Consider the following 576,716-nt stretch of genomic DNA (forward strand, 5'->3'; position numbering starts at 1 on the left):
AGTATAAGAGAGCTTTCAATATCTAGTCTTGATTGTAGCCCTTTGATTATCTTTGTTTTTGGCCTTTGTCAACATGATGACTGGAGTTGTGCTAATCAAAGTTCAGGAAGCCATTATGACACTGAGAAATAATCAGTCAGAGACATAGGTAGGTTCAATTATGGGCTTACCAAAATAAACAGTGTGGAACGTCATTAAGAAAAGAGTGCTCTGGTGTGTGTTTGGTACCATTGTCTTGCCGTGGGATGAATCACTGCCCAATGAGGGATCTGTTATATGGGACCTCGGTGCTGTTTTGATGCTCAGCAGATTAGATGCTTCAACAGTAGTCACTGCCCCAATCCTGCCTGCCCGCTGAGGAGTGTTTCTGATCTGTCAGACAGGTGTTTGGGGGTTTTTCTTCATTATGGTGAGAATTTGTCAGTCAACGGTAGAGGTCTTCCTTGGCCTACCAGACCCTTTGTGATTACTGAGCTCACCAGTGCACTCAATCATGTTCTAAACCAGTGCTTCTCAAACTCCATCCTTGGGGAGCCCTGTGTGTGCTGGCTTTTGTTACAGCCAACTATTTTTGGCTGTTCATGAGAGGAACAAAAATAAGAAAATCATGCTGTATTATGGGCTCATTATGGGTTTATGATACCATATAGCTTCATCTGAACATTTTTGTATTTCTTTTGGAGAATGATCAGTAACTGCATTCTGCTTCAGTGCTGTCTAGTTCAAATCTTTTTAGGCTCAAGGCGCCTGTTAGTCATTGGCAGATACTTCAGGCTTGACTTGTGACAATGAGACCCTCATCCAGGTGACTCAGCCGGGGTTGATCAAGCCCTGGCTTGTGTCCAGGTAGCACTACCCCACCCACTGCTCTCCTCTCCTGAACTACAGCCACCTTGGGGCAACTTCTGCTGCCCCGGTGGCCAACTTGATGGCCCTTCGCCTACTGGCCTCTGTGATGCCCAGCATGTTGTAGGCCTTGCAGAGAGACTGGCCTGCTAACCCTCTGCATCCCACCTCAATGGGCTCGCACATCGCTTGCCACCCGTTGTTTTTGCATTCTTCCACTTGCTCAGTGTACTTTGCCCTCTTCCTCTCGCTGGCCTCCTCAATGCGGTCCTCCCAAGGAACGATGAGTTCCAAGAGAACGACCTGCTTGGAGGCTTCAGAGACCAGTACCATGTCTTCCACCAGCATGTATTTTTTTAAATAAATGTGTTCAGTTTCTTGCTGCAATGCTCACTGGGAACTCATTGCTAATCATGACATGGCAAACTGCTTATTTCCATTATCACTCAAATCCTTGAAATGTGTTAGTAAGTGCTCCACGCTTATATCTTCTCAGTCCCAGCTGACAGAGATTCACTTAAAACACTTATATGTAGCAAAGAAGAAAAAACAATCAGGATGAGATGTGCCTCGCAATCATTCCAAGACCGATAATGTACCCTCTACTGTTGCCTGGGAGATCTGTTGTGAATCGCTAACCCCGATTTGTTCCTTCATCAACAAAGACAAGCGAGCCAGTATTTGTGGCAGCCTTACATCCCCAAACCATAAGATCCCCATCACCATGATGAGGGGGAATGCTTTGGATCTTTGGCAGTTCCTTTTGGCCTCCATACTGTGCTCATGCCATTACTCTGATAGACATGAATCTTGGTATCTTCTGTCCACAAGACCTTTTTCCAGAACTCTGTAGGCTATTTTAGGTACTTAAGTAGAACCTCAGAGAACCAAACTCGTCGGGAAAGAAGGTCATTCGGAACACTGACATTTTCAGAACTCTGAAAGTGACGTTGAAGTACACCAATTTTAGGAAATAAAATATGTATTTCAGTTCAATTTATTTCGCCATAATAAACTCATAACCTCAACAGCATTCGCCCAAACAATGTCTGTCATATAAAGTACAATGAAACAGGCTAACCAATAATATGCTAAACTTGAAGGCTAAACTTGTAGAATAGCCAAATCAGAAACAAATCCATATAGTGACATTGGCAAAGCTTGCACTCTAGTGGCTGAACACCAATGGTAAGTGAAAGTCGCCACTTGCATTGTCTGTAGCCTTCAGTGTGACATGATCAGTGTGTAGGCTTTGCTGGATTTAAAATTATGCGCCTGCTTCTCACTTCCATTTAACAGAAACATTTTTCCTGGTCCTTTTTTGTCAAAAGTGGTACGCTACTTGCCTTGTTGCCTAATCTTTAGCAACAGTCGTTGAGATCTGTCCCTTATATAATTTTAATGTAATTCAAGTTTTGTTCTCAATGAATAGTGTTAATCCTTTGCGTTTCGCAGTCGTATTAATGGATATACTTTGAATTCCATACCCTGTTCAGCCGACCAGATAGTAATCACTGACACACCTGCCAACTAAAGAGTGTTTCTGATCTGTCGGACAGGTGGGGTTTTTCTTCATTATGGTGAGAATTATTCAGTCATCAACTATTTTCCTTGGCCTACAGGTCCTTTGTGATCACTGAGCTCATCAGCGCCCCCTTTGGCTAATATCTCTGACTGTTTTTATTTCTTGTTTCTCAGCCTCATAATGGCTTCCTCGACTCATTAACACAACCCCTCATTTTGACAAATGCAAATGTCAGACTCCAAAAACCTAGAATCAAGACTATATACTGAAAGCTTATACCTGCACTAACTAAGCAATTGAACACACCTAACTAATCCGAAACACAGTCATTTGTCCCAAACATTATCGTGCCCAGAAATGGTGGGCAAGTTCTACATGGTGAAACCAAAGTGTATAAAACTACCCCATAATAAATGTTGAGAAAGTGCACATGGTGAATTGTTTGATAACAAATTTTAAATTGGGGAGAACAGAGCCAAATCAAGAAACACTATGTCTTTGTCCCAAGTCACTGAATGCATGGATGACAGATGAGAAATACACAAATGTAGCATAATGTAATGCAATTATAAGCAGTAATTGCTTTGTTAAATTGTTTTACCTGGATAGGCGTCCTCAGAGTCCATGTTGTTTTTACATCCTGTGCAGTTTTATACTGCCAAAATGTCACATGCAGTATTCTCAGGGAAGTATGAGGTGCACCAACCCTCTCCAAGCCATTAGCTTCCCTGCACAATCATTTATTTATATGGGGGATAAAAAAATGTGCTGTGTCAGCTTGGAGCAGTGTTATTTATTTCAAATGACTTATTTATTTCTGCATGCTTATAGCACCACGTTTAGTGTGGAGGGAAGATTAATTAATTCCCACAGCTCTTCAAGTCTGTTGATGCAATGATATCAATGTTTTATGCAATGTTGACCTCTTTTAGAGACCATCTACAATATGTCAATAGATCAAATGCTTGGAAATGTAAAATTTTTCACAGTGAATGCTGGGAAAAATGCTTTACATTCTGCTTCAGTTATTTTTATTTATAGTTTTTTTCTGTATATCAAGCACAGTGCATGCATGCGTAATTGATGCATAACCAGATATTCTGTGTTGTTATTATTAACTATATTCAAACGGACCACCTTCATAGGGTGACTTTCTGATTTACTTGCAGTACCTACTGTATGTTTGACTTTAATAAACTGAGTAAATGTGTGACTCTGCAGTGCTATCCTTTATAAAGGCAGCTGCAAGAGCTCATAATTCAGCCATGAAGAGGGAATGCCAGGTTAATAAACAAACAAGTGACAGAGATTCAATCAACAGAGTTCTTTTTATGGCACCAGCTGACTAAATGAATTGTGTTTCTGAGATAAAAATGAAAGAGCTTCAACTCAAACCGAGCCTTGATGCTGTGAATAGCCCTGCTTTTAATAAACATCTGTGTAGTGCATGGCGTGTCCTCTCTGTTCAGCCAATGTACTTGGTTTTTAATTTGCCAAAACCTAACAATTCAATGCATTTCACATAATAGAGTGCACACTTAAATGTCACATGTATAAAATTAGCAGCCGTGGCAGAATTTAAAATAGTATCTCAACCAAGTACAGTTGTTTGCGCATCTCCTGAGAAAGTGGCTCAGTAACGACTTTAACCCTTTTGTTTTGTGCTACAAACACAACATTGTTTATTCCTAAATTATTATCGCTTCCTTTATTGTCTTGTGAGGAGATGCTTAAAGGCCACTTCAGACCTCCTGTGGAGATGGTCCATTTTGGAAGGGCTTAATGATTTGCTTATACTGCCTAATTAATTACAGTGTGCTTAGTGTTACTGAGCTCCCAGGTTTGTGACTAGTGACCAGACACAAAAAGCCATCACTGTAATCAACAGTGGACAGTGAGTCCTTCATGAGGAAAGTAATTTGCCTAGTTCAAGCAGGGTTACGTAAGTTTTAAAGCCAGCTGCCTTTCATTTATTAAGGCATCCTGGGTGAATTTTCCTGATGAAATTAATGGGGAGAATTTGTGGCACGCAGCCATGTAAACAGCTTTTCATGGACAGCGAAGCTTCATTTTTTTCTGTACGTCTCCTCTCATCTTATCACATTTGTGTTGCTATAATTTGAAATATCAGTGGCCACATGGGGTTTGGCTGTCCTGCTGAGCTGTATTATAGGTCAAAAATGATTCTACGTGTACACGTGAAAAGTAAATGAGCCCGCTATGTTCATGGTTTTAGCTCGCCGCGGGGATCTCGTCTGAATCAAAGGGTCGCACTTCATGATATTTGAACTGCTTTTGTGGAAACGTGTTTTACACAGTTATTACGGTTTGATACTATCAGTGTCGTCACCTCTTATGCAGGATAATCTTCAGCCTGTCCTTCTCCGGGCCTTACAGTACGGCGGATTTACAGAAAATCACACTTCGCCCTACAGATTTCACAGCGTCGCCTAAAATAGTAGCCTAATTCTTGGTACCCCTAAATCTGTTGTGGCATTTTAAGATTAATTGGTCTTCTCATTTACTGGCATGTAAATTAGCAGGACAAGCTGTCATATGGGACCTCGGTGCTGTTTTGATGCTACCATGTGGAATAAAACCATATGCTCATGTGTCCACTGTGTGAGGAGATAGCAGTGTTCTGAGTAGATGAATTTCTGTCACAATTCAAGCCTGTGTATAATGTAACAGAGTGTTTGCTAAGGTGTTAATAATGACCGCAGCCCTGTCCCCAGACGACCTGCAGTACGTGTGCTGGGTGTTTTGCGGTGAATTGTTCTAGAACATGGATGGTGTTGCTGAAAGCTCTGTGAGGTCTTATACCTAAGCAACCTCAGGTCATTCACCTCAAAGGCAGGATCTCGCACCATCTATTTTTGCATCGCAGGGAAAACAATAGAAAATAGCTACTTGTGGATTCAGTTCAGTGTGACTCTCAAGAACGGAGCTGAATGTTTCGCACTAAAATAAGAACTGGAATGTGAGCTACTGTGTAACAATGTTGCATATCATTGATTTCAACGGAATGGACATGGTTCTATAGAACCTTGAGCTAACAGATGAGGAGTACAAGTACATTCGGGTAAATACTCCAAATGTATCCCTTCTGTAATCTCATTAATATGCCATGCTAACAGCTACTGTACGTACTGTACTGTTTTGAGTTCAGTACAGTGCATCCCCAATGGCAAAGAGCAACTGCATAATAGTAGTGTACTGTTATATATCACAGTTTGCCCATTGAAATACTACAACTTCAGATTCCATCAGGACTTCCAATATTTTTATCAAGAGATGCCCTGCCTTTTAAATTTTACTTTCAACTGCCATTTTGTAGTCTTGTGTTGTGTATTGTATTTTGCCAGATGGGCACATGGTCTTTTTGGAATCTTGTGATATTCACTAGAAACAAAGTACAAGGTATCAAAGTATCCTTCTGGCGAACCAGCAAGCTTTCTTTTTGTTGCAAAAGTTTCTGTAAATAGCACTTGCAGCATCATTGCTACTGTGCAGACTTAAGCCTGTTTGCAATTGATTTTTTAAGAGCCTCAGCTGTGCTGCCCACATCAATTCTGTGCCTACATACTGGATGTGGCATTGATGTGAAGAATATAGCAATGCTGTTGACATCATTCATATTCAATACCCCATCACTGTGCCCCCTCTGCCCCGTGTGTGAAATTGGGCGGGGGATGTCAGGTCGGTACACCTCAGGGAGAAGCGGAAAGTGCCATCTGCTGGCAGATAATCCTCGCTTTGTACCACATCACTCTGCATAGACCTCACTCCAACTGTTGAGGCACCCACAGACTGTATCCTGCAGTTCTGCACTTCTTGTTTTGGAGAATAAAGTGGCACTTTGAAAGCACGATGAAAGTATTGTTCTTTCCTTGACATTTATTTCAGTGTGCAAAGTGCTGTTCTCTTGTTCCTTCTAGAATATATATATATATATATATATATATATCAATTATGTATATATATATTTGTTATTATAAATATTAATGGACTACGCAGGCTATCATTGAAAACAAATGCAAAAAAGGTGTTGTAATTATGCGTTCATATTTCTGCCACGCACGAATACCCCCTGCTGTACTCCCTTCCATCTGGCATCACATGGCACCCAGCACCCCCGGAAGCACGTCTTCCTCCGAGAACGTTGTGCCGTTTCTGCTTCCAGATGCTCGGTGGAGAGACCGAGAACATATCAAACACGGCCCCGACAGTAGCTCCAGTCCCCGCTCTCCAGAGGCCCTCTTCAGCTCCTTTGATAGCGCCGTCGTAGTTAACTGTTCGATCTGACTAATTCCTAAGCGTTAGAGCCGCCGTCCTTTGAAGTAACCAAAGTCGTGTTTTAGATGTGTTCTGAAATAACCACATCTGGTAAAGGGGAGACTTCAAGATGCAACAACTGAGGCGTCGATTCTTCAGAGGAGATCCACGCTGTTGAGACGTTTCCTAATTAGGATAATTGCACCAGATGTGATTGGAGGAGCATGATATCCTGCCTGTGTCTCCCACTCTGTGTTTTAAGGGATTTGTGTTAAAGGCTCAAAGAAAAATGTCAGATCATTTGAGATCTTATATTACAGTTCAGAACAGTAATAAGCTGCATGAAACAAGGAACCCGTTACAACAGTGAGAAATCTCAATTTACCTCCCTGAGTGACACATTTTTTCAAAATATAAGAATGTATAAACATATTCAGAGGAAGTTTCAAGTATATATGAATTTGAATGATCAAGAACAGTTTGGTTTAGTTCTTTTTTTATCTGGGGTTGCACAACTTGGAGAAGGATAGGAAATTGCATTTTTATTTATTCGCACCATTTGTCTTTGTAATTAACTGCTTTCTAGTGTGTTTGCCTACTACAGCAGGGGGTCTTCTACAAGGAATACATAACATTTTGAATATTTGTTACATTATCATTTTCAAAGACAAAACTAGGTTCCAGGGTTTTGTTCTTCAAATTTGTTAAAAGTCTGCTCTGTAAAATTCTGTTCCAGATATGTCTGCTAGTTATGCCAGTAAGATTATGGGACACCAGTTGGGGAACCAACAGAAAAAAATAACAATAAGCCTTTAACAAACACAGTTTAAGAGTGCTCAGCCTGACAAGTTTGTTTATAGACATTGCCTTACTCTGCTTTCTACAGGGACATTCCTGGCACTTTTTCTTAACAACAAATATAGAAATACATGCAATACTGTGCATCAAGTCATATTGAGACAATACCAGCTCTAATGGCTCATGTCGACTTATGAAATGGATGTCAAGATTAGTGTGTGTCAAGAGAGAAATATATTATTGTCAAGAGGCTGGAACCAGGCAGATATTTTTAAAACTTAACTATTTCCTTATGAGAGCATCGTGTCCAAAGATTTTGGCCTCTGGGGATGGTGTATCACATAGCAAAGGCGGTTTGTGTCAAAGCAGGACACAATTTTGTCCTCACTGACAAAATAAAGTGCTTCTGTTTTCGCCTGCATCTCATTGTTCCAGACACAGTGACATCTCTGCCTCCAATTTACGTAACAAAGACCTTTCATCTCAATTTGGCTGTGTACCATTGGTTGGGATTCAGTTATGCACTTTCAATGAGAACAAATGAACCTTGGCAAAATATCCAATGTAAAATTATTCTCTGCCGTTATTGCACATGAATCAGGAGAAGACATTATTTTTTTATTGTTATTCCCCAAAAAAAGAAACATAAAAGGAATCTTTAATAAGGAACTCTGTATTATAAAATTAACTCTTTATTTTTGCAGGGTGCAAAGGGTTGTGATAAAAATAAGACTGTTATACTTACCAATCCTGTAGGTTTCTGATGTTCCAAAAGTAAGAAGCAATACATCACTGAAGTAATGACTTGACCTATTTAATTCCAGACATAAACCAATTGTAAGCGTAAGGAGCTCAGATGACGAAATTCAAGACCAAGCATATTGCTCTCCTCGCAGTTTTCACCCATAAAGTACAATCCAGTCATTTATATGAACTGCAAGACGGGTTTCATAATCTGAACCGTTGGTGGGGAGGCCTCCACTGATCTGTGAGTGACCGTTAATTGAAGCAGTGAGCAGTGATGCATTGGTTACTGGGGGTTGGGTCCTAAATATATCTCCAACGCCTATTGGCAATCAATTATTTAAATCAAGAATGTGCCCTCCTTTTTATGTGTAATGGATGTTGTAATTAAAAAAAACAACAGGGAGAAGATGGGCCTCTTTGCTACAGGGGTTTCGGTCTGAGTTAGTGACAGCGGAGGGCGCATTACAAGGATGGATTGTGCTGTAGGATCAGAGAGGACGGGGGACGTGAATGAGTCACTGTGGTGGGGGAGGAGAGGCAGACATGTTGAGGTCTGAACACCATGGGCACTGCTGTAGAACCTGACCAGTGCAGTATGGCGGGGGCCTGCCGCCTTCCCGGGCTTTGAGCCAGGCACGGCCCGACAATATAGTTCCCTTTCTCAAAGGTTTTCACTATTTGCGTCAAGTGTTTTGTTCTAACTAGATGCACCAGTATATCTCTCCAAACAATGTTCAATATTTTGTCATTTTTGCTTTGTTCTGAAGGGCTGGCATCTAACTGTGACCCCTAGTATCATTACTGTGCCCATGAGTTTGTGCAAGCACTGTACCTTTCTGTGGGCAACAGCAATAAAAATGCAAATGATATAGTTCTGTGCAGCTCTGCATTGCAACTCTATCGGAATATGCAAATGGACTCCTAAGGCAGTCAGCATTTAGCAACAGGTTAATTCCTGCTTATTGCATTACCACTTACTCGATACCACTGTCATTTCCTTTCTGCTAGGCTGACCAGGGTATTTCCTGCCATTTTCCCTCCTCCCTGTGGTTTATGGCACCTCAGACAAGCAGACCTACCTACCAGGTCTTTTTTGGCCATTCACTGTACAGCTTAGCAGCGCATCATTGGAGATTGCTTTATTTACACCCCAGCCTTATCAGGGCCTCTCGTCATCTCCCTCTCGCTCCGGGTTTACAGGAATGCACCTTATGAAATGACTTCATCAGAAAAAGTGAACATCGTATTTCCTCACACATCCATCTCACTAACATTTCCATTGTTTCCATCGCCTCCCCCCTCTAATTTCCTATCCGGGTTTCCATTCCGCAATCCGTGTCTTTTGTTTGGATCAAACGCTTGTGGCGGAATTGTCTGACAGACCCAATGTCCTCACTGCCACCCACCCGGGACATGATTGATTCTCCTTCCTCACCTGTCGTCAGCTCCCCTTTCTATCCCCAAATCTTTAACATTCTCGCCGCTTTTCCCACCTGCCATCAAACTTTCTCTTCTTCTTTTTTAATTACTGTAATTCATGGCTTTAGAGGTCTGATCTATCTCTACACAGCTTGATCTATCGATTTAATACTTTGTTTCGATAATGACGGTTGGCTTTTTCCCTCCATTTCTGACAGAAGCCTTTTCCACTGTGTGAATGAGACTGACCAAGATTTCTACTGTTGTGGAACCAGGGTGTGGTCAGATATAGCCTTTCGCGATAAGAAGTAAGTCCCTTTTTCTTTCCACTGGTCCATTAGTGTTCTCACATTGTTCATTTGAAATTCCATTTTAAGTCTTTGTGTAAGCTGCAAGTTATCAGCATGACTCATCGTGAAAAGAATAACTGCATCCTTAGAACATCTTCATAGAATCACATTGAATGATAACTTAAAATAGCATGCTTGAAAAAAAAAAAAGTATGAATAAAGGCAAGTCTTAGAAACTGCTCACAACATTTTTTTATTGGGCTCTTTTTAAAACAACTCCACAATTTTAGATTTGTAACCAAACAATTTGTATGGTACATTACATTACAGTCATTTACCAGACGCTCTTATCCGGAGCGACGTACAATAAAGTGCAAATCAGAACCAGGGACAAGTGCACTGAAGATGAAAGTACAGTTTTAAGTCCTAGAGTGATCACATGGATAAAACCTTGAAGAATAAATCAACCACAAGTAGCATACCACATTCGGCAACAAGGATACCCCAAATACTGAAATACTAAAATAATTATACACAATATATGTATATATGCATATATATGTGCAGATTCTCAGCTTTTATTAAATTGTATTTTTATATATTTTTGGTTGTGTGTGCAGGGCTCCCTTAGTGCAGTTGTAAGACAGCTTTCAGTATCTAGTCTTCATTCTAGGCTTCTGATTGCCTTTGGAGTCTGTTATTGGCATCTGTCAACCTGAGGACCAGAGTAGTAACAATGAAAGTCAAGAAAGGCATTATGATTCTTAGAAATAAGAAAAGAAAACAGTCAGAGACAGACACCAAACCTTGGGCTTGCTAAAAGCAACAGTTTGGAACGTCATAAAGAAGAAAGAAGTAAGCTCAGTAATCGCAAACAACCTGAAAGACCAAGGAAGTTTTACCAAATACTTCCCATCATAATGGAGAGACCCCCTGTCAGCCATGTCTATGGCTGTGGTCCACAGAAGACTTCACATTCAGAACTACAGAGTAGGGTTGTGCTGATTGGTGATATATCAAGGAATTGGTGATCATCATGAGGAATCACAATCTACTCTAAGTTTTAAAAAATGATTACAGCAAAACTCAGTGATAACAATAATGCAAATTCAGATCTACTGTAACATGATAATCGCTTGCCTTTTCATTTTAAATGTGTTTAAAAGGTCGGAGTAACATTTTCTATAATGCACGCAGAATCGCTAATTAATTGGCACTACAGTATTTTGATTATGTAAACCAAAGAAATATAATTTCTAAGAAGGTTTTATGTGCAGTTATATTTGTCATGGGCACATATTGTTGGTAATACTCTGTCTCCCACACGTTTAACTTCTGTTTATTGCCTACCTGAGTATGTGTGTATAAAGGTAAAGTTAAATCATATGCTTCATGTTTTCCCTGGAATAAAGGGAGTATATTTATCTCAAGTGTAGCTTATGTAAACAAGATTGGTCTTATGATGCTGATAATAAGTTTCACACAGTAACTGGAAGACTAAAAAAGGTAATATTTTTCTTAAGCCTATTTTACCTCCTTTACGCAGATTGAGCTGGTGTGCATTCAAAAGCACATGCGTTTACACTTATGAATGTGGCTTGTGACTTAAAATTGTTGTGATTTAGCAACAGTGCTGCTCTATGTATTTTTGTTTTATTAAAATCCTAGTGTTGGGCAGGGGACTATGGAAACATATCCGTGCCAAAATTCAAATGAAAATGCAAATCTGAATGTATTTGTTTTCCATGAACAACTAATATTATTATTAGTATTAGTATTATAATAATTATTATGAAGCATATAAGACCAAATCTATATTTGAACAAATCTAGGGTGCCTAACACACCCAGCTAGAGTATGCTTTCATAGAATATAAATAGGAAATACTTGTTTCCATAAGGAAAAGGGCCTGCATCAAAAGACTGAATGATTACAGCATTATTTTCACTACTGTAAATGTGATTATGTTTTAATTGGAATTTCCTGAGTCAATCCGTGTATCTGCAGGCATCCCTCTTGAATAATTTCGTAAAGTCAAACGTATTCGGGAATTCAATTTGCGGGGTGTCCGTGCTACACATTTGAAGTAATCTAAGCCTCTCTGTCGTTTTGCATTACTTATATCAACTCACATAAGAGCACTACAGGGTATTATCATTGTTTATGGGAGAAGGTGAGAAGAACAGAAATCTCTCCTGGTCCACCCACAGCATGGAGCTGGCAGGGAGAGAAAGAAATCCTCTCTTTACAGTACCACTTTATTACTGCTCGTCTGTCAACACTGGGAAAAGAGAAACTATTAAAAAGAAAGAACATTAAGTGGAATGCAGAGGAATACTGTACTGTAGGTTACCTGTGAGCTTTTATGTTAATGTGTCTTCTGCATTGCTATAACTTGTGATTCAGCATCTAACTTTATCTCTGACATGACAGGTGAATCTGTGCTCAATAGTAATGCCTCAATAGTTGGCCCTTCTCTTCACAGCAGTGTCTCTTAGTTGTGTCGTGCAGTAGAATTATTTCTGGTAAGGATAAAGAAACTATTTGTAAACCTTGAAACCAATTTTAATTCACAGATAACTGAACAACAGGTTCCAATCAAATACTCAGAGGACTGTTAAGCCACATTTTTGAGAATTGTAGTCCTTTTTTATTTCTATTTCAAAGCCCAGATGCACTCCACAAAAACAAACAAACAGGGAAATTTCATTAGCTGTGAACTGGTAATAAAAACCCAAAGCCACTACCTGTACAGAGCTGGTGCTTTATCTCATAGCTGTGTTATAAATAATGATGGATCGCTACATTGGGGAAAAGAGCTGTAGTTCTGGAAATGGGACTTTTTTTTATACATTGTATGCTTGTTTACATCACCGGAATGGTAGCCAAGATAATATAAAAGATATTCATCGTATGATTTATGTGCTACCATTATGAATAGTCAGTTGATATGAATTAAATATATATATATATTGTTCATTTGCATGCATGAAAAAGAAAGACATGGAATTATAAGGGCGATTGCCTACTGAAATATCACACTTTCTGCTGACATGCCTTCCACTTCAGTGCAGGGTAATAACAGCGGCATGGTTTTGCACTCAGGAGAGCAAAGTATGGGTCTGAATTCACAATGTTTTCTGTGCTGGTATCCTTGACCCTTTGTTCTGGTAGTCCCTTTGTATCTTATTCCCATTGGTATGGCCAGGAATATTCTGGCAACACACATTTTATACACTCGCCTAGCACTTTATTAGGAACAAATGTACACCTACTTATTCATGTGTGGCAGCAGTGTAATGCATAAAATCATACACACCAGGAGCTTCAGTTCATGTTCACATCAACCATCAGAATGGGGAAGAAATGTGATCTCAGTGATTGTGACCGTGGCATGATTGTTAGTGGCGGATAGGGTGGTTTGATTATCTGAGAAACTGTTGATCTCCTAGGTTTTTTCACGCACAACTTTCTCTAGAGTTTGCAAAGAATGGCGCAAAAAATCCAGTGAGCTGCAGTTCTGCAGACAGAAAAGAGAGAGGTCAGAGGAGAATGGGCAGACTGGGCAAAGCTGACAGGAAGGTGACAGTAACGCAAATAACCACAGATTACAACAATGGTATCCCTGAAGAGAATCCCTGAGCACACAATGCGTAAAATTTCTAAGTGGATAGGCTACAGCAGCAGAATAAATAATCTAATAAATACCTAATAAAGTGATCACTGAATATGTGCATGCATGTATGGATATGTATATTACTTACTAATTATGTGGGTGCATGTATGAGTTCATCTTGTGTCTATGTATGTTCTAGGTCTGGTGCATTAACACAAAAAAACATGAAATAGCAAATATGATATACATAATTCTCTATTTATCATGAAAAGCCGGTGGTGGGATGGGGTAGGTTGTTGCTGTTTTGCTGTAGGTCTGGTTTAAATCAGGCAGCTGATACAATATGGCCTCAGTTATTAGGTTTGGATTGAGCCTGGAAAGGTTAAGGCCTCACAGGTCTATGCAATTAGAGTGAATTATCTGTATGATAAATCAATATGGTTAGGTGCATGCAGAAGATTTCCCTAGCTGTATTCTATGCATTTTATAGGTCTTTAAAAACCATTTCTTTGTATGGCCAAGAATATTTGAATGTCATGCATTATTATGGTAGCAGACCCCACACCGATAAACTTTTATATATATATTGCCAGTTAAAAAAAAACACTTGTAATATGACATCACTTGTAGCGTTTCTTTCGGTGAAATATTTTTTTCTGTGAAAAAATGAGCATTCCACAGTAGTCAGCTGCTACATATGACCACCATAGTAGCAGAGCTGCCCTTGGGTTAATAACATAGGTCCTTCTGGAGCAAGAGTGGGAGTATCGTATTTCTTATTTTACTATGTCTCTCGTATAGAGGACCTGCGCTGTTTAGTTAAGAGCTCAGCTGAAATCATTGCCAGAGTGGTCTGAGGTGGTTCCACTCAGAGATGGGCCTGAAATCCCTCACTCATAGTGTTCCTCTACCATGCAGCCCAGGCCAACAAACATGGAAACAGGAGAAAGGAAATGCTTTTGATCAAGCCTTCCGCTCTAATGGTGACAGTGCACATGGATCTGTACTGTATGTGCTGTCTAAAGCTTGATTCACACTTGACGCATCCGCGATGGTTTGCACGGCCAAAATAATGTTACCTCAGCGGACACACCCCTGCCCGAGGGTCCCTACTGGATGTCTCTCGCCGTTCTGCGCACCCCCAAAATGTACTAACTATGTGGACATGCCCACATGGAAATAACGGCAGCACAACGAGAGTTTGGGGATAATGTCGGTTTTCTGTGGAGTCACAGCTGGAAGGCGTATAAATGCTCCAAACTCATGTTCGTTGTGATTTGACATCATCGAAATCCGTTTCCATCCATGTCCACCCGGGATTAATGTGTGGCAGCCTCATCTGCAGTCATGTGCAGCCTTACCGGGCACATCTGATTCTGAAAGGCCTGGGCAAGGGAAACGGTCCGAAAGCCTCCACCATGGCAGTCCTGCTCTCACCACAGGCTTATGACCCTTCTCCCTTCTTTTAAAACAGCGCCACCTTCAGGCCCCAGCCCCGATGCCTGTAATTCAATTGTCCCTACCCCACTGCAGCTTCTCATTTCACAGGGCTCCACCAGCTTTCATTACTGCTGCTAATGTGCACGAGTTTAAACTGATTCCCTTTGATGATATGACAGCATTAGCCGCGGCCCAAGGCATGTAAAATTCAAATCGTATCACTACCCACTCTGCCATTGACATGGAGTAATTGTAGTCCTTAGCACATTAATCGGGAAGTCCAGGGTTGACTAATCAAATTTTGAGACAATCAGCGATGGCAGGGGAAAAAGGTTTTCTGTTGAAAAAAACATTTTGTTAAAACTCAGCTTTAAGATTATTTTTGAAAGCTGGCTGTCTCACAAAACCTCTGCAAGAATTGGGGGCTGGACCATGATTTTGTATCACTATTTTTCCCCCTAGATTCTAGGATGTCCCCAGGCATAAGCATTCCTTATAAGGAGATGTTTGGTATCAGTTAAAGCTATGCCATGTAAGATGGCCATAATACTACAGCATTTCAAACAATAATGGAGAAATATTATAAAAAAATCCGTAAATGCCACTAAAAATAGTTTGTTTGAAAAATATCTGCGGTTAAATGCTTGTAAAAAAGACAGTAGTCTCTGTGATCCCCTTTGTTTTCAATGCTTGTTGCCTAAGTACAGATATGTGAATTGCTTCTGGCAGCTTCCATGGTCCATTGTGTTCTGTCTATATTTCCATTTACATGTTGCAGTAAATGTATTTGGAGCACTGCAACAATTTTAGTTATGCACACAACAGCAACAAAGACAGGTTGTTTTAAAAGCTATTTGTTCATGAAAGGTGGTATATTGTGATAGCCTCACATGTTGCATCAGACACAACTTCAATCATTAAGATTTTACAATGTAGCCATGGTTTGTGATAGAACCGTAAATCTTCTAAAACCTATTTAAGTTCACATTTAGACTAGATATTTGACATTTTACAAACTTTCAGCTCTGTAAAATCTCCAGGATACAATGTTTTTAGAAAGTTGACAATGTTTTCATCTCAATGGTGGAGATGAAGTTGATGGAGCAGAAATGAGCCAGGCTTCAGGTTCCAAATGCTTATACAGTATATGATCCCTATAGACAGAAGTTAATTTCTTGTTCTCAGTGGAAATAAAATTGTCCCAAATGAGAAGACAAGCCTTGCAGTTGTGACAGTTGTTGTAATAGCCTTTTCATTTTAATTTTAATTTTCACATAAGGTTTTTTATTGAATAGTTTGCAAATCTGTTCACATTGTCGCACCAGTGTGCAGCTGCAAAATCCCTACCAAGAGAGTCTGTTGAAAGTAAGCTCTACTTCTGGCAGAAGTCAGTAAGGCTTACAGTGATTCGGTGTGTGTGTGTGTACGTGTGTGTGTGTGTACGTGTGCCCTTTCAAATACATGGAACCCAAGCAATAGATTGACCCCATTTGCAGTAGAATCTAACACTGACTGGCAGAGGCGGAGATATAAAATCACAAAAGAAACTGCTCTAACAGCTTGACCAGTTTGAAAATTGAGCTGGTCAAGCTGTGTATGAGCCGGTCAACCAGCATGGTCAAGCTGGTCATGAAGCTGGTCTAGCTGGGTATGGGCTAGTCAGCCAGGTAGTCCTGCCTTTTTTCAGCGGGGTTACCTCAGGACCACATGCTAAGACCAAGACCCCGTTCTTTGACGCTCAAGAACAAGATCCAGACCAAGACCACATGGTCTGGAGAGGTCTCAAGACCAATACCGCAAGATCATGCCTCCATCTGTACTATGCATACAGTCAAATGGTACTTGCCTTACTCAAGCCTCACTGAATTTTCTTACAATATTCCAATACTACAGTCCACAATGACCTGTTATTGCATCAGTCTGTAAGTGTGTGTGCGTGTGTGTGTCTACACAAGCATGCACGTACGCACAGACTCATGCACACACACACACACACAAACACACACACACGCACACACACCGCAGCCTCAGGGCCTCGCTGGATCCAGGTGAAAAGCAGCACTCTGCTGTTGCATATGGAGCAGGCCTGCCAGGCTTGGTGATGTCCAGGCCACCAGCTCTGCTCTGGCACTGCACTCTAAGCAGCAGCTGAGCACGATCCAATATTTGTGTTTGTGTCCCTGCAGTCACAGAAGCTTGCACACCCTGCATCAACACTAATTTCTGCCCATCCCCCATTTTAAAGGATAGTTGAATTTTTTATGGGAGCAGATTTTAATTGGTGCCTAATACAGCAACGGCAGGAATGAAGAACTAATAGTGAAGAATGCAAACAGCACCAAGCATTCTTTTTCGGACTTTCTTTGCTTAATGGAACTCCATAGACACAGCAGCCCTGGGACAATTAAGTTAGCTTTCTGATATGGTCTGTTAAAACCTAATTGAATTGAGGACCTCACAACCTGTGTTCCCAGGTTAATTGGTCAGAGAACTGCAGAACGGGAACAGTGGAGAAATCCTATGGCAGAATGAGTCTCTTTGCAAGTTTCCAGATATATATTAGAGGAGACCATAAAAGGAAATTGAGTATTTATGTCTTGCAGCCATGCTTAAAATTAATGTTATTGTTACAATATTGATTCCAGCACTGTGAATCAGGGGGTGGACAACAAGACTTGCCTTGCCTTTTACAAAACATGGTTAAGGCTGCTTTAAACTAATTTCGCCTATGCACAGGTTTAATAGGATTTTGTGCATTTCATTAATATCGGTCACAATGTGATGAATCCTCAGACAGCATAATTTATCTTGTACATAAGCTCATATAAAGTTAATGGGTGACATTATTTCCTCATATTATTTTTCTGGTGTCTTAAAAACGTCACATAGAGTGGCTGTGTTTTGTAAACCCAGTTTAATTAATACTGTATAATTGCATCAGATAGGACCAGTGAAGTCTGTGGTCAGTTTCAATACTTACCACTGTGTCATCAGCAATGTCTTACAATTCCTTATGAAAGTTATAACAGCCTTTTAATAGCTGGGTTGTATCAACCCTACCCTCATGAACTAGTGAGTTATTTTTATGGAGAAAAAGGCCAAGGGCATTGAGCTATACCATTTTATTAGGACAGAATACACATTTTCACATTGTGTTTGCTTAGTAAAGGCTTATATTTGCCTTCTATACAATTTATGATATTTATCATAAAACTAAAATATGTATTTAATAAAAAACAATATTATATACACGTTTTAAATTTAAATGTGTATTTTGTGTCATACTGCAATATTCTATGCACTATAAGCTATGTTTTATGTGAAATGATTGCATTGTCAGAAAGCCTCAAAAGACAGGAAATTAAATCGATCAGCCTGAACGCTAACATCAGCCTGTTCTTCAAGGTATCAGCACAGAACTCTGACAACATGTTACAGCCATGTAAAATCTACTGTATGTCAAACAACATGTGCTCACCATTGGACAGATTGTTTAAGATTCAAATCTCTCAAAGAATTTATAATCTTAAAGTATAGCACTGTAAAGTGTATTGCCAATTTTACATATTAAAGTTAGAGGCAACTGTCTTATTTTGCACTTTTCTAAAGCATGCTTTATTTATAACCAATGTCCAATATGTCCTATTTGGGACCACATATCTTGTATCACTCTTTTACATGGCTTCCCCACAAACCATGTCATACAATTATTAAACTAGTGTGATTAATTGATTTATCCTGCATTAAAGTGTATATTGTTGAGTATAGAGTGTATATTGCATGATCTCATTCATATAGGCTGGATGTTGTTCTGGATAAAAGCATAGACGCAGATACATATCATACAGTATGTACATATATGTGCTTATACATAATTAATGTGTCATGGCTAAATACTGTGCACTTACAGTCACTGAATGATCAAATCACTTTGATTATTACTGTAGGAATAATGTTTTTTAAGTAATACCGTATATGCAATTAATTTTGTATGCCTTGAATTTATCAAAATAATAATATGCTGCCATGTTAATGCAGTGCAAATAATTGGGTATGAATGATAGTCTAGTAAACTACAGGGCTGTAGCATGTCGTCAAAGATCTGTGCTGATACCTCCTGGAGAGCAGACTGATGTTAGTCTTTTGAGGCTTTCAGCAAATACAAAAATTTTACTTAAAACATTTTTTTGTGATTAATTTCCTTAGTTTTTACACTGTGTTTTTACGCTGGAGGGAATTAATACTTGATAGGTCATTGTAAATATATATTTAAAATAAAACCCTTGGCCGAATCCATTAAAGAATCCATTGGGCCCACTAGCTAAGTGCAGTAAGGAATCATTGATGATAAATTTGTTGGTTGACCAAAGGTTTTGTTTTTATAGCTAGTATGCATAACGATGCATGATTTTTGTACTATAGGCTAGCTATTTAACTAGCTGGAATGAGATAACACTGTCACTGCCATTTTTCTGTGTAGCTAGAACTAGCTGGCTAGCCTAGTGACGTTACCTGCATGCAATAACATTGCTAAACAAAGCGGTCTGTTTAGAACTTCAGATTAGCCTCATTCATGTTAGCATTGTTTCTCACCATTTTAAGCCTATGGACAATTCATCATCAAAATGTAGAATTATGAGGTCTAATTCCAATTTTATAAAATGTGCAGTCATGAAATTTGAAAAGGCATGTTACTACTTTGTTACTCACGTTACTAGAGTAAATTCACAATATTGCAAGAATACATGTAGGAGTTGTTGTATATTTGCACCTCTGATGAAAAAAAATCTATTCAATAATGGTTTATTGTGTACTCTTTAAAGGTACATTGAGCCAAATCACTTATTTGTTTCAAATGATGATCTGATGTGAAATTAGTATAATCAGAATGGGATCTACACCTAACAGCTGCTGAACTGCTTTTATTTCCCCAGTGTTTCCTTCACCATTTTATAAGAAATTCAGCCTCCTGCTGTATAAAATAAGTGTTACTATTTCCAGATTCCATTCACTTTTGTATTCGCATGCAGAACACAGTGATGACACTGCAGATCTAAATCAGTCCTCAAGGGCAGCAGGTGTTCAGATGCTGCACCTCATTTCTCAATCATTTCATTTAGGATCTGGTTTGGATTGCAACTCAAACCATATGTTTGAAGGCCCTTAATCAATTACTAATGGATATGCACCTCTTGAACCTGCATTCGGTTTACCCCTGCAAGTAGGATATCCTCCAAATGTACGTATATACATCTGGAATACAAAATGAAGGTCATGGAAATGGTATGAAATAGCAGAATACCAATCTCATTCTACATGGCTCAAGTGAGATTATTATTTTGGTAGGTTTGCTTGTGCTCCCTAGAAGGGCTGTGTAGTACTACTTTCTGCTTGGACAATGCTTTTTGTCAACTCCCACGAGTGTCAACTTTGGGGAAATTGCTTGGCCAAATGCCACCTGAAATGGGCTTTATGTATTTGGCATTAAGCCTTTGAGGCTTTCTCGGTATGCTTACAATACATACCTTGCATTATCCGAGATGAATGTAGACACATTGTTGAAATCCACCTCAAAGTCCAACTGCCAGTTCTTGACGCCATCTGAAGCTGAAGAGTAATTCACAGCAGCAGGGTACGCTGTCCGTAAGGACTACTTACCACTCTGGCATGATTGATTTTCCTTGCAAAATAAATAAAATATGTAGAACGTAATTGTCTGGGCCATCTGTTTACTTGTCTGTGACCACAGACATTATGTCAGCTGTCTTGACCAGTTTCTTTATATTTTATTTACGTGCATCAGCATCCTCTGGTCCATACTACTCTCTGAGCCATTTTGCAGGGGGGCTGCCCTGCCATTGATTACTGTACATGCTTATTTGAAAATGCTTGTAATTTGGGGCCATCCCCTTTTTTGGTTAGCTTGCACACAAAAATGCATCGAGCCAGTAGATGTCTTCATGCTCAGAGCTGTCCTGTGAAGTACTCGCATACGATCTCCCTTGCTGTTGGTTTCCAACAAGACCAAGGCTTATGCTCTTGTACTGTCATTTTGTGTGTGTTGATAAACTGCAAAATTGCTGGTGCATTCTGGTGCAAATGCGTATTCTGTTGTTTGGCATTCCATCCATGTTTATTTTCCTTGCCCCCCTCGTGAAATGTTTTCATGAAGTTCATGGTTATCCATTAATTGTATCATTAGTCAGGTGAATTTGCTAGTCTAGTATTTATGGTGACCCCATCAGGATATACATTTTAAGCAAATTTGTGCGTCACATGCTTTATCTGCACAGCGATACTCAACTCAAGGCCCTGCTGGCTGCAGTTAAAACCCACACAAACATGGATAAAGGTAGACCAAGGCCAGAAACCAGTGTGGGGTTTGGGTTGTTGAGATCATGATGGCAGACCGGGGGGTAAACAATGCCATAACTGAATGGTAAATGGCAGACATTTATATAGCGCCTTTATCCAAAGCGCTGTACAATTGATGCTTCTCCATTCACCCATTCATACACACACTCACACACCGACGGCGATTGGCTGCCATGCAAGGCCCCGACCAGCTCGTCAGGAGCATTTGGGGGTTAGGTGTCTTGCTCAGGGACACAGCCTAGGCGGGGGATCGAACCGGCAACCCTCCGACTGCCAGACGACTGCTCTTACTGCCTGAGCCATGTCGCTCCAACTAGCATAAACATAAACATAATGCCATACAACGGCTCATCTTACTGTAGACCTGCGATGACAAAGATGTTACGGATGACAATTTTGATACAATCTTACCCAACCCTTCCCCATTAAAATATAATTAATAATTAATAATTGAGCATCTTCTTGAAATTTAATTATGGAAGTACCTGAGATTTCTTTCCATATAAACATTTGTTCTTGATACTTCATGTAAACATTGTAGCACATGGAACAATTCCAGGGCAGAATGCTTTTGGGTAATTTTCCTCAAATAGCATACTGTAATACATCATTTGGTTTTGTTTTACAGAGCAGAATGTCCTTTTCCCTTTTCATCTCAGTATATCCTTAATTCTTGTCATGCTGATTTGCAATTTTCTTCCCTCGAGTTGCTTGACAAAATAGTCTTTAACCAAAGTTCTCAGTACTTGCAGTCATCAACCCTACCCTCTCGAGCAGTTCAGTCACACATTATGCTCTTGCCAGCATGTGGTATCCAGCAGATAGTTAACAATAGGAAGAATGTGTAAATGGACATGATGGATAATACCAAAAGGAGCCAGAAGTAGTGCGAGACCCAAATTAAGTCAAGATCCGCAATCTTGTCTTGAACTGAACAAAATCTCTGGTCAGGCAATGCCTTCCACTGCATAAAGAGGCAATATCTACCCTTCAGGCGACCCAATTTCTTGAGATTCCATTTAAATCCACAAAGCACTGACCTCAAATTTGATCAAATGTAGTACGACAGATTTTAGGCCCTAGTTTGGAGCTTGTATAGGTTCAGGTTCTAGTCCTGATATTTTCCATTCACTGCCTGAGAATTGTCTTCTCTGTGCAACATGGTTGTTGTTATTAGTTACATCCTGGTCTTTTTCAGGTCAATGCATATAGCTGACAGATTAATATACAGAGATTATTGATTAATTAGCAAAGTGAGTGGTACAATATTAATGGCAGGTATCCTGCTGGATGCTCCTGAAACAAGATGAAGAAGATGGCTCAACTTGTTGATATTTCAGTGTGTTACAAGTCAGCTTCACCTACATGCTGGAGGGAAATATACATTGTCAGCAAAGGGCAATAGTGGGTGAAAGAGCACACAGCAGTATTCTGATATTTTGTCAATTTCATCAAAATGACAATAGCCAAACACCCTGAGGTGACTTTATACTGGTGTTTCCATATTTAAAATGAACAATCTGTAACAGGGGTCGACAGAGCCTTTATAAATTATCCAATGTCATCGTTGTGGTAAAACATTGATTTTCTGGAAGGGTAATTCTGAGACATTTTGCACATTTTAAGGGTTTGTGTTGCTTATAAACAGTTGCTAGTGAAGCCAGTGTGTTTTACAGATCAAAATAACCTGTCAGCAGACATCCCTGAAACCCACGAGCGAGCAATGTGCACCAAAGGCAAAGTGAGGTTAAGAAATGTGCATAAACCAGTCGTGAATTGACGGACCATTGCAAATTAAGGAACCGAAAACTGAGGTCGTATCGCACAGCACATCCACCCCCTACCCCCCGGTTGGTTGATCAATCGGTCTCCCGGTAATACATTTCTCAAAGGTGGGATGTCTGTTATATGTCACAAGTGATGTCATAATCCCTTATGTACAGTGTGGAATAAGTATTGGACTGACAAACTGTATATTATCAGACTGTGTACTTTTAATTATACCCTTTGACATTTTCAAGAGAACAATACAATCTTAAAAATCCAAGTCCCTTAAGTCATTTTTTTAAGACTGCTGAGTGAAAGGCAAATAAGGCCCTACTAATGCGACATACTGTATGTGTAAAGATATATCAATAAATGGCAGGTACACCCAACTGAATATATTTTCCAAGCAGCCCAATGATCTCAACCATTATCAGAGAGCATGCCCTCAACTTCCGAAATCCTGTCTCTCTCTATTTTGTTCTTTCAAAGTCAAGTTTAATTTTATACAGGAGTGGCACAAGATTGTCACACAATAATAGAAGTAAAACTTGGAGTTGTCACCCCTCGTGAGGAGTCAGGCTTCATTACACTGTCACCACAGCGCACAGGGTCACAGATGCAGCCCTCTGTTCGGTGGGCTAACCCCACAGACTTGTGTGTGTTGAGGATGATGCCAGCCCAGTGGCTGTGTCCTGAATCAGCGTGGGAAGAAGCCATGGTTCGAGCACGCTCGCCGCCAGCTGTTGAGCTCACGGACCGAGCAACTGAGCACTGGCTTGATGGTCTGGAAAATTGTATAAAAGCCTGCAGGTCCTATTTTCTATTTCTGCCTCTCGCACTCCTCTTTTTTTAACATGTACTGGTGCAGGATTGAATGGGAAAGGAGTCTCTGGCCCCTACTCTAATGAATAAACTTGGCCTTTTGTCACCTAATGATTTTCTATAAATAACAAAGATGCAGAAAATGAAACAGACAGGTGATCAATGGGAAATGGTTTGACTCCAACATATCAACTACTGTGCTATATTGAGTAACTGTCTTGAGTGTTTTGAGAACAGTACTTCCAGTGCTCCTTGGCCCTTGCTATAACGTTTAAAGATTTACATTCATTCCTTATTCGTCCTGAGAATTCCCTGCTAGCAGGTGCTATTCTACTTTACAGCAGCAATGCACCCGATCCTCAAATAGTACTTAAAACATGTCTACAGTATGGAACCGGTTCCAGAATGCCCTCTTTGCTCTGCTAATCAGCATTGTTCCATGCATAATATCAGAAAATCAAATTCCCTGGCTTTTACATTACTCCGTAATGCAGAATTCATATTCACAAAAGCATCTGTTTTTTGCTGATTCTTTCACTATCATTCTTCTCCCCACCAGAGATAATTAGATTTTGTTCTTTTTTTTTGTCTTATCATCATTTCAATAATGAATCTTATCTCCCTGAACGTAGCTTTTCATTTGGCTGTATTTGTGCCTAAGCCCTGGATAGACTGGCAGCTCCCAAAAGGGTCAACAGTTGCATGAAGGACCCTTGATCAAATAAAGCACAATTGTCAAGCATTCAGAATTCACCACCAGTCCCAGAGTGCAGAAACTCATTTAAGTGTGTTATGTTATACGAGGCATACCAAATAGTTTGTAAGTGGAACTTTCCTGCATAATGTACACTCAGTGAGCAATGTACTAGGTAGACCAGTACACCAGCTTTTTAATGAAAATGTGTAATCAGCCAATCCTGTGGCAGCAACTAAATGCATAAAAGCACGCAGACATGGTCAAGAGGTTCAGCTGTTGTTCAGACCAAATGTTAGAATGGGGAAGACAAGGTGGTTTGAATATTTCAGAATCTCTCTAGAGTTTGCAGAGAATGGTGCGAGTACACCTATCTTATACAGTACCAGTACACATAATGTTGTTTTGCACAGTGTACTCAATGCTGATATACTGTATGCAGCTCTTCTGCAATAATAGCTTATTGGTTTGTGCATGTGTGATATGTTTGTATATGGAAGCCTCTGTTACAGTAATACCAACAAAATGTTCTGTACATCAACAGCCAATTAAGGGCTCGCGAACAAGTGTGGATCAATGATATAAATTAATCACTGGATATCAATTACTTGATTGCTGGAAACATATTGAAAACTAGCATGCACCGCAGCCCCTGGACTCCCACTCGTGACACTAGAACACCAGTGTTCTAGTCAATGCATTATGGTTCTATGCCATGGCTAGCTTTATGTAAACATTTGGGCACCCCTGGTGAAAAAACCCAGCTGAAAGCTAGGTTTTGAAGCAGCTGGTAGCAGGTTGACCCGTTCAGACCAGCTCCCAGCTTGGCATGGTATAGTTGGTTGATCAATTCAGACCAGCTCCCAGCTCGACATGGTATAGCTGGTTGATCAGCTCAGATCAGCTCAGCTACTGGCTCAGACAAGCTACAGTAGACCAGCTTATGACCATCTTGACCATCTCAATTTTCAAGCTGGACAAGCTGCCACAGCAGGATTTTACAGCCGGGGAACAAATGGAAAAGTTCAGACTCCTGTCGGTTAGTACACAAACACTTCATGTTGCCAAATTGGTTTCTATATTCTTTCGTCTGAAGTTTCCCCCCCTCTTCCTTGTAGAACTGCTTTAGCTCAGAAATATTATTATATCTCCTTGCATGGAAAATAATTGGTTTTCATAAGACTATTCGATATTTGGCAGGTCTTACAATTCTTCTAACTTGCATCCTACTGATTTTTAATTCAAATTCCAATTCAAGTGCATCAATTACATTGGCTTCAACTCCACAAATTCACCCCAAGCCAAATGTTTTTGATTGCTTTTTACATTTTGGGATATTGACAGCAAAGAAGATGTGGCAAGTCATTGCTTATATGTTTCATGACGTGTTGCTGTTTCATGCACTACAATGGATTTGGCGGCCTGTCCCGGGTATATTCCTGCCTCTCGTCCAATGCATTCTGGGATAGCCCCCCCCCAAGCCTGACCAGGACTAAGTGGATTAAATAATGGATAGAAAATATCAGGAGATTTATTAAAAATTATTATTGTATAGCACACAGTGTATGTGTGTATACAGCTGGTTGTGACATTATCTGAAGCTGTATGTACCTGAACCTGAACTAACTTAATCACTCTGACATTCATTACATTTAAGTCATTTTCTTTCTTGTTTGCATGTCACAGCAACATGAATGTAGTCTGACAAAGATGCACAGCCTAAATTGAACAATTTGTAGCCAGAGTATGCGTTAACACTGATAAACAGGTAATTTTTCTTGTGTCCAAACCATATAGAGTATGACTCTGGTCTGAGCCTCAAATTATGTGTGGAGGTGAATTGTTCTGAAAAAGAAAAGTTTTGTAAAGGAAAAACAGCACACTTGGGCCATGCTGTGTCTTGCACTTATCAGAGAGGTCCAGTCAGATAGAAATAATCACTGCACAAAGCCTCCGGATGGAATGGCCTCGGGAAGGCTCACAACTGTCTGTGTCCTTGCTTTAACTGGGCTGAGGGAAAAGGCCTCGCCAGTTGGGGAAACATTTGATTGATGCTGTAGAGCTATCACACCTCTCCCATCACAGAGACCAGTACCAAGAGGCCCTCTGCGATTCATTCCCATACTTGTTCCCGATACTTAACGGAAACCGCTAATCGAGTTGGTGAGACGTGCAGCACACTCGCACACCTCTTTTCGGCCTCTTCTCCTCCAGCTAAGCGACTCCGAAGTTCGCCTGGCTGAATAACTTCCTCTACCGGGAGGAGAAGTTGCATTTTAGCTCAGTTGTTTTGTCTTGTCTCTCCACACCGTTGTTCTTCCACGGAGGTTACGTATTTTTGATGCCATGCGGAAGATCAAGATGTCCCTAAGGATCTTGGAGGATGATGGTACCTTGACCAGAGAACAAAGAAAAAAGAGGAGAAAATGAGTAAGCATGGTTATATGGCAAAGGTAGGAAAAAGAAAAAGTGGGTGATGGGGGTATCAACGAAGGTAGACAAAGAGAGAAAGAGAAAATGAAAGGAGGGAGATGGCAGGAGTGAGCAATGAGAGTTCTGCTACCCCTGTGCTGTTTTCATCTAAAGTGAGATGAAAACAGCACAGCTGTTAATGTACCTGTTTCTGCTGGGCTTTATATAAGCTGTGCAGCCCAACTCTCCTGGTGCTGCCTTGAGCAATAGAAACCAACCCCCTGCCATGCCAGCATCCCTGCCTGCTGTAGCCAATGGAGAGCTTAGGTGTACAGAGACGCCAGACTAGAGATCAAAGCAGAGTTACAGTAGACAGCTTCATATTAACCAGAGAATATGGGAGAAAGTGAGGATATGTCTGTGTTGTATTGCGTTGCATGTGTATGTATGTGTGTTTGTGTGTGCTAGGTTAGTCAGTCAGGCCGTGTAATTCCATTAAGACCAGGGGCCTGTTCCGCAAAGCATGATTATTCAGTTAGCTGGATAAGTACATGAAGTAAAACCCAGAACTCTTATGAAACTGGAACATGGACAGACAGCTGTTCCAGGTTTTAGTGCAGTTATCCAGTAGTAAGTGATATTGCTTTGTAAAATAGCACCCTGGAGTACACATTTAAATAAATAGCAAATAATAAATATGTATTCTAGCACTTGTTATAATTTGACTTTATCTTGTGCAGAACAATCCAAGAGCGTTTTTTTCTTTTTTCTTTTATTAGAATTTTTTGTGAAATACTAATTTCCTAACTATCCATTTTATGAAAATGTTCTGAAGGAGTGATGGACTTTTGCTGTAGTAATCAGATTTCACATGGGCATTAAAAGGAGATTGGAAATGAGGACATTGAGCTGGATGTGATCTGCAGTTTCCTTACTGGGAATTTCATTATGTATTCACTGGTGTTTTGAAAATATATTCCACCGTTGAAATGAACAATACCTTGTTTGAAGTTTTGCAATCTGCCGTCTAGAGGTGCTTTAAAGTAATTTAGGGAATCTAATTTAATATTCTCCAAAGCATTAAGAATTAAATAAGCATTTGCTTTCCTCCCACAATACACTAAAACATATTAGTTGTTTATGACTCCTAGCTGAACTGGTTTTGAAAATCATTCTCATGTGAGAGAATATATTACACACTATGGAAAGCAGCATTGTACTTTGGAGACATGGTTTTATTGCTCAGTTTTGAAAGTACACAGTGGAACAAATTGCTCTTTTCATAAAGGGTCTCTGAAGCCAGAATCAGATCAAGTTTCACATGGCTTCCAGAGTGGCACTAATATTATCAATGAAGCAAATAATGATGCTAACTACTAACACATAAACCACTTTACCTCAGTAATCAGGGATTCAAAGGTCATAAGCACAAACAGAACACGGCAAATGTAGTCACGCTCAATGTAAAGTTGCGTTTGAAAAATCTAGAAAAATAAATATTTGCACGCTTAACCCTCCTATTAAGTTTGGGGGTTGGATTAAATAGTAAACACGCAATAAACATAATGCTTTGTTTTTAGAAGTCTTTGCATGTGTAGTAAAATGTATAAAATGTTCTTAATTTCAGAGGGAACTGTGAAGAGAAACATAAAATGGCCTCTTAGGCAGCCTGTGAAAATAGCTGCAATAGATACTGCATGCCTTATAAGATAATCTACTCAGGAAGACATGGCTCTTATGGAAACCCATAATTAGATAGTGTGCAACACAGCCTGAATGTCAAGGAACCTTATAACATACCTGGGCCCTTTGGGAGCTGTGCATGGCTCTGATCTGACCTGCACGTGACCACCAGGGGGGGTCTGTGGAGGAGGACACTGATTGGTTAAAACTAGGCAGGCAATGCACCGAAGCTGTCGAAGGTTCATTTATACGAGCTGGGTGGGAGTGCTCAACAGGAGGTCAGGGAAACTTGCTCTTTTTTCCTGGCGAACCGGTGGTTGAGATGTAAATTGCGCAATCTGACAAGCCGAACAACAGCGAGCATCGTCCCCAAAGACTCGGCTTGTGTGTACAGTAGCTGTCAGCTCACGCGCGGGATGTTTTAAAGTCCTGCTACAAATATGCAGCAGCACCGGATCTAATTCACCACTGGGAAAAAAAAAAAAAAAAAAAAAAAAAGAGAGAAAAAAATAAACAAATAATTAAGGAGTAATTTATTCTCCCTTAATTAGCAGAGACTCGAGCGGTGAATTGGTACATAACCCAGCTGAGTGAGTCAGAGCAGACGAATAGCAGCTGCATGCATTATTAATGGATCCCGTCCCTTCAGGTTACGGTATACCTTCATGAAGTGTACTCTTAAAGGAGCCCTGCTGCCCAGAGAGCGTAGGTCAGGCTATCCACACAATCAACTTCTGACATTTAACGTTGGCCTGAAAGGTCATGTACTAGGGCAGGGGTATCAAACTCCAGTCCTGGAGGGCCGCAGTGTCTGCAGGTGTTTGTGGTTTCTTTTCAATCAGCAGCAAATTAAGGTGTGTGGACTCATTAGCCAATGAAAGAAATGTATCTCGCGTGCTGAAACACCCCAAAAACCAGCAGACACTACGGCCCTCCAGGACTGGAGTTTGATACCCCTGTACTAGGGAATAACGCAGGGAGAAAAACACTTTCAGGGTAATACCTTCCCTCTTAACAAATGTATCCCCAAGGTCACAGCTGGACCCAGATGTGCCTGGTTACTTGCTTGGTCATTTGCTTGAATATTTCTCCTGATCCTGTGGTGCACAATTACCTCCCAGCAACCCTAGTCCCACCCACCCCCCCACCTCACCCCCATGTGTATGGGATAGGCGGGCTGCTGAGATGGTAAAGGTTGAGGAGGGTTTTCAGTCCAGGGCCGTTAATGTATGGGTTTGATTTATTTTCAGTTTGCCGACTCAGCCCTTTTTTCGCGATTGCAATCATCCGGAAGGTGGGGGCCAGTCGGCTTTAAGGAAGTGAGGGGAGGCTCTTTTTTTTTTTTCAAAACAAGGTCGGGGAGGAACGCTGCGTAATTTAGGCCACCGGTGGCTGTGTGGTTGGAATGAATGCCGTGTCGATTGCTTGAATAAAGGTCAGACCAAACTTCCGAGCAGCGTCTAACCTTTTCGCGGGGAAGTGTTAAATGTTATAAGCTGTTGCGGCTTTAGCCCTTTGGCATTTCTGCTGTTTTAAACTCCCTTGGAACATTGCCACTCAGGAGAGCCGAAGACAGGGAGGCGTGCTCTGTGTCCCGTTGACTAAGCCCTGAACGAAAGAGGAGCCGGAATTTCTGATGCACCCCCCTCCACACCACACCACCCAAAGGGCCAGCTTTCAAGCTATTAGTTTCGCCAAATGATATGAAGCCACCCCCTAGTGATGCTGAGACTTGTTGGGCTTCTGCTGCTGTAGCCTATCCACTTTTGATTGACATGTTGTGTGTTCAGAGATGTTCTTCTGCATACCACTGTTGTAATGCGTGGTTATGTGCATTAGTGTCACCTTCCTGTTAGCTTTGACCAGTCTGGCCCTTCTCCTCTGACCTCTCTCATTAACAACGCATTTCTGCCCACAGAACTGCTGCTCACTGGATATTTGCTTTTTGCCCCATTCTCTGCAAGCTCTATTTGGTTTGAAAAACATCTGAACCTCTTGACCATGTATGCATCCTGGTGTGCATTTAGTTGCTGCCACATGATTAGCTGATTAAATATTTGCAAGCTGGTGTACAGGTCTACCTAATTAAGTGCTCACTGAGTGTCTATTTTCACTCAAAAAGTCAATTTTCTCATTGGACTTCATTCAACAGCACATTTTAAAATATTTGTGCTCATCTACTGATGTTCAGTCAATGCTACATATTATTATTATTATTATTATTTATTTTATTTTTTTTCAAGGTCCAATTTTTTCCTCGTAGGACACAGACTCTGATGTAAAATCTTTGCTCCCTCATTAGGCGACTGCCCCAGCATTTATTATTGGTTCATCAGCCATGGCACGCAATTTACCCTGCATTTTCCTCATTGTGCATGTGACTAGGCATGTGACCAAGGACACTGAGCATGAGCAGTGAGCACAACAGTGGCAGAGTTTTGCCCCATTGGCTTCTACTGTCACTGTCTCTATTACACACAGTAAGCCCCCACCACCACCACCACTACCACCATCTGAACAGGTTCGCTGAGCAGGGACAGATGCACCTGAAAGCCTGTGCTTGGGTTGGTGTCTTCGTTCCTTCTGTGGATGCTGTAATGTGATTTTCCATTGTGCTCAACTGCTCGCTACACATTTGTGCACTTTCTATCTCTCCTCTAAAGTCGACTTTTTCTTTGTCATACTCTGCTAAGTACTCTGTATTCAAGTTTTGCAGTTGCCTGGAAGTTTGAAAGCTTTTTGTTATTACTTTAATTCAGCTGAGGTGATACTGAGCCACCTTATCCCCGCAGTCAGCAGATACACTGCAGAAAGACCTTTCTCTCAAAGAAAAATGACAAAGAGAAAATATATTTTATGAGCATGGTTATATATCTGTACTCAAACACAAAAGCTACATATTCCTTACATCCATTTAGATCAAGTAAACGATATTGGTTTAATCCCCAGCTAGTCCTGCATTATTAAAAATTTCATATTAAAATATATCTTTAAAAATGTAGTACTTGGATAGCGTGTGCAAGCTTTCTCTAGTTAAATAGAGCACTCGAGGATAGAATGCTATGGGTTCTGTGGGGGTGGATCCGACTTCAGATTTACAACAGAAACCTTTTTGTTTTCTTATGGCGTCTGTTCTAACATACTCCATTACAAAATGTACTGGGTATTCGTAGTTCATAGCCTAGCAGAAAAAAACTAAAATATGATTTATTTATTTAATTATTTTTATTTTATGTCCTGATTAAAATGAGATCTCAGCCAGCTCTCTACCTATATATATATCTCCATATACTACCTAACGTAAACTTCACAGAACACAGGGAAGCGACCGCGTCCAACAGAAGTTAACGTCCGTTCAATGGTAGTTTTTCTCCTGGGGAATGTGCTTTATGATAATGGTTGCCTATTGACTACCTCCGACACTAAAACACTTTGATTGATGAGAATTGGACCAATGATTATAGAGAGAACGACAGATAACTGCACAACGTCAATGTGTTTGGAAGATTGTGTGCCATTTTAAGACCAGAGACTTGTGTCCTCTACAGAGGACACAATGAATACATAATTATTAAACTTTATTTTGGAGCCATCAACTTCCTTTCTGCTAAAATACATGAGCAGTACCAGAGTACTCTTCATTAAATATTTTGGAAAAGCTCTTTGACAAGTAAGTAGGCTACACATTTAAGACGTGTGGTTTTGAATGAAGTGCTATTCCCTTTAGAGTTTGAATAAACCAGTTGCTAAAGAGAAGAAATTCATAAATAACACAGCAACTGCTTTTTGAAAGGCAGAACCCCACATTGCTCTATCAGATCTATTGACAAGAGATACAGTATATTCTCAGTTTTTACATCTTTAGCATTGTTTATCTGCTCAGCAATAGATACATCAAAATACTCTTTCATACCGGTGCATACTGGAGATCAGGTTTTCTACAGTGTATTATTAATTTGGACAGATGAAGCAGTTCTGAGTAAACCGCTTGGCCTGTATTCAGTCAACATTTCTGCTTAACTTTGACGTTAAGCAGACTCTGTTTGGTGAGTTAGTTTTCGTGATTGCTGACCTGGCCAAACTGTAAAGAAAAAAACATCTTGGCTTTTGGTGAGGATTTTGAGTCAAATTGCAACTCTCCAACTGCAGCACTGCACCCTGCTGCCAGCAAGTCCCTGAAGTTCACTTTACCAAGGAGAAGCAGCAAAGCCAGCTGGGTCGTAATCACACAACCATTTGTCAGCCATGAAAAAATATTAATACTCGGCTTACAGTTACTTGCTACAAGTTCTGGGGGAGATTTTCAATAAATATTTTAAGTATACTTACTTTTGACTTACTTTATTGACAATTTTAATATGCATGAAAGCATTACATTTTTCCAAGAAATCAAACCCAGCTGCCTGCTAGTTTTATTTAATAGTCCCAGACATTCCTTGAATCTGATTGTCTCTCTTAACACCAGACCAGTATAGTATCTCCCTCCCACCTTTGTATATCTGTGTACAAAAGTCATTGGAGAGATTTGTATGCATTGTTTGTTTTTACTGGGGGAGTTAATGGGCTGAGGGTTTAAATGTCTGTTGGACAAGAGTGAGTCTACTGGCTGGGAATAACACACATCAGAAGGCCATGTTTAACCTAAACTGAACGTTTCAGATGGCCGTGGGAGAGTCTGGCAGTAACCACACATTCATATCAGCCCATGACAACTTACAGATCCACCCATTTGTTTTGCAGGGCTGAGCTGCTCACAGCATATGTCTGTTTTATACCTCACCAGGCGGCAGACATTTTATAGAACCGTTTCTTGAAAATAATGTAAGCTCGCAGTATCAACGAGTGGCATATTGTGAAGGACGATATTCGATATACACAAATGAAAATCCTTGGAGGACAATAAAGACAGGGGATTCAAGTGTGTGAATAGAAGAATGCATCTTACAAATTTGAACTTATTACTTCATTGCACGTTAAGTTTAATTTACACATAATTCAAGGATATGAAGAAAGAGCTGGCTTATTTAAATGTAATTCTTCCCTTAGGCATCCTGCAAATCCACATAAAACATACTGCTGCTTGGTAAGTGGTTAAACACTTTCTGAGGTTGGCATGATAACGCATTTATCACAAATTCGGGAATATTTTTAAAGAGATGAGCCCATTTTATCCTGCCACTGAGTTTTGATTGAATTTTTTTGATATAATGAAACAGTAGAATTTAAACTAAGGGCTTAGAATAGTGGCTCTATTGGAATCTTCAAGTGGCTGTCAGTATTTGATTTTATTTAGTTACTGAAAATTACGGAGGGCAAGAGCATGCCTGAAATGCACTACTGTGAATTTAGAAAACAATTAAATGAAGATTATTCAGTCTTAATTAATCTTACTTTGTAGGGTTCATGTTCATTTAATTTTTTTGGTCTTGAATATGGTCTTGACTTATTTTATGTTTGGATCTGAGAAATTCCACATTACTAAAACTATGCAAAAAAAAAAAGACCTACAGTGGCTTCAGAAAGTATTTAGACCCTTTTTGCACACTTTATTTCATTTTAGATCAGAAAAATTGCCCATCAAATTTTGGCCCATCAGTCTACACTGAATAACCCATAATGACAAAGCGAAAACGTTTCTAGAATGTTTCGCACATTTATAACAAATCTGAATATGAAAGCTCTCATTTTTATGAGTATTCAGACCCTTAATTCAGTACTTTGTAGAAGCTCTTTTGGCAGCAATTACAGCTTTGAGTCTTCTTAGGTAAGTCTCTACAAGCTTTGCACACCTGGACTTGGGAAGTTTAACCCATTCTTCCTGGCAGATCCTCTCAAGCTCCATCAGATTGGATGAAGTGTCTGTGAACTTCAGGTCTCTCCACTGTGGTTAAGTCTGGGCTTTGGCTGGGTCACTCAAGGATAGTCTGAGACTTGTCCGGAAGCCACTCCAGCATCATCTTGGCTATATGCTTGGGCTATGAAAGGTTCTGCCCAATTTTTGTCTCATCAGACCAGATAATCTTTTTTCTCATACTCTCAGAGTCCTTTAACTCCAAGGCCTGATTGATGGAGTGCTGCTGAGATGGTTGTCCTTCCGGCAGGTTCTCCCATCTCTGCAGAAGCTCTGTTACAGTGACTCTTGGGTTCTTGGTCACCTCGCTGACTAAGGCCCTTCTTGCCCGGTTAATTATTTGGCCAGAGTCCTGGTGGTTCCAAACTTCTTCCATTTCTCAATTATTGAGGCTACTGTGCTCTTGGGAACACTCAAAGCTTGAGAAATGGTTTTATACCCTTGCCCTGATCTATGCCTCACAATACTTGTAGCATAGAGGTCTACAGAGAGTTCCTTGGATTTCCTGACTTGGTTTCAGTCCTGACAATGTGAATTGTGGGACCTGATATAGAGGTGTGCCTTTCTAAACTATGTCCAATCAATTCAATTTGCCACAGGTGGCCTCCAATCAAGTTCTAGACACATCTCAAAGATAATTAAAGCAATTAATTGATGCACCTGATGACAATTTGGAGTGCCATAGAATACGTATGTAAATGACAGATTTTAGTTTGAGATTTGGAATTTTAGATTCCAAAATTTGCTCAAATTTCTAACACAATAACGAGTGAAAAAATGAATACTTTCTGAAGCCACTGTACGTATCTGACAATATAGTGACATTTTCACACCACGCACACACACTTATTGTCAGCTTTTATGTCAAAACACTGCAGTATCCAATCTTCAGCATATGCTGCTTACAGATTTGCAAGTGATAGATTAGTATGATGGAATGAATGACGTCACGTTCACAAGATTGTTCTCTCAATATTACACCTGCAGTTGTTCTGCCACTCTTGTTGTCACCAACAAAATGCAAGGGTTTTAATTAATAAATAATTAATCATTCAGGAATGCAAGTATTTCTTCTCATAGCTTGGATTTCATGCTACATAGAAAGGGAGGAAATGAGGTCACTTTCAAACCAAAGCCGAGTCTTCGTGTCTATCCCAGGTAATTCCCAGGTCATGAGCAGGGTCGCAGTTCAGGGTCATATATCCCAGGTTCAGCCTTTCACACCAACAGCAAACACAGGACATTCCTGGGTTCTTTCTTCTGTGTGAAAGAGGTTTTTGTTTATGCAGTGTAGTGATGCTACACACTATTCTGTCTTAGCTGTTCTTCTTTTTCTCTGACCTGGCGTCAAGTCGTTGCTCTCCTGTACACTTCTTCAATGCAACATGCTTATGGGTAATATTTTTTCTTCTCCCACAAGAAAAAAACATGAATACCTTATAGTCAAAGCCAAATTATGTTGTATTCTTCTCATGCGTGCCATTTTGGATCTAGCAACGTCCGCTAATGCCATATATTCTGCCCATCACAATAACAGCTGTCTCATTTTGTCCTTTATCAGATGTCTTACTTGGCCAAACACTGACACTCAGCATTATCATAACACATTTATGAAACAGACGCGAAGCCTCGCCTTTGTTGGGAAGTGTGAAAAATCGCACCCTCTCCCCAAGACCACGGAGGGTCAGCGAGTTAATGGGCTTTTAAGGTAAACGGGCAGGTCGGCACTTACGCTGCAAATGGCGCCTTTGTTTCCCCCGCATGAGGCTGTCACATTGCATTGTGAACAAAATATATCAAAACCCTATCAGGTCCAGGCGTGCTATTGAATCTTCCCAAGCTCTGCCAGGCCTTCCAAAGACATCAGCACAGGAGAGCTGAAGGAGTTGACAGGGCCACACCGATGTCTGGCGCTAGCACCAGCGATGCCATAAACACTCAATTCTTCCTTTTCACAGGATTGTGTGTGCGTCCAGGTATCATGGCATAGTAAGAGTAACAAGAAAAACAACACAAGTACATGGAAAAAAAAGACCCTGGGAATGAACTACCATTATGTTTTCCCTTCAAAATATATTCCCCTCCAAGAGAGGTTCTGGAGACCATCGGACATAATATTATATTTTCTACTATGAAGAGATTACAACATTGCCTAATTTATGAATTCTTCAATGAATTCTGCACAATGTGTGGTGTTGGGATAATAGTTTGCATGGGATTATTTTTCTGAGAGATTTGTTTACAGTTATAGTGACCTTGAGAGAAGGCATTTCACATATCCTTGTCAGTGTTTGTTTTCCCATGCTAACGACACTGCTGCCTTACGACTCTGTCAGCCGTGATCCCAAGGTCACCGAGGCACGGACGAGTGTGCGAAAACTACATTTCCATCCGGAGGGTGCATTCAGAGTTATTTAGTGTCGAATCCCTCCTTCTCCCAGGCCATTCTCCCCGTACCTCTGGCTTTCCACTCTTTTGGATTCTGCAGCACTGCACAGCTTTGCTGATCCATCCAATCCTTTTGCCATGTGGCTGGTCGTGCGGAGAACGGGTCGTGCATACCAATGAAGCTGGTCCAGATCAGGAACCGACTACTTGTTATATTTCACAGGGGAGCAGGATCGCAAGCTCACTTTGTAATGAACAGAAACCCTGCCCATTCTTCAGAATAATAGGTGCAGGTAAATATGATTTTGGGGCAAAATTATGTTTGGAACATATACGTAAAATGTCGTATGAATATATCCAAACATATCCATTTCTAAAGATTCAAATGCTATTTCATCAGCAAATAGATATTGACGAGTCTAAATATTATTGATTAGCATAAAGATTACTGGGTAAATGATGGTCAACAGAGACCTAGAAAGTGCAGTACTTAATTAACCCTGGGTTCGATCCATTAAGGTGTACCTAAGGGGTACTCATTCATAATATCTGCAAGCAATGGGCAGAGTGTGCGCTAGACATTTCTCTTCTGTACTCTACGGTCTGGAAGGCTTACTGGTTCAATAATTATTTCCTGGGTCATTTTAAGAAAGCCTTTAGCATTCTAGTGATGAAAGCTGCCACTCTACAGAAGCATGAATTGAAGTATGGGCTCTCAAATTCAACAGGGGGAAAGCGTAAAGAGTGCTTGGCCTAAAAATCCCAGTGCGTCTTGTTCCCGTTTCTGTATTGAGGGCATAGTATGGATTTCTACAAATTGAGTATGTCCCCAACATTTTTTCCCTTTCTTTGGTAAACCATTTCTCTCGGTATACAGCAGTGACGTGCAGTGAGGTCGGTGACTGGGTAGGCAAGGGATATTCTTAAACGAAATTCTCAAAGATATTAGGCCTAGTTAGACTTTTTAAATTAGGGGCGCAAGAGGTAGTCTACAAATGCGTTTTCATATGACAACCATCCATTCAAAGTGTCATTCAAAGCACTGCGCAGTTTACACACTACATCCCAATTAAGAATCACACAAAGCTTTCCAAAAATCCACCAACACAATGTAAGGGCGGGACCGAGGAGGTCTGCCACTACGGGGCTCATTCTAGATAGGCCGTGGCAGAAACGACTAGCTGGGGTCCTGCGTGGTGTTCAGGAAGAGCTGTGTATCCATGTGCTGAGGCATCCAAGCCCAGGTACGCTTGCTTCTAAAGCGGCTATTTTAAACTTAGGAATCTTTATCTGATAAAGTAAACCTAAAACAGATCAGTTGTGATGGCCACTCACCCGCAGGACATTTAAATCTAGATAATTCACGGCGATCTCGCCCATGTTTGGATTATCAGTATTCTCTCCCTGTTTGTAGAGTCCATTACCCAGGCACCCAAGAAGGTGAAGACGTATGCGGATATGCCACCAGTTTGTGACGCAAAGAAGAGTTTTATGGAGTTTTACGCAAGCGAGTCTCCGTCTCGCCTTTGCATAACAATAGCTCCGTTTGTTTGTATTTTTAGATAGCCACGGCTGGCACAAGCGGGCGAGCGACGCCAGTCGCGGTTTGTTTCTAGCTTGATTCTTGTTTCTTTTCTCTTTTGTTCCTTTCATTAATTTGTCTTTTACCCTGGTTACATCATGCTGTTTAACTGTAAAACCACTTCTCCGTGATAAGCCTGACGAGTTAATAGTTGCCAACCTAGTTAAGACCCATTTATGCTCTACGTTAAATACGCATACGGATCCGGACGGAGCGTTCTGTACGTTCATTACATGCGTACTTGTGCACGTTTTTTCAAAGCTTACGGATACGGAGGAAACAGAGCAGAGAGACACGAAGACGACTTTGGAAAAAATGGTAATAATATGGGAAATAATTATGTTGCGATGTATTTAATGCTGTCTCCGCTTTTGCCTATTTTAAGGTACATTATTGACTGGTGTTAAATAAAGCGGTCTGCTGGCCCGTTGGCTCTCCTTCCTGCCTCGTCTGTCTCTGTCTCCCGCGGACCCGGAAGTAGCGAGCCTGGCTGCTACACTCTGTTATATTACGAAAATAGTTCACTGAAATACGTTTCTGAAAACATTTGAAGCGAGAAATAAGCCATACAGTTGCTGAATCTGTCTTCATTTTAGATCGACAACAGTTAGTTTAAAAGTAGCCGGCTCCTACCCAGACGTTGTCTCTCTCCCTTGAGCAGAGCAAGCACGGAAAACAGTATAGCCTGCTATTGCTAGCTGAGCCACAAAGCCTCTCTCTTCTTTCATACCACTCCTGATGGAAGGAGCGCACAATTTTCTGTCCCTTGCGTTGATGAAGTTCGGGAAGTGCTGGTGTTGGTCTGCCTTTTTTAATTAAATCCAACTTACTAAAGTTGTGAAATTGTTGCATCGACATGTTTCTGACTGTGTTGTAGGTTCTAAGCACCTTGTGGTTTCACGCCGTTATGGCTGGAAGCCTCGCGCAGATGACATATGATGACACATATGATATGACACAGGTGACACGTCATCCAGGGTAGGCTTGCCTACCCTGGCTACTGTAAAACACGCAAACCAGGCAATACACATGCGCGGATTCTGAAGTCTCCTGAATGAATGAATCCTCAGCAGGGTCGGCAGAAGAGCTCTTGCCTACCCTACCATTGAAAGTAATGAGAAACGGAGTGCTGCAGCATATCCTGTACAGCCTAGCGCCTCACAACATATTTTAACGCCGTTTTAGACATTTTGGGAATTTTGAGCAAAAAGAACAGGACCAATAAAACATGAAATATTAGAAAAACTATTTACATTTACATGTAAAACATTTATTTTTATTTTTGTTTTGTTTAGTAATTTTGATTGGATTATCACAGGGTAGGCACTGCCTACCCTGCCTACCCTGACCGCACGTCCATGGTATACAGTGTTGGGGAGTCGTTTAACATGTACGGTTGTAAAACTAGTAGATTAATTTGCAGCAGTTTGGTGGTAATTCAACTACATTCAAATTAGTGCAGCGGTTGTAATAGTTAATTTGTTTTTCTTCTCGTTTTGAGGTGTACTTAACTACAGGAACTAGGCCTAAAATATTTTTATCCAAAACAATTGACCAAATACTGCCTCTCTCTTGTTTCCCTCTAATCCTGAATGATGGGAAGCACTCTACTCCACTATAGTTGCCAGCGGTCAACTGCCAAACGTCACACTTTGCTGGTTCTCCCCACTGAGCAGCATAGCGGTTCTCCCCATGTACAAACATAAGGTATTGATCACATGTGCAGTGTAGTACCTGAGCAATTGTAGTTTTTGCAAGCTCTCTCGAGTAGCTTTGCTGTTTGCTGTTTGACTACTTCCAGTGTGAAGTAATTAGTAGTTTGTACAACTATGCTTTCAGAGTAGTTTTCCCATCTCTGTCAACATGGAACTGAAATTAAAGTTTCATAATACGTTGGCCAATAAATAATTAAATAAATAAAGTGTGTGCAACTCTCCAAGCTCAGGATTACTTACCCCTGGATAATTTACCCTCAGGAAATAATTAAGTTGCTCAAACTTAATAGAGTTATTTTTCCCTTTATGAGCACTGCCTTATACTATTACTCATTTGTCTGTAAGCTTGAATGTAAAAACTTACAGTAAGTATGGAAGTTGCTGTTATAAATATAAAATTAGACTTATAAGAGTGTAATGTGCAGTAAAGAGAATGGATCTGGACATTTTCTCGAGTGTTTATTAGGTATTTATTAGACTTATGTTTTAGACGTATGGGTCTTCTGCTACTGTAGCCCATCCAGTCAAGGTTTGATACGTTGTGTGTTCAGAGATACTCTTCTGCATACCATTTTTGTAACACATGGTCATTTGAGTTACTGTCACCTTCCTGTCAGTTTGAACCTGCCCATTCTCCTGTGACCTCTTTCATTAACAAGCTGTTTTCACCCACAGAACTGCTACTCACTGGAGGTTTTTTTGTTTTTCACACATCCTCTGTTAACTCTGTGACTGCTGTGTGTAAAAAATCTTAGGAGATCAGCAGATTCTGAGATCACCCCTTCTGGCACCAAGAATCATTCCATGATCAAAGTCACTTAGATCACATTTCTTCCCCTTTCTGATGTTTAATATGAACAACAACTGAAGCTCTTGACCATGTCTGCATGTTTTTTTTTATTTTGAGTTGCTGCCACATGATCAAATGAGCTGATGAGATATTTCCATTAATGAGCTGGTGTACAGGTATACTTAATAAAGTAGTCTGAGTGTATATTATGTACTTTTACCATTGTTGTACAAGAGTTGTACATATAATTATTGATATGGGAAATATGAATAATTTAGAACATTAGGCATCTTACATTTCTAAAATAAAATAAGTACACAAAATACCAAAAGAAACAGTGGTTCACTGGCAGACACTGTAAATAAATGTATTACAACTAAAGTCTTGCACTGTACCTCAGGGTTCCTTTCTCGACACCCAAGGTCCAAAACAGGCATGCTGTTATTGAATATTAGTGTAATAGTGTTACTTCCTCTAGTGAGGGCTTTAGAGCATTAGCACTGATAGAGCCGTCTGTACGGCTCTTCTGCCACAGTTATGCCACTGTGGTGCACAGCATCAGTGTAACATTTATTGCTTGGCAAACCAGACACAGATGTACTTGTTTTCTCTGGTTCTTTTCTCAAGGACAATTGACTGAGCATTGCCTGCTAAAGGATACAGATGCTAGATATAGTGAAAAGTCAGCCAATGCATGCCAGCCGGTGCATTGGTCAAGCTGTGTTAAATACTAACCCTTGCCAAGAATAACATCTAGTCCATAGGAGCTGATGGCTAGGCAATTAAAAAATCACATCCCTCTACTCATTAGTGTGTCACCACACTTCTGTGATTGCTGTGTGCTCCTGCCTAGTACAGTACATGCATTACATGTCTGCACACAAATCCCTGCCTGTTGTGACTAACCTCCAAAAACACACAACCTGGAATCCTATAAGCACCTTCAAACAGGACCATGAAAATTAATCAGTTTCCCATAAAGGGGCAATAGGTGGAATCTCTGGAATAACCTATACAAAAGCTCTGCTGCATGATTAGCCTGCCCGTCAGTCTACGGCCCATCCCCGCCGCTCTTAAACTGCATTGAGATTAAATTATCGGCTGTCACAAGGCTATTACCTTCCTGGTCCTCTGGGTACAGCTTAAGCAGCTGACTATTTGATAGTGTTGACTTGTTTCTTCACTTGTACGTGTGAATGTAGACAGAGGTGCGGCATGCAGGACAAGTACACAATGATTTCGGGGGGGCCTCTGCGATTAAGACTCGCGCGCACTAGTGAGTAAAGAGTTGGTGTTATTTCAAAGTGGACCGAAAACGCGAAATGAAAATGTGGAATGATATTTCTCTCTCCTCCAGATGCAGCGCTCTTTATGATCCTCTTGATGGATCTTCGGCCAGATTTCAGCCCTGTAGACAGAGTGTTTATCACTTTTTCTCATCAGTGATTCAGAATATAAATGTATAAACCTGGAAGGGGTATGCATTTGGCTGAGTCCTGGGGGATAAACACGAGATCTGATATCTCTGTAATTTGTAAATGCGAATGCTTCTTAGCAGACGGTACAATGCTGATTGTTGGGAGTTACACACAGAGCTCAAAAGTGTTGCATTTTGGCATGAAGGCGTGGTAGTCACACTTCTGTCTGGCAAAGCATGTCTACTGGCAACATGAGCAACTGCAGGATTTTACTGTATGAAACTAATTCAGAAGAGATCATCAGGTCTCATCTTACAAAATAAGCTGGCAAGGTTGTTCCACATTTACAAGGGTTTATCACATATTATGTATTGTACCTGTTTGCTAAAAAGAAAACAAATAGGCATGTGATTCTAAGCATTATAAAAACTGTCAGAATCACTCAAAGGTCATAGCAATCTCTTTTCCAAAGCTGTATTGCTTACGCAATATGTATGCAAATATGACATGGTATGGAACAGCTCATTTCACATGAAAATCTATTACCTGTATTATAATCCCATACAGTATGTGATATTATGGCCATGCATCTTACTGCTCTATATGCAGTATTAAATTTACCTCTTTTTCATGCTGACCGAAGCCTTTTCTCGCCTGGTCGGTTCTGCATGGCTCTTGTTTCATTGCCCCTAATATCTTTAGGTCTAATATCTGGCTGTTTTTATTACTCCAGTGTTACGGTACATGCTAAAAGTGCGGCCGCCGCTGGCCATTTTGGAGAAGTTTTCCGACTTGCGCATGCACGTCACCGTGCAGAGTAAGGAGAGGACACAGCCCTGAGTTACGACTCGCAGCGGCGGGTTTACAGTAATTGGACCGAAGTGAGGACCATACATTTCAGTTTCCACAACGCTGCACACCCCCCAGGACAGAGCTGAGGTTGTTCTCACAGTCTGGGCCCACGTGTTGGACTCCACGGCATGAAAATGAAAAAAAACTTACCAGAGAACAATCTGATTTAGGAGACGTATAAGTAGCTGGGATGTATATCATAGAGGGAAGAGTCTGACAAAGTCTGAGGTGCCAAATCACACAATGGAGTAACACATTCTGACCGCTCAGGAAGAGGAAACTTTTAAAAGTCTTTTAAAAGGCTGTCCTATAACATAAACTATTTCATTAATTCACTGCCACTCCTGACACTGTGACCCTCCATAGCTGGCTTTGTTTTTCTCTCTTCACTAGCTCGTGTGGCAGCTTAACCCTCCGTTTAGATTTTATGACCGCTTTTATTTTTGGGGTCTAATTGAGCCCAACAGTTTAAATAGACGCACAATTATTGTAATATAAATATTTTGAAACTTTGGTTGTCACCTTCTTATTGCGACTAGTGACTTGCCTTTTATCTATGAATATCTGTGAGAAACATCTCATTTTAGAGTTACTTTGCAGTAAGTGAAAGTTTGGCACCTGTATGGGAAAGTGCCACATCTGAGATAAAAATAAAAATTGTATATTGTTGTATATTTTCTTACATTTTATACAGTTACCTATAGGGTCAAAAGAACTCCACACAACACATTTGTATGCAAAGTTGGTACAGGACATAGCATGTTTATCATTTAATCCTACCAAATAAGACAATTAGAAAAATCATCCATATCAATATGGAACAAGGTTAACTGATTTTTAGTCAAACACTAAATGTAGGGTTAAAAGTATAACTGAGGTGCTCCAGTTGTGCTGATGCAAGCCACTCACGAAGAGCTGATGTCCATTCAGTAACATTTCTGAGGGGCTGGGAACAGATTAATTTAGTTCATTCATCATAAATAGGTTATCTTAACCACAGAGAAAAAAATACTTCACAACTTGACATTTGCAACTGTGAAAGAAGAATTGTGCACCTTTTGTAATTTAACCTTGTGGTGATATTTTTAGACTCTTTCTCTTTTGAACACAGGGTTAATATGCTTGCGAATATTTAATTGGCTCCTAGCCAGCCACTCAATTTATTGATCAGTCACTCACTTTAGAGTTTGGCCTTGAAGCCAAGTTGGCCACAAACATGCTTCCTTGAACCTAATTACAAACTTATTTCATTTTTATTGCTGGAATCCTGAAGCTACCATTTACTTATCTTTTCATTTTTTGAAATTCAGGAGTATACGGCATGTGGAAGAAGAAAATCTGGGACAAAACTAAATCTACAGTTTTTGATATTCCTTTATTATTTACAGCAACATAGTATACCCCTCTTCTTCACTCTTAAATAATGAAATTGTTTTGTGGAGAGGGTAATTCCCTCAGATAACCCCAAGTTAATGAATTTCAATGAGCTCGGCAGTACTGCTGCTATCTGAAGCCCTATACCCTCGGTAATGCATTGACAGGCACCTGCCACTAAGTGTCATATTGTTTGCTGGAAATGCTTGCATTTGTGGTCTTGCATCTTATCTTCTTTAAAATATATAAACTGTTGTTAGCTAGTTCATATTTTGAGAGGCGGTATTTTTGTTAATCTCTAGTGCTTGACTGTGAAATATTTTTACTGAAGCCAATGGACGGGAACCATAGTTCCATTTTACTATCAACCGCAAATAGTTTAAGTTAATAGTTTAGGTTAATATACTGTCGGTATCTGTACACGTGCCTTTTACACAGTCATGCGTGACTGTGTAATTCTGAGACTCAGCATCTTGGTGTGATATCTATATCGGACCGGCATTGACCGGCCTGTTCATCCACAGTGGACCCCTGGGGCATATGAAGCACACTTCCTCCCCCTACCCTAACCCCAGGGGTGCCCAGTCCTGTGCGATGGAGGGCCGAGAGCATGCAGGTTTTCAGTGCAACCTATCACTGATTTAACTAATTAACACCTTCAACCAGAGAGGAGGGAACTAATTAGTGAAATAGCTGGTGTTGTGATTGGTTGGAATGAAAACCTGCATACTCTCAGCCCTCCATGGCACGTGATTGGACACTCCTGTCTCACACCATCACAAAGCCCCGCACTTTACAGTGGGGATCTATTGTCCAGTCAGTTTTCACTCCAAACGTAACAAAGTTCATCGCATTTGACAGCTGTTGCTTGCTGAGCTGCTAATAAGTAGAATCAGGTATGTCAAATTAGGGTTTAAAATGAAAACCTTCCATGAGCACTTAAAATGAGCACTTGTGTGTCACAATAAAGGCTATGTGGCCTTTTGCTGGACCTATTTTAATGCCATTATTGATCCCAGCAGTGAATCAGTTTGAGCATGCACCATTATTAGAGGAAAACAAACAGAACCCTGCTGAAAAAAAACAGCTCAAGCTCAGTTCAGACCAGCTCCCAGCTCAACATGGTTTAGCTGGTTGACCAGTTCACACCAGCTCCCAGCTCAACATGGTTTAGCTGGTTGACCAGTTCACACCAGCTCCCAGCTCAACATGGTTTAGCTGGTTGACCAGTTCAGACCAGCTCCCAGCTCAACATGGTTTAGCTGGTTGACCAGTTCACACCAGCTCCCAGCTTGACATGGTTCAGCTGGTTGACCAGTTCACACCAGCTCCCAGCTCAACATGGTTTAGCTGGTTGACCAGTTTAGACCAGCTCCCAGCTCAACATGGTTTAGCTGGTTGACCAGTTCACACCAGCTCCCAGCTCAACATGGTTTAGCTGGTTGACCAGTTCACACCAGCTCCCAGCTCGACATGGTTTAGCTGGTTGACCAGTTCAGACCAGCTCCCAGTGACCAGCTCAAGCTATCCTTTGAAACAGCTGGTAGCTGATTAATCAGCTACCAGCTCAGACAAGCTTCCAGCACCAGCTAGACCAGTTTAAGATGGGCTCAAATTTTTTATCTGGTCAAGCTGGCATAGCTGGATTTTACAGTAGGGAACTGGCCATCCCCTATTGTTCCTCTATTGAACTGGCAGTGCTTAATCATTGGCTCTTTGCTGCAGCCTCCTCTATCAGTTTGGAGAATTATGGACAACCAAGCCGCTTCTCTGAACCTGTGCAGTCACTGCTGCTTTTTACACACTGCAGTCCTGCAGCTGTAATGTGCAGCCATTGTACCAATGGCCGTATATCTTGCACAGCTGAATGCTGGAGTATGATCACTATTGTAAAAAAGCCCTGCTGTCTGACTGTAACACCTACCTCCCTGGTCAATAGAACGGCTAACTGAATCTGTGCCCTACAGGGCAACTGGCCACAGGGCTGGCATGGTTAGGATTCAATTCAGCCATCACATCACTGAAAACCAGTGCCTTATCTGAACCTGACAGCCCCAAGAATTTCTCTTTAGTGACAGCCCTTTAAAGGAACGATCTCTGCCTCATTTCATAGTTACCATGGAGACAGCAGTTATATAAACTGAACAATTTAGAACTACAAATGTATTTATTAATGCTTTTAGTTGATGTGATAGTATGTGACAGCTTGCATTTGGATTTACTTTTGTATTTTTTTTTTCATGAAATCTCAATCCTCCTATACTCCTTCTGTGCAGATAATTTTGAAAGTAACTTTGATGTTGTCTGCGCATGGATGAAACAGAGATTTTCTTTTTCATTTTGGGTATTATTCAAGTTGCGGTGACAAGTATGTTTAGTGCAAACATTCCTACTCCACGTTGTCTCCCACACAACTATATGCTGTCAAATACGCATGATTTATTACGTTATTTGCTTTAGGACATATTCACTGCATCTTTCTACAATGTTGAATACTTACATTTAATGTGCTGTATGAAGGTTCACAGAGAGGTCACAATTCCACAGGCTTATTATAGAAATTATAGAACAGGACTCTTTTGTCCCACATGCTGTGTTTAAATGTGTTACTCGCTCTGTCCTGGGTTTTCACAGTGCTTGATTGTGAAGGAGACTCATGAATGGGTGTATACAGTCAGTGAGCACTTTATTAGATAGACTTGCACACCGGTTTTTTAATGCAAATATTTAATCAGCTAATCGTGTGGAAGCAACTAAACACATAAAAGCCTTCAGACGTGGTCAAGAGGTTCAGCTGTTTTTCAAATCAAATGTGAGAATGGGGAAGAAATGTGATGAAAGTAACTTTGACCGTTGAATGATTGTTGGTGCCAGACAGGGTGGATTGAGCATCTCAGAAACTGCTGATCTCCTGGGATTTTCATGCACAACAGTCTCTAGAGTTTGCAGAGAATGGTGTGAAAAACAGAAAACATCCAGTGAGCAGCAGTTCTGTGGGCAGAAACACGTTGTTAATGAGAGAGGTCAGAGCAGAAGGGCCAGACTGGTCGAAGCTGACAGACAGGTCACAGTAACACAAATAACCACACATTACAACAGTGGGATACAAAAGAGCATCTCTGAATGCACAATATGTCAAACCTCTGAAATGAATAGGCTACAGCAGCAGAAGACGCAAGTCTAAAAAATAAGTCTAGTAAATACCTAATAAAGTGCTCACTGAGCATATATTTGATAAAACAACGAGACATGATGTAAACTTAGTCTATTGAAGTGTTGTTTTTATGGGGCTGTTTTCATTCACGTACAGGGGCCTATATGATGTTTCCATGAGATTACCAGCTTTTCCTAACAATGGCAAAAAAATTGTCAGTGCCAGTTTATAAGCTGTTGATCCCTATATTTTCATATCACAGAAATGTCCACAGTTTGTTGGTGGCAATTTTCCTATATGGTATTTTATGCATGTTGAATCATTTCAGGACAAAACATCCACTAGAAAAGCAGGAAAAAAAACTTTTTCAGTAATACAGAACAGATGTAAAGATAGACCCAAAGGTTTATATCCCTTGTTGTGTGGACAATATGTTTTCGTCTTCAAGCACAATAATGATGTCTGTGATGACCTGATTATAAGGATGAACAGGTATGTCAGGTGGAAACACAAGGACCAATAGTCATAGGCTGGCAGAATCTACAGTTTATAAAGAAAGTATATATTGTACTTCATGTGGGGCCACCAAGTTAAGGGAATTAATCAAGCTGTGTCTAAACATTTATATAAAAACTATATAAATTTACTATGGTAAAGGTTACCATGAAGCAATCCAGAAATGTTCTCAGTAGTATATTCCCATGTAAGCAATCAAGTTCCCATGTACCATGATTCTGGCAAAAACATTAGTCTGAAAGTTAATACAGAAACTTAATCCCTAAAAGATCTGTGGGCACTGGGTAGCCATAAACAATCTTATAAACAAAAACAAAGAGCTGCCACATGACTCATCCACCTTGAGAGGATACACTTTATTGCACAAAATGTTGCTATTCCAATTTATGTCACATATTATTTCAGTGTAGATTGCATTCTATGAATATTAAATGAACATTGGAGAAAGAAGCAATGTCACAATCACTGAAAGGAGGAGAGTTATGTACCTCAGAGAACAGGCTCATCCAGAATATTAACTGAGAATCAGGAAGGAATAACATTTTAGCCACATTATTGAAAACAATTCTGTGAAAATATTACTTGAATCATCCCTGAATCCATTTTTTGGGTAATTTACAATGTGTGACATGCAATCTTGCTGTTTCAGAATTTTAATTCCTTTTATTGTATGACACGGAGATCAGTCAATAGTGGAGGAAATGATTCAGCCATATCCCCAATGTGGCGATACCTTGCATATCCTGAAAGACAACCTATTAATATAACATTTCCTGTGCATTAGAGACAAATAACTTATATATAGCGCCCAAATTAATGTATTCTACCAAGGAGCTGGTCAACAAAGACCATCTGTGTGTGTGACAGAAAAATAAATATATATGATTCCTCAAATTTGTAGAAATGTTTTTTGTTTTTGTTTTGATTAGTCCCACACATCCTTGCATATGTAAACTGATTCATTCATTCAGGACAATATTGTGCTATTTTCAGAACCTTGCATATGATAATGGATCTGCTGGCTCAGTGCTAGCGGTGGGTGGGGGATACATAAATAGAGTGTAGTATAGATAAATAACATTTGTGTCATCATATTTTAATGGGAGAAAGTAGGTTCCATTTATAGCCCAATTTGTGTTTCTGCCATGGGCATAACTTCAGTTTGAATACAGGGGGCTTGCAATGCATTGACCCTGAGAACTGCAACACTGTCGGGTTTTTTGAAAAGTATTAGAAATGCTCATATTGCTTTCCCAAAATAAAACCTGTGTCCATTTTTATTTCTTTGAAGCTTGTTTTGGTACAATGTTGTATATTGCAAGGTTTGAATCTTTGATGATTGCGTGTTGTCGCTGATGTTAGCATAATAGGGAAGGAGTTCTAGGCATCACCACTGTTCAGTAAAAATGTAGAAATTGCAGAAATGGGCAAAAATGGGAAAAGTCACGGAATCTGTGGCACCTGCACACCATTACAAACACTGATTATTTTTCATTATGCTATATTATTTGGGGGGGGGTTACTTGGCCTGTTTTGTAATATTGGGAAGGCTGTAACCCCCACACACACTCACAGACACACACACCACCATGTTTTCTGGGACAAAAATATGGTGCACTGAGCACTGTTTACCAACATCCAGGAAATAAGCCTCAGTCAGGGATGATGGCCTGCAGCACATATGATGCACAAAATCACCCCTGCATAACTCAATATGATTATTAAAGCTGCATTGATTTTCTCCCAAGAAGAAGAAATTCTCCAAGTAAGGCTAAAGCAGGTCATGACAAGGGCGTACTGAGGCCAGGTTAACGAAGAATTACGTACTTCCTAAACCAGACTGTAGGCCTGCAGGACTTCTGAAAAATGTGTCATGGCTCACATTAAAAATGTAACCTGTCTGGCCCTCTTACAAAATGAGAACAGATTCATGATAATGCAGGTACTAACTCTAATATACATGCCATAAAGCTAGAGGCGACGCAACAGGATAGGCAAAGCAGGCAATTGGCTGGAGCCCAGGGCTTTGAAGGGTTCCCCGAAGGCTGATCACATTAGTCCTACAGCAATGACAATCAAAAAATGTAAACGTGCGATGGGCAGGCAGTGGAAACCCCCCTAGACAGGGAGCTTTGAGGGATGACAATCTAAAAAAGGTGAAAACTCTTGAAATGGGCGGTGTAGTGTGTAGCCCACTCCGGAAAGATAGCACAGCCTGATAGCATAGCGTCAATCGGTCAATGGTGGGTAAAGCTAATGGGACCTATCAGCTTGATGAAGGTAGCTAATTGTAAAGAAAAACCCATTGAGGATTGTATTACATTTCATGGAGGAAATTAGCTTCGCGATGGGTAGGATCATTACACCAGGGCATGTTTCTAGACTTGGTTGAGCAGTTCGTTCTTTTTGGGGGGGGTGGGGGGGGGGTTTGGCCAGTTAGCCAATCACTTACCGATAACACACAAAGTTACACGTTAGAGACAATTCTAAATTAGTTGCTTGACTGCATGTTCTCCGTTTATGGAAAATAACTGACTGATGAAATATCGAAGGCAACATTTGTGGCTATGCAAACTGAGATGACAGACGTGGCATGTGTTAACCAGTGTGTAATTGTGCTTGTGTAGGCTACAATACTGACAGTTCTGTTACGGAGGTTTCATAGTTTTATTGCTCTAACAGAGTAGGGGCCTATATTGTAGTCTGGTAGCTCAACTGGTAGCACATGACACTAACACTTCCAAGGTTATGAATTCAATTCCCACTGGTGCCAGCCATCCTGAAGAGAACGTTACGCTGTATAATAAATAGAGAAACCACAAGTACATGGTGCAAGCATCACTATTTTGGGTTTCAACTGAAAAGAATGAGTGACTTACCAATAGCACTGAAGTACTTATGTGGTGCATTGTGTTTCTTTCTAAAGTCAGGACAGGAATAACAAGTCAGATTTTCCTCTCAAAGCAATACATCCCAATCCTGCAGTTCACAAATTGGTGCAGAGTTTGAGAAATCACCTCCTTATACTGTTAGACTGAATCCAATTACTGTATAACTGGTACAGTAGTCCTCTGCTGGGCAAAATTTAATTTTGCTTCAATGCAGAGCTCATTACTTGTGTGCCACTGCCAGTGACATCATCAATAAAGACCTCCCATAATAAACTGCACCATGCTTCTACAATATTGAATAACAGATCAACTCACCTCAAGCACTAATCAGCACATGGCCTTCCAACCATCAATCAACCTCTGCTGTAGAACTCTTCGGTTCATATTTACCCAGGGAACTCATCACGGCAAGGAGGCCAATCTGCTGGAATCTCATCATATGTCATGTTCACACAGGGCATTGGGATTTCCAAGTTGCAGTGCAAATACATCTGCAGGAGTGAAGCGTGCAATACAGCGGTATACATGGCAGTTATCAATATCACATGCTTCCAGTTGATGTCGCCAAGGAATGGCACTGTTATTAATGTAGGATTTGTTTGCCCTCCAGTGACAACAGTAGCAGGCCTTAAATTTGGCCTGATGAGGTTGTGTTTGAAGACTCATCGGTGATGTCATTTGTGGTACATTTCTAGATTGCCATGGACATGCTATTTCCAGAATGTTCCATACATAGCTTTCTGTTAAAGAAAACATCTCTGTCTAGCAAAAAAATGTGCCCAATTGCCCAGCCCATATACAGTACATGCATACCTCTGAGCACTTACAGTGGCTTAAAGTGTTCAGACCCCTATACTGCGCACTTCATTGTGTTGTAGATTTAATTTTAAATGGATAAAATTGTCATTTGTGGCCATAAATCTACACTCAGTAACCCACAATGACACATGCATTTTGGCAGTTTATCCTATTCTTTCTTGCCAGATCCTCTCAAGCTCTGTCAGATTGGATGGGGAGTGTCTTTGCACCATTCCTTATAAGACATGACAAACATCAGTTACTCTTTTGGCTGATGGGGACACAGGATTCCTGCAGTGCATAGGCCATATGCCAACGTGTAATGTACTAGTGCAGGGTGGGACTCTGCTTCCAATGAGTGAAATATATCATTACCCCATGTTTTAACATCGTACTTCAACAGGGTGTATTGTGTTCAATCTCCACTGAGAAAGCAAGAGTAAGTTGCACTAATGGTGTAATAGCAAGAACCACACTTTCTCATAAGCAATATGTGTTTCTGTACTTGATACGAAACTTCTGTTCTTATTAGTTAATTTGGCCAATCATGTATGTGATTTTAGCTTTATGTATTATCTATTATCAATTACCGTTGGGGTGAATACTCGATTCCCATTGGATAGTAGGTGTTGATGAAATCTGTTCAACATTTCTCAGGCAGTGCAGGTCAAGTTTAATCACCATTCTAAAGTTATACGCTGCAACAAGAGACCCAAACCTTGAAATACCTGATCTTTTAAATTTTCGACATTATATTTTCAGTATTTGTTGTTTGTTGTTTCTTACACTGTATTTCTTATGCAGGTGTATTCCAATTATCTTTCTGGAGGGATTATTCCCCCAATTAGAACCCAAATGGCTAAGATTACTGTCTAAAAATCATACAATTATTAGGCTAAATTGTGATAAGTTACTGCTTGTTTGGAAATCTTAATTTGCACTCAGTCTCCAAAAATGAATAAAAATGCACAAAATTATTTGATTACTAAATGTAGTTTCATATATTCATGATGCTATTGATATTCATTCTGGTCTCGCATGCGATGTTATCCGCACAGAGTCTATGCAATGGATGGCATTTGTTTTCTGGTGTGTGGTAGCCTGGTTCAATGGGTCACACATAATTGTTGTGCTTGATGTACATGCAGATTTCTGTTTAGTTTCAAGTCAGTATGATAATCCACTGATCCTCCGCTCTTCTCCTCCTTTGCAGGGTTTACTCTGGAGTCATAAATGAAAGACAAACCAAGGGACAAGAGACAAGAGATCAAAACTGGTCAGAAATGTGGGCCGCAGGAGAAATAAGCACAAGTCAATCTGGAGTGGTGATATACTGAGTCCCTGAGACCAATCAGCAACTCATGCCAGTCAACAGTCACATGTGCAAATAAGTCTAAATGCACAGGCTGTGTTCCGTTGCCTTGTATAACACTGTCTGGTAGAGGCAGTACAAAATCATACAACTACTGTCCTATTCACTCCATTGGTGGTGAAGTATGGACTTTTTTGCCTAAATTGGAAAACGTTCAAAGAAGCCTATGAGATTCCTCATTTGTGTCTCATACAAAACTTATCCTGTCTTGTTAATGTTATCGCCACTGGGTAACTATCTGTAAAAATCATGAATTCACAAGAACTACAGATAGCTTCCCATGGACACCTTGTGATGAGTGCCTTTTTTTGGTGGGTGGCATTCCTCTCTTTGACGCAGACAGGTGGGGTGAGAGGGGACTGTTGGCTCATTGAAGGGGAAAAGGGTTTTGTTTGGCTGGCAATTTGCAGTCAAAACCAGCCACCTTACGAGGCTATCCCCCAACACATTAACAGCACCATTGTGGACCTGCGTCTAAATGAGAACAAGATAAAAAGCATCCATTACTCTGCCCTTAGCCGCTTTGGCAACCTGACTTATCTGAACCTGACCAAGAATGAGATCAACTACATAGAGGATGGGGCCTTTTCTGCCCAGTTTAACCTTCAGATCCTTCAAATGGGCTTCAACAAGTTGCGAAACCTGACAGAGGGCATCCTCAGGGGTTTAGGCAAACTTCAGTACCTCTACCTCCAGGCAAACCTGATTGAGACAGTGACACCCAATGCCTTTTGGGAATGCCCCAACATTGAAAACATAGACCTCTCTATGAATCGCATCCAGCAGTTAGACGGGGCAATTTTCACTGGTTTGAATAAGCTGACCACTTGTGAGTTATATACCAACCCTTTCAACTGTTCCTGCGAGCTTTTGGGATTCCTCAAGTGGCTTGCGATTTTCCCCAATAGAACAACTACTGAGCGTATGGTATGCGACTCCCCTCCTAGCTACTCTGGATACAGCCTTCTCAGCCAGAACCCAAGCATGCCCACGTATCGCAATGCCCTGCACATGCTGTCCACTTTGTGCACAGAGGACTACGTGACCTCGTACATCCCTGGAATTCCCGACACCACCACGCTCCCACCAGACTCGACCCCCTGTGGAGTTGAGGACTGCCCCTCAGGAACAGGGCCTTATGACATCATCAACATCAGCCCACCCTACATTGACCTCGATGTGAAGCCTATTATGAGACTGAAGCAGGTGACACACACCAGTGCACTCATAATGGTTCATATCCCTAATCCTTTCAAGAAGATGTACATCCTGGTTCTCTACAACAACAGCTTCTTCACCACCATACAAACTCTCAAGAAGGAAAAGGAAGAGATAGAACTGAAAAATCTGAAAGCGCACACAGAGTATACCTACTGCGTTGCCTCTATACGCAATTCTCTGCAGTACAACCACACCTGTCTGACCATCTCAACAGGCCCAAAAAATGGAAAGGAGACAGTGGAAAACAACTCCACAGCCACTCACTACATCATGACCATCCTGGGGTGTCTTTTTGGCATGGTAATAGTTTTAGGGGTAGTCTACTACTGCTTACGGAAAAAACGGCAACAAGATGAAAAACATAAAAAAGCAGGCAACATCAAGAAAAATATCATTGAACTCAAGTATGGACCAGAAATAGAAGGAGGAACTATCTCACAGTTGACACAAAAGCAGATGATGGGTGGAGAGAACATGCCCCGGATGCCCTACTTACCTTCCAGTGGCGAAATGGAACAATACAAACTCCAGGATATCAGTGAAACCCCTAAAACAGCCAAAGGGAATTACATTGAGGTCCGCACCGGGGAGCAACCCGATCGCAGGGAATGCGATATGTCCATACCTGGTAACAACCAAGGTTCAGTGGCTGAAATCTCAACTATTGCCAAGGAGGTAGACAAAGTGAATCAGATCATCAACAACTGCATTGACGCCCTGAAATCGGAGTCCACCTCCTTCCAAGGTGTGAAATCTGGAGCGGTGTCCACGGCAGAACCCCAGCTTGTGCTGATATCAGAGCAGCCACAGAGCAAGTCCGGTTTCCTGTCCCCGGTCTACAAAGAAAGCTACCACCACCCTTTACAGAGGCACCACAGTATGGAAGCCACGCCCAAGCGCTCCAGCACCTCCTCCAGTGGTTCCGTACGGAGTCCCAGGTCCTTCCGCTCGGAAGGAGCCTACAAGTCTGAGGCCAAGTACATCGAGAAAACGTCACCGACGGCTGACACCATCCTGACCGTCACGCCGACGGCTGCCATTTTACGCGCAGAGGCGGAGAAAATCCGGCAGTACAGCGAGCATCGGCACTCCTACCCCGGCTCCCATCAAGTCGAGCAGATGGAGGGTCCCGGAAGCCGGAAACCCTCCATTTTGGAGCCTCTCACGCGGCCTCGTCCCAGAGATCTCACCTACTCCCAGCTTTCACCCCAGTATCACAACCTCAGCTATTCTTCCAGTCCCGAGTACTCCTGCAAACCAGCCCACAGCATCTGGGAGCGTTTCAAGCTCCACCGCAAACGACACAAAGAGGAGGAATACATGGCAGCGGGACATGCGCTTCGTAAAAAAGTGCAATTTGCCAAGGATGAGGACTTGCATGACATTCTAGACTATTGGAAAGGTGTATCGGCTCAACAGAAATCTTGATTTTACCCAGACTACTGCTTCTAAGTATGGACCAAAATGATACAGTTCAAAACATTTAAAACTACAAGAAAGGAATAGATTTACAAGGAGAAATATTTAGATCATTGTGAAACTCCTCCGCAGCTATTTTTATTCAGACTATATTTCTGGACAAAATGGAGAAAGAACCGTGAACAATGAACCAAATGAAAGAGAATGATTTCAACTGAGAAAAGTCAGCTGTATTAAATTGTCCTCATTTTTTTCTAGAAAAAAGCAAAAAGCAAAAAAAGTATTGGAATATAATTATTTGGGTATTGCATGGCCGTGTCCTGTGACTGTGGATTAACTGTCTGTGTACTTTGAGCGAAAAACCGACAAAAACATGTCCGCTGAACACTGTATACAAGACTTTGTATATGGTTTCCCTTGCCAGAGAACTGCACTCCCATGCACACATTTTCTCACTCTGCATTGTAAAGTAACTATTTATCAATGCATTCTACAGTACATAGAAAAAGAACTATGTATATATAAAAATTCTATATTTGCAATGTTTGCTGTATAAAAAGAAACAATTACCTGTTTGTATCAGGTTTTAACCATGAATTTTAGAGACAGCTTCATTATTTTTTTCAGTCTCAAATGAATGTCTCCTGTCCTGATGGATAAACTCTGCACTGTTTGTTGAAATGGTACACTCTTCTGAACATGCCCTCTCCTTCCTTTTTTTTCTATTGCGTATATTTTGCAGAAGTCACAAATCAAACTGCACAATATTAACAGCTGAGATTCATCGTTCCTCAAATAATTATATTCAACCAAAGTGCTGTGGTAGCAAGTCATTACATGCTCTGCTGATGTTTCAGCCACTAAATTGATCTACAGACCTGAGAATGAATGTATTCTTTACGTAATAAAAGTGTATGGCAGCCCCAATGCGGCAGCTTTTGTTATTCGCAAATATTGACCTCCCTTGATCTGTGGAACCCAATACTGGGGTTTTGCATTATTATTCTGTACTCAAATATTTTGCTTTCTGACATGTTGCATGGGAAATCACCTAAATAATAGAGCAGGCTTTCTTTCACCTATAGAAAAAGTTTCTAATAGGTATATACTGTATATTAATATAGTAAGAGGGTTTAAGTGCAGTAGCTGCATCTTAATCTTTCTTGGCAGGAGACTTGGTAATAGCCTTCATGCTTTTGAAACAGCACAGAGAAAGCCAACAGAAAGAGTGGGTGACCAGACTAAAACATTGATTCATAATTTCCACCGTAACAATCCATTTCAGCATCATCCAACTACCAAGAGAAATGAGCAGTTGATACTCTGTTACTATGAGGTGTTATTACAACATTGGATTGTCACAGCACTTTTGTCAATGCTCGCCTTCACTGAGTGAACAAGCATGACTAAGCAACCCAGTTGAAGAGCTAAAAAGTGTTTAATTTATTCAGCATTAATGCTATTCACACTCAATTGTTACCATTGAGACAAACTGTTACTACTGCTTTATGTATTACCTGATTATATATTTTGAGTGAATACTAGAGGTAATTGGATAGTCCAATGTCTTATTTCAACAGCCTTAAAAATTCTGGGATTCCTGGATTTTGATTTCTTTCAACAGCAAGAGGATTTGGACATTTTTCCTCATCAGTTGTTACTTTTTTAAATGCAATTCTTTAGATTTAATGAGCTGTGTGTTTTAATTACAGATATATTAACAAGTAACCTACATGTTTTTTCGTACTGCATATTGTAGCACTCCTGTGTCAACGTGAAGTCAGAAAGCAGAAAAGATGGAAAACAGTACCTCTGGAAAATAATGTTTAACCATGTAATGCAGTTGTAAAAGGGCAACTGAAAAACTTGCTTATTGATGGATTTAAAAGGGCGTTGTGATCCATCAGAAGTGAACAAGAGCACAATAAAGTGTTTTTTTTCTTTCTTAATGAAATGCTATTTACGCTAATGAAATGTTACTTTAGACCGATGCTGTGTAATACAAAGGAATATTTTCAACCTCATCAGAGGTTTTCACCCATGAAAAGCACTTCTGCATTGTGTTCACGCATCACCTTCTATTTCCACATAATCCACATCATTTTATTTTATTGCAACCAATCTGAACAGTCACGTAAATTGCAGAATTTTGTATTGTATGTATATGTACTTATAATTTCTGACAGTTAGCAGTTTGTAAATACAGAGCATGTGTGCTGTACGTGCTGTAAATATGTGTTATTATAATAATATTATTATTATTAGACGATGCATATTTATAACACATTCAAGAATGTTCTGTATTTACAGAAAATATATTTAATGTACGTATGTAAAATGTCTGTTGTTGTGAAAGCTCAATTTAGTAGAATGTGCTTTACATTAGCTTCATTTCAAAAAAGGCATCACCTTTTTTTCAGTTAGAACATAAACAGTAATGATTGAATTTTCCCTTTATTAACATAAATGACTGGTGCTGTATGCTCAATATGATTCATCACACTGAAGGAATTTCTAATACCCAGAATATGGTAAGTATGTTCATAGTGTAATATGATATTTTTATATGAGTATTGTCTCTTCCAGGTCTTAAGCAACATCATTCCAAAATCATTAAAGTAGAACCAAACAAGATTAAAACCCAAATCATCAAAACAAGCAACCATTTTCTTATCTGCAGTTTCAGTTAAACAGCTGCTCCCCACTTTGCTCTGTACATTTTACGGCTGGTAATGCCAGCCAACAGTGTGAGTGTTTTGTAGCACCTGTAGCCTTCTTTGAAGGACAGTACAGTATATTAAACCACTGAATCATGAATTGAGTTTTATATTTGTTTAGCAGCTATAACTCAAATAAGACACTGGCAATATGCAGAAAGTGATAAGTGCAGGTCGGATTATTACCCTGTATTGCTGAATATCAAACCATGGCAGCTGTTAATCCACGTCTGTAAAAATATATCAGCTTTTATTTGGCATATCCTTCAGAAGCTGAGTGTCAGTTCAGTTGTCCTGATTTAAACATTTGCAACATAAAGTGTCACTATGATAAAAGGTCCAAAACACACAACCTTGACCCAATAAACACAATACTGCAAATGACTAAGAGAATTAGGTGACTGTGGAAGCTCTGAAATTCTGGTTTACAAAAGCCTTCATTAGAGTACATTTCATACTGCACACGTATGTACTACATCCAGCCAAATGATCAAATATGGAAAATATCTATATTTCATCCATGTTATTTACTTTATTTTATTTTGTTAATTTGTCGTCGTCGTCGTGTGGGCAGGTGTTGTTCTCTCCACTCCCCCAGGCCCGGGGGCGAGGGGCTGTCCTTTTACCCCCCCGAGCCTGGGGGGGGGGGGTTCACCTAGGCTATATTTCGGGACACACCTCCAGCAGCCATGCCACTGAGTCGTCATCCAGAACCGTCAGACCATGCATCCCGTTGGGTGCCCGATAGATCGGGCAGTACAGGATGACATGGTCTGCGGTTTGTTCCTCTGCGCCAACACTCACAAACCGCACTGGAAGCCAAGCCCCATCTGTGCATCGATGAGTGGAAACGCCCGACGCCGGTCCGGAGGCGGTTAAGCCTCACCCATGCCAGTCTGGGCAGGTCCACCCCGATAGGGGGGAAACCGACGTTGGGGATGAAGCCACGGAGTCTGGAGGTGTTCTCCTCCCACTCCGTGCTCCAATTGTAGTCCGCCCATCGTGCCGCACTGATGTTAAGATTTCTACATTGCTGCAGGAGTTCCTGTGCGGCAGGCACAAATGGGTGTCTCGACTTGAGGCGCCGGGGAGGCTCAGCTGTTACAGCGAGCCTTTCATGGAGCAGATGGTTTGGCTCCATGGCCCGGCACGCGAGACGTGCTGTGGCCCCAGCACGGCGAAGCCCAGCGGGCTGGATGCCTGGAAGGATGGGAAGGTTGTCCACAGGGGTGGAACGCAGGCATCCTGTCACAATGCGCAAGGCTTCGTTGATAGGCGTATCGACGAGGCGAGTGTGGGCACTGCGACACCATGCTGGTGCGCAGTATTCACTAGTCGAGTACACGAGAGCCAGGGCTGCCGTACGCAATGTTCTTGCGCCGGCGCCCCAGCCTGACCCGGCTAGTCGCCTCATCAATGCCACTCGAGATGTTAGTTTCTTGCGCAGTGACTCAAGGTGTCGGCGAAACGTGAGCGACCTGTCCAATGTCACGCCGAGGTAGGTTGGCTCAGCGCAGCATGGCAGGGGTGTTCCGCCGATATGTACTCGGAGCTCACGTTTGGCCTCCCTGTTGTTAAGATGGAAGGCCGCCGACACCGTCTTTGCCTCGCTGAGCTTCAATCTCCATTTCTGGAGGTAGGCCGCTAGTGTCTGCATGTCCTCGCTCAGAGTCCCCTCCACAGACTGCCAGTCTCCAGCGGAGTATACCAGGGCGAGGTCGTCTGCATAAGCATACTTCCGCGAGACTGTGTTAGGCAAGTCATAGGTGTAGATGTTATATAGGAGGGGGGCCAGGACGGATCCCTGGGGGACGCCGTTTTTGAGGCGTCGTAACCTGCTTCGCTGTCCGCTACCGGTGGTGAGGGTAAAGCTGCGATTTCGGACAAGCTCCATGATCATGCTGACCATGTGCCTGTCCGGCAGCAGGCGGGGCAGCTTACAGGTGAGGCCGCGGTGCCATACAGTATCGTAGGCTGCCGTCAGATCTATAAAGACGGCCCCGGCCTTCTTCTTGGCCGAAAAGCTATCCTCGATGTCTTGAGTCATCATGTTAATTTGTGTTTCAGTATGACAAAAACGCAAAGCTCATCACATTAGCTCTTCAGTAGGATTCAATGGCTTATCTTGTCTGAAACAAGTGGGAAAAAAGATACAGCATTTCAAGTAAATAATTGATTCATCTCAAATTTTGAGTGTATCATTGGTAGATGATGATTATAAACTGAAATTATGTAATTTTGTATTCAAGTCTTAATAATCCAGTCAGTAAAGGACGTAATGATCTGATAAAATAGCCATAGCCACACACATACACACACATTGAATGATTTATGAGGGTACATCGCCAGACCCACTCGAGTGCTAGTGCTCTCCCTCTACAGATCTGAGAAAGCAGGTCTTTGTCGTAGCTCTGGAGCTCACAACATACGCACTGATTAAAGATTTACTCTTCCAGAAGATGATGGAAAAATACCATTGAGCTAACTCTGTGAATACATGTTTTTATTATATAACAAGTATATTACAAGTCCTTAAGACAACATTTCTATTCTGTGAGCCTTGAAGTGACATCCATTAAGCACTGCATAATCAGCTATACATACACATATGTATGTGTGTGTGACAACAAAAGCACTGTCAACTGGTCAAAAAAGGTAGCTGTTGAATTGTTTGGCACATCAATCAGGGAACTTTAAACCTATTAAGTACATACTGTATATTAATAATAATTAGTTATCTGAACAATGCAATCCAGACTGTAACTGAGTTGGTAAGTGCTTTTCTTTTCAACACACTCCGTGCTGTTTAATAGAGTGATTTAAAGGGTATCTACACCCTAAAGAAAACATTCTTTATTTATTTTTTATAGCTGTGAACATGTTTGTATCCCTACTTTATAATGAAACATTTTAATCCATGCCTTAATTTCAACTTTTATGAAATAATATCATTTTGGCTTAAAAAAAAAAAACTGGTTGAAAAGTGTGTTCTACTGCACATAGATTTATAAAAATGCAATCTGCAGTGCACTTTTGCCCCACCCCAATCTTGACATCACATATAGATGTTAATAAGATCCAGTTGGGAAATTTTTGATGCCCCAAAATTTGTCCATTTCATTTAACTGATTGTTTTCAATGTCCAGCTGTTACGGATCAACATGGAATGGAACACTTCTGGAACACCTGATTGGTTAGAGAATACTTTATGCAAATGAGAAGGACACACCTAGTCTACCCACCACAGAACTAATTTTTTTTTACGTAGAAGGCGGAGCCACACTGAAACAGCGAGTGCAGTTACTCTTTAACACTATCTGTCACCAGTCTATTTGAGTCTGATGGGTGTTGGTATTTTCCCATCACCATGGGAAATTTAGGTTGCATTTAGGTTGCATTTAGGTTGCTACAAATGGTGCAGTAGATATGGAAGGACACTTTACTTGCCGGTCATACTTTATACCAGTCACATTACCTGTGTATGAAAATCTCTGTTTACAGTGCAGACAGTGCTCTTTGCTTTTTATGGTCATATATCCCTCTGCACTTAAACCAGAAAAACCCAAATCGCCATGGAAATACTCCCTGAGGGGTTGGTATCTCTCTTAGCAAAAAATGTAATTCTGGCATATTTCACATCTGGGATGTTCATAATTTCACAAAAATTCCTTTCTTCTCAGGAATTAAATTATATATTCTGAATTTTTATATTTATAATATTGTTTTATATTTAATATTAAACCGACTGATCAATGTTCATCTAAAAACGAATTGGTGATGGAATTGGAATGATATATATAATATATTCTATTATATATAAACCGGTATAGCCCTTGTATGTAAAGGATAATGGCTAAGGGGCTGTGCAGTATGCAGTTTGAATGCTTGACGCAGTGGTAAATTGCCCAAGGTGAAGCCAAAGGCTATTCTAACTGCATAATGCACAGCCCCAGGGTCATTATCCTGCTTGTGTAATGGCTTGCGAACAAGCAGAATTACAATCAAAACATTTGTTTCAAAATTCTACTGTGTTCTACTGCAGTGGAAATATTACTTAAGTATTCCAGCAAATATGCTAAGTTCGACACTTCGGGATGAACACATCTTTTGAGTCTTTCTAGAGGCTGAACTATAAACATAATCATTCTCAAAAATACAGAACAAAATGTGTCCCTATGAGTTCAATTTGGAATGCCTCTTTTACTTCATAATTATGGCAACCCTAAATCCAGCTATAACTAGAGTAGCTACTCTCTACAGTCATTTGTGGACCATGGGCTGAATGTGCATGAGTTGGCAATGGCTGGACACATCCTTTAAAACTGTTGTATGTATGGAAAATCCAACTCCCAAAAATAGAAGTGCTTCCCCAGAATTTTGTTCCACGTCACCTGGATTTGCTAATTAGCTCAATTCTTCAGCCAGGAGGTAGAAGTAATTAGTAAAATCAGCTGGCTCATGGGTGGAAGAAACACATGGGAGGCTTCTTACTTAGTACTGACATTCTCGAGATTCAGGGAAGAGGGATGTAAAGATACATTTATTGTGCAGCATATGGCAGTAAATACTGTGCCACTCTGACAGTGGGGCTGGCTAAATGCTCTGCTAGAGGTGAATTGGTCCTAGTGGTTGGCGTGGCTGCCTCTCACCTGGGAGAGCCATGTTAGAGCATCGCCAGATCATCACTCACCACAATATTCACTGTCACTGTAAAGTAATCTGCTTATTTCTGCATATGCATAGTCATGATGTACAATATAGCCTATATAACCCATATTTGATCCTTTTGGGAGCTGAGGTCTGTTGATGTAAAAAGCAGTATTACAGGTACTGTGATAATAAATGATCAAGGTAACCAAAGCAGTTTGAAGTAATGGATTTGTAGGCTAATTTATACATTTAAAATTGTTGCAAAACAAGATCTCGCACAAGATCTTTTCATGAGTCCCAGAATCCCTGTTGACACCCCTGTCCAGGTGAGAGGAACAATGTACAGAGGACTTTCTGAACCTGGATTTTCCACCTCTGGTTTGTGTTGAATGTACAGTGGATTATAATGGCAATACATTTGCCAGAAGAATGATTCACTTAATCCACTGATTTCTGTCGATAGCAAACTATTCTCTTTCAAAAGACATATCGCCTCATGCAATAAGATAAAATGCTTAAAATCCCATATCTGAGAAATCAGACTTTACCTCATTTTGACATTGATTGTGCAGCACAGCATGATATGTACATGCTGGTAAAATAAATAGAAAATATAAACTTTTTTTGGTTATTGCGTAAGAAAAAAATCACCAGGCTAAGCAGTCCATTCAAAATTGTCCATAGTTTCCACTTCAAATGGGCTCCTGTGAAAATCTATACAATCATTTTTAACAATAGCATTTGCATTCATTCACACATACTATATATATATGTGTGTGCGTGTACACTCAGTGTTTATTAGGTAGACCTGCAAACCAGCTTGTTAATGCAAATATTTAATCAGCCAATCATGTGGCAGCGACTAAATGCATAAAAGCATGCAGACGTGGTCAAGAGGATCAGCTGTTTTTCAGACCAAATGTTAGAATGGGGAAGAAGCCAATCAAAGCTGAAAGGAAGGTGACAATAAAACATATAACCACACATTATAACAGTGGTATGCAGAAGAGCATCTCTGAACACACAATGCGTCAAACCTCTAAATGGATAGGCTACAGCAGCAATAGACTTAATAAGTTAGTAAGTCTAATAAATACCTTTGCTCACTGAGTGTACATGATTTAGCATGATCAGATCAGATTAGAGTGTGATTAGACATAAAAAGCTTACCATTACCTGATTCTTGATCCAACTCCTGTTCATTTACAGACACTATGTTTGTTTGATTTTCCAGACATGAGATCGTTGGGGTACTCATTCCTGGTCAGTTTTTTATGTGATTGACAGTTTTATTGGCATTTTGGTGTTGAACTACATTATACAGAAACAAAAAGACTCCATTGACATTTTTATTGGTACTGAACAACCTTATACAGTAACAAAAACATTCCATTGACATTTTTATTGTCATTTTGGTACTGAACAACCTTATACAGTAACAAAAACACTTTCTTCACAAGATTTTAGAGCTGGTACTGATACTATCCACATACTCCCTCAACCCGCAAACTACCAAGAAAAAAATAAAAAGAAGCAACAATAATTAAAACATAAAGGAAAAGAAGTACAATACATGTGTGGGATGGACTGTAAACACAAGCCAGTATTACACAGAATAAGGGCTGATTACCAAAAAGATGGGCATATCTGGTCAGTGGACTAATCAATTCAGAGCCTGTGAAAAAATGCCCACAAAAACAGCTTGATCACCACGAGTAAGAAACGTACTGGATTTACTTTTTTTTAAAAGTATTGAAATATTTTTCTCTCAACCGAACCGGACCATCATGTTTGTTAGACCTTGTGAAATAATATCCTTTTTAAGTATAATGATGTATATTTCATAATAAATGGCGTATTGAGCAAGAAACCAAACTTTTGAAGTTGAAGCATTTCATGAGTATTAACTATGGAAAAATTGAATTGAAATTCCAGCATATTTTATGTTTGTTAATGTACCACAGGAAGAGCAGTGCAGCATAATGGTAAGGGAACTGTAACCTTGAGATTGGACGTTTGATTACCAGGTAAGGCAGGCTGGTGTACCTTTGAGCAAGGTACTTACCATGAATTGCATCAGTACATACCCAGCTGTATAAATAGATAGATTTAAAAAAGTAAAAGCTGGAGAAGCCACTTGATATGCCTAAATGTCATGTATTCTGCCTAAACAAAGGTAGGCAGCTATTTCACCCACCAATAAAGTTGACTTAAAGTGCATATACACACCCATTTTTAAATATTGTCCTAGTATAGTATTACTTGGCGAGGACAGTAGGTATTATTATTATTATTATTATTTATTTTAAATAGTGAATAAAACGTTAACATGACGATCACTGGTTATGTAGCTAGCCTAATGATGGAAAGGTATTCTGTTCACAAGTAGCCTAGCTAACTTAACTGCATGTCACTTATTTCAGAGAGTTCTTCATTGGTAGGAATGTTGTTGTATGTTTATGTGTGTCTGTACAGCCAAAAGACCCAACGATAATGCAATAAGTGTAATAGCAGTATGGATGTTTAGTAAGATACCGCATTAGGTATAATTAAAGAAAAAGTGGAAAATAAATGCAATGTCAATCAAAATCAATGTGCAATGCAATGATCATTATTGTGTTATACAAATTATTCTCACTGTAAATAGCCCTGCCCTACATGATCCAACATAATAATTGAATCTATGAACTTGGCTTAGCAACCAGTTGTATATGGCAGGTGGGTAGAAAAACTCACCATCCCCTCAGTTATTCTGTCTGGCATTGAATAATATAATTTATCGTGACTTGTCATGGTGACATGCTCTGGCTGTCTTCCTCCTCATTGGCCTAGTCTATCAAAGCTTCCCTTTCTCTTCATTTTCCACCTGGCTTTCTGCTTCAAACCAATCGTCCTTCTCCCATACATGTCTAGTGGCAGTTTTCTTCTGTTTATGCTTATTGTTTCTCTCACACACTACCCCATGTCCGTTAAACTATTTGATACACTGCTGTGGAAGAATGGAAAGCCTCCATACTGCATACAAAAGGGAGACGAATAGGGAAAATGTGCAGAAAAGGAGTGGAGCTCCTGTGCAAGGGTGCCAAAAGGCCACAGTTCTTTCTGAATGCCATGGCTGTTCTGAAGCCCTAGCTTCTCAATAAAGAGACAGTAGGTCACATGGAGGCAGAAACAGAGGGAGAGGAAGAAGAACAAGTGGCAGAAAAGACAGTGCAGGACAGGGAGACAATGGAATGTAGGAGAGTGTAGTTGAAGTTGATATGCCAGGCCCAAATTCAGCTAAAGCTAGGAAGAGAGGGGCTGGGCATACTCTCTCCCTTATTTGGCAGCTTCTCCTCATGGTGACTGAGGATGGAGATTGAGGATGGACTGATGATGAGGACATCATGTTCCTAAAGAGCATTTACCCTGCTCTGAAGAGGCTCCCGGGAGCTAGGAAAGCAGCTTTAAATTGAAAAATTGTATTAATTTGTCTAGGCATGTGAGCATATGCATATATGTGTGTGTGTGTGTGGGTGTGAATGTGTGTGTGTGTGTGTGTGTGTGCGCGCGCACATGTATCTGCCCGAATGTGTAGGTCTGCGCATGTATTAAAGAATATTCTATATCTTGGGGGCGACATTGGCTCAGGCGGTAAGAGCAGTCGTCTGTCAGTCAGAAGGTTGCCGGTTCAATGCTGCCCTGGCTGTGTCGAAGTGTCCCTGAGTAAGACACCCAACTTCCAACTGATCCTGACGAGCTGGTTGGTGCTTTGCATGGCAGTCAATCGCTGTTAGTGTGTGAGAGTGTATATGAATGGGTGAATGAGAAGCATCAATTGTACAGCACTTGGGATAAAGGCACTATATAAATGCCATCTGCTAATACAGATTATTTCATTTAGTTAATTGTTGTGTTGTATTTTACTGCTATTAAAGAATAATCTAATAGTAAAATATTCCTTTGTGACACATTTTTCATTTTAAGCAGCTTCAATTGAAGAAACATTGAAACACAAAGTTGACAGATATTGTTTTATTTGACTCAAACGTTGCAAGTGGGCATATATGGTAGATGATCGGAAAATTTGTACATAATGCTATGAAAATATAGTGAGAATGTGTAAAGACTTGCATAAGTCTTCACATAATGGATGTGGAATGCATTGTGTTTCTATTAGAAACTGCGCATACTGTACAAATGTACATACTGCTTGTGAAAACATTCTTGTGTCCTGTGACATGTGAAGATATGCTTATATTATTGGGGCACTAAATTCTCCCTCTTTTTAGATGGTATATGGGTGGCTCTTAGAAGAGCCTTTGAGCTGCCTGCTCTACATGTCATGCAAGGCAATCTTGTCAGGGTTCGACACCTTCACTGGAGAAGGAGGAGGTGTAGGACTCCCTCACGGTTATGGCTTCCCATGAGGCATTGTTGCCCCCAACTCTACAAATCCCTCACATTCCCCCTGTTGGCTGAGCCTCTCTTAATCCCCTAACACAATCAGCTCCTGGACGCGCCTGATCCCTCTGAATCCAGCGGAGGAAGTTGCGTAAGACACAAACGGCCTTTACACATGCCTCCTCATTCCCTGGTTTCAAGTTAATGGAGCACCGGTAAATCCTCCGCTGTGAGGCTGGGATGCCAAATAATCCAAAAGTGCATTCCATCAGCATCCTGGCCTGAGTGAGCCGGTAGTTGAACATTCACTTTTGACTGGACCTGGGGAATGGCTTCATGAGGTGTCATGAGGTGTCATGGGGTTGGGCTCCCAGATGTTCAGCTCCAGGCAGCAGGTGGTCCTCAGGCAGGTTGAGCGTGCCAGCCACCAGGCCCTTGCTGAAGGCAGAGTTGCCCTCATCGCATAGACACCAATGTCCACCACACGGAAGAGGTACCTTATATCCACTACAGCCAACAGTATAATGGAGAGGGTGCCCTTGTAGTTGTGGTAGGCAGAGCCACAGTGAGGTAGAGACAGTGTTTCTCATCTATGGTTTCAAAATATACGGTTGATGTACCAACAATGTACTAAACCTTGTACAGCTGTACAAAAATTCAAGGTCATTGGTTGAAAATTGGTTCTAGTTGCCACAGCCAATGGCATTTCAAAGTCAGCACATTCATGAGAAAAGGGAGGGATAAACAGTGTTGTCGTTTGAGGGTGTTTGTTGCTGCCATTCCTCTCTTGACCATTAGGAGTCTGAAATTACCTATTTTACCTTCAAATTTGTTTAAATCACTAGTGTATTTTTGTTAAAACAAGCTCTTGTTTTGTAACATACTGTGAATAATTTTATAAAGTAATAACAAATAATCCAACAAGAGTCACATCCGAATATTAACTTTACATAGGCAAAATAATAGGCAAATAAGCAGTTTTTATCTGACAACAGCTAGCAAATTCCAATATCTACAAGTTTTGAGAAAATGCTTCCATCTTCCATTCCCGGAAATGAAAACACTACAACTGAGGAATGTGTATGTGTCAGAACAGAAGATCAATTGCAACAGTATTTCATGCTGATTTTCTATTTCCGTTACAACCAAACGACCATCTGGGAACATTCTATTCCTCTTTGTTCGCATAGCTATTTACAAATCACTGTTATATTCAAGTACCTCAAGGAGAAACAGAAAAGTCTTTTACAATACTTTTTTTTTTACAAATTACAATCAGAAATTTCCAGGTCCCCTCAGGAAATAGTCAGACAGAACCCTTGAGAGAATTTCTTAATTGGAAAAGTTTAAAATTAGTGTTATATTAAAAGTTTTTGAATGTTTCCAAATAAAACTTATTCAAGTTCTATTCAAGTTCAGTACAGGCCACAATGCAGTAGAGTGTGTATTCCAGAGACTGCCATGAACAAGTTTGCCCTTGACAAACTCTTAATATCACAAGCAATAGGAAAAGGGGTATATATTTTATATTCTTTGTTTGTTCTGATTTTGAGAAACCAATTTTGCTACTTTGATAAGGTGGAACTGGAGTGTTCTCCGAGAAAGTAATCTCAGATTATTTCAACTGTTTTTCATCAGCTTTTTTCACAGCCACACTCTGCTTCCCTGTTCAATTCCTCTAAAAGATTAAAACTTGCGCAGGAGCAAAGCACTCCCTCTTTCCACAAAAGCATTATTTTATGCACTTTTCCAGAAAGTCCAGATACTTCACAGGCACAATTCCAGCTGGAATTCTCATGACAATCTAAATGTAAAGTCCCTCTTATTTTGAAATTCAGATTCCAAGTCTTCTGTCAAGTAAATAAACTTGTGTACAAAATATACAACAGAGCCTTTCAAAATGGCAGAGGCTTTCACCAGGGTGAAGTCTGAAATGAAGGACAATCTCCGTTAAGGTGACACATATCAGCTTGAATAGTTATCCATATTATTTTAGTGTATGGTTTGACCTTTAAGATATGACCTTATCAAAGAGCAAAAACACAGAGTGCATTCATTCGCAGGCCTCAGGATGGAGTGGTGAATAACAGCCCAGAAGCCAGATTGCCCAGGTTAAAAATCTTTCAGGTATGCGTTAAAAAGCACCCCAAGGAAAAGTACAAGCCTTTCATTTGGATGTGGTATTTATAAATGCCCAAACTGAAATAATGGAAGTGCATTCTACTGTATGTGCTTATGTTTAATCCCTAAGGCACTTGCTCAGAAAAGGCAAACTGATGGCTTTGAGGGGAGAAATATCAAGCTGTGGTTTGGAAAGAGAAACTAAAAAAGGCAAGATAGCATAATGAAAGAGTAACATGGGTCTTGGGTGCTAAATCCCAGTTGTTTAATTCTGTTCTGTTTTCCAAGTATGAGCATCATACATGTTTTGGGTTTTTTTTTTTTTTTTTAAACCAAAATGAAATAATGTTGTAGAAAAATACTATTATTGTAATTTATCTCTTTTGTGTTATATTTTTCTCCATACACAAATATTGTGGGGAAAGGTGCTTTTGTCCTATTTGTACGAAGCTGCCCACCCAATTATACATACATATGGTGTGTTTACTGTGTCTAAAATGTGTAACTTGGTTACATACACAGCGGTTTTGATGTATTAGCTTTTGTACTAACAGTTCTGTTTCAGTCAAGCATTCTCCAGTTGTTTTCTTTGCAGTCACAGGTGTTTGTGTTATGATAAAACATATTAGCATAATCTATTGTAACTAACAATTTAGTCAATGTCAATGACTATTTCTTTAATAGTTTTTAGAGTTTTAAAATGTCTGTTCAAATTCCACAGTCTGTCCAGTAAAAAAAGGGACCTGAGTATATTTTCTACATTTTTGTATAGTGTCTTTTAATAAGTGTACAGTGTCTGCCCCAATATGTTGTTATGACTACCACTTGCCACTACTGTACAGTGTCCTTGGGTGACGTGAAAGGCGCTTTAAATAAAATGTATTATTATTATTATTATTATTATTATTATTATTATTATTATTATTATTGCCAACACTTTATTTTCTAATTTCCCTCAATGGCCAAGGATCACCTTTTATAACCATATATTTTTGGCTTGACAATAGATCAATTTATGTTCAGCTCGTCTACATTTAAGTGGTCTTCCGGACACGCTCCATCTCGTATACACTTTCATTCATTATTTAATGATATTTTATTCATATTATTGTGGTATTATAGTTTGCTATTTAATAAGTATATGGTAGGCCTACAGTATATGTGGAGGTATAGGTTATTCTGTTTTTAAAGCCTTAAAACCTCTTACCTGCCTGTAAGTTTTATATTACAAGACTTCAAATTAAAATATTGGAAAGTACTGTACTTGAGGTAGACCATAGTCTATTCACATTGTCTTTTGAAATCCTCCAGTGTTATCATAAAATTGATATAGTCAATTCAATTGAGCATAGTCCCCCCTAACCTTAATCTGGTTATAGTTGCCTTCAGTAATAATGCTGCACTGTTTGCTAACTCTATATACTCCAATTACAGCCACACATGATGGCCAGCCAATCTTGGGGTTACCTCATCTTATGGCATGCCCAAGCTGCATGTAAATATGTGTAGCTTAAGTGGTGTTTGATATGCTGGCTCCAGAAATGCCTCCACGCTGATGATAGTGTACAGAGATATGAAGCTTCGGAATGTGATTTTTGCTCGAGGTAGATTCCGTGATCCAAGAGCATAATACTATAGCGTAAAGAGATTCATAGTTACACATCACCCCCATCTCATCTACTGCATATTGTAAGAAGTCAACATGCCGGCTGTTCTCGATGGGCTCCAGCCCATCAGTCCTGTATCTCAGCTCTTATCCAGATGGAAGTGCTGAGTCATTCTAGTTGGTGTTGACAGAGATTGATAGTGTAGCGGTCTCTTGTTAGCTTGTTTCCCAATGATTTCATCATTCCTTGATAATACCAGAGGGCTGAACTGTGCACCATTTTTTTAAAACAACTACGCAAAGGAGTCAGTTAACATACTAGCTGAGAGTACAGTAAGTAACTCTTTCAAACTGGTAGAACATATGAAAACTCAAAGCTTCCTTGTCAGGATATGGAAATCGTAGGAAATAAAGCACAACAGTGGGTACATTTCCTCTACGTTTCTTGACAGATACCCAAAGACTGCTTGATGAGTGAAAACACTGTCTTTGAAATGAAGATGGATCACATCACTAAAGCTCTGAAATCAGAGAAATACAAAATGGCTTAATTTTAATCGACACAATTTGTCTGAATTATGTGTCTGTAACACATATTAGTTGAGTGATTTAATACTAAATAATTATACTCGATATTTAATACCGTAAAAAAGTCAACAAATAACCACCTGCAATATCAATCAATTTGCTGCATGCAGATCACATATTTCTATTAGACACACCCAATTAGTTTAATATTTCCACCAGTTATAAAATACATTCATTTCTACCATGTGAGATAAAATACGACCGTATTAAAAGCGTGCTTTCATTTTATCATTTGATGGCTTAAGCAATTAAGATAACTGCACAATGTTTGATTTGTTAATATGAAAATATTTCTAAATATATACATTTATATTTCTATTCTAAATAAGATGTAATCTGATCTAAAACCTTGTTTACCACAGTAATGGGTGAGAGTGGGATTGTCAAATGCGCAGAAGATGCACTGGGATCCGGAGGGCCACATGGGTGCCGCTAGATATTTTGGGGGCCACCACCCCAGGCCATCCCGTTCCTGCACAATTTCTTGAGGGCCCCTGTTAGTGAGGACTCTTGGAATTGTCCAATTATCCACCCCCCTGTTACGGACTAACTATGTCATCTGAATATGAGATTATATAGACTACTCTGAAGCTACAATAAACGTGCACATTTTTTAATTAACTCTCTTCTTCTTCTTCTTCACATGATTGAGCATATGTAGTGAGCAGAGATAAGCTGGAATTGAATGAGTGGCATTCAAACTGCAAGTGCACAAATGATCTGGCCATACCTCACTCCTCTGGCAGCAGTTTCATTGGCTGAAATTCTGTACATAAAACAGCACAATCGAGAGGGCTGCATGGTGGCGCATCATGTTCAGGCACTGGTCCAAAGCACAATGAACCCCATGTTCTGGTATTGAATCTGGACTATGCCAGCGCTGACGGCAGCCAGTAGTCCCACATTGTGATGTAAAACTTGCACTAGCATTGCCCTGGGAAGGGTTTGATGATCTCTCATGGCCAACCAGTGATCCCTACCAGTCAGTTGGGCTTCTGTTGAGCTATACCTGTAGGAGTGTCTTCCTCTGACTCATCAAGAGGCCAAACAGTCTTTTGAAAAGAAGAAAATCACATGAGCCCACATGCTTGCCTTCAGCCCTACCAAATCAAAGATGGAGGCCGGGATGACCATGATTGGGAGAAATGGTGCAAAATGTACAATAAGGCACACATGGAGAATGTACCTTAGCAAAATCATTGGAAAATGATTAGACCAATTGCAATTTCCATAAGGATAACAAATACAATTCTCTTGTGATGCAAAACATGACCCCTGTCATTACAGAATGAAACTGTGATAGATCTTTTCCCAACCAGATTATAAAAGTCTTTCACAATGGTCTCACCTCAAACATAAATGGCAACTGATGTGAAATCTGATGTGAAATTTCCTAGTGTAGCATGACTGGCATCTAGCTATGAATGCAATAAATATAGATAATTCCATATAAGAAATTGATTTGGTAATATAGACTTACAAGTTGTCAGTTCATTATATGGGTGTAATGATACAACAAACCGGATTCATGTATCAGTTCAAAGGGCAATAATCCAATCCAATCCAATCTGCACAACATGCAAAAATCAATCCATATTGTTATGAATCCTAGTAAAAAATGTATTTCAATATCCGCGTCTTATGTGGACTCAAGCTCATTATCACTCGCACTAGCGCAATTTTTCCTTCTGTTAAATGACTTCAAAAAGTTATTGCACTCTCAACTGCATTTTGGCTTAATGTGCAGATTGTAACAAGATTGTGTTAGCTGAATCATATTTACAGTATGCTCCTTAATGCTTGGGGCATATGCATATTTTTCTTGATTTGGCTCTGTACTCCACAATATAAAATTTGTAATCAAACAATGCAAACAATGCATCCATACATTTTCTTTTCAGTTCATTATTACTTTGAGGATCAGGCTCAGTCCAGCTATCTGTTTTTTCCAATTATCTTAGTCACTGTCTATAAGATTTGTTATACACATAATATTAAATTAAATTAATCAGTAGACTCATTTACATTATTGTCATATGTAAAAAAAAAAAAAACATTTTAGCGTCTCAAACTTGGTTTACAGGAACATTCACCAAGTAGCTTAAGTTAGGCAGCTAGCTAATATAGGTGTCTCCAGTTGCTGGCTAGATATCTACCTGGAAATTTCAATGGGTAACTGAATAAACTGACAGGCTAGCTAGCTTAGCTTGCAACCAGTATTGAATGTCATTAAAATGTATAGGTTAGTTACTTGGTTAGAAAGCATGTTTATATGAAGATCTACCGATCCAGCTATTCAAATAAAATGACGTAAATGAAATTACTTCAAATTTACTTGTGAAACACTTTTGGAGTCTGCCTATAGTTCCCTCCCATCTTGGGAAAGCCACGCTAATATTGACATTGCCACTGGTCTTAGAGTCCATTCTAATTGCCTTTTATTACTATGGATTGACAGTTGATACATTCCTTTTCTTGAAGAGGCCAGTGGCTCTATCAGGGCAGGTCATTTGTCTATAATGCCAATGTGGTTATACTACTGAATTGTAGTATCCTACGCATCCATTAGATTTCAAAGGCTTTGGGCATTCAGCTTAGTATGTCACTCAAGGATGTTCTTTTGTTTATAAACACGATTTTGGCAGAACAGAATTTAAAATGCAACTTTAGAGAGTATAAATACAAAGTGTTGATTTCATCACATTCCCTTTTAACTACAGATTTATCATGAAGATTTAGCAATATTTTCAAGAAATAAGTTGCATAGTGCACCTTTGTTGCACTGTATCAGTGTTTACTCAATTTGCTCAATTTCCTCTTTGTTCTCTGGGTAGGTTACAACAGTACATATAAGACAAGCATGCTCTAATACAATTCATTATTCATCGAGGTTAAAAGGATTTGGCAACCGCGTCCGTAGCGTGCATAAATGACACTTGCTCAGTAAACGCTGTGGATGTACGCTAAAGGGACTAAGTGCTTGAGGAGACGGGGGAGAAGGTGGTTTCTGAACCCGGGGGCCTTTTAACGATTACAGGTTTGTTAAGCAAGTGGTAGTAAAGTTTTATTGCATTTTAACTAATTACATTTATTGCCAAATAGGCAGTTGAGAAGTAATGAGAAACAAAGCTATCTATTTACAACCAAGACGCCGGTTAGCGGAGAGAAGAATTCATACGGTGGCAACGGACAGCCATTAATGCCCCGAATATGTCACTGATTAAAGTTAATCTCTTCGTAAAGTTCATAAACTTTAAGTTTGAAACAAGTGGCATTCTGTCTGTGCTAAGCCGCCTCTCCCCTACATTACCATAAAAGGTGACAGTGATAGGTTTTTCTGTCAGGCCTGATGGTAGCCTTCCTCCACTAATTATACAACTTCCCAAATGTATTTAAATGAGTTGAGGAGGCCGTGGCATAGTTCAACCGAGTTCAATTTAAAAACCGTTTAATTAGCTGAGGTGTCACTCTCTTTGCATGGCTAATGGACAGTCAGCCATGTGCCCAGGAAAGCCACAAGCCCTGTATTTACTTTGTAAGGACAAAATGCAATCAATTTCCTCAGAAATGGACGTGGCGATGTACCAGGGGCAGTTTAGAGTTTCCAAGGAGAGATAGACACAAAATAAAGGTTAAGAAAAAGAGTCCTCACTGAAACCTCAGTGAGATCATGTATATTTTATTTCCAAAAATCAATAACAGTAGAATTCTAGATAACACAACACATTCTCACAAAGTTGCAGCCATGTTGTGGCAATATTATAACATTGACAAAACATTCCACCATCATTGTGAGAAGATTTTGTGTCAGCTGAGAGAATTGTGCCATGAATTTGTGTCAGCTGAGAGACCCCCCATTAAAAAATATAGCTTCATTTTTACTGAACCAAGTAGTTTCGTAAAATGTTTTGCTTATGTTGTTTACATCTACGGTGAAATATTGTTTAATTGTGAACAATGAGTTGCTCTCATTTGCCCTCTTGTTAAACTTTCATCTTGTCTTACACTTTCTGTGCAATTTCAGGTAGAGAACCGTTATGCATTTAAAATGAATATACCTGAATTTATGCAGAGGTAATTCAATATTTACTGGAATACACCGCAGCATATTGATGTAGTGGTGGTGCTGCTCTATGGAGTGACATCACAGCTACACAGGGTGCGTATTTATAATGTGCCTAACTAATGTTGTGCCTATGAATGGCCTTCAGGCATTCTCTACATTTTGATTCAAGCTTTTTCTAGTTTTATGGCTTGCTGTGTATACAGTAAAAGTGTGTTATCTCAGATCTGCTTGGTCTCAGTCTATCGCTACTGGAAGTGCACGGGTGTGCCTTAAAAGGAGAAAAATAAGACAAGTAATTTACTGTAAACGAACAGAAGTTTTAAACTGTGAAATCTACAGTAATCTAAATGTAAGGCTCGTGTTCAGTGCCCAGACTGCTCTCTGATTTCAAAACTGAACCCAACCTTAAGGGACAGAGCGCTGAAGGGCAGTATCACAAATCATTCCCCTATCCTAGTAGTGTGTGGGCACCATTGATAATACCAGTAGCCTTGACCTACATATACTCGCTTTTGTAAGTCACACAACCCTCGTGAGAGCATGTGATGTCAGCGGACTGAGGAACTTGAAACTTCTGATGGTTAAAGCCACAGTATGTAGACATAATTTGATACATGTATCTCTGGAGTAATGTTTGTACACTTTTATTCAGATGGAAAAACTTGGTAGGGGTCCAGGCAGTGACTCTATTGTAACTGTTCTGGATTTAATTATAATATAATTATTATTATGAATTATAATAATACACTAATTATTAATTGTAAGTTATTTATAATTTTCCACTTAAAATTGCCTCTAAAGTGAAATGGGACTGACCAGAAGTATTATTATAATAACACGTATTAATAGTAGTAGTAGTAGTAGTAGTACTGTAAGTACTGTGAGATTATGAGCATAGATGGTGTGAATGGCCTACTCTAATATCACGTTCTTTATATTATTATTCAACAGAATGTGCTCCAGGCTTCCATGGTGAAAACACACCAAAAAACAGGCAGGAAATGAACTCCTTCAGATGGTCCTCTATTCAGCCCTTCAGCGCTTTAACTTCAAAAGACGAGAAGTGAAAAGGTGTAACGTTTTTTTTTCTTCCCAAATGTCATCTGAACACCCAGTAATGCAGTTTTGTTTACTGCACTGTATTCACCCTTAGAAGATGGTAAAATAAACTGAAGGATATTTTCAGGAATAATGTTGCTTTGGCTTTGCTTTGAGGCTTTGTGTGTATAAGAGGCTGTTTGAAGCAGTGTACAGGGCGTTCCTGCATACAGAGTGCAAAGTGCACCCAGGATGATTTTGACAATCATGAATACATTAATCCTATAAATTAATACTGTGCATCTGTTGTGTGTAACATATTTTGCAGGCTTTGTTGGAAAAACATTTATTAGGCATTTTATTTCGGTCCCACTGGCAGTAATTAATTGGCAAATCACTCTAAGATGCTTAAAGTTTAGATGACTCGACACTTGAGGTTCTGCATGATTTGAGTATTCGCTTGTACTCAACTGGAATAGCATGTTCGCAGTGATCAGGCCAGTTAAAAACCATAATTTCACAAAGCCTTTTATACATTTAATGGGTTCAGTATCTTAAACAAAGTAAAAAAAAAAAGATTTCACCGATAGGGACACACAATAATTCCTGTTGTCCCATCATATCAATATAAAACATATTTTGGATTATTTTGTGAGCAATTGATAAAATATGACTCGGGTGTGAGTAGGGCAGTGTGGGCTCCCAGCACCACAGACGTCTCAGAGACAAGGTGTTTGATTGACAGGGCAGCATGTCACTGACCGCTCTTGCCAATTTGAAGCCAGTCTCCAACCTTGGTAAGATTCTACAGCAGTATTCAGTAGAAAAGAGTATGCTGTTCTGGGTTTTACTCGGCACAGTTATACAGCTAAATCAGTAAGCCTGCTTTGTGAAAAAATGTAATAAGACAGCTGAAATAAAACTGAGCACAAACATCACAGTTACAGTCACAGGTAGAGAGCTTCAGAAGCTAGCTTCAGTCCAGTCTGGTCACAGTCAAATGCAACAAGGAAAAGAGCCTACGGGGGCAGTAGCCCTTTCCGCTCGGCAGGGACAAAACATTACACAGTAACATTGCGCTCAGTCTATTTATGTTAAAGACATATATCCTAATATGAAAATTACAGTTGATAATAGTGAAGGACGTGTGTAAGTTGCGTGTCATAAAATATGGGATTTCTATCGCTATTACTTTCAGAGTAAATGGGATCAAACAAAAAACTGTTACTTTTAACCCAGCTCTCCCCTATTCAGGTTTCTATTACACAGCTATAATGGTGAAATTAATGTTCATGCATGTGATATCTGAATGCACCTATCACTGTTTTATTTACCTAGACACTGCCTGTAGGTGTGCTGCTTGAATTTTTGTCAGATATCAATAAGAAACAAACCCACATGTCAGTATTTTGCATTTGCAGATTCGTAAAACAGCTGTTCTATAATAAATGCATGACACAATGTTACTCTTCGCTATTTACTGATGCTTCTTTTATCCTGTGATCATTATAAGTGAGTATAAGTGAAAACTGCACTTTTATGTATCGCTATGTTTTCATGACAGCAGGAAATGAGGTGTCTGTCACACTTTTACTCCTCAGGCAGAGCACTGAGCTCGGTTGGTCGCCATTGTAAAGAAGCAGCTTCTTTCTGTGATAAAAGAGGAGACCTTGTGTCTCTTTGCATTTGTTTTATTCTAATTGCTCTCTGCAACCACATGACAATTCGACAAGCTAACTGGCAGTTTATGAAATCGCCTTCAGAGGGAAGAGACTAATCTCTGAGGTCTTTTATCTAAAACCATGCCTTTGTCATCCTTTTCGTTTTTCATTCTCACAAGTAAAAAAAAAAAAGTAAACAACATATTGAAGAATCCATGGCAGTTAATCTGTCAAAGTAGTAAAGTACATAATATCAATGATAAGGTGTCCTTTGTTAAACGTGCTAGTTTCAGTGTCAGACAGATTTGTCTGTTAAAAAAGCTCAAAATAACTCAAAATCCATTTGATTACTAACACAGAAATATGACATTTCATGAAAGGATGCAGTGTTAAGCGGGGGAAAAAAATCATCAACATGGTGTCAGCTTACCTTTCGAAGATGATGAGGCAGTATCAGTTCCGGCTAGAAATACTGAAAGATCTGTGTGATTGGAAAAATAAAATTCCTAAAAGCCAAATACCAAGAGAGCTTTAAACATTGTTCAGCAGAATATTGGCTGCCTCTTATCATAACACTCAATTGAGAGGAGCATAAAAAATGCAAAGCTGGCAATTGCAAGGGAGCCAGGAGCAGGATTATCAATTCTCTTTATGATGCTTCTGATTTGATTTTAATATTCATATCCACTTCTGAATATGTGCACAGAAACACAAGCATAAGGGCTCAAATCCATAGCTAAGCTGGTATTATTCTGGATTTCTCCTGATGTTTAAATGGGTAACAGTATAAACAAGAGGGTTAAACCATTAAGGTAACTGGTAGCACACAAAATGTATGTGCCTTTCTCAATGAATGTTGGTGAAATACAGTATTCATGGGATAAAATGGTAGCTAATCGGTTCTCAAAATCAGTCCTAGTTCTCCAAATGTTTTTATTTGTACTTAATACAACATACAAGTATCAGAATGAGCAATTGAGTAAAAGATGACCCCCCAATGTCACCCACCCACCCACCCTCCCAAATATCCCTGGTAGTGGTAGCCCAATACAATAATACATATTTTGGCAGTAAAACAGTAAAAAACGAAAGCTTGATATCTTTTTTTCGTTGAAATATTTTTTTAGTTTTTTCCTTTTCTCACCAGTTATCTAGGACGCAATGCATATGTACGTACACGTCCCCCGGCAGCACGAATGGATCTAACGATCCGGAGAGCGACACACCTTCTCCATGCCGCGCTGTCTCAGACCGCATCTGTGACTCCGAGGTGATCGGGGCGCTGTTATTGTACGCGGCGAGCCTCCTCTTGCCGAGTCCCCCCCCACCCCCACCCCCCCCCCCCCCCCTCAGAGCGGCGAGCGAATTATGCTGCTCCACAATGGCCTGGTCTCACCATTACCTTATGTCATAACAAGTTGCAACACCCCACAACTGAGAAACTGAACATGTGAATGCAATTAGTACGGCTCTTATGAAATTACCACATTAACATAACCATCTACGCTATGCAACATCCACAAGGAACGAGGACGGAAAGATGTTGAACCAAACAATCCTATATCTGTGACACCAGACACCACAAAGGCACAATAAACTGGGCATAGTCTATAAAGAGCTGTAATGGCACAGGGCTAGGCAGGTGTAAAGAAATTATCGCCAAATGGTGAATTGACCAAAAGGCAAAACTCTACACTACTGTATAGAATGAGCCTTTAAGGACAATGGAATTAAGATGATGGACCATTCACATCCGTAGCCATAGCACCACATGCTATCACAGCAAGGTAAACCGACTGGCGTGTACACTCAGTTTAAACAGCCTGAAGCATGGAAGCAAAGGAGGAAATGAACCAGACAGGCCGTACAGCTGCCGGTATCAGAACAGAAGGCTAACGTGCGAGAGCTGCTCTCAGGACCTGTCTACCGCTGCTCTCAGGGGCAATGGAAGCGGTCCAAATGGGCAGGCCACGCGTACAGCAGGGACTTCACATCTTCGCCTGAAGGTGTCGTCTCTTCCAGGGAACGGAACAACGGGCATTGTGCTGACTCCTCCGAAGTGAAAGGATCAATTACCGCTGTTGCAAAAACAATCCCAGATGGGCAGAAGCACCTCGGGGTGAAGCCATCGCTCTCTGCTCCTGCCAGCGGGACAAGAGCACGTTCTTCAGAAGATGTAAATGCGAGCGCACACAGTCGAGTAAGTCGTAGGCAGGCGTACAAAGAAGCGGGGGAGCCCTGCGCGCCCAGTCTGTTCACATCATCTCCGGCCACTTCGCTGTCTGTTCTCACAAGCGCACGCTGACTGCAGATGTGGAGGAAAAACGCCGGTGCCAGGTGGAGAGTCTTCAAACCCAGCATATTTATGCAGTACCTCGCCCAGGGGCTCTGCCAGCGGCTGTTGACCCCCCTGCCCTCGTGGACAGTACGCCAGCCTGCCGGAAGACACATCTGTGGTTATCAGTTGGCAGTGCAAACCGAGCCAGGGGGCTTCCCAGGAAATATGCTCTTTTCGCATTCCCACCAGTGAATAGCTGCTACCGGCCTCCATGACAGGCCCATAACTCCCTGGGTGCCTTATAGGCAGAGGCTCTGGAAAAAAAGAACTGGGCGCTTGAACAGTCGTCCCAGGGGAACTACCTGCTGCAGCCAAGCGGATGAGGAGGAAGGCGTCTGCCGCTGAACCTGGTGTTTTGGCGAAACGGGCAAAGTGCCTCGATGAAGGCTGAGACACGGCTATGTTCAAGAGTCCAGGAGTGAACCTTAAGTGTGCACTCTGTGTGGACCAAACTGCCCTTCTCCATGTTCAGTTGTAGTCCTAAGTGCTGTAGGTGCTACACAAGTGAGTGATGTGCTGGTGGCATTCTGCTGCGAACAGCAACGTACATCATCTGCCACTCTAGGTCTCAAGCACTCTAGATGTACTGGACCCAGCCCCACCTCTATGCACTTGGTCAATAGGTGAAAGGTTAATCATTTTCATAATGATTTGTTTTGATGTTATTGTGTACACATTGGAATACAGCGTAAGATTTGAAACACGGTGGATTTCAATCCTTACATCCGTGACCAAACGCAAAAAAAAAAAAAAAAAAAAAAAAAGAATTCTCAATAATGTTAGCCAACTAACCACCAAACAAAAAGACAAGACAACATCCAGGTTTAGCTACAGTACGACCAGCTTGTTAGCAACTTACCGCTTAGCATCAATTGGTACTGTTGTATGGCGCACTGGAGATTTTAGATTGTTATAGTTACATGTTTAATATCCCATTTGCTTGTCCAGTATTTGGTTGTGGTGTACTGAATGATGAACTACTAACCAATGTATTTGTTGTAGCCTGTGTTAAACTGTACAAAAACCATTTGTTGTGATCTGTGTTGCAGAGGGCGACCAGGGCTGGGGTAGAGGGGTGGACCATGGAGTCATTGACTAATCTCCAAAACATTACTGATCAACCAGGGAGTATAAATAATATCATTGCTTAGTCTCAGTATCAGTAGTGATGTATTGCATTTAAACTCAACATCTCATTTACTGAATATCTTTGCAACTATTACTATTTCTCAGTCTCAACGAGTCTCAGTCAAAACGATACTGTTCTTATCATCACTTATGCTACCCAACAACTTGACAACACTGGAAAGAGGCATTGTGCATGTATTAGTTTGGCTACATTAAACCCCCTGTGTGAATGCAGAACGCACTGCATTTTAAAATACATGATTAGTAGCACACAGCATGCTAACTTTACACTTATGCTCCACACATGCCAAGCTTTTTATGGATAAGCACATCCATCTTCTTGTACCAGGGGAATGTCATCTGGGCCCAAAGTCCACTTCTTTGCAGAACTCACACTGCATCACACTGCAATCTCCTTTCATAAATTAGCTCCCTAATTGACAATGTATTTTTAACACTTTTACAATCAAAAGACTACTATCACATTTATTAATTATAAGAAACAATGAATAAATCAAATAAATATCATTAATGAATATAAGCTATGAGGTTCAGAATAAACCTAATTAAGCAAACCAAATACTCCTTTTGGAACTATGGGACCATATAAGCAAAACTTAAAGCAAAATTGATTGCTATCAGACCCCAAACCATGTCACATGCAAAGACAGGTAAGCAGAGACAGAATCTGAAGTGCAGGCTCAGTGAATGATGGTTATACACAGTCAGGGTAGCCAAAGGACAAAAGTCTGCGTGGTCACTGTGAGGCTGTTGGGATAACGTAACTTAACGTAACGTAACGACGAATGGCAAATATCCTCACTAGGCCTGTGTTGATCAATTTCTGGAAACGCTAGCACATTAAGATTTTCTCTTACATAAACAGGCACACGGCGGCACGGATGGTGCAGTGGGTAGCACTGCCGCCTCACAGCAAGGAGGTCCTGGGTTCGAATCCCCGTCGGCCAGGGCCTCTCTGTGCGGAGTTTGCATGTTCTCCCCGTGTCTGCGTGGGTTTCCTCCGGGTACTCCGGTTTCCTCCCACAGTCCAAAGACATGCACGTTAGGCTGATTGGAGAGTCTAAATTGCCCATAGGTATGAGTGTATGAGTGTATGAGTGTATGAGTGTGTGAGTGAATGGTGTGTGTGCCCTGTGATAGACTGGCGACCTGTCCAGGGTGTATTCCTGCCTTTCGCCCAATGTATGCTGGGATAGGCTCCAGCCCCCCTGCGACCCTGATCAGGATAAGCGGGTTCAGATAATGGATGGATGGATGGATGGATGGATAAACAGGCACACCCCCACCTCTCTTACTAGATCTGTCCTTCCTAATACATTTATACCCCTCTATATTGGAGACAGAGATGCAGTTTCTCCTACATTGTGAAACATATACATAAAGAAAAATATTTTTAAAAATGTGAAAAATCACTCCCTCAGTTAAAAGAAATGACTGACATACATATGCAGATTATCAGTCTTACTGGAGGAGGCCCCACAGCTGCACAGCATGTGGCAGCCAGATGCAGCAGTCGTCGTTTTATAGTTAATGTAAACAATTGCGTCTGCAATGCTATGTCGGTGTGTTCATGTCAATAGTCGATTTGAATTTCAATTCTATACTTCTATAGGTTAGAGAACACATTGGAGGGATTTTTTTAAGCATTCCTCATGAAACATCAATGACCCACAGCCATTTTTGACAGTAGGTATGAGGTGCTTCTCCTTGTATCCACATGATGCAAGACTTTCAGTTTTGGTTTAATTTGACCATAGCACTCTCTTCCAGTCATATTTCCAAAGAGGTTTGGCAAACTCAAGGTGCTTTTGTTTATTGTTCTCAGTAAGGGCTTGCCACCCTTTTGCTGGCATGGAGATGCCATTTTATGCATTTTAGATTTTTTTATTTTATTTGGTGACCCCAAGACACAACCAATCTCTGGAATTCTTAAACTGTGATCCTTGGGTTACATATGGCCTCCCTCATGAACTTCCTTACTGTCCATGGGGATATTATGCACTTGCCTCCCCTTCCTGGCTAGTTTGCAAACATTCCACGTTTTACGCCTTTTAATTATAGCCCTTACAGTGCTAAGTGGTATGTTTAGCCTTTTGTGTATTTTGTGTGTATTTACTGTGGTCAGAAAAACATTATTTTTGCTATGACATTACATTTAGTGTTGCTACGACTTGCCATTGCAATTAAAATGGATGCAGCAACACTCCATATTACGAGATCTGTCTCCAAAATCAGTTGGCGTCTCTGATGTCTTTAATAATTCGTCTTCCAAAATCTGAGACCCTTTTTGAAGCTGCATGATAAACCCAAGGCTTTGTATGACCAAGAGATAACAAGACTTTTGTGGCCACATGCTTTTTATCTCGGTCTCCGTGACTGGACCAAGGACAGAGGAAATACGGAGGAGTTTTCTTACTGTGCACTGTTTGATGTGTACATTTTTCCGGGCTTCGTCTCAAGCCATAAATTATTTTGTGCTACATCAAACCGGATCTTTGACAACAGAGAGGACATGGGCAGAGACAGCTGGAGAAGAATGTATTGAATGTGGTGAAAGGGGAGAAAACCAATGTGAATTTGAAATTGTGAATTTTCTTTGCTTCATGCAACTTCGTACTTGACAATGACACAATGACTGGCATGTACTTGCCAGTGGGAATAGGGCGAGAATCATGTTTTTATTCTTGGAGTGCTGCTGAGGCTGTTCAAGGATTTATTGTATACAGGGGAAAGCAATTTGTGAGATCCAGGTGAGAGTGCCTCTTGGCATTGGTATCCAGGAAACTGAAGCAAGAAATCGGGAATGCAGTGGAGCCTATGGGCGATCTGGGAAGAAACAAGCACTGTCCTCATCTTCCTAATATGTTAGAGCAAGTGCCTTTAAGACAGAAATAGCATTCATAAGATAACTGGAAAAACTGGGATTCACACATTGATGTGGTATCTACAACTTGCATTATATCTAGTCTGCTAAATGTTCACAGTACTAATGCTCAGGGTACCCAGCACCAGTCATTTAATAATGTATTCAATATTTTATAGCGGTTTACTACTTCATTGTCAATGTGTGTATGAGTATATTTTAGAGCTCCAAAGCTTTAATTGAGGAAACAAACCTGCCCAAAGACAATGGGCCACAATGATTGGTTCACCAGGTTTTAACTGGTGCTTAGGGAATGCGAGTCTGTGTCGCTTATACAGTGAGCACCATAATTCACTGTATCTTATCTCCCTCACGAGCAGACCTGGGTCAATTATTGCATGTCATTTTTTTTTTTTTATTCAAAAACATTTCTGTGCTCGATTGCACCATCTTGCATCTTGCCTGGTGCAATCGAGCCAACCAAGAGGACCAGAAGGCGGGGTTTTCACAGTATTTCACAGTATTTCATAGGTTCCAATACACCAGACTAGCACAGTAAAACATAGAAAAGTATTTGAATCCAAAACAATGACATATTTGACCCAGGTCAGTGCATGAGTCTTAAAGCCTTAAAGCTGCCAAAGGTCTGGGGCCTTTTATAGTTTCAAGCACAAGCTCTGAACACCGGAAAATACATGAGTAAAGACTTTTATCAAATGCATGCTTGAATAATGGTCAGTTTATACATGAGTAAAAATACTAAATGCAACAGTAAACAAATATATTTGAATGTTAACTTCCATTTTACAAGATCTGTCAAATCAAGAACCCTCACATACATAAGTTCCATTTCAAACATGGATAAAAAATATCCATTCTATCAATGTTCACAGTGTGCAAATTACATACATCAAAGTGTGAAAATGCTAGCTAACATCTCAAAAAATAAAATAGGCCATGATGTTTAAGTGTGACATTTCTCAACTCTCTAAAGAATTAATTTAGCCAAGTTTGATGCATGAGAAATTTCTAAAATTGTGTTTTCACTTTCTTGGTGCCAAGGCGGGTCTTTCCAATTGTTTAACTGCCAAAAAATGTTTAATTGAGACAATATGGTACAAATAAAACAACATAAGTGTCTGGTCTTTAAATCTAGATGTTTATCAGTGGTTATTTATTTTTCAGAGATATAGTCCTATCTCTCCATTAATTAATGGTAGCTGTTTTTGAATGTCGAAGAGATTTTTATTGTCCAGTGAACTGCACTTGATTTACGTAGGCGTTTCTTTAAAAAGGTAACATCTTGGTTTGGTTCTGATCCTCCAATTTACCACATTTCCTTGCCAAGGAGTGCGTGGGGGGCAAACAGGAAAATATTTTGTTTGTAACACAATTGGAATACAGCTACAGCTACATTGTGTAAAAGCTAAACTGAGAGATAGCGAAAACTGATTTTTTTTTTTCTTGTCTAAGGAAAGAAAGCTACCCGTTTTACTGGTTCCTTCGCTCACTTGAATGAGCAACATGGAAACCCACCTCTGCTGTTACCGTGACCCTCTTCTGTGTGGGGCTGCCCAGGCCACCTTCTGAAGAAACGGCCATTTTAGGGTTTGGCAAGTCACAGGTGGTAATAATGACCAAGGAGAGAGAGCATGTTCCAATTTAAACATCTTTTTAATGACTTAAGAAATATTTTGTCAGGGTTCACACACCATATCCACAGTGGCAGCACAACTGGCCTCTATTAATACAGTTTATATCATGACACTGCACCCACAGCATGTGAAAAAACTGATACCAAAAAGCAGAATAAGAGAATGACAAAGGACATGTACACCTCATGCAATAGCTCACATACACAGAGAACACATTCAGCCCTTGAATAATGGATCTGTGGGTATTTCTGTCATCTACACCATCCATCTACACTGGAAACATCTGATACACAAGTGAGTGGGGGGAGACAACAGCCTGCTCCGACAGTGAATTATTAAAATATATTCGCATCTCCCGTTGTATCGGGTGGGAGCTGTCCGCGACACATCCATGATTTATAATAATGTGTCATGTTGCACAAACCGCTTCTTTTGCTTGCTGTGCCGAATACTCGCTGACACCGCCGTACACGTGAAATGTAAGAAACAATAAGACGAGAAGAAGCAATAACCTCTCCCTGATTAAGTCCCCCTTTGATAAGGGCGGAGGAGTTTGTTATCGAAGGCTCTCTGAGATGGACTCTTTGGAGTGATGAGGATTCAGAGACTGCACACGCCCCAGCAGCACTGGGGATTAAGATGAGGGACCACAGGCAAACGCCTGAGGGGATGTGTCAGTATGCGTGCAGGGGCATAAGGCCACTCCTGCCTGCTTATCCAGGGACAGGCTGTGACATATAAGCACTGGGAAGCAGAGAAGGTCTCAGGGATTACTATCAGAGTACAATGAGAGACTGAGACTAGGCCCCATATCCTTCAGTCCCGCCTCGTCCCCAATCACTCGCAAGGTACTTAGTGACAAATTCAACTGATAAGAATAATATTTAATTTTTTTTTAGACACACAACAAAGACAGGAATCCCAGAAAAATAAGCTAAAATGAAAGTGGTCTGTCTGGCATACACAGTTGCACAGATGAGATGGCAAGCCAATATTTTATTTTTATTTTAACAATTCAGCATTTTTATCATTCTGCATTCATATCACACAGACCACAGATTACATCAAATATTGTATACCCCAAGTATAAACACGGGAGCATAGATGTTCTTATATTTTAAAACGATCAATTCTGAGGAAAATACAATCATGTCTTCATTTTTAATAAAGGCGTTTTAATCATATCCTCTCATTGACAACCTTTTTATTTCAAACTTTCCGGAAAGCTTACCACATACATTGATATTTTCCCCTCATTTGTTCACTCGGTTTTGGACATTCTGTGCCATCTGCTCAGCCCTATGACTGAAGAAGCCTTGGTGAACCAGTCGTACAGTATGTACTCTGAAAAAATTCTAAGAAATTATACACAGCAAAGCAATACGAGGGACAGCATATCTGAATTTAAGGTCAGTTTCATAGACACAAATTAAGTCAAGTCCTAGACCAAATTGCATTTTGAATGGAGATTCTCCAGACGAAACAAAATTCAGTCCAGGACTAAGCTCAACCTGTGTCCACAAAACCAGCCCTTAACAATCTTTGGAGGGCACACAAAATGGCCGCCAAACCCAAACAGGGAAAACTCCAGCACTCTCATATTCACTTGCGCTACGTCGCTCGTCGTTCTGCTCGTCGTTACCCCCGTTTCTCATGATGTGACGGCACCCAGGCAGCGCCGTTCCCATGCTCCCAGGCGCCCCCCGGTGGCCGGGCCCGGGAGGTCAGGCCATGGTCTGGCGGCTGAAGAGGTCGAGGGTGACGGAGCTGAGGAAGGCAGGGATGCTGTTCTGGTGGAAGAGGTGCAGCTCCACCAGCTCCCTGAGGGTTCGCGAGAAGTCCGTGTCCAGGAGCTGCATGCTCCCCCCCGCCGGGCCGCTGGCCTGGGGAGAGAGGTGCCAGCGTTATCTTCACACACACACTCCCCGCGGCAAAGCGCTCTCCTGTTTTAGCGCCTGCCCACGGAGGCCTGGCAGGGACAGACGGGCAGCTGTTTTACAGAAGGTGCTGCATACACAACGTGCCCACTCCCATTCGCAAACGCACAGATAACGTACAGCACTTCTTCTTCCAGAAGTTTAACAATGATGTTGGGAAGATATCCGACAGAGATTAGGGGTTTGTTGGCAGACGTGTTTGAATGGGCTTCGGCAGAAAACTGGCAGATGGGAGTATGAAATGACAAATGATAGACGAACAATCTGCACTCCCAACTCCCTGTTGACAGTTTGTCAGCACCTCCAAACCCCCCCCCCTCTCAACTAGTTCAATCACAGATAGAGAACACATTGATAGTTGAACAGACACAGTCAAATATAGGTACAGATACAGATAGTGTAGTCTCTGCACATCCCTAGCATCCAATACAATGGTCCCATTAACAAGGCCACTGATACACCTGCTGCAAATGTTCCCATCAACTTATTTTCCCCGTCCCGGTAAACTGATATTTACGGCCTCGGAACAAAAAAGGGAGAAAAGTTGAGCGGTTCCGTGGCCATGGGATCTATTGTTTTCTAAAGATTACGCCTTAAAGCTCAAACTAATCCATGGGGTGAAAGAAGCAGAGTAAACAATTCAATGTAATTGATTTCAACCTTGCAACTACAAAGGCAGTCACACATGGTGTGGGTAACAGACATCTTTAGTTATGCCATGTAATATATAAACAAAAATACAATTGTTGATGAAGTATTTGCGGGAATATAAAAAGCAGAACACAAGGTGAAGTGATTAAACTATTGAAGGATAAGAGCCACAAAACTATTCAAAATGTACTGAATATTCAGTGAAGGATTAAAACAAGTAGCCTTGATTCAAACTTTATATTGCTCTTTGGCAGACAGTATTACATTGACTGAGCTCCTGGCAATTTCTGTAAGCAAGACATCAATTTCCAAAGTTTTCCAAAAACTCCATCAACGGAGAGGCAGAAGAAACACTATCAACTAAACTCTTTTTTAGAATAGTTTGCAGTTTGACTATCAGAGTCAAATCTCAGTGACTAATGATGACTAAAAATTGTAGAGCAGGAAACCAATAACAGCGTTTATGTTCACACTAGTGTCACCTAGTCTGGGGATAATAAGTGGATTGGTACATAAACTCAGTTGGTGGTTTCTCAGCCTATTTTATTAGAGTTATTTTTAAAATTACATTACTGCAACACAGTGCAATGTGCTGTGCTGTTTTGTAATACGAATACGAATAGTGCAATGTTGGTTGATGAGCAAATTATATGGTTGCAACTGCCAATATTTCAATCACATCTATCTAGTCAATTTGCTGCCACAAATCTCAGGAATGCTAACCACATATAGAGACAATTATTTGACAGGAAAGAAACAGTCACTAGCTTGGGCATAAAACAATGGGGATACATACCTTTTTATAATTTGAGAATGACAACATTATACGATCCATATACAGTTGAAGTTTACATACACTTACGGCTTGAAGGTTGAAGTCATTAAAACTTATAATCACTCCACAGATTTCAAATGAGCAAACTAGAGTGTTGGTAAATCTACACTGCGCATGACATTTTTCCAAAAATTGTTTACGGACAAATTATTTCACTTTTAATTTTCCGTATCACTATTCCAGTTGGTCAGAAGTTTACATACAGTAAGTTGCCCATGTCTTTAAACTGCTTGGGAAATTCCTGAACATTACGTTATGGCTTTAGAAACTTCTGAATTAATGAACCTTCAAACTCAGTTCCTCTTTGCTTGACATCATGGGAAAATCAAAAGAAATCAGCCAAGACCTCGGAAAATTGTGGACCTCCACAAGACCATTGTTATGTTTGGAAAAAGGATGAGGCTTGCAAACCAAAAAACACCATCCCAACCGTGAAGCAGGGGGGTGGCAGCATCATGTTGTGGGGGTGCTTTGCCACAGGAGGGACTGGTGCACTTCATGAAATAGATGGCATAATGAGAAAGGAAAATGATGTGGATATACTGAAGCAACATCTCAAGACATCAGCCAGGAAGTTAAAGCTTGGGACGCAAATGGCTATTCCAAAAGGGCAATGACCCAAAGCATACTTCCAAAGTTGTGGCAAAATTGCTTAAGGACAACAAAGTCAAGGTATTTGGGTGGCCATCACAAAGTCCTGACCTCAATCCAATTGGAAATCAAACTTTATCGGAACAGAAAATATGTTACCTTCACAAAATTGCCTTGTCATAAAAAGGTAAAGATTTTTTTATTTTTATTTTTATTTTTTTTACTTTTACTTGTTTTTTAATGACCACATAATACAGTGGAACAGTGTATAAACATGGGAACCAACATTCTACAAATAACTTCAGAAATACAGGTGTGAAAGAAATAATTCAGCAAATGCAGCGTTGTCCTCTCTCAGCGCTTCATACACAGAATAACAACGCTTTATCCATTCAAAGGTATATTTTTAGCCAGGACGTGCTTGTGTATTATTGAGGTCAGGGTTGCAGCGTATAATTTTCTTCAAAGCCTGGTATGCTTTCTAAACAAAAACCTTGGTGTATGGTACGACTGGTATTTTTCAGAAAATCTAGACTCTGGAGCAGGATTTCTTCAAGGACCTCTCCGTATTTGCCCGCATTCATCCGTTCCTCAATTCAGACCAGTCTCCCTCTCACTGCCACTGAGAAGCACCCCCATAGCATGATGCTGCCACCACCATGCTTCACTGTAGGGATGGTATTAGCCAGGTGATGAGCAGTGCCTGGTGTTTGCCAGATATTGTGCTTGGACTAGAGTTAACTTTTGTCTCATCAGACCAGAGAATCTTTTTCCTCATGCTCTTGGGAGTCCTTTTAATGTTTTTTGGCAAACTTCAAGCGGGCTGTCATATGCCTTTTACTCAAGAGTGGCTTCCACCTAAGCCACTCTACCATAAAGGCCTGATCAATGGAGTGCTGCGTAGATGGTCGTCCTTCCGAGAGGTTTTCCTATCTCTGCAGAGGCCTTCTGCACCTCCCTGACCAAGGCCCTTCCTGCCCAGTTACTCAGATTGGCCGGATGGCCAACACTAGGAAGAGTCCTGGTGGTTCCAAACTCCCATTTCACAATTACTGAGGCCACTGTGCTCCTGGGAACACATAAAGCTTCATAAATTGTTTTATACCCATGCCCTGATCTATGCCTTGCCACAACTTTATTGCAGAGGTCTACAGAGAGTGCCTTGGATTTCATGACTTGGTTTCAGTCCTGACATGCAGTGTGATTTGTAGGACCTTATATACATAGGTGTGTGCCTTTATAAACTATGTCCAATCAATTAAATTTGCCACAGATGGCCTCAAATCAAGTTCTAGACATATCTCAGAGATAATTAAAGCAAACAAGATGCACCTGACCCCAACTTGGAGTGTCACAGCAAAGGGTCTGAATACTTATGTAAATGAGAGATTTCAGTGTTTGATTTATGGAGGGGAAAAAAAAGTAATAAATAAAAAAGTAAAAAAATCCAAAAATTACGATTATGGGTTAAAATGGCATTTAAAATAAAATCTACAACACAAAGTGCAAAAAGTAAAGGGGTCTGAATACTTCCAGAAGCTGCTGTACATAGGATATTTCAGGTATCCCGCTTAACTCTAATGAAGGAAGGAAATCTGCTGGGGTAAATCTCACAGGATTAATTAATGGAGTGCAGTTGGCAAAGTGGAGAATTTCCATGTGCTTATTAAAACATCGCGGGACGAGGAGAGGAGCTGTCATTCGCTCACAGGACCCTGAGACTCGCCTCACGATTTAGACATCAGGGGCATTGGGGGGATCCTGACAGACAGCTGGTGATGGGAGCTCAGCTGGAGAGCTGGGATTGAATTCTACACTGACTACCTGGCCTCCTCCATTCCGCTGTGTTCGCTGGGCTCCCTGCTGCATCACCCAGCCACTCCTGACAGCTTGGTTGGGATTCAGCGGCATCACAGGAAGTGCTCATTCCTCATTCGGAACATACAGCACAGTTTGCAACCGAAGACGTGAAAATCCACAGGGCCCCATAACGGCTCTGCTTAAAAGAATGCTTCTTGTTTAATCAATACTTCGGGCAAATTTCTAGAGAGACCCCACATAACCCAAATCATAAATTAAGAAAAGGTTTAAAGTGTCAACAAAATGTGAACCACAGAGTATATCTAAACACCAGCACATCTTTAACAAAAGCTCATATATTATTTATTGGTGATAATGTCAGAGACCTTCAGAGGAAAAAGTCAAGTAGTCTTGCAGGTGAACCTACAATATGCGCCACCAGTCTGGTGCTGGCTCTTTAGCACAACAAGATATGACTGAAGCTGAGCTGACCATGATGAACCCCAGAGGTTTCTAATACTCAGATATTTTAAATGCATTACAAAATAATTACGCTTCAAATCTGATGTTTGCTTTCATCATACTTCTTATCAGAACAGTCAAACTAGGTCCTAGGTTTATTTGCTGGTTTTCATTGGATAAAGTCCACCTCGAGGCACACAAGCTTTTAGTGTAATAGGAAGAAGCGCTACCCTCATTAAATGAGATTCATTATGGAGAATTACAGAAATTTCGTTCCAGAGGACAACATTAATGCATTAATTCCAGCACTTCCTGCAAAAGAGTAGATTTTATTCTTGAAGCTATTTTTAATATACGCTACGCTTAGATGAACCCTAATCCTTTCAACATCAGTCATTTATTCTCTGCATATCTGCATACTGGAAGGCAGAGGTAGAGGGTAGAGACCATGATGGCAGTATATGCAATAGTCTTTTCAGCAGAAAAAAAACATCAAGTTTCTCAAGAAGATATGCCCGCAACAGGATTTTGATGTCAATATAAAAATAAAGCAAGATTGAGGCATTTGAATTCTAGCCCGGCATAGTGCATGCACCTTGATAGACGGCGACTTACATTACTGGTATATCCCCAGTGATAGCATGCTACTGCCCAAACATCAACTATATCAGAAGAAACGAAACACTCCATAAAAAAAAGGTGACAATATCAAAGGAGGGAGATATTGAGATATTGAGTTTCACCAAACAACAAACTGAGGGGAGATGTTGAAACGATAAGACAGGATGACACATGACCAAAGGGCTTTCCAAATTGGGAAATGAAGGAAAAAATGGGAAACATATTGCTAATATACAGTACTTTAAAGGCTGTGCAAGGATATCTCACCATCGACAAGCTGCCATCCCTGACATTCCTTTCCTTTCCAGGAGTATAATGAGAGCAAACAGTATCACTCTAGCCCAAACACAGAGAATGCACAAAAACTCATTTGGCTGAAATTCCTCCATTCTTTGAGGTTTTGAACGTCCGTTTTCAGCTGATATTTTGTTTTAACTTAGCACTTTAACACAACACGGTGAACAAGAATGAACAAGTGCAAACGGGGGCAAGGGGACATTCTCTATTCAGGAAAATCTCATTACACACTATGAAAATGGCTAACAACAAACTGAACTTCACCTGACCAGCTTTTCTGAATGGAGGTGGCTTTTCAACTCTGCGCAGTTTGAGGGCGGATAACCTGTAATTACCTCGAGGGCAGCAAGCACAAGGCATTACTGCGAGAATCAAAAACATTCTCTTAACTTCTTCACACCTAAGTCATGTACCACAAAGCAACAGGCCAGAATCGTAATTCTAATGGTGAAAGGGCTCTAAGAGAATACATAGCATAGTACTGCAAGTAGAATGAAAATGTTTTTTGTTTTTTTTCCCTTTAAGGTATTTGGATATAATATATTGGTCTGGTCTTCTGCACAAGGCCATCATCAACTTTCCCTTGAGAACGAGATTTCTAATCGTCCTTGGATCTTGATTCCGACAAAAGAGCATTTTCGGCGGGAAAATAAAAGCAGAATTCCCAACTAACGCAGGCGACTGGAGAGAGCTGATAAAGATGCAAAATTTGAACGCTTTTGGCCGTAAAGGAGAGAGATAAACCAAGCCCTTTTTGCAACCATCTCATGCATCAGCTTCACAACAAGTTTAATCTATCCTGGCTCCGGTTTTCTGAGGGAATTCCAGCTGAAAGGGTCCGAATCTTTCTGGTGAGCCAGGGGGCAGGCGGCCATTTTACACAGCCTGTTCAATCCAGAGCGCTGCTAAGCTTGCAAAATATGAAAAGGTTTGACACGGCCTGCGATGAAGAAACGTCCAGTCACCGCTGACCAAACGGCCTCTTTCTAAATGTCACCACTCGCACGCCCCCACACACAAAGCAGGCTCTGTACTTCTTTAAAACCGCCCGAGTACAGTGAAAGGAAACCGTTCTGCTCCCGAGCCGGTCAGGAGGCCGGGGAGGTTTTGATGTGTATGAATCATCAATCATAGAAAAACACTTTGATTAAAACGGCCACCAAGGGAGTCCGTAGGCACAGGCCGGCTCTCGGCTCTCATTTCCATTCGTTAGCCCGCTCCCCTCAACATACAGATGCTGCCAATAGTGTACTGTCGCAAGAGAGCCATACAGCTCCAGCCACTTACATTCAACAGCATACACCGGACTAATTTCACTTTAGTAGCATTATTATGTGCATTTCTATCGCGTCTCGTTCCTGAGGGCGGGTAATTATGTGGCGGGAGCCATTTGACTCCATTAAAGCCGTGATTGGATTTGATGCGCTGTTGTGAGCTCTAACGGGCTGTTAAAGCCTGTCCTGGAGGAGGTGGACATGGAGGTGGAGGAGGAGGAGGAGGAGGAGGTGGAAATGGAAGCCTCCCGGCCTGCTGTATTCTGACTCATCTGCTTCCTGACTAGTGCAGGTCCCCATCCAGCACCATTACTCTCCATTTTAGATTGCTAACTGCATCCTCTTGCATTACCCATGAAGATCATAATCGCAATAACAGGAATACACATTCAGCATGCATTGTCTTCTCTGAATACCTCGTCGTAAAAGTGGAAAGTCGGTTGTTTAGTGTTCTTTGTTCGACAAAAAAAATGGGCTACATGCAAAGTCTCCAGGAGTTTTGAACATGACTATGCAATGCAAAGAAAAAAATCTAATTCCAAATGCACAAAATGATGTTTTGTCTCACAAAGCAATAATTAAAGAAATAAATACACCGACATATGCCGCTATTTAATTCAGGAACTGTTTGCTTTCATTTATAGTTTGTGTACTCGACGAGACCGGTTTCACTATACAGACTGAAAGCCAATTTAATTAAGTGATCGCCATCCAGTTGTGCTTTCAAACAGATTGGCAAACACAGCCTACATGCCCCCATGAGGCAGGAAAACCAAAAGATACAGAAAACCAAAATGATCCAATTCATGCTGAGGACGCCTCGCGTCGTGTTTGTTTTTTACATTATTGGATTGCCTTACCTAATGAACAGTCATTTACTTTATGGCAAACAGAATGACGGTAGCCAAAGGGCTGCCATCTAACAATTATAAACAATTCTAAAATCATTAATGACATGCTCAAGTCTTTCACTCGTAAAGCTCTTTTCAGTGTGATCATTCAGTAGCTTTTGCCCATCACCGCTCCTCTGCAGTCCACAGACATTCTCCCAGGCTGTATGGGACCTGTAGGGCGGGGAGCTGTGGACCATTATGTCCTGACAACAGTACCTTCTTTTCTTTGTACAAGTGTTTGTTCTCATCTCTCACTGGTACACACATTTAGGAGAAGAGAATTGTGAAGAAAAATACGAAGACTTTTGACTGTAAATATTTTTGGAGATAATGGCAAATATTGTCAATCCTTTGTTTAATGCTAAGGTAATCTTTTGCAGTTCATACTGTAGTTGCAATTAATAGTCAGAACATAATGTTCTAATCTCATACAATATAGTAATGTACAAAATATGTACCTTGTCAATCAATTATCAAACTATAGCTAAATTCAGGTTCAGATTTAACCAATAAAACAGTACATTTGTGTTCTGGGGGCTTATATAGGTCTACAACACTAATGCAAATGTTGTATGACTGGCAATAATATTACGGTTATTTCCATTACACACAGAACACACATTTCAGCATCACAACTGCAAACAAGAAACGACTGTCCACATCCATCACAAGACAACGAGGAAAAGCAACGACTGCATTAACGCAATGCGTCAGCCGAAGGACCAGGCTGGGGGGGAACGCCACTCGGCACGAACTGACAGCTGCCTCCCCTTTCCCGCCGCACGGACACGCCACGCGCGTGCGGGAGAGCCGGGGCGGTGTCACATGCGCCGCCGCACATATCAATCCCGCCGGTCTCCTTCCGAAGTGATGACAGAGCGCTAATAGAACATTTCACCCCGCGATCATTTCTAATCCTTTCATAGCTGGGGCTGCGAGGGACCGGCTGAGCCGCACGGCGTCAGCTTGAGTTATGGCAGGGACTGCCCCGGACCTGTCCCTGGATATCTGCAGCGTACCTGCTCTCTGCCCTCGCCTGGGGGTACCTCCAGCCTCACAAATAATTAAAGCAAGACTCCAAATGTAAAGACATACTGCCGTATGCACACACACACACATACACGTATGGTATGAACACATTACTACCTGACGTGTGTTTCACTACCAATGCATTGTACAATGCCAGGGCAGGACATGGTTGACGCAATTTACATACATTTAAATTTAAACCTTGAGGTTCTTAGCTGGTTTATCTGTCCACAATGATAAAAAAACCCCCAAAAAAACACAAATTAAAATTGCAATGTCCTTCAAAAACTAGGCATATATAAGTTAGCTAGATAGTATTTTTAGTTACCTTATGTCTTGGATTTGTAGCATGATATGATGGATGTTTAAAAATGCATATGTAATCAACTGTGTTCAATAATGCATTTAAATGAGTTTAATTAAGAAGTTGCTCATTTTGAAAGTGGTAAGAAGCCCAGCTATCAGCATAGTAAACTAATTAACACACTGCACTGGAACAACATGCATTCACTCCAAGGAAGGCAACAGCAGAAGGCTTCATCTGGAGCCAATTCACCACCCCGAGGCAAGTGTGCACACTTGCCATGATTATTTATGACAGACACACACACACACACACACACACACACACACACACACACACACACACAACGCATGCATAAATCCATACACATACAGACACAGATACGTGAATTATTATATTGTCCCAAAATCATCTTTCATGTACCTATGCAGGCTGGAGTGAATCTGAGAAATGCCTTTTACCGCAAGGTCTACGGAGCACCAAATAATAAATCAACCCTGCATTCAATCTTCACTACAAACTCCTGTTAAGAGCAAATCTTTTATAACAGGGCTAAATAATGGCTTTTTGAATATCACTTAGCCATGAAAATAAAGTTAAGCCACATACTGGGTGAAGTGGTTATTTTCCAACAATTTACAGTGAACTGTTTGTCTTGGTGAACTACCCTGCACTGCAAATCTATGAGAAACTATCATTCATACAATGTAAAAAAATACATAGTGTATCGGTGTGTCGGAGCCTTCCGAGGGGGAAAGCAAACCTTTAAAGCCATTGTTCTGAATAGGGAGCCATCGTAGATCTTTGCCATTTGACTATTTTAATAAATAACAATGTCAGCAAATTGCATTCAATCCTTATATTTAAAGACCAGCAGAGGTGTGCTGCCCATACGCAGTTACAGCACAGGCAAATGATTCAACTCGATGGCCTGAGGGTATCATTTCCCTGACGTCTTTTCTGTCTTATTAAATCCCACGACCACTGCATCTATGATCCATAACCATGAAAAGTAGACTACCTAGCTAGAGTACATGACTAGATTCTGTGCTCTATCGACTTCTATCGACTGCTTCTAACTTCTGCCCCTCTGGCGGGTGAGCCTGGAAAGATTATAATGTTTTCGTGGGTTTGCTTGCTCTTGCCGACTGGATCTATGGTACCATTGTTCCTTCTTTAAATGTGAAGCTAAGCAATTCTGAAGATACAAAGGTTTATAGTTTTCTTTTTAGTTTTAGCTAACCACCACCCCCCTCAGAGAACTTTATACAGTCCAACAGTTATTAATTTAAAGTGTGCTCCAGAATAAAAAGAGACTACTTGATGTGCAGTATGACATGAACAAACTTAGAAATGCAAAACAACTCCCATTCTAAAACTACACAAAGAAAAACACAATGGAACCTTTGTTAAGAAGTACCCTTTTCACAAGCTTCCACCGCAACACATTGTTTTATCTCCTTGACTTATTCCTCTGTAGCATTTCTCACGGTAGGACACCCAATCACTTACAGAGCGGCAGTGAGAAGCTTCCTCCGCACTCTTAGGCCTTGGACTGGGAGCATTAATCAACTTTCCTCACAGCTTGAAAACAGCATGGGAGAGCAGGACAACAAGGAAAAAATAAAAAATAAATACCAAGCCTGCGCTGAAAGATTTCTCTCTCTCCAAAGCAACATCATATAAAATTTGGTATCCCCCCTAGAACAACAACATCCATCACAGATAAGAAGAGCATGGCGATTGAAGTCGGCACCAATTACGCGGTTACGGCTATGTTCGCCGAACAACGTGTCATTTCTGCGATGATGAAAACGGTCGTGCTAGCCGATGGTGATACGACCATGTAGGTACAGCAGTTGAAACAGACAGCGAACAAGGAATGGCCGCATTTAGAGTATAAACAGTTACAGAGGAGGAAAGCGATGCGTAACGTTAATGACACACTAAAATAATTTCACAGCATTTGGTGAATGCAGGCACAGGGAACGGGAACAGACTCTTGTCTCTAGGTATCGTCCACAATGTCTCCATTTAACTGCAGTGATGTGCCAGGGGACCAGTAATTACCCCGTCGTGGCCATTACCTAAAAACAATGTCCCCGCCTCAGGGTACCGCCGCTTAATTAAACTACTCAATATCCGTTGCTTGGCATTTATACTCGGACGGCGGTTTTTGAAGTTTCAAATAAAATATTATCTGTGGGAAAGGGTGAAAACATTGTTATTGCCACAGTCGAGTCTGTTCGAATTGAATCATTTGTTGGCCTTGGTTAATCTCGGATCAGCGAAGGTTTTGGAAAATGTTGCAGCCATCTACTGGTCATTGAGGAAATTTGTTGACATGTTATACTGTAATATATTACATGTTTAGAGAGTATTTTCTTATTAAATAAAAGAAAACACTTAAATATAAAATAATTCAATTTCAACCAAGATGAACGGAGTTAGGGGTTTAGAATTGCACAGCAATCAGATATTAGACATTAATTGAAAGGACTTGGTTGCGTGAGTTTTGAGAGATCAAAAAGGTTATATTTGATCTGCATCAATTCTCATTCAGCCAGGTACACAATCAAATGTCTTTTTGTTTTGTTTTTTTTAAAAAAAGGTCAGCAAAGTTCTTTCAAGAGCATTTATTCAAAATATGACCTTATCAGGGCTTGTATGCATATTTTAGAGCAGAGAAATGTGTTATTAACAACTTTTGACCTTTGAAAAACAACAGGTTTCTTTTTGGGAGTAGTAAAATATTCTCTTGCTGTCAACAGAAAAACAGACATGGAGAGGTGGCGGGGGGGGATGGGGGTGGGGGGCTAACTGACAGCACGCAGGCTCACCCAGGGGAGCGGAATTGCCACTGGCTTTACTCTGGCCACTGAGCTGTGAAATTTTTTCAAAGCTGCCACAGTCGAGGTGCCAAGGCGCTAAGAAGTCACCTGGAACCTTTCTCAGATAATGCTGTATGGGAGGGCATGGCAATCCTGGGCCCGGACCCCCATCTGCTGAGAGCTCTCACGGAGGGAGGCAGACTCATCCACAGCTAGGGCTGGGCGATGTAGCCATTTTATTTAGGAAGCACAGTAACGACTATCTCCGCCATGCGGTGTTAGATTTCTTTCTGTCTTTTTTTCTTTTTTTTTACGCAGTAGCACACTTCAAATTTTATAAGCCAAAGTGAAATGTCTCCGGGGGAAAGAAACGTAATTTAATGTTGATATGACAGTGGTCATACTGTTTCCATGTAGCAGGTAAAAACATGACTACAAGGATAAAGAGCGAAAACGTAAGCGAGAATAACGTAATAGGTGAGTTAACCAACATCGAATAGATACAAGTTGTTTTTTCTCCCTGGAAGCATTTCACTGAAGTTTGGAGTTACCATATGAGGTATGATTAAAGACGAAAAGAAGGAACGAAACCTACCACCACCTGCCAGAGATAGTTCTGCTTGCACTAAAAAAAATATTTGATGTACCGCGATAGCTATATCACAGTTACTTCTTTATGTTTCATATGGAAAATATTCCATGATTCAATACAGAATGAAACAAAAAAACGAATTAGCAATACTTCAAGGATGAAAACATGTGACAAAAGGAACTGTGCTGGCTAAACAGCACAAAGAAGCAGGGGGTCCCTGGTGTCCTGGCTAAATTTCCAACCTGGCTTTAATTGCCTGAAAAAAGATCTCTCTCTCTCTTCACCTCACCTGATATGTGGTGAGTATTCTGGTGCAAAATGGCTGCCGTTGCATCACCCAGGTGGGCGCTACACATTGGTGGTGGTTGAGGAGTTTCCCCCCCTCATCACTGCAAAGCGCTGAGTATGAGAAAAGTGCTATAGAAATGCAACTATATATCTATTTATCCATCCACAAAACATCTGAGAGGCACTACAACCACAATCTTGTAAATTAACAGTGGTGGGCTTCGAGGTGACAATACATTTTTATTACAGGGTGCCTAATGACCCTGGTGAATTCGACTTGTCTGTGAACTTTCCCACAGTCGTAATGGGGATATGAAATGAAATCTCCTTGCAAGGCGACAGAGTTATCAGATGAATGGAGATGCAGGATTAACAAGGGTCAGAGCGCCAGCATCCCGCACTAAGCACATCAAATTAATGGAAATCAATTCCACCTCTATAGTATTATAAAGGTCCGGGTCACCTCTGGAAGGTATTGAGATTGAATACTGTTGTCCTGAATACAGACAAACTTTCTTGTAAATAATTAAAGAAGAATCTATTTTTGGTCTCAGAACCGAAATAATTATCAAACAAGTTAATCGCTGGGTATAAGAGGGTAGACTGTATTTTACCCTAATGCAATTATACCATCACAATTCATGAATGAAATAGGCACTTTGCTTTATATGCCTCATGTGAGTAGTCACGTACAGAACCGTAGTTTCGCTTTACGGACCATTACCAAACGCTTTCTAATTCATGGTTGATTTTAAAACTTTAAAAGTTGATGTAAAAATGTAGCCCAACAGATGCTGAATTAAAATAAACTGAGTCTGTACTTTCAAATAAAGCAAATTCTTTACCCACTGCTTGTTTTCATTTCATTTCAAAGGACAACCTGTCTTTTGGCAGGTTCACCCCACATCTCTTTACAGATGGTGAAACAAGAAGCATGGAAACGAAATGTGAACTACTACTCTAATTTGTGGTTTCATTTTACTGGAGTTAATGCATTTCATTTGATTATATTTAAAAACAGAATTGATAAGTTATATGCAACAAACCAACATGTGGATAACAACTTTTCTCGCCTCAATGGGCATTAACATTTCATTTAGCGAGGGAACCTTTTAAAATGCAAAAGCGTTACAGAGGAATCTATCGATCTGGGAGCAGCCGATTAGACACAGAAACGCTGCGATGTTCAATATCACACCGCGAGGGGAGAGATGGATGGTTAATCACCGTTCGCTGAAAGATGGCGTCCGTATTACATTTGGAAATGTCAGTGTTGAAGTTAGCCCCGGCCGTCCACAGCTTGGGCTCTAATTACGCCGCATGTTTATTTAAATGTCAGTTGTATCTATTAATCTCTATTCCCTGCGCCCCCAAAAATTCAATAATTAAAAATACACACCGGTGTGCAAGCTGAAAACAAGCAGACCTATTTATTTAGACAAAGAAATAAATAAAATAAAATTGTGAGCGATTGGCACGGACTCGTTCGGCTCCAGCCCCAGCTGGTCAATCCGGTATCTTCAGTGGGTCGATACGGAGAGCGGGGGGGGGCTTAAGCCGCGCAGACGGAGCCGGGGTCCGGAAGAGGCAGGCCCGGGCTGTCTAATGACCGCGGTTGTCATCGGGCCGCGCCGGCGGATGGCGAGACAGACGCTGACGGATCGGACGTGCTTAAGAGATCCCCTCATTAAGACCCGGGTGTGTGGAGGGAGCGGGGAGGGGGACGGGCGGGGCGGCGTGTTCCTGCCATGCACGGGCGAGAGCGGGAACAGGCAGCTAAACGTGCGGCGTGCCTGAGGAGCCATTAAGATGCTGAAGGAGGGGGCCCGATCAGAGCCCCGCCGCAACAGATAGCGGGGAAATGAGGGGGACGCGCCCACGCGGGTCACGTGACTTAAGCTCGAAGAACTCTCCCTTCTGCCGATAACGAGCCTCCCCCCCTTCGTTATCCTTTTCATTTTTTCTCTCCGCACAAAGACTCTTCTGATCGCAGGACAAAGACGTGAGCGGGGGGGAAGGAAAAAAACAATCAATCGCCCCATTCTCCTCGAAGATAAAAGAGCTGTAAAAGGGCTTTAATTATTTCTTCCTTGTAGCTTTATGAATTTGCCTACCACTCGATATAGAAGGGAAAACTGAACAGATAAACTGCTTTCATTCTCTAGCTCTACAAAATAACTGGGTGAAACCAGCAGCTTCGCTATACAGTTTGTATCAGTGCTGGAGTATGTGCTTTTGTTATTGGACGTAGATAACAAAATAAACCTATGTGCTGCAGACAGTACCAATAACAGATAAATACAGGGCATAAAAACACCATGCGAACATAGCTGGCATAGAAATGTACAACACTGCCCATGTCATGGCCCTTCTGCGTTACTGGCGTGAAGCCATCTTAGCTGAAGAGTAAACAAACAGCCGGTGGGTTACAGAGCTCAATAAAGAAGTCAATGGAGTGACGGTGATGGAGGAACGCACGTCTGAACTTTATCCATACCCTTAATAAATCAGGCTTCATCGAAGATTAATAGAGCATGCTGTATTGCAGGTAATTACCACCGGCCAAGGTTCTTTGCCAGTAAATAATCTATTCAATTATATTACACTGGAATTTATAAACATATAAATAACTTTGATGCACAGATCTGTAAATCAGGGAATTTTACCAAAACAATGGTAGAAAAAAAAGAACATTTGAAAGAAAATGTGTGTGTGGGTGTGTGTGATGAACACTTGTTACATACACAATTATATTTGATGATAATAGAAGTCAAAAAGTATGGAGGCATTTGCTAAAGGTCAAACATTTTGAATATAGGGGGCGTGTCCACCTTTCACCTTGATTACCGTTTCCACTCTGCTTGGCATTGATTCCACCAGCTTACGTAACACCCCATCCATTTTATCCCAACACTTTATCAACAGTTCCCACATACGATCTGCTCACGTTGGTCCTTTTCCCTCTGCCACTGCTCCCACAGAAGTTTGACTGGGTTCATGTCCACTGACTGTGGGGGGAATGCCATCCTAACAAGCCCCCTTACTCTCAATAACGTTCTCTTGAAGTGTAATTGGAGAATCGAAATTGCATTATTCCTTCAAAAGGCATGAAAACAACCAGAATTTTGGTCCCCACTGAACATACAGATCTGGGAGGTTATTTGCTCTAGCACTACCCTGGACCATGGCCAGTGAGTTTGTGGAAAACAGTAGCTTTCCTGTAACGCTAGATTATTCTACCCTGCAGCAAAAACAGCAGGTAAGTCTCCCAACCTTCAGTACCAACAGTAAATAGCAGGGCTCATGTTGCAGAGATCGGACGTGTGCTTGACCCTTTCTGACGCTTTACGGATTCAACCTTATAAATAACGACAACGTGTTACCCAAAGAACTTTCCCAGGTAAGCACTCTATTAAAGATTTTGTGTTCTCCAGCATATAGACACTCCACAGTGGACACAACTTAAATGGGTGGATTTAAGAAGGGCACATCCTCTAACACGGGAGTGCATGACTCCGGTCCTCGAGGGCCGGTCTGCGTTTTTGTTTTTGTTCCAACCAGTTGCCCTGTTTTTAATTTGCTGACAGCTCTATAAATTACCCTGGTTCAAGCCTGTACTTGAGCACAGTAAAATCATTAGGATACACTTGCAGTCTGCAGCTGTAGCCAGTACTCATGCACATGTCAGATAAGATACGATTGAGTCAATTAAATAATTAAGATCGGAAGTAGGCACGAAATCCTGAAACGGATCGGCCCTTGTTGCGCACCCCTGCTCTAACAGAGCCCGCACAGCATGGCGTGTGCTCTTATCCGAGGTCAGAATATCGTTCACATTGCCGGCTGCAGTGCGGTGCTCAGTGGAATTAGCAGTAGACTGCAGCTTTCCCCGGACTTACTGCGAGAGCAATCAGGGATGACAGGCTTCATTACCGTGGCCCCATCAGGCACAAATCGATGATTTTGAGGATACTGAACCTGGAAAAGGACATTTCGCCACTTTTCTGTGTTTTGTGATAATCGATCAGGCGGTGCAATCGGGCCCCTGATTTCTCCCTTCTCTGGAGATCGGAGGTTTTGATTATGAAAGTGCTTTATCGATGCAGCCGAGCCATTCCTTTCAGCCACGAGTCCGCAGACTGTTTCTCTCGTCTTTGCTTTAATCACCCTGGACCCGCGTCACAAAAATGTTACAATGGGAACTGTATGTGTCTACAGCAATATTAAAAATCCAACAAATGACTCACAATGCGGAATTGCATTGGATGGCATCACCCAATACCCAAGATTCCACGATTAAGTTGCATGAAGAAGATTAATAAAAAAATGCTTCTATTGGGCCAGTTTGTGAATGACCTTTGTTCAGAATTATGCAGTCCCACTAGATATCAGTTTGAAAGCCCAATGAATTCCACCATAAAACTGGAACCCAGTGGCCTGAGGACTGTAATTCCATTAAAGTACGACGTTACGAATAACGAGAGGCGGAATGAGATCTTCAGCCATGTGGTGGAGAACCATCTCCGCTTCAGCATGACGAAAAGGGCATGGGGACCATGAAAGACCACAGAAAAGCACAGGGACGCGGACTCGACTCAGTAATTCCTTCTGCTGGCCAACTGTAAAGACCAGAGCGGCTTCACAAAATAAGCACTTCATTTTACCATGACAAATAAGCCGGCAGATGGAAGCAGACAACTTCATGGAACAAAGGCCTCAACACAAAATCAAGCTATTTCAACAAAAGGCGCCATCTATGAATCTATCACGGGCGTGACTCATCATAAAGGCGGAAAGCAGAAAGTCCCGCACAGAAAGCCCATCACACAAGACATGTTCGCTGATGCCAATTTAGTCTTGTTCAACGCTGATTTCGTGTTATTTGTTTTACCCTCTCGAGCTAAATTGATGTTGAAGTGAATAGATCGACTGTTCTGTCAGATAAGGTGCTCTGCTTTGAAATGTGTGATGGTTGTTGCACAGTGCTAATCAACCTTAACACATCCATCACACGGCAAACACTGTAGTGAAAACAACCCGTCTCATAAATCAAGAGAATATTGGGGAAAACTGGAGGTTTCCTAAAAGCTAGTATTTGAGATTATTTTTTGTCCTATATTACTGCTAGGAACATTAATGTAATGTAATGTAACATTGCATATATAGCCATTTACAACTGTAACAGAATTAATTAGACTACTAACAGCCTACTGTTTGTTGGCTGCTTGTGACACTCCTGCTATTGTGTGTCATGACACATAAATGACACATAAGTGCTTTATTACATTATAAAGTGTTACTGCAAAATGTGAATTCTTACTCTGTTACTGTGTGATCAGATTACGGCTTACACTCAAAAAATCAAATCAAAAATTCTTATCGTTGCCCTTCTCACATTGAGTTTTGCCAGGTGCTTCCAAATTGACTTTGTCATTGAGGGGCCGAGGGACTGGGACCTCAGGTTTTCATCCAAGATGTGGTTTATCCCCTGGATGAATGGACAGGCAATCCTGCCTGGACCAGTGCTTTAAGTGTTCTCTCTGACCTCTACGCCCGCCGACTCTTAATCTTCTTCTGGTACGAAAACCACCACCTAAAACAGACATTTTCACTCACCCTTACCGAGCGAACCAATCAGACGTCTGTCTGCACTCTGGGGGGCGGTGTCACATTCTGTAACCGACGTTTGCTTGTGTGAACTCCATGACATTCTTGACACCATAGACTCCTGCAGAAACCTAAGCCTATTGATACGACATTGGTCAATGGTAACCGAGCTTACCTGAACCAATGAAAACATTGGGGTCTCAAACCCCGGCACAACCACACAGCACAACTCTGACAACTGACACAGTTTGCTAAGCTCCACTCTTGCTAGCCCTAGGTTGATCTAACCCAGACACCTAAGGCCTGATATGACCTTCTGGAACAAACCCATATGCTGTTTTGATCTCTGCTAGCCTTATAGTTGTGTACCCCATCAGAATTAGCCTGGATTGAGAACCTCCAGCTGAGTGTGATTTCTTTTATTTATGTATTTTTCTTCATTTGGCACACACCCTCGTCCTGGGAGACTTGCAGAGTGACTTATGGAGATGAAATATTTAATCTTCTTTCTGGCCCAGAACCCGCTGTCACCAGATTAGTTCTCCATGTAAAGGTCCAAGCAGAATTCCAGAGGCTGACAGGGCCCAGCACAGAGCAGAAAAGAGTTCACACAGACGTGGTTAATGTCTTTTAAAAGGCATATATTTTTGTTTTCAAGAGGAAATAAGACACAAGCCCATGTACATGATTTGGCAATGCAATCATTTCAGTTTTAAGCCCACACCCCAAATTATGTCCTGCAGTCAGAGCAAGACAATACACAATACTCCATCTAAAATCTAGGGACTCCCGGATTTCCCGGATACAGAACCACATCTGCCCGTTTCGCAAAAGTGTTTTGGTAATGCGCAGAAATGATTCTCATAACCATAATTCTGCACTAAAAAATCCTCTAACGCTAGCTTATATTATCAACATTAAAGTTAATAAAATGCTAAATGAATTGTATTTCTAAAGAGCACAATGTTATTTGGGTATACTGGCCCTTAAAAGTCAGGGCATTTAAGTCTTTTATAGGGCAATCAGAGAGCTGGCTCTCCCCCAACCGCTGAGACAGTCATGCACTTCAGAGCCCGTTCAAATGATGAAAAACTTTTAATAACCATCTCCGCTCTCTCCTCGAGTGACACCGGCCCATCGAACAGGACAGAGGCTTTTGGACAAGGCCAAAGCACCACCCTTGGACAAACGGGACAAACCAGGGCAGGATTCAAACAAAGCCATCATGGCACCTGAAGTGAGCGACTGTCACTGCGACTTACCCTTTCAGTCTAGTGAGGGAAGCAGGAAACATACAGTATGTCTGAATCATATACCTTGGGAATTAATGGGAATTAATATTGATGGCTGTTCCAAATAAGCTCACAAGCTCTCGAAATAGAAACAGTATAGTGTGAGATAGAAGCCTCAAATGAATGCATAGTCGGGACGAGTCAAATAACAACGTTGTCCTCGAATGGACTCAAGAAGTTAACTTGGGTAAGTTGGTTAACCGCCGTTACTCCCAAGAGGGCTTATGTCTCTCCAAAACACTAATAGCCAAACAATACAAAACTGTTTGATGTTCGCTACCAAAGGTATATGAGGACTCTTCAGCAATCATGTGAGCAGTTCAACACCATTCCCCGTTAAGCCAGGGTTTCATATCACGAGGGGCACACAGTAACATACTACATTCCACAGCGCTGTCACAAAATGAAAATAATGAAAAAGAAGAAACCCTGAGCAATAATCTGTTTACCCCCCCACCCCCCCGCCCGCAGACAGACACACAGGACAGGAAGTAGGGAGGGTTCTGGTGATGAAAAGCGCTGCTCATTCAGGCTGTTGGCTCCTCTGGGGGGAAACGGCCCTTCTCCAGAGCAGTTGTGCTGGCGAGAGCCTCCGAGGCACGCCTTACCTGGAGCACACACAGCCACTCTCTCTCCCTGCCAGCCTCCTCTTTTCATTTCCATACCCAAACCCTCCAAGACTTTCAGACGGGTAATGAAAGCCTGAGCTTGAAATCGGAGCGGGAAGAGAGGGGAAAGTCAGCCGTTTCAACGGCACCCTGGTACCAAGTCAGTCAAAAAAACATTCTTAAGGGATCTCCGAGTAATTTTTTTTACTTAAACTTTTTTAGAGTGACTGTGTTACACTTTACAGGGTCACAATCTCCCAGTGGACCGACTTTCAGGACAGGTTTGATAATCTTTATGCGTTTTCTCGGTACCGCAGAATGCAATTTCTATATATGAAATTAATGGTACAGCGATATGGAATAGGAAGAATGTATAATGGTTTCAAAGGAAAACTACATGATCTAGGACAGCAATTAAATGGAATGGCTGTTGCTGCTAAATGCGGTATGAACATTTGTTTATGAATATTAGTCTCGGTACAACAAAACAATACCGAAAAACGCTGTAGGCAGTGGCCTTTAATGTTTTCCGTTACTTTGCCTCGGAATGCGAGATGACACTTTTTTTCTCTCTCCAGAAAAAGTAGAACCATTTAGTCCTGCAAAATGTGGCCGGGGAGCACAATAGTAAATGCCAATCGTGGAAAGAAAACACACAACCCAGAACTATGGATAGAGGAGAACTTTATGCATTTCAAAGCGATCCAGACATTTTAATCTTTACATCTGCACTGGCTTGGCAGAGCACAACATATTTCAGTCGTGAGGGATAATAACCTTCCTTATCCAAACATCTAAATAACTATGTTCCGACAGACCATTAACATTCCAACCTAATGTGACTGAAGAATATCTAAACACAAGCACGTAAGGCACTCAGTCAAAACTAAAGTACAGGTTCCAGAGTGTCTTCAGCATGCAAACTTATAACGATATTTCATCCCGTAGAAAGTGGGTGAACGAGGAGTGAAAAAGAGAAAGCCAATCCTTCCATTACTGAAACCTATAAACTGGATCTACCTTTTTACACTTTCCCCTCTTTGGAATGACCAATCGTATTTTCATCAGCGGTCATTACCGCGACCGGCGCTATCGTTACAGATGAGTGCAGACAAGCCTGCGCTCAACTCTGAAGCACGTGATTGGGCCATTGTTCCTCATCACACTGTGGTTCCCAAGTAAGGCTCACACAGACGTGAGTGAGAGGAAGACGTTTCACGTGCAGCTTAAGAGACGGGGATGCAGGCCACGATACCACCAGGGAAGGACACTCGTGCGCAATGAGACATTTTCATCCCAGCCATCGACGGGAGACTCTAGCATTGATTGTATACCGCCCTGTTAGCCACAGTCGGCGTTAGCAAGGCCAAACTGCAGGGTCCATCTAGGCACTAGAACAGGGCCTTAACAGGATAAGCACCCGACAGTCTCAAATGGCTGCAATACGAACCCGTGAGTGTGCCAGAGCTGACTGCAGTTGGCAGCCTCGTAGGGCAGCGCAATATAGAGCGTAGTTTCGCCTTCAATTGTGGCAGGCGCGTCCCTGTCCTGTCACATGGGTGATACCGCTCCAGCTGATAGGGCCCACGCAGTCTGACAGACGGGTGTGTGAGCAGGACTGACCAGTACTGATTAAGAGATTTAAAGAAATCTACAGGATAAGTCTTCAACAGAACTGTGCTTATATCAGGATGGGGAAAATACCTAGGCATTACTCAACTTGCTGCTTGTATCCTCCTGCAATGTCATACAGACATTTGAAGCCCAAAGGATTAAACATCACCATGTGGCATTATTGACTTTCTGTACTATTTCAGGAACTAAGCTTAATAATAAAAAAAAAAGTGGGAACTCTTATACATGTGTCAGAGAACAAGATTCTGAAGAGATGTACTTAGCTGCCAAGCAAGCATTGATTTGACATCTAGAGTTTTAGATATAAAACCATCAAAACACTACTGATAGATATCAGTTGAGAATACAGAGAATATTACAGTTCAAGAGTCACTAGAGCTGAAGTATTACAATGCTCTCTTTTGAGAAACGGAAAGCATCGCGCCGTTTCTGGCAAGTGGATCACAGGCGAGCTTCATTAAAATGCGTACCAGTGGGCAAATACTAGACAGAGAACATTTGCTCCTAAGTAGAAGATCATTGAATAGTGATTCCATTTCTTTTATCAGCCAGGGCCAGGGTCAGTTCAGTACAATTTAGTACTGGACAATAAGCCGTCTGACTCACAATACTAAACCTGCTTGGAACTATTCAATATCTTTAAAAACTTTTAATTCAGTGAATGTGCAAAAATAATGATAAACCTTAAAACTGAGGAAATATAATTATTCCCCCCCCCCCACAAATGAGCACCTTAATATCATGCCACATAAATTATTCCTTCAATAATTGGCCTGTTATTAGACCCAAACTTTCATCTGTAGACGATCTCCTGCAGTCATAAGAAATGAAAGCTCTTAGCGCTTCAAAATGAAAGAATAAATCTGATCTTACCTTAAAGGGATAGTGTTTTTAAAAACGTTACTGCAGTTTTAGTGCATTTGGTCGATTGGCCCAGACATTTTCTACGCACAGTGAAGGATATTTTAGATATTTACAGAGGTTATTGATGACGCGCTGGCATTAAAGTGGCTGGCGGAAGGGCAATTGGGGTTTTGTGGTCTGAAGGAGGAAAATCAACTTCAAGGAACACCAAAGCAGCCTGCACAGTTATGTTATGCGTCCAGTGGGTGTACATATGAGTGCGGTAATTTTATAGCATTTGTTCACAATTATAAACATAAATATCAGTTTTTATATTGTGCCCGTACTTCATTCCTGGAGTGCAGCAGTCTCGAGTTGCTTGCACCACAGGGAACAGGACCAGCGGAAAGAAAAGTCTGAATGCAATTTCTTGCATTTAATCACAGTGCAAGCTGCACTGGAGTTAATTGCAGTGTATTTTCTTGTTTTAGACCACAAACTCCCAAACGCCCCTGTACCAGCCGCTGCAGAGCCCACAGGTTGTCAGAAACTATGAAACTTTCGTAATTACATAAAAAATATCCTTCATTGCACAGAAAACAGCCTGGGCCAATTGAAAGGCCGTACTAAACCCGAAAGACATTTCCAAAAAATGATATAAAATAGGCTTATTTCTCTCTACGCCCAAGCATTCGCTCACTTTTTTTTTTAAACGGATAGTCGCCATTATACCAAAAAAAAAGAAAAGAATTGATAGATAAATAAATAAAGACAAAATTGTACCCCGACCGGTAAAGTGTTGTTTTGCAGACTGAAAGCAATGGAGGACTGAAGACGGGAGCGGCAGAGAGAGCTTGTGAGAGAAGGTGCATTTACATTCGCACCGGCGTGCGCTGGGACCGGCTTTCAGCGCGAGGCCGCGCCCGTTTCACATTGCGTCAGATCTGAGACGCGTGCCGTGCGAGCAGCCCTCCGAGTCTTCAGCCTCATAGACTCCCGGTGAATGAGGATATGCATATCAGGCTCTTAGGCCCAGTACGCTGCAGCATGCACTTTGAATCACAAACTCTGCCGAGCCTTAATTTGTTCTCAGCTCGCTCGTAAGCGGGAGTGCGAAGATAGCGGCACGGTTAAATAGGGGAATATAAACACGCCGGACTCGCTTATATTTTAACTCCCAGACAAGGACGAAATGCCACGCTGCTTTGATCCACACCCTGTCCCCTTGCCGCTAAACAACAGATGCCGATGATTTCTCACTTAAACGAAAGGTCTGTAAAGGAGCAGGCCTGGATTAAAACCCGCTTGTCATTCAAAATGGCTCCTTGGAGCCCAGCCTAGAGAGCACGGCTTAAGTAGGGCAGGACTTGGCAAACCGCATTGCACAGTTAGCATCCGGCTCGCTCCACCGGTAGCGTGATTCACCGGCACGAAAGGGAGAGCGTTTTATTGACCGAGAGGGAAGCTGGAAGAATAAATGAATAATCTGATGGATGCAAATTAAAACCTTCCAATTTAAATGCAGATTTTGACATTTTGTTAAGGAATAAGCCGACGTTGCGCCGGTGGGTAAAGCGAGTCTCAAAGACGTCCGTTGGACTTTTTTCAGCTTTGCTTTATTTATGTTCGGGGGGGCCTTCGACGAGACGCGATGTGTGAAATGCCGTCGTCCCACGCAGAGGGAAAACAACACGGGAAAGAGGGAAAAAATAAACAAAAACAGCCACTATAAAGGGAGACTTTGGAAATGTTTTTGGAACAGATGGCGTCGTTTGTAATGCATCATCACTGTAACGAGAGAAAGGAGAGTGTCAAATCCCCAGCCCAGCAGTTACACTTCACAGCAACCTATGGCTGAATGGCACGCGGTATTCACACAACGACAATTCAATCATTTACAAACGGAATAAACACACGCACATCGCGGATGACTCGAATGTGAAAAACAAACAGTAGAACTTGAATGGTAAGTTCTATCAATTCAAATGCTCAGAGGAATGAGAAAATACTTCACAGGAATTACAGCGATTGCTTCAAACATCAGAACTTAAGCCTTTTCTGCAGGGCAGAGGGGCTCGATTTAGCATTCTTTAATTTCTCAGACGCTCCATTTCATCTCTGGAGAATAAAGCCCCCACTATTAAAATGAATGGGCATCTACATTTTCAATTTTTATTGAACGCTCCCAAAGAACGTGATGGCATAGGTAATGGCTACACAGAAAGTTAAATGTATTTTTTCTAATCTCACATAAATATTAAATACAATTGCTCCAGACCCCTTTGATCCGCTGGAAGACAAAGGGCAGATTCACATGCATTCATAATGCCGGACCATTTTAGGACAGCTGAGGCTAATATGCATAAGCCGTCCTTACAAGGAGTCAGCCACTCAAAATTCGCCCCGTGACTTACAGCAGAAAGCACTCACGACGGCGCGCCGGAGAAACTTCGGCACCGCAATTATCAAACATTGAACAAGTAAAACACGGCCACAGATTGAACCCGGCTGTAGTATTGTTCCGCGGAGTTTAAAGTCAAGACGACGGCTACCTCCTAACCTCGTACAGCGCGTTTCCATTTGTTTGATCGTGAGACGCAAGTCACAAAGGCTTTCAGCGACCCACTGAGTGCCCTGCTACACACATAACTAGGTGGGTGACATATGTTAAGTTTAAAAGACGAAAAAAATATGAAGATACAACCATTATGGCTTATAACTCCCTTGCATTAAGCAAAAGATGCTGATGCAGGCAGGTTCTGTCAGAACATGAGCTATCTAAATGTGTAAAGGTGTTCATTTTAGTTCATTAAAGGTGAAGTTGCAATTGAATACCGAAGACAACTTTCCTGTAATATGCAAGTAACTCACTCAAAATACCGAACAGGATTTAGATAAACATTATGCAGATACAGGAGACGTGGATGCTTATGCATAAACTTGTCCTAAAATACAATTTTCTGTGGAAACGTGCTTACAGTTGCTATGCACCTACATTTTAGCAGTCAAGAAAGTGGTCTGATGCAGTCAAGCTAGCTTACAGTAAACTGAAGAATTACTGGCATCCACAATGGAAACAAGCCAAAATGACTAAATATTAACACATACAATGCGTCCTATTTTGAGCTCAAACATATGGGGGAGCCGTCTACTTTTACCATAGCACAATCATATTCCTAATGTTTCACGGGGTAGTACAATTTCTTCTGCAAAACCTTGGTTTCAAAATTATTGCTCCCCCTATTATTAATATTTGGTGAAGCCTGCCCTGGAGAGGAGAACAGAACTGAGTCTATTCCTGAAATGTCTGACAAGGTTAGAGAACACTTTGAGGGATCTTGGACCACTGCTCCATGCAGACAAGTCCATAGACGGCTATTGTAAATGAATTAACAGGTGTTTATTCAATGACATAATTACACCCGTTAATATTTCGAAGCTGATATGTACTAAAAGCAACAAGTTACTATATTGAAACTAGAACAAACCATCGCATTCCGCAAATGTCACCAGCACTCATACTAGTCCACCTGCACAAGACATTGCTTGGATGTACACAGTCAGCGTACTTTGAGCAGAAGTAGTAGTTCTTGACAACTTATTACACAAATTAAGCTCTGTTGATGTACATGAGTAACTGTGGCATTATGTTTGCAAAGAGACGTTACGGTTGAGTTCGAATGTAAATTTGAGTGCCACAAAAATATACGTCAATAGAAGTCCATTATATCAAGGAGAACTGCATCTAGAAAACTCTAGGATGGATAGATAGTACTCTGGGTAATTGGAAACTCCAAGATTCCACTAAACGGTGCAGTTGCGAAATTCCTCGAGATCTTCCTCACTCTGCATTAGGGCAGTATGCACGTGACATACAATTTGCAACGGTTTCAGACTTCTGACACTTTTCTGATTATTGCACTGACTTCTTAATGGTATTCTAACTGTTTATGTATTTTTAAAGGTACAATAGGTCAGATTTTTGTGTTAAAACATCCCTTTCTATCATTGAAAAAGGCTCAATGACATGTTGACTCACCCTCCCCTCCGCCTGTGTTTATAGTCCTTAAATCCAGGTTTCAAAATATACAGTTGATGGACTGACACACCAGCAAAACATTGTACAACTATTCAAGGTCATTGGTTGAAAATTGGTTCTAATTGCCACCGCCAATGGCGTGGGGGGAAGGGCGAGGTTAAATGTCAGCACATTCACAGAGAGGAGGGAGGGATAAACAGTGTTGTGGTTTGAGGGTGCTTGTTGCTGCAATTCCTCTCTTGACCACTAAATTACCAATTGTTTCTTCGGAGTTGAAAGCTCTCCGATTTCCCCATGGTGATTGATGACCACAGGACCTGATATTTGGGCACGGCTCATATTCATTACCTAGTGAAACATTAAATGGTGAAAGGCAGTCCTACAGTGTGGAGAAAATACTTGTAATAATTTAATCATAGAGGCATTGTTCAGTGTCATTTTCTATGTTCTTCAGGGGTGTCATTTAGAAGTTTTATGTGTCTGAGAAAAATACAATTTATAAAAAATGTGTATATTTCTTATTAGAATAGGAGTTTTTTCCACAAATGTTGAAAATATGAATCATTATGTATACTGTTTATCAGTCCATAATTTTTGCCCAATTTCATGAAGGGTGCCACTAATTCCTTAGTTACCTGTACTGTAACTGCATTTTGGAGTCATCATTCTCAGTCATCAAGGTAAGGTTTCCTACTCACTGCAGCGTGCCAAAACACAAACTCGAGGGCAAGTTTAAGTGCTACTAGGAAAATAATGCTGTTGTAAAAATAACTTCTTCCTCCACATATCAGTTACCCTTGGCAACCACCGCTACACGGAAAGGTACAGTACGTTTTCCCAGAAGTTGAATTAACCACTGGCCAAATGAAAGATAACCACTGTGAATAGCTGGTGGATACAATCTGAGAGCGAGAATGTAAGCCAATGTGCCCTCCAGGTAACAACGATACATCCTCCGTGTTATTCTTTATTCCCGCCTGAGAGCACTGTCCTCGAAATATCATGGACAAACTCACAATCCTGAACAATAGACTCAAAATGTATTCTAGACTCCCTGAGTCTGTTCTTCAGAGAGCCTTCATAAATGGGGATTTAACAATGAATGTGACAGCCAACCGGTTCATTTAGTGTGAAAGCCTGAAGACTAAATGATATTCAGCTCAGCTGCAATTACTGGCTAATCAGTTCGAGCATAAGCATTATGAGTGTCAATGACAAATAAACATGATACAGATTTGTTCTTCGTTCCAACAGTCAGTAGAAATCTCCAGGGGATTCACTGGCCTATTTTGTCGCTTTACAAACGCAAGCTTTCCTTCTTAAGCCTGGAAAACACAGCATATCATGCATTAAACGCATATTTGTTCAGTCTACCCTTACTGAATGTTGACCGGGGCGAGCTGACAGACGTAAAATGGCAGTTAATGCGCGTCGAGCTGGAAAAAGACTACGCGCCGACAGCTCACGCTGTGTAAAACACTCCTTGCGGAAAAAAGCAACAGCTGTAATTCTCCGACTCCGAGCTTCAGAATACGGGCGGGGAAGCGGCACCTCCGCGTGACGCTCAAATTGGGGGGTGGCGGGATGGGATGGAGCGGCGGAGGAGATTGAGGACAGCGGGGTCTGAGGCAATTGGTCAACTTCGCCTTCGCCGAAAAAACACTGTGTGCGGGCCTGTTGTGCCTGTTGTTACAGAAATGTATGGTGTCAGAGAGGAAATGAAGGGGGGAGCGGGGGACAACAAGTAGGATGTCGGGAGGAAAGGTAAAAGCAACAGTGACTTTACAGGGAAAGCTTGTCCTTACCACCCATGTCACACCACCGCAGACAACCCGAAAAATCGACATTTCCGGCTGTCACACGGGCGTACGACACTTACCACATCTGCGAATCGTCAAGTTCTGCATGCCGAGGTGAAGCTGTCAGCAGCCGTGATGTGAAGGCAGCTTTACTAAGCACGGAGGCTAACGCCAAATAAACGCCAAATAAACCCAGCGGTGAGAGACTTGCATCTGTCACTTAGCGCTCGGAAGATCAATACCAGGCGCCGCGTTTCACTCCGTTTTCAATAAATCTGAGCTATTCTATGCCTTTTTAATGCCTCAGACAAAAATCCTATTAAGAACTGACAGCCAGCATGAAAATAATGGGCATTATTGATATGTTCATTGACAAAAAGCAAATCTACCCTTTAGGGTGGAGGGGTGGGGGGTGGGTTGGTATTGGTCGCAAAGACGAATGGTCGTCTCGCATTAAAAAATGGCGAGGCTCAAAACATATCCATCAATTAATAACAAGGACGATAACCGCGTGACCCGGACACCCACGGGAATGCACAAACCGTCCACTTAAGTAAACCTCGAGGCCTCTTCCGAGCCGGGGATCCGAACGCTTTCTCCCCCTGCAGATCGGGTCTCCCTCAAACGCAGGCTAGCTGGATAATCCGTTTGGCTGCGGTCCAGATAGCGCTGCTTCTTAGCGAGGTCTCGAGGGGGGGAGCGCGGGCCCACAGTGGCTGCTGCAGGCTCGTGTGCAAACGCATTTCCATACCGTAGTGCACGATTACGTAACGGGCACCATCAGGCTTTGGAGCTTTACACCAAGCCGTGTGCCTGGCTGAGGTGAAGAGGTCAGTATAGAACGGGCCAGAGAAGAGTGGATTTCATTACAACACACAGTGCACTCGCACAAATGCGCAAAGCCTCAAGCGCGAAGCAGCTTTTCTATATTCTGGTGTTGCGTTTGTATTGTCGGTATGCTGACGAACACTCCTGTAGGTTAGGGGGGTTGCGATGCAGAACCTATTTGGAGTGGCTCCACCAAAATCCCAAGGGGTTTTTGGCTACGGTTGAGAAAGTTGAGAGAATTTAGTAGGGTGTTAATAGGGGCTGAAAACAACAGTACAGCTGTCATTTTGCCTGGTCGAAAAGGTGTAAGGTCGAGGGGATTTTACGGTAGTTACGCTTGATTGCCGAATGGCACTCTTGGGACTGAAAGGGTTAATGAAAACGGACAGGTCTGAGGCCGCCAGGACCCGAGCCCCGTGGTTTATTTAAACGCTGATGAGAGGGCAGAGTGCAGCAGAGGGTTTTACCGCGGTAAGAGATGCAGATCTCTAACGGCTCCACGTTCCCCTTGTAGGCGCCTGCGAGTGGGAGTCGCTGATGTCAAAGATTTTCACTCCGCAAATTTGTACTCATGGCAACGTCCCAGCTGATCTCACATCAGTAATTTTCGGGGATTAATAACAGTGTTTGAGAGGCTGAGCGGGTTTTTAAAGGCATGCTTTTCATGGGGATATCACAGCAATCCACAACCCAATTGCCAGGGCTTGTGTCTCTTGCGCTGTTATTAGGGAAACGTCTGCTTTCTCCGTCTGAAGAACGCATTGTTGGGAATCAAGAACAAACGGATAAAAGCTCAACTTTTGCAGTACTTACTATACCATTTACTTAGAGCTGGGGAATCAAGAGTTTTTTGGATACTCTAACATGCATGCAAGCACGCAGACACAGAACACACACACACACACAGATGCCACACAGACACCAAACATACGCCACACACAGGCACATACACCCCACACAGACACAGACACACACACACCCCTACTTCTCTCTCTTCTTTGTGGCATGTTTGCGAGCAGACCCAACCCTTGTAGATATTAATGCACTGTCAGAAGCCTTCACAGTGGCTGCACCCAGGACACAGAATCATCAGTCTTACAAACAGTGCTTTGCAAATTCCTCAATGACCTCCTCCTCCAACAGACGTTCTGTAACTCACCCTCCCCTTCCCGCTAATCTAACTTGCTCAGCCAACCTTGCCGTCTCTTCCACTCACCGGCTTATTTACTTACTTATTTCCAGAACACAATCCTCTGCGCGCCGTGCCTTTCTTTTTGATGTGCGAGGGGTAGACAAACCCCTAACAGCAGTGGCTTATCCTGACAAATGGTTTTTCCAAGCGCAACGTGTCGGACATACAGATGGGGGAGGCGAGCGACCGCTCCTTAAACTCCCGCCGTGATCGGCGAAAGCCCGGCTCGCTGGGGAGCGGGGCCGGTGGACGGCGGGGAGGCTCCGGCTCCTATGTTCCGCACATACGGAGGGGAAATAAGCCCCCGTGCCCTCTGGAGGCCGGAGACAAGGAGTGCAGTCGGAACACCTGCTGCCATTTTGGCTCTGATCCGGGCGCTTGAAGGCCGCTCTCTCTACCCGCAGACCAAAAGCGCGACGGCTGCCGGCACCATTGTGGCTTGCGGCGTCACAAGCGTAGTACCGCAATTGCATGAAAAGCGTACAGCGTGCGTTTACCGTTTGGAAATCCGTAGCATAGTCATTATTTATTTTAAAACGCGTTTAGACTCCTGGCAGGCTACTCTCTTAACTAGCAGTTACATAATTGCACCAGGTGGGTAATGGCATCAGCCTGATAAACCCCTGTTATGTAGTAGTGCGGGGTGTAGCTTCCATATGGCGTCAACCATATGCCTCTGGAGCCATCACAGCGAGTCTGGATGACAGGCCTTCACAGACTGCTGAAACTCTCTGCGGTTCAACCTCTTCATAAAATAAACCCACACTGAACCGCAGTGTACTTGAGCGGTTCATTGTTCTTGGCAGACAGAACTTCATCATCTCTGCCCACATGCACTTACTCACAGGTAAAGCCTTTGCAGCCAGCTTTCTGAAGGGCATCTGATGTCCTCAGCTGGGAGCTTAGCTGCGTCTGATACGCCCGTGTGTTCTGCTTTAAACTGCCATGGGCGGTTATGCTTGTGCAACTTATAACATAACATAACATAACATAACATAACATAACATAACATAACATAACATAACATAAAACATAACATAAAACATAACATAACATAAAACATAACATAACATAACATAACATAACATAACATAACATAACATAACATAACATAACATAACAGGCCATTTAGCCCAGCAAAGTTCGCCTTTTCTGATCATTAAAGCGTAGCTACTGCTCAGTTCGCCTAAAAGCGAAATAGTATGTAGCACCATATCGACCCCCATAGACCCCCATAGACCCCCATAGACAGCCCGGCCCAAGTCACAGAATGTATAAAACCTGAAAAGCCAGTGTTTAAATTTATCAACACATTTTAATCATTAATGTGCAAAATAATGACTGTAAACAAGGATAATCACCTTGTATGTACAATTTTATAATTAGTCTAACCCAGTCACTGTTATGCTTTTGCTGCATTTAATAAGTGTAATTTTTCCTAACGTTGTACTGTACATACGGATCTGCCGTAATGAGCTGGTAATAACTAGACCTGCAAGTTCACACGACACGACTGCTCTCATTTGGAGCTTAATTAAAGTTTTGTTCAGCATATTAATATTCCTGCATTGTTTTGGATTATTACCCCTGCTGGTTGGGCTGTGTTTCTGGGAGGAAGATCAAGCACAGCTATCAGAATCAGCACCGCTATCAAAACCAGCGCTGATGCTCAGGCCAGCACTGGCAGTCGGCCCAAGAAGATCGGTGCTCTGACTACAAACACATTTTGAGCAAAAACAACAGCCCCAAGTAAACAGATATATATTTTTTTATATACAGTGCAGTCCATAAGTATTTGGACAGTTTCTGTCCTTTTGGCTCATACTCCAGCACATTGGATTTGAAACTAAATGACAGAAAATACCCTCAAATTAAAGGTGACAGTCAGCACTTTAATCATGGTTTCATTTCAAATCAAATGTGCTGGAGCCAAAAGAACTAAAATTGCCCCACTGTTCAAATACATACAGACTGCACTATATATGAGGAGAGCGCAGTTCCAATTTACACCTCATAATAATTTTGGGGGGGATGTGAGCCATTCCAGTCGTAACTACGGCTCTGACAGCACATTTGTCAGTTTCGATGGTCCGTGCCGATTAAGACACTGTCTGGATGTCTCGCTTTGTGAACCTCTGGGCCACCTCAAAGTGGTCTCCCTATTAATATTTACTGGTACAAAAAGACAAGGGCCCACACAAGGCTTTTTGACTGGTCCTCCAATGGGACAGCTGACATATGCTCAACACTGAGTCAAATGAGGAGTGGTATGAGAACTGTCACAAGGCATTAGACTCAAAGCCACTCTGCCTTGCCCCCTGACGGTCCCTCGTGACAGTCTCACAGAGTGGAAGACACTGACACTTATGGCGTAGTTTCTGTTTGTTTAGTTAAGCTTTATTTTCAGATGCGGGATATACCAAAGCGATATTGTGTATACAAGCTTTATCAAAGAAAAAAAATCACTGCAATGGTGGCAGCTGAGACTGTGGGCAACAGGCTTACTCTGTTTAATCAAGTCTGGGAGCACAGAACAAGCCATTTACTGGATGAACTTCACCCACACGAAAACAAACAATCGAAGAAACAAACAGATCCCTCTGCTCCTTCACAGGAATTGAGCAGGATAACTCAGACTGAATGAAGGGTTGGAAGGGAAGAAAACATGGAAAGAAAAAAAAAAACCAAGAGACAGATTAAAGCGGTTTTATAGAACACAACAATTATTGTTCTTTAATTTCCCGTTTGAAGAACAATTCTTACAGAACCCATAACAGAGCCACAATAGCATTTTAAATTCTATTCAAGTGACTTTGCAGAGTATTTAAAGTACCTGCATCACTGCACTCCAAAAACCAGATGGAGAAAAGCTCTGCCAGTATCACACACACACGCATAAACACACACACAGACACAACAATAAAAACAACAAACTGCAATGGCTGCAATGTAAAAAGAAATATGAAGCTATAACCACTACATCTTTTTAATCTAGTAGGCTATTGTATAACCTATACAGAGTGCTATATAGTGTTTTGAGCTGTGTGGGTGTGGAGTACTCAATCACTTGGGCCTGTCCTTAGATTTCAGCTGGTCCGCTAATAAGATAACACATCAACACTTTTATCTACCAAGCTAACTTGACACAAAACATGGGCTCTGAGCGGTTTCCTCTTGTTCCTGCTGCTGAATGTGAACACACATTTACAAATGTAACAAACTCAGAGACCCTTTCACTCGTGGGATTTCATCATACCACCTCACCGTTGCCACAAAGGAAAGAGTGACAAAGCGAGGCGATACAACTGCAAGTTTGAATACTTCAATCCTACAACAGACCTCCAGTTTCTGTGAGATTCAAGGCCTTTTTCTTCAGTATAGCCTGCACTGAATCAGCACGAGATACACATTTTTCTCAGGTCTCCCATTGTTCTACACAGTCTTATTATTCCGCTTAGCCCTTTAATACGTCTCAGAATTTATATTAAAAAAACGGCTGTAAACAATCTGTTCATTAGCGCTACGCGCTGCTCTTTGTGCGAGGTGTTGGCAGCCCGGCCGGATGGGTTATCCGTTCCCCCCACACTCTGCTCTGGGGCAGACACCTCAGGAGCTAGTAGAGCTTGCATCTTCTGTGCAGTAATTGCTTCAACGCCCCCCTACCCCCATACAGGCAACACCAAGACGAGACTTGCTTCATCACTGAGGGAAAACTACATCCTCTGCTGGGTCAAATCTAGCGACCGCACCAGCCCCTGCCTATCCGTCTCTCCTGCAGGCTGGCTCACGACCACACAATCGCACCGCCGCAGCTAATGTAAGCTGATAACACAAACAGCTTTCATTACACCAGAAGATCTCAGCGACACTCCACAACGCTATTACGATGATAATCACAGTAAGTAATTTCTGCGGGTCTTCCTACCACTATTACTGGCCTTAAATAACGGCCGTGGCCAGCACTATGCGCATAACAATTATGATAAGCGTATAAAACTGACTACCGATTACGGCATTATGCAGGTACAAAGCTCGTATGGTAATGAAAACAATGTAATAAAATGATACTGTTCCTATAAAACTCAAGTGCTGTTTACCATTAATAATAATTTACGCCATGTATTATTATGACAATGGTTGGATGCACTGAGCAGCAGTTAAGGTACTATGGGACCTACTACTAATAATAATAATCATGCTACTACTCCTACTGCTACAACTACAACAACTACTACTAATGACGATGATAAATAATAAATCATAATAATATTGCTAATAATGTTGCTAATTTTTGCTAAGCATCAGGAGCCAATGAATATCAGATCCACTGATGAAATAGAATGACATAGAAACCACCATACAAAAAACTGAAAATAAATATTTAACATTAAATATATTGTTTAATAAACAATAAAAGATTTCTGTAGATAACGCAATAAAATGCATAGTTAGCTTCAGACTATGCAGCAAGCAAGCGAGGCAAACAAGACATGGGCTGCTGACAGGCAAAGCACTGAACCATGCAGCCTTAGGTGCAAGCCCATGGCAGCGCATGCTTTTAAAGAAACCTGTAGGAGGATCGACCTCATACTTCTCCCTGACCTGACAAGACAGCGATATCACAAAGCTTCCATACAGAGCCTGTTAATAATGTCATACGTGCACACAGACAGGAAAGGATGGTTTACACCTGGTTCGCGCTGAGCGTTCTTGTCTCCCTCAGAAAGCTACTGTAACTTACATGGAGAAGATAGTTTTATAGTGCTTTACTGTGATGAGGGGAAAATTCACCTCAACCCCCACCAATGTGTAGGACCCACCTGGGTGATACGTGGCAGCCATTTTGTGCAAATGAGGTTTAAGAAGGGGAGAAATTTCTTTTTTTTATTTCCATTGTGCTGAATGGTTTCGTTGGCTTGGTATTTCAGCGATCAGGCTCAATCGGGTGTTGGCTTTAAATTTGGCTCGAGTTTGTCGGGTTATTTTGGGCTGAATTGTAAATATGCGGGGCGTAGTTTGGTTGGAGATGCATTTCTAGCACGATGCAGACCTCTAGAGGGGTTGCAATGGACCAGATCAGTGAGAGCAATATAAAACCTCTGCGGCTGTATTACCCTTTAAGTATTTACTGAGACATACTAGATGTTCACATCCAGTGCAAATATAAAATCATTATTCATGCCGATCGTATATGCCCCTTTACATTTTACTGTATGAAACAATTGCTCTTACTCGAAGGAATACAGCCAGTAAATACATGATACCCATGGCAAAACCATCTGTGAAATAGAAATTCACCAGCCTCTGACAATCCCTGCCAACTGAAGTATGTCTTTTGTGTCTGTGTGCATCTTTGCAGCACACATCCAGTGTCTACACCACTTACCTTCAGAATATGCAATAGATGCAAGCGCTGGAGTGAATCAGTTCAACTGCCCATCAGCAGGCCTAGTGAAGAAATGGCTGACTGATATTTATATTTATATAAATATATATATATAAATAAAAACGCTATACTTGCATCTCAGCTGTGTTTCGAAAAACGCTTGCTTCCGCAAAGAAAAATAAACATATCTAAAATGATATAGGAAATATGCATCAGCACTGCACCGCGAAATAACTGGACGTTCTTTTGTTTACTATACAACACTGAGGGAGGTGAGTTTTTTTTTAAATACGACTCTCAAAGTCAAGTTGCGACACCTCAGTACATTACTGTTGTTGGCCTACAGGAATGCTTGTGAAGAACCTGACTTTGAGAGCTGTTAAAAAGCTTTAAAAAACCCACCTCCCACAGGATTAGATGGTAAACAAACAAAAAGAATGTACAGTTCCTTCACACTGCGGTGCTGATTATATTATTATATCTCCCACATGCCATTTTAGCTATAATTATGCTATGTGGATGCAGGGATTTTACAGTCTACCGCGTTCCTGCATTCAGAACCTGCAAGTCATCTCACCTGTCCATCCACTGAATTTCTACTGACTATTTACACGTGAAATTTGAGAGGCTGTTAAACTAACAGGGGAAAGAAGAGAAAGCAAAGAAGATTCATTCACAAGGATTTCAGGTACTCTTCTTACGACCCCGAGTGTACAAATGAATCATTTCCTCATAAAACACACAATTAATTATTCATTGGCTTGCTAATGTGGGTCAGGGGACAGGTAGCTAATATAGTTTACAGAAGGAAGCATTTTGCGAAGGCTTGTTTTAGTAAAGCCTTTGCAAGCACACTTCAGAACTTGGAAGTACTGTATGTAATGCCTCACTGAAATGAAGGTTAAAGTATTAAATAAAGCCACTTAGACTACTTTAAATCTGTACATTAACACTTTTCCCACAACTAAAAATGCAATTAACTGACAAGAGTCATCTATTAATCTGGCTGGGGCCATACAGTATATCCCAATGCATGCTGAGCCCTGGTGTCAAGCACATTTTCAATTCCAGGCAAGATAGTATGCAAATGTAATATTCTCAGCCTGGTAATTACAGCACTAGATGTGTGTGAGTGTGCGTGCGTGTGTGTGAGTGTGAGTGTGCGTGTGAGTGTGCGTGTGCGTGTGCGTGTGAGTGTGCGTGTGCGTGTGCGTGTGCGTGTGCGTGTGCGTGTGCACGCGCGTGTGTGTGGATGGATGTGTGTGTGAGTGTGTGTGTGCATGCCTGCATGGGTGTGTGTGTGTGTGTGTGTGTGTGTGTGTGTGTGTGTGTGTGTGTGTGTGTGTGTGTGTGTGTGTATGTGTATGTGTACAGACATGTATCATTGTGGGAAATTCAATAACTCTCAGGATTAGCAACTGCACTAGATGCAGTGCTGCACCAAATAAGTGGAGCGCTATACTACCATCCATTTTCATGTGTGCAGTCAGTGCTTTATTTTATTTGCATTCTTCAGCCTAATTCCATGTTTGCTAAAATACACTAGTTACGGCATACATTATCCACTGCAACTCCCTGTTGATTTATGCTCTCAGCTGGACATTTACATACAACACTTCTAACTAAACAGGCAACCCCGCCCACGCCTGACAATTCTCAACAGAAGAGGAAGTTCCCACTTCATTCAAATATCTAACAATCTGCTGACGACCACACACTTAGTGACAGAACATAACTGCCATCACTTTTTAAACGCTACATTATTTTTAATAATCACAGGCCAGCTGCCACTATGTTAAATAGAATACACGTTTGCAACACGTGAAGCCATAAACATCTGGCTCTCTCATCTTGAACTGACCCTGAACTATTGTGGGAGTGTGGGTACGAACACAACCTTGAAGACAGATTAGTGTTAGTAGTAAAATACTGCCCTTGTTATGTGGACTAATCTGTCACTGTGAGGGTCATTTGGCCCCACATACAACAAGCAGGGGAGGCTTCTAAGCACCAGTTCCCTGTAAATTCATTTTCGACCACAGCTAAGCAGTGCCACAGACAGTAGTGTCCCCTGCAAACAGCATAAAAGGTGCACATAAGTGGATCCATAAAAGTAGTCTCAGCCCATGAACTGTGCCTGTTGCAGTAGGAAGAGTGCTGCTGGTCTGGTCACCATACTCTAAAATGTAATATCTGGTCTGTCCGTCAACAGCTGATCATTTAGTTAGTTGTGGAGGAACTCAAGAAATTTTAATACACTAGACAACACACTTGGAAATGTATGTTTTTCCAGCAGATTCTGTTTCTGCGAATTGTGTTTACTGTTCAGTGTAATTTAATCAGGATAGCATTCAAAGTTACTTGGAGAAAAGCATCTACCAAAACATTAATAAATAAATATATAAAAGCAGCACAGAAAACAATTTCTATTTGTTAGAAATTGTTCTACAGCCTGGACCCGTTTCAAGGCACTCGCTGATTTTGTGGTCCGTTCAGCATACATTCAAATGACAGACTTCCAGCCAAAATAGCTTTAAAAGCTAGGCATTGAATGCCCCATAAACAAACTCTGACTGGAGTAATAAACTCTTTCCCCTGTTTGTCTGCTCCAAGAAATTCAAGCTTCGAAAGAATTGCTGGAAAACGGAGCAATCCAAGAGAAGCCATAAATTCTGCAGTGCTACTTCCACCAGGCTGGTGCAAAATTAAGCCTGTAAATCTCTCACTGAAAGCAGTTCATTTCACCTAAATGACCACACCTTCTACAAAATTAATTTTTACTGCGGGGAAGCCCGTCTGGTTGGAAGTCTCTTTCATAAAAAAATCCATGTCCCCTGTTTTAAACGCTGACATGGGGATGACCTAGAGGCTTGAATGGGGGCACTGAAACGAGACAAACTTTTTCTGTAAAACATCCGGTCAATAACCTACGACAGTCTCAAATGAGAGTACTGGCGTGCCAAATTACAGATGTGAAATTATTGAGAACCCAGGGGAAATGCACTCCTGGCTAGCCAATCCTGTATGTGGAAGTGAAAAGCTGATAGAAACCGGAATCAGAGGTCAACTCAGAAGCTTACTTGCAGTATAAGCTGCAGTGCGGTGAACCAGTTTCCAATAACGTTCACTCAAAACTGAGCTGAGACCTCGTCCGTCTCCTTACCTTCTGCTGGCAGCTATTGTAGCTGGCTAAACAGCTTAAAATATTGTATTTCTGAAGGCCATCCATACTATTAAAAATGTATTTACTGAAGAACTGGATAAGAGGGGTTTAGACAGAATTTTAATAAGAAAGCCTTAGATGACTGTCTAAGGCTATAACCGTCATTATTAGGGGGTGTGCTGCGGTCAAACAAAATGTCTTCCTGCGACTGTTTTCTCCACCAAATATGGGTCTCCTGTTGCTTAGCGCAGTCCTAATTGATGGCTCTTCAGGAGTTGGTGACAGCTAGTGTTGGAGCTGGGAAGGCCTGCCGCTATTTGTTATGCCATTCCCGATCCTTGACTATCTGTCGGCTGGGACAGCTGTTTGTCTAGGTCTGTCGAGGCTCATCTGTCAGTGCAGAAGAGAGGGGACGGACGGATTCATCATGTAATCAATTCTATTTAAAGAGTTTAAACATCTGAAACGGCAACATCGCTTTATCAGACCACAGACGGTTACCTCCGTTCATAATTATTATATTGCATGCAGCTCTAGGGTTGGATTCACATAATAATGTTGATTTCTGAAGGGTAATTTAGAAAATCGAGCTGATTATAAATATAATCCAAGAATAGAAACTTGCACAGGAGCTCATTTATGAATCTCTCCTTTCAATCCTTATCCTCACAATTGGATGAGGTAACTTATAAAACTTAGAAAACTGTAGCCAGTTATTTCAGAAACTACTGGCAAATAGTAATATTAGAACTTGCTAGGAGCAAGTTTCTCCTAGCAAACCATGCCAAATCAATCCGACACAATTATGGTGGTGCTGAAGTTTGGTATTAAATAAACATGTTATTCCTTCTGAAATCTGTCTTGTTTATATAGTAGTATCCAATGACAAGCATAGAATCCCTTAAAGAACAATTTGAGTAAAGGTTTTTTTCAATACTGTAGTAGGACAGAGAAAGGTAAAGAGGAGGTCACGTGCATTAAGAATAATGAAGGAGAACAGTTGTATAAGTAACATATTGCTCATGCCTTAAATGGCTACTTTGTTGAGAGTTTTACCAGGGAGGAGGTTACAAATAGGTCGGAAGGCACATTCAATACTCTTAGCCGATATTGAGATAGGTGATAAAAAAGTATTAGATACAAGACAAATAAGGCAGCAGGCTCCGATGGAATATCCCCAAGGGTACTCGAAGAGTTAAGTGAAATTTTTAAACAACTGGCAAGAATATTTAGTCTTTAGAAACTGGAAACAAGCTATATAATATAATACCAATATACCAAGAAAGGGGATCGTACTGATCCAGGAAACTACAGGCCTGTCAATCTAACTTGTATCACATGTAAAATACTGGGATCTATCATCACACAGAAATTTGAATTATTTCTTGAAAATGAAATTTAAAGGACACCAAACATGGTTTGCTGAAAGAATGGTAGGAGGGACCTTATCTGAGCAGGGTATTGTAGGAAGTGGGAAACAGCTGTTTAGACATCTCCACTTTCCAATAGAATCTTTCTACCTCAAGGTCTCATTCCCCCTCTCACACACACTTTACCTGATTTTGCAGTTTGGTTGGTTTAATTAACATGCTCAAAAAACATGAACAAGGCACCTAGTCAAAGCTAGCCAGCAATATCTCAAGTTGGATATTACCAAAAAGAGCAGAACATGCAGTTACAGCCAAGAATGGTAAAGGGCATGCCTGCAAGCCTTGAGCATCTTTTGGCGTATTAGTTTGAAGTTTTGTGTGGAGGAGAATTTGCTACGACTTGAAGATCCGCAGTACATGTCAATCTCAGAGGAAAGTCACGTTGCAAAGCAACATCTTTTTTGAAGAGGATTCTGGTTTTTACTCCGCTAACTCAGTAGCTAATCTTGCTTCGTGAAAGCATCTATGGATGCATTTCTACTTAAATGATGCTGAAACAAATGCTGAAAAATTGCATGTTAACCGTGTATAACTGCAATACGGCCACTAGATTGTGTTATGGTCACTTCGTTACATTACTGGCTCATCACATGATAGTTTGCTGATACATTTATGTCCTCATGACAACATAATGATAAATATGTGCAATATGTAGAAATTAAGTAACAGTTGAAGTGTCTGTTACTAGGTTGTCTACACAAGAGCATACTTAATAAGGAAGGAACCTATAATAAGGACAATTAATCTAGATCACTTCCTCTAGAGCCCCAATGATGAAAAGGACAAGATGAATGTAATCTACTCCCTTTACAGCTGTCACATAGCACATCTTGTGTTCCAGGAATTTGAAAATCAAATATCATCAGCATAAAATAATATAAATTAATTTAAAGTTTCACCAGTGAGGATTTATAATGAACCACAACAGTGACCTCTGATTTACACTGTGTTCAGGGCACTGCAGACCCAGAGATCATATCACTGCAGTCCATTAAAGGCACTGAAGTACAGACAATTAGTCATTTTCTCTGTAGACAGGAAACAGATTTTTCATTTGCAAAAGTTTCATGGCAAGAATCGACAATTTAAATGAAATCCCAGCATATTAAATTTACAGTCAGGATTCACAGTAACCCACTTGACTGCATTTTTAAAGTATCGACTACAGGGCAAAGTCTACATTTTAATACATTTTTGATCTCACCTCCAAGAGGTTTTGAACTAAAATGTTTTTGAAACCCTTGATAGTGTGGGTTTGACGGTTTTAAGGAGCCAAAATAGTTTTTGAAACGGGTTTTAGTGCTAGTGTGCACAAGGCCTAAGAACTGCATTAAAACAAGCCTGTAAAAAGTTCCCTTCGATGACTACATCACTGACCTTGCGAACAATTTGTGGCAACCAGGGAATAATGGATTTCAATTTTCCTACGTCTATAACTGTCATCCTTCCCTTGACAAGCAATTAAAAAGATAAAACTAAAAGATCAAAAGTCAGCATGCCAAAGCTGCACATTAATTCGCCCAGTTAACAAGTCCCACAGGGAATTCACACCACATCTATGTTTAGTGGACATGTGATCCGGTCTGCACGACACCACAGAAAAGGGAAGTAATCATATCGAGTAATTACAAGTGCTGTAAGGAAATGTTTCTTCACACTATTTATTCTGTGATAACCGCCAAAACACAAAACTACCTAATAATGAGCCACAGTATATCAGCCACAGTGATTTACAGTACATCAGGGTATCGCCCGTCCCACTGCGGTCATTATTCCTGCAGTAAGTGAGCTATATGCTTGTGGTGAGACAGATGTGGGCTCTAATTTCACACAGACAGGGTTCATTCTGTCTTTATTCACTTTATTCTGGATGAATAAAATATAAACACGCAGCCAGGTAAACACGCAATTATCAAAAAGCCTTTTCCAGGAACACCTTCTGAGAATAGATTCATTATAATTCAGATGTTTTTCTGGGGCTGGGGGGGACATGGACACTCAGATCAATTTCCAGGCTGAAACCTCGTCAAGCTCCTCCAGTCTCCGAATCAATTTTTAAATGACAGGGAGATTGGCTGGTGTTTCCCGTACAAAGGAAGAGGCCGCACACTGTATTCTCATGACAAACGCTGCAGTTTCTCAGCAAAGAGAAGAAAAGTACAAGAAATGTACTGCAGGTGCTTTTTGTACCAGATACACGATAGCAGAGTCAGAGGTTTCTCTCCGGACCTCAGGATGGAAAGACGTGCTGGTGTCCATCAGCACAGCGGATACTCATAGGCATTCAATATGCAGCACTGTCACTTCTGTTGTGTTGAAACGGATCAGACTAACACCCACTACTATACTAAATAAAATGTCCACTAACTGATATATAAACTTCAAGTCCATTATTCACCCCATATGCTTCTTTTCAAGACAAAACACAAATGTCCTTCCCAGTATCCCAGACTCTGCTTGACTACTGAAAAGATGGCCGGCTGTCAAATCAATCTTGTTGTAACACAATACTTATCTGAACTGAATGTCAGCACAAAAACATCTTGTCTTCATGAGTCTATCATTGTCGAGTCATGTGGTACCATGTCCAGTAGATTAGTTTCTGCTTCCGGTCTCGCTCGCTCTCCCGCTCTCCCGCTCTCTCGCTCTCTCGCTCTCTCGCTCTCTCACTCTCTCACTCTCTCACTCTCTCACTCTCTCACTCTCTCACTCTCTCACTCTCTCACTCTTTTATCCGTAGTTTAGAAAGAGCTGATGATAATTTACCGAAGCAGGCCCATCCAGAGTTCACAGAGGGTTAACGGCTTCCTTCTTAGCTGATGAGCAGTGAGGGATGTGCAGGCTTCTCTTAATGAAGCGCTGGAGCCCACGCTTCGTCTCTGTGGGAAAGGCAGGGAGCCCACTCCCCAACGCTGCCCTGACAGAGCCCCTCCGTGGGACCCACGAGCTGCCAGTCCGCCAACAAGATTAAAATGTAACACGCTGACAATTAGAGCTTCCACACCGATACGAACTTAGAGGTCAAGCGAAGAGGTAGGGCTGAAAGTTTCGAGTTTCACTCGCTTCATTACCGTGACATTTCTTTTCCCCTTTCTGCATTGGGAGGGTGGGGGCGATCATAACACAAGAAAAGGAGAAGTACACTTGGCTATAAAAATCGAAATCTCAATTCTACCATTTCAAAGAACATCACTGCAATGGCAAACACAGTGAATACAGTGAAGGTAAATCTTGAGTTCTCTTCATTGCATTCCGTTTATTTTACTTGAAAGCCAGAGACAGCTGTGGATATCTAAGCAGAGTGTAACGGGTCCTCTTGTTGATTAGGGTATTGCGGCTCAGACAGTTCCTTTCCCTGGAGGCCCGCAATCAAACCAAACTTGGACAAGTTGGGTGAGGCCACAAAGCTCCCTCTCTACGTTTTGTTTCAAGGGAAGTAAGTTGTTCGACTGAAAGGGGAAAAAACCTTGCACCATCTGACAGGTTTTGAGGTGATTTAGCAGAACTCCAACAACTCCCAGTGCCATATGGCCAACTAATTATAAACACTGTTTTTTTCCCTCCCCTCCAAATCAAGAATATGGCCAATTAAATTAAATATTTAAATTCTAGCATATTCTAGTCTAACAATTACATCAAAGCTCATAGTGGTTTATTATGGTAGCCTCCTGTGTATCAGCTTACATCAAATTCAAAACCTTGGTGCTAGCTTACTGGGCAACAAAATGGAAGGAATGCATTCATTAGAGTGCAGACCTCCTCAAATGTACGACAAACTCCCCTCACATGACCGTTAAGACAGCAAATGTTGTGGCAAACTTTAAGATCTTTATCGAGATACAGTATGTTTGGTGGCGCAAGAGGAAAGGTCATGGGGTCACCAAAATTAATAGGTTTCTTACTCTTAGATACATGCACAGCAAATGTCATGGCAATCTAGCCACTACTTTTCCATATATGTCTGTCATGGACGGACGGACATCATTAAAAAAAAACCTCCTTGGTAGAACTGAAGACCATTAGACCCTCCACACACCTAGCAGACCTCTCCCTTCTGCCACCTCTGGGTGTCTGGCACCTCCTAGCCCAGTCCCTGTCATGCCTTCATTTCCTGGCCATGTCTCCTGTCTTTTTCGGCCCTCCCTGGCAGTGGAATGAGCATCCCATTGCAGCCAGGATGGCAGAATTTCCTTCTGGATAATGTTATAGGTCTACCTGAGTAAATTGTACCTTTTTTGCAATAGAAATTGTTGTTGGATTAATAATACACATACTCATTATAAATAGGCCTCTATGGTGCCATTTTTAGTGATACCACATTGTTGTATTGCTGAGAGATCCAGGACTATAGATGACACTGGGTAAGAGCATCTACCAAATGACTGCAATATCATGTAATGTAATATAATGTAATAAGGATGAAACCAAAAAATAGATACACGGTATGCATATACATACAGTGCAGTCCATAAGTATTTTGACAATGGTACAATTTCTGGTTCTTATTTCTCAGTCTCATAACGGCTTCCTTGGCTGTCTTTGGCACAACTCCGATGTTGTCAAATGCAATAACAGACTCCAAAAGCAATCCAAAGCCTAGAATCATGACTAGATACTAAAAGCTTTCTTATACCTGTACCAAGGGAGCGACTTGAATACCCCTGACTAATCAGAAACAGCCAAAAAGCGAACAGCCCAATTACTTTCGGTCACCTAAAATGGGGCGCTGGATTATGTATAAAAAGTGATAGCCGAAACGCATCACCCGATATGGATGCAAATAGGCCAAAAAGACAGAGCCAAAAGAACGGGCAGCTATACGGCCCGTCCTCCATCAATCGATTCTGCGCTCAGACGACCAGCGCTCCTTCACCTCAGCGCAACGTCAGCCTTCTCCGAGTGGCAAAGGAAAGACACCAGCACACTATCATCACAGCCGAGCGGGGCTGGAGAGACCTCCCGCGCGAGGAGGAGCCGAGCCCGCTGTAAATCACTCCCCCGGGTCTCCCCAGGACCGTAAACCCCGGTTCTGCGCGGTGACCTTCCGGGCGGTCACGAAGCCCACGCCGTGCCATAAACCCGCCAGCATGGTCGGGATAATTCACATCACGTCTCGGCAGTAAACCTCTGCGTCAGAGCCGAGCCGCGCGGTCCTGCTCATAAACCCCAGTGCAGCCCGCTACCCTTTAAGGCTAGCAGGGGATTCCTGACCGCGCCTCTGCTCCGGGTGAAGGCCAGAGACGTCGAACGGCAGGGTATCGGACGCAACGGCCCTGCCCAAGAGAACGGCCCTTTTCCGTTCGGGAGCCGATTCGGTAACTACGGGTCGAAGCCTGCCGGTAAACAAGGCGCGTGCGGTTCGATGCGGTCTCGTTTAACGCTGAGGGCTGCCGGCCGATAAGTGGCTCCTGAATTAACAGCCCCTTCTCCCAAAGCGCTTCCTCTTCGCATCGAAAAAGTGCTGAACGCCCACGCTCGCCTCAGCTACTGTATGTGTGCAGTCATTTTCCCAACAAACTACATGATAAATACGATGAACTTTGAAGAAAGCCGTTCTCTAATGATTTGCACATCAAACGGGACACACAGTATTGAGTGGAGCAGTGGGGCTGTGAGTTAACTTGACGGCAACTATATTAGCTCTCACAGAGAGATTTAATGTGTAACAGGCTGAGAAGTAGTCAATGGAGTCCAGGAGTATAATAAATCATCTAATTAATACAGGACATTCAAAAATCACAACAAACCAACAAAGCAACTCCGTATCCTTTCTATTACTTTGCAATATCCGGTTGAGCAATACCAACAACTTTTGACAAAACAATCAGTTTGAAACTGGCTAGATAAGCCATTGACAAAACTTGCACAGGTTCTATGACACCGGACACCGAGTGTGCTACACAGATAATTGTCAAATGCAGTTTTATTTATGTTTTGCTCACACCCGAACAAGAAAGGGATACACGTTTCGTCATAATTAAAGCCTTATAAAAATGCAATTCATCAATTTCACAACGCCTCGTACAATTAGGCAACGCGCCACGGCAGAGACTCTGTCGAGCCGCATGTCCGGCAGGAGAGGAGAGCTGGAGGAGGCCCCCCTCTGAAGCGTGACACGGGGATGGCTAATAAAGCCGGCCACGCACAAACGCTGTACTTGCGTAACGAGCTGCTCTCCGACCGGCCCTTAATTGCCGCGAACGAGGAGAGTTTGTCACATTCGTGAGGGCTATGGGCGATAGCGGCAGGAGGAGGAGGAGGAGGAGGAGGAGGAGGAAGGAGCCTGAGCGGCAGCACCTGCCGGTGAGCTCCTCAGTCCCCCGTGACGTGTGAACAGGCCTTCATCCATCACCCCCACCTGCAGCTGTTTGAGCGCTTTAATTCCGCTCTAATGCACCCTTCATCAGCGGTGGCAGGCCTTTTTGCATGGGAAATCAAAAGGGCTGACAATCTCCCCGCAGCAGGCACTCTGAACTTCACTGGATTCGGGAGATGACTGAGGGGCCCGGTTTTGAAATGCCGGCGCTCGTCACGACCGAGGAGACGGCGCTCGACGGTCGATGAGAGCGGGCGGACGCACTTCGTCTACGTGTCACGCGTCACCCCAGCGGTGTCTGTTATTAGACTTATTTTTTACACTAGTTGGTCTTCTGCTGCTGTAGTCTATCCACTTAGAGGTTTGATGCGTTGTGTGTTCAGAGATACTCTTCTGCATACCACTGTTGTAATGTGTGGTTATTTGCATCAGTGTCACCTTCCTGGCAGCTTTTGCCAGTCTGGCCCTTCTCAACTGACCTCTCTCAGGAACAACAAATTTCTGCCCAGAGAACTGCTGCTCGCAGAAAGTTTTTTGTTTTTTGCACGATTCTCAGTTCACCCAAACTGACAACACATTTTTTGTTGTTATATTGGTGACCAGTGAAAGTGAGACTCTTTTATTAAGGGTAGTGTAAAAATATATGAAACATCTATAAATACAATTCCACCAGGAATCGCCATAACCATAATGCTAATTAGCACCCTAATACTCATGAAAAAGTAAACCCGAAGACAAAATAGAAGGGGGGGAAACTCGACTCCTGAAGAGTGGTCTGTAGCGTTTGGAAAAATGTGTAGTGTCAGAAGAGGTTTGAAAATTTATGCCTTCGTGGAACAACATATTTTGAAGCCACACTTGACATTTGGGTTATGGAAAACATTTTACTTCACTAATCTCATTTACACAAACACAAAAATAAATTATACGCATTTTCTTACAGGTTACATTGCATATCTCAATCCAATATAAAACTGTGCAAATAGAAATAAGCACAGGCGCTCCTCATTCTGATTCATGCAGCAATAAATGCCAACATGTCTCACCATGGGGTTTCTCTTGTTCAAAGATTTAACTACAAAGCCCCTTCAAATGGTGCCGTTTCATACAGTAGATGCCAGCGCGTGGGTAAATCTGCAAATTATATGCAAAATATGTCTGTACATATTCTACTCAAACACTGCATTGGACTAAGAACTGTACGCCTGTGTTGAACAGACTGAATTCAAAACTGTCCAGACGGCCCTTCAAAAGTGGTTACTTCACAAAGGCAGCCAAGCTGCAGAGGAATGGGAACCCAAATATTTAATCCACTTTATTAAGAGAAAACGCACCGCAATTTGTTTTTCGGCTGACGTTATCACATTCGAGAAATAGTCCTTCTGAGAGACAGTGATTCAAATGAAAGTTTGCAGTCGATTTCACAGGTATGAAACGACCTATCCAACCACCGTCTTAGGTAATTTTGTATCAACCAAAAAGGCCAGTTATATATTACAGGTTAATTACTATAAGGTCGGCTACTGGATGAAGGTGAAAAATTAAAACCACCAAACAGCCATACAATTCAATTATCGTGCCACTTTCCTATTCTAATGTCTGTGACTGAGGACTGAGCCGATCCACCAAAGAGAGTCACTTGATTGATAATAGATCTTAGAATAGATTATGCCCTTTCCTTCTAATACACGCCGGTTTCTTTTACATTCATTGCCTTTGGTAATTGGGCACATATTACAAAATGTCACAGCCTACACAAGTGCAGTCATACTTTAAATCAGAGGCGCCCGGTCTTATCTGAAAAGTGTCGGTGAAGGTGCAGGTTTTTTTGTTTTATCCCGGCACTACCACACCTGATTCAACTAACAAATCTTGGTCTTCAATCAATGCCTTGAGAAGTAGAATCAGGTGCTGTAGTGCTGGGCCGAAACAAAAACCTGCACCTGCCCCGACCCTTTCCAGATAAGACTGGACACCGCGCGCTTCAGATGAACCGGTAAAACCACTCCAATCTGATATCCCAGCAGAGGTCTAGGCCTCCGGTGGCCCGGAGCAGGGTCCCAGGCCAGATGCCACCGTCTTCCCCCGTGGACGCGTCGAGATGAGGACCTGTGGTCATCCGGGCCATGAATCAGCCGGGAACCATTAGAGGAGCCGCGGGGAACCAGTAAACAATGACCCCGGCGACTTCGCAGGGAGCTCGATAAATTTTCCGAACTCCCCCATGCCCCCAGGAGACGGCCGCTGTCTTTAATTTGGCTTTTCTTACAGCGCATTACGACGGCGGCCTCTCAGGATAAATCACGTTTTATTAACCCCCCGGATCAATGATCCTCACTTTGCCGTCCTCCCTCGGAGCCCGTTCGGTCCAATCGTTACCGTGCTCCTTTTTCGTCCTCGACGCTGCGGCGTTAAAGAGCCTGGATATAGATGAGGGTGCGGATGGCGGGCGCGTTGCGCTTATTCAACGCGTTCGTTTTGACGCTGGGTCGGGAGAAACATCTATCCTACGGCTAACGGGCGCCGCTTAATGAAGGGAGCGCGATTCGCCGGCATATGGCTCCGCTCGGCTGCCAGGTTCGGCGAGAACGTCTCCGCGGTCGTTAATGCGTTTCCGATGCAAATGAAAAGGAGGCGCTCCCCTGGTCGAATTATAAGAGCGGCGTCGTGTTCATCATGGCTGCTCAGCGGCTCTGCCGGCTCCGGCATTGCACAACGGTTAGCTTAATCAGATGGAGGCGAGCGCTCTTCCTTCCCCGCAGCCCTATCATCAGTGCCTATGTCATCTCTGCCGGGCCTGCTTCATCTCCATCCACAGCCCAGGCTCAGTCCTGTCTCTGAGCAAGATACCCGACCCCCAATTCCTCCTGAAGAGCTGATTGGTGCCTTGCATGGGAGCCATTCACCGTTGGTGTGCGAGTGCGTGTGAATGAATGAGATGCATTAATTATATAAATGCAGTCCATTTAAAGGTACAAAAAGACAGAATAAGACAAATTGAAGCATGGATTGCAGTGCAGACATTGCCATCTACTTTGCAACGAGTGAGAAAGTTTTCGCCCCACGAGTACAAACAACCTTTCCTCACCTGTTAGAGAACTGTAGATACGGCTACCCCAGGAACTGAGGCAGTCAATGGATTACGACAGTAAAGCAATCCGCCATTCTAGCTGGCACGGACACATTAACCAGCTCATTAGATAGAAACACCGACAAGTCTGGCTTTCCCCTCTGTGTGAATGGCTGTATACTGTACGCTAAACTTTATATCATGCCCATGGGGCATACAACTCATTCTCAGTAATATCAGAATCTGAGACTATCAGGATCATTTTATTATTACAACAGAGTACATTTTGTACCACTGCCATAAACGCATTGACTATTGCCATAGCTGGGAAAAAAAAGAATGTTTACGAATTACATATGATAAAATGCTTAAGTATTTACTCATATCAAATTAAATAGGAACATGAAAAATAAAAAATTTGAACATGAACAATTATATTTTTACCAATGAAGGAACACAATTGAGTGTCAAATTAGGTCACAGCTTCAACACCCCATATTACGTAACATACTTTAGTGGAATTACAGAAATGCTAGAAAAGATTAAATCTATGAATTTCTTTCCACGCCGTTTGCTACAGAGGCACAGATGGAAGAACAAAAAACGTGACGTGCGAAATTAAATCCACCAAGACTAACTGTTAAGGACTTTCTGTACTGCGGCAGCATGTACAAAGTGCTAAAAGCTCATCTGGGAAAGAAGGGGAAAAAATGACAGAAGAACTGCCCAGCTCAACAGAGCAGCAAGTCACATCAGCTGCCACAACGGCTGACTCAGAGCTGAAAATATCTCCGTGGCCGCATACTCCTGAGTTGAATGCCTGTTCCGGTCACTAATTTCACGGCTTTCTGTACTACAGAGCACTTACAAATGAATCCTTCACCCCGGACCTCAGGAATTACTTACATCGGTTAACCTCCGGCAGTCCTGTTGACCAGTGGACTAATTAGAATGCATTAGCTAAAAGGAAAAGGCCCCTTTGTCCTTTTAAATCTAAATGCCACCCTCGGTGAAGCAATGAAAATAGACAAGATGGCTCAGAGTCACTTTGCAAAATAAAAGTTTCCCTGCTGCAACTTCTGCAATGCAACGCAGAGGGTATCGTTAGACCCAGCTAGCAAACAAAATGTTCAGAGTGTAATAAAACAAATAAAAACTGCATATGAGAAATGGTGGATGAATACATTGTATCAAATTTGAATCAAAGTTTTAAACACACTGTGCAGTCTGCACTTACATGAACGCATGTTCAAAACTGTGACTCTCTGCACACTTGTTGCTTAAACATCTTTTCAGGTTTTAAATATTATTGTCATGAAGCTGAAGACAACGGTGGCCATATACACAGCCAGTAGACATGAAATGTCGACACAGAAGAAAATATCCTCAAGCATCAACATAATGAGTTCTCTCCAAATGCTTTAGGTTTTCAACTTGAAAGCATCTGGAGAAGAAAAGATGTCTAAATGCAGAAGTTATTTACATTTTGCTCCAATTTTCTCAGTGTTGCCAGTTTGTTGTGTGAAGTACAACAAAAAGGTTTACAAGCACAGCAACTAAACCAGAAAATGCATTTGAGGCTTAAAAGGTGTGAGCAATAACTGATTCAATTGGTAAAAAGTTGTTAACTCCTTCTCCACCTCAGCTGGTGTGTGGAGAGCGTTCTGGTGCAAAATGGCAGCCCTGCATCACCCAGGTGGGTGCTACACATTGGTGGTGGTTGAGGCGAGTTTCCCTCTCATCACTGTAAAATGCACTCAGAGTATCTAGAAAAGCACTATATAAAGGTCATGATCTATATATTTATCTATCACTAACTAGCCTTGACTAGATATTACTACTGTAGTAGACTACAGTAAATAAATACTGAGAAACATACATGTAAATGAACAGTCGAGCAGGTAAGTACAAACCAGTATGCTGTATATGTAAGGATTTAATAGGCAACTGAATTTTCGGGGACATAATAATACTGTTTATCTGAAAGAATAAACCTGGCATCCCTGCCTCATTCTGACAGTAGTCAGACATGTTTATCGGAAAATATATTTATTTATTCAATAAACTGTCACAGACACTTTCCAAGAATGATGGCAATTTTTATCATTTCATTAAATAAGAGAGCCTAGGAGTGTAACATATTTGTTAACACAGATTTAAAATGACAGCAATTTTCCAATAAGCTTACACACTGCATTAGGAATAGCAGGCAAATTGCAGAATAAAAGTCAAGTGTTACACCGTGTTTCAAAATCAAGAATTAGCAATCTACATAAAGGGCTGTCAATTCCTCGTTCACCTCAGCATTTTCAAAGGATCCCTTTTTCCAATTCTCATTCATGAAGTGAATTTTTTGCATGTAAAATGACACTTGAATTTTTCAAAGGATATTTGGAATAAATATCAAGGAACAAGGAATACAGAAAATTAATTATGTCCAAAGGTTTATTATGTTAATCTTCTCTTGAGTCCTATAATGGTGGTATGACATAACACCTTCCTGTAGCTGAGGGAACCTATATGGTCTTCTCCAGCTTGAAATATTGGTTGTTGGCCCAAAGTCCATCAGAAACAAAATCCCTGACATTTCATTACACCCTGGTGTCGTCTCTGTGGCTTTGAGTGCAGTCGTCAAAAAACTTGGTGTCACTTTTGATTCCAAGCTCTCCTTTGAAACACATATTAAAAAAAAAAAAACACTTCTCGGATTTCTTTCTTTCACTCGAGGAATAAAGCCAAAATTAGGAAAATGCTGTCAGTACATGATGCCGTATAACTTAGTCCACATTTTTGTTACATCCAGATTGGATTATTGTAATGTTCTCCTGTCAGGATGCAAATGCCTCCTTAAAGCCCCTACAGCTCATTCAAAATGCAGCTGCTTGTATTCTAACTAGAACAAAACGCTTTAAAAGTACTCCTCCACACATTTAAGGCCTTAAATGGGCTCGCCCCCCCATTTTAAGGACCTCCTCCACCCATACATTCCTCCACAGACTCTTTGTTCCTAAAATGCAGGACTTCAGATCGTTCCGTGAGTGGGTAGATGTACTGTAGGCGGTAGAGCCTTTTCCTATCAAGCCCCTCTCCTGTGGAATGATTTACCCACTGAAATTTGCGGAGCAAACTCTCTCTCTACGTTTAAGTCTAGACTCAAATCTTACCTATATAGCAAATCCTTTAGTTGAGGGACACGGCTTGGTGTTGACATGGATCATAGAGTCTCTGGTGGACAAAGTGGTCACTATATCATGGCATGGCATGGACCCTCTGTGTTGAGTGGATCTAGCCGTGGTCTGGTGTTGATCGCCTTAGGGTCGCCCTCATGTCTGTGCTGGTCCCCTGCATCTTGTCCCCTAGCTATAGTGCCATAGTGTTATTCTGTTATTCTTTTTTCCTATAGGCACCTCTTTCCCCTCTTTTCTGCTGTCCTGCTTTTCTTTTAAAATTTGACCACTTACCATCCACTAATCATTGTTTTGTTTCTCCCCTCTTGTATTGTCCTGGAGCTGTTTCTAAAGTACAACCTGACCCTGGCTTCAGCTAAACTGCTACTTCTGCCCTCCTTGTGCCAAGAACGAACCTTCCGAGATAATCACCTATATTTGTTATTTGCACAATTTATTCTTTGTATAATTCATTTATTTATTTTATTTATACATTACATTACTGTTAAAACTCTTTGCCCATTGCTGGACAGAAGCAGATGAGCTCCCCCTCTGAGCTTGGTTCTGCTCAGGGTTTCTTCCTGTTAGTCAGGGAGTTTTTCCTTGCCACAGTCACCCTAGGCTTGCTCTGAGGGGCTCTCAGGCCCAGGCTCTTTGTAAAACTGCTTTGTGACAATATTGCATTGTTAAAAGCACTGTACAAATAAAATGTAATTGAATTGAATTGCTTTAAGGCTCGAGCCCATGACCTCCTGGGCACCGCTGTCGTAAACAGCTGTAAATTGAGAATTTGTGGCCTTCCTGTAAAATAGAACGAGTCTGCACATTCTCTGATCTTTCTCGTTAATTTTTTCCACCACAGACCTGCCTGCCACTCACCCTTTTATCACACCAGTCTCCGTTAACTCTAGAGACTACAGCGCCTGGAAATCCCAGGAGAATGCCTGTTTACAAGATGCTAGAACCACGATGTCTGACAACAATCATCCAGTACCGTGGTCAAAGACGTGGCTCTTAGTCGCTTAGATCACATGTCATGTCCATTATAATGTTTGGTTGAATAACTAAACCTCTTCACCATGTCTGCATGCATGGCTTCATATATGTTTCAAACTCAATATTTGCCCTTTTAAGCAATTTGCATTCACAAGCAAGTTCACCAAATAAAGTGGCCACTGAGTGCTTATTTATTAACCGTTGCGGTCTTGTCAGGTGAATATATCTGCCTCTGTTGTTCTTCACTGCATGTTAAAATGCGGTCACTGGAGGCTCTGAAAGTGAGCAAAGCTGTCTTCCTGAGATATAAAAGCAATCTTTCGTAACCTCATCTGCTCCAGATGAATAAGGGAAAATACATAACCGTCTATTAAGGATTCATAATTCATGACCAGCAAACAGACTATGAAAATTTGGGAGGAATCTGAAGTAGCATATCAAATCACACAGCTAGCCCTAAAAAATGGATTATCTAACAAAGTACTCTAAGCTCGCAGGGCTAAGTTTAAAATGTTAAAGTCCCTACTGGAACTTCATCTTGGGCAATACTGTTGTTTCACAATCCACAGGCAAATGAAACAGAGTACAAAAAGAACACGAACGAACAAACCAAATGTCTTTCTCATCCAGTCCTCATTAACCCTCCTATTATGTTTGAGATCAATTCAGTCGATGCGACCAGGACGTCACATCTCCCTTAACAGACGGATATGACTTGCGTGTTACATCTCCCTTAACAGACGGATGTGACCTGTGCATTACATCTCCCTTAACAGACGGATGTGACCTGCACGTTACATCTACCTTAACAGATGGATGCCAGCTGCGCGTTACATCTCCCTTAACAGACGGATGTGACCTGTGCATTACATCTCCCTTAACAGACGGATGTGACCTGCGCGTTACATCTCCCTTAACAGACGGATGCCAGCTGCGCATTACATCTCCCTTAACAGACGGATGTGACCTGCGCGTTACATCTCCCTTAACAGACGGATGCCAGCTGCACGTTACATCTCCCTTAACAGACAGATGTGACCTGCGCGTTACATCTCCCTTAACAGACGGATGCCAGCTGCACGTTACATCTCCCTTAACAGACAGATGTGACCTGCACGTTACATCTCCCTTAACAGACGGATGCGACCTGCATGTTATTACATCTCCCTTAACAGACGGATGTGACCTGCACGTAACATCTCTTAACAGACGGATGTGACCTCCGCATTACATTGTTGTTGTATTTGATCATATGACCGTTGAAATGCATTCGTAGGCCTTTCTATGCGTTTTCTATAGGACGCCTCAGTCCATAATGGGTTCACATAATTGGAGGGTTAAAAATGCCGCCATAACATGTCACAAGCCACGTAGCTTCAGAATTCAGATACATTTTGAGACTTGCAAGCTTCCTTCAATATCACAGTGTTTATTTAAGATGTGAGGAATATGCTCAGATTTCACTGCCGTTTCTTTCTGATTAATTCATCATCAGTGGAGTTTATCATTATTCCACATTCCATTGACATGCAATTTCCACCCTGATTGGTGATTAAATTAAAATCAAAATGAGATCATTATTCCAGCCCTCAGGATGCATAGCGCCTTACCACCTGCGGCTACAATGATTATTATGACTCCACTGGATTAACAAATATCACTTCAGAGGAGGTAGTTCTCCTCCATTAAATGTCTCACCTTTAAAATGAAAAGGCCAGGCCTTCCGTGTACAAAGTTGTTCCACATGAAATGGCAGGGAGAGTCACGCAACTCCCAAAGGTTTCCTTCAACCACACGTGCTGAACTTCTCAAAGAAATGTTGGCTCTGATCCCAACTCTACGAATAACTGCTAATCTGGAAATAATTTGTGTACAGGTCTACCTAATAAAGTGCTCACTTAGTGTACATTTAAAGGTTGGAGCCAACATTAATGTTGCAGAAATTACAATAAATCCGGGGCAATGTATTGAAAAAAACAGTTAAATTTTTGGTGGGATGCTGATTTTGTACAGCTGAACAAGACAAAAGCAGTCTCCCATAACAACAGAATGCTATGGGCTATTTAGGACTTTGATATTGATTTATGCAGCATGTCAACTGCCCATTGACAATCACTTAACAATAATTACATTTGCAGGCACTGCAAATCTTTGTGACGAGCTGGAATGAGAGTGGAAATGTCATGTTCCAGGATACTAAGGATACTGAACACAGTGTGCATGCCGGACTGAATTAGTCTACTCATATTTACAGTACAAGAGAACTGTGTTGTTGCTATGGAAACCCCCTTGATCTGCACTCTTGAAACAATTTACTGAAACCTTGGAGAAAACAGACCAATAAGCATACAGACGCGCATGCGCAAACTTACACAGACACACAGGTAATCACGATCCTTCACACACACACACACACACACACACACACACACACACACGTCATAAAGGGATCTTCATATAAGCTACACTGTGGCACTGTGTAAAACTGCAGGCTTTGCAGAGGTGATGGGGCAGCACATCTCTGGAGTGCAGGGGTAAGATGGCCACGTCCTGTCCCAACTTAAAAGCTTACCCACAAGACCATTTTGCCCATTTTGGAAAACCAGGATTAACATTGGTGTGAAACTGGTAGGGAACTTTCCATGAAAAAGGAAACGCACCATTTGTCACAGTGCCTTTCAGCCCACCACCACCACATAACAATCCAAGCAGCAGAAAAGTGTGTCCTGTGTGATGAGCACTGAACACTCACAGATGAGTGGGCCCTTCCCTCGCCTATGAACTTTATTCAGTCTGTCCACTGTTCTCAACGGGAACACTAAATGTTACGAGCAAACCTTACCCAGGGGTCACATACAGAAACGTAGGGAAAGACCATCTCTGGCAGCGGCAGCAAACGGCTCCACAAACGCAGTTTGCCCACCTCAGCATGCACACCCAGCCGCTCCGCAGTACTGGGCCCTGCACAGACGGCTGGGTTTCTGGCATCGACCCTCCCCTGAAGGGAAGTTAGAGAAAGGCCAGTACCCGCGTTTCACGGAGGGTCTCAGAACCTTCTTCACTTTTACTGGTCAAACAACAAACCTTACATAAACTGCCTGCCTAAAAGCACCTCCAGTTTTCTTGTCTTTCAACTGACAAGACAGACAGACTGAAATCCCACTTTGTGCCTGACACATGCAGGTGCAATGGCGTCTTTCACATCCTAAACATTGCCCAATTAACATGACATACCTGGCAACGTGTTGCCAGCTAGACAAATGCCGTTTTCCACGGAGACGATGTCAAAATGATGCAATATAGTGCATATGATGTATGGCACTGTATGTGCCTCTGATGTGCAGAGCATCTAGACTGCATAACACAGAGCTCTTGTTTATAGGCAAGCTTTCTTTAAAGTGGAGCTACCTTCCCCTGAAGCCTAACAAAAGGAGAATATACAACGTGCTGGAAACATCAACCAAAGCCAGTCACAGAAATGACAATATTCAATTTGGTAATGTATCTCAGAAAGAAAACAGCCCTGAAGATACATTTTCACAGCATATACTAAAAATGATAAAACAATGCACTGATGTTCCTGATTTTAAATGCCTGAATTTCCTCAGTGCCCTGTAAATAATATACCGTAAGTCAAGCGAGAAACATACTGTAATGTGAAAAGCACTTCAAGTCGCACTCTGCAGAGAAAATGAAAGATTAAATATAATATATGAAGCTTAAATATCAGCAAAGAGTATAACATACAGGGTCTATATCGGAGACAAGCTGGAGATACTCTGTGACTTTGACACAAATGTCATTATGTATGGAAGGCAGTTAGGGCATAGGAAAGAATGTCATTTTATTTTTATCCAATATGGTTTACCAAAGCTAGACAAATGAGCAAATAACTGAATTTTTAGAGGATCTGCACGGTAAATACAGAAGAAAACAGCAAAAGAAAACAACCAAACAAGCAAAGCAACAAAAAACAGACACATTATCAGACAAAAAGTAACGCAGGCCAATCATTTGGCCTGCTCTGCACCGTCAATCATTGTGACCCGTCTTTTTGTGCCACTGGAAGGCAAACGGTCTCATGAAAGAGCTTATCAGAGGGCTGAAATGAGCGTAATTATGACGGGTGTCATCTTCTGACTGACGAGACAGTGAGGTCCCTGAGCCGACTGACGAGGGCAGGGCAGAGCACTCACCAGGACACGGCCGTGCGTACGTGTACACGGAAACCCGCCGTCACTGGAAGTACTATTAAACCTCCATTAGCCCTTATCTATCATCAGCATTAGAGAACAAGTGTTCGGATGGCAAATAAAACAGCCCTGAGGTCCTTGAACCATGATACATTGTACTGTGTTATGCAAAGTGTGCGTGTCTAAATATAGAAGTATTATGTACAGCAAGTCTAACAAATGGAGATTAATTCTGGATTATGTTAAAAAAGGTGTTCATAGCCTATTAGACTGAGCAACACTTTGCCTATCACACTGTTTGTAACCATTACAAACTCAATCACTTCAGCGTCTTCCATATTTACAACTGATGCATGAAATTCAAATGAGTTCAAGACGACTTGCTTGCAGCCTAGCGACAGAAAAACATCTGCAAAGGAAACGACACAATCCAACACAAAACACACACCCTGCGGCCATCTTGTATTGTTTGTGTATGTACTTTGTCTTTCTCCAGAATTATTGGCACCCTTGATAAATGCGTAGATAAAGTGCTGTAAACTAAAAGAAATAATAGTTATTGACATAAGCTTTATTTTCCAACATGCATAAAGTAGCGCACTTTATTAATGAATCGATGAAAACAACAAAGGTCTTACATTAAAAAAAAAAAATTCCCAAAAAACTGGGTCCACAATTATTGGCATGCCTCGTTTAAAATACTCTGTGCAAACACCCCTGGCAAAGATGATGGCCACAAGCCTTTTCCTATAAATTGTGATAAGTTTAGAGAACAGATTTGAAGGATTTTTGACCATTCCTCCATGCAGAAATGGTCAGAATCATTGATAGCCTTGGGATACACCCCCTCTTCAGTTCACACCACAGGTTTTACATGGGATTTAAGTCTGGTCTACTTGCTCATGTTTATGGAGACTTGCACGTGTCAGCATTTCCCTCAAAGTAGATTCATGACTCCAATGCTGCCCCATTAAAAGCTCAGTCCAGTTTAATTGCCATAAAATATAACACCCTTAAATACAATACATTAGCAACAGCTTCCCCACCTCAATGTCACAGCGAGCACTATGACCATGTCACTGTCTGCTGAAATGGATCATGTATGTGACTAAAAGCTTATATGGAAGTAATTTAGTTATTTGTGATGAAAGCTGCACTGTTGGGAACATGGTGAACTAACTTGGTATTGGGAACACAGTGAGTTCACGTTAGGCCCATGCCTATTAATCTCTCTCCTGTCTGTGAAAATTCTCTGAGAAAAAGAGAATTCCTGGTACTAAAAAGCCATGTTGAGACCCTCACTGGTAAACAAATGTAAGGCATCCTGCTGAACATCATGACTGGAAAGAAAACTCATTAACACAGCTATCTTACCAGGAAGTGTGCCAGAGAGCTATTAAAATGGCTGTTCTTAAGCCAAAACTAATCTCGAAGCTGATGATCTAAAAAGCTATAGACACATCTCAAAAATGATAGAGAAAGCTGTTGATAACCAAGCCATAGTGCACACCATATCCCTGAAACTTTCCACTCAGGATTTAGATCAAACCATAGTACTGAGTCTGCACATACCAACACTGTAAATTTTGTAGTACTGTCAACAGACTGCAACTCTGTAGCTACTGTATACTATTGCTTCGTGACACTGGTGATAATGAGTTCCTATTGGACAGACTCCAGAACCATATGGACATGGTGGAGATGCACTCTCCTAATTTAAATCACACATAAGGTGGGTCCCAGCTCAAATAGATGATTCATTTTCTAATCTCTCAAAGGTGAAATATGATGTTCCACAGGAGTCACAGCTAGGACCACTTCTCGTTTCACTATATATGGTGACCCTTGGTAATATCATTCAGATAGTTTGGAGATTCATCGCTATGTGGATGACACACAGTTATACATTCATGAATTCTATCAAATTCTGCCTGCTCCACAAGGTGATTAAATGAAAAGAAAGATCCACAAAAGTGTCAGTAATCTTCTGCTCCGAATATCCACATTTTTGTCTTTTACTGCACAGAAGCAGCAAGACAAAGTTCTCAATAGCTGACAGGGCAATCGCTTCCCGCCACATGAAAGCAGAGGCAGAGACAGCCACAGCAGCAAAATAAAGCACAGACCTGCATCCCTCTTCGTGAATATCAATAAACTGCACAAAATAAATCTCAGGTAAAAATCTCTCTTTTCCTCATCCGTGTAATTGTGAAATATGCAAATGTGCACAGGAATATGGAATGGAGAACCACAAACAAACACACACACACATCCATTTCTATAAAAAGGATCTCAATAATGTCAGAAAACTGCTGTCCATTAATATGCTGAAAGTTTATCACAGCTGAAAGTTTCGACTGAAGAACAGCAGGACGTAGCATCAAAATCTTCTCACGTACAGCAAATCTGTCAAACACAACCGAGTCTATTGTTTTCTCTTTTTTTTTTACAGGGCAGAGGTAAACATAAATAAAGCAGAGCTATAATAACACATTTAATTAGGAGTATTGATTGCTTATCTCGAGCGGTTCCTGAATTCCTGGAGAGATGTACACACTAGGAGGGTGGTTTAATTTGATATGCATGGAAAGTGAAATCACTAAACTTGGAAACGAGGAAAAAATAACAATAAGTTGAAGCAAAAAACAATGAATACATAATGTCATTTTTTATCCACTTCATGAGAGGATACATTAGCTGCCGCTCCTGTTCCGGGAGTTAAAACAAATGTTTCAATAATGAATCTCAAATGATTATTAATCCTCCATTTGTGCTTGCTGTTGCAGGAATTTGGATTCTAAGCTCCAGTAAATCCAGTCCTCCTTCTGTGAAGGTCCCTTTACTACACAGCAGGTTATATCCACTGTTTGAGATCCAAACAGGGACAATTACCCATGCCCGACACAGGCAGGCAGAGTATGACCTACTAATGACATGTGTAATGACAAATGGTGGTGTGACAGAGAAGAAAGTGCTTCCTGCGCAGTAACCACAGGTAAGAGCAAATTAGTAATTAAGAAATATGTAAATAGGCAATAGAGGGTGTAACGGTTTCCTCACTATGCCAGACTAATGTGGGCTTTCGGATAAGAAAAGAGACCTTCCATGCCAGCGGTGAGTGAATTTGCCCTTAACCCCACACTCCACACTTTTCCTGATCTTTATTTTTCACTTATCTCTACTGTGGATGAGGAGCATTCATCTAGACCAGGGGTCAGCAGCCTTGGTCCTGGAGAGCAGCCGGGTGAGCAGGCTTCCGTTGTTACTCTGCACTTAATTGATCAATTAAAGCAGTCGATTACACAGTTAACTCACCTCACCTGGTTTCTTGGGTCTGAATCAGCTGCTGGTATTAAGGCGAAAACAAAAACCAGCACACCCTGCGGCTCTCCAGGACCAGGGTTGCCGACCCCTGATCTAGACTCCAGAATCAGCCCACCTAGTGTACCCTATGCTGCAGGTTAAGTTAAGCTCTTAACATCTGGCACATTTGCACGGACTTACTTGTTCCAAAAACTTGGCCTACTGTATAGGCATTAGCGGCATTACCAGTCTCCTGACTTCTAATGACTCAGCATTAATTTTAACAAGATATCTGAGCTATATTAAAGTGGATAATGTTTAATTCAAATTACAGCTTTATCCCATGCGCATGCTAAAGACCAGAAACTAAGCAAAACTAAAGATTACGAGCCGCCATCATGACATAAAGTTAAGTGCTCCAGTGTGAAGCCCAAGAAGAGTAAGAAAGAGCTTATGAAATATGAAGTGACAACACACCAGTGTGTAGGCCCAGGCCTGCGGAGGGATGACACAGCTGCATTTCAGGGGGTGGTAATGACAGGCAAGTTCTAGAACATAACTCAAGTCGCGTGAACGACCGTGGGGTGAAGGGGCTGACAGCAGCGACATCAATCCAGCACATCAATCCCAGCGTGCCACTGTCCTTCTGAGGAGTGGACGCACGAGCCGTCCCTGCGTTTACAGCTCCTCTGACACCTCTGCCTTCCTCTCCTCTACTCCTCTCTTCTCCTCCCCTCTCTTCTCCTCACATCTCTTCTCCCCCTTTCCTCCATTCCCCTCTCGTGTCCTCGGCTCCCCTCCCCTCTCTTGTCCATTCCCCTCTCTCCTCCCTTCTTCTCCTTTTCTCCACTCTCATCCCCTCCCTGATTTAACTGGCGAAAAAAATGCTCTCCCTCTCCACCTCAGCTGATGTGCTGTGAGTATTCTGGTGCGAAATGGCTGCTGTTGCATCACCCAGGTTGGTACTACACATTGGTGGTGGTTGAGGCAAGTTCCCCCTCATCACTGTAAAGCGCTTTGAGTACGAGAAAAGTGCTATATAAATGCAACTATGTATCCATCTCCTTCACTCTTCTCTCCTCCCTTTCTCCTCTCCCCCACTCTCTTCTCCCTTTCTCCTCTCCCCCACTCTCCTCTCCTCCCTTTCTGCTCCCCCCTCTCTCCTCTCCCCCACTCTCTTCTCCCTTTCTTCTCCTCCACTCTGCTCTCCTCTCCTCCCTTTCTCCTCTCCTCCCTTTCTCCTCTCCTCTCCCCCACTCTCCTCTCGCCTACTCTCCTCTACCCCCCTCCTCCTCTGCTCTCTCCTCCTCTCCCCCCTCTCTGTGCGGGCCCACAGATCCGTGGTTGGCTCTTTGTGCTGATTGTAATAAACACCCTAATGTTCGATGTGCTCGACGCGCGCTCCGACTGCAGACGTACACCTGCAGACCAAGCCCGTCTCGGGCAGGTGGCAGACGACAACTGCGGCCTCCGTAATTAATCTAGGGAGAGCAGCCATCTGCTGCCAGGGAGGACGGGGTGAGAGCGTGCGCGGAAGGCTGCCGTCAGGGGAAGACGTGCTCTCAGCCGCGAGCCAGCGATACAGTAGGCGCTCTTAAAGACGTGTCCAGTCAACATTTATCCCGCTGTGACAGGGCAGCTTTCATTACCCAGGAAAGGCTGCTAGTCTAACAGCAGCTGCGGGCCAATTAATTCCTTTTATGGCGTAACCCTTTACGGACCACACGGCTCCTTCTGCAGTGGACTGCAGTGGACGACTTAACGGTCGTGTCACACATTGACCGTCTTCTGGATGTTATGAATAAATATCAATTAGCAAGACGAAATTCGACAAAATACAGCTTTTAACTAAAGGTGACTAAAGAAGATCACAAAGCTATGTTCAACAAACATGTCTCATTTCATAGGGAAATAAAGCTCCATATTCAATATATAAATGTCTTCTACAGCACTAGTTTTATGTATGCCAGGACACGTTTGCGTGCTGTTTTCATAATCGTCGGTGCGTACTGCGCACTTTAACTGTGCTGCATCCTTTCACCTGCATTTGTTTGCCTGAAGAGTAGACCATCTGCCTCGGGCGCCGTTAAATCTTGCAACGAACACCTCGAGTCACCCTGAACATAGTTAGGTGGTGCACTTTAAATGGCTTCTAGCGTGCAGTAAATTAATTATGAAGAAAAACCGCCGTCTGACGCTAATGTTCTAAACGCATTATCTGTGCAAGAGTCGGCCCGGCTCCTCTGTTACCGCAATATGTAATTTTAAAGGACTGAATACTTTCACCCCCGCGGTGCCTGCTCTGACATTTCCCAGCGATGGGGACGGGCCGGAGGATGAAACTGAACTGCAGGTTACAAAACTCCGGCAAGCTGCTCCGCTCTCCGCGGAGGTCTCGTACACATCCGTTACAAAATGTCACCCACCGTAAGCCGACACACCTACTGTTATGCTAAAAGCATCTTCTGATTACTAAATAACCTGTTTTCTTCTTTTAATGACTGTAATTAAACTTGTCTAAAGATCAGGATCAATCAACAGCTAAAACAGAGGCTTGGCTTTACCTTCTGGCCCTACAAAAGACTGTTTTTTCCTGTCGGCTTAATTTATTCATCTTCCGAGAGGCATTAATTCAAGAAAAAAGGCTGATTATTTTGACACCCCCTGCTGGCTGCTTTCGCTATCACCAAACAGTGACGAAGGCTCTTTTTGTTTTTTAGCTAGAAACAAACAGACGACGAACCGTTCCATGTTATAAAAACTGTAAATAATGTTTTGCCATGGTTTACCAGTCATAGTTAAGAAAAGATGAAAACTAAATGTGTTTTTCTGACTCACTGCATTCCTTTTTAATGAACCTCTGCAAGAAATAAAGCTTGTTATCATGCTATCTCTTGTGAGTAACCAGTCGAAAATAAAGTTTTGTATTTGTAGGGAACTGAAGTCGGGAAGATTAATATGCTAAAACACAAGCATAGAAACTTAAGCTGAACCTAGGTTTTAAAAGAAATATTTCCAGTCCTCTTGGCAGGGAATCAAAACAAAGGAAGCTTTTGAAATTCAATCTGCAACCCACTGTTTGTAGAATATTTACATTCGTATATGTTGCGTATTGTATAGACTACATTCCTCATTTTGAATGAATTTTTTTAGCAAAAACTTTTGTTCTTGACATGATACATTAAATGACATTATTAGCACAGAAACTTTCTTATTAAGGAGATCCTCTAGGCTAGCAATCTTCCAGCAATTACAATATGCTGCATAGATGTCTTGAGACGGACAAAACACCATAGGTGATATCAGATGGCCTACATTTGAAATTCCTATGATCATTCAAAAGGCACAGTCCCTTCCTACAAGTCCCATCAGCCCCTTTCAAACTACTTTCTTTACTTTCGTCCTTGACTTACAAGCCTATTTCACTCAAACATTCAACATTCAAAGAAACTGAAGAGAACAGGATCAAAATTCCACTGAATAAAACATTGACTGACCAGTGACTAAAGCCTGGCAGTGATCTAACACATTCACCTCGGCCTTGTATCAAATGTGACGGACAGTGATCTAACACAGAAAGTATACCTCACTCTAGCGCCTAATGTAACTGACAGCGATTTAACGCATACAGTACACCTCACTCTTGTATCTAATGTGACTGACAGTGAACTAACACGTACAGGAGACCTCACTCTTGTATCTAATGTGACTGACAGTGATCTAACACGTACAGTAGACCTCACTCTTGTATCTAATGTGACTGACAGTGATCTAACACATACAGTACACCTCACTCTTGTATCTAATGTGACTGACAGTGATCTAACACGTACAGTAGACCTCACTCTTAGATCGCTGTCAGTCACATTAGATACAAGAGTGAGGTCTACTGTACGTGTTAGATCGCTGTCAGTCACATTAGATACAAGAGTGAGGTCTACTGTACGTGTTAGATCGCTGTCAGTCACATTAGATACAACACGTACAGTAGACCTTACTCTTGTATCTAATGGGACTGACAGTGATCTAACACGTACAGTAGACCTCACTCTTGTATCTAATGTGACTGACAGCGATCTAACACGTACAGTAGACCTTACTCTTGTATCTAATGGGACTGACAGTGATCTAACACGTACAGTAGACCTTACTCTTGTATATAATGTGACTGACAGCGATCTAACAGTACCATCTTGCAACAAGTAGAGGGAGAAGCGCTGTTACAGATGGGCCCACTTGACTCCCTCCATTTTAATTTGCATTTCAAAGGTACTTTTTAAATGAACACAAAATGGCTTTTCTCCACAGAAGACTCAGAGCCAGGGCGATCCCCCGCGGGCCCTTTCCACACAAGCGAAGCGGCACGGCGGTTCACCGGCGCCCGCGCCGAGTGGAGCGGCAGACCGTGCCAAGGACGATAATCGTTAAAGTGGATCTGTATCCGGTTCCCAGGGTCTCCTCTCCTGATAGTCTTAATCCCATAATCGGGTTCATCATCCCTTTCAGCGACGTTACTGCAAACCGCGAGATTATTTGCATCTGCTCTCGGCAGATACCGCCGCTCCCACGACGCTCGATGTTACCACGCGGGCCATCTGTTTCAGGGGCTCCGGCAACACGCGCTTCAGATGAAGGTTCTGTCAATTACCATCAGCAGCTGATGAACACACTAACCGGCACCTTGTACGAATGGCCTCAACTCATGCGCCAACGACGTTTCAGTCTCCTTTCAGGCAGACGAAAGACGGGCTGTATTCACCAAGGTTCACGACAGTTTGGGTTCACCGCCATTTACGTATGAGATTCTTGCACAGATACTGAATATCCACCCGATAGAAATGTGTAAAACTGATTAGAACTGAGTGCATTTGTTATGGCTTCGTTATGGAATGAGGAACTGGTAAAGTAATTCTATTGTATCTCAAGCTGAATGTAATGACAGAATTATAAAACAGTCTTGATAACCACAGGTGAACAAAAAACAAAGGTACAAGGAAAATTACAGTGAGCATGCCCAAAAACAAAGTCTGATACCCGATTGAGTTGGTTATTTTTGGTCCAGGAATTTTAACTGAAATCCTCCATTTTGTAGGCCACAACTGCACTGAAGCAAACTCTCTCACATATACAGAAACACCCCCCCCCTCCCCCGCAAACACACACTCATAAAGGGACCTTGATATAAGCTCCACTGTGCAAAACTGCAGGCTTTGCAGAGGTGATGGGGCAGCACATCTCTGGTGGCCTGAGAGATCTCTGGAGTGCAGGGGTAAAGATGGACACCTCCTGCCGTCAGGCTTACCCGTACTATGCGTGCTGGACTCAGCCCAGGCCAGAGATAACACCCTTTATGCCTGTACTGCATCTGAACCGCAGGAATAGCAGGGAGAGGAGCCTTAGAGGCGTTTACTGCACTGCACTGTGAGTGAGTGTGTGTGTGTGTGCACCTCTGGTTTTCACACACAGACTGAGGCTGTCCCATTTCAAACTGGATTACCGCTTGTTTGTTTTCTATCTGAGATGAGTCAAGGCCGAAAAGCCAGTGGGGCCGACTGGCTGTTACTTCTCGTCGCTCGGTTCAGTTAGCAGAGCGTCCCTGGGCACCGCAGGACATTGGGAGGCATCAGGAATATGAGCTGCGTGCCTCTCTCTCATTCCGGCTCCCGTATTCTCTCTGCCGGTATGCCTTAGGGATTTTCCGTACCTCTCAACCTTTAGAATTATGTCCTTACAGCGGCCGGTCAGAGCCTTACACAGATATTAAGCGATCACCTTCACACAACCACTGTTTTATCACATTCTCGTCAAAACAACCAGGGCCGGCCTAACCCCAGGGACTGGGAGGGGAAACAGCACAGTCTCTGAGGCTCTCCTTTATTTCTCCCGTAGATAACATTCCTCCACTGACTTTGTCAGCATACATTCCTGGAGCAAAACCAAAACAAGTATTAAAATATTTATAATTACTTAATAAAGGCATCCATCTCATTGGATAAGGGATTTTACGGCACCGGTGAAGATAACGTTTTTATGTAGCTGTGCTACAAGGTCATAAAAATAAATGGCACGTATAGATGAAGCTCGCGCTAAAAACTGGTTAATGGGTGCTAAGGAATTGAGTCCTAAACAATAATAAATAGAAAGTGATGGCAATTTGTCCTCGAAAGGATTTAAGATTACCTCCGTAATTGCAGGCGAGAGGCTTGCATTGCAAGAGACCATTTAAGCTGTTCTAAAAAATAAATATATATATATTATTAAAAACAAAAACAAATAAAAACTAAGCAATATATATTTAAAGTACATTTTAAATAAATCAATTTTCAGTATACAGCTCTAGGGAGGTCCACATGCTAATTTATGCTCGCAGACCTCTTAGAAGTGTGAAAGGGCAGCCTCGCTTAAAGAGCAGCAGGAAAACAAATCCCACAACAGCAGTCGAAACATTACACGCGCTCGAGGGCTCTAGAAACCGGTGACAGACGGCGGGATTTTGTTGCTGGTGAAGTTTTTACGGCCGGCCCGAGTGTATCGCTTTAATGGCGCCGAGCAGGTGCTGACGCGCTGACCAAAGAAAGCAGGCGGCGCGTGCTGTCGAATCGTGAATGACAGACGGTGTCATTTCCCCTTCAACCCGACCGTCTCGGGCGGCTATGACACTAACCCGCACTTCCAGCGCCTGCATACAGCCCCGCACTTCCGCGAGTAAAATGGCAGTTAAGCGGAGACGGAACAGAAGGCTTATTTACCGGGCCTCTCTGGATGATGCAACGGCAGGCCGAGCCGGCTGTTATGACACATCACGTAGGAAGGCATCGTGGCGGGGAAGGGTGCAGTTATAGAGCCGTTCTCGACTACGTGCGAGAGGTGACAGGAGAAGACGTTTCGAGAGACGGGGAGAAAGGAACGCTCAGGTGAAGGGTGCTACTTTGCATCTTGTCGACTAGGCAAGAAGCGCGTCTTCAAAGGAGCCCGTATAAATAGTCTGTCAGTACTCCAGAGCTGGAAGTGCAACTTCAGTGCGAGCACCTCAGGCAGAGCGTTGGGAGCCGTACAGGAGAGCCCTCACAGGTGGCGAGAACGGACAAGGTGAAAGGAAATGAATGGAACCACCCATTCAAGGTTGGGTACTTCAAAAGTTATCCCCCCTCAATCAAATATTATAATTTGTTCCAACTTTGCTAAAAATGAGTGATTACACTTGGAATGAAAGCTCATTTTATGGAATTGCATTTTAAGTTTAAGCCAACCCAACTGTAAACTGCGTTTCTCTTATCCAATATGATTCCCAGGATCCGGGGACATGATTGATGAACTTGGCTTCTCTGACTCCGGCGAGCCTTCGGAAAGCAGGTGCCGGGAACGGGCTCGTGTGATGATTCAGCGAAAACCACTACCCAGAATTCTCTGCACGGACGGATATCTCATTTTGTACAAATGGTGCGATATAAACCCGACAGGCATAGCCCTGAGCCCTGTCCTGAGTGGCAGGGCCTGCTTCCGATGATGGGCGATGAGGGTAATGGGTCATGGAGTGTATTTTCGAGTAGGGTTTCTATTCCATGATGACGTGTACAGTGCTCCACTGAGGCAGTCCACAAGACAGTATATTCAGTTTCAATGTTACCCTTTCAGTCCCAAGCCCAATATGGAGTGGCTCCACCCAAATCCCAAATCTTTGGTTGAGAAACTTTAGTGAGGTTGACACTTGTAGGGATCATAATGGCGGGACATATGAGGGGCTCAACCCATTGTGCAAGACCAAGGTAAGCCCATTATTTCTTATTTACTTGTGTCGAGACGCTCATTCAGTTGGCCGGTCTTCAGCCTTTGTTACATTCTTCAGTAAACACAAGTATTTGCTTTCATATTTGCCAAGGATTTTCACGGCACATTAGTGTGAAATGGCAGTTATTTGATGGTGCAAATTCCAAGTACAACAAGAATACACACAGTTGAATATCTGGAGTACAATGGAAACAAGGACAAGTACTACATATGACTCGCAGTGCATACTGTTCAAGTATATGGACAATTGAGGGGGAAGAAAAGGGCTGTAATTCCCTTTTAATAGATAGTTCCCTCAGATTAAAGCTGGCAGTCAGCAGTTGAAGCTCAAATTCATTGCTTCATTTCAAATCCAATGAGCAGGAGCATAAAAATTGTGTCAGTGTCCAAATATTTATGGACTGCACTATATATCCAGTACTGCAACATCAAATGATGAACCAGAGGTTTCGGAAACTATAGCCTATGTCCAAATTAATTCACATTTTCTGTCTGGTTCACTGCTAAAAAAATCTGTAGAAAGCAATAATAAAAGTAATATGAATAATATGAAGTTCATTCACTGGCTAAACGCCCAATTTAATGAGCGAGTGGTTGTACTATCCTGTGCCCTTCTCATGGCAAACAGCTGAAGCTCAGCAGGCATAGGCTTGCTAAATACTTGGGTGGGAGGCCTCCGCTTTGAGGGCAGTGTGCTGGAGAAGACACGGCCCTTCAGATGAAATGTTAACTCGAGGTCCTGACTCATCTTGGTCATTAAACTGCAAAGTGTCGGGGTGTTAACCCCAGCATCATGGCCAAATCCTGGCCAAAAATCCAGGATAAAAGCTGTCTCTTCTGTACTTCTAGCCACCTAATCGTCCCTTATATCTTTTTTGCTATCCCTTGCATTCCTTCACCATGATTCCCAGGTCATCACTACAAAATAGAACTGAGGTTTCCATTGACCTTCCTGCTTCTCTAGTTTAAAAAAGTATAGAAAGCAGAACAGTGGTTTCATACAAAACAACCTGCATGGCCATGACATAAAATTTCTACATTAAAACTACAGCTACACACATTTTGCTTTTTGAGAGTCAGGTACGGAGCCTGCTGTCCTATTTTAGGGGGTCGAATACAGTGCACAATGACGTTCTCGTCCACATTTACCGAACTACTGCATCTGGCATACCTCAAGCGTGATAAAAGCAAGATGAACTTAATGCATATTTTTATTTGCAGCCTTGATGTAATACCTCACCAACTGGCAGGACAGCATGCAAATACTGCATATAAACTACCTCTCCGCAACTGACATCTGGGTGCGTTCTTTACTGCCACGGAAAAGATGCTCCTAATTTTCATTCAGACACGAGAGTATTGCCGTGTGTGTGTGTGTGTGTGTGTGTGTGGGGGGGGGGCAGTTCCTGTCTGCATGGTGTTCATGGGCGTCCAGGGGGAGAAAACTAAAACTAAAAAATGCATCAAAACCTATAAACTCCTTTGTCATGAAATACTACAACTATTTTGTGCGACAAATGATATCCTGGAGCCACAAAAATCTGCCAGTATTCCGGTCTGAAAGTGACTCCACTCGCTTACGGCGAGTCACAGTCAGAATTTTGTCCACTTGTCCACCGCTCTGAACACCACACAGCTCAGTGGCACATAAACTCAATATTTACAGAATAACTACTGTATCTCCTTACTAGCGGTCTCATTTTCTCAGCACTCCTCATCAATAGCAGGAGTCAGTAAATCCCCTCCTTTGAGCGCACCATGTACTCAAAGTCATATCCACAGTCTTATTCATACCCCACGGGCGGCCTGTTGACTGAGACGCCTGCAAAATTGAAACTGACAATTGGCTACTGGAGATCAGTGCATGAATAAACACAAATACTTCAATGCAGAATGCATCCTATTAAACCAAATCAGCTGGAAACTGTTTGTGGCTAATTCAAAGTCCACCGTCATAAAAAACCTACAAGGAATATGCAAAGTGTATTCCATTTCAAATATATGTTTTTAAATGTTCAGGGTGTGCACCAGTGACAACACCCATAAACAAAACTGTAGTTGCCAGTCTAGAGATGTCAGGGATAGCAGCTTTCTGAAACAAATCTGCACAAGGTGAACAATTCACAGCAGCTTTTGTTCTTCACAGCATGAGAGCTTTGCTCAGATTTCTTCTGATAAGACCCCCATGACATGCTCTGAGTGAATTATTTTGTGCATTCCAGAGGGTGGAACCAGCAGACTTGCATTGGCAACATATGAAGGGCCTGCTTCCTTAATGATATGGTCATTTCATCACATTTTATAATTTGTCTGTCTCACAGATGTCCTTACCTGAGGCCACTTTATTAGGTATTTATGAATTTAATTAATTACTTAGACTCATTAACTCTTCTGCTGCTGTAGCCTATCCACTTTGAGATATTGTATGTTCAGAGATGTTCTTCTGCATTCCACTGTTGTAATGTGTGGTTATTTGCATTACTGTCACCTTCTTGTCAGCTTTGACCAGTCTGGCCATTCTTCTCTGACCCCTCTCATTAACTAGGCGCCTCTGTCTGCAGAACTGCTGCTCACTGGATGTTTTTTGTTTATCGCACCATTCTCTGCAAACTCTAGAGACTGCTGTTGATGAGAACATGACCCGTATCTGCCTGATTTTATGCAATGCACTGCTGCTACACGTTCGGCTGATTAGATAATCGCAGGCGTACAGGTGTTCCTAATAAAGTGCACAAAGATATTTCTAGAAATATTTACAGAGGAAGAGCAGAACAAGTGCTCAAGGGCACAGCAGACATTCACTAACCGGGACTGAATAACCTTCAGCAACCTTCAGGTGAATCCTGTTCTCTAACTGACGCACCACATCATTGCACACATGTTCTCTAACAGAAAACGGCCCACTCTGTCAGCATAAAACAGTCAAGCTATCCAGGGCCTAATAATGCAGTAAAGCTTGCTTAATTACAGCGTTTGATTAAACAGGGACTGCTTAGGTAGATTAGGACCGTATGGAGGTGAAATTGCTGACATTTGTCTGTTTTTCCTTACCTGAATTTGAGGAGATGAAGGATGGCGGGAGCAGCAGCAACATGGAGAGGAAACAGAGAAAACGATTAGCAGTGAGCTACAGTAAACAAGGCATACAGAAAACAGCATGGTGCGTCACAAATACAGTCCACATCACAAACGCCAACCTTGACTAGAGCTTTGATATCTGGCTCATTATGCTACGCATGTACATGATTACAAACATATCATATACAATCGTGTACATGCCTTGAATGGCATACTGTAAAATGAAAGCAGAAATTGGCGAAATCATTCAGAATTCTGAAATGTTGAAATTTAAGCAACTGTGACAGTGAAGCACACACATTTTCATTCGAACAATTTCAGGGATTACTTTCATTCCACCAAACTTATTTATTTTAAAAAGGCTCCAAATTCTAAAGGCAAGACAGTAAATAATAATCGGAAAACCGGAATTTCATGATGACAGTAATTCCCCCCCCTTACTTTCCTTTTTTCCCCAAAACAATACGAAGCATAAGAAGTAATAGTAAAAAATGTGAGCAAATAAAAAAAGCTACCGTTTCTGTGCTCAGAAACTAAAAGATGACTTGTATATGTGTTGGTTACGGAGGAACTGAAAGCTACAGACTAGAAGTGCGAGGCAGAAGGACACATGGCATACACCCTGCACAAGTTGAACTGCTTGAAGGTGAATGAATAAGTGTGAGTGGTGCAACACAATAAAGAGTGAGTGATATTTTACAGAAGAGGGGCCGTTATTCACATTGCCCCTCAGCACACTGCTCTCAGCTTGCTGACTTTCAGTGGACCCAACATGCAATTACAGTGGGAGGGCTGCTTCTCCAGTTTTTATGGTGTTACTCATTCCGGTTTTAATGGTCAATTTTTTGCATCAGTGTTAATACAAGAGGATCTATGAACAGAATAATAATGAGCTTGAAAAGCCGTAATTAGCTGCGTTATTTCTCGATTCGTACTCTACTCTGCTTGGTTGACCGGTCAGCATGGAACTCCGAGGTTGGTATGGCTGAGGTTCTGCCCTATATTTGTATGTGCGTGTGTGGTTTATGCGTGTGTGTGTGTGTGTGTGTGTGTGTGCGTGTGCATGTGGGTTGTGTGTGTATGTGTGTGTGAGAGTGAGTGTGGTTTGTCCGTGTGTGTGATGTGTGTTTGCGCATGTGGTTTGTGCATGTGGGTTGTGTGAGTGTGTGTGTGTGCGCATGCATGTGGGTTGTGTGTGTGTGTGTGTGAGTGTGTGTGTGTGCGCATGCATGTGGGTTGTGTGTGTGTGTGTGTGTGTGTGTGTGTGTGCGCATGCATGTGGGTTGTGTGTGTGTGTGTGTGTGTGCGCATGCATGTGGGTTGTGTGTGCGCATGTGTGTGTGTGTGTGTGTGTGTGCGCATGCATGTGGGTTGTGTGTGCGCATGTGTGTGTGTGTGTGTGTGTGTGCGCATGCATGTGGGTTGCGTGCGTGCGTGCGTGCGTGCGTGCGTGCGTGCGTGCGTGCGTGCGTGCGTGCGTGCGTGCGTGCGTGCGTGCGTGCGTGCGTGCGTGCGTGCGTGCGTGCGTGCGTGCGTGCGTGCGTGCGTGCGTGCGTGCGTGCGTGCGTGCGTGCGTGCGTGCGTGCGTGCGTGCGTGCGTGCGTGCGTGCGTGCGTGCGTGCGTGCGTGCGTGCGTGCGTGCGTGCGTGCGTGCGTGCGTGCGTGCGTGCGTAAACAAGTACTTAACCTGTGCAGAAGACTTGCGTTAAGCACATCTACGCAAAGCCAGGCTCAGGTCTAAGGAAGGGGAGACTACAGCACTTGTGGAATATGAAAATGGTGTTTAGAGATGCCATTTGTCAAGTCTTTACACAGGTCCATAAATCCCTCATTGATTTTACACTCCTCTCCTTTCAGTCAGTGTGGAGAAAAAGAGAGGAAAACAGGATAACATTTTTTCAGCCTGTTTCCCTATAAGCATTTCATTTAAATAAAACATGTCCATTGTGTAACTTAATGACACTGGTGGTGAGATTAACATAAATTTGTCGTAAAACACATTCTGAATATAAACCAACACTGCTTTGACAAGCCCTTCTTCCAACTGGCTTCTTCCTCCGTAAATGCAAGATTGATTGGAAAGAAAAAAGCTCAAACAAATTTCAATCTTATTAATTCACAATAAGCTTACACAGCCCTTATATATGACATGTTTACTACCACAAAGATGGGATTCCTGACAGCCAGTGAGATATTACTCAAATACAATTAAAGGTCAAGGCTTTTGAGAAAGACAGATTCAAATCAAGTCAAGTTCACTCTGGCAGAATAAAATCTTCAAAGGACTTTATCTTAACCTGAACCAACTCCAGTACACCTTACAATGACATAGAACGGAGGCCTAGGTTTGTGTATTTCCCTCAAAATTATTTACATTTAAGTTATGCCAAATCAAACAGAAGGTAAAGACAGCCTTTCTATATCCGTCAGTATGTAGTAAAAACAATAAATTGTCCAGCCTGGCAGTTATCTTTGTTTTAGCTCAAATTTAGACTAACATAAACAGAGAGAGAGACAGCCTTTTTTGCCGTTTTTGGAAATAAAACAAATCTTTGTTGATCCTTGCAGTTATGCCTTTTTTGCATCCCATTATACCAACAGGAAAACATACCCTTTGTAATTTTAAGAGTATGAAGAAAATACTACAAATCTCCAGCCATGAAGTTATCAGATTTTTTGACCAGCATAAAATAAATGTGTGAAAAAAGTGCATTGCAAAACATTTCCAATTAAACGCACACTGGCACTCACTAAGAACAGCCAAGGGAGAACGGTACCACTCTGAGTACATAACTAAATGGTGTACTGATGTTTACTGTAGGCTTACAAAACCCAAGTCCTGACATTATTCATTATGAATGCATTTCTGTCAGACGACATGTTTAAACGGTGCCTTCAGACCTGCTCGTTACCCTGGACACAGCTGATCACACAACCACTCATTTTATTCTAACCACTCAAGATCAAGGTCACAAATAAATATTATGATGGAAGTGGGTCATTTTAGGTGTCTAGTAAATATACTTCAATGTAACCCTCAGCAATCTAAGGCATTTTGATAAGTATTTGTAGTTGAATGACCAGTTTTTCTGTAACTGTAATGAATTACAGCTACCTTTTTTTGTAATTCAATTATGCAAATCAATTACATGTATTCCATTACTCTGTATTTCTATAAAACAAAACAAAATAGTTATTATTTTTTATATATTAAGTATTTTAAATCGCCATCTTTTCAACCAAATGACCGTATTATCGAATCTGAAAGGCATTCTATTTAACCATAGCAAGACATACACTCCATAGTCTCCGAATATGGAGAAACATTTGTTCTTAACTGGAAACATAATGCATATGTTGCGGACAGCTGAATTCCCTGTGGAACAAAGCATACAGAATACTGTAGCCTGCACTGGAACAAAATGATCAATATGGTATGATCTACACTGAGCACACAAAGCACACAGTAGGCTACACAACATTACTCAAACAGCAGGTGGACTGAAAGCTTATTTTCATAAACTGCATGCATTTACATTAAAATCAATGATGCTGCGCTTGTTTTTACCTCGCTGGAAATATCAAGAGAGAAAATGTAAATAATTCCAAAAGGCACGGCAAACAATACGCCTTACTTTGCTTGTTGGGTCAATTGATTTTCAGGAAGACAATAGCCCCTTTGAAACATGCATCTTAACCCAAATACGTTCCTGCGATTTTCGGTGTGGGCGTCGTGTGTGAACGGAGCCGGAGTCGGTTTTCCGATCTGAGGGGTCGGGACCTAGGAAGATTTGCGGAAATCTTCCACTAGAGCAGCGACATTTCCGGTTGAAGCACGCAATGGGTTACAAAGTTCTTATGCAAGACCTATTGTTTCTCGCACAATACTTTACTGATTCTAGCCTCTCAACAGTTTTTGCACAAATATGAGACATGGAACATTTGGGTTGGGGTTCACCAGCTGGGTCCAAGAAAGCAAATATCAGGATTTGAAAAGTTCCAAGTCAAATGCATTAACAACATTAATATTTGCGCTGCACTGCTTCGGAGAGTAGACTGGCCTAATCTATCTGGAAACGGTCATGTGAACAGACTCAACACTGAACTTTTCAATAAAGGACACAGATGTGTGAACGGGGGAAAACCCGGATAATTGAACCCGGCAATGTTACAGATTGCATGTGAGAAAGGGGCTTAAGTTTTAATCCAAGCTTAATCAAAGCTGACATTTATACAACTGAAAGGTTAAATGTTCAGAACACACCAGCGAGGTCATCTGTGCTCATCATAAATTGACACATCCTCCTCATTACATGCACATATTCATATTCAGAGACCTTTTGCCCTTTTGAACACTAAAATTAACTCATTAATTTATTTTAGCTCGACTCTGCAGTGAAGGGTGGTTTAAAAGGGTAACCGATGGGTGCCTATACCAATTATCTATCTGTTAAAAAAAGAACTAAAAATGTGGGTCACTAAAATATAATGGTAAAACAAAAACTAGAAACTACAAATGAATGTGGCATTATAAACAATTCCATTTGAAGAATGTTACTGCAGATAACTGAGAATGTTAGTCAGGTTGTCAGGATTAAAGGCACCCAGTTTAAAAAGGCCTCCTGGAATTCTCTCTGCCAGCAAAGCTTTTCTCTACTGTACATCACCAGTCCCATGTCCTCTACACAGACCGGCATTAGAAACAGTGCAGGTCACGCGGGCTTCCTACCAAACGCACTGGCCTAAATGCATCCGACCGCCGGTCCGCCCAGAGCCGCCGGCCTCGGCGCGCTCTCTGCATAAAAGCGCGGGCCGCCTGACGTCTGAACGCGAAACCCCCCAACATCTGCTCCATTACGGCGCATTAACACTCCTGCACTCCGCGCCTCCGCCAATAAAGCCCGGAGATCTCCCGCCGCACGGAGCCGCTGCGTTATAGGAGACCCTCCCTAATGGCGAATATTCATGCCATCGCAGCTCGACGCGGAGGAGGGGGGCCAACCCGGGGGTTTCGCCTGGCTGTCCGAGGATCAGCTGCGGCTGATTGTCTAATATCGCGTTCCAAATGAAACGTGAGAAAGCTCCGGGTCGGGCCGGTTCCCCGGCGGAAAGGCGGCGGCGTGAAAAACCCGGAGACGTGTTTGCGGGAAGGGCCCCGGGTTAATAAATATTGACAGTGAATTATCTATCCGGCAGGGTCGCAGGTGGGCTCTGCAGGCCGCATTTGACACACCGGGGCTGCCAAGCACGGCCGCTGCTATTTACAGAGCCGCTCGGCTTCTCCAGCACGCCCGGGCCGGGACGGGGAAAGCGGAGGACTGATTCCACACCGCACGCGCTCAGCCGGGGAGATAGCTACGGGGTTTACACTGACTTGTTTGGAAAGAAAATAAATATTTTGAGAAGATAGGAATTAAATGAAATTAAGGAGAAAAATATATTTTTGGGAAACTGTTTTGGTAAATCCATGGACCGAGATCACTATCAACAGAACATTCTAGGTAGTATAACTAGACAAGTGATAACGACAGAAGTTCTTCAGGGATACATTCTACATAATTCGTAGCATTTTGCCTTATTTACTGAAATAACGAATAACAGTATAGAGTTTCAATTATATTTTACTGTTGCTTAACACATTGTAATAATGCATGATAGCATGGCGGACAGGGTGATGTGAAGTAGTCAGGCATACTATACATTACATTACATTACATTATTGGCATTTGGCAGACGCTCTTATCCAGAGAGACGTACAGTTGATTAGACTAAGCAGGAGACACAATCCTCCCCTGGAGCAATGCAATCCACTACGCTACAGGCCGCCCTATAAAAACAGTAACTTGCAGCTGAACTCAATCATCTCTGAAGATACAAGGATATCTTTGTAGATCACTTAAAGTAGTGTAACAGTGGCCTGCACACCATCAAGCAGGGTAAGAGACACAGTATATTAGCCACACTAAATATATGATGCAAAGCATAAGCTCTGTTTCCAGAAGCCTCCACCCCCTCAGAGCTCTGGCTGGGCCATGACTCTTCTCACAGAGAGCTGGAGACGTTAAATGCCAGGATGGTGACTGCAACCCAATTCGAGAATTCACCCTGAAATAGAGAGTTGTGAGTTCAACCCCTGTCCGAGATAAAACTGCTATCTGTCGCTCCAATCAAAAGGTTCACCGTGAAGTTTGCAGCTGTGAGCCAGAGATCTGACCGCTTAAAACATCCAGGCTTAAATGCAACTGCAATTATTTCAAAAGCATCGACTTCACTCAGGAATCTGGCCACTGACTTATGTCAAATGAATTTTGAAGCAATTTTCACATAATACAAACTTCCCCCATCCTTGATTGGTAAAGCAATTGAGGCATTTTTAATGACATTACTCTTGTAGTGACACCAAAATGTGTGAGCACACTCTCTCAGAGTCAATGATTGCACAAGGTTACCAAGTTTCAACATGATCAGACAAAGCATAAAGAATGTACAGCTATTTTAGTACAAATGGCCACACCCATAACAATTGACATGCTATGGACAAAGGGAAAAAAAGCAATAGGGTTCCAGCAGATTCAGTGCTTGGACGGCTAAAAAAAAACCTGACCATACTGGAGTAGGCCCTGGAAGTCTTTCCTACACATTGCACATTGCTTCAAACATTTTCATTGAATAATCATTTCTTTTGTTTGTTTTTTTATGCTTGAGCAGAATGCATGGTAAAAGATCCGAAATCAACTACACGACCCTCTTAGGGCATTCCAGTGCAACTTTTCCCTTGTCCAGTACAGGTCAGTGAGCTATGACAGGTTATTTCCGGCTGACTGTATTTTCCATTTGATGAACCCTGCTGCATTTCATTGTCGTTAACCTTTCCCACATTGCCACAGTTTTACCATTTGTGGGCATCTATCCAATCTAACCTATGCTGCTGTAAAAATAATTGTGGCAGACATGGCTACGTTGCAACATGAAATCCCTGAAATCAAATTGAAAGTCAGAGGGATGAGAAATGAGGAGTAGCGCAATTAATCTGAAGGGCAATTAAGTGAATGCACTTCCCAATCAAAGGTGCACCTAATGTGAATGTCCACAGTAAATTCAAAGGCTTTTTATGGCCTTGAAGGAATCGCACTTTATTTGCACGGAGATAATTGAAAAAATGACAGCGCTTCATTTGATTGTGTCCCGTCCTCAGTAACAGCATTGACGGATAATTTAATTAATCTACCTCCATAATCAGTTAATATCATCAATTTGTTCGGTCATCAAACAGAGAGAAAAGAGGGGGAGGGAGGGACAGTCGCACGGCTGCTGTGAAAGGCAGGCTTGACTGGCAGCGGACTGATCATTATTTCCTCGTTGATGGCGGCGTTTCAAAATGGACGCCACGCTGCTGCGTTGTCTTCCCGTCAAATTGTGTTTGCTGGCTGAAAGCGAACAGCTGCGGCGAGAGGCACTCGAGTTTTGCTTATGGCCTTTCACGCTCGTGGCGTTTTCAGGGATGAGCGCGGGGGAGTCCATTACCGTCGCCGCTTGTTTCCGCCGCGTCCCGCTGAAGGCTGAAGTTGCTTCTGTGCACCTCCTACCATGAAACTAACATTTGTCAGAGTTTTGACAAAGTCAAATTGAAACTAAACAGCCAGCTAAACCTCCTGGGGCCGAAAACTGAAAGTGGAACGAACGACTGCCGAGATTAGAAAAAAAAGCGCTCTAGACGTGTCCTGCGACGGCGGTAAAAACTTTCTGAGGGGAGGGAGCGGAGAAACAGACAGGCCGGAACGAGGGCTTGCGCCGCCCCCCCGGAGAGGTCGCCAGAGCCACTTCAAACGCACAGCGGTGGTGCGTCTGAGGGAAACCGCAGCTGGGTTGTTAACGGTACCAATATGCTGGCGACTAATTAATTTTGAGTGGTGGGTAATCTCCGCTATGTAAATGAAGGCGGTGGACAGAGCGGGTGCTGGTAGCAAAGCCTCACCCGCGGACAGCAGAGACCTATTCCAGTCCAGCTGCCAGCAACGAGCCTCAGCCTCACAGACAAAGGCCGTCTAAATCCAAACCTCCTTGTCCGGTCCTCTCGAGCCCTTTTAAACAATAGCGGGCTGTATTAAATTTAATACAATAGGAGCCCGCGTACCAAAGGAAACGGGAAGCACAAAGCTTTACGGAAGCGTGAATACGGGACAATAAACGATAGCTTCTCTCTGATCAAAGCTTTGAGCGCTCTAAAAGGCCCACGGCTGAGGGGGTATTGCTTTAGAGAGCCCCGACAGGCCCCGGTTTGTTTGGAATATTGATCGGCTAATTAATTTCCATAATGACACAAACAATGGTCTATTACGCAATGTTAAGCATTTACTAAACAGTAAAAAGGCATAAAAAGAAGATTTGTTTTTAGGTCGAAATGGAAAATAAAAGAGTTTCAACTGTGGACCGTCACCCCTGAATAAACAGAGCTAATGAATAAAAGCATGAAAAGCTGAAACCTTCGTTATTTAAAAGAAAATCTTTTCGAGACTGAACCTGCTGAATCCAAGCAGATTTCTTTTTTGCATTCAAATCAAAGACTTGTGCTCAAGCAGGAGAGGACAGACCTTGACATGTAAAGCAAATTTTGACGCCTGTAAATGTTGTTTATAATGTCGCATCAACAGAAACACTTCAAAATGAAAACCATCCCTTTCTCGAGTGCCAAAAGGAAAACAGTCAATAGCGAAAGTTCTCCACACTTTATCTTTACTTTCAAAGATCATCCATAAATAATGCATGAACATCCCCCGTATTTTATTAAGCACTGCAAGTCATTTTGAAAAAATAAAACAAAAAACAGAATGCCATTATTCACATTCCACAAAAGTGGCGTCTCTCTCTCTCTCTCTCTCTCTCTCCCTCTCTCCGTCTGTCTGTCTGTCTGTCTGTCTGTCACACGCTGGCATATACTATCACTATCTCTCTCTCTTTCACACACACATACATAAATGTAAAAATGACATTAAAAAATGAGTTTGGGATCAGTCTCATGGACGGATGAGATGAGTATTCAACCTGTACCAAAATGATGGCAAGAGAAACGTGTGGAGAAAAACTTGATGGAGCTAGTGTTATGGTCAGATATGATGTGACTAAAGTCAGCAGCAGGGTTAATACTGAAATGTACAGAAACATCCCATCCTCCCAGATCCAGCAGAATGCCTCAGAACTGGACAGTGATACAGCTTGCAGCAAGACAATGATTTTCAGGGCCAAAATAGGGAATGCTCTTGACTGGTCAAGTCCATCACCTGTCCTGAATCCAATTAAAGCTGCCTTGAAAGGTGTGGATCGCCGTCTCTGCTTAGCCCAGCTTTGAATAAGCCGTAAGGTCTATGGGAGTTTAGGTTTGGAAGCTCTTAAAGCCAGCGGACAGAAATAATTCCCTGTAAATTCACTGCAGGAGTTTGTGATTCATCTAATGACTGGATTTTGAAAACCAACAAGAGGTCTTTATGTGTTCACTAGTAACAGTGTGACGAACATAAACACATACCGAGAGGTTGCTTATGAAAAAGAACTAGCACAGGAACGTGGGGAAAAAAACAACAGGTCATACTTTGGCTACATTTTAATCAGGTTCCAAATTACTTGTGCAATAGTTGCGTTCTCATATAGAATTGAATAGAAATTATATAAAGGGAATATGACAGTTTATATACCATTATGGAACGTGTGACAACATATTTTACTAAATCCTGTGTGACAATTTATGCTTGCACTCAAACGCACAGTATATGAATGTGCACATATATTTTTATGAAAAGGTCACATCATTTCATGTTATGAAATGCCAGGTCTTGGTCCAACCAAAAAAGCTTAATCTTACATTCAAATCAGAAATATTCATGAATACCTCCTAAATAGAAAGAAAGACAAGAAAAAAAATAAAAATAAAACTGACAATGATATACCAAAGTCCTCCACTGAACTCAAAACGCCGAGAACGCTAACAACGACTGAAAGTCCTTCAGCAGAACATTAAATTGTATCGTCGGAGCCATTTCTCTCTCCAGTCAGATGTATTAAGCAGCGGTGGAAACCACCTAGACAAATCTATTATCTAATACAAAAGGGAATGCGAAAACACTGCAACAATGCAAATTAGAGACCATTAACACCATGCCCTCAGACGCAGAACACAGTCACCGCCCTTTCAGAAAGCCAGACCTTCCTGCCAGAGATTACAGTCCCAAAGTACACCGTTCCAATGTGCTCGTAAACAAAGCCCGGAGCTTTTTATGCATGAATAGTGCAAAAATAAGCTATTTTGAAACATATACAAGAAATAAGAGAGATTCTAAATTGTTAACTTACCATTCTCTGCATCCAATTTCATGCATTAATTTCCCAGTAGAGGCCTTTCCCTTTAACATGCAACATTTGCTTTGTCATAATAATAAATAAACGATTATGTACTCTAAATGTCCATGAATAAAAAAAACATCCCAAAGAGCTAAAGAGGGGAAATAACAATAATATAGAAGCCTATATCAATATGTTCTTTGAACTATGACTCAACAACCATTTCTATATGAGTGACCGTAGAAATGTACAGTTCATCACATTCTAGCTCCTATAATAACTACTACAATAGTAGCTCTAGCTGGAAGAGGTGAAATATTATTATGTTATTATTTTAACATAAGAAATAAAGTTTGTCATAAATAAAGTTTTACAATGCAGACCAAAGAATTGTGTTTCTGGTGCTAAACTTTCAGTAATGAGGCCAATTCAAAATACGTTTACTAAGATGGAAGATGGAAGCAACAGCTTGGATGTTGCATCAATGTAATTATTCTGTAATTACAGCCACTACTTCATTAACTTCTCTGTTAAGCTTGTATCTATGAAGTTCAGGCAGTCCAACACAGAGCTAATCAGACAAACAGAACATTACTCAGCAAAGGCCAAAGAGGAGACGCCAGTTTAATTAAAGTGCGAGCATCGCTTTGTTCCCAGCTAAATTACGAGTTTGAGTACGAGTGTTTACATTTACGTTGCCTATCCTGAGATGAACTGAGCACAGAAGAGCACGCCAAACATCACAAAATTGATAGAAGATGCCGTCGAAACACTTCGTCGTTGCACAACTTGCGATTTGAAAAACGTAACCCCTAGAAAATGTAGGAAGCACGTGCATGTGTAGACAGAGAAAGTTCATATTCCCAGATAGTTTCTCATTTCAGTACTGTGCGATTTTGGCCGCTACGACATCATGCTTTAAGAAGGTACTTAAAGGGTTTGGAAGTCATGATAATGTCTTGATAGACCAAACGCCCACATACTGGGAGGGTGGAAAACCAGCAGTTCTCAACCCTGGAGGACCGCAAGTTGTACACAAAAGCACAAGGAAGCACAAGCAATGTATGGGCTCACTATAACAAGGCTACAGACAAAAGCATCCACTCCATTGAACAGGAGCTGCTCATAGGCGTGGTGCAGCACTCCAGGGGACCTTCAGGGAACTATATGTTTTTGTATCGCTCCTCAGTATATACTGAGCCTTTCATTTTCTGTATTCAGCATGTCCGTAGCCTATTCTTACAAACACAGTCCTTCAAAGACTGAGTGTAAACAGCTTAAAAATACAATTCTACACAGTACCCCTCCAATCCTTTGTATTTTGGTTCAGAATGTTTCAATTATTCCTGAAACAATATTTTAAGGATTAATAGCAACACAGACACACACAAACAACAAACTGGACATGGTGCATTGTGGTTGGTAACATCAGTAAAAAAGACTTTGTATTAAACTGGCATTTGTTATGCTTAAAAAGGCAACTGTACATTTTAATGCACTTCCTTCAAACCAAACAGGCTTGCAGGCCCAGTATAAATTCCTGGATGTATCAATATACATGCACACTGATAACGGCCATTTATTACACAATGGCTATGAAATCCTGGAGTAGAGCGAAGATGGTACGTAAACAAGCACCTGTCTGTTGCTCATCATTTCAGAGTAGGGGACAATATGGCCCCGGATTTACTATTTCTTTTCCAAAAGAAAAGTCACATCTTCTGTTGAAATTACAAGTTGCACTTTCACAACCAGCCCAGCAAACGACAGAGTACATCACAATATATTATAAAGATCTCTCCTGTTGCAAGCCATATACAAGCACCTTTAAGGGTAAAGCAGGGAATACACCAAGCTGAGAAACGGCTGACGGCAGAATCGGCCGAGCGTTGGGTTACAGTCTGCCTGCCGTGTCCAAGTCGTTGGATGTGGTTGGCTTTTGGCCGCTGGTGTCCCGATTAAAAAAATTAACCACAAGCATTGTCGTCTGCCCTTCAAGCCAATCAGCATGCACGGTTTTGACGTGGGAGAAGCGGCGTGGTGCAGTGGAAGGCACCAATAGGCTGGTTTCTAAGCATGCATGTTGTAGTTACTTAACACAATAAGATTAGCAGGCTGCTGTTTTGAATTTGCGAACAAAATAAAGGTAAATTCTGGCAATGGTCAATGCGTCTATGGAATTCAGAATTTGGAGCACATCTACTTCAAGCAATTTACAAACTGCTTGTCAAACAGTAGCCAACATCATCTTGTTAAACGACTTGTTCTTGACCGAATGGTGTACCTCTGAAAATGTTGGAAGCTGCAAAAGAACAAGTCTTTGCAACACTGGTTTGGCTCACAAATGGAAAGTACTGGGACTTTGCTCCAATGAGTCCCGGTGCTTATTTGTCTCCACTTCAAGCACTGCCGGGATGGTTTTGAAAACCTGAATTGATCGCTAGTAGCCAATACTATCAAATCCTGTGTCCATGTGCCCAGATGGATACATGAGGATCAACCAGTCTAAAGCAAAGCTGTGTTCTGCTGCTGTATGAACCATGTCAACAGCCCTTATACTGTACTTACAATGTATATCTTCTATTTCCAGAGAAGGAGATTAAAAAGAGCTGGGTAAATCATGCAAACAGGTGCAAATGAGGAGGTGATTGTCTGGGCAGTGTGAACACTGTCAGAATGTGTTAGATCATGCTGACCAGTGCCGACAAGACTGCCTTATACAGTAGCATCTACCTTATAAATGACGTGCCCCACTGTCAAGTCCCCTTGTGTAATTAAACACAATGTAATAAGCCAGTCCTCCCAAATACTTGACACTTCCTCGACTACTCATTAAACGTTGAGGTTATGTATTGTCGGTCTTCTTGCTGCTTTATATTATTGATAGTCACAAGTACAGTTCTGCACTGTTCCCAAGGAGCAAGAACCTGATATGTGCATTGGGCAGATAACATTCTGGCATAAAGGTTAAGTCAGAAATGAATTACAGAGCCTATTGGTTAGCCTGAAAACATAATAATGTGCAGGTAAGAACAACATAAAAATATTTTTTCATTACATTCTTGCAGAATGCCTAAGCTCCATGTAAGAATACCAGAGAGAACACAAAGGATTCTCAGAGGCATGTGTGAAAACTAATTTATTAGAATAAAACTAGCTATCCCACCAGTGTGAAGTTTATCTACAGCAGAAATATCCACTTCATATTTTTCTAAAGCTCCAGCCAAAACCCCCTTACTGGGATAAGTGAAAGCTGACAATCTGTCCATCAAATTTTACAACCATGAAAAGAGTTGCTACGCTTTTGACTTGGGGTTACACACTACTGGATTTAAGGATTTTCAACCAAATAGAGTTTAGTTTCTTCTACCACGACCCGTGAAAATGTATTTCCAATACAGCTGGTCTGTTACGAGGGGACAGGCGAAGGATCTTTTCCAACCTCTATGAATAAGATAACACAGTTCTTCACAGGAGCCAGACTAATCCACCCGCCTTAATCTGAGCAGACAACAGCTGTCCACCCTGTCCGTGTCACTATATTTCCCTTTTGTTTACTTTCTAAATGTACTTTTTATCTTTAGCCTTTATTTGGCACAAACACACCTTTACCTTCTCTGTGGCAACTTTTCTTCATGTACGCAGAAGGAAAAGAATCACACTTCCTAAAAAAGATATGAGGAGTGCTTCCAATTCCACTAACCACAAAAAAACAGTGGAACTCCTGTGACTTGGCAATTCATCATTCTGAAGTTTTATTTAATGGCAAAAATGTAACATGAATAGAGCGGGATATGACTACTGTCCATTCAACTTCAATGAACACAAACAACTATTCTGATTCAGGCTGACGTGTTTTTAGAACTGAAATTTTATCCATATACCACAGCGTTTCTAATATAATATTAAGAATACTGAAGGTGAAAAATGCTCATTGTGGTAATTAGGTATGCAGTGCTACTTGGGGTCAGTCCACAGCTCGAAAAGTTCCCATTTCGACATTAAATATTAACACCATGCAGAAGTCCGACAACTTACTCATAACTGTGTCCAGACTAATGTTTCTGCCAAAAGTTCAATTACACTTGCAGTTGGATTTGGGAACCCTGGTCAAGCTAACTGTGTGTGCATTATAATTACAATGACTTATAGCCAAATGAAACCTTAAACAATCACTGAACTGTGTTACCAAGCAACACAGACATTCGCTAAATAATAATAAGCAGTAACAAAATAGTTTTAAGTGGAATGGAACAACAGTTCCATCTATGGTGCTATGTCATGCCTTATTATACTGACTTTGTTGATTTATTTCAAATAAACCAGGTGTATCCAATAACATGGAATAACGTGACAGATAAGACAAACATTGTTTTTCATTGCTCAGGAAACAAAGCAGGATTACATTTCACAGTTAGATGATACTTTAACATGGTTAGTTTTACCTGTACTAAGACCACATTTAATTACAGTCAACATTTGTTTATTATTCAGCTCAATTATGGCTTACTCATTAAATTAATGTAATATCAATGGAAGGGAATTATATTTGAATGACACTCACTGACATGCAGGTCGACAAGCACTTACCAGCTGGCCGAAAAGCATAGGACTTACAACGCTGTGTACATTAAAAACCATAGCACCCACTGTAAGCAATCTAGAACAAGGGTCTATAACAATATTCAGCAAACTGAACAAAACAGTCCTTTTCAACATACAAAGATCTTAAAAGGCTCAGTTGGGTGAAATAAAATGCATCACAGTGACAAACCGAGACCAAAAGAGAAAAACTGAACTAATAAATGTGTAAAAGACAGATTCAAAATGGGTAAAAAAAATTTTTTTTTATTTTTTTTATTTTTTTGAAACATACGCATTAGTGGTCCAGTGAGCTACCTTTAACAGCAGGAGGTATGCCTGTCTTGCAATGGGAATGCAGTAAAAACCCTTCGTCAGCACTGTCTTTCAAAGACAAGGGCACTTCATTGTTACGCACATAAGACACCTGCAGAGTCAGTTTCAGGCTGCATAAGTATTTGATATGATAGCTCGGGCAATGTCAGTGATTCACACACTTGAGCTGCTCCTGCTCTGCTAACATGGCGGCCGCAGGTCGACTCTAACAGCGCTATCAGCTCGGGCAGGACGTCCGCTGCATATCAGCTGAAGCCACTGGTGCGAATGAGTAAACACAGGACACGGACGCCACGACACACTCAGAAGTCCATTTCAAATTGGTAAAATTGTTGCTTCATGAGTTTATCGTGACCGAATCCGGTTTTTGATTCGTAATTTTGTCACAAGCTATGTTCTCGGGTTTTCCATCTGATACCTCAGTTCAAAGAGGCACCTTAAAGCTGACATCAGTTATGACCGAATAAACAGGGGTGCAGGGTGAAGCACTGAAGATAATCGTCCTTCATGCTACTGGGTCTGTCAAAGGACAATACAATTATTCAAGAGCGAAATATGGACGAACACAACACCCTGCTCTGAATAAGATCAATGCAGATTCAGACTGGGTTTAAGGTAGCAGGACAAGGCCTCGTGGTCTCTTTAGCCATGAGAACGTCATGCAGAAGGGCAGGCAGCTCTATACAGAGGTGGCACTGAGGATCTCACTCCTGACCAAATGATCCCAGCCCTTTACACCAAACGCTTGCTGTATAGAAAGCCATCACACAGGGGTCCAAACTGTGACTTGGAATTATAATGTACTATCTGTGTTCCTAGTAGTTCTGATACATTGAGCCTCAAAGCTTCACATTCTTACACAGCAAAACTGAAATGCATGTTTGTCATAGACACCCTATACAATATCAAAATCCTATCACATTGCCTGATACACAATATATTTATAACACCAACTCATTTTTGTCAAAAATGTCAGTTAGAACCTTATAATTCGAAGGTCCGGAAATTATTCCTCCAGCTGGATTTGATGAAGTTGTTCACGGTGCAAACCCATGTACGAGGTTCATACACACAGTCATGTACGTATACCCTCTGCAATCATTCCGATTAACCAACTGGGGAAAATATATGATTACATGCGATATTCAGGGTAGTCAATATAAGGTCACTAGAGATGCACTCAAACATCTAACATGGTTATCTCACAATCTATTAGTTGTGAATTACTAGAAGAGCACACAGCACAATCACCGGCCCGCCGTAATGACTGTGCGCTGTTGAGAGGTGCTTTTGTCTGTTAGTGTATTGAGCGGCTGTGTTCTGTTGATGAGTCACACAGTTAGGAGATGGGCGAACACTGCTAGGAGAAAAGAAGTGGGGTCGGGTGGGAGAGGACCGCAGACACACACGGGTCTCTGGGAGCTCAGCAAACAAACGTGCACCCTCAGAAATACGCTCGAGCTCGACCGTAATACTTGAAATCATGATGGCGTGGATACGACGCTGGTTACTCTGTGTCATTTTCATCATATCTCAAATGAACGGACACATATTTGTACTTGAAAATAAATACTGGTTTAAAACTGGAATGTTTTATCAGGCTATGTGGGGGGTCTTTTTGTAGAGCATGGGCCATCACAGATTGAAGCTAAGTAGGATTTTCTGTTTTCAGAGTAAATAATGTTTTTGGGCACACTAAAAGGCTAATATTACCCCATGACTGTTTGGAGCCTGCATGGATGAAAATGAATTTTATGCAGTCTGAGCAGGCAGAGAATTCCATACTGTAAATCTTTGTATGAAAACAACCATTTAGCAGATGGATATTTACTGAAGCAAAGCGAGTTAAGCACCTCGCTCAAGGACACAAAACAGCGGCCCATCTGGGGACCCGGCTCACACCCTGTGGGTTAGAGGCTATGCTCCTTAACCTCTACACCGCACACCACCCCCATTATTCCAGCTTACCGCGTAGCCACACGAGACATGGATATGGCAATTCATTTCAATCACACACACAGAGATAGAAATACTTATGACCTAATGTATAGCAGGGTCATCGTGCCTGTGATTACCACAGTCCATTAAAATTCATGGAAAACAAATGTTTTTTGTTTTTTTTTCTATTTTGCAGCTCATCATAATTCTGGAGCCAAGTGTTTCCATGTTTGAAGTATGCCCCGCTGTGCCAGGTACGCGGGGATTCCTACACGATTTCCCACACGATAATAGATGCCGTTCCTCGTAGAAACGCTCTGACGGGAAGTAGCTTAAAGAAACGGCCACACGCTTGCCTGACTGACAAATAATGTCTGACTCAGGTTACAGCCTACCGAGCTGTCACACCATCACAACAGGAGAGGAATTAAGAAAGAAGTATTGCAAAATGTTTTACTTCTGCCCGCAATAGTGACTTTCTTATTGTCCTCTCGCTTTGGATCTGTGCATTTTCCCGGAAGATGGTCCCCATGTCTTTACACAGAGTTATGCAGAAACTAAAATGCAGAATATAAACTAAAATCATGGAAGGACTTGTGGAAGGACTGCTCTTGAGCTTAGTCCTTACTAGGGGATCATATACGTGTCACACGAAAATGGGAAATAGTGATACAACTAGAGAAACAGCCAAATCCCAGCTTTTGAGATGGCTGAAAGGTAGAGCTTTGGCAAATTCCACAGCAACGATAGTCTATTGTCTAATAAATACTTAATAAAGTGTGCACTGAGTGTATATGAGCAAGCTATCAAATTTGTATTGGTGGTGACAAGATTTTGTGTATCAATTATTGACATTCACAAGTGGGAATGACAGTTTTTATGAAAGGAATGCTTTGAGCAACAGATACAAAACATGTATGTATTGTGCCTGTGAACGTACCTCCATCACGGATAGGCATTATATTCTTATATAGCAACTCAAATCAGACTTTTTGCCTTTAGAGCATACTATATTAGAGTTATCAGAGTAATAGCTTTCTTGTTAAAAATATGTACCATTTCATGGTACACTTCAGAAGTAGGACAATCATGCAGCGTGAAACAACTTGTTGAAAACAACTGCCTGAGTGCAAGAGTACTGTAATTCATAACATTAAATAACCTCAACCGTTCCCTAACAACTTGATAAGTAATAGTGTAAAAACATATACTTGCTGCAGGCAACCCTTCAAAAGACCTAATTCTAAAGTAAAAACAACGCAAGAAAAATACAAAATAATAATTAAAAGGAATTAAAATGTATAAAATGAAACAAACTAGCCCAGGGCCATTGTAAACAAATGGATTTTGGCCTTCCCACTTTTTGGAATTAAAAGAGATTTTGTAGAAAACCGAGGGGAAATAAGCAGAAGATGCCCCAGATTGCAGATTCTCTATTCACGGGGGAAATGCAGCAAAACCAGTGGCTAACAAATACATAAACCAAATAAATTAATACATAATAAATACCGGATGGAGGGGGAAAATGAACACTATTGAGGCAACACACATAACAGCAGTACTATTGCAACCTCAGAAAGCCTCCAGTTATTAGGAATACATCCACTGTACATCAGATCAATCGCTATTTACCAATCCGATTACGATCGGCTGGTTACTCTTCGGATTATTGTTGTCATTATTAGCATGAAACCAACAGCAATAACTTTTGAAGGAGCTTGAAGAAGGTTGCGTATTTTGAGGAGGAACAACATTTAGGTTCTAACAGAGCTCGGAGGTGTTCTGAGGGAGGCAGGAGGGACGTTAACATTTTGTCAGATCACATTTAATTTCCGGGAGAATTAAATCCCTCGTTGCATGGGTGTAATAAAAAGGAGTGTCCTCTCAACCTACAGTGATAGTTGAAGGCACTTCAGCTGGAGCAGATATGACCATTTAGGAGGATATTAAATTTACATCCAGGCCTCGGACGTGGGTCATTGAGATTCGATAAGCATTCATGAAGCCCATTCATCAGAGTCAGCCTCTATGAATCCATCATCTCAGTCTCGTCGGAACAATCTGGAAATCATGACTCGGAAAAAAGGTGCCTGCACCGCACTCTTAAAGGGGCACTTCACCCAAAAATGACATGAAAGTATGTTTTCACTTACCCAGAGTACCATCTATCCATCCAGATAGATTGTCCTGGTCCAGTTCACCATGATTTTTGAACTGTGTTGATATCTGTAATCAACTGTGGCATTATATTTGGAAAGAGATGTTGCTGTTGAGTTTGAATTTGAATGTAAATTTTCAGCGCACCGATTACCAAAAAAGGAGTGGTCCGTAGAGGTCCGTTATATCAGCGAGAACTGCATTGATAAAAATCTACAAAAATCCGTCATCTCAGCAAAACTATCTGGATAGATAGATGAATTGAGGAAAAACTTTTGCTAAAGGTTTGCTCTGGTTGAGCATTTTGAAGGCTAGGCATAATGGCATGCTCAGTTGTGCATTCCACAGGAGTAGTGATGAATATAAGATCACAATACTAACCCTTGTGCTTGCTTTGGGTCAATTTCACCCCTTAGAAAAAGAGGAATGACACTAAATGAATGAAAGATGAAGCCAGTGTAAGTTTGGTTATTGTTTTGGGTTTCTGTTTGTTATTCAGCATTCGAATTTGCTTTGTCTTTTTGCCAATATGGCTTTTTTTGAACAATAAAATGATGATAAATAATTAAGTGACAAACAATAAATATAAATAATCTACTGCATGAAAACCTCATAAGAAAAAAAAAGAAATACTTTTTTTGCAGATAAACATGCCTTGATTATGGCAGATTTAAAACATTCATCACAAATGACTGACTCTTTCATTGTGATCTAGCAAGGGCAAATCATGGCAACCATTAACCACACAGTATGTACTGTTTATATAATTAGGAAGAGAGAAACAGAGTATATGGAGCATTGCTTTAAAATCCCAGTAATGTCCTGGGTATATTAGACACAGGCAAACAGGAGCCAATAAGGACAGGGGATGCTGACTAAGTTCACCCATTATCTGTTGGTTCGCACTTACTGTATGCTGTGAGGTTTCTGAGGACCTTTTTTAGTTTACTGTTCAGGCCCTGCACTTCCGTCGATTAATCCCAACTGCAACCATGAAGGGCCTTTTCTTTTCAGTAGATCTCAGGAAAGCAGTGTCGGCTCGACCTACTGAACTCCACAATACTCTCTACGGCGCGACCGCATGAAAGCGTGATGAGTGTCTTCCTCTCGCACACACTTACTTTTCTTAGTTTGACCATCAAGTGTATGTGAGAACTTCGTGCTTTGTTTTGTAATACAGTCCTGTATTATGCCTCTTGCCACTGCAAGATGACTGAATGCAGATCATCAGGGCATACGCAAATACAAAATAAATCAAGCTAGGGGTTTTTTTTAACTGCTCTACATGATTAGTTTAATATAGTTTTATTCATATACGTGAACCCTCATTTGCATTTATAGTGTCATGTTTTCAAATCATGATGCTTTACACATTGAGGGGGGGAGGCAATTAATTCAGTCACCCCCAATGTGGAGCAGTGGCATGGATGATGCACAGTTCTGCTGCAGAAGGCTCACCACAACAGTTTGTAGTGAAGCAAGGGCTTATTAAATCAAATGAATTGTGGAATAACTAGGTGGCTAGACTTTGAATTTGGTGAAAACGCATTGAATTTGGACAGGGCAATAGCGAACACCCTTACCCTTTGGAATTGAAGCGAGCACACATGGTCAGAGTAATGTGGGCGTTTGAAAAAGGGTTTCTTAAAATCGAGTAGTAGATTTTGCTTGATGAAGAAAAAAAATCAATTTGGATTTATTTGCACCTCTTGTAGTGAGGATTGTCTCAAAAATCCTCAAATGAATACAAGCAATTCCACGCGCACCAGGCAATGTGTAAATGCTTGCAGAGTCATACAGTGTTTTTCTGCATTATTACATTGCCTGTTCAGGAGAGATTTGTTTGTGAGTGCAAATACAAACATATTTGTGAAACAATTACACTGATGTGGGAACCAGTTACATTTATTTGTGAACCAAATACATGCGTCTTCTTGGTAGACATTTGTTTGAGAATGCTAAAACATTTGTGAACCGGTTATTTTTATATACGCGTATATAAACCTATTTATCCCTTTGCGTATATTACAATATCCTCCATATCTGCCCTCTAAAGCAGTGGTTCTTAACCTTATTGGAGGTACTGAACCCTGCAAGCTTCATCAGTGCATTCAGCGAACCCCTCGCAATTGGAAAAATAAAATATGATTTCTTCAAAACATAGGTATATATTTTACGACCCCTGCCGAACCCCTGAGAGTGTCTCAACGAACCCCTGGGGTTCGATCGAACCCCGGTTAAGAACCACTGCTCTAAAGCCTCTCGCTATCAAGGGTAATTTTAATTCATTCACCTTTTCACTTTCTCCAAGAAACTAATCCATGCTCCCAAGAACTGAACCATATGAAAATGGGAGATGAGGTCATATGAAGTTTAAAGTACATTATTTTTGTGGAAGCTTTTGTATTACGCACTACGTAACATCAGGCGTCAAGTAGGCTAATTGGGACAACATGTTTACCATTTTCTTGTTTTTCATTGTTATATTAACCCTATATAGTTTATTAAGCCTCCAAGGTTAAGATTATTGTTAACTATATACAAAAATAAATAAATAATAATAATAATAATAGTGGCATTGATTTGTCTTTCTTTTGTAATTTTGAGGTTGGAGGTGAGTAGTGGTGTGTGTCTGCGTGTATGCGTACGTACGTACGTACGTGTGTGTATGGTGCCTCACCCAGATAAATGGCTACCAGCCGCCACCGGTAACGGTTATACTCTTTATTTATGAATGAGACAATAATAGTCTTGCATAGACAGAAGTAGAGAATCCAAAATAGTGTGCAGGTTGCCAAAACACCAGAGATAAAGGAATAAACTACGACTGTTTTCTCAGAAGAAAGCATAATCCTAGATTTGGGTATTTTCTGTTCTAACATTTTTTCTTTTTCTTAAAAAAACACTCTTAAGGAATCAAAGCTAAATACATTGATTCAGAGCTAAAAGCATCCAGTAACACCCATTCCCATGGCCAGTTTCATAATTCATGATCCCTTTCTATCCTACCGCAGAAAACAGAGCCATCTCTCATCAACAGATTGAGAAAAATACAAAAGCTGTCTCTTCTCTTCAGAACTGGAAATGTTTGTGGCGGCGTGGCCTTTATAACGACTCTACTTATCTTTCGGTTCATGCGTGAGACGACAACGACCGATATACAATTAAAATGCCTCGGCGAGAGAACGCGGGAGTCTGAATATGTACACCAAGACAAAAGGAAGGGTGGGACTCGCCCATTGTAGCGTAGGCATTGTTATAAATGTGAGGAGCCGACCACTGCTGACAAGTTATCCTTTTATTTGATATACAGTTTAAAGAAGGCTGGTAAGAGCCTAATGAGGGGCCACAGAGTCCGGGCCGAACCCGGCGCACCCCCTCACCGCAGACATTTAAATCGCAACATTAGACGAAGACTCCTAATTAGTGCCAATGACTGTTCAAGCGTTCTAACCCTGTATATTTTGTTAAAATGACAGCTCCGTTTTTTCTTTCTCTCGGTGGGGTTTAATAAGCGTCAGTAGCCAGGCTCAGACTGCACACGCTCCGTGCAAGTCTAATTTCAGACGGAACTTAATTTCCCATAAGCGTGCTTTAGTTCCGTATTATAGTCCTAAGCCTTACGCGGCGCCTCCCTTATCTACTGTGGCCGTGAAATAAAGCTGTATTAGTTACAAGTGATCGTCCTCGGCAAGGTGCGGGCCTCTCCCCGTCACATCACACCGAAATGTAATTACTGCTTTTCCAGCAATTACCATGTGATTCTGAAAAGATCTGTAGCGTTTTGAAAACAGAACGACAACTGAACATGTATACTGACGGTTCAGCCAATATCCTCTGGATAAAATCTCCCGCAGTGCATTGTGGAGGCAATATGAGAAAATGCATACCTGCCACCATATAAATGGTAAATGTAAATAAGTAAAGCGCTGTAGAATTGCACACACTCGCACACTCGCATAACGGCGATTAGCTGCCATGCAAGACACCAACCAGCTCGTCAAAGGCAATTGGGCGTTAGGGTTCCCTTACTCAGGGATACTTTGACCCTCCCTGGGAGGGATCGAACCAGCAACCCTCTGACTGCCAGATGATTGCTCTTACCTCCTGAACCAAAGTCACCCCCATATCATCAATGAAAAACAGAACAATCTATCAGTACATTGGATCACATACACGTTATGAATTTCAAACAAGGACCATAGTTTACTAAACTGCAAATACATTAATAGTATTACAAGTAATAAATACCAAACAAATGCTCTCACAAAATTTATATGCAGGTTTGTTGCCCCATTCCAGCAAATGCAATTTTTCCTTTAAAAGGTATTCCATCAGAAATCAATCACTCTGACCTCACACTTTTAGATTAAAATAATTTTTTTAACCTATCTAAAAGTCTTAGAATATGGTTTGATTAACAAGAATGACCAACAATTCAGATGACAGGGGACCCCCAAGGGTACAGGGTCATTGCCCAGCCGGAAATGTTCCAAAGAGTTTGTTGATATGGAGGTGCCATTTTATGGTTCTTTTTGAAACTTGGTGACCCCCTAGATGCAATCTCTGCAATCCTTAAACTGCGATCTTGGGTTACTTATTGGTTTTATTCACAATAATGTTTTGGGGTGCCAAACATTTTGAAACCCATGGGGTTCAGAAAGAAAAATAGTTCACTTCATAAAAAACATTGAAGCATAAGAGGAAATGTATTGAAATTAAAGTACGTATGTAGTTTTCCCCTATGTTTGAACATAGATAACTATAGATAATTATCTGTGTTATTTATTATATGCAGCCTTTTTTCATCATTTCTAAGAGTGCCAATAATTCTGCAGCCCATTGTATATATACATTATATCTTCCATTTTGCCGTTTCAATGATCTCTTCTGGCTTCTACAATCCATTATGTTTTTGTGAGAAATTTGATATATTTCAATATTTCCTTCTTGGTGCAGCCATATGTTCCGGTCAAATTAAGGACATTATTTTAGCTTCTGCCATTGCTTATGAGGCAGACAGTTGTGTCATATGGAGATTAAAAACACATCACTGTTTGTAGATGAAATGGTTGAAAATGGAAAGGGCACCAGTCATGGTTCACAGTAAGACATGAACAGCTGTTCCTGGTGCCCTGTGGCTTAGACTGCAGTTTGATGTGTATGGTCTGCATGCTGCCTGAAGAAATATCAAAGAAAAAGGTCTTGGCTATAACTTATAAGTCTCAATGTATAGTATAGTGTCAACTAACTGTGCATGATGATTTCTCTTTGGTAGTGTGTGCACATCAATATCACTGACGTATGCCATACATAAATAGGTGGTGGCATGTAAATTACTTGAAACACATTACTCTTACTTAAAACTACAAAAAAAAAAAAAAAAAAAAACAACACCGAGTCAAGAGTAGAACAGGGACAATCACCTCCATCTTCGCAAAATCTGAGCTCTATTATAGAGCTGCTATCAAAGATAGATGTGGATATTGTATCCAAAAGAACAGGAAGCTTAATCAGAAACACAATCAATCCAACTGTAAACCTTACAAACTATATAAAACTATCTAAACTATTCCAACAAAATCCACAAAGTAAATGAACAAGCTGAAGCATTTACGTGAAGTGGTCCCAGCTCATATTCGATATCACGTTTATCCACGGAAGACGTCACACTAAACACAGAATGAAACCTGTATTTTCAGCCCATTGAGGGCCCAAATCCATGAAATGAATAAGAAAGTGAGGTGTGGGAAAACCTCCTTAAGCAATCAAGTGAAATTCAAAACAGACTGCAGCAGATATGAAATATGACCTTGAAATAATGAAAGGGACGTCTCAAGGGGGGATTGAGGGGGGGTGCTTCAAATATACTTTCATCAATCAGCAACAGCTTGAGGGACTGATATGCTTGTGCAGAAATGCATCATTACGATAATAATGGGGGGAAAAATGTGCATGTCAGGATTGTTAAACATGCACTCAGATGGTCTGCGCCTGAAAGAAAGTGGTCTGATTAAACTACACAGAGAGAACTGCCTGTGAAAAATCTTCAAAGGAAGGTAGAGCCAACCCACCAACTCAACAAAAGAGCCAAAATTGCATTGAGGTAAACCACACAAAATGTTCTGTTGTGGGCACAGACAATCTGCTTACTTCAGTGGCGATAGTAGCTGTTAGCTTCGGTCTGTTTTACTTCTACTAATGGCTAACTAATGATATTATTATTTCCGTTTGGTCAAGATTCGAGAACAACTTTTATACAGACATGTCTAGAAATGCACACCAAATTGAGTAAAAGATAAAATAAGTATAACTAAAAAATATAAATACATTTTACGATGCCACTGGTTCCTTATTTTGTAACATAAGGAGTGAAAAACAGTGAGGAGGTCCTCGCCTTCTATGCGTTCTAGAAACCCACAGATGACACAGACAAGGGTCCAGCAAACCAACTGCACCACAGTTTTTAATTCCATGTTTTAACTCAGAGAAACATTGATATTGATATTGATATTGATATAACATTGTCCATCGTTTACTTAACATTTCATCAGAGGAACCATTGTTGTCCCTTTCATTATGGCATACTGCTGAAAATGTACCCAGGAAAGCTTTTATATCCTGTTTGTATAGGCTTTCTGGAACAAGATTAGCCCACCTATAATGTTCTCTGCCAACTACTGGTAAAGCAGCAACAGGCCCTGCTGTGCGTAAGCAACTAGGGTATAATGACTGCTCCATTTATTATTATTCAGTGTGCTTATGAATAAAGAGGTGTTTGATTAGGGCTGAATTTGAATAATAAATGGCATGTGAAATTATTGGATGTGCTTGACATGTTGATGGGGTGGGGTATTGATGAAAACTTCCATCAATGGACCTCAATCAATAGATTAATAAAGTAGATGCAATTATTGTAGTTATTCTAATTATTTTCTGTACATTTCCCAGACCTGCTGCAGCCAGAGGCGAAGAGAGGGCAAAGTGAACAGACCTTTTTTCTGGGGCATTTCAGCACACCTCTTCCAGTGGTAATAAGCACAGAATACATAGTACTTTACACCGCATAAGTAATAATATCACATGGTTACCAAGTGTCCTTTTGGAGTCTCTAAATGGGCCTTTTTTGAAACCTGGCTAGACATAGCTTAGAAAAAACAATGCAGAATGCTCATTTGTGGTGGTATTGTCATCAAACTTGAACCAGGATTTGGGCAGTGCTGTGGTTGTGGCTCAATAGTGTTTTTTAGCCCACAAGGCACAGCCACAAGAACCTGAATTCAATTGGAGCATACTTCATATTTCTGTTACTTTGTTTCAGAAATATGAAGAGTAATTCTGATTCTTCTGACAACAAAGATGAAAGGGTTACCTGTCAGAAGAGATCAGGGTTATAACCTGTCGTCAAAAGGGTTCAAGATTAGTAACCACTTTATTTTGGGTATTTCATTTTCAGGCTTGTGTTAAAAAGGTTGTGCGCTACAGAAGGGGTTATGCAAATTAAATACAAATAGTCATTTTACTGAATACAAGAGTGGCTTTGCTTTTTCGCAAGTGTTTTCAAGTCAGCCACAGGAGAGATTTGCATTATTAATGGAAAGTGTCAGTACACTTAAAATAATTTCACACGTGCATTACAGGAAACGTAAAAGTGAGGCTCCGGCTGGCTACAGTCCCAGTGCTTATGCCCTCGGGCGGCCAGTAAAGGTTTCACTTTCCCCATAATCTCTGCACAACTGCTATAAGACCAAGCTGTTCGGTTGGGTTTGTCTACCGTAACATTTAAAACAAATGCCAATAATTTGCTTTTCTCCTTTCAGAACAACAAGTCATTATTTCACACATGAATTTCAGCATCCCTCTGAAGCCAGTCTCCTAATCCTCTGAGCATTAATAAATTACTCTGCGCCGTGAAGTCACTCAAATTAATGTTTTAAATCAGACGATCAATCTCTTTTTCTCATTCAACCGGAGTCCACACAACCTGCTGACTCATGGACTCACCACTTTCATGCTCTCTCCCCTGCAGGGAAGAGAAATAAATTCATTTTCTCGCGTCAATTTCCTTTCTCATCAAACTGACGAGCATTTTTCAGACACCGTCTCAGTGAACCACCGAAACAAAGAGGAAAAAGCTTTGATTACTACCTGATTTGATTCAAGCCCTAAGCATGAAAAAAAGGCATCACGCCATATCCAAGAGGTTTCAAAACAGGGACACTGAATATCGGAGGTACACTTGTGGCAGCGGTCGCTATAACCCACATGGCTATGTAATTATATAACCAACTGCATCCACAAAATGATATTTTTAAGCAGAATGCATTTAAAATGCATTTAAGAAAAGAAAATGATGCTGCAAGTATCTTCATGTAAATCAAACAGCATAAAGCAGCCAGCGTCAAAACAAAGACAAGTACTCTATCTAATAAAGTCAAATTGGTGGTCAATTCAAGATGGCGGCAATTTGTCTTGGATATGTTCCTATTCAGAGGCTGTCATTGCAGCGAGAGGATGTCATTGCAGCCACTTTAAACCATTTGCAAAAAAAAACAGTGATTTTCATGAAGGTTGTAGGGATGCACAGCAATAAATGGTATGGTGTAATAATGGTGGACTTTAAGGGCCCTCGAGGCAAATGTGTTTCTCATAATAAGACCCATGTACCAAATGTTGTGACTCAGTCAAATGGGTTGTGCTCGTACGCGTGGTTGTGTGCACCATAGTTCATATCTGTACCAGATTTTAACTGTAGCAAGAGTTCGCCCAGCTACAAAAGCCTATCAAGTTTCATGGTGGGTGTAACAGCTATTTGAAGCACAGGCAGATTTTCTTTTTGGATTCAAATAGAATACTACTGCTGCTGCTAAAATGGCTGCTACTATAACAGAACAATAGGGTTCCAGCACATGCCATGTTCTGACACCTAATAAAAAATCTGTACAAGTACAATAGGGTTGAATCACCTGTGGCGCTCAGCTGCGTGGTAATAAAAATGATAACGATTACAAAAGGGTGCCGACACACCTGCAACGCCGGGCCCACTTATAACAGTGATGAAGACCTGGACAAACACACAGGGGTTCCAGCACCTGTGGCATCGGCACCCTGATAAATCAATGAACAGTACAGTCGAACACTCTTTTACACAACACTTACAGAACTACGTCAGCCTAAAAATCTGTCGACTGCACTTAGAGGAGCATTATATATTCCCGGATAGAATCAAACAGTTCTATACTATAGCATGAAAAAGGTCATTGAGTTGAAAATATTCTTCAAGAATCAATACGAAGAATATGAAAAATACGTGTACAATATGCAGAGCAGGGAAAATATCACCTCAAACGCATTATTATGCATTGCGGAGTTAATGTAAAATGTTCTACTTTGTGTAATAAAAGCAGAGTGTTATTTATAAATGTCGTAGTCCGTCGTTGGGAAAATCTCTTCCATCGGGTGAAACGCATTCTCTCAGCTTTGAATCACGTTCCGGGAGGCTCTGAAATATGTACATGACAGATGAATATTTGCGCACACACAACAGTTACGCTGTAAGATAAAGTGAAATCATTTTCAGCCTTTCCAATTTCCTCAGCAGCCACCGCTCTGATAATCGTTTTTTAATCAGTTTTGTAGAGTAGATAATCTTCAAAAATGCAATAATAAAAGAAAGAATGCGGCAAAGGCAATTCTCAATGTCCCAACTCTAATTAACCAGCCAGGAGGACCCGAAAATAAAATACAACTATTGTAAGTGTGTGGAACATATAATCCAATTACACTATTGGGAGGTGGGGGTAGTGAGGCAGAGAGCTGCAGGCCTGACAGAGAGGAGTGAGACGGAGTGGGCCGTGTGATCCCAGGTCTCCCAACTCAAAAAGCCCATTTCAGACAGTGCATCGCCCCGGTACATTTGCATTCTAATAGAATTACATAAGTAGGACATGCTCGGCACATGCTAATATGAAATCAGGCAGATGGCAACACTCAAAATATCCGTATGTATCGTGCTCTCGTATTGAAAGGACCCTGATTATGCACCGCTTGCATGTCTACGTCAGTCTGCCAGTATACATGCCCGTTCTGCACGTGTTATATGTTACCTTGTACCACTGGCTCTCCGTTTGAAGATATTTACTTCTGTGCCTGGAATTACTAAAGATTCAAAAAACCTGTCTTGTCACTCAGAAATATTATTATAATCCAACCAGACGTCCATAGAACAAAAAACAAGGTAAAGAAGTGCCAAGAAGCAATTTAAAGGTAATAAGAATGTGTGCTACCTGTAACGTTCGAGATTTTAGTATGGATGAATATTTTGTATAGTAATGCAGGTAGTACCAATATATAAACAGAAGAGAGCAATTGTAGAGGTGAAAAAATGGCAAGATATTTAATTCTTGATTTTTATTTGTAAAGAATGCAAATGTGAAAAATAATCTTTCGCTGCACAGGGACCTGATGCAACAGTTTGAGAAAATACTTTTTACCCAGGTGCAAGCAAGATATAATCATCTTAGAAATGCAAATGAGTATTTAATCCATATCACCTTATTGATTGATTTATTTCTTGGGTGGGAGAAATGTTTACGCAATCTCAAACTGTCAAGCTTAATGGTTTGATGGATGTGCACTAATGCAATAAAAACACTAAATTGCTTCCGACTGTGGATTCTGATAAAGAACCAGCTCCATTTTAAAGTGATAAGAAAATTCATCATATTCATGAGCTTAATTATGAGTTTGCACATTATCATTTTAAAAAGTTCCATTCCACAACAAAAGGGGGTGTACAACGCTGTCAGAATACTGAGCTGCAGGGGGGACCAATAATGGTCAGGTGGCTCCGAGTTATGTGGATTTTAAATACGTATAAAATTACATTTAAAACTATAAAATAAAGCTTCAAAAAAACTCACTTTTGTCTGTGATGTCAAAACGGAGAATCAGAGAGGGCTAAAAACCGGCAAGTCCCAGTTACTTTATTTTAAGCTGAAACTTTAGCTGCTGGATGAGAATACTCTGGAAACCAATTAGCTATTGCTAAAATGAGAATGTAGATATCTGCCTGCTAACTGACTAACAACCAATGCAACCTTGGTGAATGCAGGTAGTAGTTTAGCTAGCTAGAAAAGTACACAGGCTTGTACAACAAATTGTTAATTCACACTTAACAGACAGTGCTATCTGGCATTGTTTAGCCTGCTTTAGTAGCTAATCTATTCATCCATATTTTATTATATGAAGTTCTCCTACTGTACCATATACCTCAACAATAATGAGCAAAATACAATTTATTGGCAAACAGTGTGAGCCCCTCTAGCATTTCAATTCAACGGTCTAGGACAAGAGAGGAGGTGACTACAATGTAGATACAGATGCTAATTTGCAATCTATTTATAGACATACACATATAGAGATGCACAGTCCATAAGAGGTAAAATCAAAGTAGAAACATAATTACAGAGGACATCTGCGAAAAAACCACTATCAGAAAGTTCTAAGTCTAGTAAAGATATTCCGAAAAAGGTCACAGAGAACTTTATACGAGGCTTCAAGGCATTCAAATTACAGTAAAACCTTTTTTTGTAGCCTTCTGCTTACTGTATGTCTCTAATCATTAGTTTTTGCCTGTACACCCCCCTCCCATTTAACTTGACTTTTCCCTACATTATGTACTCATGGCAAAATGGTGAGTTTCGGGGAGAAGGAAAGTGATGTGTGTATTTTACATACATAGCCCAATATGTCAACAAAACAAAGACAATTTGCAAACTCTGCCAGATAAGAGGCTCCAAATTCAGGCAATGAAACAATACTATACAATACATTACACGCCTTAACTGATATCACTACCAACGATCGTCAGCGGTGCCCCTGGGGCCCAGCCTACAATCAGAGAAGCCTGGAGCCAATGCAAATCTGCCAAATGATTCTCCACAGGCCTTCCGCGACCCAAATGTTTCACAAAATTCATCATTGGAGACGTGTTGCCTGAGTGTAGTGGAAACCTATCCTGCAAGAACGTCTGAAGCCACGATATAGGGTGCCCAGCTGCTCACGTCTGAGAAGTGCTGTCTTAAGAGATACGTACGAGACAAAGGCTTGTGTTTGACACGGCGGAAGGTATCGCTCTCACTACAGAAGGGTGGACCTCTTGAGCCACAGATATTATATGGCCGTGACAGCCCATACCATTGATTCAGACTGAGATGAACGGCTTAGTGTTGCGAATCGCTATAAAGGGATGCAGTCACACAGCACGACACGATGCCTTTCAGAGGTGGAACATAAGGTTGTGAGCCACATCCCATTTATGTTATGGGCAACACGTGTAATATCACAAATGTCATGCAGCTGTTAGGGCGTGGTGCACACAGAACCTCGTTGTGAGAAAAGGACTGGCTTTGTGAGCAGTGAGTAAAGTGCAGACATGTTGTTGGGAGTGTCACTGCATCTAAGGCCTTCAGGGGGAATTCTGCAAATGAGGTGGGAGGCCGTTATCTGCATCGCAGACCACAAGCGGAGACCTTGGGAAAGCGAGCTTACTCAGATTTGAGACCCGTGTAAGTGCACAAGCCCTCCAAACAGGCTACTGTGATACCAAGCTCAGAAACACCGGTCACATCTCTGATGTCTGATGTCTCTAGCCGGGCCGAAGAAGCTGCGGGCCACATAAGGGCCACACGCCGAGGATCCACCTCTCCAGAGAGACCGTCAGGCTGAAAACAGCCAGAATCTCAGTGCCCGCCGCAGGGCAGGAGTGGATATCCCCTCCATGGAAGCAGCAGCTTCGCTTGATCCCAGATTTAAGGCGCTCTCGTTCACGGAAGTAAAAAAACAAGCGTTCTGTCTTTGACAGGCTTGAGGGTGAACTCTATGATTTCACTGAGGAGTTGGAAGAAAGTCTGATTCAATTGAGGGGGGCCTTGGGGCTTCGAGCCACCAGTGAGAGCGCAATAACCCGGTGGGCGCGAGGGACAGACTGACAGCGGCTCACTCTGCAGTTTCTTTATAGGCCAACATGCATAGCTTTTGTGTTTTTCAGCTTATCACATCCTAGAGCTTGATTTGTGCTCCATACTGTTTCAAGCAAAACAATAAATACATTTTGGTATAAGCATGCATATTTTAGGGTCTAACTGCTATTTGTCCAAGCTGTAAAACTACATGACCAAGTGACATAACGTAAGTTTTCGCATAATTATCAGATGATGTCGCCAAATGTTAACAGAGAGCAGAACACAGGAGGCGGCGGGGGATGGATTAGGGACTTATGAACGTTTATGGGCACACAAAAACCAGGAAGAGAACGCTGATGCCTGTGGGCCTTACGCGGCTTTGTGTGTGAGGAGGGAGACGTCGTGCCTTCGACGTGCGACAACGTGTGACGGAAACAGCCCTGGTAAATGGAGGAGAAATCCATTGCAGTGACATGGCGGAGCCTACACGTGAGCTCCTATCCCACACTGAGCAGGCTAGCCAGGCGCTAGCTTAATTTGCCCAAAACAAATGTCCCCAGCGGAAGAGTGTTCTCAGTTGGCAACAGAGTCAGCTAAAAGCCTTCGCATTTGGCAGGGCTCTACGCTAACATTTCTTTCCAAGGAGCACATGGAAACACAAATGCATCCCAATTAGTTGGTTTGCTCCAAAATTAGTTTTCCAGTTAGCACACTCCAGTTTTCATAAGCAAATGGGAGCATGTTCGGATCCGGAATGTGGACAAAGCGGGCATTGGGGATTGAGCCAGACGAGGAGACCTGAAGATAGTGAGAGAATGTGACACAATAGAATGTGATACAAATATTATTTGATTTTATAGTCGTAGTCTGTAATGGGAACTGGTCCTAACAAAAGTATTTTGAATTCAATTTCATTAAAGTATTTCGGTTTCCTTAATTCTGCTCCAATTATATTTATTTAGGAGTATGGTTCTGATGGTATCTGATGATGTTTATCTGAGAAAATGCATGGTTGATGCAATGGAGACATTCTGTTCACTCTTTTCTCTGTTCATGAGTTTTGCCTCAATCATCAAGATGAAAAACAAACGGGAGTTTAATGTATTAAATGTATTTTGAAAAACCTTTGCATTACATGATATTTTGTTTCCATTCTTCTTATTGTGATTCTAAAAATGAGCATTATTATTATCAGCATTATAAGCTATTCAACAAGCAGGTCCATAGCCAGTATTTTCATTTGAAATCTGTCAATATACTATACTATCTATAATCACTAGGATATTTTCTCAGTCATTGATGTTTGAAAGACGCATCAATGGCAAGCCTGATATTTCAATCTCTGTGATTAAAGGAGTTTGAACTCAGCATGTCCTGTCCCTGCCCTCTTGACTCCACTCTACTCTGTGTACCCAAGTCTCCACACATTAATCCATTTTTCACCGGGCTGTATAGTCGATCAGAAAACATTTTTCTCGCCGATAGGGTGAACAAAATGGTAGAACACCGCTCCATTCAACACCATATACAAATCTATCAAACAGGTGCCAATATTTTAGCTTAAATTCAATTCATGTGAAGTTTTCTTTGGCCAACAGTAAGCTTCATTTTCAGCTATACAACACAGCCAGCTCCACTCACATCTAAGCAGTCATGTAGCAGTAAGCAATTTTGATATCAGCAGAAAAAAGATATAACATACCGCACACATCACCAAAGCGGGGAGGCTATTTGAAATCCACCAAGGACGGGTAATTAAGACAACCACAACTACAGGAAACTATTTTAAGGCAGTATACAGTACCTCCACAGTGCAGACTTGTACTCTGTGCTGCGTTCAGCAGGGAACTGTGGCAACATTACAGACCTCCACCAACATTCTAATTACTTTTCCCATCAGATCAAAGGCAATCTGTGGCTGGCTCAAAGGAGAGAGTGTTGCCCGCACAATGCTGTGCTACGCACTCGCCAGTCGATACTCCCCTCCAGTCCAGCACATCCATCAATCGCAGCCAGGCGGCTTAAACCCCCTGTGTCGAGGCGGAGGGGAACACGACCTGAATACAATTAAACAAGCGCTCCCGCCAGCCGGCTGTACGCGACGCCACAGCAAGCCCCGTACAGCGGGCCAGCAACAGAGCTGCCACTACAACACGAGCAGTTCAAATAAACAAATGTACGGGAACTAGGACATGTCTGTCCAAACATGTTTGCGTAGGGACTGTAGACTCCCTGGCCCAAAGGCGTGTTCCGCTGAATGCCACTACTCCCCCAAGGGAATGAATACATTCACCTTTTAGAATGATTTGAAGTTGCAGACAATTTAAGTTTCAAACTTACCGAGGACAAATTTCTGATATAACATAGAAAAGAGGGGAAGCCCATAAACTGTTCAGCCACTTCAACATTAATGAGAAATTATGCGGGAAGACAGCCCCTATTATCATCTAATAAAGGAGTCAAAGACAAATCTTAAAAGCCAAATCCAAGCCATGAACTGTAACTAGGGCACTTTCTAATGCCAAACATCTATTACAAGAAATGGTACATTTGACAGGGCATTTGAAAAGTGCACTTAGGGAACGAGAAGTTTGAAAGGCTGCTACCAGGAGCGCAATGTGCGTAGTTCTTAATTAGAATTTTTATTTTTGTTCTAAAGATCGCTGGGCTAAATGATTAATAAGTGACATACAGTACCTTCAAAGGCAAGTTACTTCTGAGGTCTTAGCATTTCAGCCAGTAAATAACCGAAAACAGAAGGACCATCCACAGATATTCTCCACCGGCTCAGTCAACAGAAAAAGCAGTATGTTGTTAATGAAAGCTTTTGCATTGCTTTGTGTTTTGCATATCCTGGTTTATTAATCCTTTGCATTCTTAAAGTCATTAGCTTCCCCCAAAATACTTCAGAGCATATAATTATCAAACTTGCTGAAAGTTTATAAACTGTGGTCCAACTTAATAAAAAATGTATTTAATGAACTAAAAACACTTCTAAACATAATTCCTATTCACTGTGAAGTTGTGCTTAAAATGATTTTTTTTCCAAACATTGCACCAAGCTATTTCAAAGTTACATATCATCTCAGAAGAAGAGTTCTCTTTTACCGTGCATGCTGGTCCACAGTTCAGGGACTTCAGGACAAGTTTTTGCCTACAAAGAAGATACGGATCCCTGAAATACATAATTGGTCTGGTATACCTGTGTATTGCTATATGGTAACAGTACAGATCAACCTGCAGTCGATTGAGCCTGATGACCAGCTGTACAACAGGATGTTTTGTGGCTCCTTTACGATTATTGCAGAAGATGCATCATGGGATGATAACGTTCAAACCAAATACAAGTGGCATCCACACCAGACCACCTCCAGAGGTGGCTCAATTCAGATTTTCTTTGGTTTCATCGAATGTGATATACAGTATATCGAACTTGTGAGGAAATGGGATATTCGGAACATAAAAAACAGAGCCTATATAAAAGCAGAAAAGATGTGCAAACACAGGTTGACCAGAGCATGATCAGCATTATTCCCCACCCCATGATATCTTGCTAAAAAAGGCATAAAAACAAATGATTGTAACTTTTAGGCATATTGATAATTAATTGGTAATGATTGGCCAGACAAACGGACAGACGTCATTACGTAACCTCATTGGTTGAAGCAGTAAGAACAGGGACCAAGAAAAGACTTGACTGTCTTTTCCGAAACAGAACAAGCAGATTACTCTGGTTAGCACGACCAGAGTAACTGAAAATAGACTGGCCAATACATATCGGGTCCACTGTTTATAAGCAATTACATAAATCTGCATTAGAAATGCCAGATTCACGTCACTAATGTGATTTATAAGGGAAAAATAAAGAGCTGGCAGAACCTGACACTTTTAAATGATTTACTTTTCTTTTGAAGACTCTCTAATAAAGCATTCAAACTTCAAGTCCAGAGGATACACTAACCCTCTCCGGCTTTCTGGCTTGTTAAGGAACAATTGTACATGACAGGCTGATGCCCAGTCACCTCCAATACAGCTAGGAATGTCACATCAGACTGATACGGGGAAGCACATAACTGAAGTGAATCGATTACGCTTCAGCTATTGGGTATGCCTTACTTTGAACATAATTTAAACCCGCCATTTTTTTACACTTTCTCCCAATCTGGAATGTCACATCATATTTGCAGGCCTGTCGCACTGCAGTGAGACACTTCCTCCCTCCAGGAGAGCGCAGGCTAGCGTGGGCATCCTCTACAGTGCAGTCATTGGCCAGAGGACAGCACTGCATTTGGGCGGAGATGAGAAGACCACAGACACCACTGAAAAGATCTGCTGTCGTGCAATCAGGCAGTTCCAGAAATATCCGCAGTACAATGGTTTGAAGATGCATAACGCAAGCACAAGTAATTTCCATGCAAGTCCACTATCCTTTAAAAAGTAGCTTATTCGGTGAGTTTAAGTATTGCACAGATTATAGCTACAGAATAGTGAGAAGACATTTTACAGTCATAGATAAGTACCATATGGGTGCAATATGGGTTGGGCATACAGTACAATACAATACAATACAATATAATATTTGCCCATACAATGTAGTTGGTAGACCTGCAGTATCAGGTGTAGGCCATCTCTCTTGCTGGTCTGCTACCTGCGGGGGTCTTTGGAGCATGAGTATGGGTGTTTCTGAGTAGAGCCCATTATCCCCAAAAGAAGACATACGGAAATGCTAGGAGGGCTATGAACCAGTTCTTTAACTGGAACTAAAGCTATGGGTGACCTGTGCTTCACCAGCCAGTGTTGGAGTTCACAAAACAAAATGTCTCTATGAGAACCGCCAGGTTTCCAGAAAACATGGAAGGCTAATCCTACGGTTTCCTTCCTGCTGAAAGAATAGCTTAACAAAAACATTTATTTAAGAGACTCATAAAACTAAAACACTGAAAGAAGTACAAGACGGGTGCTCAGCCTTTCATATTGCTTTAGTGAAAGTGACACTGAAAATCGAAGGCAAATGAAACCGCTGTAGGTGAGATTCAGAATTAACAGTCTCAATGGAGGATGGCTGGCAGAAGGTTTTTTTTTCTTTAACTGATATATTACGACTTGTGCAATTGCTATTAAATTCGATATACAGGGCCTCTATTTCCTAGACATCTTAGTTCCCTAAGCAATGTGACACAAAACGGCGTGTGAATATTCATACTTTAAAGGGAGAGAAACTCTAAATTATATTAGGTTGCAATGATTATCAGTCTTCATGAAGCATTCATGATGCATTCGCAGAAGAAGTTATGCTTGGGTGTGTATGTCTTCAGAACTGATTATGAATAATGCATTCACAGTTATGTTTTGTTCTAAAATATACAGCCTCCAAACATACCATTTTAGAAATAATGAATCCATTCAAAAACAGTATAATGTGAATTACTATGGTGTAAGATTACGAATATATTATGAATGCATTATGTGCACAGCATTCTTGTATATACTGTATAATACAGATTCCATGATGCATACACTGCCTACACATAATAGTGCATACATATTGTTTGGAATGATTGAACTATTCATAATACATGTATTACAATGTGCATTTATGAATATGTACACGGTCGCATGTTATGAAATGTAAATCCTATTATTAGAAGATATTAGTTCATGTAAAGTTAATGTAACTGGTTACCTGATATTGCAATCTATACAAATGACTTTGTGATTAATTGTATGGAGTTGCTACTAGAAAAAGCAGCCTACATGGACTAAAGACTAATACTGTATGTATCGACTGTTCCTTCTTTAAGATGTCCGATTTGTTTTCTAAGATCAATGCCTGAAATGCTATTTACTGCATATTCAATACACCACAATACATTAGAATATCAAGTAGAACACAACCCCCTTTAAATATATTGGACTGCATTTAGCCCTGAATCCCAGAACCAAAGGAACCCAGAACAGGCGAGTGAGGAGACCCCAGGAATATGAGTGGATTCAGACCAGACTGCCTAACTGGTATTTACAATACATTGAATTCTTGCTTTTGTTTTTAGTAATTGAATTAATTTGCATAAATTTCATGTGTATTTCACCTTTTGAAACGGAATTTAATGGACTGAAATCCATTGCAAAAAACTTATATTTTCAAGTTCAAATTTGAAGTGCAACACAATACTTTCAAAAGCAGTTCTTACAGTTCAGTTTCAGTTTTCTCTAACAGGGTACTTACTGTACGAAGAGCAAGCGAGCAAAGATTCAATAGAACTGCAAACAGCCATTAGCACCCTAAGCCGTGTCAACATTTTTTCTCTGCACTTTTGGTATTGCAGTGGCCCAGAGAGTGCACAACAGAGGTTGATATCAACAATTTTTAACCAATAGTTTACCAAACTCACAGAGGAGCTACATAAAGCTCCATGAAGCTAGTCACAATAACACTTCTGGTTTCAGGCTGCCGGTTTGTGTTAGTGAACTTTTTCTACCAAAATAAAAGTAAGATAATGGTGCCCTGTTTAAGTGATGAGAATTCTGACCACGCCTTACATTACATTTCACCTAATAGCTCCAGGTACCTTAGAGAAGTACAACCATGTGAGCAGGGTCTAAAAAGGGGTACAGGAACTATCCCCAGGAAAAAGTTCCGGCAGCGGAAAGGGGGCTACAGTTTCATGGACAGGAAACCGGCACAAGCTGTAGGAATCATCATCACTGCAAATATGAAAATGTTTTATGGAGTCACAATAGAATAAATGTGAAAGTAAATTGTTAGATGATGCACTTTGGACAAACATTGTGAAAGCTCTTGAATACACACAAGTTCTGAGGTTTTATCTTCCGGGTCGTTGATGTGGCTTTGCCGAAACTCCTTTCTTACCTTAAAGAGCAGGGAATCTTCCATGTGTTCCGCGTACACAGAGGTGAGGCGGTACTGGTTCTCTGTTGTGATGTCAATCTGGTAGCCGGTCAGCACGTAGCACACGGTGCGGAATTCTTGGATCTTCTTCTGAAAGACCTCTTTCAAACGCTGGTTTTTCAACTCCGCACTCTCCATCTGTCTGCGCAAATCTGAAAACGGAGACGGAAAAAACAGGACATAGACTTTTCACCAAAATAGAAAGCAATAACATACAAAGCACATTCCAGAACACTCCAAAAAATCTATTATTGCATACAAAATCTTTCAATCAATCAATCACAACTGTGAACAGGGATGAAAAATAATAAATAAACATTCTGTTGTGTAATACAGCATTTCATTTATCAAATATTACCTCCCCTGTAAAGGTAGCGGCTAATAAAAACAGCTGGCATAAAGGGACCTTTTTCATAGGAAGCATACAGAACATGCTTCTACAAGCATGTTCTACTGCTGTGCAGCTCTTCTCTGCAGTCATTTCCCTTGATCCAGTACATTGAACTGCATGAAGCAAACAAGTAACGCACGGCGATGAGGGTAATGAAATATAGGCCAAGTCAGAAAGCAGCTAACAAAAAAAAATCGCTTTTAATTTGAGAGCTGCTGCTACAAGCCACTGCCCAGCGAGGTGTGATTGACAGCCCTTTCCTTACCTTCTTTAATCATGCAAATTGGTTTGATTAGCAAGGCACTTGGAGTTAAGTCTCTTGGTTAGCAAAGTAATGGGAGTTAAGCTCAGTAAACACCTGAATATTTATGAATTAAAGTCACCATCACGCCACACTAAATAAAGCCAATACTGTTCAATAGTTACAGCTCTATGCACTGCCGTGATTCAATTTTACACATTTCAAATTAAACACATTTTTATTTCATACTATTACTTACAAATATTATTACATAAATTAGATTTATTTTTTAAATGCGGGAGAAAAAATGCATTTAATCTCAGAAGTACTTAAAATTTAGCCAGTCTTTTACTGCATTATGTAGATCATGCATTATGTCGAACATTATCTGACAAAGGCCATCATCCTTTTGAAAGGAAAAGTACACAACATATGCTATGTTTTTTCCCTGCTTGATGAGCAGGAACTGAAGAGTCTAACAATGAATTAATTTAATCCTCTAATCTGCTGTTCTTCTACAAAGCATTCTGACATTCAACGCGAGTCCATACCATCTTTCTTTTTGATAAATGGAGTCTACAGTAAGTGTTCTTGCGTAACACGGATTTTACTGAAGCTGAAGACGAGAGAGAGCGCCAGAAGCACCTCACAATCGGCACTGAATCGGTCTTCCCATCAGACACCGCACTTCCAAAACGGACGAGGCTGACGAGGTTAAAATGACGTACACCATTAAGGGAGAACAGATGGCACTGTCAATTAACCTCTCTCCTTTTTCATTTTCAAAGTGCATTACAGGAAGCTTACGAAGAATTAACGGGGAGAAACAACCAGGTGCAATTAGCTGAAAATGAGCAAGAGCAGAAAAATGAAACAATGGGGATTGTGAGGCGCTGCTCGAGGTGAATGATACTGTGAATTGTGCGAATTCCAAATTTAGCAATCATTCAAATAAAGAACTTTAAATAATGCAGTGGCCATACAAGGTGCCCTTTAATTTCGTCTGAAAGTGTAAAAGAAGAAGATCAATAATGATAAGGATCACTAAAAATAACAATGTAATGTAAACAGAACAGAACACAGGGATGCGGCCGCTTCCAACAGGAGTTAACGTCCGTTCAATGGTAGTTTTTCTCCTGAGGAATGTGCTTTATGATAATGGTTGCTTATTGACTATCTTATACACTCAAACTCTTTGATTGATGTAAATTGGATCAATAATTATAGGGAAAACAACAAATAATGCACAATGCCTCAGTGTTTCGGAAGACCGTGTTAGCTCACCGCTGTATAAGCCTGCCTGGTTCGTAGGCATTCATTAGCAACAGCTTCCCCATCACAATATCACAGTGGAGCACTATTACCATGACACTGTATGCTGAAATGGATATGAGTATGTGACTCCGACCAAGTTTTTATGAAAAGGGAAGGAATTATACCTTATATACACACAAAAACAAAGTCGATCTGGAAGTATTTCTTTAGTTATTCGTCATGAAAGTTTTACTGTTCGGAACATGAGCTAACTTGGTGTTCGGAACACGTTTACGTTGTTGAATTGTTCAATAATGCTGCCAAGTCAGTGATATCCTCCAGTCAGTAAACACTAAATTCATACCGGACTCAAGACATACAGCTTGCATAATTTACATCAAGCATAGTCAAGCATAAAAATAAATAATTTGCAGGTAGTTGTGTCAACTAGAAAATAGAAGGCAAAGATGCATGGTTTACATAAGATGGATGAGTCTCTAATTTCACAATTTTAAGCCAGATGGTAGAAAAAAATGGTTGCAAGGATAAAGGAATGAGAAATGAGTTTAATTAGACTGAAATCAATTACAAATAATTGCGCTCATTTAATGACTTCATTGGAAGAAAAAAGCTGATAAAATGCTCCTGACAATTGAAATTGATAAATTATTCACAGTATAATTTCCTACAAATTCTTAACAGATAAAGAAAAATGAATTGCAAATCAGGCAAATAGAGAGCGAACGTAGAGGAACTAAAGAATGTTCCCAAAGAGTTGATTGAGAAGACATTTTCCATGAGAATATGCATGGTAATGTTGCCACCTTCTTTTAATGTTCACACTATTTTGCAAAACAAATGGCAGACCCTCAAATATTTCATTGTTCGATGTCTATTCTCCTTTTCCACAAAGATCAGTCATCATGGTAAATATATCAAATGGCCAAACCACAGTAAAGGTTAGATTAACAACATTATATATTGATGTCGGATAAGTAAAAAAAATAATAATAATAAAAAAAAAATAATAATAATAATAATTATAATGACTTTAATGTTTAGCAATTCAACACAAAATCATTTATGTAAAACGGACAGCGGAGTCCATAACAATTTGGACAGTGTGAAACTTTCAAGGTCAGCGTGTTCACAGATAAGGCATGGGATAAACAGTGTTGTGGTTTGTGGGTGTTTGCTGCTGTAATTCCCCTCTTGACTGATAGGAGTCCGAAATTACTTATTGTACCTTGAGGGTAATTTGAGGGTATTTACATCCACATAAGACTATTTACATCAAACAGACTATTAATGTTTAATGTTAATTAATGATAGCAGCTATCAATCAAATCGGTCAATCAATCAGTTCAATCAAATGCCTCCAAACTCAGTGGATTATGCTTAATCCCGCTTTGGAAGTTTCACTGGCTTTGCATCAGTCAAGGATTTCCAAAGACTGTATTTGGGCTTTTCACCGGTAAAACTTTTTTGTTCATGATTCACACACTGTTTTTGTATATAGTTAGCAACAATCGAAACCTTGGAGGCTTAAAAAGTATATAGGGTTAACCCCTTTTCCTGACACAAACTTAAAAATGACATTGTGGTTCTCTGGATCAGTGCCATTGGTTGTAAATGAGGGTATGCAGCTTTAAGAATGGGAACCATGGGGATTGTTTCTGTTTTGAGTGTTTCAATTGGTCCGTGTGTATATGTGAGTGAATGGAGTTTTTGTTGTGTGCCATTTTGAAAGAGAGCATGGTCACGGAGAAAAGCCGATCATACGAAGGAGTTAATGTAATTGTCTTTGGCACAGCTTTTGGCAGTTTCGACCCTGGAAATGAAAAGCAATAGTGGTTTGGTTCCCCTATGTCTCCCAACTACGGTTCGGAGACAGGAGCAGTGAAAAGAATACAACTACACCGTGAAAAGACTGAACATCGTGAAAATTATATTATTATTTGTTATTTATTATTTATTATTATACGGGCGGCCTGTAGCGTAGTGGTTAAGGTAAATGACTGGGACACGCAAGGTCGGTGGTTCCAATCCCGGTGTAGGCACAATAAGATCCGCACAGCCGTTGGGCCCTTGAGCAAGGCCCTTAACCCTGCATTGCTCCAGGGGAGGATGGTCTCCTGCCTAGTCTAATCAACTGCACGTCGCTCTGGATAAGAGTGTCTGCCAAATGCCAGTAATGTAATGTAATGTAATGTAATTATACATTTTAGCCTGATTCATGTTGCCTGTGAACTTCTAAAATTCAAAGAAGTTGAGGTCCTCCTAAACAGCAGCAGTGCATTTCTTATTAATGCTCTTGAAACACCTTGTTTCAGTTAGCCTATTGTTTGGCTTCCTTGACTTTTGTTGGCACAACCCTGGTCCTCATGTTGATAAACACCAATAACAAGGTAAAATCAAAAAGGAAAGCAAAAGCCTTCTTATCCCAGCATGCACCTGACTAATCAGAAAACAGCCGAGAAGCCAACAGTCCGATTACTTTCGGTCCGCTAAAAAGGAGGGACCATGTATAAAAAGGGATGTAATGCCTACACAGATCACACAATGTAAGCATCCTCAAATTAAACTGCACTTCTCATATTTTATTCATCGTTTCATTTCTATCAAATGTGCTGGAGTAGAGGCAAAAGTACAAAAATTGCACCACTGTTCAAATACTTATGGACTGCACAGTATATTGGACTGCAAATCCAACATTTATTTCAGTAATGTTAATGTGTAATGTGACTCCTAGTTTTAAAAACACTGAGCAATTGCTAATACAACTCCATACACTCCAATACCAAGTTAAGGAAATAATTCTCAACAGAACTCTTTATTCATTTGAACCATTTTCTTTTCAGAGTGAAGTTTAACGAAGGTAGGGACATTTTAAGCATGCATTTATTGTATAGTACTCTGGATTTTCACATAGTGGATGACACAAAAGTATTGTCTTGATCTATTATTACCGTGGAAGACCAAGGGTGACTGAAATTGCATGGTTTATTCATGAGGTGACATGACAAACCTCAAATTATATGTAATTGAGAACCATTTGTGTGTATTACGCTACCAAGAAATCAATGTCATTGATAAGCCAACAGTGTGTAATTTCTTTGGATTTCAAGCAAGAACTACAGACATACTGCTATTATATCACTCTTGCGTTCAAGTCTGGGTACGCTTGGTCAAAATAACTGAAGACACCAACAATTACAGCAGTTCCACAAAGCCTTCCCAGGAACACTGATGTGTGGAAGATGATGTGAATAAATTAACAAACTCGCAAATATTTCAAGAGCGAAACTAAAATGTAAGGATATAAATGCAGGCTCTTTGTCGTTGCCATTATGATGCTGATCACAGCGAGTTTTCCAAATCCGCTTATACAGAATCAATAATTATGTGACAATGAAATTAACCCAAGCTCCTGTCTCCAATTTTCTTTTTTTCCGCCAATTCCAAAACTACAAAAATGGCACAAGTTTCATTTAAGACATTTGACATGCACCCTCAACGAGAAAATGTACCCAACTCACAGTCAAATACCATGCTAAAAATACACATCTTATGATAAGGCTGAAACAAAAGTGCCTGGGACAGCTCCTAGTGGATTTGAAAGCTTTGCATGTCAAACAAAATGGGAGGAAGAAAAGCCAGGTAATCCTCTGAACACCTTCATATATTTGAGTTTAAGCTACTGTATTTCAATACGTACCTTCCAGAAAGCCATTTTCTATGTCGGGCACATTAACAATTTGTAAGGATAAGAAGTGATTGTCAGTACACTTCAAAATACACAGCTCCTTCTATACGCAACCAGGGATTTTAAACAACACTCATCGTGTTTACCTTGTCAGGCCAATCCCTTTTCTTGTTGCTCTATCAAATTAATTTCTATATGTATTCAAACTCACAGTGAGAACACACTAAGGACCATGAAAGACGAGTGTAACTTAATGGATTACAGAGATGAAAAAAACAATTATCTGAACATCTGAGCACGTCTTTTCTGAAATAAAAAATAAAATAAAAACATCATGAGAGATACAGTAACCTGAATATCAGTGTTACATTGCAAATAGGTGTAAAATCCTTGGGACAAGAATCTGTGTAATTGTTATGCATGGCTTTGAAATTTTGATTTCATTTTTCCCATTAGCCAAGTGCGATGCTCTGAGTGATCTCAATTTAGACATCCCTTTTAACTTCAAAAACAGTGTGAATCTTTTGATAGAGATAGCAAATTATTAATGATAGAGAAAAATGAAAAATTCGGGAAAAACATAAATTAATAAAGTGGCACAAATTCGTCTGGGCTTTTGGGCTAAATTCCATTAACGCCGCGATGTTGGGTGAATAACCTTTTAAACGTGGTATAAATAATAATTGATATTATTAAATCATCAGAGGAGAATGCCATTACTGCTCTGTAATGGCAGAGTCCACCTGTGGGACAGGGGGGAATCAGCCTGAAGTGACCATTTCATGAAGTCAGATGAAGCGGAGGGAGGGTGTCTTTGAAGAACGCAGACGACCTGTTCTTCGGACCATAAACCGAGCAAAGCCAGACACTGCTGTTTGGGTGGGAGGGCAGTATCAGTATTTGTTCATGAAAATGAACAAAAATGAAATTGGGTTCAGTAATACCCAGTTGAGCATCCCAGGGCAATACAAAAGTACCCTCCTCAGGTTCTCCGCTTTGTGTTTTCCTCACGATTCATCGATGACCTCATTGAAAGCCAGCAGACAGGACCAGCTTGAACACCCGAGACAAACCAACCTAGTGATGTCACAACCTAGTTTGTTCCTAGATGGCTGCCCCCTAGTGATACCAGCTGCAAAAAGGCAAACTGTAGTACATTTTTCTAGCAAATACAGAACAATTTCAGATTTGAGGGCAGGGCCATATCTTTTCCCAGGTAAACAGCGAATGAACCAGAGTCCTTACCAAGCGTTTCACATCCCCTTTAAATGAGCAGCAACATTGTGTAAGATAGAATTACACAGCAGAGAAAATAGGGATATCATGTTCCATCTTTCCACAGGTTTACACGGAATTGGATTCCGTTACAGACTCTGAAAACAAATTATATAAATCCCATTTTAATGCTAGAATTGAGCAGGGATGTTTACTTCATATTGGTACATATGCTAAACCATCAGTGGAATTCATTCATGCCAGCAATCATTAAAGAACGGCAAGAAATAGGATTTGTTTCACAATTAAAAGATGGAGCGATTTATATTGACATGTCTGTCTGCTTTTGTGAATTTAGAATTATTTTTAAAAAGATGAGACCTTCTGGCAAATGAATATGTTTGCATGCCATGACCTACCACAGGTCTACGTAAACAGGAGCCATTGTTTTCATAGTGCTTTGCAAATTATCCTCTAATACCACTTAATCCTGGATCTATCCATTTGAGCAAACGTATACGCACTCCGTTATGCTCGGGAGACTACCCTTCGACTGGTTTGAAAAGTTCAACCTGACAGTTCTGCTCATTAAAACTCGGATGTTCTTTGCTGAAAATATTAATAAGCCACTTAGCTTTCAAAAGGTGCACACACAGTGGTCTCTCCATGCACACTCGGTGAGGGAAAAGCAAATTAATAATTAACTCCATAAAATAATGACTGCAGGTAGTTAATTTACTATATTATTTATTATGATTACCCTCTACACAACCACAAACCACAAATTGTGGAGAAAACACAAAATTCGTACTTATGAATGTCCCAGGATTACGCATTAAATAATTATAATCTGGAATAACAAAGAGATAAGGCTGTGCACAAACAGTACTGAATGATACCAGCTGTTTAAGGAATGTTAAAAGATGAGGTAGTATGCCTCTGAAAACAGAAAATAAAATGTAACAGTTTTGCATGAACAGGCTGGAATTTGACTTGAAAAGGCTTAGTTCAACTGGGCTTGAAAACAAGGTTGTTGGTTTGATTCCCATTTGGACAACTGCCTAATCTCAAGCAAAGGATTTAACACGAATCGCTTCTATGGATATACAGCTGTATAAACGTAAAAAAGAGCGGAAGTGTCAACTAAATACCTAGAAATGAATAAGGTAGCAATGACGTTCACTGTCTCAGTCTCTCTCTCTCACACACACACACACGCACACACGCGCACACACACGCGCACACACACGCGCACACGCACGCACACGCACGCACACGCACGCACACACGCACGCATAAACACACACACACAGATCAACATGTTCGCACACACACACACACACACACACACACACACAAATGCATAAACAGACAGACAGACACACACACAGACACACACACACACACACGTGCGCAGACACACATGCATAAACACACACACACACACACACACACACACACACACACAAATGCATAAACACACACACACAGACAACCACTCCTCCTCTTCTTCTGAACAGTGATGGCAGGTTAAGGGCAGAGATTGTATGAAAGGCACTCTTGTACACACGGGTGAGGAAGTGGTGACTTGTTATGCGAGGGCAGCACCAGCAGCAGGTCAGACGCCTCTCATTAACTTCTCCCTTTCCTCAGAGCTCCAGATCATCCTCATTGTGTTCACATGGCAATTTGCAATAATGCAGGTTAAGTCCTCCAAGCCAAAAGGTTTTTCAGAAGCAAATTGCAAGGACAAAGGGCAATGCTTCAGTACTTTTCGGTGACACTACCAGAAAGTGAGAAAGACGGTAATGTATGCGTTGAACCCGCACAAATTCAATAAGATACAAACACTGCTCTGAAGCAGGGCAGAGTTGTGCCCACAGGGAAGCCTCCAACACAACTCTACTGTGACCATCAAGCCAGAGCATGACATCACTTCCTCTCAGCTTCAGCAAGCCACTCACAAAGAGAACATCACTTTTTTAATGCAAAAATCAGCTTATGTCTAACAGAGGGCAAGAGATTATCATAAGAGAAAGATTATTCTACTCATAACTTAAAACCCAATACAAACTAAATTAACAACTTAATTAAATTAATGTCTCTGCTCAAAATAGACCTGGCCACATAGTATTAGCAAGTCTATTAGCTAATTAATTGAAGAAGAAAAGTCAAGAAATTATGTTAACGACCAATTCTTCTAATTCTTCTTGAGCCCATTTATTTATTACTCGTGAAAATTATGCTTTTCTGTTTAACACCTTTTTTTCTTCTACAGTCTACAATCATTAATTATCTCCTTATCCTAGATCATGTGCTAGAGGTGAATTCCATTCTTCATAATGCTAGGCTAACAAAGCACTCCCATTTTCCAGGGCGAATATCCAGGGGTTAGCACAGGGTTTTCAGGCCTGCACAGCATCACTCCAGCAAGTTTCAAATGAAACATAATAGAAAGTATCTCAGCTATTCACCAGAACCCTCCTTCAAGATAATGTCACCATCCCTGAATGTTAGAGGACAAATCATGCCTTTTTCGAAGCTTTCATTGAACATTTAACAGTTTTCATTACTTTAAAATAAATTGTATGCCCTTTCCTGTCAAATGAAATGATTCGGAAGCTGAAAAACCTGAAAAGTTTTTCCACAGATAAAAAGAAAAGGACAACTTCTAATTTCCTCGAAAATAGAGCTTGTCAAAAGGCAAAGGGAATATAGAAGGTGGGACGCAAACATTTTGACAGCTATCCCTCTCAACGTTACGTCTGATGAAGACATACGTCAAAACACTTCCCGCGACTGCATTACAGAACAAACACGGCCAACGTCACATCTTACGCCAATTCAAACTCCATCAGCTGAAGCAGAATTCAGACCAAATCTCACAAGAATAGAATTGTCAATTTCTGTCAGAAATGCTCCCTTGATCTCTCAACTGGTTTTTGACGAAAGTGTCATAATATTACATCCGTCACATTGTGCAGAGACTACACTGTCATGAAACAAGTCAACCTTAACGATTACAAGGTTTAAAAAAATATATCCATATGACACCTACTACCAACATTTTCTGTCTTCAACGTGACTGGCTCGTAGTTAAACAACTGGTGTGTGTTGTGGGCATTTGTGTGTCTGTATAAGAACACACACACACACACACACAAACAAACAAAGAAGGACGTCAGGATGTGATATTCTTAAAAACAACTTTCTACCCACATTTACAAATTGGTGTATCAACTCTGAAGTGAAGTGTTCATGGCAAAGAGAGGACGTAAAGTCACAAAAAATAATGTTTAACATCCCTTTAAAAAAAATTCAGAATAACAGTGAAAGCAGAATGATGGTGGATTTAATTAAAGGAAAGAATGAGAATAAGTCAAGGAGAATGTATACCTTTAAGGTGTGCCAACTAAATCTTTAACAGCCTCCTGTGCATAATACAAACCTCCCAGCATTTTCTGAAAATTGCCTGTCCACAGATGTGAGGAAGGCTCTTTTTACTTGTGTACAGTACCTTAATAATGTGGTGTAAACTCTTTCAATTAACGGCAGTCCAGTCTGCATACAAACTGGAAAAGCAGTACGAACTGATCTTTTCCATTTATCTGTAAAGCAAAAAACGCCCTGTTATCATTAAAAGCAACACTGTAGAATCGATTCTCTGTTCAAAGTTGGGCTGGCCTTGGCTTACTGAAGAATATCAAGGTTGGACTCCCAGTTTTCCTTCTCCTTGAGTCATGGAGTGAGACATCAAAGTCATGTTTGATAGGAGGGCAAAATAAGCACTGCTGAGATATTCTTTGCTGGTCATTAACAGGACATATTAAACTGGCTTACTGCTGATACGCTGATACGCTGATATAGAACTCACCTCTCTTTGTTCCAGAACCTGTACAGATGTCCAGGAACGGGAACCGGCTTATTTCAATGTAAATGCAGAGTGCGTACAAGACACTCACGGACTGTATGGAAAGAGAGTTATCCAGCAGGCCAGAGAGGCAGTTGTATATGGAAAATAAGAAAAATTCGGAGCGTTTTTAAAGTGCTTAATTAAACCCGCCGCAAATATTTACGTTGCCGGCGACAGCAGTCACTGAAAAACAAAGATAAACGCGGAGAGGAACGAGCGGAGAGCGGGCAGATGACCACAAATTAATCCAGCTCTGACAGCACAGCGACCAGTCAATTAGTCATAAAAGCCCAGGATCACCTCCAATTTAATTAGTGCATAATGTCTCAATAATGCCCCAATAAGCTGAATACATAATGGAAACGCACACAGAATAATTATCTTCAATGTCACAGCTTACGCCGCGTCAGAAGGAACGCGCCTCTGCAAGCGCGACGCCCCGGCTAGCAGACAATGAGGAATCCCATCGAGCCGCCCGCTAAACCCCCGCGTTAAAACCGGCGGCGTGAGGAACGTAGGCCTTCGCATCAGTTTAGCCCTGACAGCCCCGACCGGTACGGGCGAATAAAAATGAAACGGAGAGAAAGGGACTGCCAATTACAAGCCAAAGCATTTGTTTGTTTATTCATGGCCCACTGCTGTTAATGAGACACCAACCTGTCACAGCAAATATTACCCAAACTGCAGATGATAAATTACTCCTTAAGAAATGTGTAACAGCTACGTGCTCCGGTCCCAATTAAATATTTAGTTTTCTGTCTTCCTGCATGTATTGACTTTTGTGTGTAAAATATGAGGATGGATTCTGAGCGGGTTTTAAAATGCAGCCACAACCGCTGGAGGCACTTATGCCATTAGCGCTGGCATGTGGGGAACTATGAATGATATCGCGTTGTTAAATCATACATTTATAAAATAACAGAATATTCTTCACAGACATTCAGACATGATCGACATCTCTCTCCTGTAAAGCTATTTATTTTATTTGTTTTTTCAAAACAAGGATCAGACACCAAATTTGTTGAGAGATTGTTAACTTCATTAAGGTGACACTAATGGCATTTTCCCCTTGCCACTTTTGTCTTTTGTGAGGGTTTTTACCGGGGTAAAGTATGGACCATATTGTGATATACTTGTATGAATAGCTATGCAGTCATTTGATTTATGGCATCAATGAGTGTTATGGTCACATTGCTCACATAAAAGCTATTTGGGACTCACAACTGGAACATTAACTCACTGTGCATGCTACAGATTCAGATACACAACTTTACATCACTTAGAGAAAACATCCATTAGAGCAGGGGAGAGAAGTTGTTCTCTTAAAAGTTGCGACTAAATTTACAAGATGAGTCTATTTATCTCTCTCTCCGTCTCTTTCACATTTAAACAAAAATACAGGGATCAATAGAGGCATTGAATGCATACTGACTGTGCTGCCGTGATTCAGGAATTCATCCTCACACCATAACTTGATCAATTTTAGCCTCGCTGCATGGCTCGGGACCGAAAATTGCGAATCATTTTTCTAGCTTGATTAATGCGATAAAGCTCTCCTGCACTTTTTAATAGACGGAGGGTTTTATTTCCAGTCTATATGACAGAATAGCCCTAATAGACCATCTGGTCCCAGAGCTGTTGAAGTTAACGATTCCAATTAGGCAAGACACTTATTGAACAACAGCAGCCACATGAAATCACCTGACAAATAAAAACCTACGCGTCAACAATCAGCGCTACGAGCTTACAGCAAATATACAGGAGCACACGGCCGCAGCGTGGGGCAGCATTAGCGCATAAACGCAAGCGCCGCTTATCAATTAAATGTAGCGGTAAAGAAATGCACATTAAACAATGGCGCGTTATTGACTTTATAGCTCATTAAACTAGAGGGCGACCTGCTACTCTCCGCAGGGGCGCACGGATGGGAAGTCACGCGGCTGGTGTCCAAAAAGCATTTCCAGTAGGGGGTCACAGAGGAGTGCTGCTGTGTAGTACCAGCAAAACTATTCGTCTTATTCGATTTCTGAAAACAAGGGTCAGACACCAAATTTGTTGAGAAAATAAGGATCATTTCATGCATAGGACCCTTGATGATTTAAAGCCATTTAGTCAACAAATGTGTCCCATACTGTATCAGCATAATTTACAGCTGAACCTAGCTGAATCTAGTCCCCATCTAGATATCCACACTCTGGTGATGTTGATGGGTCACAGACAAGGAAGTCATGGCATGAAAAGGATATGCAAAACATGACTATTTTATTACTATTTTACTTTTCTGTTAATTTGTCTCAAACACTGAAATGGGGGACAATTGTGTGGCAATTACTATGCTTTGACCACTTGTGAATTGCATGATTAGAAGCAGAGAAAACAAAATATTAAATCAGATAAAGCATTTTAAAATCCAAACTTTTGAACAGTGGTGTAAGTGTTAATCAAACTTCGGCTAATGTTTTAAGGTGGGCCGGACTGGAGGTTGTAGTCTGCAACTCCGATCTGGACAATTAACTTTCTATATTCCATCTTTCCCAAGACTCTCAAACATGTGTTTACTTTGGATTGTGACTGGTGATGTTATGAACCCAAGAGGACGATGCCATCCCTTTATTTGGGCTATACATATAAACAGCAAACGCTTCGGCTCTCTGAATTTATTCACTCGTGGCAAAGCCTGTTTGGGCTTTCGGAGAGGGGCTGAGCACACCATTGTGAAGGAAAGGGGTGTGCTGGATTTACAACACAAGTCAACGAGAACAACCTTACTCAATTCTCGATTCTCTTGTTTTCATAATCGTGGGAAGCCTAAATCGTAACCGGAAATTTGATGAATCGGCCAGCGCTAGCACACGGCGAACAAAAAGCATTCCTAGCCTATTCCTAGAGCCGCTGTCCAGTACCTAGAACTTCCTGTGAGGGCGGGAGGTTGAAGGCGCCCTCTTCGGCTGCCACAGCGCCCCCTGCCTGCAGCGTGCGGACGTGCTCACGGAGGCGCTGGCACTCCTCCCGCAGCTTCTCCGCCTCGTCTTGCCGCTCCTGCTTGGCCAGGCTGGTGGGGTTCATCCGGAAGTGGACCACTTTGGTCTTCACGGGGTCGTAGTCTCCCTGAGAGGGACCATCCAGAACAACCAGCAGTCAGGCAGGCAGCCTTATGTTACATTACAGTACATTACATTACATTACAGGCATTTGGCAGATGCTATTACGCAGAACAACGTACAATAATGTGCATAACCATAACCAGGGACTAGTGCGCTGAAAGGCCCTAGAGGGAAGTACAGTTGGACTTTCTGGGCCAAGGTGTTTCCTGAGAAAGTCCACATAAGCCTGACTGTGCGTTGTTGAAGACTTTCTGGGGAAACACCTAGGTCCAGAACAAGCTTTGTGTTGATACAGAAAGGGAAAACAATGTTAGTATACCAATTCTGGGAAATATAACCAGAAGAACAACAAAAGGGACCAATACACCAGAAGCTTAAATTTCCACAACAACCTGCAGTCAGGCAGACTGTTGTTCTTCTGGGTTATATTTTCCAGAATTAGTATGCTAATATTGTTTTCCCTTTCTGTATCAACACAGAATAGGATCTGTCTCAGCAAATTTGGCACGATTGAAGATGAATTCAGAGATAACAATCACTGTACCACCTCCAACACACATGCCCAATTGTTATTCAAAGCTGTAACAATGTCATCGCGAGCAGCTGAAAGCAACGGTGAACACATTTTTAAAACATTTTGAATTTTTTAAGTCGCACGACATCCGAAAGTCTGCATTCGGAAAGTGACTGTGTTTGTTGTCCGCTGCGTTTGTTTCCTGAGTATCGGACACGAGAGAGCTGGCATCATCATTTCAGAGGCAGAGGTGGTGATTACGGGCGTGTGCAGCCGGTCGGCAGTGTGTGGGGAGGCGTCCGCGGTCTGATTGTGGCCTTTACAGTGCTGTGAAGGTGCCAATTGATTCTGCCGCAGCCGCTGCTTTCCTGAAGAGCTGCGTGATTGCACAATTCCTCATGATTGCATCTGTCCTCAATGCATTTGCGCATTTATTGCAGTAAGAGCATTTATTATTTATGTCATGTACGATATTTTCCACGTTTGACCCATTACATTTTAATCAGTTTACAGTACGATCAAGTTTTTTTTTGTGTTTTTATTTATTTGGAAAATATTTCCCAGGATGAAACTAATGCACAGTGTAGGTAAAATTCAAATTTCAACCTCGCCTCAAAGCTCCTCGCTTTCAAGTGGAAATTGCTTTCCTAATTGCTGAGCTGTAGCACTCTTGGTGATCCCTTTACTATCTGCAGTTATGAACAAAAAAATGTTTATGGCCGAGGCATTTAGTCGTCAGCCGCTCTATAGCATCCCAGTTAATTAAGCCACGTGCGGAAGCGAATGCCTCCATTTTGGCTCCTGATTACACACCACATTAGATTACAGGTGGCCTAAAGCTACAAGATGAAAATGACAGCAGAAACTTGGAAGAAAAAGAGGAGTAAGCAGAAAATCGATAATGTGAGATGAAACTAATGATACGACAGGGCAATTTGCTAATGAGAGGCAACACTGAAGCAGACGGAAACCTGGTATTCAGTGTATATCAAGCGGAGCAACTCGATATATGGCTTTAATATAAAGTAGTGACTTAGGGGCACACTGTGATGAACAAATTAAAAACATCTGATGCACATAAAAGTAGTGAAATGAGAAGTAATTTTTTTCAAAAAATCTGGGACCATACTATTGCGAAGGGGTAGGAATCACACGGTAACTCAGGATATAATGGTCAATGTATCATGATACGATCACGATTCCGTGGCCACGATAACAATACACGCAATATATTACAAGACAACTGCCTATAATACAACGCAATATCTGTAGAAATACCCATGAGAGGCAAAATAAATCATGGGTATCAATAAATCATCTGGAATTTCACAGGTTTCACAGAATTTTAGAAAACTAAGATGCAAAGAGGCAAAGAGTCTTAGCATACTCGCACTGACTGAAACATGTACACCTGAGCTATCAATCAAATGTACAACAGCGGAACAGCCCCAGAGTTAAACAGCATACTGTAAAAGAAGAATATAAATATGCCTCACAGTAACTCAAATATCTTATATCTGTGCACATCAAGATTAATAGAAACTCAAAATAGCAAATAAATTACAACAAGAAAATAGCAAAATGCTATGTAAAAACTGTAGACCATCAGCAGCTTCAGAAAGCATAGGTAACAGCACTTGTTTTACATCTTGGTTACACCAACACTGAGATACCTACAGTAAGCAATGCAACATTTATTCCATTTAGCAAGTGTCATCACATACAGTGAGCACACATTTGAAAGAAGACAAACACTAGAGCTCACTGTATGTGCACGCATTTATTATTATTTTTTAAAAAGGATTTAAGTGTCGACATTCAAAAAGAAGTCAACTCCCAGGTTGCCGAAACGGTGTAAACGAGCCATTGTTGTAAATAGCAAATATACTTGTCAGCAAGTGACAGCGACACACCTTGAACCTTGAAATTTGTTTCATTTTTCACATGACACAAAGCTGCTTCTGGGCATTTGTGGATTTTGGGGAAGCAATACAGGTGCTACCAGTTGAGGTTATTTCCCAAACTTGTTTAGCGCTGTGAAAAAAAAAAAGGGAAATTGCTAATGAGGCAGCAATCTGAGACTGAGCAGCCTTAAGGTAATCAGGTAATGACAGTGTCGTGCAGGTCTTGATTACTCCGCAAGATGCAATTTCCTGTTCTGCATGATAAATTAGCATGAAGGTCCCCGTAAAAATAGAAGATGATCTGTTTTAATGAGTCGATGGAAAGCTTGTCTACATTCAAAGAACTGTGCGTTCACGCAGCATTAAAACGCACATCGCCGCATGTTTCAGACTAACCACTTCAGACAGAAGAGGCCCAATCAAAACACAATGACAATCATTTAATCCGCTGACACCTTGTAAGAAAACTACCGTTAGATTTCAATGTTTGCATACACCTCAGATTAATGTGTACACAACATGACTAGGACATAGACATTGCACATATTGAATAACCATAGAGAATGCCAAATCAGCCACTTATAGACAGAGAATGCGTGTAACCTTGAATCAGCATACATTGTGATGGCTTGTTTTACCTCATCTCCGTTCTCTGTGTCAAGTTTGTAAAAAGCTGGTTTTGCTCACACCTATTTTTGAAGTTGAGCCAGCACTGATTCAGTAAACTTAATTGTAAATTTCCCTAATTTTACAAGGGTTTTGTTGTCATTTGGTCCAAAAGTACAGCAAAACTAACAATCAAACCTACGCCCTTGCTTAGAACAACTTAAAATGTACACTCAGTGAGCACTTTATTCTGTATTTTAGACGTATTGGTCTTCTGCTGCTGCAGCCTATCCACTTAAGAGATTTGACGTGTTGAGTGTTCAGAGACGCCCTTCTGCATACCACTGCTGAAATGTGTTATTTGCGTCACTGTTACCTTCCTGTCAGCTTTGACCAGTCTAACAAGACGTTTCTGTCTGCAGAACTGCAGCTCACTGGATTTTTCTTTTTGGTTTTTGCACCATTCTTTGCAAACTCTAGAGACTAGTGTGTGTGAAAATCCCAGGAGAACAGCAGTTTCTGAGATACTCAAGCCACCCTGTCTGCCACCAACAATCATTCCATGGTTACAGTCACATTTCTTCCCCATTCCGACATGAAAAACAGCTCCACCTCTTGACCATGTCTGCATGCTTTTATGCATTTAGTTTCTGCCACATGATTGGCTGATTAAATATTTGCATTAACAAGCTGGTGTACAGGTGTACCTAATAAGTCTACCAATTACCCTTAAAAATTTATTTTTCACAAACAATATCTAAGGCAAACAATCTTACTAAGGTATACATGGTGCATTTTTAACAATGTGGCCAGCCCCTTTGAGTACTGGCAGACAGCCACTGCTGAAGTCACCCGTTCCTTTTAGTACACAGTGAAACAGTGGATTGGAGGTTAGATCTAAAACACTGTATGTATAGGCTTAATACTTGGAGAGGTTATGCCTAAAAAAGAAAGCACTAATGACCAGGAACAAGCTTCTCCAGAAATGTAAAAAAAGATATGAAAAATTTAGAGAATGACAAAAAATGTAAAAAAATAAAATAAAAAAATGGACCGACAAAAAAAACATTAAAAATTTGCTCTAGAAATGGAGAATGCGGTTCCCTCATGCTACAGCGTGATCTCTCAATGAATTGTAGATTGACAAATCCCTAATGCAAAACCATCACAATCCTTTTACGAAATCCCCCCACGAGTCTTTATTTTAAGTGAAAAGTCTTTTCCGAAGATCCTCACAATGATGAGATTTGACCTTCTACTTCTATAAACAATGAATCAGGAAGACCAAACACAGGACAAAATCAAGCAATTTCAAATGTCTCCAAGGTCAATTCCCACACGACCGTAGAGTCAGCTACAGCTACACCCAGAATGCAAAGCTGCTGAAAGCGGGACTGCTGTGCTACCACGGTGACGGCCGCACAACCCACACATAACAAAGGCAAGCGAGGCCGGGGAGCATCATGAATACTGGCATAACAGGCAATTATTAGCTTCAAGGTAAAGCAGGTGTCAAATCTGAGACCATTGCGGCAAAACAGTTCCATTATTTGTGCCATAGTTACAGCCATTAAACTTTGTGTAGGTAAGCATTTTGAGGAACTCCCACGGATAACCGCTGCGAGTGGTCTGCATAACACTTGACTGCCAGTTAATTAATCTAAAGCAGTGCTGCTCTGTACCACTAAGTCTTCAATTCTTTGTCGGCCTACTATTTTTAGAGTGCATTACTCTAAAATTTGCATTGCAAAACACAGCTTTCATATAACGGCAGTAATTATAAGAAAAACTTTTTGAAACTTTTTTTGGAAGACGGGATTCACATTTTGCGTCAAAACGGATTTTAAACACGAGGACAATTCTCAATGAAAGAAATGACAGATCTCGTGAAAATGAAATCTTTTCAGTTGAGACGCCTTGCAATGGCGTTCCTGTTTACGCGTCGCACAGGTGTGGGAGCAATCAGCTCCCCTGTCAACACCGCACTTTCTCATAAATAGGAAGCCAAAAAACTCAAGACTCTAATTTCCTGCTTGATAAAACTTTGTGTGATGCGATTGTAAAGCCAATCTAATCTCCGGATTGCATAGCAGGCATAAGGAAAGGTTTATTTTTTAACTAGCCCCCGATGTAAAAACAAACATTAATGCTGCAGTTCTGCTCATTCAGCTGTTTGTTGCCAGTACGAATGTAGTCAGTGCACTCATTCTCGCCCTTTTCATTACGCGCTCTGTAATAGGCTGCCTTTAGCTTGAGAAAAGTCAGGCCTCGGGGAACACGGCGGTAAATAATTTAAAAAAGTGCAGCAGTGATTTACAATGGTGCCACAATACTGCATAGTCTAATTTGTAATAACTCCAGTTGTAGCTCGGTAACACGGTGGGCAGTGTTAATATCCTCAAGTTATATACTGCCATGAGGATTAGTGAAGTTTTTACATAATTACCTGCTACAGACAGTAAAAAAAGGATATATTCTTTGGCAGAGTGATTAAGTAATTCAGTTACTCAATAAAGCTGTAACCATTAACCTGAGCAAACGCACATGACAATCCTGAAGAGGGTGACTGCACTGCTCCTCTACTTCAGGGATGTAAAATGTAAAAAAAGGGACGGCCTGTAGCGTAGTGGTTAAGGTAAATGACTGGGAAACACAAGGTCGGTGGTTCGAATCCCAGTGTAGCCACAATAAGATCCGCACAGCCGTTGGGCCCTTGAGCAAGGCCCTTAACCCTGCATTGCTCCAGGGGAGGATTGTCTCCTGCTTAGTCTAATCAACTGTATGTCGCTCTGGATAAGAGCGTCTGCCAAATGCCAATAATGTAATGTAATGTATTGTCAAATTTCTTTCATTTGGCATGAATTCCAAAAAGGCTTCACGTCAAAGTGGTTCCATATGTAAATTCCGAACTTAAAGAGATCTACTTGAAGAGCTGGTCTTTAAACTGCTGAAAAGTGCAATGCAGCACAATGTCAATAACACTAAGATCTAACACTCAGCTGTAAAAGCAGACTTCTCGTACGACGGGAAATCTTAACTGTATCACTAAGGTTTGAATTGTTTCCTTTGTGAAAACACCTGTATGCAGCTGCTTGAGAGTAATTACAAAGCCATTGTGAGCTGTGAAATGCAGCGTAAAACCTGCCAGCTTCTTACTTTGACTTCAGCTTCCATTGAGCTGCTGATCTTTTAGAGAGGGAAAGGCGTTGAGAGTTAAAGGTATCGGTGGTGTTGTTTAAGTAAACAAGGAGCACTGTATATATATACACACACACACACGCGAACACATCCTTAGTACTTGCAATATACATAGTGGAAGTACTTATGGGTGGCAGGCTACAAGCTAACTTCATACCTATCATTTCAGTTAAAATGTGTTGATGAATGATGTTAGTTATAACATAGTATGTGTGCAATTTCAACGAACACAAGTATTATTATTTGATTAGCTAATACCGCCAATCAGTAAAACCCATAATTATCAGTGATTACTAATCCTGTAGATTACTAGATGACTACTCACAAGTCTTCTCTGAAGGGAGCAGTTGCGTCAGTCTACCCCTTACCAACAAGAGCATCTTTGGATATGTATACACTCTAAATGTGCTCTTGAGGAGCAAAAATGTGGAGTAAAACAACTGAAGCTTGTAAATCCTGTCATTTGTCATTTGCAAGTTCAAGCATATGGCCCCGTGTGTCAGTGACAAGGGATTCCTGAATGAATAGATATGAATAAAACAAAGCTGCTTTTTGCAAAATCAGATGAAATTAGAACAGTATGGTTTGTTTCAAAATATATTCCAAAGAGATTATACAAATATATTCTGAAATATATTCTTGACTGTGGGAACTTCTGATATTGCACAGGCAATTTAAGATTATATTTTGTCTGCTTATTAATGGTCAGGCTCAAGTAAATTAGACCTTTGAATCCACAGTTTTTAGTTTTATTAGCGTTGCATTTTTGGCATCTCCAAATAGGAATATAATTAGAATTTTGAAGGTTCTAAAACACAGTTTTGCATATGCATAAATACTTTATGAAACCTAATAAACAAGCATCGACATCCTTTGAACTAGACTTTACCTTCTGAAATTAAGCAAAATCGGTTCCAAAGTACTTGGTTAGCCGTTTGTCTATACAACCAAAAGTTTGTGTAAGTTCAGCCTTGACTGCTCTTATATGGAAAACCTTACATATTGCATTTTGTTCTTCTGCTAAAATAATAAATATTGCCTATAAACACTTCCGTAGACCTCTAGCCTTCCAATCAACCAATAACAACCAGATATGAATACTACTTTCTTCCCGTCGGCACAGTAAAATGATACAGTGCGCATATATATATATATATATATATATATATATATATATATATATATATAAATATATAAAACCAAGGAAAAAAAGACATTCAAAACAAACATCCATAAATATCTAACTTTGCACATATCAATGTTATTGTCCTTTATAGGAACTGCAGTAGATGACCATTATTCAAGCTTAGGACATTCCGCTGAAACTTAATTTTCCACTTTCTGAAACAAACTCTTATAAAGCATTTATTTCATCATGCCTTGAAGTAATGGATCACTGTCTGTCTTTTGTAATTTTACAAAATATTGACATCGTCATTCTTATTCAGCACTCTTCAAAACTTGCTGCTGAGAAGTCAAAATAGAACAAATTGAAATCTTTATCGCTAGGCTGGCATGAGGGGTAGTGAGGGCACCTTCTTTAAACCAGAAACACAACCTTTCTAAATGTCCAATATAACCATCTTTTTACACATTTATGCAGTATATTGTGGGTTCACAGCAAGAAATCAAAACATCAGACGAATCAAGAGACGATCTTCGGCAGATCAACTTCTTAAACTTTCAAGTTCTGACTTGGCAATTTGGGCAAATAGACTCAAACCAGCCACAATCACACAGGCAGCTGGATTCTGTGTACAACTGGAGAACACTAGCAGGTGTTCATTAAAAGCAAGCATCTATAGACTCCACCAGGTGCCATCTGCACTGGAGTGAGACCAACCTGGAGACCTGAACACTTGAAAACAAGAAGAAAAATCAAAGCGCTCCAAACTTCAATTTCCAATGCGAGTCCCGGGCGAAACCCCAGGTGAGCTCTCTACACAAGAGGCTCCAAATGAAGATCCGAACCGAACCGGCACCGTATTCATCTCTGGCAGCCCTTCACTGGAAACAAACACACTCAAATTAGTGCCCCGCAGTCAACGCCGGGGAGCTGCGAGCGTCAAGCTCCGGTTCCCAGAAGCCCGCGGGCCCCAAGCTGAGAACCTACGCTTCGGTCTCATCAGCTGCAAAAGTACAGTGGATATGAAGACGGCAGCAGTTTGGAAGTTGAAAGTTTGAGGCGTGAGGGGCCCGGTTCTGACAGCGCCTCTCCATAACGGATGACCGGTGTGAGGAAGGGCTTGGGCGGGCTTCCCTGGGGCCTCCTCTCCCTTGCCTCGCCTGGCTGCTTTCTGAAGGGATTAACGGAGGCCTGAGCAGAGGAGCTTCACTCTGCAGCTCCCTAGGGGGGGGGTTAATTTAAGGAGGGCAAGCAGGAGAAAGCTCACCTTCCCAGCAGACCCTGACTGAAGCTCCGAGAGGGCCTTTCACGCCCGCTGAGCACACACGCGCTTCTCTAAACCCCCGGCTCCCTTTTTTGAAAAATTTAATAGCCAATTTGGCGGGCTTAACAAATGCATATTTTTTAATTTGCTCCGCTTCAGAATTTTTGTTATTTTTGTTATGCACTTTTATGCATTTGTTTTGGGCCACTGGATTCTGGGCTGACTGAAATGACACAGGGTGGATAAGATCTTTGCTTCATCTCTCTCTGCAAAAACTGAGCTGATTGATGTCACAGAGCTCAAGAGGATCATGGAGTTAGCCCATCATCATCTGCTTAATTGCCATGCAGGACATAGTACACTGCAGAAGGACATCATTATGAAGTTACTCCTCCAGCTGAACGCTTAACATGGCTCGTCATGTTGGCAGAAGCCCCGCGCTCTGCTCATACTCATTGTAAGTTGTCAATAATTAAGCTGCACTCTGCTCCTAGTAAGTGGAGAAAGCAGAGGGGAAATATCAAAAAAATCGGAAAAAGACATCTATGAAGCATAACATTCAGAAGCCAGGATATCTTCTCACCCAAAACTGCAAGGGTCCCATTGAGAAAAGTGCCACTATATAAAGATGACAAACAAGTGTGATATGATGTCTTCACTTTTTTCCCCAATAAATAATGTCTTCTCGACATTAACCGCAGACCTGCGATGTACATACGAGTGATGGATTGAAGACACAGAAATCTACCGTAAGTTTTTATGTTTCATTTTTAATTGGGAAGGAGAGTCTCAGACATGTACCTGCTCACCTCTGAAAACGACTACTGCAAACCACTGCTCCTATTGACTCCGCGGTCCACCAGACGGGCAGCAGATTGAGAGACAGAGAGCGTTTTGTGTGTGGCGAGGGCGGATTGGAGCCGGCTGATCGATCAGAGCGGTCGCTCTGGTGAAATGAGACCAGGATAACAACGTTAAATTAAAAACTCATTCCACAGTGCCGTTTGGGCCACAGCCGACACCGGTGTAGCCAGGACTCAATATCACACATACTGCGACACTGAACAGAGTGGGCCACAGCAATGAAGCCCAGTGTATTAGAAGGACAAAACGTTCAACAAATCCTCTACACTAAAGCCAAAGAGCTCGTTTTAACGGTTTCCTGGGACTAATCACTATTTTATATAAATACTACAGCAGACAGGGCTGACACATAATTTCATATATCTTAATATTTTACCAAATAGATAACTCACATGTTTTGCCACACATTCAAGTGAGTATATTTTTTAGCGAGCTGCTAAAAAAGGAATTCAATTTAAAATAGTTCAGACAAAGCTGAGATGACAGAAACAATATACTTACCTCAAAAGCAGCACATAATGACATACACGAGAGACAAATCACCAAATGATACAACATGACTGAACTGAGAACAGGAAACATCTACACCCAGTAATCACTGGAGAGATACTATAAAAACGTTTGTGTGATATACCATGAATAGAAGGATTTTTTTGTGGCCTCACAAACATCTGCCTCACAGTACATTAATGGTAAACAAAGCTAAGAAAGCCATATTGATGTCTAACTGGCTCAGCACAAGATATTTGTATCTATTTGCATCCAAGTAGCAACAGACATATTGTGCTTTGTGAATGCCTGTGTGCATCATATTTTTATGTAAAACAAAAGCTTTCTGTATACAAGTCCATCCAGGGTCCATTGTTTTCCTGTTGAATAACACACTGAAAAGCATTTTCAGGGCATACGTGTGCATAATAAAACCATGTTACGTTGTGTTTACGTTTAAAAAAAGCTTTAAAGAGTCTCACACACACACACACACACACACACACACACACACACACACACACACACACACACACACACACACACACACACACACACACACACACACACACACACACACACACACACAGACACACACACACTATGAAAAGGGCCGTGTGTCCTGCTGACAACTAGTCTGTTCCTAGCAGTACAAAATGAGCCAACACATACAAGGCAGTCCCACAGTATAACTGGTGCATGACTAACAAGAATCTATAATTGTTCCGTAAACATATGGTTTCCACTGCTCCCAGGCAAACTAGTCTGAGGAGAGGAAATGTGATTATAGTATTTGATTAGATAGGCCATGTTGCTCCTGTAAAACTCATTCACATGCTAGCATCAGGGTCCCAATTTTAAATAGACAGTTTAAATAGACAGTAAGGCTACACAGCAGGTGAGAGAACCATCACTTGGTAACCTGTAATTAAAATCCTGTTAGTAGTATTCTAAAAATAGATTCTCAAAGAGACCTTTGCTGTTCAGCATTGCCCTTGCAGTTAATAAAAAAGAATACATTAAATAAATGCCATTATCCACCCTAAACACAATATTATCACTCCTAAATCAGCACTCTGGGCAATGCCACACATCTGCTCTCTGGGTGTCTGTTGTTCAAGGTGGCAGAGAGCTTCATTAAACTGTCTGGAGCCATAAGTATTACAATTTCCCCTGAATTTGCGAGCCAGAGAAGTCTAGGGAATGGACACTCAATGCTAGGATCCACACTCCGTAAAACCAGAGATCAATGAGAATTGGGAACTTATGGACCAAAATAGCCTAAATAAATTCCCCAAAAAAGGTATTAAGTGAGTTAAAGTTTCCATGGACTCTGAAATATGAGGACCAAAAAGAGCCGTATTGCCATAATCTGTCCAGAGGCATTGGGCAAAAATCCCCCCAAAAAGCCCAATTCAGGTGAAGCTCAAATCCACCTGTCATGAAATGAAAGTGTGAACTACGTTGTCCCAGAGGTTCTATGATCTTCTAGCCCATAGGCAGGATTGGCATCCAGTTATTTTTATTTTCTTGTTTTTTTTTTTGTTTGGTAACTTTCAGATTCAGTCTCTCAACCTATTTAGTCAGTCAATATTAAATTTAGTTAGTCCAACTACATTTGAAATTGCAGCCAAAAGCAGGCATTGAATTTCCAGGCCTATTCAAGACTCCCCCCGCCCCACCACCCCCCCGAGTTCCATTCTGAGGCCCCGGTAATCAGTCCCACTTTTACCCCCACTACGACGCCCCTGCTGGGCAGTAGCACAGATTCAAACCGCATTAAAGCTATTCAATGATGCCTTCAGCATCTTTCAATCTATTTTTATATCATCTTTGTCTTTAGTCTCTTTTCTCTTCCATCTCTGAGAAGTTGTGACAAGAACAGCATGGTGCTTTCAAGGCACAGATTTATACATTGATACACTGTAACACAATTCGCCAGGAGTTCTATGACACTCAAATATGGAAACATGGTGTCCTTGGGGTTAGAAATACGACTGGTTCAGTAACACAGGAAAGTTGGGGAAAAGACACTTCCTAAAAGACAGGAGCTTAAAACACTTGGCTTTATCTCAAGACTGCTGTCCAAGTGGCCCAGTGCACTTGGGTATTGCTGTTCGCATGATAAGATCATGAGATCCGACGGGTGAACTGCAAAGACATTTGGAATATGTTTTTTTTGTGTCAACCTGTCTTTTGTGAAATGCCACGAGACGGATAATCTTACCTGGGGACAGAAAAAGTTTACATCCTCTCACCTTTTCTAAAGGTACTTCAGCAGCCACAGAAGTGTGTGCTGTATACGCGCTGAAGGCTACTGCGCTTTGATTTTACAATATACTGTAGGAAAGGTGGTGAGAAATATCCGAGGGAGGACTAAACAGCTCGTTTAAATGAAGCCATCAAGTCAAATGAGACTACCTGAGAGATTCAATTATCCTTACTCAATAGTGGTAGTAGTCAACACTCCTTGTTATTGTCTCATTTAAACTGTCCTACAGTATCCCTTGCCTTACACGCATGCACACACGCACTTACAGAAACGCACGACAGGGAGAGAGAATGAGCAAAACAGAGAAAAAGACAGAGAGACAGAGAGAGAGAAAGAGAGGATATTTCCCAAGACCAAAGCTACACATTTTCAAGTAGTTTTTTCGTGACCAAGCCCATGCCTATTGTTCTGACACAGCATTTAATGAAAATGCTCAGATATTACAGGAAATGTATCTTCAAATAATAATAAAAGAAAACCTGTAGATCTCATTCTCCTTCTCTCAGGAGGGGCACAACAGAAGGCAAATACTTATTGTTTTTTGCACTTAATGAGGAAAAGTCTGTAAGCCATTAGACACCAAGATGAACCTTCCCAATAACATCCCCCAAAGCAGCCATTTTGTGCCGCAGTCAGGGCCCAATTAGAAGAGGTCTGTGACATATCTGATGGTAAAGTGAGCAGCAGAGGTGCTAAATGGCTCCAGAACTCAGTTTATCGTGCTTGTCAGCCTCGGCTTTCCTGACACAATGTATTAAAAACTCATTTGATGCTCGGTAAGTAAGTGTCTAAACAAGGCCGTCCAATCAATGCTGGTTCGATGAGCATTAAAAAAATGAGACAGGAATTTACTGGACTCTGAAGTTTCACAAACAAGTACAAATTAAAACTGTAGACTTGCCAGAATACAGACTCGCACAATCAAGTTAAGAGGCAATTATTTTCAACAGTGATGAGGACAGCAGTGGGAAATAAGCTCTGGTTGTAAAAAAATATACAGTGCCCCTCTTCAGATCTACACCATGTGCATTTTCATTATATTAACATGCACAGTAATGCATACTGTGACTGGAAGGTAAAGATTTCCACAATTCTCAATTACATGCACTGCCAACACTGATTAGGTGGGGCACAGTTTGAATGACTACTCATTGGTCATTAGAATGAATGTTTTAGCCCTTCATAAGGCTCGGAGCTTATTACCCCCATTTCAATACACATTTCTTCCAAACAGACCCCAGGTACCTGACTGATTTCTTAACTAAAGCCCCAATTTTCTCTTATGTTGCTATCCTTAATGGGGCTTACATCTCTCCCAGTGCAGCAAGCCACAGTTTAAAACTTTGAGACAGAGACACAAAACAAAAACAGTATATCAGTTGATTCAAATGCTGAACCTATTCTGCTACGAGGTATTTTGTATAGCTTGGTTTTTAGTGTCTTCAGGAGTACCTTATTTATACACTCAATTATCTCCTGGGATTTTCACGCACCAAGGTCTTTGGATATTTTTTAGTTTTTCGCACCATTCTCTGCAAACTCTAGTGAGCAGGTTTCTGCAGCCAGGCAGAAACGTGATATTAATGAGAGGTCAGAGAAGAAAGGCCAGACTGATCAAAGCTGACAGGAAGGTGACGGTAACACAAGTAAGCACACATTACAACAGTGATACGCAGAAGAGCATCTCTGAACACAACACGTCAAACCGATAAGTTGATAGGCTACACCAGCAGAAGACCTAAATCAAAAAAAGAAGTCTAATAAATACCTAAGAAAGTGCTCACTGAGTATATAAGAAACTGAGGGCCAAGTTTATTTGAATAATAGAATACAACTTCGATACAGAAACATCCTACAAGTGGAACACCTACCGTATGACACAAGCAGCAAGTTGCCAAGATCAAGTCACAAGGACACATGAGAAAACCAAAGTAAACCGAAACGGATATAAAATTCAAAAACATGAGCCAAACTCATTAGTGAAATGCTATTTAACCTCTGGAAGCGTGGTTCAAGTTAATGAGACAAACCAGTTGAGGGCGAGATTAAATTTGGAATATGCGAGCAAAACTCCAGACAGACACCCTTGAGGGCAAAGGTTATTTCATCCTTCCTGCGTGCTGTGAAGAAAGGAAAGGGAAAGAAAAACAAGGCGTGCAGGCTTCATTAATTAGTCCTGGCGTGCGCTGTACCTGCAGGTTGTGTCTCTCCAGTCTCATCTCCAGAACATTCTTCTGCTCTTCCAGGCGACCACGCTCCGTCTCCAGCTCCTCAATCTTCTGTCTGCAAAGACGAGCGGCACAAGGAATCAAACCTTCGGTTTCGAACAACAAAACCCATCTCTGTGTACTCAAGAGGCCATCTCTGTTTGGGGCGAGGGGGGGGGGGGTAAACCTCTACATGTATTGCGCAACATAAAGGACTGCTGTGTGGAACAGGGTGGAGATTTTCCTGCTTATTGACGAGTCGGTGTCGTTGCTTTAGGTGACTGGCCTCAGACTGTGCTCATGTTGTAGACGAGAGGATTAGAGTGGAGGTTCAGGGTGGTAACACGGCACTTGTGAAGACACTGCCCCCTAGTGAGTGAAAAACGGCAGACGTTTCATTCTCAGTGTTCTGCGGGAACCCTATGGACATGTGTTTTCTGGGGGGGGGCGGGTGACTTTGGTGACTTGTATGCACTGTCTATAGGATATTCCGCAGGAACTTGACAAATATTTCATCCGAATGGCGACACAAAGTGGCGTTTGTAGGAAATGCCATAACCCAGAGCAGCTATCCAGGCCTTGCTTGTTTACTCGTGTTTGGCCCTTCAGGTTTGCGCTTGAATGTTTACCCATTTCCAAAGAAGAGCACTTTCCTTCCACTTGCAATCAGCAGTCGGGCTCTCTAACACAAGTACGCGCAAAACACAAAAACACGAGGCGAAAAAACATGGCATTTAGCATCGACTTTCAAATGGCACGGCAATCAGCCTTGTTCGGTTGATCCCCCTGTAAAGTAATAACAGACATTCTTTTCTCTGCTGGAATTCAAGGGTAAGGCAGTTGGTCACAGCTCCAGGTCTGTGTATAGCTGCATTGGTAAGGCTGAGGATGGCCTACAGAACAGAAGTGTGACAGGAAGCCCTTCCCCAGAGACGTCTCACTGCTGACATACACTCCTCACAGACCACAAAGCGCCTGAGCACCAAGTTCTGCTCTTACGGTCTCCAACAATGCACTAAACACTTCAAAAACACACTGGGTTTGGACATAAAAAACTGTTAAATCCTATGTGTTCCCACATGCCTCTCCAAGCAGTCTTCAGTCCCTCACAATCTTATTCTATATGTACTGTACTATGAGGTCTCCTTTTGTTACATTTCTTTTCATTATTTCAAACTTAAAAAGCTTTGGCATTCGGAAAGAAGTCTGCATATTCATATGGTGCAACAATTATATGTTTGTTACTGAAAGTAATTTGTTCTTTAAAACAGTCACAAACATCATATCGGTCCCTTTGATTACATTTATTACACCTCATTACATACAGCGCCGTCAATTAAAATACCCTCAACAGTACATTATTCCCGCTTTACTTCCAAGTCCCGAATGAACCGTCAATTAATGACTTGAGATATCGAACAATACAACCATTCAATTTATTCAATTACAAAAAAGCTTGGGCATTGCGCAATTAATCTGAAGCAGTTAATTAATGAGAGAAACAGGAAAGTCGTTCGCAGTTAAGAAGAAGTGTCACTTCTCGGATAATTATGAGGCGACATCAGCCCCATTACCGAGGACTTCAATCAATTCTTCTGAAGGAGCGTAGGACTGCTGTGCTTGATAAGGTGAGGCAGCCATGTTAAAGTAATGCGATTCAACGTGGGACAACTGTGTGCATTTTTCCACTGCCACTTCTAATTTCCACAGATTATTCTACGACCGCGCGTATGTCTAACATAATGTGCTGCTTTTACATCATTCCTGGAGTTAGCAGGCTGCGTGTGGACTCCGAGGAAAGATGTTCGATTCGCTTTTCTTTCATACCAGACAGAAGATGCTCGCCTGGCCCAGTATTAACCTCAATGTGGCGGGCACTCCTCGCCTATTCCAGAGGGGAGAAAGGGTAGCAGGATCTGAGGGCCTGATGTTTTTTTTTTTTTTTTTTTTACCTGATTTAACATCTAAGCTTTGGTGAAAAGCCAATCAATGAGTGGGTTAAGCGGGCGAACGCGGCTCGCGGGGGGAGTCAGGAGAAGGCTTCACGCACAGAGAAACAGTCTGCGGCGCATTTATGTAATTCTTTGCATAAGAGCAGTTAAACCTGGCTAATTGCTTTGCTACACAGGGACCTTGAGTTGGGGGCATTGGGATAAAATACCCACCTACACATGTATGTAACTGAAGGGATCACATTAAACATGTTTTCAATATTATATTGTTTTTTTTCAGCGAATGAGATTTGACTTCATTTAGTGCTTTCATAAATTTCATCAGGCATCAGCTCAGAGTAGATTTCATTTTCATCGAGGAGGGGGAAAAAATTGTGTGTGTACACACTGTCTATGAAGCATGATGATCCCAAAATAAACATTTTAATCAAAATAAATACATAAATATGTAATAAGACGAATTGAAAGAGGATGAAAATGAATAAAACAACGGTTCTAGCTTGTGACGCAAGGAGGGGCCTATCGAGCAAAGCAATGATGAAGAGACCAGAGACAGGCATGAAGATCAACAAAACTCAACCCAATCATGTTAGACACTTGAGTGTCCTAAAAGCTATTCTAAAGTAATCGACCCGTTTTCATCGTCAAAGGCTTCGGCGTTCCTGTGTCTCAGGTTTGCTCCAAGACAGAGCCACATACCGTGACACACACCTACACACTGTACGCCTGTATGCTCAGTGACACACACCTACACACTGTACGCCTGTATGCTGTGACACACACCTACACACTGTACGCCTGTATGCTCAGTGACACACACCTACACACTGTACGCCTGTATGCTCAGTGACACACACCTACACACTGTACGCCTGTATGCTCAGTGACACACACCTACACACTGTACGCCTGTATGCTCAGTGACACACACCTACACACTGTACGCCTGTATGCTCAGTGACACACACCTACACACTGTACGCCTGTATGCTGTGACACACACCTACACACTGTACGCCTGTATGCTCAGTGACACACACCTACACACTGCACGCCTGTATGCTCAGTGACACACACCTACACACTGTACGCCTGTATGCTCAGTGACACACACCTACACACTGTACGCCTGTATGCTGTGACACACACCTACACACTGTACGCCTGTATGCTCAGTGACACACACCTCACACTGTACGCCTGTATGCTGTGACACACACCTACACACTGTACGCCTGTATGCTCAGTGACACACACCTACACACTGTACGCCTGTATGCTGTGACACACACCTACACACTGTACGTCTGTATGCTCAGTGACACACACCTACACACTGTACGCCTGTATGCTGTGACACACACCTACACACTGTACGCCTGTATGCTCAGTGACACACACCTACACACTGCACGCCTGTATGCTCAGTGACACACACCTACACACTGTACGCCTGTATGCTCAGTGACACACACCTCACACTGTACGCCTGTATGCTGTGACACACACCTACACACTGTACGCCTGTATGCTGTGACACACACCTACACACTGTACGCCTGTATGCTCTGACACACACCTACACACTGTACGCCTGTATGCTCAGTGACACACACCTACAGACTGTACGCCTGTATGCTGTGACACACACCTACACACTGTACGCCTGTATGCTCAGTGACACACACCTACACACTGTACGCCTGTATGCTCAGTGACACACACCTACACACTGTACGCCTGTATGCTCAGTGACACACACCTACACACTGTACGCCTGTATGCTCAGTGACACACACCTACACACTGTACGCTGTGACACACACCTACACACTGTACGTCTGTATGCTCAGTGACACACACCTACACACTGTACGCCTGTATGCTGTGACACACACCTACACACTGTACGCCTGTATGCTCAGTGACACACACCTACACACTGCACGCCTGTATGCTCAGTGACACACACCTACACACTGTACGCCTGTATGCTCAGTGACACACACCTACACTGTACGCCTGTATGCTGTGACACACACCTACACACTGTACGCCTGTATGCTCAGTGACACACACCTCACACTGTACGCCTGTATGCTGTGACACACACCTACACACTGTACGCCTGTATGCTGTGACACACACCTACACACTGTACGCCTGTATGCTCAGTGACACACACCTACACACTGTACGCCTGTATGCTCAGTGACACACACCTACAGACTGTACGCCTGTATGCTGTGACACACACCTACACACTGTACGCCTGTATGCTCAGTGACACACACCTACACACTGTACGCCTGTATGCTCAGTGACACACACCTACACACTGTACGCCTGTATGCTCAGTGACACACACCTACACACTGTACGCCTGTATGCTCAGTGACACACCTACACACTGTACGCCTGTATGCTCAGTGACACACACCTACACACTGTACGCCTGTATGCTCAGTGACACACACCTACACACTGTACGCCTGTATGCTCAGTGACACACACCTAAACACTATACACTTGTGAGCAATCTCCCTCACACCTAGATTGTCTCCTGTAAATCTCAAGGATCTCCATGCATATCAAAGGCAATCTAGTCCCTTCGTACAGAAAAGTGGCATCAAGGCAATGACTGCTACCTGTGGCCAGTAGTCATCTACAGGCCTCTTCACATTTGCCAATAAGGCATCAGGTAGACTTCGAAACCAGTTATTCAGTCACCTTTGGTCTAGCGCATACATTTTTATTAATTTCAATGCCTTGTTTCAGTTTACCTTTAATCACAGGCATGTCCCGGGAGACATTTATTTTGTTTATTTGTTATACATTGTAACTGCCATTGCCTTTTAAGGCATAAAAATGTATCCATAACCCATCTTAATTACTTTGGAGCAGAGAGCAGCTATAGTGTAGTGCCCCGGCACCAACTCCTGTTCTGAGGCAAGTGCCTTGGTCAAGGGCAACGGCAGTAGCACTCCGAGGGCCAATTTAATATCCTCTCGAATTAACCTCACCTGCATGTCTTTGGACTGTGGGAGGAAACCGGAGTACCTGGAGGAAACCCACACAGACACGACACACAAACTCCACACAGAGAGGCCGGGGCTCAAACCCAGGATCTTCTTGCTGTGACCCACTGGGCCACCGTGCTTATACCGTATCATACAGACATGATGGCCCACACCAGGCTCAACATTCAAGACTGGATCGATATTAAACTGAAATATCGTGGATTCTTGAGTCGCAGTTCCTCGTTCATTCTTTCTGCACTGACAAATAACGACACGCAACAGTTATATAGAATGGTAAATGGTTGGCATTTATATAGCGCCTTTATCCAAGACACTTCGACACAGCCCGGGCGGGGGATCAAACCGGCAACCCTCCGACTGCCAGACAGCTGCTCTTACAGCCTGAGCCATGTCGCCCCGTGTAGCTACATGACGTCTGTACAAAGTCTCTGCTAGAAGAAAGGTCTCCCTCACCATCGGCTGTATCGCATGTTGGCCTGCATCTCTCCGGATTACATGACAGCCGCAATCATGCAGCTAAAAGGGCACTTCTAAGCTCCGCTCATACATCTGAGGTGGAAGGCACGCGCTTAAGGATGCTGAGGTGATACCGCTCTCTCTCTCCTCTATCTGAAGAAGCACACTGCCTTTCTACGGGCGTCCGTGCACCGGCAATTTAACTTTCAAATGCAGCTGCGTCCACCGTTTGGAGTGTACTCCAAACACCACCGGTCGCTGCTGTGAAATGCAATGCGTTCTTCCAACTGAGAACCTATTCAATGCCTTCTTTTTCAGACTGTATTGAAATTTTTTAAAGCATGCTAGTTATGGCAGTGAAGTTCCAGAGCATGTTGTTTGTACATATTAAGGGCTACAGTTAACCGTTTCCGGTATCAGTTCACCGTGTTCCCCTAGAAGGTAATCAAAAACGAAGCCAAAATTTACATTGCATTTAAACAAATAATGGAAAAAGTATCTTGGCAGTACCGTTTGTTTTTTAAATTAAGAAGGATTAAGGAGATTTACTGGCCGCACACAAGTTTTTAGCTGAAGTAGAATAACTTTTTTTTTAGACAGATGTTGGACACTATTGCCTTCTCTCTGCGACGTCTAAATGTTAAATGCAGGCAGACCGGTGATGTATCTGGGCTTCACTCTCTGCCTCACGTACCGCACAGCCCTGCCAGCTGCCTGCCAGGAGTCTCCTGTGTGCTCATAAACGCTGGATGAGAAAACACAGCCAAGGCAAACACAGTTACATGCATTACCCGAACAACAGGTGTGGACATTATGTGGATATCAATGCGAATGTGAATATTAATAGACATGGGCTGAATGTGCAGACCAATTACAATCTCACCAGAGAGACTCGCTGCCCCTGTCTCGGCATTTCAGCCCCCACCTGCCGAGATCAGCCAATATTTAGCATTTAGAATATTTCCCTTTTTACCCAGTACATGAAAAAGGAATTGTCAAAGAGCTCTCTGTACACACGTGCAATGAGTTGACCATTTTAGATTAAATGAGGCAGCCTGTAGCCTAGTGCCTATGGTACATTACATTAATGGCATTTGGCAGACGCTCTTATCCAGAGCGATGTACAGTTGATTAGACAGGAGACAATCCTCCCCTGGAGCAATGCAGAGTTAAGGGCCTTGCTCAGGGGCCCAACGGCTGTGTGGATCTTATTGTGACTACACCGGGGATCAAACCACCGACCTTGGGTGTCCCAGTCATTTACCTTAACCACTACACTACAAGCTGCCCTAAAAGGGACACAGAAGGTTGGTGGTTCAAACCCTGGTGTAGTCACGATTACATCCACACAGCTGTTGAGCCCTTGAGCAAGGCCCTTAACCTCGCATTGCTTCGGGGGGGTACTGTCCCCAGCTTCGTCAAATCAAACGCAAGTCCGTTTAAATAAAAGCATCAGTTAAACAACAATTTATTTACATAAAAGCTTGCAGTGCAAAAAAAAAACCATCTATGCGTTCTGACCGGGTAATTTTTTTCCCCCCCACATTACACAGAAAAACAACAGGGTGAATTGAGAAGCTAAAACGGCACACCATCTGTAGGCTGCGTGCGAGGCTGTCGTGATCACCTGAATGAAAGCTAATGGAATCAGCTGGCAGCCGACGCCTCGCCTTCCCGGCTTCCCAGCGGGGCTTTTAGAGACAGCCCGCGCGTTCCTGTAGACGTTTCAGCCCAGAGAGGGGGCCCAGATGTACTCAGGAGAACGGCACGTCCTCGACGGCGAGAGGGAAACGGTCGCGTTCATCGGAGTTAAGAGCTCATTTACGACGGCCCCTTCTTCATTTCACACCGTTTTGACAAAGATATCATCGAGTTCTCCATCTGCAGTGTGAACTAATGGCTCTATATTTGCATGAAGGTTGGCCAGGAGCACAAGAGCATACGGCATTATGATTAAATGAAATTATTTGTTGGATAATGGGGCCCACAGAACTCCCTTGCTTGAAGTCAGGTCTCCCTCAGCATTGACTATAACAAACGTTGAAACAGTCTCAGTGCATCACGTTAGAACACCTGCCCTTTCGCCGTTCCTGACAGTTTTCAGGAAGATATCACCGCCTATCTGCAGCACGGACTAACGTGTGAAGGTTGCCCAGGGGCGCGAGAGCACACGGCATTACGGTTCAGTTACGTGTGCGTGCGTGCGGCTCCCATGATGCAGCGGGGCGGCAGCGGCTCACCTGAGGGAGCTGACCTCCTCTCCCACCACGGAGGAGCTGTTTTCCGCACTGCTGGCCTGCTTCTTCAGAACCTCCAGCTCCATTTCCGCCTGAAACAGAAACGCAATTAAAAAATAAACTCCGCACACACCGGTGCCCAGGGGGGACACCCGAGCGCCTCTCACGCCGCCATCGAAATGCGGCCAATGTTGCTGTATGATCCCGTCGGCGGGAAGAGTTAATACCCTGTAAATGTCATGACATACAGAAAACACAGAGTTTGCTGGAGGTCTGTTTTCACAGCTGAGTTTGCCCGAGCTCTGTTTTCACAGTGATGCACAATACGGACGCACCTGGAGGGTCCCATTCATATCTGGAGACGGAGTCGTATTTTATTTTTTATTATTTTTGTTTTCGCTCGAATGGCCCTCGGGCTCCACGGTGCTTTGACTCAAATGTTCGGCAGTCGCGCTGCAGAGGGGGAACTCCTTCCCCCAAGAGGAATAAAGGCTTCCTAGGGGCTTCAGGCATTCCTACACCACACTTGTCACAAACTGAGCTTGATATTACAATCACTTAGGTAATAAAGGCTTCGCACGGAAAAGGTTTCATTTTTCATTAAATGCACTTTCTGCTGAGAGTAACTAGGAATACCAGTAATGTGGGGACATACCATATACTGCACAGAAACAATCTACACTCAGCGAGCACTTTATTAGGTTTTTTTTTTTTTAGATTTCTACTGCTGTAGCCTATCCACTTATGATGTGATCAGAGATGCTCTTCTGCATACCACTGTATCTGGTTATTTGCATTACTGTGCTTTTCCTGTCAGCTTTGACCAGCCTGGCCACTCTTCTCTGATGTCTCTCATTAACAAGGCGTTTCTGTCTGCAGAACTGCTGATCACTATTACACCTGATCAGCAGTTCCTGAGATACTTAAACCGGTCAAAAGTCACTACCATCACATTTTTTCCCCATTCTGCTGGTTCATGTGAACATTAACTGAAGCTCCTGACCCATATCTACATGATTGTTTTCAATGCACCGCTGTCACACAATTGGCTGATTAGATAATCACATTAATAAGTAGGTGTAATAAAGTAAAAATGGTCCTAATAAAGTGCTTTGTCAGTGTGTCTAGACCAGCAATCTGTGGGTCTGGTAACATGACAATGAAACCATTTGACAAGGAGAACTGCAAGGTAATCCACAAAATCAACGCTGCAAAAAGACTCATTGACTCCTGAAATTCAACACGTCATTGATACTGACGTCATTTAGCCAGAAACCTGCGAATCAACAAGGGCACTAATGAGGGGAGTCTAAGGCCATAAACCGCAAATGAGCACCTAAAATAATTCCAGTTGTAAAACCGTTCAAAAGAAACTAGGAAAGAAAAAATTTACAATAAACCGTGACGACATCCAAACATGGTAGAAGACTCAGGCCCAATATCATGTTAACAAGCGGCATCTAATATTCTCTCATCAATCCCTTTCATCATCATATCAAGTGCGCTAAAAAGAGAGAACATATAAATTCAATTAATGAGATAACATCGGGGCTCCTTTAAGCGTCGATGACTCCCATTAACTACGGATTTCCAGGCCGTGCAGGGAATCCGCGAAACGGTGAGGGAATGGACAGGCCCCTTTGGCTCCGCGTCGCCATGGAGATGAATGGGCTGTTGCCACCGCCCTGCCCGTCCGTGGTGTAGCGGAGCATCAGACTGCGCGATATGAGGAAAATATGCGTTATGCGCTAACGTTGTTGTATATTGTGATGACTTGCGAAAAATAAACAAATATTGCGTGGGCACAGTTCTACTGTAATGTCTTTCCGCTTTAGGTACTAACATAGACCCCAGACGATGAATAGTCTATGCCAGAGGTGTCCAATCTTATCCTAAAAGGGCCGGCGTGGGTGCAGGTTTTTGTTTTAACCCAGCAGTAACACACCTGATTATACTAATGAACTAATCGTGGTCTTTAATCAAGACCTTGATGAGTAGAATCAGCTGTCTTAGTCCAGTGCTAAAACAACAACCTGCACACACAACGGCCCTTTCCGGATAAGATTGGACACCCCTGGTCTATGCCCACTGAATAAAAAAAATATAATAATTACTACATTATTTCCACAATGCATTTATTGAACAATGAACTGCCAATCAATTTAACAGAGCGTCATTTGAAAGAAATACTATTGAATTAAATCAAGCAGACGTGTTTATCGCGCGTGTTCGTATCGCGATGTCGATAAACGTGCGATACGAGCATAGCGGCGGGCGGGCGGGTGAGCGTTCGGTCTCGAGCGGGGCCCGCTGGCGGCTCCCTGACGGCGTGGAGAGATGGATGGGCTCCAGGCAGAGGTCTCCCCAGACCACCTGTGCACCATCTGCATCGCCTGTTTGTTTCCTGCTCTAAATGAAGATGCAGTGGGAAGGTGCGTGCGGCGTGATGGATTAATAAGACATTTGGCTTCTCTGTTTTTTCTGTTGCATTTTGGAAGGGGGGATGGGGGGGCGCGTGAACGTCACCGTGCAGCCCTTACTCACACTGCTTATTCAAAGGCCCAAATGCACCGGCGTTTCCTTCCAGGTTTCACCCTCTAAAATGCCCACAAAACACTGCAAAGAGTAGTCACACAGTCCCTAAGCCTACCTACAGAGCCCAATTCCCTCTCCCTCTCCACTTCCTGTGGTCTTGTGTTAACATTTCAGTCATCCAATAATTATGCAAAAACATACACCATATCACGTGTGAAAAATAGCAATTAAAGCGTCAAATATGTATACTTCTACCAAAATTGCTATCGTTTTACAGAACAGAACAAAAGTGGAAAGCTCCAGGATGTTATGTCAAAAACACCCCAAAAAAAAGAATGTGAACCTTGAAATAAAGGGCTTTTATTCAACCAAAACAGAGAGCACAAGGGGTAGGAGGAAATAAAAAAATAAAATAAAACTGCAGTAGTCTTGGCATATCATGTCAGAACGGTCCTGTCAATTTAAACAGGCTCTTTCTGTTGTGTTCAGGCCACAGACACTCGCCGAAACCATCGGAAGAGCGAATCTTCCGATTCTGCACGGACAGCGGTGAAAATGAACACTCTTCTGTTCCCTGTTTCTGCCATTTATTTTGCCCAATGGCGACGGCAAAGAAAATGACCGGGCCCAAGAAATGGGAGAATTTCACAGCGCGTCACATTTCATCAAAAAGACATTTGCGAGAGGACCGCAGGGCAGGAGCGAGAGGGACACAGAGAGTTAAAGCTCTCAGATGGAAGGGTACGCCTGTCACTGCAGCAACTGCCATCACGATCACACACGACTCCAGCCATGTCCACGAAAGGACTTAGTTAGTCAGCAAATATTGAAAATTAACAAATAAAAAAATAAGACAATGAATAATGAATGTGATGGGAGCTCATACAGGCAAACGTACGTAAGGCTAATACTGCAATGACTGGGGGTGCAAAAACATACCCAAACATACATAGGTAATGTTTGAAGCTATAATCAATAATTTAGCTTAATTCATTCATTTACAGACAATTTCCCCGAAGAATATTAAAAAGGCCGGCAAGAAAAACCCAAAAAATCTGCCACTGACAGGAGAAAACCATTAAGTGCCCTGTGACTAACAATCGCGAGAGCTCACTCATTCATTCAATATGATAGCACGTTCACGCAAAAGAAAACAGCCAATACAAAGGGCTGAAACGCAAGTCTGAAGTGCGGAAATCTTTTGGATTTCCTGTCAGTTATTAGGATGGGAAAAGGGTTGCAAAGTCGAATGAAAAACTGTCTGATCCCAGTAATGGCAATACAGCCATTTTATATTACTGGGCATTTTAATTTAATTTAGTAAAATGGGTTGTTTTAGCCGTGGGCGCTGATTTGCATAGAACACGCTTTCACGTTGCTGACTACTTCTTGAAAGCAGAGATGACGCTGAGGCGGGATTCTGCATTTTACGCACGTTTTCTTTAATTGAAAATAAAAATCACTTTTTTATTGATGTTAGTGTCTTTGAACTGCCCCCACCCCACACACTGCAAGGCTTGTGAGATCTTTCCTGGTTATTTACGTCCACCTTTCCACTGCACATTAACCCCCCCCCCCCCCCCCCAACTCATTTCCACCGCGCAGGACTCTCCTGGGCTTATCCCATCTTGCCTTAAACACCCAAACAGACTTGGGATTTGTTGTAAGATATTGCTGCGTGCGGCCGCATATTGAGTCTCCCAACAATATTGAGGAGAGAGCGATCAAGAACTTTCGGCTTCCAACTGTGGCTCTACAGCCTTGTTCCTCAGGATTTATACATGCAGCAGCCTCTATATCTCTGATGTAAGAGGCATAATTACTTTGGACCCAGTGGGCAGGGAATGCGTGTACCGGCAGCTCCCAGCCTCGAAGGACACCCTGGGTATGGCTGGGCAGCCTGGCAGCAATTTTACCCAGACACATTTAGCGTCTCAGACAAGCTTCAGGACCATGACTGCTCACAGAGGAAATTAAAGGAAAAAAAAAGGTACTTTGCTTTACAATGCACATACAGGTTTTTTTGTATGCAAGAAATTATTGGATGAAGCAGGCCTCCAACATTATCATGGCTGCACCCAAATTAGATACCTTTAACCTCTTTTAAGGTGCACATTTTACCTTTAAGCTTTTAAAAAATCTCGGTGTGGTCTGTGCTCTACATGAAAAATCACAAACCATTCTACAGTCACATATTACAAAATAGACCAACACGAGAAAACTTTTTGCTGCAAATCACAGCATGATTTTACCACCTTATAGACATTGAACAGCTGACGAGTTCCCTGCTGATAAACATTGTGGATAAACATTTCCACAAGTCCCATGATAGTCCCTCACTCCAGTCCCTTGACATCTCGGTTCCTTCACGCAAAGGAATCACATCAAAGGAAAAGCAGATTTATGTTTAAGTGGTTTACTGCTCTGAACTTCAAAGCGGCAGCTGGATGTTGAATGAGAAAATGAGACCAGGTTGCACTCTTTTTATTGAGTTTCTGAGGAGAGTCTGTGATAAAAGTTCAGACTGGCATCACTCTTTTAACAGCTTCCACTGGAGGTGGTGTTCTCAACAGGCCTCCTTTTCCTTAACAGCACACCAGTTCATGCTACAGTTATTTTTACATCAAAGATAAAATAGCTAAAACACAACCGTTCGTATATTTTACCATTTCCCATAGAAAAGTCATTGCGGTGCCTTCTCTATCCAGACAGCATCTTGCCCCAAAGCTCTAAGGCTGCACATCAATACGGTAAGACTGGTTTCGATTTAAAGCATTGAGCTCCCTCTCACCACTGTTCTCAAACCACCATGCCAGCCTTTTTCCACCAATAACAAAAAGATAGAGCCCTTTTCTGTTCTGCGCTAGTGTTATACAGTACCGATGTCTCAACTCCAGCAATAGGAAACATTCACTGTTTCTAAAATAAACTATCCTTGAAGCCAGCACTGACTGCCTGGGGGCTGGATCACAAAGCAGGATAACAGAGTTTGCTGGATAACTGCATCCAGTAAAACCCTCCCAAATCAGGAGGATGGACTAAAGAGAAAGAGCTGGTCTGGGTTTCACTCGGCACAGATATCCTGCTTCGTGATACAGGCCCCTGGTGTTCTCTAAAAAAAGCACTTCCCCATTTTGCAAGCATCTCACCGCCCAGGTACTGCATAGTTGGGGGCCAAGCAGTTAAGCTGCATAGGCACACAGAGTGTTTCTACATTTTCTTATTATCCATCAGCATCTTTTTCTTCTGGCTAGGGTGTCAATGGCAGCCCCCAGGACCGTATGGTAAAACCTTTCGGCACACTGATTGGGGACAGTCCCATGATTCATGTCTCCACCTCGAGCGCTCTAGCGCCACTAACAGATCAAAGTTGGAGGTACGTTTATGCATGCATGTTTTGAGATTTTAGAAAATGAGGTCCCGTTGGATTCCTTGGATTAAGCGGAGTTCAATGCATTGCCTTCAATGTCCTCCATGTCGGATTTTCTGAAAAAATGTAAACACTTGGACACAAATTTTGTCTAATCTTCACCAAATTTGGCAGAGATGTTCAGACCAAGCCTCACAAAAGTTATCACATGGATTTGTGATTTTCAAAAGCATTCATCCATCGCAGCCAATCAAAATTGGCAGTAAAGTCAGCAATAGTGAGTTCATATTTCAGCAACACTTGTATCAGACAAAAGTGTTCGTCCATTACCGCCAATCGAAAATGGTGGAGAAGTCGCCAAATTGGAAGTGAGGTCATAACTCAGCAATGTACTTCATGCTATGTAAAACCAACAATTCACCAAATTAGCATCCAAAAGTTTCCCAATTCCTGGCTCAGTCCCCTGCAATGACCTTTCCCCCTTAAAGGCAAATAAATGAAAGATTTGGACACCTTTGAAGACATTCATAAGCTTACATGGGTTCAATTGATCAATTAATTTCATTATTACATTACATTAAAGGCATTTGGCAGAAGCTCTTATCCAGAGCGAGGTACAGTTGGTTAGACTGAGCAGGAGACAATCCTCCCCTGGAGCAATGGAGGGTTAAGGGTCTTACTCAAGGGCCCAACGGCTGTGCGGATCTTATTGTGGCTATACCGGGATTAGAGCGACCAATCTTGTGGGTCCCAGTCATGTACCTTAACCACTACAGGCCGCCCCTGTTATCATTATGCATGATGATAACATAGAACAGAAGAAGGGGAAACAAAAACCTTCAATTGAATCTTTTTTTTCCTTTACGGATAAAGATTCTGAAATGGAAAGACTGAGAGGAAAATAGATGCAAACTGACCCAGCAGCAGATCTTTAATGGCAGAATGTGAGTATAAACCCCAGTCCCCGGAGCAGATTACAATACACATGCTTGGATAGAGATGGCGGGGCTGGAAAGTATAGGGCATGGCTGATGAAGAATAAACAATAAGTGTGTGTGCGTGTGTGTGCGTGTGAGTGCGTGTGTGTGCGTGTGTGTGCGTGTGTGTGCGTGTGAGTGCGTGTGAGTGCGTGTGAGTGCGTGTGAGTGCGTGTGAGTGCGTGTGAGTGCGTGTGAGTGCGTGCGTGTGTGTATATATATATATTCATAAATGAGTGAGTGTACGTGCGAGCGTACATCTGTAACCCCACCTAGTCTCAAGCTATATCAGGCCATCCTGAGATGACACTGAAGGCTCCATTCTCAGGTAGACTTTTGCAGCAGGTTATTAATAATTCAGAACGTACACACACAAACAGCAATGGCGGTGTGTTCCTTCATGAGACATGGGCTACAACATTTTGGGATAAATAAAGCGGAAAAGGGGGGGTGGTTAAAAGTGGCATCGTGGAAAACCAAAGGAATAAATTATTTCCCTGGTGGCCGGTGAAAACTGTTCCCTGCACATTGTGATTAATAGCACAGAGATGCTTTGCCAGCAGGCGTAACCACAGCAAGGTATTCTACATGCTGAAAATGCTCATCTCTCAACATCCAGCCCAATAATGAGGACCTGGACGCAAATGGCTTTGGGGTGAAGTAATTGAAATGAGTTGCTTTTAAACCAAGCGTGTGAACAGTAGAATATAATTACAGGAGAGTAACTCGGTGACGCGAATATTTTAATCTTGAAGCGTTTTCAAACTGTCAGACCACATAATCAGCTCACCCTGTAAATGAGTCTAAACAACGCTCGCCAACTACGCACAATTCTTGTGATGTTTTACTGATGAGACACATTAGTCTTCTTCGCGACAACAATCAAAAAGGCCTTTCTCCCCCTCCAGTTCTGATTCTAATGGGGTGGCGGCCACGTTCTGCGCTGCCTCTTTGGTGAGAATTTAATTACATTTTGGAAAGTGATGGAGCAGGGAAATGGGCCACCAGTCCTGATCCTACCAATTAATGCAGGATTGTCAAAGTGTAGCTCACACTTTCTCTTCGGTAATTAACTAATGAGCTTTGACTTTCCAATAAACAAATAACAAAGTGGCTCCAACCATTCTCTAACATTTGCAGAAGTCAATTAATCACACTTTAATAGAATAGGAGGGTTGTGGAATCCTGACATGGCTACACGCACATTTTCCTTTCCCATACACATACAGTACTTTCCTTTTGATCAAAATATGCACTAATATGCAGCAACAAATGTCACTTCTCAACCCAGTTTGTGCACATTAAGTCAAAAATCTTTATGATCAAGTTAATTAAAGTGACAAAGAACTTTAAAAACTGACATTATGTTGGGAATAGCACCAGTCAATAAAAAAATGGATGGCTTTTCAATAAATATGTCGAGGAAAGTACATTAGATAGAAAGGCTCTTGGAACTCATGTTATTCTCAAATTCTACAAAATAACTGCTCTAATGAGGGAAAGAAGACAAATACTATTTTTGTCATCAAATTACAGTAAGAATTTATGCGAATTCCTCGAAAAACATCCGCTTACAGGACTGAATATTCCTTGTTTTTTTTTTCAAAATGAAGAATGATTTCGCCTCTATCATTTGCCATTATCTTAGCAGTGCCAGGCTCCTCTTAGAACCTAGCTATACACCATGTTTAGACAGATGTGGTCCCCATTGCAGCCCCCCCTGATAATTAAGGAACACAAACAAGCATTTCTGAACCCGGCATCAAGGAAGCACTCAAGATATTTCCTTTAGCCTCAGGTTCAATCCAACAGTAGAGAGGAGACGTCGATTACATTCAACCGCTTTCCTTCTGCTAATTTACCTCACCTGGATCGGGTTACTACAATGAGAAGCCGCTGTCTTTGAGAGGACTCGTATCGTACGGGCACTTAGCTGTTTTACAACCGAGCGATTCCTGTCCCAGAGTGAACAAAGGGGAACACGGTTTTCAATTTAAAAGTGGCACTGAAGCATGAACAATGCGTTTCCACAGGTAGCAATGTTCTTTAGCGATGCCATCCCATATAGACTGGGCTTTCTCCACCAACAGCCTACAGCCGGTTCAAAGACAATTATTATTCTCCTCCTATCAGATAGGGGTAATGCAAAGCGGGAGGCGTCCCAAAGGCTGCTAGAAGTAGTCATACACCAAGATTTATGGCAACGTGCCTGATCACTTAATCTTAATGCAAGTGTTCAAAATCTATGCTATAAATCTTAGAACCAAGAGTCAAGGAACAAAGAACTATGGCTGAAGGTTTATAGGGCGGTTTATGTTGCAAAAAATTATTCTCGTTCTAATTCATGGTAAAGCACAGCCACCCTGCATCAAAATTCTGAGCAGGACATCAACACCCCATACTAGATTAACAAGTACTGTAGGAGACTGGAGGTAGGGGGAAGAAAACAAGAAAAACTGACCCACGTACGACACAAAACGAAAGTCGGAGAGGTGAAGGTGGGGGTGGTCTGTACTTACAGTTTGAGCCTGGAGCTTATAGGAGCCGGCTTCCTCTTGTGCCTTGGAGACCTGAGCCTACAAAAAAAACAAAACACAAAAACTAAGTGAATCTTTTAAATGACGGATCTCTGGTGTGCGAATAGGCGTAAGGATGGTAAGATTTTAAAAAAGCACCCTGTTTAACAGTGACAGAGCTGTTTTAAGGGGCAAGGAATACCCTTTTGAATTTGGTACTGCATCGCTAAAATGACAAGAATAAGCTGAAGTGACCCTAGAAGAACAGCTGACAGGAAGACAGAATTCTTGGTAGGAGAGACTAACGGCAGCAACAGAAAATGGCATAATATACATTTTTAGTTGGTGTCCAACACGATCCTGAAACAAAATGGGCTGAAACTCAGGTCAAGGACCAATTAACTTGACTTCACCCTGCAAAGCAGGCCAATGCACTTTTGCTAAAAGGTTCTGGAAACAAAATAAGCAGAAACACGGCCTGTTTTAACTACTGTGATAATATAATCTCATTACAGAGCTTAGAGTAGTTGCCTCAAACACCGTGTTAGCAGTGGCTGTGCAATGCTGCATTATGTATAAAGGCCTATATTATTTTAACTATTTATACGGAACATGAGCCAATGTATTGGAGTACATTTAATTTTTAAAAAACAGATTCCAACTTCTATTGAAGAGGAGCTCATCACGCCATGTTCCAGTTGTTACTTGCTACTGCTATATCGAATGAGAAGATTGAGGTCTGGAGTTGACCCAGCCTTCAGCTCAACTTACAGAAGCTGTGGGAACAACCGGAGACCATTTTAAGCAAATGGGGCATGGGACCAGTACTTACTGTACTGATACAAAGACAAGAAAGACAATGAGGAAACACAACAATTCTTACTGTGAAGCCAAATAACTGTCATTCATTGTAACAAGGGTGCGTTCACAATTAAAGCAATTTACGCTCTCCTCTGAAATTCCTGACGCATTCAGGAAACACTTAATGACGAAGCAAGTAATGAGAAAACCGATGCACACAGGAAAATAAAATATGGAGAATTTTGCACACTGCAAATCAAGAAGGTTAAGATAAACATACTACTGTTGTTCCAAAAAAAGTCAAATTTATAACATCAGTGCTTTAAAGCTGGAGGTGAAGAAATGACTGCATACATGATCAGTGCTCTAAAAAAACAAAAAGCAATGTGTATTACAATACACTCATTCAACAGCTAAAAAGCGAGGAAATCTACAGAGCACATTGTAAAATAATATTTGAATTATTAGAATTAGTGTGGTATACATTTGCGCGGTTATGATTTTATTAATCTTTAGAATAGGCTACAAACACTGCAGTTGGAAATAATGGCACTTGCAGGGACTATACAAAGTGGGCTCTAGAATTATTGGCACCCTTATATGCACAAAAAATAATAATACAGTTACTGACAATGTGTAAAGCAGTGTGCTTTATTAATAATTCAATGGAATAAAGTCCTACATTAAAAAAAAAAAAAAAAAGATTTCCCCAAAAAACAGGTTCCACAATTACTGGTTTAATACCACTGGCAAAGATGACAGCCATATATGATTAGTGATAAGGTTAGAGAACCCATTTGGAAGGATTTCTGACCATTCCTACATGCAGAACTTTTCAGAATCGTTGATATCCTTGGGACACCCCCCTCTTTAGTTCAGACCACAGGTTCTTCATGGAATTTAAATCTGGAGATTGAGATGGCCATTACAGAACATGGCTGTTGGACCATTTCTGGTGGATCTTCATGTATGTTTTGTGTCATTGTCTTGCTGGAATGGACAATCTACCTATGACCAAGTCTCAGCTTCCAGGCAGAGGCAAGCAGATTTTCTGGTACTTTGTTGAATTCATTGTGCCATTGAGCCACCCTGGACCACTGGCAGCAAAACATTTCCATATTTGACAGTTGGTAAGGTGCTTCTCCTCATATGCACTCCATTTTTCTGCCCAAAACTTTTAATTTATAATCTGACCATAGCACACTCTTCCAGTCATAACTCCAATAAGGTTTGGCAAACTCCAGATGCTTGATTTGTTTATTGTGCTCAAAAAGGGCCGTCTTCATGCCACCCTTCCAAAGAGTTTGTTGGTATGGCAGTGCCATTTTCTTTTTAGACCCCAAGACACAACCAATCTCTGCAATTCTGCAAAACTCACCATCTTCCTTACCGTCCGTGGGGATAATATGCACTTGCGTCCTCTTCCTGGCTAGTTTGCAACCATTCCATATGCCTTTGTATTATTGCCCTTATAGTGCTAAGTGGTATGTTTAACCATTTTTACACATTACCCGACTTGTGACTTCACCGTTCCTTGCATTTTGGGATTTTGCATGCCTGTTACCTAATTGTACACTCTATTTGAACAGCAAGTTATGGAATGACACAATATAGTTCCTTTAGACTGACATTAACTAAATTACGTAAAATGGCATCGGCAATTCCACTTTGATATAATTTACAATAATCGTTAGGGGTGGCAATTTTGGCACCTGTGGTTTTCAGAAAAATGACTAAATCAAAAAAGTTAATCAACAGCAGATGTTTTTAAATAAAAGTATATCGTTCTCCCATATGTTTGAACAGAAAATATAGATAATTATCCATGTTGTTTATTATAGCATTTTTTTCTCCAATTTTATTAAAAGTGCCAATAATTCTGGAGCCTACTACATGTATACAGCATAAACACAGAATAAAACAAATAAATTTAAAAAACACACTTTGGCAATGCAGATTTTTACAGACGGCAAGTCATTTAGCACATCAGATGGCATGCTACAATGTTATCAGTGGTGAAAAGAGGAAAAGCAAAGATGTATGAAGACGTTTGTTGCTAGTAAACCTGAGGTGCTAAAACACATTTCAGCAATAGCTGTTATTTCGGTTTTGCCAATCACACCTTTCGAAATTGGAGTCGGGTTTTCTTGGCTCACGTTTATACAGGGAAGTCAATGCCATTCTGCACTTGGGGGCCTACTTTAATGTTCTTCCATAAAACTGAGCTCAAGAGCAATGGTCCCTGTGCAGTGAAACCTTCACCAGGACAGGAATTATGGGTGGATGAACTTCCATTCCATTGGAAACCCACAGTGTGACCCTCGTTCGGTCTTTATGAGCTGATGCCATTGAAAACATTTGTTTCACGTGGGAAAATGTACCAATATAACAAATATATACCCACTGAGGATTTTATTAGGTATTTATTAGACTTATTTTTTTGGTCTTCAACTGCTGTAGCCTATCCATTTAGAGGTTTGAAGCGTGTGTTCAGAGATGCTCTTCTGCCCACCACTGTTGAAATTTGCTTTACTGTCACCTTCCTGTCAGCTTCGACTAGTCTGGCCCTTCTCATCTGACCCCTCTCATTAACGATACTTTTTTTTTGCCCGAAGAACTGCTGCTCCCTGGATGTTTTTTGTTTTTCGCACCATTCTCTGCAGAGACTGTTGCGTGTGAAAATTCCCTGAGATCAGCAGTTTCTGAGATCAAACCACCCTGTCTGGCACCAATAAACATTTCACGGTCAAAGTCACTGAGATCACAACTGAACCCCTTGACCTTGTTCTGCAAGCTTTTATGAATTTCACTTTGTTTTACGTCACTCTAGATAAGAGCGTCTGCTAAATGCCTTGTAATATAATGTAATGTAATTTAGTTGCTGCCACATGATTGGCTGATATTTGTATTGGTACACAAGCTGGTGTACAGGTCTACCTAATAAAGTGGTGACAGAGTACATCTAGCCTTCTATAGAAAAGCCTACTTTTTAAGAAGTAAGACTTTACAAAGCTGAAAGAGCAAGGACACAGGGGCACTGTGTGCCCACTTGACCCTGTGTCATGACGGTACTTCAATACATATCGGCTTTTCAAAATGGCACCTCGCTCCACATGGTATCATTGTATCAGCACTCAAAGACTGGAGAATGGGTCGCTATGGCTCCAAACATTCTCTCACCTGCACTTCCTTTCCGCTTTTAGTAACATAGTGAAAGCCGTTTGCAAGCATACTGCAGGTAAGAATAACTTGTATGTAGTGAAGAAAATCTACACTTCCATGATTGTTTATTCCAGATCCAACATTTAAAAACGTATGTCTCCACCGAATGCATCTATTTGTGCAATGAAATTCTTCATTATTCCTTGTGTTTAAAAATATATACATATCCATTTTTTTAAAGACTCTTTTGAATATGGGGGGTGGGGGGGGGGGTGCAGGGAAGCCGTCTGCTTTCCGGTCTACGTTCCTGAAATTGTTGTAATAGAAGAAGTCAAAAAGGAGAGAAGTATACTAGCAGAAACAATAGGGGTCCTACTCACCCTGGGTTCGTTGGCATTATGTTATTAAAACACACCAGAATATTGGTTTTATTTGCCCAAATCTGCTTATTCAAGCAATGGGTCCGCACTCTCGTATTTACAATACATCACTTGTAACAATAAGGTCAACTGGAACGAATGCTATCCTTACAGGTAAGCTGCACAGTATGTCTGTAGAGGCCACGATACTTGCTGCACAAGAAAACACCAACGAAAAATGTGTATTTTAATATCTATGGAGTGAAGTGTCGAGTGGCTTTTATCTGGATCTCTCATTTAATAATGAAAAAGCTTTGCCCAGGGAGGGTGCATTTGCAAATTGGTTGGGTTTGGTGGGGAAAGAGGTTGGTGACTATAAATTACTTGCTGTTGATATTTTAATTCACCGCCAAAGGTGCTGGTTGGAGGAAATTGTGGAAATATGACGCTCAGCGTATTTAGTAGTAATTATTCTTTTGTTGATTGTGTTTGTGGTTTGAACGGAACTCCCACGTTCAAATAAAACCATTAATTTGCCTCCTAAATTCTGCAAACGTCATAAGCGATACGAGGTCGTAGTTTATCGGTATTGCTGCTGTAGCATTCCTCAGCCTGGAGGTCTGCTTTCAGCTTCAGGTTTGGGGTTGCACAGAAACGTTCATTCACATGCCTCATTTACTGTACTTTTCACATGAAGTGTCCTTCTTCGGGAGCTAAGAGATAGAAGTAAACAAGATGAAAGAAGAAGCGGTGTGTTTGAAGTGGGCCTGGAGATCGGGATGGCTGTGGGGGTAAGCACCTCAGCAGATACGGGCCATTGGGTCCAATTTTACTCCTTGTCACCATGAGTGGTAGAAGTACCTCATCTTCAAAGTGCCACTTCTTTTTCGCTGAATATAAAGAAGCACCTGTACAGTACCTTCAGTCTCATCGGCTGCAGACCTATCGACACCACAGCGCTCCTGCGCGAGGAACATGGGATGGGTTAACAACTAACAGCTAATATACACTCACCGAGCACTTTATTAGGAACATAAATTCATTACACCTACTTATTCCATACGATTATCTAATCACACAATCGTGTGGCAGCAGACGAGCATCTCTGAACAAACAACGCATCATAACTAAGTGGATAGGCTACAGGAGTAGAAGTAAAAAATAAAAATAAAAGTCTAATAAATACCTAAAGTACTTACTGAGAGTAGATGCAGAGTAAGACTTTCTGCTTATTTACATTATGGTGCAAAGATCTCAAAAAAAATTGGGGGGGGGGGGGGGGGGGAATTAGACAAATATAATTAAATAATTTACGTTTTAAATATAAAAATTACTATAAAGAGCAGTGAAGAGCGGTTTACCCACATACTTATGTCATTTCTGAGACAAGCAGACATAAAGACACGTTCATCTATAGTAAACTGCGCATGTTGTCTCCCACTTTCTACACGCCTAAGAAGATTAGCACAAGGATTTAACAAGCTTTCATTAGACAGAGGATGTTTATTTCTGTCACAAGCCAAAGTTATACACCGTATTTCAGTTTAACATATTTTTCTCATGTAAGGTTATAAAACAAAAGCATAATCTGTGTGAGATTTATGGCTTTGCAATAAATACATATGCATATAACTAGAATATACGGAGTTATTTTAATATACTTGCAGTACTGTTTGAAATGTAAATGCGTTACAATGCCCTAGAGCCACACTTGGAGAAAGGGCTTTTCAAATGTTTTCTAAAGTGACAGGGGCATTTGCATCGGTACGATGCAAACAATTTAAGGCTCATTTTCACAAAGTACGAATCTCATTGTTTGAGATTTTGACAGCATGACAGCTGCCTCAAAAAGTATGACCATTAGTGAAATTTCACAGCAGGACATTTTCAAATGCATTAACTTACAAATGCTTATGGGAAGTGTGACTGCAAGGTTTATTCAAGAATTTACTTAAACTCATGGAGACAACTGTTAGTCTATACAGCCTACATAACACAGCCAATTAGTAACAATTACTAACCTGGAAGTTACTTAGCAAGTGCATATAGAGAAGCACAGTATGCATTTCGAATCAGATGAAAACGTAATTACAATTTAAGAGTCATTTCACTCACCATTTCTGCCTGGTTCCGCCTTCTACACAATCTAGAAAAATGCATTCTGGGGTGGGTAGAGTGGGTGTGTCCATCTAACTGGCATAAATTATTATCTAACCAATCAGGTGCCATTAATGTCCCGTGCAGTATTATTCCACAACAGTTAGATTTCTGACTTTGAAAATGAGCTGTTAAATGTTATCGAACAAATGTGCAGGCGTCGATATCTTGATTGACAACTATGTGACGTAGAGGCACCCTGAAAAGTTTAGACATCACATTTGGGGGGGGCCCAAAATAGACTTTAACTGGCACTGGCACTGCCCTTTTCTGGCTTAAATCCTATCTCTCGGACAGACAACAATACATCAGCATAAACAACTGCAACTCTGCCACTGTTCCCCTCTCACACGGTGTCCCCCAAGGCTCAGTGCTTGGTCCCCTCCTCTTCATACTACATGCTCCCCCTCGGGGATATCATCCATCGTCACAATCTCCGTTTCCACTGCTATGCCGATGACGTCCAGCTGTACATCTCCACCAAATCCATCTCCCCTGTCACTCACTCCACCCTGACCAACTGCCGGACCGAAATAATATCTTAGATGCAAGTCACTGAACTGTGAAAACTTGGAAATTATCATTATCGGTTCTAAAGCTGTCATCAAAACCACTCACAACCTTTCCCTCACCATCAACAGTGTCAGTGCTCCCCTCTCCTCATATCCATAACCTTGGAGGAATTTTTGACAATAACTCTTTTCACAAACACGTAAATCACACAGCGAAAACTGCTTTTTCACCTCAAAAACATTGCCTGCCTCCGCCCATTCCTCTCCTTCTCTGCTGCTGAAACCCTGATCCATGCCCTCATCACATCCCGCATTGATTATCCCTGATCCATGCCATCATCACATCCCGCATTGATTATCCCTGATCCATGCCATCATCACATCCCGCATTGATTATCCCTGATCCATGCCATCATCACATCCCGCATTGATTATCCCTGATCCATGCCATCATCACATCCCGCATTGATTATTGCAACAGCATCCTCTATGGCAAATCCTCCAAAATTCTCAATAAACTTCAGTTCATTCAGAACTCTGCTGCCCGACTGCTCACCCACTCCCGGTCCTGTGACCACATCACTCCTGTCCTTCAATCCCTCCACTGGCTTCCGGTTAGACAACAAATTCAATTCAAACTCTTACTCATCACCTACAATGCTCTCCCTAGCCAGGCTCCCCCCTACCTCACCGACCTTCTCCACCACCACACTCCCTCCCGCAACCTCTATTCATCTGATGGCAACCTGCTGTCTCTCCCACTCAGGACCAAGCACCAGACTTGGGGAGACAGGGCCTTCTCCATCGCAACCCCCACCCTCTGGAACTCTCCCCAAATCCATCCCTGACTCTTCCTCTCTTTCCATTTAAAAAATCCATAAAAATCCCTAAAAACCTTTTTAAAGCTGCTTTTAATGCCTGATTTTATGTCTTTGTTTATTCTTTGATTGTCATTTTATTTTTTTGTTGTACCATTTCATTGTATTTTAATCATTGTAACACTTATGTAAAGCATCTTTGAGTACCTTGAAAAGCGCTCTATAAATAAAATGTATTATTATTATTATTATTTTCAGGATGAACTCCGTCAATGCTGCAAAATCCAAGGCGGTCAACACTTTCTATAAGGTGCTTCACTGTCAGTGCATTTGAAATTCATTGCAGACAGAATTGGTAAAATTGTCAATATGTAAGCCTGACAAGGGAGCAGCAAAGGGCGATGAGCACAGACTACCCTGGAGCATACGTTCAGCTCTCCGCCGAAAACTGAATGAAATATTTTCGCTGAAGGGCTCCATTGCATATTTCCATTTCAATATATGTCCATACAGATAATGCATTTCTTTTTCTGCTGAAAGGATATGTACGGTACTTACAGCTGTGGAGTGCATAGAGGCTGAGTCAAAGGTGATACTACAGTATTCTGCTTTACACCCTCTCTATGCATTTGGCAGCCTCGTGCAATAGGCTGCATTGCACTCGAATACATTTTCGAGAGGGTGTTACTAATGCATCCCTCATGAGTAGGATTGGGATGTGATCCGAGGATGCTGCTGACTGACTCTGTCCGCAGCCTGCTTTGAAATCAGGATGCTTTCTGTGCTGCGAAAGGGCCTCTTGGGTTGGCAGAATTGATCGATGCGACCCCTCTGCCTTTAGGCAAAGATCTGACAATACATCAACAACTTCGGCAGCTGACCCGCAGCGGTCATGAACATTCCTCCTGCATTCATCAAACCCTTCTCAACGCTAGGGGGATACCAGCAGCCTTGAGAAGGCTTCTTGTGTTTCAGAACATACACTCACTGAGCACTTTGTTAGGTAGACCTGTTCACCAGATAGCTAATGCAAATATTTAAATCAGCCAATCATTTGGCAGCAATTAAATGCATAAAAGCATGCATGTTTTTTTGTTTTTTTTCAAATGTGATCTATGTGACTCTCGGTGCCAGACAGGGTGGTTTGAGTATCTCAGAAACTGCTGTTCTCCTGGGATTTTCATGCATAACAGTCTCTAGATTTTGCAGAGAATGGAGCGAAAAACTAAAAACATCCAGTGAGCCGCAGTTCTGCAGACAGAAATGTGTTGCGAATGAGAGAGGTCAGAGGAGAAGGGCCAGAATGGTTGAAGCTGACCGGAAGGTGACAGTGATGCAAATAACCACGCATTACAACAGTGGTATGCAGAAGAGCATCTCTGAACACACAACGCGTCAAACCTCTAAGTGGATAGGCTACAGCAGCAGAAGACTTAAGTCTAATAAATACCTAATAAAGTGCTCACTGAGTGTATATCCTACGTATACAGTACACGCTAGATATATGGCCCCTGACCCAAAGAGCAGATGCAATATCACAGCCAGGTGGAAAGGGACTTCATTTCTCTTTTTGTACCGAGGAGCAGGGAAAATTCAAAGCAAGCCAAGCAGACAAGGTACCGGCATTGCGGAGACAATGTCAGTGTTTTTAGAAAGAGATTCTTGAATTGCTCTACCTGACCAAGTGTATTAACTGAACATGGATGAAAGCAACAGCCAATTCTTTTGAAGCATGGATATAATACTACATCTAATGAAAGCTTTGATTATAAAAGGAGAACACAATTTAACATTTAAGAGTAAAAAATAGTTTTTCAATGAGGAACGAGAGGTCCAATAGGCTAACATTCATTCGGTCAAATTACAAGATAATGTCTTCATACACATTAAAACTAAAAAGCCATGAGAGTTCATTTCTGACAAGGTTAATGCAGTGGGTGTTTGATGTACTGAGGACCCAAAACACTATTTCCCTCAGGACCAAAGTCAGTGCCTCTGAATATACAATTGGCAATATAACAGCTGGAATCACGGCTTGTGTTCCTTTAATAAGACGCTGATGGGAAAAGATACTTCATAATCATAATTTCCTCATACAGAAATGGTCATTAGTACAGAGAACCCTTTATTCTTGCAGCCATACCAGAAAAAGCAGGTGATTTCTGCCCCTAACACCGATAACTGCTGCCATGTCAGTGTGCGTGAATGGACCTACTCCTGCTTTCTCCAGGCGTTAAATAATCCCGAAGGTGCGATCAGTTATGCTGCAATTATTATATACAAAGTGTCATATGCATATTTTACATTCTTTGCCACATTTTTATAATTCTACTTTCAGAACTACTTTCAAATTACACAGACACTGTTACAAAAATACACGTTTTTACAGATGAGAATTCCCATTGTCAACACCTCACCCACCTCAATGGGAACTTGCATGACCTCAGGAGATCGCAATTCAGCAACAAATGTCCCAATTCAGCAAGAGAGAGCTCTGAAGCCCTGCAGGCCTTTAACATACCTTTTATTAGAAACCGAAAGACTGTAGGTATCCTATTCCATCAATGAAGTATCAAAAGTGTAACTTAGTCACGTTTTGATTACACAGCGTTACATTCCACAGTGTAATGAAGGATACATACTGTATATGAGAAGTGAGACATGCATGAGGGACTTGGTTCAAAATCAGTTTAGAAAAGAAGGCAGAGAAGAGTGCACCTGAGAAGCTGACATATGCTGTACACTATGTTCCAACTTTGAAGGAAATGGAAGGCATAGTGTCAGGAGTAGGGTTTATTTGACATGGAATAAACCTACAGGAAATGGTGTTTCATATGCTGACACTCTGTAAGCATAACCGCACAGCATCGCATATAAAATGCATATAACTGCGTTCTCTGCCCTTGTCTTCTTAGAAGTGTGGTCTCCCGTTCTTGGTATTGAGAAAACTCTGAGGAAGACTAACCAACAGTCCTGTGACATCAGAACTGATGAGGGAGACTTCCTTTCAAAAGAAATTCAGCACCCATTGGTAAAGTGGCGCACAAACACTGTGCCTTCTCCCAGTCTCCCACTCCTCCAAGCTTCACCCTTGGTTCCTGTGTATCTCTCTCCCATACAGTAACTCCGTGCCCATGGCTAGGTCAAAGCCAAACAATAGATCTTTTGTTGAGGTATCCCATAAGTAGGCTGAGTGAGACCAGGCTACGCGGGAGACTCATTACCTGGGCAGAGACGTGGAAGTGTAATGTGAAATGTAGTCAGCATAGTCTCGGTATGCCAGACAGCTTGTGACTTTGTAGTCAGTGAGCACTGCACCTCCTCTGTAGCCTCCTCTCTCAGATTGCCCTGCTGTCTCCAAAAGGCTGGAAGACCTTCAGGTCCGCTGAGTGTGATTCGCAATTTGCCCAGCTGTTGCCAATTTCCTTCAACAGATATATTTATATGTCCGGAATATTCTTCTGGTAACTGTCCACATGTTCAGATTTGTCCTAACTCTCGGAGCAGATTTCTAAGCCAGGATATTGCTATATTTGTCTTGTTTGGCCCTCATTTTCTTGTCATTTTGTCACACCCTAGTCAAAGGAGAAATAAAGCAGCCACGGGCCACTAGCCTGCCATTTTGTTTATCTGTTCACCATCCGGCAAGGTGACCGCACCTGTCACCGTGTCCGAGTGCCTGAACAGCCAGGCTAATGAACACTGTGTGTGTGCGTGTGTGTGTGTGTGTGTGTGCGCGTGTGTATGTTCGTGTGTGTGTGTGTGTACGCGAGTGTGTGTGTGTGTATGCGTGGGTGTGTATACGCGTGTGTATGCGTGTGTGTGTGTGTGTGTGTGTGTGTGTATACGTGTGTGTGCGCGTGTGTATGGGTGTATATATACGTGTGTGTGTGTGTGTATTCGCGTGTGTATGCGTGGGTGTGCGAATGCATGTGTATGCGTGGGTGTGCTTACGCGTGTGTATGCGTGGGTGTGTGTACGCGTGTGTGTACGTGTGCACGTGTCTATGGGTGTGTGGGTGTGTGTGTATATGAGTGTGTGTGTGTGTACGTGTGTGTATGCGTGTGTGTGTGCGTGTGTGTGTGTGTGTGTGCGCGCGTGTGTGTGTACGTGTGCGCGTGTGTATGGGTGTGTGGTTGTGTGTGTATATGCGTGTGTGTGTACGCGTGTGTATGCGTGTGTGTGTGTGTGTGTATGCATGTGCGCGCGCGCGTGTGTGTGTGTGTGTGTGTGTGTGTGTGTGTGTGTGTGTGTGTGTGTGTGTGTGTGTGTGTGTGTGTTGGTGTGGGAGAGGGGAGGACTGGTCTTACCTCCATCTCAGAGCTGTGAGCCTGGGCCTTCTGCAGCATGTCTTCGGCCTCCCTCACACGGCGGGTCAGCTGGGGGGAGTACTCGCTGGCGGCCAGTTCGTTGTCGTAAGACTCGAGGATGGCCCTCATCCCGTCCCGTTCCTGGGGAAGAGAACGCAGTGCTTTACCCCGGTACTTCACTTCATGTTGCTCCTCATCACCACTGCAGAATGACCGAAGGTTCAGGTATAAGGCTCCACACTGCACGTCTTTGGAGAAACAACAATCATTCAAACCAAAACAAACAAAAAAGACAGATTTCTCCACAACTTTGTGTTCAACAGACTGAAACTATAATAACCCATAATTCCTCTCGCTCTCCGGCCCAGTAATATGAAATCCACGCAGCACAGCGGCACAGGGAAATGAGGTAGAGGAGAAAATAAAATAATGGATACACTTTGTCTTGGGTAAATGCAGCAAAAAAGGCTGCCGTGATTGCAATGTAAAGCACTAAACGCATCCACAAGAAGCCTACACACAGTCCCAGAGACTGAGCTTCAGAAGAAACGCCATTTGCTACGAGCATTTTCCTTCCTCACGTCCGCCTTGCCTTCCGTAATAACCAACTTTATCCACAGAAGCTAAATTGCCACAATATTGTCGCTGGTGATTTTTGAAAGTCATGTACAGATGTGAAACAATTGCTCAATTACAATTATAGGAGAGAGTTTCAAATTCTATTCAGGGACCATCATGAATTTAGTCAAAAACGCTGTACTTGCAGTACAATTTCTGACCACATTTCAACATAAATGCTGATAAAGGTATTTGGTACATAGCTGAAACGTATAGCACATAGTAATGCAGTATATTCCAGGGGTGTCGTCCTGGAGGGCCACAGTGTCTGTAGGTATTTGTGGCTTCCTTTCAATCAGCAGACATTTGGTATTGAGAACAATTTGAGCCTATTAAATTCATCACTCATGCTCAAAACACCGCAAAAACCAGCAGACACTGCAGCCCTCCAGGACTGAAGTTTGAAACCCCCGCCATAAGCACTACATGCTTAACTATAGCTATACAGTATGTACTACAGCTCAATTCAACATCATTTAGAGCAAAGGATACTGCCCTTGGCCACTAGCTTTAAACCAATTCATAAACTGAATGACAAGTGAGAATGTTATTCATGATAAATCTTACTCGGCTCAAAGATCTGTCAGACACACAAGAATATGTCAAAGCAAGCGATGATTCAGATGAATGGCTTTGTGATGCTTCAAGTTCATGATAATGAATAAAAGAGGATCTTTCATGATAAAGATAAAAATGGCTTATGGCTATAAACAACTATTGTTATCCAAGAAAGAACACGGAGTAGTTATGGCATTATACTCCATACCATAACTGCATGAGACACACTTTCCCAGAGAAAATATGATGTCTATTGAGCATTGTAGGTGCATGAATGAATACAGTACAAGGGGAATAAACTTTCCATTTCATTTGACCAACTTGAAGACAATTAAAACAACAATTAAGAGCCTCAGTATTGGTGACTGGTTGTAAATATCTCATATTAGGGTGAATTAAGCCAAAAAGGTCTAACCTTTGCATTTTGAAATGAGGCGATCGATATCGCCTTCAGGACCATTATCTTGGTAAAACAGAAATAAAAGATAAGAATCGGTTACTGATTGAAGTCTAATGATCCATGGGAACAATTTTCCGAGACTTCATTCTTAACCACTGCACAAATCAGGAAATCAATTTTTAATCAATCTGTTTGAACTCATCGTCCTCAAGTCCATGTACCTGCCAGAGACGGATTAACATATCTGAAATTATAGATATGAGATATATACGAACAGCTAAAAATCTCATATGTAATGAAAAATGGATCCGGCAGAGGTGAATTTTTTTTAAACTGAATATAATTAAGCGTTCCACTGAATTAAATTTCTTTTTTTTTTCCTTGACTTTTAAAAGACAACTGGCTGGGCAAATTTAGGTGAGCAAATTCAATCTGACTTTTGAACCTTAAGAACCATTTGAGAGACCGGACAGTCAACATTAGTTTCAGCAAGTTCTCCCATCATGTCCGACTGCAAAGAAAGCAGTTTCTCCCTGATGTTACACTTCTTATAATTGATGTCGAGTGGACTAAGCCTGACTATTTGTCTGAAAAAACAAGACCTTTTCGTTCTTTCATTCTTAACTTCCTGTTATGTAAGCATTCTGACGGAACAAATGAAGGCGTATGTGCTGAAGGCTAAAAAACAGACAATAACGAAGAGAGGACCCTGAAGCAACCCTGCGTTTTTCTTCCACTATGCACTAATTCCCCACCGGGTGGGCATGCTACCCAAAAGGCTGCTGACTACAGTCTTCTGTTTGTTTTATTTGACCAATTAAACCGCGCTGCAATAACACAACGCGGACAAAGGACTTGGAATAATGCGTCTTACTGAAATGTAAAACCAACGTGAGAACAAAGTCTTGCCACGCGACTGTCTCAAAAATCCAACGGAATATTTCAATTTAACACCATTCCAGAAGAGGTCCAACTCAGCGGCTGTTAACCACAGGCCTCAATCCGTTTGGCACAAACTGCTGCTTTCATTCCCTGCTACACTGGGATGTGTTTTAATGACCCATTAGGAACACCTGAAGTCTTTTTACTGCTGTGGTCTGTGCACAAAAGCTTTATGTTGTAACGCTACAGACTGAGCACTAAGTGACGGGCATAAAAGCCCAATGAAAAGGAATGTCTAGCCTCCGTGAAACCGGCTAAGTACCCAACCCAGATGGATAACGAGCTTTCATTAATGCCATTAGCACATTTTAGCCTTTTCTCTGCCTTTTGTTATTTAGCCCAATCCAAAAGTACATGCTATCTCTTAAGGCACCGGTCACAAAGGGGCTATTCAAAACCACATAACAAAAACATGCTGTTAGCAGACATGCAATCACAAAGTCTGAAGCCTATTATTTTCAAAACTTTTCTGGTTTGATTAAAAGTGCAATCCCAACTTAAAAAGCCAGGGCAGCATTATTTCCCAGTGGCAGTGGCAAATATAAACACTCCCCCTCTCCTCAGAAAAATAACAGGACAAAATAAATATGGCAGAATCACTAACAGGTTGGAAATAACCAAGACCACAACAATATGAACCTCAAATGAAAAAAGGAAGACTCAGGTGTCTAAAAGCCACACTAATCATTGTAAAGTGCTATTGCCCTTTAAGGAAAATTGTTTTAAAGGAAAGAAAACTACAACTAGATTTTCTTCACAGTTTCCATTGCTAAACAGACTAGTGTAGGAGTGCCGTCACGGGGCTTCAGCTGCAGGATATCGTGTTCGACGACGCCGGCAACGCGCTATTTCGTGATGCGTCCATGGGGCAACCATGACCGGTCATGCCCGATGGGTGGAGACACATTCACGGACTTTCCCACCCGGGCAAGAAGTTTCAGAGGATGGTGTCGGCTAGGTCTGTTTAGTGCGGGTTCAAGTAGGACGTTTGCAACTGGGCACCTGAATGAAAATGTCAGCTTCAACACAGCTGATCTATTGGGGCAGATCTCTGAAATCTGCAGAACTTAACATTTCAAGAGTCCCCAAGATGTCCACATTAATTCATCCTTTTGCAACAGTACATTTTTCTCAATTCCAAAAAAAAAACAGCTGTGGATAAATTCTGAGGTTGGTTTCACATGGAATTATCATTCACCTTTCTGTAAAAGGAAAAAATTCAGCATAGGCAGAATGTACATCCAGTGAACTAGCGGGCTTGTCAAACAAGGATAACAAACTCCAGGATCATCAACTACACTGATAGCCTACGGCAGGGTCAGATCGCCATATAAAAGCAAGCATTGTTCTTCAATCAAATTTAGCCATGTCAGTGTCACTGATGTCACCCCCGCATAACAAAAAAAACACCATCAATCAAACACCATCACTCACTGCTTACATCCACAGAGGGGCCGTCGTATTCATGTCATCGATCGTTCACCTGCCATTTTAACCCCTGGAAACAACACGCACACGAATGCGTGTCGTCACGACCGTTTGTCCGCTGGGTTAACCCGTGTCCTCGTTTTCTTTTTTAATTATGAGCTCGTTTTCCAGACGCGGGGTGGATCATTGCTTTCGTTATGGCGCCATCGGCGAAGAATTCCCACAGGAAGCGGAATCAATCTAGTAGAACGACTCATTTCTTTGACAAGTCTGTCCGTCCCTCCGTCCCTCCGGTGGCCGTTAAAGCGCGCATTTGCATATTCCATTTGCCAAACAGAATGACTCAATTAGCCTCCCTTTGTTTCAGCGCCCCTCCCCGCGCTCCAGAGTGAATGACGGCACGTCATTAGCACCGGCGGGGAGGCCGGACTGGGACTGGACCCGGGCATCAGGCTGCTTGAGGTCCAGGATAGACAGCAATCTACTTTTTCTCCTCAAGCCGGTTGGATCTCCATCACTCCATCCATGACTGAGAATGAAATCAGTAGTCTTCAAAATGAGTAGACTCTGACGATCTGTCTGTGCGGCTATATGCTACATATACAGTAGGTAATAAATATGTACATAATTTGGTGCTTTCATGTTAATTGGGTAATTTGTTGCAAAAGGAATGTTGTCGGCGTATCGTTCAAGACAAAAACAGACCGTTTGAAAAAGGAAATGAAGGCTAATGGTCCTCTTAAAGACTTAAAACGTTTATCTTTGACAGTTAGACATTTTCTATTTTCTATTGCTCTTCAGGCATATGTGTGAAAATTATTTTTAATCATAATAAACATTTTTTATTTTATTTCTTTTTATAATCACGTCGTCAGAAAAGGTGCTGTACAAATCTGTGACTTGCCAGTTTTTTCCCCCCTTAAAACAGGTAGTCCCCCACTACCCACCACCCAGAATAGGGAACGTTACAACAGAAAACGGTACAGGTCAAGATCAAATCTAAGTGAAGCTCTCTAACAAACTTTACTTCCCCAGTGGAAACAATAACGTATACGGGTTTGTAATGAAATCAAATCGAAAGTGAATTGTGCAAATTGATAGAAATCGTCTACTAGTCAATGCTACTGCAACCTGTGACATTGTCTTGTACCACTGTTGCTTTAGTTAAGTTAATTTTACTTCTAGCCAGGTAGCATCAAAATAAGCAATGCAGTATATTATGACTGAGTTGAGGCAAATTCATGAACATTCCTTTACACTTTCACTCACACAACAACAACAAATGGCGGAGCATGAACACAGATGCAAAAATGTGTAATACTGTATCAAACAAAAAACTGTAATACTACTGTATATCAAAAAAGATCTGTAATATCTATAATACGGTAGAAGCCTACATTAGCTAGTACCTCTAGGCTTCTTAAAGTAGCTACAAATCATGTTGTTGAATGTGGCTGTATTTGAAGAGGCTGTCTAAACTGCCTGAGCACCTCTGTAATGTAGCTCCATCTCTGGCATAGCACAGATATGCAAAAATACACAAGCAGTCAAAAAGACAGGTGGTTCCACAAGCCACAATAACAGGAATTATGACTGGAAAAGAAAACATCTACTGACTGACAAATATACCTTCTTACACCAGAGAAGCAGCAATTTGAACAAACCAACAGTCGATTTAATTTGTCATTCAGTGTGACAGAGGATCTTTCTTACTGGGTCAGAGACAGTGGTCATCTTGTCATTTAGAAGTATTGAATGGTTTATTAATTTTGATAGCTGTGAAATAAAATGCGAAATAAACAGGACATCATTAACCAAACAGAGCAGAACAATAGCGACAGACATTTTCCTTTGGCTCTGGCCTTAAATGATAGAAACGAAAATCAGACATCAGGCAACAAAAATATCTATATGCACGAGCTGGGGTCAATACTCATAAAATGAAGCAACAGTCTACTCATTTTTCTACAAAGCAGTTAGCATGTTCACCAAAAGCTACCTTCAAGCATCTGTTAAATAAATACTGCGGAATTAACCATCCTGCAGGCGACAGCTTGTTGGTCCTTGAATACAGAAGAACTAGGACTGGTAAATGGCAGTCCTAGCTCCTACTGAAACATATGAGCATTCAACAAACTAAAAAGTCTTCCAAACATTCAAAGCGGGCTTCGCCTCTCTCGCACAGCGCAAAAAAACTAAATCTCGTCAACAACTTCAAATATGCAGAGCACTGCCGCAAATTTTCAATTTCGGCTACACGTGTAAACTGCTTATGCTGTCATATCGTACAAGGTTTTCTAATAACCGACTGTAAGCTCGAAATTCCCCGCGCTTTATCACAGATGGAAAAGAGAGGCATTATAGAGAAACACTGTGTATGTTGGGTTTGATACATTTTCAAATTGCTCATCTTATTATACAGCGCGGGTCTCTATTATTATAATACATGGGAGCTGTCACCCTCCTCGTCTTCTCTGGTGGTGCCGGCGCATTAGCATGTAAATAGCGTGCAGATCCAAGGGTCTGACAGGTAGGTACATCCCTTTAATTAACTCTAATCCGCTTTTAACCCGCAATGCAATCTGTTTTCACAGTCAGCGACATGCAGCTCCGCGGACCTCTGGCTGACTTAAAACTCCCATACCAGCGAGTAAAAAATAAAAAACCACACAACAACAGATGCTTGAGAAGAACCAAGGTTCTGAAGTGTTAAGAGTCGGTAGCCTGCAGGTACTGTGTATTAGAGAAGGGTAAAAGTGCTCGTTCACTGGTGGTGTAGGAAGGGGGGCACAAGGGTATAGATCAAACAAGAACACTGGGAAGTAATGAGCATTCTACAACTTCAGTATGAAATGGTTTAGTCAAGGGTCTCCAATTCTGATCACTCCAAGTGGCAAAACATTTAACACCGCTATAGGATTGGGTTCATAGTATATTTTAGTTGCTTCTGCTAAAACATATCCTTTCAAATAATTCATAGCTGTAAAGGTCGCTAAAACTCTGGAACGGGCGGTCTGCTCCCAACTGTCCACTTATCTTCTCCAGAACAATCTCCATGACCCCAACCAGTCTGGCTTCAAGAGTGGCCACTCCACTGAAACCTCCCTGCTCGCGGTCACTGAGGCACTCCACTCTGCTAAAGCAAAATCCCTCTCCTCTGTCCTCATCTTCCTCGACCTGTCAGCCGCCTTCGATACAGTCAACCATGAGATTCTGCTCTCATCGCTGTCTGGGATGGGTGTCACAGGTTCTGCACTCGCTTGGTTTTCCTACTATCTCTCTGGTCGCTCCTACCAGGTGACTTGGAGGGGCGCAGTCTCCGACCCTCACCCCCTACGAACTGGAGTCCCGCAGGGCTCGGTTCTTGGGCCTCTCCTCTTCTCGCTATACACCATGTCTCCCACGGCTTTTCTTATCATTCCTACGCTGATGACACCCAACTCTTCATTTCCTTCCCCCCCGACACCCAAATCACCACACGGATCTCTGCCTGCTTGGCTGATATCTCTGCGTGGATGACTTCCCATCACCTGAAGCTCAACCTTGCCAAAACTGAGCTTCTCTACATCCCTGCTAAGTCTTCTCCGTCAATCGACCTCTCATTGACTGTTGAGGACTTTGTAGTTTCCTCCTCCCGTACGGCAAAGAATCTTGGGGTGACTCTTGATAACTGCCTCACCCTGGCTCCACAAGTATCCTCCACTGCCAGAACCTGCAGGTTCTTTCTGTATAATATACGCCGTATCCGTCATCTCCTGACTGAGAAAGCCACCCAGCTCCTAGTCCAGGCGCTCGTCATTTCCCGCCTGGATTACTGCAACTCCCTCCTAGCCGGTCTCCCAGCATGTGCCATCAAGCCCCTCCAGCTGGTCCAGAATGCTGCAGCCCGCCTGATCACCAGTCAGCCCAGGTCGGCTCATGTCACCCCGCTTCTCATTGGCCTCCACTGGCTTCCTATTGCCGCACGCATCCGTTTCAAGGCCCTAGTGTTGGCATTTCAGGCTGCTAAGGGGACTGCCCCACCTTACATACAATCCCTGATCACTCCCTACTCCCCAGCTAGACCACTCCGGTCTGCCAGCTCTGGTCGCCTTACGGTTCCCTCTCTACGTGCACCTGGCGGTCGGGCTGCACGTTCACGCCTGTTTTCCGTTCTGGTTCCTCAGTGGTGGAATGACTTGCCTACCACTGTCAGAACAGCAGAATCCCTCCCCCTATTTCGACGCAGACTCAAAACCCACCTTTTCAAACTCTACCTTAGTCCTCCCTCCTGATTTCCCCTGCCCCTCCTTTCTGATATCCCTATCCTTGTCGAACCCCCCCCCCCATTTCCTGTGTATTTTGCTAGTTTCTGGATGTGATGCTCTGACTTATGGTAGAACCTATGCACTTGTAAGTCGCTTTGGATTAAATTACTAAAATGTAAATGTAAATGTAAAGGACTATCGGTATGAGGCTAATGTTTAGAACTGTGGATCTACAGTACAAACCCTGAATGAAGATAGAAATGCTCAAGGCCCTGGTCAACATCAAAATAACTGCTTTAGTTCAATGCTTCTATAGCCCTTTTCCACTCGGTTGTACCGCAGGAACTAAAAATGGGCGGAACATATCCACAAAGGGGACCAAACGGTTGGGGGATCACATTTTCGTGTGCTTTCCCACCACACCTCAAGAACCGCGAAGATCCTCAAAAGTAGGACAATCGGTGGCCAAGAACTACAGGTAGATGGATTTCGTCAAAACCATTTACAGCTCCGTCTATTTGAGCCACCCCAGTTATTGTGCACTTACCCCTGGTTATAGGTATGCACTTTGTTGTACGTCGCTCTGGATAAGAGCGTCTGCCAAATGCCAATAATGTAATGTAATGTAATGTATTGTTGTCTTCTGCTTCTTTTGTTTTCTTCCTGGCACAGTTTACCTGAGTGGTCCATGCCGAGTTCAGCTAAATGCAAATAAATCATTGGGTACACCTTTTTGTAAAGACGCCTACTAAATTTCCTCTGAACATTGTCCTCTGGCCAGATACTGAGCAGAGCTTGCACCTTTACTTTTACCGTTCTGAAACTCACTTGCCCTCCTGCTGTTGCTAAATGTTTTTCAGTTTGTTCCCGGTATTTAAATTGCCAATTGGCAAATATTGCTTTTGACCAGCAATTTTTAGGACTGCAAGTTCCATTACAGAAGTTCAGACATTAGAAAAGTACTACCAGTGACTACAAGGCTGGGACAAAAAATGGGGATAGGAACCATGCCCAGGGAACCAAAATTTAACCTGGTTCATGTAGGGACCACAGATCCCAGGATTCTTCTGCAATGTTTACAGCACTGCCCCGGCGTGACATCCAACCAATACTGTAACGCCAGAAGTAATACAACTTTTACAGTATAAGAACTAGGACAATCCCATTGTCTAGTCTCTTGGCTCTTGCCTCTCTTGGCCACTCTCGGTGCCATTCCCTTTGGACCGTCTCATCGCCCAAGAAAGAGTAGCTTTAATTTGTGAGTTCTGCAACTTGCCAAACAGTTCTGTAAAAGGTTCCACTGGTGGAAAAGAGGTTTTGAAAGGCATCTATTGTATGTCATACATTCAACACAGTGTCAGTTTAAAGTTACTCCCTGAAATAACAAAGCAATACTAACTACACATAATATCCAGTTATATAGCATGCTACTTACTACACCAAGTCCCTAACAACAGCTGCTTATTTATAGGAACGACATTTGATGTCCTGCAGGTCTTTCACTTTTAGTGTGAATGTGCCTGTGTTTTTCTTTGTCTATTTTTGCCACTGTGAAAAGTGCTATTCATGTGATAGTTAACCAGGAAAGAATTTTAGAGCAAGGTTATCTTAATATAAATCACTGAATTTACGTCCGATAAAGGTTTCATTTTGTTTCCATTATTTCTTCACAAAATTGCTTTAAGGTCAATTCCACCAGCTCTTTAGAAGATAATGGTGTTCCTATCAGGGCAAGTCCACACTACCTTTAAGAAAAAGCAGGAATGTGAAACAAGTTTAAACATTGCCACATCTCACACTGTGGACAATATTATCAATCATTATATTGCAACACTACTAAGGGAAATATTCATTGCTATTTAAATATGCATTGGGGAGTATAATGCCCAGCTCATATATACTAAAACACTGCAGTAGAATGCAGATCTATGACAGAAGAAATCATTTTTCAATGTGACAGTTCATGTGGTCTTTCGAAGTACGGCACAAAATAAGTACCCTTCACGTGTGATTTGTAGATGCTTGTAACAAGTAACTATAAAATAAATAACGTTATTCAGGTGAAGCTCAATAAATCATTCTGTTTTACACATGCGCGATTATAAGTGACCGGTGATCCCTGGCAGAAGTGAGGAACACGCAGTTTGCACGAACCTTCAGTCCATTATGCTCACAGCAGGCCTTGCCTTCAGGAGTAACAGCGTGCCACTACTGTCAGGCCAAACCGGAGGAAATCCATTTAACCACAAAGGGAGGGGAGACTCCAGAAAAAGAGGGCGTAGAGAAAACATCATGGAGGGTGATCACAGGGCTACTTCCAGTTGGCACGAGATAACAGCACTGAATTTCAAAGGAAGTCCGCAAAGGCTAAACGAGACCTTCTGCCGGAAGAATGTTCTGGAGCCACTTGGAGGTGCACCGTCCAGCCCGACGGGTATCGCACAGCCTCGGTGAAGTCTCGCTTCACTTCATCACAAATAAACATCAGCTCTTATCATCTGGGTGGTTTGGGATAACTAAAATGCTGCTTCTGGGAAGTTGCATTTGAGAATTTTGTTTTGCATTTCTGCTATTCTGCTAATTAAAAATTTACGTCACTGCTTTCCATTTACAATTCAAAGCTCACCGACCTCAGACAATGGGAAACAAATGTACGTATTCTGAACTGCTGATAATATCCAAAGAGAACTGCATGAGAACCACAGCAAAATCGATCGGACAAATCGGTGCGGTGAGTTAAAGGAAGGATGCTGCTGATTATCCCGAAGATAAAAACGGGAATAATTAAAATGGCTGTATCATTCTGCCCCAAAACTGTCTGCAAAGCTTTTCTATAAACCGGGGGACTGAGCCCGTAACTGATGCGTTTCGTCCCCGCAGAAGGAAACTGAACACGATTCCGCTCCAGGCTTCCTCCGCGTCTTCTCCCCGCCATCAGACCCCCCGCTCGCTGCTCATCGACTGCTCGTGTTCGCCGCGACGTAGCGCCCATTAATCCACCGACACGGGTCAGAAGCCGTGGGGACCCCGCCGCCCCCCGCCGCCAGGAACATTTCTGCGGCCGGGAAGATTACAGCCGCCGGAACATAACACGCACTGGGCTCCGAGCTTCCCCCAGAGGTTTACTTACCATTTACCAAAATCAACAGGTTTAATTAGAGGGGAACAGGCTTAAGTCGGGGGGTGAAGGTGTGTGTAATTGTTTTGTTTTTTCTCAATTATAACCTTCGACAACGCGGCAGCTCTGCAGAAGCTTTAATTGCTGATAGTAATTGGAGTGTTCCCGCTGCAATCAAGACCTTTTTCACCAAGGAAACCATTACGGTCTGCTGAAAGATAATTGCAGGGTGGGGGGGGGGTGAGGGGTATAAATGCGCACCCTTACTGCAACCAGTTTTTAAGATCACATTTCCTGGTGCAACACAGGATAGCTGCAACACAGGAGCCAAGTTGTAGCTAACCGATAACAAAACTACTAAGCCCACCACTTCTCCAAAAGGCCTCAGAACCGGATGAGAAATATGATGGGGAACAGTGAAGCTTGACAAAGTATGTGTTGGGGGGGTAGAAAAACGAACAGTTTTTTCAGGGATCACTCAATACAATACCTCTCTGCCTGTACAACTATAATTCACAGGGGAAAAGCAGTCGCTGAGAACTCCAATGGCCAGCCTCCCACAAGGACTCCATTTGTTTGACCAGTTAACACGAGAAAGGTCGCCTGGCCCTGCCGACGATGGAAACGGTTCAGGGACGGGAGGGGAAAAAAAAATCTCCCTGAAGTCAGATGATTGGCTGTGTCTGGGTCTTCTGACGGTGAAATTGATTTGAGGTGAGGAACAGGTGATGCAGTCTGGTTTTGATCGAAGTTCTATCACAGATTGGAATAACAAAAAAGAACGAGACAAAACCAAAACAGGCCCTGGAGGGGCCCTGGAGAGGCACAGCAGTGGGGCATGTGCCGCGTGCTAGCTTTCTTACGCTATATTTACAGATATATTTGGCTGGTTTATACTATATACACTATATATATTTATAGTCGGATAACCGACATAAGACGACATTCGGTTTATACTCCATCAATTAAATATATTTGAAATGAAACCACGACCATAGGCAATGTCGGGCGAAGTTAGAACGTTCACGAACATTCAGCGATTTCAGTCGAGCTATGGAGTATAAATCAAACCTTTATGCTGCTTGAGATGTGTGCATAGAGCTTTGGTCCGAGATGTAAAACGTTTAGCTCCAATAGCGTCACTGCAATTTCACATGGATTGCGATGCAAGGCATTCAAACAAAATCAAGAAATAACCCTGCAGTACAGAACCATCTATGGGCTCCCATCACACAATGTCTGTTCCCCGCTGAACAGGTCAATAGGCTGAAAACTCAATATTCAGCACAGGGGAAATGACTCAGTGCATGTGGGTTCAAAGACATATGTGCACAAATAATGATGTGACAAAGCACTTAACAGGCTGGCTGTATAATGAGCTCTCAATGCAGGTCTCTGGCGGTTCAGAGAGCTGCTCATATCTGCCGAGAGGTTTCTGAGCCAAGAAAGAGACCAGGAACAATCACTGAATCCAAGGCCTTGGAGAGTAGGGTCCTCTAAACAGACACATACGGCATTTTATATTCCCTTGCTCAGTCTTTGTCAGTGTTTGGCAAACTGCTTGAAAAAAGAAAATCAGGTCAACCTCAAACAGTTCACCCTTTTCAGAAACCTATTTGAATATTATTTGATGACAAAGTCAGTGCTGTGCTGCAGATCGACTGATTTCTGAACATACAGCCAAAAGAACGATTGAGAATCTTGCAACAGGCCAGCAACCGTTCAAGAATAGAATGAATGTTACTTACCTTAAGTTAGACTTAAATGTTCTACAAGGGGATTCATTTTGATTAAGATTAATTCTGCAATGCCAAACGTGCACCAAATACTCACAGTAGGATAGGAAATAGTACGCGCTAAGCAGAAAACAGCACCATGCAAACCCCCACAGATGAAAAATAAAACCCAGTCTTTGCAAATCTGCGAGTACAGAAAGGTGTTGTGGAACAACATTGAGTAGGAGGTGTTGTTGGCATCGAGGCAGCTTTGAGAAACGAGAGCCCAGACACAAGAGGCCAGAAGCGCTCTTCTGTCCAAGACATACTGTGGGATGGCCCACACCGCTGACTCTATCCCCGCCCTTCTGACTTCCACCTACACTCCCAAAAACATGGCTGCTTCCTCCTCATGGCCAACCACAACCACAGATGCCAGCCAACCACAGATGCCAGCAGCCCCGGTCAAATACATAATTGTTTCAGATTCAAATACTTTATTGAGCTTGACTGATCTCGCCTAGTGCAAATGAGCCAACTAATGACGACCAGAAGAGAATTCTTTTGAGTGTTCCATAGGTGCTAATACACCAGAAAAGCACGGTGAAGCATAGAAAAGTATTTGAATCCAAAACAATAACATATTTGATCCAGATGTGGATGCCAGCATCTGCAATGCATTACATTTATTTCAGCTGATGCTTTTATCCAAAGGAACTTAGTTGATTAGACGAAGCGGTTTGTTGATTAGACAAAGCGGGGACGATGCTTCGGCCACTGCTTCGTGGGGTTAATGGACTTGCTCAAGGGCCCAGCAGCTGCGTGGATCTTATCGTGGCTACACCAGGGCTTGAGCCACCAACCTTCCGGGTCCCAGTCATGCACCTTAGCCGCTAGGCTCCTGGCCGCCCCCGTGCGGTGCGGACAGTGTAAGGGGAAAGGCCTACCTTGGTGAGGAGCAGGACCCTCTTCTGCAGGCGACGGACCAGGGCTTCCTGCTGCTCCCTCTTCTTCTGCTCCTCCAGGGACTTGGTGCGCAGCTGGAGCAGCTCGTTCTGCAGCTGGGTGCGGGCCTTCTCCAGCGCCCTCGCGCTGAGGGGAGGAGGAAACGCAGTCAGAGGAGCGCACAGCGGCTCGGGTTCGACAGTGACAGCGCGTCTGCCAACGCGAGAGGATACCGCGCAACGCGCGCACAGGGCGGTAAACGCTCTACACTCGGAAATTCACCAGTCAAACCGCAATTAAAGTTATGGACTGCTCTACAAGAGACACGGTTGATTCAACATTTCATTCATTTCTAGCAGGGAAGTCATTTAGCTGAAGCAAAAAAAGAATAATAATAAAAAGAAATTAGTGTAAACAAAATAAACGGCTTCATTCTGGCAGCTAGAAGGGCTATGAGCTGGGAGGCTGGTTTCCTGCAGCAAATGATTGGGGGAAACTTTGGGGACAGATTAGTTGGATATGTTGACACTGAATGAGGCTAATGACTAATAAAGACATTTGGTACAGTCACAGTTGTAAAGCACAAACAGTCATTTTGGAATAGGCTGTATAGAGAAAGTAAAGCATCAGCAAATACATGTTAAATGCAGCAATTATTTTTTATTCAAGAAAATGCAGTCAATAAAGTAAATAAATGTTCAAATAGATAGTCCCATTTTAAATGAGAATGCATTTAAAGGCCTTAAAACAATTAAATGCAAAAGCTGAAAAAAGTATGATATGAACAACTTTCTGGAGAAGATTTCCAAATGTAACAAATGTTACAAATCACTGCTCAAAAAATACATAAAATACACAGGTCATACTGGGGTCTGTATCCTCATAGTGTCTTTCTGACTGACATAAAATTGTGTTTATATGACCCTGTTTGCCATTAAATCAGTCATATAAAAAAGTAGCTTTGCCAAAACTGAATGTGAAAACCATCAGCAAATGAATGTGCAATTCTTCATGAATACATTTTAGAAAGTAGCTACCCCAGAAACAACCTAACAATAGATGGCTGTTTCTTGAAAGTCCTATTATCTCTGACATTAAAATGACATTTACCAAAGTGCATTATTGTGTAGTGCACATGATATACATAAAGAAAACGCCTGAAGAGCTTCAAAGCAGTTGCTTTGCTTCTGTGTCTCAAACGAAAAGGGTTCTAGTTCTCAAGTAATTTTTTTTTTAATCCAAATATTAGTTTTTCAGGACCAGCTGTTCACACAGAACATCAGGTTCATTGTGATACATATGCCTGTACTGTAGATGCTATTTCAACGGCGAACTTCAGAAAAGAAACGGAAGGTCAAAGTTTATTTTATAAGACACAATAGAAAGAGGGTTTGCTGAAATTTTGGGTTGTATTTGCCCAGGAGTTCAGTGGTTTGCATACGGAGTAAAAACACTTTGATAACATGAGATTTCTGTTGTTTTGTGTTTTTTTTGTCATTTTTTTACTTTGTTATTATTTAAGTGCAGTTATGTATAAAAAAAATCAATAAAGGTAACTGAAGGAAAAACTGGGAAGCCATTACAGGAAAAACACAAATGGGGCACAAGCGCAATGCGTGGCTTAATTTATTTAGCGAATGCCAAGTCCTTGAGCCAAGCAGTCGCCTCCTGATCAGCTGTATGGAGGGTGACTAATCCTCCTTCTAGTCTTTGGAGAGGGCAGGCTTCAATGATGTGTTCCATTGTTTGCTCCTCTCCACAAGCACACAGTGGCTGCCCCACCGGTGAAGACTGACCAAGCAAGGGCCATGGCCGGTCCTGAATCTGTGAAGGGTCGACCACCGTCTCCTTGGGAGGTCGGTGCCAGGGACCTGTTGAGTGGGTGTACAATTGGCGCAGATGTTTCATGAATTCTGGAGGGATGCTGTCATATCCTGCTGCCTCATCCTATTCATCATATCCTATTGCTACTGCATTCTCTGTCATGAACGGCATGAGGCCACTCTGCAGTGAAATGGACTCTTCCAGGTCACATGCTCAAATTAGCATGATACAAAATGAGTGTTGTAATGTCTACCAAATTCATTTTATTAGTGCACCCCCCCTAACCCCAGACACAATATCCGCAAGGACTATCCAGATATCCTTCGTTAAAATGCGCCTATTATTCAGCATTCTTTTAGCATTCTCTGTTACATATGCTAGTAGAGCTTCGCTTATTATCACTTATCTTTCCAACTACTTAAGTTGGAAAGTAGCTGACCTACAAAGTCACTACAAACTAAAAAACTACAGTGAACTACAAATCAAAAGAAAACATACTGACGGAACAAGAAGAGCATCTGGCAGCCAAGGCTTGAGTCGGAGCCTTGTATTTGTATTTGTTTATTCATTATTATCGCCATGAAAACTCATCATCGACCGCATAAAAAATTTATAACGATAAAACAAATATGTTATTGAAAATGTTTTACAAATATATTAGTTCAGTCAATAAGCATCTGCCTTCGTAAATAATGTAGTTTTACAACTACCAAAGGAAATCATGCACAAACCACAGAAATCTATTAAGATTCATGAGGGCAGTTGTGTCAAGCCAAAGCAGAGGTGCGTGCTGCATTGAGATATGGGGAATTGAACTATTCTAGCTGCATTCTGGGCAATGTTCAGTGGAAAGGGAAAAAAATGAATGGGATGGATACAGTCATGACTGCTGTTAAACACACTATCACAGGGAAAAATCTCAAACACTCAAGCACACTTCACTGAGGGTACACTCATTTGCTTAGGTAATCCAAAGCCCATTTGCTTAGTTTAATTTAATTTAGGCCAATTGTGAAACTACATTAAAAGTAGACAAGCTATTACATTTTTTGTGTACATTTCAAACAAAGCAAGTTAGCATGCTAATGTGAGATGGGGCTTGAGTTTTAGCAAAAAGTGCTAAGAAAAAGCCCTTTTCAACTGTCAAACAGATCAGGATGTAGACATAGATGTGTCAAAAGACTACCACAAGGACCACACCAGCATAACCAGAGTGGGTTCACAGCAAGATGCAAGACACTGGTAAGCCTCAAGAATAGTTCTAGAACAGATGAAGAGAAGAAAGTGTGGAGAAAGAAGGAACTGCTTGTGATCCAAAGCACCCAACCATCTGTGAAACACAGTGCAGCCGGTTTTGTGGCTTGTGCATGTATGATAGCCACTGCAAGAGCCTCACTTCTATTTATTGATTATATGACTGCTGAGAGTAGCAGCATGACACATTCTGAAGTGTACAGAAACATATTTTTCTGCTCAAATTGAACCAAATGCCTCAATATTGGACGGTGCTTCAACTAACAACAGGACAATGACCCCTAAACATACTCCTAAAGCAACAAAGGAGTTTTTCAGGGTCAAAGGGTGGCATGCATTTCCCTTGCTGGAGACAAAGCTGAAGGCAGAACACCCAGAAACAAACAGAAAGATACTGTACTGAAGATGGCTGCAGTACAAGCCTGGCAGAGCATCACCAGGGAAGATACCCAGCGTCTGGTGATCTCTATAGGACACAGACATCAGGCAGTCATCGAATGCAAAGGATTTGTAACCAAATACTAAATATGACTACTACTATGACTCAGACAATGCCAATATATGTATGAAAATACCTGTAATACCTACACAAATCATCCTGTATGGTTGTAGATGCCCTCAAATTAAGTAATCAGGTTGACAGTCTGCAGTTCAACCTCATATTTTTAACCTCATTGTTTCATCTAAAATCCAATGTGCTGGAGTAGAGAGCCAAAACAACAAATCGTGTGGCACTGTCCCAAAACTTTTGCATTCAACAGCATATATACCATTCATAGATAAAACTATTATCTGAATTCCACTGAGAATCACCAGTGATTAAAGAATAGTTATTTTAAACAAACATTGTTCTGATAGCCACTGAGTCTCTCCTTGCACAACCTTGAGAGGAACCCCTGTTATTCTGTGCCCATCAATGCAAATCAGCCCATTCTATTTGCATTTGGAGATAAATAGATACGGACTGAGGAGAATCGTCTACCACTTGACCTTGGGAAGTGAGAATGAAATTACTTGCGGCAGAAGTTCAATTCGATCAAATACTGAGAGAGGAGGGGTTGAGGGGGGAGGAAAAAATAATCAGACCCTCACAAGATTCATTTACCCTTTCATCAGAGTTGTGTTTAAAATGGCCGCCACCTTCCACACAACAAAACTAGCAAGTGAACGGCACTGCAGTCTGGGTATCATTCCTTTACCACACTGAAAATGCCACAACAGTGCAAAAGAGGCTTCAAGCCAGGATTTTTACATGGGTGACCCTACATGCTAAAAAAATACATAAAAAGACAATGAACACCAATTAAATACGGCATAATTGGCGTTTTGACACCAATGTATAGTAAAACAAAATGGTAAAAAAGGAGACTTCCAAGTCTCAACATGAGAACATTAGGACAAGATTTGTTACACAGTGAGGCAATTGTGGGAATAAGACAAATCACAAAAATCATATCAATCATATAACCTGGGTCTTGCTATCTCTCAGTTTTGTTCACTAACACCCATCTGCTCCCCAGAACAAGCCATAAAACTGACTTTTTATTTTAGTTTACAACGAGAACTGCGAGGGCAAGTCTCTCAAGAATGAGACAGTTTAATTTAACACCACTCTTATAAAATCAGCCATTAAAAAAGACGTTTACTGTCATGTTATCTGCAGCATCAGAACCTGGCATGATATATGGCCGGGGTGCAACCAACGCGGGCAATAACGACATGAGGAAATGCAAACAAAAGGGGTTTCAGTAGACATGCTATACACCCCCAGATAGATGCACTGCTATACATCACCGCTGTCCCCACTGTCCGTCTCTCCACAGCCAGGACCGTTATGATAGCACAGTTCATTTGTGAGCTCATATTGTCCAGCTGACAGCTTAATGACGCATCATCTTCCACAGCTTTTCATCTCACCACAGCAGTGTGCAGCAGTCCGGTCCCGTTAATCAACGCACACTGAAATCATAACACATCAGGCCGTTGGAAATAATTGTGTATAAAAAAATAAAGCGTTGTTTTTCCCTGGTCATTTTGACTTCACTCTTCACTTACTGCCTTGGAAGTTATTTGACCGCGTGCATGCACTGAATGCTAGCAGGGCTGCGCATAAATTAAACCTCACTCTTATGCCGATGATCCTGATTGCTCCTGACATTTCATTCCATTTTTTCAGATTACTGTCATAATTGTGCCGTTTCAGCCAAAGTAAACATTTGTGTTAAAAATAAATAAATAAAGAAAGAAAGAAAAGAACAAGACCCTGTGCATTCTCTAACCAGCTGCCACAAAAACACTTGCTAACACTGTGCTTACATATACATTACATGTGAAAATAACAATTAGGCCTCTATGTATAAAAACCAAAACTTAAATCATAACCGAGCAGGATGTTGAAAATAAATGCTTCAAACTGGATCAAACAGAAGATTTCACAACATGTCTAACGTGAGCTGATTTTTTTATGTCTACAGAGGCTGGTGTGTACAGTACACTTCATTTACAGTACAGTTCATTTTCAGTTTTTACAATTACACACGTCAGCAGAACCACTGCACGCAATAACCGCACTCCCAATCTCGTACTGACAAACCCAAACATGCGGCTCCAGATGAAAATACCAACCCCAACCCAGCTTGAATAAACCCCAAGCTACAATTCAAATGAGAACAACGTCAATCACAAATGGAGAAATTGAAAACCTCAACAAGCCTTTCTCTCGCAGCTCATTGAGGGGTAAATCCTCCTCTTGGTTTCGGCATTCATTCTGAATTTAAAAATGACAATTAACTACACTAATCCACAGGAAAAAATAATCTCGGCTAATAATGGACATGTCAATTTAGAGTTCATCCCCACACAAGTCCTATCCTTCCTGTTCTCGTCCTTACACCACAGCAGGTGGTGAAACCGATAAGGAAACTACAGTCAATGTTTCCCATTCAGTGCAGCGGCATTGTCTTCCGCAATGAATGTTTTGTGTTTTAATTTACTGCAATTTCAGTTAGAATACTATAAGTATAAAAATATAGCTAATTAAAATGTGCTGGGACCTTAATCCAGAGCAATGTGGATTTGCAGCCAGTAGCTGGCAGAGATAACGGACTGTGTGGTTACCAGGTTGAGGAGGCAGTTCACTACTGCCATGCAAGTAAATGCACTCCAGTTGGTTTCACCTTGTATTCGGTTTGCTCAAAGCAGCATTTGTCAAATCAGCCATTTTGACTCCATCGCTTCATTTCGAGAGCCACCAGGGACCAAGAAGTTCATGTTTTTCAAACTATATAAATCATGCGAGACAATCCATGTGCGGATTAAGGCTTTATTAACACTCTATGCATTCAAATACCTTACATAAATGCTTACATAACTAAATTCCTGCACAGATGAAAACAAAATGAATCACCTACTCGCATGCCATGCTATGTCCTTGCACCAAAGCAATGTTATTAGGGATGGAAAATCCTAAAAAAAAAGATAAAAATAAAAAAATAAAAAAAATTAATTTTGCGATAAAACATACAGTTCTGGAAAAAACCCTATATTTTGGATGAGTCCACCAAATATTGATTGCTAAACCCTTCTCTTAGTGAATACGTTGTTATATGTATTATACATTTATATTTGTATAAAATGGTTTAGTCTGCATTTAGTCTGTATAACAACACTGTGTATGGTTAGTATGTTGTCATTTTCTACAAACAAATGTCCGGAATGTCAATATTTTTGTTCAACATTAAAATTAATAGTTCCTGAAAGAATATGAAAAGTTCTACGCGAACATATCTGCACCCATAAACTGCGAAACTGAAAAACTCTTTTTTTTTTCCCTAGAGATTCCAAATCATGCTTTCACCCTCGACATCCATGTCTCCCATACCTCTCTTCCAAGAAAAGAGTAAAAAGTTGTTTCTTTTTTCGTGCCACAAGATCTACCAGAATCACCACAATCATGACAAGAAGCCTGCAACAGCGCCAATCACTGAAATGTCTCCCCCTGACGACTTTGTGTGTAATTACATGTCATCTGCACGACTCACACAGCCTGCGCGTCACTGCTCACAGCAGCAGGTCCTTACGTAGACGCACTACCCGAGAGCCTGAAACCAGTTTCCCGCGGTTCTAAAAGCTCGGAACACACGATAAACAGAGTTTTTGGAAAAACCCACACAAAAAAAAGTGAAACCATTTTCCAATGGTGCTGGAGGCAAAGGAAATGAGCCTTTTTGTGGACTGGGAAAGGGGCCAATGAGAGCTGACAGAATACGTTAGCATTGAGATGGCTTTCTACCTGGCTGCTGCGCCGCAGATTGGGCATCTCCCTTCGCCCCCGAGTGCTTTGAGGAATGAGATTCGGGCTGATTAAGATTTATGTTTCCGCCATATTGTCACACACAGATGGACCAGCAGGGGAAGAATAAAAAGCATTTTCAATCTGGCAACCATTTAACCCATGGCAAATCTCAGCAGTCTAGCTTCGATTAGTCAGTAGCTTAACAACCCTTAATTATATTTCATTTCATTTTCAAAAATTCTTACTAATTTATTCCTGTAATCAGCTGCACATTTGCAACCACACAGGTAAAGCCAGGTCTTCATCTATGGATAATAATCTGGCAATATCCGTATGGTATCAAACACAGGCTATGTTAAAGGAGAAAAACTGTACCCACGCAAGGACCAGCCATAACTTCCATTGGCTTTGAAAGGTCATTTAGATTTACAGTAAGCTTTCGAGGTGGGATTCGATTACCTACTTTAAATATCAAATGTGTAAAACATGTAAAATACTTTACAGGTTATCATTCAGCATGAACAGTAGCCTCCTAGACTTTGCAAGTTTGCATGTGGACAAAATGAAAAGATCAAACGTTATCTTTCCAGTGTTCAACTGATCACATCAGTCTAAATAACATCCGGAGTGATTCTGTTCCTAGAAACCCAAGACTTATACCAACCTGGACGCAGGAAGGCTGGTGCATGAAGCCAAAAGCATGTCATACCAACAGCGTATTATAACAATGTCACGCACTGTGTGCGTGTGAGAGTGCGTGTGAGAGTGCGTGTGAGAGTGCGTGTGAGAGTGCGTGTGAGAGTGCGTGTGAGAGTGCGTGTGAGAGTGCGTGAGAGAGTGCGTGAGAGAGTGCGTGTGTGCGAACGGGTGAATGAAAGGCACTCACGGGAAAACGCTTTGTGTAGCCCAACTTGCTGGAAAAAGTGCTCTATAAATGCAGTCCATTTACCATCTATTCTAATAAGGCACATTCAAGCCTTAATGTAAGCATTAATTAATGAAGCACACCTGGGTTCATCCCAATGACAAGCTCTGCTTGGTTAAGACCTGAGACGAGGCTCTTTATTAACTCAGTCTTACAACCCCGCAGACCGGAGTTATTTTCATCCTGACCTTACTCTTTATTACACACACAGCAATTAGACCACCATAAAATTTAATTTGGCGTGTGCACGCAGGTTTCTTTACTTCAAAGTCTGTCAGGGATAATTACCGGTCCCCCCCCCCCCTCTCTTTTTCCCAGAAGCAAAGCTGACAGAGCTTTCCGGAAGGGTTAGAGAGACAGTACGTAGTTAACCAGTTTCAAATGCCCTGCATGGATTACCCAGCTAATCTTTAGGTTTAGCAAACAACTACAAACATAATTAGTGGAAAGCTGAAGTTACATTATGCTGTCTTTTGGGAATATAACGACAGTGTATAGTCTGAAAACATTGTAGTACAGTAGCTTCTCGAGAATAGAAATAAAAGACCAAACATAAAATTAGCTTTTTTTTTGCTCTAATGACAGTTAACCTACTTTTCTTTTTTTTGGACTGTCCAATTGGCCCTCAGTATTTCTGCATTATTGAGTGCAGTGTACAAAGTTATTCTTTACTTCAATTCTGCTCCTCTGAGGAAGTGAATGACAGTGTTAGATAGTTAGCAATAGTATACAGCACTAAACTGCACTGTAAGCAGCTGTACACCTGTAGCTGAATCAGCATCTCCAATGTACACAGATGTTCAAACGAACACACATCCAATGCACAGAACGCTCCTCAATAAAACTGCTAATTTTGAAAAGGCTATTCTCCTTCAACCTACATGATTATTCGGTAAATTCATCAATTCATCAATTCATCCAGAAATTGGATAGTAAACACACTGGTGGCATTCCAGAAAAGGAGCCATTCCCGATTTGGAGTGCGGATCATATCCCTGTACCCGCCCCATCCCTGCAGTAGGCGGCCTGTAGCGTAGTGGTTAAGGTGCATGACTGGGACCCAGAAGGTCAGCGGTTCGATCCCCGGTCTAGCCACAATAAGATCAGCACAGCCGTTGGGACCTTGAGCAAGGCCCTTAACCCTGCATTGCTCCATGGGAGGATTGTCTCCTGCTTAGTCTAATCAACTGTATGTCGCTCTGGATAAGAGCATCTGCCAAATGCCATTAATGTAATGTAATGCAACGACTGTTATAAACAAACGAGAGCACATGCTAGCTGCATCTCACTGCCAGAAAGCGCTTCTCTAAACACTGCTTTCACCCAGGCCTGCTCAGGCACTGCACTGGAGCACAATTCATGTACAGCTGGCATGTATGTACAGGGAGAAGCCCTGCCCACTGAACCTACCCATCCCTCAGAGACACTAGGAAAAACAGCAATGTTGTGGCTAGTTAACCACATCTGCCCTGGTACTGTGCATTTGAATCCGCTTTCTTAGCTCGTTTTTATCAGGGGTGTGAACGAGTTCGGAGAAAGAGACTCCAGAGGCATACCGTATTTATATTACCACGTTTGAGGGGCAGGCATGCGGGACAGCTATATTTCACAACAGTGTTATTCATTCTGAATACAGCAGCTTGCATACAGCATCACTTACATTACATGGCTGTTTAGAGAAGTCTCATTCTGTCAAAGAGAACGGATTGTTCATTGAAAAAGTTAAACGTATTCATGAGCCAGCTTTAATAATACTATTCTTACCCAGGGGATCGTCAAGGAGTCTCATCCAATTATCATCCAGGATCAATTTGCCTGCACCTACACTCAGCGAGCACTGTATTAGGCATTTTTTAGACTTAAGTCTTCTGCTGATCCACTTAGAGGTTTGACTTGTGTGTTCAGAGATGCTCTTCTGCATACCACTGTTGTAATGTGTGGTTATTTGCGTTACTGTCACCTTCCTGTCAGCTTTGACAGGTCTGGCCCAGTCTCTCATTAACAAGACGTTTTTGCCCGCAGAACTGCTGCTAACTGGATGTTTTTAGTTCTTCGCACAATTCTCTACAAACTCAAGAGACTATTATGCATGACAGTCCCAGGAGATCAGCAGTTTCAGAGATACTCAAACCATCCTGTGTGGCATCAACAATCATTTCATGGTCAAAATCACTTAGATTACATTTTTGTCCCATTCTGATGGTTGATGTGAACATTAACTGAAGCTCCTGACTCGTATCTACATGATTTAATGCATTGCACTGCTGCTACACAATTGGCTGATTAGATAATCGTATGAATAAGTAGGTGTAATAGGTGTGTTCCTAATAAAGTGCTCAGTGAGTGTATATTACCACAGAATGAACAAGCAACACAAAAATATAAAGATTGAAAACACCAGCACACAGGACTTTCATCAATCTACTTCAATTAAGGACAAACCATTTTCTCTCTTCTTGACACTATTAATGGAAACCAATGAGTTTTACTTGGCAGTCTAATTCACAATCACAAACCAGATGCTTTCTGAACAGCCACACATTCTAAATATAACAAATGTCAATAACAATAGCGGCTATGACATCTGTGTGTATAAAAAAAGAAATGAAATAATTATTATTCACATAATCCAATTTTATTTTATTTTTTTAAACCTGGGGGACTGCTGGGATAAATACATTTTTGAAGAGAATCTGACATATTGAACGGAAAAACATCAATAACTTGTTATTATGTCCTAAAATACATTTTATCCGACACAATGAAGGTGTCTTTTTGCGGTCACAACAGATACCTTTTTACTGAATAAAAGTATCATTTTACTTTTCATGTAACAAGCTTGACGCAAGCTATGTTTATGAATGAGCAGCACAGAAAGAGCCAGAGGGCATGAATCCACACAAAAGAGGAATTATTCACTTTTCATTAAGCATTACGACAGCACATTTGCATTTCTGTATTTCAACAATGATCGGCCCCTTTCATTTCTGGTCTTAACTGTATCGTATTGGCTTGAGTAAAAACCACATACACACTTCACCTGAGTGGCAATAAGCATCTTTACCTCCCAATTTAGTCAATTAGCTTGTTCTGCACAGTGATTTTATTTTGGTCAAGTTCCATACAATATATATTTGGATGGCAATCAAAACAACTGAGTAAGATTGTTTAGGTTTGTACCGATCATTGCAGAAGTGCCCAGGTTATCAATTAACGGGCTACCCGTGTGAGGGTCATCCACTGCGCGCATATACTGTAACTGCTACTTCAATTAATTAGGTCACAAAAAACTCCTATCAATTAAAGACTTCAGTTTCTACCGCACAATTACCACACAATCAAAAATCTAAACAGCGTGCAGTAAAAGTATGGAGTCTGTTGCATGGCTGGCTTCAGCAGTCTTTAAATATTGCCTTAATAAGGCTGAATAAATCACACCACAAGTGACTGATCTTGCTCTTTGGTTTGAATGATTTGCTGAAATATATTCCATCATTTTCATGTACATTTGTGGGCGAGCTTGATTATACTAATGCACAACAAAATTGTTAGTGCTGGATCAACTCAGAGCACTTTAACTCTGACAGAATGCATCTTAATTCCATTTGGACTCAAATAAACTCTGTTACAGCTGAATTAAAGGTGCAACTATGCATGGATTTTACCCTGGAAATATTATGTGTGATGCACTCGCAGTCTCTGGCTTTGCCCACCTTGGCCAAATTTGTTGTATAATTCATTGTTCTTTTCCTGAATTTATTATTCAAAAATGTGTTTGGGACATTTCTGGGAGTGGAGCTCTTTACATTAATGGCATTTGGCAGACACTCTTATTCAGAGCGACGTACAGTTGATTAGAGTAAGCAGGAGACAATCCTCCCCTGGAGCAATGCAGGGTGTTAAGGGCCTTGCTCAAGGGCGCAACGGCTGTGCGGATCTTATTGTGGCTACACCAGGATTAGAACCACCAACCTTGCGTGTCCCAGTCATTTACCTTAACCGCTACGCTACAGGCTCATGTGTTCTGTGTCCGGAGGATTGTGAGTGGCAACTAGTGTGGGGGTCCAATAGCGAGTTCACAGAAGGTGAATTATCTACATTCAATAAGCTCCGGATCTCTTAGTGAATATTTGCATCTTGCCTACCGCTACACTCAGACAAGCAGGCTGCACACCGTAATCACGGATAGGCAAACGCGCTCAAAAGTGGGGGGCAAAGTCGAAAATGTGAAATACAACATTTGCGACAAGGAGTTATTCTGCAAGGGAAGAATGACAAGTCCCTTGCTGAAACATTTATTCACACAGCACCAAATGAAAATGAAAGAGTGCGGTGTCTTTACCTCTTTGAGGAGAGACTCTCAACCAGCGGTGACAGTAGCCAGGTTATCCTCAGGGAACTTAACTTTATGTTAACAGTGACTGTTTTGGTCGCAAGTTTTATAATTTTATAATGCAGTTCCACGGGCGGTGAAGACACAGTAGAGGTAAAGAATATATAACATTAAGTCAAGAAAAGTGCATTAAGAAATCTTAAGTAAAAAAAAAAATTTTCTAATTAAAAAATAAAACACCTATTGTTGCAATAGAAGAAATGGTGCAATAGAAGCTACTGAAGAGCGCCGTTTTTATTAGCCCGCTAGAGGAACCTCACACAGCAAGATTACAAGAAAGACAGGATTCAAAATGATCTCTCTCTGTGCATTATGTTATTCAGCATCTCAGGCCTTCACAGGTCCTGTTCAGACTCCCAGCCCTGGTGCCTATGAAGGATAACTACCATTCGGTCTAGCAGCGAGAGGGGAAAATAAGTGCAGAAAGAGTGAAAGTGTGCCACAGGGCAGTGGCAAAGTCTGTTGTGGTCTACATCCGTTCAGCACAGTGGAATCACCATGGTACAGGATTTCTTGAGGTGAATATGAATGTGTTAAATTCAACTATGCTCTGCTGCTGCCTCTGTCAAACCATGTAAATTAATTTCACAGAGAAATTGTTTTCCATGCTCTGTCTACTAACAATGTATCAAAAAGACTCACCAAGGGATTCTAAAAAAAATTCCTTTGAACCTGAACCCTAGTGGCTCCAGAGCCTGTGGGGTGAGATCAGGTTTCAGCAGAGCACGTGAAGCTACTGCAACGGCAGAGGCGAAGAAGCAAAAGTACAGCAAGCCGACAGGGCTCATTCAAAAACAAGAGTCAACCTTTCTTTCTCTTTTCCTCGCTGGTGAAAAAACAGGAGATATAACGATATAAATGGTAAAAACGGAGACCAGCGGTCAGGGTTGAGGACGCAGGAGGACAGTTCTTTGATTGGAAGCACAGGACCACAGCAAGGCTAAAAATATCCTGTCTAGTATGCCTTTAGCTCGACACAGTTTTATTTAACAATGTTTCGGCAACTGAAAGAGGTATACGGGAATCTAATTAATTTCAATGAAAAAGACGCAATTGTAATTTTCAGTGAACCCCAGAAAAGACAAAAATGCCTTCAGCACCTCACAGAGAGGTAACACACGACTGACTGGGAAAAGAGCAGACCTGTGCACGTATTTTTGCAAGAAAGATGCCCGAATAGAACATCAGTGTTTCTGACAGAAAACAAAAAGTCCTCAAGTTCCCACAGCGTTTTATGTTCCGCTTATGCGTGCAGCAGATAACAGAAATAATAAATGTATCATATCAGATCAGCCAGGCTCAATATAGTCTGAAAAACAAATATGTGGCTGGCAGTGGTGCATGATTAGCCTAAATTTGCCCGGGGACAGAGGGTTTCAGTCAGCGAAACTATCTGTATCTTCAGAAGTTTGCCCGAAACAAACGTTGTTCTCTCTCTAGTATGCACCTTTTAGAACCATAACATTATGTATAAACCAACATTATGTTAAATCCATTCACGATTAACAGTTTGCTTAATCATAAGAACAGGGGCAGATGCCAGGGAGATCTGTGTCTCTACCTGAATCTCCAAAAAAGTGATTTACATGCTGCTTGGCAGGAGTCCCAGCCTCATCCTCATTAGCATCGCAGGGTCCTACATTTGAAGAATTTGGCATATTACCGTGTCATTATTCCAGGGGAAACAGTCAGTGATTTGATAATAATCTGAATTTGGCTTTTGACAGAGGACAAAACACAGATATGCAGCTTTACCCTCATGAAAAATTTCTATATCAAAATTCTGAACTCATTCTTGGCTGCTTGAATTAAATGAGGCAATGGCAGATATTCATATTACAAAGGCTACATAACCTAATTATTTAAACGCCCTTCCAATGACAAAAACGTCACCCTCAACACTGAAAATACAGTACTCTTTCATATGCAACTGAGGACTCATTAGTAATTGACATAGGACCTTAATTTGGATGAGAACATTTTCCCATTCAATCACAGGTTGGGTAGGGTTAATTCAGCAAACTAACATCACAGACACAGACCACAGATTCATACAGTTACTTGAACATTCTGCGCTCGATAATAATATTATGATTTTAAGACTTTATAAGGTTTGTCCTATTGGCTTCCATTCATATTCTAGTAACTTATTAAAATACATAATACATTTGCAGTGTATTCCAACTGGCCTTTTTGCCAAAACGGCCTGAAACTTATGGGACGGCTTTGCTTATGTGACAGAACCAGACTCTCGCTACTGAGCAAAGTATTAAAAAAAGAATACATGAAAATCTCTTTGCACTGAATTTATCTATAACAGAGCTCACACAGTTTAGCTGATGTAAGAGCTCCTACTTATCTCAGTGTGGGCTGAAATATGATACAGCGACGCTATCACACCTCCACTATCAATCACTCGCTACAGAGAGGGGAGGCTACATGACAACTCTTCCTTTGGTTTATCTTCCCTGTGACAGCCGCTGTACGCTGTCAGGACCCTGCGTCCAGGATTTCACTTTCACTTCAGACGCACTGGCGGAAATAACCGAGGTGCCCCAGGCATTGCCACGGAGGGCCGTGTGTGTGTGTGTGTGTGTGTGTGTGTGTGTGTGTGTGTGTGTGTGTGTGTGTGTGTGTGTGTGCAGGTTTTCATTCAGACCAAATATCGCTGCCTTAATTCCAATTCAGCCCTAATTCAGCAAATAATTTAATTAGTTATAAAATCAAGATCTGAGGCACACATAAAAACCAGTATACACATGGTTCTACATGACACTGAGTCGGGCACTGCCCTAGACCTTAGGTTTTCCACAGGCAACCACTGCTCTGGACCACTGCAAAGCACAGCAATCCCACGTGAAGGCCTGCCAGTCAGCCAGAGGGGAAACCATTTCTCCTGGGCAGCTTGACCTCCTGCTTGATGACATGGTCTGACATGGACATGACACAGAGCCAGTGTGAATACAGACAGAACTGTGCAAAAGCCTTCGCCACTCTGAATTAAAAAAATAACATGATATCCAGTGCGGTTCATATAAATTTGGACGATTGTACAATCTTTGTTCTTTTGGCTCTGCACACGGAATTTGAAATGAAACATTGGAACACAGGTTAAATTGGAGACCGTCAGCTGTAATTTGAGGGTATTTACATCATTATGGGGTGATCAGAGTAGGAATTATATCCCTTTTTTTTTTTAAACAGTACCTCCATTTTAAGGGACCAAAAGTAATTGGACAGTTGGCTTTGCAGGCAGTTCTGATTAGTCAATCGCTTCCTTAGTGCTTCCGGGTATAAAAACTCTTTCAGTACTTAGTCTTAATTCGAGGCTTTTGATTGCCTTCTGTAACTGACGTTTCAAATTGATGAATTTGCCTAATTCACGTTTCCTCGATTTCCCAGACTTCATTTCTATTTCTTGCCACTTTTCTGAGCATCTCCGGATGGGTGGAGTTCGGAGTATGAAAATTTAAAGAAAAAGAAAAAAGACGAGAAAAATTCATATTCATAAAAAAATATTATTTGTCGATGAAAACAAGATTGAGTTGTATCAGAGGGATGGTGAGAGAAAAGCGTACATGCCATAAGGAACAGCCCTGTGAAACATGGTGGTGGTGTTACAGTTTGGGCATGTATAGCTGCCACATATATAGGTGCTGGCTCACTTGCCTTCATTGACAATGTAACTGCAGCAGGAGAATTAATTCTGAACTGTACAGAAGCAGCCCAAGCCCCCAGCTGATCTTCCTATAAAACTGCAGCGCAGTGCACCTAAGAGAATCGATGCAGTTTAAAAGGGTGGCAACACAAAATATTGATTTGATTTCGTTTTTGACTATGTACTGCTCATTATAGTACATTTTCTATATTTATAACCTTTCATTTCATTTGAAAGCATCTTAGCTAAATTGATTTTTTTTTTTGATAGGTGCCTTTTAGTTTTGCGCAGTACTGTATACATTTTTGTTCTGTTTTTCCACTGTGATAATACGCGCACATTTCATCCATGCATATGGCATCTTGAGATCTCACCATCTCATCCGAAATAAATATTTAACAAAATGTATTAAAGTCAAGTAAAACTATCTACTTGACGCAGTGACCCTGTCTGACAATTTGGCAATTTACTTCAAAAACGATCTGATCCTCTAATCTTAAACAAATGAAACACACACAGCAGAGCCATTTTTAAGATCTATAACACGTTGGACTCAATTCATTTTAATACAATGTAGGCTCAATATAACGTACGCATAATGTGTTAAGAATATAGTGACTTCTAGAAGGATTAAATATTGAGCCGTCGTGCAGCACGAAAGGTCAACACAAACTAATTATCAACATCCTTGTTCCATTTGTCCATTAAATCCAAATGTTGAGACAGCAGACCATTAGCAATACATGGATTGCTGCCACTTTAATGGTTTGTTTATATGAGATCAAGCTGGTTGTGATACCAGACAGGCAGTACAGAGAGCTGGCTGTGACAGGCAAGCCCAATAAAACATAATGGACTATAGTGTTGACCAGGGTGTGGTTGAGCCAGCAGGGCTGCCATCGACATGAAGCGTAGCACTCCACAGCGATGGCTTCACAGCTCAACCCTTAAGATTACAGAGCAGCGGATAGCACATGCCCCTCTGCACCCTCTCTAATTGACAGGGGCTTATAGTGGCGAGACAAGCCGGAGAATATAATTGGACAATCCAAATTGGGAGAGGGAAGGATAAGAAATTGTGTCGTGCAGTCCAGAGAGATGCCAAATGTTGAGTACCCCCCCCCCAACCCACCCGCGTCACTATCAGCTGTGGTTCCTTCTCTCTCAGTTGCCCCCCTGCACTCTTATATAATAAAGCAAGAAATATAGAACTAAACAAGTAAAGGAAGGGTGAACACACTTTTTTACAAATAAATAGTGTTGTTTGGCTGTAAACAATGGCCGTCTGCCATGTTCTTTACAGGAATCGCTCTCTTGAGATCAATGAAAGAACAAATGTACCTTTCTGAAAAATGACTGACAAGCAGCTCAACAAAAATTCAAGGAGAAAACAGGCTGTGAAAATAAATTTGACGTCTCTGAATTTCACCTGTGGAAGTGTGTCAAAAACGATCCGATTCGGTTACCTGAGACGGCATCTTCTGGTATCACGTATGCATTATGATTTCGGCTCAAACTTTACTTTTTTTTCTAATTGAATCCAAATCCCCTATGCTGTTCTCGTTTACTTGTGGGCTCAAATGCATTTAGAAACCGCACAAAGCAAAGAGAATGTGTGAAATGGACGCAGGCGCTCCAGTTCTCTATCATGGAGGCTCAGTTGTGAAAGGCCTGATGGTGACACAGCGGAAAGTGGAAGCTCGTTGGCTTTTCCTGCGGGTTTTAATGGTGCTTCTGTAGGACCGGTGGTGGAGTCATTTCCTCACACCAGCCCTCCGTCTCCCGTCGACAGGGAGACAAATCAGCGGCAGGCAGACCAAAGGAAGGGTGACCCTCCTTATCCCATCTGCAAACGCTCTCTCAGAGGTGTCGAGCACACACAGAAGAAGACAGAGGGGAAAACGGCTTGCCTGAAGCAAAGATAACAAAAAAAACATCTCTTCTCCCTTTTGTTGACTAAATCTGGCAAACTGTTCCCACTCCTGCTTAGCCAACTTGCGATAAAAATCAAGGACTCTCTATCCTTACAGATTGAGGAAGATATAAAGTGCAACATGTTTCTGCGAATATTGCCAAAAGCGCCGAGTTTCGTTACTGCTAATTCTGCGGCACGTGGCATGGTCAGACGCATCGTTTCGCATTGTGCTACACTGAAAGAAAGTTCTTTACAGCACGCTACAAATGACTGCTCAGGGATAGTACTGAAAATAATGCCATCAGTACCTCAGTATAGTGGTCCAACCTTATAGCAGATACGGCAGCCATAGAAATCACACCATGCTTACCACAGCAGGCAAAATACTGTCAAGATTGGTACTCACAGGGCCTTGGTAAACAGGAAACTGCTAAAGCTACATTTTACATTAATGCATCACAGTTTGAGAACTGTGATGCAAGCGGCTAAGACTAAACAACCAGAACTGAAACGTTCAAACACTGGGGGTAATTGCAGTCCTTTTAACAAAAAGGTTCATATAAAAAGTATGGGCAACACTGACTGCACATTGAAGGAAATTATCCAACAGCATATTCCAATTAAAGTGACTAGCCGAAAGCTGGCATCAGGGACGCATTATACACAATCAATTTCTTTTTCCAGCGAAAAAGTAATACACGATTCGCAGTTTGACAGTCAGCCGAAACATTAGACTACGGGGAATTGAAATGACACATTCTGCAATCTGCAGAGCAACGACTCTGGTCACTGCGGTCGGACCTAGTCTCACCTTTCATTAGCATTTGTGATGAGTGCTAAGGGCTCCCCTCTGGACTGTGTGCCGCTTTGCCACTGAGGAGGAGGCAGACACGGCGACTGGAGAGCCAGTGTTGCACTGCACGCAGGCAGACATGAGCCATTAAGCTTCCATCAGCTCTACGGCCGCCATGACAGAAAACATCTCAAAACTGCGCAAGTTCATTAATTTCAGCTCAACAAGTCTACCTCAAGCTCAGATTCCCTCTATCTCACTGACACCGACACTCATACCCACACACACGCACAGCTTTAATAGCAGACAATAAAACAGTCTACATTTAACACATGAACAGAAAACAAGGGCAACGTAAAACAAAAATTGTATTGGTTTTGGATATTCTATACAGCGACAAATGCACCCCAAATTAAAAATATGTGAAAGGTAAAGATATGACAACTGGTTATCATAAATAACGCAAAACAAATAGAGCTTCCGTTTAATTCAAGCGTGCAAATGCAATGTAAGCATTGAGCCTCTCATGAATAGTTTGGCTTTAAGAGGGAACACAGTTGCTAGCAATACAGATGAGAAAGACATGAAAAAGACGAAAACTGACGTGTGTTGAAAGCCAAATGTTTCCCTTTGAATTTAGCTAGGTAACTGTGATAATGAAAGCCTCAGAAAACACCACTCATTATCCAGCGTCAGCTACTTAGAAATGAACTTGCATCATATTTTATAATTAGCATGTCACAAAATTCTCCAGAGCGCGTGCTTGTCAACCGCAGGTATCGGGCGGGGAGATTTCGCGTTTGAAAACGAGCCGGCTTCTCGACAATTCCCGCACTGAACTGCGCGTCTCAGCTCGAACCGCGGTGATGGGGCCTAATTGCTGTCCCACAATTAGAAATGGCTCTGATCATCAACTCCACTTGAAACACGAGCGGTGGAGGAGATGCAGAAAGAAAAGGCAGCTCATAAAGAAGTTTTTCTGAAAATGCCAATTACTGGAGCTGAAGAAGTTGCTTTATCAGGGGAAGCCTCCCAACAGACACCTCTCACAATGAATAACTCAAGGCGAAAGCTCTGCAGCTGAAGAACACAGACAGTAATTGTACCCTCTGGGTTCAGACAACTACCGCAACTATAAATAGATATAAATATATGCATACACATACAGTGCAGCACATATATAGGAGGGAAACAAACTCATAGAAGCTGCAGTTCATCCAAAAAAAGAAATTCCATTGGGCAGATACTGTAAGCAGAAGCCTATTTTAAATTAATAAGAAATACTCACTGTGAAGTGTGTGTAAAATGGCGTACCTGTTATCACCTACTCCCCAGCTCCGTTCTACCCCCACTCCAGGCCCAGACCCCTGAGTCAGAGCACTAACACAGGGAGCAGACAGCTGCTGGAGACAGGCAGGCCCCTCAAGAACATGCCCAACACGTTCCGCGCGACAATCAATTATACATGGCCCACACCACGGTCACATTTACAAACCTGGCAAAGCCCAAACGCGCACTGAGAACAGGTAAGGTTTGAGGGGATTTATGTGAGGCAATAATGACCGTTCTGATACAGTACTGTGGTGAGACCACTAACAAACCAGACGTCCTTTAGAGGTGGCCGCGGGGGCCGCACTGACGCAGCTAAATCGCATGAAATGACTCTAGCGGGATGGTTATCACTTTACACCATGTGCCTTCATTGCTTTAAAAATGCACATTATGCATCAATTATACACTTCATGAACAGAAATTATTGAGCAAAAAAATATGACATCGAGATTAAACCGAGTGCGTAACAGCGCCAGCGAGCACCACACAACTCGGCAGAAATCACAACCGTGTTGTTTACTCCACTCTCCTCTTGGTCTAGTTTTTTTTTTTTTGCTTTTCTGTTTTCCTGTCTTTCACGTTTTAGAGAGCATTCTAGTTCCAGGAGCAGTCACCTAGAACAGAGCTCTGCTGTCAATGTCACCTGTCTGTTTTTCCACAGGACAACAGCGAGACAGCATCCATTTAAAGTATCCTTTAAACATCTAACCCCCATTTAAGAGAACCACAGCACCATCATCCATTGCACACATTTCATTACACATCCATCTACTGGCTCTGGAAGACCTGCTTCAGCATCACTGATAAAATGCATAATAATAGGCCAGTCCTATTATAATATTATATATACAATGGTATATATGATTTTCAAAATGTGTCTGAGAAAAAATTCTGAAAAACAGAGAAGGGAACTTGATCTCAACATTAAATGACACAAATAGAAATGTATCAAAGCATGTCATGAAAACTGGATTGTTCATTTACAACTGACTACAATGCCAAAGCAATCATGTGCATCATCTCCATTTCCATTCCGTGTAAAATCAAACTACATACAGCAACTAATTGACTGACATGACATGATTATTAAATAAATTGTAAAAAACAAAGTTTTGCAGAAAGTATGATGTAATTTTTACAGAAATAAAAACATATAAACTAACATCAAAGCCAAACGAGTAGCTTACTTTGTTAGCTCCTGGGGTGTTTGTTATTGCACGTATAAATACCCTTTGGGAATACTGCCTTATTAAACACCAGTTGATCATTTGCCCTTGGGAGACAATCACGTTTGAATTCATCTCACAGCAAGCACAGCAATGGAATTTGGAGAAAGGCTTTTTACTTACATAGAGTGTGACATACATAATAAACTGGAATTCCACACCATACATTGTAATGTGTGCATTTTTATTCTCGTACATGCATAAACAGGTCATTGTAATGCAGGGCAGGGTATTCCAATACAACACTGATGGCTGCAGGAGAGCAGTGGTGGGGAGAGATCATATGGGTCAAAAAATGCACTACATAAGTTTTATTTTTTACTATACCTTTTAACTTGGTGTATCTAGCTGATTTGGCCTGAAGTCGGGTACGTCCTGGCCCTGCCACTTGCTGCTGTGACAGGGATGATGGGTTTCAGTGAGCAGGATGTCCCCCGCCTAAAAGCAGGTGCCTGTCAACTGCCTGCACGGGACTCGTCGAGGAACATCGCAAATTCTTTCAAAACCGCTCAAGGAAAGTGATTTTAAAGGGATGTTTAAAACAACAACAAAGGGTAAATCTTAGATCGTTCTTCATGACAGAAAAGTCTACGAGGAAAAATAGCAAGTCACACTAACATGACGCACAAACATTACGCTTGCACAACAAGCTAGACCAGAGTATCTGCATTACACCCATTATAAACGATTAACGAGGTTTACGGCTGCTTTTCAGATGGCAACTTAAAAAGAGCTCAAGCATGAAAAAGCAATTTATCTCAGGAAGCTCCAGAAAATAAACACCGGAAAAACATGCGACTAAGTAGAGAGTAAATTAAATATTACTGTGAGGGGGACGCCACAGTGAGCAAAAACTGTGAGGGGGGGGGGGGGGTAAATTCTTTTTACAAAAAATAAATAAAAACACCAAAGCAATACAGCACTGCTTTCCTTTTAAATGGAGCACAATCAAAAGGTGGACTAAGGCTAACGTCTTTGCATAATTAAGAAACCCCAAACACTTGGGAAATGAACAAAAGCTGCAATTCTGCTGCAAAGAACATTTCTTTAAACCCACACAGTTGCAGGGGTGTATGAAGGCTCATTCATTAAGGCACTATCCCCTGGTCTGGAGTCAAATCCCGACCACACCATCCCACCCAGCGTAACCAGTTACGGCTTAAGAAGAGCTCAGTCATCTCAATCGCCCTCTAGCGCCCCCTCTGGTCAATCGCTCACCTAGGGTTCAGCTTGGTAAAAGCTGCCGATGATGACTCTTCCTCCGCCTCATGTCTGCCCGGGCGCGGCTTCAGAAGAAGCGGCTGACATCATCGCATGCCTCAGAATGAGAGTGCTAGCCTGTGTCTACACTCACTCATTGGCTGCAAAGACTGGGCATGAATGTGGCTGCAAGCGACCAATTGGGGAGAAATCTACAGTCTAAATTACTCAAAAATAGCTTTATAAAGAGTCCAAGGTGGCTCTCCAGAGTGGTACAGTGTTGTTAGTGGCCTAACAGAGGATGTTCCAGCATCAAAACAAGCCAACAACCTAATAATGGGAATAGCCACACCACATTTTGTCTTCAGTCATAATAATGAGCTTCATAACAGGCAGGTACGTGACTTCTGCTTTCATAAGCCCTTTAGTTGACTGGTTGTCTAAGTGTGAGGTCCTGCTGTGTACATGCATCTTGTTTTTGTCACTGACTTCACAGGGGTGTGCGGTTCAGCAGCTTCAGACTGCAGTTGTACAATGCAGAAATCCCAGGTTACTGCCTCCTATTCTACCCCTCGGCACAGCGTTCAAAGCACTATAATTATCAGAGCGTTTCGGGGCCAACTATAATAATTTTGCGCCAGGGAAATATACGAGGTGTGGAAAAGGAATATAAAGCCAGACAATGTTCAAACTCCTGCATTTAGAAGATGGGGAAAAGTCACACTTATGACTGATCATCTGCATTTGGCTGATTCGTCTTAGGAGCCGAAAATTAATGAGAACGTCCCCACGTCGTTTGGGAAGATTGAGTACAGCACGCTGAATATTTCAGCATCTGATCCCCATTTAAATCACAGCACCCCCTCTCTTACAGGCCCAGCACAGGCATTTGTTTGTTTCAGCTCTTCAGAAATACATCTCTCATATCCCCAGGGCTCCTATGGAGAAAACACACACACAGAACTAAAAACACAGCTTCAAATGTCTTCTCTACTGAGAGCTATCCGAGCATGTCAATAACAACCAATTGTTTTTATAGATTTTTTTGTTAACATGCAAGAGACGGGATTAACTGAGAAACGCAGAAATTCTGCGATGCCCTGCGACCTAAAACAAAAACCTTAAAAGGGTTTAAAAAGAAAAAGCAGGTTTCAACAGAAAGGTTTCACACGGACAGGCTTCTTGCAGCTCGAGCTCAGATGCCTTGCCAGTGCCTTTGCTCTGACCGCCATTTTGAGGACACGGAACAGGACAGCGCCTCACGAAAACCCAGCAGGCTTCACAGGCCGCTGCTCACCAGCCTGCTCCTGCCGCATAACCTGTTTTGACAAAATGTTCAAAAACACTAAAAACTGTCCGGTGAACAGGCCAGTGTGATTACAAGCGCCCCCTGTGGAACGGACTACATCCATGAGTCACCGCCAGCCTCTGGCGCTGCAGAGCCCGTGATTCTGAAAGCATGAGATTACCGGTCCCAGACACCCCAAAAGGCCCACATGCTAAAGTTACACATTTGAGCCAAAAGGTAGTCAAAGCCTGACTGCAGTGCTGCCACCCTGGGAGCCTTATTCACATTTCAAAAATAACCCTTCCACGGAGCGCATAACACTGCGGTCCGCATTGCAAATGAAAAACTGAAGTTTACCGAAACGGTTCGACGAAATCCAGAAGACAGGACACAATGCCAGGCCCTGCTAGGTAATTTAAAAAAAGGGAAAAAGGGGCAAAGCAACGCGCTCCGTGTCAAACTGCCGAATGACCCAGCCGAAAAAACCTCCTGCCACGCAGCCCCATCTGCGACACGGACACACAAATCAAGCATCGTTTCTGTTCGCCCGTCTTTAAAGTGCAAACAAGCGACTCTAAAGTGACTGCGTGAATACCCGAGGCGTTTAAAATGGAGCCCGGCTAAATATTAACTTCCCCCTGGAGACGGGAGTAGTAAGTTCACCGAGGCCTTGGCATGAGGCTGCGGCACTCACACCCAACAGCAGGGATGCCGCTATCGCTACACCGTTTGGAATTCAATCTTCCTGGATACAGACACATCCAGCAGGCAGCCGGCAGAACGGGGACTTTTCAAGGTTCTTGTTTTCGCATCGCCCGGGGCACTTTCGGCAAAGTGGTATCAAAAAGCGCGGATAATACACGCAAATACAAAGACTAGGTTACCGTGGGAATACTCCCGACTCTAAAGACTACAGACTGGCTCTGCGTTTGGGGGTGTTGAGCGCAATCGCGTATGACAGGCTGAACAAAGCGCAGTCCACATAATGTGGGAGAACGTCAGGGGCTGAGGGATCCTGTACGCAGGGCAATGTCACATAATGTAACACTCACAAAACAGCAAGCAAAGGTAATTTTCCCAAAAACTAAATGTTACAGCCTATAGCCTAGTGGCTAAGGTACAGCCTAATGGGGCAGCCTATAGCCTAGTGGCTAAGGTACAGCCTAATGGGGCAGCCTATAGCCTAGTGGCTAAGGTACAGCCTAATGTTACAGCCTATAGCCTACTGGCTAAGGTACAGCCTAATGTTACAGCCTATAGCCCAGTGGCTAAGGTACAGCATAATGGGGCAGCCTATAGCCTAGTGGCTAAGGTACAGCCTAATGTTACAGCCTATAGCCTAGTGGCTAAGGTACAGCCTAATGTTACAGCCTATAGACTGTTGGCTAAGGTACAGCCTAATGTTACAGCCTATAGCCTAGTGGCTATGGTACAGCCTAATGGGGCAGCCTATAGCCTAGTGGCTAAGGTGCTTGACTGGGACCTGGAAGGTTGGTGGTTCATGCCCCAGTGTAGCCACAGTAAGACGTGTGCAAACCCTACAGTGCTTCAGGGGGGATTGGCCCCTGCTTAGTCTAACCAACTGTAAGTCATGTTAGATAACAGCATACAACCAGTTGCCACTTTCTGTGGTCTTTTTTGTAGTTTAAACTATTCTACTGGCATCATTAAATTCAGTATAACTTTAACCAATGTATTTACCCAGAACATATTCATGCACATATTATTATCCTTAGACCACCAACCTTTCTGTGCAACAAGTAGCCAAACTGCGTTTTTGTATTTTTTGTTTCTTTTTTAAGAAAGTCTAAAGATATGTCTAAAAGCATTTGATAAAAGGTACGTCTTGTACAGAACACTTCTCATTATATCCCATGGTGTTTGTGATGTTCTTGGCCCTATGCTACGCAGTAAACTGGTTATGCAATGGCCTTTTTCCCCTCATTTTCTTTATATTTATCATTTATTTTACCAGGGGAAATCCCGCTGAGACAGATCTCTCTTTTTCAAGGGCGGACGCATACACACGGTTACAAAAGACAGTATCGCATCGAGAAGACTCATAAATAGGAGAGAAGACAGGTTGCAGCAACGCGGTCCGTCTTTTTCAAAGGTACCCACTGCTACAGGGCTTCCGTGGCGGCCATTTGATGTGCAGAATTAAACAAAGCCTGCAATAAAAGCCATTAAATTATACCAAATGTCACCCACTTTTGATCAACCGCCACTTCCGCCACATCAGAGGGAGGGGGGCACTTCTTTTCACAGCTTTCAATTTGGTAAGCCTTCATTAAGTGCATTCTCCCACTGCCTTATTTTAAAAACACACATTTCACTCTATCCCACCCCGCAGGTGCCTCAAACGCCGGCTAACTTTCCCCACTGCCCATTACCAGCCACGCTCCGCTTCACAAAGCTCCAGAGCTATCCTGGGCGAACCGCTCCTGCCTTTAAGACACCTTTTCAAGCGCTTTGTAGTTTGAGCTGAGCAGTATATGAGCCCCCACACCCTTACATGTTCACATCGTCTGGCAGTCGGAGGGTTGCCAGTTCGATCCCGCCCTGGGTGTGTCAAAGTGTCCCTGAGCAAGACGCCTAACCCCAAAATTTCCTCACAACGAGCTGTTTGGTGCCTTGCATGGCAGCCAATCGCCGTTGGTGTGCGAGTGTGCATGAATGGGTGAATGAGAAGCACCAGTTCTTCAGCACTTTGGATAAAGGTGATATATAAATGCCAGCCATTTCCCGTTTACCTATTCAAGCACTTTTTAGTCTGAGCTGAAATGTAGAGGAGCACCCATCACCCTGACAAACACGTTCGCATATTGAACCCAGTCACTCCTATCCGCATGCGGGAGCGTGTGGATCTCCAAGCTTCCGGTAAAACTAGGGTCACATCAGTGCTACTCGCTGGTGCTGGTACGTCCTCAAATGACGGGGAATTAATGTAATGATCCCATTTCGGAGCTACTCTAAGCAGTGCAGAGAAGTGCACACGCTACAGCACACGCGTGATGTGCGTCACAGCCGAAAAGCTTCTATATCTCAAGAAGCTTTCACCGGCTTTTAAAAGCAGCGTGCTAATGTACCTCTAGCCAATTCTAAAGCAGGTTCCAGGTTCCAAGCATTCATCAGTCTGTCTAAATTTAACAAAATGGTTGCATTTCCAAATATTTTCTTTTCCTTATTCTTGTTTTATGCAGCAGGAAATGGGAATTGTACATGTCAGTAATTGGAGTTACCTAGCATCAACATATTTGTCTTGGTTCCAGATACTCAAGAAAGACTGGGTGGGAGTGAAGCACAGAATACATTGCGTCAGTATGCTATGCTGAGATTAGCATAGACAAATACAGATTTTCACCAACTCCTGCATATTTCCTTAAAAACTGGCATCAGCATCACTGCTGGCCTAATATTTAAGGGAATGCTCGGCTGGGATCAGACAAAAAAAAATAAAAATAAATACGGTATCAGTGAGTGCAACACTTACAAAAATCTCAAAAGGGGCCACAAAACGCTGTTAGGATGTATGGAACAACAAGCAACTGTAGCAAAGAAAGAACTGTGCTTCTGAAGACGACAACCTTCACTACAGCACAGCGATCGCACTCGAGAGCGGGCAAGGTCTTGGCTGGAGAACAAGCATACTGCAGGTCTGTGAGCAGCCTTTTCTGCGCTGATAGGAAAAGATCTGGAGCTTTTGTAGAGTGCAGCCATATCAGGCACAATATAACAACTTTTTTTTTTTTTCTCCTATGGATTTGAATTCGGGAGTCAACAGTGTGTAAATTATAATGATGTGTTGGACTGTATTCATCCTACCTGCCGAGCCAGGAGGACAAAGAACAAAAAAAGAGCACACAAAGTAGCGCTGACGGAGCTGTTCTGTGAAGAAATAAAAATAGCAAAAGTAATTAATAGCAAAGTGGAGCAATGTGCCTTGCATGAGCATGTTTGTCTTTTAATCTTCGACTTGGATAACGAGAAGAAAATGAAAACAAATATTTCAGACTGCACAGGAGCTTTACGATTAAATAATTTCCAAAATGAAAAATAAAATAAAAAATAAAATAAAATAAACTTTGGGAGTGAGGCTTGGTCTTCTTAGTGTGCAAAAAAAACACTGCTAGCTTTATCTCGAATCTGAATAAAATGACTGCAATCTCTAAAGCAACCGTTCTTTGTTTGTCCTTGTTTATAGAATAAGGACCCTATAAACCCAAGAGACCGCAGCACGCCCTGTGTGTGTGTGTATGTGTGTGTGTGTGTGTGTGAGAGAGAGAGAGTGTGTATGTGTGTGCGCGCGCCCACAGTCCAAAATAGCCACAAGACGTGACAGTGCAGCGCCCCCTACCTGCTGGTGACGGAGCTGTTCTGCTGCTTCAGGTCGATCTCTCGCTGCTGAATCTGAATGATCTCTCTTGACAAGTCTTCCGGTTTCCTGGCGGAGAGAAACAGTTGGACACTGAACAACAATGCCTTCGGGATTCTCCACAGGGAAACAAAATGACGTGTCCAAATCGTGTATCAAGCTGTGCCTGCATGAGATTTGGCTAAGAGAAACTAAAAAACCTTCCAAAACCACAGACGGGCTGAGAGCAGGTTTAGCACTGGCACAGAGAAAAGATTAATTTAATAGAGATAAATATTGATACACAGAGAAACAGTCACTAAAAAGCAAAATACCGGAACTTTCCAATCATGTCGTTGTGATTGTGTACAACATATTGCGTACCGCCTTGTGATCTTGATCACATTAAAAGTGTACTATATGAAGAGAAAATAAAAGGAGGAACACAAGCCGTGAAGAACAATAATATTATACCTTAGTGCGAAGCCATTAAAGATTATAGCTACCCTATTAAGGAAACGGAGACTGGAGAAATAAAAAAAACCATCTCCACCCTGCGTTAGCAAAACTGTTTTCGCATCTTCCACCAGACTATATGTTCCCGGAATTAATTAAAAGCAAAAAGCTGAAGTGCACGGTGGGCCTTAGTTACCCTGCTCACATCAGGCACAGTGGGGAAGGAGCCCCTAATGAAGGCAGTGTGGAAGAGAACACGGCCGGGAAAAGCACAAATGAAGAGCGCCGTTACGAAGCCAGCCTCCAAGGGGAATATTACACCAGCCACTCTGACTGACTCCCGGACTCCGAGAAGCGCAATTAAAGATGCAAGAAAGAGCTCCGCGCTACGAGCGATGTTTCATTTCACCATATCCGATGACCGGATGGGTGCCAAGTAACGGTTTTCCAGTGTTTCTAACCTTTGCGCTTCAACAACAAACAAAAAAAATCATTGCTTCTTTTCGTTCCGAGACTCAACAGTTCCAACATTGTATCTATTTTTTTTCTCTGAACATACTACGATAAGAACCAAAATATTGAAACAATGGGAAATTCCAGATAAGCTTTAGACAAAATATATAATTTCATGACTCAGAGGAAGAAGTTTAATTAACTTTCTGCAATTGAGCAGGAGACATTATTTACTTTAATCTTTTCAGTGAAGACTTGATTGCCAAATTATTATGAATCCCCTTATTTCAACACAAACTGCCACCTAACTGCCAACTGGATGTAAAACATTGTTTCAAACTGTTATTGCTCCCTGCGCTTGTCTGCATGGGCTGGATGAACATCTTCAAAACATAACATCCTTAAGGACAACTTTCCCACCCTCCAGCCTTGCCCACGGCTAAATTTCAGTTTACCCAAACGTACACACAACTGGCATTCGACCACGCGCAGGAGGGCCAGCCAGACTCCTCTCCAAGCGGAGAGCGGCTTTGTATTTGGTTTCAAACTCAGGACAGCTGTTTAACATTTACAAGGAGCGATCCAAAGCCGGTCGGCCTAGCCGCGTCTCACACTCTTTCCAAGGGTCTCCAGCAGCCGGGCCGCCACAGGTGTCGCCCGGGGGCCTCTGGCTAACAAACCGCTCCCCGACTTCCACCTTTTCTTTTTCCTCCCGCGGGTTACAAATCATTTCCCCCGGCTGACAGGTGCTGAGTTTAATAAAGTGAGAGGTCTCTGAGAATTAGCTCCGGCGCCATCTGTCTCGGGCTCTCCGCTCAATCACCGTCCCCGCCTTTTCATCCGCCTGTCTGTGCGCCGCCGGCTCGCCCTAATGGCCTCCAGAAACGAATTACACACCTGTCCCTCCACACATGTAAATAAAACCCGGAGACGGGGGGGGGGGGGGGCCCGCTCCGAGGGGGGGCTCGTCCGGCACGCGCCCCCCGCCCCCCACCGCTACTGCCCCCCTTCGCTCGGAGATGCCGTGAGGGGGAGGAGGGCTACGCCGAAAACCCAAGGACAAAACAAGCCCCTCGGGGGGAATCCGCTAAACACCCCCTGATTAGAATACACAGGGCATTATCTACAAGGTTAATAAATTTACCCAAGGAGGCATTAGCAATTCGGCAATTAGAATGCCTTTTCTTATCCATGTGTGCAAATAAGGGAGGCATCTGCTCAATGCGCTTGTTTGAATGAAAAATGTATTTGGCTCTGAATGGATGGCGGTTCGTGCTTCCTTTGGTGCGGGCACCTACGGAATCGGCGGCCGCACGGTTTGTGTCCGTGTGAAGCAGCAGGAAATGGCTGTGGACCCTTGTAACGGCAGTGTTTAAAATTCCAGCCTTGAAGCAGGGCAGCGCTTCCCATACAGGAGCGCGCATGAAGCCCCGGGCAGAGCCCTGTTTCAGTAGGCCTGGCTCTCAAATCACTCTGATGTGGCGGGGAAATTAAATAAACCGCCGTTATTAAAACCAGAAGCAGGTAGCTACGCTCTCTGACCTATGCCACCTGAAAGGTAAAACACAATCCATCACAAATAAGCCCTTGTTTTTTTGAGATTTTGGCACAGACAGTTAAATAGTAAGGGGACACAGGTATTTGGGATAGAAAAAAAAACAGAAATATATATGAGGTAACTGCGGTTGGGGGCAGAATCGCCTCTTCTCGCTGATGTAAGCAGTTCTTTACACTCAGCCATGAATACAAACGCGAATAGCTGTTGCTTGAGGTAGCGCTGGCCTTATGGGGAAAGATTTGCAACTTGCTTTCGAGCGAAATCTCGAGAGGTTAAATTAATTTGCGGTTAACCAGTTTTTTTTTCTACCGAAACCGAAATAAAGTTGAGCCGTGATATGTTGGAATCTGCACACCTCAGCAGAAACAAATGCATAAGTATATCATAGTCGAGGAATCACTTCATACAGAAAGCTGTACTAAGTGAACTACCTCAATGTTTAAAAACAGCCTTCGGCCCAGAAAACTCCAAACACTGAGCACTTGCAGTTAGCCAAAGTCATCTTGGGACATAGCACCGGGATTAGTTCAACAAGCGATACTGGCTCCAATCCACCAAGAAATCACTATATCACTGCAGAGGGGATTTAAGCATGTAATGAGAAATGAGAATTTTGGGTGCAAAGCTCAAACCAACTGTTCTTTAGCCAATCCAATCTCAATGAAGCCAGACACAGTTATGAAGCGGATCATGTCAACACAAGTACAGGGCACTCATATGACCCTGGCTGGGTTTTATTCAACCAGAGCATTTGATCAATGCACTAAACCTGAACTATCTTTGCCTTGGCTCTTAGTCACATAAAGTATTCATCAGTGTGAGATCTTTAAAAGTCTACTCAAACCTCTGTCATCAAGTCATAAAACATTCTGACAATACAGACAATACATTTGTTTTATTTTCATTTTAAATGTTGCAGATGACATTATGGCTGGAATATGGTTATTCAGTCATTCTCTCCAGGTCCTTTGGTTGTTTTGCGATAACGGACAGGTTTCTCCCCTAGTTGCTGGGCAATAGCACAGCAAGGTGAAATTCACCTTGATGTGATAGAAGACGTGAAGAATGGCAAGGGGATTACAGCAGAATCAGATTATTTTAAGACATCAATGAACACAAGTGAGCCAGTTCCAGGGGCAGCCATACAAGCCTTAACACAACCTCCGTGCCTGACAGATGAGGTGGTATGCTTTGGATCATTAGTGACCATGTCCTGAAAAAGAAGGAAACTGCTGGAGTACTGAGTAACACACATCAAACAGGTCGTCCAAGGAAAACAACAGCAGTTGATGACAGAAGCATTGTGACAGCTACGAAGAAAATTCCCAAAACATAGAATCTCTCCCCACCTTCAAGCGCAAGCTGAAGACGCACCTCTTCAAGCAGCACCTCTCCCCATCCCTCCCTACCTCCCTGTGAACCTTAATTGTTGTCTCTGTGACTTGCTTTGTGTATCGGTATTTTTAGTTGGCTAGGTAAGCAGTGTTTGGATAGTTAACTTTGGTGACTTTTGCTCTGTTTGTTTGTTTGTTTAAAAAATAATAATAATAATAAAATAAAAATAAAAAAGCCCCTTGTCCTTATCTTTGTTGTACAGGTAGCAGTTGAAATTGTACTTACCTCTAGGGTCTTTCAGCGAACTTATCCCTGGTTATGGGTATGTACTTTGTTGTACGTCGCTCTGGATAAGAGCGTCTGCCAAATGCCAATAATGTAATGTAATGTAATCAGCCAGTGACATCACAAACAATCTCCACAGGGCAGGGGTGAAGGTACCTCAATCAACCATTCAAAGAAGAGCAATATAGAGGCTATACCACAAGATGTAATCATCAGTAGTAAGAATCGGAAAGGCGAGATTACAACTTGGAAAGAAGAACAGAGATGAGCTACAAAATTCTGGAACAAAGTTTTATGGACTGATGACACCAACAGTAACCTCTAGCAAAGCGACGGAAAGGCCAATGTGTGGAGAAAGATGGGATCTGCTCACAATCCAAAACATACAAGCTCATCTGTGAAGCACAGTTGAGGATGTGGGTTGGGCTTAAATGGCTGCTTCTGGACTGGGTTCACTAATCTTTATTGATGATGTAACTCATGATGGTAGCAGCAGGATGAATTCATGAAGTCTACAAAAATTTTGTCTGCCAACTTAGAGAAATATGTCTAACTGGGACGAACTTCATCATGCAGTAAGACAATGTCCAAAAACATACTGCTAACTCAAAAAAGGACTTCATTAGGTAGAAAAAGTGTAAGATCTTAGACTGGCCAAGTCAATCACCAGACCTTAACACAATTGAGCATGCAATTCACCTCCTGAAGAGGAGATTGAAGGAAAGCCCCCTGAAAGAAACAACAGCTAACAGAGGCTGCAGTAAAAGCATCACAAAAGAAGAATGCAACAGTTTAGTGATGCCAATGGGTCACAGGCTTGATGCAGTTACTGCAAGCAAGGGATATGCTATCAAATATTGTTATTTGTTATTTAAGTGTTATTTACTTTCATTTCATCCAATATTTTTGCTCACCTAAAATTTGGGTGGTCTGACACTAAAGGTGCTATGTTCTAAGTAGTTATTAATACCAAGAAATAAAAGCTGAAATTCTGAACTTTTGTCTCATGTTCATCTTTTTTATCTCAACCCCAAATGTATTCAGTGAATTGCAAAAACAAAGGAATTGGCCTTGCTGTTCCAATATGGAAAACAATGGAAAATGGAAAACAATGATAAGGAAAACAATGATAGTTCCACCAGAGAAATTAAAAGTAAACAATGGACATTCTATCAATGTTTCTCCGAGTCATGCATGTGGGTTGCTGGACCCTTGCGGTTTGTGTAGTATATCCATTTCCAAAATGCAGAGAAGGCAAGGTCCCATCAACGCTTGTTTTGCCACCCACGTGTTACAAAATAAGGAGCCGTTGTCGCTAAAGTAATGGCATCTTCAAATAGGTTACAGATAAAACTGTGAGTTTTACATTTTCAAATGGTGTGGCATATCATGTTACCTTAGTGATGGAAAATGACACCATTTAAAATGGAATTAATGCAAAAAAAAAAAAAAAAAACCTCACAGACTAACAGGGTTAAGTTACTCATGGATGTTGGGGAGATTACAAACGAGAAATGCTCAAGTTAACGGCAGCCTTTCCGCATAAAACAAAGGGTAAAAAAACAGACGTGTCATCCCCAGAAGAACAGAACTAATTACAGGATGTGAAGAGAACAGGAATTGGACAGAGAGAGAGAATTGGATTGTACCCCTCAGTAACCACTGAGAAGGGCCTGAGCAATTCCACCATATAAACACCGGAGGCAAAGAGGGGTCATAAAGTCTGTGCCCTTCCATTTTACCGAAAAAACTCCAATGTCTCATATCAGCCATGAAGGAACTGGCCAATTAGCTAGAAAAGGGGAAAGTAGAGCTTTATTCCTTTACAGCTTGTCCAGAGGTGACTTTTGACGCTATTAACACCATGTTTCACTGAGCAAACCAATACTTTGATTTCATACAAATCAAAACCGGTGTAAAAATTCTGGGACTTATCGTGTCCATTTTCCCTGAAACGTCATTGGCTAAGAATCCAAAGGACAGTTAGTTCATTTGACATATTAGCACTCAGACATTCAGCAGACATGTGAAGCTGAACTTAGACAATTGACATTTTTTACACTCTCGCAGAAGGGTACAGCAGTAGTGCCACCTGCAGTTAAAAGCAGTGCGGGTGGAGTGTGTTTTTCCCCCCACACTATTTGTAGCTTAAAAGCTGCACGCACCGACACCTACTCACTTGCAGACCACGATAAATTATTTTATATACTGTTGGAAGGAACACAGGATGATGTCAGATGACTAATGGATGGGCATATGAAGTAATTAAGGACAGAAGTTGCCTATGCCGACACTTTAAATATCATGCGAGAGCAACCCAGTGAATTCTGGGCAGGAAAAGCAGGACAGCATCGCAGCGTGTTGCTGTACTACAGCCTGGGGTTAAGAATAGTCTGGGGAAAAGCTTGCTGTACAGATTTTCTGTATTTATGTGGTTAGGAGATGGCCTCTCCTAAGAAACATTTAACCCTGACCCCATTCAAAATCTTGCAGGCTAGAACTCGATTCAAATTGGCAGTATTCAAACTAAGTCCCTGGACAGGATACGAAGCACAGACTCAATGAACATTGCAAACTTATGCTGTAGTAAACACAAAGATATATTCCGAACGAGGAATTCCTATCGCGATCAGGAAAAAAAGCCTCCCCCCGCCTGCCCTTACACTTGGCTTGTTTTTCTTCCCAATGCACTGCAATTCCAATTTCAACACAAATCCATTTTATATTGCAGACCATTACTCACCACAGGAGAACTATGCCTTGTAAATATGTAGATATGTTGGGACACTGAGATCAGTAAAGTATGCTAATTAAGTTGAAATCCATCTTGAAAGTGTGTCCAGATTGAATATATCTGGCTAATATATCTAGCTATATGCATTTCACCTACTTGCACTACGGCATAGAGTTAGTGCAAACCATGAGTATATATAGACAGTTTCATTTTTTAGCCCAAATAGTGCCACTTTTTGCCACACCTCTTTTTCAATTGGTCATATGACCTTGACCCCTGACCTATACAGAGCTATATAGTCATTTGAGAAAGATGTAATTTGAGTCAAGCTTCAAGTTGATACTTTGTTTGTCCCAATCTAATATGCAGTTCTAGGAGAGGCTTCAATATCCACTACAGAGAACAAAATTATGGGCTACTTGTACTAATCACCTCCTTGTACTAATCAAAGCCTTGAAAGGCATACTTGCTTTCAGTTTGAGCACTTCTGTTTCAAAACTGCATTGCCATTGAGTATATTTGCAGGACATAATGCACTATGAAATTCAAGTGAAGCTTTTGTTCAATGAAAAGCAGCAATTTGCTTTATTTTTTTTCCTGAAAGGGTTGTTATAAAATGCATTATAGAACAATTGCTGAATAATACCGTGAAATCATTTGTATTTTCTGGATGGTTGTCACACCATGAAAATATATCACCACAAAGGACTGCTCCATGTGGACTTAACTCATACACACCCAGAATAAACAGCACCTAAGCAGGTATAATATTATAATATTCAACATGAAATATAGTCTTGCACATCTGATAATGCTCCCAGATATTTACAGGCCAGGCCGTGCATTTCTCTGGCATACTGAAATAGCAGTGGAATACAGGTCAATGTTAAAGTGGACATTTTAAAGCAAATGAGGTACATTTCAAGGGGAATTCCAGCCTAAATCGCTTTTTTATCTGTAGAAGAGTAGCTGTATCCCTGATTAAAATAAGATATCCGCCAACTCTCTACCTGCGAGTGCAGAGATGTAGCCCTGAAGTGCTGCTCTTACTCCAGGTACTTGCTTTACTAAAGACTACAAAGGGCAGCAGCTTCAGTCTATGCATCAGACAGTCACCAGTTGCCGCTCCCACTGAATACAAAATGGGCTGGGCATTAAAACTTGGCCAGTTGGCCTGGAAACTCACAAACTAGTCACGAAAGCAATAATATGTGGGTTTATGTAATCAGTTCAGTTTACTTTTCTGCTTAAGTTCTACTGCAAAGCCAATGCTGCTATGCTGGAGTGTGGCAAATTGTAAGGGTTTAACACGATTTAAATAACTGTGAATTACGCGGTTGACTCGTACCAATCTATTTCATGGTCAACAATAACTGAAAGTATTGACCATGTCTGCATGTTTTTATGCACCGAGTTGTTGCCACATAATTTGCTGATTAGATATTTGCATGAATGATACACAATTAGCTGGTGTACCGCATAACCTAATAAAGTGGTCAAGAATGGATTAATGTACGAGAGCGGTATCATGTTTAAGAACTTTGAAACAGCTTTGAAAGAAAAAATATATGCTTCAAATTTTCATCCCTGGTTGCATGTTTACTTTTGTTCACATTTTCTAAACTGAGTATTTGTGCAGAATAAATGTAAATAAATGTGGCACTTTTAGATTTGTTTATGCATCTTAAAGGAAGAAATGCACACTGTAAATTTTTGGGCTCCACTCGACAAGTTAGTTTTAATTGGCATCATAAAACATCCCACAGGCTTAGAAAAATACATATTTGCACAGCTTAGGAGATGAAGCTTGTAATACTTGCTGAAAGTGACTTTTAAAGTTACCAAATTCATCGAGGCCCAGATTGCATAAATACAGCAGAACGGTGCAGTAAATAAATTTTGTCTCAAAAGGGAGTAGGGTGCTTGAACTTCCACCACGAAGTCCCATTTCCCTGTAATGTCTCTTTTAAAAGGAGAGTCACGGAGAGGCTAACCGCCACGAACAACCACCAGCTGTTATACAAATAACCTTCAGTGCTGAATCATCACAGAGCACATTGCATTCGACGGCTTCTCGGCACAAGGCAATAAACAAAGCGCTTTCATGGCATTTCGGTGAAGAGGGCGACAGCATAAAGCCACATATCAGCTTGGAAGATTTCCGAATGTGTCCGAACCAAAGAGGTGCGCAAACTTCTAAGAGTCCAAGCACGGGGGCCCAGACAGAAACAGCAGCATGCTATCATTGGAAAAATAAATGGTTTCAGAAAATATTTGTCATGCTCAACAAACACAATTTTCAGGCAATAATCTTCCTTATTTCCCCTTCCTGAGTATAATCCATAAAATGTCAGAGAACAGGCCATGTCAGTTTGTATTAGTTTCCATTCACACCCAATGCTGACTTAACCACAGGGAGAGAGAGGGCCTGCTAATCTCCAGCCTCCAGACATTTAGCAAAGATTAGCTCATTCATTCAACTCTGAAGGGAGCAGGTAATCCATCCATTAACAGAATTTAAGCAAAAATGCGCATTTGTACACAAACCCATTTAATTATAACCCAAGCCAACATTACTAAAATATAAAGTGGCCGACTTCATTGCTTGAGTGCGGTACCTCCTAAAAACTGTATGAAATCTTTAATTTCGATAATTTAACTTGACGGCTGTGCTGTAGCAGGTTGGGGTCACCTTGCAGCAGTGAGGAGACAGACAGGACTACTTCAGAAATGTTCTCGCAATGGAAGACTGGGCTTGTTTACCCTCTTTAAGAGAGCTGACTGGCTGTGTACAGAACACGAATGCAAGTCAAGCAGATGTCCCAGCAGAGGAGAGCAGATATCCGACACAAGATGGGTCCCATGTGAAACATATTCATTCTGCTCTGTAATGTATTCATCAGCATGAGTGCACTATGGGAATCGCACAGCGGTGTAGTCTAAATATAAATGCAGAGGATGCTCAACAGGTATAAAGTGGGGAAAAATAGGTCAGCTGTGCTTCCCAAGAAAATACTCAAACTTGTTTAAGAGAGAGTACCGTTCATGCGCAAAGTATGCAGGTTAATTATCCATTACCCCCAAAAAATATTTTTCAGGGCCATAAATGCATTCAAATTCAGACATAATGAAGTTTCACAAAGAAATTTCATTTCATGGTATAATCAAGGTAAAACAACAAAACACTCGTGTTCTAATCAGATCAAATATGAATATTACCTCGATAAAAACGCACACTCCGACACCGCCGTCGGTAAGGCATTTTCTGAAGGAATATTCAAGTTAATGAGCCTGAGGAGATAATTAATTTCATGAAATTAAACTGTGTTCCAACAACGTAAGCCAATGTAATAGACAAGACTAATTTATTATCAAATATCTGCACTTCCTTTGTTACTGCACATACTACCGGAGACGTGGAGGGCTTTGAAAGGGAACCCACCAGTCAGCTACCGCAACGGAAGATTTTGAGCACGGCTTCCCAGTCCATTTCCCAGGAGTGCCCGGCCTCTCAGATAGCACTGTAAACACTCAACTCGACATACGCATTGGCAAAGCCAGAGGAGCGCCACGTTTCATTGGCGGGACACTAGTCTCGCCCGTGCGATTTCTTCCGAAGGCGTGTTAAATGCCGCACGGTGACTAGTGTTTACAGCTAATAGGCTCTATAATAGGTCTATGAAAACCAAGCAATCACTCTCAGGCATAATTGGCTGTGAGACGAACAGTCATCAATAACGCAGCCAGACAAAGTGACGATTATGAAGATGAAAGGCGAGCGTCGCTTCATAAAGCTGATGAGCTAAATGTGTCTGAATTAAACAGCTTTTTCCAATAAACACTGATATTCATCCATTGCTTTTTTTTGTCTGAATTGGTGGAGATGATGCAACACAGTTGCATTTCTGCACGTTTACAAGCTGTCCTTTACAGCCAATTATAATCTATATGTAATGTGATAAGCTTAGAAAGACCCAAACCATTGTGGAGCGGGCTTTCAGCATTATATCAGCAAGCACCACCAGGGGGATGTATCACAAAGCAGGATTATGGAGTTAGCCGGATAAATTCACTGGTAAAACCAAGAAACCAACCAAAAACCGGAACATGGACTGAAGTAAGAACAGCTATTCCAGGTTTTACTCTGAACTTACCCAGCTAAATCCATAAACCTGCTTTGTGATACGTTTCCACCGTCAGGCTGGGGGTGTATAAGAGAGAGAATACTGGAGGGAAAAGCAGGATAAAGCGGCCAAACATGAATTGATGAATCGGACGGCTCAATCACTCGTAGATGCACCTCAAACATCCAGGCCAATAAATCCCCTTCACCCCTATTTCCATTACGCTTTTTGTCCCTTTAATGAACAACAGAAGGCCCTTCTATCAGGTTCTCAGACGGCTCCGTTCGACTCAATTTATTTGGGGTCATTGGTGGGTAATGTTTCCATTAAGTCGTGGCCCATAATTCAGCCCCTGATGTGGAGTAAGTGGGTTTAGCATTCCTCTCCCCTTACATTTCCATGGAGAGTAATGGGAGGGAGGCTCTCCATCAGACTGACAGATGTGACGGGGCATCTGGGAGGGAAGGCACTGCAAGAGGTGCAGGCCCCTGGGGACCGATGCAACCGTTACTGCCCACGTCCGTAGCACAGACCAACAAACACGGTTTCCCAGCACTTAGCAGGTTTTTTTTTTGTTTTTTTTTAATAAACTAATGAGCCCCAATTAAACCTACATTCCACAGGCCATTTGTCTTGAAAGCTTGCCTAACTGTGAGGTCAGAAATTAGTTTTATTTCTAACAGTAACAGTCCTTTTGAACTTTGTGTGTAGTTAAGAGTTGCAGAGGGAATATTCCAGGAAACTTTTTTCAGGAAGATTTTTAGAAATGTTCAATCTCATGACACCATGCAAATTGAATAGGATTGTTCAGATTCTCCAGAGAAGATTAAGCTAGATGTGGTTGAAATATATAAAAACATTTTACTATATGGATATTTTAATAAAGGTGGTGCAATACATTAATAAGTTTAAGAAGGCAATTACATTTTCACATGGTTTAATATGGGTGTTTAATACCTGAATATAAATGTGTGATACCTTAAATTTACAATGTGTGCTGAACCGAAAGTCTGGTACTGAATGAAAGAGCCTGCTTTTCTGTTTACACATGTTACTGCTTCTGCGGTTTCACAGAAGTTGTAGGCAGAGCGGCAAAGGCATACAGGTGACTCAGGCTACTACTGCGCTCAGATAGGCACATTGCCACCCTCACATTCTTTGGGGAGAACCGTGTATATATTCGCATTTATGTTTCCTTATTTAATATGCTTTTCGTTGTATTTTCAATGATTCTTCAATCTCCTCAAAATGGGAAGTTATGAACTTTACAACTCTATGTGTGGTGTGGTGAGTGTGCCAGCATGCACATAGTGATGTTTCATGAGCTATGATAAGTTGTTAAGCAATGACTTTTCTGAAACAAATTTTTGCTCTCTAGAGCAAAACACATGATTGTTTTGAATTGGTGAGTCACTGATAATAGTTTGACGGATTGAGTCACCCATTTGTTTCAGGAACGCCATCCTTCAATTATAACTGCAGTCACAACCCTTTTTATTTTTAAATGAATGCTTCCCACCTACCTACCACCTCCACTAAGATCCCATGTACCTGAAAATTCATCTCATACACAAAAGCATCAGGAGCTTTGATATTATTTCCACAACATTCTTTTGATACAGTTCAATACAGTTGGAAATATTTGAGGGGAGTGAATCTCAATCCAATAAGGAATGCTCCATCTGGAATGTTTCACTTACCATGGACAACAAGGAGGCCATATAAAAACCCATGAACATTAACTAGGTTGACTTGCGTCTGCACAATATTTAAATAAAGGTTTATAAGTCTTGCCTTAACCCTACACTCGCCTCAGTGCTTGGAGAAGTTATTCCTCCTTTCCACAGTTTAACACAAGCCATACACAGCCTACTTTCAGAGAGACTAAGCTGTCAGATGCCTACCCCACAGTGAGAAACTGCAAAAAAGGGACACTGCATTACCGCACAACTTGCCCCCAAAACTTTCAGCTCAGGAAGGCTTTGGTGTAGGGCCGGGTCCCGGTGATCAATAATCCAAGCACCTGCAAGTGAATCCAGTGCTGAAGCTCTAACCCCAGCGCTCAAGCTGTGTGAAACGGGCATATTAAACGCAGGCTGCTCGCATAACTGCAGGGTCTGTGGAGGCACACTCACAGGAACGTGATTCAGAAGCGGGTAACAGCAGGGTGTTAGCAGCAGGGGGTCTAATATCGGATTATTGGGCGGCTATCCACAGTCGGCACACCAAGGCTCAGCTTCACGGCTACCTATAGACAATAAACAGTTCATTTCAGCCGTTTCGCCATTACCAAGCCAGTGCGGTCCAAAATTCTCTCTCAAAAGTGTCAATATCTTCTGTGACTTCTTCAGTGAGACTTTCTGTAACTAGACTACACCCATGAAATTATTGTTCAACCAGTTACTTCTACGTTTCTTAGTTCTATGCATCTCCAATATATAATAGTGATTTTTGAGTTGATTTTTATGATTACACGGATGACTTTAAACAAGTTGGATAGAAATGGACAGTTTGTAAATGCACAACAACCTACAAAGCCTCAGATTTGACTCAGATGGGCTTCATGAATTCTACAGCCATTATGTCAGTGAGTTTCATTCTATTTTTTTCTCCGAAAACATTTCCGTGTACGCGTTCGTGTTTCATTGGGTTGATCAGTGACATATCACCCTGTTAGGATACCATCATTCTGACATAATCCTTTCATTTTGATCAATGTGCCATTTCGCATTTGTCAATTTAGAATTTTGTTAAATGCAGTAAATTTAACGGCCACAATGCTACACTGGAGTGGGAAAACATACGGTATACTTTCTAATCGAATAAAGGGTCACAATGTTAAGTTGTTCTTAAAAAACATAAATGTTGCTAACATACCAGAGTACTTAATAAAGCTTGTTTATTTTTCTCATTGACACAAAATGATTTAACATATCTTTGATTTTACCAGAATAACACCCAAAGGATCACTAAGCATAAAGCTACAAACACAAGGTCAACAGTAAAAAGGCAAACAACACCGTGGGAGTTGTACAAAGAGGACAGTTAACAACAGGTTTTAAAAGCAGAAGTATATTTCGGTCACTGCGTCATGAATCGTGTTAAACAGCTTGAATTAGCATGTCAAGTGCAAGGCCTTTCTGTAGATTGTTTTAAATCCATAGAGCAGAATGGCTGAAAGCCAGCTCTCCAAGTTGAATAGTGGCAATACAGCACAAATGCAAGTGGAAGGATTTGTAACGCTATTGGGGAAAAACAACATTGTTCAGAATGTTTTTTAATGAAGGTTCAAGTACCTGTCTGTGTACTCTGCCAGGAAATGGAGAAATAAAATGGCTGAATGAAATGCCCAGAGAGCATCTTCTTGGGAGGAAATCTGACATTAGGGCTCTGAGCATCAAGTTCTATCGACTTCCATTGAGTTCTATTTCACGGTGAACATTCAAACAGGAGAACATGCAATCAAGAGGTCCATATCGCACGCTCCGTATCTAAAGCTTTAAGAACCTCACCAGCTCTCATTAATCATTCAGCCCGTGGCTGAATTATCCACCCAGTTTTCCTTTTATAAACCCTTAATGAGAGAATGATTGCATATTTCCACATGAGTAGCAAAGCACATCAAAGACATAACAAATACTTTTCCACTTCCAGCTCTACCAGACAGGAACAAAAAACAGCGTTATTCTGAGCTTTTTCAGAACCTCAGTCAACAAGAGGACTCGATCGACGATAACAACACGTCAAACTTTTATCTTTTCTGAAAATTAGTAAAAAATAAGAGGACGGGGAATGTCTACGTGTGAAGCTCACGGCGCACGGACACATGTTCAGACCGGGAGTGAGGCGGCGGAGCGAACAGCAGCCTCTGTGACACTTGGGGGGAGATCGGAGGCTCGGTGGGGGAGCCATCTTAACTCGAGAGCTCCATCTAGCGTGGCACGCGTCTTGCGCGCGCGGTCTCTCCAGTCATTACGTATGCTTCCCCATCACCTCCAGCCTGAGCCCCCAGCGCCCGCACCGCCTAAGTACAGGTGTGGAATTACTGTCTCATGAAATTGCTTTACGCAAGAAAACTTTGGGATGAATGCTAAATTAAATCATGCAAATGAAACCCTCATTAAAGATATACGCGTTTCCCGCGTACGGGAGCGAATCGTGTGATCTGAAATATAAATGCGAGCGGGAGCGTGCGAGGTGCCTGTGAAAACGTATCGATTTTATACGCCCGCCTTTCGGTGAAGATTGGCAGTCGTTTGTTGACATCAGTTGAAAACTACACAATCATACTAATATAGGCGCAAATGTATACATATCCATATAATTGCGCCACATGGACAGCAGTGATTGGTGTGGTTCCTGATAGAAACAGTACATGTGGACATCGTATTACCACGGAAATAGGTGGTAAATCACAGCTAGAAATATTGTTTGTTATTTTTCATTGAAAACATTTCAGTTAAATCCACCAACATCAGCCACCAGAAGACAAAGTCACATTAGTCATTTTGACCAGTGCAAGGTTTGAAATTCTCACAAAATGTTGAAATTATAATGAACATAATGAAATATTTTTAAAACGTATAAATGAATGTTGTTGCAATGATGCCAAAACAAACTACTAAAGTATTCTCATGTATTTCCTGCCCCCCTTACCTGATGTTTAGTCCAGTTGTCTGACTTAAATTCTCCCAGGCTTGGAGATTTGTTGACAGTTTCTGTAAAAGGAGAGTTCATATGTAAATTGTCGATAAAATGGCCAGCCCTACATTTCTGACACTCAAGACAGCGGTTCCCTTTGCGTGTCTTTTGCTAAATTTGAAAAGTTCTACTTGAGAACCCAAATCTGAAAATGAAAGGCCCTTTGAAAGTACATATACCTCCAGTCTGACATGGTAAAAGGCAAAAATATAACTAATTTGTCATTACTCAGGGCTGCAAAAAAAAAAAAACAGGACAAAAAAAGATTTCACAAAAAACACCTGCTTTTACGCAAGTGAAAAGAAAACAATTTCCACCAGCATTTCTGAATAAATAGTATACGCTCATTTCAAATGCGCCCTCATTAAGACTCACCACCATTTCCGATCGCCCCAGATCATTATATTTAGCTAATTAACTCATTTTGCTAGTTTAAGTTCTTTGCCTTGCGCAAGAATGAGAACTAATTAAACAGCGGAATAGATTATAGCGACTCTCTCCTTCCCTCAGTCTCTCTCCCCCTCTCTTTCAGACTGAAAGGGGGAGTTAATGAGGAAGAATCCTGTCAGCGCTCACGGAGACGTGTAAACAGTTTTGGCAGAGGGCTCACCTTTCTTCTTTGCTCTGAGACGCGCGCTCCAAACAGGAGGGGAGCATCCTCGCTCTTCCTCCGCCGCTTGACACCGCGTCAGACGGCGGCCATGTCATGTCAAGGCTGGGCGGGCCGGCCGGACGGACGTCCCAGGCCGACCTTAGCGTTGGAGCCCACACTACAGCCCCCCCGTGCCCTGTACGCGGCGTTACCCTGCGTTTCAGGGGGCGTGGGCTTTTTATCTCGGGGAAAACGTCCAATTAGGACGCGGCAACAACCGCCGCCGTTTCGACCGAGCGAGAAAATGAATTCTATTCCGAGACGAAACTCCGAGCGGCGGAGAACAGCCTCCGACGGGGTCTCCCGTTTCATCTTCCTGTCCCCCCGAACTGGGCGACGTGCTCCGGGTCAAAGGGCGCGAGCGCAGAGTTAAAGCGGAACGCGGCCGTGTCCTTCCCCGCGGCGATTTCGCCGTTAATGAGGAGCGGGCGCGGCGCCTGAACGGAAGTGTGGGAGGGCGCCCCATCTGGAAGCCATCGTCCTACCTCCTTCTCCAGCTCCAGGTTGACCATGTCCTCTCTGATCTTCTCTAGACGCTCCAGCTTCCGCCTCAGTCCCTCCGTCTCCTCCTTCAGCAGACTGCTGTTCTCCTTGGTCTCCCTTCAAGAGCGGGGAGACGGGAACAGAAATGAGCCGTCTGGCTGGTGCTTTTATCCAAAGCGACATACCGTTCATTAGATTAAGCGGGAGACAATCCCTCCCAGGATCAATGTGGGGTTAAAGGCATTGCTCAAAGGCCCGAAAGCTTCACAGCTATTATTGTGAGCTTGAACACCTACCTTCCGGGTCCCGGTCGTGTATATTAGGCACGAAGCTACAGGCAGCCCAAAAGTCAAAACCTTTTTCAAAAGACTTTTCTAATGACTTTTCTTCTTCTGTTTGAGTTTCTAGGTGGTCGTGAAATTTTAATCAGCACGTCTCAAACGTAGCATAACATTTTTTTTGATGTCGGATAAGAAAGAAAGCCTTTTTTCACCGCACGTATGATCCAATAGGATGACAAGATTTGCTCTTCTATGACAGGCACAATTTTTTCTTCGGAGATAAGAGTCAGGGGGTTCATAAAATAAAAGCCCATAAGCCACCTGACAAGGTGATGATGGTGATTACAAGTTAAGCCTGATGGAAATGGCTGATCTTTTTTTAAAAATAAAATAGAAACTCGCTATTGAGGAAAAACTCATTTTGAGGACAAATACGAAATGGCACATTGATCAGAATGAAAAAACTGTGAGGAACGACAGTATCCAAACAGGGTGATATGTCACTGTGATCGACCCGATGAAACACAAACACGCGCACACATGTGCACAGAAATATTTTCACCTCTCAGTGAAGAAAAAAATAGCATGAAATGTGCTGAACTAACTGCCGGAAACAGGCCATATTCTCATTACTCTCACTCAAATCTGAGGCTTTGTAAATTCTCCTGCATTTACAAACCATCCACTTCCAACCCTTTTGATCTCTGCAATTAGATTTGGTGGCTAATCTCAGAGCATCACGCAGTAAACCTGGGTATGACGGTTGAGGGGCAGTGTTTAGCCAGATGAGTGGTGACTGGTGGTGTGTACCTCAGGTAGCTGTTCTCCTCACGGAGTCGCTTCAGCTCCCTCTCCATGTCGGGCACTCGAGCCAGCTCCGCCCTCATGTTCTTGACTATCACAGTGTCCTGCTCCTGCAGGGCCAAGCGCCGCTCCAACTCCTGGAGAGAGGGAGAGTGGGAGAGAGAGAGAGGGAGAGGGGGGAGAGAGGGAGGGAGAGAGGGAGAGGGAGGGAGAGAGGGAGAGAGAGAGAGAGAGAGAGAGAGAGAGAGAGGGAGGGAGGGAGGGAGAGAGGGAGCAGGAGGGGGAGAGAGGGAGGGAGGGAGAGAGAGGGAGGGAGGGAGCAGGAGGGGGAGAGAGGGAGGGAGGGAGGGAGAGGGAGGGGGAGGGAGAGGGAGGGGGGGAGAGGGAGGGAAAGCAAAAGAGAGGGAGAGGGACAGTGACAGTGCTCAAGAGTAAGTAAGAGAGGGGGAGACCGAGAGTCAGAGAGCACGAGACAGAGAGTACGGACAGATGGAAAGAGAGACAGAGCGAGAGAGAGAGAGAGAGAGCGAGAGAGAGAGAGCGAGAGAGAGAGAGAGAGAGAGAGAGAGAGAGAGAGAGAGAGAGAGAGAGAGAGAGAGAGAGAGAGAGAGAGAGAGAGAGACAGAGATTAAATACAGCGCAAGTAATGAGCCATTAACTCCGACACTGCACTTTCCCCCGTGCTCACAACTGGTCCCATATCAGCCAAAACACCCCATCAAAACCACAGAGATTAGAAAGGGCCTGGGACCGTAGTCAAAACAGTACTTTAATTCTGCCGAAAGAAAACTCCCTAAAATATCCCAGGCTTAATATGTCAAAGGAGCCTTACTAATGCAGTTAAACGCTGTTGGGTCGGTACATAATAGGCTTGGCTGAAACAACGCTAGCGCGCTAAACTCCAGCAGCAAAGCTGTGCAGCGGGTTCAGATCGTGAAAGCTACGTTTTCATCATTAAATCTTCACTGCTCGACATCTCCTCTAAAAACTTCTGTTTGGCCTGCCTCCCAACTCCATGGAGAATACTATGCACTGGTTGTCAACAACAGTAACATTGGCAAAGGGAAATCCAATGACATATGACAGATAGATGGATGGATGAGGCATCATGAAATGATGCAATATCGCATTATTTGGACAAATCAGTGCGATTCCTTCAAAACCTTCATATAATGAACAGCTACTTTCACATATACACTGTACAATAAACACTTACATGTACAGAATATAATGATAAAACAGATGGTTGCAGACCCATTTGCTATCCAGATGAAGAGTAAATAGTCTGACAAAGGCTCCAGACATCCGGATTGCAAAGAACCAGTTGTCATTTCACAATTTATGTATATTTATACTAAACTCTATACTATACTAATTTCAGTGTTTCTGAAACTAATATAAAAGCAGTATCTGTATTAAATTATGGTATTTACAAAACTACAATCTTGTCAGCTCATCATCCAGTTATCATCCAGCCAAGTATCCTATCAAAACAATCCAAGTCAAATACTGACTTACTGAAATAATTGGCTACAGCAGAAGGATACCCCTTTAACAAGGACATGGATTTCATTGTAGTCGATAAGTGCTGCTTTTGACTAATTCATCCCATTCTGAGACATATACCAGGACTTTCACACTGACACAGGAGTGTCTGAGTCACTAGGTGTAAAGAACTGCATTCAGTCTCAATTATCAACCAATAACGTTAAACTCTGAGATTGTGGTGAGCGAGCCATCTTTCAACATGACAACTAATACTTCACATCTTTAGTAATGTATTGGCCATTTTCACACATTTTTACATTTCCGGGTCTGTTAGCCCACCCTGTAAAACTGAGAGGCAAACAGTGCCATTGGAGTAATTGGGACCAATTTTACTTCATAATAACAAGCCTTCTCCAACAGCACCTGTGTTGGCTGTTCTGTGCAAAAGACAGAAATGCTAGTTTAAACACATTTTTCAACACCCCCACAGCAATACGGCACTGTGTAATGAAGTAAGCCTTCTCCAAATTCTCATTAATAAAACAAGCCTTCGGTAATTGCTGAGCTCATGAAGCTGAACGATATCACCGCTGAGCTAAAATGCTTCCAAACAGAAAACACAGCTAGCCCATTTTACAGAGAGGCGTCAGTGCATACACGCAGCCAAAGAGCCCGTTTTCAGAGCAGTGACATGCCACGTGGATCTTCACCGTGGTAGTGCAGGCCATAGTGGCCATGACCCAAAGTGGCTTTGGATAAAAGCCTCTGATAAATAAAATATAATGCAAAGTAATGTAGCAAGTGGTGAAGGGCAGGCTGCACACATTTCAGAGAACGTGTACATGCTAGTCAGCAACCTCCCAACAGAGGGCACTGCAGTAACCACTACAAGCCTAAAATCATGACAGCCCCCACAAATTTGACAGTAAGAAAAAATATGCATCGTAATCTTTAATGTAAGTTTATATAAATGTATTAATTCAGAGGTGATTTCAAATAAAAAAATACTACCTCTACCTCCTCTGGGAACAAAGTCGTCCTTTGTACCACCCTGTATTCATCTTTGACTATCATAGCTATTCATAGAGAGGGTTTCGTTTAGAGACCTATACCACATTAAAATGGCTGTACTTCAAACAGCAGCCGCAAACATACAGCCAATCTGCCAGAGGAGCCCATACAGAGCATGGAAGCAGGGAATACGCACCCTCCCTCCTCTGGAGATGCTAAGGCCATTTATGAACCACTCTGTGTGACATGGCGCCTCGGTTTGACTGCAGGCCATGGCCAGCATCACTACGACAGCAGGAGCTGCTGCTCTATCTCAATGTGCCAGCCCCTGAAAAGAGCCATTCTTAATTGTTTAGCCGTCAGACAGCTTCATAGCCACTATAAATCAGGGACGGAAAAGTTTTTTTTTTTTGTTTTCTTTAAACGAGTTCTATAAATGAGAACCTAGACATAATTAGATAAATGATCATGGCAAATGTGTGACAGATGGGTAAGAGAGGAACTAATAACTGTGCAGCTAATAAGTTTTTTAGTTTTTTTTCCTCTTTTCTTTTTACAATACGTCTCGTCAGCAAAGCGTTCGCGGTTGGCTCCGTCCATCTGTCTCCACAAGACGCATCCTGTGGAATCTGCAAGAACGGGAAAGCGCGTACCTTAATCTTCAGCTCGTTCTCAGAGTTCAGACACTCAGAAGTCTGCAGGGACTGATACTTCTGACTGGCCTCCAGATACTTCCTACAGGAACACAATGAGAAACACAGCACTCGCATTAAAGCCCTTAGCATTCGCCCCGACGCGCCGCCGAACTTAGAACGGAATATAAAACGGCTATAGAACAGGCGCTTACGCTAATATCAAAGTCTAATGCAAAGGCAGGGCCGGCAGAAGCAGGGGCAATCATACTTGTGCTGGAGCTGCGCTTGTTCCTGCAGGCCCTCGTTCTCGGTGGCCTGGGCGGCCAGCTGCATCTCCTGGTTCTTAATCCTGTGATTGAGTTCCCGAATCTCATCTCGCGAAGCGCACAGCGTCTGCGTTGAATTAATAGGACGGCGCTTGTTAGCAGCTAATTAGGGAAAGGAAATTGAAGGCAAAGTGTATAAACAAGGTCCGGACATCCGCCAAACTTGTTTAATGGAATCCGGTGCCTGTAGGAGCACCGGGATGAACAACGCCGCCCAAGCGGACTTAATCTGTTTTTTTTCCTAATGTCGGAGACACTCGACGCAAAACTTAGTGTGGCAGCCACCGTGTATGGCCTCCTAAAGTAGGCTCTTCTCAATCACGGTTCGGGGGAATCCGGTGGGCTTGCCGTTTTCATGTTGCTATTAACAGTTTTTTTGCTGAGGCAGATTCCCATTTCTGCAAGTCATGCTTGATAAAAAATTGGTACTCTATTTTTTTGCAAATTTTTAAAAAGAACATCACTGATGGCAATTAAAGATTTCTTCCCCCTCAGTGCACTTTGTTAACATTTTTCCCCTCGGTTAAGCTAAAGTAGCTGTTCAATGAATTGTTCTCGGCCATAAAACAGTTAATTGCACAGCTAAATAACCATAGGCAATTAAGTTCCACACCAGTCTGCACTTCCAATTTAAGGGAAACAAATCAGCAGAATTGCATAGAATAAATACATTTATGTGTACCTATCTGTTAAAACGCGCTTCCAAAAAACATTTAAAGATTTAATGGGCGGTTCAACCAAACTTCATTAACTAAGAAAGCACTGAAATACAAAAACATCCGCATTTATTTTCTCAAAGACAAATATGCGTTTCATTGGCCTGGAATCTGGTGAAAATTGCGGGGGAAGGGAGGTACAGATTGCGATAAATAACTGAGCACCAGCCATTCTACTCCACTGCCATTCATATTCAAGGTCCAGTACCTCGTTGGCATTCGCTATCTTGGAGTCCTTCTCGTCGAGCTTCTTGTTCTGTGACTCAATGTTCTTCTTGAGGGTCTTGTTCATTTCAATTTGCTCATTCAGCACCTTTTCAGTCTCAGCCTCCCTTTCCTCCATCTTTTTGATGCGAGTGAGCAAGTCCTGGTTCCGGTCCACCTCACGCTGAATATGGAGAAGGAAAGGTCTGTATGTTGGACCAGTGCTAGGGAGATGCATACATAGGCTACGAATCATGCCAGCCCAGCATCAAATAAGCAATGGAGACCTTCCACAAAGGTGTTCAGAATGAGAGCACCTGCACTGAGGTCCATAAGTATTTGGACAGTGACCCAATTTTAAAGGGCTGCAACTCCACCACACGTCACTCCATATGGACATAAATACAGTGACAGTCAGTTTTATTTCGGGGGTGTTCAGATCCATAGGCAGTGAACTGTGAAAGCATTACAGCCCTTTAAAAAATATATATGTATATAATTTATTTTTATTTTTATAAATGTGTCACTGTCCAAATACTTATGGACCTCTCTGGACACACAAGGTATTTCATTATCATTAAGGTAGGGCACAATAAGCTGCATCAAGCATAAAGACTGATGAAATGACTGAACAGGTATCTGGGGGCTGTATCATGTAAGCTGGATACCCACACAGAGTAAAACACAACAGCTGCTTTGGAGGGTTCTGGATTTTACTTGGTGCTGTTATCTGGTGAACTCAGTAATCCTGCTTCCTGATACAAGCCCTCGGCAGTGTGCGCTGGCTACAATGATAATTTTCTTTAGAAGCAGTGCCATGCATTTTTGTTTGTTTGTTCTCTGGTTGAATTGTGACTGCTTTGACACAAGGATTCAAAAGGCAATTTGCATTTTGGATATTGCGAGGGGCTTTTTAAAATAACAACAGATTAACATTAAGAACATAAACCAGCAGGGCTTTTTGGGGGAGGTCTCTTTCGAGAGCAAATGGCAGCGAGTGTAGCCCTCTCCTTTGCCCAGGCAACGGAGTGATTTTCAGTTTTATATTCACTTGACAACAGCCAACAACCCCAATCTGTGCATATACAATTCATGGCATGCAGCTTTATTAGGAAGACATGAGGAAGCATGTTTTCACACTGGCCACTGTGTGGAATAGCCTGCCAGAACATGTAGTGGGGGCAGAAACACCGGAGGTTCTCAAGACCAGGCTAGATATAGCACTAGATACTATTTAGCTTTTAGGCAAACTAAGCAAGCAGTAGGTATACATTAGTGATGCGAACAATGCTGGCCTAAATGGTCTGTTCGCCTCGTGATGTTATGTTATTTGATTACTAGCCATTACCTCAAAGTCCCGGGCACTGATGTGAGCAGCCTTCTCCAGCTCAATACGGGCACGCTTATGACTCAGCTCCATCTGCTTCTTCTCCTGGACCATTTGCAGGAGGTTAGTCTTTGAGTGGATCTTTTCCGCGGCACCTTCCAACTACAAAATTCATCCGATTGAGAATCATCAGGAAATACGACTGCTCACAGATTATGACTGCCTATATCTCCATAATTCACCAGACTGCACATGCCAAGCACATGGGCTCTTTTACTCGTTATTCCCTGAAATATACTTTTTTTTTATTGTAAAGCTTGGATAAAGATTTGGATAAAAGCATTATATAAATACAATCCATTTTCCATTTAAAAATTACTACATTACTAAAACCAAGAATATGATCATTAAATCATGCAAGAGACCACATACCTCAAACCTTTGTATATATTGCCTTTGAAGGTCACCCTTTGACATACTGGTCTCGGCCACATGTTGTGAGGTCTCAGGTTGAGAAATGAAGCTTTTAAATGATTTTAAAGTTCTAAAGACAGTGGTGTCATCATCCATGCCATCCATTTTTCAGGAAAAGAATCAGCCACCTGTTGCACACCTGCAAACAAAAGCATAAAAAAGCACTACTGATGAATAGGACCATAATGTCTGGTATACCTGAAATGTCCACGTAAAACACAACTAGAAAATCCAATGTATTGGCCTAGCCCACAAGGTCAAATTGATTGAGATTTCACACATGGGCCTAACTTACACTAACGCTTAACTAATAATCAAGCCAAAAAGCCACATAGCTATTATAGAAAAGACTTGTGATGCTTTGGGCACTGTTGCAAGTAACGTAGTACATTTGCAGTTTGCAAAGCTCAGGTCTTCCTGTCAAGCAAGCATGACATGAATAACATTATAATACCTTAATAATCAGCTCTTCTGCTGAGAAAAGTCGCCCTGCTGGAACCCCCAACCTGTTCTTAAACTGCACCTTAACTAGCGACCATTAGCTAGCTTAGCTGTCCCAACGTATTTTCTGATTCAGCTCGCAAACTATGAATTGCATTAGCTTAACAGTCTCTTGGTAGCTAGCTAGTAACACTACTGTGCAAAGTAAGTTTGTCAAGCTAGCTGGCATAATATGTAGCTACTACTCTGACAAAGAAACATTACCAACGGCTCGTTAGCAACAAGCTAGCTAGCTAGCCATCTATCCCTCTGTTACTAGCTACCATTACAGCAAGTTCATGCTTTAGTTTTTAGTTTTGAAAGCGTTGGATAAGTTATGATATTCCCGATTCCGTATTGTAATTATATAACTTTTCACTAAACAAAATGCATTGCCTGTACACTTGAACGCAGGTAAACCGCGAGCTCTGGATGCTGCCTTGCTCACAACGTGCAGCACTTATGGAAACTAACTGCACATCAGTAGTTAGCTTTAGTAATCGCCAACCTTAATGCATCTAGCTATTAAATAGCTAGCTAACGTTAGCTATTTAGCTCATCACTATTAGTTACGTAGAAAGCTAGCTTTGTGGCTGCCATACACACCGAGCAGATGTGCACCCAGTGCTCTGTACGCAGTGTCTCAGTCCAACACATTTTGAACTATATTTCTAAGACGCGTTCTAGTACTTAATCAATTAAAATCTTACCTGAGTACTTGGAAGTCAATCCGAATTGAAGTCAACTACTTGGATCTCCCTCCTCTCTAGAAACCGGTCTTGAAGTTATCGCGATATTAGACGTTTTGCCTTTCTACCGTATATAACGTAATATGTAGTGTTCCTTAATGTGTTTAATTACTGAGCAGAATATGTATTTTGGAGTTTCTTTGCAATCTCTTTTTACAAAAACCACAACTTCTCTATTTGAGCAGTTTGTACATTTCTGTTTAATGCTTCTGGTACTGCTTCGAAGAGGGAGGTCAGAGTAAAATGTAGTTGCTTAAGTTCAACATTATAAAACATCATTTTTACGTAAAGTATATGTCTTATGGTAAGGTCACTGCAATGCTTTATTCCGATGAACCAAGTGGTCAGGAAGTAGTGTTAATTGAAAGACTAAAAAGCCCATTACATACTGGTTCCTGCAACAGACAATGGGCCATTTGGCACTGGGCAAGGCCAATAGTGTCAGAAATGCAGCAATTTTCTTTTGAAATATAGACCAACACATGCACGTGGGGCTTTGCATGGATTATATTGCATGTGACAAATGAAAAAAGTGTTGAATTAGATTACAATATTTTCTCAAGTTAATTAATCTTTCCATCCTTGCAGGTCCAATTGTTTTCAGGTCCTTAGTACAAATTCTGCCTTTCTGATCCATACTTCTGAAATGCATATCCCAGGCTCAAAACAAACAGATAGTAGAAATGGTGCAGGCAATTTTACAGAAATGTTATTATTGAGTGTGTTTTGTATGCAATTGCAATTCATTTTTAATCAGAATTTTGTGTGGATTCAAATTACATGAAGATCAAAGAACAATCATATCGATAAGTTTCCAGAATTGACACAAAAGACACAGTAATAACTAAATGATACGTACAATTTATTCATTTGTAATACAAAGATATGGTTTGAGTTTTAGCAACAGCTGTTTCCAAGACATTTGAGATGGGAATATCAAGATACAACTGAAACAAATGATTTACTCAACCATTACACTTTTATTGTGCATTGTGTCATGTTATACTTTCACTTGGCTTCAAATGAAAACACTTACAGACTTCTATTGTCTGTTATACATGTCATCTTTATATACTTTTATGCTTTACAAAATAACTCATGACTCAATTTCATGACATGGCACATACATCAGTGGTAAAATGCATGTTTCTACATGTTGGACCTTCAACACAGTGGAGTGCAAATACACCTTGGTCTGGTTTCACAGACACAGATTAAGCTTAGTGTGCAGTGTCTATGTTAGTTGAAAAAATTGATGTTAGTGTTTTGGCTAAATAATGATATGTGCATTGTGCCTGTTACACCAACAGAGGGGGTTCTTGAGCTTAAGAGAAAAAAAACACTTCATCATCAGCCATGAATAAAAACTCTGCTGTGCTGCTAGGATTGCAGACTTTTTCAATTGTGAATTTTCAGTGGAAACTAAAAGGCACTAGATAAAAATGACAAAATATTGCAATTAAATTGTTCCAAGCTGAAGCACTGGATATTGTAAAGAACGTTTTACAGCAAAAATATATTATGAAAAACTTTAAGGCAAAGATCTGTCATGTACCTTCAAAGAGGTATACTAGAATAGTCATGAACAGAAAAACTGCACATCCCTGACAATGACCACATCCTTTTCACTTCTAAATGATGTGAAATGAGTGAAGAATGCAACTAAAACATGTTTCAAAGACTATAGAATTGTAGAGCAAACAAAAAACATAGAAACCAACAACTTGACAGAGCTACAAACAGGCATACCATTATGGATACATATACACTCACCGAACACTTTATTAGGTATTTATTAGACTTATTTTTTAGACTTCTACTGCTGTAGCCTATCCAGTTATGATGTGTCATGTGTTCAGAGATTCCACTGCTGTAATGTGTGGTTATTTGCGTTATGGTCACCTTCCTGTCAGCTTCGACCAGTCTGGCAATTCTCTTCTGACACCTCTCATTAACAAGGCATTTCTGTATGCATTTTTTTTTCCAACATTCTTTGCAAACTCTAGAGACTAGTGTGTGTGAAAAGACCAAGAGATCAGCAGTTTCTGAGATACTTAAACCACCCTGTCTGTCACCAACAGTCATTCCACGGTCAAAGTCACTTAGATCACATTTTTTCCCCATTCTGATCACAACGTGGTTGATGTGGACATTAACTGAAGCTCCTGGCCCGTATCTACAGGATTGTATGCATTGCACTGCTGCCACACAATTGGCTGATTAGATAATCACATGAATAAGTAGGTGTAATACTGTAATAGGTGTAATTCCTCTAATAAAGTGCTTGTGAGTGTATCTCTTCATAAGTTCAACTGAAATTTAGTGACTAGAAAATTCAGTAAACAATGTGCACATTGTCAGCTCATTAATGTCCCAATCGGGTAGTGACACACTCCAAATTTATTTAGCAACAATCTTTCCTGAATTAATTTCCTTCACCTCCAACAAGACATGCTGCTGATGTATGCCTTCCACATAAACTGGGTATTAAACACTGTATGCAGAACTGTTAGTTAAATGTCTAGTTTCTTTGGCATTTTCACAGTTGACTTTCTGCCCCAAACTGACAATAGTTTGGTATTCTTCCAGATACATAAATCTCAGATATTATGTGAATAAAATGTACACTATAAAAGCGCTACAAGAGGTTCAGTTAAGTCAAATATGAATTCATGACTCACCAAAACGCATAACGAGGCTTTTCACAGTTATGAAGACGAGAAAATCAGTGGCACATAGTTACAAATGAAACACTGATAACAATCCCAATGGTTTTGACCATCAAAAAAGTAATTTCCCTTCCAAATCAAGTATAGGTTTCAACTGACTGAAAAGGGATTCAGGTTGAATTCAATTTGATAAACTGGGGACACTGCAGCTGTACAAAATATCATTAACAATTTAGAGTAGAAAAGTAATCAATAGCACTTCAAAACAGGCCAATACATCTGGATGGGTTTGCTGAAATTATCAAAGAAATTATATTTCCAAATCTACAATATATATACAAAAATAGATCTTGAATTTATTAGTATGGTACAAACAAAAAACATAAAATCATTCTAAACTGTTTCATACCCTGAAATAATTTTTAAGGGCTGATTTGTCTGCCATCCTCTGGCTTTCAGTCACCTTCTTTAAAACTTTTTTAAATCATAGAACAGGGTTCCAACAATTCTCTCAGTTCCCCAAATGGAATTGAACAGGACTGTTGCAAAAGTGCAGTTTGCGCACACAAAGTTTGTGGAGAGGTATGGTTAACCATGACTTACTTTTTTCATTTTTTTTTTTTTTTTCAGAAGCAGTACTGTGCCACAACTTTGTTGGGGCTGACTGTGAATAAATATATGCCTAAATATACACAAGCATGGGCAGTCAATTCAGCCAGAAACCGCTAGAGCAAATTCTAGTTTTGTTTCGGCTGTAATGTTGTGTTAACACTGTCATTTACAACAACACGACAAAATAATGTTCTTGCCTTGCTCAAAAGGGTTTGTAGACAGGCAGCGCATACTCTACAGCTACCACAGGACATTAAAAGAAATGCACGTTTAGGAATGATAAATCAAAGACATACGAGTATGGTTCTGATAATGCCCATAAAATCCCCTGCTCTCTATTAGGATTTATTACAATGAGATTAGTCAATAAGAATAACACTTACTCTGTGAGATAATCCAGTTTGCAGAGGACAAACAAATCCTCTGTACTGTATATCAATGAGCTATATACAGTACATTCTACCCCCTTCAAATAAGCAAATAACACGTCAAAAAACGGCAAGATAAAACTGTATATAAACTTTCCGTATCATGTGCGCCTTTTTTTTTTTTTTTTTCCTTTTTTACTATTTGTGGCTCAGAAATACAGTATGCCCAGGGAGCCTGTAGTATTGCAAAACTGTACGTTTACTTGTTGTATGAAAGTGCCCTGTAGAGCACATCCATTGTTTGTGTTCAGGACGAGGGACAAGGCATCATTAGTAGTGCAGCTGTCACACATGGCCCAGAGCCATCCATCTCCGTCCCCTACCCCCCTCTCCCTCCCCCTGCCAGCGACACGCATGAGGCTCCAATGACCAGCCCAACACAGACATCCCTCATTTCATGAACTCCCGACGGAAACAGTGGGGCATTTCCAATATTTACTGTCGTGTGTCGCACATTCGATAAAACACGGACCGTGTGGCGCTCTTTTCTGAGCTCCGAGCTGCTTATTTCAGGGTTTGAAGACAAAAGGAAGCGTCCATTGCGGAAGACGCGGAGCCCAACGCACATGAAAGCGTCTCTTGTCTTTACCAGCTTAATGAGGAGAAAAGCTGACCGCTCTCTGAGGTGAGAGGAGAGGAGAGGGTAAGCCGTTGTTGGCCCCAAAAAGACAACTCAGCTTTGGGTGAAGATCGTTCCATACTGCACCCATCTATGGAAAAAGAAACAGGCACACTGTGTTACCAAAACTTGTTGCACATCGCTAGTTTACTATGGTCAGAAACTATAGAAGCTTCCTCCTATCAGTTTAGGATTTATCAAAAGATAACATAAGTTTCACTGAAGCAAGGACTGATGTTTAATGTTGGCAAGGGGAGTTCCATTATACATTTTTAATCTAATTTTTTCGAAACCACATGTTCTATAGAAACCAAACCTTCCTCTTAAAATAAGTCAGTGTGACTATCAGGGGCAGCCTGTAATGATTACGGTACATGACCGGGACCCGGAAGGTTGGTGGTTCAAAAGCCACGATAAGATCCCCACAGCTGTTGGGCTCTTGAGCAAGGCCCTTAAACCCCACGATGCTCCATGGTGGATTGTCCCCTGCTTAGTCTAATCCACTGTAAGTCCTTATGGATAAAGGCGTCAGGTAATTAACTGCAAGGTAATGTAATGTCAGGAGTCTGAACAAAGGTCTGTGGGTGGGCCTGTATAATGGAGGGGGACAGTTAGAGACGTCCTGGTTGAATAAAGGTTGGATAAAGAAGGAGTCTGCAGACCTCTTTGTGCCCTTGGATCTGGGAGTTGACGAAGGCTCCGAGGATGTGGGAGGTGATGGGCAGGTAGGTGAAGATGAGCTGGGTCTCCTGGTGCAGGCAGAAGAGGGAGAAGTAGTTCCTCAGCTCCATGGTCAGGATGGCATTCTCCTGCTGTGAGAAACCCAGCGTCATGTCAGACAGGCAACCGCAGAGCTCCTTATTAAATCTTTATTGGTTTATCCAACAGTTCCTACTAATCGACCATAAGACCTTGATTAGTACAATCAGACTTGCGTTCAAGATGCTGTTAGCTAACAATCGCTAACATATTCAAATATTTTTCTGTTTGCCACAAACGGTTTGAAAAGGTAGTGTGCGAAAATGGCTGCTGATGGGGAAAAAAACGCAAAGAGGACAAAAATGTACAAATATTTGGCTGTTGGATGTTAATCAATGCAATATTTCTTCTTACCCTTAAAAATAAATCACAGGTAAGCAACGAATGAGCTAGCTGGCATTGTTGGACCCAAGTCGCATCCATTTGTATTAAAAAGGCATTGGTGGCGAACTAAATGGAAAGTTCATTTAAAATCGCTCAACAGTAACTATGTTCTGCAAACACAGTTTGCCGCGAATGTGAACGCAGGTCGAGTGTGTTACTGCCCGGTTGGAACAAAAGCCTGCACCCACATCAGCCCTTTCTGAATAAGATTCAGAACCCTGGCATAGGCCCTATGAATCACTTCATAACGCATCACTTGGTAACGGCAGAGGTTCTGACACATGAAGGCGGCTGGTGGCCGCGGGGACAGGAGGTTGCCCACGGTGCGGGCTGCCCAGGGGAGCTCTGTGTGTGAATGTCTGAATACTGTGTGCGCTGTGGTACCTGCACTATGCGGGACTCCAGCTGCTCCACAGACACCTGCTCCTTGGGCTGCACGGTGGCACTCATCATCTGCCTCTTCATCACGCTGTACTTCTGCAGCGCCCGCTGGTGCTCGTGCAGCACGCCCTTCTCATGACGCTCACACAGGTCCTGCGCACACAGGCCAGAGGCTCGTAACGCAACGCGGGGGCTACACTCACACCACGTACACATACACATACACACACCCCTCTACACTCAACACAAACTGACCCCGCCCCCTCCACACTCAACACAAACTGACCCCGCCCCCTCTACACTCAACAAACTGACCCCGCCCCCTCTACACTCAACACAAACTGACCCCGCCCCCTCTACACTCAACACAGACAGACCAGGTCCCGTACACACTAAATCCCTTTCTTTTTTCACTATATTTCTCCCTTTTCACTTACTAATCTTATTTAGGTATTCTCTCAAGATGTACACAGTACAGCTTTCAGACTCACTTTGTAGGACTGCAGCAGATCCAAGAAAAGGTTCAGCTTCTCCACCACGTCATCTTCCTCTCTTCTCCCCTTAAAAAAGCGGACGAGAAGGTACTGTAGAACCGTGAGCAAAATGGCAGGAAATGTGCTTCTGGGCACAGGGTGAGTACCTGTTCAGCTGCCTTGTCTGCCAGCAAGGCGAACTCCACGGACAGGCCCTTCAGAGACTGCCGGAGCGTTCCCCAGGTGCAGTCCGCTGAGGCCAGGGCAGGGAGCGGGGACGTGTCTGAACCCACCGTGCTGCCATAAACACACACACCAACACCTCTGTAAGACCAGGGCACTGCACTCACAGCATTGTTTATGGGACAGACGACTAAACTGGAATTGCCGCACCCTTTTTCGTGACGCCTGGCTTTAAAGCTTTGGAAAGATGGTTGTTGTTGATTTAGAATGCCTACTATGATCACTACAGCAAACTGGTTGCAAGCATATTTCTCAAAACTGGCCTAGCCAAGAGCAACAGATAAACACACTAAAAAATGTATTGTGAACTACCAAATATAACAGACTGTTTCTCGAACAGTTCTGCAGGCACTGAGCTTCAGGCGCTTTGAACTGGCAGAAAAAAAAAAGCCGTGCTGGAAAAGTGGGCCATTTGACAGCAGATAGGAGAGAGAGAAAGAGAGAGAGAGAGAAAGAAAGAGAGAAAGAAAGATATAGAGAGTGAGAAAGAGAAAGAGATATTTGAACCATGCCTCAGCTCCCTTCCAAACATTAGAAGGTCTGTGGCATTCTCCTTGGAGCGTTTGGCCATGTTCTCCGCTCGGTCCCGTAGCTTCTGGAAGCTGTTTAGAATGTTCCGGATCAGCTCCCTGCTGGAGGCAAACTGTGCCTGGATATCTGCTGGGAGGTACTCCTGGAACAAGGCAAGTCAAAGTCCTACACACTGGAAGCCAATTGTCAAGTCCTGCACCAGAGCCATGCATAATGATAAATAGCACCAAGTACATTTTATATTCATTCAAGTATCTATTTTGTGTGGTTAGGAAAATGCACAATGATTTGGTAATAGAGAACATAATGCAATAAATGGCTCACCTTAGCTTGCGTGGCAATTTTACATGTCATAAACTCATCCCCGGCTTTCCTAAAAGCCTCTCTCAGTTTGTTCTGAACATCCTGTTAGGGGGGAAATGGGGAAATTACAAATGTTACTCAGTGCAACTGAGGAAAATTCCAGACACACCAGCACAGAAAACAGGACTTCCCGCTTAAAACCTCCAAATTCAACCGGGAGAGCGGCCGCAATTCTAAGCACAGACCTTCACTTATCTGTATGCGTCGCACGTGAGCCCTTTAGTGAAAACAGAACATAGAGCACAGTGAATACGCAGCGCTCCTATAGCGTGAAGTCTACGGTTGCCCGGGAACGGGGAAGCGAAGAACGATGGCGGAAAACTAAATTCCAGGAGACCCTCCCTGTCAACGGTGCGTTTGTAGCTTCGCGTCCGATTTAGCGTCAGCTGCCGACGGAGCTCCGGAGAGTCTATGAAAGGGTCAGGCGGTGAGTATCTGACCTCATTAACCACCCCTCTGTTCATTATGCCCACGGGCATCTCTGTGTTCGCCCGTCTCCCCCTCTCCGCCAGACATCCCACAGCAGAGCCTTAATGAGCCCTCCGCATCTTTAATAAAAACATCCATGCACACAAATGTAATTATCCTCTTGTGCAGTGTTGCACTTCAGGCTGGTAATATCTTTTTTTCTTATTTTTTTCTTTTGCAAGCTATCAGGCCCACGTCCTGCCTCCGTGATTGATTACAGCTGGTTTTGTTTGAAAGTTAAAGTTCTCATATGTATGCTGAGTGCGAAAATGCAGCCGGGGGCAGCAGCTTGTTCTCGGTCTGCCCGGAGTCATTTAGATTTTTGATTACTTGCTTGGCGCCTTGTTTGGGCAGAGGCCAAAATGGACAAAGGAGTTACATTCAACGAGAGGTAAAGGTTTGGACAGACAAGGGATTGTTTTTACACTTTTTCCACCAACATCCTGCCCTTTGTCTATGACTGCGTCTATGCACTGCATCTACGAACACACTAAACGACTGCATCTATGCACTGCATCTACGAACACACTAAACGACTGCATCCATGCATTACATATTATTTAGCTGACACTTTTATCCAAAGACACTTACAGTCAGAACCATACACTATACAGGTTGCCCTGTACACACTAAACGATTAATGGAAAGGCAACAAATGTTAACAATGTTAACAAATGTTAAAACTGAATTGACAGATAAGTGGTGGACAATAAAAAGGAACGTTTATCAAATTAGGTATTTGTCAAATCATGCGCAGGTCTATCAACTAATTTTTTGTATCAGTTCACAGAAAATTGAACAACTCACATGCTGTTTCATCAATACCATCAATTAAATTCTTTACTTCCACTCCTCATAGCTTTCACGGCTTTGCTAGTGGATTGAGTAGTCTGACAGAGCGAGTCATGAGCCAGTTACCAAATTCACTATCCCATGTTCTCAAACAGGGTTTTCCCCAAAGAATGCAACAGTGGCAGTGCGCAACTCTGCACCCTCACTTGCGCCACCAGAAATAGTACCAGTCAGAACAAACAAGGGCCTCAGCCACACTCTGCTGAATCATTCTGGAGAGAACCCAGTGTACTAACTCACCACACAAACAAACACACTGCTTTTTTCATCAGAACCAAGGTTCCTTTATTAGGTATTTATTAGACTTATTAAGTCTTCTGCTGCTGTAGCCTATCCACTTAGATGTTTGATGCATTGTGTGTTCAGAGGTGCTCTTCTGCTTACCACTGTTGTAATGTGTGGTTATTTACGGTACTGTCACCTTCCTGTGAACTTTGACCAGTATGGCCCTTCTCCTCTGACCTCTCTCATTAACAATGTGTTTCTGCTGCTTCAAAATATGCATCAACAAGCTGGTGTACAGGTCTACCTAATAAAGTGACCACTGCTGTATGTGTACAATGTGCATGGACTTCATTTTTGGCAAGTTGTGTTACTGTTGGATGCAACAGAATTATTTATTTTATGCCAGCGTTAGGTGTGCGTGAGTCGCTATTGTCCCTTATTTTCTCCCCCATTAGTGGAAAAGGTTTTAAATAATGCATGCGCATAAATGTATGATGTCTCAGCAAGCTGGTGAATGGTAAATGGCAGCAATATAGCAGGGTAGAAACAGTGTTTGGCTCAGGGAGGAAATGGTGGTGGTTATGGTGGTTGTAGTACACACAGAGGAACACTGTATTTAACATGACATGTAACCACAAAAGACATATATTCCTTTTTATGGCCACTCATTTCAAGAGACCAAAGTGAATAGCCTGAATTTCTTGAAATAGCAGAAGGGTTACTGGAAAATGACCTAAAAGAGTCCATAAAAGTAGACAAGACCTGTAAAATATCAGCTGGGTGGCAATCCCTGACATAAGCCTTACTTCATGATCACATGATTAGATAATGATTAAAAGAAGAAGTGCGGTTTTAGCGTGAGGCTTCTGATGATCACTACGAGACTTTACATCCTGACTTTTAATTACCTATTTTTTCTTAAAGATTTTTTTAACGTCCGGTTTTAGTTCTGTATGGATCTCGGATTTTACAAACTGACCTAGTACATCCCTGATGTCCTCTGACCGACTGTAGCTTTCAAGAAAAACAAGACAGATATAAAGCTGCACATTCAGCAGTGAAAAGGCTGATGTGGCAGAGAGTGAAGAGCAGGCCCGGAAACCACACAGAGCCACTTGGAGTGGGACCAAGGCATGCCTATTTTCAAATGCCCGGAACAAAAAGGAATGGATAAAATGAAATGAGTAATCCTGTGAATAACCCGCCCTGGGAGTGTAGAACTGTCCCTTAGCAAGACACCTAACCCCCAAATGCTCCTGACAAGCTGGTTGGTGTCTTGCATGGCAGCCAATCGCCATTGGTGTGTGAGTGTGTGTATGACAGGGTCAATGAGAAGCATCAATTGTACAGCGCTGTGGATAAAGGCGTTAACAAACATTTACTTACTATACTATTTAGATATATGCATTTTGCCATAGTCTCTCTGCTTTACAGTGATCATATCCTATGATTATGTATTATATATTTTGTATATCGTCATTGTCTTTCTAGACATTATCACCCCCCCCCCCCCCCCCCCAAGTTAATGTACTCAAATTAATTTGGTAACTGGCTCATGATTCGCTCTGTTAGACTGTTCAATCCACCAGTAAAGCCATGCAAGCTATGAGGAGTGGACGTAAGAACTGAATTGATGGCGCTGATGAAACGGCAAGCGCGTTGGTTGGATGGGCCACTCACCGAGCCACTGAAGGTGAGGAAGGTCTTGGCCAGTTCGTCGGCGGAGAACAGGGGATGGCGCGCCACCAGGTTAATGAACCTGCGCAGGGCGCGTCTGCGGCCCTCGATGAACTCTCGCTCCGAGGTGGAAGTCAGGACTGTGGATACCACGCAGGGAAAAGCAAGCAGCGCTTATCTATATGGCTTATAGGGGAAAGGGAACGTCCATACAAAGGCCTACTAAGGAGCCCAACAAAGGAAAACCGAAGTAACCACGATTTGGCTAAATGTTAACTTCTGGATACACGTTTCGTTTTGCGACTTGTTTCGTTTTGTAACTACCAAATCCAGGAAAGTCAAAGAACTTGAAAGGCATTTTTCGCAGTTTCAGGGTTGGTGTAGTTACTGTGGTTTGCCTTTGTAGGGAGGTGCACGGAGGAAGCCCCAGTGCATGGAGCTTCCTGTTTACAGGTCAGGCGTAATCCTTTCAAAGTACACTTGCATACCTCCTTTCAGCATTCTTTTGGGCGGGAGCGCCGGCACCATTCTGTAGGCAAACCTCTGCAGCAAAAGCTCGTGGAAAACATCAAAATCACTGTATCTGCGGTAGACGGATATTTTGAAACGCTGCAGGAAAAAAAAAAATTATAATCATAATTGCATCATATTTTCTCTAAAAATATCCTGAATGAAACAAAGACATTTCTCTTTGCAGATTTGGCAATAATCTGGGTTGATTTACTCCCTGTTCACAAGAATACATTTCTAAAAACTGCATGGCACTTTAAAACGGCTGAATTTATTTATGCATTCCCGCTGCACAAAAACACTCCTTCTCAGCTGCGATTTTCTCAGCAGAGAGCTAAAAATGACCTCAGTGCTTTTTTTAGAGTCATTCTTGGAGTACTCCTGTAATTAGACAAATAGAACACTGTATTTCGTATTCATACAGTACAGACACAACAAGCCCAAAACTCTGAAAACAAATGTTTCTCCCTCCTGTATATTACCGAGAAAAAAGTATGAAAAATGACATTACTTTCAAATACACTCAGTGAGCACTTTATTAGGAATTTATTAGATTTCGCCTGCAAATTCTCTGCAAACTCTAGATACTGTTGTACATGAAAATCCCAGAAGATCAGCAGTTTCTGAGAAAGTCATACCACCCTGTCAGGCATCAACAATTATTCCACGGTCAAGGTCACCTAGATCACATTGCTTCCCCATTCTGACATTTGGTCTGAACAACAGCTGAACCTCTTGACCACATCTGCATAGACTGTATAAGCATCAATCTTCCACTCTGAAAACTAAATTATAATGAACGGTTAATAAATGTTAAAAAGAAAGAATACACTTGATTCTATTTCAGAGAAACAGAAAGCCATGGAGGACATATGGCCTCATCAGTAAGAATTAACTTCTAATGATGGATGCTTCCTGTGCCATCTTAAGACACAGCATTAGTCATGGGGCACTGTCCATGAATAACTGCAACCTTAACTGCATTAAGGCATCAATCTTCAAACAAATGTGGTTTTGTAAACAAGTATATTCCGTTCTTTGTGTTTCATTAGGCCATTTGTGAGAAAACTCACTCCTCTACATAACGTTTCTCCAAGAATATCCAGCATATTTTCCTTAACACAAAACAACAGATTTTTCTCAGAAAATTTCAGCATTCTGAGATAAAGCACAGTACAGTATCGCATAGTACCCAGCCATTATAAGGCACCCATATTTATTTTGATTGCAAAATCAATTAAGTACACTGATTATCACAAAAATGTGGAAATACAGTGCAGTTCTATAGAATATTTCAGCAGTACTATTTGCAGTGCTTAAACCGTGAAACTAAACAGACCTGCGATAAACTGTTATACAACCTCTCCCCGGTTACAGTTACAAATCCCTCTGTGGCTTCTCACGGCATTCCAGGGGCCGTGTGTTGCTCACCTGACTGGTGATCTGGTACTCCACGTGCTTCAGAAACAGGCCCTTCTTCTCGGGAATCAGCTCCACCTGAACAGAGTCCCGCTCCAGCAGCTGCGCCAGAGTCTGCCTCACCACCAGGGGGCTCTCCTGAGCAGGCTGCATCCTCAAGGCCTGCAGGTCCTTCAACTCGCCAAGCTGGGGCTTGGGGAACTCTTTAAAAACACCGAAACGTGGACCAGTGAAAACGCATCAGCTGCGGGAGAGGTACATTTATCGTGGATCCAGATGTCCAATCAAAATAGGGGGGGGTGGGGGTGTTTCAGATAACCAAACCCCCCCCACTCAAGTCCTGGATTTGGACCAAACTGGTTATGCACTAACAGAACAAGGGCACACAGCTGCTTTCTCACTGGACGTATGGCAGCAGAGAGAGAGAGAGAGAGAGAGAGACAGAGAGAGAGAGAGAGAGAGAGACAGAGAGAGAGAGAGAGAGAGAGAGAGAGAGAGCCCCAGGTGGGTCCTCAGCACATATGCTTGCATTCAACGTGCTACGCTCGGCACATGGAACTTACATAACTGCAAGCCTTGGCTGTGTTCGTACTTGGTGTGCTTTCAGGTTCGCTCGGAAGGCTCCGATGCTAGCCTTGCCAGAGAAAGTCTCGCAAACCCAGCGTGCTACACAAATCGCACGGGACTGATGTCACTTCCGAATCGTGAGCTGAAGACAATACTGCGACTCTTAATGAAGCGGCTGCGTTCGACCAGAGCTTCAGCTTAATTCCCGACTGGCCCACTGACAACTATAAGCCTATTTTAATGCAGTACGGGAAAAGGCAAATGCTAGTCCCGTGACTCAGGACAAGCAATGCTGCCTGACAGCCTCTAACTGGTCACTCTCACGCAAGCATGGTGACTTCCCTGACACATGCCTTTCATAACAATAGCTCATTGCATTAAATAGCATCTAAAGGTCACAGAGCAGAACATAGTAGGAAACAGAAGGAATGTTTTTTTTCATCCAAAATTCAGGCTTCCCAATACATTCTTCAAGCTCCAGAAGTGATTCTGCTAAATTCACTAACTGAGGGGAAAAGACATTTAAAGTGAAAACAGCCACAGGTCCCAAGCTGAAAAAACGACGCTCCAGGGAGAGTTTCACAACACACATGAGGCTGGCATATTGGAAGCACCTGTAATAACAGAGGGCTGGATAATGATATGGGAATTTAAGGAGCCGGGGAGCTTTCTGGAGCCAGTCTGAAAGCAGAGAACCGGAGCTTTCCCACTCTTTCCCCCTACTTCCAACAGGTCCCGCTGCCAGCCAATGAGGTGCTATTTTATTGTATCAAATGTCTCACCTAAGTCTCACTTTAATGTTTAAATAAATACATAAAACAAAAATATTTCAAAGATTTCAATTTTTAAAAAATTGTTTTATGAAGATAATAGCGATCATGTACATATCCACTGCAACAACAAAAAAGCAGTGGATATGTATAAAGTCTTGTAATGAGACTTCTCACAAATAAAAAATTTTGGCTTGTTTTTAAGTTAGTGTTGGCTTGACTAGTGAAATTCTCACCCCATTGGCAAATTTTGAAATGAGTAAAACTCGCTCAGCTCATTAGCAATATTTTTTGTCTAATTATAAGACAAATATACTCGTTGAGACTGACTTAACTCAGTCTCAACTTTCATTGCAATTCTGAACATGGCCAAGGCTGGGTCAGAACATAAGACATGCAGAAAATGTGCTGACCAGCTTTTTTTTCTCTTTTTTTTGTAAGGTGGTATGGTTGTAGAGGCCGGATGCAAAACACAGGGGTATTTGGACACAGGCCAGGAAAGACAAAGAGTCTGTAGAGGACTAATGCAATTCCTGTCTTTGCTGCTTCTATTATAACCTTTCCTGCATGTAACAAAACAAAAACACATCACAGTAATAAATCAGCTAACAATAATGTTGTCCAACCAATTATGCTGAGCATTTGTATATTTACTCACATGTCATGTAAATATGATCACTTGAGATAAAAGGTTTCTGTTTCAGATAACCACACCAACTTCAAGGAGCACATTTTGGCCATGTCTTACAGTATTTGCATAAGAAAACGCACAGTGCATGTTACCTTGTATGTAGTTCTCCAGAAGCTTCGGGCTGGGCTGTTTCCCCTGCTGAGCCAATGCGATCAGTGCCAGGGCTTTGTACATGGACAGCTTGGACAGGGACCCACCCTTATGTTCCACATGTTCTGCGATCTACAGGTAGAGAAGAACATCAGCTCTATCTTTTTTACTTACATTACATTTTACTTTTTTACTTACATTACTTTTACATGTAATCTAATCTGCATGTCTTTGTATTGTGGGAGGAAACGAGAGTACCCGGAGTAAACCCACACAGACATGGGGAGAACATGCAAACTCCACACAGAAAGTCCCTGTCTGGCATTCGAAACCAGGCCCTTCTTGCTGTGAGGCGACAGTGCTATCCACGGCACAACCATGCAGCCGAAGTCTTAATTTACATATCAACAATACCCTTACAGTATAGTAAAATGTAAGTTTACTATACTGTAAACTTACATTTGTACTGTTGGATTGCCACAACAGCTTAGATTTTCCTTGAAGGAATCAGTTGGTATCAGGTTCCAATGGTTGGTTAAGGAAATAGGTATGGTTTTTGTTCAAATAATATGCAGTGGACTGATCATTGAGATATGGGACTGACACTATTTTAAGGGCAGAAACGAATCAATGTACATTCTAATTAATCTTGGTACTGCAATGGCGCTGAAACATATGGATAACGTAAATAGGCTGGTAAGACCACTGTAATGTGAAGGGTGCGGTGAGAGTGAGTCAGCACTAGCCAATCAGGAAACTCGCAGTGCACACTGTACAACATGTGGATGTCATCAGTGACATGTTTAGTTCATTCCGGCGAGTGTGTGTTATATAATACATAGACATATACTTTGTTGCCTTTGAGTTATCTGTGTTTCTGAGGCATGGAAGCATATGAAAACTGTAGAGGCTGGATCTGCCTGTTTTTACCTTTTACATTTTAGTGATTTGGTAGATGCTCTTATCCAGAGTGACGTACAATAAAGTGCAAATCATAACCAGGGACAAGTGTGCTGAAAACCCGAGAGGGAAGTATGGTCCAAGTGCTAGAGTGATAACACAGATAAAAACTTGAACCCTTGTACAATATTCAGACAACTGTCGAAGTAGCAATGCCACAGTTATATGCATACCTTGCCTGTATATCGCATCTGCTGTATAAGAAACTGGACCATAGCCAATATCCTTTTACATATGGCTGCAGATTTACATCATTATACAAAAAACTGTCATATTGGGTTTTTTGCATTTATTGTGTCAACAGATTTATAAACAATAAAATTGACTTGACAATGTGTGTAATATTAGTACAGAAGCAGACCTTTCCCTGCTGCAAAATATTTCACTAAAACACCTGATGAACTGGCAAGAACATTCACCTTAAAATACCAGGAACAGCATTACGAGGTTTTGGACAAGACATACTGTAATTACCACCGTATTGTGTGCATACTATATTAGCATTTTTTAAATATGTATATAATAAAATCATGAATAATATATAATAGTGCTCCAAATAAGATTGAAAATTCCCTGGATTTCAAACATTTTTTTTGATTTGAGGTCAACAAATGTATCAAAATACACAAGATTTCAATATGTTTATTACTGTCACTTCAATAATTTACTTTGGAAGCCAAGAGAAGACATTTAATTTCAACAAACTAAAGCCAGTTTACAAATTGCAATGTATTTTTCAGCTTTTCTTTCCACTTCCTATTCAATTGGTGCATTGTCTGTTTTCCTTCAGTTTCCCTTTTTAAAAGGGTAGGATTTCCTGTGCCATGACCCGTGATTAAGCAGCACTTTTTTTTATCTAAGAAAAGTTCAAGCTGGAACGAAGCAGACAACCAGTGTTTGTTTATATGAAGGTTCAAACAAACTCAAGAACAAACAGACTAAGAAATACAAATGAACAAGTCTGTCTAACTATATGAAGGTTCAAACAAACCCAAGAACAGACAGACTAAGAAATTTCAATATTCAGATTGAAATTTTGAGATACACTTTCATGAACCAGACTGACACAAGCCTGATGAAACGACCAATATTCACAGGATCCGTTCAATTCCTGACAACTTACCTGGTTTTGCATAGAATTTGGAAGATCAGTGCTGCCAAGCAATCTTTGAAAAACCTCTAACTGCACCCGTTCATCTTTTTTACCGCATAGTGCTTCATACACCTCTCTGTAGTAGGGAGGTACCGATCCTGTATCGAGAAAGCAAAGGATCAGGATTGGGACATAAACAGCACATAATTATAATTATAATCATGTAATTAAATATGAAGTGTTCACAGACACGTTTAAACAGTTTAAAGCATTTTTAATCATGAAAAAAATGGTTTAAGCAGGTGGTTTTAATGTTGTGGCTTGTCAGTGTGGCCTTGTTTGGACTTAAATATCTGCGCAGAACATTCCTACAACGTGCATGCGTAACTCAAAATAGACATGATAAGGTGCAATCTATACCTGCTGTAAAGTCTGAAGTTAATCATTACAACAATAGACTAAAAAACAGAAAAGAAAGTCTGACTTCCAGATATTACTCCAGAAAACTTCCATCCAAAACAAATTCCCCACATCAAGCTTGTGTTCTCATTTATAAGGGCATGCATTATGTTGCACTGTAATAACTTGACTGAATTGTTTCAGTGTATATCCACAGTTGGAGCTGTATGCAAAACTGTGAGATAAACTTCCACGGATAACGGCACCCATTGAAAGTAAGTTCAAATATATAAATATATGCCTGATGAACAACAGATTTCCCCACTGTAACGACTACCCAGCTTCCTTTACTCTCACCCAATTAGTTTCACAAAAACAAAACGATCTCTTTGGCTCTTCTCTTGGTACAAGGAAAACACTGAAGCCTGCACGGGATCACTATGGAAACCTTGATAGAAGCTTATCCGGTGAATGGACAGATCATCCTAATGGGATGGCACATTGCCAATTTACTGTGCAACAACAGTGCATCACTTCACGAATACTGTTGCTCTCGGACTTCCAAGTGTACTGTTATCTTTACATAACACAGTAGGCTGGGTCATATGCTATATCAAGCGTTTACAACCCACTTAATCGTAATTAAGGTGTGCGGTGCATACTTATTTCAGAATTTCCCGATGAAATTGTCTTTCCCACAATAGCAAGGACACAGACAGTCAGAACATTACACCGCTGGAGTAAACTGTATAACAGGCATCTATAAAACAGGCACGAGTAGAGCATGCTCTTCAAAATCACATGGCAGGGCATCGACTACTTCGACAGAAGAATGTTTAGCCTACGTCAAAATCTGGTGTAAAATATGCAATTACAGTAAACAATTTAATATAACAAATAAAGCATTTTTCGAAATTAAAATACGAGCACAATATATTATTTTAAATTTTATTTGGGGCTACCAAGTTTCTACTAGTAATTCGCGTTTTGATACCGCATTCTACAACGTAAAGCAGCAGTTGGCTAACTGGGTGCAACGCGGGTCCCTTGACAAACCATATTATCGAAACCTATCAAACAAAAACTGTTATTTCTGATTAATTAGGCTGCTTACTCACGCGGACGCTAGTTTACTTACTATAACTATCAAGATAACCGAGTTAACGCATTACAAATGAGCTGGAAGCACAAGCCTAAATGAACTATTAACCAACGGAATTAAGATGGCGACTAGAAGCATCTTAACATTTAACCAAATACACGACCATTTATTTTGGCCGTGCATAAATACCCTCCATTAAAAATGACAGCTGGCGCATTTTATTATTTTTTCGTTAGTTACCTTCATTGATGTCTCCTTCCATAGTTCAGATTGTCATGTGAGGGCTACAGCACCTCCATGTGATTTCCGAAAGAGAAAATTCCTTAGTTCGACAGTTGGCCAATAGGACGGTACCCAGAGTTGAAACGCCTGGATGATGTTTCGGTTAATCGTGAACTGAGAATAAACTAGTATTTTCGTAGCCGAACACGGTGTGTTTCAACTAATATTTAATTAGCATTATGCATCTATGGGTATTGTATTATATATCTAACACTAAATGATCCCATATCTTTGCCATATGCTACCAGTAGCCTAATGTTGCTCATATTGTAGGAGATACACACGTAAATGCAACCCATTCACTCGTTACATTTTTATACTTATTTTCACGATCATTGACATATTGTGACTGTGATTAAATAATGTATACTATTTTGTTAAATCTGTATTAAAAATGTGTATAATCTCATTTCATAAAAGCTTAACATGCATTTGTTGTGATTGTCCCTTGAAATATACCGCGTAGCTTTCCAAAAAAAAAAAAAAAGAAGAAATTCCGAGTTCGCACGCGAGAGTCCAAAGAGCTCACGCCAGCTACACTGTTTCTGGTTGCTAGACGACTGCAGTGTAACATTGATGCCAAAGCTGGAGTAAGGAACACGTACAAAGCTGTGTACATTCAACTATTGTATATTGTGTAGGCCTATCTCTGTTCATTATAGGTAAAAGACTACTTTTCGAGAAAAGCATATGAGGGGAAAGCGGAAAACTTATGCAACGCTGTCTCAACCAGCCAGACAAGCCACAACTAGCTAGCTGTTTAGTTCGGTCGCTACCTGGCGAGCAGTCAGCTTTTTAGTGGTAACATTAGCTTGCTATTTGATTGTTGTTTGAGAAGGGGATGTAGCCTTTCGCGGACTGCATTGTTCCTAGACGTTTTAGAGGGAAATCTACATTGAGCCATCATAGTTATAGGCATCGAAGTTATCAAATGCCATATCAAGCTTTTTTTCTCCGATGCTGAGCTACAAAATCAATAGGCTGATGGATAACCGCTGTATCAACAGTCAGCCTACCTAGGTGGCTGAGTGACAAGCTAACTGAATGGCAATTTCGTTGGGTAACAGTTCATTAACACTTTTAGTTCACGTTCGATAGCAAGCTAGCCAACTTGCAAAAATAAACGACTCAACATGAGGTCGAATGATGTTAGTTGGACAAATGAACAACTAATGATTGGAAGGTTGCGTTCGAAACACGACAGACCTAGGATGGTAATGTTTATTATTTTTGGCAAATTAAACGATTAGGTTATTGTAGGTATAATTGTTAGACTGCTAAGTAAACTAACGTTAGCTATGTCGGTTGTGGCAGCCAGTGATTTTCTGACGGATGAAGAGTTGGAAGATTTGGTAAGTAGCAAGATAATTTATTGCCAGCGTTTTGATGTATGTCCATGTACGTTTCGTAAAATAGCTGCTAAAGTAATTAAGTGATGAGTAAGTAATTATTGTGTGGACGTATGTATATAGCTGTTTGTAGCTATCGTCTTAATGCCAAATGAAGTTTACCACTGCAGCTTTCTATAGACAAACTAGTTTAACAATGTTGTGTTATATCATTAGGGTGAAGATGGAGTTTCAGTTGTCACCTATATGTCAGACACTGAGAAGGTATTGCATTTTATTTCTAATTTCAAATCATGCAGATAAGTACAACAGCATATTTTAGCTGTGGTTTGTTCAAAAAGACACTGGCTAAAAGTCTGTCAATTCTGCCTTTAGCTGAAGACAAGACTGTATGTAACAACATTAACCTACAGATATATTGGAGTATGCCGAATTAAATGAGGTTGAGAAACAATGGTTTGAGAGTGTTTACCCATTTCAAATCTGGCCCTTGAATCAAATCCAGCCCTGGTTTTCTTTCCTCCCAGGTAATTAACTGAACAATTTGTGCTTCTGATTGGCCAGACTGTCTTCACACCTGACTCCCAGGTGAAGGGAGAGTGGAAAACCAGTTCTTATTTCTTGGCCCTCAAGGGCCGCAATTTGATGATCCCTGATTTACTGTGCTCCGATGATAAATTGGTAATTTGGTTTGCCCTCTCTTCTCAGCAACCTAGAAAAAAGAAACCGTCAAGTAAACCACCTCCATCACCTAGTAAGACATTTCTTACTGTAACTTACAGTATATTTTTGTTTCTTTTCATGACTACCATGTCTGTTCTATGTGAAGTATTTATATACAAATATTTATTTTTTTGTAAACTTGTCTTTTAGGATCACCTTATTTGTCCAGCGCAAACCTGCACCCGAAGAAGGCAGCGGTGTGGCGTTCTCTGAAGAGCACTGGGATGATGCACAATGAAAACCCTACAGCACGTGCACCCAGGGAGTTTTGGCTGGCATCCCTCAAAAGTGGACTTGGTCTGTGCTCGCATGCATTAACTCTTGACCGTTCTGCAGTTGCCAGGCTTATAATGTTGACTACTTGGGTGTTGTTTGAGTTCAGTTGATGAACTTCTCCCTGCAGCCCTGTCCCAGCCTATGAAAGCGGACTATGACATCACGTCAGCTAGGATGTCGACTTCCACAAGCACGCCCGAGTACCTGAAGGAGGCCTTTGGCATGAAGAAACCCAAGCATTCTCGTACCTCCAGCAATGGTGAGAACCTGGTGAGGCAGGACAGCTGTGTAGTTACTGAAACTCGACGTGGTTTAATTCTTGTTTTGTGCCTTCCTTTCCCCCAGGTTACATTCCAGGAACTCCAGACTTTAAAGAGAAAGAAGACATGTATGATGAGATACTTGATCTGAAGAAGGTAATTTAAAAAAAATGTAATCACAAGGAGGCCATTATTCAAGAGTACTGATAAGAGGAGTATGTTAGAGTCATATTCTTACTGCCTTTGTTTAACATCATCCTCCCCCAGTGTAATAATCTCCCCCATAATTTGGGTATAGGAAAATATGGGCCCCTTTTCCTCAGAAGTCAAACAGACATTTAGATGGTGGTTGTTTGTGTCAGCAATTTCGAAGTATGGCATTATATACTATTGAACATTTGAAAACTGTCCTTTCTGGCTGTTAGTTTGCCCTTGGAACACAGACAAAATAACCACTGGGTGATGGGTGGGTTCCAATCTGAAGGGCCTGTTTTACCCTCTTGTTCAGTGTCTGCAGGCACAGAAATCAGAGAGCGATTTGATGAAGACCAAACTGCGCAAACTGGAGGAGGATAACAGTAAAAAAGAGAAACAAATAGAACAGCTGCTTAACCCCACCAAGGTAAACTATCTAAGGGATGCATGAGCTCAGAAAATGATTCGCTTGATTTCACCATACAATTTATTCAAAATGTAATTACCAATGGACCCGTGTTGTAAAAGTTCCGTTGGTAATTCTGCATGATCCATTGATTTCCTCATTTTTCATCTTCAGGGCTCTGAGTACACAAGGGCATTTGTTGATAAAAGGAACGATGGGAGTGCAGTGAGTATCTTCAAATTCTGCTCTACATTATGTGACTTTGCACCGACAAGACCTTGAATTTATAAGCTGATACTTGCATAATGAGTCTGTTCATTATGGCTTAAGCTTATAACCAAGCACTGAAACTCGAGGTTCTGGGGGCCCAGTATTAATTCTGCGGGGTGTCTCAGTGCACATTATTCAAATATATATATTTTTTAAGTCCAGGGTTAGTTATACAAGGTACTTTCATGGAGAAATCATTACAGTCAGCAGCTGAATTTGAAAACGTAGGCTAACATTTCCTACCTGCTTAATGAGTTGTTCATTTTTTATTGAATTTGAAATGATGCACTCTGTTTTCTCTCTCTCTCTCTCTCTGGCAGGTTACGAATGGTCTCAAACAGAAGATTCTGAAGCTGGAACAGCAGTGCAAAGAAAAGGACAGCGCATTAGTGTAGGAGCAGTTCATTTTACACACGTGCATCAGAGCACTTGCAATATAATTCAGTGTCAGATGGCAAAGGCCAAAATGTCCATAAGCACAAGATTTGTGCATGAGGAATGAATAATATTAAGGTCAAATCTGTGCAATTGAGGTATCCATTGAAAATATTTTTTTTTAGCAAACTGCAGAGTGATTTGAAGACCACCAATATGGAGGAAATGAAGATTGCACTGGAGACGTACTTTGAGGAAGTATGTCATGGCAATCAATTTTTCATTCTGAAAATGAGCCCTTTAAATTAGTTTCCTTTCATGAAGCATAACTGCGTTCCATTTCAGTTCCACATTTAGCAGACACTTGTCCAGAGTGCAGATTACATTTTTAAATGCAATCCATTTATACAGCTGCATATATTTATTGAAGCAATTCAGATTAAGTGCTCTGCTCAAGGCTACATTGGCAATGCCCCAGCTGGGAATTGTACCCACAACATACATTGGAAGTCCGTAACTATTTGGATAGTCGTAAAATTTGTGTTCTTTTGGCTCTGTACTCCAGCACATTGGATTTGAAAAGGAATATGAGTGCAGACTTTCACCTTTCATTTGAGGTTATTTGTCTCCATATTGGGTGATCTGTGTGGGAATGTGTGGGAATTGCATCCTTTTTATACATACCAAAAGTAATTGGACAGTTGGCTTCTCAGCTGTTTCTGATTAGCCAGGTGTATTCACTTGCTTCCTTTGTGGCGGTATAAGCTTTCAGTATCGGGACTTGATTATAGGCTTTTGACTGCCTTTGGAATCCGTTATTGGCATTTGTCAATATGAGGGCAAGCGTTATGCCAATGAAAGTCAAGGAAGCCATTATGAGGCAGATTGATTCATAAAAAACATAGATTTCTCCAAACAATTAAACAAAATTTCGATAAATAAAATAGCATATTGAGTAAAAGAGCTAGAAGCAAGTGAGACAGTCAAAGTCTGCATAAGAACTGTGGCTGGTTCTGGTTTTAAAGGTGAAGGGTGGTCACAACCAATATTGATTTGATTTCGTTTTTTGTAACTCTTTACTTCCCTTCATAGTATTTTTTCAATATTTTGAAACTTTTCATTTTATTATTAAAATAATCTTTGCTTTATATAATTCTATACATGTTACGAAAACTTTTGCACAGTACCAATATATATCAATAATGTACATGCTATATATTTGAATAGATGCCATATTTGTTCCTATGAATTGATATAATAATGAATATGTGGAGCTTATATTCCATAATTGTACAGTATTTCATATATATCTTTCAGATTCAGAGGCTAAAGGTGTTACTTGCCAGTGCAGAGACTGCAGAGAGAAGGTATTTACCCATCTGAAACGCTCCACTGTTTAATGACATCCTGAAAGGAATCAGAATAAAATATCTTTGTCTCTTCACAGCAACCGAGCTGAGAGAAAGGAGTCCCTGAAACAGCACAAAGCCCTCAACTCAAGCATCCTGAGACTGTCGAAAAACACCAAACAGCTGCACGAGGAGAATAAATCTCTCAGGGAAGAACTTGAGAGAGCAACAGAAACCCCCGCAAGCACTGCCAGAGGTTAACCTAACCTTCACCCTCCACACTTGTTTTAACACCATTACTCATAAACATATTTACCTTTTATCCTACTGGCTGCTTGTACATAACCAGTTCTTTGAAAAGATACATACACTATCAACATAGCATAGGATTTCTGCATTTTCCAATGCCTGCGATTAACTTTGAGTCTGGTCTGTGCTGCTGCTATGTTACTGCATACTGATATTTTCTCTGGTTCAGGTTACAGTGAATGGAGCAAACAAAGGCTGGTGAGACGCATTACTGAGCTTGAAAAGGTGAACTCCTTTTCTCTGGGTGCATTTGCACCAGATTTGTATGCATTTGTTTCTATCGGGAACAGACCAGGGTCAAGCATGTCATTGTTTTGGATTCAAATGCTTTTTTGTGCTCAGTTGCTCCTGGTGCAACTGAGCAACCAAGAGGTGTGGGGTTTGCACTTTCTGAGAGTATGTCAGAGGTTCCAAAAAGATAAGCTCCGTAAAGTGTAGAAAAGTATTTGAATCCAAAAATAGTTTTATTTGACCTAGGTCTGATTGGGAATTTCTGTTAACCCAACAAGTTGACACTTGCAGCCAATTGTTGGTGGAATAATATGTGTGCTAACATGCCTGTGTTATTCAGGTTATGCAGTTTTGAAACCTCCAAACTCTTCTCAAGTAAAATGTCTGGTCTTTGTCAGAAACCGGATGATTCCGGACGCCCGCAGTCCGCCAAGGAGCCGGATCCGGCCAGCGGTCCCAGGGCCAGTCATGTGAGCACAGTGGCGCCGAGCGCAGACGCCGCTGTGCAGGGAGTCACGGCGACCCCCTCAGGGAACGACACGCAGGAGTGTGCCCGTCTGCGCGGCCTCCTGAAGAAGATCCGGGAGGAAAGGGCGGGGCTGCAGGCGTCGCTGGCTGACAGGAAGTAAGGCTGCCCACTCACCGCCCGCCGAAACCTGGGGCTCATTCCGAACGCTTATTTTTCTCCACTCTTTTATCTCTTACTTGCTCCTGACCTGGAAATCGATCAAGGTCCACCGTCTTTAAGGACATTCCAACCCCCTTAAATGTTCCTCCTAGGAGCTAGAAGTAAAAGTTCGGAACTCCCAATTTTTCCTTTGAGCAAGAAAACATCATTGCATCAGTGCGTCATTATCGGAAGTATTTTTCTCGGAAAACCTGATAAATGATCGACCTGTGGATCCACCTCTCCCCATCTGCCACGTCTGTAACTGATGTGTCTTTGAAACTGACGAGCAAGGATATTTAATTTGTGCCTAATTCACGTTTTCTTGATTTCCCGGTCTTCATTTTTCCTAGCCTCTCCCAATGGGTGGAGCTAGAAGTAGATAAAAGAGCAAGAAAAAGAAAAGAGATGAGAAAAATAAGCGATTGGAATGAGCTCTTGGCTTCTCACAGTAAAATCTCTTCTGCCTGCATCTTTCTCAGCTCTTGCTATTGACGGTCTCCTCTGTTAAAGCTGCTGCACGTTTCTGTGTTGTAGCCGCTGCTTCTGAAGCTTTATGATGGTGTAAACCTCTTTCAAAGGCTGCAGTTTCTTGCTTAGGCAGTGAGACATTGCATTTGAATTAAAGACACGTACAGTATCTGGTATGAAAGTCCTGCCAACAGAGATTCCGTATTATTACTCCTATTCCTGTTCCCTCATTGTGCTATGGACAACTGTTGCAATACGCAACATGAGAATTGTGTTAATTTCACTTCAAATTAGTCTATTCTTGTCATTGGCATATGACTAACTTATGCCACTTGTCGTATGCCCAGTCCCCAAAGGGATTCAAACCATAGCAATTGTAACAGTAATACAATTCATACACACAAGGTAATGCAGCCTAACATTTAAAAATGTTTGAATGTTTATTAAACTGTCTGAATAAACTCTATTAAAGCAGAGTAATGGACTATGTGCCCGCAGTGACCGCTAATTAAAATGTAAATGTCCCAGATGTATTATCCATTGACCAGACCACAAACGAGTATTTGGCATGCATTATCTAATCTAATTGACCAATGCACTTTTCCCCATTTAAACCTTCTCCAGTGCTGAGATAAAGCTGCTCTCCACTGAGCAAGCCGCAGCTGCTGAAGAAGTAAAGAGACTGAAGACTTTTGAACTGGAAGCATCTCGCCACAAGTAGGTCTCATGGCTGGAGAGTTGTATTCTCAAACATCGTTTTTGCTTGTTCAGTGGTTCTCTAAAAACATTTGAAGGGTCTGTCCGAATGCCACTATGGAATATCGCAGCTGAAGTTCACATTGGTTTGTAGGTACTGTATCTTATTGGTGTTGTCTTATTCCACAGAGAGGATATTGAGAAACTGACAGTAAGAGTCAAAAGTTTGGAAAAGGAACTGGAGGAGGAGAGACGTCTCAAGGCAGAGCTAGAGCACAACTATCAGGTAAATGGAAAGCACTTTGTTTGAGAAGCCCATTAACTCTATACTAAGCATACTTTATATGAACTTTCATCGTCTCGTATTGAGTACAAGTACTGAAGTAAGTACAAAATAGTTCATACTTCAGGTATGCTTCAGCATACTAGTTTTTCACATGGGTTAATATTGATTGAAAATTATAATTATATTATCGACATTTCACTGTTAAAACGTCATCTTATCCTTCCTCATCATGCAATTGAATGTGCATTTTCACAGAGTCTAAAGGTAGCCTCCTCTGGTGATGCTGCACGGCAGTTTCAGCACGGTCTGGGGCAGACTCCGGAAAGTTCTGCCCCCAGCCCTCTGTCAGCACAGTGTGGCCATCGAGTACAGAGCGAGACTGAGGACCGGGCAGCCAGGACCATTCAGAGACACTGGCATCAGCACAGAAGCAGGGTAATGACCCTCCTGTTATAGCGTACTCATGTCATATATCCACAATGAATGACACAGGCAGTGCTCCTATGGACGAGGAAAACGTTTTAGGATGTAACATTTTTTCTGTTTTTCAGAATGGAGCTGAATATTCAGAGGAGGTAGGTATATTTCAAATTCGAAGGGTCTGTGTCAATAGCTTGTTGATATTTATGGAAGATGTTTGTAAGTGTATAAGCTACTGCATGCGTATTGTCATGCACTTTTTTATTTTCTTTTGCAGGACTTGGTTATAATTCAGTCAGCAATAAGGGGACATTTGACGAGGCGAAAGCAATTAACATACTTTAAAGACCTCGGTCGGAACAGACTTCAGAAGGTAAGTATTTACCTTTTTTTTACCATTCTTAATAATAAATAAAATTGGATTTCCTCCTAGTTACCCAGAGCTGGTTTGTAGGCTTTGCAGTACCATATAATGGCCAGAAGGTGGCTTTGAAGGTTGTTTAACAGCCACTGTTCTCTTTCCACTGACACCATTCAAAGAGAAATGCATTTTAATCTGAGCCTGATTAATGCTTATTGTGAATAATTATAATTTGTGTGTTTTAGCAAAAGGTGAGGGGGGATTTGTTCCATGGATGGCTTGTGCATTTAATGTTGAAAGTAATCAAATACAGAGGCCTTCTGGGCAACAGATACAGATAAGGGCTCTTCCCGCATAACCGTGTTATCTATAGTGTCTAAGTAAATATTATACAACTGTGTGGACGTCCTTGTGCACAATGTAAACATCACAATATTACTGTGTGGATGTAATTGTGCACACTGTAAACCTGGAAATATTACTGTGTCGATCTTCTTGTGCACAATGTCAACCTCACAGTATTACTGTGTGGATGTAATTGTGCGCACTGTAAACATCACAGTATTACTGTGTGGATGTAATTGTTCACACTGTAAACATCACAGTATTACTGTGTGGATGTAATTGTGCACACTGTAAACATCACAGTATTACTGTGTGGATGTAATTGTGCACACTGTAAACATCACAGTATTACTGTCTGGATGTAATTGTGCACAATGTCAACCTCACAGTATTACTGTGTGGATGTAATTGTGCACAATGTCAACCTCACAGTATTACTGTGTGGATGTAATTGTGCACAATGTCAACCTCACAGTATTACTGTGTGGATGTAATTGTTAACACTGTAAACCTCATAGTATTACTGTGTGGATGTAATTGTTCACACTGTAAACCTCACAGTATTACTGTGTGGATGTAATTGTGCACACTGTAAACATCACCATATTACTGTGTGGATGTAATTGTGCACACTGTAGACCTCAGAGTATTACTGTGTGGATGTAAATAAACCTCAACCCTACACCTGCCCCGTGACATGTGTATGTTGGCCATGAAGCCGTTTTCCTCCTCCATGTTGAATTCCAGGGCAGAGGCTGTTGTGCGTTATTTGCTTCTCGTTCTGAAGCTGGATATTTGTGTGGGCCAGCTGATGTTTATGTGGAAAGCAGCCTTACTGTAGCTCTCTCTCTGTTTCAGGGCCAGCAGAGGGAGTCTACAGAGAGCAGCACTGTTCAGGGAGATCAGGACGACGACGTAGTGACGCTCCTGCAAGCTGCTCTCAGAGGGCATTTGACACGCTGTCGCTTCATTACCAATAGGTGCGTGTGTGTGTGTGTGTGTGTGTGTGTGTGTGGACGTACTGTGTGTGTGTATGTATATGAATGTGTGTGTATGTGTGTGTATTTGTTTGTGTGCGGGCATGTACTGTGTCTGTGTGTGCAGGCGTGTGTGTCAAAAGCCTGTGAATGGCTGCACAAACACAATCCTTCTGCTTCATTTTGTGCATGGGGTCAGCATGCTTCTGCCCGTGTGTAAAATTATCCATTTGCATGGGGAGTGTGGGGGGAAAAAAAAGTTAGGTTATTCTTTAAAGGCATACTATGCAGAATTTTTTTCCTTGCTTTGCTCCTCTGTTTGTACACATAAAAAAACATGTTTGTACACGCACACATTGTGTGCCGTGATAGCAATGAGCTGAGAAACCGCAGTCTGATATGGTTCGTAAATAATTAGCTTTAGCAGTCGCTTTCCACACAGGCCATTTAGCTAGCTATTTAACTGACATTACTCTCGTTTGTATTTAGTTAGCTAACGTTAGCTAGTGGTGATGGTACCCACTGCTGTAACATAAGCACGTATACTCACAGACGCATTCATTCATTGTCACTTTTTATTTATTATCTTTAAGTCCTCTGAAAGTCTGGGAGTCTTTTGGATTTAGGCATGAGCTTAATTAATAAATTATAAATGCATGTTATCTTTGTCTGCATAATATAAAACAGAAGGGCATGTCTTTCTCAGGAAATATCAAATAAAGAGAGAGGAAAGCATGGTCAGTTTGGTGTTGGCTTGTCTATTCACAGGCAGCGGGTGCTCATTTGTGACTGACTGAATCGGTGCCATTCTGTGACTGTGAATGTAATCCTGGTCCTGTTTCTGAATGCAGTGTTTCTTCTGGGCCTGAGTCACAGATCACTGCTCCCACGATAAAGAGCTCTGTTCCTACACCAGCTCCAAGAAAGCTTCTCTCAGCCATCCAGAGCTACCAGTCAGACAGCCCAGGTAATGGAGGTAACAGTACTGTAAATGGAGGTCGCAAATGTCAGGTCCTATATTTGATTCCCATGAGGGGCACTGCCAACTGTACCCTTGAGCATGGTACTTAAAAGGCCCTCTAAGTAATTTGCACAGATCTTTCGGTTGCTTTTTCTACGAAAATGACAACAAAGTACCTTGGTGGATTGTGGCACTCCTAGTATTTAACGTCTTACACTGGCATCTTGGTAACCTGGGCAACAATTTTGCTTAGCCCACTGAACTCTCTGATACCGAGCCTTTGTTACTGTTACATTACATTTTACATTTTTGTCATTTGGCAGACGCTTTTAATCCAAAGCGACTTACAAGTGCATAGGTTCTCCCACAAGTCAAAGCATCACATCCAGAATACACATGGAATGCTGTTCTAAACATAGTCGTCATCATAAGTGCAAAATAAATATATATGTTTTTTGGGGGGGAAATCAGGAGGGAGGACTAAGGTAGAGTTTGAAAAGGTGGGTTTTGAGTCTGCGTCGAAATAGGGGGAGGGATTCTGCTGTCCTGACAGTGGTAGGCAAGTCATTCCACCACTGAGGAACCAGAACGGAAAACAGGCATGAACGTGCAGCTCGACCGCCAGGTGCACGTAGAGAGGGAACCATAAGGTGACCAGAGCTGGCAGACCGGAGTGGTCTAGCTGGGGAGTAGGGAGTGATCAGGGATTGTATGTAAGGTGGAGCAGTCCCCTTAGCAGCCTGAAATGCCAACACTAGGGCCTTGAAACGGATGCATGCGGCAATAGGAAGCCGGTGGAGGCCAATGAGAAGCCTTATGCAAACTGTTGCAGTTTGCATAAGGGTACTGTGGCAAGGTCAAGTACATCTGAGGTAGTTAAGCATGGTTTATCTGGCAAAACATTAGCAAACTATTCTTTTGATATCTTGCTTGACAAGGACTCCAAACGTCTGTTATAGAAAACAATGCAGAAGAATGAAATATTGAAGACCGATGAACTAGTGTCGGTCCGACACTGATTTTAAATAATTTATGCTTTTTATGAGTTTCCTGTTATTAGGAGAGTAATAGTGTTATACCAGTACTTTGTCTTTTTTCCCTTTATTATAAGCCATTACCATTATACTGGCAACCAAAATTACTGAGTTGAGCCTTAAATTTAATTTGCTCTGTAAGTCACCCTGCATGAGCACATGTGCTAAGTGTACGTGCCAGCGCCTTTGTTAGCATTAGTGGGATAATGGTAAATGGTTGGCATTTATATAGCGCCTTTATCCAAAGCGCTGTACAATTGATGCTTCTCATTCACACATACACTCACACACCAGCCGCGATTGGCTGCCATGCAAGGCACCGACCAGCTCGTCAGGAGCAAATGGGGGTTAGGTGTCTTGCTCAGGGACACTTCGACACAGCCCGGGCGGGGGATCGAACCGGCAACCCTCCGACTGCCAGAGGACTGCTCTTACTGCCTGAGCCATGTCGCCCCAGATAAAAATAACCTGGGGCTGTTTTGTGTTAGGTGTTAGCAATGCTACAGGGAGCGATGAGGATGAGATTGAGGAGGACATCCCAGATGTGACTGAAATGGACACCGATGGGAACTGCAACAGCTTGGACTCCAACCTGCGCAGTTCTTCCAGACAGAAGGCAGCTCCAGGTGTGTAATGTGTCTGACTTGAACTTAAACTTTGTAGATGTTGGTAAAATGTTAACAGTCCCCTGCAGATCCTTGAGAATTCAACCGAAACTTACAATGAAGGAAGAATTGTGTTGTGAATTTTGAAGTGTCTTGGGGGAAATTGGTGTTACCTTAAAACAGGTCAGTAAGGTACAGCCTTTTTGCTGGCGTCTAAAGGCTTGACTCTTATGTTGTCCTCAGGGTCAAGAATTACCCTATCCTGAGTTTAACAGCAGTGAAAACCCCCAAAATTAAGTTTCAGTATGAAATCTGATGATTTTTCCAGGGGTGTCTCATGAGTCAGATTGTCTAATGAGAAAGACATGATTGTCTCGTTTTTGACCCTGTGGACACAGGGTGTGTACATAATATGAAGACCACACAAGTGTTCAAACGTAATAATCAGTTGACCCGGGTCGGAAAACATGGATCCATTATTTATTTATTAGGAACAGAGATATGTTACTGTCTGTGTTAAAAGAGCACATCTATTATGTACGTGTCTGATCTTTGAAATGTTCAATTCTGTGATGTGTTTTTTTTTTTTTTACAAAACCTTGAGCCCAGTTTATAGTGTGCCAGATACAATGGCATTGAGTTAAATGCCCCATATGGTATTATTATTAGTATTATGCAGCATTAAGTGTACAAACCTCATGTTTCAAGTGGAATTGTAAAAGGTAAAGGTTTGTAAAATGCCTTGGTTTTTTTTTTTCAGCGCGATTAGATCTGCATCAGCCCACAGACAGTGAAGCAGCCAAAGCAGGTGACTCTGATGACTCTGATGACATCATCGTGTCTCCGTCGAGGCCTGTGAGGAGAAAGGACTTGTTCTTCTAACGTTAGTTAGGTTTCATTGTGCTCTTAATTCAGTGTAGGGTTCCGCCAAAATGAATAAATCATATTCATGCTTGTCTTGAAAATTCATTTTTGTTAAAGGGGCAGTTCACCCAAAAATGAAATGAAAGTATGTTTCCACTTACCCAAAGTACTACCAATGCATCTGGTTTTGCTGACACATTTTCTTGATTTGACTACTTTTTTTAGACTCTTCGCTGTAATATAATGGACCTCTACGGACCTTTTTGTTTCTGGTAATGAGTCCATCTAAAAGATACATTTAAAAAACTCAACAGCAATGTTATTTCCAAATATGATGCCACAGTTACTCGCAAATATCAACAGAGCTGAAAAATGAACAAAAACTATTTCTTCTACTGTGGGAACTGGCCTGTGTCTGCACAAGCAGAAGTCATTCTGCCGAAGCACAGCAGTATTCCCGGGGACAGTGTGTTCTTCATTGCCAAACATTGTGAGCTAAAGTAGTTCCTATGTTGTTGCGGCACAATTTCACTAACTAAAATACACAGCTGGCTAACACTTACACATTCATGTTTGGATATGCAAGCCAAGCGCAGCAAACAGCTGGCTAAACACTGATCTAAACAATTCACACTTCTCCCCAGAACACTGCTGTGCATCCGCACATTAAATTTAAGTAAATGTCCGGCGGATTCATTATCGGAAACAAAGCGGTCCGTAGAGGTCCATTTTATCTAAACTGTGTCTCTAGAAAATGTGTCACATCTCAGTGAAACCATGTGGATACATACTTTGAATTATTTTTGTGTGAACTGCCCCTTTAACCAAAATCCAACTGAGGTGTATGACTGTTTTAGTTCTTACTTTGACATTAATTGCACAAGTACTTTCAGAATGAACAGTGGAAATGGTGGTCCTAAATTATGCAGTAGCATCAGTCATGTATTTACAGACTCCTTACAAAGTTGTGATTACAAGCATGGACTTCATTTGCTACAGTGTGTGATCGTGAATAATCCATTCTATATTTTGCCTTTGTTTGCATTTAATTTGTTTAAATCGCTTATATATTTGTCAAGGTTCAACAGGAAGTGCCTTCTATCACAGGAAACTTATGATTTAATGGTGATAAAAAAAATATCATGACCAAACAGAACAGGGTTATTTAATGTATTAAAGGTATGCTGTGATGCACCTCCACACTGTGACACGCACCCCGTTATCACACCTTCCATTTCAGTGTCTGAAAGCAGTTTTTTTTTATTCAAATCTACTTAATCTAAAAACCAGAGGCTGGAGACCTGTTCTGCAGTGTAGTGAAGTAAGACAGAGACACTGCAATATTTGGATCAGACTGTGACTGTACCCTGAAAATGTACTGAATACTGCAGTAATGCACAATGACCCGAGAACATTTCGTAATAATTCTCAAAAATACTCAATGATACATTGTTAATCAATCAGTGAAAAATATGATTCTTGCTTTTAAGCGAATCTTCTCTGTGTGGAATGCTATTTTTCGAAGCAGTGCCTTCTGTACTAAAAAACTGTTTAATTTTTTATAATCTATTTATAAAATTTTGCTTTTTGTAATTAAACATACGTTGAATGGAGTTGATGTTTTATTTCCTTTCTGTGAGAGACTGAGCTGCGGTGTTGCAATTTGTGATAATAGAAAGTTTCAAACATATTTTATTGAAATCTAAGAGAACTTTACCATTTATAAACCTTGTCAATTTTCTGCAGGTTGTCACATTTTGATGGCAGAAAGCAAATTATCCATCACAGGCATCCATTTTATGAATATTGCATATCCTTTGTTAGTGTCCATCAGTGATTTTGATACAGCCAATAGCACTGCCACTGAATGTGTTCACACAACCTTTTGCAAGCTTAATAGTTCAACCCTTGTCTACCATAACAATGCAATATCGTTTTCAAGGTACTGGTGTAACCTGTTTTATGCCACCAGAGGTCAGTGCCTTCAACGATTTCGCTCCAATGATCACCGCCAAGTGTCCATTAAACTGAGTGGGATGAAACGGCTCAGCGAGAGCTACCGCTGCTCTTAACAGTGGTTGTTCAGCAACGGTGCTCCTGCCTGTTTCATTCTTCATATTGACAGCCTTGCATGTGTAAGAAAGCGAATAACATTAATGGACTCTGAAATACCGAAGTCTTCATCATCTCAAAATAGCTAACTAGCTATAGGATTTCTGGAGAACGGAACGTATCAACAAAACGGCAGCGTGCAAAAACTCAGTCCGACTCTTGCTCTTCAGGGATCAAGGAATGGTTGGATTAACAGGAACGCCAGGACTAAAACAAACATTCAGTGGTTTACAGATCCTTGGTATGATTTCGCCTGAGAAGGGTAGCTATTCTTTCTGAGTCTTTGTGTTGTATAGCTAGCGAGCTATTTGCCAACCTTAGCTAAATTAGAAATCTGTAAAAGGACAGATATCCTGCTAGCTAAGGAGCTAACTTAGCACACCGATTCGAAATTGGGTTAATTTTTTTACTTGCTAGCTGAGTTGATTGTTTATGTGATGATAAGTGAGGAAGTGGAGAAAGTTGCTACCGACCTAGTTATCCATTTAAGTAACGTTATTTACGTAAAATCACATTCCTTTGTCTAACTAGCTAGTCATTGGGAAATTAACATCATGTTACTGATGGAAAGGGAAGACAGATTTAAAGCTTTTTAACCCCTTCGATTCTAGATTACTGGCTGTTAGCGGTCTTGGCTTTGTTGGATAGACGGAAACTAACTAAGTGAAGATAAATCGATTCTGTCGGTGATGATCGAGGAAAGGAAAACCAAAGATAGAATAAATATTTCGTCGTGTTCTTGTCTAGGTTGCTATGCAGAAGTGTTATTCTTGGTTCGCATCCTAAACGAATAACTTGAACCAGCAACGTTAAAATTACTATCCAGTATCAATGTGTTGCTGTTCTAACGTTATTGCTAAGCCAAGTCTTGCGACTAGACGGTAACGTGTTTACTTGCTACACTGACATGGAAAAAACGTTACTGGAATTAATTGTGTAGACTCTGACTCACCAGACGTAGCATTGATTTATCTGAACAAATTACAGAAAAGATCCCAAGATTCGATGCCACACAAAATAAGCAGTTTTTTTGCGAGCTGCGCTGCAAGTGTGACCAATCTGCCTAATACAACTGAAGCATATAGCCATTACCGAAGTTCAGTGTAATTTCATTTAAGAAATTTGGACATTCGTACGACCACAAGCTAACTATGGCAGCGGTGGTAAATTACTCGCCTCCTTGGTGGGTGAACCTACTACACAGATTACCCCACTTCAATCTACAGTTCGAACAAATAAGCAGCGATTTTCGCCCAGAAGATTCGGAATACCAAAAGGTAGGTTGATCCAATATACTGTACATGCATGAATGTTTCTCGCTTCAGAACGTCATAAATGAAACATCAATAGAATGGTGCATGCAATTAAATGTGAATCTCTTAAACCCTTCACCGGACCACTGCAGATAAATTGTATAACTATTTAAATTATGTCTAATGATATATTCATTTCGAATTTGCATTGTGTATGTGCTTCAGCTGAAATTTACCATGGTTGATTACAGGGTTCACGTGATCTCCCTCCTATATGACGTCTTTATTTGAAACTGTAGCTTGTTGTTCATGTCATATCTCCAGATGTCAAATATGTAATCCCGCGGACCTCAAGGCAATGCTAAAATGTAGACATAATTTACATAGTTTACACATTTTTGCTTTATGGTTGACTCATGCCATCTTTCATCTGGAAATCACAATAGTTTTGCTATAAATTTCGTACAGTGAGATGTGTGGGGCCATTACAATAACTAACAAAAATATGTTTGTATGAGGTTCCTTTTGTTTAACCCGACTATAAATAGGTTAAGGGATGTAGTCTGCCATGATAACGGATTATAAAGGAGAGAAGCCACCTGTCCCTTTAACCCCTGTGAGTGTGTGCTGTTGCCTCTATGAATGGACTTCAGCATCCTGACTTGGTAATAACGCATTCACTTCTGCGCATGCACCCATATCTCAGTCTGTAGCCACCGTTGGGATGAAACATGCCAGATGCTGTGTTTCAAGTCCTCATATTGGCAGTGTCAAAGTTGTGCTCAGATCTGACCTTGAAAAGGACATCCCTCTTGTGAGGAGGAAAGAGCCTCTAGGATGTTGAGTCACTCCTGTTTTTCTCTTGTTCAAATGGCACATTCTTTCTCTTTGCAGTGGTATCGAGTTTAAGCAGTGGTTTGTAAGATCATATCAGTTTTCTTCTATTAGGCCTATGTGGCAGGAATTCTTTTTGCTTGGGCTTTGGTGATTGACTTGGGCCCTGCAGGTAATAAGTTCAAAGGTTTGTATTTTTCGAGGTGATTTCTACCCTGTTGTGGATAATTCTGTATTATAGAATACATGGGTGTGAAAGTGAAGACAAGGCTATGGCAAGTCTTTTTTGTGACCACTTTTTAGGAGGAAATAAATAAGGCCATCTTAAAGTCAAAATTGTTATTTAAATGCTTAGTATGTACTTTATACTCTCCATTTTCTTAAACGTTTAATTATTTCCAGCTGAACATAGGCATAATTGTCCACACAATTACTAATCTAACTTGTCTCAAACTCAAACTGAAACGGCTACATATTTTTGTAATCCTTTCATTGTAGGTTTGTCTGACATGCATGGTTTTTATATTTCTGATGAACCTGTGGTCAGTTGAATGTTTCTCTATGGTGTGTCATGATATTTTCCTGAGTTTCCCCAGACATTGGGGAGGAGCAGAGAAGGGTTTTCAGAGTAAGCTATTCATGTTCATGAAAAAAAGAGGTTCTGCTGTCACTGTGATGATCAATGGATATTACATTGGGCTCCAGGGGTTTGGATTCATGGCTTCATTGGTTGGAATGAGTTATCTAAACTCATTATGTGGCTAAAAGGGGGGGAAAAAAGGAACAAAAATGATCCTACTCAAATGGTGCTAATGATACACTATACAGCCCATGGCCTTTCCGTTGTAGGATACTGCCATCCCTGTAAGAGTTTAATTTATTACAGATAACTTTTTTTTAGTGCCAAAGAGGGACCTCAAATGGTGCAATGTACAAGGTCTATAGTAAGGCTTTATCTGTTTGTTGTGCTCTGGTCTCAGCAGAGGAGGCACTGAGGATTGCTCAACTAGCCAGTAGGAGAGAGTCCAACTGTGGGTCAGGCTGATTACCCGAGACAAAGGCTTGACTCTGAGTGGCCAGCTCCACTGTGTCTGTCTGACCTACAGAAGCAAACTCCTGCCTGCTGACTCCACTGATGTTGGCTATTATTGCATTTCATGTTTCAAGTTAAGATTATAGTTCTAATACTGTACCTGTCTGTGGAACTCGCTTCTAAAAAAACAAAAACACTGGCCGATTTCCATGCCTTTTTCATGAGCCGCCTCTAACTTGGCTTTTAACTGCAACATTTTCCCCTTCTTAATTGCTGCTCACGGACTTATTTCATTTTAAGCCATTCTTGTTTTATAATTTTGTTTTATTGTCTGTTGTAATACTTCCCGTTTTACTGTGAATTAGGGCTCTACTCTACACTAAAAAAAAAATTCCAACGAGGGCATATGTTCCTAAATTAAAAAGCATAGGAGTACACTAATAAATCGCAATTATTTGACGTGCTTCTAAATTATATTTCCAGTTAGTACGCAGCAACTTTCAGGAGCTAATGCTCCTAAAATGAGAGCACTGTAGAGGCCCGTGTAGTTTGATATGTAGCTCCTCTGAGTATGATGTATCGTATATGATGTTCAACTAATTCATGTCCTCTGCTTGTCAGTCGCTCACTTTGTCATGCTCAACATGCTTTTCCTGCAGTCACAGACAGTAGTCAGGAGTTAAGGGACTGCATGGCTATGGTCTCGCTGATCACAGCTACCAAATGTTACCTCACCACTCGCGTGTATTTACGATTGGCATCACATTCCCTAGGGCTTGTGGTCCTGTCACACAAAAGGCGTGAACTCCGGGAGGCCTTTTGCCGATCGATCCCATACACTCAGTTGAGATTCCATTTAGGCATGCACTCCTGCCCTGTCCCCTGGGACTCATTGATGCTGTTAGGGAGATTATCCACCACTCCTCACTGCAGGACCTGTAGTACAGTGGCAAAGCAAGCTGTCACAATGATGACAAATGGAGGTGTGATGAATGTCTCCGCCCAGTGCTAATGGAGGCTAAATTAAATACTTTCGGACTGTGTGCCTTTGCGGCGGGTGGATCATTATGACACAGTGCCCAGAGAGGGAGGGGCATGGCCTTCACATCATATGAGGAAGTCCATCACCGATTTCATGGCCTCAGAACTGTATCTGTGACATGGCTATTACTTTTGTTGTTGTCTCAGTGTTCTCTGTGGTAAACCGCTCTGCAGTATTTTTGAGTGTTAGTAGTTTAACATTGCTTCTGTTCTGGTGAGGTATCCCTGACAAGAATCAGTATGTTGATATGAGGGTTTTATCTAGGCTCCCTCATAAAGTAATAAACAGGAATCATATCTGCTTTAGCTGTAATTGATTGGTTCGATGGAGCTCTGTGGAAAAAGCTGTAAATGTGTTGCTAGTAGTAAAAATGAACTTGTCTGATTTCACAGCAAAAAGATTGGACAGTTGTGCCAGGATGTCCTATTTTGCTGTGATTATACTTGGCAATTTCCTTTCTGAAATATCACAATTTATTTTATTTGCATAGAGCTTTTTGCGACACTCTCACAAAGGCCCTTTACAGGAAATGGGTAAATTTGGAAAGGCTCAGCCCGAACCCCCAACAGATCGGCAAGTGAGTTAAAAATTCTCCAGTGCGAAGAAAAAACACTCGAGCTGTGACAAGAAAAATATCTCCAGTGGGAAGAAATATAGACAAAAACCTGGTTATAGAGAGGGGAGAGGGAGCCCATCCAAGGGATTCAGTTGAATTGCGCAGACTTGCCAAAATGATCAACTTCACAACTACATGTAATCAAATTTGGCAATATGTTAGCAATTTTAGACTTGCTAATACTAAGAGTGTCTTCTGTACCGACAGTAAAATAAAATATAGTCGAGGTTTCATATGTCTTTTAAAGAGTTATCAGTTTTTTTTAATCCGATTTGGGGTGAAGTGTACCGGTGTCACTACAATAGAGGTCTCCTTTTCTCATGGCCTTTTGTTGCGTTTAGTCTCATTTTATCATGGCTTCAGGTATTTAAGGAAGTAGACTGTGGGTAAGCCAAACCACTAAATTTCTCACCTTACCTCATAGAATCTCCCATGCATTGTTGCCTTTCATGCATCTTGGGAGTTTAATTGTAGTGAATTGGTATGGTTTACCCTCGTTTTAAAAAAGACATCTGTCCGTGAATAAACACTTTCACAATTTGAGTGGAATGTATTCGGCTGAGTTTTGGTTTCCTGCACAAGCTGTCTGTCTGCTGACGTTAGGCAGGTATGACAGGCAGCTGTTGCTGACACCAGTGGCTACCCTTGTCTACACAAATGGCTATGTCTGTAGTAGCAGCATGTCTGTAGTAGCTTGGCCACTGTTGACTCAAGGATGGGGTCACTGCAGCTTCCCTAATTGGCTTTGTATGCGCTGTGACTGTCTTTGATGTTATAATTTTCTTTTTCATTTGAGTCCTCAGGCTCTGGGAGCTGGGCCTCAGCTGGATAAGGTGAATGTAGGCTATGTTCTAAAAACTGGGACATGGAAATTGGAAATTGACCAGTGAAACCCATTATGCTGTTAAACCCATTTACCGGCAGATAGCATGCTGTGTGTGTGTGTGTGTTTGAGTGTGTGCACATGGGTGGGAGCTTATCATGTTTTTGAGATTTGGTGACCCTGAGAGCACTGGGGCATTTCTATGGAGCAGCGTTTCTTAGAATGGGTCACGGGAGTGTATGACGTAGGTTCCGGTGCAAGTCGGGGATCCTTAGTTGGTTGAGGTTGGGACTGGGACTGGCATTGGTGCGGTGGGCATGCCACTGATATTAACTAAGTGGAAACTAAATGATATTATGTGTCTTATGAGGTGCAAAATAGTGCACTTTGCTTACTAAACTATAGAATACTAAACTATACAGGAGTGTTTGCACTTCAAGTTAAACTGATGTAATCAGATGGTCAATGAAACCAAGAGCGTCCCAACTCGCTAGCCCGACAGCTTGCCAATGCCTACCCAACACATCTGACCAGAAAGCCCTTTAAAGGGGAATAGTTTGGCCCAGCTCACATAGCATAAGTTACTAGCATTACTAGTAACATTACTATGACATTAATTTACAGATTTCCTGTCTAGATCACTCGGCTAGGAGCTCACTAGCCACTTAGCTAACTATTATTGTTATTGCCAAAAACGACACCACACTAGTTGGTTACTGGTTAGGCTACTAGCTAGGTGCTAACTGACCTTGATTACACCATCAAAGGGTCAACCTGATAAAAAATAGATACTTGACTACAGCACACAAGCATATTTCCCAGTAATCTTTGCCTATCAATAAATAAGAAAATTCTAGGCTTACTGGCAAAGTACCACAAATAATTAATAATGTTTGCAATTACATTTTCTACTTAAGTTTGACGTGCTACATGAATAAGTTGAGTAGTCTAACCATGAAGGTGATATGTTTGTTGCACTGTCCATTTATAACACACACACATGCCGTGCGTTAATTGTGTATTGAATAATCAGTATTTTTTGTTCATACGTTTGGCTGGGGAAAATCCATGTAGCATCTTATTCATTTATTGGCCTGATCTTGTAACTGGTTCCGGGATGGTCCCGGAATTAAAACGCATTTCTAATTTGGGTCCTGACAAAGTTTAAGAACCAGTGCTCTTGCACATCACGGATCTTTGATTAATTAACCATGAGTGGGGGAAATGCACGGTCAGACATGCCCTTTCTTCAGTCCTGTGTGCCATCTCAAAAGCAGCATTAGAGTGGCACGTAAAGCTGTCTGAGAGCAGCAGGCCAAGTGCAGCAGGCTGTAATTTAGTTTAATTGTGAGGTGACATGTTTAGAGCCTCACCCTTCTGAGCCCAGAGCCCGTAATGGATTTGTTTTCCGTGTCATGGGAATTCGCCACTGTGGGAAACCTTTAAGAGTGCCGCCTGACGTGCCCCGGCTATCATGCATTCAGACCCATTGGCCTGGCTGTTCGAGGTCAGAAGAAGGCCCAAGGGACTACGTTTAGGGAGGAAAGGGGGTTGGGGGTATTGTGGGCTGTTGCAGCTGAAAGCATGTTTGGTTGAAAAGCTCTTGCCGTGGTTTTAATCCCCTGTCTGTCACTGTACTTTCCTGTGCGTATTTGCGGGCCCGACATGGCTGACCCTGGTCTGCAGTGTGGCACCAGGCCGCTGAAATGGCTGATCTGTATGCAGAGGAAATCGCCGGGAGCGGGATAGACGGACACGGACAAAGACCCGGCTCTTTTTTTCATTCAGTAATTCCGAAGAGCTGTCATGGCATTGGCATTGAGGAAGCAGAACGTGCTCCGTGGGGGATGGTCAGTCATTTTTAAAGAGCCGGTACGGCTTTCAAGACAGCACAGCTCAAAAAGCAGTTTGCACAAGAAAGCAGAAACAATGGGGAGTCTCGAGCCAAAAAAGACTGAGGACCACACGTGCATTTCATTAGTGTCGTCAGGCATTTTGTGAATAGAAATAAATGTGCATGACAAACGCTGGATGGGTTTGAATGGCTGACAGAACCTGGGCATCAGGAAAGGTCTGGCTTCCATTGCAGAAATGTTAAGAGGAGGCATAGAGATTCTGTCCTAGTTTATCCTCTCCCATGGCTGTGTGCCATTTTGCTCTATAAGTTAATTAAGGTTGCTTTGCAACAGCCAAGCCAACTCTGTCATCACTGTACACTGTACAGCCCCTGGTTTCCTTGCCTGTCTTAGCAATAGTGGGCACATTTTTACTTCTAAAAACAGCATTGAGGTGGGCAGGTAATCAGCGGCAGAATCATTGCTGGAGTTGGTCCTTATTCTCTCCAGAACTTTCTAAAGTGTCATAGTTTCTGGAATGTATCAACAGCCCGCCCCCATAGGAGCACACCCTCCAGTTTTATGTTCTGCTCCTCCCGTTGTGGAGATCCGTGGCCCTCCTCCTCCTCCTCCCCATGGACGTGGAAGTGTTGGCTTCCCTGGTGAAGCCCGCTTTGCCATCAGCCCTGTAGCAGGGCCCCATCAGTGGGGGGCCCACTGGGCTGTCACGACTTGAGGGTTTGACACGACAGGCACGGAAGTAGGAGTGGATTATTCTCCAGCCGCCCTTGGCAACAGACGCTAGCGGGAAGTGCTAAGGGCGCCAACGCAGCTCGTTCCCAGCAACTAAGATAACCGTAATCTGTCACGCGACCCTCCTATTAGATGCGTTGTGCAGTCTCTCGCGCTGTAAGGACCATTAAGTCCTGCTTGCATCCAACACCCCATCCTGCTGTTTGACTATATTTTTTCGCTGTGTGACATCGGCTTTCTATTGGCTTCTCAGGTGAAGAAAAAGCGCTGCCGGGTCGATGGCCACGACGCTCAGTCGTTCTTCACTTTCCCCCTTCATTGATTAGCTGCTGCTGAGAGAACATTCCGGCAGACGTCCTTTAACCCAAACGCACGCTGTAGCATTAAGCGGGGAATTCATTGCATTGAATCATGTTGCACTGAAGGCTCGTGGCTTCTAGCCTAAAAGACTCGGCCTGCTGCTTGAGGCAGGCTGTCGGTTTAAGAGCACCCTCCCGTCCTCCGTGTGAATGTGCTGCGTGGCTCCAGTTCTGCGGTCATTGGCAGACTTCACTGTATGTCACAGCCTCCCGTACAGCTGTTGTCCACCTCTACCTCAGCCTGTGGGGGAGCGGAGAGCGCTTTATCTCTGCTTCTCTGATGACCGTCCTCTCCTGCTCTCTTTTGCATGAGCATGAGTAGTCTTTTGACAGATGTGTCTAAGCTTGCGCCTGCTGCAATACATTTTTCTCCTATATTTCAAAAGCATGGGTGTCCTTGGGTGTACTGCATAACACCACTTAATGACGAGGACTGGCCATTCAGTCCAACAATGCTCGCCGCTTTCCCACCAGTACAGGGTACCTAGTGGTCATCGCTCACCTACGAACACGATTGTATCGAGCATCATATCAAGCCGTGTCTTGAAAACCCCCAGAGGTTCTACCTCCACTTCATTGGAGGTGCTACTTCATAGGCGGTGCATGTAGCGCCTGTTTCGAAGAGGTGAAGTGAAAGATCTGAAGTCAGGCCTGCGCCTTGAACAAAGTCCCAAATTCTCGACTCAAGCCGTGCAGAGGTACAGTCGCCGTATCCTGTGACCCTTTCCCCCCCCCTCCACCCCCATCCCCCCGGCAGGAAATTGGCGTCTCCATCTCTCTCTCCCAGCTGCCCCGCAGGGCCTTCAGAATCCCTGGCTTTCCGCCGCACCGCTCGTCACGTGATGTCATCTCAAACCGCAAGATGAGGGAGCAGGCCCAGTCCGTAAGCCCTGCTGATTCTGCTGAAACTCCTATCTCGGTCGCTGCAGATGACCGCTTCCAGTACAGCGACCGCAGAGACGTTTTCGCCGGTAGTTAGTCCACCGTTCTTGACAGCCTGACCTAAATTGCCGCCTGCGCTTTAGCCGGCTTTCTCGTTGGGCAGTTTGCCTGTGATCGGGGTCCCGTACTCCGTGTTATTCAGAGTAAGGCTGAGACCTGGAGCCTCTGCTTTAATAACCCCCTGGGTTGCTCCTCTGGGAGGACTCCGGTCCAGTCCGATGCAGAAACGGGTCACGTAGGGTTTCCTTCCGCCGCGACCGAAACTTGGCGCTGTCGGCAGAGCGGTGGGGCTGATTACTTGAGCAGATGTCATGTTGTAATCTGCCTTCGATCTTGAGCGTAAATAACCGATTTTGGCACGCCGTGTATCATTGAATAATTAGAAACACATTTAGCTAGAAAGAACAGGGTCCAGCTGGTGAGCTGCAACAGTCACAGCAGCCATTTCGTGCTGGAGGGGGTTTTATTGTGTTGTCATCCGAGTTGGAAGGAAATTCAATAAAGGGGTATGGTCATGAAGTCAGGAAATAACTTTCTCGCTGATTTCTGAGTGGGGCTCAGTATGTCAGTATCATGCTTAAAATGCTATTAGAATGGTGGAAGATATGCAAGCAAAATAAAGGAAAGATATTGATGTCTTTTGGCAGTTGAATTCACTCCATTATCGCTCTGGCAGTGTGAACCTGGTATTTTTATTCCTTGCGACACTGGTGTTTATCGCTGGTTTGAACCAGCACGTGTTACATTTTAGTTTGGTTAACCCTCAGGTGGCTTCCTCAGAGAGCTTTTTCTCTCCCCAACTGCCCCTGGCTTCCTTACTGTGGGGAGTTTACAAATTTCTTATTCAAAGGGTTTTTCTGCCTTCCTAAATTGGAAAGCTTCAAAGTGAATTTGATTTGTCTACTAACTAATTTATAGGAAACTAATTGTGTGCTACATTGTGGTGAGGAGATTGAAATTTGCAACATTTCATCAATTAACAAGCTTGCTGAAATAGTTTGTTCCTTATTCTGTTTATGGCTTGTAGTTCAAAGCATTTTTGTACAGGAATTGTATTATCTACACAAACTATTCAGTGACACTGCCAAGACTGAGTAAGATTTCAGTATGAAACAAAACTGTGAAGGTGGAGTCTTCAAACAATGATGCAACAGCAGGTACAAAATAGTGGCAGCTTGTACTACATTTTATTGATTGTATTGTGATTATGTTGAGTACAATCTATAATGCATGTTCAATGCATAAATCACATATTATGTTCACACGCGTCACATGTACATATAGCAAGAGTGACTGCTAGAAATGTAATTAGGAAATTTGTAATGTTGACCTGTTGATGTGGGACTGGAAGATGGGTACCAATGGACTTATGACTGGAAATGTATCTAAAAATAATATCTGACCATTCTCATTAAATACAGCAATGGTTTCAGTCACACAAAAAAAAAACAAGTAAACATGTAGCTTAGGTCATGGGTAATATCCTGTTGTCCCCCCCCCCCCCCTTCTCCTTTTCCATTTCCCTCCCCCGCTCACCCTTTTTTCGGCTTAGACTCCTCTTTTCCTAGGGAGTTACTGCACCCCCCCTTCCCCCAACCCAACCTCCTACTCCCCTGTTGTACTCCACACCCTGCGGTGAAATCTTGTCACAGTGTGTTACTCTCACCTTACCAAGCCTCCCCCTGCACTTCTCACTGTCGCCTCCCTTCCTACACACAGAAACTATGACTGTAATGTGCATCTGAAATGGGTCAACTGCACTCGACCTGCTTCTGCGAGCTCCCGCTCTTCCCTTTGCGGCTCCCGAGCCCCGCAGCGCATTACGATGACAGATGGGAAAGAGGGGGCGGAGGCGTCGTCTGTAGGTTACTGTAGGGCAGTGTTTCTCGATTCCTGTTCCCGGGACCCACCAACCACAAGGTTTTTGTTGTAAACATGAAATCACACACCTGATTTAGTGACTGAACCAATCAAACCACCACATTCCCTTGATTAATTAAATGAGGGGAATGTTCAATCTGGAAACGTTTGGCTACGGTTTCAGTGTTGAACAATATGTTTTCTCCCAACGTTTCACAACAGGCTTTGAGGGATGTTTGCTCCCATTTTGTGGGTGTGTCGGGGGTGTGGCCCAATCAATAATGATATAGGCCTATGCTTTAGAGGACGGAGAACGCCTTCTCAGACGCCATAGGAGCAAACCGTACTACGTCAGTCAGTTTCCCCCCACAGTTTGCAACAGGATGTTCAACGCGCCTCCGTGTCTGTTGAAATAAATGTTTTGCTACGTTTTGTTGGGGCTGGACGTGGCCCGAGTGTGTGAGTTCCTGGTTACAAAAAAAATCTGGCAAGTGGGTCTCGAGGACTGGAGTTGGGAACCTTCTCTGGGACACACGTCCCTCTCAGTAGGGTGAATGGAAACGGCTCCCGCTATTTGCGGCATGTAGAGGACTGTGTGGAGCGCAGGGATTTGGGCCTTTGATCACTTGTAACCTCTCAAAATAATTTTTTATGAGGACACCATGTTTTCCTTCCCTTTGAATGCCTTTGGTTTAGACTGACATTCCGGAAGCATCCATCTTGTTTCGCTCCACGTTAACAGATTGATCTGTTTTCGCTGTTCCTGTGCAGGGATTGTTCCCCTCTCGTGAAACTCTTGCGGCAGACCGACTCTCTCCTTGTGGGAAACCGAAAGGGCCGAGGAATTGGCTTGGGGGTAGATTCACAGGGGTGGGGGTGGGGAACGGGGGAGAGAGGGCGGACAATAGAGCTGTCAGGGGAGCGGTGTACAATGGGGAGGCTTTGGGCTGGAGGCAGGGGGTCCTTAATCTGTGCACTGAAGCAGCTCCCGTGTTTGTAGTGAGCTGGGAGTTGATGCTGGGTGGCAGAAGCGGGTTTGTTTTGGAGTCGCGGAGCTGGCAGACAGGAAGATGAGAAAGGACAGGGCCGGCCGGTCTCCTGCAGCTCAGCGGGTCAGTGAGTCAGGAGAGGCAAGCTGTGAGGTGACTGCGGTTCTGTGACTTAGCCTAGATCCAGACTCTTAACTATTCAGCGGTCACACTCCCAGTCTAGTCAGAGAGGGGCTGGCCAGTGCCTGAATGCAGATCAGTGCAGTTAGGCTGGGAACGATCCGCTAGCATTCCTGCGGCCAAAGGGCACAACCCTGCCCTCACTTCTTCTATGATTAGCATTTTCCTATTGTGCGTTCAAGTTGTACATTAGCCTGCGATTTTGGTGGGGGTCTCATCTGCGTCTCTGGTCCATGAGTATGAATTGATTTTTACGCATGTACGCATGACGTGAATCAAAAATCAAAACCGTTTAGGTGACCGTGCCTGAGGGATGATGAGTCAGGTAAACGGCCTTTACACATGCAGCGCACGCACACACAACGAGGAAAATCCAGCGAGGTTCAAAAGTGTTTTGTCTTGGTTTTTCTAAGCATGTGACATTGTTTGGATATGGGTAAATAAAAAAATACAGGGAATTGGGTGTGTGCAGGGATTGCTGTAATTACAGTTTGAGCCATATGAATAATTTATTAATGTATTTACTTCCACCAGGCTTAACAGCTGGAGCGCAGTCAGAAATATTTCAGACCGTACAGTGCTTTAGACATACTGGATATTTAGGATAGTATTTCTTAGCTTTTTAATTTTCCTGCAAAACGTTTGGGTGTCAAATCAAAGTTTACGGCAGTCTGGAAGAATTTATTTTTGTTTATTTTGTTAACACTAGTTCTGGCCAAAAAATCTTTAGCTTTAAGTGGCACAAACATATCATGTGTATTTATGTATACTTCAGCCTTGGTCTGTTATCAGTCTGTAAAACATTATCTCCATCATTAATGTAGCTTAAATAAAATTGGTCTTTTAGATCAGTGTATGCAACTCCTCATGAATGGTGTGTTTGCACGATACCTACATATAAACAATGAACATTTTAATATTCAAGCAGTAATCCCACATAGCCTTCACTGAGTATTGAATTTCCAGTGTCTGTATGAAATGAATATTGTGCTATGTACCAGTTGTGTGTGTTCATGGTCGCTGCCCCAGATTCCAGGCTTCTATGTACAATATTTCTAGAAATAAACGAGTTAAGAAAATACAGCAACAGATGACAGCTGTCATCTTGGACCTAAAATTGGCACGTATTTCAAAACTGATTTGGGATACAGAGCAACTGTGGAATAAACATTTTGAAGTGAATCTGAGAAGGAACGGCTTTGGTCGTCCGTGTTAGAGATGAAATGACCCTGTTGGCTTTTTGACAATTCCGCTTTTCTGCAGGCAACAGGATGCCAAACAGGAAGCGGGGCAGTTTACTGTATAAGCAGTATCACGTTTTTCACGTCTCCCCCTTCTTCACAGTCTTTTGGAAGACATCTTCAGCCATTTCGCACATTTCACAGAAGAGGTGCTTTGAAAATCAATAAAGCATAAAGTGGTCCCTAGAGATGGCTGAGAAGCTACAACTTTTTGAGGTCTCTAATGTGTAACAATACCAAAGAGAGTACCATACCATGAATACCATGCGCGCACGCACACACACCAAGTACGACTGGACTCACAGAAGTGTTGTCAACTGAAGATGGTATTTCAGGTTTTCACATTTAACTTGATTTCATTATCTCTTTCGGGTGCTATCTTTAATGCTTTTAGTTCATCTAAAAACAAATCTAACCGTAGAAAGCAGCGCAGGTTAGGTTGTTTGACAGGTAAGCCTATGCATCACTCTGACTATCACTGTGCCTCCTACTACTTTCTATTGATGCATTTTGTGAGCAAAAACTTTGAGCGAGTTTCGTCTGTACGTGTTTTAACTAAACTCAGCGTGTGGTCGAAAGCACGGGCCCCTAAAAACATTGCATTCTGGGGTTTTCACCGAACCCCAGTAAATCAGACCTGTGACCCGGGGAGCGGAGTGGAATTTGAGGGCTCCCCTCCGTGCACCTCTGCCCTTCCCCGCTGTGGATGGATGTAGCGAGCAGATGTGTTTCGCAATTACCGCGGCTCCTGTTCCCAGAAACGGTCTGACATTCAGCCAGAAGGTCCGCCGTGGGGCGGGGCGGGGGGCGTAGGCGCCGCCGTGGTGAGGAGGAGTCAGAGGCTGAGGGCTCTCCGTCCGCCACTCCTGGCCTCCTTGCTCACCAAGAGGCACTCACCCGGGACGTCGGATGGTAATTAAATAATTGCATTCAGTAGTGGAGGCCCTCTCCCCCGCCTGCCACCCCCTCTACTCGGCGTGTGTGGGTAATAGCACGGCACTAAATCCTCGCCCATATCGCCAAGGCTTATGGCGGCTGATAAATCACTCGGGGGTAACCTTCGTCACGTCTCGCCCGCTCTGCTTGCGCGCCGGCGTCGGTGCGACGGCGAGAGAAACGTCTCTAACGACGACGCTGTCCGACAGGCAGGCCGTCGCTCGACATGTTGTTCTGGGATGAAGAAAGCGCTTTTCCAGCACGTCGTGTTTGCCGTGTTTGGCTCATTTCCCCGGCCCACTCTTCTCTGTGGGGGAGGCGTGACACATCCACAGCTGCCTCATGCATACAGAACAGGAGCGTCGTGAGAAACGCCAGTCTAAAATGGAGCTTGGCAGCGCCTTGGCGCTAATGTCTGTGTTTCTACCCTCTTGCTTTGCCGTTTCTGAGCGTTTAAGAGAGCAAACAGGAAGAAGTGAGCAGGGATGTTGGTAATCCGTGTCAACCGTCAGCCTCTTCGCCTCGTGTGACACTGAATGACAGGCGCTCAAAGTCAAATGCACAAGTCAGGAAATGGAAGCCGTGTCTTTCTGCAGCATAAAATGCCGCATATTTACAGTGGAATGACATCACTGAGATACAGCAGTTGTCAGACCCTGTGTGCCATAGGTTTTGTGCACAAACACATTTGAATGCAATAATCTTTGAAAGAAAAATGGTTACATTATATGTAACTGTAGGTATTAAATAGGATTTATTGGGGGTACTATTATCAACATTGTGTTCAGGCTTTTACCTTGGTTAAAGGTACAATTGGTAATTTCAGACCAATTTGCTACCAATGAGCTTGAAATATTGTACAGCTGTGCAATGTTTTGGTACAGTGTCGAGTGGTAGAGTGTCGGTCTGTCAACTGTATATTTTGAAACCCGAATTTACAGACTATAAACACAGGCATAGGGTGAATCAGCATGTCAGTGAGCCTTTTTCAATGACAGGAACGGATTTACAATGGTCTTAAAACATTGTTACAACACAAAAATCTTCTATTGTACCTTTTAAGTCATTTTGAAGAAAGGACTTGGAGAGCAATTTGCATGTCTTCTCTGTAAATGTCGTTGGTGTTGTGTCTGGCTCGCTCAGACATGACCCTTCTCCTCAGTCTTTCCCGGGCTATCTGAGGTAACCGGTAAGATTAAGATAAGGATGTGGAAGTTCACTCCGCCATGTTGGCTTCCCTCACAGGCTGACTGATGTGCTCTTTTGCCCTTCCTTCTCATTTAAGTAGGTATTATCTACTAATGAAATGAAGACATTTCTTAGGAAAGATTAATCATCAAGGAAAATAATGAATTCCACAGTATTTCCTGTTCTCACTCAGCAAATCCTTTGTGTTTTCAGTGAAAATATTGTGGGGGAAAAACTTTTTTTTACAGAAAAAAGAAAGTTGGGAAATACATTGCATTGAAGAAAAGCTAATTGTAGAAAGTTTCTATAGTTATATACCATAAATGTACAAGTCTCAAGTCAGTATTTCCTTGAAAATACAGTATACGGTATTGCAATTACATTATATCATAACGTGAATTCTCCAAAGTATTTGCACTGAGAAACAACTCTTTGTTTTTCAAAACGATTATTTAAGTAGCTGGGATATTCTCAGTATAGTTTAAGCGAATGAAAGCTGCATCAAAAACTGTGAACCTTCATATAGTAATTATAAACCCCACACCTATATTAGTTTACCTCATATTTAGACGTAGGCTAATATTTATGTATATAAACTCAGCGAGTATACTTTCCTCTCAGCTTTCCCTGGTGTTGGTCAGGTTGAACAGTGGCACAGGGTTACCGTGGTGTGCCTGGAGAGCTGGACTGGGCTGAACGTGCTGTTGTCATGCAGTTCAAAGCCATTGGACTCAGCTCAACGCGCTGTTGTCATGCAGGTAAAAGCCATTGGCCCCTGCCTGAACGCACTGTTGTCAGGCAGTTAAAGGCAATTTGCACATAGTGTTTGGGCCTGTAATTGTCCCCCCACGCAGCCACTGCCCTGCGTGTTCTGCGGTTTCCGCGGTGCTTCTACACAACACGTGGGCGCGCGCCTTTTCCTTCTGCTCCTGTGTCTTGGATGATCTCCTGGGGCAGGGAAAAATGGATTGATTAAACAGTGCGGTATAACGTGAGGCAGATAACGCAGATGGCTTGATTTGAATCTGGACAGAGGGAGCCTCAGGACTCCTCATGTGCGTTGCTTTCCTCCGTAGCATTCAGGAGTTGTTGCTTCAGCATGGAATGAGCCGTTTTAGAGTTGTGTTCCCTCCATTCACTGCGGTTCTTGTGACACTGTACACAAAAAGGCAGACTACTCAGGCTCTCCTTTTAATCAGTACCCTTATATTGTAATCCAATGCATCCATTTACAGTATAATTTATTTCAGTGACGAAAGCACTGTTGACATGCTGAAAGTTTAAATTGGTTTCTTGTTTAAGAAAAATAACTTTGCCCCTTAAAGAGGACTTGGAGAAGCTTCCCGCTGTGAATGCTGCATATTCTACCAAATGAAAGGAGCGAATTTATGGACCGCCTTCCCTTCCCTTCCCTGGAGGAGTTCTGGCTTCTGCTTGTTCTGCTTGCCCTCTGTCCTGGGGGCTTCATCACATGATGGACGGCTGTGTGGAGGCACAGCGAAACCACAACTTTGGATGGAGGCTCATCCCTGCTGAATGAACAAGAGGACTTGTTGGAAGTGGGCTAAAGACGGGTGTATGTGCATGCTATTATTTGATGCTGTAGCTATTGCAACTGACATCTTGATCAGCCTTGGTATTTGCATCGCATTCAGTGCCGCTTTTCTACTTTGTTGGTTAATTTCAGGAAACTGATATCAATGGAAACTCACATTCAAGTATGTGAGTTGCATGTATTAGATGCAAATGTCCCACTGTTTGTCTGCACATTGCCTCTGCCCTTTGCATTTCATTGCCTTGGGGACGTTTTAATATGAATGGAGAAGCGTTACTCTCTGCATAGACAAGAAGGCAGTATGCTAGGGAAGGGTCATTTGAGTGAAAACGGCAACGAGGAGCTGTAATTGGGGTCGCATTTCGCTCCTGAAAACAACGACTGGAGCGACAATTAATTTTTATAGAGTACCTCGGTATTCGCCAAGAAACGGATGGAGGGAGGCCCATTAAGATAATCGAGCTGCGATAGCAGTACGTTATCACAAAAACCCTTTTGCTGTTTAACAACCTGCAGTCAAAGACGAGCCCTCTCTCCTTACTTTAAATAAGGAGGGAGGTTTCAAATCTGTTTAATTGCCCCCCCCCCCCCCCCCCCGACACCATGACTTACCCAGGGATGAAAATGTGCCTAAGAGGTGGCGTTTTTCATTTGTGACCTACATTTGGAAGGGCTATCATGTGAAATGCCAGGTGTTAGTTGCTCCGCTGAAGAGCAGCGCTGCGTACCCCTGTAATCGCACCCAGCGCTAAGCCCCACGCCGCCTGTATCACGAGGAGATGATCTGAATGTGATTTTTACTGATGAGCATGATGTGCGCTTCATGGCCTATATTCCTCTAAATCGACTGCCCGTCGGTTAAATGATATGCACTGTGAGTCGTGCTGACCCTCCGCTGCCCAGCCCGATGCACAGGGACAAGTCTACAGTACACAAACACACTTAGCCCATGGGCTCCATGTACAGTCTGGAAGTTGGCTGCTCTTTCAGAGCACAGTAATTGTGTCGTCTCATGATTTGACGTCTCCAATACACCTGGTCAGTTTCCTGCACTGACCCTTAAACCCTGACATGTCTGGTCCTGTCTCAAAGGGTCTCCTTTGTTAATGCATTCTGTGGTGCTCAGGTAGCTGTACTTTTCTGGGTTGGGTTACGATCATACTGGTTAGAGGAAAACAGCTCTGCTTGATTTCAGAACATCCTGTTTTTCTTGCTACTGTATGGCTATAGTGCTGGGATTCCCGGTGTAGTTTAGATGGCTAACATTACTCAGAAGCTGAGCCATCGCCATTTTCTTACATCTGTTTGACTGGGCTTTCAGCACAGAATCATCAGCTGTCCACATTCTTTGGGAACCATTTTGTTTCAGGAACCAGGTCATTAAAGCTCCAGTGAGTAATCATATCTCCAGTGGAAGCTGGAAACTGTCCTGCATCACTTCTAGTCCCACGATGAGTCTCCGTCTGCACGCTCCTGGGAACTTCTTGTCTTAGACAGCGCTGTCTGCGCCTGGAATACGTTTGCAGGGACCTGATATCCCCGAGCTCCTCTGATCTATGCGGTGGGTCTGGTCTGCGTTTCCTGCTTGATAGCTGTGTTTCCGCTCCTCAGATCTCAATAACATTCATGAAACTGGACTGCGGAGGTGCCTCTGCAGCCAAATCACTACGATCCCCATAGTTCTGCGCTCCCAGACATCTTGCTCCAGCTGTTGTTTAGGCCTCTATGGAAAATGAGCCATCTCTGCAAGAACTCTTCACAAGCTCATGGAAATGTTGATGCATAAAGACGCCTTTGTTCCTTTATACCATCACAGACGCTCACATCGTTGCCCTATACATTGTAACAGGCATTTTACAGCTTGATTCATTGGGTAGAGGTGATGAATAAATCTTGCCATTTCTATCAGAAACCAGAAATTCTTTGGATTAATGATGAGCAGATTCAGGCTGGTCAGAGTCCTCTTTTGTGGTCAGAGAATTGAATGAAGTTGTCCACAATGTTTTTGAGGTAATTAAAAGTCATATTATTTCAGATATGGGTGCTCATAAACATCAGCCATAAATCCTGTGGAGCTGTGCAACCTTTAAATTTATATAAGATGAATGAATAACATTCACAATTTAAAGATTCAAAACATCCTCATCGTCAGACACTGAATAGTTGACAGAAGACATTCAATTATCTGGAATCACAAAAGCTCCTTACAAAGTTGGAGATAAAGTCAGTGACTGTTGTCATTTGGAACACAGGGCGTTTAGGCTGCATATCTCATTTGTAGAATAGGGGAGAACAAAGGCATTGATTTGGTTTTCTTTAAGATTCCATGAAATCTGACAGACCTTGTGAAAATTGTTATCATAAAAGGCGAATGCATTTTGCTTCCTAAAATTAATTATCCTTGTCATATGAAATATTTATTTTATTTGCAGATTTAAATACGTGGTAATGTGAAGGGCAACCCTGATTTAATTGGTTTCAGCCCTTTCAGTTTCTCCTCTTTTTTGGCTCATTAATGGCTCATTAATTGGTCTGTTAGAACGGATATAGTATCCTTTCAATGCAATTGCCGTGCAATTTCCTTCCACTGGGCAAAAAGTATTCATAAATTTAAGCACAAGCAGAGCTGTGCATTTATCTGACGATGCTTCAGTTTCCCTTCTTGTGCCATCGCTGGCTTCATTTTGTGTTCAGTTACTAAGAGACATACAGAAGCTGTTTTCTGCCTAATCTCCTAAATTAGCTCCTTCCTTGGCATTAGCCTGGAGGAAATGTGCCATCCTATGTTTTGGAAGTCATTTGTTTTGCATATCAGATGGGGTTTCAAAATGGTGGTTCCAAGCCTGTGCTGCGGAGAAATGTAATAATGGGCTCATCGGCATGAAATTGCTGCCGCAACAGGAAAAGGCTGCGTGTAAGCAAATGGCCGTGTTGAGTGAGATTGCCAAATTCATAACCACTAAATTCATTTAGGCCAGTGTTTATGTGTATGCTCTGGGCATCTCCCTGAAATTGATGATATGTTGTTTCTGTGAATTTCTCTTAGTATTTGAAAAAACACACTTCCTTTTTTCTTTATTTATGAATTGACCTTCCACTGTTGCTGGGGTAGGAGCAAGAGGAGACGGCAGGAAATGACACATGGAAAACATGACCACAAGTGCTAGCTCCAGCACATTGCTCTTGTCTTTAAAATGCTGCCTCAGGTCTTCTGTAATGCAGATGTCTGGTCTAAGTTAGTTTGAATGTGCTTTGAAGTGGGAGGTGTTTATAACCTTCATGGGCGTTTTATAGCCTTTCGAGGGGATCCCATTACAGGGGTAAGCTTTCTCGTCTGCCAGCTCTTGTACGGCTACATCAGGCTGAAAAAACTCTACAAACAGGTAGAGTTTTGACATAATCATCTTAGTATCATTCATGTGTAATTGGTTAATGGTATGATGCTAGAATCTACTTAGGTCCCATCACTTTCACTTCCAATTCTCCTATCCAGATGTCTCTGATTTTGGGAGGCAGTGAGTGATGTTCTGTAGCAGGCATGAAAACCCCTTGTCCTGGAAAATCCTCTGGGCCTTATTTTAGCTGGTACTCAGCACTTAGCTAATCCCTTTCCAGTTGATTGGGTAGATAAATCGCATCACCTGGCTCTCATCTCTAAATTATGAACAGGTTTTTTGCTGAAAACAGAAACCAACTGGCCCTTCTACGTTGACACTCCCTGTTTTAGAGTTCCTTCACATCACCTGGCCTGAAAACATTGGCAAAGATAACCAATCAGGGAGCATCTCCCTGCACTCCACACTATGAGTCTGCTCTGCTTCAGGGCATTTCTTGAATTGATATTTGCTCTCTGAAGAGCCCTTTCTCAACTGTAAAGTAGAACAATAGGCCCCTTGGTTCCCTGATTAGCACAGTCTGGGAAAGAGGCAGCTTGGCACTTGACCTTCTGATGTTCACTGCCTTCCAGTTTGTAAGAAGAGCTTGGTCATTTTCACTCCTAGATATAAGATGCAAGTGCCATGCATAACGAGAGGTTTTTAAGCGGTTGCCTTCAAGTTGGTTTCACTAGTAATAGTAGGGTTATTAGGCTAATGGTCTAGGGCTGGGCTGGCTCCTCCACAGAGTACCACCCCTGACTGGAGGGTGGACAGAATCCCCTCTGTCCAATAATTAAATTCTCTAGTGTTCTCGACTTAGGGGACATAATACAGCACCTTCACTGAGGCCAGATCAAAAACAGAAGATTCACTTGCCACGCGGTATTTCACAAAAGTATTTACCTATTTTAGGTCAATCCCATTGAAAACTCTGTTGAAAATATGAAGTGCTGTAAGGTCATTTCGTAGGCTGCGTCATGATGAATTTCTTTTTAGCTTGTCTGTGAATGCCGGTCCTGTCTTGTACTTCAAAGCTTTGCCTTTACAGTTTTGTCATGCTATTGATTTCTTTAATCAAAGACAGAGGTTCAGTTAACTTTCATCTTACCATGGGTCCCATGGTTAAGCAGTATTCTGGTCGCCTGGTGCTTTGATAGCTCTAACCTTGCAAATTATGTGTGGGGCATCAAACAGCAGTGCTAATGAGAGAACCCTAAAAGTAGAATCGTTAAATTATTTTTGGCTCGCTGTCCCTCTGCTCGGAAGCCAGCCGGGTTAATTCATGAGGGGTTTAAAGTCTGTACTTGTTTGTCACAAAGTCAGGGTTGGCTGAGGACACTCATCTTGGGCATTTAAATACTAGCCTCTACCTTTCTTGTTTAACATTATTAAATTGTCTGCAATTCCTCCATACCAAGGTCACATTGGAATGTCCAGGGTTGCAGACCTGCGAGCACACACCAAGCATACACATACACACATACACACACACACACACACACCCACACACACACACACACACACACACACACACACACACACACACATATTTCATGCAGGCCTCAGTAGGCTTGTTGCTTGTTCTCTGCATTGTAGTGGTCAAGGTTTGATCCTGTCGTGTTTTCTCTCCAGTCCGTCCTGCTGCTGGGAGGTGTGGCTCTGGCCTGCCTGGCCCTGGACCTCCTGTTCCTGCTCTTCTACTCCTTCTGGCTGTGCTGCCGGCGCAGGAAAAACGAGGACCAGCCCAACGCTGACTGCTGCTGCACGGCTTGGTGCGTCATCGTGGCCACGCTGGTCTGCAGGTGAGTCAGTCTGAAGAGCCCTTCACCTCCTGCCCTGCGACATCCATACCAAGCCAAGACGCCCCTGCGAAGACTCTGCTTGACCTCAGAAGGGCGGTTGATGAGGTCTCACTGCTTTATCATTGTACCTGATCCTTCTGTGTATGATGGCTGGATTCTTTGAAGGATTTTCAGTCCTTGCAGTGGATTACAATTATATTAACTCGAGCCTTGACCGTCAGTGACAAAATCTTTTATCTAGGCTGCTAAATCGAGAGGCAGCCAGCAGTGTCTGAGGAGGCAGAGACTGAGGCCTGATGGTGCGTCCCTGGTAAATTTAACAGTGCAACCCGGCATCTGATAAATCTGATCACCTGGAGCCAGACTCTGGGAAGTAGAGCTGCAGTCATCAGTCTTCTCAGTAGATGGCAGAGAGCCGTTGTGGTGTGGGGAGTGACAGAGATCCCAGGCGATCCCATACAGTGGTAGTAATGAGCCGTCAGCCTCTCACAGTGTTGTGGGGATGAAAAGCCACTCCATTATCTTATCTCGCTCTCAGACTGGACGAGGAGATTTCTAAATTTCCAGGTGTTACTTTCCATCCAGTGAGTGGTTTGTTAGAATTTTGTTTGTTCATCTTTAAACTTTTCTGACTGGACCAGTTCTGAGGCAAAAATGTAATGGTTCTCATCCATTGTGATGGTGCCTGAACGTCATTCGTCTTCAACTGGTTAGCTTTGTGTTATCTTCCATTCTCAGCCCCCCAAAATCCTCTGTTCTTGGTTTAGTACGAATTCATATCTATGGTCTTTTGAGAAGGTCAGTGTGTTGTTCTAGAAGGTACTGTTGGGTGTTGCATCATCGAAAAACAAGCCAGTGCCACAGCCTCGGTTTGAAACGGGCGTAGCAGGGTATTTTTAGAAGTAATCCCCTTTCTGCTTCATTGGAGCCGTTGTGCTGGCAGCTCGGGTTATTGTATTAACTCCTTCTTGGCAGAGATCTTTGTAATAGCACCGTGGAGATAATGGTGGCACCCACTAAAGCTGAACAACAGAGCGGTTAAAGCAGCAGCCTTTTTCTTCTGGTGAACATACAGCTTACTGAGATCGGCTGAGGGTTTTTCAGTGTTTGTGGTCAGGATCAGTAAGCATCAGCACTGCGTTTTCCCCCTGCCAGAGCATTGGGCTTCTTTCAGATCCCTCCGACAGATTGGCTTCTTCTCATATGAAGCCACGGGATATTCTTATAGCCCCTGTGATGGCATCATACTGACTGTGACAAATATTAATTTGAAGGCATTCAAATGCCCATTGCTGGTTCTGTGCCTTCACCAGACAGGATGTATGGTTTTCAGATATTGAGTCCCCTATATTACTTTCTAAGGCATTGAGTAATAATTCACCACGGACAGAATGTTCTGTCACCAATAACCGGTCATGCAGCTTACAATACAGTGCACATTTGGCCTGAATCATATCTTTCACTTCCCTTATAACTTTCAATCTTACCCTAGGTTGCTCTGAGTTTTTAATATTGGAAAATATCTGAAGAGAAATGGGAGTCTTGTATACATGGGCTTATTATTCTCGCCTGCGACAACAGGCTTTCCTATTGACAGATGCCATTTTGATATTTATTTCGAAATCCATCGCAATGTGGCATGCATAATTTCTTGAATAATTTGATGATCGTCAGGCCGTTAAGCGTTGTGTGAAGCCATTGTTCTGGTCTTGTGGGGAGAGGAGCAGCGAGATGTATCGGGGAGGAAGTGCAGTGGGGGAAAATGTACGTCAACACAGGGGGGAAAAAAAGAATGGAAAACGGAGCGAACAGCACCAGATGGCCTCACTAAAGTCCTGGCATTTGTTGTGTTTAATTGTGGTGTTTGGATAAAGCCCTCTGCTGCCATACACAACCTGAGACTGAGTAACAGTCTTGTTTTCAGCGGTCACTCATCATGTATATCATTGGGATTTGAACAGCAATCAGCCAGACGTGCCCGTTAAACATTGTGTTTGCATTATTGACTGGGAAGGAGAACATCCTTAAGTCATTATTTTCAGCTCAGAAGTCCGCAGCTGTCCTCTGAACCTACCGTGAGGGAAAGCAAATCGGACTTCAAACTGCTTTTTTTGTCTTTTTAAGGCCCTTTTATTTAAAGTGTTGACAACATGATAAAACTAACTTTGAGAACCTGTCTGTATTAGAGCCCAGCGCATATTCTCTAGCTCTTTTGAAAGGAAGCCAAGGGCTGTTTCGTTATCCAGGGAGGGTTAGTTGGATGCACTAAGCCCAAACTTTCTCTGGAATGAATTTTCTCAGAGCAACCGTAATTCCATACAGTATGTGAATTTCTGAGGGAAGTATTTTTGCTATATGTTGGTTCGTCGGAAAGATTTAATTAAATTATAGAAATCAAGTGCACAGTAGTAGAGAAACTACAACTATTGTAAACTTTTCGCTCCTGTATTCGATGTTGATGTTTCAGGCCATTCTCTGTGGGAACAATCATCCTAACTTTATCTCCCTTGATAGCAGTTACCAACAATGTGCAATAAGCAAGTCACAGTATCATGTTCTGCTTGAGTTTACAGCGAGAACGTTCTCGTGGCAGACACCTATTGTGCATTGCAGGACATAGGATTACACACAGTTTAAACAGCTGTGGCTTGAGGCAGCTAGAACTGTTCAGAGGCTGTTTCAGTATGATTGATGTGGGCAGAATGTTCCACCACTGAGGGGCCAGTCATGAAGGTGACCAGGCTGTGGGCCAGGGGAGGGAGACGGCCAAGAGAAGGTCGGTTTTGGGGGATTGGGGAAGGATATGAGAGATTGGAGGTTAGTCGACCTTGCCTGTTAAGAAGTGTGCCAGATTTCTTCTTGAATTGGATGTGCACACTGCCCTGTAGTTAGTGGAGAGTTAATTGGGGTGAAGGAGTTCCAAATTTGTTTTGTTTTGCCAGTGCTTGGGAGAAGCAGAGTGCTTGTGGTTTGGCCGGCGGTCAGATGATGTAGGTGGTGAGTGGTAGATTAATTGGTTTTGCAAATTTATTCCAGAAGAATTAGCAGGTCTGTGTCCACAGACTTACAGTGTAATAAGCAATGGGAAGAGGCGTAGCATCTTTTTCTTCCCCTGGGTTCTTGGCTTTTGCCAGTAGATGCATTGATGAAAGTAATAGTCCATTTGGCGTGTTATTTATGCGATTAGGGTCATATACATTTATTTGCTTGGCACATGCTCTTATTCTGGGTGAGTTGCATATTTTATATGTCACCCATTTATACAGATGGATATTTAATGAAGCCATGAAGATTAAGTACCGTACTCATTGATGGCACTACTGGAAATGAGTTAAGTCAGGATTTACTGTATGTAGCATTAAATATCCCCGAAGGGTTTGTATTTAACGTGGCCCCATAGATGGAGTGGGTTGGGTTTTTTTTTGTTGTACTTTCTGTGGAACAATTTTTCTTTCCTTATTTACCACCGGACTCCTATCAATAATATAAAATAAACTCCTGAGTGTAATTTAGTAACGTTCTCCTCGCAGTGACGGGTTTACGAGCAGTTAATGATGCCCATGGCTGGATGCTAATACACTGTGAATGAAGAATGATCAGCATTAGAAAAAAGATTTAAATATAAACACATTTGTTTTTTAAATGATGAATGCGCTGCAATTTGCGCTTAACTATGTCTGTGACCGAGTGCAAATTAGTTCATCCTGCTTTGAAAAGCTAACACCCTATTTGCAAAAGAGGACTGTGACATCAGCTGCATTAAGAACATTCACACATTTTGTACCCTACTGGGAAAAAGCTGTCTGTGTGAGACTATCTATGTATTTAATACCCTGTTATTATTTTAGTAGGAGTTAGGCCTGGACTTAATAACCATTATAACCACAACATGTACAGAAAATTTCATATTTTGAAGAGGGGCATATCTTATGTACATTTCACACTAACATATGTATTGCAACAGACAAATTTGTCCCAATTGATAAAAGGGGGACAAACTGGGACATAAAGTACACATGTGATGGGTGGCATAAATACTTTGCATCTGGAACACACTGTGACCCTTTTGACATTAGAGTGCTGAAAATCATTATTTTCTCACACCCACTTAGCAATCGCATCCGGCCCTGCTGCTCTCTGTGTTTGCCAAGCTCTTTCACATAAATGGATTCCTAGTTAAAAATCCCCTTTTAATCCGAAACAATGTAACGTAAACAGAGAGGACTAGACATGTACAACGAGCAGCTGAAAGGTTTATTCATGCGCAGTGAGAAAGAGGGCTCCTTCCAGCCATTTTGGCTCGGCTCTGCCTCCAGCCAAGGCTCTCTACACAAACAAACTCAGCTTCTCTCTGCTCGAGCTGCTGGGAGCGGAAGCCATGATGGCGGGGAACCCTCGGCCTTGTGGGAAAAGTGGGAGGGCTTCGGCTCTCCTGTCACATTTCTGTCTCGGCCTCTTGAACGTGAGCACACGATTTCATCAGGGGCTGATGAGGGAATTTGTGTGAGAGTGCTATAGCTGACTGTTGCAGGGGAGTATTATTCTTAGTTTGACCCAGTAAATGGAATCGCTTGTAAAGGGTCATAAATAAGAATTATCCTTCACAAATCTCATGAAGTATTCATGTTCATGGTCAGGGACATGTGTAATTGATTTGTTTTCATACGTTCTTTTACCGTTACACGATACTGAGAGAGGTTATGAATGCAATTCATTTTTTAAACAACAGTGTTTGAAAACATATTCATGCATTTTTTCCATGCGATAATTATGGGCTATAGGCTGTTTGCAGTTGAGCTGTATGCTGTTAAGTTCCAGACTCTCTCCAACACATACATATTGATTCCTATCTTTGGGTGGTCCTGTCTGCACCCAGTTCAGTTATAGATGTGGAGTGCTGACATCTCTGCTGTTGGCGCACGGCTCCCCTGAACACTGTCAGTTGTGAGCTTTTTTTTTTGGTGAGCAGAAATGTTCCACAGTTTTTCCATTGACCGTGAGACATTTCGCATCCTTTGTGTGCAAATGGGTTCTACTGTAACTGTAGCCTTTGGATTGCCATTGAGTATCTTTCGCATGTTTATTGCCGCTTGCTTTATTGAATATTAATGTGACCTATGCCAAATAAACATGACGTATTTCGAATGTGTATGCTGGTGTGGTCTGCCATTTAGATGCACTATATATCACATTCTGGAATAATATTATTTTTGCTTCGGGGAGTTTAATTGGGCAATGTAAAACAATTGTTAGATTCATAGTCCTCTTTAGCACACGTACATGAACACTGTGTCCCTGATGTACTGAGTTTGCTGAGTTATGAAGGTCTCGTCGTATTTGGTGTGCCAGCTGTCTGCATCCAGGTGCTGCAGGAACAAGTCCTCTTTATCCATTTCCAGAGGTGCACTTAATCAGTCTGCAAACCGAGACCTGGCACTGGGCAAACTGCTACTGAATCTCTCCTGCTTCAGAAAGATGAAACAACTGTCACTTTCAATTCTTGAGAGTGGGGACGGCAATGTATTCAATATAATGTTCTATAATTGGGGAGGGTATTCATGGAAATTGCAGGCTAGAATGCCCACGACCACGTCCTCATTGAGGATGAGAGAGATGTTCTTACACAGGAGTGTATACAAGGGAGGAAGCCAAGTAAAAAAAAGAAGTGTGGATTCAGGATTCAGGGGAAAGAGGTCACCACAGAGCTACATGGCGACACTGTTGTTTTTATTTTCATTGTTTGGTCTTTAAAGAAAGACCAGAAAATGAGTTCAACATTTTTAGCTAATTTCTATGTATTTAAAAAAAAACAAATTAGAGTCTGTGGAAAATGACTAATTAACACATCAAAATTCAGCTGTATCTATTTTCTTTTTTCGCAAAAATCATTTTGGAGAGATATCATCTGTGTAAAAGGGATGTTCCTTATGTTTGGGTATGTATACATGCACCTATGCCAGTACAGCTGTGAAGTTGAGTTTTCTTGTCGTTGTTGTTGTTGTTGTTGATATTGTATTTTGCCTCAGCATCGATAACGCTGATGCTTTATATTCTGGAGCTTAGTGGCTCTCGTGAAATAGCCCGACAGCTTGCCCCATTTCGATTTTTTTCCTCTTCATGGATTTTAGCTCCAACTGACCCCCCCATTCGAAATCTCCTCGTGTTGTTTCTTTGATTCGGCTGAGCTCCTCAGGTTATGCTGCCGTTATCTACTCTCACACAGCTGGGAATCTGGCTTTGAGGCCGCCCCTGGTCTCCCTCAGCTATGGCTGCTGCTGCAATGTACATAGGATACATTTGGATGGCCTGCCGGAGAACAACAGCTTTGGCCCAATGTTGGAGTAATGACTGTGTTTACTGGTTTCTGTTGAATGCATTAAGGGTGTGATGCATGTCTGAAACTTTTGTTCTGCCTCTTTCGATTGCCTTTACCCATCACCTTTGGGGAATGTATAGGACCGACTTCAGACTGTCACGTATAGCTGTCAAGGATTGTGCAGAATCTGAAGTCATTTGACTTTATTTAGCTACTATGATTTTCCCATAGAAGTGGTCACGTGTTGGAAATGAATGCAGTACATATGGTCCCGAAGGAGATGACAACATACGAAGCTAAAACAAACCAACAAAGACATGCTGAGAGTAGAGTGCAGGTGAGCAGTTGTGATGGACACCTCAGCTAAAAGCACCATGTATTTCCATCATTTATTCATCCTGGTTGTACTAGTGCTTCTGAACTGGAAAGTGGTCGGGCAGCTGCCTGTATTGTTGAATCTTCCTTTCTTTGTGATGGCGATTCGTGTGGGGGCTCAGCTGCTTCCTGTTATTCCTTGCTTCTGACAGGAAGTTCTCACTATTGGAGTTCTGGCAGGAGAGTTCCTGGGTCTGGTGCAGCGGAGTCTGTGTACGGTGGGGAGTCTGAGGGACACAAGCCAGTCTCAGTAGATGGCCTGCTGCATTTTTGAAGGAACATAAACCAGACTGGGACTGGTGGAGCTGTGAAGGTTTCAGGTAGTGCGTTTGGGAGGGACAGAACGCTCCAGAACCATGAGGGCCTTGGGTAGAGCATCTCGGAGGGGCAGAATGCTCCAGAATCATGAGGGCCTTGGGTAGAGCATCTTGGAGGGGCAGAACATTCCAGCACTGGCATCATTTATTGAGTGGGAAAAGTTGCTGTGCTGTTATGTCTGGAGTCTCACACCAACCCCACCCCCCTGAACCAAAATCCCCCCCCACACTAGGACAGAGCACATGCAATATTCAGGCTTCCCTCCATAATCTGGAGAGAAGGAAAGGGCTTTTGGATGGTGGTGTTGTGCTGCCATTAATGGTATAGGAACAAGCCCTGTCCTGTTGGCCTTTGTTGAAAGTGGAGCTCTTCTCTGACGGTTGGGGGGGGCAGCTTTTGCAGCCCTGCTTTATTCCCTCAAGCACCCCCTCACGTATGCGATTCACCGTGCGGTGCACTACGTTCCCATGAAGGCTGTGCTAGATAAATGATTGCTCTGGAAACGTGAATAACGACTGCAGTGTGGAATATTTATATTCGGCTGCTGAGACAAAATGGAATCTTAACGGTCCCCTCGATTTCCCCGTGATACAGCTTTTAAATATTAACGCAGGGAGAATATGAATTACTGGGATTGTCAGGTGTTTTCGTAGGCGGTTGCCTCTGTCAGATAGGGATATGAATGGGGTGCTTTTATCGGGCTGGCAAGGGCTTTTGGCGGTGGCAGTTGAAATGGGTGCTGCTTTGTGGAGTGAGGGGGTTATAATTGGTAATGGTATGCATATGTCCCTTCGTAAGCTACAGCATTATAAAATTAAACGTTATGGGGTTGGAACGCTGGAGCATAACTGGATTTGCGGAAATCAGTTTTAACCTTTGCCTGGAATCCACTTCATGAAGTGTAACATTATCAGCTTTCCCAGACTGGCTAGGCCCTGCCCTGCACTCATTCGGCCAGAAGCCCTTTGTGGCAGCTGGAACCGAGGCCCTGATGCTGGAGTTAATTTAACCGCTTGTACACAGACAACACACACTGTCCTGTTTTTCTGGGTTGGAGTGTATTTTTCTCCTCGTGTCGACGGCAGATCGATTCGGGCCATTTCTTCACACTCTCTTTCTCCCACTCGCTGCAGTTTCATAGAAACCGCGCCAAGCGAATTCATAAATACCCTTGTGCGTAATGTAGCTTCTGTGAGGGTGTGAAGGAGGAGCGTTTCGTAAATCTAGCGCTTCTGAAATTGCGAGGCGCGCAGCGGGCTGCTCAGGCACGGAGACGCCCCCGGGCGGTGACCGTTTGGCCCCCGAGCGGTCACCGTTTGGCCCCCGAGCGGTCACCGTTTGGCCCCCGGGCGGTGACCGTTTGGCCCCCGGGCGGTGACCGTTTGGCCCCCGGGCGGTCACCGTTTGGCCCCCGAGCGGTCACCGTTTGGCCCCCGGGCGGTCACCGTTTGGCCCCCGGGCGGTCACCGTTTGGCCCCCGGGGTGGGCGCCGTGACGACAGCCACGCCGATGGCGGCTGTGCTATCTGCAGATCCCTCTCACCTCGCTAACCGCTAACCAGTCAGCCACCATTCACACTGAGGCTTTAGTGCACAGCCAGTCAGCCACCATTCACACTGAGGCTTTAGTGCACAGCCAGTCAGCCACCATTCACACTGAGGCTTTAGTGCACAGCCAGTCAGCCACTATTCACACTGAGGCTTTAGTGCACAGCCAGTCAGCCACCATTCACACTGAGGCTTTAGTGCACAGCCAGTCAGCCACTATTCACACTGAGGCTTTAGTGCACAGCCAGTCAGCCACCATTCACACTGAGGCTTTAGTGCACAGCCAGTCAGCCACCATTCACACTGAGGCTTTAGTGCACAGCCAGTCAGCCACCATTCACACTGAGGCTTTAGTGCACAGCCAGTCAGCCACTATTCACACTGAGGCTTTAGTGCACAGCCAGTCAGCCACCATTCACACTGAGGCTTTAGTGCACAGCCAGTCAGCCACCATTCACACTGAGGCTTTAGTGCACAGCCAGTCAGCCACCATTCACACTGAGGCTTTAGTGCACAGCCAGTCAGCCACCATTCACACTGAGGCTTTAGTGCACAGCCAGTCAGCCACCATTCACACTGAGGCTTTAGTGCACAGCCAGTCAGCCACCATTCACACTGAGGCTTTAGTGCACAGCCAGTCAGCCACTATTCACACTGAGGCTTCAGTGCACAGCCGATCAGCCACCATTCACACAGATTCTATACATGAGGAGCCAAAAGACACACAGCGCATCCTGCTACGTTAGAGATGCATCCGTCTGTTAAGGGAGATGTAACGCGCAGGTCATATCCGTCTGTTAAGGGAGATGTAACGCGTAGGTCACATCCGTCTGTTAAGGGAGATGTAACACACAGGTCACATCCGTCTGTTAAGGGAGATGTAACGTGCAGGTCGCATCCGTCTGTTAAGGGAGATGTAATGTGCAGGTCACATCCGTCTGTTAAGGGAGATGAAATGCGCAGGTCACATCCACCCATAAGGGGTTAAAAAGGCTGAGAAGAGCATGAATGAACAGAACATTAAAGGTGTGTTTGGAGCAGTTCAGTGTGCAGGCCTCCTTCGTTTCATAATGGTGGACACCAGGCCATTTCCCGTGGGAGAAGAGAAGCTGTCAGAGCTGGAGGAATGTGAGGTGTCTGCTGAAGGTCCCTGACCCCTGTCAGAGTGTTATTCAGTCTGCTCTCTGCAGTGCAGCCATTACTCAAACCGGACATGGTCACTACGGCCCAGTGAAGACATGTAAAACAGAGCTGTCAAACAGGATCCTTTCCAATACCGCTTCTGCCAAGATGTATTGCATGGGTTCAGGGAGCACAAAGAAAAATTGAAATTGGCAAGTGAAAATGACACTTCAGAATCGATAATAAGCCTACCGAGAACTATTATCTAAATAGAATATCCCCCTTCAAGGTTTTCTAGCCAGATTGAAACCCTTTGGCCGTCTATTTTGGCCCATAGGATTTACGTTTGATAGATGGCCTACAAACCTTATTCTTTTTCTGTTGCCTTGTGTTCAGCTCCATTGAAATACCTCTCCATTTTGATGTACTGTGTGTTACTACAGAAAATGTGGTGTGTGTCACCGCTAACTCTTCTAGCAGTGTGCAGTGCACCGCACCTGTTTTTTCAAAGTACGCTTCTCGTGCAGCCTCAACTTTGGCCTAGAAATGTTTCCATGGAAACAGAATCAGATTTAATGTAGAAGAAAAAGATGACACAGACACAGTTGCGGCATGGAAAATTCAGTGGAAAGTGTTCTGAAAATGCCCTAATATTTGATATTTCACTTGAAAAGGCAGGAAGTGGTACATGGCAGATGTTTTTAACAGAAATGTAGAACGACATGCATCCAAGAGCCTCTTAATGTTTTGTTTTTTTTGTGACATGGTGCCACAGTAATAACAAATACAGTGTTCTAAAACAAAATGTCTGAATCGGTGTGATCTTTTCAATGTAATGGAGTCTGGACTTTTCAACACAAATGAGTCTTTTGTTCCTTTGTTTTAATTGAGAGTAAATGTGATATTTTGCCCAAACATTGGATTCACAGTAATGTTTCCAGACCATCCTTGGCTACATCTGTCGGTGGACGACAATGTCTAAGCCATCAAGCAGACATTGAGTCTTCTTGTATTGTCATAGCTGCCTGTTACAATGTTACTGTTTTCCATTTCACTTTCTGCTGTCATACAAACAAGGTATTGCTTCTCATCCAAACCCACCATGTGCCTGGAAACTCCCATGTTCAGCTCCCTGTTCTCTGATTACGCTGGGATATTTTCTTTGTGTGGATACATTTTCTACTCCCCTCGGCTCAAAGCACTGGAGGTTTTTTCTCGTATACCTCGAACACTGTTCATCACCATATGAAAGTTCAAGTTGTGTTGTGATCCTCAGTGCTGTTGTGGTGACGGACGGTGTGTGTGGCTGTGGGAAGCCAGTGCTGCGGTGGCTCTGGCTGTAACAGTGGCAGCCATTTTCTGACGCAGTTTCTGCTGAGGGAGAAAGCCTCCGGGTTCCGCTTCCCTCAGCCCCTGTCTCAGGGATTCAGAAACCCTCCCACAGCCACCGGGCTCAAACACACAGCGATGTGGAACAAAGATGGGCCTAACGCAGAGCAAATCGATCAAACGATGGATGGCAAAGTCAGCTTGCTAAAAGGTGTCCGGTCATTTTGAGGGATCCTTCAGTGCCTGCCCTTGTCTCTGCGGATCATCCCGATGGATATCTGGGGCAGGAGTGATGGGAACTGCGGGGATTCTGGGTTACAGTGTGTCATGTGACTCTGGCCTGAGGGGGTGACAGTAGGTGACCTCTGCCTGTTGACCACAGCCAGTCTGCCGTAGCGCACTAATCTGATGGACTGTAAGATCTCAAATCCTCTTGTTACTGTGGGGGATTAACGCAATGAAACAAAGCACTCTAATACTTAAGCAAGAGTATAAACAGACGTAATTAATGCGCAAAGACTGTCTCTACGGCTTCGGTAGGACAGGAGTGACACTGCAATTCCCGTATGACTGCAGTGCTGGCTTATAATTGAATACACAGTTGAGCAGGGCTGAAACTATTTGTTTGGTTTGTAAAGTCTGCTGTGTTTCACTTCCCTAGAATTCACAACAAAAGAGGACAAACACTCACAAATTCTTTTTCTTTATGGAAATATATATTTTTTTTAAGTTTGAGAATGTTATTTGTCTTCAGAGTATTTATGTTAAATGTAAAGGCTCCCGGTATTAAGACGGTGATTCAATGGTAGTCATTGCCACCTCAGCACGAACATGTCTAAGTGTTAGCTTTCTTCTTCAGATAAGAAAGAGCTTCATTGTCTCAGGGTATGAGTGCATGTAACTGGGAAGTACCGTGATGTCGCAGATGGGTTAATCATCACTTCTGGAGGCGTTTGCTCATTGTACAGCCCTTGATTTGCGATTGGCTGCGTCACAAAAGGAACAGCAGAAGTGAGTTTTTCACTGCGGGGAATGTGTCATTGTCTGGACAGGCCCAGGCAGGAAACTGAAACTCAAAGGGACGCAGTGATCGACTGTTGGTAATGATGGCCAAATATTGCACCGGGGCAGCAGGAGACTCATGTGCTGATGTTGGGCCACAGTGACACCTGCGGGCAGGAGGGTGATTCCAGTCCTTTGGGAAGAGATAATGATATTGACTATCGTGTTCAGACAGACAGTCATTAAGCTGAGTCCGTGTGTGTGGTGTGGGGGGGAGGGTGTGGTTTAGGGCGTGCCCTGTGGACTAAGCCCTGTTTACGTGAGCACTCCGTCAGGGTTACATTGCGAACCAGGTCATTTCCATGCTGAGAGACCTGATACTCTGAGTGGCTGGAGGGTGCTGTTGGCTCAATCGATTTATGCAGGCTGGGGGGTTGGGTTTGGGGGGGGGGGGGGGGGGCGTTTGCTTTCCCCCACACCAATGTCAGCTTCCATCCTAGACTGAAACCAAGCCTCACCAATTTGACCTCTTATTGCATTTCTGTAGAAGCAGAAGATATTAAACGCTGACAGCGGCTCATTTGTACCTGCTCATCTTCACTGGAGATTAATGGTGTATGCCCGTTCCTCTGCCTGGAAGATTTTATAGTACATCATATTAATTTATCCGACGCAGTTACCCAGAACAACTTACAAATGTGAGGGGACATTAATGCATCTACCTGAATTATGAGCTACGTTTACCTGCCTATGAACACGCCCAGACCTGAGAGAGTGTGCAACATCACTAAAGCGCCAATGTAGGTCATTATGCCAACCTAGAATCAAGACATGATTGTAGATCAAGAGATACTTAAGTGCTAATACTGTAACAATCACAGAATTTATGAAAATAGCAAGTGCTGGTGTGTGTAGGTGGGAAGGGGCTCAAGTTGCAATCTTGTTTATATTGTATTTATTTATAAATCTATAAATGTATGTGTATCATCTTTACTGTATAATGACCTGTGACTTTCCAGTGTACACATTCTGTAAGCTTTGTATTTGCTCTGTGTATTGTCAGTTTGCTGGGACTTCAAATTTAAACTACCTATAACACGGTAGGCCAGTTTGGTTTAGTCACAAATAACACATGAAGACAAGTTAAAATGACATGCGTCTGAACAAATTTAAATATCACCACATTAGCCTTATTATCAGTAGCCCATTACTGATCATTTGTAAATATTGTATACCTATATAGCACCTATTGGCTACCCTTATGTAAGCAATAACATACACTAATTTACTTGATTAACAAACGTTAAGTTCAGAATGATCAGTAACGTTAGTAGGTAATTCATGTTTGTCTCATGCGATACCGGTGCCAAGTTCTAAACTGAATAAAGTCTAAACTGAATAAAATCAACGTCATCATTACAAAGATCGAAACTTTCTTCCTTTGCCTGTAAATCATGTGCTTAGCTGTTAACTGCAAATGCTTATCTTGGCTTCATTTTCCTATACTGAATGCCAAACTGAAAATGTGGCCGAAAATGTGTGCTTTGGTCTCTTGTTTATCGAAAGCCACATTTTTATACGGGGGTTTTGGAAGTTGAGGTATGAAGAAAAAGAAAAACCCCTTTAAGTATATGCTGCTGACAGTTCATAGGCTAATTAAAATCACCTCCTCTACATCCCGCAGCCCTGAATAATTGTTTTTTATTATTATGTCGAAAAACAGCAAGGGAATGAGACCTCCAGGCAAATTAACGTTTTCTATCTGTTGGCGTCTTGGGACTATCTAATTAATATGCTAGGCACTTCTGCACGGACCCCCCATGATGGAGTTAAGCGATTGCATATCTCAAGTGAGGATGTGCATATCTCCAAAGAACATATCTCAGATGCACACATCTCTGATGTACTTACTCAGGAGAGTTAAAAAAAAAGTTGTTCGAGTTAGGATTTGTCCCACAGTGACATCTGATGATGAATGCACCTACTAAACAAGCTCATGTGGTTTTAATTTTAATGCCATTTAAACAATACTGTTAAATTAATTGTGCAGTGTTCTCTTAAACTACTATTTGACTACTATTTGATACTTTATTTTGTACTATTTTCACATTTATTTGAACGTGTGTTGAGTGGAGTGTTGAAAGGAGGAAATAATTGACATATTAATGATTATTTATTATAAATGTACTATTCATTTCTTTTAATTGTACTATTTGTATGAGATGTATGTTGTATTTGTATGAGATGTACAGCGTGTATATAGAGTAGATGATTTTGAGATTATGTAGGATGCAAGATAGATTATCTTCATCTACTGCTCAAGGCAAAAAGAGCCGTTTTCTGTTGTGTCCTCATTTCAACACTTGGTAATAATAGACCGGGGGGGTGTAAGGGGGAGTTATACAGACGCGTCTCACACTCACATCTGTTCTCTGCTTTGAGTAGGTGTAGACTTGTACAAATTCACAGAGACCGTGTATGTTTGTTGACGTAAGCAATGTGGGAAATGAAAAACGCTATTTCTCACGGCATGAAGTGTTTAACCGGAGTAGTGAATAAATCAGGAGTAGCGAATCAGGCCCAGCAGGTTTCTCCGCGACTCCCGAGTGTCTCAGGCCTACTCCGCGGTAAACAGTGGAGCAGACAGGCCTCGGGTTGGATGGCTTTCCCATAAGCGGGGCTTCCTGTTGCCGTCGGCGAGGCTCCTGTCTCAGTGCTGGTATTGTGTGCCTCAGCGAGGGGCTCAGAGCATTGCTGACCCTTCCTTCGGGGTTGCCACAGCCCCGTCTCCCTGCTTTCTGCTGGAGCTCAATAGGGCCCTGTTTAGCCTAATCTGCCTGGCCTGCTTTTCTCAAGATGTTGTCTTCATATGCCTTGGGGGTTGTGTGTGTGTGTGTGTGTGTGTGGGGGGGGGGGGTTGCAGTGTGGAAAAAGTGTCTCCTTTACCCCCTCACCCCCCGACGCTCATTTCTTCTTCTTTCTGTTTCCGCAGCGCTGGCATTGCTGTGGGTTTCTATGGGAACGGCGAGACGTGTGACGGGGTCAACCGGCTCACATACTCTCTCAGGAACGCCAACCGCACCGTGTCCGGAGTGCAGAAGCTGGTGAGAACCTCCCCCTCCGCCTCCACACCCCAGCCCCTCCTAAACATGTCTCAACACACCCCGCAACAATAGTCCCCTCTGCAACATGCCCCTCCATAACAGTCCTACATATACAAAATGGTGCAACGAAAGAGAGAGGTGCAGACTAGCGGAACATGTCTATAAAAAATTAAATCAGGAAGTCGCACACTCAAGTTCCTCCATGCTGTGTTTTATTGGCCGTCGTTTCGACTGAATGTCTTCGTCAGGGTGAGCGAGCATAGCCCTGTTATGAAGATGAGAGACAAAACCATGTGGCGGGACAACACATTTAACATTTAAAGGAATATACATATAGACACCAGAACTCATTCCAGTAGTCCCCCATTCCCTCTGCAAACATGTTCAAGTCGTTTGTTCCCCCTCTCCACCAATAAGCCTCTCCTTAACGCATTCCTGCAGACCCCCCAGAACACTACTGTTGGGCCCTCCTTAACGCATCCTCTAGACCCTCCCCTAGGCAAACCTCAGGCCCTCCCGAACACTACTGTAAACCCCTCCTTAACGCATCCTGCAGACTCTCCCCCAGGCAAACCTCCGCCCCTCCCGAACACTACTGTAAACCCCTTCTTAACGCATCCTGCAGACTCTCCCCTAGGCAAACCTCCGCCCCTCCAGAACACTACTGTAAACTCCTCCTTAACGCATCCTGCAGACTCTCCCCTAGGCAAACCTCCGCCCTTCCCTAACACCACTTTAAGCCCCACCCCAGCCTGTCCCTTAGCCACTCTGTAAAGTTCCTCAACTCCTCTCTCGCCCGTCCCCAACTATAAGCCCCTAACACGTCCCATAGCCCTCCCCAACACATTTCTGAGCCCTCTGAATTTGGGAAGCAGAAGTTGTTTATTTCCACTGCTGAAGGATAAGCGTGCTTTTAAATTAGCCCTCTAGAAGTAGGGCGGGATTAGAGGTTCTCCCCATAATTGCTTCGTTATTCAGAGCACAGATAAAGCACCCAGCTGGAGCACCCTTCCGTCCTCGATCCCCCGTCTTCCTGCTGAATCCTAAATCAACATGCAGATGCAGAAAGGGGAAAGCAGGGGATTTCAGCTGACTCACAGACTTTAGCAGTGCACATTCTGGAAAATGGACTCCTGGAATAAACAGAACCTGGTATTATAATTGAGCTCCCATCAGAATCATTCAGGAGATCTACTCGAGTGTATTGCGCTCCTCATAACTTTTATTAACCCAGCCCGAAATGCAGCCAAGTAACTATAAATAAGACCGACCTTGTATCGAAAAGGATACAATTGCAGGTGTTGTGAATGGCAGTTAGAGGCAGATAGTGTCACACCTAACTGCGTTGAGGCTTTTACATAAATTGTGGCAATGTGTCGAGCTTCGGGCTGGGCTCTAGGTAGTACCAAAATTAAATTAATTGCCTGTACCCTTAAAATAGCGGTTTGTATCATGTTGGATAGTCTGTAGGTAACTAGCCATCGATAAGCCCATTGAAGCCTGTCTCTGTGGTTTTGTGTACGTGTAGGTGTCAGACAGCACCACCTCACTGAACCAGACTGTTGAGGATGGCCTGGAGCAGCTGGAGACCCAGTACACCAAGCACACGGACTACCTGTCCATCGTGCAGAAGCTACAGGGTCAGCTGGACGAACTGGTTCGGCAGATGGCAGAAATCCCCTTCTGGAGCAACAGTGACATCTCCTTGGAGGATCTGGCAGTGAAAACGGAGCTCTTTGACTGGTACAGGTAAGCTAATGTGAAGGTAAGCGGATGTGCAGCAGTGCGGGTCCTGCCGCGCGGGCCAGTGCCAATGCCGGAAACGGACATGGGCTCGTGCGTGGAGGTGTTTTTGTCCAGACATTTAGCATAAATTGGAAACCGTACAGTGAGATTCGGTCTGTTCCAGAAGCAGATTCTCAGCTTCGCCTACGGGTGGTGAGAAGGTGCACACCTGGGTGCTTAAACTGTGCCTGTTTCCTCAGTACACGGCCGAGACCGGGAGACCACACCAGAGTGCCGGTTTTGTGTGGTGGTTTCTTATGTATCCTTCAGTTCACTGAGCATTTGGGAGGAAGACGCCACTGAAAAGTTGGAAAACTGGAAACTGTCACTCAGTTTTACTTTCTTTTGCCTTTTTATTTTAGTTTATTGTGTTCATTTATTGATTTTGCCTGGAACCCTTGAGGGGGAAGGGTGAAGACTTTTTATTATTTGTTTTGTGTTGGTGTGGGCGCTCTCTCTCTTTCTCCATGCGGCAAACAATGGCATCCCAGACGAGCCGCATCTACCTCCCAGGGGAGTCACATGGCGTGTCACACGTACACTCCTCAGTGAGCACTGGACACTTCAGTGCAGGCAGAACCCATGAATTATTCAGGGAGTATCCAAGTCCAGAACCCTCACAGCGGTGGCCCAGGATTGTGCAGAAGTTTCTGGAAATACACGTTCCGGCATGGGAAACTACCACTCACAACCTTACACCCGAAACCTGGGATAATTTTTAGAAACTGCTCTTTTCATGCAGTGGGAACTGCATTTATCTCACAGGTACATGTACTTTTAGTTTGACCTTCAAACGCCGGTGATAACAACTGAAACGTTTTTCCCTTCTTTTTTTTCACACAGTAATTGGAAGCCCGACTGGAAAAAGTATTGTTTCTCATTAACCTCGCAATAACGTGACCCTGCGTTTTACACAGTTGAATTCTTTGGACCCCTCTTATCACACTATAGCAAGGTTTTACTGTATTTGTAGTTTCCTGTCATTCAGCAGCCAGCTAACGCCTTTTGTGGACTCTTTCGCCGATCATTGACTATTCTGAGACATGCAAAAACCCAACAGACACTATGGCCCCCCAGGGCTGGAGTTTGACACCCCTGATATGAAATAATGACAGAATGTTACCGGTAACGTAGTGTGAAGTAGTACGTGTCATAGAAAAATAAGTGAAATAAACTTTCAACAGCTGTTGAAATGAGAAAATATAGAGTTCCTTCGTGTCTAATAAGATAAACAATAACAGTACAGCTTACAACCCACACAATGTCAAGGTCTGCATAAACTAGAAAAATATTCAAAAGGAGTAACTTGAAATATGTTATTCACATTATTCATTTATTTGAGCAATGCAATATTAACAACAGTGTTGAGGTTCTGATTTCTAAAAGAGATGCACAGAGTGGCGTGTGTGTATCAGGTGTTGGGTAGCAGGCGTCTCTGCTTGCTGGGCCAGAAGATTAGGAGAAGCACTGCTGCCTCATTGAAATTCACTCTCTAGAATGAGTCACATCATGTCATTACGTTTTTCTCCGTGAAACATTGCTTCTTTCGTTGATTAGCTGCATATGTTTGTTCTAGCGTAGATGTTTATCCAACATTTTTGGAAATCTGTTTGTTCAAGCACCACGTGGAAGTTTTGTGCCATGTAAAACATTACCTGTAACCATGCCCATCTAGGACCTTACAAAAGCATATTTGAACATGATCTTCAATTTCACTAAATTTCATTTAAATGGTTTCCTTTTGAAAAAGGGCCTTAATCAAGGAACTGTTATTTCAGCCCAGCCTAGCTCAGGAGACAAGTAGGAGAGAACTTATGAGAGAAATAATGGACAATGTATGTCATTTGACAATTAAAAGCCATGTTAAATGCAGCCACAATTGTAGCCTTAATTTACACTGCAGCAATATATTCTATTCTTGATTCTGCATTTTTCTTTGTTTTTTAGGGATAGCCTATAGCCTAGTGGCTAAGGTGCTTGACTGAGACATAGAAGGAAGTTGGTTCAAGCCCCAGTTTTGCCACAATAAGATCAGTACAGAGCTGTTGGGCCCTTGAGCAAGGCCCTGAACCCCACATTGCTCCAGGCTCCTGCTTAGTCTAATCATCTGTACTATAAGTCACTTTGGAAAAAATGTACTAATCAATATTAAGGATGAAGCACATTGCAGTTATTTGGGTCTAAATTGGCATCCTTTAAAGGTTGACCTAATCAACCTTTTCCTGTGTCAGAAATGCCATACCTTGAATGTAAGTTTGGGGGTGGGGGGGGGTGAAGGCATGATTTGAAGTTTTTGGATGCAATTTTCTCTGGAAAGCTCAATTCCCCAGCTCCAGCCGGTAGTAGAAATGTCAGACTCATGTCAAAAGGAGAATTTCAATGACTGAAGTGCTCTCTCACCAGGTGGTTGCTGTAACAATATCAAAGTATAACTGCATTTAATTAAAACTCGTTTTATTAGATAATTAAGTCATGTCTGCCATTGCCAAGCAACAAAAGACAAGCGTGTGTTTACGCATTGCAGCCAATAATTGTTTAAATTGAACTTAGCTTGTTCAAACTTTACCCTTATTTTAGCACGTGAATAATAAATGTTGATGGGTTGCGTGTGTACTGAACATAGGGCTGGGGAGTAGAGACTTCATTTCTGTTGATGTGCCTCCTCAGGTGGCTGGCGTATTTGGGCCTCCTGCTGTTCGATGTCCTCATCTGCCTGCTGGTGCTTTTTGGCCTCATTCGCAACTCCAAGGGGACCCTCATTGGGTGAGTTCACACCCGTCACTCTGTCTCCAGAACGAGGCACAACCGTCAAGGTAATGTGCGCTTTTATGTCATGAGAAATTTTCGCCAACATTTGTCATGTGCACGTGGCCACAAAAGTCAGTTTAACAAACAAACCAACTGTAGAGTTCATAAATCAAAGTGCAGTTTCTCCGGTAGTCCCTCAATGTGTCACGATATTACACTCCAGATTTTCAGAGCTTGGCCTCTCTTGGGTTCTGTATATGTGCACAGACCTGTTTTAAAAGCGTATCTACTGAAATTACAAATCTGTCACAAGCCTACGGTCCCTTGCAAGTCCTTGGCAGTGTAGGAATAGTTCAGGGTGATCCAGGTTCATATTTGAGGATAATCTGAGGATGCGGGTGCGATCGAAATGGGAGTTTCACAGTCATGCACCTTTCTCTGTGTGTGTGTGTGTGTGTGTGTGTGTGTGTGTATGCGTGGGCGTGTGTGGGTTTGTGCAGATTCATGTTTATATACTGCGTGTGGGTGTGTGTGGGAGCTTACAGATGCATGTTTATGTTGTGTGGGTGTGTTTGTGTGGATAGGTTTGTGGGTGGATACGAGAGCAAGAGGCAGACAGGTCAACATTTCTCTTGAACTTCAAATTTTTGCTATATGTGTATGCAGACGTATGCGGTGTACGTGGAGTGTGAATATAGTCTGTTATGTGTGAAACATACATTACAGATTAGAGAGACGATATGTGTATAAACATTCCCAAGTTGTGGACATGTAGGTGGAGGGAGACTCGGTATTCTCGTTGTAACAGATAATAACTGAGGAGAAGTAAACCCAGAAGCTCAGCTTGGTGACTCACATTTAGCATAAAGTTTGTTGTGAATCAGATATTTGCCTAATCTCTTTTCGCAGCACATTTGGTGCATGGGTGTGGGTGTTCACAAGATGTTTAATTTCAGCTCTGCAGCTTGAGCACAGAGATGGCGTTTTTTTGACCCCCCGCTCTACAGTGAGGAGTGATGATGGACTACAGGCTGCCAGTTGGCCGGGTTAGGAGCTGGAACAGAGACATCTTGACTTGAGCTGTACACAAATCTCTGCGCTATCTTTGTTTTTCTCTCAGCCTGAAACTCCAGTCCAGGTTTTGGTAGGGCTACACTTGGTACAGGGTTAAATGTAAGCGTGCTCTAGTTCGCCTGCCTATGTTTACATTATCTGTGCCTGCTACAGTTCTTTGTTCTCCCATCCCAGAGTGTGTTATGATGCACTGCACCCTGCTGTAGAGGCAGTCACACAAGGCTTGTCATACTTCATCCAGCCTTACTTCCACACAGCTCCTCTCAGTGGCCTTAAACCAGTGGTAATCTTCCCAAGATCCTCCTGTCTGGTGTTAAAAGATACTGCAACTTCGCACAAAAGCTTATTATCTGATTGGGAGTGGGCCCAAAGACAGACAAGCAGCTGTCTTTTTGGCTCCTTTACATTTAGCACCCTTATTTATTACTGTGCTGCTTATGGGATAATTATGTTCCACATTAAGCAGGGAGAGTGTTTTGGGGAAATCCTGCATGCCTTAAAATGATAACTCTTCACTAATCTGCTGCTATGCGGTCATAATTCAGCCTTGCTGGAGACAGATGGAGGATTGAGCCATCCTGGGTTTGCGGCCCTATTATCGTAAACCCAATCCAATTCCACCCTAATTTTGGAAAGTCCAATTGGCGACTTTGCTCATATACGCCCCTGTGAGAGTGAAGGCGGCTCTCTGGTCTCCTGCAAAACCCAGGGCGATTACCAGCTGCTGCTCCTCGCATTGCAACCACGAGTGGGAGCGGAGGAGACCCAGTCATACGTGTGTGCAGAGAGCAAGGCGCGGGCGCCCTGACGGCCAACAGGGATCCACTTGAGCAATGAACTCCGCTGTCACCAACTGAATCCCTCCCTTATATCTGCTGGGCCACACAAAGCCAGCTGTGCATCTGCCGGCCGCAGTCAGCCCCGGCACAGCCCAGATCTGATCTGAGACCGTGGAGCTCACTCATGCACCACAGGCAGCACGTTTACTCAGTGAACGACTGTTTTTACAGTTGCCAGCCTGTGAATGCCTGGAGATTGTGTGGGCAGTTGTCTAACAGGAATGTGGACGGCATTTTAGAATTTAGAAGCGAGAAGCCTCTTTCTTTTTATAATCCATATTTTTATGTCAAAATTTCAAGGATATGCACAGGTACAAGGCAAATGGGGGCAAAAAACAAAAGAATATGGGCAAGAATATGGGCCCTAACAGTTGTCAGGGCCTGCCTTACATGTATATATGAAAACGTTCTGAACATAAAAGTAGACAAGCTTTACAGTTCACTTTCTTCAACTATTACATCTTCACAGTGTTCGAAAAATAGAACTTGAGTACAATTGTACATAATGGTATCAGTACCTCGTCACCTAAATTATCCATAAATAAATGGAGTATGGTCTCCCAAGCAGTAACAGTAGAGAATTTCACCTCATTGAGTACTGCCATTGATTATCAGCACTCGAGATGTTTACTATTCCTGTAGTAAGAAAGCCACATTTGCATGACAGCTTTGGCTGACCCAAGAGAATAAAATGTACTTTTTAGTAACTGCTAAGCCTGCAAATGCTATTTTCTTCTGGCATAATTAATTTAAGAGAAAGGGATGCTTCATCATGGAGTAAAAGCAGAACCTGATATTTTTGTATGGAAAACAAGAAGCTCCTTTCTGGAGGAAATTTGAAAGCTCAGCCGTCACTCTGATATTGTTAGGCTGGTCCCAGCTGTCCCAGTTTTACAGCTCATTGGTGGAGAATAACTGATGATGGCTTCTGTAATTCTCTTTCAGCCTGAAACTAGTCTTGGGAATTGTGCCTCGTTACTGTCGAGGACACACAGGTTTTTAGGTAGAAATTACAGCAATGCGCTGCGATTGTCCAAATTACAGCACTCATCTGCTTATTAGTTTTAAATTGTTCGTCTCTTAATGGGTCTGGGTTTCGGGATTCCTGAGCATATGCTGTATTTTACACGGTTTTATTTCTTACTAGATCATTCTGTTTGCGTACTTCAGGGACTTTTGTCAGGGCTAGCCGAGCGTAGCAGCAGTCTTATCAGTGGGAGCTTTACAGCGTTTTTTATTTCCGCACTAAAAATCCTGTTTTCCTTTGGTGAGAGGAAAGGTTTGCTGTAGGTGCCCATGGGCTGAAGAGCTGTAATTGCTTTCTGCATCGAGGGCGCAGTCCTCCACTTCATCATGACTTCTCAGAGTGAATTCTTCTCCGCCGTCGAGCTGTGACCTGCCCGTGCGCGAGCACTCCGAAGGTCTCCTGACCCCCTCATCCTCTTCTGCTTCTCTCCTCCTCTGCAGTGTCTGTTTACTGGGCGTCTTCACGCTCATCATCAGCTGGGGGTCCCTGGGCCTGGAGCTGGCTGTTGCCGCGGTGAGTATCGTCATGGTTGCACCCTGCTTACGGGGAAGAGCTCTCCGAACCGGTTTTAGCAGTTTTGTTTTGGGTCACGCTACATAGCGATAGCCGTTTCCTCAGACCAACCAATGGCTCTGTAACTGCACACAGCTTGCCTTCCCCTGATCCTTTAGGACTTTAGCCACAGGTGATCCTCCTTGAGATGCAACCAAGCCTCTGCAGATGTGTGTTGTTCTATCAGTTGTTGAGCTGCTGACCCCCTGTGTGCTCAGCCTGGAATTTATTGGGCAAAAATATTATAAATAGTCCACTGGCCGGATAACTGGGGCAGGGTAGAACCACAGTGGTATGTCACTGGAATTTATGGCTCCAAGTTGCGCCTCCATGGTAGCTCTCCAGGTGGCCCGGTTTGCGATGGAACGGGCAGCTGCGATATGGCCTACGGGCAGCAGAGCGAGGCCCCCTCAATTCACTTGTGTCAACTCTCTGGAACCGGGAGACAGATTTAGTGGAGGGCTGGTGCAGCACAGACTCTACCTGCCTGTCTGTAATGAACTGGCCCAGCACACAGGCACAGGCTCATTCCACAGCTCTTCTCCCTGTGCTTTCACCCCTGGTTTATGTGCCATTAGGCATGGCGTGTCTGCATTCTGACTCATTTCCTGGTTGCCATTAAGGGTCATTTACATTCTGACAGGTGGGGCTTTGACATTCATGCAGATCGTCGCCGGCAGGTATGGTGCCGGTGAAATGGCACATCTGAAAAAGAATGAGGAGGGAGGAGCAGGGGATTCTGGGAACTGCAAAGGAGATAAAATTGAAAGCCATACTTCATTATGACAGACAAGAAACTACCTGTCAGTCTGCCTGCCCATCTGACTTTGTTACGGATTGAGTGCTGGCTTACGTTTCTCACTATTGAGCTGCATTTTACTCCTGTTAGTGTGTCAGTGATGTGTATGTACACATTAGAGCTATTAATTAGTCATACCATTAGGCTTAAAAAAAAAAAAGAGAAAAAAAAAATGTTTTTCTAAATTAATCTAATTTTGTAACAGCTGCTATATTAAAATTATGACCTGACCACGCTGCTCTTCAAAATGCCATTAGCCCCAGTAAAACACATGCAGACTTGCACGTTTTTAGCAGCTCCTGTTTATTTTTTGAAGTCTAAAAAACTTCAAGTGCGCTGAAATTTATTTCTATCTCTGAAATGTCCTCGCTCACTTAACGTGGAGCTGCAGAAACGTGCGCTTACCCCCGATGATCCGACTAGCTCACTGAGGGGGGCGGCAGTGAGGTGTGGAAGGACGTTCTGCCTGCGCCAGCAGACTGTGTTTGATCCGCTGGGTCTATCCTGAGGGACCTGCGGTGATATCTGGGCTCTGAGAGGATTCAGCCCAACCGGCCCTCAGATGGTGCGCACACGGGAGATAACGCTGTCTCTTCCCTCGCTGTGGCTCCAAGGGCCGGCCTGATTGATGTAATGCCTTCCATAATAAGACGCTGGGCACTCTGCCTGTGTGAAGTGCTTGAAGTAAACACTGCAGGCTTGGGTTTCCAGCGTTCAGCTCGGGCCTCCTTCCTCACACTGGCTTTTGAAGGAGACCGTAATGCTGTATGGGGCTGAAAGACTCGTCAGGCGCTTTTATTGTGTCTCCGGTTCTCTCTTCCCTTCATTAATGTAAATCCACGGGCTGCTCTCTGTCAGAGCTCATTATTCCTTCCCCGTGTGTGAATTCCAGACGGACGTCCTCTCCCCTGCTCCCCTCCCACCGTATCCGTCGCTTTGCATAAGTCCTCTCTGCCCGCTCTGACCCAGAGAGGACGTTACGCTTTACCGCAGATCTCAGATTGGACTCGTTTCACAGACGCGCTTCTGCTTCGTCAGAGCTTCTATTGTTCGAACTCCGTGGTCCTCACTCCTGGTCCTGGAGAGCTGCAGGGTGTGCTGGTTTTTGTTGTTACTCAGCACTTAATTGATTAATTAAAGAAGTTAATTAAACGTTAACTCACCTCACTTGGTGCCTTGGGTCTGAATCGGTTGCTGATATTAAGGCGGAAACCAAAACTGGCTCTTCAGGACCAGGAGTGAGGACCACTGTTTTAACTTATCAGTGCAGTTAGTCCTGAAAGCCTTTAACCAGTGTGGCTGTTCCTTGTGTTTATCCTCCAGACGTCCAGTGACTTCTGCGTCTCCCCTGACATGTACATCACCAAAGTGACGGAGGAGAACGCCATAATCAATAAAGGTAAGGAACCAGTTTGCCCAAGTGCTCCCCCGCATCTATTAGGGAGTATTGATGAACCACTTAAGAATGATCAGACTCCTGTTCCTGTGGACATCTTAATCCCTACCCTCTATTGGCCAGTGCCATTTTTTCTGAGGTTCTTATCATGGAATCTAAATTAAAAAATTAAAAAAATACAGTTATTTAGCTGACTCTTTTATTCAAAGTGGCTTAGAGTTGAGTAGACTAAGCAGGAGACAATTCCCCGGGAGTAATGTGGGTTAGGGGTCTTGCCCAAGGGCCCTTCACGGCTCTTGTGGCTGCACCAGGGCTTGAACACCAACCTCCCAGGTCCCAGTCACGTAGCTTAGCTACTGGGCTACATTCTGCCCCACTATACTTTGTTTACAGTGGACCAATGCTTGAAAGGCCTTTTTCTCAACCTTGTTTTTTTTTTTTTTGCCCAGTGGGCATTGCCCGTCTTAGGAGCGATATGGCTTTGACAGGCCATGTCTGTCTGAACAGGCCCTGAAGATGGCCAGCCTTGTCTGCCTTTCTCTTCAGACCCAGTGGCACAGACACACTTCACATACAGGAATAGAAATTCACTCCTCTGTGGCCTGGATTTTATTTATTTTTTTGGAATGACTCATCAGTTTGGTGGTATGTGCTTTTCTCCTCACCACGGCTTCTGGTCATGAAGACTGCGGTGCGTGTTTGTGCACCTCGCGCACCTGCTAGGAGAAAGGGGAATTGAAAATGATGTATTTTCGGTAAAAGTATTTGCATTTACTTGTTCTTTGTTTTCCCGACTTGGGAGGCATGCTGTCTCTGGTGTAGCACTCGATATTACTAAATATATAGCTCTAAATTAATATTGAAAGGCTGTCGTTGTTTGCTCGAGATATAATATGTGGGTATTTATAGCCTCTGGTCATATTCAGTATAGGCTAGTGGTCCTCACTCCTGGTCCCGGGAAGCTGCATGGTGTGCTGGGTGTTACTCAGCACTTAATTGATCAATTAAAGCAGTTACGTACACTGCTAGCTCACCTCACCAGGTTTCTCGCGTCTGAATCGGTTGCTGATATTCAGGCAAAAACAAAGCTCTGCAGCTCTCCAGGACCAGGAGTGAGTTTGTTTTGATAAAGCACTGTGACCCTGTGGCCTCTGACAGACTCGCATCGACCCCAATGAAGCCGCGAACGAGGGGAAGGAAGTTGGAAGTGGGAACAGTCACCCCTGCGTCTCACCCAGAGGGGCCATTTGAGGCTAGCGCGCTCACGTCTGTCAGCTGTTATACACGACACGCCGTTATCGCACAAGGCCAGGGCTGACCCTCCGCTAACTTCGAGCCGGGCGTTGTGTGTGTGTTTATGTGGCACTCGAGGGTGCCCTGCCCTGCCTCAGGGGTAATTGGACAATCTGCTCACGTTATGGGCTGAAAGATTGGAGGAGACTGAGCCCAGGGGGCAGACCACATAATGCACATAAAACAAGTGGACGCGAGCGGGGGGCTGGGGGAGGGGTCGGGCCTGAGCGAGGGGGTGGGGGGTTTGAGCCGGAATGGCGCTCTGCAGTGTTCTTAGTGACCGTCACTCTCTGACCTTCACTCTGTCTGGCTGTAGGAAACTGCTCTCATACGATCCCTTCCCCTCTGGTGAAATTCGCCTGGTACCGGATTAAACCTGTTTTTAAAGCTGTTGTGCCCTCTGTCCCTCAGTTGTTAACTGAGGATAAAAAAACATGGTTCGAAACCTGCATGTTGGTAGATGTCTCCATTGGAAAAGAGGCAGGAGGTGTTATTGTATTCAGGAACAGGGGATCAGAGGTCTGGTAGCCTTTGACCTCTTCTTCTTTGCTGCTGTCCTTCTGTCAGCCATTTTTGTTGCTTCTCACACAGACAGATATTTGTTGTTTTCCTTAACCTAACAACTGAAATCAGTATCAGTTGCATATTAGTAACTAATAACTGTGGTATTTATTTTTATTAGTTATGTAATAATCCTCTTTTTTTGTTTTGTGTGTGTGTATTTTTCTTTGTTTTTTTAGGTTACCACACTGTTTGAGTTAGCAATCTGTCCGTTGCAGATTAGAGGCTCAGAGAGCATTACAGTTGAACTATTTTACAAGATCATTCCATTGCCCAGAATCTCAAGGCTTATTTATTTATTTATTTATTTATTTCTCCTAGTTTTTCGTTTTTAAAGCTTGCCCCCCATGGTAAATTTAATTAAAAAGAACATTGAGTATATGTTGGGCAAATGGCGTTCATTAATCGAGCAGGACTATCTAGCTGATGAATTTGTGCACTGAAAGCTTACATTTTCTAAATCTTGTTCCAGTGCCATTAAATGGCAGCACAGGGAGGTTGTGGCTCTGGTTTATAGTTTAGGATCCTGGTGGGTGATGTTGAAGCATGTCAGAGACCTGTAGTGCCAGCAGAATGTCAGAATGCTGAGGAAATGACTGAAGAGACAAAGTGGTCTGAAGCCATTTTCTTCCTAGCCTTCAATCAGAGACAGCTCAGCTCAGATAGCGTGAGTCATTTGACCTATGAGCATTCTCACATCTTAACCGAGAATTCAGCTCCCCCACACACAATATGTGCGTTTGTTTCTGAGTGTGCGTGCGTGTGTGCGTGCATGTGTGCATTTGTGTGTGTGTGTGTGTGTGTGTGTGTGCGTGTGTGTGCATGTGTGTATGCATTTGTGTGCGTGTGTGTGTGCTCCGCTCCACATCTCACACTGGTGGGAGGAGAGACAGCAGTCGTTGAACGGCTATTAGCGTGTTTGTCCTGAGACTGCAACATTGTCAACACCATGTACCCAGTACAATATGTTCCCGGTCTGTTTATTAGCACCGTATTCCAAAAAGAGTCATCTACGTACACGTGTCCCATTATGCAGGAACAAATGCTTAAACACAGGAGTGAATGTATGGAGAAGGTGATTGGTTCAAACTTCAAATGTTTTGAACCCACTGCTGCATTGATACAGATGCTACACATGCACCGATGGTGTCACTGCTTAACCAAGACCAGGCTTGATACGATGCTAGATACCATTTAGCTTTTAGGCAAACTAAGCAGTAGGTACACTTTCATGGTAGGAATTAGTTTGCATTACATGGAACCGTATCGTTTCTAAAGGCGGTCTCTCCGTATCCTTCAGACAAAACGGTGCCGTCCCTCCTCTGGCCTTTGAGCCGGGTCCCTATCTCACGCCGTCGCCTGTGAAAGGTCACCTCTTTCATTGCTTTTATCTCTGTCAGCTCCTCCTCGGTCCAGGCCCGCCCGTCAGGACAGGACACATGCCGCCACAACGCACCCGAGATAGCAGTCACAACGCCGGCCTTTTCTCTGGAGATTATTGATCCTGAAAGGGTTTCATTGAAGCCTCTTTTTCACCCCCTTTTCTTTTCCTCCAAAAGGCAAAGCTTGCATATATTACGCCGCCGTTCTGTACCCTATCTCGGCCGCCCTGTAAATTATTTTAAATGGCCTAGTTTTTCCGGCGCGATCGTAATCGCCTCTCGAGCTTCTGAATGACCGTACCGTTTGTCACGGCCCTTATCCTCCTGGCCTCGTCACAGTAACCGTTGTGGATTTATTCCCCCCCCCCCGCTTCCCCCTGCCTCTATTGCGGCTCGTCCCAGGCCCTTCACTTTTATTACGGGCGTTTCGAGCCCCCTGAATGCTGCTGCTAATTAGTCCCCACAAGTGCGAACGATGAGCCTATCATTTCATGCGTTATGTGCCAAGTGCTAATACGAGCTGTAAAATAATACGCTCCGATCTGCCGCGTTGTGTATGGCCGTCCGAGGATGTAAATGAATGGGCAGTTCATTTCCCTCGTCAGCGGCTTAATTACTCTGTTTATTGAGTGCCCGGGAGACGGGGGGGCATGTGAAACGGGCTCTTCTGTAGCCCGGCCGGGCCGAGGGGGCCGTTCTCCTTCAGTGGGCTTTACGAGCTGCCGCTCTGGCTCAAGTGTGGGTTAGCAGTCCAGCTCTGTTTTCATCCAGCCAGTGGACTTCATTTAAAAAGAGATATCTTCTCTATGGCTGGGTGTGACTATAGACAGGGCTGCTGCAGTGTGTCTGCTTGTTTGTGTTTGTCTGTGTGTCTTTGAGCTGCAAGGTTCCTGGTTGTTGCTTACTGGAGACGTGAGACGGCTGTTAGAGATGGCCTTTACTCACAGTGGCGCTACTCTGGCTAATTAGCTTTGCAGAATTAAATGGGTCCTCTCGGTGAAGCCTGTCTGATACGCTGTGCTGCCTTCTTTCAAAGTTGTTCTCATAAATATCTCTCAGTGAATGTATGCGTGTGTGTCTGTACTGTATGTGTGTAGTTCCATTTCTTTTGTGATTTAGTGTGATGGGACTATGGCTTTCTCTGAGAAATAAAACCCTACACGCTAGCCATGATTGGAGAAGATTGTTTTTCAGGCATCGTTTTCTGAAATCACAGGCGGGATGGATTTCTTTTAATTATTATTCTCGCACGTGCGCCCGTCAGCTCGTCGAGTTTGAGTCAGCCGGCTAATTAGTATTCATCGACCGCACCCTAATCGATGCTAATGATGATTATTCACCCTCCGCAGAACGGGGGCAAATTGATGGTGGCCCCTGAGCCAGGCCCTCCCACTGAGACATTGCGCATCGCCCAAAAAATCCAGGGCCCGACATCTGCTGGGCGGGCCCCTCAGCTGTGGCTTTCTGGGAAATGAGGCCTGGCAGATGTTGGAGAGCTCAAGGTTAATGCATTATAGATGCCCTCTGTCAGGTCAGCGTGGCACCGGCCGCGGCAGTTGGCCTGCCTCGGTCAAAGGCCTCACACGGCGTTAAGCTCGCTTCAGAGCTGATGAGGTCAAGGAGTGGATGCACGCTTTATCTTTGCTGACCCTCGGCTCTTGGCTGAGATGATATCTTCTGTCTGCGTTCTGTTACTGTGACGTGTTATGTGGTCTCTGTTTATCAATTCAATAGTTTTATTTGTATAGCGCTTTTCAGAACAGACAGTCCCAAAGTCGCTTTACAGAGTAACAGAAGGGAAGAAAAATGGGCAATATCAGCACTAAGCCCCCAAATAACATTGATAGCGTATCAAATTAACTATTTAGTTTTTCTGACTTTATAGCATAACTGGAGGATTCCCTGAGTGGACCGCACAGATGTGGCAGAAAAGACTGCTTCGTTGATTATTAAACAGGCTCGGTGCTAGCATTGTCTCTTTTTGTCTGCTTATACTTTACAATTGTATGCATATTTTATAATTCCGGTGTGACGGTTGAACGCAGAGTAGCTGCCTGGAATGGGCACTAATGCACATGGTTTGAGAGGAGTGATGGCAGAAGGTGAATTTCAGGGACTGGATACCTCTGGTGAAAGAGTGAGATGGCGTATGCTTCCCTGCGCACAGTGTCTGCGTTTCTCCTGGTCGTATGCTACCCTGCGCACAGTGACTGCGTTTCTCCTGGGCGTATGCTACCCTGCGCACAGTGACTGCGTTTGTCCTGGGCGTATGCTACCCTGCGCACAGTGACTGCGTTTGTCCTGGGCGTATGCTACCCTGCGCACAGTGACTGCGTTTGTCCTTGGCGTATGCTACCCTGCGCACAGTGACTGCGTTTGTCCTGGGCGTATGCTACCCTGCGCACAGTGACTGCGTTTCTCCTGGGCGTATGCTACCCTGCGCACAGTGACTGCGTTTCTCCTGGGCGTATGCTACCCTGCGCACAGTGACTGCTTTTCTTTGGGTGTGTTTCTGAAGGACGGTCTGTCAGGGGAAGGGGGAAAGAACTGAAAAAAAACGACACAAACCCCGAAAGCCTGGCAACGCTGCAAGTCTTTCTCATTGAGGTTTCCCAGCCCTGACGTTTCCTTTGCCTGCTGAATGCATTAAACCAACTGCGGGCGAAGGGAATCGGTTGTGTAAGCATTCAAAACTCACTCCCGAGAGATGAGCACACAGACTGATGTTGTCGGTTGTCGCAACTGAAGCATGGGGTATGCTTGTGGCAGGCTGCCCATTGCCAAACACTCTGAAAATGGCATGATAAAGTGGAAAACCCAGTGTTGTTTAATGCTGATTCTTGCCTGACTCTATACTGAAGGTATGCTTTTTCAAAAAGACAAGAGTGTTAAAACCCATGTTAATGCGTTCTGTTTTGTGCTCCCCAGATATTCTGCAGTACTATCTGAAGTGCAGCATGGGACAGCCTAACCCGTTTCAGCAGGTATGTTGGTCTCTCCCAGTCCTTGTACATTATGTGACCACGCACTTCATCAAGGAAACTTGCTCTGTGACAGTGGGGCTAATCCTAATTACAAAACCCAATGGTGAGGGCTTCTTCTGTCGCAGTCGGGAAGTTCAAAATTAGATGCTTTCTTTCTTCCAAAACATCAAGGCTTGTATATGTGAGCTTTTCCTTCAGAGCGGATGTGGACAAAATGGCGTCCATATGCGATGGAGGAGAACAGACACTGAATTCCCCAGTACTAAATAACAGCCTGGGTGGGCACTTGCAACATTCCCGGCTAAGTCACGTGACTTTATTTGTAAGTTCAGTGGGCATACTGCGGGTCTTAAATGACCTTTTGGCAAGTGCTCTTGGTTTTTTGATGTTCCTTAAGGGGTAATATTGTATTTCCAGTCAAAATGTAATACGGTATGACAGCAGCATGTTGTAATGCTCTATGTAGTGTTGAGATGGTTCCACATGGTTCTGAGGGCCAAGAAGAAGATGAGATATTGAAGTCATTCCATTCTTTGGCCTGGGTAACAACTAAATAACAAATGACAAGCTATTGAAGTCATTCCATTCTTTGGCAAGGGTAAAAAAAAAAACTAAAAGAAATGACAGACAAATAATACGTCCACAGCTTTCCATAGATTTGTATTCAGAAATGTTGGGTGAAGGTTCCCAGCTGCTACATGGGGACATGGAGACTGTCCACGGAGACTTCTGAAGACTGTTGTTACTTTTTTCATATGGGCAGTGGCAGTTTTCTGAAATATTAATGACTTTTAAAAATCATAAACCCTTGCAGCAGCTAGCTTATAATGGATTGTAGACTCCCCCCCCATCTATTTATTTAGGCATGACTGAGTATGGTGCAAAGCCTTAAGCCTGCTCCTACTTTCACATTTTTATACCTTCTTGGAATGAATAATGCAAAATTTCCCTGCAGGCTACAGAATGGTGACATGTCTACACTCGGGTAGTGATAAAAGTGCTGTCTCTGTCCATCAGGGAGAGGATGAGCAAGCCACTCTAGCGTGAGCAGTTTCATTACTAAGTGGAAGGGCATGTTCTCTGGCTTTTCTGGACATGGCGCCCGTTATCCCATGTATTGAGTGGATTGTATTGAGTGACGACTTGTTCGGTTGTCATTTTTACATCTGGAGTTGTGTTGCGTTATAATGACCGTCCCTAGCGGCCCGCCCCCGCCGTGACGGATGTGTTGTTAACGTCTTTCAGAAGCTGTCGGGGAGTCACAAAGCGCTGGTGGAGATGCAGGATGACGTGGCGGAACTGCTGCTCTCCGCGATTCGAGAGTATCCACAGACCAAGGTGTGTGTGTGTGTGTGTGTGTGTGTGTGTGTGTGTGTGTGTGTGTGTGTGTGTGTGTGTGTGTGAGAGCGTTTGTGTGTGTGTCTGCGTGTGTGAGAATATGTCCGTCTGTCTTTGGGTTTGAGTGAGATAAAAGAGAGTGTCAGCCTCTTTCCTGGTGCACCATTTCCAAAGGATATGTGAATGTGAAGCATTTTCGTTCTAGCCTCTTAACCTCAAGGATTGTAACACTACACATTCTTTGTCCAGTACATGCTTTGTTTATATAATTATAAGATCAGAATGCTGTGCTGAAGATCTTCTATTACTTGATTCATCTTCATAAATGTTCAAATAAAAGTTCTACAAATCTGCTGTGCCTGCCAATACCGGTCTCCCTATTTAAGATTATAAAATCGTTTCTATCAAGAATTTAACAAACATCTCCGACAGGGTGCACTTTGCAAGTATTAGGAGCTTGAGGGAAATGCACAAATGGTTGAGAGCACTGGCTGTAACCGTACAGTGTGCCAGGAACATCATATTGACCTGCTGACTTGAAATATTAAGAAATGCCTGCACATGTTTGTTTGAAATGTATGGTTTTGGCACTGTAAGTGTTTAGGGGTAAATTACATCTAGTGACGCCGATATGTGTACATTTCATATTAAGCAAGACCAGAGTTCCAACTATGACTATCTCAGGCAAGTTCCTGAAAACTTTGAAGAAAACTGTCTTATAAACTAGGCCAGAACACGTTTTCCATTCTGGGTGTTTGTATTTTTGTCTGCCGATTTTAAAATATACACTCACCGAGCACTTTATTAGGAACAGTGGTTTGGAGAAGAGCATTTCTGAACACACAACGTATTATAACTCTTAAGTGGATACAGCAGTAGAAATCTAAAAAATGCTCACTGGGTGTATATATATATATATATATGGTAAATGGTAAATGGTTGGCATTTATATAGCGCCTTTATCCAAAGCACTGTACAATTGATGCTTCTCATTCACCCATTCATACACACACGCACACACCGACGGCGATTGGCTGCCATGCAAGGCGCCAACCAGCTCGTCAGGAGCATTTGGGGGTTAGGTGTCTTGCTCAGGGACCCTTCGACACAGCCCGGGCGGGGTATCGAACCGGCAACCCTCCGACTGCCAGACGAATCGAACCGGCAACCCTCCGACTGCCAGACGACTGCTCTTACTGCCTGAGCCATGTCTCTCCTCCTATATATATATATATATATATATATATATATATATACATACATACATACATATATGTATGTGGGGGCGGGGTATCGAACCGGCAACCCTCCGACTGCCAGACGAATCGAACCGGCAACCCTCCGACTGCCAGACGACTGCTCTTACTGCCTGAGCCATGTCTCTCCTCCTATATATATATATATATATATATATATATACATATATACATATATATATATAATTTGTTTTTGTTGCTAAACAGTGCAAGGAATCACAATTTGTTCACACATCTATTATCTGTCATGGCAGTTGATCTGATCTGAGTTTGTGGAGCTCACTATCTCTGCTGTACTTCACTCAATCCAGTGAGTGCCATAGAAATGCAAATAGGGAGAGAAGCATGCCCATCGGGACACAACAAAAACCCAAAGCTATTTTCTGCCCCTACAGTGGTGCTCCAGTCCTTTTATACAGGCTCTCTATGGCCCTATGCATCTCAGCTTCCTAAAGAGCTGAATGAAGGTTTTGTCCCCCCGCTGATCTCTTCAACTGTCCAGTCCAGTGAACGAAAACATTGTCTGAGAGAGGGAGAGGGAGAGGGAGGGAGAGAGAAAGAGAAAAAGAGAGGGAGAGAGACTGAGAGACTGACTCCACTGGTGCCGCGTCCACAGAGACAAAGGGGCGATCCCAATAACACATTCAGACGGTGTCACAAGAGTGCCATTTACATCAGCTAGGCCATGGAACTTGGCCCTTGGTTACGTAGCTCTCTTAAAGCTGGGCTCTGCAGGTTTCTGCTCTTTCATACCCACTTGTTTTCTAATAGGAAGCTCCCATGCGGTGCTTTTGTCTCTGATTCTCATATCGGTTCTTCCGTGTTAGAGGCTCCCCCGGTTTCTCCCTCTGTTCCTTTCACCAAGTTAGCATATGAACTGCTTACAGGAGAGAATGGCTCAAAGTGTTACCTAGTGTGAACTGAATATGATACTCCTTCAGCCAATATGCATACGCCTTTCACCAGAATGCTTCTCTGTGCAGTTTTCATAGTAGCAAGTTTTGTTTGTGTCATGGCAGCTACAGGCAGCCGTTGGGCCCTTGAGCAAAGCCCTTAACCCTGCATTGCTCCAGGGGAGGATTGTCTCCTGCTTAGTCTAATCAACTGTACGTCGCTCTGGATAAGAGCGTCTGCCAAATGCCATTAATGTAAAAAAAATTAAATAGTTCCTTTTTTTGTAAAATGCTCATTTATATTAAAGCTTGAATTATGTGGTGTTTCTTCCTGAAGTTGCAAATTGGAAGGGAGTTGAATGAAGCCATGAGAAGGGGTTGAAGTGTGTCCAGTTAAGAGTGTGCATTCCATTACATTACATTTTATTTAGCAGACGCTTTTATCCATAGCGATGTACAAAACGGTGCCTATCAAGGTCATACAACAAACAACCGAACACGTCAGATAAGGTACAGTTCATACATACATGGTTGTAAGGCCATGAACATATGTCCAGGTAGGCCAAGTCTGTAACTACCATACCAAGACACCTTTAGGAACTACAAATTCAAAAGCCCTAGATTAATGTATAAAATTCAAGGGGCTAAAGATAGACAGGTGAAAAACAAGTGACAGTAGATCAGGGGACTCCCGCAGAGGTGTTAAGGTGTGGTGTTATTGGTCGCAGGGGAACCTGGAGCAGATCCAGGGGGTGCTGAACACCACGGAGATCGGCCTGCACCACCTCACGGCTCTGGTGGACTGCCGCAGCCTGCACATGGTGAGTCTCGCGACATTCTGTCTTTTTCTCATTTTCCGTCGCGTTTTGTTATGACTATAACCGACAGTAACGTGGTCCAGAAGAGTGTCTCATATCATTTAGTGCAGTGCCTATTTTCATTCTTTAAATGTTTTAGCGTGGTGGGCGAAATGAAAGGTTATTGGTTAGAATTTTCCAGCAGGGGTGTTCTTTATTTCACTTCCTTGTGAGGCTTGCAGACAGGCCTTCTAGTCAGAAGATTGACATTTCCCCATGGGGATGGTGAGGTGAGGGGGGGGGGGGGGGTGGTATGGATGGTATATAGATAATGTGCTACGATCACTAGCTGTCTGGGAAACCTCTGCAGCATGGTGTCACATGACTAATCTGTCATCTCCAAACTGATGGAGCTGGTGCATTCTGCTTGAAGCTGTAGCTTGTCTGTGGTCCCCATGAGATACAGTGCCCCACTGACCATTCCCACTGTTCATATAACAATTTCTTATTAAAAATGACAAGTCATCACTTAAAATGTGCTTTTCTTGCCATAAGCCTTGTTTCCATAAAACCCTTAAATATCACTAAGCACCCTCATTCCTTGCCTGGTACTGTACCTTCGATCAAATGACAGCCATTTCACAGTGAGAGCTGTGCTGTCAGTATTTGCCTTTCTCAAAATGGCATTGTTATTGAACCTTTAAAGTCTGGTGTGAGGACTGACAGTCTATGCCTCAGCCTGAGAAATCTTGATCTTGTGTGCGTGTGTGCATGCGTGCGTGTGTACACGTGTGTGTGTGTGTGTGTCTCTTTGTTTGTTTGTGTGGGTCTCTGTGTGTGCGCACGTGTGTGTTGGTGCACGTGTGTATGTATGTATGTATGTATGTATGTGTGTGTGTGTTTGGATGTGTATGTATGTATGTGTGTGCATGTGCGTGTGTGCGTGCGTGCGTATGTGTGTGTGTGTGTGTGCGAGTGCATGCTGTATGTGTGTGTGTGTGTGTGTGTGGAGGAGGATGTAAACGTGTCGAGCCTCCTACAGGCCTTGCGTGGTTTACACCATGTGTTTGCGGAGAGAGCCAGCTGTCCTTCTCCCACTGCCTGGAGCGCTGCAGCTCTCCAATATCACTCTTGACAGTGAGTCAGTCCCATCCCTCCTCAGCCTGTGGCCTCAGTAAGCCCACTCCTGCACCCTGCCCACCCACAGAAACATTCAAACCACACTGAGCCTTCAGCAGAGGTCACATCTTCTACAGCAGTGTGGAAAAACTGCTGATGTGTGTGGATGTATATTTGAAATGCATATGCTAGTAGAAGCGCTCCAGGAGGGATAACTCAAATCAGGCCCTCGAGACTAGTGGTACTGCTGCTTTTCATTCTTCCCCACTAATGAGGACTTATTTAAACCCAGGATGTTTCTGGGCAGTCCGTTGCATTAATCAATAAATTGGTGCCGTGCGGATACCACTGTTGCCTCACAGCAAGAAGGTCCTTCAAATCCCAACTTGGGTCTTTCTGTGTGTAGTTCTCCCTGTGCCTGCGTTGGTTTCATCCCACAATCAAAAAAGACATGCTGTTTTTAGGCTGCTTGTGGGATATTAACTGGACATTTCTGTAAATGAGCACATGTGCTCAGCCAAGCAACCCTGTATTAATAATGGTTGTGCTAAAAAATATAAGAAGAATGAACTCTGATAGAAAGGGAAGCTGGAAGTACTGCGTACCTTGAGGCCCAGATTTGAGTATCCCTGTGCGCAGTGTGCTGGCTTCTCCTGGCACCATCTCAGTGTGTGTACGACACCCTTACACAGCCTGCTGTCTCAGGCAGATTCATTCAAGGCTCAAGGTTCTGCTAAAGCTCACATGAGTTCATGTACAGGTATTCTCATCTGAGATCTCAGGTCAGGAAGGATTCACCGCAATGAAGCAATGCAGTCTGCTGTTGGCTGTCGAATTATCCTCCATTTTACAGCACTGCCAGGAACTGCTGGGTAAAATCCTCACTGGAGGCAGAGCGAGGATTTTCTGTTAAACATAAGGAATTCAGCAAATGCATTCTATTGATTAATGAAAGTGGCTTCTCGAGGCTTCACCTGTATCCCACTTGATATTACCTCTGTGAAGTAAACGATAATATTACTGCTGTTCGATTCAGGGAAGGTGTAGCACCGATTTCCAGCTTGGACTCCATTCATGTAATCACTCTCTGAGGAGCATAACAGACGAATCCTCTCTAGTAGCCTGAAATGTGTAGCGTGTTGCAGGCGGTTTACTGATTCGTGATTTTTATTTCATTTTATTATTATTATTTTTTAGATGACATCATCTAATTACTCTGCTTCACAATAATAGAATATGACACATGTCTGAAGCCTTATAATGGCCTTATAGCAAAAGTCTGGCTTGAACTGCTACACTTTTAAAACATTGTCTTCATTATTTTAATTTTAAATGTGAATGAGTTTTCGCTTAAATAATTACTGCATTGACATCTCTCTGAAGTAAAGGGAAAAAGCTCTCAAGCCTGACCTAGTGGAGTGGCAGTTATATGGTTGTGATTTACACATTTGTTTGTTTCAATGACTTCGTAGTACTACCACTGTTGTTCTTGATGCTAATTGTACATTGTAAATGAAGCAATCGTCCCATTACACACAGTATTTTAATTTAACAGGAGCTCTTCTCCTGAATGACTGAAACCTAAGTGCATCTGTGTGAGTTATGTGAGCAACAGTGCCAAACTGTCTTACAACATTCCCAGACAAGCAGGTTTAAGTGCAATGTCAATAATCCACTAAATCTCAGTCAATTTATGTCACCTAGAACCACAAATAAAACCTAGATTCATACAGCTCATATTCATATAAAAGTATAAAGAATGTTATAAAAATGTTGATGTAATTACATTAGAAATGTCTGCCAGATTTGCCAACTGGAGGGATGCAGACGAAGACTGTATCCCTTGAGTTGTACTTTGAATGGGATTGGCGCTGTTTTACAATGGTATTGATGGGTGCATTGCCGGGTGTGCTCTTTTATTGGGTATTGTTATTACAATAGCATATCTTTATTTTGGATATACTGTAACAGAAATGATGTTGGCCGCTTCGTTGTTCTCACCCTGTAGATGATTTCACTGGAAATTAATATTAATAATGAGACATTGCTCTTGCTTATTGCAATACTAATAATGTACAAGGCAGTCTTGATGTGATAAGAAACAATGGTTGTTGAAACAATGGTTGTTGAAACCACAGTTTGGTATCATTTAATGATGCCATTGCCCATAGTTTAATGCAATTTCGGCGGAAACAGAACCTTGAAGCGATAGGAGTATGTGCAGGTCTGGTCCCTGGTGTGTGCGTCAGTATTGAGGCCTTGTTGACAGTTGTGAGATCGGTCCCTGCACAGGGTCATGGGGTGTTTTCCTAGTTCCTTAGCCTTTTTGAGGTCATTATTTAGATTGGAAGACATGAAGTTCTCCATCCTGTTCTTCCAGGTGTATGTGAGTGGTATATGTAACTCACTACTGGTGAGTTACATATACAGCGATGGTCCTCACTACTGGTCCTGGAGAACAACAAAAGCCAGCACCCCTTGCAGCTCTCCATGACCAGGAATGAGGACCACTGCTCTGACGCCAACCGGACTCAGCCCCCGCCGGCAGCATGCACTGTACTCCCTTGGTAACCCTAGTTTCGACCCCTCCGTCTCCCGCAGGACTACGTGCAGGCTGTGACAGGCCTGTGCTACGACGGGGTGGAAGGCCTGATCTACCTGGTGCTCTTCTCCTTCGTCACGGCGCTCATGTTCAGCTCCATCGTCTGCAGCGTGCCGCACACCTGGCAGAGCAAGAGGTAAGAGCCGCCTCCACGGCTGCCCGGACGCCGAACCTGCTGCTCGCTTGCTCGCCTTCTCCTCGGGTCTCATGCATCTCTCTCTCTCTCCCTTTCATTGGCTTTTGGTTTTGGTTTCGACACGTTTGGTTCTTTTTCTTGTTTTTTTGTTTTTGTTTTTTTTGTTCCGTCATATTTTTCCGTTCCTCCCTGATTTGGAACGCCCAGTCCACCAGACCTGGGTCAGATACATGATTGTTTTGGATTCAAATGCTTTTCTATGCTTTACTGAGCTTGTCTGGTGTATTGGAACCTATGAAATATTCTCGAAAAGAGTAAACCTTTGGTCCCATTGGTCAGCTCAATTGCGCTAGGCTAGATCAGTTGAAATGTATTCGAATCCAAAACAATTGTGCATTTGACCCAGGTCTGCAGTCCACACAAGTTCAGTCTAGCTTGGTCGAGGAAGCAACGGGTTGGCCATGAGGCCAAGCTGTTGCTGAGGGGTTTCAGAAAGCAGAGGACGCTGGGAAGGTCAGACCTCCTGCTCATCCATGCTGTGTCACCTGTGCCAGCCTCTGAACTGTTGACCAATGGAAACGTCCAGGCTTAAGAGAGGCGGGCTTAAAGGCTGCTGCTAGCGCTGACCAATATCTCCACATAAGATGTGGTCCATGCTTCTGCCTCCATGTGTCCCTTCATTTCATAGGAAAGTACCTTATTCAAGGTTCTGACCTCTTATTGTGGGTCCATTATTCTCATCTTTGTAGAGTGGGACTACCTCATATATTCTCGGAATAATTTGGACGGCCAAGTGAATACAGGGCCTGTTCAGTTTTGATGAGGAGAGATTCCTTACACAGTGATTTAAACCGGTCGTCTACATCTCTGATTTTGATTCTGAAGGTCCAGACGGAATGTCAGAACCTTTTTTGTGAGCTCGGCACCTCGCTCGGCACTCTCCTGTGTCTCACGCGCTTGCGCAGTGCGGGCGTGAGGTTAGCTCCTGGGCTTCCAGTGTTCTGCTTCTGCCTTTCCTGCCACTGCCATCTTCTGCCCGTACGCACAGAGTGGAGCAGGGCGTCCATGGAGAACATGCAAGGCGCAGTACACACTGCTGAACTACTGCTGTATGGAGAGCTATACACATCTCCTCTCTGAGGCACAAAGGAGAAGATGGTTGTCGTTGAGCACTGGAAGGATGCTTCTGGCGTGTGTGTTTGTGTGTGTGTGTGTGTGTGTGTGTGTATGTGCATGCAAGTGCCTTTCTTCTGCCTCATATGTAATCGCTGGCTTTTGTCTGAGCGCCCTAGCAGCTCCTTACTCTGAAGCATCTTTGAAAAGGCACACTGCCCTCTGCTGGAATATTTCTGTAGTTATCAAACACTACTTTTTTTGTGCTTTTGCTGAATAGTGCACCGCCCAGTGAATTATTTGGCAGTAAAAATTCTGAGGGGACAAGAGCGATGATTAACTTTTTGTAGTGCTGTGACACCAAGTGCTTAAAAAAATAAAATTAAATAAAATACCGTAGGACTTTCAAAAAATAAGATTTTAGAAGTGCAGGATTCTGATGTTATGAGTTATGTCTCTCCAGACGCTGCTACTGCATAATAAATTGTCCATTAAAGGACTTTTTCTTAAGACACAGCTGGCTGCTCAAGTATGTAATTTCATACCATTTGTCTTCTAATTGTACGAGGTCTACAGATGAAGAGGATTTATTAAAGAAACTGGCATACATTACAGCTTGACAGGTCCCTGGACACTTATCGTTTTCAGGCAGAACAAAGCTGAGAGATTGATTCCTGCAGGAGAGAAAGGGATGAAACAAATCAGTTTTATGTGTTCCCTTATGGAACTGCCTGTGTAAATTAATGTACCTTTATTTATTTCTCTATTTTATTTTAACTTTGATATTTTGTAATTGTAGGCATATAATATGCTTGGCAATTGTTTTAATCTATTAATTCAGGGAGAAACTGTCAAAGTTTTTCCCCTTTGAAATAGTCATACATTTTGTGGATTTATTGTACATTTGATTTTGTCATAAAAGGCTTAGGAAGATATTAAACCATTGTGAAACTATACTGTAAGTTTTACAGCATAATAAATGTACTGTATAATACCATAATCCAAGCAGAACATTGAAATGTATAACCACCATTTAACAACAGTTCATTTGAAGGAACAGTAAAGAAGACAGGCCAGTGAAGGCTAAAGATCTGATTGACCCGATTCTGACCTTCTATTTTGACTGAGTTTGCCTAAATAAACACAAACATCGTCTGGAATCGTATGGCAGTTGGACAAGTGATAAGGATATGTTTGTTCTCAAGAGGTGGGGTCCTTTGTAGCAACATCTGACAACAGCATTTAAAACTCAGCAGTAGGTACTAACTGGCCTCCAAATCTACTCTCATCCTAAGACTTTTTGTTTCCATTTTATTTTACATTTTTGATAATTTACCCATTTTTGTCAGAGGGGAAAATGGATAAAACACCATTTTTGCCTGACACATTTTTATTATGTGAATCGTTTATTTTCCCACAGTGCCCTTCTCCTGCACCATTCAGAGATTAATGCACGGATAAAAAGAACCAAGACCTTAAGTGCAGTAATTATGAAAATAAATTCCTCTTTGGTTGCCTGTTCAGAAAAAGCAATGTTGCTTTGGCCAAGCTAAGCTTCACTCCTTGCCATTAGATGCTAAAGCTTGTCCAAGCTCTGAAATAACATATAAATGCATGTTATTCTCTATTTGACTTTCTATAATGGTGAAATGGAAGGATGAATAGCTTACGCAGAAAACCTGCCGTCTCCATCGCCTTGTGCCTGGGTGGGGTGAGCTTGGGTCTGTGCATGATGTGATTTTTTTTCTTGTGGGAAGGAAGGCGCCCCCCTACTGGCTGTGTTTCACTCTGCTGTTTTCTTGGTCTTGAAGGAATGAGGAGGACGGAGAGGAGGAGTCCGTGGCTCACGGCACCCGGCAGACTCACGATAACCTGTACCGCGTTCACATGCCTAGTCTGTACAGCTGCGGCAGCAGCTACGGTAGTGAGGCCAGCATCCCTGCCGCTGCACACACTGTCAGCAATGCCCCCGTCACAGAGTACATGTGAGTCAGCCACACGCAGTCTGTCGCCCTCTGCCGCTGCCCCCCCACGCGCACCCTGCATGACCTCAGACAGACGTCACAACCGACCCCCGCGGGGTCCGACTCACACACAGCACACCCCAACCCACCCCACCCCACCCCAGCCAGGAGGCACACGCTTCTGCTTAAAGTGACTATGTTGTGACGCAGAGCTTATTCGGTTCTGTCGGTGAGGGTGAATTCACTTCCGGTGTCAGAAAAGTATTTCAGTGCCAGAAACATATACACTATAAGCCACCAGAGTTAGTTTCACCCCGGAAGGATTTAAACCACAGAGCTGTGAAATGCAGTTTCATACAATAATAGTCACTTTAAATACTTTGAAAGAGATATTTTCAATGGCATCTTGACAGTTGATAAGTGCATGTATTTTTAATGTATTCTTTTTGGAACACAACCATGCACGGTAAAATTGTCAAGTGTTTACACACAACATTTGCATGAACCCCTCACTCTGCTTAAAGGCTCAGTTGTTATCGAGGCATCTATTTACGCTGGGAAATGCCATAACAGGTTCCCTCACATGAAAGGGATCGTGGATTGTCTCCAAAGACATTTGTCTGCCAACCTGCTCAAGACGTAGAACTGTACGCTGAGAAATGACTAGATAAATGCACTCCTATTTAATGGTGGCAGACACACCTGAGCTCACACTTAAAGAATCCAGGCTTTTGAATGTGCAGGGCAACATTTTAGACAGGAGACACGGCATGCTAGGCTAGGAGCGCAGGGACAGGTGCTAATCCGTGGTGTAGCAGGGTGAAGGGATATTGCCCCGGGCTGGGGCAGCTGCCCCTCTCCCGCTGTGCCAGATCCCAACAGCTGTGTGTCAGGGGGTGGCAGGGCGCGGGCGGGGCCTCGTAACCTGGCCAGTCGGGCGCGGCGTGAAGGCTTGGCGTCAGGCCGGCGTAACTGAGTCTCTCGTTTCTACATTGTGACGCAGGAGCCAGAACGCAAACTTTCAGAACCCCCGGTGTGAGAACACCCCTCTGATTGGCAGGGAGTCCCCTCCGCCCACTGTAAGTCTCCACTCTCTGCTCGCTCTTTGATCTGCTCTCTCCCCGGGTCATTTTGGCAGCCTTGGTTTAAGAAACAAAAGAAATCCTCATTTTGCCACGGTATTTTTTTCTTTTTTAATTGCCCCGTACACACTCGCACATGTCCGCACACATATACACAGACCGTGACAGAGAGATATCTAAGTCAAGAATCCTTTTTTTTTTACTGTAAGATAATATTCTCTTTGAATTTCCCCTTTTTAATTCTCATGAAGCGTATGCAGTTCTCTCTGCACAGTGGTTTGCAGAGGCACTATTGGAAGACTACCGCTCCTCACTGATAGCTCTACCTCTCCTGCAGTGTGCTTTTCTTTATTTTTTAAAGTATACCCTCATTTTGCTGTAGAAACCCTGCATCACAATGCAGTTTGCTCTTCTTTTTAACAATATTTTCTCTTTGTGGAGATGCCTTGGCCGATTGCGAGTGTTATTACTTACCGCCATGTTATAAGTTTATCGGTGAAGACACAGGCATCCTCTATGCCTGGCTGAAAATCTGGGACAATGTTTATGTTCACGGTACTTATCGATGAATGAATGTGCCACATAGCATTCTGGAGTACACTTTGAGGACTGCATTTTCTTTAGTCTGTTTATTGTGTTATATCTAAGCACCGGGGTCCAAGCTTGTTGTAAATTGTTTGCTGAATCCTAACCGCTTCACACTCTTCCTTTTCTGAAAGCTCTACTTTCCTCTGTTGACTTCCCATCTCCCTCCTCCTTCCCACTCTGTTGTCTTTTTTTGATGACTCTTAGCGTCAAAGTGGCCTTGTGCATCTTCCCTGCACTGTGTCTATGTACCATGCCGCACTCGGAGGCTGCCCTGTGTATTTTCTCTATACTTTTGTCGTTTTCTTTTCTGCAAACCCACACAGTTGTCTTTGACTGCCATGGACGGTAACAGCCACCACAGCTGGCAGTCAAAGCCCTCGGCTCGCGCAAGAGCGCATTGGTAACAGCGTCCGCTATTCTAACAGGTACTGAAAACACCCCCCACTACCACCACCACCACCACCACCACGTCCTATCTTCCACTGTTCCACTGTCAGAGTCTACACCCCCCTCCCCCTACTAAACAGGAGTGTCCTGCTCTAACCCCAGTCTCACCCTCCCTCACCCCAGTGCTGCTACGTTCTGACCTACGGGCAGCATCCACATGTCCTCTTCTCCAGTCAGTACTTCACATGTAGGGTATCTCCTTATGTTCCTGTTTATTTTCTTTCTCTCTCTCCCTCTGTCTCTCTGAGTCTATCTCACTCCCTCTCTGTCTCTCTGATGATGCTATTACGCTACTATCCTGAGGCAAACGAGTCCAGCTGCCATCTATGAAAGTCAAAAACAATTTTATGATCTTTCTTTTATTATGATGGCTTAAATTTGTTATTTTTATCTTTTTATGGCAAAGTTGTGCCATTTTTGGTTAGTTGTTTATTTTAAAGGTCATTTTTGCTTGGCATCTCAAATCAAATGTTTTTTGTTCTTTCCTTTCTTTAGTCATGTTAACCTCTTAATCTGTCTTAACTAAGACCACAGGGTAATTTATAAGACTTTCATGGTTCGTTAACCAGCTTCATGCTGTCTAATTATCTTTCAAAACCTACTATCCATTTTTTTTTCTCTTTTAAGTACTGTTGTGTATGGTGTTACCCTTTACACATTTTCCTGGGGCACCCCACTTCTGAAATCGTGGGTACAATTATCGCTAAGCCTGCAAAATTCTTGCTCAAAGGCCTACAATATGGAGCATTTAAAAACATATGAACGTATTTTTTTCTGACCAGATACTTCTTACCATAGTGTGGTTGATCTCTATGGATGGATGATTGCTTTAAAAATGGTGGACGCATAGGTTTCTGGTAAAATGGCTCAAAGGCACACGACGCACGCGACGCACGCGATAACAGTAATGCAGTGCAAGCGATACTGCTAACAAACAAGCAATGAACGAATGAATAGACATCTGTGGATGGTGTCTGTAAATTCCTTTTCACTATGCCTCAGCAGCTTCTGGTATATTTGTGCACTTTTTCCCTTGTTGTTCCCGTGTTGCTGCCATTGTGTTATTCATCATCCTTGGCTCTTTCGCTGCTTTTGTTGTGGTTCTACTCAACAGGAAACAGATACCGGCCGCTGGAACATTGTTTTGTTGATTAGTCATTCTTCGTCCACTGTTCGATGTCCTCCTCGTGAACTCTGAACTTCTAAACCTGCTGTGATTCTGGCAGGAATGCTCCAACTGACCTGAAAGTGAACTGTATTGAGTCACAAAGGTGCTTGCAATAACAATTCTTGAGGCCTGAGGCAATAAAAGATTTGCACCATTTAGTCAAGGTGTGTTGTCAGTTTAAAGTAGTCAGTTGACAACAATAATGGTAACAAACAATTAGTACAATCATCAGGACTATAATATTATAATATAATAATAATATAATACTATAATAAAACTCCATCTCTGTGTGGAGTTTGCATGTTCTCCCTGTGTTTCCGTGGGTCTCCTCCGGGTACTCCGGTTTCCTCCAACAGTCCAAAGACATGCAGGTTAGGCTGATTGGAGAGTCTAAATTGCCCATAGGTATGAGTGTGGGAGTGAATGGTGTGTGTGCCCTGCAATGGACTGGCGACCTGTCCAGGGTGTATTCCTGCCTTTCGCCCAATGTATGCTGGGATCGGCTCCAGCCCCGCTGCGACCCTTTTCAGGATAAGCAGGTTAGGATAATTAATTAATTAATTAATTAATTAATTAACTTGCCAGCTGTTTCCAAGAATGCAGGTGTTAACATTTCCATTGATTAATCAGTATATCAGCAATTTATGCGTATACTTTTAAAGTTGCGGTGTATATCCACTCACACTCAGTCTTCTTGGCTCATGCTGTCAACTTTCTTTTTTCCCTTTAATTTCGTTTGTTTCAGTAGTGTCCGTGGGCACTAGGTACTGAGCTCCCCCAAATGCCGATCTGTATCGTGGTTACAAGGTTGATCGATGATGAGTCATGACTCAACCACTTTTCTGCCTATATTAGATCAGTGTTTTGTACTCATCGATTTTCCAACCTCAAAACAACTTTAATTTTTGACTTGCTAGTCATCATCATATGGACCTCCATGAGAGACATGGTTCGACAGCCGACCAATGTCAAAATGTTTGGTGGGCCTTAATCCAGTCTTTCTTCCTGGGAAGCAGGGAGCTGGTTAGCCACACTGATTTTTTTGTAAATACTAGAATAAGGGTTAAAAAATGTTGTTAATCCATTGCTTACAGGGGAAAACATTATGCTCAGACAAGTCTGTATTATTTTCAAATTGAAAAAGCTTCTGTAATGAAGTTTCCCCTTGTGTAACTACTACACCATTTGTGTTTTGTTCCCTCTACTAAGTCATTTGGGCCAATTTGACAAGAGAAACCCCTGCAACACTGCCATCATTTTGGAAGAAGCTCTAGAAAGAGCTCTTCTTCTGGTGGACACTTGGAAACGCATCAGCAAATAAATTAGGCTGACACGTGACAGAATTGAGAACAACATATCGTAAACATATGTGATTTTTAGCCAGGCTACTCTCTTTAAGTGAAAAACCTCCTCTCATTTCATCAGCATAAGTGTTCTGTTTTCTCATGGAAAATGTTGGACTTATTGCACACTTGTAAAGATGAAGTAAATGATGAAGTCATATACCAGACCTCTACCTGACCTGTCTTCACTGTTGGCTCTCTTAATACAAAATGGTGCTTGCGGTTGCTACGGAGATGGATACCTCCGGGGCACACTATGGGTTGGGTGTGAAAGGAGTGATTTTGGATGGCATACTATCTTTCAACTGTGCCGAACAGCCATTTTCTTCATTTTCACCCCTCTACCTCTGTCGCCCCTGTGGCCCGTTTACGTGTAGAAACAAAAGCCTTGCTTCACATCTACCGGTACAGCATGCTACGTCAGATTTAGGCAGACCTTTCAAATCACTGTCAAAGGAATCTTGCCACTCTCACAACTTTTGGAGACTTTGTTCCTGTTGTGAGATCCAATGTGTAAAAAGGTGGATTTCTCTGTTTTTCATATCAGGCTGTCCAAATGACTCTGAGTGTTTTATCTGTGTTTGTGTCCATCTGTAACCTGTGCACATCCTTCGCCAGGCCCCTCTGCCAGACCTCCTCTTTTGATGTTGTGATAAAATGGCAGCTCACTGGGAAGCATTCTGCTCTACATTAATGCTCGGAGAATGTATGACAAACTAACCTTTATTATTTAAAGCACAGAACCCTGCATGATGTCAAAGGTTTGCACATATTGCACCACTGCTGTTTTGCTGTACTGTTGTGCTGTCACTGCAATGAACTGGAAGCAAGTTGACCTTGATGTCAGTTGATATGAAGAGCTGGACAGTTTCTGCGATCTATTTTTTTTTTTTTTTAAGTATCAAATTTGGCTAGTATATGCAATTTTCTATTGATATGGGGTTTGTTTCCTTCTGAATGGGGTGTCCGGCTAAAGCATCAGCTCTTCCTGCAGTGGCGCACACAATCCAGAACTGAATGATGAATGTATCAGTGCCAACTGTGGCCAGGACGCCAAAGGGGTGGCCCATAATGGCTGTTGGCACTAGGAAGTGATGGACGAAGGGATTGGGTTTGCAGGGAGTCCCTGGTTGGTCTGGTGCCTGTGCCAGTTTTTCAGCTCTCCTGCATGGGGGCTGCTCAGTTCAGCCGGTGCACCGCAGTGGAGTGAGGCGCCACTGGTACTCCTCAAAAGACACAATGATTGTATGCCTTGAACTCACAGGGGATATTGTGTTGATGCAAACACTATTGGCCATTCCAAATTGGGAGAAACGCTAGAATAAGGGTTAAAAAAAGGTATTTGCACAAGTGGTTAATGTTCTTAACTTCGAATTTAAATATCGCGATCACAGTATTGGCTAGCCCTCCTTAGTCTAGTTTAGCTTGGGGAAATTGCTGAAGGCCAAATTTCAAACATAAATGTCAGACATAAACTCCTTTGTTATGGAGTTTTGATGGTGTACACCCATTTGTGTTTTGTTTGTTTTGTCTTTCTCTCTAACCCCCTGCAGTACACCTCGAGCATGAGGGCGAAATACCTTGCCACCAACCGGCCAGAACCCGACGACTCAGAAGTACAATAAAGGCTGTTGGCTTGTGCGAATCCTCAAAGACCAGTTTGGAGATCTACAACCTCCAGGACCTCCTCACCCCTACCCCTTCCCCAAACCATCTGTCATGTTGTCGAAGTCCTCGCACGGCTTTGACACAGGGCACCCAGTCTTTTGAGTCATTTCCTTATTATTGTTGATGCACAAATCACTTCAGAAAGAGAAGACTGAAATTGAACGTGCTTATGTTATGTACTGTAAATATTTCAATTCCCTGTACCTGAAACCCCTATTTACGGCAGGTCTATGTTAAGACAGAAAGGAAATCTAGTAGAACATTTGCGGCGTTGGAAAGGTCAGTTCTCTCCACCAGGGGGAAGCCTCGTTTTACTGTACAGTTATCCTAAATGTTTGTGGCTTCCTGGATGTCTTCTTCTTGCATTCTGGCCCTAGAGGGTTTGTGTACTTTGAAGATGATACTGGACAAACATGGAGGGGAAACAGGCCAGTGACCTGTGATGGACCTTGATTTTTGAAGTTTCACACACCTTCACGTTTACTCCAGACAACCACTTCTTTAAAAGTGTGAAATTGTGTATAAGAGTGTGTTTAATATTTTTTTGAAGAAACAGACCACTATGTTTACTAATAACAGATGTTGCATTGATTTTCAATTGGGTTTAATCTGGGTTTCATCTGACCTAGAAATGTATGACTTCAATGTAGACCGGAAAGATCCTTGTATTTTATCTTCTGTTCAGGGTGCAGACCGCTTTGAATCTATGCTGAAAATAATGCATTTTATTCTTATGTGAACCTTGCATAAAAATGGTGATAAGCCAGTTGGCCTTGAGGCTGAAAATGGCATCTAATTAATGTAATCAATTCTTGTGTGTCAAGCTTTAAAATGAGCTGGGATTTCAGCTTGCCCTTCATTTACCTCCATAGCAACAGTTAAACACTTTTTAAATCCATTCCTTTTACTTTCTGCATTGATCCACACTTAACATTTTATTCTGAAAGCAACTGTGTGGCAAACACAGAAGTGACACTGCAATTGCAGTGAGCTGGTATTGGCAGTTATTACCCACCGTTGTCTCCAGATATGAAGAAGAGATGAGATACTGAAATTATGTCCTAGTATTCTAACAGGATGAAGGAAACCAAGCCAATCTTGAATGATTGCTGCTTGACTAAACGTGCTGGAAGGGAATAAATATAAGATAAATGCGTTTTTTCCTTGCTTCAGATGTATATCGCACAATTCTCTTCAGGAAGATGTGGACATAGAGTTCAGGGTTAATTAACGGGTTCTGTTTATGATGTACAGTAATGAACGTATAGAAACCTTTTGGCCAGATTGCCACTCAGGCGACCAGTGAAAGCATTGTTTTTGTTTTTTTGTGACATCATGTTTTTTGTTTGTATTTCAGTTCACCATGGGCATATGTGTATCATTACACTGGCGTGATGATGTTCCAATTACCGTGTTTCGTATTCGCTTCAGCAGGGTAACACTTAACGCCTGGGACCAGTGATCTGTTGTGTTAGTCTAATGCGTCTCTGGCTCTGTATCTCCGTAGGGTTTCGCCATCTAAGTGTACTGCCACTGATTATTTTGTGATAATGTGCTGTTGACTTCACTTGAATTGTGAGCACTTGCGTGCACGTTAAATGTGAACTGGACACGGAATGCTGTCGAGCCTACACTTGGGTTCAGGGTTCCAGTCACCACTTTAAGGCAGTCGAGGATGGCACAGATGGAGCCAAACACACAGAGCGGGAAAGGGGCATCTGACTTTCCCCTCGTTTTTCACCTGAGAAAGGGAAGCGGCTGAAATGGAATCCAGACGTGGAAAAATGCCTATATTTTTCCTTTTTAAAATGCACATAGAATCAACGTTTTGGTGCTGTTTAATGGTGATAATGTGACTGACAGAACTAACCACAATAGCTGTTGGTTTTCTTTTGGGGTTTTTTTTTTTTTTTTTTGTCCTGAACCTTTTTTTTATGTCTTACAAAGAACCAAGCAAGCCAGGAAGTAGTAGTAATGGTACATTCCGCTGCAGTGACCTGCAGTCGTTTGGGTTTTTTCTCTACTGGAAAGCACAAGCATTCTTGTTCTGACGTCCCTGGACTGGTTCTTGAATTGGACCCTGGTCACAGAAGCCAGAAGGAAGCAAGCACACCTGGACAGAGGGCTGGCCTGTGGGGAACTGCTTTATCAGTCCTCACTCATAAGACTTAAGACTTAAGAACTGTAAGATATTTTGCTGTGAATTCCAATCTGCCAGTTTTCTAGTGCTAGTGGTTGTCTTCCTGTGTATACAGTGGTCAGTGTGTTTGCTTGCCAATGGAAACGGGCTCAGTTTTCTGGTTCCCTGCGAGCCCTCCAAGCCTCGTCCCAGCACAGCCTCTGCTGAACAATGCTGTGTTCTTACACACCCTCTCACCGCACACACACAAACACACACGCGCGGCTCAACCATTCACTTGTCACCCACATATCCAAACATTGTCTCTCACAGCGCACAGAGGCAGTGAAAAGGCCTCCATTTTGTGAGAAGAGTACTTTATATTTGGGCAAATGTCACTGCATAGCCAGAAATACAGTATAGCAGTTCTACCTAAATGCTGAATGCAATGAGACCTCTTGCTTTACTGAGATGATATTTAAGGATGAATATTCGAAGCCATGCAACCTTTGAGATATAAAGTGAAGGGAAATTCCACTGAGCATTTGGCCATAGACTTTTAGCACTGAAGCATATTTTGGTACATTTAACACATGGAGGATATTTCCACAAACTGCCAATGGCCAAAAATATGTGACCTTCCACTCGTTCCCTTTTAGGTTGAAGCCCACAAGTTATTTTATATAGTTCATTCACTTCAGCCTTTTGTAAATTACTTGGAGGCTTAGACAACCAAAAGTCCAATGTGAAAACTGAGCCCTGCTTTTCTAAAAAGATCAACTCATTTTTATTTCCTGTGAGACCACTTCTTGTTATAGACAATCTTGCTGTTTTCAGTAGTCATTTCTTTATTATTCATTGCTAGAACAGTGTATCTACAACGTAATATGTTTGCACGAAGAAAAATCTGGTAAAATGCAAAATGCCTTTGTAAACATTTTTAAGCTTTTACATTTTCATATCGTACACGTTTTTATTTTCATTTCCCTTCCATACCATATTTTTTGGATTATTAACACCACCAATTTATTTCTTTATTAGTTGTGAATAAATACTTTTGCTCTTGCATTTTTCTGTTTTTGACTTCTTTTTTTAACTTACTGTAGTTTTTGTTATTATTTTTATTATTTTGTGAATACTAAGATATTGTACATGTAAAATCTGTGGAATCATTGAGCTTGAAATCAATGTTCTAAAATGGAATTAAAGTAACCTTAACAGACCATCTCTGAATTGTGTGTGTGTGTGTGTGTGTGTGTGTGTGTTAATCCAACACTATATACAGATATACAAACCAACACAGAAATACAAAATGCACACAATGCTAAAGAGACTTCCCTTGACATGACTGCACTTGAACAGCAGATGGTGTTGTTACTGTAGAAAACGAATTATTAAACGAAGGCCCTCTGAAGCCCTCTTCCGAATTTATGCTGTAAATATTACGTCATTGGGAGACTCCAAAAGGAGTGTTTCATGTTTTGCTGCTTGAAATGGCCCTGAAAAGCCTTGAGCATCTCTGTACATGCACTTATACTCCGTTAGAACAGACGTTTACTATTTTATTGGCCAGTTTTTATAAGTGGCCAGTTCAGTTTTTACGAGCCAACAAATGTACCCAAACTAATAAAGTGATTCCACAGTTCCAGGGAGCAGATCTTGGTCCGCTGCAGTCTGCATTTGAATGTATAAGCGTTTACCCTGAAATACGATAATTCTGGAGTTCTTGTACGATTATTTGTTTTTTTTTGGCATCTGGCAAGCTGATACTCGACCAACCTTAGTTTAGCAAATCGGCGCCAACCGTCCGCCTGCGATAGGATCAATTTATCAATTTATTATCGACAGCCGAGTGGCCTGCATCTTGACTGCTTATCATATGCCACGGTATGCGTGATAGCTCGGAATAGAATAGATGAAACGGAATGGACAATTGTGTTGTTTTCTGGCATAGCAGGATACAATGATTGAATGCGGCAAGTCTCCTTTGACTGCCACATTATAAACCAGCATGAGCCTAAGGTGAACATAAAGCAGATTTTATTTAATTATATTTCTAACTTTTGATATAATTTACAGTAAGTACACTTACGCAGTGACGTCACAAAGGCAAAGGTAAAATAATGAAGTTGCATCCTTCGATGGAATCCCTTACGTTATTTTTGCCCCACGTCACAGTAGCATTAAGAGGTATCTGCTATAAATTAAACCATTTTGACAGCGTTCGCATATCGCATTCAGATTCAGCTGAAGAAGAATCAAGAACGAGAAGTCAGAAGAAAGAACTGAGAGCTATACTTATTTTTCTTGAAAGGTGAGGTATAAAGCCAAGTGTAGGCGATTTAGGCATACGTACTAAAATACCTAATACCTGACGGGGTGTTTTTGGTTAAAACTGGAACCTAACAATAAATTAGCTGTCATGGGTGTAGCAATAGCTGAACAGCCAGCCTATTAGCATTATATTAGCTAGTTAGTGTGGTCCATAATGCCATCCAAATATACTGAACATGTTTACCAAAATTGTGTAATATGCACTATTGTAAATCTGCAAAAAGCATCTACCAAATGACCAAATTGTGAATTGGATCCCTTGTTTGCTGAAAATTGAAAGAAATTCAGCCAGGTGTTCCGTGAAGAAATTCAAGTGTTGCTTTGATCGCCTGTGATTGCCTTTGCCATCATCCACTTTTATTAAAAAGAATAATAATGATAGGCTTATTTTTTTCCAGTACTGGTGAAAAGAGCATTTCACAAGCCGCTTCCTCTTGAGGTGGAAATGGCGTTGAGCGGTAAGGCAGAAGAGCAGGCGTGCAGGACGGGGTTCTTTCATTGGCTGCGATCAACCCCTCAGGCTTCAGGAAGTGAGAAGGAGGAGTCTTGTGTGGAGCAGGTGGAGAGAAATAAGGTAGAACATTTTAACATGCATGCTAAGGTTAGAAATATATAAAAAATAAGGACAAAGTTTTTCACAAGTGCTAATATTATGCCTTAAAATGAATACATTTACACGCAAGGTCGGTGGTTCTAATCCCGGTGTAGCCACAATAATAATAATATCTGCACAGCCATTGGGCCCTTGAGCAAGGCCCTTAACCCTGCATTGCTCCAGGGGAGGATTGTCTCCTGCTTAGTCTAATCAACTGTACGTCGCTCTGGTAACTTCAGAACTTCCCAGTGCCTTTCTCTTCACCCCCTTTACCTGGGTGGATACATCTCATTATGTATACTTATGTTTGTAGGATACTAAGGAGGAGTCAGCCAGGGACCTGGCAGAGAAGACCCTGCAGATGAAGGAAGAGGAGAGTTTGAGGGAAACGGTGGAAAGTGTCCTGCAGAGGATGGAGAGGGTGAAGAGCAGGATGGACAGGATGGAGGAAAGGCTGCAAGAACACACCTCCATCCTGCATGAAATCAGGAACATGGTGGCCATGATTTATGGAGAAGTGGAGGGGTCAACAGGGCCTCAGTGTGTGACCCAGGTAAATGGCGAAGAAGAGAAAGGTACAGGGAAAGAGGGGGATGAAGAGAATGGAGAAGAGGCAGAAACTGATGAGAAGATGGAGAAAGTAGAGGAAGAGGGAATGAATGGGGCTGAGGAGAAAGGAGAGGATGGGGCAAAGGAAGAGAATGAGAAAGCAGAGGTGGAGTTTAAAGAGGTAGAGAAAGACCAAGGGAAAGGGAAACATGACCAAGGCCACAGAAAGAAGTGGAGCCTTTGGAAAGTCATGAAGATTAAGTGGCAGAAGAAGAATGCTGGCCGGACTGTGGAGGGGGAAAGTGAGATGGAGGACTTAGGCGAAGGAACGAGTGGGTGCACAAACAAAGAGTGGGAGGGGAAGGAAGGAAATCAGGGGGCTAGTGAGGAAGGGCAAAAAGAGAAGAAGAAGGGGATTTGGAGCTCTCTGAAAAGGAAGTTCCAGAGGAGCCGGAGTGAGGAGGTGAAAGGAGAGAAAAAGAAAATGAATAGTCAGGATAAAATGGTGGCAGCGGTCACACAGAAGCAGACAGCAGATATTATGGATATCAACATCGTTGTCGGGCGGCAAACAAAGGTCATGCAGTACTTTGGGAAGAGAAGATAGAATGCCAAGTAACACCTTCTGACAGTTTAAGTCACTGTGAGCCTTACCAATGCACACATACGAACACTGGACATGAGTTTTTCATTAGGATATTACTGCTAAAATTATGTCAGTAAGCAGATCCAATGGGTTTTGATTGGTTTTAAAATTCATAAAACTACAAAAGTTGATGGGTGTAGTTGATGAGAACAGGCAATTAGACCCAGGAAGTTCTGAAGTTCTACCTATCCTCTGTGTTCACCACACCCATCAGGAGAGGGGGTGAAAGGAGGTGAAAGGAGTTTAAGGAGGTAGAGAAAGACAGGGAAAGGGAGTCGTGAGAGGCCACAGAAAGAAATGGAGCCTTTGAAAAGACATGAAGGTGAAGTTGACTGTTGAGATGCTGTTGGCGCTGTTGGCGCTGTTGGTTTGATATGTACTTACGTGTTTATGCACTTCCTGTTTCTGGTGTTTGTTTGCAAAGGGACGAAGGAGATTAAGTGATGTTGTTTTTAATGCTTTGAATGGGAGGCTAATATTGTCATGGTGGAAGGTAATGACCTATTGTGACCACCAGAGGGCAGGGGCTCATCGTTTTCACCTGGACTTCATTAGCGCCAGGGGAATCCTCCTCCTGGGAATATTTAAAGCCAGTGCTGGCAGTCCTTCAACTCTTTTGTGTTCAACTGTTTGCTCTTGCGCAAAGCCGGTAAAGCACAAGGTAGACTCTGAATTTACGAGTCAGGTACTGTGCTGGTGTGTGGTTTCAAATTTGTTTAAAAGTTAAAAGGTAAGGAAGGCGTTCAGCTGGTTAGTGTTGTGTACACTGACGCCTTCCTAAAGGGTCTTTGTTTTCTTCTTTTTATTTTTGGGCTTGTGTGAGCCGGTGGCTGAGGGACGTTGTCCCCGGTAAATGTATTTTGGTTTGCATTTTTTCCTGAGCTGCCCCTCAAGGGTTTTATTTTCGCGCCTAGTATTTTTCGCTCGGTTGTACTTTATTTTTGATCCTCGGTCTGTGACCGTCAGTGCCCACTTATTAGCACTAACTTAGGTTGGGTGGTTCGCCCTGTTTTTCTAAGGGTTGTTTTATTTTCTAATAGCCGTTTTGGGCTTTATTTCTGTTTTGATTCTATTGTTATTTTATTTTCCTCCCCCTGTTCCGGGAGAAGTTCCTATTTCGTTTCTGTGTATCCCTGTTCCTCTTCCTCCCGGGATTTAGTGGCAAATACGTTAGCGTGTTCACCCTTAGTCGCTTCTGGCTCTCCACCCAGCCCCGACATCACAAATATTAGTGCTGCTATTTTAAACGCGGTAAGTAGATTTGCTTCTACGGTGAAAATCTTTGTTGCCGTAAGAGAGAATTTCCCCCCTTTTTTTCCCTTTGTTAGAACTCGTATGCCGGTTAGATAATCGGACCCGATCAAGCTAACAAGGGGGGTTTTCGCCCTCATGGAAACAAATCCTGTTGGTAGTTAGGGTGCCTCCGGTGTAAGGGTTTTACAGAGAAAAATAAAGGACTAGCTAGTTGGCTAGCTACGTATTACAAGGGCTCTTTTCTGTTCTTTATAAAATCAAGCAGCTACACTAAGGTAGTAGATTATTGTTGATTTAACCTTAGCGCCTGGTAGTTTTATTTGTGCAGTACAGTAAATTAGCTAGCTAAGCTTATAGTAAAGAGGTGATTTTATCTCTCCGGTTTTCTGCTGCTAGCTGTTCGGAGCTACCCTGTGGGGTTTTTTAAGCCGTGGTTTTTGTGTTTCCATTTGGGCAGTAGCTTTCAGATTTAGGGAGAGAGAGAAGGACATAGGGGTAAAATGTGGCCGAAGCTATGCAAGGGGTCCAGAATGATCACTCTGCTGGAAAGCGATTTCCTTGAGTCGTTCATCTGACATCGTTGTCTGCTTGTTGAGCATCTCCAGAGCAAGATTCTTGATCCGGAGGGCAGGCTCGCAGGCAGATTGCAGAGCCCTGAATTGGAAGAGCTGATAAAGCTGATTATTGTAATATGCATGCTAAGGTTAAAAAAGAACTAAGGTTAGCCAAAAGGCAATTTGAAAAGAAAATCGCAGATGATGCTAAATGCAATCCCAAATGCTTCTTTCAATACTGCAGAAGGAAAAGGAAAATTAAAGAGGAGGTCAAGTGCATTAAGGATAACAAAGAACTGCTGTAAAAGAATAAAGATATTGCTGAGGCCTTAACTGGCTACTTTGTTGAGAGTTTTTCCAGGGAGGAGGTTATTAGTAGGCCGGAAGGCATACTCTATACTAACAATGTCTTAGCCAATATTAAGATAGGGGATAAAGAAATATTGGATAAATTACATAACTAAAGACAAATAAGGCAGCAGGCCCAGATGGCATATTCCCAAGGGTACTCAAAGAGTTAAGTGAGATAATTTTTAAACCACTGGCAAGTATTTTTAGACAGTCCTAGACAGGGGACATACCGATCTAGGAAACTACAGGCCTGCCAGTCTAACTTCTATCACATGTAAAATACTGGAATCTATAATTAGGGTCAAACTGGAATTATTTATTGAAAATAATAACATTCTAAGGGATAGCCAGCATGGTTTTCAAAAGGGTAGGTCATGCTTGACAAACCTTTTGGCATTCTTTGAGATAACTACCAAGTGTTTTGATGATAGCAAGGCTTATGATATTGTATCCCTAGATTTCCAAAATGCATTCAATAAGGTACAATATGACAAACTCATTATCAAAATGAGGACGGTAGAAATTGGAGGAGCCATTTTGAAGTGGGTTCGGTATTGGCTACGGGAAAGGACACAAAGAGTAGTAGTAGGAGGGGCCTTATCTGAGCAGGGTATCGTGGGAAGTGGAGTCCCACAGGGATCGGTGCTGGGGCCACCGCTCTTCCTCATTTACATAAATGACCTAGACATGGGCATTGAAAGTACTTTTGTTAAATTTGCAGATGATACAAAACTAGGTGGTTTAGCTAACAGTATATACTCTACTAAAGTAATCCAGGAAGACTTCAACAGAATCCAGAAGTGGGCGGAAACCTGGCCAGTGAAATTCAATACAATTAAATGAAAAGTTCTAGGAAATAAAAATATAAGGCAGGACTACTTCATGGGGGGTACAACATTAGATAGTTCTCAAGTGGAAAAGGGGGTTCTATTCAATGTGCAGTAGCAGTAAAGAAGGCCAATAGGATGTTAGGATACATAGCCAGGAGTATTGATTATAAATCCAAGGAAGTTATACTCACCTTATACAATACTCTTGTTAGACCACACTTGGAGTACTGTGTGCAGTTCTGGGGACCACACTATAAGAAGCACTTAGAGGCACTAGAAAAGATTCAGAGAAGGGCAACCAGATTGATTTCATGTATAAAAGATAAGAGTTACGAGGATAGACTAAGGATGCTTAATTTCTTTAAGCTTAGAAAAAGGAAGGTTAGGGGGGATTTGATTGAGGCTTTTAAATTCATTAAAGGGATTAACAAAGTAAAGTATTTGGGATTCTTCAGGTTGAGTTTGGTTAGCAGAACGAGAGGACACAAATGGAAATTGGCAAAGGAGAATTTCCGTACAGATATTAGGAAGTATTTTTTTCACACAGCGAGTGGTCAATGTGTGGAATAGCTTGCCAGTGCATGTAGTGGAGGCAGAAACACTGGGGGTTTTCAAGACCAGGCTTGATACAGTGTTAGATTCTATTTAGCCTTTAGGCAATTTAGGCAGTAGGTACACTTAGCGGTAGGAAAAGGCGGTCATTGCTGGGCTGAATGGCCTGTTCTCATCATTACCATATTACCTTATGTTAACTGGGAGAGGAAGAGTACTGGCTGGACTGAGGAGGGGGAAGAAGGGAAGAGGGAGGAAGGGAATAGAGAGAGGGAGGACCTGGGGCAAGGGACGAGTGGGTGCGCAAACAAAGAGTGGCAGGGGAAGGAAGGGAATCTGGGCTAGTGAGGAGGCCCAAAAAGAAGCCCAAAAGAAAAGTTTTTCTTGAGGATATCAGTGCTAAAATTACGTCAGTAAGCAGATCCAATGGGTTTTTACTGGTTTTAAGATTCTACAAACGTTGATGGGTGTGGTGAACACAGAGGATAGGTAGGACTTCAGAACATCCCTGTGTGTGTTATGTATTCTGTATGTTTGTAGGATACTCATAATGAGTCAGCCAGTGATATAGCAGAGAAGACCCTGCAGTTGAAGAAAGAGGAGAGTTTGAGGGAAACGGTGTTAAGGGTCTTGCTGAAAATGGAGAGGGCGTAGAGCAGGCTGGACAGGATGGATGAAAGGGTGCTAGAACACACCTCCATCCTACAAGAAATCAGGAACATGGTGGCCATGTTTTATGGCGGGGCGGGGGACTCAACAGGGCCTCAGTATGTGACCCAGATGAGGTGCAAAGAGGAGAGCGATACAGGGGAAGAAGGAGATGAAGAGAATGGAGAGGAGGTAGAAACTGGTGAGAAGATGGAAAAAGATGAGGAAGAGGGAATTAAGGGGGGTAAGAGAAAGCAGAGGAGGGAGTAAAAGTGCAGAATGAGGAAGTAGCGATGGAGTTTAAAGGGGTAGAGAAAGACGGAAAGGGAGGTAAAGAAATGGAAATGAAAGAAATGGAGCCTTTGAAAAGACATGAAGGTGAAGTGGCAGAGGAAGAATGCTGGACGGACTGAGGAGGGGGAAGAAGGAAAGAGGGAGGAAAGGAATAATAGAGAGAGCGAGGACCTAGGAGAAGGGGTGAGTGGCTGCACAAACAAAGAGTGGCAGGGGAAGGAAGGGAATCGGGGGCTAGTGAGGAAGCGCAAAACGAGAAGGAGAAGAAGGGGATTTGAAGCTCTCTGAAAAGGAAGTTTCAGAGGAGACAGAGTGAGGAGGTGAAAGAGAAAAATGAAACTAAATAGTCAAGACAAAATGTTGGCAGCGCTCACACAGAAGCATACGGCAGTTATGGATATCAACATCTTCGTTGGGAAGCAAACAAAAGTCAGGCAGTGCTTGGGGAAGAGCAGATAAAATGGCAAGTAACACCTTCATCTGACAGTTTAACTCACTGTGAGGTTTTAGTGGCTTTACCGATGCACACATACAAACACTGGACATAAGAGTTTTTCGTTAGGATATCAGTGCTAAAATTACGTCAGTAAGCAGATCCAATGGGTTTTGACTGGTTTTAAGATTCGTAAAACTACAAACATTGATGGGTGTCATGAACACAGAGGATAGGTAGGACTTCAGAACATGTGCCTTTCTCATTATGCACTCTGTATGTTAGTAGGATAGCTACTCATAAGGAGTCAGTTTGTGATATGACAGAGAAGACCCTGCAGGTGGAGGCTGGACAGGATGGATGAAAGGCTGCTAGAATATACTTCCATCCTACAAGAAATCAGGAACATGGTGGCCATGTTTTATGGAGGGGCGGAGGGAGGCTCAACAGGGCCTTGGTGTGTTACCTAATGTTATGTCCTGGTGTATTAAGTTATTGTTATGCTTAGAACTGCCTGGTATTTTGGCCCCGCGCTGCTGTGTTTTGTTATTGTGTTCCCCTATACAGGTGAAGGTGAGGATGCATCGTGGTTGCTGGGAAACCTGACTGGAGGATGCGGTGGAGATGGATGCATCAACAACTGTTGCGAGGGAGACACCTTGAAGGATGCGCCGACCGGAGGACGTTGTGATCGTCGCATGGAAACCGGACGAGAGAATGCGGTTACCGGGGACACCGGCATTTAAATTAATGCGGAACTATATAAGCGCCACACACCGTCATCGTAAAGAGACCTGCTGACTACCTGCTCTAGACTCCACGCCGCTCCGCTTCACTTTCAAGAAGGCCGCTCTATGCTAGATACTATTAACTGCATCCGATACGCAGACTGTCACCGACCATAGACTAGATAATATTCCGTGTGCTTCGAATAACCATTGTCAACTGCTGAGAGGTGAAACCACCGTCTCTCTGGATTTTGGACACGCCAGATTAATCGGTGAGAAACTTGCATACTCAACATATTAGTCTGAATACTTAGCAACATTCAGGCTTAACAATACTCTTGTAAATATTAAAATACTTTTCCTTTTCTAACTACCACTGTGTGCTCAACTCTTTCTGTGAAATCGTGATCGTGGCGGTCTAGTGTTACGACCCATTGATTCACTTTGTTGTCGAAACATTGGTGGAAATTCGGGACGTAACACCTAGGTAAAGAGTGAAGAGGGAGGAGGGAAAGAGGGAGAGGCTGAGGAGCGGGGGAATAAAAGGATAGAGAAAATAGAGGAAATAAAAGGCAATGAAGATAAGGTAGAAACTGATGAGAAGATCCCGAGGGTAGAGGAAGGGTGAATAGAAAGAGGTAGAAAGAAATGAAAGGCAGAAAGAAATGGAAATGTGAGAAAGGGCACAGAAAGAAGTAAAGCCTTTGGAAAGACACAAAGGTGAAGTGGCAGTGGAAGAATGCTAAATACCGATTTGTTCGGTATTTGTACAATGTTTGCCACCCTTGGAGTGGCGGCCCAATTATGCTGCTTGGCAGAACCTGGGTGTGAACCCCAGTCCTCGGTGTGAAACTGTATCAAACTGATGCCTCCATCAAGGGCATCATTTGCATTATCATTTTCATACGATCACACATTTTCAAATCCTGTCAAAAATTGAATTGATAATGATTATGATAATGAATTGATAAAGCCCTACTTTGCATTTTCACTTTCAAAGCCAACCTGTGAAAGGATGCAACCGTTTCAAGGGTGGTTCAAAACCAACCAAGAATTCTCAGTTGGAGGGCCCAGCTAGTGGCTTGGCAGCTAGCTAGTCTGGTAGTTCTTTGAGGCCTAGCTGTTTAATGAATCAACCCATCTACAAGAGATGGTAGTGTAGAGACCGCATTTCCTACAATCCCACAGGACAATTCCGCAACATCCACCACGGATGATGTCTAGTTCAGTTCAGCCAATCCCGTAATGGTGGGAGTAATAAACTTTCTCAGTATAAGAGCATGGCACACTCTTGGGAACCCCTTTCTCTTTCTTTCGACACACTTCTCTTTTTGGGCACTCTCTTTGGCCCTTCCCTTCACCTCATCTGGCCTCCGGCTTCCACGCCTTGCTCTCGCAACTCGGACAGAGGCCTCCTCAACGCACCACCAGGCCTTACGAACACACCTAGTTACCATGCGGTAACTTAGTGGCCTATAGCGAGTGGAAACTGGTGTATGCGAACCGCTGCTTCGGTTTACTACTACAAACTGCAACAACGAACTTTTCCTCACGGAAAACAGAACAGCTGACATTTTTCCAGAACCGAATGGACAGGACGACACTGCGCAGCCCACAGGAACGTCTCAGCTTTGCTCATCTGCCCAGGTTAAGTTAAACTACGCAAGTAGTCGCTTATTCAATTATTCAATTATTGAAATGTATTTTAAAAGTTATTCTAAGGTTGAATTTTCTGAGATAAAAGCACAATTAACATCCTCATGAAAGCAAACTATCTTGCTAACGTTATCGATAAGGTCACCTTTATTTTCTTCTAAAGTTAGCTAGCTAGTTTTTTATTTTTTATCATTATGCTTCCTGCCTTCCTTCCTTATGTTTGCAAATACGGTTTAACGCCCCATGTCCCGGTTTTTCACAAATCAAATGTGGCAACCCTAATTACCATGCTCAGACAGTTTGGGTGAACTTTTATTGTGGGACATTTAGGCTTAGAAAAATAGGTTTACATGACTGAATAATAAAATAAATTATGCACATTCATTTTGTTGTTGCCTAAAGACAACTGGCAAGTGTCACATTCGGTCACCATTTTACTCCTTTAATGCATTCTATCATATAACATTCAAGTTAACCAATGAGCTGAAAAATCCCAGGACCAGTTTTACCAAGTGTTCAAATATTATTTTCAAAAGTACAACTGCCTGGTTTATTGTCTTTTAGACATCAAGCGACCACTAGCATGGGCAATATCAACAGGCGTTTAACTATGGGCTACATTAGCTAACTTAGGTTACAGGTCTCTACCCACACTCTGTGGATCCCTAAAAGGCAGCTAGCCACAGGCTATACATGGCACCTTTTGACAAATCTAATTAAGTGAAATTTTTAATTAAGTGATAGGCCATCTACTGCGGCTCAGCTGACAATCTAAGTAATAATGCAGTTATGCTAGTTTGCTAGCTTGGCCAAGTATGAAGCTAAGCTTAAGTATTTGACACTATTGAAGATATGTATAGATAATCAATCTGACCTGAACAGGTCAAATCGCTGAGGATTGCTAGCTAACTGGTTATTGATATAATTAACATTATAAGAATTTAGCTTAGCTTTAGCTACTTAACATTAGTAGCTGCATATTCACTGCATATTTCAAATTAGACCGCAGGCATATTATCATGGCATAGAACGTTAGCTTGTTAGCTAAATCTATCAATAACTGCGGCTGCGAATGCAATTAAAGGAGTAACATGGTGGTTGGTCACGCGTTCTATATGTAATTTGGGGTTTCTACATGTAACTTTCTAAAGAGGTCATTGCAGAAACTAAAGTATTAAATATGTCCATTCTTTAGTTTTGGAGAAGTAAGCGTTTATCGTCCTATTTTCACCCGGTTCAGAATGTTAACCCCTACAACTCATAACCCATAGTTTGCGCCATTGGCCTACAGGCAAGACAATGCCAATATTTGACTAACATCAGGTTTACTTAAATTAGACTGCCTTTTAAGGACTATTAGACTATTTCTAGTTGTATTAATTTAATTAATTTTCGATAACATTAGCCAGGTAGTTGCTTTCATGAGTACGTTATAATTCTGCTTTTGTCTTAACGTGGCTTGCTAGCTGGCTAGCTAGCTAGCGAGATTACTATTGGATAAGCGTCCTTACCTTAGCTATCGATAGTTTACATACTTAGTTAGCTAGCTTGTGAAAATTCACTCTCCTGAGATCATGGAGGTAGCAATGTGTGGAAAGTGGGGGCACGGTCTGTCAATCACAGTTCTCATTACCACGCCCAGACAGTTCTGGTGAACTTTTATCGTGGGAAATTTTAGTATTAAAATACATTTAAATGGCTGAGTAATAAAACAATTATGCACATTTGTTTTATTGTTGCCTAAAGACAACTGGCAAGTTTCACATTCAACCACCATTTTACTCCTAAAAAAAATACTTAGCTACGTTAAAAATATCATTTTAATGGTTTGTATTGTTTGAAATATTCCGTCTACCTGGTACGCCTAATATCATAGTCTACACTTTATAACATGTTATTGCTGTGTGTGCTTCCAGTTTATTTAACCACAACATCTAATATCATATTCTGTAAGTGGCATCACATAGGCTACGACTTTTGTGATTGTGATTTACAGAGTGGTAGCCTTCCCATTTCTACACACAAACATGTGCATTCTTAGTCAGTGCATTGATTTAGAATTTTTAAACTACCAATCGCACAAAGGTCTTTTGGGAGACCGATTATTGCTGAATTTCTCTTCACTACTGTGTTGGCCTTGAATAACTGAATTCAGTTTTTACATGTTGGCGCTTTACGGACGTATCTGGACGGAATGTGCTTATTCCATTGCTCAAAAACCCCAAGAAAACGGTTGCTCGGAGCTGTCAACGCTTACAAAAAAGTACTTTTTCTGAACGAAGTTTCTGAGAGCAGAGGCTATTTAAAATACACTTTCTTTGTACTTTCCAGAAGTAAATAGTTTAAAATAATTAAAGTGTAGCCTACCACTTTAGGGATACAGATCTTAGAATAAATTGTATTCTTACTAGAGCTTGCCTATGCAGCCTATCTGCATTATCAGAGGAAATTGCATACTTGCAAGGGAGAAAATTGGTTGATAAGATCAGAGACCTTGGACATAGCCAGAACCAGGCGATTATGCTCGACAAACACCGTGAAAACGAAAGTGGTGGACAGGTAGGTAGTGGCCGAGAAGCTCACGGTCGAATGTGCTGTATTTTTGCTCATTGGGGCGGAGCTGGCGCCTGAAGCAAGCAGTTGCAAAACTCGGTTCACCAGCTGTTCGTGGACCGCGCCCACGGCATAGTCCGATGCGTCAGTGGTAAGAGCGGTGGGAGCACCGGGGACTGGGTGTGCCAACATGGTTGCACTTGCTAGCTCCTGCTCGGTGGCCGTTAAAGCCCTGTCTCTGTCCGCCGTACAGTCGACAGCGTGTTTCGGGGTCTTGCCCTTGACGGCTTCTTACAGGGGTTGCATAAGTTTGGCCAATCGGGGGACAAAATAGTGATAACAATTCTGAGAGCAGAACTTAACAGTATTATGGCTCGTCTGCTTTGATCTGCCGCAAAGCAAACTGTGCTTCTGCTTGGATGAACCACGTCGCCGCCTGTTGTTCAATCGCCACAGTTTCATAAACTACAAATCATATTGAAATTTATTGCTGAAAATAATTGACCAATCAGGTTTTCTTTGATTGTTAAATCAGCTTGGATTTTTTTTTTTTTCTGTGCTCAGCAGCCATACTTTCAGGTGCCTCACTTGTGTACTTTCCTGTATAGTTATATTCATAGATTTCATGTGATGGCTGGCCTCTATATTGAGGACTTGAAATGCTGTTAGTTTGGTTTCTGTCAATCAGCGTCAGGTTGTTGGCCTAATTGTAAGTTGTGATATGTCATTTAACTTGGCTAGCTAATTGGCTCAGGCTGCCTAGTTAAATGGTGCAATTGTAAATAAAGTAAAATGTGTGTGGTGTGTTACCTAGGTAAAGGGTGAAGAGGGAGAGGCTGAGGAGAGGGGGAATAAAAGGATAGAGAAAATAGAGGAAATAAAAGGCAATGAAGAGAAGGTAGAAACTGATGAGAAGATGCTGAAAGTAGAGGAAGAGTGAATAAAAGGGGGAAGAATAAGAAGATGGAGCAAAGGAGGAGAATGAGAAAGTAGCAGTGGAGTTTAAAGAGGTAGAAAAAGGCAGAAAGAAATGGAAACGTGAGAAAGGCCACAGAAAGAAGTGGAGCCTTTGGAAAGACACAAAGGTGAAGTGGCAGTGGAAGAATGCTAAATACCGATTTGTTCGGTATTTGTACAATGTTTGCCAGCCTTGGAGTGGCGGCCCAATTATGCTGCTTGGCAGAACCTGGGTGTGAATGGACAGGACGACAGTGCGCAGCCCACGGGAACATCTCAGCTTTGCTCATCTGACCAGGTTAAGTTAAAAACCACGCAAGTAGTCGCTCTTCTCACAGCTACACTCCCAAGCCAGCCACCCAAGCTAGCTACTCCGACCTTTCCTTTGTTCAAAGGACATGCACGCTTGCGCGCGCACACACACACAGTCCTAACATACCTTATACTACTAACTTCCCATTAGTTCAACCCCATATACGGTCTGTTTGTGTACGTCTGTTTAATAAATATATTTTGTCTGTTTTGGTGTCACATAGATATGAGAGCCAAGTCAAATCAGTCTTTCAAAGAACTTCCAACCTTCAGTAATCAGTAATATTGGTTATTTTAATTATTAATTATTATTTTAATTATAAAAATACTGAATTTGTGGTTAGATATTTCTGATAACAGTAATTTTATGAGACTGATTACTTTTTGCAATTATACTGCTAGTTGGCGCCTCGTTTTCGTAGAGAGTAAAATCCCTACGTTATTTAGCGGCCCATACGTATTTCATTTAAAGGAGTGATATGGTGGTTGAATGAGACACTTACTTGACAGTTGTCTTTGGGCAACAACAAAACAGATGTGCATACTCAATTATTCAATATTCAATATTCAATTATTGAAATGTATTTTAAAAGTTATTCTAAGGTTGAATTTTCTGAGATAAAAGCACAATTATAATGTCCTCATGAAAGCAAACTATCTTGCTAACGTTATTGATAACGTCACCTTTATTTTCTTCTTTTTTTACGACAACGTTAGCTAGCTAGTTTTTTTTATTTTTTATCATTATGCTTCCTGCCTTCCTTCCTTATGTTTGCAAATACGGTTTAACGTCCCACGTCGCGCGTAAAATGTCCCGGTTTTTCACAAATCAAATGTGCCAACCCTAATTACCATGCTCAGACAGCTTGGGTGAACTTTTATTGTGGGACATTTAGGCTTAGAAAAATAGGTTTACATGACTGAATAATAAAATAAATTATGCACATTCATTTTGTTGTTGCCTAAAGACAACTGGCAAGTGTCACATTCGGTCACCATTTTACTCCTTTAATGCATTCTATCATATAACATTCAAGTTAACCAATGAGCTGAAAAATCCCAGTTTTACCAAGTGTTCAAATATTATTTTCAAAAGTACAACTGCCTGGTTTATTGTCTTTTAGACATCAAGCGACCACTGGCATGGGCAATATCAACAGGTTTTTAACCATGGGCTACAATAGCTAACTTAGGTTACAGGCCTCTACCCACACTCTGTGGATCCCTAAAAGGCAGCTAGCCACAGGCTATACATGGCACCTTTTGACAAATCTAAATTAAGTGATAGGCTATCTAACTACTGCGGCTCAGCTGACAATCTAAGTAATAATGCAGTTATGCTAGTTTGCTAGCTTGGCCAAGTATAAAGCTAAGCTTAAGTATTTGACACTATTGAAGATATTTATAGATAATCAATCTGACCTGAACAGGTCAAATCGCTGAGGCTTGCTAGCTAACTGGTTATTGATATAATTAACATTATAAGAATTCAGCTTAGCTTTAGCTACTTAACATTAGCTGTTTAGACCGCATTCACTGCATATTTCAAATTAGACCGCAGGCATATTATCATGGCATAGAACGTTAGCTTGTTAGCTAAAACTATCGATAACTGCGGCTGCGAATGCAATTAAAGGAGTAACATGGTGGTTGGTCACGCTTTCTATATGTAATTTGGGGTTTCTACATGTAACTTTCTAAAGAGGTCATTGCAGAAACTAAAGTATTAAATATGTCCATTCTTTAGTTTTGGAGAAGTAAGCGTTTATCGTCCTATTGTCACCCGGTTCAGAATGTTAACCCCTACAACTCATAACCCATAGTTTGCGCCATTGGCCTACAGGCAAGACAATGCAAATATTTGACTAACATTAGGTTTACTTAAATTAGACTGCCTTTTAAGGACTATTAGACTATTTCTGGTTATATTAATTTAGCGTTACCTAGCTAGTTTGCGTTCATAAGGCGACGTTATCGATAACGTTAGCTAGGTAGTTGCTTTCATGAGTACGTTATAGTTGTGCTTTTGTCTTAACGTGGCTTGCTAGCTAGCTAGCGAGATTATTATTGGATAAGCCTCCTTACCTTAGCTATCGATAGTTTACATACTTAGTTAGCTAGCTTGTGAAAATTCACTCTCCCGAGATGAGCGCGTATCATGGAGGTAGCAATGTGTCTTCGCATCACATGCAGGATATTACCACAAACTGGCAATGGCCAAAAATATGTGACCTTCCAGTCGTTCCCTTTTAGGTTGAAGCCCACAAGTTATTTTAAATAGTTCATTCACTTCAGCCTTTTGTAAATTACTTGGAGACTTAGACAACCAAAAGTCCAATGTGAAAACTGAGCCCTGTTTTTCTATTTTTTATTTCCTGTGAGACCACTTCTTGTTATAGACAATCTTGCTGTTTTCAGGAGTAATCTCTTCTTTATTATTCATTGCTAGAACAGTGTATCTACCACGTAATATGTTTGCACGAAGAAAAATCTGGTAAAATGCAAACTGCCTTTGTAAACATTTTTAAGCTTTTACATTTTCATATCGTACACGTTTTTATTTTCCTTCTTAATTTCCCTTCCATACCATATTTTTTGGATTAACACCACCAATTTATTTCTTTATTAGTTGTCAATAAATACTTTTGCTCTTGCATTTTTCTGTTTTTGACTTCTTCTTTTTTTAACTTACTATAGTTTTTGTTTTTATTTTTATTATTTTGTGAATACTAAGATATTGTATATGTAAAATCTGTGGAATCATTGAGCTTGAAATCAATGTTCTAAAAGTACTTAAATGAAAATTTAAGAAACCTTAACAGACCATCTCTGAATTGTGAATATTAATGACCAGTTGTGTGTCTTCTTTTCTGGCTGAGATTAACCCTGTTTGAGTCTTGGGGGCGCAGTTACTGGTGTTTTGCAATGTTTGTTATACAGATATACAAACCAACACAGAAATACAAAATGCACACAATGCTAAAGAGACTTCCCTTGACATGACTGCACTTGAACAGCAGATGGTGCTGTTACTGTAGAAAACGAATTATTAAACGAAGGCCCTCTGAAGCCCTCTTCCGAATTTATGCTGTGAATATTACGTCATTGGGAGACTCCAAAAGGAGTGTTTCAGGTTTTGCGGCTCTTGAAATGGCCCTGAAAAGCCTTGAGCATCTCTGTACATGCACTTATACTCCGTTAGAACAGACGTTTACTATTGTATTGGCCAGTTTTTATTAGTGGCCAGTTCAGTTTTTACGAGCCAACAAATGACAAATGTACCCAAACCAATAAAGTGATTCCACAGTTCCAGGGAGCAGATCTTGGTCCGCCGCAGTCTGCATTTTAATGTATAAGCGTTTACCCTGAAATACGATAATTCTGGAGTCCTTAGGATCAATTTATCAATGTATTATCGCCTAGTGGTCTGCATCTTGACTGCTTATCATATGCCACGGTATGCGTGATAGCTCGGAATAGAATAGACGAAATGGAATGGACAATTGTGTCATTGTTTTCTGGCATAGCAGGATACAATGATTGAATACGGCAAGTCTCATTTGAGTGCCACATTATAAACCAGCATGAGCCTAAGGTGAACATAAAACAGATTTCATTTAATTATATTCTAACTTTTGATATAATTGACAGTAAGTACACTTACGCAGTGACGTCACAAAGGCAAAAGTAAAATAATGAAGTTGCATCCTTCGATGGAATCCCTTACGTTATTTTTGCCCCACGTCACAGTAGCATTAAGAGGTATCTGCTATAAATTAAACCATTTTGACAGCGTTCGCATATCGCATTCAGATTCAGCTGAAGAAGAATCAAGAACGAGAAGTCAGAAGAAAGAACTGAGAGCTATAGTTATTTCTCTTGAAAGGTGAGGTATAAAGCCAAGTGTAGGCGATTTAGGCATACGTAGTTCAATACCTAAGAGGACGCCGGGGTGTTTTTGGTTAAAACTGGAACCTAACAATAAATTAGCTGTCATGGGTGTAGCAATAGATGAACAGCCTATTACATTACATTACATTATTGGCATTTGGCAGACGCTCTTATCCAGAGCGACGTACAACAAAGTGCATACCCATAACCAGGGATAAGTGCGCTGAAAGACCCTAGAGGGAAGTACAATTTCAACTGCTACCTGTACAACAAAGATAAGGACGAGGGCCAATTTTTTTTTTTTTTTTTTTTGGAACAAAGAAACAAACAAACAGAGCAAAAGTGACCTAAGTTAATTATCCAAACACTGCTTACCTAGCCAACTAAAAATACCGATACACAAAGCAAGTCACAGAGACAACAATTAAGGTTCACAGGGAGGTAGGGAGGGGAGAGGTGCTGCTTGAAGAGGTGTGTCTTCAGCTTGCGCTTGAAGGTGGGGAGAGATTCTACAGTTAGCATTATACTACTATTAGCATTATATTAGCTAGTTAGTGTGGTCCATAATGCCATCCAAATATACTGAACATGTTTCCCAAAATTGTGTAATATGCACTATTGTAAATCTGCAAAAAGCATCTACCAAATGACCAAATTGTGAATTGGATCCCTTGTTTGCTGAAAATTGAAAGAAATTCAGCCAAGTGTTCCTTGAAGAAATTCAAGTGTTGCTTTGATCGCCTGTGATTGCCTTTGCCATCATCCACTTTTATTAAAAAGAATAATAATGATAGGCTTATTTTTTTCCAGTACTGGTGAAAAGAGCATTTCACAAGCCGCTTCCTCTTGAGGTGGAAATGGCGTTGAGCGGTAAGGCAGAAGAGCAGGCGTGCAGGACGGGGTTCTTTCATTGGCTGCGATCAACCCCTCAGGCTTCAGGAAGTGAGAAGGAGGAGTCTTGTGTGGAGCAGGTGGAGAGAAATAAGGTAGAACATTTTAACATGCATGCTAAGGTTAGAAATATATAAAAAATAAGGACAAAGTTTTTCACAAGTGCTAATATTATGCCTTAAAATGAATACATTTACACGCAAGGTCGGTGGTTCTAATCCCGGTGTAGCCACAATAAGATCTGCACAGCCGTTGGGCCCTTGAGCAAGGCCCTTAACCCTGCATTGCTCCAGGGGAGGATTGTCTCCTGCTTAGTCTAATCAACTGTACGTCGCTCTGGATAAGAGCATCTGCCAAAATGCCAATAATGTAAAGTAATGATCGGGGGATAGGTAACTTCAGAACTTCCCAGTGCCTTTCTCTTCACCCCCTTTACCTGGGTGGATACATCTCATTATGTATACTTATGTTTGTAGGATACTAAGGAGGAGTCAGCCAGGGACCTGGCAGAGAAGACCCTGCAGATGAAGGAAGAGGAGAGTTTGAGGGAAACGGTGGAAAGCGTCCTGCAGAGGATGGAGAGGGTGAAGAGCAGGATGGACAGGATGGAGGAAAGGCTGCAAGAACACACCTCCATCCTGCATGAAATCAGGAACATGGTGGCCATGATTTATGGAGGAGTGGAGGGGTCAACAGGGCCTCAGTGTGTGACCCAGGTAAATGGCGAAGAAGAGAAAGGTACAGGGAAAGAGGGGGATGAAGAGAATGGAGAAGAGGCAGAAACTGATGAGAAGATGGAGAAAGTAGAGGAAGAGGGAATGAATGGGGCTGAGGAGAAAGGAGAGGATGGGGCAAAGGAAGAGAATGAGAAAGCAGAGGTGGAGTTTAAAGAGGTAGAGAAAGACCAAGGGAAAGGGAAACATGACCAAGGCCACAGAAAGAAGTGGAGCCTTTGGAAAGTCATGAAGATTAAGTGGCAGAAGAAGAATGCTGGCCGGACTGTGGAGGGGGAAAGTGAGATGGAGGACTTAGGCGAAGGAACGAGTGGGTGCACAAACAAAGAGTGGGAGGGGAAGGAAGGAAATCAGGGGGCTAGTGAGGAAGGGCAAAAAGAGAAGAAGAAGGGGATTTGGAGCTCTCTGAAAAGGAAGTTCCAGAGGAGCCGGAGTGAGGAGGTGAAAGGAGAGAAAAAGAAAATGAATAGTCAGGATAAAATGGTGGCAGCGGTCACACAGAAGCAGACAGCAGATATTATGGATATCAACATCGTTGTCGGGCGGCATACAAAGGTCATGCAGTACTTTGGGAAGAGAAGATAGAATGCCAAGTAACACCTTCTGACAGTTTAAGTCACTGTGAGCCTTACCAATGCACACATACGAACACTGGACATGAGTTTTTCATTAGGATATTACTGCTAAAATTATGTCAGTAAGCAGATCCAATGGGTTTTGATTGGTTTTAAAATTCATAAAACTACAAAAATTGATGGGTGTGGTTGATGAGAACAGGCAATTAGACCCAGGAAGTTCTGAAGTTCTTCCTATCCTCTGTGTTCACCACACCCATCAGGAGAGGGGGTGAAAGGAGGTGAAAGGAGTTTAAGGAGGTAGAGAAAGACGGGGAAAGGGAGTCGTGAGAGGCCACGGAAAGAAATGGAGCCTTTGAAAAGACATGAAGGTGAAGTTGACTGTTGAGATGCTGTTGGCGTTGTTGGTTTGATATGTACTTACGTGTTTATGCACTTCCTGTTTCTGGTGTTTGGGGGTCAAAGGGACGAAGGAGATTAAGTGATGTTGTTTTTAATGCTTTCAATGGGAGGCTAATATTGTCATGGTGGGAGGTAATGACCTATTGTGGGGCTCATCGTTTTCGCTTGGACTTCATTAGTGCCAGGGGAATCCTCCTCCTGAGAGTATTTAAAGCCAGTGCTGGCAGTCCTTCAACACTTTAGTGTTCAACTGTTTGCTCTTGCGCAAAGCCGGTAAAGCACAAGGTAGACTCTGTGAATTTACGAGTCAGGTACTGTGCTCGTGTGTGGTTTCGAATTTATTTGAAAGTTAAAAGGTAAGGAAGGCGTTCAGCTGGTTAGTGTTGTGTACACTGACGCCTTCCTAAAGGGTCTTTGTTTTCTTCTTTTTATTTTTGGGCTTGTGTGAGCCGGTGGTTGAGGGACGTTGTCCCCGGTAAATGTATTTTGGTTTGCATTTTTTCCTGATCTGCCCCTCAAGGGTTTTATTTTCGTGCCTCCTATTTTTTGCTCGGTTGTACTTTATGTTTGATCCTCGGTCTGCGACCGTCAGTGCCCACTTATTAGCACTAATTTTGGTTGGGTGGTTCGCCCTGTTTTTCTAAGGGTTGTTTTATTTTCTAATAGCCGTTTTGGGCTTTATTTCTGTTTTGAGTCCAAAGTTCGTTTGTATAATTTTATTTTCCTCCCCCTGTTCCGGGAGAAGTTCCTATTTCGTTTCTGTGTATCCCTGTTCCTCTTCCTCCCGGGATTTAGTGGCGAATACGTTAGCGTGTTCGCTTAGAAGGGTTTCACCTTTAGTCGCTTCTGGCTCTCCGCCCAGCCCCGACATCACAAATATTTTTGCTGCTATTTTAAACGCGGTAAGTAGATTTGCTTCTACGGTGAAAATCTTTGTTGCAGTGAGAGGGAATTTCCCCCCTTTTTTTCCCTTCGTTAGAACTCATATGCCGGTTAGATAATCGGACCCGATCAAGCTAACAAGGGGGGTTTTCGCCCTCATGGAAGCAAATCCTGTTGGTAGTTAGGGTGCCTCCGGTGTAAGGGTTTTACAGAGAAAAATAAAGGCTAGCTACGTATTACAAGGGCTCTTTTCTGTTCTTTATAAAATCAAGCAGCTACACTAAGGTAGTAGATTATTGTTGATTTAACCTGGTAGTTTTATTTGTGCAGTACAGTAAATTAGCTAGCTAAGCTTATAGTAAAGAGGTGTTTTTATCTCTCCGGTTTTCTGCTGCTAGCTGTTCGGAGCTACCCTGTGGTTTTTTAAGCCGTGGTTTTTGTGTTTCCATTTGGGCAGTAGCTTTCAGATTTAGGGAGAGAGAGAAGGACATAGTTAGGGGTAAAATGTGGCCGAAGCTATGCGAGGGGTCCAGAATGATCACTCTGCTGGAAAGCGATTTCCTTGAGTCGTTCATCTGACATCGTTGTCTGCTTGTTGAGCATCTCCAGAGCAAGATTCTTGATCCGGAGGGCAGGCTCGCAGGCCGATTGCAGAGCCCTGAATTGGAAGAGCTGATAAAGCTGATTATTGTAATATGCATGCTCAGGTTGAAAAAGAACTAAGGTTAGCCAAAAGGCAATTTGAAAAGAAAATCGCAGATGATGCGAAATGCAATCCCAAATGCTTCTTTCAATACTGCAGAAGGAAAAGGAAAATTAAAGAGGAGGTCAAGTGCATTAAGGATAACGAAGAACTGCTGTAAAAGAATAAAGACATTGCTGAGGCCTTAACTCGCTACTTTGTTGAGAGTTTTTCCAGGGAGGAGGTTACTAGTAGGCCGGAAGGCATACTCTATACTAACAATGTCTTAGCCAATATTAAGATAGGGGATAAAGAAATATTGGATAAATTATTAAATTGGATAAATAACTAAAGACAAAAAAGGCAGCAGGCCCAGATGGCATATTCCCAAGGGTACTCAAAGAGTTAAGTGAGATCATTTCTAAACCACTGGCAAGTATTTTTAGACAGTCCTTATATCCAGGTAATATAATATCAACATATAAGAAAGGAGGACGTACCGATCTAGGAAACTACAGGCCTGCCAGTCTAACTTCTATCACATGTAAAATACTGGAATCTATAATTAGGGTCAAACTGGAATTATTTATTGAAAATAATAACATTCTAAGGGATAGCCAGCATGGTTTTCAAAAGGGTAGGTCATGCTTGACAAACCTTTTGGCATTCTTTGAGATAACTACCAAGTGTTTTGATGATAGCAAGGCTTATGATATTGTATCCCTAGATTTCCAAAATGCATTCAATAAGGTACAATATGACAAACTCATTATCAAAATGAGGACGGTAGAAATTGGAGGAGCCATTTTGAAGTGGGTTCGGTATTGGCTACGGGAAAGGACACAAAGAGTAGTAGGAGGGGCCTTATCCGAGCAGGGTATCGTGGGAAGTGGAGTCCCACAGGGATCGGTGCTGGGGCCACCGCTCTTCCTCATTTACATTAATGACCTAGACATGGGCATTGAAAGTACTTTAGTTAAATTTGCAGATGATACAAAACTAGGTGGTTTAGCTAACAGTATATACTCTACTAAAGTAATCCAGGAAGACTTCAACAGAATCCAGAAGTGTGCGGAAACCTGGCAAGTGAAATTCAATACAATTAAATGAAAAGTTCTAGGAAATAAAAATATAAGGCAAGACTACTTCATGGGGGGTACAAAATTAGATAGTGCTCAAGTGGAAAAAGGGGTTCTAGTCAATGTGCAGTAGCAGTAAAGAAGGCCAATAGGATGTTAGGATACATAGCCAGGAGTATTGATTATAAATCCAAGGAAGTTATACTCACCTTATACAATACTCTTGTTAGACCACACTTGGAGTACTGTGTGCAGTTCTGGGGACCACACTATAAGAAGCACTTAGAGGCACTAGAAAAGATTCAGAGAAGGGCAACCAGATTGATTCCATGTATAAAGGATAAGAGTTATGAGGATAGACTAAGGATGCTTAATTTCTTTAAGCTTAGTAAAAGGAGGGTTAGGGGGGATTTGATTTAGGCTTTTAAATTCATTAAAGGGATTAACAAAGTAAATATTTGGGATTCTTCAGGTTGAGTTTGGTTAGCAGAACGAGAGGACACAAATGGAAATTGGCAAATGAGAATGGAATAGGCAATTTAGGCTGTAGGTACACTTAGGGGTAGGAAAAGGCGATCATTGCTGGGATGAATGGCCTGTTCTCACCATTACCATATTACCTTATGTTAACTGGGAGAGGAAGAATACTGGCTGGACTGAGGAGGGGGAAGAAGGGAAGAGGGAGGAAGGGAATAGAGAGAGGCAGGACCTGGGGGAAGGGACGAGTGGGTGCGCAAACAAAGAGTGTCGGGGGAAGGAAGGGAATCTGGGCTAGTGAGGAGGCCCAAATAGAAGCCCAAAAGAAAAGTTTTTCATGAGGATATCAGTGCTAAAATTACGTCAGTAAGCAGATCCAAAGGGTTTTTACTGGTTTTAAGATTCTACAAACGTTGATGGGTGTGGTGAACACAGAGGATAGGTAGGACTTCAGAACATCCCTGTGCCTTTCTCGTTATGTATTCTGTATGTTTGTAGGATACTCATAATGAGTCAGCCAGTGATATAGCAGAGAAGACCCTGCAGGTGAAGGAAGAGGAGAGTTTGAGGGAAACGGTGTTCAGGGTCTTGCTGAAAATGGAGAGGGCGTAGAGCAGGCTGGACAGGATGGATGAAAGGCTGCTGGAACACACCTCCATCCTACAACAAATCAGGAAATTGAAGAAGAGAAATTGAGGAAGAGGGAATTAAGGGGGGTAAGAGAAAGCAGAGGAGGGAGTAAAAGTGCAGAATGAGAAAGTAGCGGTGGAGTTTAAAGGGGTAGAGAAAGACAGGGAAAGGGAGGTGTGAGGCCACTGAAAGAAATGGAGCCTTTGAAAAGACATGAAGGTGAATTGGCAGAGGAAGAATGCTGGCCAGACTGAGGAGGGGGAAGAAGGAAAGAGGGAGGAAAGGAATAATAGAGAGAGCGAGGACCTAGGAGAAGTGGTGAGTGGCTGCACAAAGAGTGGCAGGGGAAGGAAGGGAATCGGGGGCTAGTGAGGAAGCGCAAAAAGAGAAGGAGAAGAAGGGGATTTGAAGCTCTCTGAAAAGGAAGTTTCAGAGGAGACAGAGTGAGGAGGTGAAAGAGAAAAATGAAACTAGATTGTCAAGACAAAATGTTGGCAGCGCTCACACAGATGCATACGGCAGTTATGGATATCAACATCTTCGTTGGGAAGCAAACAAAACTCAGGCAGTGCTTGGGGAAGAGCCGATCGAATGGCAAGTAACACCTTCATCTGACAGTTTAGCTCACTGTGAGGTTTTAGTGGCTTTACCGATGCACACATACAAACACTGGACATAAGAGTTTTTCGTTAGGATATCAGTGCTAAAATTACGTCAGTAAGCAGATCCAATGGGTTTTGACTGGTTTTAAGATTCGTAAAACTACAAACGTTGATGGGTGTCATGAACACAGAGGATAGGTAGGACTTCAGAACATGTGCCTTTCTCATTATGCACTCTGTATGTTAGTAGGATAGCTACTCATAAGGAGTCAGTTTGTGATATGACAGAGAAGACCCTGCAGGTGGAGGCTGGACAGGATGGATGAAAGGCTGCTAGAATATACTTCCATCCTACAAGAAATCAGGAACATGGTGGCCATGTTTTATGGAGGGGCGGAGGGAGGCTCAACAGGGCTAGAGAAGGATAGAGGAAATAAAAGGCAATGAAGAGAAGGTAGAAACTGATGAGAAAATGCCGAAAGTAGAGGAAGGGTGAATAGAAAGAGGTAGAAAGAAATGAAAGGCAGAAAGAAATGGAAATGTGAGAAAGGGCACAGAAAGAAGTAAAGCCTTTGGAAAGACACAAAGGTGAAGTGGCAGTGGAAGAATGCTAAATACCGATTTGTTCGGTATTTGTACAATGTTTGCCACCCTTGGAGTGGCGCCCCAATTATGCTGCTTGGCAGAACCTGGGTGTGAATGGACAGGACGACAGTGCGCAGCCCACGGGAACATCTCAGCTTTGCTCATCATCGCACACACACATTCCTAACATACCTTATACTACTAACTTCCCGTTAGTTCACCCCCATATATGTTCTGTTTGTGTACGTCTGTTTAATAAATATATTTTGTCTGTTTTGGTATCACATAGATATGAACGCTGAGTCAAATCAGTCTTTCAAAGAACTTCAAACCTTCAGGTTATCAGTAATCAGTAATATTGGTTATTTTAATTATTAATTATTCTTTTAATTATAAAAATATTGAATTTGTGGTTAGATATTTCTGATAACAGTAATTTTATGAGACTGATTACTTTTTGCAGTTATACTGCTAGTTGGCGCCCCGTTGGTAGAGTAAAATCCCTACGTTATTTGGCGGCCCATACGTATTTCATTTAAAGGAGTGATATGGTGGTTGAATGAGACACTTACTTGTCAGTTGTCTTTGGGCAACAACAAAACAGATGTGCATACTCAATTATTCAATATTCAATATTCAATTATTGAAATGTATTTTAAAAGTTATTCTAAGGTTGAATTTTCTGAGATAAAAGCACAATTATAATGTCCTCATGAAAGCAAACTATCTTGCTAACGTTATTGATAACGTCACCTTTATTTTCTTCTTTTTTTACGACAACGTTAGCTAGCTAGTTTTTTTTTTTTTTATCATTATGCTTCCTGCCTTCCTTCCTTATGTTTGCAAATACGGTTTAACGTCCCACGTCGCGCGTAAAATGTCCCGGTTTTTCACAAATCAAATGTGCCAACCCTAATTACCATGCTCAGACAGCTTGGGTGAACTTTTATTGTGGGACATTTAGGCTTAGAAAAATAGGTTTACATGACTGAATAATAAAATAAATTATGCACATTCATTTTGTTGTTGCCTAAAGACAACTGGCAAGTGTCACATTCGGTCACCATTTTACTCCTTTAATGCATTCTATCATATAACATTCAAGTTAACCAATGAGCTGAAAAATCCCAGGACCAGTTTTACCAAGTGTTCAAATATTATTTTCAAAAGTACAACTGCCTGGTTTATTGTCTTTTAGACATCAAGCGACCACTGGCATGGGCAATATCAACAGGCGTTTAACTATGGGCTACATTAGCTAACTTAGGTTACAGGCCTCTACCCACACTCTGTGGATCCCTAAAAGGCAGCTAGCCACAGGCTATACATGGCACCTTTTGACAAATCTAAATTAAGTGATAGGCTATCTAACTACTGCGGCTCAGCTGACAATCTAAGTAATAATTCAGTTATGCTAGTTTGCTAGCGTGGCCAAGTATAAAGCTAAGCTTCAGTATTTGACACTATTGAAGATATTTATAGATAATCAATCTGTCCTGAACAGGTCAAATCACTGAGGCTTGCTAGCTAACTGGTTATTGATATAATTAACATTATAAGAATTCAGCTTAGCTTTGGCTACTTAACATTAGTTTTGTTTAGACCGCATTCACTGCATATTTCAAACTAGACCGCAGGCATATTATCATGGCATAGAACGTTAGCTTGTAAGCTAAAACTATCGATAACTGCGGCTGCGAATGCAATTAAAGGAGTAACATGGTGGTTGGTCACGCTTTCTATATGTAATTTGGGGTTTCTACATGTAACTGTCTAAAGAGGTCATTGCAGAAACTAAAGTATTAAATATGTCCATTCTTTAGTTTTGGAGAAGTAAGCATTTTAAGTTTATCGTCCTATTTTCAACCGGTTCAGAATGTTAACCCCTATAACTCATAACCCATAGTTTGCGCCATTGGCCTACAGGCAAGACAATGCAAATATTTGACTAACATTAGGTTTACTTAAATTAGAAAAAAATTGCCTTTTAAGGACTATTAGACTATTTCTAGTTATATTAATTTAGCGTTACCTAGCTAGTTTGCATTCATAAGGCGACATTATCGATAACGTTAGCTAGATAGTTGCTTTCATGAGTACGTTATAGTTGTGCTTTTGTCTTAACGTGGCTTGCTAGCTAGCTAGCAAGATTATTATTGGATAAGTGCCCTTACCTTAGCTATCGATAGTTTACATACTTATTCACTCTCCCAAGATGAGCGCGTATCATGGAGGTAGCAATGTGTGGAAAGTGGGGGCACGGTCTGTCAATCACAGTTCTCATTACCACGCCCAGACAGTTCTGGAAATTTTAGTTTCAAAATACATTTAAATGGCTGAGTAATAAAACAATTACGCACATTTGTTTTATTGTTGCCTAAAGACAACTGGCAAGTTTCACATTCAACCACCATTTTACTCATAAAAAAAATACTTAGCTACGTTTTAAAATAAAAATATCATTTCAATTGTTTGTATTGTTTGAAATATTCCGTCTACCTGATACGCCTAATATCACAGTCTACACTTTATAACATGTTACTGCTGTGTGTGCTACCAGTTTATTTAACCACAACATCTAATATCATATTCTGTAAGTGGCGTCACATAGGCTACGACTTTTGTGATTGCGATTTTTACTGAGTGCTAGCCTTCCCATTTCTACACACAAACATGTGCATTCTTAGTCAGTGCATTGATTTAGAATTTTTAAACTACCAATCGCACAAAGGTCTTTTGGGAGACCAATTATTGCTGAATTTCTCTTCACTACTGTGTTGGCCTTTACATGCTGGCGCTTTACGGACGTATCTGGACAGAATGTGCTTACTCCATTGCTCAAAAACTCCAAGAAAACAGTTGCTCGGAGCTGTCAACCCTTACAAAAAAGTACTTTTTCTGAACAAAGTTTCTGAGAGTTGAGGCTATTTAAAATACACTTTCTTTGTACTTTCCAGAAGTAAATAGTTTAAAATAATTAAAGTGTAGTCTACCACTTTAGGATACAGATCTTAGAATAAATTGTATTCTTTCTAGAGCTTGTCTATGCAGCCTATCTGCATTATCAGAGGAAATTGCATACCTGCAAGGGTGAAAATTGGTTGATAAGATCAGAGACCTTGGACATAGCCAGAACCAGGGGATTATGCTTGACAAACACCGTGAAAACGAAAGTGGTGGACAGTGAGGTAGTGGCCGAGAAGCTCACGGTCGAATGTGCTGTATTTTTGCTCATTGGGGCGGAGCTGGCGGCTGAAGCAAGCAGTTGCAAAACTCGGTTCACCAGCTGTTCGTGGACCGCGCCCACGGCATAGTCCGATGCGTCAGTGGTAAGAGCGGTGGGAGCACCGGGGACTGGGTGTGCCAACATGGTTGCACTTGCTAGCTCCTGCTCGGTGGCCGTTAAAGCCCTGTCTCTGTCCGCCGTACAGTCGACAGCGTGTTTCGGGGTCTTGCCCTTGACGGCTTCTTACAGGGGTTGCATAAGTTTGGCCAATCGGTGGACGAAATTGTGATAACAATTCTGAGAGCAGAACGTAACAGTATTTTGGCTCGTCTGCTTTGATCTGCCGCAAAGCAAACTGTGCTTCTGCTTGGATGAACCACGTCGCCGCCTGTTGTTCAATCGCCACAGTTTCATAAACTACAAATCATATTGAAATTTATTGCTGAAAATAATTGCTAGCTGCACTGTTTACAAAGCCATTTCCAGCTAAGTCTGAATAGCACTTTTCTAACCGGAAAATGCAGAAATGTAACATTTCTTGTTTTCTCTATAATTATACAATTACAATTTGCATCAATCAAAGTGTTTTAGTGTCTGGGATAGCCCATAAGCAACCATTATCATAAACCACATTCCTCAGAAGAAAAACTACCATTGAACGGATGTTAAATTCTGGTGGAAGCAGCCGCTTCCCCGTGTTCTGTTCAGAACACAGTGAGTTTACCTTAGTAAATTTGTCACATATCTAGCCACCTCGCAAGTTTTTTGTTTTATCTAAACATAACAAAAAACAAAAATGTCTCAAATACCTAATGCAGTACTCACTGAATGTATTTTTGTTCAAAGAATTTCCTATTAGGTGTGACTAGACAAATGTTTATTATTTGATGTTAAGAAAATGTATTGTACTGTATATATACAGTGGGCTCCAGAATTATTGGCACCCTTAATAAAAACAAAGAGAAAAGGCAGCATATAACAGATAATAATTATAGAAATTGTTCAGATGGCTCAGATCCATGTTCTGCAATGGCCAACTCGCTCTCCAGATTTAAATCCCATCATACCTGTGGTCTGAACTGAAGAGAGGGGTCCAGGGTACAAACTAAAGGTTATCAATGATTCTGAAAGGTTCTGTATGGAGGAATAGCCAAAATAGTTTCTCATTATATGTGATCATTGAATAATCACAGTTTGAATACTTCCCTTTAGGTTTTCATTCCATTTGTAGCCAACTCTATCTAATCAACAAAGTCTTGTTCCCCAGTGGGAAAATATGGGGACATTTCTCCCGCAATGACATTTTCCACTGTAGTGTCAACGATTCCTGATGGCATTTGGAGGTTCCCCTAGTCCATGACTTAGCCTTTTTATAATATAAGGTATGATCAGTACTTTAAAAGAGACTATGAAATCTAAACACAGTTTGGCAGCATTTTTTCTTCTACACAAAGATACTCATTCACGCTTTGGATCTTGCCTACTTTGTCACATTGCCAACTCTACCACGCTCTAACTGGTGTAACTGGTGCCCAGTGGCTTGTAAGACTATTGATTCCTTAATCCAACAATACTCTTCTGCTTATTGTTTCTATGATCAGTTTTTTTTAATTGGTCAGCATAATACTGAATCATATTGCCACAAGAGATGGTGTATGGGTCAGAAGACTGACAGATCCAACCATGCATGTGAAACTTTCTCAACCAGACAATGTTGCTGACAGTGTAGGACTCTGTGCCCTTGGTATAAGGGGATGGTTCTGCACATGGCCACACTGGACCACACTGCGGGAGGTCAGGGCACAACTGTCGACCGTGGTCGCAGGCGGCACTGAACCGCTCGGGTCTTGCTTCCTGGAGTCGGGCCATTGTCTTTCCGGCTCTGTCCAGGCAGCTGCGGGGTGGAGGGAGGGGGATTGTGTCCAGTGTGATGGCACGCCGCACCCCCACAGAACTGAGAGAACAATGCCCCTCTCTTACAGCCTCGGAGGGGCTCCAGGGCTGCCGCGGGAACCATTGTGCAGGGGTGCTGTGCCTTGGGAGGGACCATTGAGCCCCTCGCGCAGAAACACTGGGTTATAGTTTGGTGCCTTCTCTGTCATCTATGTCACTATGAGCATGACTATTCTTGTTTTCCTCTCAGCCAGAGCAGTGCGTACCACAGAGTGCAGAGTGGCATCTCCCCTGGGAAAAGCAGCCCCTAACCCTTTTACCCTCTCTCGGTAACCTTGACACTTCGGATAGCAGTTTGTTGTTCTATTGCACTGGAGGGATTTTGGCACAAATTAATAGAAGAGATATTCACAAATATTTATTAAAATAACAGTTTGGCTTGGACATAAAGATTGTAGACTGACCGGGATATTGTAAATGTAGTCATTTATTCTGAGAGATAAAGGAAGGTTGGGGGGGGGGTGTGTTAATGAAGTTTCACACAGCCTTATTTTGCAGGAAGTGGAAAGACTCCCAGTGGTTAGACTGAAGGAATGCATCACTAATGCCCTGAAGTGGAATGCTGAATGGCGGGGTGAGATGGTGCCCAAGCCTTCCCGACCTCCTGCAGAAACATTCTGTAGTGAGCCGGGCACACTGCCAACCACTGGGCAGGCCAGCCAGTGGCATGGATTTTCTTTGCTTTCTTTCCCCTGGTGTGTGTTTGTGTGCGCGCGTGTCTGTGTGCAGCGTCCGCCTATTTGCTAGGTTCAAAGTTCACGTCCATGTGATTCACCCAGCAGTGTCTCATAATATAACATCAACAATGCACTTTGTAACTCTTGTATGTCTGTCTAGAATGTCTGTAGTAAATTCTAAATACATTCTTACATGATAAACTAATGATCTCAGACTCCACATGAATGCTTTTTTCAGTTTTTGAGTTAATAGTTGTTTATTTTCAGCCATTATTCCCACATAATCTGTGTTAAACAAACAAAATAAAGACATAAATGATTGACTCCTGAAGCATCCAGAGAATGTTACCCCAGACATATCTATCGGGAGCTGTTACTGAGAAATTGCTCCCTGTTGTCCACTTGGCTTTAGCTCACTCTTACTAAAGCATTTAGCAAGCCGTCTGTCTAACTATTTGCGATCATTTGTTGCAGCTACCAAGTCAGTCTGGTTTTATTGTTAATACATATGAAAAGTTTGTTGACTGTTTGGGAAAAAAAAATAATGAGAGCCATATTTTTTAGTCCTGAGACTAAGCAACATGGTAACATATTTTTCCTATAGGGTCCAGGGGTCAACAAAATGGAAACAAAGAGCAGAATTTTCTCCATTCCTGAACCACACAAAAAAATAAAATGTAAGAGTTGATTTCATTTAGCAAGTTTTGGGTTCTGAGGCTTGACTTTCCAACATGTCAGTACAGTCCCTGTGCATTTCCCAGCAGATGTGAGTTCATCACAGATGCCGGTTGTCAGTGTGGGGACAGAGGGGTTAATGGCGGATCTGGTCATCTTTGTTCCTCCGGTGCCACAGTTAGCAGCTGCCAGACGAATTGTGTTAGAGGAGGAGGTCTCTGGGGACGGGAGTCAAGGAGACGGTGCTTGTCCCGGACCCCTGTGAGGCGGGACCCGAAAGGGAGGCAGCTGTATGCTCAGTGTCCATGTCCCTGTTAAGCACACCCCAGTGACTTCTTTAACGCACCTACCGTACATTGAATAGGGGTGAGCAGGGGCTGGGGGAGAAGGCTTTGTGGGGCTTTGGTTTGGTTTTGTTAATGTTCAGCTCCCATTAACAAACCAGTTCCCGCCCCCTTCCCCCACCCTTTATTCCAACGTTGTGTAGAAAACCAGTCATTTTTTCTGCACGTTGAATGGTGGATTTGGGGTCTAAATCGGTTAACTTCCCTGCACCCCTCCCTCCTCTTCTTCCTCACCCTTGCTCTGACTATTCTCATTCAAAATTCTAGAAAGAAAGAAAAAAAATTCCCAGCCTGGTTAAAAGTGCAACCACCCCAAAGCACCTCCTGCCCTTTTTTTCTGCATTCACTTGAAAAGATACAAAGGCATCTTTTGGAGTGCGTGAAGTTTTATATAGTAGACAGCTGGAATTTTGTGCTTCCCTCAGCGTGTAAAGAAATTTAACAACCACATTATTTGTGCCAGACTGGGCAGGGAAAGAATATGTCACAAGAAAGAAGCAAATATACATAAATATAATTGCATTTCTATTTAAGAGCTGATTCTTGAGGGTTGACACTTGATAACTTTGCTATCATCTTGTCAATTTGCATCTTAGAAGTAGGTTGGAATTATGTTTGAATAATGATTGACACTTGTTAGCTAAAGCGCAGGACTTTTGTGCAATTCTTTTGTGCAAAATTCTTGTTTTCATATCAGTTTGGTTTTTTGTCTGACAACCTTCTTGTTTTCTACCTCATGCCATACACATTTATGAGCAAACATTGCTAACAAAACCAGAGCTCTCACTCATTGGGGGACTGCTGGCTTCCTACTGACCCTTTATCTGATGGTCACATTCTGGCACCTGTGCTCTGAAGCTTGGGGACTGAATGAGTGATGCTCATCAACCTGTCTTCAGCCTGGACCGCTCTAAGGATGCGTCTCCCTGGGGAGAAAGCGGAACTGAGTCTCCGAGCAGCACACAACACTGACAAACCCATCTGTATCGCTTGTCAATTGAGAAGACCGAAAAACATCATGAATATGAATATTTTCAACTCCTACTCCTCTCTTTATCTGCTGTAGAGCTTTATATGAGCTGAAGCCAAAAGTGGCTAACAGCATGATGATATACCCTTGCAGAATTATGGCACAACAGTCATTTTGACTTATTCAGGTCAAAATGACTGACTGGTCATTGTCTGAAGTCCAAGCCTCAACACTCATTGTGTAATTTCTGGCTGTTTGCTATGATCAACAATGGGCTGCACTGACAGAGCTTAGTATTTTTATCCATCCAAGCTAACCATGGCAGCCTGGCTCAAGCTCCACTATAGGAAAGAAGTATTAAAGGAATATTTATGATCTGCCCTTTCTCAGGGTTTTTACCCTTTTGGATCTTGGCTTTGTTTTTATTCCTTGTAGAATTATTTAGTGCTTTAGGTCAATTTCCTTTTGTGACAAGCACATAAATGGTTTATCTATCTGTTAAAGAATTCTTATAGACACCCGTGTCTCGGAAACTGATACTGAAGAATGTAAATAATTACTTTTTTGTGGCTGAGCAGTGTCTCACATGGAGTTACATCATGCAGTACCATACTGACAGTCCACAGTATTTGATTCAGCCCATCATATTGTGCAGCTTAGTCACAAACTGAGAATGAGGCAGTTGTAGCCTTAGAATGACAAATAGAGTAAATGACAAGTTAGATCAAAAGGGAAGATACCCAGTTCAGATGATGGAGAAGGGAAGCTAGAATAAAAAGTAAAAGCCCTCTCCATATTTAATTGTCAGGCCTTCCCAGGTAATATCAATATAAATTATTTGTTTCAACTGTTTTCTTTTATTTTTCAACTGTGGAAAAATAAACATCACTACAAGATGTTCTTCATTTTGGTCAATTGTTGAATTTTGGTACTGTTCAAATGATTTATGTATTGATATTATATTATTGTTATTATTATTACTGTTTATCGGGGCGACATTGGCTCAGGAAGTAAGAGCGCTTGTCTGGCAAATGGTAAAGGGCTGGCATTTATATAGCGCTTTTATCCAAAACGCTGTATAATTGATGCTTCTCATTCATCCATTCATACACACACACGCACCAACCAGCTTGTCCGGAGCATTAATGGGTTAGGTGTCTTGCTCAGGGATACTTCAACACACCCAGGGCAGAATCGAACCAGCAACCCTCCAACTGCCAGATGACTGCTCTTACTACCTGAGCCTGGCAGTCCCTGAGCAAGACACCTAACCACCAACTGCTCCTGATGAGCTGGTTGGTGCCTTGCATGGCAGCCATTCGCTGTTGGTGTGTGAGTATGTGTGTAACTGGATGAATGAGAAGCATCAATTATAGAACACTTTGGATAAAGGCGCTATATAAATGCAGACCATTTACCGTTCATTTTTTACATTTACATTTTTGTCATTTGGCAGACGCTTTTAATCCAAAGCGACTTACAAGTGCATAGGTTCTACCATAAGTCAAAGCATCACATCCAGAACTAGGAAAATACACATGGAATGCTGTTCTAAACATAGTCGTCATCAGAAGTTTTTTTGGGGGGGGTTAGACAAGGATAGGGATATCAGAAAGGAGGGGCAGGGGAAATCTGGAGGGAGGACTAAGGTACAGTTTGAAAAGGTGGGTTTTGAGTCTGCGTCAAAATAGGGGGAGGGATTCTGCTGTCCTGACAGTGGTAGGCAAGTCATTCCACCACTGAGGAACCAGAGCGGAAAACAGGCGTGAACGTGCAGCTCGACCGCCAGGTGCACATAGAGAGGGAACCATAAGACGACCAGAGCTGGCAGACCGGAGTGGTCTAGCTGGGGAGTAGGGAGTGATCAAGGATTGTATGTAAGGTGGGGCAGTCCCCTTAGCAGCCTGAAATGCCAACACTAGGGCCTTGAAACGGATGCGTGCGGTAATAGGAAGCCAGTGGAGGCCAATGAGAAGCGGGGTGACATGAGCCGACCTGGGCTGACTGGTGATCAGGCGGGCTGTTCATGCTTTAACACTGGGATTTTACATGTGGGTGCACCATAGATTTCTATCTTATGTTCTATTACGCAAGAGTTTCACACTGGCTATTCAGTCAGGCCTGCAACTACTTTTCCTTATCTTCTGTTTTAACCTTTAAAAACAAATAAAACAAATATATACAGTCATGTGAAAAAATTAGCACACCCTACGGAAAATCCTGTTTTTTAAACATTTTTAGACATATGGATATTGAATATCAATTTTAACAAAACTGAGAGATTCAAGTAATATAACTAAACAAGTAAAACTGAAGAAAATCCTTTTTAAAACTTTCTGTAAAATGTAATAAAATAAAAATGCAATTTCTGGTGAGGAATAAATTAGGACACCCCCACATTTTTTCCCTCCTAAAATGGCTGAAATCACACGCAGGTGTATCACATCAGGTGCACATGATTAGAACATTGTTACTCAGCATTTTGAAGGAGGCTTGCCCTATTTAAACCTCAGACATTTAGTTTGGTGTGCTCCTGACTGTTGACGTGAGAGTGAACACCATGGTGAGATCGAAAGACCTGTCTGAGGCCTTCAGAAAGAAGATTGTAGCAGCTTATGAGTCTGGTAAGGGATTTAAAAAGATCTCAAAAGATTTATAAATCAGCCATTCCACTGTCTGGAAAATAGTCTACAAGTGGAGGACATTCAAAACAACTGCCAACATGCCCATGTTTGGCCGTCCAAGCAAGTTCATCCCGAGAGCAGACCGCAAGATGCTAATAGAAGTCTCCAAAACCCCTAAAATCTCATCATGGGACCTACAGCAGGCTCTGGCGACTGTTGATGTGAAAGTGCATGCCTCTACAATCAGAAAGAGACTGCACAAGTTTAACTTTCATGGGAGGTGTGCAAGGAGGAAACCTTTACTCTCCAAGAGAAACATTAAGGCCAGACTGAAGTTTACCAGAGAGAACATGGACAAAGACCAGGACTTCTGGAATAATGTTCTTTGGACAGATGAGTCTAAAATTGAATTATTCGGACACCAGAACAGAGGACATGTTTGGCGCACACCAAATACAGCGTTCCAGGAAAAGAACATCATACCAACTGTGAAGCATGGAGGTGGAAGTGTCATGGTTTGGGGATGCTTTGCTGCAGCAGGACCTGGCCAGCTCACCATCATAGAATCTATCATGAATTCTACAGTGTACCAGCGGGTGCTTGAGGAACATGTGAGACCATCTGTAAAAAAATTTAAGCTGAAGCGGAACTGGACCCTGCAACATGACAATGACCCAAAACATACCAGTAAATCCACCAAGGACTGGCTGAAAACTAAGAAGTGGAGAGTCCTGGAATGGCCCAGTCAACGCCCAGATCTTAATCCCATTGAGATGCTGTGGGGTGACTTGAAATGGGCTCTACATGCAAGAAAGCCCTCAAACATCTCACAGGTTAAAGAATTCTGCATTGAGGAGTGGGGCAAACTTTCCTCAGACTGATGTAAGAGACTGGCAGATGGTTACAAGAAGCGTCTCACTGAAGTTATTTCAGCCAAAGGGGGTAACACTAGGTATTAGGGGGTAGGGTGTCCTAACTTTTTCCTCAGTTAAAATATGCATTTATGTTGATGTCATTTCGTTTAATGAGTAAAACCAGGTTAATTTTTGTTGTTTACCTCCCTGTCGGCCAGGGCCTCTCTGTGCGGAGTTTGCATGTTCTCCCCGTGTCTGCGTGGGTTTCCTCCGGGTACTCCGGTTTCCTCCCACAGTCCAAAGACATGCAGGTTAGGCTGATTTGAGAGTCTAAATTGCCCGTAGGTATGAGTGTGTGAGTGAATGGTGTGTGTGCCCTGCGATGGACTGGCGACCTGTCCAGGGTGTATTCCTGCCTTTCGCCCAATGTATGCTGGGATAGGCTCCAGCCCCCCTGCGACCCTGTTCAGGATAAGCGGGTTAAGATAATGGATGGATGGATGGATTTCTTTTTTCATGGTGGAGGTAAACCCATACCCAGCTTATCTCTTGCATCTTGTTATGGCTAACAATGCCCAACATTGTTTAAAAATTCTACTTGCAAAGGTGGATCCTGCCTTCCACCATTTAACTCTGATGACCCCAAAGGTTTTCCTAGTGTGAAAGAACATATACATAGATAACTGAGGAGCTTATTTCCATAAAAATAATACCATGAAATGTAGCTCATAGGTTAGCACACTGTATTTTTGTACCAGAGGCCTATGAGCAGAAATATACTGGAAGAAGTGAATCAGACACACCCAAGAGCAGGGCAGCAGGAAAAGTCTGGAAATAATAGGTGCTGTTATGAGAAAGCATAGTTATTTTATCTGGGTGTGGTGCTGCATGAGATCATTACCATGCAACAGGAGCATTTGTTTAATGAAGGAGGAAATCATCTTAACTCATTATTCTTCTCAAACCAAACAACACCCAGTCAGGTGTAGCTTCCTGGTGGAGAGAATTACAGCCATCAGTTTTTGCTTGGCAACAAATCATCTGCATCCGAAAAGCTGTTATACTATGCTTTACATTATATTTTGATGATGCTCTTGTGTGAGGTATTTATATAGCTCGCATTTTGGATATTGGATATTGTAAATTCCTTTTCCAAAGGTACAGTAGCAGCAACTCAGCTGGGACTCAAGCCCACAACCTTTGAAAAGTGAGCCTAGTTCCCTAACCTTTATATTACTCTGCCACGATCATTTTTTACACCCTTTAACTTAGGTTAGGTTGGAGTTATTTATGGAACCAAATATCCCACCTGGTTATGAAGCTACGACTGTTCACTGACTAACATTGAAGTTCGTAATCCGTAATTCGTAAGCCATTTATCAAGAAAACTGTATTTGCCGGGACTATACCTAAGTGATACCTATACCTATGTCATCTTGAACTACTTTTTGTTGCGTGAATGCATTGCTAGGTTTAATGTTTACCAATGTAAAACACGGTAAGGTTCTTGTACGGGGTTTCCTACCCTTTCCAACAAGGTATATTGCATCATATTCAGGTGATGGGCAGTTTAGGAATATCGATGAATGAATGACAGACATGCATAATTACAGGATTTGGAATTTCTATGGATAAACCTGTAATTGTGGCTAATGGGGCTAACAGGTCTTTTAGTAACCTAGAAATGTGATGCCGGTTGGTTAGAAAGCGATAGAGTGAGTCATTGGCTTTATAAAAATATACTCTCATATATGTGAATAAGACACACATGAATGTTAATTTTCTTTACATTTTGTATGAAAAAAGCTTTTCTGATCATTCATGTGGCTGGACCAAAACGTATGCAGTATCTGGAGAGAACTGGGGACACTTGAGGACATCTGGGTGCAGTTTTGGGAAAACTCATGTGGAATTAGAATGCTTGTGATATTTTTACCAAACTTTTACCAAAAGTTGAGATCAGGATTGTGCACAAATATAAAGTAGTTCTGGGTTGGTCCTTGAATTAGAAATTGAGATATTCAGGGCTAAACTACAAAAATATAAGGCATTTTATAATGTATTTGTATTTTAGTGTATCTTTTGTGGCACTACAAGAGAAAATAAAACACTAGATTTACTATATGCAAGTGTCAGAAAGACTTACACCTTGACTGCCCTGCCCCCACTAGGAAGATCTGATCACAACCTAGTCTACCTAGTGGCCACCTACAAGCCTGCTGTGCTACGTATGCCAGTCACCACCAGGACTGTATGGTATGGTCAGAGGAAACCATGGTAAAGCTACAGGACTGCTGTGACCTCACAGACTGACCACACAGTTCTGCACTGGGCATGGGGAGGACGACATCAGCAACCTAACTGACTGCATTACTGACTATATAAATTTTTGTAAGGACAACATTATCCCCACCAAAGCAATCTGCTGCTTCCCGAACAACAAGCCCTGGATGAATAGAAACATTAAATCCCTGCTCATCCAGAAGAAGCAGGCCTTCAAGGCTCAGGATAGTGAGGCAGCCGGTCACATCCAGAGAGAGCTGAAGAGAAAGATCAAGGAGGGAGAGAGGCAACTTCAGCAGAACAACCCAAAGGAAGTGTGGAGTGAGCTGAAGAAGATGACTGGCCTCAACACGGACCAGGGGCGGAGGGGAGCAAAGAGATGGCATATGGGTTTAATCCGTTTTTTAATAGGTTTGACTCAGGTGCCCCCTCTCATCCCCCTAGCCCCTCCCAGCCCCCCTCCCTCCCACCCTCTTTGCCCCTGCCCCCTGCCTGCTCGCTGCAACATGCTCCCCAAGAACACCGGTCCTGCCACCCAAAGCCCCCACCCTCACCTGACCATCACTACCAACCAGGTGAACAGGGGCTGCGCCCAGGCCCAGATGGAGTCAGCCCCAGGGTGCTGGTGGGGTGTGCTGATCAGTTGGCTGGCATTCTTTGCCACCTCTTCAACATTTCTTTGGACACACATAGAGTGCCCAAACTGTGGAAGACATGCATTGTGCCTATGAAGGGATGCACCATTGTCCTCAATGACTTCAGGCCAGTGCCACTGACATCTCAAATAATTAAGACCTTTGGCTGGTCCTGCTGCACCTGAGGCCGCTGGTGGCTGATTCTCTGGACCCATTACAGTTCGCTTACCAGGCTGTGGTTGAGTCCTATAAGTTCCTTGGGGTGCACCTCAACAACAAACTGGACTGACAACTGTGGTGCACTCGACAAGAAGGGACAGAGCAGGCTGTACTTCCTCAGGCAGCTCAGATCCTTTGAGGTCTGCAATAAACTATTGCGCGTGTTTTATGAGTCAGTGGTGGCCAGCGCAATATTTTTTGCTGTGTGCTGGAGATGAGGCATTGCAGTGGGTGAGTCCAATAAGCTGAACAAGCTGGTCAGGAAGGTGGCCTCTGTTGTAGGAGGGCGCCTTGACAGTCTGGAGGAGGTGGCTGAGGGGAGGATGAGGTCTAAAATCCGTAACATTCTGTAACACACTGGTCACCCCTAAATGGACTATTTATTATTATGGACACCTTGCACTATTTATTATTATGGACTATTTATTATTATGGACACCTTGCACTATTTATTATTATGGACTATTTATTATTATGGACACCTTGCACTTTTATACTCTCATATGTTGACACATATAACTGTTCTTAACATACTATATTAGTATTTTTAGTATTTCTATCTATTGTGTTCCCCATATTTATTCCCTTATTCCTCTTATTCTATTAATCTTTGCTGCTGTGAGATTTGCCACGGGGATAAATAAAGAGCTATCTATCAATCAATCTGTCATTTCTGATGCACTGAGAACAACACGTCTGGGGTGTCTTCTGTCTTAGGTTCACCGGAAGTGAAAGTGAAAGACACTGAGAGACCGAGACCGTAAAATGGAGGCTAAAGCTTTGATTCCTGAGGAGGTGCTCATCTGTTGTTCTGTATGTTGTGATATTTTCAAAGAGCCTGTTGCTCTAAAATGCAGTCACAGCTTCTGTAGAGCGTGTCTGCAGAAGTACTGGGAAATGAAGAGCACTCGAGATTGTCCCATCTGCAGGGGAGTGGCCCCTATGGAGGATCCTCCTGTGGAGTCCTCCCTAGAACAGAAGACTGGGAGAGGAACTGTTGACAAGAGTGAAGATCACTGTAGTCTTCATGGGGAGAAACTTCTATTATTCTGTGAACATGACAAAGAACCTCTCTGTGTCATCTGTCAGTCTTCAAAAAAACACAGAAACCACCCAGTCTGTCCACTGGAAGAAGCTGTACTGGATCTGAAGGTATTCTGTTTTATTAAAAGTCTTAATTTCAGTGGTACAGGCAGCACTGTATCTAAAATTATTGCTATCAACCATCAAAATAGAGAGTATTTTAGTTTTTCGATACAATGCACTTGTACTGTAGGCATGGTTAAGTCCTGACTGATGATTGTGCTTGTGGGTTTTTTATAGTGAAGATGGCTTCAAACAGGAAACACTGAAATACACAGTGCAATTTGTAACAATGGTTTGTATGTACTCACAGTACAAATAGAGATATCAGACTGAACCTTTACTCTTACATAATGAAGGTCAGGACCGAGTAAAGGTGTTGCTGTACACATACATTACTGTGCAAATGTTTTAGGCAGGTGTGAAAAAATGCAATCAATATTTGGCTATGGCGTCACAGATGGTGCAGTGGGTAGCCCATAGGTATGAGTGTATGCGTGAATGGTGTGTGTGCCCTGCGATGGACTGGCGACCTGTCCATGGTGTATTGCTGCCTTTCGCCCAATGTATGCTGGGATAGGCTCCAGCCCCCCTGCGACCCTGTTCAGGATAAGCGGGTTAAGATAATGGATGGATGGATGGATATTTGGCTAGTTCTCCAAGATGTTTGGAACAACCTACCTGCCGAGTTCCTTCAAAAACTGTGTGCAAGTATACCTAAAATAATTGATGCTGTTTTGAAAAATATTGATTTGATTTGGATTTTTCTTCTGTTCATTCACTTCTTCTGTTCATGCATTTTGTTAATTGATAAAAATAAACCATTAACATTTCTATTTTTGAAAGCATTCTTATTTTACAGCATTTTTTCACACCTGCCTAAAACCTTTGCACAGTACTGTATACTGTCATATTCTTGGAGAGGGAGCTGGAAGTACAGAAATCCACAATGAGTGTGTAACCAGTGGAGACATTAGCCATATATGCTCTCTCAAAAAGGATGTATTAATGCCTGACACACTTTTTGTAATATCTGACACACTTTTTGGTGTTAATATTTTTGTGTTATTTTCAACACATTTACAAACACAAAATTTATGTTTCACAAAGGGAGAATTTCTTAACACAGACTGTGAATACAGAATTTTATGTGCTTAACTACACATTACACTACATTACATTATTGGCATTTTGCAGACGCTCTTATCCAGAGTGACGTACATCAAAGTGCATACCATAACATGACATGGAGGCATGTTGAGAAATTACATGTTATTTGTTGTTGTTCTGTTGTCTGTTCTGACTTTCAAAACAGATCAGTTTTGAAAGTCTACTGTACAAGAAAATATTTTACCCATGAGTCAAACAAATTTTATGAACACTTCAATGTTGCATACGACTCAGTAAAATAGTTGGTTTTGTAATCCTATATGCTGAAAAATTTGACCGGTTTAATTGTGCTGAAAACGCATGATGTTATGACGCGCAATCCTGTATGCCCTGCATGTTTCACTGATCTTTACTTCTTATAGCAGGGCTATTTTCCCCACTACATTTCCCATGTACTTGAAAAAATTATACTGATCTTCACTCAGGGGTATTACTGTGCCACTGGTGTCTTGTAAGTGATAATTGGTTCATATCTCCCCAGGAGGAACTCAAGCCTGCACTTAATCTTATTAAACAAAAACTGGAGAAGTTCACTAAGAATGAAGAAGAATGTCAGAAAACCGCAGAACACATCAAGGTGAGTAAAGCAGATGGCAATTGTTTCTTAGAGTACACAAAATATATTTTTATGTTATTTTATATTATTGGTTTATGTTGTGTTTGACAGGCATAAATAACACACTGGCTGCCACACATAAATAACAGAAAAGTTACATTATTCAGGTTTTAAATGTTGTGTTTGATTTGCAGAGTCAAACCCAGCACACAGAGAGGCAGATGAAGGCAGAGTTTGAGAAGCTGCACCAGTTTCTACGAGAGGAAGAGGAGGCCAGAGTTGCTGCATTGCAGGTGGAAGGGGAGTTGAAGGGTCAAATCACTGAGGAGAAATTAACACACATTGCCAGACACATCTCCACCTTTACAGACGAAATCACAGTTATAGAGACGGCCATGAACACAGAAGGTGCTGTCTTTTTAAAGGTAGGAGCTTGATTTACTGAGTGTTCTGGGTTTATTGTGGCCAGTTACAGTCATATTGAGATGCACAGTTTGTTACTGTGATACAGAGTATCAGTGGTGATTTGGGGAATATGAGAATGAACTGCTAATTAGCAACAAGCCACATTATCCACATTATCATGCACATTAAACAACCTGTATTAGAAATATTTACATTTTCTATGCCATAATATAATATAATATAATATAATATAATATAATATAATATTCTAGTTTAAGTTGATTTGTACTGTTTTCAGCTGGTTTGTTGCTGGTCAAAGCTGGTTAGAGTAAGCTGGTGGTCAAACTGGTGGACTAGCTGACTACATAGGCTGGTCAGTTGCTAACTTATTGTTACCTGTCTCTCATAATGACCTCTACTGATTATATTTGAACATGCAAACCTCTTATCACAAGTATGCTGTCTGTCTGTCATTATGTGTTTTCAGAGCTACAAGAACATTAAGGAAAGGTATGTAGACTCTCACCCAATTTTGTCTGTTTAAGTCACTTCTTTCCCCACAGCTAGAGTAACTCCTGCCTGTTGTTACAGAGCCCAGTGCACACTGCAGGATCCAGAGCTGCTCTCAGGGGCACTGATAGATGTGGCCAAACACCTGGGCAACCTGAAGTTCCAAGTCTGGGAGATGATGCTGGGGATGGTGCAGCACAGTGAGTATATGGGTCAGATGGTGAAAACGTATTTTTAAGCATTTAATGAACACATAAAAGTCAAGAAACATGCTGTATATTGAAATTTTGTGAAAGAGAATCAGCACAGGGTCCCCAGTCACAGTTCCCTGTGGGCTGCAGTATGCTCAGAGCACAAGCAAACATAGATTAACATACAATTTCAAATATACTTCATAATATGGTTTATTAGCTGTGTGAATTGTATCCATCGATTTTGTCATGGAATGTGTTGTTTTATTCACTTTCGTAATGCAAATGAGATTTACATATTAAAACAATAAAATATTAGAATCCTTCATCATTATAGACAAAATACTGTGTATGGGAGCTAAAATCAGAATTATCTGAACTTATTTCACATGTGCCTCTTCTTTTAGCTGAGAAAGATAGATATCTTTATTCTTGATATTTCAGCTCCCGTGATACTTGACCCCAAGACTGCACATCCTGATCTCTCTCTCTCTGATGAACTGACCACTGTGACATTCACAAACACAAAGCAGAAATGTCCTGACAACCCAGAGAGGTTTAAGTGCTGTATGGCTGTGCAGGGATCTGAGGGGTTTACCTCAGGAAAACACAGCTTTGAGGTGAATGTTGGGAATAAAACCTCCTGGGATATAGGAGTGGCAAATAAGTCCATCATTAGGAAGTCAGGTATACCACTCTGCCCAAAGAATGGATTCTGGCTCTTATCGCATAGGAATGGTGATATGTACAAAGCAGGAAGTATTAAACTCACGCTGAAGAAGAAACCCCAGACCATCAGAGTGCAGCTGAACTATGACAGGGGGGAGGTGTCTTTCTTTGACTCCAGTGACATGGCCCCATTTCACACTTTTACTGACACATTTACTGAGGGAGTGTACCCATACTTCTCTCCTGGTTTTAAAGAAGATGGTATGAATGACATGCCCCTGAAAATATACCCAGCAAACGTTTCTGTGACAGTGACATTGTCCGAGTGAAGATATTCAATAAAAAAAATATTCAGTATGCATGAATATTGATTTGGGATATACCTCGCGGAGATGTGGACATACAAAGGGGGTGCCTGATAGTCTATCAGAAGGGAGTAGAAATGTACACAGAGGTATAAATTATCCATTTGATTACAAGCCATCTTATTGCTACATTTTATTCTGTAATTTACCTGCCTTGCTTTTACCTGATATGTTTCATGCTGTAAAGGAGACTTCTGTGGCTTGTTAATGTAAATTGTTATTGTTATTCCATTTCCTTGGCTGACATTTATTGCATGACAATTAAAAGAATAATCAACTTTAATTAAATATTTGTAATTGGCAAGCTTTCTCTGATTATATGTCATAGCATCTTTATAGTATACCGTAAATCCTCAAATTGTACACAAAGTGTAGTATGTATAATATGTTTGATTTCGAGTGACGACGGAAAGTGAGTGTTAGTTTGCGTGTTTAGCAACGTTATTTCACATTGTTAGTAGTTAGCTAGATAGCTTCAGTTGTAGCCAGCTAGCTAGGAATTTGCGCCGCGAGTGACGTTGGTAGCTAGCTAGCTCACGAGCTAACCAAACAGCAGCATGAACCAATTCCAAATAGCCCCACCGGAGAAGTTCACATTCAAGGCAGACGACTGGCCGAAGTGGATCAAGCGTTTCGACAGATTTCGCATCGCGTCAGGTTTAGAGACACAGGCGGACGAAAATCAAGTCAATGCCTTGGTGTACATGATGGGCGAGGAAGACATACTGATGTCGCTGCACCTCAGCCCGCGAGAGGCGAATGAGTACTCAACGGTCAAAGAGAAGTTAGAGGCTCACTTCATAGCTCACAGGAACATGATTTTTAAAAGGGCCAAGTTTAATCAGAGGCAGCAAGAGATGGGCGAGTCGGCCGACAGCTTCATTACTGCGCTCCATTGCCTGGCAGAGTACTGTGGACGAGATGGTGAGAGACAGACTGGTCGTGGGTCTGAGAGACAAAAGACTGTCCAAACAATTGCAAATGGACCCTGATCTAACACTCCCAAAAGCAGTCACCAAAACCAAACAAAGTGAGCAAGTGAAAAAACAACAGGAAATGTTGAAAGCTAATTTTACAGGAGACGTCTCAAACACAGAGCTCGACAGCGTCCATGCGCAGCAGCAGCGCAGGAGCGCGAGATCAAAGCCCGCCAAACAACAGTCGACACACGCATTCAAGGGGCACAGGAAGGCACAGGACTGGCCGTGCAAAAGATGCGGGGACACGAGGGGGCACACGAGCCTACAACAGTGCCCAGCGAGAGAAGCTACCTGCAATCAGTGCAAGATGAAAGGACATTATGCTCGGGTATGTAGAACAAAAAAAAATGCATGAAGTGAATGTAGCTGACACTGATGATAGCACTGGTGATGATGATGAGTCAGATTCCTGGGCACAGTAACAGCGGATTCAAGGGACAGCCCCTGGATGACTGAAATAAAAATGGACAAACACAAAGCCGTGTTTAAAATTGACACTGGCGCTGATGTGACAGCAGTCCCGAAAACGCTCTACACCCAGGGCCAATTCAGCTGCCTGGAGAGAGCAACACTGATCCTGAAGGGGCCAGGAAGAGTACCTCTCAAAGTAGAGGGCAAGTTCACAGCAACTCTAAAGAAAGGAGACAGACACACAAAAGAGGACATTTATGTCATGGAGGCTGAGCACCCCACTGCTTAGCCGCCGAGCAGCCACAGCATTGCAGCTGGTCGCCAGGCTGGGGGCCGTTAGCCTGGACTCCACCGAGCGCATCAAACAGGAGTTCCCAAAACTCTTAACAGGACTAGGCAAGATGGAGGGTGAGTACAACAATGTACTCAATCCAGGGGCAAAGCCATTTTCCCTCTTGACGCCCAGGTGCATTTCCCTCCCCCTCCTTCCAAAAATCAAAGATGAACTTCATCGCATGGAGCTGCAAGGGGTGATCTCAAAGGTGGAGGAGCCCACAGTGTGGTGTGCGCCTATGGTGGTAGTACCTAAGAGCGCAGGCAGGGGGGTTAGAATATGTACTGATCTCACCGAACTGAATAAATCAGTGATGAGAGAGAGTCATCCCCTCCCTTCAGTTGAAAGTACCTTAGGACAGCTCGCAGGAGCCAAGGTGTTCTCTAAGCTCAACGTCAACACTGGATTTTGGCAGATCCCACTCACCAAAGAATCTTCTCTGCTGACCACGTTTATCACTCCATTCGGACGGTATTGCGACAACCGTCTGTGCTTCGGAATCTCACCCGCACCAGAACACTTTCAGAAACGCATGCAGCAGATTCTAGAGGGCCTAGAAGGAATTCCCTGCCAGATGGATGATGTGTTGATCAGGGGAGCCACGCAGAGCGAGCACGACGAGAGACTACGGAGGGCACTGTCACGACTACAGGAAGCTGGAGTGACGCTGAACGACAAATGTGAGTTCTCCAAGAGCAGGATAAAGTTCCTGGGGCAGGTCATTGATGCAGCGGGGGTCAGCGCAGACCCTGATAAAGTGACCGCTGTACGAGCCACGAAGGAGCCCTGCAATATCAGCGAGGTGAGATGCTTCCTGGGGATGACAAATCACCTGGGGAAGTTCCTGCCTCACCTGGCCGACAGGACACGGCCAACATGTGGTCATGGGGGTGTGAGCAGCAGCAGGCCTTCGACAGAATAAAGAAAGAACTGACTACTCCCCCAGGGTTAGCACTGTATGACCTGAACGCTGAAACGCTCGTCTCCGCTGATTCATCATCGTATGGGATGGGCGCCGTTCTCCTCCAGCGGCGAGACAACGCAGAGTGGAGACCAGTGGCGTACGCTTCAAGAGCACTCAGCAGCACTGAACAGCGATACGCCCAGATTGAGAAGGAGGCGCTGGCCTCCACATGGGCCTGTGAGAGGTTCTCAGAGTTCCTCATCGGGAAGAGCTTCAAAATCGAGACGGACCACAAACCCCTGGTTCCGCTCCTGGGCTTGAGGAACCTGGACGAGCTCCCACCGCGCATACAGCGCCAACGCATGCGGCTAATGAGATTCTCCTACACCATCTCTCATGTGGCTGGCAAAGATATCGTAACTGCAGACGTGCTGTCTAGAGCGCCGGTGAACAACAGCACCACAGACGGGCTACGAGAGGAAGAGATTAACCTGTATGCTGACTCTGTCATCACTAGCCTGCCAGCGACTGAGGAGAGGCTCAAGGAAGTTCAGAGACATCAGGACAACGACGACATACTGCGGCAGCTGAAGCAGTACTGTGCAGATGGATGGCCAGACCGGTTCTCGATCGGAAGGGTGTTCGAGCCCTATCTGCCACACTCAGGTGAGCTCACAGTTCAGAGTGGCCTGTTACTCAAAGGGTGCAGAATCGTAATCCCAGCATCACTCAGGGCTGACATACTCTCCGAGCTGCACGAGGGGCACCTCGGCATAACCAAGGGCAGGGAGAGAGCTAAGCAATCTGTGTGGTGGCCAGGCCTCTACAGTGAGCTGACTAAGATGGTTGAGAACTGTGACACATGCACCCGTGACAGAACAAATCTCAGAGAGAGCATGATGCCAACAGACTTTCCAGCTAGGCCATGGTCAACGGTAGGAGCAGACCTGTTCCAGATAGAAAGCAAACAGTACCTAGTCATAGTAGATTATTTCTCCAGGTACTTTGAGGTAACCAAGCTAACATCCAAATCATCAGAAGGTGTGATTGAGCACTGTAAGTCCATTTTCGCTCGTCACGGGATACCAGAGGTGCTGCGCTCAGACATTGGGCCACAGTTTGCATCCGAGTCCTTCAGGAAGTTTGCACAAGAGTGGAGCTTCAGTCATGTGACATCCAGTCCACATTTCCCACAGAGCAACGGGGAGGCGGAACGGGCGGCAGTGAAGACAATCAAAAGTCTCCTCAAGAAGTCGGGTAACCCTTACCTAGCCCTCATGGCCTACCGTGCTGCTCCTCTGGCCAATGGACACAGCCCCACTGAGCTACTTATGGGGAGAAAGATCCGTGCAACTGTCCCCATCATCCCAGCGCAGCTCAACCCAGCATGTGCAGACATGGAGAACCTGAAAAGGAAGGAACAGAAATACAGACAAAAACAGCAGCAAAACTACAACCAGAGACACCGTACACGTGCCTTGCCAGTGACTATCCATCCAAGCTAACCATGGCAGCCTGGCTCAAGCTCCACTATAGGAAAGAAGTATTAAAGGAATATTTATGATCTGCCCTTTCTCAGGGTTTTTCCCCTTTTGGATCTTGGCTTTGTTTTTATTCCTTGTCGAATTATTCAGTGCTTTAGGTCAATTTCAATTCAACCACATAAGTGGTTTATTTATCTGTTAAATAATTGATGTATACTGGCCCCTTTTTTATAGACACCCGTGTCTCGGAAACTGATACTGAAGAATGTAAATAATGACTTTTTTGTGGCTGAGTAGTGTCTCACATGGAGTTACATCATGCAGTACCATACTGACAGTCCACAGTATTTGATTCAGCCCATCATATTGTGCAGCTAAAGAGAGGTCAGTCACAAACTGAGAATGAGGCAGTTAGCTAGTAGCCTTAGAATGACAAATAGAGTAAATGACAAGTTAGATCAAAAGGGAAGATACCCAGTTCAGATGATGGAGAAGAGAAGCTAGAATAAAAAGTAAAAGCCCTCTCCATATTTAATTGTCAGGCCTTCGCAGGTAATATCAATATAAATGATTTGTTTCAACTGTTTTTTTTCAACTGTGGAAAAATAACAGACCTGCCAACCTTTACGCATTTTGCGTAGCAGATACGCATTTAGACACCAAACTACACTGCTACGATTTGTCACTTCAAAATACGCGAAAATTAGTTAAACCGTCTGTGAATTCGCGCACTAGGCAACTCGTCTATGAGTGTAACCGCATTGGGCAGCAACCTGTTGGGAAAAGAAGACTTCGACCAATCATAGCGCTAGTTTTAAACTCTTCAAATAGGCTACAAGCGGAGAGCCGGGGAGCCGTCAAAACGAAAGTAACGAAATTGGTTTTCATCCCTCTCAGTCCATCTTAATACTGTGACTGGTTTTACAAGGGAACACCGTTTCAAAGGTAAATGGGCAGGGTATGGGAATTGTGAATTGCGTCCATTTTAATAAGCCTGCCAACTTCTGGAAAATAAAGCTAGGACAACCGTCCTAACGTGATCAAACCCAATGTTCCGCCTTATCTGAAGGAAATATTTGTTCCAGCTTGTTTTGATATTTGACCCAGACCTATATCAAAACAATATTGCATAGCCTAAAGTGAAAAAATATGGTAACCTACTGACGTTTCCATCCAGTCAACCGATAGGCTACTGTGCGTTAAGACCTTCCAAACTACACGTGCATGTGAGATTCTTATGAGTATGGAAAGCCATTGGGGCCAAAACTGTCTGAGAAAATACGCCCTAACAAGGCAAAATAGACAACGTAAAAAATGAACGCGTTCAAAATACCCGCGTTAACACAGGAAAATTGACCGTCTTAGATATTAGAAGTTGTAGAGCTACCAGCCTACTGCAGAATATTTATTTGTGTTTCTTTAGTTGTAAAGGTCGACTTATTGTGTTAATTAAGCCAGCTAGCCAATTTTGGTTGATCTAGTTTTAATTACAAATGAGCCTATTACAAATAATTACAAATGTAAAATGTATTTATTAAACCTTTAATGTATTTTTTCCCCCCCTATATCCCACCCCTGGTCCCAAATATTGTTTTTACAATTACAATAAAATGTATATATATATATATATATATATATATATATATATATATATGTATATGTATATGTATATATATATATATGTATATATATATATATATATATATATATATATATATATATAAATACACACACATATATATATATATATGTATGTATACATACATATATACAAATTAAAAATGTGTCTGTGCATGCATATAGGCTATTGTAATCTTTAATAAAAAATTAAGTCAACAAAACTTCACACTAAGGTGAAACAACTACCATCATAACAAATACCACCATATGAGATAACTTCCTCCATCATATAACACAATACCACTGATCTGCATGACGTTAATGCGAGAGGCATACAGTAAATTTAAAAAATAGATGTTACCAATGACATTTTAATTTGCAATGTCAGAAAAAACTTCACAAAATCCTACTTCCCATGTCTTTAACATTTTTAAGACTTGAAAGATTGTAAGACATTTTAATACCAATTAAAGCCTTTAGATTAATTTAATGCCTTTTAAGGATCCGCGGGAACCCTGTACCTTGTTTTCAGCCAAACACATGCACTGACTTATATGGCTTTACTGCTTATTATGCTACATACAAAGACCCAAGATCTAACTGGTGTGTAGTGTATAGTATCTCAAAGGTGACAGCCTTGACTTCAAGCTTCAACACTAACAATCAAGTTAAAAGTCAGGACAACACGACTATTCAATTAGAAAAATTGAAATCTTCAGCTGAATTACACAATATTTTAATACAAATGTTGAATAAAGGTGTAAGGAGAGAGGCCATTAACTAGGCTTGCTAACTGCACTCATGCAGATTCAGGAATGCCCCTAATGAAAGTTAAAACTTCTTCCAGAACATGAATTCCCAAACTGTCCCGTGCTCCGTCCAAAGGATTGACCTGTTCCATCAGCTCGTGCATGTGTCCTTCCTCAAGATTGAACTGGTTGTTGGGAACCTGGACTGCTTCTGCATAGTCCAAATTAAGTGGTGCCACTTCATCCTCTGCAGCTGGGATGTCATCCCCTGCAACTGGTTGTTCATCAGCTCCAAACACTCCCTGGATGGCAGTCTGATTTCGGGCTTGTTGGGCAAGGCAACCTCGAATGAAAATTTGGTAGGGGGACATATGCCTTGCCGTCCTCAGCCTATGGTGGTTCGACCAACAACTTGAGGAGCCCGGTAGCCTTGGCCAACTGAAAACATTAAAACAACCATTTAAAATATTACAAGCTTCCCAAACTACATTTGTAGTTTAAATTCATAAAATAAACCAATGTCAAAATAGTTAAGTGATTAAGCTACAATGCTTTCAGTAGACAATATCTGTAGATCTGACAATAAAAAGGAGTTGGGGGCTGTAGCTTTACCTTGCTGCTGAGTGAGTGTTCTCAACTCTTGAAGAAACTCGGAAATGATATCCTGCATTTCATCTGCCAAGTCAGGCTCAATCAATCACCCTCTTGCCCAACTAATACTTCTCTGCATCGTCTCCATCCTGTAAATGTAAATGAAACCAGACCTTGATATCGCACACACAATCCTACTTGAGTACTAGCTCGGGTCTAGCAGTAGCTGCTGGGAAGGAGCGTCCCGTTTGTAAGTACATGCTTTTACTGCCAACGTGGCTAACCATTCACAAGGCACACCGGAAAAAATGCAATCGATATTTCACCCCTGTTCATATTAGCAGCGCTATCGACAAAGCTTCTCCATATACTAATGTAGCATTACTACATCAATGAAGACTAGCACGCCAAATTCAAACGTTTGCTCACCTTGTAATAATCGGCCCAGAGTCTGTCTCCACATTGTCCGACAAAGCTAGTCTTGTGCATTCCGAAAAAGTCCTCTGGCAATTAACAACAAATCGTGCCATGCTTATTTGGAGAGCTTAGCTTCTTCTGTTAGCCTATTTTACAAGTCACTCAAGTCGTAAGTTCAGGTCTGTCACTGGGTGAGCTGTTTTACAAGATTCTTGAACTGCGAAGACTTAAGCTGTGCAATAAACTATTACAAACCAATGATGTACCAGGGATTGAAGTGAGGTAAGCCTCTATCTCAGCAGACGTGGACGGTAAGTCACCATCTCATGAATATAACGCAACGTGTTCACGTTCTCTGAAGCACATGTAGATGTACGTAATTACATACGTAATATGCAAATGATGTATGTAATTATATACGTAATATGCAAATATATGCCCAAATGCTGCAGTATTATTGTCTGTGTAAGTAGGCGTTCATTTTGGCCATCTAAACGCGGCCATTACTTCCGTGTTAACGCGGGTATTTTGAACGCGTTTATTTTTTACGTGGTCTATTTTGCCTTGTTAGGGCGTATTTTCCCAGACGGTTTTGGCCCCAACGGCTTTCCATAGTGTGGTAGCCTCATAAGAAAAACACGAGGATGATGATGATGTGTGTTCGTGCATGTGTGTGCCTTGCACTTAATAATACACATGACGTCAGATGAGGATACTGACAGAGAGAGAGAGGGAAGCAAATCTAAAAAGAAGCGAGTCTATGCCCCTCAGAAGTTCCTGACGAAGTATCAAGATCAATGGCCATACCTCCGTCCCTCTAAACTGCCTAATCATGCGTTTTGCACCGTGTGCAATTATGATTTTGAGGTTAGCCATCAAGGAGCTACAGGTAATAATATAAGTTTAAGTTCTGTTTAAGGGATTTTCAGTTTATGCCAAATGGCTTGGTGAAAACATTGGAACATGTTTCAAAATTTGAAGTGTATCAAAGCACAGAAAATATATTGCCTTTTCATTAAAAGAGTTGTTTTCTTCATAGTCAACTTGTATGTTGAATAACTAGATATAGTGGTGAGTGGGATCTATGTGCTTAGTAATAAGTTGTGATGAGTGAGCATGTGAACTCAATCAATACTGATCAGCAAATGTGCCTGACCTCGTGCCGTGCCGTGCTGGGCCGTGCTGCGCCGCGCCGCCACAGTAAGTTGCTACTCAAATTTGTTTTCCAAGGTTGACAGGTCTGAAATAAACATATCACTACAAGAGGTCAATTGTTGAATTTTGGTACTGTTCAAATGATTTATGTATTGATATTATATTATTGTTACAATTATTACTGTTTATCGGGGCGACATTGGCTCAGGAAGTAAGAGCAAATGGTAAAGGGCTGGCATTTATATAGGGCCTTTATCCAAAACGCTGTATAATTGATGCTTCTCATTCATCCATTCATACACACACACACACACACACACACCAACCAGCTTGTCCGGAGCATTTATGGGTTAGGTGTCTTGCTCAGGGATACTTCAACACACCCATGGCAGAATCGAACCGGCAACCCTCCAACTGCCAGATGACTGCTCTTACTACCTGAGCCTGGCAATCAGAGTCGTTGTTGCGATCCCACCCTGTGTGTGTCAAAGTGTCCCTGAGCAAGACACCTGACCACCAACTGCTCCTGATGAGCTGGTTGGTGCCTTGCTTGGCAGCCAATCGCTGTTGGTGTGTGAGTATGTGTGTAACTGGATGAATGAGAAGCATCAATTATACAGCACTTTGGATAAAGGCGCTATATAAATGCAGACCATTTACCGTTTATGCTTTAACACTGGGATTTTACATGTGGGTGCACCATAGATTTCTATCTTATGTTCTATTACGCAAGAGTTTCACACTGGCTATTCAGTCAGGCCTGCAACTACTTTTCCTTATCTTCTGTTTTAACCTTTAAAAACAAATAAAACGAATATATACAGTCATGTGAGAAAATTTGGACACCCTATGGAAAATTGTGTGTTTTTTAAACATTTTTAGACATATGGATATTTAATATCAATTTTAACAAAACAGAGAGATTCAAGTAATATAACTAAACAAGTAAAACAGAGTTTCACACTGGGTATTCAGTCAGGCCTACAACTACTTTTCCTTATCTAATGTTTGAACCTTTAAAAACAAATAAAACATGCCCAACATCTTTTAAAAAGTCTACTTGCGAAGGTGGATCCTGTCTTCCACCATTTAACTCTGATGATCACAAAGGACGGGTTTTCCCAGTGTGAAAGAACATATAAATAGATAACTGAGGAGCTTATTTCCCTAAAAATAATACCATGAAATGTAGCTCACAGGTTAGCACACTGTATTTTTGTACCAGAGGCCTATGAGCAGAAATTTGATCTGGGTGTGGTGCTGAATGAGATCAGTACCATGCGACAGGAGCATTTGTTTAATGAAGGAGGAAATCATCTTAACTCATTATTCTTCTCAAACCAAACAACACCCAGTCAGGTGTAGATAATGAGCTTCCTGATGGAGAGAATTACAGCCATCAGTTTTTGCTTGGCAACAAATCATCTGCATCCGAAAAGCTGTTATACTATGCTTTTACATTATATTTTGATGATGCTCTTGTATGAGGTATTTATATAGCTCGCATTTTGGATATTGGATATTGTAAATTCCTTTTCCAAAGGTACAGTAGCAGCAACTCAGCTGGGACTCAAGCCCACAACCTTTGAAAAGTTCCCTAACCTTTATATTACTCTGCCACAATCATTTTTTACACCCTTTAACTTAGGTTAGGTTGGAGTTATTTATGGAACCAAATATCCCACCTGGTTATGAAGCTACGACTGTTCACTGACTACCACTGAAGTTCGTAATCCGTAATTCGTAAGCCATTTTTCAAGAAAACTGTATTTGCCGGGACTATACCTAAGTGATACCTATATCTATGTCATCTTGAACTACTTTTTGTTGCGTGAATGCATTGCTAGGTTTAATGTTTACCAATGTAAAACATGGTAAGCTTCTTGTACGGGGTTTCCTACCCTTTCCAACAAGGTATATTGCGTCATATTCAGGTGATGGGCAGTTTAGGAATATCGATGAATGAATGACAGACGTGCATAATTACAGGATTTGGAATTTCTATGGATAAACCTGTAATTGTGGCTAATGGGGCTAACAGGTCTTTTAGTAACCTAGAAATGTGATGCCGGTTGGTTAGAAAGCGATAGAGTGAGTAATCATTGGCTTTGGGCATGCTTTATAAAAATATACTCTCATATATGTGAATAAGACACACATGAATGTTAATTTTCTTTACATTTTGTATGAAAAAAGCTTTTCTGATCATTCATGTGGCTGGACAATGTGGAATTAGAATGCTTATGATATCTTTACCAAACTTTTACCAAAAGTTGAGATCAGGTTTGTGCACAAATATAAAGTAGTTCTGGGTTGGTCCTTGAATTAGAAATCGAGGTATTCAGGGCTAAACTATAAAAATATAAGGCATTTTATAATGTATTTGTATTTTAGTGTATCTTTTGTGGCACTACAAGAGAAAATAAAACACTAGATTTACTATATGCAAGTGTCAGAAAGGCTTACACCTTGACTGCCCTGCCCCCACTAGGAAGATCTGATCACAACCTAGTCTACCTAGTGGCCACCTACAAGCCTGCTGTGCTACGTATGCCAGTCACCACCAGGACTGTATGGTATGGTCAGAGGAAACCATGGTAAAGCTACAGGACTGCTGTGACCTCACAGACTGACCACACAGTTCTGCACTGGGCATGGGGAGGACGACATCAGCAACCTATCTGACTGCATTACTGACTATATACATTTTTGTACGGACAATATTATCCCCACCAAAGCAATCCGCTGCTTCCCGAACAACAAGCCCTGGATGAATAGAGACATTAAATCCCTGCTCATCCAGAAGAAGCAGGCCTTCAAGGCTCAGGATAGTGAGGCAGCCGGTCACATCCAGAGAGAGTTGAAGAGAAAGATCAAGGAGGCAGAGGGGCAACTTCAGCAGAACAACCCAAAGGAAGTGTGGAGTGAGCTAAAGAAGATGACTGGCCTCAAACAACACGGACCAGGGGCGGAGGGGAGCAAAGAGAGGGCAGATGCGTTTAATCTGTTTTTTAATAGGTTTGACTCAGTTGGCTGGCATTCTTTGCCACCTCTTCAACCTTTCTTTGGACACACATAGAGTGCCCCCACTGTGGAAGACATCATGCATTGTGCCTAAGAAGGGATGCACCATTGTCCTCAATTACTTCAGGCCAGTGCCACTGACATCTCAAATAATGAAGACCTTTGGCTGGTCCTGCTGCACCTGAGGCTGCTGGTGGCTGATTCTCTGGACCTATTACAGTTCGCTTACCAGGCGAACCTGGGCTTGGAGGATGCAATTGTCTACTGCACAAGCATATGCTCACTTCTCCTGTGCATTTAACACTATTCAGCCACTCCTACATGCAGACAAACTCACAGCCATGCAGGTGGACCAGGCCATGACATGCTGGATTACAGACAATCTCACCCACAGACCGCAGTTCATCCGGCTCCAGAGCTGCCACTCAGACACATTGGAATGCAACACGGGCGCACCCCATTCTTTCCCCATTCCTGTTTACACTCTATACCGCTGACTTCAGATTCAACTCTGCATCTACACATCTGCAGAAGTTCTCAGATGACTCGTCCATTGTTGGCTGCATCACTGGCGACAGGAGTACAGGAGTCTGGTGGCTGGATTCGTCGGCTGGTGTAACAGCAACCACCTGCAGCTGAACATCAGCAAAACAAAAGAGCTGGTGGTTTGACGGAAGGGGAAGCCACCGACACCCATCACCATCCAGAGAGCGGAGTTGGCTGTGGTTGAGTCCTATAAGTTCCTTGGGGTGCACCTTGCTGTGTGCTGGGGATGAGGCATTGCAGTGGGTGAGTCCAATAAGCTGAACAAGCTGGTCAGGAAGGCGGCCTCTGTTGTAGGAGGGCGCCTTGACAGTCTGGAGGAGGTGGCTGAGGGGAGGATGAGGTCTGAAATCCGTAACATTCTGGGGAACCCAACCCACCCCCCCTATGGGAAGTTGAATGGCCTGAAGAGCACGTTCAGTTGCCGCATCATCCTGCCGAGGTGCTGGAAGGAGCGTTTCACTCCTTTAATCCCTCAGCCATTCGTCTGTATAATGCCGCCTGCCATGGTGGTTCCTGAGGCCCACACTGGTCACCCCTAAATGGACTATTTATTATTATGCACACCTTGCACTATTTATTATTATGGACTATTTATTATTATGGACACCTTGCACTTTTATACTTTTATACTCTCATATGTTGACACATATAACTGTTCTTAACATACTATATTAGTATTTTTAGTATTTCTATCTATTGTGTTCCCCATATTTATTCCCTTATTCCTCTTATTCTATTAATCTTTGCTGCTGTGAGATTTGCAACAGGGATAAATAAAGAGCTATCTATCACTCAATCTATAATTTCTGATGCACTGAGAACAACACGTCTGGGGTGTCTTCTGTCTTAGGTTCACCGGAAGTGAAAGTGAAAGACACTGAGAGACAGAGACCGTAAAATGGAGGCTAATGCTTTGATTCCTGAGGAGGTGCTCATCTATTGTTCTGTATGTTGTGATATTTTCAAAGAGCCTGTTGCTCTAAAATGCAGTCACAGCTTCTGTAGAGCTTGTCTGCAGAAGTACTGGGAAATGAAGAGCGCTCAAGATTGTCCCATCTGCGGGGGAGAGGCCCCTAAGGAGGATCCTCCTGTGGAGTCCTACCTAGAACAGAAGACTGGGAGAGGAACTGTTGACAAGAGTGAAGATCACTGTAGTCTTCATGGGGAGAAACTTCTATTATTCTGTGAACATGACAAAGAACCTCTCTGTGTCATCTGTCAGTCTTCAAAAAAACACAGAAACCACCCGGTCTGTCCACTGGAAGAAGCTGTACTGGATCGGAAGGTATTCTGTTTTATTAAAAGTCTTAATTTCACTGGTACAGGCAGTACTGTATCTAAAATTCTTGCTATCAACCATAAAAATAGGGAGTATTTTAGATTTTCGATACAATGCACTTGTACTGTAGGCATGGTTAAGTCCTGATTGATGATTGTGCTTGTGGGTTTTTTATAGTGAAGATGGCTTCAAACAGGAAACACTGAAATACACAGTGCAATTTGATTTGTAACAATGGTTTGTACAAATAGAGATATCAGACTGAACCTTTACTCTTACATAATGAAGGTCAGGACCGAGTAAATGTGTTGCTGTACATGTACATTACTGTGCAAAGGTTTTAGGCGGGTGTGAAAAAATGCAATCAATATTTGGCTATGGCGTCACAGATGGTGCAGTGGGTAGCACTGCCGCCTCACAGCAAGGAGGTCCTGGGTTCGAATCCCCGTTGGCTGGGGCCTCTCTGTGCGGAGTTTGCATGTTCTCCCCGTGTCTGCGTGGGTTTCCTCTGGGTACTCTGGTTTCCTCCCACAGTCCAAAGACATGCAGGTTAGGCTGATTGGAGAGTCTAAATTGCCCATAGGTATGAGTGTGTGAGTGAGTGAATGGTGTGTGTGCCCTGTGATGGACTGGCAACCTGTGCAGGGTGTATTCCTGCCTTTCGCCCAATGTATGCTGGGATAGGCTCCAGCCCCCCTGCGACCCTGTTTAGGATAAGCGGGTTAAGATAATGGATGGATGGATGGATATTTGGCTAGTTCTCCAAGATGTTCGGAACAACCTACCTGCCGAGTTCCTTCAAAAACTGTGTGCAAGTATACCTAAAATAATTGATGCTGTTTTGAAAAATATTGATTTGATTTGGATTTTTCTTCTGTTCATTCACTTCTTCTGTTCATGCATTTTGTTAATTGAAAAAAATAAACCATTAACATTTCTATTTTTGAAAGCATTCTTATTTTACAGCATTTTTTCACACCTGCCTAAAACCTTTGCACAGTACTGTATGCTGTCATATTCTTGGAGAGGGAGCTGGAAGTACAGAAATCCACAATGAGTGTGTAACCAGTGGAGACATTAGTCATATATGCTCTCTCAAAAAGGATGTATTAATGCCTGACACTCTTTTTGTAATATCTGACACACTTTTTGGTGTTAATATTTTTGTGTTATTTTCAACACAATTTTGACAGAGTTACAAACACACAATTTATGTTTCACAAAGGGAGAATTTCTTAACACAGACTGTAAGACTGTCACACCTGACATTCTCCCATTTGTCACCCCTCTTGTTAACTCTTCCCTGTCTTCCGGTGGCTAAAAAAGCCTACCCTGGAACTACCACCCGGTGTCTCTTCTTCCTTTTCTTTCTAAAACCATAGAATGAGCTGCTTCTACTCAACTTTCTTCTTTCTTTTCTAACAACAACCTGCTAGACCCCCATCAGTCTGGCTTCAGATCGGGCCACTTGACAGAGACCGCGCTCCTCTCCGTCAATGAGTCGCTCCATGCCGCACGAGCAGCCTCCCTCTGCTCTGTCCTCATTCTTCTAGATCTCTCTGCTGCCTTCGACACTGTGGATCACTCCATCCTCCTGTCCGCCCTGTCAGCAACGGGCATCTGTGGCACAGCCTTGGACTGGATTGAGTCCTACCTCTCTGGTCGCTCCTTCCAGATTGCCTAGGCTGGTACGGTATCGACACCTCGGCCCCTTGCCACAGGAGTTCCCCAGGGCTCAGTCCTAGGCCCTCTTCTTTTTTCTCTTTACACTCGTTCCCTTGGCCCTGTGATCAGTGCACATGGGCTATCCTACCACTGCTATGCGGACGATACCCAACTCTTCATCTCATTCCCACCATCTGATACACAGGTTTCTGCCCGTATCTCTGCTTGCCTGAGTGACATCCAGAGCTGGATGGACAACCACCATCTAAAGCTCAACCCAGGTAAGACTGAAATGATATTCATCCCTGCTAATACCTCTCCCCATCTGGATCTCCCCATTTCCCTCGGGGATACCACACTCACGCCATCACCCAGTGCAAGGAACCTCAGCGTGGTGATGGACAGCAGACTGTCCCTTTCCGAGAACATTGTGGCGGTGACCCGGTCACGCAGGTTCTTCCTATTCAACATACGGAGAATCCGCCCCTTTCTCACCCCCTACTCGACCCAGCTCCTGGTCCTAGCGATGGTTCTGTCGCGCCTGGACTACTGCAATTCCCTCTTGGCTGGCCTCCCAGCGTCCGCCATCAAACCCCTCCAACTTATCCAGAATGCAGCAGCTCGTCTGGTCTTCAACCTTCCCAAATATTCACACGTCACCCCCCTGCTTACTTCCCTCCATTGGCTGCCTGTCATGGCTCGCATCAAATTCAAAACATTGGTGCTAGCCTTCCAAGCAGTTAAGGGGTCTTCCCCAGCTTACCTACAAAAAATCATCAGACCCTACACCCCTGCCAGACCTCTTCGTTCAGCCTCCACAGGCCGCTTGGCACCTCCCCCTCTCCGAACCTCCACCTCACGCTCACGACTACTGTCTGTTCTGGCTCCACGGTGGTGGAACAAACTCCCCGTTGAGGTCAGAACCACCTTCAATCGCAAAGTGACACACCTCTTCAAGCAGCACCTCTCCCCATCCCTCCCTATCTCCCTGTGAACCTTAATTGTTGTCTTTGTGATTTACTTTGTGTTTCGGTATTTTTAGTTGGCTAGGTAAGCAGTATTTGGATAGTTAAGTTTGGTCACTTTTGCTTTGTTGTTTGTTTGTTTATTTCTTTGTTTAAAAAAAAAAAAATAGGCCCTGGTCCTTATCTTTGTTGTACGGGTAGCAGTTGAAATTGTACTTACCTCTAGGGTCTTTCAGCGAACTTATCCCTGGTTATGGGTATGCACTTTGTTGTACGTCGCTCTGGATGCCAATAATGCCAATAATGTAATGTAATGTAATGAATACAGAATTTTATGTGCTTAACTACACATTACACTACATTACATTATTGGCATTTTTGCAGACGCTCTTATCCAGAGTGACGTACATCAAAGTGCAAAGTGCATTCCATACCATCACATCGAGGCATGTTGAGAAATGACATGTTATTTGCTGTTGTTAACAGATCTATTTTGAAAGTCTACTGTACATACAAGAAAATATTTTACCCATGAGTCAAACAAATTTTATGAACACTCCAATGTTGCATACGACTCAGTAAAATATTTGGTTTTGTAATCCTTTATGCTGAAAAATTTGACTGGTTTAATTGTGCTGAAAACGCATGATGTTATGACACGCAATCCTGTATGCCCTGCATGTTTCACTGATCTTTACTTCTTATAGCAGGGCTATTTTCCCCACTACATTTCCCATGTACTTGAAAAAAATATACTGATCTTCACTCAGGGGTATTACTGTGCCACTTGTGTCTTGTAAGTGATAATTGGTTGATATCTCCCCAGGAGGAACTCAAGCCTGCACTTAATCTTATTAAACAAAAACTGGAGAAGTTTACTAAGAATGAAGAAGAATGTCGGTTAACCGCAGAACACATCAAGGTGAGTAAAGCAGATAGCAATTGAGTGCACAAAATATATTTTTATATTATTTTATATTATTGGTTTATGTTGTGTTTGACAGGCATAAATAACACACTGGCTGCCACGCATAAATAACAAAACATTATTCAGGTTTAAAATGGTGTGTTTTATTTGCAGAATCAAACCCAGCACACAGAGAGGCAGATGAAGGCAGAGTTTGAGAAGCTGCACCAGTTTCTACAAGTGGAAGAGGAGGTCAGACTTGCTGCACTGGAGGAGGAAGGGGAGTTGAAGTGTCAAATCACTGAGGAGAAATTAACACACATTGCCAGACACATCTCCAGCCTTACAGACAAAATCACAGTTATAGAGACGGCCATGAACACTGAGGGTGCTGCCTTTTTAAAGGTAGGAGCTTGATTTACTGTGTGTTCTGGGTTTATTGTGGCCAGTTACAGTCATATTGAGTAAGCTGGTGGTCAAACTGGTGGGACTAGCTGACTATATAGGCTGGTCAGTTGCTAACTTATTGTGACCTGTCTCTCATAATGGCCTTTACTGATTATATTTGAACATGCAAACCACTTATCACAAGTATGCTGTCTGTCATTATGTGTTTTCAGAGCTACAAGAACATTAAGGAAAGGTATGTAGACTCTCACCCCATTTTGTCTGTTTAAGTCACTTCTTTCCCCACAGCTAGAGTAACTCCTGCCTGTTGTTACAGAGCCCAGTGCACACTGCAGGATCCAGAGCTGTTCTCAGGGGCACTGATAGATGTGGCCAAACACCTGGGCAACCTGAAATTCCAAGTCTGGGAGATGATGCTGGGGATGGTGCAGTACAGTGAGTATATGGTTCAGATGGTGAAAACATATTTTTAAGCATTTAATGAACACATAAAAGTCAAGAAACATGCTGTATATCGAAATTTTGTGAAAGAGAATCAGCACAGGGTCCCCAGTCACAGTTCCCTGTGGGCTGCAGTATGCTCAGAGCACAAGCAAACATAGAATAACATACAATTTCAAATATACTTCATAATATGGTCTATTAGCTGTGTGAATTGTATGCATAGATTTTGCCATGGAATGTGTTGTCTTATTCACTTTCGTTATGAGAATTACAGATAATCTCAATTACAAATGAGATTTACATATTAAAACAATAAAATATTAGAATCCTTCATCATTATATACAAAATATTGTGTATGGGAGTTATAATCTCAATTATCTGAACTTATTTCACATGTGCCTCTTCTTTTAGCCGAGAAAGATAAATATCTTTGTTCTTGATATTTCAGCTCCCGTGATACTTGACCCCAAGACTGCACGTTCTGATCTCTCTCTCTCTGATCAACTGACCACTGTGACATTCACAGACAGAAAGCAGAAATGTCCTGACAACCCAGAGAGGTTTAGCTGCTGTTTGGCTGTGCTGGGATCTGAGAGGTTTACCTCAGGAAAACACAGCTTTGAGGTGAATGTTGGGAATAAAACCTCCTGGGATATAGGAGTGGCAAACAAGTCCATCATTAGGAAGTCAGGTATACCACTCTGCCCAAAGAATGGATTCTGGCTCTTATTGCATAGGAATGGTGATATGTACATAGCAGGAGGTAATAAACTCACACTGAAGAAGAAACCCCAGACCATCAGAGTGCAGCTGAACTATGACAGGGGGGAGGTGTCTTTCTTTGACTCCAGTGACATGGCCCCCTTTCACACTTTTACTGAAACTTTTACTGAGGGAGTGTACCCATACTTCTCTCCCGGTTTTAACAAAGATGGTAGGAATGAAGCACCCCTGCAAATATACCCAGTAAAGGTTTCTGTGACAGTGACATCGTCCAAGTGAAGATATTCGATAAAAAATGAATTCAGTATGCATTGATTTGGGATATACCTCGTGGAGAAGTGGACATACAAAGGGGGTGCCTGATAGTCTATCAGAAGCGAGTAGAAATGTACACGTTGGTACAAATTATCCATTTGATTACAAGCCATCTAATTGCTACATTTTATTCTGTAATTTACCTGCCTTGCTTTTACCTGGTATGTTTCATGCTGTAAAGGAGACTGTGGCTTGTTAATGTAAATTGTTATTGATCTAAACTGGGAATTACACATTTTAATTTGCAAAGTATCAAAACTCTTTTCATTCCATTTTCTTGGCTGACATTTATTGCATGACAATTAAAAGAATAATCAACTGTAATTAAATATTTGTAATTGGCAAGCTTTCTCTGATTGTATCTCATAGCATCTTTATAGTATATGTCCCACCTAGGGAGTATTTCCTTTCAAAAATCAGCATAAGCTGCTCTTGTATGGGGTTTACATCGTTTTTTTCTGTTAAGCACATTGTGACAAATATTTGCAAAATGCACAATAAAATACATTTCAGTTGATTCCGTAGTTTTTTTTTCCATCGATTTTCTGTTCCATCCATCCATCCATTATCTGAACCCGCTTATCCTGATCAGGGTCGCAGGAGGGCTGGAGCCTATCCCAGCATACATTGGGCGAAAGGCAGGAATACACCCTGGACAGGTCGCCAGTCTATCTCAGGGCACACACACCATTCACTCACACACTCATACCTACAGGCAATTTAGACTCTCCAATCAGCCTAACGTGCATGTCTTTGGACTGTGGGAGGAAACCGGAGTACCCGGAGGAAACCCACGCAGACACGGGGAGAACATGCAAACTCCGCACAGAGAGGCCCCGGCCAACGGGGATTCGAACCCAGGACCTCCTTGCTGTGAGGCGGCAGTGCTACCCACTGCACCATCCGTGCCGCCCGATTTTCTGTTCAAGAATTTCAATTATAAAAGGGTTCCAGTGAGTAAAAACAATTATTTTAACATAATTATTTTAAAGATTAAGTTATAAGCTATATCTACTAGGATATATATTTGGTTGCTATTCTTGAATCCTGTTGACTACAGGCATTATCCTGGTCTCTTCTGAAAGGCATCCCTTTGGGGTTTGTTTTCCAAGAGTTGGAATTACTCTAAATAGTAAGTAAGAAAACGAAGTTACAGAAGCTCAAACACAGTGGAAGTAGATGCAGGTTTTTGTGGTTGTGCCTGGTGTGCTTAGACACACAATGTAGCCACAGCACTAGACAAATCCCCTTTCAAATCTGCGTACAATATCACCAGATATGAGCATTCTGCAATGTCTAGGCAGGTTTCCAAAGAGGACATTTGGAGACTACAAAAGAACACATGGAAACTAAATGATATTATGAAGTGATTACTAAACTATCACTCTCCCCTTCCTCTTCCTCTCCTTGTGCTTCCTTGGACTTCTCAGATAGCAACAGGTTTAGAAGATTGTGAAAAATATAAGTACAATAATCACAATAATGACTTCATTTATACTCATATATTGATTGAGGTCCATTGATTGTTTTTTGTCAAATGCCCAACCCCCATCAACAGGTCAAACACATTCCACAAGTTTGCATGCTATTTATTATTCAAAAGCAGGCTTATTCATAAGAATACTGAATAGTAGTAATTATATTTTGAGATGCTCACTGATATAAAATGGGGTCACTGAGAGTCACTGTCTTCATCAGAAATATTCACTCAGATGAGAGATTCCTTGGAAGTCTGGTTTGGTTGTAAAACAATGGCTGATTAAATATTTACATTAACAAGCTGGTGTACAGGTCTATCTAGTAAAGTGGTCACTGAGTGTATTCTCTCTCATTTTGCCTTTTTGGAATTGCTGATTGTATTGTGTCACCTCTCTGCTTTTCCCACTGCTGGAGCACATGTAATCCTCTGATACATTTCCAGGTGAGCCACTTGCTATTATAGCTTCTGTAAAGTCCCACAGCCCTACAGGAAAGCTAGCACAGAGCAGAGCTCAGGCACATTTGTCACTGAAATATGCATGCATTTGTGTAAAACCAAATTAGCATGTTGAAAAAACCAAAACATTTTTGCAGCACTTTTAATAAACGCTTTGTTTCTACAATTCCATTTATATTTATAGTTGGAAAACAAATCACATCCAATCAGAATGGCCCCCTGACTCCAAATTGGACACCTTACTCAGCCCACATCTCTGCAGTGCGATTTCATTGAGTCTTCAAATGTCAGCTTGAAGCTTGAATAAAATTAAGACTAATCTAGTTCATCTGCTTCCTATTAATGTCCTCCAGGGGAAAATGTATTGTCTTATATCATGGCACTCTTTATATCTGGAGTTCTCTCTATCCCCTTCAGTTCAGGTGCTTTACCAGCCAACAATTCATACATATGACACCTGATAGTTGGCTCAGCATAAATCCGTTTGGTATGGCCACTGTGACTAGCCCCCACAGTGTTCTCAGTGTACACTTGATCTTAGTCTTTGAACAACTGCCAGTGGATGGTTCGCAGGGATTAGGGCAGTGGTCCAGTTGCTCTAAGTCACTGTATCTACTGTAAAGCTATCAGACCTGCCTGCCCTCTCTAATCTGGAATGTTACTCTGGACTCTTTTTTGCCGTTAATTGGGGCTTCCTCTGAGTAGTGTGAAAAGCCCCGGTGACAGAGTGCGAGACAACTGAGCCCCAATAATCCCTCTGTAGTCAGTGGAATGTGGGGCTCCTCGTTCAGCTGTCCCATTGTGCGGTCACTATCAGGACCACAGGCCAATACCCCCGTGTCTGGATGGCTGTGCTTCGAAACTTCACAGAAGCTTGGCTTCAGTCTCTGTAACACTGAAATGATCATCTTCCTACAACTCTCTAAAACTAAGAACACAGTTTGTTCATCTGGACTAGAGTAGGTGTGAAAAGCATTCTTATTTGTAAATAATAGCACAAGCCATGGATTAATTAGCACTGTCTACATGTTAGAAATTACTACTGCATCCAGTATTATGAGGAATAGAAATACCCTATATTCTTTATTAATGTATTCATGTAATTCATGAATAATTGGCATAAATAGTGTTTATTATTCATACCAAAATATAAAAGAATAAAAATATTGAGCAAATGAACTCTGCTCAAGTTCAGAATCCAGATAGGAATACCATTGCAGATCATTCGCATCCCTCTCTTTTACACACACACGCACACACACACACACACACACACACACATGTATGCATGCACACACACAATGAGCACTCGTTCTATTTTAGTGAAGAGTTCATGCAAATCCACTGCCTGTACAGCAACAGGGGAATAGTGTCTGGGAGTCCGGCACTAGGATCAAGTCTCTGGAAATCTTTATCGACAAACTGCTACCTTTTCAAATCCCCTTTCATCCCTCTGCCAAGGGCACCCATCCAAGCCCCAGGGGTTCTGTTCCCTGCTACACTTGGGCCCTCTGCACGATCACTAAATGGCCTCTTTGTTCTTCCTCATGCTCACTTTAAATACAGTGTTGTGCTGCGTCTAATCTTAAACTGTTTATTTTGGGAGTACCAAACTGCATAACTGCCTAAAGAATTATAATTTCTCAACTGATGTTTTCAACAGAAAGACATTTTCAGCCACCCTACTCTAATAATGCACTCTCATGCTTTTTGTTTTCTTTTCTGTTTGAAAAACGGTTCCAGTTCACATTAACATACATTTTAAACCAAAGCATTTTACCCAAAATAAGCAAGAGGTAGAACAAGAATATTCTTGAATAGGACTATTCTGCATTATTTTTTGAAAAAGCACAATTTGAATCAGTCTTTCAAGAAAATGATAGCAGTTCTACACAAGATTAGTTTACAGTTGGAGCATGCTTTCCAGACTTAGTTCAGAAATACATAATTTGTCCAAAAGTTATACAGTGCAGCCCGTAAGTAGTGTAGTGGACAGTGGTACAATTTCTGTTCTTCTGGCTCTGTACTCCAGCACACAGTTTGTTTCTTATTTCTGACTGTCATTGGCACAACTCTGGTTCCCATGTTGACTAATGCGAGGTGTTCTTAGGTCAATCAAAGGCCTAGAAACAAGCCTAGATACTGATAGCTGTCTTATATCTGCATTTTTATTTATTACAACTGAATAATCAGAAACAGCTGAAAAGCCAACTGTCCAATTTTTTTTGGTCCCCAAAAATAAGAGGTATATGTATGAAAAGGGATATAATTCCTTCACGGATATACCTGATATGGATGGCAATACCCTCAAATTACCCGCACTTTAACCTCATATTCACTGTTTCATTCCAAATCCAGTGTGTTGGGGTACAAAGCAAAAAGAACAGAAATTGAACCACTGTCCAAATACTTACAGACTGCATTGTATAGTTTTAATTTCTCATACCCATACTGTACCCTGACTAATGAAATGCACAAAATGGTCTAATGGTCTAATGGTCTAAATTTAAATCCCAGGTAAGGCAATATTTGTTTATCCTTGAACATACTGCTTAACCTGTATGTCTTCAGGAAATGTCCATTTGGATAAACAGTTTACCTATTTGGCTGTGGCTTTGCATCTATACTTTACAGAATCAGTTGTGAAAATGACTGCTATTGCGCAATAATGGCACAACCTATGTTCTGTATTTTTTATGAGTGGCTTTACCTTTATATTTTTTAATTGGGTACTTGTCTATGATTCATACTTATTCCCATCTCAGTAGCACACTTTTAGTTATTATTTAACTTCATTTGAATTTAAAGACAGATTGAATTGTTGACAACAGTCTGCTCTGTGCTTCCCTGTGCGCTACATGTAGCAGTTAGCCAGTTATTCTCTCACTAATCATAAAGGGGAGACAGCTGCTAACTTAAATACTTGTTACATTTTTACTTGGTTACATTCTCTCAGGCGGTAAGATCAGTTGTCTGGCAGTTCGAGGGTTACCGGTTCGATCCCCTGCCTACAGTCTGTGTCTGAGCAAGACACCTAACCCCTAAATGCTCCTGACAAGCTGGTTGGTGCCTTGCATAGCAACCAATCGCCGTTGGTGTGTATGAGTGAACAAGAAGCATAAATTGTACAGTGCTTTGGATAAAGGTGCTATATTAATAGCAACCATTTCCCATTTAAAGTAAAGCAAATGTGGTAGGGCAGGTGAGAGATCGCTTGCCCTCATTCTCCTGTAAACCGTTTGATTGCCTCATCCCAAAACACCCGCATCAGTATGGGAATCTGACAAAGCCTGCTCTGGAATTAACTGATGGATTTGATTAGATGGTAGAAGAAGACTCACTTTAAGTCTGCCAGAAGTGCTCTTTGAATGCCTAAATAAACAAAGATGGGGCAAACAATCTTCACAGGATAGTATTAGGCATGAGAAAAGAAGCCCTTTAAAGCAAACAGAATGAAAGGTTGTTAATGCTCCTTGAAGTATGAGGGAAAGCACGTTGGTGAGAAGAGGAACTTGCAGCTTGATGCCCTGCTTTATAATTTGCATCTATATGGGATACATCGCAATTATGCAAAACAAATAAATGGCATGTTCACGGGAATGTTTGTCAAAAGTGCTGTTTTTGAGTGTTGCAGCTTCAGGGGCCATGAGTCACTGCTTCACGTCCCATTATTATGAGTAGCCTGGAGCCTCGGTAGGCTCTGTTCTAGATAAGGGCTAACGGCAGCACAGGTTTCCCTGGGAACCGACACTAAGCTGTTCTGTGTTCCCCCACACTGGGTAAAGGTGCAGTGTGGCCATTGTGAGGTTTGTAGCATTCCAGTCAAAATAAATGCAAATGGGCCATAATTATACATTTACGGGTGGGAACAGGCTTTTTTCTCAGTGGACTTCCCAGAGCTGTCATCCGCGGCAGATAGGCAGGCAGGCTCAACGATCGGGCCACAGAAACTAATACAGCTGCAGCACAGCACAAGCTGTTTGTCTTCTCTGGCCTCACTCAAACCATGCTATATAAACAGGGCACTTGCATTTTTCAGAACCTACGCGTTTCTGATATTGAGAGATTTCCCACTGCTCCCTGTTTCATCACTAATTATAGCAGAAATCCTATATATCATAAAAACACAGGGACTGACAGCAAATGAAAGTTAAAACTTTATATAATACTAAAAAGATATCAATTATTGCCATGTCATTGAAATAATGCTCTTTGTAGTTCTGGATTGTGATCATTGTTTCATACATGACTATAATTCACTGAGAAACTGTTGGACACAATCACATATAATGATAAAAGCTCAATAATGTTAGAATCTAAGAAATAGGATCTGTACTGCATCAGTTCTGTTATATTCGGAAAACAATTAAGTTATCCACATTTAATAACATATTACATTGCTTTTATGCCATCTGTAACACTGTATTGCTACTTTCTTGGCTAGGGCTCCCTCAAAAGAGAGATCTTGTAATCTCAATCTCAATGGGACTCACCTGGTTAAATAAAGGTTAAATAAAAAAATAAAAACATATGAGGAAGTTAGATCTCTATCCATAAAACACTAACTGATCTAATCTTTTTTACATTATTTGCATATAACATGGCTTCAAGTGTCAAATTTCATTTTTACAGTTGAACAAGTTTTTCTCTGATTATCAAACTTACATTGTTTGTTTATGTACTCCCCCCATGAAAAGATCCAGTCCTTTTAACCTGGAAAGTAGGACTGGTGGCAGGGATGGAGGGATTAAATTTAATTATTAATGGATGACTAATAATATGGTTCAGGACAGATTTTCTGCTGTGGTCAAACCAATGCAGGGGGGAAGTACAGGGGTACCCTAAAATGAAAACCCATACTCATACAGCCTGGTGAGTCAGCCACCCACGGCCAAGAAACCCTGGCAGCTGCGTCTTAACTTGAGGCTATTGTTTTTAATAATAATGATTTATGTTCATAAAAAAAAGCTTTTTAAGGGACAGGGAAACACTAAAAGACAAACAGGCCGTCATACTTATTTTATTGTGACTTGGGAATACAATTTAGCCCAGCTTTGTTCCAGTAACCCCAATCATAACACTGGCCTTAACCATGGAGCTGAAGAAAGGAGTATGATGGCATGCTTCTGAAGTCCCCTTCTAAATTGAGGTCCTTTCTTTATGCCATCACCAGTCATAAACAAAAGACAGCCTTGAACATTTAAATGGAATTAAAATGTGTTTGAAGTTTGAGAGGCATTAACAAATCCCATATGCTAGCTCTTCCTCTCATAGCTAGTGAGTAATGTCAGCAGAGAGCATGGTCAGTAGCCTTCACAGACTGTAAACCTGGGGAATGTCGACATTGGTTCACTGATATTGCACTCATGGGAACAGCGGGAAAGCTGACAATAAAAACCCTCACTTAACTGAATGGGTAAGGAGCGGATGTTTTGTAGTAGATCATGGCTACATTAATGATGTGGCCATTGTGCTATGTAACCATTTGTTCACATATAACTCAATAAAGGACTTGTACTGATAGAATTAAATACTGAATTAGCTTGTGGCTTTCATAAATTCAGAAAAAGGAGAGAGAAAGCTTGGAATTGCTACGCGTGAACGTTTATTTATTTTACGAAGTGCCAGAGCTAATGTTTATGAAGTGCATAAAACATCAAGGCAAATAGAACAGTATATCCATAGAAGTCCATATATAAGTCACACACACCACTTTGTTCTGTGTTTGTGTAGATTTTTTGTGTGTGTTTTATTAGCAGTCCTAAACATGGGTTAACCATTCAATAAAACATTCAATCGTAAATATTCAATAAACATACATTTCTAAGGATGCTCCTGTTTTTTTGTCATTTGCACTTTTATTTTGGCCACTCCCTTTTGTTTTCTGCATCCAGAAATGGTCCAAATCTTTTTTATTGTGACTGAAAGTATTCAAAATGAGAGCTGTGAATAACTTACAAAAAAATGAGCTGCATACTGTATATACTTAGGTCAAGGTTATGCGACTGTGGTTTCTTCGTGCTTCTCTTGCTTTGTGAACCCCAAAGCCATTGTAACAACAAACATTCTTTCCAAGAATGGCTACTTCAGAATGGAGAGTTGCCGTTTGTTTGCTCTTCCTGAGTCGCAGTTGGGCGGCGAGGAGAGTTTGAAAACAAACCTGTTGTATGAGGTTCAATGATGCCAGACACTGGGGCCACTTCCTGTCTCTGAAGTGGCACTCTTTTATGGCAGGAAGTGTGCAGACAACCTGCACCCTGCCTCCTCCAGCAACCTCCACCTGCTGCTTCTTCAAACACAAGATTTCAGCAAAGAGGTGTAGCCTACAATAACCAGCTACGTGCATGCATGCCATAGTTCTGAAATGACTATGGGCAAGAGAAACTGCCTCATGGAAAACAGCTACAATGTCCCTAACCTCATTGTGTTAAAGAAAAGATTTTTGGTGCAACACAAGTGATTAACTGTACATGATGTCAATGACGATATCCAAAATCTTTCTCTTTCCTGCTTCAGTTAGAGTCCTGTTTACAGTCCCAAAGGGAAGAGTTTATGGCCCAGTTTTACATGCAGCCGCTTTATTTCTGGTTTTTGTGAACTCCCATCATTTTGCATATAACCTGGTGGTCAGATACATTTAACTGCCCTTCCATTTATTTTCGAGACATTCCTCCTGTTTCAGCGTTGTCCTTTCCCATACCCAAGTCTCCATGCCCTCGTTAGAAACTAATAAACATACCCCTGTTACAATGGCCAAGTTTATATTCTGTTAGGTTTTGAAAGGGTCACCGTGACCAGAGTCATTTCCACCCCAGGCCATCACCAACATATGGTAATCGTATGCTGGCTATTTGTTTTTCCTTCATGCTTTTTCCATCAGAGCGCATAGCCGTTCATCTTTGACAGAGGAGATGCCCTCAGGCCATACCATTTGGGTAGGCTGTATATATCTCTCTAGCCAGCTGCCATTGCTCTTTGAGCTTTAATAAGCAAGCTCCCTCTTTCAGCGCGACAGTAAAAATAGAATAGTTACTGTCTGTCACACCAGCTTATATCAAAGTGTCTGAGCCTTCACAGCTGAGCCTTTGAATGGTGAATCAAGTGAGCGCGGGCAGAGGCGACATCAATGAGATGTAAACGGATGTCTGCGGGACTGTCAGGTGCGGGAGCCAGCTAGAGCACTAACCCTTCAGACAGGGACGTGCCCCGTGGTCTGGAACTGCGTCTCAAAATAGAAGAGGTGGATGTTGTAGCGGCGTCACAGGCTTTCAGATGCGATTGTATAGTCAAAATTGGGAGTAAATGAAAAATGTAAAATAATAAAATGTTCATGAGTATATTTATATAAGTATATAATGTAACATATAACGTTAATCAAATCTAATTTTGCCCCAGTTTGTGAGATAGAAGGGACTATGAGAATGATAAATCATGAAATGTCCAGTGTTAAAACAATTCTTACTGAGTACATACGGTCCTGCTCTGGTCCAGAGTAAGACCATATTTACACTGTTAGAGTTGAATTAACACAGGACATTGTACTGTGCAGAGATATCGCTGTGGGCCAGGAGTCATTTGCTACTCATGCCCAAGGGCTCTGTGATTCTTGGGGCTTCATTGAACGTTAGCATAATTTAACCTTGTCTTCAACATTTATCAAGCAATATATATTTTTATTTATTCCAAAACATCTTTAATGACAAGGAATGGCAGAACTGCTCAGATTTCTCCTCAGTTCATTTGAATTCATTCAACCTCACATTTCAGGACAAAAATACCATTGTTACATTACATTAAGTTATCCTCTAAGCAGATACAACTAGAAATGACAAGGTTTAGATCCAAGCAATACTACCATGTCCTTAAATAAACCTTGTCAGAGTGGTAGTGATTGGTAGATCACACTTGATTGGTGTAGCTTGTTCAGTTACAGTTAGTGAGTAGGAGTGTTCAGGTGGGGAAAGATGTTTGAAGTTTTGACTGTATAAATACTAAACTCTAGTCTAAAAATAGAAAAGAGAAGAAACAAAGTAAGTAAGACATCATGTTTGTCAGGCAGGCAATATGCTGCTTTATTAAAAGCAAAGAATGGTTACCACAAGAATCTCCAGGGTAACAATATCAGGTTTGTAATCCCTGAGAAGCATTCTTTATGTATATATATTTACAACACAGAATTAAACAATCCAGATACTGGAGTATAAATTACAGAAGAAGACACAATGATAACAAATAGAAAACAGAAACAATCCTTTGAAGTACATCAGAAGCATTTCTGATCCACAGAAAAAAATACATATATAAACATTTATAAACAAAAGTCACAGTACAGAACTACTGCTTCAAATAGATTTACAAACAGACCCAGTGTGGGTCATTCTCACAGAGAACCTCTGTGTATTTGGAAAACTGGCAATGCTCTTGTAAAGCTGTCATTTAACAGGCCCAGAGTTTCACAGTAACAGTTAAAAAGATGGCTAGCACCCTCAAGAGGAAATTGTGTGCTTTCAAGAAAATTTAAATGGCTTTTCTATCTACCAGTGAGCTCCTGTAATATGAATCAATGGTGATGAAAAAGCCAAGAGAAAAAATAAAATTGACATTTCAAAGAATATTCTTCAGCTGCCATTGATTCAACATGTTGATCTGCTATACACTGTGTTACATGGAAGGCACACACATTTCTTTAGGCTGTTTATAAAGGGATGTGACAATGTCTCAAATAACTTGGTGTAAACAGGTCCATTTAAAAAAAGTCTGTCATGGAAATCAACATCGTCACATCCCTCTGTGCACTTTACAAGAGCAAGCAGCAATTTATTTATTAAAGGAAGCTGTGCAATTATCATTTTTACCACATCTGTATGAAGTACACAAGATGATTGTAGGATTCCTTTTGATCATTGCTAATATATTACTCATTTTCCCCAAGATTGTTTTATATTGCAATAAATGGCATTAAATATAATAAAGTCAACAGAAATGGTTAATCTCTGGGATAGGATTTCTTTCATAATTAGCACGGAATTGCATCATAACAGGCCAAAACATTCATTAGGGGGGGAAAGTGCTCTATCATGGCATACCTCAGAGAAAAACACCTGAGTGTACATCCAGGAAACTCCCTCTCACCAGCGCAAATCATAAATCATAATACTGAGATAGCACCAAATAAAGAAAAACTTCACCTCATTGATTTTGTCCGGAGTCTACCAAAAAAAGAAATTACAACAAAATTCCTTTAAATCCATTAACATGGATCCCCATTTCTCTCTACATCATCTTTGATAATTGCTACAGAGCCCTCTGATATAATACTAAACAGCTTCCAAGACTCTGATTATGGAATGTACAAAGTCAATGATAGTAATTATAAAAAGCATAATACCGGCAATTAAAAAAATGGAAACAAAAGAAGTGGGTAAAATCTGGCGCAAAGGGGCACACAAATATAAAAGTACATTCTATGAGAATTGCAAATTAACACAAGCAAAATTTACAACATATGAAGCATGGTCGTTTGCCTGTACAGCGCAAAGCTGGGGGCCGCTTCCCTACAGGCGAGCTGCCCTGGCCTCCCCACGCACTGGGGTGGGTGGGGGGGTGGGGAACATGCTGACAGGGAAGGGAAAGTCCGTAACCGAAACCGCGGGCCGCACAGCAGCCCAATAAAACTAGAGACCGTGCGTCGCTGCGGCAAAAACACAGCGGCGACACGGCCCAATACCACACGGGTCCCTCAGGCCTTTCAGATACCGAGGCCGTAAGGGACGAGGATACCAAACCAAGGAGGCCGTCGCCGTTAATAGACAACGCGGGAGGGGCACCAGGGGGTGTCCGGGTACAGCAGACAGTGCACAGACCGGAACCTGCGGGGACACAGAGAGAAAGAGAGGGGGGGGGGGTGAGCCTCATAATGAGCGGAAACAGCTAACTTTGTTCACCAAAAAATAAAAACACACACAGAACCCTCTGCACAATGCACTGTTGTGTGTGAAACATATCCATTGGATGCACTTTAGCTAGCCTGAGAATAGATTATTTTGTCTTGTTCTTTCAACATCAGAGACCACAGAAAGCCCAGACATGGAACAGGATGATTAGAGAGAGGGGACAGAGGTGATGGGGTCAGAAACTACTGATTAGCAGAGGCGGAAGGAGCACCTTCGGCCTTATTGCCTTTCAGTTGTGAAATGGCCAAAGGATTTCCTTTGCTCAAGATAGTATCAAAGGCTTTGAGTCGCAGGAGAAGTGTGTGCCACAGCGTGTAGCCTCGCTCTTACCTAGATGGGTCCTCCTCCACTGTGAAAGCCCCCTTCATGTGTATGATGTTCCTCTTGTTCTCAAACATTCCGTAACTCAGTGTAACCTGAAATCAAACCGCACGAAAGCACAGACACATCATTAAACCTGAATTAAACCCGTCATTATGCGACGGCGCGCTAAAAGGAGCGTACAGGCAGTGCCAGATAATACGATCAGCCGGCGTTAAGCCCGAGCGGAGGGCGTGCGGAGGCGCAGGTGTTTACCTGTTTGTGCAGCTCAGACCGGGGCACCTGCTGCAGGTTCTCCAGGTGAGAGTGGAACAGGTTGCTGCGGATCAGGCTGACCCCCAGCACCGACTCGATGATGTAGCCGACGGTGCAGTCGTCTGGCAGGCGAATCTTCTCAGCGGTGTTCATGAAATGGCCGCCGCTGAAAGAAAGGGAAGGCATATGCAGGCCGATTAGAGACCGGAATCTACAGCGGGGTCCAAAAGTCTGAGACCGCGTTGAAAATATGGGATTATTTTTCATGCAGTCCTGGAAATGACCAGAAAGTTTTAGGATTTTGAGAATTTACTTCAAAGCTTTGCAAGAATTATTCGAAGACCAAAGAAGAGCAAGGAGTGCTGCACAATCCACAATCACCTGACCTCAACTCCATTGAACATTCATGGGGGCACTTTAAAACTGGCAAAAGTATTCAGTAATCACAACATGCTCTTTGGAACATTGTCAAATAATGCTGGGATAACATGGATCATCAGGAGTCCATGCCAGCTTGAGTGCATGTTGCCATTAAAGCAAAAGGGAGACAGACCAAATACTAAGAAATTCTGAAATTCGTGAAAAAGTTTTCGATTCAACTTTTCACACTCATATCGTTATGCTGATAATATCATTTGTAATGAAAAGGTTTGTATAAATGAGAAAAGAATGCAAAATAGAAGCATTTTCACTAGTGGTCTCAGACTTTTGGACCCGACTGTATGTAGGAGAGAAACTTTGTAGGGGAAGTCCACGTTTACTCTCTTACCTCGCCCATGGACTCATCTTCAGAGCCAAGCCACGGCTCACACAGAAACCCGCTCCTCCCGTAGCAAACCAGAAATTGACGGGTCTCTGGAAACACACAGCAAAATGATCATTATGACTTCACAGTTCATTTCAGAGTTGTTTTTTCTCATGCTGTGATTACTCTGTATGTAAGTGTCGGCATTCCTGTAATGCGCAACTTTGTTCCACGCACCATTTTGTTGTCCCCGAGTCTCTCTGTGGCCTCGATGGGCCGGTCCAGGCTGGGCTTGCCGATGTAGACGTCCTGAGTGTGCGGGTAGTGGGACAGAAGCTTCACCAGGGTCCGCGCGTTCACATAGTTATCATCGTCCACATGGCAGAACCACCTGGAAGCCATTAACACCGTTAAATCAAAGCCACCTTCTAAAAACACATCTTCGACATGTTAACCGCCCCGTGCAGGTCGCTGGCTCTAATCAAGAGGAAAGATCAACATTTCTAACATTGACATTACAAGGAAAACATGCATTTAGGCATGAATTATACAATCAAAGTGAGAAAAGCTTTTAACCCAAAGTAAATGTGTCTACTGGATCTCAAGGTAAACACGGTAATGACTTCAGGCGGTGCAGCATTTCTGGCTTTAATTAGAGTGGGAGTCGAGCTTCTTACTTTTTTCCAGACTCTATGAATTTGTCGTACTCCACCGCCATCTTGCAGGAGAGCGCCTGCCGGCTGTGGGCAGCGGAGCAGTTGGTGTTGATGGCGTGACTTCCTGCATTGAGGAGACAAAGAGGGAAATATGGTTATTGATTTTGAAGGATGGAGTGGATCAATAGCCCCTTTATTCCATCTTTCTGTAGCCTTGCTCTGCTTCCCTTTTTACCATCTGCCACCTGTTTGGAGGTTGTCCCCTCAGCACGCCTGCCTAGGGGAACTCAATGGAGTGATTTGCATGGGGACTAAGGAGCCCTGTCTGGGGGGTGGAGGGTCTTCGTGAGGCCAGCAGAGGGGTGTTGAATGGTAAGTCCACCCCTTTCTTAGAAGGGAAGTCCGAATACATCCATTTTAGCTGACAGATTTGAGCGTCAATAAAAAAACTATTTTTTCTCTACTGAAAATGTTTGGCAGGTTATGGTAATAATAGAATAAGCTTCCTTTAAGCACACTGCTGTAGTTTCCTGTCGACTATGTCCAAAAGCAGCATGCCCGTAAATAACCCCACATTTTAAGAGTCTACAGTGTATCAGACACAAAAAACCATGTGGAATTACGCTGAGGTACCCACGTGGAAAAGTAGATAGACTTCATAAGATGTGTATACTATTCACTTGGCTAGTAGCCTAAAAGTGCAGCTCTGAGCGTTTCTATTGGACGCCTTACTCACCGATTTTCTTTTTAAGCTCTTCATCCTCCCCGTCAGTGAACACGTACGTCTGTAAGACAAAAATGGGAAAATCATGTTAAGATCCGCTTGGTTCTCTTAAACTCCTGAAGAAAAGGAGGGATGGGGTTGTGAACCATAAACAGCCTAATAACGAGCCACACAGGCAAAATAACTCTCGGTACGAAACATTTCTCAGAAGTCGCGGTCCTGTGTTGCCGTTCTCTCTTTGAAATGTTTTCTCATTTGGAGCTTTTGTCTTCCTATTACTCGCTGAAGAACTCAGTGAGTTAAGCAAGTCAAACAGGCGTACAATGCCCCCAAAAGAATTCCTCCAAGAATAAAAGCCTCTTATGCTAGGCTGTGCGTTCTCCATGGCAACAGTCCCAGGGCCCCACAGCCTCCCAGACAGCATGCCTACAGCATGACAAAGAGGGGAGTGGACAGCCCCCCTCCCCATTTCACACCAGTCCAGTGTGATGAGAGACAACACTTACTGCTATTGCATTTGCATCTTTTTTTCAAAAGTCAACTGACTTCTTCTTCATATCTCACGTTTCACATCTCAACACTTACAAAGTAGCAGCAGATGCCATTTTCTAAAGGATAGCACGCACCCACAGTTCTGGTGCCTTTGTTAACCCTGAGTCAGGAGGGCGGGAACGCAACCTCCGAGCAGGTTGCAGCAAACACTTTTGTGGCAGATATGTCTGAGCAGGTGCAGACAGAATTCATCCATGAGAGCACCACCAGGAGATACAGGTACACACGCTGCAGCACTCAGGCAAATCGACTGAAAGGCACCCTGACCTGGCTTACCGTCTGCCATTGTTAATTTGTTTATTTTTGACCTGAGGTGAAACAGCACCTGCCACACACGACCTTATCTCTGACACGTGTCCTCGCTTGGCCCCAGCCGTCTGTCTGGAGTGTTCCAGACTGAGCCAGGTAACTGTATCTGGGGGGAGCCCCCCACAAACTTGCTAACCCAGTTCCTCCCCTCTCGTAACTGTTAAAGTGCTCAGTGTCTTTCATGACAACAAGCCCTCCAGCCCCTCACTAATTGATGATAGGCGACATTGAATGTCGGTGGGTCGAGTTTAAGCCGAAGGTAACTCTCCGAGCCGCCCCCCACCCCTCCACACCTGAGCCAGCTGCCGGTCCCCCCGGCTGAAATGTTTGCAGAACAAACTGTCAGCACAGCAGATGTTGTGATGTGTGGCAGGCCCAGGGCCTCTGTTTGCTTTAGGGAGGGTGGCGGTGGCGTAAGGACCAGAGCGACGGCAGTGTTTGCTGTAATTTCCACAGAAATAAGAGCCTAATAAGCTCTGAGGCAGCTGCTAGCTCAGCTTATCACTGTGAAAGAGATGATGGCGTGTACACACTCCTTCCATTTCCAGCATGTGTAGTGAATCACACCCTCGCATGTACAAACCACCCCCCCCCCCCATACAACAATGGAGTGAGTTTTCAAGCTGGGTTAAATCTCTGATGGGTAAAGTTTAAATATGTTTGCCTGCATTTGCATACAGCTGCAGAGCTTAAGATAAAGGACGCTCTAGAGGGACATTCTTTGTTCACTCGTTCTCTTTATGTGCTATCAATAGGTCTCGCGAGCCAGCATTCCCGGGGGGGAAATGCACTTCTGAATTATTTAAGTTATTTGGGGAATACTAAGTGAACATGAAACGTATTTCTCATTACAATATAAAAATATTGATTTGAAAGTGTTATTGATGAATCACACATTTATATTAAGCACTCCATCCTAACAGTCAGTGTAAAGACTGATAATTAACGTATGACTCCACAATACAAAGTTTGATTTGGAGCTGCTTATTGTTTGAGGGAGCTGCTTACAGGGTAATAATTAAAGGGTAATAATTCCATTCCTGCCGTAAAATCCAGCTATGACCCAGGTTAAAATGACCAGCTATCACCCATTTCAAAACATAGCTGGAGCTGGTAAAACCATGTTGTGTGGGGAGCTGGTCTGAACTGGTTAGGTACCTAGCTGGAGCTGTTTTTTTCAGCAGGGATGACTTGCCCTCAGCTTGCGCTCCCACAGGAAGTCCTGGCACACGGCCCCCCCACCCTCTCACTCCACCCCCCCAGGATCAGGGAGCAGCTCAGGAAGGCCGCAGCCTGGCTGGCTGTCTCCGTCTCCCCGGGCAGGAAGGGCCCAGCCTGCCATGGGCCTCGCTGTCAGGGCCTATCTCTGCCTCAACAGCACACGCCTGGCCTGGCTTCCTGTCCCCCAACCCCGGCAGGAAACCCAATCACACTTCTTTTGTGGAAAACATGGCATTTCTTCTAAACTCGCTCGCTCTCTCGAAATAAACGACACTCCGCCTAGCCAGGGTTTAACACACAGCTATTTTCACAGCTTAATGCCACCTAGAGAATGAAGCTTCCTGTTTCAGAGCGTGTAAGGTTACCGGGGAGGCTTTCCTCCGTGAGCAGCTACCCTCTGCGCACAGACATGTTGCCAGTTTGGTGTCTTTGGGCCCCAGCTGCGCTCACTTGTCTGGATTCCTATGACTCACACCATCAAACAGTTCTGATTCAATTAACCCACAAGGGGCACCAGTCACCTGGTGCTGTGCGTGACACAGAATTGCACTGTGGGGGTAAGACCCATGTAAGACCCATTTAATTGGGAATGACCAATACAATGATGTCACCCTCAATCTCTGGAAATTCACTTTCTATATCAATGGAAATGTTTCATAGACTTTGAGAGCACAGTCCCATGCCATTATATCTGAACTCAATGCCCTTTTCTGAATGTGAGAACAGGCTTTGTTGCAATGTTTTTTTTTGTTCTATCCCTGTACTCCTATGCCTAATGGGGTGCATTTAACCTCTCCTTTAATCAGACGGGTTGTTTGACAGTTGTTTGTTTAAATTGTTCAGCAAATGGTTGCGGTCAGGCTGAAAAGCCAAACAAATGTGTACTGCTCACTCAATACAGTGGCTGAGTGGCAGAGCTGAAGACCTCCACTACTGCCCACCACAAGCTGATTAGAGAGAGCTTGTGCCCCTATTGTTATGACCTGACTGGGGAAGCCACATTGTTTCGAAGGGGGAGGGGGTGGATAAGAAATACAGGAAGCTACAATCTGCAAAACGGTAACACCCACCAGATAATATATATCATTATAAAACACTGCTGCTTTAGAACGAACATTTATACTGTTGCTACAAGTAGAAGTACAAGTTACTACAAAACATAATTCTAAGTGATCCCCATACAGTCGGTCGTTTCCCAGCATTTATCCGTCCACACAAAGAATCTCATTGTAACTGTCCTGATGTTGTGCTTGGCAGATTGTGTAGATTATATTTAAGTGATTTCTTAAGGGCATTTTTTGAAGGTCACACAATTGAAAAACAACCTGTTACTGTTTATACTTTCATTTGCAAAAGTGGCCCTTTTTACGAACACTAAACAAAAAAAGCAGCAGAACAAAATTCCAGGTATGCTTTGAAAAGCCTCGCAGTGTGAGAAAGTGTGAAACTTTATGCTGGTATTCCCTTACACAGCACTTTCTTACGCAATGGGAAAGAACAGGAAAGCTCTTCCGATAAACCTTCACGTGAGAACATGCAGAGGAATTTGTAACAGTCATCAATATGCCGCACATTCTTCCTTAAGCAAGGTGAATGAGGACCTTGATTTAGACTGAGCAGTGCATGTGTGTAAAAGCTGACCCCACTCAGTTCCCCAGGTTCACCAGGGACCTGGTTCAGTTGTGTCAATAGTAAACACAGCTCTGCTCAGCACAGTGTTTACATGTAAACAGGGACTGATAGTGAGCGGCACCCTAGGGCGTGTACATGGTCTACCAGAGAGACCGGTATAAATTTAAAATCCTAACGGGCTGGGTGACACTAGAGAGAGAGGTCATGAATGGAGTTATTTACAGACGTCTGGCACTACGCTGAAACCAACAGCCTTTGGGCCACTGCTCAGAGTTTTCTATTCCGGTGTGACCTTTTAGTGGCCACAGGATAGTTATACTAGAGTAAAGATAAAGATATTCCGGCACACTCTCGGTGTTTGCCGTCTCCCTTCAACGGGTCCAGTCCTGGCAGGGGGCCATGGTCATAAAGCACTCCAATGGTAGGCAATGTCAATAAGGAAAGTGCAAAAGTAGAGAAAGACTCTGCTTGCCCAATAGAAAACCAGAGCGGATGCCCATCAGACAGAAATCCACATATAATGTATCCCTGCAACTCTGTAGTCAATAACTGAGAATGCAGGCCTGGTGATTCATATGGTTGGCATTAACTGTCCTTTGTTTTGTAGTTACCACCTGGCACCCTTCTTCCTGTAACTCCCATGTGTATTCTAGGCCCAGTGCCTCTTTTATGTCTAGTCTGCCCCACCAGCTGCCTGTTAAGCCCCCTGTTAACTCCTCTCTGTGATGGTTTAACTCACATTATGCACTAGTAAGTAAATTCAATGCTAATTTAAACAACACCGCTTAAACTTGCACAGGCCTGACTAGGGGGTTTGTATGGAAGGTTAATATTGTTAGGAAAGTAGTATTCTTTTGGTGATAAGGAAAGAAGAGGCATCCATTGTCTGATTGGCAGATGCGCACAGACTGCTGTGTTTACCAACTGTGGCCTAGCTTGGGACTCCCACATTCAACAATAGGGATGAGATGAACCCAAAGTGTGTTGACTCATGAGATTAACTGATTAGCTAGTGTCTCTGATGCTGATCTGTCCCTTGTTCTATCTCCACTGCAGCAGGATGAAGATCACTGCCTGTCAGTCACTAGTGACCTACACAGTATTCAAGTTAACCCTACGCATTTCAGCCCAGGCATGATGCTCATATTGACAAACAGCACATTGACAAGCACATTTCTTCAGCATAATTCTGTCACACTTGTGCATTGACCACTTTTGTTCCAAGTGGTGCAAAGTTCTCTTAAAATAAAATATTTTCCATTTGCTAATGTCTGAGCATGGCTCGGATTCTATGAGGCAAATGAAACTGACCCCTGAAAATGATGCGTGACAAGATTAGAGTCTTGGGAACGGGAGAATGGGCTTCATTAAACAGACAGGGCCATTTCTTTCCCCCTGAACGCGGCTGGGAATCTCTTTGTGCGCTGCAGAGCTTGGCTAAGAAGCGGCCGTTTCATAACACCGCGTTCTCACACTGTGCCGAGCCCAGCACGCTCCTCAAAGCACAAACTGTCCAGAGGACGCTTTTTTTTGTCACCGGTGTTCCCCCTAATGAAGGCAAAGCCCCCCAATTTTCCCATCGCTCAGGAGCTTGACCCAGACACGGCCGACCCCCTCTTCTCCACAAACAACACAAAAAAAAAATCCCCGGCTTCAGCTCCCTCGTTCCCATGGAGAGGGTGAAACGAGAGGCTGGGAAAGCTTTTCTTCCCTCTTCAGAAAGACGCTTTGTTAGCTCTGGAGACGGGACTGCGCTGAAGCCACCGCTATAGATCCCCAAGCACCAAGGTATTCACATAAACACCCTAAACAAAAAGGAGAATGGGGAGAGGAGAAAAAAGGGGGAAAGTGGAGGGATCTCTGAGAACCGCTCTGTGCGCTCTTAAGAAGTGTCACTCCGTGTGGAGGAAGGTCTGACAGGGAGAGTGGAGGAGGCCCTGGCTGGGAACTGTAGGTGTCACAGTGCGTTCTCCTGGAGGAGCGTGACACGGCACTGGAACCCAGAAGTTTGCGTCTATAATCGGAGCTGTGCGTCTGAATAGGCTTTATGGAACTGGACCAATGCAAAAATCATCTTACAGACCAAAAAATCAGACCGTACAAAAGCCAAAACAGTACCCGCTCACGGTGTTGACGATAACGTGGTGTGGCAGAGAACTTCCTGCCATTATCACATCTCCGGCTCTGGGAACCAATGACAATATTTATTTCTTCCAACATTCTTAAACAGAGAAAGAGCTGAAAGGAGTATTCAGCCCTGTTGAAGTCCGGGGATAAATTTCTATAGTAATCTGAGAGAGGCCCTCAGAATGAATTATGCCTCATCTCTAAATGATGCCATTTTCTCCTGGTTTCACAGTTTCTTTCCCACCAGTTTGTGAGGGCTGAAGAGAAAAGCCCTCTCCCCTTATAATCGGCCACCCCGGTCCCCTTTATGCATCTGAGACTGATCTCTATGCTAAACAGCTAAGGTCTCTTGGCTCTGTTTTACATCTGACAAGCTTGGTCAAGTCACAAAAAATGAATCAGCATCACTAATCGTGTTTCACGGACTATACCCCCAAACTCTCAGGGGATTGGGAGAGTAAGGAGAGGGGGTGGCAGGGTCTTATGGAGAAGCACCCCCAGGGAAAAGTGACAAATTATCTAAAAAAAAAAAGTACCATCATCACCATCACTCTCCTGGTTCATATCAAGTAGTTGACCTTTTAAAGCATGCAAATATTCCGGGGAAACTGGTCGGTGCATAATTAAGAGTCCTCTATATATGGTCATAGAACAATTTAAAAAGTAATTTAAAACAATTTTAAAGCATCTGGAGACATTTGGTATGGAGTCATATCAGGACAGCTATGCTACAGGTGCAGAAAATCTTGACGCATCTCACTAAAACACAGTATCTTCTATGTCACCATTGTAGAATATTACAATTATTCTCTTCTATTCTGTTCGCTGCTTGCTGTTATCATGCATAACGAATGAACATGGGAGTATAATTACCGTAGCAAGCAGTAAATCTAAATATGTGCACAACAAGCTCTCCGTTTGCTTACCTGTTGCATGTTTCTGGAGATCCAGGTATCAAGAAGAAGATCCAGTCGGGATTTATGGAACTTCTTGGTTGTCTTGACTGCGATGAAGATATCATTCGGGTTGATATCTTCTGCGGGGGGCGTTTCGGTTGCTGCCTTGGCTTGCGGTGGTTTCTCCACTTCTCTCCTGCCTCGAGTCAATTTGGTGAAATATGCCGAAAATCCGTTCGCTTGCCCCGTCTTTGAATTGTACTGAAACTTGCTTTGGTCCACCGGCGCGCCGTTATTTGTCCCAAAGTTCTCCAGGCTCTGTAGTGACCGCATCCCATCTCTTCCGATCGACTTCTCCTCCACCTGGACCCTTTGGTGCGGTGCCGCTATCAGGAGCACCACCAGGCAGGTGAATACAGTTGCCGCTACTATGGAAGCTGCACATTTCTTACCGCAGCTTTTTAACATTTTCGTTAATGTTTGTAACCAAACAAAATAGTCGGATTCAAAATTGCATAGATGTATGTTTCAATTAAGTTTCTTTCTATGTTTTAATTTGAATAGGTGATGAGACTTTGCTCTGCCTACTCAGGTCTCTGTCCAGTATGACATGTAAGCTAGAATAAGCCGTACTCAAGACTGGAACAATTTTATAAACTGCCCCTCAACAATAGCCACGCCAGATGGGCGGTCACTTCAGCGCAAAGACCGAAGCTGAACTTCTGAAGGTTACCGCGCCAGGCGTGGTCAAAACCAAAGAAACGCCCAGAAGGGGAGGGTAAAGGGAAAAGTAAAACTGCAACCAGTGGTACAAGGGAGATGATAGAAGACGAAACGGGTGGTTCTTACTCATATCAGAGTAAATTGGTTGAAAACTTTAGTTGGAAAGATGTACGGAATATAATTGATAGCTTTTCTTGAGAAAATGTGTTGCTTAACGTCAAACTTGTTACGGGGAAACGTTCATTTTAAAAGTAGGCTTCTAAAATAAAATCTAAGCTGCATCTATTGGCGTGATATGTATTTTGTACCAGACGTCAATTTACTGTGAGGAAAATAACAAATTAATGCTAGCTGGTTGACGTGGATTTTGAATTACGTTAGCTGCTGTATCTGCTATGCCTTGGTTGTGAAAACAGACACAAACGTTTCACACACGCGTAAGATCACTCACATAATTTTAAAATAATTATAGTAAGAATTTATATTATTGCTTTACACTTTGTAATGTGAAATGGAAACATTCATTAGACCTATATCTCAAAGAAAACGCATTTCAGTTTCCAAAGATATGGTCTAGCTATAGGCTATCCGGAGATGGATATTTTAGAGAGCGATAACATTTGTGTCTTGGATGCCAGTTAAAGAATGTTGGATTAACCGTCCTTGCAGACAGATGTTTGAAGAGGCCTGGACAGTTCGTGTGTAGCGCTGCCAATTTCTTGGTGCCAAATCGAGCTGTTTGGGGAATGCAGATTTACCAACAATAAAACTCTTGTTTTCGGGCTTTCAGCGATGGGTCTGTCAAAAGACCACATCACCGTGACAAGGGGATTGTCAAAGAATGCCAGAAATTCTCGTCCTTTGAATTCCTTAGATCTTCCAGTTCCTTTGGGCCACGCAGTGAAGGAAATATCAGAACACCAAATTTGAAAAAATAATTACTCTTTCGGGTAAAACATGACATACACTAGGTGTTCTCTCTAGACAAACGATAGGTAAAATACGCTTTCATAGATATAGATTTTGCTGAACGAAATTAATTTGCGCAGCAATTCGCGTGCATTTGCCGACAAACAATAGATGTAACTGGTCTATGTATCTAAGGAAGAACTTTGATCTACAACATACAGCATGCACCTGTATGTAGACCTATCATTGCTCCTCACCCCGCACTGCTGATTGAATAGTCCCACAGTGGCGCTACATTCCACCGGTACGTATCAAGAGTCGTCAAAGATCTTACTTAATCTATTTGATGGAAATCGCTGGTGATGTAAATTCACACACACACACACACACACACACACACACACACACACACACACACACACACACACACACACTCGCTGGGTTGTGTGCGATCAAGATCAGGGAATTCAATTGGGGAAGCATTTCCAATAATGCAACAGGTGAACGCGCTGTTGATTCATACAGTCTCATACAGTCAGTTGGATGATAACCACCAGCAGTGTCTGTCCCTGGCAGGTGGCAAAGATTTATGACAGCTAACGGCCTTATTCATTTAAGTGTGCCTCTTTCTCGGTTCGCAATGGAGCAGGTGTCTTTACTACAGATAGTCTGAATGCGCAGAGGGGGAGGAGAGTCTGATAAACCAGACAATAACGTTTTGGGTAAAAAGGTGAGTGATTGTCAGTTAATCTGTGGTGAGCTTATCAGTTCATATATTTGTTGCTTGAAAACTTTTGGTAGCACAAAATATAAAACAAAAAGTTTGTTCGTGTAATCGTAGATATTTCCAAATCATACCTTGATCCCTTGACCTAATGAAAAAGAACATGCATACTTTTATTGTGTGTTTCGGGCGAATATTGCAAAGAATTTCACATGGCCATTGAGTTCAGCAGACCACTCTGGGAGGTTAATACTTTCAAAGATTTTCAAACTCACTGGAGAGCTAGAGTTTTTTTTGGTCACAAATAAAAGCGTTTAACCCTTCTGTTGTCTTCATACTGTAGTGTATGCACCCCTGTATGCACAGGGTCTGAAGTGACCCACCCACCAGACCCACTGTAAAGCTGCCATTCACCAACACACTGCCTAGCTAGTGTACTCCTTTTATAAAAATATAAAAAGGGGAATATTTAAATAGTAAATATTTTCTGGTAGGGCCTTTCCAGGAAATGTAATCAAATATCACGAAAATGTTTAATACAGGGGGTTTTCCCTGCTGTTAAACTCAAAAAAGGGTCATCTTTGACCCAAGGACAACACAAAGGTTAAGCAGTTGCCCGTTTCCCGCCTTATTCCCACACTTGTAATTGAAATTCTTGCTCTTGCTGATGGGGGCCCCTCTGGTGGAGGGTACCTGACCTCCAGAGCCCGTGCCAGGGCTACACTGCCCCTGCAGACAGTCGCACAGCTGGCGGTGACCAGTCTGGAACCCCCCTCAGACCCCCCTTCCCACCGGCCCAGTCAATGATCCCAGGCACCACCATATAAACTGGTGGTTACTCTAAAATAAAATAAAAACCCCACAACAATTACATCCTTTTGCTGTCTGAGTATTCTACGATGGTCTCATTTCTCAATTTAAAACCGCCTGTTTTAAATGTCCAATGTATATAGTCCAGTAAGGATAGGGAGTCACACATGGGTCACACATAGGATTTCATTGATTTTGCTCAGACAAAAAAAAACATATACTTTAAACATAATCACTATATAATGTGTATGCATTACATTAGTGCCAATTTAATTCATTTGAGAAAGTATGTGAACTGCACAATATTTAGTAAGTGGAGGCAGGAGAATTAATAATAGTATGGTCATTAAATATATTTTTTTTTATTTGATGTGATGAACAAAGGCTATGTTCAGGGTTGAACATATAAAAACGGCGAGCAAATAACCAGACTCTACCAAACATAAGCGAAGAAGTGACGGTGAGTCGTATATATAGTTACGGACAGACAAGTCAGGCTCATTGTTCGGCTTTTGAAGCAGTTCACAAAAAACGGCAGAAAACAAGCATGAGAAACCAGGCCCAATGGGCTGTCCCCATGGCCCGTATTCTGGTGGGATCACCGGCTCTTTTCTAGAGCCTTCTCCCCCCGTTTCACAAGACTCCTTCATCTTCTCAACGTCATGAGGCTGACACTTTCTGAAAGTGCTGGGACAATGGATGTTGTTAAAACGCCGGGGTAAAATGTATAATGCGTTGGAAGTTTCATTTGTGTTCCAAATTTCTGCCCACCTCCTCCCGCCTCCCCCTGACAAGAAAAACAAAAAGGAAAGGAATCCCTACCCGCCCTCTTTTAATCCCCTCTCGGATTGTGCGCCTCAGAAGTTAGTGCTGAATTCCGCCGGAATCACCGCCCACCCCCCCATTCCTCACACCCCCCACAAACCCCTGACCGCCTGACGGACAGCAATCAACTTCCCAGGAACAATGTCCCCAGACTTCCCAAATAAACACAACACTTTATTTCATCCACCTTTTGTCTGCATCTCAGGCATCTATATGGCCCAGAGGATCTTGAGCTAATCTATTAAATGTTGTTTATAGTATTATTATAATATGAAAATGCAAACAGGTTAAGTTATCAAATTGTGCGAGGTTATTTTGCCATTGTGAATATGTGTATTATTATATTTATTATGGCCATTATTGTAGAAAAAGACATTGAAGAATTTGTCTGAGCAGACATATTTTTGTATTTTTTCTGAGATCAGAACATGATAGATTTTTCTTGAGATTGAAAATGTGATTTTTCTTTGTGTTTTGGGCACTTTTTGATATTTGTCAGTGGCGGCATTATTTGTGGATTGATTGTGATCTTTATTCCTTATGATTTCACATTCCACGTGTTTAGCTGCCATTTGCAGAAAGATTAAGTTATCATTCCCATCAGGTGAAAAAAAGACTTAAAACATAAAATGTTATTTATAAGGCCAGAGTGAATGGAGTCTGGATTAATTTTACACTCAAGGCAAAAAGGACAGAAGTTGCTTTGGGCAAATCCTGTCCATCCTTTTTCTGTTTATTTCTTATCAGTCTTTTTCCTTCCTTTCCTCCAGAAGGTTGGAAAGAAGATTTAGCTTTTGATGATGTGATCATCTTCGTGTTCAAAGAACGGTTGTAGATTTTGGAAAGTATCTCCAAGTCACCTGTTTTGGCTCACATGCACTCAAAACCCTCTCACACTCATCCAATGCATACTTAGGCACACTTATCACGCACACACGCACGCACACACACACACACACACACACACACACACACCCACATGCACAGACACACATATGCAATGAACAAAACCTCCCTTTGAATACCTGCATAAAGCTTAACAATGCAGACACATTGCAATCACTAATATTCTTGGATATAACTTAAATGTAGTTATTTATATTAAGAATAACAGAATATTTTGTACATTTCTACTTTTGCAAAGTAGTCGTTACCCAATATTTAGATTTTCTTCAATAAGCACACAGTTTATTTATCATCAAGTATAACTGCGTCTCATTTGAAAGCATAAATACAACTTAATATGCTGGTTCCAAAATGTTCTGCAAATAATTATAATAAACCCGTTTAGCCTGTTGTTGAAAAATGGAAAATCTCCTCTCCAAACAACCTAATGTCTTGACTTCTACTGAATGGGCTGTGTGCTGTGTGTTTATTTAAAGTGGTTTGTGAGTGCTGAGCCCATTGGGATATTTGGTGAGGTTTCAGAAGAATGCAAGCCACTCTTAGGCCCCGAGGCTTGGTGATGCTATTGTTTTTAAATATGTTCGCAATAATCAGAGGACATGCAGAGTGCAGGATTCAAGGACAGGACCTGGTCAAGCTCCCCTCTCTCTCTACCCCAGCCCCAGTTCCTTCACTTCCTTTTATACTGCTGTCCTCATAATATGCACTGTTCCAGTGTAAGGTCAGAGTTTTCCATGATATAAACTAAAAAAATCGACTTCCACTCCCACGTTTAAGCAGTGTTTCTAAGTGCGGCCCAATGTCCACTTCAATGGTTCCTAAATTCAGCTCTGTTCCTTGTTCAAGGAACTATTTGTATCCAGTGAATTTTCGGTTTAGAAAGCATCAGCTTGGTGTCATACTGCATGATGAGAGGGTCTAAATAGAAGACATCACATTTGTATTAAGACTCAATGGATATAAATACCATTGCATACATCTCCTGTCAAGTAGAATGGAAGAGTATTTGTACATGGATGTAATAGTTAATTTGATGGGCTACTGTACCTTTCTACAGAACCTGTCCCTTGATATTTAAAGATTTTCAAGACATTTTCTAAATATAGCTTATTTAAATATATCATTTTAATTTGTCTGAAAGGTAAATGCAAAAGTATTCAGACAATGACACAATTTTTCTTGTTTTGGCTTGTATTCCAATGCATTGTATTTAAAATAACAATGAATATGAGGTAAAAGTGCAGTCCAGCTTTAATATGAGGAGATATTTCACATCCATATGAGGTGATATGTGCAGGAAATACAGCACTTTTTCTACATAGTCCCTCCATTTTAGGGGAGCAAAAGCATTTGGACAAATTAACATAATCTGAAATTGAGTAGTCATATTTAATACAAAGTTACAAGTTCTTTGCATACTGCCTGAAGTCTGCAATCCTGAGACACCAAACACTGGGTATCTTCCAGGTGGTCCCTTGCCAGGCCTACACTGCAGTTGTCAGTTCCTGTTTGATTCTGGAGCATTTTGCCTTACGTCTTGTCTTCAGCAAGTGAAACAAATGTTCAGTTGGATTCAGACTGGGTGTTTGAGTTGGCCAATCAAGAACATTCTACTTTTTGGCCTTGATTGCTTGATTGCTTTAGCAGTATGTTGATAATAGGAACACTGTGCTGCTGCAAGCTAAAGCACCATCCCGTTCTAAGGCATTTGGTTGGATCTATGCAGATGCTGCAGCACATTTCAGAATGGATTCAGTGGTAGCCATACATATGCAAGCCAAAAAGCCATAACACTCCATTCACCATTGGATCACCAATGGGGGTTTAGATCACAATTTAATCTGCCCATAATACTTTATTCCAGGACTACAACCTACAATCTTTTAATGTACTTTTTCTTTTTTCAAACTCTAAGCCATTCTGCACTTTAGGCTTCCCCGTTGTTTGTATCTTGCGGTGAACCTTCTGAGGTTATCTTCTCTTTATGGTCTTTGACACATCTTGGGGAGTGTTCTTGATTTGTTTGACAGTTGAAAAGGGTTTTTTCTTCACAGAGTATTATTCTGTCCTCCACTACAGTGGTCTTCCATGGTCTCCCAGGTCATCACTGAGCTCACCAGTTCATTCTCTGCTCAGTTTGTTCCTGATTGTTTTCAGCCGCATGATGTCCTGCTTTACTGGCCTTGACACTTATTTTGTCACTATTGTCACTTTTGAGAAAAAACAGCAACAGACTCCATGCAAATTCCATACCTAGAATAAACTACATTTTGTTAGCTTTCTTGTGCATTAAATAATAATGCAAAGAATGGCCAAAAACAGTTGTCCAGTTAAAGGGCTGTAATTCCTACACGGATCACCTGGTATGGATGTAAATACCTTTGGTGCTTTTTTAAATTCATTTATTTATCAGGGGCAGTGTTCATTAATCAACGTTTTTTGTTTCCACATCAATGTAAATGCGCCAGAGATAGCTAATGAGCTAATGTTCATGTGCTAATGAGCTAGTCACCACTGTGCCACCCATAAATTAAAGCTGACAGTCTGCACCTTGACCTCATACTCATTGTTTTTCAAATCCAATGTGGAGTACAGAGCCAAAGCAACAATTGCGTCACTGTCCCAATACCTTTCATTTAACTGCATATAGAAATTTTACTCAGTCAGCTAGTTTAAAACAAATAGCCTATTCCTGACAATTTGTTTAATTGATGTCCATGTGATTTTATGTGGTTCCATTTTCTCTGTGCTGCAGCCACATTTTCATTAGTTCGGTGGAGAGGGGAGGACTCTAGACATCTGCTGTAATGTACTGCAGTCACTGCAACCATCATTCTTTTTCTCTCTCCCTTTTCGGTCCCATCCTCTGCCACTGATACCACGGCCTGATAAAGAGGAAACCGGCCGTATTTATTTGCCTTTTAAACGGCGAGCCCATCTCCATCCATAAATCCAGCGGGGAAAGTCCTCAGAGATTGTCAAATTGTGTCCAGGGCGTGGAAACACAAAGCAGGTTCTGAGGCTCTGTGAGGTCCCCTGGCTCTGGCTCCTTGTATAATCTGTAATCCTATCAGCATTAGTGCACCCACGCTGGGAGAATAAACACAGGCTTTTGCCCTCGGATCTGCCGTTCCTTGCGCATTGTCACTCAGTCCCACGACGCATCAGACACGTCTGCTTTGGACACACGCAGGAGTCCTGTGCTTCACCTAATGAGCCTCTCACCCAGGCCGAACCTAAAATGGAGCCCGATTGGGTCCACACAAGCTGCTGGAAGACAGCTAATCTGATATATTTTACACATGTATGACTCTGACCGCGTGGTTGACTTTTTCTGTTTAATCTCTTTAAGCTCTGGCCAGAGCGCTCCTTAAAAAGCATTGTTCAGGTCATAGAAATGTTATTACTGAGAGCTGATAGTTAGGAAATGTTGTAGATTTGTTTGGGTTTAGCGGTAATGTCATCTCTGTTATGGAGGCGTTTGCAGTTTGCGTTTGCAGTTTTATATGACCATAAATGGTCCCTCCTAGACGGTCTCCCAGTGTGCGCCATCAAGCCCCTCCAGCTGGTCCAGAATGCTGCAGCCTGCCTGATCACCAGTCAGCCCAGGTCGGCTCATGTCACCCCGCTTCTCATTGGCCTCCACTAGCTTCCTATTGCCGCACGCATCCGATTCAAGGCCCTAGTGTTGGCATTTCAGGCTGCTAAGGGGATTGCCCCACCTTACATACAATCCCTGATCACTCCCTACTCCCCAGCTAGACGACTCCAGTCTGCCAGCTCTGGTCTCCTTATGGTTCCCTCTCTACGTGCACCCGGCGGTCGAGCTGCATGTTCACGCCTGTTTTCCGTTCTGGTTCCTCAGTGGTGGAATGACTTGCCTACCACTGTCAGGACAGCAGAATCCCTCCCCCTATTTCGACGCAGACTCAAAACACACCTTTTCAAACTCTACCTTAGTCCTCCCTCCTGATTTCCCCCCCCCCCCTTTCTGATACCCCTATCCTTGTCTAAAAGAAATAAAAAATTGCACTTATGATGACGACTATATGTTTAGAACAGCATTCCATGTGTATTTTCCTAGTTCTGGATGTGATGCTTTGACTTGTGGTAGAACCTATGCACTTGTAAATCCCTTTGGATTAAAAGCATCTGCCAAATGACAAAAATGTAAAATGTAAAAATGCGGACATTTCAAACAAAAAGAAAAGGCTGAAGCAATTGTTCTTATTTTTCCATAGACCCCCAAACACAAAACAAGTCTTGAGAAAAACATGCAGGCTGTCTGTGGTGTTGATCGTGCCCTCTATGGGAGTGGACTTTGTGGGTAGGGGTACATCCGCTCTGTCTGCGGATCTGTGTACAATGTGCTGTTAATTAGAGAGGCCTTTCTAAAGACAATTTGAACAACGTCCTCCATGAGAAGTGAGTGGATTCAAAGTGAGTTTGATATTCGTGGTCCCGTCTCATCACCACGAGTCTCTCTCTCTCTTGCTCTCTCGTTCTCACACACACACACACACACACACACACACACACACACACACACACACACACACACACACACACATATATAATTTATAATTAAACAAAAGACTCTAAAATGAGCTATTCCAACTTTAAACTGAGAGCCAAAATTCAGTCTGTTCTCAACAAACAAGAAATATCATAGTTTACACACACACACATACTCAACAGAGACTTTATTTTATTGCCTTCCTTATTTAAGTACTGTATGTGATTATTGCTTTTTGTCGAATGATAAATTCTAAAGTGAAAGACTGGTTACGCTGGTTCTGATATCATCTGTGAGTGGGAGCGCTCTGGGTTCAGATAAAGCTACCGTTGTTGTTGTATGTGCTTCCCACCACGCCAGATGGATTACTGGAAGTCCAGCGTTTGGATCAGATGGCCAGTCCAAGCCAGGGCTTGAGTTATCTTCCGAGCCCTGTCATCCCACACAGGTCAAGGAGATCTTGGCACTTGCGTTTTCACACACACATTTTCACTTTGCATTCGGAGACTCATTGACAGCATGAGTCGTTCTTTCCGGCACTTGAGCAATGGGCTCCAGAGCCTGGGATATGCTGCTGGTGTAATACTATACTGTGTGGGAAAAGATTGTGGCCTGCTGTTGCTAGCAACAAGTACATATGTGGTACAGCATACATAAAAGTGTCATACATAGGAGAATGTCAGTGTTAAATCAGCTTTAAAAGACTTTACTCTAATGAAACACTTTTGACCTCTGTTCAACTTCCGTGAACTTTGTTAAGAGTTCAATTAACATAGATAATTTTACTTTGTAGAGAAAATGAAAAAATAACAATTCGGAGAGATCAAAGTGGACCTTTTGGGAACTGACAACTGTATGTAAAAAAAAGAAGAATTATTAAAAGCGCATTAATTAATTTGCTTTATCACTTGGCCCACATCCAAACGGTTAAACGTTTTGTTTTTTTTCTTTGAAAGAAAAACATTCCGGTTTCTCACCTCTTAAACAAATACAGTGTAACATAAAATATAGATTGAATGACTAAATATGGCTGTATGTTTAACTTCTGCTTGAAGTGAGAGGTGTCTGACAAGGTGTAGAGTAGTAGAGTGTAGAGTAACAATATGACCACCTGACAGGACAGTCTTATGGATGAGAACACAGATAAGGAATACTCTAGTACAACAGCTGGCCCCCTTCCCTCCTGTATTGTGTTAGATATAATATACAATATAAGATGCATAGGATGACCATAATTGTTAAAAAAAGGGTTCACCAGACAAGCCTTTATTGGTGTGAATCTGAGGGCCATTGGCTCCGCTGCCAGGGAGTATGAAAGGAGAGGTGTGCTATTGCAGACTCCCATTCAGGTTCTTAGCTCCCTGCTGACCAGCTGTTAGCGATTGTCGCCGTGCCTTGGCGGAGTCACAGGTCTGTCTCCCTCCTGTATTACGTCTTCTCTGTCCCTTGGGGATGGACTGTCTCTGTGTAAAGTTAACTCTGTGGGAATGTATACTGAACTGCACTATCACACTCTCATTAGTGTTTAGGCTCCTCACATGAACCACCTCCGTGAAGCTGTAGCCAGGCTTGTTCACTTGACCAAACACCGAATGACAGTTTGTTTTCGGCCTTCCCCCAGCCTACAGAGGGAAGAGTGAGTGTTTTTGGGTCATTCATCCACCCTGCAGTACCACATTCTGAAGTATGCAGAGAAGCAGAATATTCTCAGAAAGATTTTGTACACCAGGGATCATCAAATCACGGTCCTCCAGGGCCGAGAACTGCTGGTTTTCCGCCCTCCCTTTACCAGGGAGTTAGGAGTGAAGACAGTAGCACTAATTGTTCAGTTTGTTACCCAGGAGAAAATAAATCCAGGGCTGGATTTGGATTCGATTATCCCCGTTATACCCTATTATATAGGAAATTGCATATGCACCAATTGGAAACCAGGGAATACATGCAGGAGAACCACAATGAAACACAATAATTCCCATTTCTTTTTATTTTCTTTCAAATGATGGTTGGAGTGCTGGTTATTGTCACAGAAGTTCAAACATTTTCAGTATAAGTGCAGGCTGCCTGCCTTGAGGTTAGCATTACTGACAGGACCCTCTTGAGAATCACAACTTGCCAAACATTTCATTGCCATTGAACAATTTTGGCAGGAACGTCTCATTTGGTCACATCCATGGTCAGATTCAATGTGTCCCCTTGGTCATCCTCAGCCAAAAAGCATTACTGACTGGCCTATTTAAAAAGAGAATGCAACTGGAAAACTATTCGACAACACTGACGTCATTCACATCACTGTTAAAACCAAGGAGATAATTACAGATGGCAAACAACCAGGAGTAGACGTAATATGTTTGGCAAACCTCAGCCTATGACTGAGAAAGAGCAGGCAGTCATTCTGATATGGGCAGAAGCCAGCATTAAGTGTGATGTGTGCCCTCTGTCAAACAACTTTGCACACAGCCTATGCTAACGTGATTCCAACTATAATGGTACATGCCAATTGGATTGTTTATCTCAAAACCTGCTCATTGCAGTAGGCTCCAGAATTATTGGCACCCTTCATGAATATGCACAAAAATAGCTGTAAACTAAAAAAAAAAAACATTTATTTACATGCATTGACAATGTAAGCTTTATTTTACAATGTGTGTAAAGCTTTATCTACAATAATTGTTAAGGGGGCCAATATTTTTGGCACCTATGTTTTTCAGAAATGATATTGCTAAATAAAAAACATTGAAACATGAGAGTGAATGTATTGAAATGAAAGTATATAGTTTTCCTGCATGTTTGAACATTACATTTTTATTAAACGTGCCCACTGTATCTACTCGGATGGTCTTGTTTTATGACCTTGATATAGTACTATACTATACGTTGTTTTTCAGCCTGGTCATTAACACAGGGGCTCCCGGCAGCCCTCCTCTCTCATGACGACATGCATTAACATAACCGTTCAGGAGCGCAGGACCCTTTCCCCGTCTCTGCCCTACTTACACTCTCCCCTTTCTTCCCAGAACTTCTCCCTCATTGTGCCTGGTTGTGTCACCTCCCCCAGAGCCACTAATGAACAGAGCACTCATTACCATGTTATATCAGTGGGCCCTTTCCCTTAATTGGGCCGGATGCTGAGAACAGCTTCTTTTTGGACGGTACCAATTAAAGTGGCCGGGGACCGTGGGGTTTGTGTTTTGTGTTTGTTTTCTCACCCTTGTTGAGTTACAGCGAGGGCTTTGTGCAGAATGCGTAGTTTGAAAGATCCCAGGGGAAATGGCCGACCTGGCTATTGTAGGCCATGAATGGAGGACTGGGAACTGATACAGTAGGGAGAGGAGAAGCCAGCTAAGGCTGGGGCATGCTAATGTGTGGGAATCTCACTGCAGTTTGTGAGTCTGCTGTAAGGAACACCATTCACAGCATGCTGCTATGGACCAATATGAACTAAATATTTTGTTGTTGAGGCAAGCTATGCTAAACTTGAAGAATTTTTTCCTTTTTTAAATAATGTAACCAAAGGGAATAAGAACAAAAACTATTTAATTATTTTCCAAAGAAAACATAGAGGCTTAGTTTATTTTGAACAACCTTCAGAGAGTCTTCACTGGAGAAATATCAATCTCTTTGCATTGACCTGTGCCACCATTTTAATAAACAGAGAATGTTGTCCCCTCTAGAGAATTTCTATGGACTTTTTCAATTCATGTTATCTAGCCATGTCTGAGTTATTAGGCGGATACCTTCCCCTTCCCCATTGGGCTGTGTGGCCGGTACATCATTGCTCTAAGCCTATGGTTAATGATTCCAATCTCTCTCTCTCTCTCTCTCTCTCTCTCTCTCTCTCTCTCTCTCTCTCTCTCTCTCTCTCTCTCTCTCTCTCTCTCTCTCTCTCTCTCTCTCTCTCTCTCTCTCTCTCTCTCTCTCTCTCTGGGACTGTTTCCCAATTCACCCGTATTAGTTCTTAAGGGAGAGATGAGGGACCTTTATCCAAGGGAGAGATCTCACCCACTCTTAGCAAAGGAACCTCCTTACTGGTCACTCTCCACAGTAACCCAGGCCTACCTTCATTGACCCCCACACACTAGTGGCCAAATTCCTCTACTTCTGAGGACGCAGTAGGTCTCCATGCTTTCGCTCTGCAATCCCAATTACCAGTCTGATGGGGACTGCTGGTGTGTCAAGTAATCACATACCTCAGCCATTATGAACCAGTATATTTACATATCTGTAGCATAATGAATTAGAGCCTTTTTAAGTGCCGTGTTGTGTTACGTATAACACCTTAACTGGGTACTTTTTTTTGGCTCCACTCTGATAATTATTTATTTAATAAATAATAATAAATAAATGTTCTTTTAGTATTAATTTAATTAAAACCTCATTCTAACTCTTGTTTGCAGGATCCCAAGTTCCCAGCTTATGCGATACTATACTCTCTGGAGTGAGACTTGGAAAACGATCCTTGAAATAACAAAGCTTTTGTAGAACTTCTTGGATTTAACACAAATACATGTGAAACAGCCACTTCCAGTTTTTCAACTTGAAGTCAATAGATCAGTCTCGGAGGATGGAGGGATTAAAGCACTCAATGTGAAGCAGATGTACCCGACTGAGGTCCAAAGACAGGAATCCATGGAAGAAGCATGGAAAGCCTTCAAAGCAAAAATGTGACAATGCTGCTAAACTGAAACCAAATGTAAGATGTTCTAATTTCATTAGCCATATGACATAAATCTTCAAATAAATCGGAGCATATTTTTTTAACTGTGTAAGATTTGCCGACATGTATTTGAGTGCAAACTTAAGTGATTAAGTGTATTTTAAATCGGGGTGGGCTGACAGCGGGAATCTAGAAATCGCCATTATTGTCAGTGGAAGGTGGGAGTTTCATGGCTACCGTGGTACTGTTGAGCAGATTTAGAAACGTTCCTGAGATCAATCAAATAACGCAAGGCTGACTATTACATACCTGACCTCCCAACTGGTCACCCATTCAGTTTTCATTTAGGCTGCATTCCGCGAAGGCTTTGTTCTTGGCAGAGGGAATGGGCCAGGTTTCTCAAACAGGATAGAAACACAGCATCGCTTATTTCGTCTCGGAGAGCCTGAGCCCTTAAACGTGGGACCAGCCCCTTCGGAATCCAGACAATCTGTATCATGTGTTTCTCCACACTGAATTCACACAACCGTAAAGCCTTGGCAACTGACCTCAAAGGAGCCACATGATTTCACCATTAAACGGCTGGCTTGCCCACTTCTTTATTTTTTTACGCCGTTTAATGAATTAATTGCCTTCGGATTTATCATAGGTTATGTTTATTTCCACTGTGGGAAACGAAACGGCAAAGGTTATTATTTACCGAGGAAGTCTTTCCAGCAGATTCTTTCTTTGTAGTTGACTGAGTGTTTAAAGAAAGGAAGGGGAAACTAATATGCTCATTATTCTTCCCGGGAGACTGAACAATACCTTTGTGCAGCAGGTCTGGGCCACCTGTGTGCAGGGGGGGTACTGGTACTGCTGAGGCGTGGTCGATGGTGGAGTGCCACCTGTTTCATAAGACTCTGGGTGGTGTGAATCAGGACTCTCGACAGCAGGCCCCCGTCCTAATGAGACGCCCCAGCCACCCAGGACGGGCATTCAGGTCAGCTGAAGAAATCTTCTGCTCCATTTAGTGCTCTGATTCGCTGATCCCCACCACCCACCCGCCCAACTGTTAAACATGTGAGGCCCAGCTCCTTGTACAGGCCCCTACCAGCCAGAGCTGTTTGCAAGGCCCGTGTGTGTGTGTGTGTGTGTGTGTGTGCGTGTGGGTGTGTGTGGGTGTGTGTACATGTCTGTTTGTGTGTGAGTGCATGTGTGTGTGCGTGTGGGTTTGTATGCATGTCTGTTTGTGTGCGTGTGGGTCTGCATGCATGTCTGTTTGTGTGTGTATGTGCGTGTGTGGGTGTGTATGATTGTCTCTGTGTGTGTGGGTGTGTGTGCGTGTCTGTGTGTGCGTGTGGGTGTGTGTGCATGTCTGTTTGTGTGTGTGTGTATGTGTGTCTGTGTGTTCATCGGTGCCTATAGGTGTGTATGTGTGTGTGTGTGTGCATGTACGTGTGTATGTCTGTGTATGTGTGTGTGTGCGTGTGTCTGTGTGTGTTTATTGGTGCGTATGGGTGTGTCTGTGTGTGTCTGCGGGTGCAGCAAAGCAGAAGCTCCACCATTGAGCTTGCTCAATGGGACCTGACAGCCTGAAATGGCCCTTCTTTAAGGCCCTCAAAAGCAGAACAGAAGGTGAGCAAGCACAGCCTGCTTAAACAGCAGCTCTCTCGTTTAGCCGCTGTCCAGTTAGCGCTACGTGGCCTGTCATACGCCTTCAGTGTTTTCACAGCAGGCGTGAAGAGGAGGTGCCTCTCACAGGCTACCAGTGTCAAGGTATGCTGCAAAGAGTTGGCCTGTGTTGCACGCTTACTGCATGTTATGCATAGCATTGCCTTCATTTTTCTCATTCAATTTGTGTTTCCACTGAGATCTCACAGCACCTGAGGCACCATATAGTTTCTGTATGTGAAGTGGATAAATGGAAATTTCTCTCAGTCTTTGGGGTATTGGACTGTAATTGGTCTGTGTGGTGGTTGTGGGAAACTATTACCTTAGCGTGGGTTGCACGCATTTTGATTTCCCATGGGAGCAATGAGAGAGGATAGGTTAATTTTCTCTGCCTTTGTTGTTCCAACATTAGCACCTGGTACACAGCAGTTGGGATAATTAACTCCCCTTTTTCCAGTATAGAATGGATAGAATTACCTATCTGTGGCAGAGTCCAAATGACAGAAATGCCTGGTCTGCTCACAGTGGGAAAGTAATAAACTCTCTCTCTCTCTCTCTCTCTCTCTCTCTTTCTCTCTCTCTCTATTGTCTCGAGCTCTGCTTGTGAGCCGGCACGTCAAACAGAATAGCTGACTTTTGCAACTGCCCCGCCCAACCCCCACCCCCCACCCCCCAAAAATGATAAGGAACACAAAACATTGCGCAACATATGCACGTTTCTCAACCGGGGACTGAAATGCTCGGCTGAGCGTTGTCAGCGCGACCGCGTGTGGAATGACACGGTCGTCAAACTGACGGCATTTCACGGGGACCTGTTCGCAAACAGAGACAGATGCCGAGACAGGGGTGGGGGGCGGGAGGGAGGGGGGGGGGGGGATTATGGAGACGGGCGGCGGCCATGGGGCTCCCAGGGCTCCGGCTGAACAGCAGGTGCTCCTCCGCGCCGCGACTATTAATCTCTTTCAGAAGGCAGCCACCTCTCACCCCACGCAGTCCCCCATACGGGCGCCACGCTAATCGCACAGTTTGGGAGGGGGTCGGCTGCTCGTCAAACTGTGCGTGCGGCTCTCTTTGTGCGGGGCTCAGGACACTGACTGCAGAAGGCATACCGCATGCAAGCAAAAGACCCCCCCTCCCAATACTGCCACCCCCAATTTAATTATGTTTCTCTGGGCTTGTTGACAGGGTTTGTGCATCTGCCCTCACCTGTGTCTCTGTCCCTGGAGCAGGACTTGGTGTTGATATCTTGGTGTGCATGTGGTGTTAACCCCTGACATGGTGAATATGATTAGATCGGCATTGGTTGTTTATATTTTGTACAGTTGAGCTTGTTTAACTGATACTGCTTTAAAGAGTTTGACTCTTTAAACCTTGTGTTGCCTTAAGGGCCAAAAATGACCTGCCACTATGTTTAACAGCAGAGAACACCCCCTAAATGATCTTTTTTCAACTTGAAATTTGATGACAAAGTTTGTGTTGAGGCGGCACGGATGGTGCAGTGGGTAGCACTGCCGCCTCACAGCAAGGAGGTCCTGGGTTCGAATCCCCGTCGGCCGGGGCCTCTCTGTGCGGAGTTTGCATGTTCTCCCCGTGTCTGCGTGGGTTTCCTCCGGGTACTCCGGTTTCCTCCCACAGTCCAAAGACATGCACGTTAGGCTGATTGGAGAGTCTAAATTGCCCGTAGGTATGAGTGTGTGAGTGAATGGTGTGTGTGCCCTGCGATAGACTGGCGACCTGTCCAGGGTGTATTCCTGCCTTTCGCCCAATGTATGCTGGGATAGGCTCCAGCCCCCTGCGACCCTGATCAGGATAAGCAGGTTCAGATAATGGATGGATGGATGGATAGAAGTTTGTGTTGAGTGACAGGTTGTTTCTTCATGCAAAATTGATTTTAAAAATAGAAATTCAATTAAGCTGCTTTATTTTAGGGGTTTAGTGAAGGCGGGTCATTTTTGACCCATAGGACAATGGGAGTATACATAATGTTAAGACTACACAAGGGTTAAAGTTGAACATCTAACTGAGAACAATACTGTAAGTGTTCTCCAACATATGTCTGCTGCATTATCACAGGGAGCTGTTCAGGTCAAGCTCTCTGTTGTGAGATATCTGTAAAAAATAGTCTATATATTATATTATGTACATATTGTTATATATTAGGTTTTCAGTCTTGAAAAGATGAGTAGATGTTGTTTATTTTTTATGCGCAAACACCTACCTGTGTACACCGGCTTGTGGTTACCTTTGTTTGCACTCCTTCCTATATACTACTCACTCAACAGTGCCATGAAAGCCACCTGTGTCCACAAGTGTGTCCCTTGCTATTGGCAAATTGCACCATTAACACTTACCATGTGACATTCAGAGTTCAATTCAGTTCATTGAACCAATTGCAACAATCTTCCTTTGAATTTCTCTCTCATATTGTGTGTGTGTGTGTGTGTGTGTGTGTGAGAGTTTGTGTGTGTGTATGTGTCCAAGCCCTTACTCTGAACTGTGACCATCACATGACACACTCAGGCTAATCGCTCTGTCTCTGTGGGGAGCGCAGCACCATCAGTGACCTCAGAGTCCGTGCATTTGGCCAATGGCCGGCCGTAAACAGGGACATTCTCACATCTCAGCCTTTCCCACAGCCCCCAGCACCACGGGGGAACTCATCCATGGCTGAACTGTGCCTCCTTCATCAACGCCTGAACGCCCAAGGTTTTCCTGGAGATTGCCAGCCAGGAGCCAGGCTTTAGAGAGGCACATGCTCTCCTTTCACAGCTGAATAATGCCGGCTACAGTGGTCCATTGTATTGACTCAGTGTCTGCTTTGATTTGAGAGGACCCCTTCTCCAGTGATGGCAGTTCACAACTGCCAAGTAATGCAGTGGACTGTAGCTCCTCTGGTCTCATTAGTTTCATTGACAGGGTGGTAGAAGGGTGATTAAACAACTTACATAACCAAATCAAAAATGATCTGTGAAAACATTCAATTATTTATAATTATATATAACTGAAAAGACACAACAAACACGTATGTTTTAACTCCCTTGAGAAATGTATCCATCTCTTAAAATTAATATACTTGTGAATGGAGTTGCTCGGATGGGGGTGAAATTTGGAAGTGTGCTCATAATGTGAAAGAATGGAATGTATTTTGTTTTCATTATTGACAGAACTCCAGCATCACTTCACTTGAACCGCTCGCCATAAGGCTGACATTACACTGTCACACACAAGACATACAGGGCGGCCTGTAGCGTAGTGGATAAGGTACATGACTGGGACGCAAGGTCGGTTGTTCGATCCAGTGTAGCCACAATAAGATCAGCACAGCTGTTGGGCCCTTCAGCAAGGCCCTGCATTGCAGGAGGATTGTCTCCTGCATAGTCTAATCAACTGTAGGTTTCTCTGGATAAGAGAATCTGCCAAATGCCATTAATGTAATGTAATAAAAGGATGGCATCACAGATGATATATGGTTATGTCAAATGACATTAAACTGTCATACTTCTATTGTTAAATTTTATGATAGTAACAGTAACATGCCCTAAAGCACCCTTTCGAAAGGAAATTTGAAATATATTGTTATTACTTTCTGGCTCAAAATACAGTTCCCTCTTAATATCATATATCCCCTGATGTTGTCAGACAACAAAACATAATTTGCTTGAATAAATTATCTTTTGGTAACCATTGGTTTGCTAAGGACAGTAAAACATGCTTTTTACTGTGCTGTTTCTTTGTTTTAGGAATGGACACAGGACACATAACTCAGTACTTTCAGATACTCCATGAGGAAATACGAAGGCATGATTCTATCAATTACATAAATTGATTAAACTGTTTGTCCATTCTGACCCATGGCTTCCGCCCCAGTGTTTGATGGGTTTATCATTAGCATCTACCACATCTTTCCTGTCCATTGTTTTCTCAGCCTTTTATTATGCCATAGCCCTAAGCTTTACTGATCTCGGACAGTTTGGAGTAAACATCCTAATGCACGTGTGAACCCTGCTTGAACCATCCATCCATCCATCCATCCATCCATTCATCCATTATCTTAACCCGCTTATCCTGAACAGGGTTGCAGGGGGGCTGGAGCCTGTCCCAGCATACATTGGGCGAAAGGCAGGAATACACCCTGGAAAGGTCGCCAGTCCATCACAGGGCACACACACCATTCACTCACACCATTCACTCACACACTCATACCTATGGGCAATTTAGACTCTCCAATCAGCCTAACTTGCATGTCTTTGGACTGTGGGAAGGAACCGGAGTACCCGGGGGAAACCCACGCAGACACGGGGAGAACATGCAAACTCCGCACAGAGAGGCCCCGGGATTCGAACCCAGGACCTCCTTGCTGTGAGGCGGCAGTGCTACCCACTGCACCATCCGTGCCGCCTTCTGCTTGAACCAGATACTGTTAAATATGAGGTATTATACGGCTGAGACACTTCAGTGTTGATGAGAATAAACGACTACCTGTTTTTATCCAAATTGGTATCTGTTTTATATCATTTTGACAGCTTGTTTAAGACCCATCTCCAAGCTAGTGTACCAGAGGCCAAAACTGCCCCCCATACACTTGGCTGAATACAAAATATTTAGGTTGTTTATACAGATTATTTTATTGACCAGAAAATTTAATCTTATTGTTATCAATGTGTACAGCCTCTCCGGTTTCATAACAATAATCCTATCATGTCTTTCATAGCTATTCATGTGCTTGTCTGTAATACTGCTGAAGTGAAAAAATTAGAAGCACATTGAATATCCTGTTTGGGAACGTTTTACCTGAGGCTAAGTTCTTACAGCATGGGAAACAGTAGATCGATGCTAACAAAACTGTGTGATACTGCTGCCAGCTCCATCATCCACTGCAGCTAAAGGAAAATAAGCCCTGTAGGGAAAGTCAGAATTCAGTGTAATCAACAACACAACAACAACAACACCACTCAAAATGAAACAGTGTTAAGTCAGAAGCTAGAACGAAACTTTGTAAAACAAAGTAGTTTGTTAGTGCGATTGTGTCCCGGTTCTTCTCAAAACACTGTTACATATTCTGTGATATGAAGATTAACATTATATATTTTAAAGACTGGATGAAAATGACGATTAAGTTGTTCTGTTGGTTCCTGTAATTTTGCTGTATATGATGGTATTTAAGTGTATTTAGTTTCTATAATGAATTGGCTATACCCTTTGCCTACATTTAATTGGAAGAGAAATAGATTTTGGAAATTATAATGCCCTCAAAAAGTGAATGAATAAATAAATTAATAACTGTATGCAGGATTTTGGCCTTTGCATGCCTTTTTCCTTTTTTTAAATCACCCATTTAACTAATGTTTGGTTCTGTTCATTACTGCTGTATTGCATTGTTTATATTCAAATGCACATAGAATAAATTCAATTACTGTATAAACAGCCCAAAGAAACTAGCCTATTAAAGGCACTGAAGTATCTTAATGAGGCATATTGTTAATTGATTCCAGGTCAGATTAGACTGACGGAGTGTTGGATGGAGTGATTAGGATACACTTCATTAGTGCTACGATAACTTTTACGATACGAGCTACGATACTCCGATAATATGAGCTTTATATGATTCATGCTCAGCATGAGCGTTTTACAAGAGCCTTCATTGCCCATGAGTCACTGGGGTGTCTGCTTAATTGTGGTCTCTGAAAAGAAACATCTGCTCAGGGCTAACCTCGAAGTGAACAGGGACTCCAGTCCAAGTAAAATATGCCTTTTAATGTGGCATATATATATTTTTCCCCATTTGGGAAAAAACTGTATAGCTACAGCAAAAACATAAAATAAATAAAAGACGGAGAATACTGACGTCATATTCTTTTTTTAGCAGTCCTGGCTATTTCATCAGCCTGGGAAAGTCTGACAGGTGTAAAATAAATTTTATATTGGGAAAGACAGTTTTTTTCTGCCTTGGTCAATATACATAACCTTGTTTCTCTTGGGCATCCTCCTGACTGAGCAACACTATCCATTGGAGCAGACGGAAATGAGAACTGGCACCTCTTAATGGGTGATTCAAAAGCTCCTGAATTTATTAGCTATTCTCCATGCATGTGTCACCCAAGAATCCCCAAATGCTGCAAGCCAGTATATATTTTCGGTAATGTCAGCTGGATTTCATTTGGCTTGGGAAAGAAAACACATTGTTTATTGTATAAGTTTGGCTGGAGGGACTTGTTACCTTCACCACAGCTCTACTGTGTTGATGATTAAAGAGAAACGCATTGAACCTCACAGCAGCAGTCTGTGGGTGAGCTTTAACTGAAAATATTTTTATTTTGTGCTCAGATACGATTAAGCATTGTGTCGGCTGGTTAAGAAGCGCCTGTTAAAGCCTATTTTGGAGCCAAAAGATTGGAGAGGGGATGTTGGGGGTGTTGGGGGTAGAGTGGAGGGTAACTATTCTTCCTATTTTCATTGAAATGAGGGTAATCTATCAGGAATTTGTAAAGCTCCATTCAGCACTGATGAAAAGCAGGACTCTTGAGGGACCTGTCTGTGGGCTGCACAGACAAGCAGGGAGCAGATGTGTTAAAAAAGTACCGCCCCTTCAAAAAAGCTCCCTCTCGCACTCTCTCTGCCCCCCCCCCCCCCTCTCTCTACGCCCGCTCTTTCTCTTTCTCTCTCTACACCCCTTCTTTCTCTCTACATCTCAGCCCCTCTTGCTCTGTCTCTCTCTCTTCCCTCTCCCCATCTCTCTTTCTCTGCCCCCTCTCTCTCTCTGTCCCTCTCTTCTCCCTCTCTCTCTCTCCTCTCTCTCTCTGCCCCCCCTCTCCCTCTCTCTCTCTCTGAAGAGGGCGACTTTATGGTAATTTGTGAACATTGTTGCTGGTGAACACCCTCGGTCCTGTCACAAACACAGCAAAAGACTTGTGACACACAAACAGAGGATTTACCATGCAGGGCACACGCCCGATCCTCCCCAATCTGGGACTGGAGTGCAAGCTGGTGCAGTGGGCATTGTGCATACTGGTGCTGGAAAGAGTAACTGATGTTACCCACAAAAGGCTCTGGAAACAGCTAACCCCCCCCCCCAATTTAAATTTAATCTGAGATGAGGCTGGTATAGCTGATTGTTTAAGTGACTTGGTTTACATGCTTGGTTACATTCATGATTTGTACAAGGCACAAGCTTTACAAAACATACAAGCCAATGTCTGTACCCTTGGGAAACGTTTCATGGAAATCTTATTTTAATAAAAGCAACATTTATTATTGTTAGTTTTTGGTGGGTTGATTTTTTGAAGCTTTTCCTTTTTTTTTTCCTTTTTCACAATGTGAATGTCACTTCTTATCACACCAGGTTTGACAAGTTGGAATAATGAGACACTGCAATCCCAAAATAACTGAAACCCTCCCACCCCTGGGCAATTCTAGAGCCAATTCTAAATCATTGCACTGCCAGCATTAGTTGGCCTGGATTTAGCTCATCCATGATGTCCTAGAACAGTGCCTTAACGGATGAGCCACCCAGCAGACTCAGATTATTTCATTTTGAGCAGGGAATGAAGGCCATATTTGCCGGGCCACATCTACCGCATCTCCCCCTCCTCCTTTGCGCTGACAGGGAGGTTCGGGCGGAGGTGCAGAGGTGTACAGGCAGTGATAAACGCCGGGAGTGCAGGGGTTGGTCTCGGAGGCAGCTGCCTGACGCGCAGTGAGAACAGGCAGGTTTAAAGGAGCCCCTTCTTTCCCACAGTCCACAATGGTAACACACAGAGCGCGGTCCAGAGCCGCGCATCTGCCAGCGCTCAGCGTGGGGGCGTATTGTGCGTGAAGGGGAGCGCCGGGGGAATTCGGGACCCCTGTCCGGAGGGGACTGAATCCTCGTTCCACATGCGTGAATGATGCTTTCCAGGAGAGGAGAAACAGAGAAACAGAGTTGAGGAGAAACAGAGCTCCGGCCACAGTGAGGAAATGAAAGCTGTATAAGTCTGTCCGTTTCATAACCTGTGGCTTCCTAGAAACGTTTTTTTCATTTCATGACATACTCTTTTTTATCAGAAAGTGAAATATATTTATTTGGAATGTTTGTTTTAAAGTGTTTCCCACCGTTGATTAGTAACTGATAGCCAAAGCTGCAGTTTTGAACCAAATAGCTCTTCAAGCAATTTCAAAGACACATTTATGACTAAATAGGTTACGCTATTTTACACCTTATTTCATAAAAATATCCCTGATACCTCCTATCGTCCCTTCCTCCCCTCCGCCGTGTACGTGAGAACTGGAGTGTGACGGCGCGTTGCTCTCGCTGACGGGAGATGAATTAGCATCGCTGCATCCTGAGACAGGCTGAAACAATGGCAGATTTGGAGCTTGGGGTGCCCAAGGCTAGCCATCTGCCAGACACAGCGAGATCCATTATCAGCCCCTGAAGAATGTGGAGCCAGATTGATGAGGCCTTCAGTAAGTCCTCAAGGAGGCTCGGGGGCCCCCCTCCTTCACTCAGCAAGCAGAGGCTCCAGCAGGTGGTCTAAGTGCTCCCTGTGTACCCCACCCTACCACTAGGGGCAGTAAACACGGAGTAAGGTTCCCCTAAAATAGCCTTCTTCAGCTCCTTTGCCGTTTTGAACACATGCCCATTGTTAGAACACTTCATTCCTAAGTGGTTTGTTATATAAGCCTCATACCAACTCCTCAAACCTAAGATGGCAGAAAATGTTAGAATGGAGAATTAATCCTCTCTTTAACCACAGACTGTCAGGTTCTTGATGTGAGCTCATTGTAGTGAAACAGCATCAAAGATCACAAGATTTTGAGCCATGTTCATTCTGCAAATATACTACTATAATACTATATCTATCATAATGGGTTTTTTTTTTACAGACACCAGCAAACTGTCAAAAGATAAATTCAGAAATGTAATGTTAAATGTTGATCCTCCAGCTTATAGGTATAGATCATTGAAAAATGGAGCCAATTTCACAGAAGACAAATCCCCATTTCTTTGCAGGAAAATGTCACTGTAGCAAAAGGTCAGCAAGTGATATTTAGCTTCTGGAATGTCTGAACACAGCAGGGAAACATAATCCATTTAAAGAATAAGTAACTGCAAAAACATAATTTGCAAATGTAACTTTCAGGGAGAAGCAGGGGTTTATGATTTTATCCCAGACTATTTCCGAAGTTAAGGTAGCAGAAGTTCAGAGAATGCAGTTTTCAAAAGAAGCTTGTAAAGGATTTGGAATTATAACTACTATTGTATTGATAACTCCAACCAAATCCCACCTCTATAATTGAACTGAAGAAGGGAGAACTGATAGCACCCTTAATACTGGTTCGTCTCTGTGATTTAATTACGGACATTTGGCGATGGAGATCACCATCTGGATGGAGATGGCCGACGCATCACAAGCGAGCGTCTGAAGGAATGACGTGTGCAGAAAGAGAGGGAACTTCTCTGGAGCGGTGAGACAAAGGGAGGTCGTGAGGCTGTGACTGGATGGTGGGAGGACATTGTCATGCAGAGTGACCGGTGCATGCCTGGACATTGCCCTCTGACTCCCACCCAGCAGGTGTGTACCCCGGGCTCCGCAGAAAGGGGCTCTCGCCTGCACTCCTTTGTGTCGGCAGCGGAGGGGTCGTGTAAGAGGGGCTACACAGGACAGATGCTGCACATTAATACCCTGGGGGAAAGTGTGCCGTGATGAAGAATGGAGGAGATACAATAGGGCCGATAGCTCCCGTGCCTCCACAGAAGACAAAGTCCGGTCGCCGTAGCGACCTGTAGCTGTACAATTGTTTCCGCAAACAAAGTGCTCCCTGCCTGGCCTCAGGCTGACAGCCACAGAAAACGTTTAAACAATAGTAGTGCCTTTTATTTGTCTTTTGTGACCATATACTGTGTGACATTATACTATTTTAAGGGTGTTTAATAAGAATCATCGATTATGTTATGCTAAGATTGGCCTTTCAAAATATCAAAGAGACACGTTGAGATTGTGATAGAAAGTGCACACAGTGAAAGATGAACAATGTTGCTAAATCCTACAGCTCATCAGTAGTTTTAGAAAGGAGGCCAAAATCTAAATCTTGGATAAGTTTCTTGGAAAATTACCTGTGAAGCGTGAAAATATTAGTGGAAGAAATTTAGTCAGGAATACTGGAATTAAATAATGACAGCCAACAGAGCCAACGTTGGCTACAGTAAGTTTTGTTTACAGAGGTAAAGCACACATTAAAAAGAGTGTCGGTCACATTAGGATATACGTTATATATAGGATATATGTTTGGCAGCTAGACCTGAAGTGTATCAAATTTATGCAAAACATAGAATTAAAGATTAATTTCACATTGATGCACATATAATATCTTTAGATTTTATATACATATATACAGTATAGGTATACGATACATCCTATATACTCTGACTACCCAGCATGCCTCTCTTTGGCAAAATATGTGTTGTTTTGGTATGGAATTAGCCAGTATGTCAAACAGAAATGCGATATGATTTTGGGTCGGATTCCTGTCATGTTGATGGATAGTCAGCACCCGTTTGGTAGTGGTGACTGGAAAATGAATTACGAGGCCAGGGGCGGCTGCTGCCACAGCGACCCCAGGGTAGAGGACTCTGTCGGGGCCGAGGACCGTGTGGTACATGCTGTTTCCCTATTGTCCTGAACCCATGAAGGGACAGTGGAATGTACTGCTTAGGAATAGCTCCACTGGATCATAGAGACTGCACTGGGAATACAACACTGTCTTCAAAGGCCCCGTAGAAGCTGAGTTTCAAAGCATAGATTGCCTCCAAAACTGTTTATAGTCATTTTCCTCTTCAAAGGGCATGTGAGTTGTTGCTCTGGTTATTGGTCTGAAAGCACAAACAGACAGACTGATTCAGAATGCCAGTGGTCTAAGACCCTAGCCATTTTATTTTCCATCCAATAACAATAAGAACAATGATGCAAAAAAAAAAAACAGACTAAACCTACCCCTCAGAATAATTTGACAATGTTTGACACTGATAAGTATGCATGAAACACTTCTGAGTGAGAATTGCCATGATTGTAGCATTGTTCATGCATTTATGTCTGGATGTACTGTATGTATATATGAATGTATTTATTTATTTATTTCAAAGTATAACAAAAAACCTAACTGAAACACCAGGAACACTGGAGCCATTGAGATTCAGAAATATTTTGATGGAAACATGATGGGCGTTATGTGGTAAGATGTGGTTACAACAGAATCAGCCAACTTCTGAACCAGGGCTCAATGTGTTCTCCAAAAAACCTTTTGTACTTTTCAGTTATTTTTTTCTTTTCTCAGTCCAAAAGGCAATTCTTTTCTTTGGGCCAGTTCTAGTGGTTGGCCAGCTTTAACTCCGTTACCCAGGAAACCTCTGTAGATATGAAAGTAGGGCACATATTGAAAATGCATTATACCCTGAACTGCAGAGCAATAACATCAAATATTGTATTTGTGTTTCAAATGCATGAAAGAAAATGTTTCGCTAAAACTCAGTTTCTCTGAAATGACCAGTAGTCCAGGAATCAAACTTTCAGACTTTCTAATGCTGTGCAATGGAGATGTAAGGTTAAATAGACTTCTCGAAGGGAGACTTCAGACATTTTAAGGACAAATTCCAGCCACAACATGCAGTGTGATGTCTGAGACGTTGACAGGCGTTATCATGATGCTGATATGATATGATCATTATGACATGTTCACATCATAAATCGGGAGATGTTTATCACAGCTTGAATTCACAAGCTTTCATAGTCATTTTACGTCAACGAAATGGCATTCAGAAAATGTCCTTTTCCCCCCGAAAGTTTAGAAACACTAAAGATATACAGCTCAGTAGCACCTTAGTAGCCATTCAGACAGTATAATCTGAAAAGCATTAACAGACTATATAGCATCAGGACATCGTACATACAGTATCATATTATAGCATCCTTGTATGGCATAATTTGTGCTGGCTCTTGACCAGACAGTCAATAGGAATGTTATTAATAGTTACTTACAATGGGAATGTTTTCTTTTCCTGAAGGGGCAAGCACAACACATGTTTTCTGTATACCGATAGCAGCATCCTGTAACTTTCCAATTTCATAATTTTTTTCCTTTTTGAGTGTGAATGTCAAACACAATTAGTGAATATAGAGTGGGAATATTCTCCTAGTTTGTTGATGTAAAATGCTGAGTGTTAAGTATCAATTGAATACCAGGAGTCCATACATACAAGGATGCTGAGTTTTTTTTTACATTTTATTAACTAGTATTAACTAATATGTATTTAATTAACTAACATTTCTCAGAAGATCATTATAAATGGCACCTCTCTCAAATCCAGGGAACCAAATCAACCAAATGAATGTGCAGTAGATAAACCAAATTGCTCTTGGCATGCTCAATGCAAAAGAGTTGCATGTGCCAGGGCACTATCAAACTCATACAAGGGACACCTGGCCAGAATCTCAGCTGGGACATTTCGCTGGACCGTAATACGCCTATGACTAATTACTCCACAGTGGAGTGGTCAAACTGTGGAAAAAGAGCCATTCTTGGCCCTGGTTCATATTCTGCCTCACGGCTGTGAGCTTGAACATCTCAAATGTTCTCCCACATTCCTGACACACCGCCACACATTGTTCTAAGCATCCAACCCACATGCCAGGTCCTGTGTGGCAATTTACCAGAAAGCCTAATTTTGTGTACTGTTTACAGTTTCCAGTTAGCCGAGGCACACTCACCGGGCCATAGACAGGCCTCAGGGGAGAGGAGTCCTTATTTTGTTGTGAGATAAGTGTACACGATTGCAGTTGAAGTTGTTGTGAGCCTCAGCATGCTTTCAGCTCCAAGGGTGGCGCTTCCTTTCCAGAGGAAGGATTACTTTGCGAAAGGCGGGAGGCACAAACTGTGGAACAGTGGCCTCTTTGACAGTGGTAGGCTTTTTGGGCCAATGAAAAGAGGCGGCGGTGGGGGAGGGGAGTAGTCAAAGAAGGTTATGGAAGCAAGTAAATCGCAGACTGAAAAGGACACGGCATCGGTCCACTTGACTGGCGTTTCTGTTTGACCCTGGGACTGAGTGGGCACATTGTTGCTCCTCCAGCATCAGGCCAGGGGTCTCCATCCTGCCACCAAAGAGCCTGGAGACATTGTTCCAGGGGTCAGAGCTGGTCATCTGAACCACGTCTGTCAAACGCATGATGAATGGAGTTTATATTTCATATTATTGGACTCGGTGCCTCAGGTCAAGGTGCACTGGGGACAAGAAGTGATGCTTGGGTCATCAGATCGCAGAGGACAAATCTTGAACTTCAGCCAATAGGCCAAAGCATGCTTATAGTCAGATTGACGGTTTGGCTTTGGTTGGTAGGCACAGTCTTTGAAAAGCTCAAGTGGAGCGGCTTTGACTGTTTTGTTTGAAAAGTAATTTGGGAGTGTGGGAGCAAGTATAATGAAATTGGCCAAGTCTCTTGTAAAATAGATTTTAATCTCAAATGGATTAACCCGGTGAAATAAAGGTAAAATAAAATAATTGTGAAAGTCTTTTCACTGTTTTACTTATTTTAATTGTAATTACCTTTCGTACTTAATATGTTAAAATGAACAAGATCGCTGTGACCATATGCTGTTGACAGCCACATGTGACAATGTAGACAATAAGCTGTATTTTAGTATATTCACTTCATAATCTCAACATTAATTGAATTAATGCAATTAGGAACCACTATTTACCATGTTGTTTGCTTGCTGATTTATTGTGTCTTCACAGCAATGAAGTGCTCTCTTGCTCAATCAAACAATACTATTACAAATTATATTGGATGGACTAAGGATTTGTTTCAAGTAATCTCTTATTTACTCTGCACAATGTCCTTATAATTAGACATTGCACAACAGGAAATAGCTTTTTATTCTTCTTTAAAAGGAGGGAACAGTGGGTAACAATGGGCAACATCCATCTTCAGAGAACAAAAGTGTTCAGTAGTCATCTGGTTTTTATCTTCTGTTGTGCTGTTGATGAAATCAACACAGAATGGAGAGACACTTCACACAAATGAAGTGAGAGCCTCGTTTAACTGTATCGCTTCATCACCCAGATCCGGTTTCTATCAGTGCGGTGGGATTGCGTTCGTTTTTCTGCCTGCAGATGCCCATAGCTAATTGAATTTAGTGCAGCCATGGCTTTGTGTGCAAAACAGCAAGGAAGAATTATATGCAGGGCTGCAAAAATGCCTTACTGACTTAGGAATGCGACATCAAAAGAACCCTTTCGCGAACCATCGGGTACAGCCTGTTAACATGAACGTGTAGTCCTATGGCATTGTGTCAAGCGGAGGGAGAAAACTGAGTTTTTCAGACGTGCAGAACGCAGGTCAGCACTGTCGTCTTTCAGTACTCTGTGAATCGAATGCAGCTGTCAAAGTCACTGGGTGGGTCTGTGCTGTTTCACGAATGGGAGCTCCATATAAAGAGGAAAACCAACCCATTATCCTGTTATTTTGGCTTCCCACAAAGAGGTCGTATCGAGTGACACATTTCTAATATAAAGACTTTCCGAGGAGAGATATTTGAGCAATAAAAGGAAGATGCAATGAGGCCTACAGATCCTTTAGATCATTGTTTCTTTTATCTGGAGGCATGGAGAAGAAAACACTTTCAAGATGAACCAATATAACATCCCTTCATCTCGTTCTGGAAGGTTTTCTAGCTGGCCCATATCCCTGAGTATACAGTATTGTGCAAAAGTAGGCACCCTAGATTTGCGTATATAAATTTGGTCTCTTTATTTAGTTTTCAGTTTTTTTGCATTAGTGTGTCAGTAGAAACTATAAGATTTCAGATTTTCCAAAAAAATTTATGTTACAGTGATTATTTTGTATTTTGTTAAATAAAGTAACATATGAAGTAATAGAGGCTGTAATCGAGGCTGTCTGGGATTACCTGGAGAGCCAGATGCAACTGTTCTCCAATATGCTCGGAACAACCTCCCAGCAGATTTTCTATAGGATGGTTTACCTAAGAGAATTGATGCAGTTTTAAACATGATGGGGGGTCACAACAAAAATTGATTTCATTTTTAACTGTTTACTGCTCTTTATAGTGCATTTTTTGATAATTAGAACAATTTCATTGTTTTTGAAAGTCTTTTTTATACATGTGGCGAAGACTTGCACAGCATTGTACATTGGCTTTACAGAAGATCTCTGGGATACTTGTTGGCTTCCTTCAATAATATATAATTCACATGATCTGAGGTCATTGTCCAGATGAAGCCAGTGCATCTGTATTGCTATATATAAATGCGGGCATGTTTCTTTCCTACACACGAGACAGAGGAGCTGTATGAGTCTTCCTCAGCTGCATTCGTGTCTGTTTCTACACACACTCCCCTACTCATGGACCACAGGGACTGGTTCCCATCCCTGAAACCGGGTTAGCATTCTTCTGTTACAGGTCAGTTCCAGTCCCCTCCTTTGCTCCAAAACCACCCAGCTAGAAAAGCAAGAGCAGGCGGATTACTGCTGAGAAATCAATGGCCCAGTTACTGGTATCTCCTCTCTCCCAGGTTAATGATCTGTCATGTGCATACCTGAAGCTGTGGATTCTGTCTGCCTATCTCATCAACTGCCTGTGCGTACAGCCTATCATTTTAACAGAACAAGTGCCTTGTTTGTCCTTGTAAAAATAATGTGAGCTCTTTATATACACTCAGCCACTTTATTATTATTACACCAGCGTGTTAATGCAAATATTTCATCAGCCAATCATGTGGCAGCAACTAAATGGATAACAGCATGCAGACGTTGTCAAGAGGTTCAGCTGTTTTTCAGACCAAATGTCAGAATAGGGAAGAACTGTGATCTAATTGATTGATGTTGATTGTTGATGCCAGACAGGGTGGTTTGATTATGTCAGAAATTGCTGATCTTCTGGGATTTTCACCCACAACAGTCTCTAGGGTTTGCAGAGAATGGTGCTAAAAAAAAAAAAAAACATCCAGTGAGCAGCAGTTCAGTGGGCCAAAAACACCTTGTTAATGAGAGAGGTTCAGAGGAGAAGGGCCAGACTGGTCGAAGCTGACAGGAATGTGACAGTAATGCAAATAATCAACTAATAATTACAACAGTGTTATGCAGAAGAGCATCTCTGAACACACAACGTGTCAAACCTCTTGCTGGATAGGCTACAGCAGCAGACGACCAATAAGTGTAATAAATACCTAATAAATTTCTCACTGAGTATATATGAATCTTGTAAACCTCTGTTTTGAGAGTGTATACCTAATATTAACATGAATGTGTTCAGTATTACACATAACATAATAACCTTTGGCATTTCTTTTTGCACATAGTGAAGAGAAGCCATTTGGAAATCATGAAATCACACTACACTGACTTATCATGGCTGTTGTTTGACAAGATATAAGTATCATGCCACATAAGGCTATTGAAAAAATATCAGATACCCGGCTAAACAGTTTGCGCTACTTTTTGTTTTTGAAAATGTGTGTGTTCAAGAAACTATGGACAGAGCGTGCAGATGTTTCAGTGGTTTCTGAACATAGACATGCTATTTGAGGCCGGCTCTTCAACCAATCACATGGTGGTTTGCTGATTTAAGTCTGCTTTCCCATGTGTTCCACTGGCAAGCGTTAAAGGGCAAGGTGGTCGTCAACACAGCCACTCTTAACAGTCAGTGAATGGGTTTTCCTGCAGAAACCACTGAGATGTTCGCGGTTTCTGACTCATGGTTCACACATGCCATCTTCTTCACAGCACCAATGTCTTCTTGGTTTTCTGTTTCCTGTTATATTAAACTGTTGCACCGCATGTCTGGAGACAAGTATCTTACATATTGTCACAAATACCATAGCTGAGTAAATGCATTCAGATGGAGAACGTAAGAAAAAATGTAATTAAAAGCATAACCAGCAGCATAATTCTCAGAAATGAAAATATATCTAAATGTCAGTGCTGGTTCGTTAGAGGAGGAAACTGAAGCTTTGCCTTGTCAAAAATGTTCTTTTATAGCCCATAGGCCTATGAGACTACTTAGGCCAACTCATTCATTCATGTCTATTCGCTTCTTGATATTGAGTTCTGAAAATCAGGTATGACCATGGTTGGATGTAAAAAAAAGGCTTGTGCTTTTTGGAAACTAGTTTATGGATGAACTGATTGCTTCTGTATCCCATGTATTTGGTCAGCAATGTCTGGACTCATTTAGGTCATGTAACTATGCTCTATTTCACTGCAAAAGTAGACGTGTATTCATAAGTCAAGGTATTTATTAGGTTGCAGTGCTCCTCTCTCTCTCTCTTTCTCTCTCTCTCTCTCTCTCTCTGTTTGTGTGTGTGTGTGTGTGTGTGCATGTCTGCATGTGTGCATGTCTATGTATGTTTTTATGTGCTTTTGGCAGTTGTGACTATTTGAATTTTGATATATGCTTGCAAGTGGCTGATTTATAAATGTACACATTTTAATTCCTGGCTCCTCTGTGAAACTGGCTACCAGCTGCCACTGCAAGTCATGTCGAGAATATAGCTACATAGCCTATATGCGGCTTTCCCAGAAAGATTGGCTTGACTTCAATTCAATTCAACATTCATACACGGTTTTAAACTAACTGAACTGGATTGAAAGCCATTCACAAAGTTAACATATCACTCAATGTTTTCAACCATGAATCCTTTCAAATCAATCCCTGTCTTCTTGTTTTTCATCCCGGGCCAAAGTAAACATGGAAATATCATCACCGCAAAAGCTTTACAGATTGGGGAGGACCCCCTTCCTCTCTGCTGATGTCTTTCTCGTTAACAGGCTCCGCCATCCTGCTCTGACATCCCACAGTGTCAGGGTTGACGGGAAAGATGAAAATCCGCCCTTCCCTCCTGGGGGACGCAGCGTACAAAGGTTCCAGGTGAAAGCGTGTGCAGGACACCAGGCCAGAGCCAGTTTTATATCAGCCCAGCGGGGTGTCGCCATTCTGACCCCCCGGGCCTGGACCGTCTGACATCTGGAGGAAGACTCCTAATCAAGATATGGCTCCACTGTAAGCTCAGGTCCGGTTATCATTTCCCCGCACAAATTTCCGTCTCTGGAAAGAGTATCCGAGGTCAAAATAACGTTCCTCGCTTTTATATTCCCCCTGCGCGTTCTGTCCAAGGAAATAAATGGTGTTGGTTGAAGCTGAATGATACTCACTGCCTGCTCTTAAGCTACTGTTGTTTTCTTGCAGTTGGAGCACAGAACCAGGCAAAGGCAGATGTTTCCTGCCAATATCTGTTGAGAAAGGTGTAACTCCTCAAATGTATCACAAGCTTTATCTAATATGATTTTTCCTGCCTTTGCCCGAGCTTTGAGTTTGACTTAGAGCTTGCCTCCTAAGTTTGCCTCCTAAGTCATCTGTTTGGAAGACAAAACACTCTCTGTTTTTCTGATCTCTTTTCCAGCTGTTGAAGGGGGATGATTACTGTTCTTTGGTTGGATGCACACACAAGCACTCATATATCACTCAGAGAGGGTAAGAGCTTCTTTCTTCAATTTAATGTTAGGCAGTCTTAATATAGTTTCAAGTAGGAAAAGGCCTTATTTAAAAAAAAATTATGCAGCATCAGTTTTAATGATATCTTATAATCATTGCGTAAGACTCAAAAACATGCAACAACTGTGAAACAAGGGCTGACAGATTACTAAAATGACATATGTCGACGCAAACTTGGATCTCTTGTTCCTTTTTTATTTGCTCTAAACTCTGGAACAGTGACAAACCTAATTACACTGGTTTTTAATGTTTCACTGATATAACAGTACATGACATCAATCCCTGTGCCTGGAGCACTGAGCCATAAAAGCCATGAGACCATAAAAGCTCAGCTCAACAGTACACTCCTAATTATGGGGGTCACATGCCTAACCACCTGGTCTTTCACATGAAAATATGATACCTTGGACCCTTCATGACTTAAAGCCATTTATCCAACCAATGTGTTCCATACTGTATCAGCATAATTTACAGATGAATCTAGACCCACACCCCAATTCCCATAGAGATCCAATCAAATGCGAAGAGTTATAGTATCGTTTCTTGGAAACGGGGGGACTATGTATAAGCATGGCTGTAATTTCTACATGGTGAATCCAAAATGTATAAAAATGCCTTTTATTAAAAATCTGACAATGTGTACTTTTGTTAATTACAAATCTCTAATTGTGGAGTAGAGAGGCAAATAAATAAATGATGGGTCTTTGTCCCAAACATTATGGAGAGGGCACTGTATATGTTTTCGCTTTCAATGCAATAGGGCCACCAATGCAGTGTAACATCCAGTACATAACCAGCTGTTCATTCAGAGAAGGTGACCTTGGAGTCTTCTATGTCACAGTTGCACCGAGCATCACAATGGCCATTTTCAACGAAAACCTTGTTGCAGTACAAAGAAGTGTTGTTGCAGCGTGCCACCCATGCCCATGGAAGCTATTACACCTTTAAAAGTATAAGCACAAAAGAACAAGATAGAGTTTCTGCTGGATAGGGTCTGTAACTTCAGCAAAAAAGGCAGGATAAACAGCCTGTGGGTGAAAGGGTGGTTGGGGGTTACGGAGGGTACAACTGAACCACTTATTGTCTGCATTCCCCTCAGCCACCCAGGGAGGGGCAAGTCCCGAGGTCGCCAAGAAATGCTGTAATTAACTCATGAAGAAGGCATAATAATTGTTTTTCAATCATGCAAGCAATGTGAACAAATCCAAAGCTTCAATTTGGGTTCCTCTGGTATTGAGACTGGCTGATAACATCTCCTACAAGGCTTGGTGCGAGAGCATTAGGAGAGAAGAAATTTGTCAAAGTTTGTTGGGCTTGGGTCATAGCCAAGGGAGATTTAATCTGCCTTCTTTGGCAGGAAATGAAAAAATTAACTAAAACACATTAAAAGCAGAGCTGAATTTGGAGTTAAGAATGCTAATAAATCTCCGGCATAACAAAGAAACATGGCTGTGCCTTTTCCCATGACTCGCATATAAACTGTGACGGATCCAGCTACAGCTAGAGATGTTTGGGTGTTTCAGGATAGGATGACCTAATGCAGTAGTCTGCTTTCAGTTTGGTGTATTCAAATATTTAGAGAAAATAAACAAAATAGGTCTTTCAAAGGCTGTTAGAAAAATTACTTTTTAGAAGATGCTTGACGGGAAAGATTGGTGACTCATAGCATGTAAATGCTTCTCTCAGTCAGAGATAACAGTGCATCCTGGAGGAGAGTTTCATGACCAGCTCTCAGTTTTTGGTGTGTTAATTTTGTGAGTGGAACATATTCCTCTGCGGCAGGCAGCTGATCCCTCTATACGAGACTGAGAATTGACCAATAGGCTTCAGCTGGGAATTCCCCAATTATGGATGCTGACTTTCCCTTTTGGAAATTACAAGAAAGTGCATCTACTTAGCTTTAATCCCCCGCATAGATCATGGGGGCTGCGACACACATCTTCTCCACATGAGAGTGCTACGCATTGTTACGTACCACTGAGCAAAACAACAAATTACAGATGTGGATGAATCACATATGATTGGAATGAGATCACAGGGACTGTAGGCCTGATGGCTACATATGAACAACATGTGATCATTTGCTGAAAAACAGGAACACAATGTGTTTTTAATGTCCTGATGATGGGTTATTTGTGTTGTTACCCTCCAAATTCCATCATTGAATGTTTTGCGCTGTGTTGTTGCAGGGCATGGATATACCATTAAAAGGCACAATTATTCATGCTAGCATGTTTCAAAAGACACTTCTGTGACAATTATGAACTGATTTCCTCTCTTGTAAAGATAAGTAAGGACGAACTGCATGCTGTGGGTTTGGTTCTGTGGTTAAATGGATCACAAGTATGGCAAGATGTTGCTTCGGCAAGGTTGCTGAATATGTGATAAATATTCTTTCTGGACTGTTCTTCCAGTTTGTTGTCATTGATCTAAAGCATTGAGATGACTTTGTGATTTGTTTGTTTAAACAGAATGCCTTTGTCCAAGAGTTGACTTGGAGAGATAAGTGCACGGTATCAGTGTAAGAGTGGGAAGTCTGCAGTATGGAGCTGGAGAGATGTGACTTTTGGGACACCTCAGAAGGAAGGGTGAGCAGTGTCCCAAGGCTTTGACTCCGGATCTCACTGAGCCAGTCACATTTTCCACTCACTAACTACAAAACAAACAGATGTAATCAGCCACCAAGAGATTTCTGCTGTGCAGAGGATGTGATTTTTGTGAACCGTCCAAGCCTTTTTTACAGGAATACCCAGTAAATGATCCTCTTTCTTTCTTATTTTAATCAAACAGTGAAGAGAAACAGGCTTTGGGCCTTCCCTGCTTTTCCATAAATATGGTCTGTTTTCTTCTTGGAGATTGTACAATTTCACGTTACCCTTTTTATCATTACAACAGCTGTTTAATTCTTACTGGTGCAGAGAATAGCACTTTTTCAAATCAGAGTAACTAATGGTGGAAATTAAAAAGTGTGATTATGTTTACTTTCTCAAATTATCCTTTGCATAAAACTGTCAGAAAGTTGTAACTGAGGTCTCTTTTGGGATAGTTATCCCCAGACTCAGGCAGAGAAACTGTCCAAAATCCTCCAACTGGAGATGAGCCATGCTTTAACATCTGAGCCAAATATGTCTCAGCCACACTGAGCCAAATATTCTACATTTCATTTAGTAAATGCAAAAGACTCGGCAAACTTAATGCATGTACTGTAGTTTTAGAGATTAGAATTTTGGTGTGAATAATACCGCTTTTTATTTAACAAATCAGAATCATCAGAATGTCATGGCTGAGCATTAAATATTTTTTTAATCATAGGTACAATGATATGTCTTAGATATTTATGTATGCATGTAGTATTTAGCACATTTGGTGCAGCTATACAGTTCTGATAATGCTGTTAATTACTCAACAACATTTGACAGAATTGTGTCACAGGTGAGCCAATGACTGTGCAGTTAAGAGATTTATAGGAAAGGGACATGACTTAGAAACTGGATGTTTAATCAAAGATAACAATAGAGGAGATCTTGGAACAATAATAAAGAAGAAATAACCTCCCATGTCCTCCGTGATGTTTCTTTTTTGTATGAAATGTTCTTTTCCAGTTCAGGTCCATTGTTTTCTTTTTTATAATGTTTGGAAGGTGGAGGAAAGCGTTGCAGAAGAAAGAGATTTATCCTCCGAGCACTGTCCTGGCAAAAAGAACAAATTATTATATCAATAAATAAAGGCCGCTCCTGTTCTCTCTCCCGACTGTTTGTTATTTTATGGGCGGTGAGCAGAGGGAAAAGCGCTTGTCATATGGAAGGTGTACGACCTTTCGGGACCTGCCTCCCTTTTAGGATACGGCAGGCGCCAGACTGTATCCTCCTGTAAAACTACTGATAACTGGAGAGAGCCATTGTTTCATCGAGGAGCTTCCTGCTAATACAGTACAACACAAACCAATCGCTTTTATTACTTTCTCTGGTGATAATTTCCAAGAACTGCTTCGGGAACATTTGTTTTTACAGCTTTCAGAATGCAGTGTTAAGAGTAATATAGATTTTAAAAGGGTTTCTAATAATGGTTGATATAGATATATAAAATATACAAATTGACATATAAAATTTGTGTTAATCTTGTTTGGATGTTTTCGACCCAGGGAGCATTGGCTTGGCAGTATGCAGATTGGTGTGTCTCCAACTCGATGTTGCAGGCAAACAGACTCGTCACTTTTATCATTTTCTTTAAAAAATGTAATATTCACCCTGAATTTTAGCATAAATGACTTGTGCATTACAAGTTTTATTAGTTAGCTTGCTATTGGTGCTCAATGTGTTTTCAAGTCATTAAAGAAGACCCTAAAAATGCTAAGTGCTCTTTTATTGGCAGTGGTATGTGAGCCTGTTTTTGGTCATTAGCTTTAAGAGCATCCAGATGCACTGACTCCAGATGCAAGGCTTCAGTATCCTTGTGCTGTCAGTGCAGCATGGTTAAAACAGTGTGGCTCATCGGTGCAGCATGGTTAAAACAGTGTGGCACATCGGTGCAGCATGGTTAAAACAGTGTGGCACATCAGTGCAGCATGGTTAAAACAGTGTGGCTCATCGGTGCAGCATGGTTAAAACAGTGTGGCACATCGGTGCAGCATGGTTAAAACAGTGTGGCTCATCGGTGCAGCATGGTTAAAACAGTGTGGCACATCGGTGCAGCATGGTTAAAACAGTGTGGCTCATCGGTGCAGCATGGTTAAAACAGTGTGGCTCATCGGTGCAGCATGGTTAAAACAGTGTGGCACATCAGTGCAGCATGGTTAAAACAGTGTGGCACATCAGTGCAGCATGGTTAAAACAGTGTGGCTCAATGGTGCTCCTTAAGACAGTTAATAAGCAACAGATAATAAGAGTCCTTTTCTACCTCTCTATGAAACTAATTGGTTGGTTGATATTGATAAAAGTGTATAGACTTTTAAAAAGAAATGTAAGGCCATGTGTACGATTACATTTTAATTTCTAAGCATTTTTACTTGGAAGGCTCTTTTAGAGAGCTACTGTACCATGCGGAAACAAATCAATCAAAGTGGACTTCCCATGGTTCCCATTTCTACATTACAGTGTTCTTTTATGAACACTTGCCTAGAGATGAATATTGATCATTCACAATTGTTGCTGTGCTGTTTCTTGTTGACTCTTCCAGAAGAAGAAAAAAAGCATTCCTCCTGCTCCACAGATTCTTCAATGAAAGTGCCGCTCTTGTTTTTATCCAACAAACACGGTCAGCGTGTCCAAAATCCGAAAAAAGTTAAAACGCATAATTTGAAAATGGGCTCCAGTAAAGAGGAATGTTTGTTATTTTACACTGCGGCTATGCGGCATGCCGGAGGGACAAACACTCGGGGAATGGCAATCCCCTCATCGGTACATATTTACAGTGTGGGCCTGCCTGCCTCAGCAGGTGGCACATTTCCACCCCTACAGTGGAGGGACAGACCCTCCAATCCCATCTCCACTGAAGACGGGTCAGCGAAGACACCCCGCCCCCGTCCACCCCCAAAGATAAAAACAAAAAACAATAACAAACAACTCCGTGCTTTCCATTCTCCGAAGGGCCTGCGACAGTAGAGGAATCCTCATGAGAGACGGCGGAGATTTCCAGTGGAGCTTCGCATGTGAGCTGCGCGGCGCTGTCTGAAATAATAAATCAGCATTTTTATCTCAGCGGAGCCAAATGGTCCGTGTCTTTGGAGTGTATCGGCTGTGTAAATATTTAGATTCCAGTCCTGTGAGAGGACCGGTGTGAATGTGGTAAAGTACAGGAGAGTCCCTCTGGGCTGTGGCAAGGCCCAGGGGCAGCAGCAGGAGACCTGAGCTTTTAGGGAGCCTTCAATCCCTCCAAAAGTCCTGGTTTTTGCTGACAGTAAACATTCTGACTAGAGGTTCACACTGTACAATCGAGCAAGGCTTTCTTTCCTCTCTGAACGAGCAATCAAATCTGTAGCAGTTACACATTCTGTTGCTCCAAATTTGGTATCCTGGATTTTATAGGATTAACTAATAATGTATATCAATGTGGAGGACATGCATGTATAACACGTTATTGAAATCTTCCTTGCTAAAAAAAAGTAAAAAGAAATTAGATTTTTGATTGTAACTAGTTTGAAACTTTTTTAAATTTTTTAATTTCAGTGTGTTTGCCCACTGCGGTTACTTGCTTGTGTGCAGGGGAGCTCTGCGAAGCGGCTGGATTACTGGCTTGCGGTACTTGTGCTGCTCCTCTTACTCTCTCACACCCTTTTATGACCCTGGGTCTGTGTGGCAGCCAGGGTCTGGCATTTTATGCTGTGTGAACAGCCTCCGTTTGTAATGGAGAGGGACCGCTGCAGATGCTGAGGACTCACATTAGAAACTGACTCTGGAGGTCTGGAAACAGAGCTGGAACCCGCCGGTGAAATGAGAGGACGGGGTGACCGCGGCTTTGATGAGACGCGCTTCACGGCAGAGCGGGGAATCCGCTCAGGAGTATCGTCTTCTGATCTCCCACGACTCTTATTCCGCACCTCCAGTAGCAGCGAGACGACTGACTCGGCACAATCCAACACTTTCTTTGCTATGATCCCGGCTATCATTTCCCAAACACGTCTTAAGCACGACCATCAATCACAATTATCCCAAACCGTTTACGTGTATTGCAATGTAACTGAGTTGGAAAGTGACCGGAATGTGTGTTCAGAGCCCCAGTTGTCTCTGCAGACACTCAAGTGAGATTTGAAAGGAAAGAGGAATGAGGGTTTTGGGAGAATGACTGAGCTGTGATTGCATTTATTGTTTGGGTCCTTTACTCTCTCAGAAAGACCCCATCTTTTCATGTGTCAAAAGTTCCAACATGAGCAGTGTTGAAAGGTAGTGGGCAAAGACTGTAAAGGATGTTTTAGTGGAGGGGTTGGTGCCAATGTTGTGAAAGATGAAAAGCTGACAGTATGGATTTTTCACCTATTTATATTATAGAAAAAACCAGTAGTAAAAAAGACAGTTTTACACATTTTAACATTCACCAACTTGTCAAGCAAAGAGCAACTTAAAATAATAAGCTTATTTTCGAAAAATCATAAAAGGGTAATGAGACTTAAAAATCATTTTTAAGTCTCATTACAAACCATTTGTTAAGAGCCTTTTAGGATCCAAGCAGAACCAGATTTGTTGGAGGGGCTTTAAACATTTATTCACCAAAGGGGCTGACTACGGCAGTTTTCATTTCACTATGTTCCCTACAACAGGAAATAGGAAACCAAATCTAAGTCTACCATGAGCTGATCAACAGCACACTAAGGAGAATACTAAGCATGAAGAGATATTATATCACAAAGTGAGACTAAATCAGCCTCAAGGCATTTGAAATTTATGTTAAGAAGCTTAAGAAAATGTAATGACAAAACAGCGCTTTCTGCCAACAGACTTGCAACTGCCAGTAGTTAGGAGCGCAATGTAAACAACCAGAAGCACGGACTGGTTGTTTAATCTGCTTTCCAGTCATCATGGACCAAACATTCACAGGTCTTCCTGTGTTCATGATTACTAATACCATCATTCTACTGATACTACTGACTACTGATTCAGTGCTTTTGCTTAGATATGCCACAGACCTGCGGGGCCATTTCTCTTGGACGTGGGAGTTTGGCAAAATAAATAAGTTCAGCATGCATAGTTAAAAGCTTGCCTTGCAAGTGGGAATGTCAGCTGGTGTAATTGGTATGTTTCTTCAAAACCAGTGAGCATGGAAAAAGCTTTTGTCTTACAGTAAATTAACTTAAAAAAAAAAAAGATACTTTATAACAGAGCCTGTTCTATTGTCTTATTACAATTACAATGGTGCCTCCATGTGTTTTTTTCCATTGGTGAGAAAGTCACATTTGGCTTGGTTTTCAACGCACTGTCTCATATGCAAAAGATACTAATTTGCTTCCTGTCGGCCGGTGTGTCTCTGGAGGAAGAAGAAAGGTCTTGCTGACACAAAGCACATCACACAAAAGACCAAGGAAACCCTCCTTCCCTCCCCCAGGGCTCTCTGGAAAGGCAGATGAAGCGGAGCGTAAATTCCGTTTTAAGAGCCACCATTGTGTGCGCTGGAAAACACGCTCCGCTCTTGCGCATGTCGCGTTCACGGGCGCTCTCTTCCACGCCGGGAGGGCGTCACGCCCAAGAGCTTGGCACACACAGGCGGGAGGCAGCCCATCCGTCAGCGCTAACGAGAGAGGGGCGAGGGGAGGAAGCTAACGGCCCGCCGTTAACTCTGACACCTCAATGGGCTGTCGCCATGGCAGCCAGAAAACAGCGCCCGTCTGAACCGCAACTGCCTCCTGCCTGAGTCACACCAGGGAGGAGCGGCCGGACAAGTCCTACCCAGCAAAATACCCACCAGGTCATCACAGCAGACCTGTGAAATTATTTCAGTGCCAGACACCCAAACATGACCGCGTTAGCACTGGCCTCTCGAGTGCACATACGCAGTATCAATGAAACACTGAATAAAACAGGGTGGTAAATGGTGTGTTACACTTGAAACAACTTTGTTATGCATGATGTGGTGCTTTGGGAGCAAGGTTTTCCTGTCGGCTCTACCACATAATTTAAGGACAGGGCTGAACCTCTGTTTCTTGAGGGTGTTTGTAAGTTTGCTATGTTATTAGTGACAGAATTATTCTGTGAAGGCCAGAGGAGACTGAACGCTGTTTGTCAGAACCATAACTGTGGTCAAAACAAGACTGACCGCAACCAGCAACACTGACACCCCATTTCCAGCAGTGTATCAACAGGCTTAGTAAAATTTCACAGTGCACAAGGGATCACATTTAAACACTTGTGCCAAAAATATAAAAATGGGGAAATCACCACCAATATATATTCACCACCAGATACCCGAGTAACTTCTACACCCTGACTTCCATGCACAGCACCATTTTACAGCTGGGAAAATATATTTCACAAATTGTGTTTATGTTTGCTGTGTAAACAAGCGGCAGCCGCAACCTAGAAATGGATTTTCGCACCCACATGGATCCGCATAGAGCTGAAGTGATTTTCACTGTTTGGTGAAAAAGCTGTTGCGAAAAGATTAGGTGGCACCTCCTTTCCACACGTTCTTCACAAAAGTTTTCAGGTTGTTCCGAGAGAAGTATTCTCAGTGTGACTGCCCTAATGCACTTCCCTGTTCAAAGAGACCAACCAACTTAAGAGAAAGTCTGTCATGTCAAAAGCAATTACTCTATTTAGTTAAGAAGCCAGTGGAAAGAGCCACAGTGTGGTTTAGCTGGCCTTTGATAAGAAGATATTCTATACTCAGCCTTTAGTGAAGTAGTATTTATATTTTCCATCCCAGTGACCAAAGAGCTCTTATCCCATGAGCTTAGTGGGTAAAGGGGTAATGAGAGCCAGATTGTGGCCCAGACAGACACACTGACAAAACAGGAACCGAGGCACATGCACAACATTGATAATAAACCATGAACTGATGTGATGATTATGTACAGCAATATCGCTTAAACAGACGTAATGTTAGGTTTAGGGTTGTGATATTGTCACATGTGCTTCCTGCTCTAAGCTTTACATCCCTGCCCCAGGGCTTGTGCAGAAACCGCCTGACCACCAGAATGACACGGTGGGGACTGAAGCAGAGATCGAATGCATATCAGCGGTAACCTGCAAGCTTCACCACACTTACGTTAACATCAAAGCACATCCAGCCAGAGCACACGAAACTCTGAAAATGGCTGAAATAGAGCAGACGTTTGACGGGAATGTGGCGAGGGATGCTGGTTTCGCTGCGGTCCTGGAGCCCCGCGGTGGAGGCTGGCTTTGATGTGCGATCATGGGACGCGAGACCCGGAGGTGATGCGCCTCCTGGGGAGGAGGGGGGCAGGCTGGGTGCCCCCCTGGTGCTGGGAGGAGATGAAAGACAATTGGAGGATGCCGCTGGACTGGGCCTCTCAGATATGGATCGTCCTCACTGGGAATGTGGAGGCCCGTCACTAGCCCAACAGGAGAGGTTTCAGGTGCCAGAGCATATACTGCCAAGTCAGCAGTGAAAAAATAGAAATCAGTATCAGAGAGTTTATTCCATTTTTATAATGTTTTACAGTATAGTGTACAGTGGGGTCCAGAAGTCACAATGACAATGTACATGTATTTGTGGCATGGACTAAACAATTGGTGCAAAACCTGATGATTAATGTTATCTCAGCATTATGTTCCAAAGAGCATCTTGTGATGTTACTGAATACTTTGTTCTTGTCAGTCTTCATGTGTCCCCATAATTATTCAATGGGGTTGAGGTCAGGTGCTTGTGGATTGTGTAGCACTCTCTTCTTTGGTCTTGCAAAGCTTTGAAGTAACTTGAATTTGTTTAAAGAAATTCTAAATCCTAAAACTTTTTGTTTATTTTCCTGATTACAACCCCCCCCCCCCCCCCCCCAATTTTCAATGTGGTCTCAGACTGAGACTGTAGACCCCACTGTAAATAATGTACTTTGTTCGATGGTCATTTCAGAGAGGTCAAGGGTCAGATTTAGAATGGTGTGTGCTTCCTTTGACTGACTGACGGATGAACAATATACTGTATGTAACATAAATTATTGAGATCCAAGCAGACAAAATATTACTTGCAAGTCCATTCATGACTCCATTCAACACAGAGAAAGTGAAACTGATATATTGTTTGAGTTACACAGTCTGGCTCCAGACATTTTAATACTGTTCAAAGTGTGAACGGTATAGTTCTTTGTTATGACAAGGATCACTTTGCTAAAATGAAAATTTCATCATCAATGTGGACCTCTGTATAAACAGACTAAACGGAAATAATACATCTTGCTTCTCTTTTCCCAGTTCTGGTTTTATTATTTGGAAATCCACCATATTCCCTATATTCCCAGAGTGATACTTTTCTGCAGCATATTTATCTAGCATGCTGACAATATTTAATGTCTAAGAGTGTCTTGTGTCTTGTGCTAGTTTTCATGGGACATTAACCTACACTGGTAAAGTACTCAAACAAAGATGTTGAATATGCCTGGAGTATGCTGGTTAAAAAGAGAAACTACATTAGATTAATCAACTCAAACCATTTATGAGAATAATGTTAGGCAGGTCAATGTGGATTTTGATCACAATTTACATTGTCCACAGGTCCTCATGGATTAAACGCCTGAAGTTAAAGGAGAAATGGTGTAAATGCAATTTGATTCAATTATAGAAATCCATCAATATAACAGCAGACAAATGGGCTTGTAACTTTCAAAACAAAGCTGTAGCCTTGTCTAGAGCTCCTGGCCAACCAAAGCATCTTCAACTGACTGGTGCACATGCACTGGCAGCAATGATAGTCTTTGCTGCAGCTAGCATACTGCAGATGGGCCTTTTTAATGGCAGTGGTATCCAGATCTTGTAACCCAAGCACGCCCTGTACGTGTGTGACACTAGCACACCTTTTATAGGATAGCAAGACCCAATCATTAAAGGTAAACACCAACATTTTGGGTAATATACCTTTTATCTGACTTACCCAGACTAAGGAATGCAAAGGTGAAACGGAACAGAAAGTTTGTGTTGAGACTTGTAACAAGACACAATGGAGATATGGAACTGCAATTTGCACGTGGTCATGTGGTTTCCTGTGACTAACTCCAAGCCCTAAATTGCGTCCAGCTCTACAGACTTTATGATAGTTCCACAGAAACCCTGTCTAGTCACTGCCCAGGGGTCATTTTACAGCATCACTCCAGGATGTAGGGCAGACTGCTTTTATGGAAGATTTTGCAACAAGAGTATCATCTGATCATAGACCCTTTCCTTTAGAGAAATGTACTCTGGTGTAGTACCTTGCATTTTCTTATCAAGCTGATTCCTATTGCTTGTTTATCGGAATATCTTTTAACATAAAGCGTTATCTCTTATTACAGCAGACTATCCTGTAAACAAAAAAGTTTGATAATGTCACACAACAATCTCATGAATATACTCTATGTATCAACTTTTAGATAAATGTGTTTCCGGGGTAGGCCTTATTTTAACAGTGTCTAACTGATGGGTTTGATTCATTTCTGCCATTTAAATTCTCAGAATCACACGTGAGCAAAACTCTGCGTTACCCACCAAGACTTGAATGCTAGTGTATTTTTATTTTTCAATAGATTGCCAATATAAGCAAAAAAGAATATGCTGAAATTGCTTTCTCTACTGTATATCATTGGATCTGGTCCTAAGATCTGGTCATTGACAAAACCTTTCACTCCTGAATTAATGAATAGGTTAAGAGAGACCACTACCAGCATGCTGATAATTCCTCATCCTGACTACCCATGGAATTTTAAGGGACATTACAGCAACACAAGGCCCTAAAGTAATCCCCAAAGTAACCGAATCGCTCTCCTACTTTGCGTTTCCCAGAGATCTATGGGGACCAACACCAGCAGCAGGGAGGGGGCAGAGGGGTCATTCTGTGGGTTTTGTGGGGAAGGTGTGATCCATGGGATATGTTACCACAGTGGACTGGTCCAGCTCTGTGTGTCTTCTGTGCTGACCTGTAGGCCAGGGCAGAGTCTGCCCCCACGGCTGGAGCTCCACTCACATTCTCTGTGAGCCCAGTTTGAAAATAGATTGTGTTTCAGTGCTCTGGAGACCGCCGAGGTTAAAAAAAGGACCCCTTTCCGCGCTATCGGCTTCGCCAGTCCTTTGTTGTGGGGATAGGGTTACATTTTCAGAGTTCCCAAAAAGAACTAGGGTGTCCCCAAACACCACCCCCTGCCCAACCATCCCTCAGTGACCCCCACCTTCACAAACTGCAGGAGAAACAAGGCGTTTCTTTGTTTTACAAATTATCCACATGGTAGCAAAGATTGTAGCAGTTCAGGATTTGTGAAACTCCTTTGATATCAAGATTGGTGGGACTGGGATTTGGTGGAAGTGGGTGAGCAGTGATATGTACGTGTGCCCTGGTCACGGATTGATTCAATGTCATATTTTTACTTAAGCAAACAATCATCCTGTATTTGATGGACAATAATTTTTTAATTGAACTGATCTGACTGAAATGCTTGACAAATAATCGCATGTATACTAATGTTCTGCAACTCACCACGTGTTCTATAACATGTCATTTTCCATAAGAAAACCATTTTACTGGGAATGGCCTCCTGAAATTTTCCTCCACTTTCTCTTCAACTTTAGCCATGGGGAAGTGGGATCTCACCCTACCAATAGCATGAAAAAGTCTGAGGAGGCAGGAGGTTCAGACTGTATGGAATAAATAAAGCTTGCAGGGTTCATCTGGCTGTCAGCGGCATGTGAAACTCAACCATGATCTCCACATAATTATATATGCCTTACAAGGTCCTGAATGGAAATGCAGAGCTACAGTAGACTTCAGTCACACAGAAAAAAATGAGCTGATTAATCATCAAAATGGGCACGTTTTGCTTTATTTAGATAGTAACCAATCATCATTTTTATACAACCTTGGATTTTGACTTTTGTGGTTCCTTCATCATCTTTAATGAAACCGCAAGTAATAATTTATCGTGATCTGTACAATCTAAATCTGTTAATCTATACAACTGCTTTATGTTTCATATGTGACTCTCCCTTAATGGAGAAGAGCTTTCTGAAGTCATAACTGTATACATTAGAAAGTAAGTTGTCTGAAACTTCTGTAAAGTGACTTACATCGTCTGGCTCCATGTGTCCTAGTTACAATGATAAAGTATCTGATGCAGACCTTTTACATCTATCCACAGAACCACTGTCAGGTTTGTGCCATTTTTGCCAGTTGAAAAGGTCATGGATCGACCATACCAGCTGGGCTTTGTAGACTAATTCAGTCCTCATCCTACTGTATATTAATATTAATAGTGTTGCATTCTGAACCTTTGGGTGGTTGTCTGCCTTTTATGATCATTTTTAAAAGAGTGGATTATATATAGAATGATAGATGTAGAAAATATTCAGTGTTGCATAATTTAACTGTGACTTCATATGGTTTCTGAAATGAGCAGGATGCAAGTGTCAGCAGAAGGAACCCTGCCATTTTCTTCTCTTGGAGGAGATTACTTTGGCTTTTTGATGCCTTCTCCCTCTATAGGCCTGTCATGTACTGTCAATTGTCCCGCTGTTACAAAGACAACTTCTGGCTTTTGTTCGATACTGTTGCCTCAGAGCACCGCCCTTCATACTATTCACAAGTGACACCATCAATCAAGGGAGTATAAAAGAGAGGAAGCTGCAACTTCCTGACTTGTCTACCGTATGCCAGCGCACTGTCATCTGTCATGTCATATACCACAGAAATGAGTGATGTATCACCCCATAATTCAATCGCAATCGCAAAATGCTTATTTTATTAGCTCTAATGTAGCGTTGTAAATGCCACCAAAAAAATATAAAAGCATCTATTTTGGTTTAGGGAAGTGTGTTGGTCATCCTGTGGTATCCATTTCACTCAGTTTTTTCCTTTATATACCATACAACAGTAGCTGCTGCGCAATGAATGCCTGCCATTTACAGACCCACTCCATTTCCCCTATATTCCCACAGTAATGTCTGTGGTCCTCTCTGGGGGAATGTCTGCCTCTCTCTGTGTAGCACACACAGTATCATTACTGCCAATGAGCAGCACAAAAGGCCGGAGAGATGAGATTACATTGTGTGCCGCGGAGCTGCAAGTGGAGAGATGTGCAGGGCATTGTGAGGTGTCCAGGTCCCAGGGTGTAGCGTTGCCTCTGCCCCCAGGGCTGCACTCCACCATCTGCCAAGGAGAATTCCTCCACACCCCACCCTGCTTCCAGTTTCAGATCTGCTCACTCACTCAATTCACATGCACACACATATATCCAGCCCCCACACCCCTCACACACACACACACACACACACACTCACGTACACACACACATGAAAAGAAATGAAAATATGGGACAGGAAGATAAAGTAATTGCCTTGATGGACGCACACACACACAATAAAAAGCATCTTTTTCATGTCATGATACTTCTATTCAAGAATAAGACGAATGCTCTTCTGACCCTCAATACAGAGAGACAATAAGGCTGAAAATCGGACTGCTGATGTGAAAAGTATGTGTGGGCATATATGCTACTGTGAGAGAACGCAGCCACTAACTGCATCTCAAGGGCCATGTTTCCCAGTTCACGTAGCACAGAGTAAGCTCACCATTTAAAGTAAACAGTTTAGTGGCCGGACTCTCAACGCTCAGCGAGCAGGAACAGTGTCTTGCACTGGGATTGTGAGATTATCAGCACTAACGGGAAGGAATTCCAGACTTTGGTACAGTTGGTTCTCACTGTCCTCGGGCGGACAAAGGATTGGAGTGATTAATGAAGTTGTCTCACTCGCGGTCATGCTTTAGTGAACGTTGTGGGACACCAAGACCACTAATTGCGGACTGTGTGGGACTTAGAGCGAGGGTTGCTTAAGATGGGTTTTCTTTTATTTGTAGCCCCGCTAATTATGCTTAATGTAGATCATTACAGGATCTTAAGCTTTTTTGGCATCCGCAGTGACTTAGCATAGACTCCAGCAGAGGCAGATATGAGAGGGGCTTGTGTGCTGCAGGAAAGGGGCTGAGACGAGGATCCTATGCCGCCTGGCAAGGTGACAGGGTGGCTTTAGCCATTGTGCTGGAGCCCAGTCATGTTGTAACCCAAGCTACCTTCTGTTGAATTACAAAGGCAGACGCACACAAAACCCGCACCAGTGTGCGGAGGAGCAACTGAGCAGCCTTTGAATCAATTTGAAACTCTAGTGAGGTGCATTTGTCAATAGAAATGGACTCCACTTTCTAATGATTGTGGCAATTTCCCCATTCACATCTAATCTCCAGTCTCTCAGCGCTGGATTCAGTCTTCCCCTGCCTTTGGTGTCCGATTGAAAAGCCGGCTTTACTCTGCTATTATTTTAGAGCACGCTTGCATAGGCAAACATATAAGAACAAGACATTGACCTTTCAGTTTATTAAATATCCCGGCAGAAACAGCCTGAGACACAGCTGGATTACAGCTCCTGGTGGCAGTCGGAGCACGTGTCAAGTCATTAGAGGGGTTCAACAGGCCATCACTCAACGTGCAAAACTAACACGAGAGTTGAGAATGGGAAGTGTCAATGGCCACACCAGCATTGAGGTGACTTAAGTAAGGAGCACGGCTGAGTAGCCCCTGGGCCAGGCCTGGTGTTTATAGCAGCGTGACAGAGCAGAAACAGTCTGTCTGTGGCGTTATCATGACCACACCATGCATGAAGTCTGGTGACACAGAAGTGTCAAACCTCTCCTGTGCCGTTATGTTGGCAGTAAGACTGTGCAAACAGCTGATGGTGTTACGGGGTGGCCTGTAGCGTAGTGGTTAAGGCACATGACTGGGACCCGCAAGGTCGGTGGTCCGAATCCCGGTGTAGCCACAATAAGATCTGCACAGCTGTTGGGCCCTTGAGCAAGACCTTTAACCCTGCATTGCTCCAGGAGAGGATGGTCTCCTGCTTAGTCTAATCAGCTGTACGTCGCTCTGGATAAGAGCGTCTGCCAAATGCCATTAATGTAATGTAATGTAATGTAATGTATCTGAGCCTGATGGAAGACAAACCCAAAAGAATAGAATTGGTGTTTCTCCCCAGTGGGGAGAGAAGCATCTGGCCATATCCGGATAAGGCCGCCAATATGTCCACAGTCTTTTCAGTGGTATCTCTTGGGCTGATGTCCAGCTGTGGGCAGCCCAGATACATTCAAGATGTGCAGTATGTCAGTAGATTGCATGAACAACTCTGTGCTGTATAGGTTCAAGACAAAACTTTACAGTAATAATAATGTTGTCTAAACTTCACATTCTGTTATAAAATAGCATTAATGTTAATATAAAGTAGTATTAGGCTGATGTCCTTGGTGAATACCTTCAAACAGCCTTTTTCAATGGGAATTTCACATCCATAACCAGAGTGTGGCAGGAGTGATAAATGCTGATTATACCTCTGCTTTCCTCGGTGCATTTACATGGCCTGACGAGTGGTTTTCCCACACTGATTTACTGGCAGGAGCTCCAGGGCCAGTGGTATGTGGAAGGTCCCCTCAGCACTTTCCTGACAACAGGCAGATTGGATTCTCCACGCATGGCCTGGTCCAGACGCTCCCCACGACCCAGTGCGCAGCGGCAGAACCCTTCAGCTCCGCGGCCCGTTTGTTCTGGGCGCGGCGTGAAATCGGAGGTACCCCTGACAGACGTGTTTTCCATCCCTCCTGTCAGACAGACAGGAGTAGCGGGCTATTGAATTAGGAGCTCTCACTCCTCCCAAGCTCAGTACAGTAGTAAAGAAGAGGGAGAAGAGCTGACCTGTGGACCATCATTCTCCCAAGGCTTTTTTAAAGAGGTCACTGGAGCTATTGCCTTTCATGGGAGACCTGGGGAAGATAAATCATTCATTCATGCGAGTATGGATTAGTTACAGTGTACACTGATATTTAATAAAGTCTGTTTGGGGCAGCCAAAGCACAGAAATGGATCTGTTTTGAAACCTGAATTGATCTGAAGCTGTTGGCCACATTTATAAAATAGCCATTAGGTGATGTAACTAAAAAAGAACTGGGAGAGCTTGACCCTCTTGTATTCTTGGAAAATTAACACATTCTTTTTATTGCCTTTCTTGACTTCCATTTCTAAACTCATAATCATCATTTAAGAAATGGCTTATTGGGCCAAGGAGAACAATTAATTCTCACTTACTTTGTAATTCAGAACTGTTGTGAATGTAAGTGTGATTTTAAAGAGGAGTGTAGGATTGATATGACTGATATGAGACTGTAAAACTAATACTGAGAACATTTCCAAACACAGTTATCTGCTCCACACAGTCCTTTACAGTATGCAGCTCCATAACATAGATCTGTATAGATCAGCCTACACAAGTTGTTATGACTGACATAATGTACAACCCCCCCCCCCCCGCTATATTTTAAACTCTCCACTCTGTATATTCATCAGATAATTATAACCTTGGGAAGACTCTGCTGAACATGAACAACACAAACCTCAGCAGTTTTTCACTCTTCGATTTTTCATCATCTGAATCTCTAATTTTTTTCCATTAATTCTATGTTCCTTTCAGCTGCCTTTGTAGACGAATATACATTCAGTTCAAGACCATTGACAGCACAGCGTTGTCTCACAAGTCTGTTTTTATTTTTGTCATGTATCTGCCATTTCCCAAACTTCTGGATGCATGCAAGTGGTTGTGAGTGTAAGCTCTGAGATCCATTGTCCCTGCTAACCAGTGACAAAGCTACAAGTCCTTGGGCGGTCATAGTAAAGAACAAACAAGCCAATTTGTCATAAAATCTTTTGTTTCTTTCATCTTGGGTGTGAAACTTTGATCTTTTTTTATTAAGCCTTCCTTTCCAGCTCCACAAGGGTTGTATAAAGTCTTCCATCAATAGCACAGCTCCAGTTATGGTTTAATTGAGCACAGACCTGAAGCTTCAAACAGTGGTGATACAGTCATGATGTCATCTGGAATGATTAATTGCCGATGGGGATCAGTTTATACCAGCCTCGTTGATTCTTGTGGTCACCTTACATTTGTGGCTGCAACTCAAGATGCATTTCTGTTTTGGTGTGGCGGCTTTGAACGACCCGAACCAGGCAGCCATGTCATAGTTTTCTAAAAATACAGAATGAAAGGAAAGCTCATAACTCCTTCGACATGACAGAAAGGCAATTACATGATCTTTCTTGTTTGGACACGACAATCAGACACTGTTGTATGGGAAACTGATAAGGAGTTATCTTGTGCTAACCTAGGCAGTTTGTACATGGTTTCTCACAGCAAAAACTCCTCATTTAGAGCATAGGAGAGAGAGCTGAGGGATTTAAATAAAGAGTCAATAGCCATATATCTCTTTCATTCACTGAAACATGAAGAAAATGTGAAAACACTTGTAACTTTAAAAACTATTTAAAATAATTTAAGTCACCCACCCCCTGCTTTCACTCATGGTGTCTATGTGAAACTAAAGACTAACACTGACCTCTGAACCTTGACTAACACGCTCCTTGGGAGTTAATCAGCGTATCACTGTATCAGGTATCAACTGAGTCAATTGCAGCAATTTGTATTTGTCATTATGGAAACAGGCCGTCAATGTACGTACATATTGTTTTCTTCTTTAATTGAGACAATGTCATCTTATACGACCTCATACAAGAACAACTTTTATGATTGAATGGAGGAAACAGAGGAATGGAGGAAATGTGTATGTTGCCCTACCTCTCTCTAGAGATGATGATTTGCCCAGCTGTGGAGGGTGACCCAGAGCTCACCCGGAGTACAGCTAATAGGTCAAAAATCCTTTGATTTTGTTAGTTTTACATTCACTGTTGTGGAACGCTAGATGAACCAGCTTTCCGCCTCTTTTCTAGGGCCATTATGTATGCAATAATACACAGAAGGAGTGACTTACCGTGAGATATTGCTACTGCCATGCTGCTTTCACATGCAGGAGGCCAAAGGTTTTTACAAACCAACATTTATAAATTACAAATCAATTTAAAGAACTTAAGATTTTTCTGTTTTAAAGACAGAATGGAGTGCTTCTGAAGTGTTGCTAGGTTACGAGTTTATGATATGTTATGATATTGGATCTCTGTACACTTGCAGTCAACAGTGACATGATTCCTGGAATCACTTCTGCACAACCATTACTAATAAGTCACAGAATTTATGAAGAAAAATATTTCTAACTTGTCACCACTTGCAATAAACATTGCCAGCTTTGAAATTATTCTCATGGCTTAATATATGAGACACTTGGCAATAAAAGCTTAATTTCTTTGAAAAAAAATTGGCTCTGCATGATCAACATTCTGAAACTTGTTGAATTGCATTGTTGCCATGGAAATGATCCATTTAATTTACCCCAGCTGCTCCTGTCCTGTGAGACTGTCAGCCAGTGGCAGTCCTTCGCCACAGAGGACGTGGACATGATGACGGGTATTCCGTGTTGTTCTTACGTTTCACAAGCAGACCCTTCTCGTCAGGGTAGTGTGAGGGCTATCTAATCTGTGACACAAATAGATGGCAGGATGGGCACACAGTGTTGGCTGGCTGGTGTAAAGTGTCACAAGCAGAGTATGACATGAGAATGTGTCTGCCTATCTGCAGTCTAACAGCCTCCCATCCCCTTGGTCACCTTCTTCTGCTTCTGCTTATCCGGACCAAGAACAGGTCAGAAACAGAAGCTGTTACAAGTACTGCAGTTTAGACACTCAGTGGTAAATACTTAAATTAAATACATGAATTGTATTTATATATACTTTCACTAAAAATGTCAATAAACAAAGTAACACAATGCCATAGATCTGAAGGATACTTGAGGGAACCCTTGAACATGATTTGTATGAAAATATGTCAGTGACCTTCTAAAACACCCCTGTAGTTGGGATGCATTACACCGCTGATGAGGTGAGCATTGCTATCTGTTTATTGCTCTTCTGTGTCAGATTCATCATCAAAGGGAGGCTACTGTTTCAGTGGTGACGGGGAACGGGGAGGGGTGGCCCTGTATCTAAACAAGCTTCCCAGAGTGTGCTGAAAAGCACTACTCCCATCTGGACAAGCCATTACTGACCGCTTTACTGCTGGAAAGCGGTTTGTGTTCACTGATGTCTCCAAGCAAATATAAATAAAGGCCTGACGTGGGGCTGTATACACAAGACTGCAAAGCATCCTACTTTTATTGGAACCCCTGCGGTGAAACCACCGCGGCCATGTTTTCCTTACTGCCATTAGCGTTGCAGGGACGGACCTATTAGGCCGCACAAATAGGCCCGTTAGTGTTCTGAACTAACCCTACGGTTATTATTTGTCCAAACTGACAGCAAGCAGCATTTACAGACTCTTAGTGCTGCGTGGATGCGCTCGCAGGGCTGGGAATGCTAATTTAGAAAGGAGAAGACGCAGCACTCCAGAGGAAGTGGAGCTGCAGGGAGGAGGGCCGTGTTTTGAGGAGGCGAGGAGGCCTGGAGCCCTGCTGAGGCACAGGTGTCCGATGGGGGGCTCCCCTCCTGCCTATGTATTGATTCATATCCAACCTCCCCTTTCCCCACCAAGTCTCTGACAGTGCCCTAATCTGAACCTGATGGCCAGATCACAAAAATGGTGAAGGCTCAAATTTAGCCCCTGCTGTCATTTCCAGTTCCGCCTCTTTGGAATTTCTACAACTGCAGAGCTGGATTCTCTGGCTGCACATGGTGTACCACCAACACTCTCTTCCTTCGGACATGTGACATGCCAAATGTAAGCCAATATAGTGCCACGCCCTGCCGCAGGAGTTTGAAATGTCTGTTTGGATAGATGAGACCCAAGTTGGATACTACCTACATTTACATTTTTGTCACTTAGCAGATGCTTTTAATCCAAAGCGATTTACAAGGGCATAGGAGTTAAAAACATCACATCCATGAAAAGCAAAACACGCATGAACAGCTGTTCTAACCAAAAAGCAATAGTTATGCCTAATGTATTTAGTTTAGACTGAGAGGCAAAACTTGAGGACAGTCCCCAGTCATTAAGGCCGTATTTCAGTTAACATGTATGCAAATGTGTTAGGTTAAACTGTGCATTCTGTCTTATGGTCAAACTGGACATTTTATTACTAGTTTACTAGTAAGTGTATTGAATGGTTGGTGTAATACATTTTTTATATGCAAGCAGGCCACATTTCCAGTTAAGATTGTGTGGGAAAAAAAGAACAAAAGACATTAATGTCACAAGAAATTAAATTTTTCTTCAAGTAGAAAGATTGCTTTTTCTTGACCTCAGAAAATGTATTTATACTTCAGACTATTATTGGGCCTGCATGATGTTTTTATGCCACACAATTCAGAAAGGACAGAAGCCAGAAAAACAAGGCCAGTTTCATATCACGAAACAAAGACTGCTGATCCTCAGATAGATAGGAGGGGTGGGGCCGCTTACATCTGCTGCCAACTCACACCTTTACAGCAGATGGCAAACGAAACCGTGGCACATGAATCAACCTGAGCAAGCCAGCTATAGCTTTACTGCTATGATAAACATTCATATTGCCATGCAGTATAGACAGTAAACCCAACTCATCAGCCACAGGAGGCTTGTATTTAAAACCTGTTTGTGATTCCGGTTTGCCATATGCTGTATTTGCTCAAAAACATATGTTGCACTGTACAATTAATTTAGCAGAAATAATTATCCAGAATGTGATATGTGAATGAAGGGGTCATTATGACAAATAATCGGCCTTTAGTTTGTGCTTCTAAAAGTATTGCTTGGCCTTGAAGGTTTGCCTAGTGACCTATGACCTGTTGCTAGTAGTTTAGCCACCAGTTCCTCAGTTTGCTTTTTTGTATTTCCCCACAGCTGGGCTTGGCTTGTGCTTTCATAAGAATTTGTATGTGTTTCTCTGGAATTTAGCTTTCACAAAAATAGCCCTGTTGTATTGACAAATGAAATTTAGCAATATAACCCACAATTAGCTGTGACTGTAAGGAGTTTAGCAGCTTCATGAGAATACGAATGGAATTATCAGAACTTGGGGGGGCGGGGGGGGCGGGTGCTTGGCGTCTTGTTTGTGGGAAAGCAGATGTGCCGTTTTTCACGGAGAATTAAAAAACAACAAGTTCATTCACAAAATGTTCAGTTTGGATGAGTTTAACATTATGTAATAGCTTTGATATGTGTTATTTATTTGCTTAACAGACACCATCATCCAGGGCCTGCTTGCATTTCTTACATATC

General features: G+C 42.3%; 8 protein-coding genes across 14 annotated transcripts; 5 read left to right on the forward strand and 3 right to left on the reverse strand.

Moving 5' to 3' along the window:
* The first annotated feature begins 53,348 nt into the window (after positions 1 to 53,348).
* On the forward strand, positions 53,349 to 57,002 carry LOC133122271 (protein ELFN1-like). The gene has a single exon (XM_061232160.1). It carries the CDS (start codon positions 53,660 to 53,662, stop codon positions 56,057 to 56,059), a length of 2,400 nt encoding a protein of 799 aa, XP_061088144.1. The 5' UTR covers positions 53,349 to 53,659; the 3' UTR covers positions 56,060 to 57,002.
* A 29,883-nt stretch (positions 57,003 to 86,885) lies between these two features.
* On the reverse strand, positions 86,886 to 325,345 carry mad1l1 (mitotic arrest deficient 1 like 1). Of its 3 annotated transcripts, none has more exons than XM_061231225.1 (18): positions 325,274 to 325,345; positions 324,146 to 324,326; positions 323,735 to 323,875; positions 322,391 to 322,570; positions 321,409 to 321,533; positions 321,159 to 321,240; positions 318,013 to 318,143; positions 316,924 to 317,038; positions 315,742 to 315,803; positions 300,144 to 300,230; positions 271,687 to 271,831; positions 257,714 to 257,854; positions 245,598 to 245,654; positions 236,200 to 236,288; positions 228,496 to 228,586; positions 213,866 to 214,070; positions 200,204 to 200,394; positions 86,886 to 88,768 (listed from the first exon to the last, which is right to left on the reverse strand). In XM_061231225.1, exons 2-18 carry the CDS (start codon positions 324,290 to 324,292, stop codon positions 88,610 to 88,612), a joined length of 2,148 nt encoding a protein of 715 aa, XP_061087209.1. In that variant the 5' UTR covers positions 324,293 to 324,326; positions 325,274 to 325,345; the 3' UTR covers positions 86,886 to 88,609. The 3 variants fall into 3 exon arrangements, with proteins under 3 accessions (XP_061087209.1, XP_061087208.1, XP_061087210.1); XM_061231224.1 differs by lacking the exon at positions 325,274 to 325,345 and adding an exon at positions 324,642 to 325,181; XM_061231226.1 differs by lacking the exons at positions 300,144 to 300,230; positions 325,274 to 325,345 and adding an exon at positions 324,642 to 325,182.
* Positions 325,346 to 326,261: 916 nt separating this feature from the next.
* LOC133121773 (sorting nexin-8-like) lies at positions 326,262 to 344,271 on the reverse strand. Its single transcript, XM_061231227.1, has 13 exons — positions 343,942 to 344,271; positions 342,231 to 342,358; positions 340,150 to 340,279; positions 338,042 to 338,232; positions 336,589 to 336,709; positions 336,104 to 336,240; positions 332,840 to 332,920; positions 332,497 to 332,657; positions 331,909 to 332,038; positions 331,760 to 331,828; positions 331,272 to 331,421; positions 330,407 to 330,556; positions 326,262 to 329,835 (listed from the first exon to the last, which is right to left on the reverse strand). Exons 1-13 carry the CDS (start codon positions 343,961 to 343,963, stop codon positions 329,719 to 329,721), a joined length of 1,587 nt encoding a protein of 528 aa, XP_061087211.1. The 5' UTR covers positions 343,964 to 344,271; the 3' UTR covers positions 326,262 to 329,718.
* A 270-nt stretch (positions 344,272 to 344,541) lies between these two features.
* iqce (IQ motif containing E) lies at positions 344,542 to 359,026 on the forward strand. Of its 4 annotated transcripts, XM_061231525.1 has the most exons (24): positions 344,542 to 344,573; positions 345,298 to 345,335; positions 345,549 to 345,596; positions 346,041 to 346,086; positions 346,206 to 346,352; positions 346,459 to 346,590; positions 346,677 to 346,747; positions 347,100 to 347,213; positions 347,367 to 347,417; positions 347,783 to 347,853; positions 348,023 to 348,095; positions 349,155 to 349,204; positions 349,285 to 349,442; positions 349,665 to 349,720; positions 350,125 to 350,351; positions 351,489 to 351,581; positions 351,750 to 351,846; positions 352,102 to 352,281; positions 352,398 to 352,421; positions 352,544 to 352,639; positions 353,831 to 353,952; positions 354,801 to 354,916; positions 356,433 to 356,570; positions 357,310 to 359,026. In XM_061231525.1, the coding sequence occupies exons 3-24, from the start codon at positions 345,579 to 345,581 to the stop codon at positions 357,429 to 357,431; spliced, it is 2,202 nt and encodes a 733-aa protein (XP_061087509.1). In that variant the 5' UTR covers positions 344,542 to 344,573; positions 345,298 to 345,335; positions 345,549 to 345,578; the 3' UTR covers positions 357,432 to 359,026. The 4 variants fall into 4 exon arrangements, 3 of the variants coding, with proteins under 3 accessions (XP_061087509.1, XP_061087508.1, XP_061087510.1); XM_061231524.1 differs by having other exon boundaries at positions 344,544 to 345,335; XR_009708058.1 differs by lacking the exon at positions 357,310 to 359,026 and having other exon boundaries at positions 344,544 to 345,335; positions 354,826 to 354,916; positions 356,433 to 356,568.
* A 432-nt stretch (positions 359,027 to 359,458) lies between these two features.
* Positions 359,459 to 434,552, forward strand: ttyh3b (tweety family member 3b). 2 transcript variants are annotated; one of them, XM_061231703.1, is made up of 14 exons: positions 359,459 to 360,802; positions 381,974 to 382,143; positions 397,145 to 397,256; positions 398,785 to 399,005; positions 401,709 to 401,804; positions 405,170 to 405,242; positions 407,404 to 407,479; positions 413,641 to 413,696; positions 414,942 to 415,034; positions 417,912 to 418,004; positions 421,701 to 421,837; positions 424,762 to 424,935; positions 425,918 to 425,993; positions 431,096 to 434,552. In XM_061231703.1, the coding sequence occupies exons 1-14, from the start codon at positions 360,677 to 360,679 to the stop codon at positions 431,165 to 431,167; spliced, it is 1,575 nt and encodes a 524-aa protein (XP_061087687.1). In that variant the 5' UTR covers positions 359,459 to 360,676; the 3' UTR covers positions 431,168 to 434,552. The 2 variants fall into 2 exon arrangements, with proteins under 2 accessions (XP_061087687.1, XP_061087688.1); XM_061231704.1 differs by lacking the exons at positions 424,762 to 424,935; positions 425,918 to 425,993.
* Positions 434,553 to 475,213: 40,661 nt separating this feature from the next.
* Positions 475,214 to 479,718, forward strand: LOC133122580 (zinc-binding protein A33-like). The gene is made up of 6 exons (XM_061232622.1): positions 475,214 to 475,617; positions 477,200 to 477,295; positions 477,469 to 477,699; positions 478,167 to 478,189; positions 478,271 to 478,389; positions 478,825 to 479,718. The coding sequence occupies exons 1-6, from the start codon at positions 475,231 to 475,233 to the stop codon at positions 479,376 to 479,378; spliced, it is 1,410 nt and encodes a 469-aa protein (XP_061088606.1). The 5' UTR covers positions 475,214 to 475,230; the 3' UTR covers positions 479,379 to 479,718.
* Positions 479,719 to 497,053: 17,335 nt separating this feature from the next.
* Positions 497,054 to 498,327, forward strand: LOC133121263 (zinc-binding protein A33-like). Its single transcript, XM_061230469.1, has 3 exons — positions 497,054 to 497,088; positions 497,170 to 497,288; positions 497,747 to 498,327. Exons 1-3 carry the CDS (start codon positions 497,054 to 497,056, stop codon positions 498,298 to 498,300), a joined length of 708 nt encoding a protein of 235 aa, XP_061086453.1. The 3' UTR covers positions 498,301 to 498,327.
* A 9,980-nt stretch (positions 498,328 to 508,307) lies between these two features.
* On the reverse strand, positions 508,308 to 520,267 carry LOC133121689 (beta-1,3-N-acetylglucosaminyltransferase lunatic fringe-like). Its single transcript, XM_061231078.1, has 8 exons — positions 519,694 to 520,267; positions 512,939 to 512,987; positions 512,224 to 512,326; positions 511,784 to 511,937; positions 511,571 to 511,656; positions 510,802 to 510,967; positions 510,556 to 510,641; positions 508,308 to 510,141 (listed from the first exon to the last, which is right to left on the reverse strand). Exons 1-8 carry the CDS (start codon positions 520,129 to 520,131, stop codon positions 510,075 to 510,077), a joined length of 1,149 nt encoding a protein of 382 aa, XP_061087062.1. The 5' UTR covers positions 520,132 to 520,267; the 3' UTR covers positions 508,308 to 510,074.
* Between the last annotated feature and the right edge of the window lie 56,449 nt (positions 520,268 to 576,716).

The sequence above is a fragment of the Conger conger genome, chromosome 2 (genome assembly GCF_963514075.1).
Source record: "Conger conger chromosome 2, fConCon1.1, whole genome shotgun sequence".
Taxonomy (NCBI): Eukaryota; Metazoa; Chordata; class Actinopteri; order Anguilliformes; family Congridae; genus Conger; species Conger conger.

What these genes read in the sequence shown, in the direction of transcription:
- LOC133122271 (XM_061232160.1), top strand. Translation starts at nt 53,660, where the DNA reads ATGAATTCACAAGAACTACAGATAGCTTCCCATGGACACCTTGTGATG.
- mad1l1 (XM_061231225.1), bottom strand. Translation starts at nt 324,292, where the DNA reads ATGGATGGCATGGATGATGACACCACTGTCTTTAGAACTTTAAAATCA. An exon ending in AATATATACAAAGGTTTGAG is followed by an intron (nt 323,876 to 324,145) that starts GTATGTGGTCTC and finishes TGAATTTTGTAG; the next exon opens with TTGGAAGGTGCCGCGGAAAA. An exon ending in AGATAGCGAATGCCAACGAG is followed by an intron (nt 321,534 to 322,390) that starts GTACTGGACCTT and finishes AATTCAACGCAG; the next exon opens with ACGCTGTGCGCTTCGCGAGA.
- LOC133121773 (XM_061231227.1), bottom strand. Translation starts at nt 343,963, where the DNA reads ATGGAAGGAGACATCAATGAAG. An exon ending in ATGTTTGGAAGGGAGCTGAG is followed by an intron (nt 332,039 to 332,496) that starts GCATGGTTCAAA and finishes TGTTTATGGCAG; the next exon opens with CACGGTGGGTTCAGACACGT. An exon ending in CAGACAAGGCAGCTGAACAG is followed by an intron (nt 331,829 to 331,908) that starts GTACTCACCCTG and finishes CGCTTTTTTAAG; the next exon opens with GGGAGAAGAGAGGAAGATGA.
- iqce (XM_061231524.1), top strand. Translation starts at nt 345,282, where the DNA reads ATGTCGGTTGTGGCAGCCAGTGATTTTCTGACGGATGAAGAGTTGGAA. An exon ending in GAGCTGAATATTCAGAGGAG is followed by an intron (nt 352,422 to 352,543) that starts GTAGGTATATTT and finishes TTTCTTTTGCAG; the next exon opens with GACTTGGTTATAATTCAGTC. An exon ending in GTCGGAACAGACTTCAGAAG is followed by an intron (nt 352,640 to 353,830) that starts GTAAGTATTTAC and finishes TCTCTGTTTCAG; the next exon opens with GGCCAGCAGAGGGAGTCTAC.
- ttyh3b (XM_061231703.1), top strand. Translation starts at nt 360,677, where the DNA reads ATGGCAGCGGTGGTAAATTACTCGCCTCCTTGGTGGGTGAACCTACTA. An exon ending in GTGGCCACGCTGGTCTGCAG is followed by an intron (nt 382,144 to 397,144) that starts GTGAGTCAGTCT and finishes CTGTTTCCGCAG; the next exon opens with CGCTGGCATTGCTGTGGGTT. An exon ending in AGCCTAACCCGTTTCAGCAG is followed by an intron (nt 413,697 to 414,941) that starts GTATGTTGGTCT and finishes AACGTCTTTCAG; the next exon opens with AAGCTGTCGGGGAGTCACAA.
- LOC133122580 (XM_061232622.1), top strand. Translation starts at nt 475,231, where the DNA reads ATGGAGGCTAAAGCTTTGATTCCTGAGGAGGTGCTCATCTGTTGTTCT. An exon ending in AAGGTGCTGTCTTTTTAAAG is followed by an intron (nt 477,700 to 478,166) that starts GTAGGAGCTTGA and finishes ATGTGTTTTCAG; the next exon opens with AGCTACAAGAACATTAAGGA. An exon ending in GCTGGGGATGGTGCAGCACA is followed by an intron (nt 478,390 to 478,824) that starts GTGAGTATATGG and finishes TTGATATTTCAG; the next exon opens with CTCCCGTGATACTTGACCCC.
- LOC133121263 (XM_061230469.1), top strand. Translation starts at nt 497,054, where the DNA reads ATGTGTTTTCAGAGCTACAAGAACATTAAGGAAAG. An exon ending in TACAAGAACATTAAGGAAAG is followed by an intron (nt 497,089 to 497,169) that starts GTATGTAGACTC and finishes CTGTTGTTACAG; the next exon opens with AGCCCAGTGCACACTGCAGG. An exon ending in GCTGGGGATGGTGCAGTACA is followed by an intron (nt 497,289 to 497,746) that starts GTGAGTATATGG and finishes TTGATATTTCAG; the next exon opens with CTCCCGTGATACTTGACCCC.
- LOC133121689 (XM_061231078.1), bottom strand. Translation starts at nt 520,131, where the DNA reads ATGTTAAAAAGCTGCGGTAAGAAATGTGCAGCTTCCATAGTAGCGGCA. An exon ending in TCTCCAGAAACATGCAACAG is followed by an intron (nt 512,988 to 519,693) that starts GTAAGCAAACGG and finishes TTTGTCTTACAG; the next exon opens with ACGTACGTGTTCACTGACGG. An exon ending in TTCATAGAGTCTGGAAAAAA is followed by an intron (nt 511,938 to 512,223) that starts GTAAGAAGCTCG and finishes AATGGCTTCCAG; the next exon opens with GTGGTTCTGCCATGTGGACG.